The 576,716-nt window shown below is 40.0% G+C and overlaps 5 protein-coding genes, 2 long non-coding RNA genes and 2 pseudogenes across 14 annotated transcripts; 4 read left to right on the top strand and 5 right to left on the bottom strand.

The window, feature by feature from the left end:
* Window positions 1–41,796: 41,796 nt before the first annotated feature.
* Window positions 41,797–54,774, top strand: LOC101336758 (CWF19-like protein 1; annotated as a pseudogene).
* Window positions 54,775–127,676: 72,902 nt separating this feature from the next.
* Window positions 127,677–132,209, bottom strand: RFPL4B (ret finger protein like 4B). The gene is made up of 2 exons (XM_073789873.1): window positions 131,135–132,209; window positions 127,677–130,950 (listed from the first exon to the last, which is right to left on the bottom strand). The coding sequence occupies exon 2, from the start codon at window positions 130,835–130,837 to the stop codon at window positions 129,932–129,934; it is 906 nt and encodes a 301-aa protein (XP_073645974.1). The 5' UTR covers window positions 130,838–130,950; window positions 131,135–132,209; the 3' UTR covers window positions 127,677–129,931.
* A 17,023-nt stretch (window positions 132,210–149,232) lies between these two features.
* Window positions 149,233–233,165, bottom strand: LOC141276013 (uncharacterized). The gene is made up of 4 exons (XR_012324786.1): window positions 233,029–233,165; window positions 229,088–229,204; window positions 149,719–149,811; window positions 149,233–149,302 (listed from the first exon to the last, which is right to left on the bottom strand). It is a non-coding gene; the product is annotated as an uncharacterized lncRNA (long non-coding RNA).
* On the top strand, window positions 176,597–193,329 carry LOC117314440 (nucleophosmin pseudogene; annotated as a pseudogene).
* On the top strand, window positions 216,054–366,668 carry LAMA4 (laminin subunit alpha 4). 6 transcript variants are annotated; one of them, XM_019929599.2, is made up of 39 exons: window positions 216,054–216,070; window positions 216,371–216,717; window positions 256,103–256,204; window positions 267,187–267,311; window positions 273,893–273,973; window positions 282,966–283,180; window positions 285,383–285,478; window positions 287,345–287,496; window positions 288,609–288,719; window positions 294,301–294,412; window positions 297,460–297,627; window positions 299,858–300,051; window positions 305,782–305,898; window positions 318,191–318,339; window positions 321,531–321,672; window positions 322,281–322,377; window positions 326,867–326,983; window positions 328,563–328,742; window positions 331,086–331,225; window positions 333,639–333,815; window positions 334,495–334,640; window positions 335,320–335,482; window positions 336,365–336,498; window positions 336,961–337,132; window positions 340,179–340,310; window positions 341,951–342,093; window positions 343,690–343,828; window positions 344,284–344,421; window positions 346,061–346,194; window positions 347,336–347,500; window positions 349,338–349,491; window positions 354,421–354,608; window positions 355,902–356,091; window positions 356,833–356,988; window positions 358,377–358,536; window positions 360,494–360,624; window positions 361,682–361,775; window positions 362,251–362,370; window positions 366,201–366,668. In XM_019929599.2, the coding sequence occupies exons 2-39, from the start codon at window positions 216,523–216,525 to the stop codon at window positions 366,344–366,346; spliced, it is 5,475 nt and encodes a 1,824-aa protein (XP_019785158.2). In that variant the 5' UTR covers window positions 216,054–216,070; window positions 216,371–216,522; the 3' UTR covers window positions 366,347–366,668. The 6 variants fall into 6 exon arrangements, with proteins under 6 accessions (XP_019785158.2, XP_033723534.1, XP_073645620.1 ...); XM_033867643.2 differs by lacking the exon at window positions 216,054–216,070 and adding an exon at window positions 216,108–216,264 and having other exon boundaries at window positions 285,383–285,439; XM_073789519.1 differs by lacking the exon at window positions 216,054–216,070 and adding an exon at window positions 216,108–216,264 and having other exon boundaries at window positions 285,383–285,451; window positions 287,339–287,496.
* Window positions 366,669–374,887: 8,219 nt separating this feature from the next.
* On the bottom strand, window positions 374,888–383,723 carry FAM229B (family with sequence similarity 229 member B). 3 transcript variants are annotated; one of them, XM_073789521.1, is made up of 4 exons: window positions 383,593–383,708; window positions 376,915–377,134; window positions 376,285–376,423; window positions 374,888–375,110 (listed from the first exon to the last, which is right to left on the bottom strand). In XM_073789521.1, exons 3-4 carry the CDS (start codon window positions 376,407–376,409, stop codon window positions 374,984–374,986), a joined length of 252 nt encoding a protein of 83 aa, XP_073645622.1. In that variant the 5' UTR covers window positions 376,410–376,423; window positions 376,915–377,134; window positions 383,593–383,708; the 3' UTR covers window positions 374,888–374,983. The 3 variants fall into 3 exon arrangements, 2 of the variants coding, with proteins under 2 accessions (XP_073645622.1, XP_019785155.1); XR_012324785.1 differs by lacking the exons at window positions 376,915–377,134; window positions 383,593–383,708 and adding an exon at window positions 375,761–375,819; XM_019929596.3 differs by lacking the exon at window positions 376,915–377,134 and having other exon boundaries at window positions 383,593–383,723.
* Window positions 383,724–383,766: 43 nt separating this feature from the next.
* TUBE1 (tubulin epsilon 1) lies at window positions 383,767–403,406 on the top strand. Its single transcript, XM_004315401.4, has 12 exons — window positions 383,767–383,910; window positions 384,005–384,078; window positions 384,711–384,763; window positions 387,247–387,304; window positions 390,915–391,030; window positions 393,609–393,730; window positions 396,947–397,134; window positions 397,353–397,528; window positions 398,352–398,492; window positions 401,330–401,470; window positions 402,107–402,281; window positions 402,600–403,406. The coding sequence occupies exons 1-12, from the start codon at window positions 383,886–383,888 to the stop codon at window positions 402,756–402,758; spliced, it is 1,428 nt and encodes a 475-aa protein (XP_004315449.2). The 5' UTR covers window positions 383,767–383,885; the 3' UTR covers window positions 402,759–403,406.
* A 146-nt stretch (window positions 403,407–403,552) lies between these two features.
* On the bottom strand, window positions 403,553–413,672 carry CCN6 (cellular communication network factor 6). The gene is made up of 4 exons (XM_033867641.2): window positions 413,369–413,672; window positions 409,261–409,503; window positions 405,801–405,994; window positions 403,553–404,753 (listed from the first exon to the last, which is right to left on the bottom strand). The coding sequence occupies exons 1-4, from the start codon at window positions 413,670–413,672 to the stop codon at window positions 404,472–404,474; spliced, it is 1,023 nt and encodes a 340-aa protein (XP_033723532.1). The 3' UTR covers window positions 403,553–404,471.
* Window positions 413,673–433,304: 19,632 nt separating this feature from the next.
* On the bottom strand, window positions 433,305–439,409 carry LOC141276090 (uncharacterized). Its single transcript, XR_012325031.1, has 4 exons — window positions 439,307–439,409; window positions 435,442–435,537; window positions 433,661–433,789; window positions 433,305–433,570 (listed from the first exon to the last, which is right to left on the bottom strand). It is a non-coding gene; the product is annotated as an uncharacterized lncRNA (long non-coding RNA).
* Window positions 439,410–576,716: the final 137,307 nt, after the last annotated feature.

Below are 576,716 nucleotides of genomic sequence, written 5' to 3'. Positions count from 1 at the left end.
AATCTCATTTGGGTTCAAAAATGTGCATGTGTATGTGCATAGTTAGGTAGGTGGATAGTTGGCTGGATAGACAGACAGATCTGCAAGGATGCACAGTCGTGATTTCTGGAATTATGTCTTAATTTTTTAAACTTTTGCTTCTCTGATTTTCTGCAATGTTCCTGTGCTTCTTCTGTAAAAATAACAGACTATGTAAAATAAAATAAAAATGAAGTAATTCCCCAAAATCAGTCAATCAATAAACAATGTCTTAGATCCTAAAATAAATAGCCTAGTTCAAGGTGGCAGATGAGGAAATCTTACTAAAATAATAGTAATTTTTAAAGATATAAACCCTAAAAATAAGGAAAGTATGAGGGAGGCCATCTCCAGATTGAACCATATATATATATATGGTCATATACATATATATATACACACACACATACGTATTTAAATTGGGATAGAAAGAGAAAGAAGATTATGGAATATTTGATAAATGAGACAAGGCAGAGAGAGTTGAAGGCTTTAAAACATACCGAGTGGTTAAAGCTGAGAAAGGAGGTCTTTCCAGCAAAAATCTAGGGATTCCTCAGACTCATTTTCGGTATTATGGAGGATGGAGTGAAAAGTGGGGCTAAAAACGAATTAATTGAAGGTTTTGAAACCAGTTAATACCTCTTCCCACTCATCAGTCTCTATACTGAAAATAGAGTCTCTTAAGAATTTACCCCTAGGCAAAAATAATATATACGTGTATAAAAATGAAAATTTGAGAGAGAAATTTAGAGATTCAGTTCAGAAAGTCCAACATCCAACTATTAGGTTTTCCAAACAGAGAAAACAGAGGAAAAATGTGAAGGAACTCAACAACAACAAAAATATACAGAAGAAAAATTCCCAAGCGTTAAGAAAGACATGAGCCTTCAAACTGAAAATGCCCACCAAATGCGTGGTTAATTTTAAAGTACTGCCTATCTTATAGCAGTACTGTGAGACGGTATTCATTCACTCAACACATACATATCAAATAATTATTACATGCACTGCATATGAGTACTCACAAAGTAGGCAGGCTTGCTGCTGTCCTCAATCTAGTGGAAGGAAATAATGAAAAATTCTTAGTAAAGTCCTCTTAAAATTGTTTTAAAATGTATATTCAAGTAAAATATTACTTTTAAATTTAACGTTCAAGTTCATTTAAGGCTTTACGAAGCTCTGGTACTATACTATCCCAGTATTTTCAGTAAGCACATATATTTCAATGTATACTTTCATAAGTACTAGACAATCTAAAGTTATTTATATAACACTAAAATAGGACTTTCTCATATCATTTTGGCTTAAGAACTTTTAAGTAAGTCAAGATATAAATTAATAATCATGATAAATATAGAAATTCTGCTACCACATTAATGTTAAAAACAATTATAAACTGTTGGTCCACAATAAATAACCAGAAGCAAATGATCTTTAAGAGATTTGGGGAGATTGTATTGTGTTAGTTTTATTTCGCAAATAAGTGTAAGATATCTAGTGCTGTTCTGTGAGTGAAGATTATAAAAAGAATTGATTTCCATATCATATTCCATCTAAAATGTACTATAGTTCTTTGGGTCATAAAACATAGACATTCCATTTGGTTTACAATGCTTAAGCAATCTGGAGTCAGGTTTTTTTCTTTTTTTGCCAAGGGAGCTTGTGCTTTTCCCTTGTTTTGAACAATAGATCTTTCAAAGACAAGAATCCAATGACCTTCTTCAAGGGTCATTTGGAACCTTGGGCAAAATGTAACAGTTCTTACTGATGGATTTCCACACACAGTTACTGGAGACGCAAAGTCTATGGTAAATAGAGTCTAGGGAAACACAAACCTGGATCTGTCTGCCAGCTCATTATTAATACATCTGAATGGCCTGAACCTCTGACCTATGCACTGATTCTTTAAGCAAAACTTCCCTTCTTCCTCTCTCTTCTCTATGGCACTGTGGTCCTTGCTGGCTTTGCTTACTTTCCTCTCTACTTTGTATTCATGTAATCTCCATTATAATATTAAGTCAGATTTATTTTGTTTTCCACATCTGCTCTTTTCAGCCCTATTGATAGCACTTCGTGACAAGACGAGCTCGGGAAAGAAAATAACCAGAGCGTGTGGGGTTTCAGGAGTAAAAATGGAGCTCTTTGCCTTTGATCTCCAAAGTCCTGTTTCTCCTACAGAGCTTCCTCTAATGCACCTTGGAAAACTTTAGATGCTAAAGTCGTACTACTGTGAGGTTTGGGAATAGAAAAGGAGAAAGAATAGACAACAAAAACCCTGGAATTAAAAACAAGGACTCTTTACACGGCTCTTAAATATTAATCTAAACATTAAAGAAAAAACTCAAGTGAATTTGTGAAAACTACGTAAGAAACTGTATGCATAAATAAAATTATTTGACATATTTAACCTAAGACTCAAAACAAAATTATTACTCAGAGATTATCTGATAGGAAAAAGAAGAATTCTGTCATCAGCAGGAGCATATTAAATGTTGCTACAAAACATGACATCTTCCCCTGAAGTTCTCTACTAGTATTGCAATATCAGAACTTGAAGGATTTAATTTTCTGTGATGGTTCATCTCCACAGACTTAGTTGTTGAATAAATAAAGAAATCATTAGTAGCAACATCGACATGTTCATTGCCTGGTTCCTCACTGGCTTAACCATAACAACTTAAAATCTAATCTATATGTTTTCCTTAAAAAGCTAATGAAAGTTCTCTGGTCATTGAAATCTATGCCTACATGTGATTTTAATTTTGCTTCACTATTATTTCACTCCCCACTTTTCTTCAGGTTAAGAAAAACCCCATCAAATTGTAAGTCTGGTTTTGCCCATTAATTTGGGTCCCAAAGAGATTATAGTGAATCATTTAAGTTTTTAAATTACATTCTTTTTAGGCAGGAACTGTACCATTCCTTCCCTACAGCTCCTCTCAAAAAATCCAGAAATGGGTTTATGGCTGTGAATGTGGAAGAAGTTGTGCAGAGTGTTTTGAAGTGTTAAATCTGAGCTGAAAAACATGAGTCCTTCTGCAAGCAGTGAAAAACCAGGGAATCCTTTCATTGTCACGACCCAGTAGCCAGCAGATGCTTAGAATTCCATGTATTTTAAGGACAAACCATTCAGTGAACTCCTTTGACACCCAAAGTATGCCAATAATTCAATGTATTAGTTGGATGCAAATTTTATACAATAAGGTATGGAAAGCAAACTGTAATTGGGGCTGCCAGAGTGAATGGAGCTCTATCCTCTGACAGGGCCCATTGTTGAACTCCAGCCTGAACCTCCGACCCGTTACTTTGCAGGGATACAATAGCCTTTGATATGAGATGGTGGGAAACGGACTTAGGGACTCATTTCACATTCAGTTGCAATTCATCAGTTTGGCGAGGACTTTTAGCAGCTTTAATGACCACAGCAATTGATGGTTAAATCAATTTGTGCCGGTGACAGCATGGCTGGCCTGTAGACTGTAACAATCCAGGATTGCACCAGGCAGAAAAGACTCTGTTATTCAGATGTGCACGGCTCCTAACTCAGCTCACAGTGAGAACAACAGGGAGACAGTCTCTCACAGGGCAGGCCCCAGAGAATACACGCATTCACTCCAGTTGACCACACAATGCCGGGGCCTCTCTGTAAGTGGTGCCATAGATTTTTTTAAAGTATTGTTGCAAAAGCAAAAATATACAGTAGAAGACAAAGATTTCTAATATTTAACTATATCCTAAGAGAAAGTAGCAAACCAGAAAGAATTTAACCTTTGTTCCCTTGATCAAAATGGGTGGTCCTACTCCCGCCACCACTAGACTTCCCTCCCCGCTAAAAACAGAAAGAAAGGAATAGAAAATCAACAGCGGAGATTATGACAGAGGAGGTTACGTTTACAGGAAAAAAGAAAGGTGAAATAGGAATTTACAAAACACCACTGCATTGTGTCAAAAAGAAGGAAATACTGCTCCCTCTGCTGTTTATCAGAGGGATTTTTTTCCAAATAGAAGACCTCTCTTTTTAAATTTTTAAATATAAATGTTCATAATGAAAAAATGGCAGTGTCAGCACAGTGGGACAGCTGACGTGACTTATTTATAATAAAAAAAATGTTAAACAAATAAATACTTTGCTGAGCCTACATTTTAATGTTTGAGAAATATATAGCCAAAATTGACATTTTAAAGGTGGGGGAAGGGACAAAAAGTCATTTCACATCAACAAAACTTTTTGTGTCAGCATAAATCAGTGTTAGAATGACTAATTAAATTATATACAATACAAGTCTGCATAAAATGTACTAAGTAAGGCATCAAACTATAAGTTCAAGTAATGGGGGATGCCAATATATTATTTAAACGTCTGAATTATAATGGCTGAAATAACCTAAGGTCCACAGATGTACTTTAATGGACTTCTAAGCTATGAGAGATAATTTACATTACTGCCTGGGTTTTTTTGAAAAAGGCATTAGTGCTACAATTTTCACAAAATAGAAATGATCTCCCAAAGTACAGAAACAATGTATATGTAGTATTAAATTCAGGATGTAATAAAACACAACAAAGATGGAATATCTGTAATCCTGAGTTACCTTTTATGCCATATTAAAAATCAGACCAAATAATACAAGTTTTTTAAGCTATGGTGGACAAGGCGGGGTGGAAATAATCTCCTTCAGGACATGGATAGATCCATGGGAAATGTGTTACACAAAACATACAGCTGTAGTACTGTGGAAAAAAAACCATAAACAACATTTTCCACCAGATTTGTCTAAACACTGAAAGAACATTGAGGTTGTACAGAGGAGGTCTTGGCACTGAGTCCAGAAGCTGTACTTGGTAACTGGGGAGGGGGAAGACAAGGAGGCGAGTTTCCATGGCAACGCTGGTGCTGAAAGCAAATGGAACTAGCAAGCATCTTCCCAAGGGAGGAAGGGAGCATGGCAAGTGGAAATGGAGGGGGAAGGGCAGTGGCAGCTTCTGAAAAGCTAGTTTATGCTGAATAAGTGTTTTGTGTAAAGATGTGACGTGATCCATATCAGAGTGTGTATTCTGAGAGATCTGACATCCTCTTGTAATGTACTGCTTCAGTGATTAAAGATCACTTTGCCTGGGAATATATATTTGTCTTACAATTTCCAGTTTGGATATATAAAGATACTGAAGTCATCTTGATGCTTACACTTCTCCTGCCTTTCCAATAAAATAATGAGATGAATAGAACTTTGTGTGTCTTTGTCTTTGTATCTGGGAGTCAAGTTTATATGTGGGGGAAAAAACCTTTTATTTCCTTCTCTCAGCATTCAAAGGCAGATAGCAGTGGTTTCTCATATTTGTGACTATGAAACTCTGATTCCCTCCTGACAACAGTGTTTCATGTGTCACAAGGCAGTACATTATTCCTAAGGAATAAGACTACCTAAAAGCTAATCTTATTTATCTGATTTAAATGATCATGATTAATATTTTCATTTCATTATAAATGGCTCATTGTAAAGATTAAAACAGTAATGGCACCAAGAGGAGGTGATAGATGGAGGGCTAACTCTCCTCAATGCTCTAGAAATAAACACATTACCACAGAAGAAAGCCCTTTCATTAGAGGTCAGATTAAATTACAAATTAGCACTGAATAGAGCTGCTCTAATAAAATATGGGTTTGGCTGCACAGGAGTTAAACTTACACCATGACCTGATGGTTTTAATAATAAAAATCTGGATCAGACTATACACTTGGTCTATAAGCTCTGTGAGGGCCATGGCTATGTCTACCTTTTTCCCATAGACATACATAATATTCCCAGCACTCCACAGAGCCTGCACTTAGCAGACACTCAATACATATTTGTTTACTGTTAAAAGAGCAAGATGAAGCATTTTTCAAAACTGTGAGATATAACTTGTAAATGCACAGGACAGAAATGCGCTTTTTATTCACTATCTCCAACATAATTATTAAGGCAGCATGCTCGTGTTATTTTAAGACTCACAAATACCTGGAAAGGTAGTTATTATTATCCTCATTTTACAAATGAGAAGAGAATCCCTGGAAGGCTAAGTTATTTTTCCAAATTTACACCCCTGAAGAAGCTGAGACTCAAATCCAGTCCTGTCCAAATAACGCCTTTGTGATCTTTCAACTTGTCCACACTACTTACTTTACACCAGAAAGCATGGACTAACTCCCACTTTGGTCTAATCGGAAGAACTGAAATGCAAAGGATTTACTCATCATACTCATACTCTCCTTGGGACCCCCCTGAAAGCGCAGGGAACAAGGCTTTGGATCTCCCATCAGCCCTGCCCCTTGGAGGCCAGTATCTGAAATCCAATGTTGAATTAACCAAGTATAACTCTTACCCTTTGTATATAACTGGGGTTGAAACTCTGTAGAAGTAAAAATATTTGTGTTCCTAAGTTCTGATGGGATCTTGGTACAACCCACATTTCCACTGTCCACTCTAATGCGCTGCTTCCCACATTCTGTGATTCAGTCTCTGCCAAGGCTGAGCCCCCCTGGACTGGCAAAGCTTTCCCCAGATCCATCTCAACCCCTCCTCTTCCTTATCCTCCCTCTACTGATTCAATGAAAAAACATCAGTTCCAGTGATTCCAATGGAACCTCCATCCATTATCACTATGTTTTACTATGAACTTAGTTTCTTCATAGAATAATCCCTCTAATGCATCTTCATGGTTTTCTCTTTCATCTGAAAAAGTTGTTCGTTTTTCTTCTCCTTATATTTCAACGGTCATAACACTCCTGAATTCCCACCAACATTTTCACACCATTATTCTTTCACCCTTGTTCCAAAAGATGGGATGCACCTATAAGTGTCCATATATTATGAGCAAATAATAACATGACAGGCGTTGTCTGAAGACATTGGCTTATTTTCTATAAATCTCACTTCAAACCCATGAGGCAGTGATATTTAATTTCCATATAACACTCCTTGGAAGTAAGCTTCAAACAGGTTATGTAACTGACCTAGCTTTTGAAGTGGAGTGGGAATTGAACCCCTAGTCAGGTTCTCTTCACAGCATCATTGTTCCTCTCCAGCTGGGTAAACCAATCTCTTTCCACCCTCATTTCTGCCACCCATCATCTCCACACTACTCCCTACAGTCACTGAAGACGCTTACAATTAACTCACATTGTACCTCTCCATTGCCAACATCTTGGGGCATGCTCACATCCACCTTGATCATGCATCTTAGTGTAGCATTAACCTCTGCCCTGACGATCTTTTTTTATATTTCAGAAAACCACTCTCATGGGTATGCCCTAAGCAGTTTCTCAAAATGTGGCCTGGAGATCTTTGATGATTACCAACGATGTCAGCAAATATGTGGCAGTTTAAAACAAAAGATAATGAAACCATTTTGTCTTTAATTTCACAAATCTCATTCATTTAGTCCCTAAATTTCATTATGCATCAACTAATGGCCAGGCACTATTGTTGCACTGAAGATACAGCAGTGAATAAGACAGATAAGATCCTGTTCTCATGGGGCTCATGATCTCAGAGTTAGGGGAAGGGAGAAATAAAACAATTACAAAAAGAAAGAAGCAATACATTATCAAGTAGCCAAATTTAATATTTATCTATTCAACAAATATTTCTTGAGTTTCTAGTCTATATTGGTCACTGTTGTACACAGAGGGGATGCAGCAGTAACCATAAAATGCTAAAGCCAGAGAAACATTTACCCCAGGAAATATAATGGTATGAAACTTATCATATGACCTTATTACTAGAGGAAAAATTATTTTAGCCAGCTTTGGTCCATGACCTTGGTTTCAATATATTACAAAACCTTGTTCTTTATCATTTACCATTGTCTGGGATTAAACATGCAGGTGTTTGTGTCATCATCTGTTCTTTTCTGTGTGTATAACAGGCTTTGTTCATGTGTTTAGCTGAGAACTTCTTGGAAGCATGAGTTTCCTTGGCCATGAAGTTGAATAAGCCAAGCCTAGGTTTTTTTAATCTACTGAACAGAGTGTTTCGTTTGTTTTTCCCAGGATAATCAATGCCCTTGCTATCTTGGAGATTCATTTTTAATCAAGGGGAATCATCTATAAGTAAACACTAATAAATTTATTTTACAGTACAGTGCATGAAGAAATAAAACATGGTAGTGTGAAAGGGAGAGGTGAGGGTTAAGGTTTGAGGTCTGGGAAGAAGAGAATAAATATGGTACTGGGGGAAGGCCCTTCAGAAAGAGGAGACTTGAGAGCCGAAGAATAAGAAGTGCCAGAAATCCTATTATGTTCTTAAAAATCATCACATGCTTAATGGATGCACATGTACAACTGAAACAGTCAATAGTTTTTATCTAGCATTCAAGTTTAGAGCCATCTCAGCTAATATATTGTTTCAGAATGTATCTGTTTCTGTTTGCAGTTGTTATTATCCTATAACATATTTCAAATTTAGGGAAAAAATGGATCAATGGCTCAAAAGTTGTTTATTGAGGCACAAAAGTGGCAAAAGTAATCAACAAATTACTAGAGCCAGGCAAGTTATCAACAGTGAACCAAACTTCATGATGACATCTGATGTGAGCCTCTATGAGCAAGGCAAATGACTCTGCAAGTGTAATCATTTCACATGAATAGAAAAGGACAAAATGACAATAGGCTACATAATAATGAGTATCTGAAAATTCAATTTTATTGAACCAGTGATCAATTAGTCTCAGCACATGTTCTGTTGAAAGTATATCAAATAACATTATAAAGTCGTAAAAGCTTTTATATTGTTTTCAGAAAAGCACAGTGACCTCTCTGGTAAACCAACTGAGTTCTTCCAGAATGAGGAAAAAATAATGATGAATTTGCTTGCCAGAGGCAGAGAAGAAACTAAAACAACAACAGCAACTTTCAAAGTCGTATGCCTCATAGCACAAACAGGTATAAGACATACTATTGCTGAGAAGTTTATAAGGCCATCATCATAGTCAATTTAGTCTCTCTCTCTCTCTCTCTCTCTCTCTCTCTCTCTCTCTGTGTGTGTGTGTTTTGGAAAGAAAGCAAAATAAGTTGAATACAAAATACACCAGTGTATTTTGCATAGTATCAATGATGTATCATTTAGAGGAGCAACTGCTCTTCTGTTTGTGTTAACTGTGCTGATATTCTGTTTTACAGTTCTATAAATGTCACTAATACATAGAACATGAATTAGGTCCAAGTATGTGTGGGATATATGAGGACAAAGTGCTATGTGATTATTTGTTCTGCACTGACAGAGATGTGATTTTTGGTAGATGATGATGACTTTGCAACCCAGATACAGATTGGCGAAGTTCATTTAGATCAATGCGGACAAATTTCAACTATGTGTGTGGCAACAGGATATGTTGCTGCACAAATAAAACTAAGCGCACCTGCGCATCAATCAATACACATACTCGTTCACAAAGAGCTGTTGCTAATGAACACCGTACCCCTCCTCATATGTAGATTCAGTGTTGAAAGAAACATGAAACTTTGTGAACATAACTACGTGGGATCACTGGGTGTATGATATTTGAACACTTTAAGGAGAAATAGGTAGGGCAGTGAATATAAGAAAGTTTGCTGGTTGTTAAAGGGAAAGATACTGATACATCTATTTTTGAACTAAGGAATAAGATATAAACACTTCATAATGACACTGATATTGCTCAGAACTATTTCAAGTGGCTTTCTCAAATGTTCTGCCTTGGATAACCTGCTTTTATCACTTAAACATTAAAAAACTCACACGTTTTAATGTTGAGAATCATCTGAAAAAACTACGAGGATTTCTTACAAAGATGGAACTGCTGTATTTTTAGGTCAGTTGCTGCAAGTTTCATGCTTCCCCAACACTTCATGATTTTTTTCACACATTGGAGATATTGATACCATATTATCAAGTTTTTTAAAAATTGTGGTAAAAAAAGTCATGAAATTTACCACCTTAACCAACTTTAAGTGTGCAATTCAGTAGTGTTAACTATATTCACATTGTTTTGCAACAGATCTCCAGAAATTTTTTGTTTTGCAAAAGTGAAATTCAATACCAGTTGAACATCTTCCCATTTCCTCCTCCTACCTGTCACTTTCTATCAGTCTGACCACTTCAGGTACTTTCACACAGTGTTTGCATTTGTGTGACTTGCTTATTTCACTTGGCATAATGTCCTCAAATTTCATCTATGTTGTAGCATATAATAGGATCTCCTTTATCAAGAATGAATAATATTCCATTACAAATATATATATACCACATTTCATTTATCCATTCATCCATCAATGGACATTTTGGGTTGCTTCTACCTCTTGGCTATTGCGATTAATGCTGCAATAAACAGGGTTGTGCAAGTATCTTTTGAGATCCTGCTTTCAATTCTTTTGGATATCTATCCCAAAGTTCAGTCACTGAATCATATGGTAATGGTATTTTTAACTTTTTGAGGAACTTTCGTACTATTTTTCCATAGAACCTTCACCATGTTACATTTCCACCAACAGTGCACAAGGATTTCAATTTCTCCACATTCCCACCACGACTTGTTATTTTCTGGGTTTTTTGATGGTAGCCATCCTGATAGGTATGAGGTAATAGGTCATCAGGATTTTGATTTGCATTTCCCTAATGATTAGTGATGTTGAGCATCTTTTCTTAGCTTGTTGGCCATTTATATATTTTCTTTGAAGAAATGTCTATTCAAGTCCTTTGCTTGTATTTTAATTGGGTTGGATTAAAAAAATTGGATTTTTTTGTTGTTGAGCTATACGAGTTTTTATATATTCTGGATATTAACCGTATATCACATATGTAATTTGCAAATATTCTCCCAGTTTGTAGGCTGCCTTTTCACTCTGTTGATTGTTTCCTTTAATGTGCAGAAGTTTTTAAGATTAATGTAGTCTCATTTGTCTACTTTTGTTGCGTATGCTTTTGTTGTCATAAGCAAGAAATCATTGTCAAATCCAATGTCATGAAGCATTTCACCTGTTCTCTTCTGGGAGTTTTATAGTTTGAGGTCTTACATTTAGGTCTTTAATCTACTTTGACTTAATTTTTGTGTAGGTAAGGATCTAACTTTATTGTTTTGCATGTGGATATCTAATTTTCTAACACCATTTGTTGAAGAGACTGAGCTTTCCCCATTATGTGGTCTTGGCATGATTGCCAAAGATCTTTTGATCATATATGAGAGGGTTTTATTTTTAAACCACATTCAAATTCTATAAAAATTAAAGTATAATTTACAGAGATAAATGTAACTAAATAATGGGTTAGAAATCTGTTTGCATGTATCTTCCAATGTCTACTTTGAGTGGGAAATGTTTGTTAACAGTACTGTAATTAGTTTACATGAGAAATCTCTCTGAATTTCTGGACGCACATTCATTCTGAAGAGCCAGCACTATTTGACAGCCACCAAGTAATTATTTCTATTCTGCAAACTCACGATTGGAAGTATAGGGCTTATTTAATACAAATAAAGATTAAGAATACAAAACTGCTGAGTATCATACATAATCTATGTATTAAACTATCTACAAATGAACTTGATACCAAAACCTTGGTGTAAAGCTAGGATAACTCCCTCAATTACATTAAGCAATTATCATTATTATTAACACATATTAAAATACTTATTTATTCTTTATGTGGTCATAATTTTTCTATTTTCAAAATATTGCTCAAATATGTTCCATATAGCCATTAAATTATCTAAAACCACATTTTGAAAAGCTGTCTTGAATCTATAAATACACATCCACTAACACATCACCATCCAGTAGAAATATAACATATAATACATATATGCAAGCCACATATGCAATTTTAACTTTTCTAGTAGCCACATTAAAAAAGTAACAGATAAAAGTAATTTTAATAACATATTTAACTAAATATACCCCAAATATTATTATTTCAACATGGATTAAATATTTTAAAATATTGAGATATTTTGCATTACTTTTTTCATACTAAGTCTTCAAAATCTGGTCCATATTGTACACTTACAGCACATCTCAATTTGGAGTAGCTGCATGGGACTAGTGGCTACTGTACTAGACCACATGGTCCTGAAACCTAGCCTTAACAATCACATTCTCTGATCTTAACCTTCCATCCATTCACTTCTTTCAGTATTTTTCTCTCATTAAGTCAAAATTTAAACCTCAGGAGACCCTGTCCTTTGACGCTCCCCTTCTCAGAGTCCAGCAATTCCCTCTGGCTTATGTTAGGAAAGCTCTCTGTTTACTTGCTCTCTAACCAGCATGCCTCGCCTGCCAGACCATGTGACAATGCTGGATCCGTTTGAGCACTCAATTTTCTATTTCTTCTCCAGGACCATGAGCACTACTGAAGAAAGTACAGAGCATGTTGACTGGTACTATCTCGCATTATCTCTTCCACCCCCAGCTGGTACCAGATATGTGACTTTAAGCAAGTATTTCCAGACCTCAATTTTCTCCGCCTTAAAGGCAGGCTGGATGAATTCTCTTTTAGCTCCAGTGTTTTTTTTGTGTTTTTCTTTTTAACATCTTTATTGGAGTATAATTGCTTTACAGTGCTGTGTTAGTTTCTGCTGTATAGCAAAGTGAATCAGCTATATGCATATGTATATCCCCATATCCCCTCCCTCTTGAGTCTCCCTCCCACACTCCTTATCCCGCCCCTCTAGGTGGTCACAAAGCACCAAGCTGATCTCCCTGTGCTATGCAGCTGCTTCCCACTAGCTATTTAACATTTGGTAGTGGATATATGTCCATGCCACTCTCTCACTTTGTCCCAGCTTACCCTTCCCCTCCCCATCCTCAAGTCCATTCTCTTTGCCTGTGTCTTTATTCCTGTCCTGCCCCTAGGCTTATCAGAACTTTTTTTTTAGATCGCATATATATGTGGAAGCATACGGTATTTGTTTTTCTTTTTCTGACTTACTTCATTCTGTATGACAGAATCTAGGTCCATGCACCTCACTACAAATAACTCAATTTTGTTTCTTTTTATGGCTGAGTAAGAGTCCATTGTATATATGTACCAGATCTTCTTTATGCATTCATCTGTCAATGGACACTTAGGTTGCTTCCATGTCCTGGCTATTGTAAATAGTGCTGCAGTGAACATTGTGATACATGACACTTTTTTTTTTTTTTTTTGCGGTACGCGGGCCTCTCACTGTTGTGGCCTCTCCCGTTGCGGAGCACAGGCTCCAGATGCGCAGGCTCAGCGCCTATGGCTCACAGGCCCAGCCGCTCCGCGGCATGTGGGATCTTCCCGGACTGGGGCACAAACCCGGGTCCCCTGCATCGGCAGGCGGACTCTCAACCACCGCGCCACCAGGGAAGCCTGAAACTTTTTGAATTATGGTTTTCTCAGGGTATATGCCCAGTAGTGGGATTGCTGGGTCGTATGGTGGCTCTATTTATAGTTTTTTAAGGAACCTCCATGCTGTTCTCCATAGTGGCTGTATCAAATTTACATTCCCACCAACAGTGCAAGAGGGTTCCATTTTCTCCACATCTCTCCAGCATTTATTGTTTGTAGACTTTCTGAAGATGGCCATTCTGACTGGTGTGAGGTGATATCTCATTGTAGTTTCAATTTGCATTTCTCTAATGATTACTGATATTGAGCATGTTTTCATTTGTTTGTAGACTATATATCTTCTTTGGAGAAATGTCTGTTTAGGTCTTCCGCCCATTTATGGATGGGGTTGTTTGTTTTTTTGATATTGAGCTGCATGAGCTGCTTGTATATTTTGGAGATTTTGGAGATTAATCCTTTGTCAGTTGCTTCATTTGCAAATATTTTCTCCCATTCTGAGGGTTGTCTTTTGGTCCTGTTTATGGTTTCCTTTGCTGTGCAAAAGCTTTGCAGTTTCATTAGGTCCCATTTGTTTATTTTTGTTTTTATGTCCATTTCTCAAAAAGGATCTTGCTGTGATTTATGCCATAGAGTGTTCTGCCTATGTTTTCCTCTAAGAGTTTTATAGTGTCTGACCTTACATTTAGGTCTTTAATCCATCTTGAGTTTATTTTTGTGTATGGTGTTAGGGAGTGTTCTAATTTCATTCTTTTACATGTAGCTGTCCAGTTTTCCCAGCACCACTTATTGAAGAGGCTGTCTTTTCTCCATTGTATATTCTTGCCTCTTTTATCAAAGATAAGGTGACCATAGGTGTGTGGGTTTACCTCTGGACTGTCTATCCTGTTCCATTGATCTATATTTCTCTTTTTGTGCCAGTACCATACTGTCTTGATTACTGTAGCTTTGTCATATAGTCTGAAGTCTGGGAGCCTGATTCCTCCAGCTCCATTTTTCTTTCTCAGGATGCTTTGGCTATTCAGGGTCTTTTGTGTTTCCATACAAATTGTGAAATTTTTTGTTCTAGCTCTGTGGAAAATGCCATTGTTAGTTTGATAGGGATTGCACTGAATCTGTAGATTGCTTTGAGTAGTATAGTCATTTTCACAATGCTGATTCTTCCAATCCAAGAACATGGTATGTCTCTCCATCTGTTTGTATCATCTTTAATTTCTTTCATCAGTGTCTCATACTTTTCTGCATACAGGTCTTTTGTCTCCTTGGGTAGGTTTATTCCTAGATATTTTATTCTTATTGTTGCAATGGTAAATGGGAGTGTTTTCTTGATTTCACTTTCAGATTTTTCATCATTAGTGTATAGGAATGCCAGAGATTTCTGTGCATTAATTTTGTATCCTGCTACTTTACCAAATTCATTGATTAGGTCTAGTAGTTTTCTGGTAGCATCTTTAGGATTCTCTACGTATGGTATCATGTCATCTGCAAACAGTGACAGCTTTATTTCTTCTTTTCCAATTTGGATTCCTTTTATTTCTTTTTCTTCTCTAATTGCTGTGGCTAAAAATTCCAAAACTGTGTTGAATAATAGTGGTGAGAGTGGGCAACCTTGTCTTGTTCCTGATCTTAAAGGAAATGGTTTCAGTTTTTCACCATTGAGAACGATGTTGGCTGTGGGTTTGTCATATATGGCCTTTATTATGTTGAAGTAGGTTCCCTCTATGCCTACTTTCTAGAGAGTTTTTATGATAAATGGGTGTTGAATTTTGTCAAAAGCATTTTCTGCATCTATTGAGATGATCATATGGTTTTTCTCCTTCAATTTGTTAATATGGTGTATCACATTGATTGATTTGTGTATATTGAAGAATTCTTGCATTCCTGAGATAAATCCCACTTTATCATGGTGTATGATCCTTTTAATGTGCTGCTGGATTCTGTTTGCTAGTATTTTGTTGAGGATTTTTGCAACTATGTTTATCAGTGATATTGGTCTGTAGTTTTCTTCTTCTGTGTCATCTTTGTCTGGTTTTAGTATCAGGGTGATGGTGGCCTCATAGAATGAGTTTGGGAGCGTTCCTCCCTCTGCTCTATTTTGGAAGAGTTTGAGGAGGATGGGTGTTAGCTCTTCTCTCAATGTTTGATAGAATTCGCCTGTGAAGCCACATTGTCCTGGGCTTTTGTTTGTTGGAAGAGTTTTAATCACAGTTTCAATTTCAGTGCTTGTGATTGGTCTGTTTATATTTTCTATTTTTTCCTGGTTCAGTCTCGGTAGGTTGTGCTTTTCTAAGAATTTGTCCATTTCTTCCAGGTTGTCCATTTTATTGGCATATAGTTGCTTGTAGTAATCCTTCATGATCCTTTGTATTTCTGCAGTATCAGTTGTTACTTCTTTTTCATTTCTAATTCTGTTGATTTGAGTCTTCTCCCTTTTTTTCTTGGTGAGTCTGGCTAATGGTTTATCAATTTTGTTTATCTTCTCAAAGAACCAGCTTTTAATTTTATTGATCTTTGTTATCATTTCCTTCATTTATTTTTCATTTATTTCTGATCTGATCCTTATGATCTTTCCTTCACTAATTTTGGGGTTTTTTGTTCTTCTTTCTCTAATTGCTTTAGGTGTAAGGTTAGGTTGTTTATTTGAGATTTTTCTTGTTTCTTGAGGTAGGCTTGTATTGCTATAAACTTCCCTCTTAGAACTGCTTTTGCTGCATCCCATAGGTTTTGGGTCATCTTGTTTTCATTGTCATTTGTTTCTAGGTATTTTTTGATTTCCTCTTTGATTCCTTCAGTGATCTCTTGGTTATTTGGTAGTGTATTGTTTAGCCTCCATGTGTTTGTATTGTTTACAGATCTTTTCCTGTAATTGATATCTAGTCTCATAGTGCTGTGGTCGGAAGAGACACTTGATACGATTTCAATTTTCTTAAATTTACCAAGGCTTGATTTGTCACCCAAGCTATGATCTATGCTGGGGAATGTTCCATGAGCACTTGAGAAGAAAGTGTATTCTGTTGTTTTTGGTTGGAATGTCCTATAAATATTAATTAAGTCCATCTTGTTTAATATGTCATTTAAAGCTTGTGTTTCCTTATTTATTTTCATTTTGGATGATCTGTCCATTGGTGAAAGTGGGGTGTTAAAGTCCCCTACTATTAATGTGTTACTGTTGATTTCCCCTTTTATGGCTGTTAGCATTTGCCTTATGTACTGAGGTGCTCCTATGTTGGGCGCATAAATATTTACAATTGTTATATCTTTTTCTTGGCTTGATCCCTTGATTATTATGTAGTGTCCTTCTTTGTCTCTTGTAATAGTCTTTATTTTAAAGTGTATTTTGTCTGATATGAGAATTGTTACTCCAGCTTTCTTTTAATTTCCATTTGCACGGACTATCTTTTTCCATCCCTTATTCAGTCTGCATGTGTCCCTTGGTCTGAAGTGGGTCTCTTGTAGTCAGCATATGTATGGGTCTTGTTTTTGTATCCATTCAGCCAGTCTATGTCTTTTGGTTGGAGCATTTAATCCGTTTACATTTAAGGTAATGATTGATATGTATGTTCTTATTACCATTTTCTTAATTGTTTTGGGTTTGTTATTGTAGGTCTTTTCCTTCTCTTGTGTTTCCTGCCTAGAAAAGTTCCTTTAGCATTTGTTGTTAAGCTAGTCTGGTGGTGCTGAATTCTCTTAATTTTTGTTTATCTGTAAAGGTTTTAATTTTTCCATCGAATCTGAGTGAGATCCTTGCTGGGTAGAGTAATCTTGGTTGTAGGTTTTTCCCTTTCATCACTCTAAATATGTCCGCCACTCCCTTCTGGCTTGCAGAGTTTCTGCTGAAAAATCAGCTGTTAACCTATGGGGATTCTCTTGCATATTATTTGTTGCTTTTCCCTTGCTGCTTTGAATATTTTTTCTTTGTATTTAATCTTTGATAGTTTGATTAATATGTGTCTCAGTGTGTTTCTCTTTGGGTTTATCCTGTATGCTACTCTCTGTGCTTCCTGGACTTGATTGACTATTTCTTTTCCATGTTAGGGAAGTTTTCAACTATAGTCTCTTCAAATATTTTCTCAGACCCTTCCTTTTTCTCTTCTTCTTCTGGGACCCCTATAATTCAAATGTTGGTGCAGTTAATGTTGTCCCAGAGGTCTGTGAGACTGTCCTGAATTCTTTTCATTCTTTTTTCTTTATTCTCCTCCCTGGCAGTTATTTCCACCATTTTATCTTCCAGGTCACTTACCCGTTCTTTTGCCTCAGTTATTCTGTTACTGATTCCTTCTAGAGTATTTTTAATTTATTTAATTGTGTTGTTCATCACTGTTCGTTTGCTCTTTAGTTCTTCTAGATCCTTGTTAAATGTTTCTTGTATTTTCTCCGTTGTGTTTCCGAGATTTTGGATCATCTTTACTATCATTACTCTGAATTCTCTTTCAGGTAGGTTGCCTATTTCGTCTTCATTTATTTGGCCTTGTAGGTTTTTACCTTGCTCTTTCATCTGTAACATATTTTTTTGTCGTTTCATTTTTTTTTTTTTTAATGGGTGGTGCTGTTTTCCTGTCTTACTGATTGTTTGGCGTCAGATGTCCAGCACTAGAGTTTGCAGGCAGTTGGATGAGCTGGGTCTTGGTGCTGAGATGAGGACCTCTGGGAGGCCTCACTCCAATTGATATTCCCTGGGGTTTGAGGTTCTCTGTTAGTCCAGCAGTTTGGACTTGGACCTCCCACAACAGGGGCTTGGGTCCGACCTCCAGCCTGGGAACTAAGATCCCGCAAGCCTCATAGTGTGGTAAAACAAAAAAACAAGGAAGAAAGAAAGAACAAAAGGAGCAGTACAATATCAAAGAATAAAAAACAGAATAAAATTAGAAAGATAAAAAATATATTAGGAAAAATAAAACTATAATTGAAACAACTGCAACAAGGTAAAATAAATCCACAGCAGAAAAAAGAAAAAAAAAGCAGGGGGTAGGGGGGCAACAAGCCAAAAGGAGAGAACAATAACAAAGTATAAAATAAAATTAGAAAAATTAAAGATTTATTAGGAAAAATAAAAATATAAAAGAATCAACAACAATGAATCAGCAAGGTAAAACAGAATCCCAATCTAAAAGGAAAAAAGAAAAAAAAAAGCCTTGGCTATGGGGGCGGAGTTTAGGTGGGGGTGGAATTTGGGCAGGGGTGGTGTTTAGGGTGGGGCAGGACCTAGGCGGGTGGGGGGGGACGTTTGAGCGTGGGTCGGGGCCTCTCCTTTGGACCTGCGCATAAGGGGAGAGGCAGCGCGTGGAAAGGAGGGCCTCTGGAGTGTGGAGTTCCAGAGTTTGGAGGTACGTCTCTGAGTGAGGCTGTGTGGGCGGGGTTTAGGCCCAGCGCGCTGAAGGACGTCTCCGAGTGTAGAGGTGGGGCCCTGGGTGGGGGTGTAGGGGCGGGGCTTGGGTTCTGCCCATCAGGTGGGAGGCTCCAAGGGCACAGGATTAGGCCCGAGAGCCCAACAGGCTTCCCGGTGCCTAAGCGCACAGGGAAAGCGCTGGCTGTGTTCCCTTCTGTTCCTTTGTGCCCTTCCCCCACTGTCTCCCCCAGGGCCTCCCCCATCACGGCTGGACCCCTAACCGTGGACCCCTTAGGTGTCGGTGGTCCCCCACTGGTGCCTGGTAGGTGCCCTAGTTGTGAGGAGACGCGAATTCCGCGTCGTCTTAGTATGCCGTCTTGACTCTGCCCCTCCAGTGTTTTTAAATCCACAATTCCAGCACAATAAAGAGTGAGCTTTGAAGTGCTGAACAGATGCAGACTACAGGATGAGTATGTATAGAACCAGGCGGCCTCAGTTCCTTTCTGGCTCTGCAACCTCAGACAGAGACCTGAACCTCTGCAGGATTCCATTTCCTCATCTATAAAGTTGAGATAATAGTAACCACTTCACAGAATTGCTTGGAAAAATTAAAAGGCATGGCCGCAGGTGGGCAGCCTCTTCCGGTACAGTGCCTGTGCCATTCACTGTTTCAGGCACGGGCAGAGGCGTTGCAGTGATTGCTGCCCATCTGTACACAGGTGCACCCCTGCCCTGTTCCTGCAGACTGTGTTTTCCAGGCTCCCTTGCCAACTGGCTTTCTGGCATGCTTGGCCAGTCAGAGGCACTGGTAGAAGACTAAAGGTAGAAGGAACAGAGAAATACAGAATCTCTCCCTCTTTTCCATGCCTCACACAGCATTTTACATGGTTCTAGGTCCCTACCTTAATGGTCCTGGCTTTTTGTCACAAGAGGCAGCCCTTTGGGTTCTGCTAACACCACCTCTTCTGTCCCTCCACCTCTCCTGAGGTTCCTCCCTTTGTTTAAAATATTTAGTGATTCCTGCTTCCTGGTTGGGCCCTGGCTGGCACAGCTCTGATTAGTGTCAGCTATGGCTGGAGAGGAGGTGAGGATTTTAACACTGAGGTAAAGGAAGGAGCCAAGTAACCCATTGAAACCCCTATTTGATTTCAATGTTCTGATTCTTATACTTTGTCAAATGTTCATTACACTAATTTCATGGCCTGAAATTAGCTGACAACTGACAATTAGATGGCTTTATGCTTAGTTTCAAAGTTTCACAGAGAAGTGCTGAGTTCCTAGAATGTGCGAAATTCCAGGATATAAATTTTGGTGAGTCCAATGCACTACAGCTGGTCCTAATAGCAAAGCCACAGGGTGGAAATTGTACAGACTGAGCTACACTGAGCCAGACCAAATGTTTTTTATGATCCCAGGTCCAGTTTTCCCATGGCATATCCTCCCACAGCTAATGGCTTAGGTGATTCGAAACTCTTCCCCCATTCCTCCAGGCCTTGCTGTGTTGGAATGTTAAGATTTCTAATGCTAATCTTAACCACATTCTCCCCTCTGTGTGCTGCACCAGGATGGTCCAAAGCAGATGCATATATAAAACAAGATGTGGAGGAAAAAAAACCCTTAAACTTCCCTTGGGCCTAGATACTGTGTGGGAATTAATTTCTTTTTTTTTTTGAAAGAGTAAAAACAACTTTTACTATTAAAGCATTACTATTGATTTCTATAAACATGAAAATAATATTCCTTCTAGGCCCATTACACAGGTAATAACAACCATTCATTTAATTAATACTGACTCACAGTGAAAAATTCAATCTGAGTACTTAAAACATACACATTAATATCAAGAAGATTCATTAGAATTAATACCACAATAAATATAAAATGAATTAGTAATGATTACAGCATTATTTTAAAGCATTCCTATTTGTACCCCTGTATTTACTTTAATCACCATCGCTCTAAATAGCAATTAACAAAAGCTGGGCTGGGCATTTTTGTGTAGAAATAACAAGGCATATAAATGCAACCGAGTGCAAGCCCTGCACATTTTTATCTGCCCTCATGCATCAACACACCCAAGAGTACGGCACATATATACAATGGAATATTACTCAGCCATAAAAAGAAACGAAATTGAGTTATTTGTAGTGAGGTGGATGGACCTAGAGTCTGTTATACAGAGTGAAGTAAGTCAGAAAGAGAAAAACAAATACCGTATACTAACATATATATATGGAATCTAAAAAAAAAAAAAAAAAAGTGGTCCTGAAGAACCTAGGGGCAAAACAGGAATAAAGTCACAGACCTACTAGAGAATGGACTTGAGGATATGGGGAGGGGGAAGGGTAAGCTGAGACAAAGTGAGAGTGGCATGGAATTCATTTCTTGAACATCAGTTACTCAGAAATACTCTGCCTTGAGCTAATAGTGAACTGCCTCGCCAGAAGTTCCAATCGCTTAGAAATGTCACATTACTGGTTTCCCCTGACACCCTAACCTCTCTACCCCTGTGCTCCTCGGTTGCAATTTCAGACATTCCATCATTATAACTTTTCGCTTCTTCCTTGACCACTAATTTGTCTAAGCTCCTGCATAGCTGACAACTACACGGCTTTATATGTAGTTTCTTACCTAGAGGTAGAACTAATGACATTGTATTTCATTCTAATATTCCCTACATAACAATTGTTGCTGCACAAATAATTTTCATAATTCTAACAAACATTTATTGAATCAGGCACTTTTCTAAGCACTCTACGTACATTAGTTCATTCGATATTCGCAACCACACTACAAAGTAGGAAGCACTGTTTTCTTCATTTTACAGATAAGGAAACTGAAGCACTTAGAGATTGATTTGAAAGTTATGCAATTAGCAGGTAGTGGAGCTGGGATTCAACCCCAGGAATCCCAGTGCCACAGCCTCCATTCTCAATTACGACCCTGACTGAGATGTAGGTTTATTAGTAATTGCCTCGGTAGTTGTCATTTTTTACCTAAATTTTTTAAATTTAAATTTTAAATAATTTCAAACTCGTAAAAAAGTTACAAAATAGTATAATTTTCACATTACCTTCCCCCAGACTCCCACAGCACAATTACCAAAATCAGGAAATTAACATGAATACAGTACTACTAATTAATTAATATGGTACTAATCTATAAATATTATTCAAATTTTGCCAATTATCACACTAATTTCCTTTTTCTTACCCAGGGATCCAATCCCTTCTTTGTTTTTCATGACCTTGACACTTTGACCTCACCATTTTGTGGACTGTCCATTTGAGTAACCAGAATAATCTTGAGGCTTGGGAAAGCTGGGTATGAATCATCAGGAAGTCCTCCCAACATCACAGAAAGGCCCAGCATGGATGTACATCTAACCTTATATCTGATGGGATGTAAGATCTGACTTCTCAAGGAGAATCCAGAGGTTGGGTCTGGGATCTATTGCTGCCCCTCCTCTGCATGCCCTTCCCCCACCAGCACTCCTTTTTCAGAGCACTATTGGTTTGTAATGAATTAGAGAAATATTTCATTCTGCTGAGTAATCTGTAGGAATGTGATCTCTCAAGCATTTTCTGCCCTGAAACAATTACGGGGAGAAGCATATGAAGGAATTTAGTTTGTTTTCCTATATAGGTTCCTCCTGAGTATTTCCACCTAATTGGCTCCAGATGAATTCCGTGCATGGATAAAAGCCATAAATGCCACATTTCTATTATTATATAGGTATCATAAGCAATGTCTCCATGTTTTATAATCTAAATTGAATACAACTATTTGCCATCTTCAGGTTATTACCTAATATTTTCCCCTAGATAATCAAGGCAAAATGTGTAGCAGTTGATGCTGCTTAGACTAATCCCTGTGTCCACTATAATTATCACACTAGAATTTTTCTCAGTGGACACTCTATATACTGTATGTAACAACATGGGGAAGGGGCAAAGAAAGAACCCTTATTAATGTTAGGTAACACATGTAATATAAAACAGACATGCTTAAAATTGGTGGGTGCCAGGGAGTGAGGGCTTCCTCATAAAGTTCAATGAAAAATGACCCGTTTTCACCACTACGACCATTCTCAGTTTACACTGTCCCTTCTCTTAATCAGGGGAGTTATCATTCATTAATCAATGTGCTTAAATCTCCACTTTTCCACATAGGTGGAAATACACTACTACTTTGTAAAGTAACAGCAGCTCTCATGTTTATTGGTCTTAGGACCCCTTTATACTCTTAAAAATTATTGAGAGCTCCAAAGAGCTTTTGTTTAAGTGGATTATACCTGTCGCTATTTATCATACTTGAAATTGAAACGGAGAATATTTTAAAATATTTATTTATCAATTACTTAAAGTAATAGTAAACACAAATAACATCTTTGTATTATTTTGAAAATGTTTTTGACCTCACAGATCCCCTAAAATGGTCTCAGGGATCCTCAGGGTTTCCAAGATGACATTTTGAGAACTGCTGTATAATAGACATTTCCTGTTAGATCCCTGATGCATCACCAGGAAAAATTTAAGTCACAGCTAAGTTTCCAAATTATGATATTTTTAGTAGATAGATTTAAAAACTGCTAAACCAAGTTCCTCAGGCTGAGAAGATAAGACTCAGTAAAAGATTCCCCTAGAGGAAACTGACAGCCACTCTTTATGTTGGTGGGGATGGAATTTTAGGCAACATGAAAGCTGAATATAGAGTAGTGATTATTTTTATCTTTTATTTTGATTCCCAATTCTGTATACAGCATTATTCTTCTTTGATCATCCAAAGATGGGCAATAATATAGTTAATAAAATAATCTACATAATACTTTCTTGCCTACAAATAACATCTTTCTTTACTACTTTTAGCACATGTACTTAGAAAATAGCAAACTGATTGGAAGATTACAGGTTAGGACCAAATAAAAATGGTACTAAAATTATCTAGAAACTAGATTACTGACCTAAGAAGCCAAGAGGTGACAACATTTTGTAATGTATTATATCACTCTGAAATGTGTTACCAAGATTTCTTAAATCATTTTCCCACTGTATTTTCACTTATCAAAATCAAATCCTAAAGACTTTGCTATCACTCAGTTCAAGAACTGTTTCATATTGCAACTTCTCATATATTACTGTTTTAAATTAACATCATTTAGCTCCAGTATTCTTACAATGACCTACAATGCATAACTACTTAATTGTCATAAACAAAACCTTTATCTTTATTAAAGTCCTTTAAAAACTAAAAGAAAGGTGAATTTAAATCTTCAAGCCACAGAAAAGGGATGAAATAGTACTTTACCACCATTCCCCTTGTCTAAAGCAGCAGACTTGCAGACAGTTCTTAGCTCTGCTTTAGCCTGGCTCCTGGCCCAACCATTTCTCATTAGAGGCTCTATAAAGTGTTTGCAATAATTAAATATGTTCCTGGAGCATAACACAACTCAATAGAAATAACCTTAACCAAAACACAGCCTTTTTAGTTGCAGAGTTGTTAAATTTTATGAAATATTTATTTCTGATATATTTTTTCCAGAAATCACCTTCTGTATCACCACCACCACCACCACCACCACCACCCCCAGACATTTTTAAAACATAGATCAAAGTGATAAAATCTAGCCCTTTACTTCTATTACCTTATAATCACTGCTGCAAACATAAACCGTTTACAGGTTTCAAGTGGAATTGACATATCCGCAAATGCTTCACTTCCGATTAATAACCAAAACAAAATGTTTCAGTTTATCTGATGACGCTTTCCCAATCTCATTGGGAAATACACTAATTAGGATTCTAGTTACAGATGACATTAACCCAACTCAAACTATCTTATGAAAATAAGAGTCCGTTGGGTGGATACCGGGCCAATTCTTTGACTCAGTGAAGAAATGCAGAAGTCGAGACAGCTTTACAGACTTTGGGGACTGTAATGAAGGATTCAGATGCCGAAGCCATTGTCTCTGTCTCTCTTGTTCTGTCTCTTTGTCTCTCTTTCTCCATGTCTGAAGTGTGCACGCACACCTCACCCTGGCTGCTCACTGCTTGTCAGCTCTATTCTCCCAGGCTTTATCTTTACTGGGGAATATGGCCACCTGCAGCTCTGAGGTGCAATCTTTACAACTCCAACCGCATAGAGCAAGGCCTATCTTGGGCCACTTATCTACCCCTTTAACCAAACTAGCTAGGAGGTGCAGAGCCCTGATTGGACAAGCGTAGGTCATGTGGCCACCCCCAGGTCAGGAAAAGGAAGGAAGGAAGCCAAGGGAGCCACCACGAAAACTACTTGGTTGGAATCAAGGAGAAGGTTCTCAAGGGAAGATGAGAGCTATTTCCAGAAGAATGGGGGAAAGTCGTAACTTTCAATGAAAACAAAAGATTGCAACTATAGAGAGCTTTTTTCTTTTACAAATATTGATTTTGAAATTATTACATATATGTCTTAGATTTAATTAATCATTCAATTCCATTACCTTTTGTTTTTCTTAAAATAACTAATATCTTTCCTTTACTTGCCATTTCACAACTGCTATCCTACTACAGTCCCTCAATATTTGACCCATTCATCTTCCCCCAGATGGCCAAACGACTGATTCCTCTTCATTCGACATCCTGAAGTGTCACTTTCACACTACCCTGCCTTAGCCAAAGCCGGTCCCAGGAAGAGCTTTCTGACAAGTGACATAGTTCTTGCATTTCTCAGGTCTTAGAATGCCCCTCCCTCCCCCACCTCTGTCTTCAACCCTGAACCCTTCCTTTACTTCTCTATGAAGTCCCAGTCCCCTGGGAAGTATTTCCCGTTTAGTCAGCTCCTCTTCTACTAGCACATATAATTGATGTGCACATTATATAGATCTTTACTGTTGCAATTCTCAGGCACTAGATCGGGTGCCTGAGGAGAGGTGTCAGTTTTTACAATTTGTATCTGCTGCTGTATCTCCCTGGTCTATAGCTCTTTAAGCTTTTATTGATTCTGAGTGTACTCTCACCATACCTTTCTTAGGTTTTATATCTGCCTTATATATTTCAGCTTTATTGTTCAAAGTTTTTCTCATACTTATTTCAATGAAATACTTCCTAATCCATGCAATATCTTAGCAAACCTTGGATAGCTGAATACAATCTCAATGCAAAGCTTAAAACGCTCTACTTTTTAAATAGTATTTGCATTATCTGGATTACAGGTGTCTTTGCTTACTAAAGTACATTACTAAGACTTCAACCCTAGTTTACTGGGTGAGCACAATAATGGTTAATAAAGGAAATAATTTGAGAAAGAGAGAAATGGAAATATACAATAGTGGAATCTTATTGTACAGACATGGATTTATTTCAGACCTAAGAATATAGAGGGAAATGAGATAATCATGAAAGGTAAACTATCTCAGTTGTGAGGGAAGGTAAAAGAGAACATGAAGAAGCCAGGAAAAAAAAAAAGTAAAAAGGACCATAAGGGCTTCCCTGGTGGCGCAGTGGTTGAGAGTCCGCCTGCCGATGCAGGGGACACGGGTTCGTGCCCCGGTCCGGGAGGATCCCACATGCTGTGGAGCGGCTGGGCCCATGAGCCATGGCTGCTGGGCCTGCGCATCCGGAGCCTGTGCTCTGCAGAGGGAGAAGCTACAGCAGTGAGAAGCCCGCGTACCGCAAAAAAAAAAAAAAAAAAAAAAAAAAAAAAAAAGGACCATAAGCCATCACCCATTCTTCAGCCTTTATGATATATCTGCTTTGCACTTATAACTTAATGGCTCTTTCTTCTTGGAGTAGTCTCCCACCTCAAAGTAGTTTCTGGATACTACATTTAAAATGAAAGTTAAATAGTGGGAGTGAATTAAACCACATGGGCCTTGCCCCTTAGTACACACAATTCTGATGATTGTTGCTATTTAGTAACTAGCTCTGCTATGACAAAGTCTTACAATTTCCCTGTGTTTATATAATTTCCTCTGTGAATTGGTGTAGGTATGCCCAAAACCCTACCAACAGGATATGTGCTAAGTATACCGCACATTGGACCTCAAAAATAAGACCTCCTGGGCTTCCCTGGTGGCGCAGTGGTTGAGAGTCCGCCTGCCGATGCAGGGGACGCGGGTTTGTGCCCCGGTCCGGGAAGACCCCGCATGCCACGGAGCGGCTAGGCCCGTGAGCCATGGCCGCTGAGCCCGCGCGTCCGGAGCCTGTGCTCCGCAACGGGAGAGGCCACGACAGTGAGAGGCCCGCGTACCACAAAAAAAATAAAATAAAATAAAAAATAAGACCTCCTAAGGCTCAGGCAAGCACACCAAGTGAGCTTTTATTTTTTCTTCCTCTTTCAGCCACCACACCAAACCAACCCTACTAGTATTCAGGGCAGGGAAAATCATTCCCTTTGTTTTGCTTTTTATAATTATTCCCTCTGCTATTTAGAAACCAGGACAACGTTTGTGGCATTCTTTTTTTAGGCAGAAAGCAGATGATACTCCAGTGTGTGTGGAATTGTAATATGACATTATTAAGAGACATAAAAGCATTTAGATCATTTAAGTCAAGTACCTTGTCCAGGACTTGCCTCCAATGATAATCACTGCTCTGTAGAGCATTTTGTTAGATGGGGAAGAAAAATCCATTACACCCATTATTTCAAATAGCTCTCACTGATGTGAATAAATTTGAAAAAGAGAAAAAGAAACCATCTAATGAAGAGATCTCACAGAATGCCATACTCTGCTGGTTTAGAATGCTGTGGTCTATAATGTGATAATGGATTTATGAAGTATATAGTCTACAGAGGTGATGGTGTGAAGAGATCTTGGTGTGACAGCATTAGGTGCCTTTAAAATATTTTTTTGATGGCGTACAGTTCTTGCTGCAACATGCGACTACCCTGTTTCCAGTGGGAGGAAAAAAATAGACAGGAAAAAAAAGTGCCGACACCGGTTGCTATGGCAGCAAGTGCAAAGATTGAGCCTGAATTCTGGGCCAAGTTAATGAATTTAGCATTTACAGGAAAAGAAATGGATTTCCTGTCACACACTGTAAATCCACCACAGGAAATGAACACATTGTAGACATTTTGGGATGTTTAAAACCCATTTAAGATGCGCAAAAGTGGTAGAGAAAGTGCATCAGATTACCTCAAGGGGCCCAGTCCTTCCCCATCAGTGTGTTTCCATCCATATCTGTAAGAGGGAAGAAGAAAGAGCCTTCAATATTAACCTGGCAGTTTGTACACAGCAGGTCCCAAAGGAACAATGACATGGCCCGATTTTTCCTCTGAGCCTCATGGTTGCTCTGGACTCCTGAAAGCCTTCTCTCAGGGAATGCTCCTCAGAAGGACATTTCACCCCTTCCTTGACACTTGACGATTCTCTTGTTCTGACTTCTGTCCATTTACAAGGTCATCCTTTAATGAGGCTTCCTGAGCCCACTCCTAGGCTCTCTCCCCCCGTCACAAAAATAGTTGTGATATGTTTGTCTCTGGGCTGCTAAGCTGGCAACCAAACAGGCCATTTTCAAAATACGTATATATATGTTTGTACATGTGTAAGTACAAATGCTGTATCTTATTGAACTGAGGAACAGACATAACACATAATTTAGAAAGTGCTAAATATTCAGAGATCCATGGGTAATCCCTCTTAAATAACATTCACTCTCACAGATACAATCATAACTACCTAACTGGGATTATACATTACACTTAGTAATGATGTTGAGATGCTTAATATGTGTTACAACAGACCTAAGTCTCAGAAATTTAATACTAAAAATATTTATTTTTTATTGATGGGCCTGCCTGATGTAAGTAAAGAAGCCCTCTTACATTGTAGCTTTGCCATCTAGAGCACTTGACCTCCAAGGCTGACTAGGGAGGGGAACAGAGAAGGCTGAAAGAACAGCCTTGGAAGTAGCATCCTTTACTTCTAACCACATCTCATGGTCAGAGACCACTCACAAGGCAACCAGGACTGCAGGGAAGCATGGAAAACACAGGTAAACATGAACCATTTCTACAACCCTAATTTTCTAACACAGACTTTAATGGACAGTATTTTCTGTTTTGAACATTGGAGTGACCTTGGTTATTGATGGAGAAATACAAGTCAAACTTAGGTAAAATGATATGGTGGCTCAAAAATCTACATAAGAAATGAGTGGCCTTCATTGGCAGCTGCAGTGAGCCTCTTTATGTCAACATTATTCCTTCTGTATGATTTCTTTATGCCTCACCTGTTTTTTCTAAAACGTAAAGGTGCAGAAAATGATATCTAGACTTTACTAGAGAAATATTTCTATATTGACTAGAATATTTCTGTAAGGAACAAGAAACAAAGGTCATGATGACAGTCTTTCACTGTACTTTCAGGAAAAATTTAAAACTCTTACATTCCCAGGATCCTCTTTCCCACCTTTCAAGTATCCTTAGACTTAATTTTTAAAGAAGTCCACATAAAAGTGCTATTATCACAAAATATCTTCATATCACTTAGCAATCCAGTAACTGCATCCTGATGTCAGTATAAGTGCCTTCTCACCATTGTTACTTCTATTCTCTCTGAGGATAGTTAGTGTAGTCAGAATAAAATAGAATATCAAATCAAATACTGTTTATTTTTTATATTTCTTTATTAAACAAGGCAGAAAGCATGAGTTGTCTCAGTCCATTTAGACAGAAAGCAAAGAAACAGAATTCCCAAGTATAAACTTGCCTGAACCCCTTTGGAAGCCCAACTTGCCTATTGCTTTAGAAATTAATGGACTGCAGATGTTACTATATTTTAACAGCATATTGTACCCAGATCAGAGTCTATGCATGGTCCCAGCAGGACAGATGTTTTGTTCAGTCAGTGGAAAATTCAATCAAATAAGCTGTAATTGCAGAAGTAAAGTTCACTACTTACAGTAAATACACTCAGAAAACTTCAATAGTTAAGGAAAAGCAACTTTCTTCTTCTACCATCACATCAGACAAAATTAAAAATGAAAGAATTTGATCACTAGGGGCAAGGCAAAGGATTCTCTTCCAGTCCAGAGGTAAATAAATAGTTGCAAAGAAGTAATAAAAGAAGTTAAATTAAAATGCTCAGGGATGCTTCTTATAATAAATAATTGAGATGACAAAACTATGGGGCACAGAATATTATCAAGCACATTGATGGCAGATTTGGACATATAATAAACTTCAAAATAGTTATATAATTTCAAAATTGTACTATTGGGAATATTATGTAAGAGGTTAAAAATATGGTAGATCTTGCCAGTTTCCTCCAAGCTCAATATCTGGTCTTTTAGTATAGCTCTGAGGAGTGACTGGGGATTTCTTGTCCTTAAAAGTTCAGTGAAGTATCACCAATCATGCATTTTATAATAGTATCACAATAGTTAACATTTCTTAATCTACTTCCTGTGTACCTGGCACTGTGCTAAGAACTTTACAACAAACCAGTGAGAGAGGTTCCGTTATTTTCCCCATTTTACAGATGAAAATAATGAGATTAGAGAAGTTAGGAACATCCAAACATCACACATAAATGGAGAAGTTGCGATGACAAACGAGGCAGTTATACTCCAGAGGCCATGCTCTTAAATACTTCATTATATTGATCAGAAAGTCAGCAATATGAATCTTACTCATTTAAACATTATTCATCTCCAATAACCATTTGAGGTAGCTACAACATTTTTTAAAATCACAGGCTATTCATGAATATCTTAGAATCTCCCTTGAACTCATTTACATCTTCAGCCTCTCTGATTGTTATGTAAAGTGTCCCCTTTGATCCTACTACTATTTCAAACTTCAAGATTCAAAGAGAGCTGCTCTATTGTACATGTTCTGAATTTGAGGAATTAAGGATCTTGCTCACATTTTCCATGAATTAAAACATTTTAGATATGTCTTTATTTATTCTTGTGTTTCCTTTTAATTCTTTTTAGTAAGCCCTATTTTTTTCCCATTTGTACTAATATGTAACCCATTTACCCACTTTATCAAACCATTATTATTCTTCAAATTATTCTATGTGACATTACAGTTCTTTTATCCTTTAAGATATGGCAAATTAGGATTACAAAAATTCTAACTTTGAGTAAGGCCAAGCTAATGTTTTCAGTTTTGCTCCCCTCCTGGTAATACTTTTTAACCATAACTAACACCTTGGGTTAGTTCAAGAAATAGGCAGTTACTTCTTCCTAGAAACCTTTCCTAGGCTGTAATTTGTAATACATTCATTGCCAATTATTGTTTGCATTCTTTTCAAAGTATCTCATATTTACCAATATTAAGTTTTAAAATTTCAAATTCTATTACCCTGAATTTTTAAAAATGAACTAATAAGAAGAGTTTTTAATGACAATGCTAGCTTTTGATGATATTATTGATCTTTTATTAACAGATTCCTTTCTGCACATGGTAGCTTAGTAAACACTGAGATTGAGGTATCTGCTTTCAATTACATTTTGCTAGAAATAATTCCCTACACTGGAGGTAATTTACAAATATGACAAGAGAAAAAAACAAAATGCAAGTTAAGGAAATAGCCTGAAAAATTAACTTCCAAAACCATTCATATATAAAAATCTGATTAATCTACTGCTTCTTAAATGATGGGTCTCAGAACACTAGCTCAATAACATTAAACTTAATGGGTCTATTGTCTTAGAAATCAGTAATTAAACAAGTTAAACAAGTTTTTATACCCCAGATATCAGTTCTTTAATTATACTTAAGTTCATTATGAATTTCCAAGAGAAAACATGATATGAACTATTTCCCACATTCCTTTGGCCCCAGAGCCCTTTTATTCACAGACTTGCTCTCAGTTCTAATACTCTATAAAGCACACACTGGTAAACACAGAGGTAACTATTATGTTCCACAACCTACTATTCGAAACTAGAATGATTTCAACTTATAAAATGTCTAGCAGTGGATAATCTAGGTACCATCATAATATAAGGATTTATTCCAATTGGAAGGACCCTGGAGATGGTCAACACAGAAAAAGGCGTTGCTGAGGAGAGATGAAGCAGGGTGACAGGAAACACATGCAATTAATTATCAATATAACCTCAAAACTTAATTTCCTTAACTTTTCTCTTGTTTTCAGATTGTCATTCCCCTGTAAGCATTTGAAATCAAGACACTTTTTTCACTAAAATTTAACTTTCATTTTACTGCTATATATGTTAACACAGATGTAAATAGTATGTAAAAAATTTTCCTGTCCATTCAAAGTTTTTAAGTTGTTAAAGCACAGTGTTAGTAGTGTCTATAACAAACAAACAAAAAACCTGGTTTTCTTTAAACAGAGTAAGTCTCTAATGGGCTCACCAGGATTTTTTTCTACCAAAAGTTGTTAAGATTCCTAAGATTTCTTAAAAATCTATGGGAAATAGGAAACCTGCCAGTTTAAAACAAAACAAAACAAAACAAAAAAAAACCCCACACAGACACACACACACACATCATTCTCACTTATATCAAATTGTTGAATTTGTATGAAATTTGTTTATACCATATGCCAAGGAATTAAAAATATGAAAAAATGCTTATCTTTTGGTCACAATAGGAAGGAATTTAAAAAACAAATTATTAAAGATTTTTAATTTTTTAAATGCCAGCACTACTAGCAGCTTTTCTTGTATAATATTGCAAGTGCTGCAAGGCTGAAACATCTTTTCTTGTCCAGTAAGGTCTTAGCTTCAACAAATATCTTCAATTCCTAAGGTAAAATTTGATGTACCTCCTATTTAAAGATATTTTTTTGGCCAAAAGGAGAGAGCTATATTTAGATTTAAGATGAGATTTGACCAGTTCTGAGCAGTGTCACTGGAATTTGATCCCATTGCCCATTTCTTTACCATTATAAATAGCATCATTCCCTTGGATACTGAGGAATATTCTGTCTTAAAGCATGACCTAGTAGATATACAAATGCTCTACAGTAGCAGTGACGTCAAATGATAAGAAGACAACAGTGAACAAGACATTTTGCTTAGAAAGGGTGAGAGGGCGGAGGGGAGAAGGGAGAAATAATATGGAAGTGAAAAGTACAGAGGAAAAGTTTCACCTCCTTAGAAAATGTCTTATCTGTGGATACAATAATTTTCCAACTACAGAACAATTAGTGGCAAATAAGACTGCAGAAAAGACACTACAGGGGGAGAGGGCAGACAGCAGAAGCAAGAAGAACTACAATCCTGCAGCCTGTGGAACAAAAACCACATTCACAGAAAGATAGATGAAAAGTCAGAGGGCTATATACCAGATGAAGGAACAAGATAAAACCCCAGAAAAACAACTAAATTCAGTGGAGATAGGCAACCTTCCAGAAAAAGAACTCAGAATAATGATAGTGAAGATGATACAGGACCTCGGAAAAAGAATGGAGGCAAAGGTCGAGAAGATGCAAGAAATGTTTAACAAAGACTTAGAAGAATTAAAGAACAAACAAACAGAGATGAACAATAAAATAACTGAAATGAAAACTACACTAGAAGGAATCAATAGCAGAATAACTGAGGCAGAAGAACGGATAAATGACCTGGAAGACAGAATGGTGGAATTCACTGCTGTGGAACAGAATAAAGGAAAAAGAATGAAAAGAAATGAAGACAGCTTAAGAGACCACTGGGACAACATTAAATGCAACAACATTCGCATTATAGGGATCCCAGAAGGAGAAGAGAGAGAGAAAGGACCACAGAAAATATTTGAAGAGATTACAGTTGAAAACTTCCCTAACATGGGAAAGGAAATAACCGCCCAAGTCCAGGAAGCTCAGAGAGTCCCATACAGGATAAACCCAAGGAGAAACACACTGAGACACACAGTACTCAAATTGGCAAAAATTAACTACAAAGAAAAATTATTGAAAGCAGCAAGGGAAAAACGATGAATAACGTAAAAGGGAACTCCCATTAGGTTAACAGCTGATTTCTCAGCAGAAACTCTACAAGCCAGAAGGGAGTGGCATGATATACTTAAAGTGATGAAAGGGAAGAACCTACAACCAAGATTACTTTACCGGCAAGGATCTCATTCAGATTCAACGGAGAAATCAAAAGCTTAGAGACAAGCAAACTCTAAGAGAATTCAGCACCACCAAACCAGCTCTACAACAAATGCTAAAGGAACTTCTCTAAGTGGGAAACACAAGAGAAGAAAAGGACCTACATAAATAAACCCAAAACAATTAAGAAAATGGTCGTAGGAACATACATATCGATAATTACCTTAAACGTGAATGTATTAAATGCTCCAACCAAAAGAAACAGGCTTGCTGAATGGACACAAAAACAAGACCCATATATATGCTGTCTACAAGAGACCCACTTCAGACCTAGGGACACATACAGACTGAAAGTGAGGGGATGGAAAAAGATATTCCATGCAAATGGAAATTAAAAGAAAGCTGCAGTAGCAATACTCATATCAGATAAAATAGACTTTAAAATAAAGAATGTTACAAGAGACAAGGAAGGACACTACATAATGATCAAGCGATGAATCCAAGAAGAAGATATAACAATTATAAATATATATGCACCCAACATAGGAGCACCTCAATACATAAGGCAACTGCTAACAGCTATAAAAGAGGAAATTGACAGAAACACAATAATAGTGGGGGACTTTAACACCTACTTACACCAATGGACAAATCATCCAAAATGAAAATAAATAAGGAAACAGAAACTTTCAATGACAGAATAGACCAGATAGATTTAATTGATATTTATAGGACATTCCATCCGAAAACTGCAGATTACACTTTCTTCTCAAGTGCGCATGGAACATTCTCCAGGATAGATCACATCATGGGTCACAGATCAAGCCTCAGTAAATTTAAGAAAATTGAAATCATATCAAGCATCTTTTCTGACCACAATGCTATGAGATTAGAAAAGAATTACAGGGAAAAAAATGTAAAAACCACAAACACATGGAGGCTAAACAATACAGTACTAAATAACCAAGAGATCACCTAAGAAATCAAAGAGGAAATTAAAAAATACCTAGAGACAAATGACAATGAAAATACGATGATCCAAAACCTATGTGATGCAGCAAAAGCAGTTCTAACAGGGAAGTTTATAGCTATACAAGCCCACCTCAAGGAACAAGAAACATCTCAAATAAACAATCTAACCTTACACCTAAAGGAACTAGAGAAAGAAGAAAAAACAAAACCCAAAGTTAGTAGAGGAAAGAAATCATAAAGATCAGAGCAGAAATAAATGAAATAGAAACAAAGAAAACAATAGCAAAGATCAATAAAACTAAAAGGTTCTCTTTAGAGAAGATAAAATTGATAAACCATTAGCCAGATTCATCAAGAAGAGGGAGAGGACTCAAATCAATAAAATTAGAAATGAAAAAGGAGCAGTTACAACAGACACTGGAGAAATACAAAGCATCCTAAGAGACTACTGCAAGCAACTCTATGCCAATAAAATGGACAACATGGAAGAAATGGACAAATTCTTAGAAAGGTATAACCTTCCAAGACTGAACCGGGAAGAAATAGAAAACATGAACAGACCAATCACAAGTAATGAAATTGAAACTGTGATTAAAAATCTTCCAACAAACAAAAGTCCAGGACCAGATGGCTTCACAGGGGAATTCTATCAAACATTTAGAGAACAGCTAACACCCATCCTTCTCAAACTCTTCCAAAAATTGCAGAGAAAGGAACACTCCCAAACTCATTCTACAAGGCCACCATCACCCTGATACCAAAACCACACAAAGATACTACAAAAAAAGAAAATTACAGGCCAATATCACTGATGAATATAGATGCAAAAATCCTCAACAAAATACGAGCAAACAAAATCCAACAACATATTAAAAGGATCATACACCATGATCAAGTGGGATTTATCCCAGGGATGCAAGGATTCTTCAATATACGCAAATCAATCAGTGTGATACACCATATTAACAAATTGAAGAATAAAAAACATATGATAATCTCAATAGATGCAAGAAAAGCTTTTAACAAAATTCAACACCTATTTATGATAAAACCTCTCCAGAAAGTGGGCATAGAGGGAACCTACCTCAACATAATAAAGACCATATACAACAAACCCACAGCAAACATCATTCTCAATGGTGAAAAACTGAAACCATTTCCTCTAAAATCAGGAACAAGACAAGGGTGTCCACTCTCACCACTATTATTCAACATATTTTTGGAAGTCCTAGCCATGGCAATCAGAGAAGAAAAAGAAATAAAAGGAATACAAATTGGAAAAGAATAATTAAAACTGTCACTGTTTGCAGATGACATGATACTATACATAGAGTATCCTAAGGATGCCACCAGAAAACTACTAGAGCTAATCAATGAATTTGGTAAAGTTGCAGGATAGAAAATTAATGCACAGAAATCTCTCGCATTCTTATATACTAATGATGAAAAATCTGAAAGAGAAATTAAGGACACACTCCCATTTACCACTGCAACAAAACGAATAAGATACCTAGGAATAAACCTACCTAGGGAGACAAAAGACCTGTATGCAGAAAACTATAGGACACTGATGAAAGAAATTAAAGATGATAGCAACAGATGGAGAGATATACCATGTTCTTGGATTGGAAGAATCAATATTGTGAAAATGACTACACTACCCAAAGCAATCTACAGATTCAGTGCAATCCCTATCAAATTACCAATGGCATTTTTTATGGAACTAGAAAAAAAAATCTTAAAATTTGTATGGAGACACAAAAGACCCTGAATAGCCAAAGCAGTCTTGAGGGAAAAAAACGGAGCTGGAGGAATCAGACTCCCTGACTTCAGTCTATACTACAAAGCTACAGTAATCAAGACAATATGGTAATGGCACAAAAACAGAAACATAGATCAATAGAACAAAATAGAAAGCCCAGAGATAAACCCATGCACCTATGGTCAACTAATCTATGACAAAGGAGGCAAGGATATACAATGGAGAAAAGACAGTCTCTTCAATAAGTGGTGCTGGGAAAACTGGACAGCTACATGTAAAAGAATGAAATTAGAACACTCCCTAACACCATGCACAAAAATAAACTCAAAATGGATTCAAGACCTAAATGTAAGAACAGACACTATAAAACTCTTAGAGGAAAACATAGGAAGAACATTCTTTGACATAAATCACTGCAAGATATTTCTTGATCCACCTCCTAGAGTAATGGAAATAAAAACAAAAATAAACAAATGGGACCTAATGAAACTTAAAACCTTTTGCACAGCAAAGGAAACCATAAACAAGACGAAAAGACAACCCTCAGAATGGGAGAAAATATTTGCTAACGAATCAATGGATGAAGGATTAATCTCCAAAATATATAAAGAGTCATGCAGCTCAATATTAAAGAAACAAACAACCAAATCCAAAAATGTGCAGAAGAGCTAAATAGACATTTCTCCAAAGAAGACATACAGATGGCCAAGAAGCACATGAAAAGCTGCTCAACATCACTAATTATTAGAGAAATGCAAATCAAAACTGCAATGAGGTATCACCTCACACCAGTTAGAATGGGCATCATCAGAAAATCTACAAACAACAAATGCTGGAGAGGGTGTGGAGAAAAGGGAACCCTCTTTCACTGTTGGTGGGAGTAAATTGATCTAGGCACTATGGAGTTCAGTATGGAGGTTCCTTAAAAAACTAAGAATAGAATTACCATATGATCCAGCAATCCCACTACTGGACATATACCCAGAGAAAAACATAATTCAAAAAGACACATCCACCCCAATGTTCACTGCAGCAGTATTTACAATAGGCAGGTCATGGAAGGAAACTAAATGCCCATCGACAGATGAATGGATAAAGATGTTGTGGTACATATATACAATGGAATATTACTCAGCCATAAAAAGGAATGAAACTGAGTCATTTGTTGAGACATGGATGGATTTAGAGACTGTCATACATAGTGAAGTAAGTCAGAAAGAGAAAAATAAATAGCATATATTAACACAAGTATGTGGAACCTAGAAAAATGGTACAGATGAACCGGTTTGCAGGGCAGAAGCTGAGACACAGATATAGAGAACAAACGTATGGACACCAAGGAGGGAAAGCCGCAGGGCGGTGGGGATGGTGGTGTGCTGAATTGGGCAACTGGGATTGACATGTATGCACTGATGTGTATAAAATCGATGACTAATAAGAACTTGCTGTATAAAAAAATACATAAAATTCAAAAGAATAAAAGACACTAGAGGGGCAAACAGTGGGAAACAAGGGAAAGAGTCCCATTTTTTACTATGGGTACCATTATTTTTCATTTTTTTAACAAGGAAAGTAAATAAATAAATAAATAAATAAAATAAATAAATAAATAAACATTTTTAATAAATGTTTTTTAAATAAATAATAAATAAATAAATAAAACATTTAAATAAAACATTTTTTTAAATAAAACATTTAAATAAATAAAACATTTTTTAAATAAAACATTTTTTTTTAATTTTTAAGTTTGAGGGATTAAAATCTCAAGCAAGGAAACACAAAGTAAAGGAGAAAGAATACCATGAAGCCTCCCATCTCATGCAGCCCATCCAGAGGTCAGATGTCAGGCTAATTCCAAAGGCAGGACGTGACCAGTGGAGGCAGGATTAGACCCAACCTCACTCTTCCTACAACAAAGATTTGAAAGAGGGTTTCTTTTTCTTCCCAAATTTATTGCAAATTCCACAACTGCACAGATAATGAATGAAAGAAAATATAAAAATGAAAGTGCATTATCACTTCTTCTCAGGAATGGAAAACTCAAACAAAACACCTAAGTTAATGCATCAGCATTGAACACTGAAGTGAATACCAAAAAATCTTTCCTAATGCAATAGTAAAGTATTAGTATAATCAGTGGGACTCAAGTAGTAAGTAATGTGGCAAAGAGTTTTAAACAAAATATCATCACTGCCAAAACTATAATTCAAAAAGATTCATGCATCCCGATGTTCATAGCAGCACTATTCACAATAGCCAAGACATGGAAACAACCCAGATGTCCATCAACAGATGAATGGATAAAGAGGATGTGGTACATATACACAATGGAATATTACTCAGCCATAAAAAGGAATGAAATAATGCCATTCGCAGCAACATGGAGGAACCTAGAGATTATCATACTAAGTGAAGTAAGTCAGAAAGAGAAAGACAATACCATATTATATCACTTATATGTGGAATCTAAAATATGATAAAATGAACTTATCTATGAAACAAAAACAGTCTCACAGACATAGAGAACAGACTTGTGGTTGCCAAGGGGTAGTGGGGGTGGGGGAGGGAAGGACTAGGAGTTTGGGATTAGCAGATGCAAACTATTATATACAGAATAGATAAACAACAAAGACCTACTGTACAGCACAGGGAACTATATTAAATATCTTGTAATAAACCATAATGGAAAAAATATTAAAAAGAATGTATGCATATGTATAACTGAATCACTGTGCTGTACAGCAGAAACTCACACAACACTGTAAATCAACTAAACTTCAATCAAAAACAGTTATCACTCCTTTAATTACAAGTCTTAGCAGAACACTTAAAAATGAGATGGATTTTTCCTTTTTGCAATGTACATCATAAACCTCCAAAGTTTTATTACCCATCAATTTTCTCAACATATGAACGATATTAAAAAAGTACACTTTTTATTGTTAATTTATATATATATATAGAACAACCATGCCCATGGAACCACCACTCATAATTTAAAAATATTATTTGTCTGCCACATTTGACACTAATCTTTTTTCTTCACTAAAGGAAATAAAATATTAAAACTCAATTCACCTTTCCCCAGTTTTGTTCCCTACCCTTCCTGTCCCCAGAAAATCATTACCCAGAATTCATTATACATATATATATTTATAAATATATTTACATATATTTATATATGTATAACTCAAGGCATTTAAAAAATAATCATGCTACACATATATACATCTAAATGTAATTTTGGGGGTTTTTTACTTAGTGCATTGCTAAATATTTTTGTGCAAGTTGGATTTTTATTAAATATTATTTTTCATCTAACCTATCCATATTGGTACATAGACCTAGTTTATCCATTTCAATTGCAGCAGAATATTCAAATTTTATTTTTGATGTACTTCTTAAAGAATTTCACTACTTTAATAGAGTTTTCATATAATGGCTTTTTCTTCTGCTTCCCTGTTTCCCTCCCTTTCTGGCCTTTCTGATCCCACACACACACACACACACACACACACACACACACACACACACTCAGAATTTTTATTTTAGGGCTCTTAAGCCCCAGATTCTGTTGGAGAATGTTCTCGTATCAGGTTCCCTGGCTCTAAGTGTACAAAAGGCTGAGATGTAGAGTGTGGACAGGAAATACCTGAACTTTTGTCTGGACCCCCTTGGGTACAGTAATTATATATCACTCAGAACCTGTTTGCAATTGAGTGTGAACATGTGAAAATTTAGTGACTATGTTTGGAATGTCACGTTAATTTTCCCAAATGGTTAAGTGGCACTTAAGGAACAAAAACTAGGGTAGGATAGGGTGTTATAGATCACTGACTTAACAGGGTGCTTCCACTGACAATGCTTTTCAGCTTTGTAATTTGGAAAGGAAAGTGAAAAGGAAGGGTGAGCTCATCAGCTCACTCAGAAAACTAAACTCTCTCATAAAGGTTTGCTCTTGGGATTGCTTTGGATGAAAGAATGCTGCAGCCTCCCTGTCCCCAGGTCCCATTTCTTCCAATTCTGGATTTAATTAGTATTACATTCTTTTCCTACACACACACACACACACACACACACACACACGTATCTCCAAGGTCAAACTATAAACCTGAATATTCAAAATAATTTAACTATATTTTTATGAGTAAGATTATATTTGTCCCACATATTGTGACAAATCTTACTTCCACCTCCTTTATGTTTCAGAATTGAATGTCAGTTGATTAAAATAATTAAATGCCTCAGAAAAGAGCAGCTCAAGCTAATTTTCATCTCCTCCCCTCAAAAATATCATATTTTACTTTATAACTATCCACAGGCTACTGATTACATTTATGGAACTTTATATATACAGTGATTCTGTATTGTACAATTAATGTGAGCAACACTGTGCTATGGATGCTATAAAATAAAATAAAAACAACAACAAATACAAAAATGATCCTTTTCCTCAGGAAGTTTACATTCTAATAAGTGGAATGACACAATCAGAAATAAGTAGCATTGACTATTAATATATTTTAATAGGGAAGAAGGGAAAATTTTACCCATTAAGAAAGAAATGTGGCTGGAAGCCCAGGAAGAGTTTTGTCAACTATACTCATCAGGAAGCAAGGCACCATGGAACAGGACAGGATTGGAGACTGGGAATTCTAAAACGTTTTTCTCCACCCTAGCTCTACTCTTACTTACTTAGCATCATGCCTGACACACAGTAGGTGCCAATGAAAATTTGTTGACTTACTGTGTGGACTTGAGAGCAACACAGTTTCTCACAGTCTTTGTTCCTCTCCCAAAAATGGGGATAGGAGATAATTCATAAAGGTCTCATGAGGATCAAATAAAATAATATATATGAAAACATATATAGTAAGCTTAAAGGCACTAGAAATATATTGCTTACCATTCTTTGGGGAATTTTAAAGTGAGTCGCAGAATTTTTAAACCCTGTGCATCACAGTATGAAGGTAACTTTTCTGTGAAGAGCCCAGGGTTGGGAAAGGGAAAGAGAAACTTAGCTCACTGTTATCCTCTTCCTTTGGCCTCAGCCATCCCCCAGCCCACCTTCCCTCCTTCCCCTGGTCAAGAGGTGGCTGACCTTCCAAACTTGTGATTTCCTTTCCCATGGGTGAGTGGGACTTTTCCCAGAAGAATGTTAAACACAAACTACCTCCACACCTAAACCGACCCCACATTGAAGCCAATCAGTATCTCCTCTACAAGCCCCAGCATATAACAGTCTTAGAGAGGAAGATTTAACAACTGGGTTTGTAAAGCTATGGCATTATCTGTGATTTAAAATTCTCATTCTAGGCCAAACTGCTTGCTAGAAACAATGGAAGAGCTGTGTGTATACTACTTGCAATTTCCATGTTCTGTGGTGGCCTGAGGAAAGATGCCCGGATCTGGAAATAAAACACAGCACAGTGTAACCACAGTGATCAAGAGGTAATGAGGAACCTGCTCTCACAGGTTAGATATCTAAATCACACCCTTGGAGATAACATTTATTATCTGAAAATAGGAACATTCTGAGCATTGTGACATTGACCAAACCTTCTGTACAATTCCTCAAAACAGGCATTGTGTGAATACAGTAAGTCAGGGGATTGTATTTCATGTGCTAATCTTTTCATGACACTCTCCTTCTACAGCATTTCAGTGATGGTGTAAAGAAAAAAAATATGAGTCAACCAAAAAGAGAGATGACTAGGATTATCCCAAAAGAAAAAGAGACAGAGGGAAAGGAGGAGAAAGGAAGAAGGGGAGGAAAGAGGGAGGTGGGAGGGAAGGAAGAAAGGAAGGAAATGGAAATAGGATGGTCCCTAGTGGAGCAGGTAAAACAGATTAGGCAAAACATAGGACAATGTATGGTGCTCAACCTTGGCGTATTTGAGAGAGACTATTTTATTAGGGTATTTTACTATTGACAGACTTTCTATTAAAATACAAATTGTGTACATATTAGTAGTAACCCTCCACCTATAAATCAAATTGGTTCTAAGTACATGCCATTCTTCTCAAAGATGCCAATAAAGTGTTGGGATTACAGCAAAAATAAAAGAACAGTAAGGTCCTATAAATTTCCATGAGCTGTATGATTCATTCCTTATCAATCTAACTAGTTAGAATCTTTTCAATCTTTTGTTTAAATTTCTTCTTCCTCATATGTAAACACATCTAATACATTTATAGTTATGACATTCTGCACAGTGTCCAACACACAGTATTTGTTCCCTTCCCCTTTTCCTCATATCTTTCTTTTTTTCTATGGTATCTGCCTAAACTGGTGTGTATGTGGTACCATCAAACAAGGCATGAGTAAGAAGAAGTGACTGTGAAGAATAAATAGAGGTGATTTCAAAAATAGAAAAGTTCTTGGGTAGGTAGTTTTCAAAAAGGGTAAACTGACTTTCCGATGATATATAAGTTGTTTCCCTCAAAGTATTTTCCTTCTTTTACCCCTCACATGTCCCCATTTCTTTGCAATCTTTCTCTCTCTGTTCTCCTTTGCTTTCAGATGACTTTTTGTCTTTCTCTACTACTTTTTTCTCTTTTTTTCTGTTTTCCTCTCAACATTGGAGGCTACTGCTTTAAGGGTGTTTCCTCTCTTCTTTCCCACGGGATTTTTCATGGGCGTCAATTTGTGGGTGAACCTCAGTATGTCGAGATGCAAGCGGATGAATATATTGCCAGATTCTCACCACAATGCAGTTTTTTAAAAAAACGTTAAGAGACTGTATTTACAGATGCTTCATAGAGAAAACCTTCAGAAGCCCCCAGGTTTCGGAGTGGATCTCTAAATGCATACCAACGTATCAGGGGCAGCGTGGTGCAGTTTTCTTCAGCCACATCCCTCACGCCCCACTTAAGGATGTTGCCATTCATTGGCTCCTCTGTGGTTCAGGTTTTTACAAGTAGAGCCAAGTCCTCAGGCATCTACTCTTCTTTATCATCCTTTCCCCCAGGCCGGACAGTGCCACACCGGAACAGCCCTGAACCAGCAGCGCACGTGCGGTTGGCAGCGGCGACAGAAGGTCTGTGCAAGTTTAGCGGACGAGCAACCTGAAAATTCGTCCTGTCCGCAGGCCACCGGACAGGCCACAGCCAATCCAGAGCTAAAGCGGGTTGTTCCAAAAAAAAGGAGTTCTGAATCCACATCTTACAGGGAATCACTCTAAGCAGATGGCATTTTTCTATAGAATAATAAATACACTGTTTGGGGTTTTCATTCCTAACCGGAGTCAGCCTTCAAATGAATCATAAACATGACCAGCAATGTCTTTAAAGTGAAGGTATAGTAACTGTAAACTACTGGAAAAGCTAGTGAAATTCCAAGTCCTAAGAAATAGATTTTAAATGTATAATTTACATGGATGATTATGTTATAAATCCCTGTTATAAAGTGTCTCTCCAAAGACCGAGGACTCTCCTTAATTTAGTTTAAACGTAATGTTCTAGGTATAAAAAATACAGGCCAGGGGCTTCCCTGGTGGTGCAGTGGTTAAGAATCCACCTGCCAATGCAGGGGATAGGGGTTCAAGCCCTGGTAGGGGAAGATCCCACATGCCACGGAGCAGCTAAGCCTGTGCGCCAAAACTTCTGAGCCTGCGCTCTAGAGCCCGCGAGCCACAGCTGCTGAAGCCCGCGCGCGTAGAGCCCGTGCTCCGCAACAAGAGAAGCCACCGTAATAATGAGAAGCCCGCGCACTGCAACGAAGAGTAGCCCCCACTCGCCGCAACTGGAGAAAGTCCACGTGCAACAACGAAGACCCAAAAGCAGCCAAAAATAAATAAATAAAATAAAATAAAAATAAAATTTCATCATATTACTAACATAAGTTCAGCATAAACCCTGTTGTAAGTAGGTGTTAAGCTGAATGTAAAAGAGAAATTCTGAAGGATATTTCTGCAAGCATGTCTCAAGTATCTGCCCTCAAAGCTCTCTTTCAAAAGAAAATTAGCAAATAGGCTATTGAGTTTCACAAGTATCTTCACACAAATAGTTCCTCCCCACTGGCCACAACCGCGCGTCTCAGACTTTGGAACAAAACTTCAAAAAACATCCTTTAGTTTTCAAACTGTAGTTTTGCTTTTGGAGATGCAACATTGCCTTGAGGAAAGTATTGGGTTGGCCAAAATGTTCAGTCAGGTTTTTCCATAAGATGTTATGGAAAAACCAAAACAAACTTTTTGGCTAACCCAATAATTTGGATTGGAATCCTATTTTATTTGAATCTTGGTTTCACTAATTATTGGTCTTAAGCTAGAGCAGGTCCTGTGAGCCTCTGAGCCTGTTTACATACCTGTGAAATCATAATACAATAACACTGGCCCACCCACCTCACAAAGGATGTTTAAAGCACCCACTATAATAATATATAAGAAAATAATTTGCAAACTTTGGTTATGATCCTTGTGGATATTTCACATATCACCCAAATACTGTCCTGATAGTGTTTCATAACAATTTTCACTCATAGTGGGTTTTTTTTTTTATTTTTCCTAGCTACAGGATAACTCTATTCAGAACAAAGACTAGATTGTGTGAGAAATTCATGTATGTTGCTATAAGGATCAAACTGTGACTGTCTCCTTAGTGAGGAGGTACGTAAATGTTCTACAACAAGGGATGAACTGGAGATTTTCAACAATAAGTTCCTGTCTTTATTAAGGCAATTCTTGCCAACAGAATCTTCCATCAGGGTAGCTCTGGGTGCCAGCAGCTCCAGGGTGGTTGTTCTTAAAGGATTAACTCCTAGCAAAGACCTTCTATGTAATTCCCATTTGCTCCCCAGAGGTCCCAACACCTTAAGAGTGACTCTGGTCAGCTCTCTGAAGGACTTCCACCTTTCTTGTCAATTCCTAGTCCAGTGTCACTGTCTCAGTACCATCTGTCCAACAAGTATTTATTAAGTTCCCACAATTTGCCCAACACTGTGTTTAATGCTAGGGATAAAAGAATGCAAAGCAATATGAGAAACTTATAGGCTAGTGTTAGCTACAGACTCACCTCCAGAGACAGATATGCCTAGCTGACATTCAGGTGACTGCCAACTCATAAGGATCCCAGCTAAAACCAGAACTAGAAGATTATGAGCTAAATAAATGTATATATTTTTAACTCACTAAGTTTTGGGGTGGTTAGTTAAATGGCAAAATCTGATAAAATAATGATAAAATGAGGATGAAATAAATATTGTTCATAAGAAACTATGCTAATTATATTGCTGATGGTGATAGAAATGGCCACTACTATGGAGCAAATACAGGGCATCACAAATGGCACATTTAACCAGAGATGTTTAGGTTTTACAGCAATGCATATTTAGCTCTTTCAGCTCAGGCTGTCATAACAAAATACCATAGACAGGGTGGCTTAAACAACAGAAATTAATTTTCTCACAGTTCTGGAGTCTGGAAAGTCCAAGATCAAGGTGGCAGCTGATTCAGTTTCTGGTGAGAGCTCTCTTCCTGGCTTGCAGAGGGTTATCTCTTCATTGTGTCCTCACATGGCGGAATGAACTCTATTGTCTCTTACTCTTCTTTGTAAGGACACCATCCCTACTGGGTTACGGGCCCACCCATATGACTTCATTATTCTTTATCACCTCCTCAGAGGTCTTATCTCCAAATACAGTTACATTGGGGGTTCGGGCTTCAACATATGAATTTGGGGGAAACATAAATGTTCAGTCCATAACATCTCAAAAAGCACTATTATTGTTGAAATTCCTATAGAAAAATTCACTTTGTTATTGCAAGATTGAAACTTTCTAGTCCTTAACTCCTTTTTCCCTGTTAAACAATTACTTTTAATAACAAAATTTCTTAGGAATGCAACTTTTGCAATATTAAGCTGAACATATAAAACTAATTCTCTCTAAAATTTTTGCTATAGAACCCAATATTTTATGTAGAAAAAGCATTATACTTGAAGAAATAACTTGAGCTTTAGTAGCTTTTTAGAAGTGAAGGTAGTCTTTAAAACAAGTAAATCAGGGACTTCCCTGGTGGTGCAGTAGTTAAGAATCTGTCTGCCAATGCAAGGGATACTGGTTTGAGTCCTCGTCTGGGAGGATCCCACATGCTGTGGAGCAACTAAGCCCGTGCACCACAACTACCAAGCCAGTGTCACAACTACTGAATCCTGCATGCCTAGAACCCATGCTCCACAACAAGAGAAGCCACTGCAGTGAGAAGCCTGTGCACCACAACGAAGAGTAGCCCCCACTCACCGCAACTAGAGGAAGCCTGTACACAGCAATGAAGACCCAACACAGCCAAAATAAATAAATTTATTTTAAAAATAATAAAAATAAAACAAGTAAGTCATGTTTGATGTTTTACTCCTTAGAAAAACAATCCTCCAAGGTCCACAAACTCATCTCATTTGGCATTTTTATTATTTCCCTTTCTTCTCATATATTTTTATTTTTACATTTTAGAAATAAAATGTCAACTTGTGATATTATTTTAATAACAAAATAGAAACAGTTATATTAAGTAAATGGCAAAGAATGTTTAAAGCCTGTTAGATATTTGTTTATGCTTAGTGCAATAAGGCAATATCAACTTGTGATATTATTTGAATAACAAAATAGAAACAGTTATATTAAGTAAATGGCAAAGAATGTTTAAAGCCTGTTATATATTTGTTTATGCTTAGTGCAATAAGGTAGACAGAGAAAGACAAATAATGTATATCACTTATACATGGAATCTAAAACATACAACAAACTAGTGAATATAACAAAAAAGAAGCAGACTCACAGATATAGAGAACAAACTTGTGGTTACCAGTGGGGAGAGGGAAGTGGGGAGGGGCAAAATAGGTGTAGGGGATTAAGAGGTACAAACTACTATGTATAAAATAAATAAGCTACAAGGATGCATTGTACAGCACAGGGAATATAGCCAATATTTTATAATAACTATAATTGGAATATAACCTTTAAAAATTGTGAATCACTATGTTTTACACCTGAAATTTATATAATATTGTAAATCAACTGTACCTCAATTAAAAAAAAGAAAAGTCTATTAGGTATTTGAATACTATAAGTTTACCACAATGCATATAAAGAGACATTTTTGCAAATTTTGTATTTCTCATGGCACCATGCTACAAAAATATCACTGCCATACTGTTTCACATTTGAAGTGTTTTGTATTTTATTAAGGAAAGAAGGCTAACGTATACAACATAGTGGCTACATCTTAAAACATAAAAGAATGGCCTATTCAATTCAATAAATATTGTTGGTTGTCTACTATTATATTATTTCCTTTTTTTATACACCAACATGAAGTCAATAGATATAGATTATACCCTACCCTGATATCATGAAGATATTTTCCTGTGTTGATAATTTTGCCTTTCAATTTCAGGTCTTTAATCAACCCAGGGTTCATTTTATGTATGATATAAAGTAGGATTTTTATTTGTTGTTCATATGAATACAGGTGGCCTGAATAGAATTTATGAAAAAGATTGTCCATCCTCCACTAACCCTCCATGTCATCCCTGTCATATATATGTCTATATGTGTGTGCATCTGCTCTTGGGCTCTCCATTTTATTTCATTAGCCGGTCTATATCTATATCCATGCCACATTATCTTAATTAATATAGCTTTATAATGTCTTTTTTTTAATCTAATTTCCCCTCTTCCTACCCCCCACAACTCTGGTAATTACGAATCTTATTTCTTTTTCTATGAGTTTGTTTGCTTGTTTGTTTGTTTGCTGAAGTGTAATTGACCTACAACACTAAGTTAGGTCCTGGTGCATAACACAGTGTTTCCATATTTCTATACATGTGTATCTAGGCAATAAGTCTTAATATACAGTAGAGCAATTCTTTGCAAGACTGTATTTATATGCAGTCTCTTGAATTTACATATGCATTTTTTATCAACTTGTCAATTGTTATGGAAAAAACATGTTATGATTTTGACTAGGATTGCACTAAATCTATAAATCATTTGGAGATAAAATAAATTAATATAATTTATCTTTTCATTTATTTAGGTATTGTTTAATATCTTTCAATTATTTTTTAAATCTCCTCATAGAGTTCTTGAACATGTTCTGTTAGATATGTTTTTATATAATTTGTATGCTTGGTGCTATTATAAATGGTATCTTTAACTTTTTTGTCTGTATTCTTACCATTTATTACTCTTCTATAGGGATGTAATTATTTTACTATACAGACTTTCATTTAGCAACTTTGCCTTCCTCTTTTATTAATTCGAGTAATTTATTTGTAGGCACTTTGGGTTATTCCTTGTACAATTATATGATTTGCAAATAAGTTTTCACATTTTTGTTCTTTTCTATCCTTAAACACATTTCTTTTTCTTGTCATACCACACTGTCTAGAAACACTGGTAAAATATTGAACAAAAAAGGTAGTCCTTAGAATCTTGGTCTTTTCCCAAACTCAGAGATCAAGGCTTCAGTTTGTTCTCACTGTATATAAAGTTAACTGTTGATTTTAAGTCAGATTAAGAAAGTTGCCTTCTGTTTCTAAGTTGCCAAGAACATCAACATCAATGAATATTATACTTTATTGAGTGCTTTTTCTGCAACTCTTGAGGTAATTTTATGGTCTCCTTTAATCTTGTATTATGGCAAATTATATTAATATACTTTTTAATATTAATACAAACTTATCTTCCTGAAATAAACTCAACTTTGTCATGGTGGATTATACCATTATGCCTTATAAATGTTCTAAATTCTTTTTGTAAGTATATTATTTATGATTTTTGCATCCTTGCCTCATAAATAAAATTTGCTTATGTCTTTGTTACCTTACTATCTTTGTTGCATTTTGGTATTGAAATTACACTAGCTTCATAAATAAATTTTTAGTGCCCTGGAAGAGTATGATTAAGCTTGAAATGATTTGTTCCATGAACACTAGTTTGAACATATCGATAGAGAGAATCTGTGCTTGGAATTTTCTTAGAGGGAATATCTTTGGCTACTGATGCAATTTTTTAGTAATTATAGCACAATCCAGATCTTCCAACTGTTTTTTAGGTAAATTTGCTAATACATATATATATACATTTTATAGAAAGTTGTCAATTTAGTTAATATTTTAAGTCAATTAAAGCATAAGGTTAAAGCATAAAGTTTTCATAAAACTGTCATAAATGTTAAAATTCCTGGAAATATCCAAATAAGTTATAAACTCATGTCCAGACAAAAAATCTGCACATGAATGTTTACAGCAGCTTTGTTCATAATTGCCGGGACTTAGAAGCAACCAAATGTCCTTCAATAGATGAATGGATAAGTAAATCATGGCACATCTGTATGATAGGATATTATTTAGCAATAAAAGTAAATGAGCTATCAAGCCATGAGAAGATGTGGAGGAACCTTAAATGCATATTGTTAAGTGAAAGAATTCAATTTGAAAAGTCTACATACTGTATGATTCCACCTCTGTGACATTCTGGAAAAGGTGAAACTATGGAGACAGCATAAAGAGCAGTGGTTGCCAGGGGTTTGGAGAAGGGAAGATGGGATGACTAAGTGGAGCGCAGAGGGTTTTTCAGGGCAGTGAAACTATTCTGAAATATACTATGACAGTGAATAGTGTCATTATACATTTGCCAAAACCCATAGAATATATCAATACAACACAAGGCGTGAACCCTGATGTAAACTATAAACTCTGGTTGTTAATAATGAGTGAATAAAGGCTCAGCAGTGATAACAAATGTTCCACACCAATGCAAAATGTTAATAATAAGGGAAACTATGTTCAGGGAGGAAGGGGTATCTGGGAATTCTCTGTATGTTCTGCTCAATCTTCTGTAAATCTAAAACTGAATTTAAAAATAGTCCATTAAATAAGTTAATTAATAAATAAGCGTTACATTCATTTACTTTTCCCCATATGATGTCTCCTAGTTTCCTTTAGAATTGCATTAATCTTTGAACATATGTTTCCATTACTATATTACATTTTTATAAGGATGGAATCCAAAGCTAAGTCCTGGATCCAGTTTCCTCTTTTACAAACTCTTTCTGTGTAATTAAAACACCACATTTTTTCCCTAATTGACTCATTTGTATGAATATGTTACTTTGATAGACAGTTTTGAGAAACGTTCTCAAAACTGTAGGTTTCTTTCCTGAATAACATTTTTTTAAAAAATTAAAGTTTCATTATTGTTGGCAAACTGTGACATTTTTTAAGGTCAATAACATTTGTTAAGCACCAGCTACACCAACTAAGATAATTCTTAGCTTACCTTAGTGCACATTTGCCTGAAATGGTCAATTTAATAAATTTATTTATTTATATTAACATAGCAGTCACATAAATCCTTCAGAGCAGATATTCCACAACTTTAGATAAGTTCCATAACTCTGATGGATTGATGATATTTTTCCAATGAGCACGGGAAACAGAAAGAACCAATTCAAGCAATTAAACAAAGACATATGGCTCAGGACACATTGAATGTCCGATGCTCTCTTTCCTATTGAATGCAGCCCATCTGCACAAAGATGAAAGTTATGCATGTGGCCCTCTAATTGCCTGAGAGAATCTGGTTATGTTTTATTTGAGATGTTTAGTTAATATGATTTTCCTAAACTTCAGAATTTAATCCACTTTTTTCCTTTGGCAGCTATTTTTCCCTCAAATTACAGATGATCTACAAAGTTGAAGGAAGTCGTAAGTTTGATTCTTCTGCATTGACTTAAGCAGCAAGTTTGAAATATCAGGATTATTTTATGAGATTCCCTACAACTAAGCAGAAAATTTATTTGCTACTATTAGTTATCTTTTTGAAAAATATTTGATTAGAACGAACATTCTTTTGTTTATTCTTTCTTTTGTTTATTTGATTTGGAGGAACTATATGAATGAAGGACAGAGGAAAAATAAACTATCGTAATACATAAAGTTTGAGGTTTAGTTTATAATTCCAAGCTCTTTTATTTCGGATAAACTTGAAACTAATTGAACTATTTCTACTTCAAACTCCTAAATATCAGGAACTATGATACTAACAGTAAGAATGAAGAAAATAAAGAGTCTTTTTTCCGTCCTCTGGGCATGTGGTTATGTGTTGGACTTCATTGTATTTTCTTACCTGTAAGTCTCAGGCACAGAATTTCTACTATATAGCTATTTGCTAACAAAATCAGTTAGTGGGCTTCCCTGGTGGCGCAGTGGTTGAGAGTCCACCTGCCGATGCAAGGGACATGGGTTCGTGCCCCGGTCCAGGAAGATCCCACATGCCGCGGAGCGGCTGGGCCCGTGAGCCATGGCCGCTGGACCTGCGCGTCCGGAGCCTGTGCTCCGCAATGGGAGAGGCCACAACAGTGAGAGGCCCGCGTACCGCAAAAAAAAAAAAAAAAAAATCAGTTAGTGATCAAAGTCTGGAGCAGGAATTTTTTAGCTTTCTTGAATAAAGAAATGAATCATATTTCAATACTTATTTTTGTAAATGTCCTCTCAAAGGCAAAACTCACTAAAAATCAAATTTCTACACTAGGTCAGTTGCTTAGAAAACAGCTGTGGAATCACCGTGATTGAATCAGTCAGGTCTAATCAGCAGAAGAACCCAGACCAAGTAGTCCAATAGAGGTTATTAATAGAGACCACTAGTTACAAAGGAATAGGAGGAGCTAAAGACACTGAGGGAATGGTGAGGATACTCAGAGTTCAGTGTCAGCACACAGAGGTTAGTATCAGCCGAAAGTTCTTCTAGAGCTGAAGAGATAAAGGAGGTGATGCTACCAAAGGCCTGAATACAGAGCATCCAGACAGAAGCTGAACCCACAGAGGAGCAGTCACTCAGAGACCTGCCCAGTGGAAACTGTGAGAGGTCTGCCAGAAAGAGATGAAATAATGGAGACTCAGATTATGCTAGAAATGCAGCCCAAAGCCAAGGGAGATGGCAAAGAAGTAACCTAGCTTCTCTCCCTTAGTCCTCCAATTTCCCATTTTTGTCTCCCATTAGCCATATCTTTTCAGAAAACAAATGGCAAAGGGGGTGTGGAAAATCAAGTTCGTAGAGATCAGTACTTTGAGACACTGAGTAGGAGTAGCAAATGGATCCTTTCTCAAAGTGAAGTAGTCATGATTTGGTGGAATTTGGCAAAATATGCAGAAGCTTGGACTAGGAAAGAAGGAAGAAATGTAGGATTGGAAATTCCCATAATAACTCTAAGAGTGACATTGTAACAGACAGGAATATTCACATTATTAGTGTTTATATTAAGCTTTATAGCAAAGGACAAAGGTTTCAAAAATGTTTTAAAAATATCTATGAGCTCTTGAATAAGTAATAAATCTTGCTTATGAAATTGTTGCCAAATTTCTTGTAATAGCAGCCATTTGTTGAATGCTTATTATGTGCCAGGCATGGCGCTATACATGCATTTTCTTATTTAATCCTCACAAGAACTCTATGAAGTAGATATGATTATCTATCTTCACTTTGTAGATAAAGGGACAAAGACTAAAAGAGGTTAAACAATTGTCTGAGTTTACAATGGTAGTAAGTGGGAGAGTTCCTATTCAAACCCAATTTTCCCAATCTCCAAGCTGTCATGATCACCATGCAATTCTGCCCCAATCAGTGCTGGCCAAATGAAGCTTCATTATGTTACTCATAATCACCTTTCTGGAGCAGATGGCTCTCTCCCACTTCCACAAGGCTGGCTCACAATAATGATGGTTAAAATTAAACAGGTGTTTTATATCCAACCCACACACAGAAGATGAAATCATTCTTACTTATATGACCAATGATTTGTTTAAAAGCTGTATGTACATTTTCTATCATCTCTGCACAGATGCAGGAAGGAAGCACCCACTGGCAGTGATAACAAGCCTTCTCCTCACCCAAAGCAGCCTTGCAGACCTCCCCGGACTCCAGGCCCTTGCTGGTTTTGCCTTGCCAGCCCTGAAGTAGAAAGCATCTGGTGGTCAACACTGGCATGCATTGCTACCTTTCCCTGGCCAAAGGAGGCTTATCTGATGACTGTGTCCTCATTCTGCCCATTGGACACTACCATTCAGTGGAAGAGCTTTGGCAGAGGTGGTGGCAGAGGTGAAGTATAATGCTACACTGGGGCAGTTTGTTAAGAGTCGAGGGAAACGGTGTGTTCTATTTGAGAGAGATCGTTGCCAAAGCTACTCAAAACCCATCAACCCCCATCTTTAGCAGGGGTGTCCTTGCTCAAAACCTGCCAACTCCCCACCTTTAGCAGGAGTGAACATAAATCTTTAAGTTAAAGGGTCCAGAGATAAGAAAAGAAGCTACACACACACACACACACAAAGAAACAGAAGGAACCAGCTGGGACCAAGATGGCAATGAATCTGACCTCCAACAGACCCTGAATCTCATTATACATTGATTTTACTATATCAGCATATTAAATGACACGCCTACCAGTAGCCATGACCAGACATTAAGGACCAAAAAAGGATAAAAATGGGGTGGTATCCCACTCCCTCAAAATAGCCCTGCCCCTTCCCCGGCAGACTAATGCATATGCCTCCCCATCATTAGCCTCACTTCTCCTCCCTTTGTCTTTACTCTAAAATTAAATCCCTCTCGCCAGGTGGGTGAGAAGTTGATCTGTGAACTGCTTCTCCATTCTTTGGCCACTGAATAAAGCTTGTGCTGTGTCCATCTCACCTTCGGTTTTGTTATTCACCTACTTGAACCTGAACAGAAAAAGAACCTTCCCCTTCCAAGGCAGAGAGCCTCAGTCAGGCTTGGGCCTAAGCAGGGTCCATATGCCTTAATTCGGTAACAAGATAATAAGAGACATCACCTCCAGCACCAGGTCGTTCTTGTGCCATCAGCCAGGACACCACTGATGACATTAGAAATGCCTTCATTCCCCGGGCACAGGAACAACAGATAGTGCTCTCGGACACCCCAGCACTCTGCCGTGAAGCAGATGGCAGAGCCAGGAGCAGCAGCATATTTTTATGTTGTATTTGACTCGGGAGAGAAGCTTTTCCACAGAATTAAAGGAATTTTCCTTTGCAGTTTGGAAGAGAGGTCACGGCCAGTAAAGCCATCCTTAATATTCCTGACAAGTCTGACTGAAGGCAGTGTCGGAGCTGCAAGGGAGAGGAAGAGAGCCTGACTCACCAGGCTTCATTCTGGATGACTAAGCAAAGGGAGAGGGGCTTTATGAACTTCACAGGAAGTACCAGCAGGCTGTTTTTTAAAGAAACTACAGTCTCCCATGGGGACTGTGGCCTTGCTTCTTTTTCGTGCATTCCCATGGAACCTACCTGCAGCAAAAGGCCTGAGATTGAATGGTTTTCGGAAAAAGTCACATTCTCGGATAAAAATCCAATATGTTGAAAGCATGTCTGTCACCCAGCTCCAAGTACAGCTTGTATTTATCAACATTTTCAAAAACGTTTAAAGTATCAAAATCCAAATGCTTTTCCATGAAAAAAAATATGTGTGATGGGTAGGAGCAACACAAATTCTGATATTTTTACTTTACACTAAATTAGACAGGTATTTGGTTGGATATTTAAGCTTAAAGAGCTTGATTAATTAATACTTAACTTCTGATACACTATATAGGGTGTATGTGGTGTGTGTGTGTGTGTGTGTGTGTGTGTGTGTGTGTGTGGTATGTGTGTGTGTTTAGAAGGAAAGTGTGTAGTGTACTATACCAGAACTCTCTCAAAATTGGATAAGCCAATGGCATTTAAGAACCTTATTTTTAATGGGTATTAGTATTCAGAATAATAGAATATATGCTATATAGTAATGAAATTTAATCCTTATATATATGTATATAATGCTACCCAGGTTACACTGGACATGTTTCTCAAAGAAATGTACTTCGAAAAAAAGTAGTAAAGAGAAGAGTATCATTCTTCAGTTTCACCCATTGAGTATCATAAAAATATATTTTCCATCTCTGGGGCCAGCATGGCATTGGGTAAAGGAATTCAGGTGTCCCACCCGTCTCCTCCTTTTCCCTATAACCTTGGACATCTCACTTAGCCTTTCTTGTTCACAGTCATTTCTCCAAAGTGTGAGGCAATTACTTCCTCAAAATACATTCGAGGTAGGAAAATGTAAAATGAGATGGTTGATGTTAATGCACTTTGCAAATTATAAAATACTATACAAATTTTTAAGTTACAACAAAAATTCTTCTGAGTTCTTATGTGCTGGTTTAGATATACAGACACATCTATTATAAATGATTTCAAGCATGTGTGCACGCGTGCGTGCGCGCGCGCGCACACACACACACACACACACACACACACACACACACACCCCTACAGGCCTGAGAACCAAGTGTCATGCCAAGTATGTGATGCACACTTTTATATGTTAGGATGCATGGATCATAAGAGGTATGATAGCGTACCTTGCCCTGGCCTCTATCCTACTGCTGATCTCTCTTACTATGTTAAACAAATAGAGAGAATCGTGTGCCATTCACTGCTGGGAAAAGTATCTGTGGCAGAAAATCAATATTTCTAATTATATTGTGGTCCCCTCAAGGTTTTCCTTAGTGAGACTGGAAAAAAACACATTACCATCTCATCTCCATTTAGAAGAATATGGGATGGTACTTTCTCAGATAAATTACAAAAAGAACTTTCTCATGATTGACGTCTAGAAAAATAATAAGAAACATCGATTGTCATAAAGAGCAGAACTGTATTCACTATTATTTTAAATAATATTTCTCTATACAAGATAATTCTACTAACTGAAAATTGGAGAAATGAGAAATTTTCAATTTGGGGGAGTTAATTCCAGCCAATTTATTTTCTTTTTTTATCCAACACAAAAGTTCAAAATGCCATGTCCTCTGGTTGAATTATTAGGCCATCTTTTCTGTAGCTGTTGCCAAACAATTTATCATTATTAACTTTGCTTATTATTTCCTAGGTTTTTGTTTGTTTGTTTTAGATATGCCAGAGAGCAGTCTTTTTGATTGTCTTTATTTCATGAACTACTTCATGGAAAATTCCAATCTACTCATTTATGTGTTGGTCTTAATTTTCTTCTTGACTTCATAAAGTTTTTAGTTATTATTTTTCCTAAATTCTGAAAGAAAATATGTCACACACCAAGTAAGGGACATAGTACAGAAGGAAAGCTGTATGTGAAAATGCTTAAACTCTTAGACTTCAGAACATCTCTCACACATAATAGAGAAACATAATTAAATAGATTTGGCCACATGAAAATAATAGCTCCTGATTTGGAAGTGCTGATTATTATATTTTATTCTGGTTTATTTCCTAAAGCAGCAGAGGTTTGCATTTGTCTTTTGTAATCAACCTGAATTTATATTACAAATAAAACTGACAAACTTCTGGGCAGAATAACATGATTTATTTGGTACCGATACCAGGTTTCTAGATAGTGGGACTGGGAGGGTGTAATGGCTGACAGTAGGGCTGGCCATCTTTCAGTTTCAGATGACCAGGACATCTGTGGTGAAGCACAGGTGAACCATTAATGGTTCTAAGTATAGCTCTGTTCCCTATTTAATTAGTATAAAAAATGTTCACAGATCACCCAATAATTTGTCAATTTTTATTTGAGGTATTATTGAGTTTTTGTCTTTTTCTATATCTTCATAGACATTTGTGCTGCCAGAATGATGACTGAAATACAGATTCAAACAGAAATTATAGAAAAGAAAGTAAAATATTCTTGAAGAATGAGAAATTCCAGTTGAGAGATGGAAGTAATTGTTTAACTTTAAAATGGGAAATTAAAGTCTCTAGTTACCTACTGTGGCATTTGAAAGGAATAAAACTGAGGCTTAAAATAACATTTATTGGCTCACAAATCTGCAGTTTGGGCTGCACTCCACTGAACAGTCTTTCTGCTAATCTCACCTGGGGTCACTCATGCAGTTTCTGGGATTGAGAGCTTTTCTGGGAATGGATGGTCCAAAATGCCTTCACTCATGTGTCTAGTGGTTATCCAAGACAGCCACCCAAGGCACCTCAATTATCCTATCCAAATTTTCTTATAGGGTGAAAGCAGATATTTTAAGGCCTCTCAGGATTCAGGCATACAAACCATACAAGGTCCCTTCTACTATTCTATTGGTCAAAACAAGACATAGCCCCATTCCAATCCAAGAGGTGGGAAAATAGATTCTATTTCTTGATGAAGAATAAGAAATTCACATTGCAAAGGGGCATGGACACAGGAGTATGATTCACTGGAGGGTCTTATTGTCCCAACCTATCAGTCAAGACATAAAACTACTTTTTCACAGTAATGATTATAACAACTTCTAATATGTATTGAAAAATTTACATGTGTCAAGCAACTTTTCTAAATAATTAACATATATTAGGGACTTCCCTGGTGGCACAGTGGTTAAGAATCTGCCTGCCAATGCAGGGGACACAGGTTCGATCCCTGGTCCAGGAAAATCCCACATCGCAGAGCAACTAAGCCCGTGAGCCACAACTACTGAAGCCCATGTGCCTAGAGCCCATGCTCTGCAACAAGAGAAGCCACCTCAATGAGAAGCCTGTGCACCGCAACGAAGAGTAGCCCCTGCTCACTGCAACTAGAGAAAGCCTGCGTGCAGCAATGAAGACCCAACGCAGCCAAAAATAAATAAAATTTTTAAAATATATATATATATATTAAATTTCAAGCAACTCTCTAAGATAGGTACTGATATTTTCATAATTTTATGGATGAGAAAATAAGATCATGCAGACATAAATGTATTAAAATTGTTTCAATAATTAAATAGTAGTAACATGAACCCAATGCAGAAGTAGACAGACATAATTAGAACAAAACAGAGAGTCCAGAGTTAGGCTAAACTATATGTGAGAATTCAATCTAATACAAAGCAGGCATTTTGCAAATCAAAATTACAGTCAGAATGGGCATCATCAAAATATATACAAACAATAAATGCTGGAGAGGGTGTGGAGAAAAGGGAACCCTCTTGCACTGTTGGTGGGAATATAAACTGATACAGCCACTATGGCGAACAGTATGGAGGTTCCTTAAAAACTAAAAATACCATACAACCCAGCAATCCCACTACTGGGCATATACCCAGAGAAAAACCATAATTCGAAAACAGTCATGTACCATAATGTTCATTGCAGCTCTATTTACAATAGCCAGGACATGGAAGCAACCTAAGTGTCCATTGACAGATGAATGGATAAAGAAGATGTGGCACATACATACAATGGAATATTACTCAGCCATAAAAAGAAACAAAATTGAGTTATTTGTAATGAGGTGGATGGACCTAGAGACTGTCATACAGAGTGAAGTAAGTCAGAAAGAGAAAAACAAATACCATATGCTAACACATATATATGGAATCTAAAAAGAAAAAAAGGGGGGGGGGGTTCTGAAGAACCAAGGGACAGGACAAGAATAAAGACACAGATGTAGAGAATGGACTTGAGGACACGGGGAGGGGGGAGGGTAAACTGGGATGAAGTGAGAGAGGGGCATGGACATATATGCATTGCCAAATGTAAAACAGATAGCTACTGGGAAGCAGCCACATAGCACAGGGAGATCAGCTCGGTGCTTTGTGACCACCTAGAAGGGTGGGATAGGGAGGGTGGGAGGGAGATGCAAGAGGGAGGAGATATGGGGATATGTGTATATGTATAGCTGATTCACTTTGTTGTGCAGCAGAAGATAGCACACCATTGTGGAGCAATTATACTCCAATAAAGATGTTAAAAAAAAAAAGCAGGCATTTCAAATTACTAAGATAAAGTATACTATGCAACAAATTCTTAAATTATTTGGTAATTGTTTCATAAAATAGATGATCAACAAAATGGTCAGTCATTTGGAAAAAAGTAAACTCCTGATAGACATCTCACTCACCAAAATGAATACAAATAGACTGAATACATAAGTATATAAATATTAATACTATAGAAGCACTGAAACAAAGTGTGAGTAAATACATCTAAAATCTTAGACTGCTCAAGAACAATTTTTTGAGTTTTTTTATTGACATATAGCTAATTTATAATATTATATTAGTTTCAAGTATACAATATCATGTTTCAGTATTTTTATAGATTATACTCCATTTAAAGTTACTACAAAATAATGGCTATATTTCCTTGTGCTGTACAATATATCTTTGTTGCTTATTTATATGATACATAGTAGCTTGTTTCTCTTAATCCCATATCCCTATCTTGCCCCTTCCCCCTTCCCAAACACATTTAGATCACAAAATCTTAGGGTAAGGCTGGCTATGAAAACCTGAACATCAGAAAAATAATTATAGATTTTATTACATAGCAATAATAATAGCTAAGACTCATTAATAACTTATAGGCAGTACTCAAAATGTTTTACAATTATTATAACATTTAACATTCACATAGTGTCTCCAAGGTAGGTGCTAGCATTACTCACAATTTACATAGGAGAACACTGAGGTATAGAATCGCTAATTTTCTATTGTCACATAGCTTATACTCGGCCAGCTAGAATTGGAACCTCAGCACTTTGACTACATAGCCTGCACTCTGCCATAAAAATAAAGTAGTTTTTTTAAAAGGCCAAAAAAAAGAAAAAATATAAAGTTGAAGACATGAAAAAAGTGGGAAAGGGAAATAGATAAAATACATGGTAAATGAGAAAAAGTCCTAACAAAGACGAAAAATACCAATAGAAAAAAAAATGGGCAAAGAATAGAAAATGGGAAATTCATACAGAAAAAGAAATACAAGTATTCAATAGAAACAAAAAATGTTCAATAGCATTAGCAATCAAACACAAACAAAAGTAGGAATAAATTATCAATGCCAATTATTAGCTTGGGAAACATAGGAATAATGAATAATGCCCAGAGCTTATGAATATTGTGAAATAGCTACATATATGCATTGATGGAAGGGATATAAATTGGAGGGTGATTTAAAGAAATATCCCCAAAGTTAGAATGATCACACCCTGAAAACTGATAATATTTCCTGTAAAAATTTATCCTGAGAAGATACCTAGACATTTGCACAAAGATGTACTTTTATCACATTGTTGTTTGTAAAATGAGAAAGAAAAGAGGAAGCCATTTTAAAACTCCTCAGTAAGGGACTGGCTAATAAATTTTAGAACAACTGTGTCATAAAATGGAATCCTGTCCAGGCATTAAAATGGATGATGTAAATCTATTCACACTGACACTGAAATACCTACCCACTATCTTGGTGAATGAAAAAAGGCTGTAAAACATTCTGTAATGTGTGGTCCTCTTAATATAAAAGTACATGTTAATGCATTAAGAGAGTATGAAAGAATATTCACACTTAGGTTAATAGTAGTTGTAGTTGAGATACAGAGGAATTGATTTTTATTATTTATCCCTCTATGCATTATTTAACTTTTTTACAAGAAGCAATTTTTTTTTTTTTTTTTTTTGTAAAACAGAAAGCTTGGCTTTCTGGATGTGGCAGCATGAAGACAGTGTAGAATCCTCTCCCCCACCAAGAAAAGCATAAAACTGGACAAAGTTGTTAAAAACAAACATTTCAGTACCATAAAAATATTGACCAATGATAAAAAACAAATTGAGACATAATTTGGATTTAAAGACACAATTAGGTTGAAAGTAAAAGGGTGAAAAAAGATATACCATACATTCAGTAGCCATAAAAACGCTGGAGTGGCTATACTAACATCAGGCAAAACAGAAGTTAAGACAAAAAATATTTCTAGTGACAAAGAAGGTCATTTCATGATACAAGGGTCAATATATATGGAAGTTATAAATGCCTAATATTAGAGCCTCAAAATACATAAATATATACAGAACTGAAAGGAAAAATTGACAGTTCAATAATTACAGGTGGAGATTTCAATATCCTACGTCTAGCAATTGATAGAACTGGGCAGAAAATCAATACTGATATAGAAGATTTGAACACCTCAATCAACTTCACCTGACATTTACAGAACACTCCACCCATAAACAGCAGAATACACATTCTTTTCAAGGACGAAGGGAACATTTCCCAAAACAGACCATAGTCTAGGCCATAAAATGTCTCAATAAATTTAAAAGAATTGAAATCATATAAAATATGTTCTCCGAGCACAATAAAATTAAATTAGAAATTAACAACAGGAAAAATTTTGAGAGATCCCAAATATCTGGAAATTAAACAACACATTTATAAATAACCCAAAGATCAGATAAGAAATCACAGTGAAAATAAGAAAATATCTTGAATACTTGAAAAGGAAAACACAACATATCAAAAGGGAATGCAGCTGAAGTAGTGCTTAGAGGGAAATTTAGTGCTTTGAACACTTACATTAGAAAGTAATAAAGATCTAAAATGACTAAGCTTCTAAACAAGGAAATAATAATACTAAAAACAAGGAAATAATAGAGATTACTGCTGAAAGCAATGAAAACAGAAAACCAATAGAGAAAATCAGTGGAACCAAAAGTTGGTTCTTTGAAAAGTTAACAAAATTGATAAAGAGTTGCACTGACAAAGGCAAGAAAGAGAGAAGCACAAATCAATAAAATCAGGAATGAATGAAGGGGCATTAGTAATTCTCCAACAGAAATTTAAATGATTATAAGAAAATATTGCAATCTACTTTATGTCAACAAATTTACCAACTTAGATGAAATAGACATACTGATACAAATATACTTATTACCAAAAGAGACACAAGAAGAAATAGAATATCTGTATAAACCTATAGCAAGTGAAGGAATAAAATTAGTAATTAAAAAGCCTCCCACAAAAAAAAAAAACAACAAAAACAGATCCAGGTGACCTCACTATGCATTCTACATAACATTTAAAGAAAAAAATGATACCAACCAAACACAAACTCTTTCAGAGAAGGAAGAAACACCTTCCAATTCATCCTGAGGCCAGAAAATTGTAAAGAAATATCCTAAATAAATATAGATACAAAAATCCTTTTATAAAATATTAGCAAATCTAGCCAACATAGCAAAAGGATTATATACCATGTCCAAGTGGGATTTTCTCAAGGAATACAAAATTGGTTTAACATCCAACAAAAATCAAATAGTGTAATACACAATATCAGTGGAATAAAGGACAAAACCACTTGGCCATCTCAGCAGAATCAGAAAAGCATTTGAAAAAAATCCAATATCCACTTATGATTAAAAACTACTTTCAACAAATTAGGAATTGTAGGGAACATTGTCAGTCTCACAAAGGGCATCTAAGAAAAGCTGACAATTCTTAATAGTGAAGGATTGAATGATTTCACACTTAGATCAGGAACAAAGAGAAGATGTTTGCTCTCGTCACTTCTATTCAATACTGTGTGAGAGGTTCTAGACCGTGCAATCAGGCCAGAAAAATAAACTAAAAGCATATATCGAAAAAAAAGAAGTAAAACTGTCTTCATGGGCAGACAACATGGTCCTGTGTGTAGAAAATCTTAAGGAACCTCAAAAAAAATAAGACAAAAGAAAATCTAGAATTAGTAAACAAATTTGAAAGGTCAAAGGATACAAAATCAAAAACACAATTATGTTTCATAATACTAGCAAAAACAATCAAAAACTGAAATTGAGAAAACAGTTTCATTCACAATAACATCAAAAACAAATACTATACTTAGGAATAAATTTAATAAAAGAAGTGAAAGACCTGTAAACGGAAATCTAAAAAGATTACTGAAAGCATTTAAAGGAGATCTATAACAAAATAGAAACCCATTCTATATTCATGGATTGTAAGACTCAATATTTTTAAGATATCAGGTCTCCCCAAATTGATGTATATATTTAATGTAATCTCTATTAAAATCTTTATAGTCTTTTTTGAAAAAGTTGACAAGGTGATCCAAAAATAAGTGGCAAAGCAAAAGGCCTGGAATACCAAAAAAGCTTCGAAAAAGAACAGAGTTGGAGGACTTATACCACCTGACTGCACAACTATTTATAAAACAACTATTTATAAAACTATAAGACAGTGTGATATTGCATTAGGAGACATATAGATCATGGATCAGAATAGAAAATCCCAAAATAAAGGTTTACATATCTGGTCAATTGTTTTGTTTCGTTTTCTAGGCATGGATATTTAAGTAAATGTTTATTTCCCTGGTTATGTTAAGTTTTCTCAAAAGTCTTTTTAAAAAAAATAAGTGTTTTGTTTTAGAATAGTTTTAGATTTACAGATAGTACAGAGAGTTTCTGCATATGGTGTACCCATTTTCCCCTATGGTTAATATCTTACATTACTGTGTTCATCTGTCATAACTAATAAACCAACCTTAATATAATATTATTACCTAGACTTGAAACTTTATTTGAATTTCCTCAGTTTGTACCTAATATCCCTTTTCTGTTCCAGGATCCCATCCAGGATACCACGTTGCATTTAGTCGTCACGTCTCGTTAAGCTCCTCTAGACTGTGACAGTTTGTCAAGCTTTCCTTGTTTTATTGACCTTGACAGTTTTGAGGACTACTGGTCAGGTATTTTGTAGAATGTGCCTCACATTAAGTATTTCCAATGCTTTTTCCCCATGGATGTACCGTGGTTATGTGTTTTGCAAAGAAAGATCATAAAGGTAAAGTGTCCTTATCACATCATATCAGGGATACATACTATCAACATGACATCATGGACGATGTTGACCTTGATCACCTAGCTGTGCTAGTACCTGTCAGATTTCTATAGTGTAAAGTTCCTCTTTCACATCTTCCCACCCCCATCCATACTCTTTGGTAGGAAGTCACAATGTAGCCCTCACTGAAGGGGTGAGGAGTTACGCTCCACCAGTGTCAGCTGGCAAAGTATTTGTTACTATTCATTAATTGTTTTCTAAAGAAACTTTATAGCAAGTTAGAGTAATTTTTATCTGCTAAATGTAGACTTGTGTTCTAATACATCTTTCTTTTATCACATGTTATCATCTTTGTTTTATCACATAATCCTTTTTTATTGTATTTTAATTAGACATATGATAGGCTGAATATTAACAAAAACAACAACTTATTTACCAGAGTTGGAGAAGCAGTGATCTTTAACTAGGTGAGTAAGCATGAAAAAAATCTGAAAAATATAATACTGAGTGAAAAGAGAAAATTTGAAAATTATATGTACAGTGTATCACCAATGATTTTGCAAATAAATATATACTTGGTAAAATATTTGTTACATGTATAGTAAAATGAAATGGTAAAATATACACAACTGTATAGTAAAAAGTGTAAATATGTACTGATGAGCCATGCATGAGAATGATATACACCAACCTCTGAGTAGAGGTACCCTCTGCAGAAGGGAGGGAAGTGGGGAGGCAGATAGACTCGTGGAGGATTGGAGGCTTCAACAGTATCTGCAGTATTTTGCTTCTTTTTAAAAATATATCTGGGACTTCCCTGGTGGAGCAGAGGTTAAGAATCCACCTGCCAATGCAGGGGACATGGGTTCGATCCCTGGTCCAGGAAGATCCCACATGCCGCAGAGCAGCTAAGGCCGTGCGCCACAACTACTGAGCCCACGTGCTGCAACTACTGAAGCCCGCGTGCCTAGAGCCTGTGCTCCGCAACAAGAGAAGCCACCGAAATGAGAAGCCCATGCACTGCAACAAAGAGTAGCCCCTGCTCGACACAACTAGAGAAAGCCCGCGCACAGCAACGAAGACCCAATGCAGCCAAAAATAAATAACAAATTAATTAAAAAATAAAATAAAATAATTAAAAATAAAAATATATCTAAAACAAACATGGCAAACTTTAAATTTTTTTAAAGCTTGCTTGTGGGTATGTGGGTATTCATTAAATTAGTCTCTACCTTTTATGTTTGAAATATTCTATAATAAAATACATAAAAGTAAATCACAGTTTTTTTTCCAAATGCAATATAAATTGCAGATTGTTGGACATTTTCCATAAAAACAGGAAAGAGATCTAAGAGAAGATCAAAGTTTTTCTGAAGTATCTGACAAACTTTAACAGATTAGGTGTCTTTCCAAGGTCAATTATTGAATATCAACTATGTATGAAGAACTCTGCAAGGTATTAGAAGTAGAGAACACTATGTGCTGAGGATATAGGAAAGACTATTTGAGAGAAACCTGAGACTAAACCAAGTGCTTATGAAGCCAGATGTCTTGATACATTCCCAAAACAAAACTAGATCTGTATCTTAGATGGACAAGATTTTACCTTGAAAGAGACAAGATTCCCACTGTTATTACTTCATTTTGCCACATTACCATTATCTCATATTATACTGGTCTTAGCACTATCACCTGGAGAACTGGCATTTCTAGGAATAGACAGTCTGAGGTTCATAAGAGAGACAAAGTTTCTAACAACAGATGCTGGGCAGATGTTCTCCCCTCTTTTCTTTCTTTTATCTTTTTCCTTTTCTTTTTAATTCGGAAGTTGGGCAAGCGTGATCTTTATGCTGTTTTTTAACTCTGCAGGCCAGCTGCCTCCACAGCAGCCTCAGAACAAGTGGATTTCCTCTGTGGGTCTGAAATCATCCAACACCAGATGTCAGCCTAGAGGTTTCCATCCCTCTAGAGTACTGCGCTGCCACATTACCGAGCACTGGGAATTATGTTTCAGAAACAGTGATTTCCTATCCCATTTCATTAAATTGAATGTGAAGTGAGAGGGAATTTGACCTCCTTGAGAGGATGGTTTCTTTGACCTATGAGAAGTTTGCTGTTATGAAATGAAAATGCAATCACCGGAGAGACGTAAAATACAAAGCTAAGCTGGGCAGCTTGTAAATCATTTAAGAGTCTGCATGTGATTTAGTAGTAATAGGGTCAAGGTTTCCAGAGAAAATAATTTGATGCTGATTACAAGATACTAAAAAGTAGAGATGCTTCTGTGTGTCACTGAACAATGAGGACATAGAACAGCAATAAACATTCTTTATTATGACTCTGCCCCTCTGGGGTCTGGTCACTTCAGATATCCTTCAATGGAAACTTGAGCAATTAAGATGGCTGATTTCCCAGGGAGAGAGCTTTGTGTTAGCAAAGCACAACTGAGCACAAAAGCTGAGAAGACTGTCCTAAAATAGCAAACTCTATTGACTCTAAAATTCCTCTTCTCTTAATTTACAGCCTAAATTAAAACCGACCGTTTCTCAGAACAAATTATCCCAACTGTTAAAGTAATCTGAAAAGAAAATCTGGATTGTTGACATGAATTTAGAAATTTGCCTTGCAGAATTTTGCAGGGCTCTTTTAGAGTCATTTTTCAGATCTAAAGGAAAAAAATCAGATCCATTTTACTGAGAAAAGGAAAATGAAATCTGCCGCAAGTAAAAGTTGGGAGCTATTCGTGACATTCTCTTTTTTATCCTCTGTCACGTTTAAGGAATAAAAGCTGAGGCAAAAACCCAGTCTGATAGAAACCTTGAGATCAATGGTTCCTAAGCTGGTTTTGTAGCACCACGGCGTATCTCCAACAAACCTTCAGATTTCCTAATTAATTTTCCACCAATTAAATGTTTATGTTAAAACAGAAATGCAGGAGCAGAGGAGTGTTTCAGGGAATTGCAAGCCCGAATCCATACTCTGTCCACTCTCGCCCTGTGGATGTTAAAAGCAATGACTCTCCAGCAGGCCTAGAAACTTGCTTCTGCTACGTCATAGTAGCAAAATCACTCAAACCCTCTGCATCTCCTTTCCTCATCTATAAAATGGGAAATCACCTATATCACTATTCTGAAGAGTAAAAGGTTTATTTTAACATGTGGTAAGTACACAGTGCCTCTTATAAGCAACATGTAAACATTAGCTACTCTATTATTAGCCTTAAAATTTTGTAAATATCTATCTGCATTTTAATATAGAGATATAGATATACATGTTTTAAAACAGAAGGGAAATGCCAGAAAATGTGGAGTGATTACGGGTATAGTGACATTTTTTTTGATATGTTTTTCTATTTTCTAATTTTTAAATAATATCTCCTATTTTCCAAATTTTACTTTTGTAATACAAAAATAGAATTTCATGAGGGAATAAAAGATAATAAGTTAAAGTTCTAGCATTTGATACCTTGTCCTCCAGGACACCTGAATTCCATGCTCTTTTAACAAGCTGGACTCTGATGTCTGCTATTTCCTAATTGAGGGACAACTTTCAATTTATATATCTGACATTACTCTTCTAAGAAGAAATTTCCAGCTACTTTTAAGATTGAACTCTACTGACAACATCTCTAGGAATGGGTTTCTCATTTAGTGTAATTATAACCATTTTGAGTTCTTCTTTTGTCTACATTAGAAACATCTACAAATATAATTGCAAACACTAGGGATTAGTCTTGAAGCAGCCACTCTAGTATTTGGTACTGTATTCACTTTATTCACTCCTCTCTGAAGGAGCTGAGGCACCAGGTTAACAGGTGGCCTAAGTGAGGGCATAGGAAATTTGGTTTCTCTTCAGAACCACTCTGAGATCTTTTTTTAAACATGGCTTCCCCCTCTCCAATCCTATTGAATTAGAAACTCTCAAGAAAGAAATGAGAAGGAAGGAAAGACCTGCATTTTTGAATGCCACTTAAGTGATGTTAGTAATTGGGCAACTTTGTAAACAGTTATAGTTTGGGACCAGGTAATATTAGGAGAAAGGGTCACTAATAATTGTATGTAGCTCTATTTTATATCATATGTGTTATGTACTATAACATACATATACTACATCTATACATGTTTTGTATATTTGATGTATTTTTTGATTTATATGATCAGTTTTCCATCACCTTGAGTAAATGGAGATGTTCATAATTCCTGGTAGGCAAATAATCCTCACTCAAAATATTACCCTAGGTTCATTTATTTGGTCCAATATTTGGGTGGTTAGTCCTCTACAATTTCCCTCAGAAGATTTCTTTGTGTTAAGCCTAGCAGTTTTCCGTTACAGAAATGCAAAGAGATATTCTGGCAGGACACTCCGTACTTTCGGCTCCTTGCATTTGGACCACTTCTGAAGTTGAAAGGTGTTTGGAAAATGGTTCAGAGGAAGTGCAAAGTGACTCTCTAATAAGGCATTAGGCTTCAGGTTTATGTGGACAGCAAATGAATGTTCTGTTACTTGTATGTGAATTGTTTGGCTACCTTCCAGTCCAGCTATAATGTCAAAGCATTATATAAGTACGCTGCGGTACAACTGTACTGATTTTAGGTGCTTGAGTTTGGGCTGAAAAGTTCTTTTTCAGTCAAGTTAGAGACATTAATGTTACTTAAAGAGTGGCCGATATAATAATGAGAAATTCCCAAATATTTTGCCAATTCCTTTCCCCCAAAATTAACCTTCTGCTTTTTCCACTTATGTAAATTTTATGGGTCTTGGGAAATAAATATAAAATTAAAATGCAAGCAATTTTTCCCCCACTGAGGGAGAAAGATGTGATGGATATAGAAAAGTAGGAGTTTCCCACACTCAGTTTTTACCATAAGAACAATTTGACCAGGCAGGTGACTTGCTAGACTATATCTCCCTATACCTTGGAACTTGAATAGCATCAATCCTGGTGATTCAAGTCAGGGTTATTTGTTTCTAATCCTCATATTTAAAAAGTCATGTCTATTAAACTAAAGAGAAGATTCTTGAAGGATTTTATCATCCCCCAAAATAAGTCCATAGTGATATTCTTGTTTTATAGGTTGAGATTGCTCTTTAACTAGGCCAAAAAAATTTCCAAGATTTAAATTTTAACATTCAACTTTTCAAGTAACCTGTCAGTATACACTCTGATGCCACATTCTCAAAATTAAAATGCCAAAATTTCAAACAAAGGAATTATCTGAGAAAAACGAATGATGAATTCATAGTGCTCTGGTATGCCGGTTTTGATTGCTGTATCTTAAAAGTGATTCTAAGATAAAAGCTTAGTTGTTAATTACAAGATTATTTATCATGTCACTAAGGATGAGCTTTTTCCATATGATGAGCCAGGTTTGAAGAGATTCCAAGCCAATAATTGAAAAAACCCAAGTCTGAATCCAAAGATATTGAGTGGAAAGGATCCTGCTTTGATAAATCTCACTTGAGAACGCTTTAGTCTGAGGACCTTGGGAGAAAGCAGCAGAGTGCACTATAATTCCTTTCCAAATCACTTTCACTGGAGAATAAGTGACCATCCATACTGGGAGAGACCAAAAAAGGGGTCCCTAGTAACTTCAAGAAACCAAAGGAAGGAGCAGATCAAAGGAAGTGATATTTTTTCTTTCCTTGATAAAAAGCTGCTACTTTACAAAGTTGCCCCAAACCAAAGGCCTCTTGTGTTCCAATTTATTTAGTATTCTTTTTAATACCATGCATTCAAAGAATTCTTTCCTTCTCAGGGAAATTCAGAAAAAAATCATATTTAATTAACCAACCAAATGAATGAAAATTTCATTTGAAGTTAAATATTTTTGAAATATTTGGCTTAGTCCCATAATGCAATGCCCGAAGTGCCTTCAGATTTTTATTCCTAAGTGGGTTTTCAAGTTCAATTAAATTCTCTGGCTTCAAAGCTACTTAAGAAATATTCTGGGCCAAAGATATTTCAGTTACCTTTAAGCCCCCTGGGGAACACCCCTCCAAAAAAATCAGGTCATTTATTCTTGAAACTCATAAATGTCAATGCAAACATCTCCTGAAGGTTCATTTATCACACAGAGGTTGAGTGAACCTATGATTGGAAGTAGAAAGAATAGTAATAACTTCTGAATATGTTCCATATTTTTGCACACTCTGTAGTCTCCAGTATCAGTTTTCGTTTGGTACTGCAGAGCTGGAATTTATTAAGGTGTATTAGGGATAGGATCCAGATTCATATTTCAAATATTTCTGCCAATCTCTCATGCAAAAGTAAAAAATAAGTGTTCATTGATACTGATAATTCCCACCACTGTTGACAAGTTTCACTGTTTTTTCTTATTTTTCCCAGCTGAGAAAATACTTGCTGTTGAACATCTGGCTAAGGAATGTGGAAAAGTCCAAAGGCCTGGAGTATCCTCTGAAGTGGACTTTTTGAAGAAAAGTAACATGGAGTATTAAGCAGTTTCCCAGAAAGGGATTTTCAGAAAAAAAATGTCCAGTGACATTTCATGAAAGTCAGAACATTCTGAAAATGGAAGGATGGAAGAAAAGACTGTGATCAGTATGGTGAGTTATTGTGATGTGACTATTGAAATGTGTCATCATGGGAGGCTCAACTGAGAGCCATGTAACAGCCACAGCTGACAGATGCAGGCAAAGACAGTGCCAGGCTGGTACCGACGATAGCATCATCTACTGACATCTGTGCCTAGCAGGGAAGAACAGGTAAAGCTCTCAGATTAGGATGAGAATGCTCTTCCCCACCTGTGTTAGCACTCCCCCTGGGAACCAGGAGGAAAGTGCATAAAGTTGCTCTTACTGAATCATCTGGTCAGGCACTTGACCATCCAGGGTTGAATTCAATATATCAATATTTTTGTGCTGAAAATACATATATGGGTGGAAGGAGTGGTTGGGGGTACACTTCAGCGCTGGGAGAGCTTGTGGCAAATTAGAGTTTCCTTGCACGTGTACAAACAAGCCTCCAAAAACTAATATCTTTTGAGTTACTCTAACACCCAACAGGTCAGCAGCACAGGCTGAATGAACACTTATAACCTCACATCTACGTGCCTTATATCCACCAAGGGCCCATACTGATTTGCATCTGCTTATATTTCACTGCAAAGCCTCTATACTGATTATATTAATGTGTTTCAGAAACAAGAAGCAAAAATGCTACTCCTTTTACACAAGTGAGAACCACTCATATCATAATGTGAATTCTGCAAAAGTAAGGATCTTACCCCCAAAACCTGGCACTAAAAATATTTACTGTCTGAATTTAAATGTGTCCATTTAATACATAGAATTTTAAATCTGCAAAAGGACAGAGACATCATCTAGTCCAATCTTCTCATCTGGCTGAGTAAGAAACTGTGATAGGAAGTGGGATATTTCTCTAAAATTATAGAAATAAGTAGCAGATTCAGAGTCACTACCTCTTTCTACCACACTGTAAGAATTCCTTTATGATCTTTGTCATGGTATTTCTTGCCTTGATGATTAGAGGACGGTTTTGTTTTAGGTTTTCTACTAATTTCTGAAATTGTTCAATTCTTCTTCAGTGGAACTTTTTTTCTTTAATTCTGAAATGCTAATATGGAGAAGATGAGATGCATGCTAGAAAACCAAGGCCAACAAAAGGGGCTGAGTGCTGGTGTGGTGCAATGTCACAGCCCAGGACCTAAAAATAGGACTCCCGGGGGGGCCTTTTACTTTCTCCCTTTCTTTCTCCCTTTCTTATTTTCTTTCTTCCTTCCTTTCCTTTTTCCTTGGTAATAGTTTAACAAATACAGTTACTACCATGACCAGGGAAGTGATTCCTTCAGAAAGGTGCAGTCTGATACCCATTACATTAGAAATTGGAATTTTAACACTTTCTCTTGAAAAATGACCACTTCTTTTGGAATGGTAATAATTTTCCCATTTACTTATTGCTAAATTGCCTCTCTTTTTTTTTTTGGCTGGGTGCTTTTTCTTTCTTATTTATAAAGGCAGAAAATAAAAGTTCTCCCACAGTGCTTAGTGGTCTGGGTTTGGGTTGTGAGCTCTTCTGGGGGAGCAGAGAGGCATAAACTGCTGCCTTTGAAGCCTGATGTGGGTTGTCCTTTCCCTGGGGCTCCTACAGATTATTCACAGCCAAACAGTGGAACAACTGCAGGCCGATCCAGTTCCTGTTTTATTGATAGCTTTCACTCCCAGATCCAATTTTCCCTCGTGAATCCTGTTGGAAACCCAGCATTCCCACACATGCGCTCACATTTTCTCATTTTCAACATTAACAAAGAATGCACTATTATTAACAGAACCAGAGAACTGGGAACAATGTTAGCCTCATCCATGTAACAAAACCAAAACCAAATAAGCAAACAGAGGCCCCGGTCTGTGGGAGGTGAGTCACTAACACCAGGAGATGACTGCCTTCTATCCCCTAGAGTCTTGTATTATTCAGAGACTTCTTGGACTATAATAAATTAGTTTGACAAATTATTCCTCTCACCAGACTTATCCATTATCAACCTTTCCGAGAGGGGTTTTAGCAAAGGGAGCTTTGTCTGCAAGTGACATGCTGAAGGCATCTGTTTAACAGATTCATTTTTTTTAAGGATCTGTGAAGGCTGCTTTCATCAGGGTAGAATGCAGGGTGCACCAGGCTCTTCATTCTCGCAGAGCTCACACCCCATGTGTCACTGTCAATCTTCCCGTCACACCTCTGATCTGTCCTTTCCTTGCCCTCTGGAGTAGTGTATCTGCTCTCAGAGGGACGGCTCAGCCCACATCACATCCTGTTTTGCAGAACACGTACCTGCCACTCACATATTTCACAAATGCATTTTTCTTTTATTTGGGGGAAATCTATTTCCCAAAGATCATAAACAAAAGCCAATACATTTTAATCAATAAATGTGTTACCATGTTTCTCTTCAGCATAATCATTAAGATGTATTTTTCATCCTACCAGAGATGAACAGCAAGCAAATCCCTCTACCATAACTCTTCAAAAAGGCATTGCCACAAATCCTGCAAAAATAAAAAGGCTGGTCTCTCTGTGTCCAGCCTTTCCCTCTCCGATCCATTCTTCACATTGCAGATAGAGTCATCTTTCAAAAATACAGATCTGAGCACATCATAGACCTCAGCTTAAAATCCCTGAATAATTCACCACTCCTCTTATAATAAGCCTAAATTCCTTAGCCAAATGTATAACACCCTTTACGATCTGGCTTCTGCCTCCCTCTGAGACCAGTTTTATCTTTCAGTGAATTACACCACCACCCTTGCAACCTGTACATCAACCCAGTAATGCCTTTAGTGCATCCAAGCGTGCCTTATATAATGACTTACCCTTCTTGCTCTCACCCCTGGTCTTTGAACATGCAGTCCCCTCTGCTTGCAACATTCTTTCTCCTTGCCCTCCTCCTTTGGATGAATCCTAATATTTATGTCTCATCTTAGTTGCCATTCCCTTTGGGAGGATCCCTGGTCCTCCAAGATTGGGCTAAATGCCCATAGTCCCAACCAACTCAATTGCACGAATCAGTCCAATTGCAGTGGCCTATTTTCTTCTTTTTTTCCCCCAGTAGTCAGTAAATAAAGTCAGTGCTTTAAGATAAGGAGTAAATCTAATAAGTTATTATAGTCCCAGCATCTAGAATAGTGTCTCATACAAAAAATGGCAAAATGTAATAATTTGTTAAATGGTGGACCTATTACTGTAAAATGGCAACTTTACTACATGCCCTCCTAGTGGTGATGAAAACATAGCCTTTCTGCTATTTATTTGGAATAATGATAATTCATTTTTTTAAAAAATCATTAATAAAAGAAATGAGGCACATGACTATTGGATACAAATGCTATATTAGTAAAACAAAACAGAAACTATTGCTATAGTATTTGATAGGGAAAGGGCATCACAAACTATGTAGCTAGGGGGGCTCTTATGGGGGTGAGATTAGCCCTAAACTGTGAGAGACTGGCCTCCTTGAATAAAAAGAGAACAAGGGCAGAAATGAAGGATCAAAGAAAGGAAAGGTCCAGATGGAAAAGCGTACATATAAGACAAGTTCAACAAGCAATGAGTGACTGGTTAATCTGGAGAGAAAACAGGAAGAGGATTGTGGGACTATTCCTTAATTCAAGAAATGTACATCGCACATGTATTACATGCCAGGCAGTGCTCTCAGCACCTAGAAAGTGGCAGTGAGCTAAAGACAATGAACAACTGCCCTCGTGGAGTTCACCCTCCAGTGGAGGGAAGAAAACAACAATTGTACACAAGTCCATAATCCCTTCTTTGCAAAACAAGTCTAAACAGGTCTAAAAATTTAAAGTTTTTCCTGAGTTTGTCAGTAAACTTGATCTGAACTGAACAACTACATATAGTTATTCCAATTAATAAGCTTATTTCTGTGTTTTCCTTCAGAAATATTAATGTATTTGAGCACAGAACCTAGCTATGGATGAGATGTAATATATGGTATATACGTGGCATTCTCTACTAAAATTCGAAAAAGGCTAAATTCTGAAACGCATCATCCCAGTGGTTTTGGATGGAATTGTGGACCTAGAGTGTTGTTAGGAACAGTGCCATGGGAAAAAGAAAATGTAGAGCAGGTTGAGGGAGATCTGGAGGGAGGGAGGTGGGGAGGGGAGCTGGTGCAGAATTAAATAGGGTGGTCAGGGGAGGCTCAAGAGGGAGGGGATATATGTGTAAATACAACTGATTCACTTTGTTGTACAGCAGAAACTAACACAACATTGTAATGCAATTATACTCCCATAAAAATTAAAATAAATAAATAAATAGGGTGGTCAGGGCAGGCCTCATCGGGAAGGTGAGATTTAAGATTTAACCTTCACTTACAGAGGTGAGGAAGTTAGCTAAGCAGGGACCCAAGGCAAGAGTGTTTCCCGCAGCAGAAGCAGGAGAGAAAAGGCCCAGGAGGCAGGGGAATGCCTGGGCACTCCGGAGACCTGTAGGGAAACACAGAGACATGACCAAGAAAAAGAGTAGAAAAGACAATCAGAGGAGTAATATGTGACAAAATCATGTCGAATCACTAAGCCACTTCAGGGTTTTGAGTAGAGGAGTGACATGATATGACTTCGATTTTAAAAGTATCATTCCAGCTGCTGTGTGGAAAATAATCTGTAGGAAAACAAGGGTAGAATCATGGATACTTATTAGCAGGATATTGTGATAATCCACATGAGACCATGGTGGTTCAGACAAGGGTGATGGTAATGGAGATGGTGAAAAGTAGTCAGATTCTGGATCGATTTTGAAGACAGAATCAATAGGATTTCTTAACATAATGGAGAGAGAGAAGTCACAGGTGACCCCAAGATTTGGGGCCTGAATAATCAGACAGCTGGAGATGTCACCATCAAAATGAGAGAAACTAAAGCTGCAGCAGGTTTGGAGGGGATGATTGGGAGTGGTTGGGCTTATTTTAAGATCAAGACGTCTGTGGGTCTTCCAAGAGGTGGTGTGGAGTAGACAGTTGGACATATGAGTCTGGAATTCAGAAGAGAAATCCAGCCTGGATATACATTTGGGGATTATTAGCATAGGACTGGCATTTAAAGCCATGTGACTGGGCTTCCCTGGTGGCACAGTGGTTGAGAGTCCACCCGCTGATGCAGGGGACACGGGTTCGTGCCCCGGTCTGGGAAGATCCCACATGCCGCGGAGCGGCTGGGCCCGTGAGCCATGGCCACTGAGCCTGCGCGTCCGGAGCCTGTGCTCCGCAACGGCAGAGGCCACAACAGTGAGAGGCCCGCGTAGCGCAAAAAAACAAAAACAAAAATAAATAAATAAAATAAAATAAAGCCATGTGACTAGATGAGGACTGTCAGGAAGCAGATGTAGCTAGAGAAGAGACAGCCAAGGATTGAACTCTGAGAAAGGCAGAAGATAAACAGAGGAAAAAAATACCAGTGGGGAAGGTACACATGCATATCCCTAGAATTGAGTATTCATGCCTACTATCTGTCATCTCAAATAGTATTGAACTCAAAATAGTAGGAATGAGTCCAGTAATCCCTAGATATAAGGTTGGGAGTGGGAAATAAGACACATTAGAAAATGAACATACATTTCCTGGCTCTTAAAGTATTGGCTGGAACTGGAAACAAGAGCTTACTAGAGTAACGCAGCTCTCCAGTGCCTAATGTATTCCTGGCAGGATTCAAATCAACATAAAACTATGTCATTCAGACCCAATTTTTATTCCCACGGAGCTGGAAGAAATGTAATAAATGCTTTCAGTTACTATAATAATAAGCATCAATTATGGTAACAATGGTGTTTGCTGCTGTGGTGAGAGCTAATAGGCAGTCTTTAAAATGTGCCAGGCAGTGTTCTAAGTGCTTTATGCTTGTTAACTCATTAACTCTCACTGCAACTCTTTGAAATAAATAACATTATTAAGGTTTAAGAATACTGCCCAAGATCACACAGTTGTGAGTGATAGAACTTGGATTTGAACTCCAGCATTTTGACTCCAGCGTCCACTTACTTTACCATCATGCTACACTTCTTGTTAGGATGAACATTCACTACTTGGCATCTGATTTCTGTAATAAGTTCTAGAAGTGAATCTATCTCTCCAGGGTGAGTTAAACCAAACAACTAACAGAATATCTGGGATTTACATCAGAATACAGACTCAAGTTTACGTTCTTTCATTCTCTAGCCATGTGCCCTGACTTAATAATTTAACAGCCCTGAACCTGATCTTTCCTATGCAAATTAGGATAACAGTCGCACCTAATTCAGCCTATCTATGAGGGTTTAGGGCAAGTATATATGAAAACAGTGCTCTGAAGTGCACATATGTTATTTTCTAGCACCTGACAAATGGGAGGAAACCCTCTGGGAAGAAAATGTCTTTTGATACAATGACAGTCCCAACCCCACAGTGACAAGGTACCATGCTCAGTCCCAGAGTGGGGAAGCCTCATTTTGTTATAGTTTTCCCCAGAGGCCAGATTTGGTCCCTTCATTATGCCACTTCCTCCCCTTTTCTTCTTTCATAATATGTTCTCATCCATTATAATTCTGGCCTATTGCACCCAAGGGCCAATTACCCCCAGCTGCCTACACCCAGAAGCTAACCTTGACAAGTCTCTGAGCTGGAACTGGAAGACACTAGTGTTAAGCTGCTTGCCTGGATTATGTGTCTTAGAGTCTTCCAGAGCAGCAAGAGCACAATTATTTTCGAGAAAGTGGAACTGTGACAAAGAGCTCCTTTAACATATTAGTAATCTCTATAAAGGCTGATTTTGTGCATCAAGGAATTTCCTCTTCCTTGAAAATTTCCCCTGAAGGTACTTGGTCATTGAGAAAGCTGTATGCTTTGTCTGCAACGTGTAAGCAATAATTTCCTCCCACTGAGGGCTGAGCTGTTTAACAAGGAACATTCAGAAGTCACTCTGCTATGTTACAAGCTGTGAAACTGACTTAGACTGGTAGTCAATGACTAAACTCTCATAAATTAATTCATTTTTTATGGATTATCAGGGGGTGAAATCTGTGGAGATAAATGTGAAAGCAATCAACATTGCTTAACTATCATATTTATCAGTCCTGTGACCTGTATAAATTCTATCTATTGCTCCCAAACTTACATTATGACCCTGAATGCTGCATCATTTTTCTGTATGGGATCCCATTAGGGAAACTCTCAGAAATGAAGGATAGAGCATCACTGCTACTGAAGCCACATTGACTTTTGGTATTTTCCAAGGCTGTATTCCACATGGGATGAAATCATCACCTCTGCCATCAGCACCTGTTTCAGGTCTCTTTGATACCACAATAGTTGAAATGAATTCATGCATGTCTGAGAGCACATCCTGAGGGATAGGAGAAGTAACACAGGAAAGAAACACTTCTTTTTCTCTCTAAAATTTGTTGGAAAAAAATTAAAAATTGAAGTAGAGCTGTTTTCTGCTTGATGCTTTGAAGTAGGCTAATATGTGGGGAGCTTTTCTTTCAGAAAAGCTCCTGAACATTGTGTTTGAGAAAACCAAATGATGCAACTATTCCAACAATAGCTTTTTAGACACCATCTGGCTCAGCTGGTGGTAAGACATTAAAAAATCCTACAAAAAAAACCAGTGTGATGAAATGCAATCTTATGAAGAGGAAAGTGGGCTGCTAAAAACTTATAAGCTCCTATTCTGTATTAAAGAAATCAAATTATAAATAATCTTTAAAATGTTCCTGATAGATCCAATTGCCAACCTCACGATTACTGGCCAAACACATCCTTCCTCAAATACAAACTCAGAGTGTGCTTTTAATTATCCAGTAACAAGCAGAACGCTCTCAGGTATTTACTTGAAGGCATATCAGTAAGGGCAAAGGCAGGGTTTTAATAAAATAATTGGGATCTTTAATACCCATTCAGATCCTTCTTTGTTTTAGGACGTATTCAGATTCGAATCTCTAAAAGACCTTGAAAATATTCTCTAGCCCTCCAGCCCCACTTTTCACCCCCACCTTACATTTACAAATTTACTGAGAAAAGTATGCAGTGGTCCACTTCTCTGCCAAAAGACAATCTAGAGTTCTCTTAAATTCTACTCTTCATGTTTTACTTTTTAAAACAGCTTTATTGAAGTATAGTTGGCATGCAATCAACTACAGAGTATTCAATTTTGAGTTTTAAAATATGTAAATACTAATCAAACCATCATTAAAATTAAGACAATGAAAATGTTCATCCCCCCCAAAAAGTTACTTTGTGACTCTTTGCAATTCCTCCCTTCCCTCCTCCTCCCAAAGCAGCTACTAGTCTGTTCTCTGTCATTACAGATTCATTTGCAATTTCTAGACTCTTACATAAATGAAATCATACAGTATGTAATTTTTTGTCTGGCTTTTTTCACACAACATAATTATTTTGAGATTCATTCATGCTGCATAGTTCACTCCTTTTTATTGCTGGGTAGTATTCTATTACATGGATATAGTATAATTTGTTTATCCATTCACTTATTTCTAGACATTTGGGTTCTTTCCAATTTTTCCTATTTGAAATAAAACTGCTATAAATATTTGTGTCTTTGTATGGACATATGCTTTCATTTCTCCTGGTTAAATACTTAGGAGTGAAATGATAGTCACATGATTTGATTTTTTTTTTTTTTCCTTGCGGTACGCGGGCCTCTCACTGTTGTGGTCTCTCCCGTTGCGGAGCACAGGCTCCGGACGCGCAGGCTCAGAGGCCATGACTCACGGGCCCAGCCACTCCGCGGCATGTGGGATCTTCCCGGACCGGGGCACGAACCCGTGTCCCCTGCACCGGCAGGCGGATTCTCAACCACTGCGCCACCAGGGAAGTCCACATGATTTGATTTTTAAGAGTCTGCCTAACTATTTACCAAAGTGATTGTACCATTTTATATTCCCACCAGGAGTGTATGAGAGTTCCACTTTCTCCACATCCTCACCAACACTTGGTATGGTATTTTTAATTGTAGCCATTCTAATAAGTGTGTACTGGTATCTCATTATGATGAAGTGTGAATATTCTGCTCCACCAGACCTACCTTAGTGTAATCATTGAGTTGGGAGATATCATCCCTGCAAAGACTTTGAGCATGAAACTCCCAAGGATATATATGCCTTCGGGGCATTTGGTCTCTCTGCTAGAAGACCTCCTGAAAGCTTCTCACTTCCCACACCACATTTACCCTTGCCTCTCAGCTGCTCCTCCCTTTGCCCCACGGCTTTTCTGTCTCCCAAATGGGAAAAAGCTGTATATATGGCCTGATCTTTACTTTATATTGGGCACATTTGCATATCAGTACACACAGATCCACCCCACCTTTTTAAGGGGTGAATAATATTTCACTCTCTGGAGGCCCTTTAATGCATTTTTAAACCACTCCCTATTGATGGGCATTTCAATAGTTTCCATAATTTTGCTATTAAAAGAAACATGTTTGTGCTTTTTTACCTGCATGCAAGTTCCTGTTAGGAAAGCAGTGCCCATTTGTTATTGGGATTGTTGCTGCATTTTCTATAGAGCACTTCCTTCTCAGTTTATGTCCTTGCTTTCCCAGTCTCTCATTCCGTGCATTTTTTCACATATAAAGAGGCACCAGTTAAATCCTCAGAATTAATACCTATAGTGTCACTTTGTGAGGAGAAAAAGCAGCCAGCCAAGGGGAAGCGAGTGCTCTCTGACTTGCCCTAAATCTCTGTGACCCCAACTCTACTTCCGCAAGAGGTGGTGCACTTAGTGGGAAAGGCTTGGAGTCAGACTGAACTTACAATTCAGCCCAGCCTCTAATTATCTTTGCCCCCTCCAGCAAGTCACTGTAATACTCTGGGACTTGCCTTACCCATTGTCAGTGGGATAACTGGGGTGGTAGTTGAATAAAGTTGGGTGTGAGGGGGATACCCCTGCAAAGTTCTTAGGAGGCTGGGATGGAAGGACATACTCAAGGAGCTCAGGGCAGCAGTTATTTCCAACTGGTACAGAATCACATTTTAACCACCACTGCAGCCTGAATCATATCCACCTACAGAAGAACATCAGTAAAAAGCATTGTACCTGAAACTTGGTAGGGGCTTAATATTTACTTCTTTCCCTGTATATTATAAAACTCATTTCTTTTCTATTTCTTTCATAAGCTGTTCTGTCCTAGCCATACATTTTTGGTTTGTCATGCTTCTGATAAAGGAGAATAGCATCTTCATGGAAGGTTTTCTAATATCTTTGTTTTCTAATATCTTTGTGATGGAAATGGTAATATCAGCTGTCAATTTTTATAGAAAACCAATTCTATTACACATGCTAAAGAAATCTTACTTGATCCATTATCTTCTATATCTACCACCAGTATGACTAATGAGTAACTACATTAGGCCTTTATATTAAGGCTAGTGTGGGCATTCTGTCCTTGTTTGAGTGAGGAACAGCAGTTACGACAAGCAGGGTAGCCAACTCCAAGATGTGACAAAGGTCCTTGGGTACCGTTCAGTTAAAATGAAGACCCATTTATCTCTGCATCTCCCAGCACCATGCCTGACAGAAGGGGGCGCTCAAGAAAAGATATGTTGAGGAAATTCCCTGGCGGTCCAGTTGTTAGGACTCGGCACTTTCACTGCTGTGGCCTGGGTTCAATCCCTGGTCAGGGAGCTAAGATTCCGCAAGCCATGTGGTGCGGCACAGAAAAAAAATAATTAATTAAAAAAAAAAACACCTACGACTTGTTGAACTGAAGTGGACCTGTGATGGAGCTTTGGTAGAGCTATGATACTAATTGGAATGCTTCCACCTGTTCCTGCTTTTTCTCTCTAGTATATGGAGGAGCCAAGAAAAACTGGAATGGGAGGCAGGCAGAAGAGAGCAGTAATGAAGAGCTCAGGGATGAACTAACAAAACACAGACTAGAAAATAATCATGCTACACTACAAGTCCTATATACATAGCAACATATGAAGACAGATGTCCAGCTGAAAACCTACTGGTACCAACAAATCCTTGTTTGCACTCCCTCTCTTTCATTGTCTATGTCTTCATAAAGTTAAGTCAATGCACACACCGCACAGCCCTACATATGCCGCTGAAACTCTCAGGACCGGGTTGCTTCATTCATCATTACGGTCATAGGAACAGCACCAATAGCAAAGTATCAATGTGGAAACGAAATGGGTGTTTGTATTCATCTAACTAAGCTCTGGTAATGCTTCTATTGGAATCCCTTTTCCCTGCAAGGAGTCTTGCTCTCATTCCCACTAACTCAGATTGCTCCTAACAGCTCTTGCTTCTCTAATTGGGCACGTTTCTCTAATTGGACACGTTTCTCTAATTGGGCACGGTTCTTACTTCAGGGCTCATGTGGGCTTCTCATTGTCCCAGCTAATAGGTTTTTAATATTTTAACTTCTCAGCTATGTTTGTTTTACTTGGCCCCATTGCACTAAAATTAATCTTTCCTTGTGGTGTGTTTGCTGTTGTAGTGAAGGCTGAGGCAAGACCCAGGTCTCCACTCGGAGATGAGCCAGCCCCAGGATGTGGCCTCTGGCCAAAGGAGTCCAGGTGTTTTGAATCAGCAGTGGAATGAACTGTGTTCCTGGCTGGGACTCCCGGATCAGAATGAACTTTGGACTAATGAAGTGAGAAGGGACTGTGTCCAGCAAGGTGAACCAAGTGGCGTGTGCCTCAGAGGTTGCTGTGCCTGTCTAGAGAGCCCCTCGGTGTCGCACATCTGAACAACCTCACACTTTTCTAGCTGCTATGAAAGTGATTCTCCAGGCCTCCTTCTTTGAGGCCCTTTCCTAGTTTTAACTCACATGGCCTAAAGGACTGGAATGTAATAGGAAGTTGGCTACTCTCTGGACAACCCAAAGTCTAAAAAAGGGACTAAATGTTTCCAGGCACTTGGAGATACAAAACATGGATGTAAATGGTCTTCAATGAAAAGATCACATTAAGTAGGAGCATATGCATTATGTCAAGAGTATCATTATGCCCATTTCATAGCTAATGCAACAGAGAGTCAAGAGATTAAGTGATTTTCCCAAAGATGATACAGTTAATTAATGATCAGGCTCAGAATAAAACAGGTTTCCTAGCTGCAAAACTATATTCTCTCATCTTCTTTCCCCTTCAAAAACCTTTCCAGGGCCTCCCTGGTGGCACAGTGGTTGAGAGTCCGTCTGCCGATGCAGGGGGCACGGGTTCGTGCCCTGGTCCAGGAAGATCCCACATGCCACGGAGCGGCTGGGCCCATGAGCCATGGCCGCTGAGCCTGCGCATCTGGAGCCTGTGCTCCGCAACGGGAGAGGCCGCAACAGTGAGAGGCCCGCGTACCGCAAAAAAAAAAAAAAAAAAAACATTTCCAATTTCTCTCTTCTTTAATTCTGAAAACAACAGCAATATGAAACTGTAAATTAAAATCCTACTTCATTGTGATAATTTTTTTTTGTATAAGCTTTTGAAAAAAGCTCTTACTATATGTAGGATATAAACGGCTTTTGATATATAAAAAATTGGTATGCCAGTGGTATGCCCATACCAGAGTATATAAGAGACTCTGTTTTAAGGGCTCCACAGACACTAACTCGCTTACTCTTCACAGCTTCCAGTGGAGGAGGTACTATTATTACACCACCAATGAGTGATGGAGCTGGGATTTGAACCCAGGCAGGCAAATGCCCAAGTTTGCATATTAAGTATTCTGCTTTACGCAGCTTCTTAATATTTAGTAAATAAAAACAGACACTAATGTCCCTTGCTCAGAGAAACACATTTTCTTTTCTTTCCATCCAACCAAAAAAATGCTAAGATTAAAATATGATACACTATGTACAAGATTTTCTGAATCTCTACCTACTCAAATTGTCTGTAACTTACCTCTCATGAGCATTTAAAATGGATATATAAATTAACTCTTTCTATTGAATAACAGCTAGAGTCAAGTTTAGCTAAAATCCTTGAATCCACTTTAGCTGAATTCCTTGAATAAAATAGAAGACTTTGCCGAGATGTCAGTGGGTCCATCTTGCTAGCATTTTACAAATATTTTCAAAAATTATTCTCTTTCTTTGTTAAACTGATTCTTAGTCACTCTGTTGAATAACATACAGAGTTTAACATTAACTGGAATGAAATTTTAGCCATAAAGTATATAGTGGGGTTTTTACATTTGGAATAGTATTGTTTCTAATGCTATCACTGTTTGTATCAACAAACTCATTAAAAATAATCAATCATGGATTGATTATAGGAATCAAGGAATATAGAATACACCCAATTGTTTTTTAAATGGGCTGTTCCTTTGAGAGGTTAAATGATTCACTTAACAAAACCAGCAGCTATATACCCTCAGTCACTCAATTAAAATAAAACTTACAGTGTCCTAGAAGAACAGAACAATGATTGTATTCTCATATTTCCAGACTATGGCTCTGGTGGTGTTCAAGGAAAAGTCCTTTATGTCTGATGGAACCTTGTAAAAATGAGACTCATTTTTTAACGGTTCCTGCGAATGGTGAGCATTTCATTTCAGTTTTACTGAAGTTATCAGTGACAATGATTGATGCTCATAAAGAAGGAACATTATTCTCTGACTTGCAATTTCATTATTTTTCAAAAAACTGATTTTTCTTTTGGGCATTTTGAAACCATTTTTCAAGATGCAAAAATAGATTTCCTATTATTGGTTGGGACCTTAACAAACTAATAATGATAACTTTCTTCTAAAGACACCGGTTTGTAACCCTTCTTGAATTTTAATGATTCTAGGGACTCATGCAATAAAGGAGAATCAAATACATGATTGAAAGAATGAAACAATTGTTCTATGTGTCAGTTATCTGGACTTATGCCACTTATGTCCACAAAAAATTTATCTGCTCCTTGCCTGTGTGGAGTATATTCAAAGCAATATAAACCATGGCCTTTTGCATTATTTTCTTCTTGTGATATTTTGTTAAACAAATAGATGAATCCACACAGACATATTAAGGCTTTATATCACTTTCTATTGAGAAACATGATGATTAGATAAGAAATTGCAAATATAACTACACCCCTCTTCTCCAAAATGATAGGAGCTGTCACTTGATATAATGGGAAGAATAAAGCTTTTGAAAGTCAGACGCGCATTCCAGTTGAGGTCTTTAACTTCCTAACTGTATGACTTTTAACAGAGCCTAACCTCTTTGAGCTTCAGTTCCTGAGCTAAACACCTTCTACTTGTTCACCCAGATGCACTATCCACTCCTCCACTCCATTCTCCGTCATCACAGCAGGCTGACCTCCAAGGACAATGTCATCAGATGACCTTGCCCACTGGCTTCCCTTCAAGTTCAGCTATGGGGAGCCTGGCAGAAAATTGGCAGGAGGGAAATGAGGTCCAGTATTCACTCCCAAGCTCCCTTTCTGCAGAGCCCCTCCAGTCAGTCCTGTCATTTGACTAAAGGTCACAACATCACTCAAGGCATCCTGCTCTACCAGTCTCCTTCCAGTTTCCAGTGTCCAGTCCCACTTCCTCCCCTTGTTCTTTGAGTCTGGGTGTGGGCATAGCTCTGTAACAACCTGCCCTAGGGGATTGCACTACCCCCTGTGGGTTCCTCGCCCTGAGGACGCCTTCATAAAGAGTCCTTTTATTAAGCCATACTTGATTTATCCTAATTCAAGCGTCCCACCTGCTTCCTACTAAAACCCTGATATAGTTCTCCCAACCCATACAAATAGGAATAAGCACACCCACCCCATAGCGTTATTATGAAGAGGGAAAAGATAAATGTGTGCAGGGCCAGGCCCTTCCTTGGCATTGAGTATACATTTGTTTTCCCTATAATTCTTTGGTTCAATTATGAATTTTCATTATGTGCAAAAGCAAATGTGTTATATGCTTTGGAATGGATCATCAGATTCCTCAGTTTAAAAATTGGTGTGATATCTGTGTGCTACAAAGACTTCAATAATAAAATGCTAGAAACTCAAGAGGAATTCTACTTCACCACCATCAGGCACTTTGTTTTCTAGTCACACAACACCCTGTAGTATACATAGATTCTTATTCCCACAGGCAGTCTCTGAACAGGAACATGAAAGAAAAATTACTCTATGAGATATATTGTATCCAGATATGGATAACATCTTACTACAGATGTAACTAAGCTGCTTAAGTAAGTAACTGTCTAAGTAACATGTAAGTAACATATATTAAGTAAGTAACATCTTACTAAGTTAAACAGGAAACTGGCTATTCTTTATGCTCAAGAAATATTATATGGGGTTTTTAAAGATAATTTCTGGCTTTGGAATTCAACCATGCTGGGCTTACTTCATTTAAACTCAAGTTAAGCATATGTATGTTGTTTTACCATTTTATTGCAAAAGAAATGTCTAAAATTGTCCTTTTATACATCACATTATTCATTCAACCAGTTTGCCAGGTTTTGCAAACATGGCAATTATTTATGTATTTTTTGATTTATTGAGCCCATATATACAACTGTTTATATATTTAGTTTCACCTAGAATACTTGATAATCACTTTTATAACTTTATAAATCATTCTGACTCTTAGAACAGCAATTATTCACTAACAATGACATGGTTGCATCAGTTCAAGAAACCTATTTAATATCTTCATTTCAAATACGGGGCTGATTATGCTAACCACTTCCAGGAATTATGTTTAAATAGATTAGATATTTGAAGAACTCTGAATTGGTATGTATTCGCTGAGCTTAAGAGAAATATTTAAAAAGGGAGTTTCAAGAGAGAGGGAAACATCCATTCTCTCTCTAGGTCAATGGCAAAGAACACTCTTTTATACTAAACTGATATAATAGTAACCAAACGTCTATCAAGCTTCTTTGTGTGTGCTGAGAACAGTACCAAGCATTTTAGATCTCTTGTCAAATCAATCTTCATAACTCTAGAAGATAGTATGTAAATGAGGAATTGCTTTTGGCTGCACCTATTAGAAAATCAAAACAATGTTGACTTAACTAAATAATGGCATGTTTTTGCATGTAACAAGAGTCCCGAAGGAGGAGATGCCAGGCTGATGGGGAAGCTTCACCATGCCCACAGCAACCCCTTCTCCTTCCAGCTGCAGATGTAGTCTACAACCTCATGCTCACAAGATACCTTGGAGCTCCAACCATTGCATCCATCTCCTTGGCAGGAACAAGAGGAAGAGGAAGGAGCAAAGGCAAAGAGACACCAGTCATCTAAGTATACCACCTGTCAAAGCCCTTATTAAACAACCTGCACTCACATCTCTTGATCCAAGACATGACCAGCTCGCAAAGTATCCTCCAAAATGTAGTTATATAGCTGGGTACATTGCCAATGTCATTGAATTTACCATTATTTTAATAAGAAAGAATTCAAGAATGGATATTCGGTAGGCAGCCAGCCTGCCTCTATCATAGGTAAGTACTATTGTTATCTCCGTTTTACAGATGAAGAATTTAAGCAAACTACCTTTGGATATACCACTAGGAAGCAGCATTAGTAGTACAATTATGACTGGAATCCTTGTTGGCCTTACTATGAAACTTGTGCTTTATTTTGTTTAATTAAACTGAAAATACCAACTTACTATATTTGCCATAGGGAAAAAAGATAATTTTCTTCTATTCCCTTCACACCAAGAGTAAACCTTCAAATGTTTCTTCAATTTTATGTTAAACATTTTCAAACCTCCAGAGAAGTTGCAAGAATACCATAAGAAATACCATTATACCCTTCACCCAGATTTACAAATTATTATTTCACCATATTTGTTTTTGTCTCTTTCTGTTTATACACATACATGGATACACAAATATACACACATACATATGTTTATGTACATATATTATAGCTGGAGACGTTTAAGAATTACTAGCGAACAGACATCATTATCCTTTATATCAAATACTTTGGATTATATCTGATAAGAACAAGGACATTATCCTACATAACCAAATGCAGTTATCACCAGCAAATACTAATATTATAATATTATCTATTATACGAGCCATATCCAATAACCCTCACTACCCTGATAATGATCCAGGACTCCATCAAAGATCACACACTGCATTTTGTTTCCCTGTCTCTTTAGTCTTCTTTAATCAAGAATAGTTTCTCAACTGAATTGCCTTTCATTTTCATGTTATTGATATTTTTGAAGACTCCAGGCAGTGGTTTTGCTGAATGCCACTTGATATGGATTTGTGTGACTTGTCCTCATGATTGGATACAGGTTAAATGCTTATGGGAAGAATATTCTATTTTTCTTAGTACTTTGCCTGGTGGTGGTGGGGACGGTGTTTGTCCCTCATTAATGATATTTTGATCACTTGGCTAAAGCAATATCTGCCAAAGCTAGAAGTTGGTTTTGAGGCCTCTCTCCTTGGCTTGTAACTGGCTGCCTTCTTCCTGTGTCTTCACATTACCTTCACTATGGTTTTGCCTGTGTCCAAATTTCTTCTTTTTATAAGGTCACTAGTCTTACTGAATTCAGGCCCACCATAATGACCTCATTTTAACTTAATTCAAAGACCCTATCTCCAAATACAGTCATGTTCTGAGGTACTGGGGATTAGGACTTCAACATATAGATGCGGGGGGAGGGGACACTATTCAGTCCATGACATGTAGGAGGTGAAATAGAATTCTTCTGAGGGTTTCAAAAATTACTTTTGATGGGAAGGTTCCTCTCAATGAGATGCTAATCCTACAGCTTTGCAAGTGAATGGGCAGAAATGCTCTAGTGCAAGGGCTTCTATCATAGTTGGAAAGAACATAAGGACTTTATTCTGGGGGTGGAGTCATTTAGGTTTCACTCCTGTGCGTAGCTGACTTCCTTATGTTTTCTCTTTTCTGTCCATGGTGAATGTCTGAAGTTACCAACTGCCATCTCTTCCATTTGACTCCAGTGCTTATGTTAAACTTCACCACCCCACCCCAATACACACACACACACACACACGCACACGCACACACACACAAACAATAAACCCCCACCCACTTTTTTGGGAGGTGCTATTCTCTCAGGCTTTATCTAGGGAAGAAACATAATAGCCAGTCCTGTACACACAAAACAGATAACTGGTGCAGCTCTTTTAAAGTCCTTTTTTGTTGTTGTTGTTAGTTTCTGCTGTATAACGAAGTGAATCAGCTATACATATACATATATCGCCATATCCCCTCCCTCTTGCATCTCCCTCCCACCCTCCCTATCCCACCCCTCTAGGTGGTCACAAAGCACCGAGCTGATCTCCCTGTGCTATGCGGCTGCTTCCCACTAGCTGTCTATTTTACATTTGGTAGTGTATATACGTCCATGCCACTCTCTCGCTTCATCCCAGCTTCCCCTTCCCCTTCCCCGTGTCCTCAAGTCCATTCTCTACGTCTGCGTCTTTATTCCTGTCCTGCCTCTAACTTCTTCTGGATCTCTAGCCTACTTCCTGTCCTCACCTTTGCTGATTTCAAGCTTGTACCCCTATGAAAATCTCATTGAAAAAGACAGCTCTTAATTCTATAGCAGCCTTCTCTCTACCATTTTCCTAGTCTCTGTTTCTTCAGCACTCTAAGAAACCCGTCTTTTTTTTCTTATATTTTTTCCTGTCATTTGAGTACAAGTTGGGAAGGTAGAGGAGGGAAATCTGTGGCTCAGTTAGCTATCTTGATCCAGAAGTCATGAACACCATTCTAAGCTGTTGCAAACCCTATATTTAATAATATAGTCTACAAATTTCCTGGAAATCAAGACCAAGCCCTGCCTGAAGCTGACAGAGTATATTTTCCCTTACAGACAGAATAATATTTTTCACACCTCTCCTGTGTGCCATGATTTCTGCAGAATGATAAATGTTCACTCTGAGACCAAGTCCGTAACCTTTTCCATGCCTTGGCATGTACTTCCACTTTTAAAGTTGCTGGGTGGTCTCTTCTTACCTCCTCATCTGCCTGTAACTTCTCTTTTCAACCTCCTACATTTTTTTAATCCTCCAGGTTAGAAACACCTTCTAGTGAAGGAGCATGTTACTGTTTTATTGGCAATAACTCTTGACTCCAACTGAGGCTGTCACACAAGATGAAATCTTAAGCTTATCTGACGGATGAAGACACCAGGATTCAGAGACAGCAGGAATCAAACCTGGTGGTAAGCTGGTGAAAAGTTTTGCACCTCTTTTTGTTAAACAACTCAAGGATGTGTGAATGATTGAAGTTTCTGAACAAGGAAGTTAAAGAGAGACTCTCCCAGATATCCACCTCATTTGGTCTTCTATACCTGGCCCAATTCCAGTAGAGACTTGAGATAGGCTTTAATGAAAGACACACAATACATAGAATTCTTAAAATAGAGGTGAAAAAAAGATGCATATATTAGAAATGAGAAGGGGATAGGACATGGTTATCACCACTCTACACTAGGATCTCAATCGTGTCTGTTGGTTTAAAAAAGTAATGATACACAGCTGTTTCCACTGGTGAATCTACATCTCAGAGATAAACTACATGAAATAGGACTTCTTTTAAAATTCCATAAGTTTGTCAAATACCCCTGTCTTGAGTAAAGCAGCAGTTGTTCAAGTTCTTATTATTTTTTTGCTGGAGAGGGTGTGGAGAGAAGGGAACCCTCCTACAGTGCTGGTGGGAATGTAAATTGGTACAGCCACTACGGAGAACAGTATGGAGGTTCCTCAAAAAACTAAAAATAGAGCTACCATATGACCCTGCAATCTCACTCCTGGGCATTTATCCAGAGAAAAACATGGTTCAAAAGGATACATGCACCCCAATGTTCATAGCAGCACTGTTTACAATAGCCAAGACATGCAAGCAACCTAAATGTCCATCGACAGAGCGATGGATAAAGAAGATGTGGTACATATATACAATGGAATATTACCCAGCCATTAAAAAGAATGAAATAATGTCATTTGCAGCAACATGGATGGACCTAGAGATTGTCATACTGAGTGAAGTTAAGTCAGACAGAAAAAGATAATTATCCTATGATATCCCTTATATGCGGAATCTAAAAACAAATGATACAAATGAACTTATTTACAAAACAGAAACAGACTCAAAGACCTAGAGAAAAAACTTATGGTTACCAGGGGGGAAGGGTAGGGGGACGGGGTAGTCAGGGAGTTTGGGATCGACACGTACACACTGTTCTATTTAAAATGGATAACCATCAAGGACCTACTGTATAGCACAGGGAACTCTGCTCAATGTTATGTGGCAGCCTGGATGGGAGGGGAGTTTGGGGGGAGGATGGATACATGTATATGTTTGGCTGAGTTGCTTTGCTGTGCACCTGAAACTATCACAACATTGTTAATCGGCTATACTCCAAAATCAAATAAAAAGTTAAAAAAATTATTTTTATATTTAAGTCCTGAAATCTCATCAGGAACACAATACTGTAGCATATAACTGCAAGAACTCAAAAGGAACTAAAACAACAACATGAAACCACAGAATGTCAGAGGATGTCTAATAAAAAAAAGATAATGAATTCAAAGTCTGTTTGGAAAGAAAAAGACTGAAAAATTTAAAAGTAGAGAAGGGTAAACAGATGCCTTTAAAAACAATGGAGAAGGAAAAAAAAGAGAGAGGGCTTGCTATTTAAATCCTGAAGATTCCACCTGAGCTCTTAAAAAAGAAAAGGAAGGAATAGTATAGTATCTTCGACAACTAACATCAGGGGAAGGACACAAAGTCTCTCTACACAAGAGTCCCAGAGGATCAATGTTAAGCAGATAGATAGAAGGTGGAGGAGGAAATACAAACTGAGGCAAAGAGAGCTACAAGTAGCAGTGGAGTCTGAGATGGAAGGAAAGAGAGAAAGGAGGTTATTCGCAATAGCTCATTAAAGCCACACAAAGATGTATTTGAAGAAACTGTAATGTAAATAGAAAACTATACAATACCAGAACTCTGAGAGAAGAACAAGAACAAAACAAAACCCAAAAGGGCATTTTGTAGATTGATCAAATTTTGGAAATTTTGTGGGAACCGTGTGACCACCGTTTAATAGTATATTTAAGAAAGACTATGTAAATACAAAGGATCAGAACAAAAAGTTATATTTGTGAAGACTTTCTGAAAAGGCAAACATCTAAAAAACATCCTACCCACTTATAATATCATGTATTGTATCACATACCTTTACAGAAGCAATGGACTAGGATTGTAATAAATTGGTTTCCATAAATGTGGCAGAAAGTACTAACTGCCCCCCAGAACCCAGAACCCCTTGAGTCTTAGCTGGATATACAGCTGCCCAGATAAGACTGCATAATCCCTGCCCGCCTTGTAGCTAGACACAGCCGGGAGACTAAGCTCTAGACAATGGGTTATGAGCAAAAGCAGTGTGTGCAACTTCTGGGTCTGGCTCTTCAAAGTCATTGCTTACCCTCCTGCTATGGTCTGAACGTTGTGTCCCCCCCCCCCCCCCAAATTCACATGTTGAATCCTAATGCCAATGTGATGATGTCAGAAGGTAGGGCCTTTGGGAGGTGATTAGGTCATGAGGATGGAGCCCTTATGAGTGGGATTGGTGCTTTTTTGTGTGGTATATATTTTTCTTTCTTTATTTTTTTAATTGAAGTATAGTTGATTCACAATATTGTGTTAGTTTCAAGTGTACAGCAAAGTGATTTGGATGTATATATATATTTTTTATTTTCCATTATAGGTTATTACAAGATATTGAATATAGTTCCCTGTGCTATACAGTAAGTCCTTGTTGTTTATTTATTTTATTTATGGTAGTGTGTATCTGTTAATCCCATACTCCTAATTTATCCCTCCCCACTTTGGTAACCATAAGTTTGTTTTCTATGTCTGCTTCTGTTCTGTAAATAAGTTCACTTGTATTATTTTGGGTTTAGTGCTCTTACAAAAGAGACCCCTACAGCTCCTTGGCCCCTTCTGCCATGTGAGCATACAACAAGAGGTCTACAACTCAGAAGTGGGCCCTCCCCCAACCTTGCTGGCACCCCAGTGTGGGACTTCCAGCCTCCAGAATTGTGAGCAATGAATTTTTATTTATAAGCAACCTAGTCTGTGGTATTTTATTATAGCAGCTGTGACTAAGACACCTCCCCTTCCTCTTTATTATGGATAAAGAACTGCAACATAGACATGATGGTCATAAGCTGTCTTCAACCACACAGACAAGGGCAATGTCTTAGGAGGAGACAGAGTAACAAGATAGAAAGGACTTGGGTCCCTCGGCTACTTCATGGAGTAGAAACACCCTCATGCATATGGGAATAAAAAAACTACTATCTTATTTAATCACCATTATTTAGTCTCTTTTAAAACAAACAATAATCTGATATAGTAATCCTATCAGTACTACTTCTTACCATGTCTTTTAACAAATATTTTTGCTTCCTTAAGATGGAAAAAATGTGTTCAGTGATTTAAACATTTAATTATTTCAAAACTAAAAGAAATCTGAAGAGTTCATTATAATCATCCATGAGGTAGTTTTCCTGTTCTTTTATGTGTGTATGTGTGTGTTTATTGCTTGAAGAATAGAATAAATAGCAATGATAGTGAGAAATTAAACACACATGCTAACAGTGGAGAAAAAAGGTGGAGAGCAAAAATTTGTGGGCAAGGAACTTTCATTCAACTTACAAGCGGCGTGTATCAATCAACTTACAAACTTAGATGAGCAAGAAATTTAACTTTGCTTATTTATTTTTTTTAACCAGACCAGATATTGAGCTGCACAAGCACAGGCAGAACAGATGTTAAATATTGAAATGCTTCATTATCAGTTCAAGTGCAATCCCTCCACTGCCACTGCCACCCTAGGCCATACTCCATAAACTCCCAGCCATCTGAATATTCCAGCAATTTAAGAGATTTCACAGCAGGAGGACTCTGGGATTTTCAAGCCAACAGCTGTTCTTTTTGGTTGGTACCAGTGTTAAATCGTTCCTACATATTTAATATTACCCTTGTCTTTATTTAATCTTGATTTTAGTTTTTAATGCCTATCCCATTGAATAGTAGGAACAATGTCAGTTACTTTAAGTTTCTCATCTCTTTTCCCAGGGGTTTTACCTCATTCCAGAAAGGTTAAGTAGTACAAAAGCATTGGACAGAAGGATCTGAAGATGGGTGTGGAGGGATCCTGCCCTATGAGATTGGAAAAATGTTCTTTGGCAGTTTTCCACCTTATCTCCAATTTCACTGGCACTCAGCTGTCAACTAGTAGAAAACCCAGTCTCTGAAATGTTAATAGTACTTTTACCCTGTCCCACAAATGTCTTCTTAGCCAAGCAGGCACAGTTTAGTAGTTTATAGACAACCATTTAATAACTAAAATTTTGAGTGCCAGGTTCACTCAGGGAGAAAATTAAGAGACTTTCGATGACTTCACACATCATTTGTCACTAAGGTTTGGAACTCAATAGCTGTAAGCTGCAAAACTGAGAAGGCCAATTGAATTGAATAAAGCTATAAATAAACTGTGTAGATACTAATTTCAGAGGTGCATGGAGGTGCATCAGGAACGGGCAGGGCTGTGCACAGCAGAAGAGAATCAGTGGGTCAGTGAGTCACCAGATGGGGCTCTACTACATGAATAGGTGGGTGATAGTGGCTTCAAATAAGGGGCTTCGGTGGGCTTCCCTGGTGGCGCAGTGGTTGATAGTCTCCCTGCCGATGCAGGGGACACGGGTTCGTGCCCTGGTCCGGGAAGATGCCACATGCCGCGGAGCGGCTGGGCCCGTGAGCCATGGCCGCTGAGCCTGCGCGTCCGGAGCCTGTGCTCCGCAACGGGAGAGGCCACAACAGCGAGAGGCCCGCATACCGCAAAAAAAAATAATAATAAGGGGCGTTGGTTGGAGAAGTAATGATAGGTAATGTCCAGGGAAGAAATAGAGGAAGAAAAAAATATTTAAAGAAGAATATAGGGGGTACATCTAGATAGCTGAAAATTTCATATAACAATGCTAAGAGAGAAATTTTAAAATATTAAAAGTCGCCTGGACTTGAGGGAGTTTAAATGTAGCATCACTAGCTTCAGTAAGGAAATAAACAAGATAAGGTTACTGCCCAGTTATTCCCCACCTCTAATCAAGGCAAAGAGAGAAGAAATGAGATGAAATTCAAGCAACAGTGATCAGGTGGGGCATTAGAAATACTTTCTTCATCATAAAGATGAGGCTGGATTTTAAATACTTCATAACCATTAAGGATCCTCCTGCTATAGCTCAGAAAATAGACAGGTGGGAGACGGACCAGGGTGCTACTTGGGCACCCTGAACACTCTTATTTACTGCAGGGATCTGGCTGGCAGAGAAGTGTTTATAAATATTATTACTACATGTGTGCTCCATTTCTTTCAATTATATTAAAAACAGCTGCTATCAAGGAACGAACATTTGGGCTGTTCTGGGGCTGTGATTTTCAACTCCAGAATTCACCAATAAATATGACATTTAAACACTGCTTTCAAAGCCTTAGATAAAATGTTTAAATGAAGAGAAGGCTTATTCCCCCACGTTTTTCTTTCTCATTCTGGCATCACCTTTGACCCTGGTTATGTTCCCTCCGCACAGGACTGAAAAACCTAAATTATGTGGAGGCTCTCCCCCACTCCACCCGGTGCCTCCAGCCCCTCCACCCTCGCCCCCCAGAGCCCCATACATCGACTTGGATTGAAATTCGCTTGCAATGCTATGCTGATACATCAAGTGGGCACCGGGGAGCTCTGACCTTGTGCATTTGCCGATTTTCGTTGGGTAAATACTTCCACCGTGGCCGATTTCAAAGATGGCTGTGTATAACATACAGCTTGTAAAGTTCCTGAAAACTTCACAGTGGGCTCTCATGAGCTGCTGTGGGCAGATCCTTCATACCATTAGCGAGGGAAGTCACCCTGAATCCAGTTCGCCCCAGGCCAGAAACAGTCCAAATCTCTGAGCAGTCTCAGGTAAAACAACTATAAAAATAACAGCTACATCTTGGTAATCACTCTTAACATGCAAAGCTTTGAAGTCCTTCAGGATAACATCACTGATCTCCACATGAACCTTCTGAAGTCATTATCATTATGTCCAAGGACAAAGGCTTAAAGAGGCTAAATAACCTGAACAAGGTCATGGATATTGGAAGTTACAGAAGCAGAATTCAAACCCAGGTATATCTGACTCCAAAATCCATAGGCTTATCCTCTACCCAGTCCTGCTTACTTTACAGTGGAAACTATCTAGATGGTCTTCCAAAAGGCCTGCTGCCTCTCTTTAATACTTTCCTGCCATTTCTCCTTACCTTCACTGGGGGCCCCGTCACTTCCTCTCTTCCTCCATATAAAGGGATGTTCGCTACTGGAGGGCAAGGGCAGTGTCCCAGGCATCTTTGCATGTCACCAGCTCCCTGTGAGAGCTCTTTCACTGTTTGCTGGATGAATGGATGGATGGATTGATTCAAATCAAATCCATGACTCAGCTTTACTCCTGTTGTTGAAAAGGCTCTGTGTCTCACTTCCCCCAGGCATCAGAACCTCAGGATAAAAGCCCACTTCTAAGGTTAGAGCCGGAAAAAAGAAGATGCAGTGAAGCCTTAAGTTAAAGTTCAATCCCAAGACATTGCTTACCACCTCCATTTGGTTTAGGTTTATTTTTTTTTAAGGTAAGAAAAGATGAAAGACTCTTAAGACAATATTCCCCGTTCATAGGTGCCCTGGGCTGGTTTGCACCTGTATTTATATCTTACACACTCATTAAAATGCAAAACTTTCAAATGGTCATTTCATTGCCTTCCTGCCCCCTAAATGATTAAGTATCACCTCTCCAGACTTGAGGCTATAACTAGTCACCTAGACTCACAGCTCTTTGACCTATAAAATAGGCTCATAAAAATTACAGCCTGGAAAACAACATCTGGAGCAGCCCATAGACAAGGCTGATAAATCATTTTATAAGTTCATAAAAACTTAAGAGCGTTTTTAATTGAATAATAATAATCACACTTCAAAAGAATCTCAGCAGGTCCTTTTTAAAGTGAGATACACTGGAGTTTTTAAGTTGCAGTGTCTAATAGGGTATTTCTACATGCTTGACTTAGTTTCACAATGTGCGAATTAGTTAGGCAAATTAGCCTGCAGTTCTAAGGCCTGTGACACACGTCAGATACAAGAGATATTAAATTTGATGTTGGTTAGAATGTGGAAATCTGACTCATTTAACTTCTTCCACACATACATGGGTGACAGATGATATCCCCTTTTTCGTACAACCTCCAGGTTTTCTTTTTCTGAACGCAATGGCCCAAGGTAAGAATTTCATGGATAACCCAGTTTGGTTTTTTTTGGCATGTCCAGGAATAACTATTAAATTAAACCAGGAGATATTCTCTCCACATATACATACCTTTCAATATTTGGCACAGAATTATTTTAGCGAATTCCTTCTAAAAGACTATTTTTTATTTGCTTTCCTGAATTAATCACAGTGCCTTGCTCAAAGAAGGCCCTCAGCAATATTGTCTGATTGCCTTACTGACCTTTAGTTCTGGTAGAACAGCAGGAGGAGGGGGACACAGGGCTTCAGTTTCTATTAGCTTAGACTATCTTTTCTACTGACGGTGAGTTGACCATATCACCTTTAAATAAAAAGATAGGGGCTTCCCTGGTGGCGCAGTGGTTGAGAATCTGCCTGCCAATGCAGGGGTTCGAGCCCTGGTCTGGGAAGATCCCACATGCCGCGGAGCAACTGGGCCCGTGAGCCACAACTACTGAGCCTGCACGTCTGGAGCCTGTGCTCCGCAACAGGAGAGGCCGCGATAGTGAGAGGCCCGCGCACCGCGATGAAGAGTGGCCCCCGCTCGCCGCAACTAGAGAAAGCCCTCGCACAGAAACAAAGACCCAACACAGCCAAAAATAAATAAATAAAATTTTAAAAAATAATAAAATAAAATAAAAATAAATACATAAAAAGATAGTCCATTTTTGGGTAATTTGAAACTTGGTCAGCTAGAAGAATCCCAATTTAATTCATATTTCAATATTTACTTTCTGCCCTGATAAATATATTAAAACCAGATTCTTTCCTTTTAATTAATTTATGAAACTATGGTTTTCAGAGATGACTTAAGCATTCTTAGACAACACATACCATGTATCTCATTTCACAGAGCCCATGATTCAGAACTCTACCCAGTTTTCCAGTCTTAAAGAACAATTTTGAATGTATGATGATAAGCTATTTTTGGTAATAATGCTTTACTTATTCCTTCTTCTGGTCAATGTTATTGTCATAAAAATGTTATCAATTTTTCAAATATTAGAAGCATTTAGAGAGAAAAAAGAAACATGGTAGGTGGGCTTCTTATCCTTTGTAGAATATTATTTATGAAGTATTTTATTTCCACAAAAATGAGAAACTGAAGTTTCCTGTCCTTCAATTGAATACAGTCTAACATGTTTTCTAAGTAGCAATGTCACATGTTACAAAAATTGTAGATTCAATTTATGGTTTCTATAAAATTAGATTCATACACATTCAAATTAAATAACTAAAAACTCATTTTCCTTTTTTCAGATTTTCTTTTTCTTAGTGTGGTGGGAAGAAGCGGCTGATTGGGCAAGTAGTGGAGAAGCCACTTCTCGCTCATGGTTCTGAGTTTTTCTCCAGCGTCATTTAAAATCCTTGAGTGAAGGTGCTGACTTCTGAAAGATGGGATTAGTTCACATGGGTGCTAAGGAGTTGAGAGTATATGCCAGGGATCATCACACTGATTGACGATGGAAACCAGGAGGTGAGTATATGAAGAGGTTAAAGAAGAGTAAAGAAAATATATTGCTAGAAAATTCCAGGGAAATAAGGGTCCGTGAGTTCTCAAGCCCTGAATAACTACCTGGGCTCCAAACCCAAACCAACAAGAAGAGAACCATGAATAGGGTAACCAACCACACACCCAGTTTGCTGACAGTCCCATTTTATACACAGTCTCCTGGACTAATAATCAATAGCACTCACTTTCACTCTCAAAATGTTCTTTTCTTGATAATAAGTCATGTGCTCTCCCTGCTGTGGAGGACGTACAGCCCACATCAAGTGTGTGCAAAAATAAACATGGTTGTGTTGTGAAGGAGAGAAGACCTAATATTTCTTAAATTCCTCCAATGAACCAGAGCACTGTGCTTAGTGATTTTCATGTTTAATGTATAATGCAATCTGATTTGGTCTTTAAATCTAACTTTGCTCTATGAAAGTAAAATTAGTATCCTGATTTTGCAAATGGAGATATGGAAAGCTAACCTAATACTTTGCCTAAGATACAGACTTAATAATCAGTAAATGTGTAATTTCAACCCAGGTCTAACTGGCTCCAATTTTTTAAAGTAGAGTTTATAAGTGGTATATAGCTAGATAGGCAGAATAGACAAACGTATGTGTAACTTATAAAACTTTATATTTTAAAAATGTTTTCAAACATTTTCCCTTTTTGTTTAAAACTATTATTAAATTGTGCTGTTGGAATGCTGGAATTTTTTTATGCAAAGAAAGTGGTAAATAGAGAATAACCCTTCTTGACACACCTTGGATACTTTAAAACTGAACCATCATTTAACAGCTATCAACCAACAACTATGGTGGTAGCCTTGGTTTAGAAAATTTGATAGAAACCAGTTAGTTCTTTGCAGATTTTTGGCTGCAGTGAGTGACGCTAAGGGTAAAGAAAAGGATTAACAGTAAACATTATGAACAACCAATTCACAACTATATACAATATCCATGAAGAGAATTCTAAATAAAAGTCCAAACAGACAAAAATAAATAAGGGAGGGAAGGAAGGAAGGAAGGAAGGGAGGGAGGGAGGGAGGGAGGGAGGGAGGGAGAGAAGAGGCAGGAAGGGAGGGAGGGAGGGAAGGATCAAATCAAATTAACTTTTATTAAACCAAATAACTATCAATGTATTATAATCTTTCTTTAGTCTGATATTATTCATATGAGGGGCTTGTTATAAGGGAATTTTACTTGTACAGATTTCTAGCAAAATCTGACTTCTACAAATATAGACTGATCAGTAACAGCACCTGTGATGCCAATAGTCTTACAAAGGAAACCACTAAGCATCTGTCCTGCTGAGGCAACAGCTCCGGGGCTTCCTTCCAGGAAGGAAGGAACAGGTCCCTGAACCTGTTCTCTGCCTGAGTAATCCTGCCCATCAGCTATAGCTGTTTGGACCAAAGTAGGTACCTCACTACAGATTACCCCATGCAAAGGCTCTGCCCAACAGTAATCATGGTGATTATCCCAATCAAAGTATTGTGGCAGGAATTTTTGTGTGAAATACAGAAAAATTGTAATTAGTACATGGGTATTTAAAAACACCAAAAGCAGACATGAAGCAGAGGAATCATAAAGAAGACAAATTATAAGTAAGCAGAAACGTTGAATAAGCAGAAAATACACCAAAAAGTAAAGATACGAGTAGGGTAGAGAGGATGGTAATTAAGCAGAATAGTAAAATCAGAGGGAACTCAACAGAGAATTGAAGAACTGCCAGCGAGGGCCCATGAAATAATACTTGTTCCCCAGAGCTGCCTTGAATCCCGAACGACCCTTCCTTCTAGGGTGGGCTCTGTAAATCATGGCTGAAGCATGGCTCCCGTTTCTTTCCTGTGACTCAGCTGTTGCAGTCTTATGAAGCCCCATCTCCCTTACTGTCACACAGGTAACCTCATAATAAATCCCCATCATTAGAGACAGTCTCATATTCTTACAACCAAATATCTTAGCTATGCCCTCACTATTTTTGAATGGTTTCCCCCTTTCCATCAACAAATAATTAGCAATTGCAAATGTATGATAATCATATTTTGAGAGGGTGGGAAGTGCAGAAATGGAGGAAAGGCTTATAAAGAAGGGGAATAATGGCAGGGAGCATGAAAGATGGGGCTTTAGGGTTTGGGATTGCAGGGGACTGATGGGGTTTATGGGATTACATTGCTTAATTGGGTTATCATATACCCGCTAGGTGACTTTTTTGGCTTCATAGCTAATTAACCCCTAGATGTTGGTACAGGTTGCCCCAAGTAGAAAGAGGGAAATCTAAGTTTTAAATGGAATTTGTGTGCCAAATCAAGGTGTTGGCACTGAATGGGGCATAAAGGATCTTCCTAATTTCTTTCAGTCCTGCAGGTTTCCTTGGCATCCCAGTTGACATAAATGCCTAACTGTTTTCTCAATCTAGTTCCATTAGCCTCATGGGTGCTAGTCTTCACAGATTCTTACAATAAATTGATTGACAGTTCTAGTTTTCTGTGCAGTGAAATCCAGTATTTTATTAAAATGCGTTTCTATATACACCCATATATAAACAATGTAGGTCTCTCGCTTTGCTTCTTTCTTCTTTTTTTTGTTCTCCTTGCTCTCCCTTTCTCTTTTTGAATGCATGGGGTGGGTTGGAGGTAGGGAGGGAGACATTCAGTTAAATTAACCTTATTCATGTCTTTTTTTTTTTTTTACAGACAACACTTTGCTTTTTTTTTAATATTCAAATAATTCACACCCAAATTAGAAAATGTGATATATAGGAACAACAACAATACCAAATAATCATAATCATAATCATCATCAAGAAAATAATTTATAAAACAATAAGTGAAATAGTAGACTGAAACAAAATTATAACAACAATCATTTCAAACTAATTATTACTTGTCTAAACAATCTATCAAATGGTAGAGATTACCAGAATGGGTTTAAAAAAAAGACCTACTTATTAATGCCTTGATAATAAATATTCCCCTGGTCACTTGGCAGAAGCTAGGTATAGACCAACCCATTCTCATTCCAGGCAGGCACTGAGGCCCATCCAGCACAGTCAAAAGGAATTGAATGGAATCAGAAGCGGGGCAGAAGGGTGAGACCCTGCTGATTATCCCTGAGTTCCTGGTGGGGTGGAGATGGAGCAACAGACCCAGGTTGTTCCAGTCTTGTCCTCTGATGGAGGTTCTGGGGCAACCAGGAGCACTCTGGGATTAAAGATTCATGGCCACTCTCCATCTCAGCAAGAGGTGTGTGATGCCAGGAAAACACCATCAAGGTCGAGTCGTAGGGTGCCTTTTTTCTCCTGGAGGAGTGGCTGACTCACCACAGCATGTTGTTATTTTGGACCTCAAGTCTCTGGAATGGCGGCCCTTCGCCTCTTTCATTGTTTGGGGTCACCCAGCCTGGCAGCAGGACTCTAGCCCACATTTGTTAACTACAAGTTAAGTCAGATAGAGAAACTTGGAAATTTGGACAGTTATTTACAGATCACTTCTATCATCCATTAAGCCCTAAAAATGGTGTAGTTCCCTGAATTTGGTAGAACAAGGCCAGTGATGAAGGAAAAATCTTTAAGAAAGTGCTTATTCTTCCTGATAGTCAGCTGCCATATTTCACTGATATTGGACATATAACCCCTTAAGAAGGCATTGCTTGGGCTCCTCCAAAGCCATGTGAAGTACCAATATATCATCAAGGTTCATCATCATTCCCAAATCTTCCATATCCCCAGTCACTCTCTCTGTCACCACAAATTTGAGGCACAGGAAATACTCCAAGGCATCTTGTCTTGTACACCTACTTGTGTCAAATATCTGATAATACCCACGCCTAAAGCTTAATTCTGAAAACTACCATATGTCAATTAAATAGTCGTGAGCATCCAGCACTCACAACACAGGGCAATAGTACATTTTCAGGTCTTTACTACATGGGTTAATCCACACTCAGCCTCATTTAGCCTAGTTTTTCCTACACCTGTACAGTTGGCTATGCATAGGGACTCTGAGAAATAGTTATAAATCATTCTTTAATATAGTTGCTCAAGTCATTTATCTCTTACAAGTCATTCCCTCTGGAATTCTCCCTCAACAGCCTGGTGTGTTGTGACTTTATTTGAAGTCTCTCAGCTTTAACACAGCTTACATTTCACTCAGGAAGGCAAAGTACAGTACTCCCAGCTCATAGCATCTCTCTTAATCTCACCTTTCATTCCCTAGGCACTAGAAAGCCACTAAATTTAAGCTGCAACAGAAAAGGGAGAAGGTGCATCCTCATATGTTTGTATTTTCACACCCACCTTCTGTTTCATCCCTGAATGTTTTAAATTTCAGTGATTTGAATGTGAGTTGAAATGAATAAGATCCTAATGACTCTATCATCTCCATTTATATTAGACAAATATATAATCCAATCTACACAAATATACATGCATTCTTAAAAAGAGAATACTAATATATTGTACTAAGAATAGTATTTCAGAAGAGGTATTTTAAAATAATCTACCTAAATCTGCAACTACCTATCACACTTTACACATAGGCAAAATTATCTGGAATTATCAAGCAACTCTCTACAGTTGTGTTACCAAACCAAACTTGGGTCCGCTCACTGGGCACAGTGAAGCCAACGTACTGACACTGGGTTGTGGTGAAGGAGAGCGCAGCGTTTATTGCAGAGCCTCAAGCAAGGAGTCCAGGTCAGCTAGTGCTCAAAACACCTGAACTCCCCATGGGTTTCAGCAAAACATTTTTAAAAGCCAGGTGTGGGAAGGGAGTCCCAGGGTGTGTGGTCAGCTCATGCACAATTCTCTGATTGGTTGATGGTGAGGTAACAGGGCAGGGTCACAAGGGTTAACATTATCAATCCTCAGGTGCCATTAGGTCTGGGGGCTACATGCTCATGGTCAAGTAGTTAATTCCTTCCGTTTGGTGGTGGTTTTAGCATCTGTAAAATAACTCAGGAAATGTGTATCAGACACTATTATCTACGCACTTCAGAGAGGAGCTAAAGCAGAGAATGTGGGGGAGGGGTCTGTCCCAGAAAGGCCCCAGAGGGTCCTGATCTTTACAGTTGGAGTCAGAGTTTCCGAAATTTTGAAGCAGAGGAAATTATAACAGTAGGGTACACTTCTGATTCTTCTACATTAATGTTTTTAAAACCTGCATTTATTAACTCAAAATATGATTCCTTTTCAAAATCAGGCATTAGTTCTCAGGAGACTTTCAACAATTATTAAGATGTGTTTTAAATTTTGCATATTCAGAGTATTAATCTATGATTGAATATCATTACCAGCAGTAAATTAGGTCTATGGTATCTGCTCAGATACACAAAGTAAATAATTCAATCTCCTTATATTCAGATTGCAGGGAAGTATAATTCAGTTTTGAGGTTTAATTAAAACAGGCTCTCTAATGTAAAGTGGAATTCTTGTATTTTTAAACAACCAGAATGTAAATGTCACTGAGTGGCAGCAAACCAATTGAAGGTTTCAATTTTATGTCAAATTCAAGTTTGTGTCAAGTCCTTTGAAAGACATCAGTAACTAGCTCTGATAAACTGTACATGCTGAAACAAAATGAAGCCGATATTCCCTTTCAATTTATGTAATTTTATTAAACCATTCTATTATATATATAATGGATATATATATGTATATATGTGCATACACACATATATATACACATATGTATACTTTCAATTTATGTAATTTTATTAAATATATACATATATATTACACATATATTACATATACATATATGTATCAGATTGCTAAAAATCACTTCAGTGCCTTATTTGAAAGCTATCTATCATGGTTCAAGTTGATTCTAATTTCAGGTTAAACATTTCACTACCACCAACATCCAAAATATTTATTGAGGTCTATTATGTTAAAAGTATCTTTCGTTCTAAATAATTCAGGTCATCGGTACTCCAAGAGTTTTCCTATTGAGAGTGTCAAAATCACTAAGTGCTGTCACATTTCTGATCTTAAAGTGAGCTATCAGCCTTGTTGTTATAAGCTGGTTATTTCAGAGTGAAAAAGAGTTAAGGGTTTGAAATGACAATGGAAAATATATTCCCTTTGCCTCTAATAGCTACACTTTAAGTTGATGTGTACAAGGAACATGGTATTATACGTATTTTGAACTAACAGAAAATTCTGCTCAAAACTCAAGGTTAGTTCACGGTGAATATCTAAGATATTCTCTTGCCAGCCCCAGCTCTTACTTTTCCGAGGATGTGCCACTGTCACCACAACTACCCCATCCAGATGGCCCCTTGGGAAATGACACTCTTACCTGACTTCACCCCAGGACCCGAGCTGATTAGCCCAGATGTGGATACTCATTCAAGCTGGGCCAAGTAAAGCCCTTCCTGGGGATTTTTTTGGACTGAAACTGAGAAAGTAGGTCAGTCTTTAGTGTTAGTGGAAAATTTAATATAGAAAACTCATGAACTATTGATGGCTTATATTCAACTCCCTGTGGAACAAACAAAAAGTGATGATGGTGACATACAGAACATCAGAGATGAGAGAGGTTATATCCTGATGGCATTCAAATCCCTGGTCACAAGCTGCTTGTGAGGACCAGCTACTTCTCTGAAGCTTGGTTGTTCAATTCTTCCGTGGATTCTAGGAGGTGATTTTGAGTTTGATTATGGTTATTTACAACCCAGAGTCTGGTTCTTACAGGGATAGAGCCTAAAATTTTGATATGGCTGAATCCAAGTAGGGTGGGAGTGAGTATCTTTTTGAAGGTCAGAGCTTTAGAATCCAACAGTTCAATATGTACACTTTCATTAATATGTATATCTTATGAAGGTAGTGAAACAGTTGGTTAAACTACTACCTGTTACCTTTTGGATTCAGACCAAATAATCACAGAGGCTTGAGCCGTAGGCAACATGGTAGGAAAATGCTATCATCCCTATCACAGGATGTTGGCTACTTCTTTCAGCATTCATAAAATTGAGGCACAGAGAGACAACCTGACTCATCTGAAAGTTGACAGGAAACAAAAGGAGAGGTGATGCAGCTTTGTCAAAGTAAGACAATTCCCCATGGACTCAGTCATCTGAGCTCTGAAGATCAGGTAACAATACAGTTTGACAAATTGCCACAAAATCTGCCTCATCCTAAAGTAGCAAGCTGAAAGGCAAAATATTGGCTTCTAGCAATTGGAATGGGTATATTCCAGAAGACCCAGGGTTTTTAGCAATATCTTATTCTTTGGCACTTCCCGTATACCTACTACAAGAAAAAGATGAAAAAACCTTCCCTTAAAAAATTCATTTGAGGGCTTCCCTGGTGGCGCAGTGGTTGAGAATCTGCCTGCTAATGCAGGGGACACAGGTTCGAGCCCTGGTCTGGGAAGATCCCACATGCCGCGGAGCAACTGGGCCCATGAGCCACAACTACTGAGCCTGCGCGTCTGGAGCCTGTGCTCCGCAACGGGAGAGGCCATGACAGTGAGAGGCCCGCGCACCGCGATGAAGAGTGGCCCCCGCTCGCCACAACTAGAGAAAGCTGTTGTGCAGAAGCGAAGACCCAACACAGACACAAATTAAATAAATTAAAAAAAAAATTCATTTGAGTTCTAGTTAAACATGGCAAATTAACCCTAGGCTCCTCTTTGTCCTTGAATCCTACTAAAGTGATAGTTAAGGGGGATAAAAAGATATAAACCAAAAGGCAAAGCAAATAGGAGACAAAACAACTGCAGAGAAAATTTTTTTTTTTAATTTTCAAGGATGGAAAATGGATGGAGTAGTAGCAACTGACTTAGCAGATTTATGAAACTTTTAGGAGCTTATAGAGGGACTTCCTGGTGGCACAGTGGTTAAGAATCCACCTGCCAATGTAGGGGACATGGGTTTGATCCCTGGTCCGGGAAGATCCAACAAGCTGCGGAGCAGCTAAGCCCGTGCGCCACAACTACTGAGCCTGCGCTCTAGAGCCCGGGAGCCACAACTACTGAAGCCTGCGGGCCTAGAGCCCATGCTCTGCAACAAAAGAAGCCACCACAATGAGAAGCCCACACACCACAATGAAGAGTAGCCCCCACTCACCGCAATTAGAGAAAGCCCGCGTGCAGCAACGAAGACCCAACGCAGCCAAAAAAAAAAAAAGCTTATATAGAGAGAATAATGACAGGAAATGAGCCAACACCCTACATCACCACAAAAGGCTCATGGTTAGATGTGACGCCAGGTAAGTGTTAGGTGTGAATTGGAACGCAGGTGGATTTATTGAGAGTCTAAACAGGGAGTAGGTGGACTTGCCAGCTCTCTTCTGCAATCAAGCAGAACAAGTAACTACCCCTTAGTACTTTCCCAAAAGAAGCTGAAAGATCTATTCTTTGAGGAAACCTAAGCAACAAGAGTCTAGACTGAAGGATGCAATGACTATGGCAAAGTGTAAGATTGAAATAAGGATTAATGAAAATGTACATATTGAGTTCTCAGACTCTAAAGCATTTTACTGTGACCAGAATTCTTCTCTGGAGAAACTGAACAGCTAGAGACAGAAAATACCCACAGAGTAAGTTTTTGGCATCCTCTGACCAAAAGGTAGTTTCAATATCTGTCCATCCCACAGTGAACCCAGGAGTCAGAAGCTTGATGCACACGTACACAACTTCTAACCCACTTTCTAGTGACTCATTTTTAATTATGCACAAAAAGCCCAGGATCATCAGATTTGAGGAACTCTTTAAATATCTAAGATGAGCATCAACTTAAACAAAAGGAACTCAGAGGAAGGAAAGACAGTGAAACCAGAAAAAAAAAGTTTATTCCTATAATTAATAACCTCGGACAGTCCCAAAAGGCCACACTCCCCATTCCATTCCCAACTCAGAAAAAAGCCAATGGTGGCCTGAGAAACATTAAAGACTGAGAAACCCTATCACATCTTTTCTTATATGTGTTAATTCCCTGTATTAACCAACCACTTACACTGAAAATGATGACATGGAAGTTAAGGGAAAAAAGGGAAAGACAGAGTAGCCCATATTTTGCATACATCAAGAAGTGAAATAAAAACAGTTGAGTTAGTTTTTTCCCTCATCTGGTAAGAACAAATTACATATGCCTGCATGAAATACAAATTATATAATTTCAGTGATTCTGCATATAAATTAAGTGTTCTTATATTTGCATTTAGAACTGGCTTTGTATAATATAAAGATGAATGATAAAATTTATGCTAACAATTAAAAATTATATATACATTTATACTTACTATGACACTAAATAGCAAATTAAAAACACTGACAATTTGAGAGAGAGACTACGGAATAGAGGGAAAGCTTATATTTTAGTACCTCTAATGGCACTTTTTTGAGCAATTCCCTACGCACCAAATGATTTTAGTAGAGTCAGAATTAGGAGAATTTTTCTAACTTCGCAATCAGTTTTTCTTGCATTTTTATATTTCAATAGCATGATACCCAGACACTCTGACTTGCTTTTCTGTGAGAAGAGTGTCTCTCCAAACTTCACCCCCTTCTCTAACATTTTACAAAGGGCAGTGGAGTGAAGCAGCAAGCACTCCACCGCACCCTACACACACACACACACACACACACACACACACACGCACACACACCTCCAGCCATTCTGTTCTTCAGGTCCTGTGCTTAAGCTTTCGGACTCCTTTTGTTACCACAAAGGCAGCAATCACTAACTTACAGATGAAAGGGTGCCAAGACTGTGTAATGCTGCTACCATGAACTGACCCAATCCTGACCTGTTTTGCACAAACAGGCTATGCCAGTTCTGAAATTATCCACTAGAGTGTGCACTATTTATTTCCAATTCATTGAGGATGACTCATATTAGTGACATTTAAAGGCCATCTATTCCAACCCTCCAAACTCACCCAAATGCTCCACCTAAATTAAGCACTCAGTATTAGGGATCTCAAAAACAAAACAGAAGAGTTGTATGTAGTGGGTCGAGTGGCCAATGTTGAAGCAGCAACAACTACCTACCTTAGTCCAATGACAGGATAATTTCTTAATCTAAGAACTGTCAACCTAAGGATGAATGTGATGGGCAGCATATGCACCATGATTTATCTGTGTTACCTATACACACACACATACAATCCCCACTTCCGGGAAAAGATGAAGGAGTAAAGATGAATCTCAGGTCAGTAACCAGGAAGGAGAGATGTGACACAAGCAGCAGTCCTGTCTGACCACCAGAGCTGAGCCCTTCATGGTAGCCCTGGTCTCTCTGCTGCTGTGTATCAGAGCAAGGCAACTGCTTCAGAGTTTGTTAACTCAAAAGCAGGCTTACTTGTCAATGATGAATAAATAGGATGAGCTATTAACTGTGTGTCTTATGATACAGAGAAACCACGCATTCACCAAGAGTGAGGAGTTACCATCAGGAGATCATCCTGCCTGTGACTCCACAGAACCTTCCATAGGGAGAGATGGGGAGGAACAAACACCTAATCTGGACAGCTGAGATTACTGATACTCATTATTAAGGAAATACAAATGGACTTTTCTCAGTAGTAATTTATGTGCAATGCTCATAATATCATTCATTCAGTACCTCTTCCTCAACTGAAATTCATGTGTTTAATACAATTGTCTTTCCATAGTCTGTTGTGAGCACACTTAATGTCACTTGTTTTTTTTTTTTTAGTATTATGAAACCAAAATTTCTGTACAAATTCAACCTGTTTCACTTTATGGTAGTAACTGACTTGTTTACTTCTGTAGGGCTGGCCTCTTTTCCCCTGTCAATACTAACCCCAGAAATCTCTGAAATTATCATTGTTTCCCCATCAGCTAAGACGTTCCAGACCTATCTTGCTTTCCCCCCTACATTTAGCAGTAGACACCCTCAGTGAGACCTCGTGCATTTTGGAGAAACATAGTACAAAATTCCTGAAATCCGGGTCCTAGTCTGCATTTCATAACATTCATATCACCATTGGCAGTAAACTGCCCAATATTAGAAGCTGTGTAAGTGATTTTAGTAGCTCAGGGGTAGACTTCCAAAGTCAGTACTTCAGCTACCTATGTGAACTAACTAGTGTTCCCCAGGATTGTCACAACAGTGGGTGTTTACTGCAATGCACATAATCTCTAGTGTAGGTACTCTGGTGGTAGAAAACTGAGTTAAATACAAAAACTTTTTCCTCTAAAATGGTAGAAACCCATAATGTGTCCATATCTATACATAACCAAGCACAGGTCCATTTCTGGTTGATTTTTCCTACATTATCAAATACAGGATAGAAAATGTTATTAACACACTCTGGCAAAATGTCCCTTGGCTCTTGGTCTCAGTTAACAAAGAAGCAATTCAATGAAATGTAGTCCATCTACTTCACTGTTCTTACTAGTACTGCCCTTGGGGATGAAATATATATTCTGTACAGGTGACCAACATATAGAGGGGTTGGGGTTTCCTTTGACTTTCCCCTTGTCCTAAATAGGATATTTTACTGCAGCTTTCTTAATTTTTTGTACCTGTTACATATCAGTTATGAATGTAGTAGTTAAATTTGTAACTTCATCCATAGGTTACAAACCCTTTTCTTGACAAAGAATATCTTTTTTTTTTAATTAAGCTTTTGAGTTGATTTCTGTTACTTCATACCAAAGGGTCTTAATTTTTAAAGGTTGTCTCAAGTAGTCTGCTACTTGAATATGGAACATCCTTAGCATTTTAATCAAGGAAGTTCATGGATGGAAAAGCTGCTATTTTCTGACAAAAACCTACAGGATTCAGAATTCACTGGCACATTTTTAGCAAGCTAAATTGGAAACTTTAATCAGGGACTGAAAGTCTGACCATTTCCAAAGTATAGAAAAGTCAAAGGTGAGAAGATGCTCGTCTGGTCTGTGCTCTTCACAGGACTCTTGCCTGAATTATTAATGATGGGAGAAGACAGTACACTCTTATAAAAATTTCTTTATGGGCTTTGCTTACAATTATTTCTCTGTCTGTCTGGATCTTCTGAGGGACCCTGCCTAGGGTGAATATTGACTTTAGGGCCTCTAAAATCTTCTCAGCTGCTTGTCTTTGGGATTCTCTGCCCAGGGAACTCAACAGCACAGCAACAGCCTTTAGGATAAACTAACTCACACTGTTAGGCTTACAAAACTGGTCCATGCCCACGAGGTCGCCTGCTCCTGAGATCCCCATCTGGAACAAAGCTCTGTAGAGCAGAGCCCTTAATACAGATGCTTGCAGAGGCCAGAGAGCCATGTAAATTGATGCACCTGACTGCTGAAAAACAGTAAGGGACGTGAGCTGTGGGGGATTGCTCCACATCTACCCACCTCCTGGCTCCCACCAAGCCAGATCTTAGTTTGTCAAACCTTCCTGTTTCTCAAGAGGAAATGGTTTATTTTAGAAATGTCAGATGAGTAGTATGGGATGTATCATGCCATCAACTCATGACGCATGATCTTCATTTGTTCTTTATTTTATTTTAGAGTTTTATCCCCTTCATCCCATATAATCCAATTTCTCTCCCCCTCCATATGCTTCCAACCTAAAGTATGTAATATTTGTACTTTCAATCCAACTTCAATATTTTTATTTGTATACGTATGTGTGAGAATCTTTAAAATACAAATATTACTGCTTGGGTATGTTTAACTTACATAAACAGTATAGGACTACAAAAATTATATTTTAGAGATCTATCCATGTGGCTAAATGTCTGCTTGGGTTATTCCTTGTGACTGCTGTGTACAGGTCAATAATTCGACCCGATTATTCCCTGTTTTTTTTTTTGCTACCACAAATAATGCTGTGTTAAACATCTTCATAAAAACCTCATGGTGCACCATTGTGAGGGTTCCCTAGTGTTGAAAGTCTATATGGTAATTACTTAATTCCATTAGGTTATTACCTTATTGCTTTCAAAGTGACCATACCATCTATGCGCTACCCAGCAGGGCCAAACTCTCCACCTCCCCACATCCTCAGCAGCACTTGATATCCTCCTTTTTATATTTTGCTCTTCTGTAAACACTATCTCAGACTTTTAATTTGTGTTTTGTTGATTATTGTGAGGTTAACATCTCATCTCTGTATATTTTTAACTATTAGGGTATCTCTTAATCTTTGCCATTTTTCTATAGTTTCTTTTTCTTGCTTCCTATAGGAATTTATCCTGTTTTAACAAAGATATTAATTCTTAGTCCTAAATATTCTATAGATCTTCTCCTGAAATATCACTATTTCCCAAATTTGTCAATGGCATCCTTTATTGTCTGTCATTAAGCGCTGACTGGAAAGCTGAAAGTTCACACCTTCCAGACTGCATTGCAGTTGTGAATGGCCAGATAACTAATTTTGATGTAATAAAATGCAAACTACTATGTGCAAAATAAATAAGCTACAAGGATATATTGTATAACATGGGGAATATAACCAATATTTTATAATAACTATAAATGGAATATAACCTTTAAGAATTGTGAATCACTATGTTGTACACCTAAAACCCATATAATATTAAACATCAATCATACTGCAATAAAAAAAGGTATGACAAGGTTCAAACTCAGTGACAAATAAATGCACATTAAAACAAACAACAGGGCTTCCCTGGTGGCGCAGTGGTTGAGAGTCTGCCTGCCGATGCAGGGGACACGGGTTTGTGCCCCGGTCTGGGAAGATCCCACATGCCGCGGAGCGGCTGGGCCCGTGAGCCATGGCCGCTGAGCCTGCGCGTCCGGAACCTGTGCTCCGCGGCGGGAGAGGCCACAACAGTGAGAGGCCAGTGTACCGCAAAAAAAAAAAAAAAAAAAAAGTTGGAGCTCTCCAAAATTTGTTACCGATTTAGAAGTCTTTCCAATTCAAAGGATCCAAGGAGCTAGCCCTACAAATATTTGCTCCAGATAGCCTATTTTAGAAAAGAGTAAACAACTCTTACCACTCTTATTTCCAGTAGACCATACAGGCAAGGATCCAGGAGGCTGACTGACATGGTAGGAACTTACCTTCCGCCAGCCTTAACTGCACTTGTAAAAATCAGTTTTTGAAAGCCAAAAAAACAGAGCTCCATCTTAGCCATTTCAGGGCGAGATTTCCTTTAATTCCCAATTAAGTAAGCTCATGCTACCATATATAAACCCAGCTGGTATCCCCATAGGTGGCTGTCCATCCGGGAGCTGCTCAGCCTTTGAGACACAATTTCCCATGATTAATTTGGTAGTCTAATTCAGATATGAGATATGATCTAAACTTTCTGAGGACAGTGTGGTGGATTGCATGTATGCTGCTTCTGAGTCTAGCTCCCCAAGGAGTTACCCTTGGGTTGGTTCAGCTCTTTTACATGGCTCAGTTTCTCCCTCCAACAGTCCAGAACTCCCTCTGACAGTGCTCAGAGGACTGGATGATCAGGACTTATCTCCTGTATCCCTGGAAGAGCAGTATTTACTGAATAGTTGTAGTGGGATTCCCCTATAGAACCACTGCACATCTTCAGCAAGTGGTGTTGGGAAAGTTGGGCAGCCACATGTAAATCAGTGAAGCTAGAACACACCCTCACACCATACACAAAAGTAAACTCAAAATGTCGTAAAGACTTAAATGTAAGACAAGACACAATAAAACTCCTAGAAGAGAACATAGGCAATACTTTCTCTGACATTAATCATACCAATGTTTTCTTAGGTCAGCCAAAATAACAAATGGGACCTAATCAAACTTACAAGCTTTTGCACAGCAAAGAAAACATAAACAAAACAAAAAGACATCCTATGGACTGGGAGAAAATATTTTCAAATGATGCAGCCAACAAGGGCTCAATTTCCAAAATATATAAACAGCTCCTACAATTCAATAACAAAAAAACAAACAACCCAATCAAAAAATGGGCAGAAGACTTAAATAGACATTTCTCCTAAGAAGACACACAGATGGCCAAGTATGCACATGAAAAGATGCTAATCATTGCTAATTATTAGAGAAATGCAAATCAAAACTACAATGAGGTACCAGCTTACACCAGTCAGAATTGCCATCATTAAAAAGTCTACAAATAACAAATGCTGAAGACGGTGTGGAGAGAAGGGAACCCTCTTACACTGTTGGCAGGGATGTAAATTGGTGCAGCCCCTATGGAAAACAGTATGGAGGTTCCTCAAAAAATAAAAATAGATTTGCCACATGATCCAGCAATCCCACTCCTGGGTATATACCCAAAACTGTAATTTGAAAAGATACATGCACCCCTATGTTCATAGCAGCACTATTTACAACAGACAAGACATGGAAACAACCTAAATTTCCATTGACAGAGGAATGGATAAAGAAGATGTACATATATACAATGGAATACTACTCAGCCATTAAAAAGAATGAAATAATGCCATTTGCAGCAACATGGATAGACCGAGAGATTATCATACCAAGTGAAGTAAGTCAGAAAGAGAAAGACAAATACCATATGATATCACTTATATGTGGAATCTAAAATATGATACAAATGAAACAAAAACAGACTTACAGATATAGAGAACAGATTTGTGGTTGCCAAGCGGGAGGGCGAGCGGGGGAGGAAAGGACTGGGAGTTTGGGATTAGCAGATGCACACTATTATATATAGGATGGCTAAACAACAAGGTCCTACTGTATAGCACAGGGAACTATATTTAATAACCTGTGATAAACCATAATGGAAAAGAATATGAAAAGAATATATATATGTATAACTCAGTCACTTTGCTGTACAGCAGGAATTAAACACATTGTAAATCAACTATACTTCAATAAAATTAAAAAAAAAAAAGGAACCACTGCATGTCACGAGGATTGATCCTCAGACACTTCTAGTAGGTTCTCAAGTCACCTGAGAACACCCTGTGGCCAGACGGAGCAAATGTCCCTTGTTCTTCAGAACTGAATAATCCAGTCTCATTTCCCTAGCAAATGGTTTGTTTAGACCCTATATTAACTGGTTTTTTTTTTCAATTTAAGGCAAATTTAACAAAAACCCAACCATTTATATTTCCCTGGGCCTCCTGCCCAGATCCCCCTAGGTCCCTGCCTAGGAAATGTACCGGTGCCCCTTAAAACTCTAAGTCTTAAGTGAAAACAGCTCAAATAAAATTCATCACTTAAAAGCAATGAGATCCAGATATCAGGAGAACTCTCTGGAACACCTGAGGAGTACTAAGAAGCTGGTGGGGTTCAACAGGGCCCGTGCTAGTACTCAGTGCCAGTTAGGAGTAGACACCAGGTGTCCTCTGGAGGGTATCTCTAATATCCTTTTGGCTATATCATGCATATGTTAACAAAATTAGTCAGTAGTTAATCTAAGAAAAAAATGGAAAATTTTATTTGAGCCAACCTGAGGATTATAACCCTAATGGCCCCTTACAAGATTAAGTAGGAAGATTATGTCCTAAGGAGGTCTGGTTAATCCAGATGCACAATACACACTAAAGGGGAGGGAGGAGGTCCAAACTGGCAGAGTAAAATTATATGTTTAAATTTTTCTTGTCTTGCTATAAAATATAAATTTTATTTCATCAGTTTCCAGCTCCCCGTTCTCAAATTTCTTACAAATTGCACCTCTTGGTACTTCCTTCTTGTCATTCCAAGAGAAGGTAACATGTGCTCTGGGCCCATGAACTTCAACCAGAAGCCTCTGTACACACCTGAGATATATTTAGATTACCAAGAAGCAAGACGTGAGGGTAGAAATTCTTTGATGTCACAGACCTTCATTTATGGTGGGAAAGGGGAGGGTTTAATTGCCAATATAGAAATGAGGACCAGAAAGAAGGAATCTCATTATTTTCAGCACAGTGCTGATGAAGAGATGAGTGACTGGCTATCAGTCAATCATTAGCCAATCATTTATCATCACTACACAGATCTGTATTTTTAATACGGATGTTCAGAAAAATAATCTAGACAAATAGGACATGCCACTTTATTTTTTAAACTCTGCCACACTTTGTGAAGTTCAGATGTCATTGGTTCATCTCTGCCATCTTCATCAAAAAACAAAAAATGAGCTTAAATGGAGCTTCCGTGGTTATGAGAAGCACAAAGTAAATGTTTTTAGAAAAATATATGGCAATCATTGGTAAGGGTTTATGTATTTAATTTGCCTCAATTTGTAACATTAAGGAGATATAACCTATTTTGAACTTAAAAACTCTTGATGAGAAGTGTTTGTGCTTCTGAGTAGAACAATTTTTTTTTTTTTTTTTTTTTGGTACGCGGGCCTCTCACTGTTGTGGCCTCTTCCGTTGCGGAGCACAGGCTCCGAACGCGCAGGCTCAGCGGCCATGGCTCACGGGCCCAGCCACTTCGCGGCATGTGGGATCCTCCCGGACCGGGGAACGAACCCGTGTCCCCTGCATCGGCAGGCGGACTCTCAACCACTGCGCCACCAGGGAAGCCCTAGAACAGACACTTGACAAAGTCTGTTTGTGGTTTCTAAAACCTGAATTTTTTTTTTTTTTCTCCAGAACTCAACCATTGGATTTAAGTGCTATGTCTGAAGAAGAAAAGATATACGTTTCATGCACAATAAAATGTATGAATAAATAAATAACAGTATATGAATAACAATAAAGACCTTCTAGAACTACTTATAATAATTAGCTTTCCAGGACTCTGGTCCATTTTAATCAGGGAAAAGTATAATCTCAGTTCTATTCTTTGGTTCATCATCTTGCAGAAAAAACAGTGGGTAGATACACCTTTAAAATAATCTTTATATATTAAATTAAAATTCCTCTTCTCAGGCTATCTGGAGTATCTGGGTCTGAGCTAATTATTTACAAGCCAAAGTCCACCTCCTCCTCTGCCTTCTTTTGTGGACTCTCCACTCAAGCCAAGTCTTAAAAACATCAACACCTTTAATGATAAACTTGCACCCCTGTTATGCTTCTGCCCCTGTTAGCCTAGCTCAGGATCTCCAGCACTGCCCAATACTGGGCTTCCCCCTTTGGCCACAGATTGTATGTTCAGAGCCTGGTAAAGTGAAGCATTAGCATCCTTTTTCTCTAAGAAATCACTGCCAACTTCCTGCTCTTACCCTTCATTAAGGTCTCCAGAGAATCACCTGAGATCACAATCCACGTCCTTCAATAAATCTGGCATTGCAGCCTTTTCTAAGGATTTTACCAAAACATCATTTTTTAAACTATCTATGCTTAAAAAATAATTTCTTACTTGAAAGATACGGGGCATGAGGTCAGTCTGTTTTTACTGGTATTTTGTAGTAATTAGACACTCTAGCAATTTTTTGATGGCAGTCACAGTGCCATGGGTTTTATTGTGAGAAGGATTAGTGGCTTCCTGGAAAAACAAAGGAAGTGTTACACTTACAAATCTTATTGAGGACTGTTTCCAGAAAATTGGCTAAGTTGATAAACACAGTACGGGAAGCCCTCATTATCTGAGACTTGGGAAAAGACCATTTAAAGTAAATCTCCTTAAATACTCTCAAGTGAAAAAAAGCAAGGTGCAAAGCAAAGTATGTACTAAATGAACATTTTTGTAAAATATATACGTATACATATAGAATACCTCTGGAAGAGCCCCCAAGCAATTGGTAACCACAGTTGTTTGTGGGGAGAATGAGGTAAGTGGGGACAAGAGTGTCTTGAGACAGTTACACTCTGTGCCTTTTTGAATATTGTACCATGTGCTTTCATTATCTGGTTTTTAAAAAGGTAGCGAGTATCAGAATGTGAAAAATACCTCTGGTGGATACAAATCCAGAAGTTGGAACTTTAAGATCATTAGTCCCCTTGAAACAAGCTACATCTCAGTCACTGTGGCAGGATCCCAGGTGCTCCTTGCAGGCTTTAGATTGACACAGTGGCTGGGGCAGGGCAGGGGTTGGGGTTGGTGAGGAGGGTCCTGATTTTTTTCTTAAGCACCTTAAGAAAACTAGAAAAAAAGTGCCTTCCTGTTTTGAGGTTGGAAACCTTGATACAGAAAGTACAGGGAGGGACTTCCCTGGTGGCGCAGTGGTTAAGAATCCGCCTGCCAATGCAGGGAACATGTGTTCGAGCCCTGGTCTGGGAAGATCCTACATGCCGTGGAGCAACTAAGCTTGTGCACCACAACTACTGAGCCCGGGTGCCACAACTACTGAAGCCTGTGCACCTAGAGCCCATGCTCCTCAACAAGAGAAGCCACCACAATGAGAAGCCCGTGCACCACAACAAAGAGTAGCCCCCACTTGCCACAACTAGAGAAAGCCTGCACGCAGCAACGAAGACACAATGCAGCCAAAAATAGATTAATTAATTAATTAATTAATTTTTTAAAAAACACATTAAAAAAACAACAAACGAAAGTACAGGGACTCCATAATTTAGGTAAATAAATCTTGGACCAGCTTAGGATATCTGGCGCTACTTAAAGTGAAACTTTCAGAGCTGAGTCAGAAGGGAGAATGGGAATGTTGATTGGATGTTTGATGACATTAAGGAATCATTAACATTTTATATATGATAATGGTATCATAATTTTCTTAAGTGCTTTTCATTTAGAGATATTTAGTGAGCATTTATGGATGAAATGATGTGTGAGATTGGCTCTTAAGTAATCCAATGAGGATTTTGGACATTTGTTGATAATTGTTGAAACTGAGTGATAAGTACATGAAGATTTGCTATTCTGTCCTCTAAATATTCTGTCCTCTAAATGTTTGGAATTTTCTATTAAAAGAGAAAGCAGAGGTGCACTTTGCACATTGTCTTTCAGTTATTGAAGCTGGTCAGTGAAGAGAGGAAGGAAGCTGAGGGCAGACTGTGAGTCTGCAAAATCCTGGAAGACAACCGCCAGGGCACCAAGGAAGACAAGGTGAAATAGACACAAGCATTTAGGGCTGCTCCACAGTTCTCAAGACAGGCACACGGGGAAGGAGTTCTCTGGACAACACCCAAAAATCAATCACCACCATGTCATAGAGATGTTGGTGCCCCAGAGTATGAGTCAGGAGTAAGGCCAGCTGCAAGGAGAACACAGAAATGAGTGTGTTTGTCTCGGGGGCCCAGAGGTGAGGCCAGGTGAAAATCCTGGGATTGGAGATAAAGGAAACCCAGCCATATTCAATTCAGGAATCAGCCAGTTTATTGCACACAATTAGCCCACAACATAGGTCAGTCAAAGGAGGGATAAGGGAGTAACAAGCCACTCCAAGGAGAAGCCAGGAAGGAGGCATCTCAGCACAAGCAGGTGTCTTTGGTCCAGCAATGGATCTTGGGACAAATGTGAGCAGGAAGTCACCCTGGGCTCCCACAGATAAGCCTGCAGCAGCATCCAATGGAACAGGCTCTCAGCCAGGCAGGGTGGGGTCCTCCAGAGAACAGGCTTCAACTCACTCTGCTCAGTGGTCTCTTGGAGTAAAGGTTACCCCAGGAAAGGGGGTCCCGAATCTATCAGTTCCTCCTTCTGTTCCAGAGATGTACTTGGCCATCAAACTTCTTATCTAAAGTCATATTCTTAGTTTATCCCTCTAAGACTAAACAACCAGCGTGGAAGTTCACACTGGCCACTACAACTCCATTTTGAAGTACTTAACATGTCTTAACTTAAATCCTAAACATATCACACAGGATGAGTAGGAATCATAATACAAAAGAAATCACATCAACAATTCTGCAGCCTGTGGAAGGAAAACCACATTCACAGAAAGACAGACAAAATGAAAAGGCAGAGGACTTTGTACCAGATGAAGGAACAAGATCAAACGCCAGAAAAACAACTAAATGCAGTGGAGATAGGCAACCTTCCAGAAAAAGAATTCAGAATAATGACAGTGAAGACGATCCAGGACCTTGGAAAAAGAATGGAGGCAAAGATCGAGAAGATGCAAGAAATGTGTTACAAAGACCTAGAAGAATTAAAGAACAAACAACTAGAAGAATTAAAGAAAAAACAAACAGAGATGAACAATACAATAACTGAAATGAAAAATACACTAGAAGGAATCAATAGCAGAATAACTGAGGCAGAAGAACAGATAAGTGACCTGGAAGACAGAATGGTGGAATGCACTGCCATGGAACAGAATAAAGAATGAAACGAAATGAAGACAGCCTAACAGACCTCCGGGACAACATTAAACGCAACAACATTTGCATTATGGGGGTCCGAGAAGGAGAAGAGAGAGACAGAGAAAGGACCCGAGAAAATATTTGAAGAGATTATTGTAGAAAATTTCCCTAACATGGGAAAGGAAATCGCCACCCAAGCCCAGGAAGCACAGAGAGTTCCAGGCAGGATAAATCCAAGGAGAAACAGGCCGAGACACATAGCAATCAAATTGACAAAAATTAAAGACAAAGAAAAATTATTGAAAGCAACAAGGGAAAAACGACAAATAACATACAAGGGAACTCCCATTAAGTTTAACAGCTGATTTTTCAGAAGAAACTCTACAAGCCAGAAGGGAGTGGCATGATATATTTAATGGGATGAAAGGGAAGAACCTACAACCAAGATTACTCTACCTGGCAAGGATCTCATTCAGATTCAACAGAGAAATCAAAAGCTTTACAGACAAGCAAAAGCTAAGAGAATTCAGCACCACCAAACCAGCTTTACAACAAATACTACAGGAACTTCTCTAAGCGGGAAACATAAGAGAAGAAAAAGATCCACAAAAACACACCCAAATCAATTAAGAAAATGGTAATAGGAGCATACATGTCGACAATCACCTTGAATGTAAATGGGTCAAATGCTCCAACCAAAAGACACAGACTGGCTGAATGAATACAAAAACAAGACCAGTAATATATGCTGTCTATAAGAAACCCACTTCAGACCTAGGGACACATACAGACTGAAAGTGAGGGGATGGAAAAACATATTACATGCAAATGGAAATCACAAGAAAGCTGGAGTAGCAATACTCATATCAGAAAAAATAGACTTTAAAACAAAGAATGTTACAAGAGACAAGGAAAGACACTACATAATGATCAAGGGATCAATCCAAGAAGAAGATATAACAATTATAAATATATATGCACCCAACATAGGAGCACCTCAATACATAAGCCAATTGCTAACAGCTATAAAAGAGGAAATTGACAGTAACACAATAATAGTGGGGGACTTTAACACCTCACTTACACCAATGGACAGATCATCCAAACAGAAAATTAATAAGGAAACATAAGCTTTAAATGACACAATAGACCAGATAGATTTAATTGATATTTACAGGACATTCCATCCAAAAACAGCAGATTACACTTTCTTCTCAAGTGCACATGGAACATTCTCCAGGATAGACCACATCTTGGGTCACAAATCAAGCCTCGGTAAATTTAAGAAAATTGAAGTCATATCAAGCATCATTTCCGACCCCAACGCTATGAGATTAGAAATCAATTACAGGGAAAAAAACGTAGAAAACACAAACACATGGAGGCTAAACAACACGTTACTAATAACCAAGAGATCACTGAAGAAATCAAGGAGGAAATCACAAAATACCGAGAGACAAAGTACAGTGAAAACATGATGATTCAAAACTGATGGGATGCAGCAAAAGCAACTCTAAGAGGGAAGTTTATAGCAATACAAGCCTACCTCAAGAAACATGAAAAATCTCAAATAAAATCTAACCTTACACCTAAAGGAACTAGAGAAAGAAGAACAAACAAAACCCAAAGTTAGTAGAAGGAAAGAAATCATAAAGATCAGAGCAGAAATAAATGAAATAGAAACAAAGAAAACAATAGCAAAGATCAATAAAACTAAAAGCTGGTTCTTTGAGAAGGTAAACAAAATTGATAAATCATTAGCCACATTCATCAAGAAAAAGAGGGAGAGGACTCAAATCAATAAAATTAGAAATGAAAAAGGAGAAGTTACAATGGACAATGCAGAAATACAAAGCATAAGAGACTACTACAAGCAATACTATGCCAGTAAAATGGACAACCTGGAAGAAAGGGACTAATTCTTAGAAAGGTAAAACTTTCCAAGACTGAACCAGGAAGAAATAGAAAATATGAACAGAACAATCACAAGTAATGAATTGAAACTGTGATTAAAAATCTTCCAACAAACAAAAGTCCAGGACTAGATGACTTCACAGGTGAGTTCTATCAAACATTTAGAGAAGAGCTAACACCCATCCTTCTCAAACTCTTCCAAAAATTGCAGAGGAAGGAACACTCCCAAACTCATTCTATGAGGCCACCATCACCCTGATACCAAAACCAGACAAAGATACTACAAAAAAACAAAATTACAGACCAATATCACTGATGAATATAGATGCAAAAATCCTCAACAAAATGCTAGCAAACAGAATTCAACAACACATTAAAAGGATCATACACCATGATCAAGTGGGATTTATCCCAGGGATGCAAGGATTCTTCAATATACACAAGTCAATCAATATGATACATCATATTAACAAGTTAAAGAATAAAAACCATATGATCATCTAAATAGATCCAGAAAAATCTTCTGACAAAATTCAACACCCATTTATGATAAAAACTCTCCAGAAAGTGGGCATAGAGCTAACCTACTTTAACATAATAAAGGCCATATATGATAAACTCAGAGCAAACATCATTCTCAATGGTGAAAAATTAAAAGCATTTCCTCTAAGATCAGGAACAAGACAAGGTTGCCCACTCTCACCACTATTATTCAACATAGTTTTGGAAGTCCTAGCCACGGCAATCAGAGAAGAAAAAGAAATAAAAGGAATACAAATTGGAAAAGAAGATGTAAAACTGTCACTGCTTGCAGATGACTTGATACTATACATAGAGAATCCTAAATATGCCACCAGAAAACTCCTAGAGCTAATCAATGAATTTGGTAAAGTTACAGGATACAAAATTAATACATAGAAATCTCTTGCATTTCTATACACTAACAACAAAAGATCAGAAAGAGAAATTACGGAAACAAACCTATTCACCATTGCAACAAAAAGAATAAAATACCTAGGAATAAACCTACCTAAGGAGGTAAGAGACCCATACTCAGAAAACTATGACACTGATGAAAGAAATCAAAGATGACACAAACAGATGGAGAGATATACCATGTTCTTAGATTGGAAGAATCAATGTTGTGAAGATGACTATACTACCCAAAGCAATCTACAGATTCAATGCAATCCCTATCAAATTACCAGTGGCATTTTTTACAGAACTAGAACAAAAAATCTTAAAATTTGTATGGAGACACAAAAGACCCCAAATAGCCAAAGCAGTCTTGAGGAAAAAAACGGAGTTGGAGGAATCAGACTCCCTGACTTCAGACTATACTACAAAGCTACAGTAATTAAGACAATATGGTACTGGCACAAAAACAGAAACATAGATCAATAGAACAAGATAGAAAGCCCAGAGATAAACCCACATACCTATCATCAAATAATCTATCACAAAGGAGGCAAGGATATACAATGGAGAAAAGACACTCTCTTAAATAAGTGGTGCTGGGAAAACTGGATAGCTACATGTAAAAGAATGAAATTAGAACACTCCCTAACACCATACACAAAAATAAACTCAAAATGGATTAGAGTCCTAAATGTAAGACCGGACACTATAAAGCTCTTAAAGGAAAACATAGGAAGAACACTCTTTGACACAAATCACAGCAAGATCTTTTTTGATCCACCTGCTAGAGTAATGGAAATAAAAACAAAAATAAACAAATGGGACCTAATGAAACTTCAAAGTTTTTGCACAGCAAAGGAAACTACAAACAAGATGAAAAGACAACCCTCAGAATGGGAGAAAATATTTGCAAACAAATCAACAAAGGATTAATCTCCAAATGTATAAACAGTTCATGCAGGTCAATATCAAAAAACGAAACAACCCAATCCAAAAATGGGCAGAAGACCTAAATAGACATTTCTCCAAAGAAGACACACAGATGGCCAAGATGCACATGAAAATCTGCTCAACATCACTAATTATTAGAGAAATGCAAGTGAAATCTACAATGAGGTATCACCTCACACCACTTAGAATGGGCATCATCAGAAAATCTACAAACAACAAATTCTGGAGAGGGTGTGGAGAAAAGGCAGTGTAAATTGATACAGCCACTATGGAGAACAGTATGGATGTTCCTTAAAAAACTAAAAATAGAATTACCATATGACCCAGCAATCCCACTACTGGGCATATACCCAGAGAAAACCATAATTCAAAAAGACACGTGCACGTCAATGTTCACTGCAGCACTATTTACAATAGCCAGGTCTTGTAAGCAACCTAAATGCCCATCAACAGATGAATTGATAAAGAAGATGTGGTACATATATACAATGGAATATTACTCAGCCACCAAAAGGAATAAAATTGGGTCATTTGTAGAGACGTGGATGGATCTAGAGACTGCCATACAGAGTGAAGTAAGTCAGAAAGAGAAAAACAAATATTGTATATTAACGCATATATGTGGAACCTCGAAAAATGGTACAGATGAACCAGTTTGCAGGGCAGAAATAAAAACACAGATGTAGAGAACAAACGTATGGACACCAAGTGGGGGAAATGGCGGGGTGAGGGCGGTGTGGCAGTGGTGGTGGTGGGATGAATTGGGAGATTGGGATTGATATATATACAGTAATATGTATAAAACAGATAACTAATAAGAACCTCCTATATAAAAATAAATAAAATAAAATCCAAAAAATAGAAAGAAATCACATCATAACACAGGCTTAAAATGGAAAGCTGTTTATTTCTGTATCACATTGGTCAAGTCAGAGGTAAAGTTCCAAGGCAAGCAGAGAGGCTGTGCAGCCGTCAGGGGTCCCTGTACACTTCATGGGCACAGGCTTCTCTCAGGCCCTGAGGCAGCCCCTTACCCTTACAGTCCAAGAGAGTAGAGCAGCAGGATGAAGGAAGAGACCAAAAAGTGGGCAAAGAGGGAGAGCCAGCTGTTTCTTAAGAAAGGTTCTTAGAAGCTTGCCACAAGGAAGTCTAAGACCAGGCTGCATGTGGCACCCATACATATCAGTACATTTTAGAGTCTGGGCAGAATCTGCCACCTATGAAAAACAAAGAACAGCACTCACCAAACTCTAAGTGAACATGTACAGACTGTCCAGAGACAGTAACCTCTTAAGAAGCAGAAAATCTCACCACTTTTTCCTGATTGCTTTCTATGGAAAAAAGGTGGCCCAGAAAGGCTTGAACAAGAAACTTTTTCTTACAGAAAGTCCTGAAACCAAATATTAAGAATACAGGCTTGGGACATTATGGTGAACAGTCATTTTTATACACACTTTGGGGTATTATCAGGGTACCAGAATTGATGAAAATCTTGTGATCAATATGCAGAGGGGCTGGTGGTGGGCTAGAATGCCCATAATGTTATCTGAGTTTTCTAAACACACTGATCTAATCCCAGATAACCTCCCTCATTCCCCCTCTCTTCTCTTCAACTGTTCCAGGGTTTCTCTAATTTGTTTTGGTTTTTAATGCAAGAATTAAAGTTAAATTAAAACTAAAATGGAATTAAATTTTAAATTAATTAATGGACTTAATTCAAGAATGAAAATTAAAGTGCACTCTGTCCTCTAGTCCATTGGTTTCTAAATGTGGTCCCCACCAGCATCACTTGGGAACTGATTACAAATGCAAATTTTGGGGCCCCACCCCAGACCTACTGAATTCATCCAAGAAATTCTGAGGCACAATAAACTTTTGGAACCAGTTCTTTAGTCCAGTGATTTTCAACCCTGGCTGCACACTGAAATCACCTAGAAAACTTGGAGAAGTACCACTGTCTGGGTCCCATCCCCGAGGTTCCAATTTGATTGGTTTAGGACGTGGTTTGGGGTCTGGGAACTTTTGAAATTCCTCACATGACTGTAAGGAGAAACCAGGGCTGAGAACCATTGCTCCTGCTGCTTATGTCATCTGAGCCTTTATGGCCAAATAAAGTCATTCAAATCAACTATGTCTTGGAGTGGTGGGGAACTAGTCTTCCTCCCAAATAGAGATGTTGAAGGTAGTGTAAGCTTTTCCCCGTCCCTGTGACTCAGGTGGGAAGGACTGAGTTCCTCCTTCACCATTAGCCTTGGTTGGAACTCAGCCCGGCCCTCACTCTTCTTTCCCTGCATCTCCACAGCCTTTTCTTGTTCTCCTTCCCCACCTAGCCTGTAGTTTTAGTCAGTTATGCTAATTGAGGTAGGGTGGGATAGGTACTTAATCAGTTTAGTCCAAGAAGACCACAGTGGAAAGAACATTATGTATAAAACGTATTGCTTGGAGGGATAGTGAGGGAGAGGCAGAGGTAGATGTGAAAAAAAGAGTAAGGGGTATGATTCCGTCCAAGTTTGGGTGGGGAGGTATTTTATTAAGGATTCCCAGATTGGGGTAGTAAGGGCTGAGGGCTGGAAAGCTGAAATTTGAGAAGGGCTGTTGGAAGGGAGGTGGGAGGTGCAATAATAATTGTTATTATCCTAATATACCAATTAGATTCAGAATTGTAATTATCCTCATACTACTATTGCTTTTTGAGGCAACCAGAGCTCTGTTCCCCAAATTGACTCCACCTTTACCCCCAGAGCCAATTAAAACCTTTCCGTATACATCAGTCCACACCACAATTTGCAACAGTGGGAGGGGTTAGCTGGGGGATGGGAAGAAGGAGGGAAGGAACTTACACAGATGTGTGAGGGGGATGGGCACACCAAGATGCTTTCTTCTATCAATCCATAAGTAATACCAAACAATTGTTTCATTACTAAAAGACTAGTCAAAATGCAATACCTCTTCCTGAATAAGTTTAAAGTATTTTAAAAACTGGGATTAAAAAGATGTTTCCAACATGGTAAGGAGTATGTTAAATAAATAGCCAACCTCACACGTCACCAAAGATACTAGATGGTGTCACTAATTGGCAACAAATAGCACAGTCTACAAGCAAGGCCCAGAGCTAAACAATCGAGGTGAATTATCAAATTTAATCCATATAACAATCCTAAAGGCTGGGTTTCTTATTAATCCCTGTTTACTAAGTAGGAAACTGAGGCATAGAGAAGTTGGATAACTTGTCCAAAATCACATAACTGAAAGTAACAAAAATAGGATTTGAGCCCTGGGAAGCTGGCTCTGGTGGAAAGAAAGCTAGTGCTCCTGGAGAGGAGTGAGGGGAGAGTGTGGGGGAGGGCATCTGAGAGAATTTATTCCCCCTGACCTATTAATCCTTGCAGGGTTTAAGACAGGAATGACCTGATGGATAGTTTAAAAGAATCATTTTGGTGCCCGGGTGGAAGTGAACTATGGAAAGATGCGGGTGGAGCAAGGAGGTTAGGAGGCTGTCACAACCGTCCAGATGGGATACGTGTGAGGTTTAGATTAGGGCTGTAGCAATAGACATGCTAAAGAGTTGGATATGTGAAATATTTTGCTAAGGAAAAATACCGATTGACAACAGGATGAGAATGTGACCCAGCCCCCATCATTTCCCCTGGGCCACAGTGATTCAGATAGGAAAAAAAGAAACAGGCCAATCATTGGCCACTGGCATTTTCCCTTAATGTTTGATGAAGAAAAAAATCACTCAGGTCCTTTAGCTGGGATGAAGGAAAGCTTAGAACTTAAATCCCCCTGAAGAAGAGACAGAAAGTCCCTTAAAGCAAATGGTCCTTGAGAGAAGCTGAAATATGCAGAGTATAATATATACTGTTACCTCTAGTCCTAGGAAACTGGGGCTGCCTTCTCTTTAGCACTCAAAGACATGAGAAGCCCAGGGACCTTCCCAGCTTTTCAAATTGCACTTCTAACCTATTGGTGAGTTCTGAAATCAAATTAGTGTGTGAGACCAGCATTTTTTCTAATAAAATATAATAAAATAAAATTATAGTGTTATTACTTGTCATAGGTATTGTCTCAGAAAACTTTTGTTTCAACAATACAAACACCTGTTAAGGTGGATTGGGGTGGTCCCCACCTAGGCCCAGTGTCAGAGAAGGGCAAGGAGACCCCTGAAATAAAATCATATGGATCAAAAGGGAATAACAACAACAACAAAACACCACAACTGGGCTGTCCCTCATCTCCAATGGAGCTGGAAAGAAATGGGAGATGACAATTCTGTTAGGGAACCATTAACCGAAACCGCTCACACTGGCCAGGCACGATGAGTTGTCTCACCACAGGAGGTCCCGATAAAGAACATGGTGCTGCCACTGAAAACTAACCAGGAGAATTCGGGATGGGCCAAAAGGAAGGAGGAGACGCCATCCCATAATATTGTCCTACCAACTTCCCAGAATCCTTTGCGCTAGACTCCAGCTTGGCTGAGAGATATTGGCGCCACCAGGAAGGACCCTGAGTCAGACCAAATATGGGCCAAGCAAGATGATTGGCCAGAGACAACCCGGAAACTAACCTATTACCATAAAACCTGAGACTGCGAGCCACGTGGCAGAGCAGTTCTCCTGGGTTCCCTTACCCTGCAGCTCTCCGCCCAGCCATAGCCCCTTCCCAATACAGTAAGTCCTCTACATACGAACGAGTTCCGTTCCGAGAGCACGTTCGTAAGTCCAATTTATTCGTAAGTCCAACAAAGTTAGCCTACGTACCCAACTAACACAATCGGCTATACAGTAATGTACTGTAATAGGTTTATAATACTTTTCACACAAATAATACATAAAAAACAGACACACAAACTAAAGAAAACATTTTTAATCCTACAGTACAGTACCTTGAAAAGTACAGTAGTACAGTACAACAGCTGGCATACAGGGGCTGGCATTGAGTGAACAGGCAAGAAGAGTTACTGACTGGAGGAGGGAGAGGAGGTGGGAGATGGTAGAGCTGAAGGATCGTCAGCAATAGGAGATGGAGGGCAAGCTGCAGTTTCACTCACACCTGACGTTGATGGCACAGGTTCTGGTTCCTTGCTGGATTCCATTCTATCTACCCTCTTGAAAAAACGATCCAGTGATGTCTGGGTAGTAGCTCTTTTTTTCTCGTCATAGATGACACGGTAGTGCTGGATTACATTCTGATCGGCTGCTGCAACCTTCATGTACCATTCTACGTTCGGGTCCTATGACTCAAAAACTAACAGTGCCTCCTCAAGTAAAAAAAATCCCCTTGCCATTTCCTGTGTTGTGAATCTCTTTGGTTCTTCAGTTACTTCTTCTTCCTATTGTCTCTCTTTGTCCCTTCTCTGCGCCTGCAGTTCCATCAGGACTTCATTAGTAAGCTCCTCGTGTTGCACAGCAAGTTCCATCATTATCACTTGGCGCTTCTTAGCAGTACCAACTACATCACCGCTGCTTTTATGCTTGCTTCTGGACAACTTGGGCTTGAAATAAAGATACTGTACTACTGTACTCTATACGGTACTGTACAGTAAAATACACAAAAGCACAACCACTTGTAGAGGATGCACGTACGTGACAATGTATGCCAGACATGTAAACTAACTTACGTGATTGGACATGCGAACGTACATTTGCATCTTTGAAAGTTTACAACTTGAAGGTTCTTATGTAGGGGACTTACTGTAAAGTCTTTTGCTTTGTCAGTACATATGTCTCCTCAGGCAATTCATTTCTGAGTGTTAGACAAGAGCCCACTCTTCGGCCCTGGAAGGGGTCCCTCTTCCTGCAACAATTCTGGGTCTCTTTGGAAAGGAAGTCAAAGTCAGAGTCCAGAACATGTCCCAACCCAGCATTCCTAGGACAGATGCCACCTTGGAAGTGGCTGACTCAGTAAAATTTTAAAAATACAACCCGAAAGCCCCTGAATGGTTTGAAAAGGAGCCATCATGAGCATTTAAGACTGGGGTGTGGGAAACTGCAGTCTAGGACAGTGTGGGTGTGATGGGGGGAGGGGCACAAATTACAGATAGGTTGTGAGAGGATCCAGTGTTCCACAGTCATTTCCCTCCTTATATAATTGATTCCAGAAGGTCCAGAATCTTAGAGAAACTGTTACTGGACCAAACTTGGGTCTGCTCACCCATGTGTAGTAAAGCCAATCTATTGACAACAAGTTGTGGTAGAGGCAAGTGCAACGTTAACTGCAGGGCACCAAGCAAGGAGTCCAGGACAGATACTCTCTGACTGACCCTATTGGCACCTTTTTGGCCATCATATATACAATACCACTTTGACAACCACCCAATATGCCAATTATTGAACATCCTTATTAGGACAAACATGAATCACCACTAACAGTACCTCAGTGAAAGGTTCTTTGTCTTTCAAGAAAGTAAAAATAAAAAACAGTTCTTTCCCAGTACATTTGTCTCTCTCATTTAACTTTCATGTCAAAATATCTCACTCTGGCATCTCATTCTTCTTTTTCCCCAGACAGTTATCATTATCAGGAATTATACTATAGAAAAGGCATGAAATAATGAAAAAGGCATTGTTCCTATCCACAAAATGTAATAATTTAATTTATAATCTAAAACTCCCCATTGTATATACTACAGAATAAATGCAGTGTAGTCTCTAATCATCACAGCTGTTTGGCTGAGAGATATAATTATCCCCAAGTAAAGACTGAAAAACTGAGGCTTTAAAGTGCTTAATAACACCCCCTACACCCCATAGGTATTTAGCTGCAAGGTCTACAAAATACGCCTTCAAATCAATTAAAATTGCTTAGCTACAAAGTCTACAAAATTGTCTCTTCTTGGGTCACTCTGACATTTCTCACATCAGAGATCTCATTCACCTCACAGGAGTTTTCTAGGAAGGGATGAGTTCCTGATGGACAGATGGTTAGGGGGCCACCATTATCACCTTCTCCGGGGAGCTCAGGACTAAAGAATGGACACAAAGGCTCCAAACAGGAGAAATTACTGTGTATGTAGATGAGGGCATCATTGCTAACATCAAAAAACTTGATTTCTTCCAACTCAATATCTAGAAAAATTCCTACTTGGCTAAGGCCAGGGCTTGCAGGAATTCTGGTTTCTGGGATGGAGCAGGTATAGATTATTCCTGCCTTCATGCTGATGATCCAGAAGCCATGTTCAGAGGAAAAACCGCTCTTCCTCTTCCTGTCAACCGATTTTTTGCAGACCCCCAGAGCCCACTCATTCCCCTCTCCCACTTCTACCACCCAGTAATGGCAGCCAGAGGAGAAGCACGGAGTGCCCAGGATACAAGCCCAGTATGCAAATCTCTGGGGATCTTCCATCAGGTTCTGGCAGATCTTCCCACACTGGACACTCCTTAGGTCATCAGAGAGGACAAGAAAGGGGTTGGCGGTGGCTGCATCCAGAGTTATGTCCTCCCAGAACTTCAGGTACTCGTCATTCACATGCAGACCCTGCTCCAGTTGGGAACCATGCTGTGTGATGAGAAGAATCAGTTCTCCAACTTGCCATTCCTCCAAAGGAGGATTCTCATTGACGCCTCGACATACGGGACAGATCAATTTCAGATCCTTCTGTTCTTCCATCCAACTTTGCATGCAATCAAAGCAGAAAGTGTGGGCACAGGAGAGAGCAATGGGGTTGAGGAAAACCTCCTGACAGACTGGACAGGCTGCCTCCTCTTGCAGACGGTTGGCCATGGTCCCTGAAGTTCACTCTTTAGCAGACTTGATCTGAAGCGGCCCTTTATTAGCTTCTGGGAGCGATCGGGAGCCTTCAGTACCTGATCTGCTCTTCAATAGTCAGGATGTACCTAAATCCAATACAAAAATTAAATAATGTAAACCTTTCTGTAGTTTAGACAAGAAAGTGACACTAAGTCAACAGAGAATCATAGCAAAGGCACTGTCTGTGAGGAAAACTATCCAAAATTTAAGTGATCACAAGAAAGAGAAATAGGACAGTTGGACATTGTCTTTTCATGGGGGACAGCTTACCTTGTCTGGAGACTTCTGGGTGAAGTCTTGTCTGCTCTGACCACAGCTTCTCCCCGTAGGAGGTGAGCCAAACTGGGTCTTTTTTTTTTTTCCCAACTGGGTCTTTAACAGGAACCAGGAGCACAGTCTCTACCCCCTAAACAGCATTACTTTGTAAGTCACTTGCAGTTGAAGAAAAAGAATTTCCACACCTAAATACAATCATTAAAAAAAGAAAAGGCCACCTACTGAATGGGAGAAGGCATTTTATATATCTGATAAGGGGTTAACATCCAAAACATACAAAGAACCCATACAACTCAACATCAAAACGAAAAACCCAGTTTAAAAAATGGGCAGAGGGGCTTCCCTGGTGGCGCAGTGGTTGAGAGTCCGCCTGCCGATGCAGGGGACACGGGTTCGAGCCCCGGTCCGGGAAGATCCCACATGCTGTGCAGCGGCTGGGCCCGTGAGCCATGGCCGCTGAGCCTGCGCGTCCGGAGCCTGTGCTCCGCAACGGGAGAGGCCACAACAGTGAGAGGCCCCCGTATCGCAAAAAAAAAAAAAAAAAAAAAAGTGGGCAGAGGATCTGAATAGACATTTTTCCAAAGAAGACATAAAAATGACCAACAGGCACATGAAAATATGCTCAACATTGCTAATCATCAGGGAAACGCAAATCAAAACCACAATATCACCTCACACCTGTTCAAATGGCAATCATCAAAAAATCTACAGGGCTTCCCTGGTGGCGCAGTGGTTGAGAGTCCGCCTGCCGATGCAGGGGACGCGGGTTCGTGCCCCGGTCCGGGAAGATCCCACATGCTGCGGAGCGGCCGGGCCCGTGAGCTATGGCCGCTGAGCCTGCGCGTCCAGAGCCTGTTGCTCCGCAACGGGAGAGGCCACAACAGTGAGAGGCCCGTGTACGGCAAAAAAAAAAAAAAAAAAAAAAAAAATATACAAACATGGTACAGCCACTATGGAGAACACTATGTAGGTTCCTTAAAAAATTAAAAATAGAGCTACCATATGATCCAGCAATCCCACTCCTAGGCACATATTCAGAGAAAAGCATGGTTCACAAGGATACATGTACCCCAATGTTCATTGCAGCACTGTTTACAGTAGCCAAGGCATGCGAGCAACCTAAATGTCCATCAACAGATGAATGGATAAAGAAGATGTGGTACATAAACACAATGGAATATTACTCAGCCATTGTAAAGAATGAAATAATGCCACTTGCAGCAACATGGATGGACCTGGAGATTATCATACTAAGTGAAGTAAGTCAGACAGAGAAAGACAGACATCATATGATATTGCTTATATGTGGAATCTAAAAAAATGATACAAATGAACTTACTTACAAAACAGAAGCAGATTCAAAGACTTAGAGAATGAACTTACGGTTACCAAAGGGGAATGGATTGAGGGGAGAGATAGATTGGGAGTTTGGTATTGACATGTACACACTGCTGTATTTAAAATAGATAACCAACAAGGATCTACAGTAATAAATAAATAAATAATCTACAAACAACAAATGTTGGTGAGGATGTGGAGAAAAGGGAACACTTGTGCACTGTTGGTGGGAATGTAAATTGGCGCAGCCATTATGGAAAACAGTATGGAGGTTCCTCAAACAATTAAAAATAAAACTACCATATGATCCAGCAATTCCACTCCTGGGTATTCAAAAGATAATTATAGCTAATGAGAGAGAAATGGGACAGTGGAAACAACCCAGACAGAAATGATTGCTTACATTGATTTGGGGACTTTCAGTTGATTCCCTGAAGCTCTGAAGTCTGCACTTTTACCTCTCCAGGCTTCTTGGTGAAGTGAGTGGGAGCTCTGACAATCTGGCTTTTTATAGTGCCTGGGGCACAGTCCCCGCCCACAATCAGGATCAAAGTCTAGGCCTCAAATCTTATCAAGTGAACTTACTCTTCCGGGGCAAGATGATGGCATGAAATCACATGCCAAATTTCACAGTACTACAGTTATCCTCTTTGAGTTCAACTAGCGAACCTACTGCCATCTGAATGAGATTATCTAATTTCAGAGCTCAACTTTAAACAACAAAATGTTTTAGAGATCAAATACAGAAACACACTACTGAAATCTAATCAAGTCTTGCCTAATGTAATCACATCTCTAGTACAGCTGTTAATGAACAGGATCTAGAAGAGTTTTCATATCCTTTGATTCAGCAATTCCTCTCTTGGAGGGTAGTTATTGAACAGGATAAGAAAGAGAGCAGCCAGGTAAGCCTGTTGCCCTGCCATATTAATAAAACCTCCCTTTACTTTAAGAGAGTTCTAGTTTAAACAATAAATTATATAGTGTCTGTATTGGAAGTAGAAAGAGCAATGAAAATCATAATGAAGGAGAGCTAAGACATCATCAAAAAAGATGAAAACTCTAATTTGAAAAGATACATGCACCCCAATGTTCATGGCAGCACTATCTACAATAGCCAAGACATGGAAGCAACCGAAGTGCCCATCAACAGATGATTGGTTTAAGACAATGTGACATATACATATATATATACTGGAATATTAGTAATAAAAAAGAATGAAATAATGCCATTTGCAACAACATGGATGGACCTAGAGATTATCATACAAAGTGAAGTCAAACAGAGAAAGACAAATATCATACGAAATGGCTTATATGTAGATTCTAAAAAAAAAAAAAGATACAAATGAACTTATTTACAAAACAGAAATAGACCCACAGACATAGAAAACAAACATATGGTTACCCAAGAGGAAAGGGAGTAGGGGAGGGATAAATTAAGAGTATGGGATTAACAGATACAAACTACTGTATGTAAAATAGATAACAGATAAGCAGTAAAGATTTACTGTCTAGCACAGAGAACTCTATTCAATATCTTATGATAAGCTACCATGGAAAATAATCTGAAAAAAAGTATATATATAACTGAATCACTTTGCTGTACACATGAAACACAATATTGTAAATCAACTACACTTCAACTCTTAAAAAATTAATTAAAAATAAATCATAAAGGGAGTTGGAAGGTCAATGAATTCCTGTTGCTAAGGGCAATCTAAGAGTAAACACTTCCCTGCAATACATGCATTCTGAATAACCTCCCATTTCCCAGAAGTTTCTTGTCCTTCTTGCAAGGGCAACTGCACATCTTTCATTGTATTTTTATCTGTTGGCTGATTCCATTTTCATAAGTTAAACATCTACAGCAGTGGGTCTCAAACTTTTTAAAATCTTCATCTCAAGACCCTTGACACTCTTAAACCTGAGAACCCCAAAAATCTTTGTGTTTATGTGAATTTTATTTCTCCATATACACACCATTAGAAATTCAAACTGAGGGAAATTTTTAAAGAATTTATTTAATTCATTTAAAATAAAACCATTATATGTTAACATAAATAGCACAGTTTTATGAAAAAATAACTTTATTTTCCTTCCAAAAAAAATAATAATTAGTGAGTAGAATACCACTCTTTTGCATGTTTGCAAATCACTGTAATTCCTGATTAACAGAAGACAGATGGATTCTCACATCTGCCTCTGCTGATCTGTTGCGATATGTTGTTTTGGTTGAACTATGTGAAGAAAATTTGGCTTCCCACAGATATTTAGCTGGAAAGTGAAGAACTTGTCCTAATTAGTATTAGATGTCCTAACAGGGCCTCTAATGGTCAGGACCCCTCTGACCATTATTGGAGGACCATTGCTCTACATCATATTTCATAACTCCAAGAGACAGCCCCAAATCTTAGTCTCTTGGCAACCAAAGACCCTAATGACAAACCCAACCATCCTTTTGTATGGCTTCTGCAATCTCAGAACTAATTCATATGACGTAGCTAAATATGAATCATTTTCCTACCTTTGCCCAATTATGATGAGGTTCCTTTCTTTTTTTTTTTCTATTTAAATTATTTAACTGCGATGACAATGCCAAATCAGGTTGTTCTCTATAGCACTGTCTGATATCTAATAGGCCCTCAACAGATGCTTAACTATGACACACAGCATCATCTCTCATTGATGTACATTTTTCAGCCAGCTCTGATTGTGGCTTGATTATATAATAACTGACTCGCTGCTGCCTCTGAGTCTTTGTCTGCTGGGAGAAATATTTCTTCCCCAGAAATACTTTAATTCCAGATTCTTCATTACTATCATAATGCTGAGTTCAGGAAGAAATGCCATTTTTAAAATTTTCAGGTACTGGAAATATTTGGAGCCACTTATCTGTAATGTCTTAATACGCTCATGACAACATATCAAAAATGTGCATGAAGATTTTTTTAATTTTTAGAATAATTTTTAATTATCATTAGTGCTTCTACAAGTTAAGATTAAATCACAAAATGAGCTTGCGTCTGTAGCTTCCTGATTAAAAAAGAAATTGACTTTCACACCTGCTAGTTAGATAAGATGCAGCCTCTGGTGAGGGAGGGGGACATAGTCAGCCCTGTCGGGAATCTAACGTCCCTACAAGAAGATGAAGTGTTTGCTTAAACCACAGTTCACATTTTTCATAAGGCAGCAGCTGTAGTGGGGCAACTTTTCACAATTAGCTTCCATCCCCTGGCATGGGACTTGACTCCTCTCTTCTCTGCAGCCCTGTTATACATTAAAGTGGACCCTTCTGTGTATCTGAAAGAAGATGGAGGGCACCTCTCTGAATTATTAACGACACTAAAGCCCACTAATGGTGCTCTGTGCTCTCCTCTTCAAAAGGAGCCATGCTTTGCAGACCCAGTGAGCTCCACGAAGAGAATATTTTAGGCATTTTAGAATATGTAGAATGTTGCACTTCTGCACTTATTGTAAAGGACAGACTCTACAAAAAATGTCAAGGATAATGAGACTCCATAGTTATATACTTGGTAATATGTAATCCGTACTCTAGTCCTATTCAGGACCTCTTATATTTCGTTCCTCTTGTGGGTTTTTTTGTCAAAAATATTGAGAAAAAAATTGAATAATGTTTATGTGTTTTATTCACAAAGTGTGTTCCTATCTGGATAAGAACTGGCCACAGAGTTGCTTATCTACAGCAAATTATCTGTAAAAATAGCAAGTTCTAATCTGGGTCTCTATGTAAATTTAAATGACCCTAGGCCACCCACCCTCAAGTAAAGAAGTAATGCTTAGTCACCCCAAGTAGCCTCACCCTTCTGTCACCTTGTAGGTACCAGAGTCTAAGCAGAGGCCATAGGGGGTCAGTGGTGAGTGTGCAGGAACAATGACAAACATGTGACCCTGCCTCTGGTGCTATTTATCTTTGCGATTTCTAGAGCCAAGTATAAGCGTTTTCAGATTATCCATATGTTTTCTCCTTTGGTTTAGGGCTGATGAAATATTTTTATGTAGGTGAGGAAGCCCGAGTCAAAATAAATTTCCTTTCCCCCTAACTATCTGACGTTCAATGGTTTTTTGGGGGTTTTTTTGTTTTTTGATATTATTGAACGCAGCCTGCAAATGTCTTCAAAAGACCTGAGCCGCCCCGCCCCGCCCTCGGGAAATCCAGGTAATCAAGGCAAGCCGCCAGTAGTCCCGACCCCGAGCAGGGCTCAGCAGCCTCCCGGAGGTCAGAGACTGCAAATCAGGCTCAGGAATAAGGCGAAGATCTAGCCTCGATAACTGCGTCCTCCCCCAAGGCATCCTCCTTGGTGGCTGCCCACTGCTTTCGGATACAGACCAAAATGCTGCCCCTCTCTCTAGCCTCATCTTCTGAAATCCACAAACCCTCCTTTCAGTCCTTTCCCCGTGCTCCCTGCTAATTCAGGACAGGTCAGTTCTCTCTGGCTGGAACCAGGTTCAGCCAGCCACCCAGCTAACACCTAGTCATGGTTCAGATACAGCTGGAGTGTCAGTTCTTCTGGGGAGTGTTCCCCAGACTAGGTCAGAAACTCAGTTTTTTGTTTGTTTGTTTGTTTGTTTTTCTTGGCTGCAGGCGGGATTTTAGTTCCCCGACCAGGGATTGAACCATGCCCCCTGCAGTGGAGGCACAGAGTCTTAACCACTGGATTGCCAGGGAAGTCAGCCCAATTATATCCTCTCACAGCACGCTGCATACTTCCTCCAAGAAAGTTATCACTATGTTAGGTTTCATTTACGGATGTGATCTCTTGATTCATCCGAGGTCCCTCACATTATTAAACAACACTTACTGAGCACTTTTACTGTGTTGCCAGGCATTTTTCTAAGTATGTCACGTTTTCTAGCATTGAATCCTTGCAGCTCAGAAGGTAGGTGCTGTTATCATTTTAACTTCTCAGATGATGAATTTAAAGTTCTACTGTCACCAAGCTATGTGACCCTGGTGTGTTACTAAACTTCTCTTGATCGCCTACCTCTAGTCTTTCACAGGAGACAGAAATAAACTTCTACCCTGTTAAAATCAGTGTATTTTATGCACACAATCCAATCCAATTAAAGCTCAATTAAAATAGGTGCTAACCTAATTCTTTAGCTTCTAGAACTATATGGATCCATGCTATCTTGATAGTCTCATCAGACTTCATCCGGGGATTGAAAACCCTGGATCCCAGCTATATTTTCTCCCATATTTTGCATTTAGTTAATCATCTAACTGAAGAGACGAATGTGACTCATTGGCTTATCTATACTTCTAAATGTGCTTGTCTACCTGGACATTAACTCTTCAGTTTTTTTACAGTTCTATTAGTGAGTTCTTTGGCATGGTATCATTGCAAGATAAGAAATGGCAATGACTAGCAGAGTCAGCCCAGTTCTGTGTACGCAGTGTAGGATACCTTATGCAGTCCAATGTTTCAATTACTATAAACACAATACGCTGTGCTGCCCGTTGTCATGAGGTAAGTCCAAATAAACTAACCAAAATAACTGTCCTTCTTCAGAAGAGCCAGCTGCACCCTAAGCCTTGCACACAAACATGCAATGATTGCCTGCCATCTTTGAGATATGCACACTGTTAAATACTGAGGCGATCCCAAAACAGGAATGACACTGCTGATGCCCTATATGTTACAGCACCATTAAGGGAAGTAAGACAAATATTTGAGAAAGTAAATAATGAAGTGAAGTAGATAAGACGATCTGTGGTATGTACCGGACTGCTGGTTACTCCTACATCTTTTTTTGTTTGTTTGTTTGTTTGTTTGCAGTGCGCAGGCCTCTCACTGCTGTGGCCTCTCCTGCCGTGGAGCACAGGCTCCGGAGGTGCAGGCCCAGCGGCCATGGCCCATGGGCCCAGCCACTCCACGGCATGTGGGATCCTCCCGGACCGGGGCATGAACCCGCGTCCCCTGCATCGGCAGGCGGACCCTCAACCACTGTGCCACCAGGAAAGCCCCTCATACATCTTTAAACCACATCTACATATAGATAACAGAGGACAACATGTTTTGGTCTGTTTTTAGACATCTTCTTTTCAGAACCTTCATACCAATTAATGCTCATTTCTTAAAATAGTATCAAAGACTTTTGAAAGCAATGTCAACTAATCTATTCTACATGAAGGTTAGGGAGGTAATTGGTATAGCTTTATTTCCTAACCAAGCTCTCTTCCCACCCTAAAATAATTCCAATTATCCATGACTGTCCACAGGAAGTGTCCAACAAGTATTACAGATTGACAGTTTGTAATGAATTTCTTTATCGATTCATGTACTCCTACCACAAATAAGGTACTACTATACCTCTGTCTCCCATGCCCCTACCATAGGTGCCAGGGAGACATCTAAGTGTCTCTATAGATTTGAGGTATCTACAGTTCTGGATCTCAAGGGAAGGATGTGGGATGCAGTCTTGGACATAGAAGGGGTTAGCATGGACATGTAAATGGTAACTGGAAGACAGGGACTGATTGGGATTGTCCACAAATCCATGCAGAATAGAAAGGAGGGCCTAGAGCAGAACCCTGAGAAACACCAGCAGTTAAGGAAGGGGAAAAGCAACCCCCAAGAGATTATGTTGAAGACACTGAGGAAAGAGATCCCTGCAATTGGAATCCAAAGGCCTCCATCCAGTCCAATGGAAGCAACTCTGAGAAGGCCTAGCAGTTCAGCCTAAGTGGGGCCAGAAGAGTGAGTCAGGCCATGAAAAGCCAAAGCCAGGTGTTCCAGGGGACAGTGTAATTGGACACAGGTCTGAACTCTCAATGGACAAAGAGGTCTGGACTAAAGAATATTAGTCCAAGTGAAAAAGGTCAGGCGGCCACACATACTTTCAAACGGAGGTCAGAGCAAAGCTCCCAATTCAAGGACACAAATCCAGATAGGAGGAAAGGGTGGGAAAGTGTGATCGTAGATATGCGTCTACTTAAGTTATTAAATCTCAGTGTAATAAAGTGCTGTACACAATTTATGCATAACATCTCTCCTTTCCTCTAAGAACTTCTATTCTGGGGAAATTCTTAAAAAAAAAAAAAAAAAAATCTGTTACTGGTGTTGACCAAGGTCTCCTCTGCTAGTGTTTAAGAATGAGCAGCATACTAGAAATTATTTATTTCCTTATTAATGAAGTAGTCACAGTTTTAAAATCTTCAACAAAACTTTAAAATCTTCAACAAAACTATCCCAGATGTCTGTCTCTTCTGTAATAAAACATTTAAATTATCTTACATATATTTTAGGGCTATTGGGAAATAATCAATAAGTTTTAGGGGAGATATTATGCAAAAAAACTTAAAAATGCTTTAAAATAACCAAAGAACGTTCACCTAATTAAACATGGCCTTGAGGGTATACACTGATTCTCAAATTAGTCCAGATATGATGTTGAAAAGTCAAATCACAAAGTATATCCAGCTTGTGCTTATGAAATGTCCAGAGGACTTATCTGTAGGTTGCCCAGAGTGATCTTGTGTCAGGGATTAATAAAAACTGAAGCACAGGGAGGTCAGCACATCATATAACTGAAAGATTATTCCATGTACTGAAGAAGAGTTTTGAAGTGCAGATTTTTTTTCAGGCTTAAATTAAAGAAGATTAAGATTCTTTGGTGTCAGTATAGTTCAAGTAACTTCAGTTACTGATTCGGCAAAACCAAGTTTATGTAGGGAAATCATTTCCTAGGAGGATAACCTCTTCCTCTGACTGGGCTGGAAAAAACAACACTCCTGTCCAGAGATTCCATCTCTTCCCAGTCAGTTGCCCCTGCAAGGCTGAGAGGCAGGAATCTTCATCGCACACTGCCATCTACCGTGTCCCTTGGGGAACTGGAGCCCCAGACTGCAATATTTTTGATTCTAACCCTGAAGGCAAGCAGGAAACCAATCGATGAGCGTCACTTTCCTTTCACTTGTGGGAGGTTTTATGACTATAAGAAAAAGATATAAATGAGAGATGTGCACTTATGCAGTTAGATTCATTGAGATCCATAGGACGATGATTTTAGGAACAATGGGGTAAAATTAGACAAGAAATTGTCTCACTGAGGGGAAATCAGTTTATAAAATCTGTGATCACTTTCTTGGTATCACAGAGAACAGGCAAAATGGCATTCTGTTTTGGCTTTTTTAAAAAATCAAATCCCGAAGCACACAACTCTAAGATGACTGAATTATGTACATGTAGAAAAAAAGAAAATCTTCATGTAGGTCTGTTTTATTTGCTCTTCCAGGATTATCAGAAATCAATTGTTCAAAGCTCAACAGTCTATATTTGGTCCATCCTCTCCTATTTTTCATCTTGGTACCTAATTTCTGGTCCCTTCTCTGCAGTAGTGAGGTAGTAGCAAGGAAAGAGACAATGCATAACACTGAACTGTCACACATAGGCTTGTTAGCTGAGATTGTCAGCATTTTTGGTGGGTCAGTGGGGAAAAAGATTTTGAAATTCAAATAGAATTTCATCATGGATGTAATTCACCAAATCACCAATGCTACTAATACCTGAATACTGGGTGAATTTCAATTTAATCGTTAATTATAATCTGTGCCTAGTACATGGTTGGCACACAACTAGTAGCTAATATTAGTGACCCCCGGTAAAACCAGCTTTGCAAGGAGTTGGCTGGCTGCTGAGAAGTCCTGTGCATTAGGAGAGGGCTTGAAATGCCACGATTCCAAATATATATTTTTTCCCCTAACATGTTGGGCATGGTCTTGTAAAAACTACTCTGGGGAGAATAATAATGTAGGATGACTCCTTGAGTAGGTAAGTAAGAATTCAGTCCCTGGGAAACAAGTATCTGAAAAGAAATAGGAGTCACAGCAGCACAGTGTGGAAAAGAGCAAGGGAGAGGGGACTCCCGCCGTGTGATTTTGTTCAGTGATGGTTCTTACCCTCTTGTTCCTCAATCCAAAAGACTGAGAGGGCTCCAGCATGATTTTTTTTAAGTTAATTATATCAAAGGAATGGGTGGTTTTGTTTTGCTTTGTTTTGTTTTTTGGCAACCAGTTTTACTGAAAGAACTTTTGCAAGAAAGACTCGTTCTTGAGCCTTCTGATATCTACAGATCTTCCAGAAACGGTCTAAAGTCGCTTTTCAAGGAAAGGTAACAGTGCAAAGACACAATCTATGCCTCAATTAAGGGAGAATTCAGCACAAATTCTGCACTTCAGCTAATCTAGCTATTCCTTTCTCCTGCAGGCTGATCTGACAGTTCAAAACAACCCAGTTCCTTAGAGTTAGACAAGGCTTCAAACCTCTAACTGTGAGCACCCACCCACCACGGCTCTCACTGCTCAAGGGACTAAACAAAATCACCGATTTCTCTCTCCCCCAGAGTGAGATGCGTTTGTAGAAGAGGGAAGTTTTTCATCCTTTCTCGTGATCCAAATATAATTTCCAGGAAGGCCAAAGCCACGCAAAATGTCATTTGGACCCCTAATTTTAAGCACCTGCCAGTATCATGTTCAAACAAGTTTGGCCAGAAACTTTCCAAGCCTCTGCTTTTCCCTCCTCTCTGCATGTGCTTGTCCAAGGTGCTCACCTCTCACAGCTAGACACACCTCCCACCACCTCGGCCATTACCCCAGGCTAAGCCACCGTTATCTCTGGCCCCAACTGCTAACAACAGCCTCCTAACTGGTGGCCCTGCATCACTCTGTCCTCCTTCCAGTCTTTCTGTTACTCACACCCACCACTCCCTGCCTCTTGGTTGAAACTCTTCAGAGCATCCCCATTGTCCCTAAGATAAAGACCAAAATCCTTACCCAGGCCCACACAGCATGTATTGCCCAGCGTCTGGACACTGTCTACCTCTATGGTCTCAATCCCCACCACTCTCCCCCTTTATTCTCTATACACGGTCCTTCCGTCAGTTCTATGATGTGCTAAGCCCCTCCCCGCAGTGCTGGAGCATGTACTGATGAAATGCTCTTCGGGCCTGAAAGGGGTCCTTTCTCATTTAAACATTACTTCTCCTGCAAAGCTTTCCCTGGGCTCAGGCCCAAGTCTCATGCCTTTGATAAACTATCTTATTGAACCTCATTCATTTCCTTTGGAGCACTTATCCTAGCATATAATTATTATTAATAGTGTATCTTTACTACTACCAAATAATCGAATTATTGAATGTGATTATTCATTTATAATCCAGCTCTCCTAGTAGACTATGAGTTCCATGATGAAGAGCAGTTTAAAAACAACATAAGGACAGAGATGATTGAGGGAGAGGGAGAGAGCGAGAGAAAGAAAAGAAGGCAAATGTTAAAACAAAAAACTCTAGCCTAATATTGATTTGGAGTTCATGTTGGAAAAATTCCCTATTGCTTGTTGCTCAGGCCCGGCGAGTCCACAAGTTCACCATTTGGCCTCAGAGTATAAATTCAGCTACTCTGACATCTTCTAATGATCTGTCTTTAGTCTGGCTTCAACTAAAGTTTTAGCTTACAGGAAAAGTTTTACTCTCTGAAAAAGTGTGTTAGAGCAAGGAATTTCTTACAGATGTCCCTTACAAAGTATTCCAAGTTCGTTTCTCTCAATTAATTTTTCAATCAATTTCTATACCCACTTCACTATATTTTTAATTTAATTTGCAAATAAAATGGCATTTGCATTTTCTTGACTATATCCCTTCAATTACCACCCATTTTCATTTCTAGAATCTCAATTATGTTATGATATGTGCCACAATAATTGCATTGTAAAAAGTCATGAACCATGATAATAGGGAGGCTATTCATAAAAAAATTCCCTCACTGTCTACTCACACTAAGGGCTTGATTCACAAATTTGAAAGAAAAATTCCATGATTATGTGAGCTGGTGGAAAATCATTGTGTTTTAATAGGTCATATAGCCTAGGGACTGGGCATATACACATGTGGCGGTTTTTGAACATGGTTTTAAAGCAAATCTTTGGGGCTTCTTACTTTAAGAATATCAAGGGTAGTTTGATATAAATTCACATTTTTTTTAAAGACTCCTCAGTCACAGATTTGACCATTCTGCTATTTTGCTGGGTCATCATTTTTGACCATCTGACAGTTAGCACCTGGGTCCATAAAGACTGGTTTTCAGCAGCTCATTGGCAAGATGGATAACTTCAAAATCCTGCCTCAATTCTTTGATACCTCTGAAAGACTCACCTCTCTGTCCATTACTCAGTACTTTGCCACTTGTACTGCTTTCTCAAAAAACATTCTGTAATTCAATTCCTTTCCATTGGAACTTTGATAATGCTGTGCTGGGCACTCTGCTGTGTAATGTAGGGGAGGGGTGGAGGAGTAAGATGTGCCCTTCTGGTTTCTAGGGGGAATGAGATTCAGCAGGAATAGAAGACATGTGTATACCTTATTCTCACATCAGCTAGAGTATGGCATATTGCATATGCAAGTTATAAACAAAGTATTGTCCTGGCTTCCTTATTCATTTTTCTAGCATAATTAGAGGTTTCTTCCTCATGATTCAAATGTTTTTTTCCCTCTACTCCAAGAGTAGGGCAGCTGCACATTATGTTGTGGTTTAAAAAATAATAAGTTGGAGACATCAAGCCATTTTGCTCTAAATACTTTTTTAGCATGTGGCTCTTAAGAACAAAGGAATTCTTCTTCACAGTGACAATATCATTATCACAATCAAGAATCAAGGTGTAAGGGTCTACATTCTATATGCTTGTCATATCTCTAAAATCTCCTGATTCTAGAACAGCCCACCATCACCACCACCACCACCACCTTCTTGTTTAAGCTTTTAAGGACACCAACATTTTGATAAGTCCATGCCAGTTGACTTGTAGAATGCCCCCCCATCTGGATCTGTCTAATTGTGTCCTCATGGTTAGGTTCAGGTCAAACTGCACCATCATTTTTAAAAGTGGATCACAATAGTGTTTACTGCTCATTGTATCTTCCAGTGATAGACAATTCTTTAAAAGAAATAGAGACTATGAGTTGACCTTTTTGAATAAAGTATCAAAGAGGTAAAAAATTGTGGATTTGTTTGCTGCCAGATTCTTTAGTTTAGGTTAGGACAGTGTATTCATGAGGTGCGTGTGAATCTTGAAATTTCTGAGCATGTTTCAAACGATTCATCCAGCCTTTAGAGATTTACTCGAAAACTCCCTTTTCTTCCTCCACTGAGAGATTTTTGAACTTGAGAATTTAGAAAGTGATTGTTCATTATCCAGACCCTTTTAAAAGAGAAAAAGGAGTGGGCAGCACTGTAAACGGGGAATCTTAGTTGCCGGGGTAAGAGACAAAATTTATGACTTTCCCACTGATTCCTTGGCCAATTTTGCCCCTCCTCTGTCCCCACTTCTCCAGAGATTAAAACATGCTTGAATTGGAGTAGTCGTTTACTTCCTTCTGTTCAGTGCCAGTTCTCAGAGGAAAACATCCATTTTGCTCTTTGATTCTTGTAGCCCAGAGATGGCAATGAAAGAACCTGCTGCTTCCTCCAGTATCAGGATTTTATTTGGGGGGCTGCAAGTCAGGAAAGAGAATTAAAGGGTGTGTGTGCATCAAGCGTGCGTATGAGAATGATTTTCCCCAGGGCCAGTTAGCTGTCCTGGAGCCAGAGGCAACCATTCATCCACCTTAAATTGCACCAGGAAACAGAGATGGCTGGAGGAAGTCACTAAATGGCCCTACCACTGGCTGCCTGTTTTCATTTGTCTTTTTAATAGGGGATATCCTAGAAACGGATGCAGTTTTCTGATTCCTCCTATAGGGGGAGTAAAAGATGCACCTCTCAGTGGGTCAATGAGCTGTAAGAATGTGAATAATCTCCCATTAAAAACGAAGCGAGTTGGGGCTTGCCTGGTGGCGCAGTGGTTGAGAGTCCGCCAGCCGATGCAAGAGACACCGGTTCGTGTCGCGGTCCGGGAAGATCCCACATGCCGCGGAGCGGCTAGACCCGTGAGCCATGGCCGCTGAGCCTGCGCGCCCGGAGCCTGTGCTCCGCAACGGAAGAGGCCACAACAGTGAGAGGCCCGCGTCCCGCAAAAAAAAAAAAAAAAAAAAGAGAGTTGAACTTACTCTCATATTACTATGGCCCTATAAAACCAGATACAAAGATACAGTCATTAATCATAAGTTCTATTTCTAAGTACTGAGTGGATGATGAAGATGAAAGGACTCTAGATACAGACATGGAACCTATTCAGACATCTGACGCTCAAAATGTAGACTCAACTCAACCCATCCTGGTCTGAGAATGTTTACTTTTGACATTCATCTTCAGGTTGTAAGAAAAAGAAACATGAAATAAAGCACATGAATAAAACTTTCTGAACTCCTCACAACATGAAATCAATAAATTTGCTCTAATTTATGGTGACCTCCACACATAAGTTCAAAATCAACCTAATTTGGTTCAGTTACATATTATTATCCTATTTGTATAAAGGAGCCAACAGATCTCTGGTAATTGCACTAACTTATCAGAAATAAAATTTGAACTTACCTTTTTTTTAAAACAAATATTGGCTCACTTTAATTATAAGGACAAGTTAAATAAAAATTTTGTGATTCAAGAAATTCAAATGTGTTGAAATTTTGTATGTTTTTGAATCTTCTTTTTAGTTGTAATACTTTTATTTTTTAAAAATCTTTGGTAGCCATCAAAACTAGACATCTAGTTATTTTAAAACAGTCTTAGATGCCCTAAAATCTTGCTAAATATTCCTCTATTACTAAAAATTTGAATTGGCTCTGTCATGACAAATTCAGAAAAGCACCTTTTTTTCTTAATTTTTAAAATAATTCCTAGGACATTTACAGTTAGAAAAACCTAAAACATGATAAGATATTGGTGAGCTGCTACTGCAAACTGGAAAACTAATATTTCATTTTAGAATGCTTCTTTATATAATTAAGTTAGCTCATAACAATTAAATTTTCTCTTTGAAATGAAAAATCCATACTAAGTACTTTACATGTGTTATCTGATTTAACCCTCCTAACAATGAGAAATATTATCAATCCCATTTTAAAATGTGAAGAAACTGGGGCATAGAGGGGTTAAGAATCTATGGAAGCACAAATAGTAAGAGACAAGCTAACTCAAAAATCCTTACGCTTTCACACCCAGTCCTGCCTTCAACAAACTTTTAAGTGATGGTAGAGGGAGAGGAGCCCACGTGAGAGAGAAGCACAACCAGGTTAAGGAGAGAACCGGAGGACACAGTGTTGGAGGAACCAAGGAAATACATAGAGTGTTTTAAGAAAGAGAGTGTGGTCAGCTTTGCCAAGTGCAGCACACAGATCCTCAGAGATAAAGACTAAGAAAGGTCAATTGCATCTGGGTTGTGAGGTCATTATTGGTGACCTTATTGAGAGCAGTTAAGGAATGGTGAGTTCCAAGGTCAGATGCCTGTAAGAGGTAAGAAAGCAGAGTTAGGGGTCTAGCCCACTCCTTTGAAAATTTTATATTCTCAAAGAAAAGAGAGACTTGATGGCTAGAGAGAGAAATGGCCTCAAAGCCAGTTTACTTTTTTAGAAACCTGTGGAGAAGGAAGGTTGGAGAGTGAGGAGGGTAGGGCAATGACTGTAGGAATAAAATGCTAGAGAGTTCCACAGTGGCCTATGGGTCACTGATTTAGGTCACTGACTTAGGTCAGTGGCCTAGAGGACTTGGACTTGAGAGGGAGAAAGCCATCCTCTGAGATAGGAAGGCAGTGCATGGGAGCCAGTGTGGATGTGGACAGAGGGAGCATGTTGACACATAGCTGGTGGTTGATGGAGGGCTTACCTGGGACCTAAATGTCCTCAGTATAGGGACAGCAAGATCATCTTTGGAGACAGAGGGCAGTAAAAGGTGTCAGAAGGAGCCTGGTGAGTTTGTGGGAAATCATTACGGTAACTGGAAGGTGCCAACTCTGAACAAGTAAAAGCACTGAGAGGAACTTCTGAGGACCCAGCTAAGACTGGAGACCAATTGTCTGCAGTGGCCCTGATCTGCCAGGCGTCATGTCTTTTCATCCAGAGTGTTTATTCTCCGGAGCATGGGAGCAGAGGAGGCAGATAGACTCAGAATTCAGTTGTGCTGTGCAGAAGCAGTGAAATTATGTAGTGATCAAGAAGTAAGACGACTGGCAAAAGTCATTACGATTCTCAACCATGCTATTCAGTCTAGAAATAAAATGAGTTGCTGGTGAGGTCCTTTCTCCCTGTTCCGTATTTTGCAATGGCTCCATTCAAGACCTAGGGAGCCAGAAGTTAAATCATATGCCCAGGATATTTCCTAGAGAGTTCAAGGATTTCAGAGTTTGGGAGCTTGACCTACAAACACTGCTCCTGTTGTGTAAGGAAATGAACTTTTAAATCAGATCCTTACATCAAAACATCAGAAACCAAGCAATGCACACTAACCTCTACACAACCTGTGGAGAAATGGATGGGTATGCCTCTGAATTCAGGACAATATTTGGAGTGTGGTCCTCAGTAGGAATTTCTCCCCTGGACTGTCTCAGTCAAGAATGTGTCCGGTTTTGACAATCACACTGATATAACAAAAGTCTTCCCTTGGTTCACATCAGTGACAGAAACGTCATATTTCCTTATCAAAATAAAAGAATCTTAGAGTTGGAAGAGAGGTTTAAGATCATTTAAGTCACTTTTTTTTAGTTTCCAGAAAAAGAAACTGCAGTTCAAGGGAGTAACACATTTTGTAAAAAAAAAAAAAAAAGTCAGAATAAGAACCTCATCCTGCTATCCCTCAAATTGGAACTTAACTTTTTGTTTGTTTCCTTTTTAAAAAATTATTTATATGTCTTATTCTTATAAACTTAAAAATAAGCATTTTAAAGCATTTTAGAAGCCACCTAGAGATATTGTTCAGGAAGTAATTTGCAGGCACTGATAAATTAGACTGAGTAAGAGATTGTAATTTTTGCAGATTTTATATAACTGAGAGCAGGGATTCATAATGAGGTAGTATGTCACAGACTAAAATCTTTATTCCAAAACTTACTGAGTAGCTAAGTTATTGTTAACTTCTCTACATCTCTATTTTCTTTTCTGCAAAATAGGTAAAATAATACTATTTTACAAGGTTTTTATAAAAACTCTATGCAGAGTACCTAACAGAGAATATGAAACGCAGGGAGTATTTAAAAGAACGGCTATGGCTGTTGTTAGGAAAGGCTTTGCTGAAATTCTCTGTGATTACAGAGAAAACAAACAGTGATTACTCTTCAGATCAAAAGCCGTCCTGGGGCTCAGAGCTGGCTTCCTCTGAATCAGCAGGAAAAACTCCATCTCTGAGCACATATATTTTGCATTTCAGACTCAAGGACATCCAGTCTGTAACATCTCCAAATGCCAAGGTTTAAATTAAAGATGTTTTATTTGCGTTTTAACCACCAGATGGTGGGGGCGGCTCCCTCAGCGTGCCTGCCTCTCATCTCAGTCTGGGGGACCCGGAATGCATGCTGCTCCCAGCCCAGCCCAGGCCCCGTTAGCGCTCACGCCTTGCCTCTTCCATAGCACTTAGCACAGTGTTGATTTTTGTCTGTCTTCCTCAATACATCATGAACGCCTTAAGGGCAAAAAATTAATCTCACTCCGATTAGTATTCCCAGTCATTAGATAACAAATATTTGTTGAGTGATGAATAAGTAAGACTTGCCCCAGCCTTGCCTTGTCTTCAGCTCTTCAGAACACTCAAGTTCTTCAATAACTGATGGGCACTTCAGCTGAGGTGCCTTCACTTACATCAGAGAATGAGCCCAACAACTGCATGCTCTGCTTCTCTTCCATCCAACATGTCCTGGTTTCCAGCTGGTTCCGTGAGCTTCCCTGTCCAGTGAGAAGAAGCTTTGAATAGGAAAGGAATTATAAAAGAACTAGGCTGCCTAGCGCATATCCCAGTAAAATTTAGGTGTTTGGAACAGAATAGAGTTAGTGTCAAAGGAACTCAAATTCTTCAATATGCCAAAAGGTAAATAAGTTGATAGGTCAGCATGTACATTCTAACTCAGGATAAGTTAGCCAAAACCAATTCAGTCTCCCCCCATAAGTGAGTATGTACACTTAGGAAAGCTTTCAAAGGTATCAACATGTCAGGACCTGCTCTGCAAATGTCAAAATAGGGCACCGGCCTTATCTACAAACAGATAATAAAGGAAGGGCCTGCTCACTATCTCATAGCAATTTGTCTGCATAGTTTTCTTCTAATCTACCTAATGCTGTCACAATCCCAATTTTATATTTACCTTACATTAATACTTTGTAAATCATTTTTGGTAGTGTAGATCATTGATATTTCTCAAGGGATTCTTCTGGAGGTCTTCTAGAATCTTCAAATTCTGGAATATAATTACAAGTAATTATTTTCCCTCTCTTTCCTCAGTGAGAAGCTGAGTAGATCTGTGCACACAGGCTTTAAATGCCCTTGACAGGTGACCAATTAGGCTCACTCTCACTAAGAGATTTGTTCCCACAATCCTGCCTTTGTTAAAACCAGTGAAATTCAAATTGATTACAAATGGTAGGCCCTCTGGAGGTAACTTGTGAATACTGAAAACCTCAGTGTTCACCCTGACAAGGCCCTGAGTAATACCCAGATCAGAGTGGCTGTCTTTGAGATTCCGTTGTGAACTACTTTACCTAAGAAAAACTATGAGAGTTCACAAGAAATCTATAGTGTGCTTTTGTCTCTAGCTTGGAGCCATTGAGAGACATTGGTGCAATCTGATGGTTGCGGGAAAGGACAAATAAAAAAATAAAACAAATTGTTATAATGACTTACCTTGTATACTATTGGGTTGGTCAAAAAGTGACTTTGGTTTTTAAGTAAAAATAAAGGACACATTTTTCATTTTCACCAAGAACTTTATTGAACAACATATTCACCCTTTTGTTCCACTACCTTCTGCCATTTTTCAGGCAACTTCATAATTCTGTCTTCCCAAAACTTTTTATCTTTTTGAGCAAAGAATTGTTCCAGGTGCCTTTTACAGTCTTCCAGGGAATTGAAATTTTTTCCATTAAGAGAATTTTGTAAAGACCTAAATAAATGGAAATCCAAAGGTGCAGTGTCTGGTGAATATGGTGGATGAATCAGAACTTCCCAGCCAAGCTTTTTGCTTGGTCATCAAAGAAACAAGCAGTCTTGTGTTATCCTGATGGAAGATTATGCCATTTTCTGTTGACTAATTCTGGATGCTTTTCTTTGAGTGCTGCTTTCGGTTGGTCTAATTGGGATCAACCGAAAGCAGCACTTGTTGGAATTAATCGTTTGGTTTTCCAGAAGGAGCTCATAATACAGGACTCCCTTCCAATCCCATCATATACACAATATCACCTTCTTTGGATGAAGACCGGCCTTTGGTGTGGTTGGTGGTGGTTCATTTCACTTGCCCCACGATCTCTTCCATTCTGCATTTTTGTACAGTATCCACTTTTCATCACCCATCAAAATTTGTTTTAAAAACGGAATGTTTTTATTACATTTAAGTAGAGAATCACATGCGGAAACACTGTCAAGGAGGTTTTTTTCGCTTAACTTATGTGGAACCCAAACATCAAAACAATGAACATGACCAAGCTGGTGCAAATGATTTTCAGTGCTTGATTTGGATATTTTGAGTATGTCTGCTATCTCCCGCGTGGTATAATGTTGATTGTTCTCAGTTAATGTCTCGATTTGATCGCTATCAACTTCAACTGGTCTACTCGACCGTGGAGCATCATCCAGCAAGAAATCCCCAGCACGAAACTTCGCAAATCACTTTTGACACATTTGATCAGTCACAGCACCTTCTCCATACACTGCACAAATCTATTTCTGTGTTTCAGTTGCGTTTTTACCTTTCTTGAAATAATAAAGCATAAATACGCTGAAAATGTTGCTTTTTTCTTCCATCTTCAATATTAAAATGGCTACACAAAAATTCACCAATTTTGATGTTTTTAAAATGCACACTTATATGACAGCTGTCACAGACAATCTAACAAAATTGTTTCAAATGAAGTTAAAACAACTGAGCGCTACTAGAGCCATCTTATGGAAAAAACCTAACGAAACTTTTGGTCAGCCCAATACTTTCTACATAACAGCTTTATTGAGATATAATTCACAGACATGCTATACATATTACTCATTTGAAGTGTACAATAGTTGTTACTATATTCACAAAGTTGTTCAGTGATTACAACAATCAATTTTAGAACATTTTTATCTTCTCCCAAAAAAACCCCAGACCCATTAGCTGTCACTCCCCATTTTCTCCCAACCCTCTCAGCCACAGGCAACCATCAACCTACTTTCTGTCTCTATAGAGTAGCCTATTCTGGACATTTCATATAAATGTGATCCTCTGCGACTGGCTTCTTTAACCTAGCACATTTTCAAGATTCATCCACACAACAGCATGTATTAGTACTTCTTTTCTTTTCGTTGTCAAGTAATATTCTGTTGTATGAATATACATTTTATTTTTCTATTCATCAGCTGATGGACATTTAGGTTGCTTCTACTTTTTGGCTATTATGAATAATGCCTATGAACACTCACATGCAAGTTTTTATATGGACATGTGTTTTTATTTCTTTCAGGTATATAACCAGATGTGAAACTGCTGAATCATATGGTATTAAGCTCTAAAGAAACTGCCAGGCTATTTTATAGAGAATCTGCACCATCTTACATTCCCACCAGCAGGGCATGAGGGTCCCTATTTCTCCACATCCTCACCAGCACTTGTTATCATCTGACTTCTTAACTACAGCTATCCTAGTGGGTATGAAGTGATATCTTACCATATTTTTAATGACTATGATGTTGAGCATTTTTTCATGTAGTTATTGGCCATGTGTATGTATGTACTATTTGAAGAAATGCATATTCAGGCCCTTTGCCCATTTTTAATTATTTGTCTTTTTATCCAATACTTTTAAAGTTTACAAGATGCTGTAGTGTATACTATTTCAAATATCGTGCTCAAGCTCAAGTGCTCAAGTGCTATCGATATTATTATTATCATAATTCAAGGAAAGAGAACTGAGACTCAGAGATGTCAACTGACTTGCCCAGGTCACTTGCTATCAAGTAGCAAAGCCAAAATTTGAACCCAGCAGAGGCATATCCCCTTATAACTATGAGCTCTGGAAAAAGAAGAAAGACAATTTTCTTTGTATCCCACCTGGTCCTGACTGGGCAAACCACAGTGTCCAAATGTCACTAAATCAAATGACACTAGAATCTCTACACTAAAGATAACTGCCCAAGAGAGAGCTGAGCTAGAGCACTCAATATGGATTGCATAATGACCATTCAGGAACATTCCCGAGCAAGAATCCTTTACAGGACTTTGTCATGAACCCCACTGGTAACACAGAATACAACATAAACTTCCCATATGGCAGGTCATCTTGCTGTGACCATCACTAGCTCTAAAATCACACTGCCAAATGAGGCCCAATAGATGCCTTGTTTTATTTTTCATTTCAGGATGGGAGGTCTTCAACTTTCTCATGATTGATAAGAACTTTCAGATGCTTCCAGATGCAGTAGGTAAATCATTCTATGGAGTCTGTGGAAACCATCAGAAACAGTTCTCACAATCTACAAAGTTCCAAAGAACTTTACGTGGAACACAAATCAAATACTACTGAAAGCACATGGTAAGCCTTGTGTTCATTTTAACATGAACATGGTATGAAAATTACAGAGCTGGAAGGAAACATTAAAAAATGAGGTAAGGTGGGAAAACACGGGCTCTGTGATCAGACAGACTTGATTTCAATTGCAAGTAGGCCTCTTAGTGGCTGTGTGAACCTTAAATAAGTTATTTATTTTATCTGAGACACAGGTTCTAGTTATTTTCTATAAAATGTTTAAAAAAATTTTTTTAAACCTATTATATCCTCCAGGATTGTCACAAAGTTAAATGAATAGTGTGTGTAAAGTGCCTGGCACATTATACCCAGTAATGGCGCCTGGCTTATGCGAGCCGAAGAGAACATCTGTAGGATCGTGGCAATGTATGTACCATTTGAAAAGAGTAGCTCTAAAAGAAGGCATACTTTTCTAGTATACATCCCACAGGGCATATTTTAATATAGTGGGGGAAAAAGATTGTTCAAGGCAATAAGCAAGTTCTTGGCAACATGGTATATGACTTTATGTCTGGCTGCTACTGTATCACTGGGAAGATCTTCTATAACCTTGAACCAAGGAAACAAACCTACAATATTGCCACAGAACAGTGTTTAGATGGAAATGAAGACATTCTTTGTTCTTTGCCTTCTTAAACAACTCATCACTCACTCTTTCAACAAGACCTGACAGGATTTTGTCTGTCTCTTAGATTCTGTTCTTTATCGGATGAGAGATGGCAGAAACACTTTATTAATGACATAACTTGATGTAAATATGCCACTGCAAGCTAGTGCTATTTTCAGGATTGGCGTTACGGTACACAGGCCCCATTATATTCCTGGAAAATAGAAAGCTTGTGCCCAGCTGATACCCTCAAGCAAGCATAGTGGGGACAGCCCACCATTTCAGGCTCAACGTGAAGAATTCCAGGCAGGTTAATCAGAATATTTTTATGGAATATATTTGAAAGAAGTTTAATATAATTCAGAAACAGTTCAAAAGGAAAAAAGATGGGACCTAAAACTGGCCACTGACTTTGGTTATTAGTGAAGTTGAATATTACATGTGTAATATTTGTATTTTCTCTTCTGCAATTTGTATATTCATGACTTTTGCTCATTTTCCTATTACAGTGTTTGTCTTTTTCCATATTGTTTAGATGTTTTAATATGAGGAACATTAATATGATTGTCAAATACATAGCAAATATTTTCTAAGTTTTTGTTTGCCTTTTTATTTAGGTTATGATGTTATTGATGTAGAGATGCCTTCCATTATAATGTAGTCAAATCTGCCATTTCCTTTGTGATCTCTTGCCTTGAAACATCTCCCTCTTTATTCAAACCTGATTTTACAACTGCTTAATGTCACCTGATGTTACAGAGAGGTCCAGGAAGGTGAAGACTGAAGGGTAGGTTGGATTAAACAATTAGAATGCCTTTGATCACTTTTAGGGAGCAGTTTCTGTATACTTGTGAGTTTTGACCCCAGATTGCTAGAGTATAAACAGTAAGTACAGACTAAAAACTAAGATTTCAAGAGCCTTTATGTAAATGAAAATAGACACTATCAAAGTCTGTGGATGGGGGAAATGAGGAGACTGACGCAACCTTTACTATGGCAGATCTGATATGCCTTCAGAGAGACAGTGTCCTTTCCTCACGATGGCTGTGACCCTCTTTGGTGATTAACTCTATCCTCAGAAAGAAATTCCATGACTCTATATTGGGTGATGTCTCAGAAAAAAGAGGAGGGAGGTTATGTATCATCATAATAGTGGTAAAAAAATGAGTTTGAAAGCTTTGAAGCATTTCTCCACGTTATTTCATTTTAGCCTTAAGTGTCAAAGTGAGATAGGTGGAGAGCTATCATTATTTCCATTTTACAGAAGAAGAAAATGAATTCCAGAGAGTTCAAGTAATTGACTAAGCCCAGGGTGGTACCTGGTGTGAAATATCAGACTATATTCTTATCCTCATAAATGTACAGTTTTGTGAGTGAGACAAGATATATTACAGGAACAATTAAGAGTAGCCAAGAGAGTACACACCAGCATCAAATTAAATACAATAAAATACTGTAATGAGTGGAGCTAATAATAAATGCCAGACAAATAGCTGAGAAAGGGTTATATCAATGTTGCCTCATTATTAGAGAAGATTTGATGGAAACATAGTATTTCAAATGGGAGTTGGATTTTGGCAGGTAGAAAGAAAGCATTTCAGGCAGGAACATAATGAGAAAGCATTAAGCTAGGAATGTGAGGTCTGGTGTAGGGAAGAAAAGGAGGCAATGAGAAGGCTGGCCTGTTGGAATAGGCTTGTTAGGAGCAGGATATTAGGATGGAAAGGAAAAGTCAAAATTTTAAAGGCCTAGAATAACAGGAAGAGATATTTGAAACAGAAACTGTAAGAAAAAGAGAAGCATTGCAGATATTTTCAAAGAGGAGGGAAATAAAGTGTTCCTTAGGAAGAGTGATATGATGAGAACATGGAGAGCAGATAGAAGGAAAAGATGCTAGAGCCTAGAAAGAGAGTTAAAATGCTAAAACTGCCATCCAGATGTGAGGTGATGAGGTCTTTATAATGGTAGTGGAGATAGAAAAGCACAGGGGTAAATTCAGAATCACAGTAGCTGAAGAAACTTCTTCCCAAGAGCTGAGTCCCAGGGAGTGAAGATAGTCTGATGACAATGAAAACAAAGACAGGCAAAGAGAAACATTTTTTATATCCATATTTGTATATATTTTGTGTGTGTGTGTGTGTGTGTGTGTGTGTATATATATATATATATATATATATATATATATATATATATATACACACACATATATACATATATACATACAGACTACTGTGCTCATGTAGCAGGCACCCAATAAATGCCTATTCCCTGCTCCCCGCTCCAGGGCCCTGCAGATGACACTGCTTAAGAGGTTTATTAGTTTAGACATAATAACTAGGATTGTGAGAATAGACAAGCCCTCGATGCAACAAATGCAGAAATTAAAAAAAAATTAAAGGCCCACGGAGTAAGATTCAAAGAGCGTTCACAGTTAATGGATGAGAGAAACTAACAAAGGTGATTAAAGGAACAGGGGAGAGTGTAGCTCCCTCTGACAACAGCACAATCACCTTCTAAAGCATTAGGTTTAAAGCCTCATATGCACTGTAAAGGGTGTGAACAGTAAAGTTAATAGACAAAGCAGAGTTATTCTGCCGAAGAGACCCATTTGAAAGTGAAATAGAGGTCAAAACCCCACTCTAACATGGAAATTGGAAACCACCAGATGTTCCAATGCTGTGGTATAGTTCAAAAAGGGCAGAATTGACGGGTTATTAACCGTGCCAGCTGGCATCGTGGAATTTATGTTTCCTTTGTTATGTGAAATGTACAATCATAACAGAAACATTAAAAACCTGAGCAGGTTCAAGGAAGGGCACAAAACAATATAAATCAAATTTTGCTGTAATAAATATAACGAACAGCAGAGGGCTCCCTTCCACATCTGGCAAATTCTCAAGGCAGACAAACTCCAAATGTTTGGAGAAGCTTTTTATTTTCTGGTAACTTCTGCTATCAATTGAACATTTTCATACATAAGGGGTAAAAAAAACTATGCATTTGTAAATAAATTACAAACACAATATTTAGATCACCAGGTCCTAAGGCTCTTTTCTTTAAATTTTTTTCCACTGTGCTTTTGCTAATGAGAAACTTTATCTGAAGTCATTAATAAAACAATTCAGGGTGGTCTAGTTATAAAATGCCTCAAGACAGAAGAGTGACAACAAGTTACAATCCAGAATAGTCAAATACTTAGCAATTATGATCTTGAATCATCTGACAGGATTTCTTTTTAAATGAAAGTAATGATTTTGGGAATTAATGGTAATATATGCACAATATGGGAAATAAAAATAGAAAGAGGAAAAAATCAGTAAGCTTATCCTCCAGGTATACCTTTAGTTAATATTTTGGTTTTTTTCAATCTCTTTTATGTATAACTTTGTTTCCATGTTAATACATAGTCAGACTGATTATATTGTGTATAGAATTTATAATTTTCATCTTGCTTCAATAATTAACATTTCAATAAAACATGTCATAGTCCATTAAAAATTTATTAGTATACATAACTTAAAAATTACATGACATTCAGTAATGTGAACATATGTAATAAAAGGTATTTAACCAAATATAGTTGGATATTTAAACACATTCTAAATTTTCTTTTCACATAAGTGTAATATCTTTTTGCTTAAAATCTCTTTTCTGTATTGTGAATGAGCTCCTTAAGCTAGTTTTCCAGATAAAAAGTTTTGACAACAGTGTATGAAATAAGTAGCCGGTTTAAACATAACTTCTGTTTAAGTGGGGATGAAACAGTTAAACTGTAAAACCTTAGCGAAGCAGCAAAATGACCATTTTTAGCAACACTGCTGCCCCTGAAGGACAACTGATAACAACACGTGGTAAATAACCATAGCATAGAATAGAAGAGACCACTCAGGTTTGATAATTCGCATCAGAAGCACACTACAGTCATATCTACATTTGTGTATTTTTATATCGCTTTTAAATCTATTTACATTTTTTTACATTTACCTGGGAAAATGGACATAGTACATTCTGAAATATTGGTATAATTATTTTCTTAATTTATCATGTTGTTGTTTTAAAATCCTGAATTAATGGAAACAGTAGGATTAAAAAGAGATATGTGAGCCAGTTAGTACTCACTGACACTTCGAGTGAAAATTTTTTTTCTGGTGTTTGGATAGCAGACCCAAATGCACACCCTTTAAAACACAGTGCCTGCAGGGGTGGACTTTTGGCTTTGCAGTGACCACGAAGTGTGAGTGGTATGATGGACTAAACACAAAATCTGCAGTCAGATGATTTGGGTTCAAGTTTCACCCCAATCATTACCAGATGTATGATTTTGGACTAGTGAATCCTTGGAATTCACTTAGGGGATTAAAAAAATACAAAACAAAAGACAGTAGAGTGATTTCTCTAACCCCTCTTATGTAATTCAGACTATTCACCTGATGACACAGACAGTATTTCCATAAAATTGCAGTTTTGGGCCTGTTATTCCTGTATCCAAACGCACAAACTAGAATCACAAGAGGGCTGCCCTCTGCAACCAGGACTCTAACAAATCAGAGCTGAGAGAGAACCAACATCTGGTTAAGCACTAAGATGTTTTAAAATCAAATCAAAACCCTATTTATATTTTTTATAAGATATTTTTAAAGTATTTTGAATCATTCATAAAGCACACTATGTAGTAGACTATGTAATCTGTCCATATTTTCAATCAGCTTTTTAAAATTTATTATGAAAAATAAGGATAAAAGTAGATTTTGCCCCAAACATATTGTCATGCAATTTGCACATTGTCCTTAGAAAGGACAATGATTTTTCAAAGGCCAGATTTACCACTAGTTAAGTAGGGCACTCATTTAAATACTGATATTTTTATTTAAATGCATATCTTTGATAGCTTCTTTGGATTCATCAAAGCATATCATTAACTACATCAGGAGTCAGCAAATTTCAACCGTTCAACTCAGGGGCCAAATTCAATTGGCCGCCTGTGCTTCATAGCCCACGAGTGAAGAATGATTTTACATTTTTAAAGGACTGAAAAAAATCAAAAGAAATCTAATATTTAATAACACATAGAAATTATATGAAATTTAAGGTTGTGTCCATAAAGTTTTTAATTTCATTAATAGAAAATTTGTTTTCTATTAATGTGGAAATTTTTCTCTCTTGTTATGTAAGTACTTACATAATATTAATTTTGCCTCTTGGCCCACAAAGCTTAAAATATTTTATTTACTATCTGGCTCTAAACAGAAGAAGTTTGCCAAACCCTGAACAATGCCAAAACCCAAAACCATTATTTAATGTTCCCTGGGCTCTTTATAAATAATTAAATACTTTTCCCCTTTAGCATTAGAAGCAAAGAGTCTACAACAATTTTTTTTTTTGGTTCCCAAAATTATCTGACTTTGGAATTACCAGAGTACCTTCAAAAAATATTGATCTTTGTGTCCCAGCCCCAGAGAAGGTGATTTAATTGGTCTGGGGTATGCCCTCAGCTTTGAAAGTTTTAAAAGATGCACAAGTGATTCAAATGTGGAGTTTATGAACCACTGATTTAGAACATTGGCAAATCTAATCTACCAGCTTCACCTGGGCCCTCCCTTCTGCAGACAGCCCTCGCTCCTTCTGCTAATTCCCCAGCGCACGGCCCACTGCAGCTGCCCCAAACCCTCCAAACTCTCCTTAAGCCTTCCATTTCCACTGCCCCAGGCTTCATTTCTAATAGCAAGTGACCTCCTCCCCAACTTGATTGAAAAGATCAAGGCCAATTCATCACCAAATTTGCCTGTCTTACTTCCTGAATGGAATTCCTTCCTTAAGTCCATTCTCTTCTGTCCAACCCTTCTAGAGGGAATATACTATGGTGATTAAAAAGAGATATTGAATCAGGGAGACCTGACTATGAGTTCCTGTTCCTCTACTTACAAGATATGTGACCTTGAACAAATTATTTAATCAGTTTGACCATCAGTTTTCTCATTCATAGAGTAGGAGTAAAAACAATCCTTACCTAATAGGGATCTTCTCGAGAATTAAATGAGATATGCTTGCCACTTAAAGTGCAGTCCTTAGATCATTGGCATCACCTAAGCACTTGTTAGAGATACAGAATCTCACATTCCACCCAGACCTTCTGAATCAGAATCTACATTTTAATGAGATTTGTTTGTGATTAGTGTACACATTAAACTTTAAGAATCATGGTGCTAGGAAGCTTTTCATTTCACTGCATGCCCAAGCAGAGTCTCTTTTCAGCCCTTCTACAACACCATATATATATATATATGAGATGGTGGTGGTTCCCTTGAGTGTGGTTTTTATGTCCAAAAACAGAATTGCTTAATTAAAAAGAAAATTGATCTGCCAGCCATGTACAAGATAATTTGAAACCAGGAGTAACTAGTGTGAGGGAAAGAGACGGTTAAAAAGTGCAGGGTTACCTTCAGGCAACTTAGGAAAAGATACTCCCTCTGAGCATTTATGACCCCACAGGTGTGCACCTGATGAGCTAACAGAGTCCCTGCGCAATTTAGAAAAACATACTCCTCTGGGTTCCTTCTGCCCTGTTTCAGAGCACATAACTTGCCAAATACAGCAGGGGCTCTGCCAGTTGGCCATGGGTAGTATGTGGCAACGCTTTAGACGTGAGATTACTTGAGGTCCTGAACTAGCATGCGGTCAATTGGAATGAAAATGATGGATTCCAGAAAATGCCAAAATGGTGGAGGGCAATGGGGAAAAGGTAGGGTGGAAAGTGGGGTTCTTAAGGAAGACTTCTGGGACGAGGTAGAATTTGACACAAGGGTTTGTATAACCAGGATGTGGGGGAGCGGGAATGAAATATTTAGTATGTTATGAACAGTATGAGAGAGATGACATTTGGAAAGTGGCAGCCAGTGGGCACCATATAGCAGGAAGTACAATGGACTAGGAGGCGAGAGGGGGTTATTGAAGAGTCTCAACTCTTAAGCTATGAATTTGAAACTACATTATTTCCTTCCAATAACAGCACCCAACTATGCTAGACCAAGCCACTGCCCAACAACATCTTAGCCCAAGTTTATGCTTTTAGTCACTTTACTTGATTAAGATTTAATGCTATATCCAATTTATCACATTCTCTCCCTTCCTCTAGCCAGGGGTGTGGTCTTTGTTAGATGCCAGCCCCCTTCCTCCTCTTCCCTGAAATATCTCCTTTAGAGTTGGGGCAGGACAGAGTGAGCTTGCATGCTTCCCCTTAACCCCCATCCCTACTTGTCTGTGGCTACAACATGCTTTACCCTCACCAACACTCCCTCTAAGCCGTAACTCTAGGCATTGGCAGTTCCTTATGAAATTTCGTCTGGCTGACCTCAGCTAGCACTGTTGTTTCACATTCTTTTGTCCCTCATTATGAGATTCCTCTAGAGACACATGACCCCAAACTCTAACTTCCTTGGCCAGTTGGTAGGTCTACAACATGTATATGTAGGAGCCCTCTCAGCATCTCTTAAAAGGGGGCACATGTCAATGGGGGAGGTAAGAAATCTTAGTGGCCTCTCCACTGGAGAGTTCCTTCCCCAACATGCAAGTACATATACTTGCACATCTGTGACTCTCTCTCTCCCTCTCTCTCACCTAGCAGCTCAGAGGTAGTTCATCAGCTCTGCTAAGCAGACATTCAACCAGGAAATGAAATGTCAGTAGGTCTTTCATTAGCTACCCCCAAATGTATGAATGATTCTCTTAGACTTCTCTTCAGTGAAAGAGAAGAGAGGAAATGGAAATGAGCACTTCACTCCCTCAAAAGGGTTTCTTCTCGGTTTTCATACATCAGCAGGGGATAAGAGATAGTGGAATGATAATGCCTGGTCTGTTGGAATAATCCTTCGCAGTTACACATGCAAAAAGATAGCAGGTCCCACTAGCTGCAGTTTTCAGGGCTTAGAATTTGGGGGACCATCTCAGCTCTGGGTCTTACTGATGATTCTGAGTCAACAGAGAAAATCCTACTCACCCCCTGTTGTTGCCCTGTTACAAGATTGAGATATTAATTCTCAGAGAAGGGAATATGTTTGCCTGATATCAATTAAGAGGTGAGATTTAAATACCAACACCATGCTCCTCCCACTGGTTCTTTTTTTTATAAATTTATTTTTTATTTTATTTTTGTCTGCTTTGGGTCTTCATTGCTGTGCGTGGGCTTTCTCTAGTTGCAGCAAGCAGAGGCTACTCTTCATTGTGGAGTGCGGGCTTCTCACTGTGGTGGCTTCTCTTGTTGCAGAGCACGGGCTCTAGGCACGTGGGCTTCAGTAGTTGTGGCACGCTGGCTCAGCAGTTGCTGCGCATGGGCTTAGCTGCTCTGCAGCATGTGGGATCTTCCCGGACCAGGGCTCGAACCCATGTCCCCTGCATTGGCAGGCAGACTCTTAACTACTGTGCTACAGTGAAGTCCCCTCCCACTGGTTCTTGATAAGTCAGCTTACTTATCCATAACTTGAAAGTTTTTAAGCTAGATGACTCCAGGAAAATGATACTGAACAGCCACATTTTGTAAGCACAGCCACCATTTTAACCCAGTGAGTACCTCTACGTGCTTTTTACAAATTGATATGATTAGCCATACTGCTGAATGCTGAGCCTAACTCACTCATCAGTTACAAGCATCTCAATGTGTTACATTGGTTTAAGAGAAAAAAACCCACTTCTTATTATCCACTGTATCCATTACTCCATAGATTTTGACTTGTTGAACACTGGGACATTAATACAACCAACAAGGAAATGGCGAAGAACTTTCCTTGGAAACACCGTTCTTCCTGCATCAAGACATTCCAACCTTGGACAGCTGCAGTTAAGCCAGCTTCCTGTGCCTTCAGAAAGGTCAAGCTGGAAATCATCTTAAGGAAACATTTATTTTTGAGTTAAGCCAGATCTATACAAGCAAAGGGAGAGAGAATGTTCCATCATTAGCTAAAGCATTTGGTTCATCTCCAAGGAGCAAACCAAGATCCTTTGCAGACATGTTTAAAGGTAGGACACTGAGCATTTACCTAAATCTTCAAGTTACTGAATATTTATGCAGTCTTTCATTTTACTGGGGATTAGAAGGTTTCCCTGCATGGAGATACTACACTGAGAAAGCCAGTGCAGGGCTGTGACCAGGAGGTCCATAAATACCACTGGGTCAGATGAAGGTGCTTTAGAGGCAATTGGAGACAAACATTATTTCAGCTAACAAGTATTTAGTGAGCACCTGCTCTGTGTTGAGCTCTGTGTGGGGGCTGTAAATGATGACTCAACATAACTTCTCTGTGAACCAGAGATATTTTCTATTCATTTTTTTCCAAAGGTACAACGCAGAGATATTATGGTTTGGCCAAATTCTCAAGGCTTTGTTCATCCTTATTGCACTGATCCATGCTTCTAGGTTCAAGATCTTTGGTGTTTTCCAGATGGGAAATATGCTTTCCCTCCTTTGATATAATCCATTTTGAGTTGGCACCAGCTGGGAAATCCTTGCTTGCCTCACTTAATTGAGCTGTCAGGCCAGTGACCAATCTACATTTTTAAAAAATAAATAAATAAAGGAAGAAAGGGAAAAAGGAAGGGAGGAAGGGAAGCTAAGGTTAATTCTAGCCCCTAGGTTTATAGTCTTAACCCATGGCTTTTGGAAGTGGAATTAACATGCCATTCTCCAGATGCTTTGTTTTGTAGAGTTAGGAGCCCCAAAGAAATATTTAAGCACTACTGTTAAAGAGCCAACAAGTATTTCATTGTGGTTAGATGATGCATTTCCCTCATTTCTATGTGTATTCTCTTCCCCTTGATAAGAGGTAATCAGTAAATATTTAATGGATGAATGGAAAAATAAATACATGTCCAAAGACAATGTGAGGGGGACCATGGACACCTAAGGGTTATGGTTCTGTTTTACCTTGTTGTTGTTGATTCATTCATATTTTAATTTTTTCTAATAAATCTTTTATTTTTCTAATTTTATTTTATTCTTTATACTTTGTTATTGTTCTGCTCCTTTTGGCTTATTCCCTTTTTTATTTTTTATTTATTTATTTTTTGTTGTGTTTCTGTTTTACCTTGTTTCAATTATATTTTTTTTCTAACATTTTTTTTAATCTTTCTAATTTTATTTTATTTTTTATTCATTGTTATTGTACTGCTCCTTTTTCTTCTTTGCTTTTGCTGGGCCACACAGCTTGCTGGATCTTGGTTGCCAGTCCAGGAGTCGGGCCTGAGCTCCTGTGGTGGGAGCCCCAAGTCCAAACCCCTGGACTAACAGAGAACCTCAGATCCCAGGGAATATCAATCAGAGTGAGGCCTCCCAGAGGTCCTCAGCACCAAGACCTGGTTCTACCCAACTGCCTGCAAAACTCCAGTGCTGGGTGCCTCAGGCCAAACAACCAGTAAGACAGGAATATGGCCCAACCCATCATAAAAAATGAGATGACAAAAAAATAGGTTACAGACGAAGGAGCAAGGTAAAAACCTACAAGACCAAATAAATGAAGAGGAAATAGGCAAGCTACCTGAAAAAGAATTCAGAATAATGATAGTAAAGATGATCCAAAATCTCAGAAATAGAATGCAGAAAATACAAGAAACATTTAACAAGGATCTAGAAGAACTAAAGAGCAAACAAACAGTGGTGAACAACACAATAAATGAAATTAAAAATACTCTAGAAGGAATCAATAGCAGAATAACTGAGGCAGAAGAACAGATAAGTGAGGTGGAAGTTAAAATGGTGGAAATAACTGCCACGGAGCAGAATAAAGAAAAAAGAATGAAAAGAATTGAGGACAGTCTCAGAGACCTCTGGGACAACACTAAACACACCAACATTCGAATTATAGGGGTCCCAGAAGAAGAAGAGAAATAGAAAGGGTCTGAGAAAATATTTGAAGAGATTATAGTCAAAAACTTTCCTAACATGGGAAAGGAAATAGCCACTCAAGTTCAGGAAGCGCAGAGAGTCCCATACAGGAAAAAACCTAGGAGAAACACAACAAGACACGTATTAATCAAACTAATAAAAATTAAATACAAAGAAAAATATTAAAAGCAGCAAGGGAAAAGCAACAAATAACATACAAAGGAATCTCCATAAGGTTATCAGTTGATTTCTCAGCAGAAACTCTGCAGGCCAGAAGGGAGTGGCAGGATATATTTAATGGGATGAAAGGAAAAAACCTACAACCAAGATTACTCTGCCCAGCAAGGATCTCATTCAGATTCGATGCAGAAATCAAAAGCTTTACAGACAAGCAAAAGCTAAGAGAATTCAGCACCACCAAACCAGCTTTACAACAAATGCTACAGGGACTTCTCTAAGCAGGAAACACAAGAGAAGAAAAAGATCCACAAAAACAAACCCAAATCAATTAAGAAAATGGTAATAGGAGCATACATGTCGATAATCACCTTGAATGTAAATGGATCAAATGCTCCAACCAAAAGACACAGACTGGCTGAATGAATACAAAACAAAACCAGTATATACGCTGTCTATAAGAAACCCACTTCAGACCTAGGGACACATAGAGACTGAAAGTGAGGGGCTAGAAAAAGATATTCCATGCAAATGGAAATCACAAGAAAGCTGGAGTAGCAATACTCATATCAGACAAGATAGACTTTAAAATAAACACTGTAACAAGAGATAAGGAAGGACACTACATAATGATCAAGGGATCAATCCAAGAAGAAAACATAACAATTATAAATATTTATGCACCCAACATAGGAGCACCTGAATACATAAGGCAAATGCTAACAGCCATAAAAGGGGAAATCAACAGCAACACAATAATAGTGGGGAATTTTAACACCCCACTTACACCAATAGACAGATCATCCAGACAGAAAATAAATAAGGAAACACAAGCTTTAAATGACACAATAGAACAGATAGACTTAACTGATATTTATAGGACATCCTACTTGAAAGCAGAAGAATACACTTTCTTCTCAAGTGCACATGGAATGTTCTCCAGAATAGATCACATCTTGGGTCAGAAATCAAGCCTTGAAAAATTTAAGAAAACTGAAACCTTATCAAGCATCTTTTCCAACCACAGTGCTATGAGATTAAAAATCAATTACAGGGAAAAAACTGTTAAAACCACAAACACATGGAGCCTAAACAGTGCACTGCTAAATAACCAAGGCTCACTGAAGAAATCAAAGAAGAAGAAAAAAAAAATACCTAGAAACAAATGACAATGAAAACATGATGATCCAAAATCTATGGGATGCAGCAAAAGCAGTTCTAAGAGGGAAGTTTATAGCAATTCAAGTTCACCTCAACAAACAAGAAAAATCTCAAATAGACAATCTAACCTTACACATAAAGCAACTAGAAAAAGAACAAAGAAAACCCAAAGTTAGTAGAAGGAAAGAAATAATAAAGGTCAGAGCAGAAATAAATGAAATAAAAACAAAACAATAGCAAAGATCAATAAAACTAAAGGTCAGTTCTTAGAGAAGATAAACAAAATTGATAAACCTTTAGGCAGACTCAACAAGAAAAAAGGGGAGAGGACTCAAATCAATAAAATTAGAAATGAAAAAAGGAGAGGTTACAACTGATACTGCAGAAATACAAAGGATCATAAGAGAATACTACAAGCAACTATATGCCAACAAAATGGACAACCTGGAAGAAATGGACAAATTCTTGGAAAGGTACAACCTTCCAAGACTGAAACAGGAAGAATTAGAAAATGTAAACAGACCAATCACAGGTAATGAAATTGAAACTGTGATTAAAAATCTTCCAACAAACAAAAGTCCAGGACCAGATGGCTTCACAGGCGAATTCTATCAAACATTTAGAGAAGAGTTAACATCTATCCTTCTCAAACTTTTTCAAAAAATTGCAGAGGGAGGAACACTCCCAAAGCCGTTCTACGAGGCCACCACCACCCTGATACCAAAACCAGACAAAGATATCACAAAATAGAAAATTACAGACCAATATCACTGATGAACATAGACCCAAAAATCCTCAACAAAATACTAGCAAACAGAATCCAACAACACATTAAAAAAAATCATATACCATGATCAAGTGGGATTTATCCCAGGGATGCAACGATTCTTCAATATATGCAAAACAATCAATGTGACACCATATTAATGAATTAAAGAATAAAAACCATATGATCATCTCAATAGAAGCAGAAAGAGCTTTTGACAAAATTCAATGCCATTTATGATAAAAACTCTCCAAGAAATGGGCATAGAGGGAAACTACCTCAACGTAATAAAGGCCATATATGACAAACCCACAGCAAACATCATTCTCAATGGTGGAAAACTGAAAGCATTTCTTCTAAGATCAGGAACAAGACAAGGATGTCCATTCTCACCACTACTATTCAACATAGTTTTGGAAGTCCTAGCCATGGCAACCAGAGAAGAAAAAGAAATAAAAGGAATACAAATTGGAAAAGAAGAAATAAAACTGTCCTGTTTGCAGGTGACTTGATACTATACATAGAAAATCCTAAATATGCCACCAGAAAACTACTAGAACTAATCAATGAATTTGGTAAAGTTGCAGGATACAAAATTAATGCACAGAAATCTCTTGCATTCCTATATACTAACAACAAAAGATCTTAAAGAGAAATTAAGGAAACACTCCCATTTACCATTGCAACAAAAAGAATAAAATACCTAGGAATAAACCTACCTAAGGAGGCAAAAGACCTGTACTCAGAAAACTATAAAACACTGATGAAAGAAATCAAAGATGACACAAACAGATGGAGAGATATACCATGCTCCTGGATTGGAAAAATCAATATTGTGAAAATGACTATACTACCCAAAGCAATCTACAGGTTCAATGCAATCCCTATCAAATTACCAATGACATTTTTCACAGAATTAGAACAAAAAATTATGCAATTTGTATGGAAACACAAAAGATCCCAAATAGCCAAAGCAATCTTGAGAAAGAAAAACGGAGTTGGAGGAATCAGGCTCCCCGACTTCAGACTATACTACAAAGCTACAGTAATCAAGACAGTATGGTACTGGAACAAAAACAGAAATATAGATCAATGGTACAGGATAGAAAGCCCAGAGATAAACCCATGCACCAATGGTCACCTAATCTATGACAAAGGAGGCAAGAATATACAATGGAGAAAAGGCAGCCTCTTCATTAAGTGGTGCTGGGGAAACTGGACAGCTACATGTAAAAGAATGAAATTAGAACACTTCCTAACATCATACACAAAGATAAACTCAAAATGGATTCGAGACCTAAATGTAAGGTCAGACACTATCAAACTCTTAGAGGAAAACATAGGAAAAACACTCTGACATAAATCACAGCAAGATCTTTTATGACCCACCTCCTAGAGTAATGAAAATAAAAACAAAAATAAGTGAATGAGGCCTAATTAAACTAAAAGCTTTTGCACAGCAAAGGAAACCATAAACAAGATGAAAAGACAACCCACAGAATGGGAGAAAATAATCGCAAACGAAGCCACAGACAAAGGATTAATCTCCAATATATACAAAGAGCTCATGAAGCTCAATATCACAAAAAAACAAACAACCCAATCAAAAACTGGGCAGAAGACCTAAACAGACATTTCTCCAAAGAAGACATACAGATGGCAAAGAGACACATGAAAAGATGCTCAACAGCACTAATTATTAAAGAAATGCAAATCAAAACTACAATGAGGTATCACCTCACACCAGTCAGAATGGCCATCGTCAGAAAATCTACAAACAATAAATGCTGGAGAAGGTGTGGAGAAAAGGGAACCCTCCTATACTGTTGGTGGGAATGTAAATTGATACAGCCACTATGGACAACAGTATGGAGGGTCCTTAAAAAACTAAAAATAGAGCTACCATATTATCCAGCAATCCCACTCCTGGGCATATATCCAGAGAAAACCATAATTCAAAAATACACATGTGGGCTTCCCTGGTGGCGCAGTGGTTGAGAGTCCGCCTGCTGATGCAGGGGACAAGGGTTCGTGCCCCAGTCCGGGAAGATCCCACATGCTGCGGAGCGGCTAGGCCCATGAGCCATGGCCGCTGAGCCTGCGCGTCCGGAGCCTGTGTTCCGCAGCGAGAGAGGCCACAACAGTGAGAGGCCCACGTACCGTAACAAAAAAAAAAAAAAAAAAAATACACATGTACCCCAATGTTCACTGCACTATTTACAATAGCCAGGACAAGGAAGCAACCTAAATGTCCATCGACAGATGAATGGATAAAGAAGATGTGGTACATATATATAATGGAATATTACTGAGCCATAAAAAGAAATGAAACTGGGTCATTTGTAGAGATGTGGATGGACCTAGAGCCTGTCATACAGAGTGAAGTAAGTCAGAAAGAAAAACAAATTTCGTATATTAATGTATATAGGTGGAATCTAGAAAAATGATACAGATGAACCTATTTGCAGGGCAGAAATAGAAAGGCAGACATAGAGAATGGACGTGTGGACAAGGTGGGGGGGAAGGGGAAGCTGGGATGAATTGGGAGATTAGTTTTGACATAAATACAGTACCACGTGTACAATACATAGCTAGTAGGAACCTGCTATATAGCGCAGGGAGCTCAGTTCAGTGCTCTGTGATTGCCGAGTTGGGTGGGATGGGGGGGGGTGGGAGGGAGGTCCAAGACGGAGGGGATGTGTGTATGCATATGGCTGATTCACTTCCACTGTGCGGCAGAAGCTAACACAACATTGTAAAGCAATTATACTCCAATTAAAAAAAACAAAAACAAACAAAAAAGGCAACCTGAGTGTTTGAGAGCCTGCCAGTAGGAACTAATGATCCGTGACACCTGGTAAAAGGAGACGAAGGCACCAAGAAAAGGCTCAGCAGAGAGGTAGAGTTACCCAGACACAGTGTTATTGGCCATGGGATAATCTGTAGATTTGCAACATTTAAAACATGTAGCAGAAACAGAAGTTGTGATACCTAGAAGATCTTTCTTATGAGCTAGAATAATGAAAATCTAACCAACTTCCTTTGTAGAAGTAGCTCAGTCCTGTTTAATACAAAGAACCAAGCAATCAATTAACTTATTAGAACAGATCAAAAAATAACACAGAAAGTAGAAGAGAGAAGACAGGCAGTGGGGAAAGAGAAAGGTAGATGGGAGGAAGGGGAGAGGAGGGAGGGAGGGGTAGGAAAGAGAGAGAAATTTTTTCCCTCGGAGCTAACCTGGGGGTGTAGACTCATTAAATAAAGAGCATGTCTTTACTTGAGAGATGCCATTAGGCTCGAACTAATGCCATGAATAAGACATCAATTTTCTGCTAGTGCCACTGAGAAGAGATGAAGAGCTTCCAATGGTTTGGGGCAGCTTAGTGATAACCAGGAGCCTGCAGTCTGTTTGCCAAGTTTATTTCAGAAATGGACAAAGAATGAAGTGAAACAACAAAATTTATGTTCCCTTTTGGTCCACAGCTGAAACATCAATCTCCAATGTGAGAGATGAATGCAGTATCATCCCCTCAAGTGTTTTGTTCTCAATAATACGTGCTTGCCTGCTCCAGGAGAACAATATTTGTTAGAAAATGCAACTGTACGTAATCCATGGACATTGTTACCATGCCTATGTTTTGCTTTAAAATACTTCAGCATAAATAGCATGTGTTAGTTTAAGTAAAGCCTTAGGTGTAGTGTGCTGTCCTAAGCAGAAATTCCCATCCCAGGGATGGTCAGTAAGCTACTTAGTTATAGTTAATTGGGAAGCCCACACTCCAGAGGAGGCTAGCACAGCCTTCAGGTATCTTTTTCTCTATCCACACCAGAGGCTTAGGAAATTAGCATAAAGAATATTAGAAATGGGCTCTCAGTGATGAAATTAATGACACCCCGGATATATAGAGGAGGTACAATAACATAGTTTCAAGAGACTCCCCACCCTATAATAAAATTTTAACCTGACCTATAGCCTGTGCCCGCTGTCCTGTATCCAGCTGGGAGGTCAGAAGACTTCTGTTTGCCTGATGTCACCTGTCAGAGTAACAGAATCCTGTCTCAGGAAATCGGTGTGTCTGCCTCAACTAAACCTTCCATGTAATGGGTAGTTAAATCACCTAAAGTCAGAGACCTAAGACCTCCTCAGTCTTAAAGAGTAGAACAAGCTAGCCTGGCCCTGCCTAGTAATAAATGTTAATGAATGTCCATATGTGACTCAGAATTTTGTCTGAGAATTTCTTTCATCATCAGTTCATATCAAGGTGATGAGAGAGCAGCATCAAACCATTGAAATCTCCTGTTATCTACCAAAACTAACTTAAGAGCTGTGCATTTCCAAAATGGCCCGAGTCAATTTGCTACAGATAAACAATTAAGTTTAACAGGAACTGCTGCTTTCAAATTTCCCTTTCAAGTGTTGGAAAGTTCAGCTCGAAAGAGAGTTCCTGGAGCATCAGGCCACTCAAGCCTAGATACTGACAATTCTAGCTGCTGATTACGGCACCGATCCCTGCTGTGACTTTGGCCTAAGCCTTCTGATTACTGAAACAGGTTGCCTCATGTTACACTGGCGAGTTGGTTCCCAGCTATGAATGCTGCTCTCAGCACTTCAAGATTTGCTGTGATTTTCTACACCACAAGATTTATGTGTCCAATGTCTCTCCCTCTCCCCCCACCTCTGTATATATATATTTATATGCCTAAGATATTAATGTGGAAGATTAATATAATGAAGAAGATTAGTGTATACTTTAGACATAATGTGTTCCACTAAAGTGAGCACTGACTCACAAAAATGTCTAACATACAATTAACAATTCAACATTAAGCCATTTAAAATATAAGGCATCAGGGTTTCCCTGGTGCCATGCCACAGTGGTTAAGAATTCATCTGCCAACACTCTATGATATAAATCACAGCAAGATCTTTTTTGACCCACCTCCTAGAGAAATGGAAATAAAAACAAAAATAAACAAATGGGACCTAATGAAACTTATAATCTTTTGCACAGCAAAGGAAAACATAAACAAGACGAAAAGACAGCCCTCAGAATGGGAGAAAATATTTGCAAATGAAGCAACTGACAAAGGATTAATGTCCAAAATTTACAAGCAGCTCATGCAGCTCAATATCAAAAAAACAAACAACCCAATCCTAAAATGGGTAGAAGACCTAAATAGACATTTCTCCAAAGATATACACATTGCCAACAAACACATGAAAGGATGCTCAGCATCACTAATCATTAGAGAAATGCAAATCAAAACTACAATGAGGGGGCTTCCCTGGTGGCGCAGTGGTTGGGAGCCCGCCTGCCGATGCAGAGGACACGGGTTCATGCCCCGGTCCGGGAAGATCTCACATGCCGCGGAGCGGCTAGGCCCGTGAGCCATGGCCGCTGAGCCTGCGCATCCAGAGCCTGTGCTCCGCAACGGGAGAGGCCGCAACAGTGAGAGGCCCACGTACCGCAAAACAAAAAACAAACAAACAAAAAACCTACAATGAGGTATCATCTCACACCAGTCATAATGGTCATCATCAGAAAATCTACAAACAATAAATGCTGGAGAGGGTGTGGAGAAAAGGGATCCCTCTTGCACTGTTGGTGGGAATGTACATTGATACAGCCACTATGGAGAACAGTATGGAGGTTCCTTAAAAGACTAAAAACAGAACTACCATACAACCCAGCAATCCCACTACTGGGCATATACCCTGAGAAAATCATAATTCAAAAGGTCATGTACCACAATGTTCATTGCAGCTCTATTTATAGTAGCCAGGACATGGAAGCAACCTAAGTGTCCATTGACAGATGCATGGATAAAGAAGATGTGGCACTTATATACAATGGAATATTACTCAGCCATAAAAAGAAACGAAATTGAGTTATTTGTAGTGAGGTGGATGGACCTAGAGTCTGCCATACAGAGTGAAGTAAGTCAGAAAGAGAAAAACAAATACCATATGTTAACACATATATATGGAATCTAAAAAGAAAAAAAAAATGGCTCTGAAGAACCTAGGGGCAGGACAGGAATAAAGATGCAGATGTAGAGAATGGACTTGAGGACACGGGGAGGGGGAAGGGTAAGCTGGGACAAAGTAAGAGAGTGGCATGGACATACATACACTACCAAATGTAAAATAGAGAGCTAGTGGGAAGCAGCCACATAGCACAGGGAGATCAGCTCGGTGCTTTGTGACCACCTAGAGGGGTGGGATAGGGAAGGTGGGAGGGAGCGCAAGAGGGAGGAGATATGAGGATATATGTATATGTATAGCTGATTCACTTTGTTACAAAGCAGAAACTAACACACCATTGTAAAGCAATTAGATTTCAATAAAGATGTTTAAAAGAATTTTTTTTAATAAATAAATAAAGTGGGTTTCTTGCAGGAAAAAAAAGAATCTGCCTGCCAATGCAGGGGACATGGGTTCAAGCCCTAGTCCAGGAAGATCCCACATGCTCCAGAGCAACTAAGCCCATGCGCCACAACTACTGAGCCTGCGCTCTAGAGCCCACAAGCCACAACTACTGAGCCCACGCACCGCAACTACTGAAGCCTTCATGCCTAAAGCCCAAGCTCCGCAACAAGAGAAACCACCACAATGAGAAGCCCGCGCACCACAATGAAGAGTAGCCCCCACTCGCCACAACTAGAGAAAGCCTGCGCACAGCAACCAAGACCCAAAGCAGCCGAAAAATCAATAAATTTTAAAAAAACAACAAGGCATCAATGTAGCTTATGTTCCACAAATACATTTTCAGCTGAGACTGAATTGTAGCTTTGGAATAGAAATAACTTAGACAAAGAGTATTTGACTCAAAATATAGAAGGTTTGATGATGGCAAATTGGCCCATCACAACTAACATTTTTAGGCATGTTTCCTTACAAGGTCTCAAAACATTTTACCAAGAGTTTTCATTTCTTAATTTCAAAAGCATTGCTGTGCTCACTTAGCAGTGCTCACTTAGCAGATGAATAAACTGAAGAATAAAAATTCCTTTGTTTGGTCCTCCAGTAGCATATGAAAAGTCAAAGACCAAAGGAAAGTGACTCTTTGAGCATATCTTCTTTCAAATCCAAATCATACAGGTAGGTATTCTGTTCTACAAATTAGTCCTACAAAGACTATAAAGAAAAATAGCAGTGACCTTCCTCACCCTTGCCCATACCCAGTCCTGCTTTCCAATGACACCCAGTTTTTAATCTTTTAACTATTTCCTCTAGTATTCATTCACATTTTAAAATAAGATACGCATGCTGCTGTTCTTAGTTTATGAATTTTACATGGTAACCTATTGGTTCCCTATGGTGGAAATTGAAGACTCTATCTCTTGAGCTCACTGGCAAGATTAAATTTACACAAAGAAGCCAGAATATGAAGAAGAAAGAAAATTTGAGGAGAATTCTTTGAAGACATTTATGCTGTGATAACCAGTTCTTTTTCCACCAAAAGGGCAGGGACGAAATGTCAGTTTCAACTTCCTTAGCTTCAAGTCCAAAGAAAATGGGCTTCAAAGTGACCACCAGAGGGAATCACACGCCGTCCTCTAGTGGAACACAGTAGAAATGTCTCTAACTCCTGCCCAGGAAATCTTGAAGGAAAGAGAACCCAGTAGGCTGCTTTGGTGGCAAGACAGAGAGAAAGCTGGGTGTGTGTTGAGAACTGTGCTTCCCTCTGATGGTGGGTCAAACATCTGTGAAACTCAGGATCCAGATGTAGAACCTACAGAGGGTATGGCAAACACAACCTAAGTTGACCTCCAATGAGTCACAATCCCATAGAATTCCCTCCTCTAGAATATGGGCAGAACCTCTGACTGGCCTCTAGCTGATAGAACATGGCAAAAGTGATTGGATGTCACTTCTTTGACTATGCTACATTGTGTTGTGAAGTGTTGGAGTGTCCCTCCCTTGATTAGGTAAAGAGGATGGGATAGTCACTTGTGTCACATTACATTCCATTGCATAAGACTTCCTCTTTGCAACCAGGCTAGAGATTCAACTTCTGTCTTTGAAAGAGTAGTTGCCATGCTGTCAAAGCACCTTGAGAGGGAATATGACAGAGAACTGCATGTTCTAGGAGCTAAGAGCAGTCCCTGGTTGATGACCAGCAAGAAAACATGGACCCCAATCCTACAACCACTAGGAAATGAGTTCTGCCATCAATCTCATGAGCTTGGAAGAGGAGCCTGAGCTCCAGAAAGAAATGTATCCCATGTGAACCTTGACTGTAGCCTTGTGAGACCTTAAGCAGAGAACCCAGCTAAGTTGTGCCCAGACTCCTGACCCATGGAAACTGAGATAAGAAATGTGTGTGATTTCAAGCCACTAAGTTTCTGGTAATTTTTTTATGCAACAAAATAAAATGAGTACAATAGAAATGCTGTTCTGAGGTAGTATCAGAAAGGATCCTGCCCAGAGCACAAAAAGACCTCTGACAACAGGAATCCATGGATTGATCATCTAAAACCAGAAGCTGATTGAGGGTTGGGAGTGGCCTGTCAAAGGACAATATGCACTGCCCATCACAAAGAGGTACCTGATGATGGGAGCCTCCAAAGAACTCACAGGTCAGGGGAGAAGAGGTGAACTGTCTGACAAGTATAGAGAGCACACAGCCACTGTAAACAAAGAATGCTCTTAACAGGGCCTAATCCAGAAATAACACAGTGAGTGGCCTATCAACGGAATCCTTGCCTGACCTAGGAATGAGCCTTCCTAGCACCGTGAGACAAATTGGTCATGAACTGCCTCCTAAACCTGGGTCAAATTTATGACCAGTAAGGGGCACTGTAAACAAAGAATGTTCCCTGCCATTGCAGTTCTACGAAGATCAAATCATTAGCCACTGCAGTTACTGACCTACAAGTATACCCTGAAAGGAATTCAGGGTGAAGCATTCTGTCTTTTGGATATATGGGCCCCTAGGTAGTTAAAGTGAATATCTAAGGAAGAATTTCAATGACCCCAGATTCTTGCATCTCCCCATACATAGAAAAGCACTAAAAGCATTGAATGTCTGATCCTCGTGACTAGCAGTAACCTTTCACTGAGATCTTGAATGCACGTATATATACTGGCTCCTCCTATACCTCTTTGGAACAGTTTCTCAGAGCTACCTGAGAGGCTGTCTTCTGTCTCCTAGGCTATAGTCTTCAGTAAGACACTGAATAAACTCGACTCACAGCTCTTAATGTTGTGTTTTTTTCTAGTTGAAACCACCAAGAGCCAGGGCAAATTCCCCATTTCCTGACCCGTCACATAGTGTGTTAGTAAAACAGCTATCCAGAGAGGGAAAAGTCCTGATTTATAACACTTGCCAATTTCTGTGGTGTAAACATACCCACCATGACTGATTTCAAGCTACCAATAGCTTAACAATCTTCTCATAATTTTCCTGATATTTAACAACTGGCTTCTGGGAGCCAGTGCTCTAATACACCAGGGCTGCCTCTACTTCCTCCACCCTCGAGGGATCAGCCAGCCTCCAGGAGTAGGGACTTCGGGGAGAGAACAGAAGTCTGACCTTCAACAATAGGTCTTCAGTCAGGGGGAGGGTGAGAAGAGACTTTACTTTGATTGGAGATTGATGTGTTGGTTCATACCTCAGACTGGACTGTTAGAAAGTTGAGACTCCATGTTCATGACTTAAGAAGATGTAGAACTGCCTATTTTACATGGGTGAATGAAAGGTCACGGGACCTGCCCAGATTTTCATATACATACTCACATGCGCGCACACACACACACATATATAATGTGCCAACAAAATATGTAAATTAATTATCTTTGTAGGTTAACTAACCAAGATAGAGATAAAAATTGCAGAGCTACCATTTTCTTTCTTTCTTTTAAAACTATTTCCTAATATTCCCCTCTTTTCTCAAAATGCCTTTCTAAATGAGATGACTCATAAATTCCAAAGTTCTAAATAGACGAATGAATGATTAAATGACTAAAGTAGATTTCCTAATATGTTTGTCTGTTTAAAAGTGCTGTCACCATCTCAGGAAGCCCCCTGCTTAAATGCTCATTCAGTTAAGGCATGCACAAAGGTTCTCTGCTGTGGGGCATCTCGGGAGATGTCAGGAAAAAAACATCTGAGTTTAAAAGCAGTGCGATGTGAGTAGCTTTTCATACATAAATGGACCTGACAGCTAAGTGTGGCTAACATGAATATTTGCTTCAGGAAACTCAGAGTACAGAAGAGGAAACGACACTTCAACCTTGGGTGGAGCTAGACCTCTGGGGTCAAGATGAATCTGTCTGCACTGTTTCTACTGGATTTCCACTCACAAGTCCTTGGGTGAGTCATCTGGGAGCAGTTTGTACAGTTATCATGGGTTACCCTCCTTTGAGAATATTCTCCAAGGGATTGAAGCCCCGAAATTTCCCACCAAGTATACTAAGTTCCGGAAGAATATCATTTTGAGTCTTACGTCAAAGAGCAAGACATGAGTTGCCCATACAGCTATTCTTTGTACACACTATTATGGTACTTCTCAAACTGAACTCTTGCCTCCATTGATTCTGTTCAAGTGAAACTAGCAAACAATGCTTAATAGAAAGAGCCCAAAAGTAAAGAGTCTCTTTGACATATTTATATCTTCATAGAATTTTTGGACTATCCTTGCTCTCAGCTGGTGACCTTAATTCTCACTTCACAGGGAAAATAGAAGCAATTAAAAGAAAATTTCCACAGGCATCTACTAAAGTATCTACCTACATTCTCTGCATACTCACCTCTTCCATGGATGAAATTTCCATTCTCCAAAGTGTCAGCCCCTCTCTGTGTGTACTACATCCCATCCCTCTTGCCTAATCAAGGATGTCGATCTACCAGTTCTCTCTATCTCCTACACCATTATTTTTCACTGTCTGTTGGATCATTTCTATCAGGATTCAAATATGCTATTATGTGTTCCATCTTAAAAAGGAATAAAAGAAGCACTTGTTCTGACCCTACTTTCCCTAACCAATGCCCTTCCTTTATTCCCCTTTGCAGCAAATTGCCTGGCTATTCTCTTGTTCCTTTTCTCCATCCTATCTTGAATCCATTCAGTCAGGCTTTTGCCCTCACCCCTCCACTGTGACTGCTCTTGACAAAGTCGTAATTTCCATGCTACTAAATCCAGTGGTCAATTCTCACTGACTGTCAAGTGAGACAGTGACAAGGTTGATCACTCACTCCTCCTTTTTTTTTTTTTAAGGTATATTTTGGTCTGTATTTTTTTAATATATAAATTTATTTATTTTGGCTGTGTTGGCTCTTCATTCTGCGCACCGGCTTTCTCTAGTTGCAGCGAGCAGGGGCTACTCTTCATTGTGGTGCATGGGCTCCTCATTGCAGTGGCTTCTCTTTGTTGCGGACCATGGGCTCTAGGCGTGCGGGCTTCAGTAGTTGCGGCACGGGGGCTCAGTAGTTGTGGTTCACAGGATCTAGAGTGCAGGCTCAGTGGTTGTGGCGCACGGGCTTAGTTGCTCCGCAGCATGTGGGATCTTCCTGGACCAGGGCTCAAACCCATGTCCCCTGCATTGGCAAGCAGTTTGTTTATATGGTTTCCAGGATGACACACTCCCAGTTTTCCTTCTTCCTCACTGCTCACTCTTTCCCTGTCTCCTGAATTGGTTCTTCTAATTCTCCCTGAAGATTAGTGTTGGAGAGCCCCAAGCTCCGTCCTTGGCCTCTTCTCTTCTCCATCTACCCTCACTCCCTTAGTGATCTCATCAGGTCCCCTGACTTCCTCATTATTTATATGCTGATGACTTCCAAATGCTGATCTTCACTTTGGACCTCTCTCCCGAATTCTAGATTTGTATAGCCAACTGCTTCTTTCATATCTTCAGTAGGATGTCTAACCTCTCAAATTTAACATATCCAAAACTGAGCTCCTGAGCTCCCAAAACCTGTTCCAGCTGCAGCCTTCTCCACCTCATCTGGGGAAAACTCCATCCTTCTATTTTCTCAGGCCAAAAACTTTAGTGTTATCCTTGATTCTTCTCTTTCCCCGATACATACAACCAGTCAGAAGACCGTACTGGCTTTATCTTCAGACTCTGACCACTTCTTACCATGCCCCCTGCCCCCTGCTCCCTGATGGTCCACGCACTGTCCTCTCTCATCTGAATTACTACAATGGCCTTCTTTCTCTAAGTCTCCCAGCATCCATTATTGCCCTCTAGTGTCTTTTGCAATATAACAGCCATTAATTTGAAACATAAACTCTGTTATCTCCTGCAAGGCAGTTGCCTCAAGGGAGGCCACTGCAGAGTCTTCAGGCTGAAAGATACTAGCTTCCTTAGTCAGAGAGGAATAGATGCTTCTACTGACAAAGTAAGCAGAGTTTCGAGGTACATTCTACAGCTACATCAGATTCTACATGTTCCTATCCCTATTTTCAGGGTCCATTACTTCGAAATCAATACCGTCACTTCAACATAAGAGATCCTGAAAGGTTCTGAATTCAATTTACTGCTTCAGGTTACCACCATACTGACTATGTTGCATAGGTTTCAATATACAGTGTTTTTCTTGTCACTACTTTTTCCCTAGTTTTGGGTTTGATATCCTTGTTACACCAAGAGTTCTTTGAAAGACTGCTTTTAAATTTCTAAATGCATATATATTTTTAAAAACTATTCTACTCTTGTTAATGTCTACTTTTGTTGCACCTATGTGAGACAGTATGTTATGTGTGGTTTCTTCTTTCTTGAAAGTATAAAGATTTTATATGTGTTCTAACACACGGACAGTGAGTATAACTATTTCCTGTGTTTGAAAAACGACTGTATTCTCTACTTTTACATCTGGTTAATATGTTAATTTTGTTTATCAAATTCCCTCTAGCCTTTCACATTTTGTATTGACTTCATTTGTCAATTTCTGATGAAGGTACATTAAGGTTTATACTTTTGAATCTATAAAAACAAAACAGAGGGGAGACAAATACCTGTAGTGGCTCCCATCATGTGCAGAGAAAAAACCTAAGTCTTTACAGCGGCTGCAAAGCCCCCACTGCCTCATCACGTCTCTAGCCTCTTTTCCTATTTTTCTTCTCCTCCTCCCTCACTTTTAGCTCCATTCCAGCCAGAAGCCTCTTTGCTGTTCCCCCAACATGACCTTTGCTCTGAGTGTTCCCTCTGCCTGGAATGCTCTTCCCCAGGATCCACCCAGCTAACTCCCTCACCGCCTTCAAATCTTTGCTCAAATCTCACCACTTCGATGAGAGCTACCCTCTCACCTTATTTAATATACAACTGTTCCCACCCCAATTGGCAGTTTCAATCCCCCTTACCCTACTCTATTTTTTCTCTTTTACATAGCATTGATATCACCTTTTAACATACTATGTAACTTACTTATTTTGCTTATTCTTTATTGTCTATCTTCCCTACTTGAAAGTAAACTGTGAGAGACAGATGTTTGCCTGTTTTGTCAGCTAGTTTATTCCAAAACCCTAGAACTGTGCCTGGCACATGGTAAAGACTTTGTAAACATCTGATAAATGAACGCCCTATCCTTAGATGGAGGCTTTCATTTTCGTCATTCTTTCTGAGAACATTCGTTGCATTGCAAGACCTTTCTCAACTCTCTACTGGGAAAAATAAAGAAGATTGCATTTGTGTTCCAGTAGGTCATTAGCAATGGGTCTTGTTATGAGATCAGATCACAGTACAACTATTTGCCAGTTATTTAATTTAAAAGTGCAGTAATTTAGTTAATATAAATGTATGTTACTGTTACCCAAAAGACTACCCATGGCCAGCATTTCTTAACTCTTTTTGGCTTACTGTTCTCATTAAGAATCCCCAGGAAAAATGTACATATATATTTTTTTCTTCAATTTCAGAGAGTCTAAGAAACCCCTGACACTTCCTCATGAATCTCTAGGCATTCACAGACCTCTGTAAAAGGCTCCAAGCACACATACACTCCCAGAGACATGTACGAACACTTTGGATATAATTTACATGGACTCTCTGATTTCAATCTTTTTTTCCAGTACATTTTATTTTAACTTTTCCCTACATCTTACCAAGTTGGGTTTTGTTTTGTTTTTCTGTTTATTGAAATAACTTTAGAGTGTTTCAGTTTCACAAAAAGCTTGCAAGTACAGGACAACCACATGAAAATCCTGCTGGAAAGATATCATGTGTGAATTTCCACTTCAAAGCGAATGAAATGCAAAATGAAGATGTGGAAATAATTTCTTGGCCCATAAATATTTAATAAGCTTTTGGGTTGATGGGTGTCAAGTGGCAAACTTATAATGTACTGTGTTTAGAAATAAAATACACAGTCTCATTAAGTTCTTTGTGTGACAAACCATTCAATCTACCAATTATACTCCCTATACACAGAATAATTTATGCCTTATTAGTTAGTATATTCTTAATTATAATTATAAAAGGCAGTTCTGGTTGTGGTCTCTGAGCAATTTTTACTACAAAAAGTTTAAAAGTCTATAGAGGAAATGGCATAGGCAGGCTCTGTTTGCAAAACCACAGACAAGTGGTTTTGCAATACCTGAAGTATATGAGGCTCTCCTGTGCCACTTTACAATTATGTGTTGTAGTTTCCCTGACTCAACCACAGTCCTATTGAACCAGAATCTCCCAGGTGGTGCCCAAGCATGTACTTTTGAAAAACTTCCAGATGACTTTTTCAAGACAGGTTGAGAAGCCCTGCACAGGCCATGAGATGTTTTTGTTTGTTTTTTTATTTAGTTTTTATTTTGGGGTAATATCTGATTTATAGAAAAGTTGCTAAAATCGAACAGTGTTCCCATATACTTTCATCCAGCTTCTCCTAATCTTAATATTTTACAAACCCATGGATCATTTGTCAAAACTAAGAAATTAACATTAATACATTACCTTTATTTAAGCTACAGACTTCATTTGGATTTCACCAGTTTTTCCACTAATGTTCTTTCTCTGTCCCAGGATCCAAGGGACCACATTGCATTTAAGCATCATGTCTCTTAGTCTCCTCTATCTGTGAAAGTTTCTTAGTCTTTCTTGTTTTTCATGACCTTGACACTTTTGAAGAGTACTGGTCAGATATTTTGTAGAACATCCCTGAATTTTAGTTTATCTGTTGTTTTCTCATGATTTGGGGGAAGAATACCCCAGAGGTGATGCGTCCCTCTCATCCCCTCATAAGGGGGAACATGATGTTAAAATCACTAATCACTGGTGTGGTGATCGCGTGGTTAAGGTGCTATATGCTAGTTTTCTCCACTGTACAGGGACAAGTTTTCCCTTTTTTTCTAACAACATTCATTAGAGGAGTGGCACTAAGTCTAGCTTACACTAAAGGAGAAGAGAATTAAGCTCTACCCACCACCCCCCCCCCGGAGAGGGGAGTGGTATCTACATAAATTATTTGGAATTCTTCCGTAAGAAAGATTTGCCTCTTCTCCCCCATTTATTTATTTATTCAACCATTTATTTATGTTAGTATAAAAGTAGGATTTTTTAAAAAATTATTTGGATTATAATTCAATTCTCTCTCTCTCTTTTTTTTTTGCTCAAATTGTTTCACCTTTTAGCATTTCAAGCTCTTTCAAGTTGGTTCCTATGTCCTTTTGACATGCTCCATCTTTTTTTTTTTTAAATGCATTTCCTCTCAATCTGGCACTACGAGTGCTCCAGGCTCATCTTTGATTTTCTGTGACCCAGGACTAGAGTCAGATATTTCTCCAAGGAGCTTTGGTTCCCGATGTTGGAAAATGACTTCTGGAAACCAAGTCCAGGTGCTGGTGTGCTTGTTGCTACTGAGATTTCACTGCTTCTTGGCCCTCTCAAAGGACAGAGCTAGGAAATATATACATGTGTACTAACCCATGTACACACACATATCAATAATTGTTTTGTATCCATCTATCTGTTCAAATATTAAATTAAACATGCGTTTGTACTGATGTTTCCAGTTCTAATCTACCACCAGGTTTATTTCAGCCTTCCCCACTTGCTTATTTGTAACTTCTGTCCCTTGCAGTGAGAAACCTGACTCTCATTATCTGCAATTTATTTACATATTTGTTTATTGCTTGTATACTTGTAAAGCAGTTTCACAATTGCCAATGCATAACCCTGTAAGAAATGAATTTACCAACAAGAGTACAGTGTTTATGTATAGTTCTTTTCATTTTTAGCTTTATAGCATCTAGTAAAAACACTATTTCCAAAGTTACTTAGGTCAGCTCTTTTTTACTCCATCAGTTTGTTTTTAAATAATAATTTTGCCTTGTTACACAAGTAACATATTCTCGTTGTAGAGATAAGAGTAAGCAAAAAAAAAAAATACAACTCATCCCAATACTATGACTTAGCAATAACAAGATAACCACAGCTTACATTTTGGTGGACTGTGTATATGTGTGTTATTTTTACTAATATTGAGATTATTCTTTATATTCTTTTGTATGATTTTTTTAATCTAATATTATGGATCCTTAAGGAACTATAAGTTTATAGACAGAAGCATCTGCCATTAAGATTCATGTTATAAAGGCCACTCTGGTGGCATGGAGAGAATACAGTGGAGGTGAAGGGAAGGAAGGAGATATTGAAATCAGAAACAGTAGTTAGGCAGATAGAATTACCTAGACCGAGAGATGATATGTGACATATTTAGAGTAACAGAGGGAATAGCTGGATTTGAGAGGCATTCAGGATAGAATTGCCAGGATTTTAGCAAATGATTGGATACTGGAGTGAGGCAGAAAGAAGAGTAGAAGACATCTGACATTTTAAGATGGAATGGACCCATAAGCAGTGATGACATTTACCAATGTCCATGAAGAACACAAAGAAAAGATGGGTTTTACAGAGAAGGTGATAGTTTTATTTTTATATGTATTGTTTGAGATGCTTCAGGTCTTCCAGCTGGAGCAGGTCAAAGATTAGTTGGAAGTTTGTTTCTGTGCTCAGATAAGAGGATCAAGCTGGAGGTAGACTTTGTAGAGAAAATACTGGAGTTCACACCAAGAGATTGGGTGAAATCAGTCAGGGTGATGTGGAAAGCTGAAGAAAAGAACAACAAACAGAGTTGGAAATTTAGATAACATTTAATATTTGGTCAAAGGAAGAGGAATCAGCAAAGGAAAGAGAAGAAAGGGAAAAGTGGTCCAAGAGCTAAGAAGAGAACCAAAGGTGAGTTGTATCTAGAAAGTAAGAAGTGTGCAGAGTTCAGAGAAGAGTGTTCCACTGTGCCAGTGTTGCAGTCACAAAGATGAGGAGGTTTCCAAGGACTGAAGGAGGCAAGGACATTGAAGTAACATGTGTCAACTCTCCTTCCAAGAATGTGAAGGTGAGAAAAAGCAGAATCACAGAGTGGTCTCTTGAGGAGAATTTAGAGTAGATGAGAGGCATTGTTTCCTTTCTTTCTCTCCTTATTAGAACTGGGGACACTGACAGGGCAAAGGTTGGAGGTGAGGAGGCGCTCCAAAGTCTGACGGCCAAGTGGGTCTCCTGTCCTTTAAGTTACCCTTATAGCCCAAAGGCCTAGTGAGGAGTTACTACCAAATGTGAAGAAAGTAGAAATTCTTAGTGTGGGTTATGTGAGGGCAGGGCTGACAAAAAATACTGTTGAGTCTTCACTGTTTATACACACACAAGGAGAAGGCCAAAAGAAATAATAAAAAAGATTACTTGTTTAAAATGGTGTTTGGGAGAGTTATTGTATAACACAGTTAAAGCTACAGTTAGAAATTCTGGGATTCCTTGAAGAAAACCATAATAACACAATTTTGTGCTTTTCACCCATGATGTGGTTTTAAAACTCAGTCAATCTACAATGCTCAAGTGGTTCAAGAACAATAATACAATGTGTTTCCTGAGGGTTTCAGATATGTAATGACCTTGAGCATGAGTGGAACTCCAGTGAACCACTATAATACTGTGAGAAACATCTAAGCCTCAAAAGAAAAATCTACATTTCATTGCTTGTGTGGGAGTAAATGTTTTAGATTTGTCTAAACAAACAATTTCAACTTATTTATTTACGCTACATTTTATAGAAGAATCCACTGAAAACATCAACAGCCCTGAACTGAAATATGGGCTGCTTATTTATTGAATGGCTCTTTTTAAAGATAATAATCGTGAGTCACAGAAGTTAACTGTTCCCTTTTGTAACACAATGTGGAATTTCTTTTTATGTGAACAAAGATACAATTATTTGCAAGTAAAATAAAAAGAATTTATTTTTAATTTTTGAAATTAAGAACACAGATTTATATCAAACTTTGACTGAATACAGACAGAAATTCTACTCTATGCTCTGCACTTGCTATACCACTCTACTCTACTCTAGACTTATTACAATGTAAGTATATTCTGAAGAAGAGCCTTCATGGTGAGGAGTGAGAAATAGAGCCAACCCCAGTTCTGTTGCTAAATGGCAAGTCACTTGCTATCTCTGGATTTTGATCAGAGCACATTTTGCCAATTCTCTGATTCCAGGCTCCTATATGAAACATGTAATTCCATTCTCACCTCTGGAAATCGGAGAGGTAAAATCTTCTGATGAGGTGACTAAGGCAAAAAGAAACTCATTGACTTACTGAAGACAACGAACAAAGACATCAAAAGAACCAGAAGTAAGATAGAAAGTCTCAGTTCACACCAGCATAGTACAGTGGCTAACAGCAAAGGCTGGGGATTGGGACTGCCTGAACTGGAGCCCTAGGTAAGTCATTTAACCTCAATATCCCCATCCTAAAAATGGGCTAAAAATAGACCTAGTGCTTGGGGTTGTTGTGAGAGTTGAAGAGTTAGAATAAGAAAAATGCTTAAAACAGTACCTACTGCATGTAAAAGACTCAAGATATGTTAGTTATTCATATTATTTGCACTACCTTCCTCATATTTAGCCTTCAAGGGCTTGAATTTCTTAGTCAAACACAATGTAAATTAAACTACTCCTCAAAAAGTCACTCAACCAGGGCCAGACCCAAGTATTAAGTGGCCTGAAGATTATACAATTTGGGATGCCATTTTTAAGATTATACAATCTGGGAGAATTATGAATGCAGCAGAGGCCCCTGTCAGAACCCAGGCATTTGAGGAGCTTGAAGTGTAAGCATCATCAGCATCCTTTTCTATCCATCCTCCTCTGCTCTCCACCATCACATTATAGAATACAGCATGCTGCTTTGACTTGGAAACTCTCTTGTTGTAAAACAGAACAAATGTAAGAATTCTACAAATCAGCCACAGCCTAGTCCTGACTCCACTGAGAGGTTCTTGGATCCCCTACAACTCACAGCTGAGAGACTCACAGAATGTCTGAAGTTGGAAGAGACCAACTGGATGTTTTATTACAAAAGCATGCTTTACGTGCAGGTCCAGAGGCCAGTTCTGTAACTGCTGGGTCCTGACATCCAGGAGGAGCAGATGGGGATGGTGAGGCTGCCAAAGAGCAGGGCCCCAAGCAGCTGCACGTGGTGTGTGTTGAGAGCCAGCTTTCTCAGACAATGCTCGAGATGGCTCAAGTTACCCAATGCCTGAGTGAAGTTAGCTGTTATTTATTCTAAAAGAATAGAGCTGGGGAGGGAAAAGAAGAGGATGAGGGTAAAAGAGAAAGAAAGCAAAAGAGGTTTCCTGCTTGTCCTCTCAAAAGGCAGTGAGACATTTTCCTTAATGGCTTCACTCTGACAGGACAACCCTCCCTTGAACATTTCACTATAAGGCAGTGAAGGGAGAGCCGGGCAGTGGGAGAGCAGGAGCATTTGAAGGCAAACAACTAGGGAGAGAGTTTTCTTTTCTTTTTTTTTTTTTTTTTAATTTTCCTAGCAAACCATCCAAAACCCCTGCAGTCATCATTATTTATCTATAGTAAACAAGCTTAATCATGAATATACTAATAGAATTTCCTCTCCCTTGCAGGGGTCCAGGCAGGGGTAGTATTATGGAAGAAGAAAAAGAGGAATATTGGAATTATCTTTATAGCTCATCTGTAAAACTCCTTCCCTTTTGAAGAAGGCAGTACAGCTCAGTGATTAACATGGCCTGGCTCCATTTCTTTTCAGCTGCATCCTGGATAATAGGTAAACCTTTCTTAACCTTAGTTTCCTTGAATGTGAAATGGACAGGAACATGGTGCCTATCTCATGGGAGTGCTGGGGAGGCTGAATGAGACAAGACAAAACAAACTCCTAACGAGGCACCTATTAAGTGCTCTAAAAGTGCAGCTATGATTATTTGACTATTAGGAGTGACTCGATATTTTCTTAATCCAACGTACCAATCACTTCACTGGTCAAAGGAAATATGATCTGAAGCTTTCTTGAAAGTAACAATTACTAAACCCTTCTTTCTTTTTCTTGATTGTTAACTTGTTGTTTCCCAAATTATAGCTTTGTTCTTTTAACTTTTAAAATGTGAAAAATCACCAACCGAAGACCTCTAAGTTGAACATTTCCACAGAACACTGGCTGTGGCTGAAACTGCTTTAAGAAATAATGCTCTCAATGAGAACACAATGTTTGGAAGCTAGTCATTAACATCTTATTAAAGCAGTACTGTATGTTCAAGTTTCAGCCTTGAAACATATGTTCCAAACACAATGTTTGGAAACTTGTCATTAACATCTCATTAAAGTAGTACTATATGTTCAAGTTTCAGCCTTCCTGAAATCTATTCTTGGGAGGATACCCGGATCCTCGGTTCTGTTGCAGAAGTAGAGAGTGAGGTCCTTGGCCCTGAGGAGTTTATCATTTACAGAGCAACTGGCTGTAGACAGAATCACATAAATAAATGTAACAGAAGCACATAAGCAAATATTTATACCTAGCTGAGCACAGCTGCTTAGGTTTACACAGGTGCAAAATAATATATCGGGAAAATATTTTTTAATGGTTATTACAGTACTTGGCAACTAGAATACAGAGCAATGTAAGTTTTGCAATTGCACAGAACTATATACACATGGTCTTCATGGTTGCTAAAAAGTATGTGGAGCCTAAGGAAGCTCAGAGATTAGTGAAGAAGAAAGAAATTCCAAATTCAGGGAAGAGCAGGTACAATGAATTGGAAACGAGTGGGGCTGAATTGTTGCTGTTTTTATTGTTGTTGTTGACAGTTATTCATGAGTGATACTTGAGCACTTCCACCGTGCCAGGAAAAAGGCTTTAAATCAATCTCACAACAATCCAAAGAGGTTGTGTCCTTGTTACTCACATTTCACAGATGAGGAAACTGAGGCTCAGGGAAATTCAGTGCCTTGACCAAAATGTGTGTTTCCATGACCAAAATGTGTGTTTTAAGTGTCAGCAAGTGCCGATACTGGCATTTGAACCTGGATCTGTCTGATTTTAAACCTGCCCTCTTAAGCTATTACTCCACTTCCTTGCTGTCATGAACTGAAAAGAGTGGTAAAAGGAATCAGTGGAATAAAAGACTGTTTAACTAAGCCCCTTAAAGCCCCAAATGAAGATCATGACAGGACAAGACTAAGTAGAAGAAAGAGGTGGTCGTGGGAAGAGGAGACTTGGATGAGGAGAAGCTAGCAAGAGGGGCGCCAGTGGTACACATCTATCTACCATCCAAAGCATTACTGACAAACTCTTCCTTTATTACTAAGCAAATTGTTTTTACCTGAAAACTTTAACTCCCTAACAAACATTGCAGCATCACAATGCCACACAATAAAAAGCAGGTCATCCCAAACATGCATATAGATAACCAGAGAAAGAAAGAACTGGTTGTCCACTTGGTGACCTGGCCAATTGGTAAACGAACTGGAAAAATATCTGCTGCCTTAATAACTACTCCACGAAGTAACCTTCTCGCAATGAGTTCCTTGTACAGCATTCTCTGTTAACCTATCCATTAGGGTAAGAGTGAATCTCTCAGGAAGGATGCACCTGGACTTGGGTCCAGTCTCAAACACCTATTGGCTTTGTGACCCTAGACAAGCTTTGTAAGAGCTCTAGGCATCATCTCTAACATATGCCTAGTAGATCTATCCTAGGTTTATGGAGAGGATTAACTGAGATGATACACGTGAAATAGTACAATGCTTAGCCCATAGTAAGTGCTCAAACATCTTAGCTGTTGTTATTAAAGATGTTATAAGACAGGTAAAGTGCTTTATAAGCTCTTCAAGGCAGTTAGAGGCATCCTTTCTCTTTGCTACTTAATTAGCAATGATATTTTTCTGTTGGGGATACAAAAATCTGCCATTTAGTGCCTCTGTATCAGGCAAGCACATTTCTGCTGTGGGTAGCAGCACTTATTGATGTGGGATAGAGATCTAATTAAGCACAATACATTGGAACTCCGAGAGTCAAATCCTAGAGCTGCAGTGGTCCGGAGGCGTGGAGGGTGGCACCACTGCTAATTGAACATTTCCTCTGGGGCTTTTTGTTTCCCTCTGGCTTCCTGTGAAGCTGCTCACCGGGTTCAAGCGCAGCCAGGGTTTGCAGTGCAGTTAAATGACGCCCCAGTTGCACAGTTGCACAAGGCTTTGTTTGGGTATTGCTCAGTCAAAATGATGTAGGAGCTGGGTGGTCGGGCGGGTGCGATCTACTGCAACTGTTCCTCATTACCCAGATAAGCTTGAGAAGTCTCCCAATTAACCTTCATGTGTAATAAAGCCAATCAGTACCGAAAACAAGAATTTCTCATTTACTGAAATGATATTTGGCTTGTGATAGCTGTCTGGGAATGTTGAACCAGGTAGAAAACATGGAGAAAATCGCCCTCTGTCCCGCAAATTTAAGCTTGGTGATTATATATATATAAAAAAAAAAGACCAAGAATTTCATTTGGTAGCCTAAGCTGTTTTTGTCCTGATTTCAAGGTAAGAATAGAAATATATATTAGTCTTCTGCTGTAAAATAATATACTAAAACATACCTGCAACTTAAAACCTGATATAAATGTATGAGGCATATCAATGTTTTCCTAAGTTCTTGTGGCTTAAAAATCTAAAGAGCAGAAATTAATTTGGAAACATATTTTCCTTACAGACATGTTTCATCTTTTCAGAGAAAGAAAACAGAGTAAAGAAAATGCAGCATTTATGTAAATAACAGAAGGACACGTCGCTATAAAAATTAATACGGCCAGTCAAATGATACTATTTTTTGAGATCTTGCTGTGTCCACATTACTGTGCTATACTGGAGGGTCAATATAATATTAAGGGTGAGAAGAATAAACCTCACTAATTTTGTGTCTAATAGGCCCTTAAATGTTTATTGAAATGAATTCAATTTAACTTCATTGAATTGATTTATACTGACTTGAATTAGGACAATTATAACACACTGTCACTATACTTAAATCTCTAATCTAGCTAAGGAATTAAATATAAATGCATGAAATTTTAAATAATACAAATAATGAATAACAATACATGACTATAATTTTTTAAAATAATGGCTATTCTCCAGACAGTAGTTGTTTATCTCTGTCCACCTCCTCTCCCACCTAAACATGTGCCACCAACCTCATGGAAAACTCAATGGACGTGGGCATGGACCCTGAGGTCCCAGAGCTATCGTTTTGGTTGTCAACTAAAGGCTGACAAAGATTATCACTTTAAAGTAGATAATGATGAAAATGAGCACCAGTTATCTTTAAGAACAATCAGTTTAGGGGCTGGTGCAAAGGATGAATTGCATACTGTTGAAGCAGAGGCAGTGAATTATGAAGGCAGTCCAGTGAAAGTAACACTGGCAACTTTGAAAATGTCTGTATAGCCAACAGTTTCCCGTGAGAGCTTTGAAATTACACCACCTGTGATCTTACGGTTGAAGTGTTGTTCAGGGCCTGTGCATCTTAGTGCACACACTTAGTAGCTGTGGAGGAAGATACAGATTCAGAAGATGAAGAGGAGGAGGATGCGAAACTCTTAAGTACATCTGGAAACCCTTTCTGCCCCTGTAAGTGATAGCAAGTTTCCACAGAAAAAAAAGTAAAACTTGCTGCTGATGAAGAAGAAGAAGATGATGATGTTGATTTTGGTAATGAGGAAGCTAAAGAAAAAAGCTCCAGTAATGAAATCTATAGAAAATACTCCAGCCAAAAATGCATAAAAATCAAACCAGAATGGAAAAAACTTGAAACCTTCAACACCGAGAGCAAAGGTCAAGAATCCTTAAAAAAAATAGGAAAGAACTCCTAAAACACCAAAAGAACCTAGTTCTATAGAAGACATTAAAGCAAAAATGCAAACAAATATAGAAAAAGATTGTTCTCTTCCCAAAGTGGAAGCCAAGTTCATCAGTTATGTGAAGAATTCTTTCCAGATGACTGACCAGGAGTCTATTCAAGATCTCTTCAGTGGAAGTGGAGGAAGTCTCTTTAAGAAAATAGTTTAAATGGTTTGTTAAAATTTTCCATCTTTTTCATTTCTGTAACAGTTGACATCTGGCAGTCCTTTTTACAATGCAGAATGAGAACTTTCCCTACCATTTCTGATACATGTTGTCCAGGTTCCATTGCTAAGAATGTGTTGTCCAAAATGCCTGTTTAGTTTTTAAAGATGAAACTCCACCCTTTGCTTGGTTTTAAGTATGTATAGAATGTTATCATAGGGCATAGTAATAGTGGTGGTCAGACAAATGGAAATGGTGGGGAGACAAAAATATACATGTGAAATAAATTCAATATGTTAATAAAGTAAACAAATAAATAAGTATAATTAATAAATAATGGTAGACACACAAGAAGTTGCAAAAATGATACACAGAATCCCATGAATCCTTTACCCAGCTTCTATGGTGCCATTTTATTTGACTGTTGTATAATATCAAAATCAGGGAACTGACAGTGGTACCATACTGATAACTAGACTACAGACTTTATTTGGTTTTCTCCAGTTTTTGCCTGCCACTCAACTGTATGTGTACATGTGTGTGTGCTTATTATAGCATGTAGTTCTATGCGATTTAATCCCCTGTATAGATTTGTGTAACCACCACCACAATCAGGACACAGAACTATTCCCTCACTCCAAAGGGACTCCTTCAGTTTACCACTTTGTAATCTCACCCACTCCCAATCACAATCACTAATCTGTTCTCCATTTCTACTGCTTTGCCATTCTAAGAATGTTATGTAAGTAGAATCATATAGTATGTAACCTTTTGAGATTGGATTTTTTCACTAAGCATAATGCCCCTGAGGTCCATCTAAGTTGTTCCATTTGTCAATAGTTTGTTCTTTTTTTAAGGCTGAGTGGTATTCCATGATATGGACATACCAGTGTCGGTTTAACTATTCACCCATTAAAGGACATATAGGTTGTTCCCAATTTAGGGCTATTACAATTAAAACTGCTATGAACATTCATGTATACACGTTTTTGTCAATCTAAGTTTCCATTTCTCTGGGATGAATGCCCGGGAGTACCAATATTGGGCTGTACGGTAGTTGCATTGTTAGCTTTGAAGAAACTGCCACACATTCCCACCAGCAAGTATATGAGAGATCCGGCTGCTCCACACGCTCTCCAGTATTTAGTTTCCTACTATTTTTCATTTTACCCATTCTGGAAGGTGTGTAGTAATATCTCATTTTGGTTTTAAATTTACTTTTCCTCAACACACAACTACAATTTGAGATGTCACATGAGAGTTAATTGATTGCCAAATTGTATGGACAATTCTTCTCTTCTATTTTGGTGGTTTTCAGTATTGACTTTGTTAGAATCACCTGAGGAGATTTAAAACCAACTCCAAGCCCAAGCTATACCTCAGACCAATTAAATTTGAATCTCTCAGGGTAGACCCAGGCGTCATTACTTATTTGTTAAAATTATCCCGATAATTATAATATGCAACCAAGGTTGAGAACCAATGTTGAATCTAATTTCTACACAGACACCAGAAGTCTAATCATAAAGCTCTTTTTGCTGACTCCCCCATAAGCTGTGCTGCAGATAAAACCCAAGCTCATTGACTGGCTCCTCAAATCTTTCTCCCCACCTTACCTCCAGCCCCAATAACCTCCATTTTCTGTCTACATTTTATGCTCTGGTAGTAACAAATTATTTGTAGCTTGCCACAGTTATCACTGTGTTTCATGCAAAATTCCTGAAGTTAGAACCTGAGAATGTACATTTTTATCAAGCACTCTAAGTGATCCTGATGCACAATAATAGTTGAAAGACACTATTTCCACTAATCGCAAAGTGATTTACTTATTTTTTATTACTCTATTCTTCATTTATTCATTCATCCAAAAAATATTAATTGAGGACCTAATGTGTAGAAGGCACTGGAGAGAATAACTTATGGTACAGTGATGGAAAGTCCTGGCAGACAAGTAAAAAATGCGACAAGTACCAGGGTGGGTAAGCACAGGGGTTTAGGGAGCTCACAGGAGTGGCATCCCAACCAGTTATAGTAGATGTAGCTTGAAACTTGAAGGATGAGTAGGAATTAGCCAGGCAAAGAGAGGCAAAGGAGAGGATACAGTTTTTCTGAAGAAAACACGTTTAAAGGCTAACAATAGAATAACGTGGCTTGTTCAGACAATTTTAAGATCTTTGGTATGGCTAGAGCAGGAAGGAAAAGGAATAAACATAGACGTCTAATATTCAAATGTTTTAATCATGTTACTTTAATGTCTCTAATAAAGTAATATCAATAAATAAGAATCAGTGGCTATGAATGGGTGAAGTCATTTTTCTTAAGCAAAGAGTAATTGGCAATTGCAGCTTGAAGGGCTTTTGAAGATTCAATTGGAAATAGCCTTCACCTCATTAAACTCTATTAACAGCAGTTTTTTAAGTTTATGACCCTGCCCAAGAGTAGCTGACCTCAACTTCAGGGTCAAGAGATTTGCTTCGAGCACTTATTTCAGACCCTAAATGTTATGGGAACTAAGTACTCTCTCTTAATCCAAGTGTTCATCTCTGATGGAGGATATTGCTCTGCTCTCTAAATGACACTAACACTTCACTTTTCAAATACATGTCAGCTGTGTTGCTGAGCGTCTACAGCAGTTGTCATTCTGCTGCCTGAGTCAGTGACTCAGAGAAGCTGCCCTCCCAGCAGTGTGTGTGTTTGGAGAGAGTGATGGGGATTAAAACATAAGATCCCAACTGAAGCACTTTAAATTGCTAAAACTGCTACAGTAGTCCATTGGAACCAAAAGGTGATGAATTCTTCAACTGAACTGTTGAAAAAGTTATCATGGAAACTGAAAAGGAAAAGTAAAATTTCATTTCAAAGATTAGCTTAAAAAAAAAAGCAAGTTTCATCTCACTGGGGAGCTTTGCTGTTCCAGAATGATTTTAAGTTCACTTAGGGATATTTTAGTTTTATTCAAGTTTTGGCAAAATTTATGAGCTGCAGATCATTTCCTTAAAAAAGACATTCATACTGTCACTGCCAACACTGGAGTAAATTTCACTTTATCAAGCAAAATTGTTCACTCTCACAATTTTTAAAAAAATTTATCCCGGATGCTATGGAGGGAGTGTTCTCCTTCCTCTGGACCTCTGAGAACAATAAAACCACAGTGTCAACTCGTGGGAGCAATTCTGCATCAGAAGACTCTGGCCTGGCTGTCACCACGGACCAGCTATGAATCAGGACTAGCCACTGCCATCACAACAAACTTTTAATTAAGAACCTAGTCTGCCACATAGACAGACTAGCTATGGGGCAGATCTTCTGATAAATTTGAGGGTATTTCAAGAGCCCACAGAGTGGAACATCTGAAATCAGGGCTATCTTAGAAAATCTAGGGCATGTCAGCACTGTGCCTACCCTCAATTGACTTACCATATAAACCCTGTTGACATGGATGAAGACCAAACCAAAGAAATAAAAACATGTAGTAAGCATGGTTAAGAATTTATATTCTCAACCAATTATCTTTTTTCATTGTCAGTAGTTTGCAAATCCTTTGAAGGCTCAAAACTCTGTAATGGAAGGGGACATCATAAAGGCCCCACTGGCCAGCTTCTCAAGCTACTCAGCTTTGCCACTTTATGTAACAAAACTAAAAACAACTCTCTCTTAACCAGAATTGAGGCTAGGGAGGGGTGTGTGTGTTGGGGGGTGTGTGTGCTGGGAGAGGCCAGAGCTTGAATATAACATTAAAGAGGCTTACGATGTCCTTCCATCTGTGACTGCTCTCTTCAGAAAGTAACTCTGAGAGAGGCCAGCCCTTAGAACGTCAGCAGGCCTGGTACTTCCCTGAGGACAGCCGGAGAGTATAAGGGTCTTTCTCTCCTGCCTTGAGTACATGTTTACCCAACTTTGCCTCTTTGGTTAAAGGAGCATTCAATATGAAAATAAATAAAAATGTCCTCCAAGTCACTGCCAACATTGAGGCAACTGGTCTTCCCCAAACTCCTACATTATGTGCTTCTTTCCCACCCATCTCAACAATTAAATAGGACAGGCAGAGGAGCAGCAAATTTCAGACTTTTTCCTCCCTTCCTCCCCTCCCCCCACTCCAGTCCTTGAGTCTTTGTCCTCTGCCCTAAAAGTGTCTTATTTTTTCCCCTCTTGTCATCTGGCAGCCAAGAATATTGAACGCAGCTTGAAGAAATAACATCATATTATAGAAACACCCTCTTATTAAGACAGCTGACCACATATGTTAGTGCATGTACTCATTCTTTAGATGGCTATGCCATTTTAGGGCAGAGAGAGGGTTTAGATGCAGTCTTCACGCTATTTTTCAAATTTCATGTGCTGTGGAAAAAAGGCAAACCTTGCCATTTTTCATTTTGCAAGGTTATGAGGATTAGGGAGTATTTTCTTTTTTCATTGCATGATTTAACATGACTTTGAAAATTGCACATTAACTCCCAACAAGATTTTGATATTGTAAAGCCTGAACAATCTTTAAAAAGCAAAAGCAAAATATAGCTAATTAACAAGGAAACAAAGATTCCTTTCAAGGAATGACATGGTTCATTTCCAGGGTCTGGCCCAGCAAAGATGGGAGCGGTGATCCTCACAAACATGGCAAGTTCAGGCCTTTAGGCACCATTGTCCTTCTGCAAGTGTGAGCTTTCTTTCAAGCTCACATATGAAACCCTCGCATGCTTATAAGGGGGCTGTTCCTTCCTTGTCTTTCCCTCTCTGTCTCTTTTATAACCCTAACTCTTCTCTTCCGTAAGAACTAGTTGCAGGATGGTAAAAGGAAATGATTTCATTTGGGTGGAGAAAGGAAAAGATATAGAGTTAGTCCCAAATCTTGTTAAGTTAAATGTGCTGTGCAAGAAAAACAGCTGCCGATCCACCAGCTGAGTCTCCTTAAGTGGCAGGGCCTGGCTGTAGCAGAGTCCCCAAGGACGGGAGCAGCGCAGGTGGAGACAGGGAAGAGACAGAACCAAGACTTAAATCTTGGTTCCATGTTCATAATTCTCTCTATCCTGTCGTCCTTTCCCTCTTTATTTTAGTAGGAACAGTCCTCTCCAGAGATCTAGAGTGCTATGCTGGCGGCCATAACTTCTCTCTCACACACTGCGGGGAAAGGTGAAAGGACAACTAATCTTCTCTACCCTGGATTGTGCAAAATGTCTGTTTCTTAGATCATTGCATAATATACATATGCTGAAAACTAATCTAGAAATAGATTCAGAAAGTAAGATGCTATTAAAACCTGGATTTAAGATTCTATCCCAAACCAGAAAAGCACAGTTAATCCTCAGGGGGAAAAGTACTGCAAGGCATGTGCTAATTACACTTACTCTCGCTCATCCTGTCATGCTGTACCTTCAGTGTGCTTCAGCAAGGAGGGGATGCAGAATTCATTAAAATGGCCTGGGTTTTTGGGTGACAATCACACCCAGAATGGATGTTGGTGGGCTTCCTACATGCAGTAGAGGAAATTGGCTCATCAATCCAGCCTCTGTGGGGCTCAGATTTGGGAATGGCTGTGAACTTACTCCTTTAAATATCAATTTTATTTGTGTGTCTATTAATTCTTCTTGGATGGAAATCTTTGAACATTCGCATTTATCTGTCCTCATAAAGAGAGGATATTTAAATTATTTTAATTGTTTGGTGACCAGGGTCTTTTTTACTAAAGTCCACCATCTGACCCACCTCTTTCCCTTTGTCAGCTCATTTCCTTTCTAACTCTTTCACAAGGGGAAGGCCTTAAAGTGATCCAGCAAAGTGTAAGACATTGACTAGGCAACAATTCACTAGGAAGCAGGGTCAATGTTCGTCGACAGGTTCCAGCTCACTTGCACTTCTTATGGTCCTTCTAGGGACCTGCCCAGATGTATTTGTTCTCTTTAACATCCTTTGTCCATGCACCTATTAAGAGGGTGCCTTAAAATCTACTGGCTGGGCACTACAAATACTACCCTATTAGATTTTATCACTAAACCTTCATGGTAACCCATGAGGTATGTACTAATATTATTGCCATTTTACAGATGGGAAGAATGAGTCTCAAAGAATGTCAGTAACATGTACAAGATAACTAGAGAGACAGCATCTAAAAGAAGGCAGTCTGTCTTCAGCCCTTGCTCTTGACCTCTGAACTATGCAGCATTTCATCTCAGCCCTGACTGCTGGACCTGCCACATGAGCCCTGATATCCTGCCAAGATTGCTCATGCCTAGTGCTCCCAAAGTGGGAAGTGGTGCGGGCGGGGGGGCGGGGTCCTTCTACAGGTCATGCACAGCTGTATTCTAAGAGGAGGCAGGAAGAAAGCCACGATCAACACTCAGTTCAACACTCAGTCATGGGCGTGCCAAAGCAGCCGCGCTTGGATCCTTGTTTTTTAAACTTCTTCATGAAAACCATCCTTCAGTTCTGCCATAACCATTCTTTTTAAGGGCAAGGCACATATCTGTAGACCACAATTTTATCCCCTAGTCTCCCATCAGCAGGCATTTGGGCTGTTTTTATGTTTTCCTTGTTGTGATCAGCCCTGCTGTGAACATTTTCGAGCTCATGTCCTGTTGCACATGCGTGTGAGTTTCTCCTGGGAATTCAGGGAGATGCAGAATAGCTGGGTCACAGGTATGAGGATGTTCGACTTTACAGTCCAGTGTCAAACATTCCCTGGGAAGTGTGACTCTTAGTTTAGATTCAAACGGGGACCTCATTCCACAAGAAAGTAGCTCCTCCAGAGATGTGAATCAGGAAGCCTGTAGACTCTAGATTGCGGAGAAAGCATAGTGACAAGCCCTAGGCCACAGATAGCTAAGGGCTTTACTAATTCTGATGTAGACGTGCTCTGAGTTAACATTAGACCCATGCTGGGAAAATCTGTGTTGTGTGATGTATTTTTACGATCCAGTTAGCTGTTTAGTAAACTATGCGTAGTTATTTCCATAGTGTGTGGGCTCAGTCATTCTCAATAAATTCATTTATTGGTTTGTAAATATTCAAATTAAGGAGCTTCTCCAAGTATAACAGGCTACTCCCTGAACTGGGGGAGTGATGTGAGAGCACTAACAAATATAGCAAGATTCTGGCATCTGAAGGGAGCAATCAGATAAATCAGATACTGTTTTTAGATACTGCCTTACTGGCTTATGTGAGTATGCTACAAAAAACCACCACTGTAGAGATGCTTCTCCATGCCATTTAAATGGAACTGTTTTCATTTTCAAGAAAGAATCCAAATTCTGTATTTTTTTCTCTGATTTTAATTTTTTTGTTTTCTCTCTTCTCCCTCCTGCCAAATTACTAGACATCATTTCACTTTCTCTTATAATTGTGCCTGTTTTCCCCCTTATGAAATAGTCTTATAATCCACTGTGGGCTTAGAAACCACTAGCCAAACTTGTTATCATGTGGGTAACATAAGAGTAAATGGGGTCCAAGAAAGAGTCTGAAGAGGCTCTCTTCCAAGTAAAGTGAATTTCATGGGCTTAACTTTTAAGGGCTAAAGACCTCTTTTGCTCACTTTCTTGTTTTCAGTTGTGTTTTGAGTGGGAGAGGTAACTAAATGGCCAAATTCCAACTATTTAAGATAACTGAGCAAAGGATTCAGACCACAATTCAGGTTCTATTTCAATTCTGATATTTGATTTCTATGTGATTAAGCACAGCCTTAATCATCCTTTAGCTCTCTCAGTTTATGAAACTAGAAAATGGAAATGGCCACCTCTCTTCAGGTATAGAAAGGCTTAATTGTCACCATGTACCTGAATCTTCAACTGGATGGCATTGCCACAGCATAGGCATTATCCTAATGAATTAAGATTTCCTTAGCATATGTTGACCCCTGTTTAGAAATCTCAAGGAAAGAGTCCCAAGTTTCTAAGCCTTTCATCAGGCAAAGAGCCAACTAGCTGAACTTTCCTAACAGATATTCTATCTGGTGCAAAAACATCATGCCAGGCCTGAAGGAAGACATTTTATATAGTTGAGGAGAAAACATCCAAAATATTGGATATCTAGAAATCTAAGTTTTTCTTAAACCATTATATAAAGTAGTGTTGTACCGAAGTGGATCAAGTGAAAGAAAAATGCAAGGAGAATGGTACATTTATTCTTCTAATTATTTTCGACTAAAATTTGCCAAAGCAGATGACAGCAAGCTCAGTGTGGTATATTGCAAATATGATCACAAACTCATCACTTTTGGCCAGTAGGACATTAGCAAACTGGACACATGCAGAAGCTGAACTTACCCTTGCACACTGGAACATGTCTTTTTATTGTTCTTAGAACCTGCCTCCACCACATAAAGAAGGCTAGACTAGCCTGCCGGAGAATGAGAGAATTTCTGCAGGAGAAGCATGTGCCCTCAGCCAGCCGACCCTCCAAAGTAAAGCCACAAGTCCACCCATACCTGACTTCAGACACATGTGGGTCTGAAATTCAAAAACAAATGAAAGAACCATCCAGATGAGCCCAGCCTAAATTGCTAACCCCCAAATCATACACTGAATAAATGGTGATTATTTTAAGCACTAAGTTTTGAGGAGGTTTGTTACTCCATAATAAACAGTTGGTACACTGAACATCTATTCCTCCTTTCTTGCTGTCTGACTTCAAATTAGTCAAGTGATTTAGAAGATGGTGACCTAATCCCCTCCTCTAAGAATGAGTCTTGATTGATCTAGGCCATTGATCTACTATCTTGCTATTTATGGTTTATTGTCTATGCCATTAATATCTACAAGTTGTAAATGATCAATTGCCATTGATTGGTGAGTAATGAAATCTGAGGGGGCGATCTGTTGGGGGGCTGGATACTTCTCTGCTTCTAAGATAATATCTAGTATGGCTATGAGACCTGGAATTGCTACCAGTCCAAGGATAACCAACATATAGAGGAAAGAAGAACCAACAGATTCACAGAAAAGCAGAGCTGCAGCCCTCACATCCTGTGCCTGTGGCTATAGCCCCTACTGCTGGACCTCTTGTGATGGGAGAACCTGAATTTCTCCATCGTCTGTGCCAGTTGAAGTAGGAGTTTTCAGTTTCTTGCCTTCCTTGAATACTCACTCCCTGTACAGCAGCTAAACTGACAGCTAGAAATGTGTCACTTGCAATAAACATTTTACAGCTATTGCATAAAACTGTTCATCTTTTAAAAATAGAAACACATAAATAAAATATTTACTTTCCATGTTTCCATACACTTTGATCTTATTACATTCTGGAAATATTCTTTGATGTGCAAAGAAACAAAATTATGCTAGCAAAGCAGTGAATATAGTTATGGGAACATAATTTCAGAGCTACATACAGGCTTGGGCAGTTATAACCAAAGTCAGTTCTAAGACCTAAAGAAAAATGTAATGTATTTGTTTATCTGTTATCAAATAAACTGATAAACTTGGCCTCTATAAAATGCTAAGTATAATAGCACAGTTTTTCCACTTGGAGATACATGGAAATAGTAATTTTCAACGGAAATTAGTAGATACCACTTAAAAGACAACTCTTTGTAAACCCAAGCAAGACCAAAGGAGAGACAAAGTGAGATGTCTGCTGACCACTTAAAAGAATTTTGAGCTGGATAATATTGAGTAAGTATGAAATTGTTTTATCCATTTTAAAAAACGTGTGCATCTCTGATTACTTTCACACTGATACGGAACTTGCCTGCAATGGACTGCCAAATGTTTACTTTCTGGAATCAGAAACAATGTCAGGCAAAAAGCACACCATCCGTTCTGCATGGCTCTCACCAAACTTGGCCCTTACATATAGCTTACTCCTGAATGAATTCAGTGAAATGACATATCAAAATTCTTCTTTTAGAGAATGATTTCTTTTTTCTACGTGTAAATTTGCCAAAATGCATTCCTTTATTTCCAAAGATTCCTCAATAGGTTTCTTTTGAAAAGAAGTGTTCCTTGGGGCTTCCCTGGTGGCGCAGTAGTTAAGAATCCATCTGCCAATGCAGGGGATGCAGGTTCAAGCCCTGGTCCGGGAAGATCCCACACGCTGTGGAGCAACTAAGCCTGTGAGCCACAACTACTGAGCCTGCACTCTAGAGCCCGTGAGACACAACTACTGAGCCCGCATGCCACAGCTACTGAAGCCCACGTGCCTAGAGCCCATGCTCTGCAACAAGAAAGCCACAGCAATGAGAAGCCTGCACATCGCAATGAAGAGTAGCCCCCACTCACCGCAACTAGAGAAAGCCCACACGCAGCAATGAAGACCCAACACAGCCAAAAATAAATAAATTTAAAAGAAAGAAAAGAAATGTACTTATAACAAAAAAAAAAAAAAAAAAAGAAGTGCTCCTTGGTCTAATAAGTGGAGAAATGCATAGGACCAGTGACTCACAATACAAGGCTCTGAGAAGTATTGCTGTTTGTTTTTTTTTTTTTAGCCCTTGTTTATCCCATTATCTGTAAGATGCTGCTTTGTGAAATGCTGCTTTAGTATAATCTATTGACTTGGCAATAGATAGGAAATGAGGTTCAAAAGGAGACAGTAGTAAAAATTGTGTTTACATGTTGAGGCTGGCTGATTGGAAAAACGATGGTTCTTTTAATAAGAAAGGAAGCATGAAGAAGTTTTCAGGTGTGGCAGAATGAGGAGTCCCATTCTGAGCATACTAAGTTTGATGTGAAGATCCCTTTTGGGGTATAACTGTCCACCAGTTGGAAATTCAGGACTACAGCTTACTAGAATGGTCCTGACCAGAGATGAAGATTTCATAGTCATATACAGAAGCAACAATTAAAGCCAGGGCAATAGATTAAATTGGGAAGGAACTGATAAAAGAGAGGAAAGAGTGCCAAAGGCAGAATGTCTCACTGTATTTAGGGAGTCTAATCAGAGAGTTTAGAAGGGAACAAGAGATGTATGTTCCTTTAGAAGCAAGAAGAGGAGACAGTCTTAACAAGGAAGAAATGCCACCCAGAGATTGAAAAGATGAAGACCAGAGATAATAAGGTCATTGAATGATGTGATCTGAGGTGACTGAGGACCTTCTAGAGAACAGGGATGGTGTTATGGTGAGTACCTAAGCCTTATAAAAAAGACTAAGAATTGAAGGGGTACCGAGGAACGTATGGCCAAGGAGCACTGACTTAGTATGTCAGTGATGAAAGGAATGAGAAAGATAGGTTGGTAACTTAAGAAAGAGAATACAGGGAATATTCACATTTTTAAGATGTAGGATGGCCTAAGCTTTTTTGTAGGCAAAGGAAGTGACTCCAGATGTAAGTTAAAAGGGAGATAGTTGATAAAGTAACATTTCAAAGAAGCTGGAGGACTGAGGTCAGAAGTCTGATTGCTGTTGATAGAAGATAAATTGATAAAGTCTTTTTAGAGAGCAATGTGACAATATCTGTCAAAATTATATGTGTGCGTACCCTTCAACCCAGCAATTTCACTAATATGATTCTGACCCACAGAAAAACTAAAGCAGGTATGCAAGGATATTCATTATAATACTAATTGTAATAGCAAGAAATGGAGAACCTGAACGCCCTTCAACAAAGAAACATTTAAATAAGTCACGGTAGACCTCTTGTATAGGATACCACACAGCCATTAGAAAAAATGAACAAAATATATATATACTGAAATGGAAAGAAGCTCAGTATCTTTCCACAGCACTGTAAGCTCTACTGGAGCAAGAACTATGTCTGTTTTCTCAGCCTGTATATCCATGCCCTAGCATAGAGCTTGCTCAATAAATACTTGATAAATGGAATGTTGAGTTTTAAAAACATGTTGCAGAATAACAAGTAAAATGTGAAAAGATTCACATTTGTTTTATATATACATATATATGCTTAAAATATGTATGTATAGGTTTGCACGTGCATAGAAAGAAATTCTGGAAGACTACTCAGGAAATTAGTTACCTTTGGAGAGTAGGATTGGATGAGAAGTGGAGCAAGAGAAGTAAGTACGTATACTTTTAATTACTTCTGTATTCTTAAGTTCAAACATAGATTTCTTTCATAATTTCAATATGTCAATAAAAGATATAAAATCACTGGAGAAAAGGGAAGACAAGTGCAATAGAATGGGTTAGCCTTGAACAGGGTCAAACCCCCCTCTTCCTGAAAGAAGGGAGTGAACCATGGCAACATTACAGAAAGGAGGAAAAAATAGGGAACCCAATCATGTTGCTCAATAAAGTAGGAGCCAGTGTCATCCCTAAGAGTGAGGGCAGTGGTGACTGGCATCTGCGAAAGGTTGAGAAGGTTCAGAACATGGACTCGGTTCTAGAGCTGGGGAGGCCTTGGAGACGATTCAATCTAACCACCCATTTTACACAAGGATTTGCCAAAAAACACACATTTTTGTGAGCGACGATGCCAGTCCAGTACAATAGCCTCTAAAAATATGCAAAAATAACTCGAAACAGATGAATAAATGGATTGCCAGGCATTTGTGAGGGGTCTGATAAAGTTAAGAGGGAGGAAATGTGTAGAGTCTATGCTATACTATGGCATTCCGCATCAAGGCCAGGCAGTCTGTAAGCTGGAGCAGAGGGAGGCAGTGAGTGGAGAATGGGCAAGATGGTGATGAGTCCTGGCAGATAAAAAATGTTTCAAACAATAAATATATAAAGAAGCAGAATGAGGAGCTGGAACTTGTAAGCTAATGAGAAAAATTCTTTCTGAGCTTAGGAAAACGGTGTCAAAATGGGAGACAGCAGCATTGATGACTGACAGATTGGAGTTTAGATTGACTGACTCAAATGAGCGATAGGCCACTGGATTGTTCCACTTTCATCCAAAGAATCATATCTATGCTAGTGTCATGTGAGTAGATAAGTGGACGGAGCTGTTGCTTCAATTGTAAAGGCAATACCCGCTTGCTTAATAAAACATAAAAGCACGCCAGTGAATCAAAATGTCTGCTGATTCCCAGAATCCTCAAGGTGGATCCTGACCTACCACTTTGAACAGCTTTAGGGCAGTTCAGCCCTTCATGAAGGCAGTGGCTGATTAAGGCTAAACGTCCTGGCAGCTGTATCTGGCTGTATAATAGAGGGGTGAATTAAGGACAGGAGACATTTTCAAATTCTTTTCCTTTTGTGGTCTCCAGTGGCCTTATTTCTTTTCTGGTCTACAGGTCTGAATCTGGCAGAGTTTAAAATAATAACTCATCTTTCTCTCCCCTTTGTTTCATTTGATTTATTACATGAACTGTCTACAGGCTTTCCTGAGGTACCTAAAATATAGCTTCAGGCACAAATTACTAGACCCTGGGTTTTATTATTCCATCAGGAATGGCCATGGAACAGTGCTCTCAACCTTGCTTTCTAAACCATCCATCTGCTCCCGGCCGTGGCCAGAATGGTCACAGTATCTGGGGATAGGTCCTTTTCTAGAACATGGGAGCCCTGAAGCTGGGTGGGGCCCCAGGCTCATCCTGTCTCACTTTTTATTTTATAGAGGGAAGAAGTGAAGGCCAGGGAGCTTAAGAGACTAGCTCAAGACTGTGACTAGTGAGAGGCAGCCCTGGGATGGAAACACAAGGTCTCCAGCCCCTAGGCCAGGGCCTCTTCTCCCCGCTGTGCTCTTCCATAGGCCCTCTACGGATCTGCTTTTCTGCACTCATCATAACACCAGGTTAAAAATCACACTAAACCTTTCCCAAAGGCGATCCTGCTGAATTAAGCACAGAAATGTCACGGGCTAATCTTCAGTAGCTAGCTGGAAGAAATGCTTATTTCAAGGTCTTTAGTACATTATCATTTTCACCCAGAAGATCTCTTCCCTTAGAATACAAGCCAGAGCCGTGATAAGCCCAGTCCTTAAATTGTCTGTGCTCAGATATCCCAAAGAAAGAGAATAAGCCTTCATTTTTATTCAGCTGTTTAATGATGAAATGTGTCTCCTTCCAAACATATGTTCCTTCTCGCTGATCCCATAATCAATTTTTTCTCATTGGTATTTTTGTTTTCTAATAAATGCTAATTTAAGAGTAATAATAAGTGAACTGTTTCTCAAAATCTGATGGACAGCAATCTTGAACGCTGCTATTTTTGTGTCCTTGCTGCTCAGCTATGACTTAATTGGGGTTGTACAGGTTAAAAATGTCAGACTGATGACGTCAGGAGCCCGGTGGAATGGGAAGAGATCACTCCAGGCTGAGAACTTGAAAATCAGCCTTCGGGTCTTGGTCTGCTACCCCCTGATATTTTCACTTCTCTCAGTTTCAAGTTGGATGATGATGCTTACCCCACAAAGTTGTCAGGAGAGTTATTTGGGACATTGTAGGTGTCAGCATTCCGCATACTCAAAATGAAGAGAAATGAAGACCTATGTAAAATGCCACAATTCTAACATGTTTTAGTAATTATAGATTCTGAATTTGACTGCCTGAGAATACCAGACAGAAAACTGTCCCCTAAATTATGGTCTAGTCCCCTAGAAAATCCTGTTCACTTCTAGGAACTTATTCCTATGGAATTTTACTATATCTGAGTCTACAGATGAAAATTCAAATAGAGAACTGAGTCAGGTAAGGACATGATTCATACTAAAATCACTTTGGACTGAGAGAGCCAAGTAATTAAGGACGGAGTAGTTGGAGCCATGAATTATCTGGATGGTGCTAAGGAGTAAGATGGGACCTATAATGAAGGGCTCGATGTTATCTTAGGTTGATAATGAGACCACAGCCATGTGATAGACTGAGTAGCAGCCTCCATGAAAAATGTTAACAAATATTAGATACCACGTTGATAATAAAGCATCTATAATTAAGCTATAGCTTCTGAATATTAAAATGACTAAAAGAAAAGTGAGTACTTACTGAATTGCTATAGGCAACAGAGAATTTTATTAACTTTATCATCAATCTCTCTCTCTGTCTTCTAGTTTACTCCAGAACACATTATTCATATAACAACTGGAATAATACTAATATTAGTAGTAATGATAATAGTGGCTAAAGTTTATTGAGTGCTCACTATGTGCCAGGCATCGTTCTGGGCAATTTATATGCATTATCTTATTTTACCCTCACAAAAACTCTATGAGGTCAGTACACTCCCCATTTTACAGACGTGGCAGCTGAGGCTTTGAGAATGAAATAACATCCCGAGATCACACAGCTGGCAAGTAGGAAAATTGAGGAAAACAGACAATCTGAATCTGTAGACTGGGTTTTTAACAACTACATCTAAATTATCTTTTAATAAATGTCTCCAAACCGACAAACTTATAGAAAATCAATATATTGCATATACAGGTTTTGCTTTTCTGTTGACTCCTTCCAGAAGACTAACATCCCTGTTAGTAGCTCTGCCAGCCATCTCTTATTTCTCACTGATACACTCATCACAGTCCTTTTCAAAATCACATTTCTTAAATTCCTACTGTTCTTGTATCAGAATACTTTTGGTTTTCAGTAACAGAAAATCTAACTCAAATTGACAATAAAAGGTATTCCCTGGCCCATGAAACTGGAAAGTTTAGAGTTCAGTTTGATTTCACAGCTGAACAACTTCTTCCAAGACCCATTTTCTTCCTCTCCTCACACTATCTTCCATGGGGTCAGTTTCTCCTAAAGGTGGCTTCCCTTGGGACTGCTAATGACTGCAAAGGCAAAAACGTCCCTCTTCCATATGCAAGATATAAGAGCTGCCCACCTCTAGAGGCTCTCTCCAAACAAAAGAGAAAGCCTCTTTCCAGAAGACCCTAGCACACCTCTCCTTCCACACGATTAGCCTGTGTCAGTCACATAACTATCTCTGACCCTATAATTATGCTCCAGGATGGAATGGGATTCCACTGAATCATTTAGATCTGAACCAAGTACCCCACCTCTAGAGCAATGAGACACAGCACAGGTACTGTGCTGGGGAGTAAAATAAGAGTAGTTACCAAGAGCTTCCTTAATTTCTCCTAGAGTTCTCATCAGTATCTCTAGGGTCCCAGCAATATTAGGGTGAAAACTGGTTTAGAAATCCCAATAGAGGGACTTCCTTGGTGGTCCAGTGGTAAAGAATCTGCCTTCCAATGCAGGGGACGCCAGTTTGATCCCTGGCCAGGGAACTAAGATCCCACATGCCACCAGGCAACTAAGCCTGTGTGCCACAACTAATGAGCTCATGTGCCTCAACTAGAGAGCCTGCATGCCACAAACTACAGAGCCCATGGGCTCTGGAACCCATGCGTCACAACTACAGAGCCCAGGTGCCCTGGAGCCTGCGTGCCAAAACCAGAGAAGAGAAAACCTGCATGCCACAACTAGAGAGAAGCCCTCGTGCTACAATGAAAGATCCCACATGCCTCACTGAAGATCCCGCATGCTGCAACTAAGACCAAATGTAGCCATAAATAAATAAATAAATAAATAAAATGAAATCCCAATAGAGAAATGTGGCTGTACTTAAAGGTGAGAACCTATGTTGATGGGTCACTTTATTAGTAAGAAATTACATGAACTACAATCCCAAATATCATAATTGTTTGTTTTTACATATTCTTCTTTAATTATTAAAAAGAAAAGAGGTTTTGGGAGCTGATTTAATAGGAAAGATTATCTTTTTATTAAATAAAGGAAATATGTACTTAGCTTGAGATAAATATAATTTAAGACAGTGTGGGACTTTTGAGAAAGCAAATGGGGACTAAAAAAGGAGAAGAAGAAAAGAAAGCAAGAACAAAAGAGAAAGGAAGGGAGAAAACCATTAGTGGCCATTTGGAAGTAGTCAAAATAGTCAAAGTAAACCCAGGGCCAGTAATTAATCAACTTTACTTAAGGATGATATGCATATGATGGATAGAAGCTATCTCAAGGAATTACTGTCAAGCAACACCTTCCACTGGCTTGGCAAACTCATGATGGTGTGTGCTGGCTAGGAAACACAAGTTTCAAACATTGCTTTCTTTCTGGCCTATCCGTTCCTTCCAAGGCTAGGCGGTGGGGGGCAGGGGCAGGGGGCTGACTCTACTCAAGCTAAAACTCACCTCAGTTTCAAGGAAATATTGGTTTTACAAATTGAGATGTCTGTGATGCAACTGAATTTGTCCAAGGATGGGGAGTTGTGTTTGGGGGACACAGTGACAGTTCATAAACATTACTCTATTTGTCAGCTGAGGCCTAGACTGTTATTGCAACAGTCTCCCAACTGGTCGGCTCCAGTCTCTTCACTTCAGTGCTCTCTCCACATGGTTATTTGATTAACCCCTCTGTGAGCCTCTCACTCTCTTCTAGTAGTAAACTAGTAATCAGCTCCATACCTATCCATACCATATTATCTCCCATTATTCACCCAAAAAAACTTCACCCAATGACTCACCCAGTCTGCCCTTGCCTGAACGTGCATGTATTTTCACTCTCCTATTCCTGTGTCTATGCTGTTCCATTTGTGTAACATTCCCTTCTCCATGCCCTTCCCCCACCAGTCTTTCCATATCTAATTCCTATACCTGTGTGGAGATCCAGCTCAAATCTATAATACCTTCTCTTCTTATTGAGCTCAAAGGGGTCCCTTTCTGCTTAAAGCAATGGATTTACGCCCATCTTGACCACCTGATGTTACCCACATGCTACAAACCTCCCTTACTAGACCACCTGATGTCACCATGGTGGGCATATAAGCAGGGAGGAGGGCTAAAATATGTTCTAACCTGCTTTGTGTGAGCAGCTGCAGACCAGGCTGTAAGATGCTAACTCAAAAGCTCCACAGTCTAGCTCTGCATTCCATGCATTATCCTCTAGAAAACGCATACTGGACATGCTCACCTTGGGAAATCAACTGACTTTGGAAAAAATATTTGACCACCTGATGTTACCCACATGCTACAAACCTCCCTTACTAGACTGTAAGGTCATCCCATAGTATTATCTACAGTATTACCCACAGTGCCTTGTAGATCCCAAGTAAAAAGACAGTTTGTGCCTGACGCATTATGTATTATGAATTTATAATGTTTTAAAAACAAGTATTTTAAAAAAGGAAGGAATACAGTGTAAGAATCCAATCTAAGAAGCATCTCAAAAAAAACTTGTCCAAAACTAAACTCTTCATCATCTCCATTGCCAACTTGCACCTCCAATTTTCCTTCCCATGTTAGTAATGGCAAATCAATCATTTAAGTCTGTTCAGGCCAAACAACATGGACTTCAGCCTTGAGTCCTTTCTCACTCTCATTCTTCATATCCAGCAAATGTCATTGGTTCTACATTCAAAATAAATCCAGAATTTGAAGGTTTCTCACATCTATTGCTAACATTGTGGACCAAGCCACCATCATCTCTCACCTGTATTATTGCAAGAGCCTCTGCATAGTCCCCCTACTTCCTCCCTCATCTCTTTCCCTAAAGTCTATTTCCCACATGGCAGACAAAATAAGTCAAATCATATCACTTGTGTGCAAAGAACATCCAAATACTTCCCATCTCACTCAGGACAGAAGGCAGAGTTGTCACAATGATCTCAAAGGTCCTACATAACCCACCTCAGTGGCCCCCTGCCTTTCTGACACTGTCACCAACTACTCTTTACCTCCATCACTTCATTCTAGCCTCTTCCTCAACAAGGCCAGCACCTTCCCCCTCTGCAGCCTTCACTCTCTATCCCACAGCAACTTCATTTTTCTCCATAGCACTTACCATTTGACAGAATGTATTCCATGCATACATATTTCTCTTGCTTGTTTATTCTTTCTCCTACCTGTGCCTCAGTTAGAATGTAAACTTCATGAAGGCAGAAATTTTTATCTGATTTCTCCTTTGCTCTTTCCCAGAGCCTATAAAAGTGCCAATGGCAAAGTAGACACTCAGAAAATATTTGTTGAATGAATGGGTGATGAATAAATCTTATTTAGAGTGTTAAATATTCAGGGGCTGTAGACCACCTAAGGGATGTGGTGGACAGTGACTTGAGAATCTTTCTTCTAAAGGTCAGAATCTGTACAATTGAACTTTTAGAATCGGATCAGTTTCTCACTTGTTAGAGGAGCAGTAACTGTACTTCAACTCCAAACTATAAGGCACCGTGCAAATATAAGGCATTGTTATGGTTATGTGCTCCCTATTCTGAAATATTTTTTCCAAAGTCAGTTGATTTCCCAAGGTGAGCATGTCCAGTATGCGTTTTCTAGAGGATAATGCATGGAATGCAGAGCTAGACTGTGGAGCTTTTGAGTTAGCATCTTACAGCCTGGTCTGCAGCTGCTCACACAAAGCAGGTTAGAACATATTTTAGCCCTCCTCCCTGCTTATATGCCCACCATGGTGACAGCAAGACTTCTCTTGAAGAATCTTCTCCTCCTTTTGTGGTGCTGGGGGTGGGGTGTGTGCAAGGACACAAAAAGCCCATTTTTCAGGCCTCCTCTTTTGAATGTTGCCCAATTCTCCTTAATTTCATTATCAAGTCCCAGGTGCTCCTATTTTCTACTGATCTCATCACTGAGTTAACGGATGCTGATGCCTCTGTACTCAGTTGATTACATTACCACAGAGCATCCATCACTTCCCTTTAGCCTGATGAAGTAATTATTCCAGCAGACCTAAAGGAAGGTCACAGCTGAGGCAGTTGATAATCCTTATTAGGACCATTCTCTCTTACCTGCTGGTTTCACCCTTTCTCCATCAGGATGAACGACTTGCATAGGAACATCCTCATTTCTGTTATCATTCCTAAATGCTCTCTGAGCCCCCTCTTCACCGGTACAGTCCCTGCCCTTGGAGCTGACAGAGCCAGTGTGAGAAGAAAGGGCTTCCCAACCTCCTACTGGTCCCTCAGCATTGCCCTTATCCACACTACCCAATCCTCCCAAAATGCCAATCCGAACACTGTGAGCTACTCACAGTAACACTGGAGTTACAGTGATATGGAGAAAAAGTTTAAAATATTATATACAGTTTGATTCATTTCTGCAAGAAAAAAGGAGATAGAATCTGTAAAATGGATATATATTAAAATATATTTTACATGCACAAAAATCTATGTATATATAACGTATATAATATATAATGTATAATATAAAAAATCTATGTATATATAACGTATATAATATATAATGTATAATATAAAAACAGATGGAATCCGTCAACATAGATGTAACAAAAGCCTGAAGGTTACATTTACACCCAAACATTTTCAGTGTTGTCAGTCATTGCCCCAGAGTGGTATGATTCCTGGTGCCCCTCACTTCCTTCTTGTGTGATAGCTGTAATTTCCTATTTTACTGTAATTATTATATTTGGTACTTTTTAAACTCTTTAAATGAAAATATGAGCATGTCATTCCTGGGCTTAAATTTTTTCACTTAAAAAAAACGATCACGGGCTTCCCTGGTGGCGCAGTGGTTGAGAGTCCGCCTGCCAATGCAGGGGACACGGGTTCATGCCCCGGTCTGGGAAGATCCCACATGCCGTGGAGCGGCTGGGCCTGTGAGCCATGGCCGCTGGGCCTGCGCGTCCGGAGCCTGTGCTCTGCAACGGGAGAGGCCACGGCAGTGAGAGGCCCGCATACCACAAAAAACAAAACAAACAAACAAAAACAAAACGATCACAATTTTATGATGGGATTGGTCAGAGAAGCAAGCATGAGCTCTCCCCTACCATGAGGTCTCCAGCTGACCGTCAAGTGGCAGGAAGTTAAGGTGGGAGATGGGGTCTTCTGCTCTCACTCCTCTCCGGCCACACGTCTCCGAACGATTCTGGTGGCAGTTCAGGCCACCTGAGGAGGAGCAACAGCGAGAGTGCTGGGAGAGGACGGAGCTTTTAAAAGTGGTTCTTTCCTGTAGATAAAATACCACATTGTACCCTTCAAAACAAGGGTAGGTCTCCTGTTGTGTTCTCACCACAGTGAAATTTTTAAAATTTTTTTATTTTTAAAAAAGTTGTTCTTCCTCCCAACACTTTTCTCAGGCTTTTGATCAGGACGTGAGTAGGACTGTGAACAGCTCTCCAGTCTTCAGATCTGCATTTTGGGAGGATCCCTCTGTGGCGCTGAGAGACCAGTAGGAGGCGGGGAAGCTGTGTCTTCTCACCGGGCTCCGTCTCACAGCCCTGAAGGCCATGACTATGGGCTGTGAAGAGGGAGGCTCAAAGAGCCTTTGGAAATCCCACGGCCTTCTCACCCTCCTGTGGCATCGGGGCTGTGGCACATTTGTCCCTCTGCACATACAGTTCTTCCCCCTGGACCACCATTCTTCCCTTCCTCTCCTCAGTTAAGACAACACAGTTTCCCCCTCTGGAGCCTTCTCCCACACTCCCTTGCCGAGCTCCAGTAAAGGGCTTGTTCTTCTGCTTTCAATCCACGTTAATCACTTTGCATTGCTTACAGGGTCTACTCATGGTCTGTCCCACCAGACTCTGAACTCCTTGAGAGTCAGGATCATGTTTTTATTATTTTACCTTCAGCATTTCACATGCCATACTGAAGTGTTCAATAAATGCTGATTAAATAAATGAATACGTGAATTAATGAATAAATTAAATAAATAAATACTGGATGGATGGATGGAAAGGATGCAGGTGGCACATGCTAAAAGCCAGGTGAGGCTGTGACAAGTGTCATAGTCAGGAGACAAAGCATAGGGAGCACATACTACCGACACCCCGAACAAAAGCCTGAACAAACTGATGGGAAAAGAACCACTTTTAGAAGACTTATCCTCTCCCAGCATTCTCGCTGTTGCTCCGGTGGCCTGAACTCCCACCAGAGTCATTCACAGAGGAGACTCCTGGCCAGAGAGGAGAGGAGTGTGAACAGAAAAAGAGACCCCCATCTCCCTCCTTACTTTCCTGCCACTTGACTATCAGTTAGACACCTCATGGCAGGGATAATGCATCTTGCTTCTCTGACCAATCTCATCATAAAATTGTCACTAGTACACAGTCCCCACAACAATCCCCTGTCTAATTATGTCCAAGATTAGCACTTAAAAATCCTAAATAGCATCTGACGCGACTTTCTATTTGCAGAAGGGCACATGGGATACATTAACAACACCCTTGCCAGATCCTTGGACACTATGGACAGGCCCAACAGCCAAGTGCTGAAGGGAGTGGGCAGCCTTGATCTGTTGATAACTGCAGCAGGGGACTCAGAAGAGAATTCCAGAACCCTCTGTTGATAAAGCCTCCAAACCACCAGATCTGCTGCTGCCAGAACTAAAAATAGCTTGGTCTGGTTAGGAAAGCATTGGTCTGGGAGTCAGAAGGCATGGGGCCCTCAGCCTGCAGTAACCGGCCTAGTGTCCTTGCCATTTAACCTCTTAGCCTGTCATAATGCCATGCTCTCTTCTGTGCGTTGGGAATGATGGAGCAGTACCCCTTCCATCATGGGGTAGGTGGGGCTCCCAAAGGAGAGAGTGGACATGAAAGTACTTGCTGAATGCCTGGAGAGGGAGAGAAGGAGGGTCATGATAAGAAAGCAGCCATACTGGAGACACTCTGCAGTTGTAATGTTAGCAGGAATAAAATCCTCCCACACTCAGGCCTTTGATGGTCTTGGGGTGGCCCTTTGGTGATTATTACCTTTGTTCTAGTGCCTTCCAACTTGCTATAAAATAGTCAGCCAGTCTCCCTCCTCGCCTGACTGCTCTGTCACTCTAAGATGCCTCATTCATGGTTAATACAAGGAAGTCCCAAGTAGCAGCCAGAAATGTGAACGGCTATTCTCAGCAAACAGGAGGTTACCCAAATAAACATGCTTATTTTTTCTCTTTAAAAATAATGATTCTGCGCTTTTTTAAGACTTTAAAATACAGTTAGTTAAATAGTAAATATTGAGCAGTTGACCATATGCCAGGCTGTGTTAATGCTTTATTCACATTATTTCATTTACTACTCATGAAAGAGGCATCATTATCCCATTTTACAGATGAGGAAACTGACACCCAGAGAGACTAAGTTCTGTCAAGCTCCCAGAGCCACTGTAAACAGACTTAGGATTTGCAGCCTAATTTATTTCATACAAAACCCAAGCTTCTTGTGTATTTTGCTGTTTTGCCTCAAAACTAATAATACTATCTGCAGAAAGATGAGGAGGTAGAGTTAGAAACATATATTTAATCAAAAAGTTCACAGGTCTTGAATAAATGCACTCCTACTCCCACTGCTCAGGCCTCTCATAGAACCTGACACTGCCTGGCAAGCAGGGAAAAGAGGCGCTGGGTCAAATAAAAAGTGTGCGATTAATTGACATTTAACGAAGAACAGGACATAATCCAGCAGGAAGCAAATGTGAACAGCTTTTGTGTACTGACGAGGTCTATATCTGAAGTCAGAATATAATATGTACCTAAATCATTATTGTTATTAATTATTATTTAAAGTTTTTTCAAAGCGAGAGTAGGACAGGATATTTGAGCATCGTTTTTTCCTCTTCAGAGTCTGGCCATCTTGTCTCCCAATGTAAGTCTCTTGAAGAACCAGCCAAACCAAATATATATTTTTAAGTTCTTTTACTTAATTTAGTGGGTTAACCAGTTTATGTGGAAGAAGATGATCATAATTTAGCTTAATGGTTCATTGCAATACTATTTTTATATCTTGAATTGAAAACATTACAGACGCTTTGGGAAATATGAAAACTTTTTGCTTCTTCCAGCTTTGGCACTTTTGTATTATACCAATTTGTTGTTGAAAACACCAATGACCTTAGCATCAGATTTACCTGTTTTAGTAGTACTTTTACCACGTACCCATTACCAAATGTGTATAACAACGCCTATCTCATTATAGTGAAGAGGGAAATAAATGAGATAATTTATGCAAACTTTTTGGCACCTAGAAAGTACTCAAAAAATTGGGATTTTTGTGAAATTTTTAGTGCAATCTCTTCTATCTCTGAATTTGTGGACTTTATTTCGTGAGTTTCAGTGTGGTGTAAATGTGCAAGATAGTTTTGGAATCAGTGAGGAGTGGGGCCAGCTTTCTAGCAGCTGTGTGACTTGGGCAAATGTCTTAGTCTCTCAGAACCTCCCTTTTTAATCCTATAAAAAGGAAATAATAGTCCTATTTTGCAAAAATGCTATGAGGCTTGCAAATAACACATGCAAAGTATCTGGCATATTGTAGGTGCACAATAAATGGCTGCTTTGTTTATCCTTAGATAAAACGATTTTTGTCCTATAAATAGAGCTAATGATTAGACTTCATTGAAATGCTTAGTTGCATGATTGTGAGTGATTTCAAACACCTAGAAACTTAAGTGTTATTCTATGGTTGTCTCACTTAATCCTTTTTAAAACATGTTTGGGTCTTGTGGGAATGTTTAAAGCTCCTTATGAAGCCAATGAATGCAAAGGTATCTATCAGCTATCAGTATCTAGTGGCCATTGACCCATCCACATTGGTACCCCACATAATTGTAGCTCAACTTCACCCCGAAGCCTTGGAAAGGTTACATGACAGACAGATGTAGTAGGCATGAGATTACAGGGCAAAAGGAAGAGGTCGGAGCTGTGGGCAGTATATTTGACAGGCTCATACACTGCAAGCCTTGTTCCGGGCCCCTTACAAAGCACCTCTTTAGGACGAAAACAAGATGTTCTTTGTAAATAAAAGTTCATGCATTTGAGTAATGAAGTCATTTTCCAGTGCTACAGTGAAAGATATTCTTCTCCCAAGCCCTCTGGGTGAGGACTGTCAGGGGGAAGAGCGTGGCCAGCCAGTCTCCAGGGAAGGTATGAGCACAAAGAGTGCAGCAGCCTGTCTCTAGAAAATGAGAAACACTGCCCAAGAAAGGGGGTGCCCTCCCCCTCTGCCATCTGAGAGCATCCACCTCCGGCTCCAGCCCAGGAATCCCTTTTCCACCCACTTTACTGCAAACTATCCGGGCCACATAAAAGATGTACATAAATATAGATAAGACACCCGGCACCTTGGCTAAATAAATAAGAGATGTGAGGAAGCAATCACAAAAGCTGAATATTCATCTGAGGCCCTTGGAGGGGCTCCAAACTGAGAGGGGAGGGGAGGCCGCCAGGAAAGGCCCGGCCACGGTGTCTGAAAGACCAGCTTGGAGGGGGAGGGCCTGGAAGTGAAGGTAAAAAGGGAGTGGTGAAAATGGGTGTGGGAAGGAAGCCAGGACAGCGCAGCCCTCAATCCCGACCGCCAGGGACAGGAGGTGGCCGGCGCTCGCGGGGCTCGCCCCAAACGCATCCGCCTCTTGATGCTGAGCTTTAAGCTCCATCCATCTGTACATTCTGCAGCGAGAGCCTCTGGGGAGAGAGAGAGAAAGTGAGAGAGAGAAACGGAGGGGGAAGACAGAAAGAGGAGAGAGAGAGAGAAGGGGGGGGTGGAGCAGGCTCTGGCTTACTCTCTCACTCTTCCTTTTTCTACTAAGTTGCTCCCTGGGCTGCCTTGAGTTCCCACATCTGGATACTGCAGACGCACAGAAGGTAAAATAAGTGAGGCACCGCTGCACCACAGTGGGGACCGGCGAGGACCAACAGTGGCCGAGCCCCTGGAAGAGCCCTGTCGGATGTCAGCGGAGAGATGGCTTTGAGCTCTGCCTGGTACGCAGTCCTGCCCCTGTGGCTCCTCTGGGGCGCCGCCTGCTCCCGCGCCGCGTCTGAGGACGACAGCGCTTCTCCTTTTGACATTGAAGGGAGCTCAGCGTTCGGCCAACTAGACCCGCCTGAGACCATCGAGGCCCGCGTGGCTCCCGGAAGCCTGCCGCCTGCTGCCAAGGTACAGTGCCCCTGCCATTGTCACCCTGCTGGGGCACCTGTGCCCCGTGTTGTGTGTATCACACTTGTGTCCCCCTCTCTCCCCACCCCCTTTCCCTTCCCCACCCGCCTTATGAGTTTCACCTGGACGGGTCAGTTCAGAAACTTGAAATAAAGAGTTTTACTTTGTACGTTGGATTTGGACTTTGTGATTTGAGAGCTGAGGCTTTGGAACACATCCCTGTTCAAGCTGGTAAAAGGGCATGTGTCCTGCATACTCTGAGTTAGTAGGCTAGACTCTCAGCTGGGGCTGCAGTAGCACGTCTGTGACTTTCCGCCGCTTGTGATGTCCCAATAGAGTCATTTTTGTCAAGCCACACCATTTAATGTGTGTGCCCTGTCACTGGCTTCCTGCTCCTCTGTGATGTTAGGACAGTGGGAACAATACTGCAGGACTAATCTTTTTGTCACAAATTAAACAGAAGGTCCTCTGCAAGAGGGGAGGGTGAAGAGTGGGTGAGGGCACTAAAGAAGCTGTCAGGAAACTGCAGAGCAGATACCTTAAATAGACACAAGCCATTTTATTCCAGAAACAAGAAGTCATGATGAAAGTCAAGCCCCATCCCAAATGTAAAAATGATGGAGATATGCTACTGATGATATGCTTATTCAACGAGCTGCTGTTTGAATCCCTTGCAAAAGCGTTTATGTTAAAAGCATAACCAAAGTGTAGAAACTGGGTAAAGGTGGATGAATCCAGAGTAAGTGATTTAAGAACCCCCTGAGCCGAGACGGACAACAGCACGTCCAGGGCGTGGGAGATGCTAAATAGGAGGAAAATGAAGTCACCTAAGTTCATGGGAAAGGAAAGAGCAGTTGACCTAACAACACACACACGCACACACACACACACACGCACACGCACATGTATACACACACACACACACACACACACACACCCATAGCTATGATTACAGCAACTATAGAACCAAAGCAGTTATGTGGATTGATACATTTCTAATGCCATTGATGCATTTCTAGTGCCATTTCTAACAGCACTGAAGTCTGGATTATTGCCATTAGTCCTACTAATTGTTAGTATAACCGTAGTTATTAAACTACTGATAAGATAATACGCATGAAGATGGTCCTTCTCCAGGAGTGAGCCCTACCCACACCCCAAAATGAGGGGAGGATGGGTAGGGCCAGAGCATACCAACTCCCATTGTGGTGTGAAATGTAATCCCCATGAGAAAGAGGGGCACGCCTTCTGGTCAACTTTGTACTCAGACATGGGGAGAAGCCAGACCAGGAGACACTCCACACAATGAGAAGGCTTCACTTCTCTACAGGCTTGGAATCAACCCCCCAGGAAGCATTATCTCCACCTGTTGCTTTGAGTGGAAAGTTCCAGAATGAAATGCTTAAGAGTAGGATTGCCAGATAGAATACAGGACACCCAATTAAATTTGAATTTCAGATAAACAACAAATAGATTTTGGTTATGTCTCAAATATTTCATGGGATGTATTTATACTAAAATTTTTTTCACTGTTTATCTGAAATTCAGTTTATCTGGGCATCCTATCTTTTTACCTGCTAATTCTAAAAAGACAGGCACACATAACTTTTTGTAACTCTCATCTCACAAAACGTAAGAAAATAATTATTTGATTTTTTAGGGAACCTTAAATTTATTGCTGAAACCCTGAGCAACTGCTTATATACTCGTATGTTCAGTGAAATAATATGAAGGCAGCACAGCAGAGGGTTTTAGATTGCAGGCTTTGCAGTCTGATGGTCCCAAGTTCAAATTTCAGCTTGCCTGCTCCTTACCTTGGGCAAACTACAGATGCCCAACTTGCAGATAAAGAAACTGAGACTTAGATAAGTTATTGATGTCTACTTCATATTTCATACAGTTACTGTGATGAAATTAGATAAAATACATAGAGGACTTAACACAGTGACTAACATGTATAAATGCTTAATACATCCTACGTGTTGTCTTTATTATTATTATAAAAAATACATGGCTAGTTGGATTAAAAGAAACCCTTATTTGGGAATATTTCTCAGAACTTTATTTTTATGGTGCTATTTTACTTAATATTGCTTGTCTGTATCCTTCCAATCAAAAAGAATGTCACGTAGTGTGTTAAATTTGTAATACTGTCAGAGACTAATAGGTCCAGAATGCCTGTTGAGGCTTCTGGTTTAGGGAAACAGAAAGAATCTATTAGTCATTCCGGAGGGTCATATGATGTAGAAAGGGTGGGATTGGGGTAATTATGTTCCCACTGCATAGTTTCACATAATGCCCTCCAGTCAGCCTGCAGTCCCACAGCGATTCCAACGCCCCACCATTCGGGTTTCCCATGCTTTTTATAGCCAGTAAGGAGACCTGAAAGCAAATACATTCTGGAGATTTAATAACATGGTACAACCACTCCACTGAATTGGTTCAGGAGGTTATATTTCATCTGTAGAGAAAAAGAGAACATGGACTCATACAAGACATTATTCGCGGGCGTTTGGAGAGGTGGTTGGAAGGATATTCTAAAAATACATTCATTTTATTTGGATCGGGTATATATATAAATGGTCATTCCTCAATTCTCCTTCAAAGGGAAGAAAGAAAACTAGTAAAGCAAGCATGGAGCAGTGGGAGGTGCTAGGCTGACGGCCTTCCTAAGGCTCTCCCACGCCCCTCCATAGCAGGACTGGCATCCTCTCCACCCTCAGCACAGACTACGGCATACTGGTGCACAGTGTGGGTTAGGAGAACAAATACATTCAACATGCACTGAATAAAAGGATGGGAAACATGGGCTGACCAAGAAGGAACGCCCCTCCTTTCCTTCTAAAATAAGCACAAGCTCCTACAGGATGCAGAGAATTTGAAAACAGGAGCACCATGGGTGCTAGTTGGTAGGATTTTCCTACTACCTGCTTTTTTACGAGCAGATAATTTACTGAGTCCATTATTTCTGAGTATATGGTGAGAACAATGATTCTCAGCAGGTGGGGGTGGGCAAAGGGGAAACTAGGTAGTGTCAAAAAGTATATTTAGTATTCTAATATTCCACATTTAAGAAAAGAAAGACTTAATTTTATTATACACATTACAGCAAGTGAAACTAGGCAAAAGTCTTCTTGGCCAATACGGAGATGCAGAAGAATGGGAGGGGACGCAGGGATGGAGATGGGAACAGTCCCCCAGGAGAGGGTATCAGAGTGTCCTTAGGAAGAGTGACATTCTTGTTTATCAAAAAGAAGCAGGAGTTAAACAAGGTCAAGAACACAGGTTAGAGGTTGATTAAAAGAAACCCTTAGTTGGGAATATTTCTCAGAACTTTATTTTATGGTGCTATTTTACTTAATATTGCCATATCCCTGTTGTCTATATCCTTCGTGGCTGGAAAGAAGCCACCCAGAGACTCAGAGAGGAGTGGGGACTTTGCTGGAAGGGCAAAGCGGGAGGTGGTGGAAGGCGACGGTGCTGTTACTGCCTTTGGTAGATTATTGAGAAAATAAGGGAAATAATTGACAATACTGAGCAAACTTCCCTGAGAGGGGAAACCAGGAGTTTATCTCCTGATAACCTGATTGGATTTTGCAGTTGCTGTTCTTAGCTTCCCTCCAAGAAGATTCGTGCCCCATGAACCACAAATGTACCTCACACTAGACAAACTTGCTTGCTAAGAAAAAAAAAGCAATATGAACTAGACTAATTTTGCGGGACTTTTCTTCTAGACACCCTTCATGGTTGATCTGTGATCCCATGCTCCAACACGTAGTTAGGTGCCCTGCCACTAAAGGATTGTAGTATGTTTATTAAAAGACAGCTCAGATCCCTTTCACTATCTGCTTTCCGTTGCCTTATCTTGCTCACTTACTTTGAGAAAGGCTTTGTAGAACAATATCAAGACTTCCAGTCACTGGCCTAGGCCATCATTCTATACCGCTGTTCAACAGAGCAGTTGGTAATTTAACACCCACACCCCACCCCCAGCCTGGCATGCAGTCATTATTTCATTCACTTAATACCATCCAAAGAGCAGGTTTGGAGACCTACCATGTACACAGTAATAAAGCAGGCACCAGGCGGGACAGAAAGAAGGCAGAGTCACATCCCTACCCTCAAGGAGTAAGCAATCTAAGACAGAAAAACATACACGTAGCCACTATATAAAGCAGAATGAATTTATGTTCCGTAAGAGCAGCTATCAGCTAAGTGCCATGGGGCTAATGTGGAAAAAGTATTACTCCTGGGCTAGGCCAGTAGGGCACAGCCACTTACTCACCAAACACCAAAGAAAGTTCCTGGGAAACATTATTTTAGAAGGACTGGAATACAGTAATGGTAATAATAATAATAGCGTGGCTTATCGATGACACTCATTGAGTATTTACCACGTGCCAGACACTGGTCTAAGCACTTTCCATGAGTTATTTCCTTTAACCCTCATAACAGTTCAGTGGGATTGGCGTACTTATTATCTCATTTTGCAAACGTGGAAACTGAGGCACAAAGCATTTGCCCAGGCAACCTGCCTGGTAAGTGGCCCAGCTAGGAAGGAGTTTATGAAAGTAATTCAACTGTGCAAGAATATCTAGAAAAATGTGGTGAGGTAAATATAACTATCTGTAGGAACAATTTTAGTCAAAGTTTGATAATTTCTTAAAGTGAAGATATATAAAATACCATTCAAAGACCATTTATGCAGTGCTTGCTAGATGAGTAGCATAAATTACATGGCCTATCTTACAGAATTTATTATAAAACCGCTGGAAAACAGAGAATTCCATTTGCTGTAATACCAGAGCTCTCAGATTTAACCAGAAGAAATGGGTTTTTTTTTAATTGTGGTAAAATATACACAAATTTTATTATTTTAACCATTTTTAAGTTGCATTAGGTAATTCATCATCATCCATCGCCACCAATCACCATCACTACCATCCATCTCCAACACTTTCATCTTCCCAAACTCAAATTCAATACACATTAAACAATAATTCCTGTTAGCCTTTTCCCCAGGCCCTGGCAACCATTATTCTACTCTCCGTTTCTATGAATCTGACTACTCTAGGTATCTCATATAAGTGGAATCTACAGCATTTGTCATTTTGTGCCTGGCTTATTGCACTTAACATAACGTGGTCAAGGTTCATCTATGTTGTAGCATTTGCCCAAATTTCATTCCCTTTTAAGGCTGAATAATATTCTACTGTATGTAATATCACATTTTATTTATCCATTTGTCTGTTGATGGACATTGAGTTATTTCTACCTTTTGGCTACCGTAAATAGTGCTGCTATGAACATTGGTCTACAATTATCCATCAGAGTCCCTGCTTTCAGTCCTTTTGAGTATATACCTAGAAGTGGAATTGCTGATCCTATGGAACAGAGACAGTTTTAAAACTCAGATTTTTACGGAGGCCGAGCAAAAAATAACTGGGTAGGGAAAGGAACACATCCTGTGAGTGGTGGGGCCCAAGCAGCAGCAGAGGACGGGATGCCTCTTCCAGAGGGCACCCACCTCTCTGTGTTGCCAGGCCTTCTGTTTTTTTACAAGAAGACAGAATCTGGATTCTTAAGTGAAATTGCTGACTCAGTTTTTTTAACGCCCTGTGGGAAGCACATCTGAGGACTGTTTATTTGCAGTCCTCTGCTTTATGACATTTGAAATTCACCTTTCATCAAAGGCACAATGTGGGCATCTAGCCAGACAGATGTGCTATGAATCCAGCTCCCCTACTTTCTAGCTGTTTGACTTTAGGCAAATTAGTGCATTTTTCAGAGGCTCCGTCTGTTTGATTTTAAAATGAATACAAATGTATTTTCTTTGCAAGATATTTGTGAAATTTAAGTGAAATCGTGTGTATAAGCTGCCTAACTCAGTCTGCCCTCATTCTCTCTTCTCTCCCTCCCTCCTCACCCTTTTTCTTCCATTATCTGTTTTTATCTACCTGTGAGTTCAGATTTGTAGTATCAGTCTATTTTCATCTAAATTTTTGCTTATTCTGTAAATTTGATTACTTTCAACTTTTGCTTACAAATTTGCTGATTATCCAACACTGGACAAGAAGGAGACTAGTTTAACTATCAAAATAATTGTATCCCTAATGGTTCTTTAAACATAACCTTTCCCCAGAAATAGGATAATCTGAGCAGTTAAGAGAAATGAATGAGTTTTCCCAAATACCCAAAAAACTAAACAAAAAACCCAGCATATTTGCTATGACAAGGGCTATAACCTTTTTTTTTTTTCCCTTTCACAATTAAATTCTAAAATCTGACTTGTCATAGATTCTTGAAGCATATAATGCCAAAAACACTCCTCTCCTTTAGGGTTTTTCCTTGCTCAAAGTAACCACATAAATATAATGATGGCCAGACATAGTTATGAGACATTTGATTGGTTAGAAACCATTAAAATCAGACTGCCAGTACATGCTTTGAGTTCCAAAACTTAGCATTTCCAAACAATTACTTTCGCGTTTTCTAAAGCAAATAATCTGCTACTTGACTGAGATATAGTGACCACATAGAAGAATATTTAAATATCTACTCCAGCATTTGCCAAAAAGCAGCATTCTTTTTTCAATTGCTTTTCTTTTTGCTCCTAGTGTGGTAAAGTTAAATTCTGGGAAATGGTTTACTAAAGGGAAGTTTAACCACAGATGTTTGTAATTCCAACTTAAGTTTCCCATCAAAGTCTTAATGAAATTCAGCTGCCAGGCAGTCAGCTCTGAATCTGAGTCTTTTTATCATGAGAAACTTGGGGAAAACAGCATTCTGAGGCTGACTGGTAGTGGGAAACTGTCCATATTCAAGCCCAAATCCTCTACATGACAGAAAAAAAAAATACACGAAGAAACAAATTCTCTTAAAAAAAAAAAAAAGGCGTGGGGGGTGGTCAAATGTACTTTAAGTAACATGTAATACGGCCCTCTTTTCACTTCCAGGAATTTCTTAGTTTGTGTGTTGTGTTTTGCTGGAGGCTAGAGATCTAGTGTTTACCTAAATGGAGTAAAGTATCAATGTTTATGACTCCATGAGAACCAATGAGTTGGAGAAATCCCATAACATTAACAGTTGCATTAACCCAAGCCCCTTGGAGACTAGAGCAGTGATCCATGCTGCATACTACAGCTAAAAGGATGCTTGAGCACAGTGCAGATTCTGTATATTAATATTTATTTGGAAATTATGCCTTCCATTACATGGAGTGGCATGATTACTTTAAAGGAAATCAAGATGTCTAGAGATCAAAGATGTCTTCACTAAAACTCACCTTGGACGTGACTGTTACATGCAACACTGTTGTCTGTTTACAAAGTGAACTGCAACACGGCACACTGCACTGAGCAGCTCTGTAAAGCCAAATGTCGACCCAAAGGAATGCATAATATAGACACAAGCAGAAGGCAAGATAAATGTCTAAAAAGCCTTGTACCGTGGGATGCCAGGGCTGTAGAACCATCTAGAATCACTGCAAGAGCCAGAGCACAAATTCAGGGTTTAAAATCATGGCTGGCTGCTTCTTCCACACGAAATTATTCCACAGTGCCTTTCAAGGTTCACAGCCACAGTGTGTATGTTTCCCTTTGATGATCAGTGATATAATTTGACAAGCTAAGTGTGCCCTAAGCGTAACCTCTCTTCCTGCCGATATGCCATGAGTCCTAGGAGCAGCGGAGCAGTTCTGTCATCTGTGATTCTGTTAATCCCCAGGTCACAGGTGAGGTGCTAAATGCCTGTTATCTGAAGACTGAACTGAGTCTGAATGCCTGGAGATGGGCCAGTGTTTCTTTGTGGTGAATGAATAACTGGCTCATTCTATATTGTTCCCTTGGAATTGCTGTCTGTCGTGATCAATGCCAGCAGACACCCTGAAATTCCTCTCATCAGGGACAAGCCCTGAAGCCTCTATTGCAGCACAGAATTCAGCATAGAGGAGACGTGTTTGAATGCGGAGCCAGTGGGTGGTTATTATTGGATGTATAACTCTATTGGACCTTGCACTGGGAACCATAAAATCAAAGGGATCATAGGATGTTAGATCTAGAAAGAGAGTTGAGAGATTCAAACCCTCTCATTTTGTAGGTAAGGAAGCTGGGTTTCAGAGGGGTTGGGGTGCTTCACTCAAGGACACAAAGTTCATTAGCAGCAGTGCCAGGAACTATGTCTTCTGACTTCCAGTCTTATTTTCTTTCAAATTATTTTAATCAACTGAATCATCCTTAGCTTTAGAACTGGGGATCATTAAGTAAAATATATATTTTTTAATAAAATATATATATGTATAAACACAGATATATATATATATATATATATATATATATATATATACACACACAGATATATCTTTAAGAGAAGAATTGTTTACTTCTAATATACTATCACTTTACTCTTCATTGTTTCTAGTTAACCTTAAGTTGAATTACCAGTAGGAGAGTCACCCAGAATTGAGTGGAGTGGGAAAAGCACTGAACCGTGAGTCTGGAACTAACTATTCTTGTTTATGGCCATGCCACTAACAGCCAGATCACCCTTACCAGTTAAAGGAACCTGGGTAAATCCCTTCACCTCCTGGGACAGCTTGAAAAGAACAAAACAAAATCAAGGTTACTTCAAGCAACCAAGTTCTATAACTGGCTAATAAATAGATCAAATTGTAAACTACTTAAAGGGGAGCTGACCTAAGGAACAGAATCACTCAGAGTCACAGCTGCTGTCCTAGTTAGAACCCCAAGATTTAGTATCCAGAACCTGAGGGAAACACAGGGTCCTGATCTGGTTAAGAGGGTTGGGTGGGGATGGTTTAAGAGTCCTTTTTCCTGCTTCCTTCAGGGTCAGAGCTGAGAATGGTTTGCAGGACAGAGCACTGGCCCAGCCACTGACAGGAGCCTTTCCAAGATGACACGCCCAGGAGGTTTCCCAGCCAGCATCCGGTGCAGACACCTAAGTGTGTCCAATGAATATTAATGGTCTCCCATGCCAGGGTTCCTGCTGCCATCTGCCCTCTCCAGACCCTTCAGGGTGACCCTAAGCATGAAGCTCCACATGGAAAAACAAGAAGGATGACAATGGATGAGATAAGGGACATGGGGACTTGTGTCCCTGAGTCTTCTAAAACTTAAGTGACATGTGACAGAGGGCCCAGAGAGGAGAATGTCTTTTCACTCTGCACAAAAGGAAGGAAGAGCCAGTGAGGGATTATTAATTCACTGTAAACATCAACTGAAATCACTGCATTATAGTAGACACAATAATGCCACCAACTAAGCCTTCATGACAAGGTAAAGAGGAAGCTTAATTTGATAGCCTGCTCTAGATTGAGCAGAATGCAACATTTGGAAGCAAATATTTTAAAGGACCTTTCTGGAAGTCAGAATCGCCAGTGTGTGAGGGGGCCTGCCCTGGGGGTGTGAATGACTGTGGGGAGGAGGGGTCGAAATCGTGGAGGCCCCAAATGTGGCCCAAGGACAGCGGCACCAGCAGCACATGGATCCGTACTGGGAATGCAGACTCCCAGGTCCCACTCCAGAATCAGCATTTTCACCAGATGCCCAGGTTGTTCACATGCACATTAAAGTATAAGAAGCACTAGTCTCTAAAATGCAGCTGGGCTTAGATTTTAATGGACTTCAGGAAATTGAGAATCCAGAAAAGGGAAGCATTTTTGACATAATTATAGAGAGGCCTATAAAATAAAACCAAATCATGGCTGCATGAGGCTAGTAAGAGAGCTCATAGGCCCACCGGGGTACTAGCCCCCGGCCTGGAAAGGTGCACTTTAGAATAAAAATCAAGCTTCAAAGAAAACTGCTGCTTCAAGGCATCTGGAGGAGCTGAGAAGGTAACATCACTTCCTGAAACCCTGGCCCACACGCAGCAGGTGTTCAGGAAGGGAATTTAAAGAAAGACATGAATAATAATAATATTTTTAATGTTTATTAAAATGCTTAGAGGATATCAAACAAACAGACAAAAAAGACAGACATGAAATGATAAGGAAGGTTTCCTACTCCCAGCACACACAGCCTAGAAACAGGACCACTGGAGATCTGTGTCCTTGAGGGGAAGGGAGCAGAGACGGGAAGAATTTACTCGTGGAACCTTCTTGGAAACAGGGCATTGCCAGACTCTTAGGAAATAGTGGGATTATAACGTTCTCTCTTGCTAACAAGGGAAGCTTTCTAATTCAGGACAGTGTGTCTTCGGGGAGTGAGGAGTGTGGTCTCTGGCCTAAACTAGAAAGAAACTTGATAAGAGATATGGAAGAGCTAGCTCTCCGGAATGAGAATTGCCAAGGCTAGCCCTCAAAATGGAACCTCTCTAGAGGGATTGAGATTTCCAGGAAAGTGCTGTTGAGACAGGGTCTCGGCCTCCTCCTGCATCAGCAGAGTCACCTCCATTCTCCTGGCCCCTTCCAGGTCTCCTTGATGCAGCCACAGCCCTGAGAGGGCCCCTTGTTATTCTGTAACAGCCTTACAGGACAGCTGTCACCCTTTTGATTTTAATGCCTAACCACCTGCTTAGCACTAGCTGTGTCCTAGGCATTGTTTGAGGTGCTCTATGTGTATTATTAATTTTGCTCATAAGCTAATGAGGAAGGCACTGCTATTAGCACTATTCTACACTTGAGGAAACTGAGTCATCTAGAAGTTGAGTAATTTACCCAAGATCACAGCTTAGGGAATCTGGCTCCAAGCTCTTAATCTCTGTCCTGTAAATGACCCTCTAATGTCTGTTTCTAAATCTCAGAGTGTCTTACAATAGCTCAGCTAACAAGGGTCCCCAGTATCATCCAGGAATGCCAGAGTGGTCTTAGAAGCTGATGAGTCTATTTAAAGAACATTTAAATTAGTGGTATGTTTATACTTTGACTTGTTTTTCAAGTTATAGAGTAAACTCACTCTATCATCTCAATAACAATAGGAGGTTCTTCTTTAGGCATAATAGGAATAAAGATTGACATAATATCTGAATGTATATGTATTTATGATCTTCAAATATGCTAAGCATTAGTCATTTCAGTGGAATCCTGAGTTTACATTAGGGACCTACAACTTAAAAGAACTTTATAGAAGGCTAAAGAAAGAACTTGAACTGTAGTAAAAGCAGGATCTCAGGGGAAATGATTAGACAAAGTATGTCAATCATAGGAAAACTGAATGAAGTCTTAGAAACTATTTATCTTTAAAAATTTTTCTTTATAAAGGAAAATATGGAAAGAAATGGAGTTTGGCAACTGAAAGGATTCAAGTCAGACCTAAAAGACACATAAGCTGTTAACTTCTTTCCTAGAAATTTTTTTTTAACCTTTGCTTTTCATTGCTTTTGTTATTTTTTTTTAACTTTAATTTTTTTTAACATCTTTATTGGGGTATAATTGCTTTACAATGGTGTGTTAGTTTCTGCTTTATAACAAAATGAATCAGTTATACATATACATATGTTCCCATATCCCTTCCCTCTTGCGTCTCCCTCCCTACCACCCTCCCTATCCCACCCCTCTAGGTGGTCACAAAGCACCGAGCTCATCTCCCTGTGCTATGCGGCTGCTTCCCACTAGCTATCTACCTTATGTTTGGTAGTGTATATATGTCCATGCCTCTCTCTCACTTTGTCACAGCTCACCCTTCCCCTGAGAAAACCATAATTCAAAAAGAGTCATGTACCGAAATGTTCATTGCAGCTCTATTTACAATAGCCCAGAGATGGAAACAACCTAAGTGCCCATCATCGGATGAATGGATAAAGAAGATGTGGCACATATATACAGTGGAATATTACTCAGCCATAAAAAGAAACGCAATTGAGCTATTTGTAATGAGGCGGATAGACCTAGAGTCTGTCATACAGAGTGAAGTAAGTCAGAAAGAGAAAGACAAACATCGTATGCTAATACATATATATGGAATTTAAGAAAAAAAAATGTCATGAAGAACCTAGCGGTAAGACAGGAATAAAGACACAGACCTACTAGAGAACGGACTTTCCTAGAAATTTTCAAGCACTATATAAAACAACATGTCTGAAATAAGTGAGTTATTCATTCAGCTCACAGTGATTAAGAGCTGAGAGGAACCAGGCAAGGCATCAGTGATTCTGTCTGGAACAAACCCAGGTAGCCTCCACCCTGCTGGACCAGGAGGATAGCTCTGCTAGCAGCAGTCACTTGTGGAGTCTGCTGTTAGCCTGGAAGAAAGGAAGGTCCCCCAGATAATCACGCCCAAGAATCTCTACTGCTTCTCCTATCCCTCTAGCTTCAGGTTTTGAAATGTTTTGCTTACTGTCTTAGTTTGCTAAGTCTGCCATAACGTTATACCACAAACTGGGAGATTTAAACAACAGAAATTTATTTTCTTACCTTTCTGGAGGCTAGAAGTCTGGAATCAAGGTGCCATCAGGCTTGGTTTCTGGTGAGAGCTCACTTCCTGGATTGTAGATGGCCGCCTTCTTTCTGAGTCCTCCCATGGCCTTTTTCCTGTGCACATGCAGAGAGAGAGAGAGAGAGATCTCATCCTCTTTTATAAAAACACCAGTTCTATCAGATTAAGGCCTTACCCTTACGATCTCACTTAACCTTTACTAGCCCCTTGTATGCCCTACCTCCAAATACACTCATATTAGGCACAGAACTTCAACATATGAATTGGGATGGGGGAGGGGTGTTAACTGAGTTGGTAACACCTACCAGGGGAAGCATGTAAGCAGTAACTCTTTTTTTAATTAGGCAAAGTAATGTATAATAGCAAAAGAGAGCTTCTGGTAAAATTAGTAGTGTTATCACTCTGTATTAACCTCAGCCAAAAGCAAAAACAAACACAAAAATTTCATTAGCATTTCATTTTGATTGTACATTTTTATGAATGTGTCACAATTAATTTTTATTAGATATTTTGAAATATGGAGAATAGTACATTCAGCCCTCTATTGCCATCTTGTATTCCTTAGGTGTTCAGGGACACTTGATTGATTACCATTAATGTTTTTATTCTCTTATTTTAAAAAGGTACCTACTACCTCAGCCAAGTTGCTTTGTATGATATAAACAGGAATAGAATCCAGTCAAAGAGATAAAACAAGTAAACAGTAGTGTAATACAACTAAATGTTATCAAAACTCTTGGAGGGTTTAGAAGGAATGTTCACTCCTGGTGGGAAGTTCACAAGTGCATTCATGGAAGAGGTGACATTTGAGTTGAATCCTTAAGATTGAGGAAAATTCAAGCTGAGGCGATAGGATAAGTAAAGTCAAAAGACACAGGGTTCTTCTGGAAAGGGATATAGTCCTAGTTGGTGCTACTGGATAACAGGGAGCCACTGAAGATTTCAGAGCAGAAAAGATGCTCAATGAGAATTCTTCATCAACATTAATCTGGACGTGGGCTATTGGATGGAGGATGCAGTAGGCAGCAGAGAGCCTGGAATCGGGGTAACTTATATCATGTATTGGTAATTGTCCAGGAACGAGTAAGAAGGGTCTAGATTTAGATGGTGGCCATGGTCTGGAAGGAAGAAAACAGACGCTGGGGTCATTGCAGAGATTCTATCAGATGACTTGCCCTGTTTTGGAGAGCAAGGATGACAGAGAAGTCAGAGGTGCTGCTGCTGTTTGGAGAAATGTATTACATCGTGGGAAAAAATCTTGGGTTCAAAGACCTTTTAACACAAGACCTACTAAATCAGTGGCTTTCAAGCTGAGGCTTCATGGAAATGCATTGCCTTGGGTATAACTTGGGGTGAGGGAGGCTGAGCAGCAAGAAGTGGGGGCTCTTCTTCCTTCAACCAGTGCATCTTTTTAATCTGTTTTATAGATGAATTCTACATGAGATTTCCCTGGGAAAAAAGGAATTCTCTGCCCTACAGTGTTTGAGAGCCATGGTGCTGGGGGCTTCCGAGTTGATATTCTAAATCATGACAGGTCTCCAAAATATTGCCCCAAATCTCATTCAAATCAGTGCTTCCTAGGCAGTTTCTCAGTGTTACATATACCTGCCTCTGGGCCAGTGCGTATTGCTGATTGCACAGAGCTGCTGGTGTTCTGAGCATCTCTGCTGCGGCTCCAAACACAAGCTAGAAATCACTGAACAACTGGTGCTCTCCTAAGAGATATTTTTATGCTTCCTGTTCCCTGTCTGAGGATATTTTTGGCCCTTTCCTAGGAAATTCCACTTTTGTCTCAGTTATTACCTGGGAGTGCTGAGGAAAAGGCAAAGGAGTTTTGGAAAGTTTTGGAGGGTGGTAGTGGGTTGAACCGATACCGGTATCTTTCAGTCCTCATAGGAACAGTCAGATGTTTGTATGGTTCTTATTTTTCTAAACCAATGGTTTCATCATTATTAACATCATCTTATCCTAAACCTAAACAGTTACTCACCTGCACTCTGACCTAAAAAGACAGCTCTTAGTCTTACTTTTCCCTCCCTCAACACTGGATTACACCCACCTTTGGTCCTTCATCTCCAAGGGCCAAAATGCTTCCACTATGAGTGTTATGTCTATTAAAAGGGAGAAAATAAACATCTAAAACCATATTTGATTTTTTTTATTTGAATGAGAAAAGTGACACCTTAAGCATTTCACAGTGTCATTAAGGCAAGTTGCCACTTATTTTATTTTGCTTTATGACATATATTCAGAACACTGAGAACTGATCTTCTGATAAATTAGGAAAGCTTCCTATATATCTCAACCCAAGTTTAAAGAGCACAGCTTTCAAAAAGCTCTTGACATTGGACAAATGTTACTTACAACTGAAAAATATTGGAATTTCCAATGACTACTAACTCAGTTGAAAAACAATGTTAATACTTTAAAGCTTCCATGAGGGGATATGGGGATATATGTATACATGTAGCTGATTCACTTTGTTATACAGCAGCAACTAACAACAATGGAAAGCAATAAAGATGTTTTTAAAAAAAGTACATTTTAAAAAAGTTAAATAAATAAAAATAAAGCTTCCATGATTTACAAGGTATATTCATACATATTTCCACCTTTATTCCTTTCAACTATATTACAAACCAGGCAGGCCACTGGTTATTAATCTAATTTATATAAATGTGGAGATGTTAAATACTTTGCCCAATGTTTCATAGCATGGAACCAGTATGAAACAGCAGGCAGCTTTATAGAATTCTAGACTGTTAGGATGGGAAGAGCCTAGAAAGCATCGTGCCACTAATATCATTGAAAGAGGAGGAAACTGGAGCCAGAAGTTAAGTCACTTCCTCGAGGTCCCACAACAAGTTTCTAGAACTGGAACCAGCCAAGTTTCCTGACTCTTAGAGCAGTCCTCTTGTCCTACTGAATGACAGCATGGATGCCATCACCAGAATAAATAATAGGGGTGAGGAACACCTGGTGATCTGTATGTTGGGATATTAAACAAGTTGGATCAGACAAGAGCATATCCACATGTACCTTCCTGTTATGACTTATGTCACCATCTGTGCCTTAGTCCTAAATAATTTAACTACTAAAATATTAATTCTCTTGACCTTTTGGTCAGCATATTTATCCCAATTTTGAATTTAATTTATAACCACACTATTCATACCTCTTCTTTCATTTGAAGGATTTTTGCTTTGTCCCCATATGGCTATTGACCCCTTAAATTATGCTTTCAGCACCCATACTTAAAAAGAAAGCTTTCAAGTGCACTAAGATTTCAGAATTTCCGGTTAGAGTTTCCTGATGGTCATATAAAAATAAACAACACATCCTGGATCTTAAAAGGAAGAAAGAAAATAAGATCAATTTCAAAAATGAACAATGACACTTTTGTTTTAAAACAATTGAAGAACAAAGTTTAAAAATTCCCAGACCACATTATGTCTGCTTTTCCCCCTGCACAGTCATCATTCAGGTTTCCACATGACTGTAAGAAACTTCCCTATCATGTAGCAAAACAATTATAACATGAGAAATTAATGAGGAAAATTAAATGTGTGCTGGCACCAAAGTGGTCTACTCTGGCAGTTGTACCCCGTTGTGACTGCCCCAACCTGCTTTAAAACAGTTCTGAGTTTCAGCATCTCCATTTTTATTTGTGGAGCTTTTTCACTGCTGATTTCAAAGTCAAGCCACCCCACTCTTGTAACAGCAAGTTTCTCAAAGGCAATCTACCAATTCCCAGCAGAACTGTAGTTAGTAAAATCCAGGGACTGCACCAGGAGTAGCATCTGCTTAGATGTGCCCTGAGTCTAATAGAGGATAAGAAATAAGGAAGATTTCGGGGGTTGGGGTAGCCCGCTGTGGTCAGCAAAATAAGAAGGTCTTTGGGAGGCAGAACAGTTCTAACCTGCTGCGCACTCAGTGGTTCACTTTCAGAATGGCAGGCACCATCATCCCTTGTTCTCTCCCGTGGTCTTGATGTGAGGAGGATGCTCAGTATGGTGAAAGTAATACCATATTTAAGGAAATATAAATATCTTTGTCAGATCAGAGTAATAATCTTTGGGGGAAAGGATAATACTCTTTGTACTGGGCTTAAAATCTCTGTGTTTTTTTAAAGGGCTGGGCTCTTCCTACTCTCAAACAGTATTGGTGATTATTTTGGCAGGTGAAGCACATTTTCCTTGTGACCTGTGTTTTGGGACCTGCAATATATCAAAATGTTCAGTGGAAATAAGCATTTTGTTGCTTTCTTTTCTGCAGAATATCTTTTTATCTGCTCTTCCATTCAGTTGTTTTGAAAGCTAACAAGTGTTGGACGCTTGTTTTAATTTTAAGACATTATATCATCATCTCAGATTATCTAAACTGTTTTGATTTTCCTTTGATTACGATCTCTCTTTTTGTAATCTGCTAACGTAAGTTCATCTAAAAAATGTGCTTTCTCCTCAAAGTCATAAGTCACCATGGATTTCCTTGGAACATAGTTCATATCGTCTAAGAAATTTACAAACTTTTTTTCTTTATATGCTATTCACTTGTTTTTTAACATATTTATTGAAGTATAATTGCTTTACAATGGGGTGTCAGTTTCTGCTGTACAACAAAGTGAATCAGATATACATATATCCCCATATCTCCTCCCTCTTGCGTCTCCCTCCCACCCTCCCTATTTCACCCCTCTAGGTGGTCACAAAGCACCGAGCTGATCTCCCTGTGCTATGTGGCTGCTTCCCACTAGCTATCTATTTTATATTTGGTAGTGTGTATATGTCAATGACACTCTCTCACTTCATCCCAGCTTACCCTTCCCCCTGCCCGTGTCCTCAAGTCCATTCTCTACGTCTGCATCTTTATTCCTGTCCTGCCAGTAGGTTCTTCAGAACCATTTTTCTTTTTTTTTACATTCCATATATATGGTTAACATACGGTATTTGTTTTTCTCCTTCTGACTTACTTCACTCTGTATGACAGACTCTAGGTCTATCCACCTCGCTACAAATAACTCAATTTCATTCCTTTTTATGGCTGAGTAATATTCCATTGTATATATGTGCCACATCTTCTTTATCCATGCATCTGTCAATGGACACTTAGGTTGCTTCCATGTCCTGGCTATTGTAAATAGAACTGGAGTGAACATTGTGGTACATGACTCTTTTTGAATTATGGTTTTCTCAGGGTATATGCCCAGTAGTGAGATTGCTGGGTCATATAGTAGTTCTATTTTTGGTTTTTTAAGGAACCTCCATACTGTTCTCCATAGTGACTGTATCAATTTACATTCCCACCAACAGTGGGAATGTAAACAGTGTCAGTTCCACACCCTCTCCAGCGTTTATTGTTTGTAGATTTTTTGAGGATCACCATTCTGACTGGTGTGAGGTGATACCTCTTCATAATTTTGATCTGCATTTCTCTAATGATTAGTGATATTGAGCATCCTTTCATGTGTTTCTTGGTAATATGTATATCTTCTTTAGAGAAATGTCTATTTAGGTCTTCTGCCCATTTTAGGATTGGGTTGTTTGTTTTTTTGATATGAGCTGCTTGCATATTTTGGAGATTAACCCTTTGCCTGTTGCTCCATTTGCAAACAGTTTCTCCCATTCTGAGGGCTGTCTTTTCATCCTGTTTATGGTTTCCTTTGCTGTGCAAAAGCTTTGAAGTTTCATTAGGTCCCATTTGTTTATTTTTGCTTTTATTTCCATTACCGTAGGAGTTGGATCAAAAAGTATGTTGCTGTGATTGATGTCATAGAATGTTCTGCCTATGTTTTCCTGTAAGAGTTTGATAGTGTCTGGCGTTACATTTAGGTCTTTAATCCATTTTGAGTTTATTTTTGTGTACGGTGTTAGGGAGTGTTCTAATTTCATTCTTTTACATGTAGCTGTCCAGTTTTCCCAGCACCACTTGTTGAAGAGGCTGTCTTTTCTCCATTGTATATCTTGCCTCCTTTATCAAAGCTAAGGTGACCACATGTGCGTGGGTTTATCTCTGAGCTTTCTATCTTGTTCCATTGATCTATATTTCTGTTTTTGTGCCAGTACCATACTGTCTTGATTACTGTAGCTTTGTAGTATAGTCTGAAGTCAGGGAGCCTGATTCCTCCAGCTCCGTTTTTCATTCTCAAGATTGCTTTGGCTATTCCGATGTCTTTTGTGTTTCCATACAAATTGTGAAATTTTTTGTTCTAGTTTTGTGAAAAATGCCATTGGTAGTTTGATATGGATTGCATTGAATCTGTAGATTGCTTTGGATAGCATAGTCATTTTCACAATGTTGATTCTTCCAATCCAAGAACATGGTATTTCTCTCCATCTGTTTGTATCACCTTAAATTTCTTTCATCAGTGTCTTATAGTTTTCTGAGTACAGGTCTTTTGTCTCCTTAGGTAGGTTTATTCCTAAGTATTTTATTCTTTTTGTTGCAATGGTAAATGGGAGTGTTTCCTTAATTTCTCTTCTGGATTTTTCATCACTGGTGTATAGGAATGCAAGAGACTTCTGTGCATGAATTTTGTATCCTGCTACTTTACCAAATTCATTGATTAGCTCTAGTAGTTTTCTGGTAGCATCTTTAGGATTCTCTATGTATAGTATCATGTCATCTGCAAACAGTGACAGCTTTACTTCTTTTCTGATTTGGATTCCTTTTATTTCCCTTTCTTCTCTGATTGCTGTGGCTAAAACTTCCAAAACTATGTTGAATAATAGTGGTGAGAGTGGACAACCTTGTCTTTTTCCTTAACTTAGAGGAAATTGTTTCAGTTTTTCACCATTGAGAACGATGTTGGCTGTGGGTTTGTCATATATGGCCTTTATTATGTTGAGGTAAGTTCCCTCTATGCCTACTTTCTGGAGGGTTTTTATCATAAATTGATGTTGAATTTTGTCAAAAGCTTTTCTGCATCTATTGAGATGCTCATATGGTTTTTCTCCTTCAGTTTGTTATTTTGGTTTATCACATTGATTGATTTGCATATACTGAAGAATCCTTGCATTCCTGGGATAAACGCCACTTGATCATGGTGTATGATCCTTTTAATGTGCTGTTGGATTCTGTTTGCTAGTATTTTTGTTGAGGATTTTTGTATGTATATTCATCAGTGATATTGGCCTGTAGTTTTCTTTGTGACATATTTGTCTGGTTTTGGTATCAGAGTGATGGTGGCCTCGTAGAATGAGTTGGGGAGTGTTCCTCCCTCTGCTATATTTTGGAAGAGTTTGAGAAGGATAGGTGTTAGCTCTTCTGTAAATGTTTGATAGAATTTGCCTGTGAATCCATTGGTCCTGGGCTTTTGTTTGTTAGAAGATTTTTAATCACAGTTTCAATTTCAGTGCTTGTGATTGGTCTGTTTATATTTTCTATTTCTTCCTGGTTCAGTCTTGGAAGGTTGTACTTTTCTAAGAATTTTTCCATTTCTTCCAGGTGGTCCATTTTATTGGCATAGAGTTGCTTGCAGTAATCTCTCATGATCCTTTGTATTTCTGCAGTGTCAGTTGTTACCTCTCCTTTTTCATTTCTAATTCTATTGATTTGAGTCTTCTCCCTTTTTTTCTTGATGAGTCTGGCTAATGGTTTATCAATTTTGTTTATCTTCTCAAAGAACCAGCTTTTAGTTTTATTGATCTTTGCTATTGTTTCCTTCATTTCTTTTTCATTTATTTCTGATTTGATTCTTATCATTTCTTTCCTTCTGCTAACTCTGGGGTTTTCTTTGTTCTTCTTTCTCTAATTGCTTTAGGTGTAAGGTTAGGTTATTTATCTGAGATGTTTCTTGTTTCTTAAGGTAGGATTGTATTGCTATAAGCTTCCCTCTTAGAACTGCTTTTGCTGCATTCCATAGGTTTTGGGACATGATATTTTCATTGTCATTTGTTTCTAGGCATTTTTAAATTTCCTTTTTGATTTCTTTAGTGATCTCTTGGTTATTTAGTAGTGTACTGTTTAGTCTTCATATGTTTGTATTTTTTTACAGACTTTTTCCTGTAATTGATACCTTGTCTCATAGCATTGTGGTCAGAAAAGATACTTGACACTATTTCAATTTTCTTAAATTTACCAAGGCTTGATTTGTGACCCAAGATATGATCTATCCTGGAGAATGTTTCATGAGCACTTGAGAAGAAAGTGTATTCTGTTGTTTCTGGATGGAATGTCCTATAAATATCAATTAAGTCCTTTTTTTAAAAGGAGAAAAAAATGAAAAAGCAGTTGAAGCTTTAAATGAGGGTAGATTTTTGCTCTATTTCAGCTGTTCAGTGACTGGGCTATTGACAGGAGAGTATTAAAAACCAAGTGCACCAGGTTCTTGCTTTAATTATTGATAGATTCTCAGTCAATTCAATCAATCTCGTAGCTACCGAGAGAGCCACACAACCAAGTATTCCTATTACCATTCTTTTGCTCATCTCACTTTGGGTAAAATGCATTAGCAGAATGAATGAGGATAAAAAAATATTCTCTTCTTACAGTTGAATGGCATTATCCCTATGCATAAATTATAACTTGGAAATTATTGTCAATTCCAAACTCCTAACTTTTAAGCCACATGATAGTCGCTTATGGGATCCTGGTGACCACAAAGAACTAATGAGGCTTCTAGGCATATCTAACACTTAGTTCAGGGATTAGGGCATGCCTCCAGTATTATCTACAATATGGGGACAGAGAGTGGTATCTCTGTGTTAGTATACTGTAAGCCAGAATGTTGCTGAAGATGTCACATGAGTTTAATCGCTGATATTAAACTAATCCTTCCAAAAAAGATCACAGAAAGTAGGAAAAAAGTCAGTCCATCTGGTGCCTTTTATTGAAGTAGATTACGGAGCGGGGGGGAGGATGCCTAGTTTGAGCAATAAAACAAAAGGACTATAAGTTTGAGTCTCTCTGCCTTATGGGAAGTGACTAAAAAATGCCCTGTTTTCCAGCCTTTAGGCTTCAGCCTTCTCCTTGAAGAAAACCGTGCAAAAATGCCACCTCCTCTGAAGAACCATTCTTGATCCATCCCCCACCCCCATGTTAAAAGTAATTTCCCCTTCCTCTTTACTCTCTCAGCATTTCTCTGTACCTCTCCTATACTATGATTCTTAGCACTTTCTACCATATATTATAGTAATTTACATATGCACCTTAAATGCCCCCACTAAACTCCTGGAGGCCAGCAGTGTCTGTGATTCATCTTCTGATTCCCCAAATTGACTGGCCAAGTGCCTTCAGTATAATACTTGCTCAAGAAAATAGTCATGCATTCCTTATTTGTTGAATGCCTGCTTTGTGCCACACCCTAAACTGGGCCGTGGGTAAACAGTGCTACATGAAACAGAGAGACAGAATGAATAAATGACCATACCAAATACTGAAAGCCAGAACGGTGCTGATTTTTCTGTTTGTGGCATGTGTCCATTCTGACAAAATCCTGTCATATACCTCTGATGAACAAGTCAGCATTCAGCTTGACATCAATAATGAACCATGACATCCCTAGGCTGTTCATTCCAGGAGCTGTGTGCTACGGGCGAGAATGCCTTTTAAGCTAAAAGCTTTGTCTTTCCCACTGTATATGGAAAAATTGACTATGCACTTTCATGGAGAAGGCCTAGCTAAGAAATGTTTATATTGGACCAAGCCCCATCTCTAAATCTGGGCTTGTTGCTGAATGGTATTTTGTTTCCTTGGATCAGGGAAGGGGTCTGGAAACATCTGTAACTAAAGTATTGTTTTAAAAGCAGCACAATTTTTCCCCCTCAAATTACCGATAACAAAATTACTTTAAATCAAACATTCTCAGCCTTCCTCATCCATTTCCTTTCATAAATGTGTATTATTTTGCTGTCATTAAAAACAGCAGTGCAGAGAATAGATCTATAGCACTTAAGGCATTGCCATCTCCTTTGCAGTCATTTTCTTTTCACTTTGTGTACTTTACCTTCACTTTTATAAACATGGTTTAACACAGTAAGTATCTGGATCAAAACAGTAATTTGGGCGCAAAATTTAAAAGCTATAAACAGATAATGTCAGGTTGTAAAGTGATTCTGAAACTACCCTTCAAAATTTTTACTAAAAGGAAAATGTGCAGGTTATTTATGCCATTTATCAACGTAAAATTGAATGAAATAAAGATTTAAATAGTATTTTACCAAAATCATAAAATAAAATTTTAGGGGAGGGAAGTTAGGGAGGAAAATTATAGGAAACAATCCCAAATAACATGAAAAGAATGGAAATTCTGTACCAACTTTGAATCTCATTCATGTTCTAAAAATAATAGAACTTAGGAACAGTTCATGATATTGTAGTTAAAATTTTGTTCATATAGATTTACCACTTGTTGGAAAAGTTTTTCTGTTATTGTTGTTTTAATTAGCTCCCCAAATTGAGGAGCTAAATGTTCAGGATGATAACTCATTTGCGTTGCTTTCTGTAAGCAGTTGGTGTTTGATATATTTATTTATGAACTGTTTGAAAATGGCCCTGTCATCAGAGACCCTGAACAGACCACCACTCTGAAATACTTCAGTTGTGGCCAGAAGATTCATTCTCCTGAGCCTTTTAGGTGCTTGACACATTGTAGAGATGTAAAATGTTTGTTTAATGAATTCTACTGCTCCCATTTTACAAATAAGAACACTTGGTGTAAGAGCTCACTGTCATTTGCCTCATAAAATTTGTCTTATAAAATATATCAAAATATATCAATATATAAAATATATCAAAACTTACAATCCTAAGTTTTGAACCAGTCACAAACCCTCTGTGGGATCTAGCCTCTCTCAGTGTTGAAGGGCAATGGTGTTAGTTTCATGGCCCAGTCAAAATTGTAGTGATGGTATTTTATTAGTACAATTTATAGGTCATAGTTCTCCTGTTAGGTGGGTCAAGCTGTCATACATTCTGCCCAACCAGACATCTGCTTCTGATTCATAAGGGAAACACCTGCATAACCGCTGCTGTATGTTACACAAAGGGGCATCCTTTCCCAAGGCCCATTGTCAGATCCCTCAAATGAAACAAGAGAGGTGTCAGGGATACAGCTGGATGTCATACAACCGGCTTCTAATAAGAGTTGACTTCTCTAATGAGTAATTACATTATTTGCTTCACAGTCTATTTCTATCTGCACTAAACAGAAACTGCTAAAACTTGAAACACTAGCTATAAATTATTATATTTAAATTACAAACAATTGCCATATGCCAAATCTAGTAATTACAGAGGGCCGACGGACAAGGTTTCCCATCTCAGCTGAGCCACACAGAGCAAACCTGAGCAAGATTTAAAAAGTGTTCCCCCCTCACCTGCCCCCACTTCTCCATCCCATCCCACCCCCCTCCCTCACCCTCGTGCCTGGGGAGTGGTAGTCAGAGCTCTGGATGATGATGGCACTCACCCGTGAAATGAGGGCGATGGTACTACTGGAATAACTTTAATGAGATTCTTGATAAATCTGATAACCATGAGCAGAGTTGACCTTTATCCCAGATAAGCCTGGGAAAGGCAGAAGTGGACAGTGTGGGCCTGTTTGCAGCCCCAGAACAGCCCCCACCATTCTTAACATCACTTTTTTCATCATCATCAAGAAGTGTGGTTTAGTGGAAGGTGCACTAAGGGTGGCATTAACTTGCTCTATGTGCGTGACTTTAGGTGAGTCCCTTACTTTTCTCGGTTGCAGTTTTCCAAACTTTAAATAAGAGGTTAGATGAAGGAACAACTAAGATCCTCGGCAGCTCTGGAATCCTGTGATCCTATAATACCAATGTATGTACAGTACCATACATTCACTACATACTCATTAAGCACCTGCTGTGCAGGGCACTGAGGATACAGTGACAAAACAGATAAATCCAGATTCTGTTCTCTGGAAGCTAAGTCTTCTGAGGAAGAAAGACAATGAACCAGTAACTTCAGGGGTCATTGCTGAGCTGGGTTCCATAAAGGAAGACTTATAGCTTACTGAAAAGCTACCAGTTAAAACAGACACGTCCAAAAGGAAGGGAGGAAACTAACAGCTATTGAACCCCTTCTCTACCCTTCCATTGGACTTTAACTGCACAATATTAGTTGATACTCACAACCACTCTAAGAGATAATATGGTGATCACTCCCATTTTTTTCAGAAAGAGAAACTGACACCTAGCGTTAAATAAGCCAGGCCAGGTTACCCAGTAGTAGAACTGGAACTGGAATCAAGACCTCATGCTTTCCACTGCTCCCAGTTGTCTCCAGAGGATGCCACTATAAGGAATTATGGCTCCTGTAAGAAACAGACTGTAGTGCACCACATCAGTGCACATAAGAGATAAAACAGTGATGTCTAGAAGCTGGTGGTATCCTCAATGGAAGCATATATGGAGAAGAAATTGATTCATTCACTCAACAAATATGTACAAAACTGAATGGCTGCCAGGTATATGGTTGACAGATGGGGACTTGAACATGGATATACATGTGTGCACTTCTTAAAATGGCAAAGAATAGATTTTCAACATATTCTGACAATTTTGGGTGCAAATTCTAAAGAAAAACTACCTAAACAGATGTGCTACAGAGTGTGGGGCGGAGGTGCGGGGGGAGGATTTGTAAGCTGTTGGAAGAACAAGGGATAAAAAGAGGGACAGAGAGAATACATTCGAAAAGAAAATTTCCCCCTACCTATGAAATGCTCTTAATATTCTTGATTTAACAATTAACTGACTGCAATTATACTGAGAAACCTATCAAAACTGATACTTGAAAGGGATCCCATCCTTGAATACAAACTCGTTATCTATTTAGATTCCCTAAAAATATGCTCCATCAACTGAACAGGGGAAATATGTCACTTTTCCCAGATTGTTATAAATTATGAAAGAAGAGTCCAAACATGTGAAGTTCAATCCATCTTTAGATGGTGCAGCTTCAGCCTCTAGATGAATAGAAGTCAAGTCGCTAGCTCTTTTCAGTGCATTACTGGCTATTCCAAACATATTTCTTGTAAGAAGCACTTATATCCATGTTCCTTCCTGACCGTGGCCCCTAATGGACCCACTTAAAAATCTGTTATAACCCTAAAATTAATATTTAGGATGATTACAGCTAAAAAAGACCTTTCCACTTCAACAGAGAATTGTTATCTCCCAAGAGTTGATTAAATGTATATGAAACTTTAAGCTGAGTTCAGGATGTTGGAGGAGATCATGGGTGTGGTTATGGTTTTGCTTGTTTTCAGAGGCTTATGCCTGAGGAAGGCTGAAGAATAGGGCTCTCTAAGGCAAAAAACGTGAAGGAGATGCACTGCTCTCCACCAACAAAGCAAGGAGTGGGGCCACAAGGAAGATGTGATTAAAAAACAGCTGGATATAGATAAACAAGGTCCTACTACATAGCACAGGGAATTATATTTAATACCCTGTAAACCATAATGGAAAGGGATATGAAAAAGCATACATATATGTGTGTGTGTATGTATGTATAACTGAATCACTTTGCTGTACATCAGAAACACAACATTGTAAATCAACTCTACTTCCAAAACAAAATAACTGGATATAAATAATCCTAAACTTTTAGCCTAGTTCTAGCTCAATACACACAGTCACCGTAATTTCTGGTATCACATTTAATGATTTTCTAACAAAATCTGACTTTGCTTCTGTTTTAGTGTTCAAAACCATCCTAATTAGTAAATTAACATTTTTTAATGAGCCTTCAAAGATTTGGTAAAGGCTATTTGATTCTTTGAAAGCGGCCTTGGCCTGGACTGTCTGAGAAAGTCAATCAGATGTCATTTTCTACATCTACTTCAAATGGAGACCATTTGAATCATCCCCAGATAAAGAGCTAGCAGGTCAATTATTTCATACTGCTGCTTGAGTACCTTCTCCTGCCACACCCCTGGGAATGAGGGTGTGTTGCTTACTCTCCACTTGCCCACTTATATTCCCCCCAGACCCTAGCTGTGCCTGCCTACCCACCTTGCTCTGCCTCCAGAGGCAGACCCCTGAAGACTCCTCACTCAGGCTCCCCTGCTGAGTCAGAAGGGAGAGTAGAGAGGTGGGGCAGTTCTGCCCTGCTCCCTCTCTGCCTCACCATTGCCTCTTGGGCAGAAGCTGTGACTCCCCATGCCTGCGGGTCCAATAGCAGCCTCTCCTTCACAGCTCTGGCCTCTCTGTAAGAGGCCAGAGTAAGAGCTTTCTCTGTTCCTTGGGCCCTAGGGGTGCTAGGCCTCTGTTCCCACGGCCTCTCCATTCCTTGCTGCATTAACCTCCCCACGCGTCTGTAAACCATCCATCCATTCTCATGTCTTCCTTCTCTTCACTTGAATCCTCTAAAGTGACTTCTGTTTCCTACTGGGCTCCTGACTGACTGATTGACTAAATCAATGACAAGCCCTCTTTCAAAATTCATGGCCTTTTCCATTTCCTTTCTAGTGGGGGAACCCTTTCCAAAAGTACCTCCTGCAATTAGCTGTTGTAATTTACAAATTATTTTAGTTTCGTGTAAAGGAATAATGGAGAAGAGAATATACCCCCAAAAAACTAACCAAGTATAAGAACATAATCTTAAATTCTGTAAGGCAGCTTCATTTCGTTTGAATCACTGCACAGTCTTTTCCCGTTCCCCTTTTTCAGCTCCAGGCCAGCTGGAGAGGGCAACCTTTAGCTGAGTTTGTGGCTAAACATGTTCTGCCAGTTTAAAGCCAGAGATGCTTGGGGTTCCCACTATTGGCTGTCTTGGTCCCTGAGGAGGCAGGAGTCTGAGTTTGGACTCCAACTCCTCTCTTAGAACAGAAAACTAGCCTGTAAACCATCTCACATGGATTTTCACATTTTAGTTTCTCAGTCATTGGAAAATGGGAGTATTGTGCACTATTTTGAGACTCTTTTACCTCTGCCTTAAATTAGTAAGCCCCAACTAGAATAAATAAGCACCCTAAAAGTCCTCCAGATTGCACAGGTAGCCTAGGACACGTAGCTTTACTGATAGAATAAATTAAGTAGTGGAAATCAAATTAAGCAGTCATTTGAACATTTTAGAAGAACCTAAAAGCTGGTGTATGTTTTAACTGAGACACGTATACAGACACGTGAAAGGCTTCCACGTGGGATGAGGTAGCTACTAGCTGTACGATGAAAAACAAAGGAAGAACAAATTAAGTAAGGAATGTTCCTCTGCTTATTTTTTTTAACTGTGTAGAATGATACTGGTACATAAAATGAATAACAAGGAAGTTAGGGAAATTATACACAAGCAGCTGAATCTATTGTTATGACCACATTAGTCACTTCCTAGAGATGATGTTTTAGAGACCTTACCAGGTCTAGACATGGAAATCCAATAGCCAGCCAACCTACGTGGGATCTTTTGTCTTTCTTTCTTTCCTTCCTTCCTCCCTCCCCTCCCCTCCTTCCTTCCTCCCTTTCTTTCATTTTTTCTTTCTTTCTTTCTTTCTCTTTTTCTTTCTTTTTTTCTTTCTTTTCTTTCTTTCTTTCTCTTTCTCTCTCTCTTTCTCCCTTCCCTTTCTTCCTCTTTCTCTTCCTTTCTTTTTCTTTTTCTTTCTTTCTTTTTTTCTCTCTTTCTTTCTTTTTCTTTCTCATGAGTATTTGTATCCCCTCCATGTATCTTAAGAAATAAAATGTTGCCAATATAGTTAAGCCCATATATCCTCAATCTCATTCCTCTGCTTTACCCTTAAAAGGCCTGATTTCTTAGGTTCCCATTTATTTCTTTTACTTTTCTTTATATGCATGCAGCCCTACACAGTGTATAACACAAAATTATTTTGCATGTTTTAAAATACAATATAAATATCATACTGTTTCTATACTGCAGCTTGCTTTTTTCCTTAATATTATTTTTTAAAGATCATTCATGATTGGAGATCTTCACTTGTGAGATTTGCCAAATTTCTCTCCAAAGTTTTTACATGATTTTCCCCCTCTTGGTTCGTTCTTTCCAGGTTCAAATCCATTTTTTCAACTAACATTTTCAGTATCTACTTGCTATTTGTTAATCATTCTGATAGGTGATAAGGATACAAAGATGAATAAGACACTCCCTGTTCTCAAGGAGCTCACAGTGATTTCAGGGAGGCTAGAGTGTAGATTAAAACTTGCAATAGCATGTTCCATGTGCTCTAATGAGGTGTGTGCAGAGTGCCACGTGAACGCAGAGGAAGAGCAACTGAGTCTGAGACTGAGGAAAGGATTCATAGGTGATGGTGAGGAGTAAGGCACCCCAAGACCCTTTGTGCAGTACATGCAAAGTCAAGTTGGTCAAGAGAATGGTATGTTGGGGGAGGAGGGAAACATGTAGTTTAATTAGAGCAGAGGGAGCTGAGGTTGAACCTGAAGAGATAGTTAGGATTTTACTGTGAAATAGGAGGCTTGTATGTCATGCTAAAGAATTTTACTTACTCATGTATGCAATGAATGAAGAGCCACTGGGAGGTTTGAAGCAGAAAAGCAGTATGATAAGGTCTTTAAAAATTAATTCTGGTAATAAAGAATGGACTGGAAGGGAGAAAGCCTGGTGACCAAGAGAGTAGAGTAAACGTAATTATGATAATCCAGGAGAGAAACGCCAAGATTCTGACCTAAACAGTGGTATTAGGAACAAGGAGGAAGAGTCATCTTGGTAAATATCTCAGAGAAAGAGTGCAAACTCTATGAGGCAACAGTATACAAAGGGTGATAGGAGGTGGGATCAGTCTTACTCAGGTGGAGGCAATAAGGGGTGCATTGTGTACAGAGAATTTTAAAACAATAATAAAACTTACTAAACCACAGTCTGCTTTTTATTAGCACCGTGTGCCAGCAATTCTAAATAATGTCCATGACAAAATTCTCCTCCCTGAGAAATCTTTTGTTGTCTAAGTTCTAAGCAGTCGCTGTGGTAACTGTTGAGTTTTAATAATATAACAAATACGTAAGCTTCAACTTAGCACATTCCAGTTACTTAACCTTGATAAACATGGTATTCTACACAGAAGTTAATTTGGAGAACATCCAGTCCTATTGTCCACGTAGATAGAGATATTCATTTAGAGAGTAAATTTATAACAGATCAGAATTGTGTACGGTCGTTTCTAACTTGAGACTCTAACCTCTGTGATACTTCATTTACCTCCATTTAAACCATAGATTTGAAATAAACAATGATAGCAAAGTGCTTGTAAAAAGGAAGAGATAAAACGTGAGTTCTTAAACTTTGTCATTCTATATGCAAACCATTCTCTGATCCTTGCAGAGTTCACTCTTTTGGAAGCATTTCCAAAAACTACATTAATGCAAAATACATTCATGTGATTTAAAAGCATTAATCCATTACTTTTTCCCTTTATGTTCCATAATCTTTATAATTAACTGAGATATAAAGAAAAAAATAGATTGGGGAGAGAATATTATAAGGTCAGTGTGGGATACATTTAACTCCATGTGCCTATAGAGCTGGAGAAGGACTTGTCTAACAAGTACTTGGAAACAAGAGTGTGGACTAAAAGAGTGAGATCCGGGTTATGTAGAGCGTTTGGGGAGTTACCAGAATATAAATGGAGGCTGAAACTGTGGCAGAGGTTGACCTCACCCAGCAAGAGTGTGTTGATAAAAAAGAGGGATACAGAGGTTATCTTGGGGTACACCTACAACACAGGGGCAGCAGAGGAAGAGGAACAACCTACCTTCCTTCCCCCCAAATGCTCCCCCCACAGATACTGAGAAAGAGAGGCAGGAGAAAAACCTAAAGTGGGAGTTGTCCTGCAGAGAGAAGAGAGAATTTCAAGGAGGGAATTTCAAAAATATTAAGTACTGGAATAAGAACAAGTAACACTGGAAAAGCAAAGCCACAAAGACATCACCCGACAGCTTTGTCAGGGCAGTTTCAGTGGCACCATGGAGACAGAAACTGGATGATGGATAGAGGCATAGGTTGGCATGAAGGAAGTGGAGCCAGTGCGATTGAGTTCTCACTCACCAAGCCTGGCTGGGCAAGAATGGAGGAAAATGAAAAAGAGGCAGAGCTGAAGGAAGGTGTTCTTAGAATCTGAACCTGGGGGAAGAAGTCAGAGCTTATCCAACACAAGACCCAGCACTTAACTGTACTCTGCTTCTCCTCATCCCTGTGGGTGCAAAGAGGTGGGTGGCATGTGAGGGAGGGAGGCTAGGTGATGAGACAGAGCCTGCTGGCCACAGGTGTGTAAGCCCCAGAGCACGGATAGAGGGCTAGTCTTTCCTAACAACAAGAGAAGCACTACCTCCTCTGAGGTGGGCAGAGGACATCAGGATGAGTCAAGATAAAGACAAATTTTGAGAAAGAGAAGAGAGATAGATAGTATGAGATTTTCTACCCAATGACCTCCATTTTCTCATCAAAAGAGGGAAGATTATCTCCTGAGAATAAATGGGTAGAGTAGAGATTTGGGATGCATTTCTCCTTTCCTACTAATTCACCATAGCATGTCTTCAGTGATGCATAGACGCACAAGGAAGAGCATAAAGAATGACAGGTACTGCCAGTCACATTTTGCTTTGCATCCTGAATGGTCCAGTGTGAAGGTAGCAATGAAGTACACAGGGCACCTCAAGACAGAAACAGGTACATCTACTGGCAATGGAAACTGACAGAATACCCCAACCAGAGAACTCGCCTCAGGAAGCACTGCTGCCTTCCCTGGGCATACTGAACAGAAGCCATAGTCCGTTTATAGACAATTAAACTTCCCAATTTCTTATAAAAAGTAACGATAATTTAGGCACACATTTGCAATCCTGTGGGCTATTAAATGGTAATGATCAAATCAGAATATCTATAAGGAGCACTTAGCTCAGTGCCTGGTGTCTGTCAATAAATATTCGCGGTTATTATTCACAAAAACCAGTTGAAGAGGACAGAGATGCCTGTCATCTCACAACACTGATTCCTACTAAGCGGTTAAGGAGTCATATCAAAATCCCCTAAACCTTGTAACTCTGAAGTCATTCCTCTCTCCTTGCTCTTAAGGCTAGCCCTTGTGGTCTGCATCTCTTCCTTTCTTGGAAATGTGTCCATGGCATTTGCCCCAGTAAATTAAATAAAACTGAGTCAGTTTTCAGATATAAAAAAAAAATCTTGCAGAGGCTATGTTGTGTAACCATAGCCTGGAAGGCGAGGAGTGAAAAGCACAAGCCAGTTACATGAGGCAATGTGAGGAGGACCCGGAGCAGAAAGCCAGATGTTAGCAGATTTCTTTTTTTAAGAAAAATCAAAGGAAAAAAGGCACTGCTAAAGCCCCATTATGTTTTATAAGTGGCAATCACCACTATAAACGAGCAACTTATAAAGTGTTTTAATTAACTTTTCAAGGAGAAAATTAAAGAAATTTTCATCAGTATTAATGAACATAATCATCCTCCAATCCAACACTTCAAAAGGAAAATCTTTATGGCTTTAGGGCTCTAAACTTTTCTTGTTTGATCCTTTTAGTTTTACAGCTAAAGAGAGCTATTTATTAGCAAGTATGGTAAGTACTTCATCACAGCCTGAGTCTGTTGGTATCTAAAAGTCCAAATAAGCATTTGATCAAGTGCAGGGCTTGAGAACAGTTATCTGAGACCTTTGAGTGGAGCGCTGGTTTCCACGCCCAAGAGAATACCCAAAAGACCCATAAAGAGTGCTGAGGAATAGCCACATAAATGTAAATGCCATGATAACTATCTCTCCACTCTACAAAATTAAAGGACCTGGCTTAACTGTGGACAAGATAGCAGTGCTGTGCTCCTCAGAATTCCTCGGGACCTAAATCATTGTCTCTAATTCATTTGGTGATTAAATTGAGGGCTGGAGTGTTTTGCAAGTTTGCCACGGAATGGCAGATAAAGTTCCCAAGCAATAAGCACAAAGGTAGCTCTAAGAGCCAACTAGGAGAAACCAGTACCATAGTTTGTGTTCAGCTGATACCCCAGCTTTATTTATGCCAATCCTAAGAAAAAATATCTCTGAACTGGATAAACCCCTGAGGAATGTTGAAACCACTTTCCTAATCAAGCTATGGTGAAATCACTGTCAAAATCTAAAAATTAACTTCGCCTATTGAAATGTGGGGAATTTCAATTACGCAAACAAGAGCTTAAAGAGACACAAGGGAGGGTACATGGGTAATTCTCTATATATTCAAGTGAAGTCAATCAAGAAGCAACTTGCTAACTGTAACCCACTGCATAATGCGTTTTAACTTATTTTGGCACTTCCATTATAGTTTTGTATATGAACAATCAAAACATGTTAAGTCCTACCAGAAAAAATACAGAGGCAAAGTTATCAATAGCTTAATTCGGGACTGCTTTCCATGTCAGATACTTTATCTTTTATTTTTATAGACACAGAAAAAAATAGCCTTTGAAATACCTACCCGTGTAATAAATTCATATGTTCTTAGAAGTCACTCCTCCTCAGCAAAGGCTAAATTGATATTTTTAAATAGATTAAATTGAACAATTGGTTCCTATTAGAAGGTCCCTGAATACTATCGGATTCTTAATTCTGCCCAAGTTTTAAGCAGATGGAAGTCAGCATTGTGTAAGATCCAGAGACTCTGAGTAAAGGCACAAAGCTTTAGCTCCTAAGTGAGCATAACATTCAATCTTAAGGTGACTAAATTTTAAGGTGACTAATACACTAAAACAAAAAATGGAATTCACTAAAACTAAAACTAGAGCTGAAATCATTGTTGCCTGGAAACAATTGATTGATTATACCCATACAAAAACCTAAGCAGAAAGATAATTGAATGTGGGCTGTTAAATTTGAAGAATACTAATTTGGAAGGTAGCAATGACTCTGGATACAAATGAATGAATTCAGAGAGATTTTTTTTTTAAAGCTTTCCACATTAAGCCTTAGTAAATTAAAGCAAAAGTTGATGAATCAAAATTTTACAAGTCTAATTCAGAAAGCAAGATGAGTCAATATTTGTAAAATGTTTGTAGATCCTTGGTTGAAGACACAATGCAAATATCTATTCCAATTTTAGGTCAAATCCTATTAGAATAGGCACAGGGCTGTGGCGTGTGCTCTCTATAATGAATTTTATTATAATTAATTCATTATTTTTGTTGGAACTGGAGATTAGAGTCTGTTTCTCTCTGGGACATCAAGTACCTACTCAGAGATCTCAAGATGTGTCTCACACCTTCAGATGACAACTTCAGGCCCCTCCTAAATCTGGTCAATTTTTGCTATTGTTAGTTTATTTTAATGGGTGATTGGAGACCTCAAATTCCTAAAGAATGCTATTAGAGCATTTAAATTGTTTAGTCAATTGGGCTTTTCAACAGAAATTCTGAAGGTCTTAGACATTCACTATCTATGCGAAAGTAATGGCTTGTGGCCAATTAACTGGCTCCTCTGTGACAATATTTGGAAAACACAGTGAGATTTTTATGAGTTTTTAACTTAATATTACTTTGCTTGGTATTCACTTTATTTGATAACTCCAAGAGATTTTTAGAAGTTTGCCACACCCAAAGGATGCAGACTGGACTATACTTCAAAAGAACACAATTTAAGAATTTTTAAGAAAATTCAAAATATGTTCTGTATGATGACAGTATTGTTGGTTTAAGTCTAGTGTTTTCAAGGAGACTTCTTTGAATGAGGACAAAAATGATCAATCAGCTGTATAAATGCTATCCTTTTTGTTAAGAAACAATCTTAATTACAATTACATCTAGTGAAATAATTAACATTGTGATTATACGATGAACCTCTGGAACTAACGCCTTCTTCAAGGATATCAACATATATATACACTGTCATTTCCAGTTCCTCTAAATATAAGTAGCACATGGATACACCACACTAATTTCCTCCTAAGTTCTATCTAGTTCTGATTTCTATAAATATAAAATCAGTCAAGTAAACATATACTGATTTTTACTCTAAGCCAGACATCACACTAATCATAACAAAGTAAGCAAATGGCAATTTTAACTCTTATTCTTCAAAGGCAGAAGTAAATATTATTGATTAATCCAATCTCAGTGTCAGAGCAGGAGGCAAGCTGTAGTAACAGAGTGGCTTAAGAATGGAGAGCTGTAAAAAGTCTACAAGTGATTTAGTGGAAAGCAAAATGACAATGTGGCTGAAATAAGTTGTTTAAAAAGTAAATATTCCCATTCAATGGTTTTTATATATTAATGATTGTATATATTTTTAAAGAATTTTTTCTGCGGCTTAAAGGAGAGATTTTACATTTTTTATTCATTTCAGCCTGCTGTGGATTGTTTATAACAGCAAAAAATTGGAAATAACCTAAGTGCCCAACAAGAAGGGTTTGGTTAACATGTATTAATGGTACATCAGCAGGTTAAGAGCTCAAATGTGGGAGTCAAACAAAGAATCTAATTTCTGAGTCCACCATTTCTTATCTGTGTTACTTGGCCTGAATAACAATTCCTGTAAGCCACACAGACCACATCTGCAAAACGAAGGTAACAGAACTTACCTCATAGAGCTATGGTGGGGTAAAAATGCAAGACCTATACAACATGACCAACGCAGTGACTTAGCATGATAAATATTTATGTTCAATTAATTAAAATGTAAATTAAATAAAATTTTGAATTTTATTTATTTATTTACTTACGAGGGGCAGCATGGTATAGTAGAGAAACAAGAAGATTTGGAGCAGTCTGAACCTCTTGTAAACCTATGTGACATTGGATACATTTCTAATCTTCTCTGACTCTCAGTTTGTTCATTTCTAAAATGCAGGTACTTATATCTAATTCACAGAGTTGCTGTGAAGAGCAAATACCATAACATGGATAAAGTACTTATCACAATACTTGGTACACAGGCTCTCAGTAAATGGTAACCATATTATAGTTATCATCATCATCATTATTGTCATTATTATCCTTGTTATTATTATCCATTTTTTAAAGGTTGTGGCACCATCTCAGAAGATACAAATCTCCCTGAGTGCTCTCTAAATCACCCACCCACGTGTTTATACAGTTGTCTGCTGTAGGTCAATCTTATGTGGGCAAGAGGGTTCAGGGTGGCATCTAAAAATTGACTGTAAGACTTCTCTTGCTTACACACACACATATATAATACATAAACACATCTTTGTTTAGTAAATTCTGGAGACTATTTCCAAGGAAAGCACACAGATATTATTCTCCTTGTGAGAAGACTATTCAGCTTTCACAGGCCTCTAAATAGCACAGGTCTTAGAATTACTTAGAGAAAAGATTAACCAAGAGCAAAACTAAAAAATAGCCACACTTTCATCCTTGAGAATATCTACCTTTTACTATTATGACAAAGGTCAATTTTGCCAGTTCCCATAGAATTTCAAGAAGAGATCCAGTAAAACTTAACAGAACTTTCTGGGGAAAAAATGATGAAATGTTTTTACATAAAAGAAAAAACCTTAAACAGCTCTTCCTGAGGATACTCAAGCTTCTTTTGAACCACTTAACAATTTACCATTTCAAGGAATCCTCTAAAGTTCTACAACACAAGGTCCAAGGTATCCAATGCATGGGCTCTAGGAATGACATCAGAAGCTCCCCATACCCAGGGCTTCCATTATTCCATATGGTGCCTTTATGTGAATTTTAAAATGGTGCCTCCTCTCTGGATAGATGAGTTAGAAAATACAATCCTTTCAAGTGTACAAAACTCAGCAAGAAAGGAGTTGGCCAGGCTTCCAACCCTCCTTGCCCTCTTGGCAGGGGGCCAAGTGACTATTCCACACAACCCTGTCCCTGCCTCCCTTCTCTTCCCATCTCCCACAGTATGAGACCTGAGCCAAATCATCCTTCACACAAGGTCAGAACCTTCATCTGGTGTGTGGATAAGTGGATAATGACAGATTCTCAGAGTGAAGTCTCCTCCTAAACTTGGCATAACAAAGATTTCATCTTGTACACAGTCTAGTCAAGGCAGTGGCTGCCTGAACTGTGTTGAGAAACGCTGGAGACCCAGTCCAGCCCCAGCAGAGAGCGGTGAGTAGATTAGCAGGATAAACCACTGGTTTCCAACAGCACATATACCTCTGATGTCCTGTCCTGGTCCAAACCATTCAAATCACAATCACAAGTTCATTGAGCAATGAACATGTACAAGGTACTGTGACAGGTGCTTTGAAGCAATCCTTCCAAACCTAGTCTCACACTGAAATCTTCATGGGGCTTTTTAAAAATACAGATCCCTCAAAATTTTTCAGTAAACATAAAACTCTTCTAAAATACAAAACCTTTCAATTTTTTTGTGGTTTTTTTTCCTATGTTGTGATAATTTTATTTTTGTTTTTTAAAAATGAGTCTCTTAATTTAGTCAGGGCCTCAGGCTAATAAGAGATTAGCCACTGTCATATTCACAATGATGCATTTATTCAGGGCAAATCTTAATTTTCTTTGTCTTCGTCAGAAGAATGAGCTGCGAGAATGCCTAAAAGACTTGCACTACTATCAATTTAAAAACACCCTTTCAGAAATTTGATTCCTTGGGCCAGAAGAAGGTCCTTACTATAGTTGATGGTACAAGTGGGTCTTTTCATGTACCGTTTCCAGGCATCTCTATCAGACTCCCTGCTACTACCAGTGTGCTTTTCTCTTCCAAATACACCTCCCATCTCTGCCCCACTCCTTGGAACTCATAGAAACAGAGACCAGAAGGGTGGTTACAGGGGCTGGGAGGGGAGACAGGGAAACAGGGAGAGGTTGGTCAAAGGGTACAAACTTCCAGTTAAAAGGTTAACAAATTCTGGTTATCTAATATACAGCACCTTGATTATAGTTAATAATACTGTATTATACACTTGAGAGTTGCTAAGAGAGTAAATCTTACATGTTCTCACCACAAAAAAGAAATGGTAGTTATGTGACATGATAGAGTTGTTAGTTAATGCTATGGTGGTAATCATTTTGCAATACATATGCATATCAAATCAGCATGCTGTACACCTTAAACTTATACAACGTTATACGTCAATTATATCTCAATAAGGCTGGGGGGAAGAATTAATTAAAATAAATAATTTTTAAAATACACAATTTATTTTATAAAAAAAAAATGTAGATTCTTTGGCTTCACCATCAGAACTATTGAATCAGAAACTCCCCCAATCAGATGTCTGTAACTTGGTCAGTTAGAGAACTCAGAAACCACTGGTATGGAGGGTCCTGAGATAACTAATACTAAGGCCCTCACTACTGTTATCCATTCCTTTTATAATTAAAAGCCTCCTAATGTCAAAATGCAGGATGCAACACATTCATGGGTCATCAAATCAATGTTATGTCTTAGGACCAGGATATATTTTAAAATAAAATAAAATAAGATAAAATAAAATAAAATAGAGAAGTTTAAAGTATATGACACATAGTAAGATTAATTACTGTTTTGTGAGTCTTTTTTCTTACTCTTGTTTCTGCGAATTCCTTTTTCTGTGTACTGCATCACAGTGAAAACATGTATTTCTTGTATTTTGAAACAGAAGTTAGAAATATGTGAAATCAGGTGGTGTGAATTAAATGCTTCCTACTGCAATTTTAGCACCTTTCCCTCTCTTTTGTGCCCTAGTGGAAACTGAGAAAAAGGCTTACCATCAACTACAAAATTTCCATTATAATTTATAAATTGGTCCCTTCTCAGCCTTATTTTGTCTTCACTTAGAAAGACAGAATTTCTTTGCCTTTTCTTCATAGGCAAATGACATTATGCTCTATCAAACTTCCTCCAAATGGAATATGTTAAATTTTAGTTTTAGGACTATGGGGTTTTTATACTGTGCATGGTGTCTAGTGATTCTTTCTCTACAGAGAAAAAAGCAAGAGGAAATGGGTTTGCATAACAGTCAGAGGGACCTCAGCCAGATACAATGAAAAGTTTCCTGGTAGCCAAGACAGTACAAAACTACGAGTCAATGGCGGGTGTGATGGGAACCCTCCTCCTCTGTAAGTTTGTGGAAACCACCCAGATTCTTATCTGTCTGGAATTCTTTAGATGTAAATCTGTCTGACAGACAAGGAGTGGACTTCCAGGCCTATGATGTCATTTCTGCCTTGCAGCATTGAAACATTCCAAAGAAACATAAAATACATATCCAAAAGCCCAATGGCATAAACCAAGAACAATCTCACAAAGTTTCTCAACCTGAGCACAAGAGACATTTGGGCAGGGCAATTCAGCAAATGCAAGATCGGTTAACATCACCACAACCCACACCTCTGGGTTTAATTATCTCACCAGGGGAACGAAGGAAAACAATGTGTTTCTCGCAGTTACGAGGACAAATGAAATAGGAAGAGCGCCCACGAAGGACCTGCTAAGTGTAAGGACTCATTAACTTCCTTACCCCTCCCTTTAAAATTTTAGGATCTGAAAAGCGTATTTTTTTAAGAGCTCAAGTTTATGACAGACACATCTCTAAGTTGTTCTGCCACAGGCAATAATTTCTGAACCCACAGGTCTTTATTCATACTGCATGATGCAGTAGTGCCTCACCCAAATAGTTTGGATTTGTCTTGTGTCGGATTGGAAGAAAACATTAGAAAATTTCTCCTTCACTGTTACCTAAAATCTTACTTCCTCACGGTGACAGGCTGTGTTAAAGGTGCTCCTGTTCTGCTGAGAAGTGACAGGCGTTCACGCGGCGAAGGAGAGAAAGAGACGAGATCTCGCTGCGCGAACGGCTACGCATCGCGAGAATTGGACGCCATTTGTTCTCGTGGTGTCCGGGCCGTGGCTGGTCCGCCAACCTCTGCAGGAGCCCCCGACCCCAGGCCCTCCCCGCCCCCCCCAAAAAAGGAGTGAAAAAAGAGGCAGAAAAGATACATAAAGAAAATTGGATATACATCATTGAATGGTAGTATAAATAGTTCATGTTAGTATGTTCTGTAAAGAAATATTTGGATCATTTACCAATCAGTTCCTCGTACTCCTCTCAGAAAATGAGGCCAAAATTGATCTTTTCGGTCATGAAGATGCTTTTGTTGTGTCTGTTTCAGAAATGCGACGCAGGATTCTTTTTTGCCCAGTCGGGAGAATGTTTGCCCTGTGACTGTAATGGTAATTCCAACGAGTGCTTGGATGGCTCTGGACTCTGTGTGGTAAGTAGGGGTCATCTATCGCTTCTCAAATATTGCATCGAGCCTTTGCATCTTGGGTGGGGATAAAATATTCTTCCTGGATGTTTGAGCTGCCTAGGAGCAAACTGCTAATCAAGCTTTCTTTATACCCTTCACTTTTCCTGTAAAACACCTCATATAAACTGCGTATGACTGTAAGTGGTCACCAAGGTGTATGTCTGAATGTGCGTGTGCCCCTAGCAGTAACTGCCCCACCACCCTCGGCAGCTGGTTTCCTGCTAACAGCCATTGGTGATGGGCTTGAAAATAATACACAGAGGAGGAAATCATCCATCCAAATTCCTCTGTAATAGCACAGTTTGCCATATGTTTGGCTTCACTCCACATAGACCAGGAGAATAAAACAGTTGTTTCATAGCCTATTTTACAACTTAAGATAGTCAGGTCTATAGATCAAAATTTTAAAAAAAAAGGTTTAAACCAAATAGCTAATAAAAATGAAAGCTTTGGCGTTATGGCCTTTGTAACTCTGTAATCAAGCCCCCAAAGAATTTTTTTTTTCCTTAACTGAAATGAATTTTCCAATAGACAGTGAAACATGATAGAGATTTATGAAGGAGAATGAGAAGCCTTTTAGCAAAAGTACGTGCTACATATTGCCCATTTTCACTAAAAGGACTAACAACCTAGTGAAGATGGGGATTGAAATATTTACCAGAAGTGACTTCAGTAGAAGTCGTAGGAGGCGTTTTTAAAGACTTATGCCTTAAGATCATGTTTTCCTTCATGAGTGATACTATTACACAGTAGTATAACAGTAGAAGTTCCCATGAGGCAAAGAGGCTTTCCCAAACTGCAAGAATATTTTTGCATAAACTGCAAGAATACTTAAATATACCTACCTACCTCAAAATTAGCATAATTGTCTGTATTAAGCAGATAATTTTGATTGTAAGTGGTCTTCAAGGTGTGTACTTGAAGGTATTATTTTACTCATGTATTACGTTAAGATGCAAATTAGAAAGTTTCCATTTATTTTAAACCTAACAATTCACATTTTTCTAGGGACAGAATTAAGTTGCAAACACTAAACATTGCTAACTCTTTGTAGTGTTTGTTTAGTCCTGGTGTTTCTGTTTACCCCTTCCCCCATCTTCTTAAATAACCATTACATCCAGGATGTCCTCTGTAGCAGTGTAGGCACCTGCAGCTGCCAAAGTCTACCCCTTTCTAATGCTTTCATCTCCGGTTTCCTGTTATTTTAATCCCAGTGACATTTGAAAAGAAAATCCCATGGATGCACTTGAACTAATAATGTACACCTCTGATAATTTGACCAATTAAATGCTCTTTGTCATCTAGTTTATTTAAATATAAGACAACAGGGATTAGCCAGCCCATCAGCTGCTGTTAGACAGTAAGATGGAAGACTGAAATAAATTAAAGGGGAAAAATGTCCCTCCTGCTAGTGCCTATAGAGGGCTATGACAAAACTACTGTTCGTTACAATGACCTGGTCAGAATAAGAGCTATCATGGTTTTATCTTTGACCTGGACTTGAGCTTCTGAAGGGGGCAGTCATCACGTGATTCCTTCATAGTTCCTGGGGCATACGAAGTTCTAATAAAAGTTTGCGGGGGCTTCCCTGGTGGTGCAGTGGTTGAGAGTCCGCCTGCCGATGCAGGGGACACGGGTTCGTGCCCCGGTCCGGGAAGATCCCGCATGCCGTGGAGCAACTGGGTCCGTGAGTCATGGCCGCTGAGCTTGCGCGTCCGGAGCCTGTGCTCCACAACGGGAGAGGCCACAACAGTGAGAGGTCCGCGTAACAGAAAAAAAAAAAAAAAAAAAAAAAAAAAAGTTTGGGGATGGGCTAGGGTGTAAACATTTATATGCACACTCAGGGAAGTTGCCTATCTTCCTGCAATTACTTTGTTCCAAGATAGAACATTAAAGAAAAAAAGAAAATAGCCATCTTACTTCTCAGCTCCTGCCCTGTAGCCCCAGCGCCTTGTCATCGTTCAGGGAGCCAGAGAAGACACAGCGGCTCCACCTGAACACCTTGCAATTCACTGTGGGCACCAGAGTTTCAATCAGTTCTTACAGTTTGCCTGGCCTAACTAATTTCTCCTATCTTCCATAAGCAACAAAATAAATGGCCTTCTTTTATTTCATTTTGTTTTATTTTGAAGGCTTGTAATGCCTCTGTCTTATCTTCGCCTCTTGGTTTCTAATTCTTCCTCCATTCCCATGATCAATTTCAATTGGACCTTATATTTTACAGACTGATTTTAAGGAACTAAGCCATTTGACAAAATATATAAACAAAGTTATGCTACCATTTCAGACAATACCAAAAAATCTTAAGAGATTTCTTCACAAGAGGAATGCCAACTCTTCAAATGCAGAAAGGTCGTTAAGTGAAAAGTAGATTAACTAATGAAATCCAGTATGCATTGATTGTCTTTCCAAAGGGCCACTTTGCATCTTATCAGAACCGGGGTGCACTGGGCAGGATTCTCAGTGGAGTCAGCTAGGCAGAGACTTAAAGGCCAGGCAACTCCAGTGGGCATGGCAGACTCTCTAGGAAATCCCGAAAGAGGCATGAGAAAGGATTTAAGGTGTAGAAACAAACAGAAGCAGACAGATGGCTAGTGATAGGAATGCCTGGTCACTGATAACCTATAGTTTATCCCCTGATCTAGAGGCTAGGTACAGAGAACCAAGAAGAGACCATGACTAAGTCCAGTTACCATCTAAAGAACTGGTGCTTCATCATCAGGAGAAAGCGTGGAGCCCACTGACCAGAACTAGAGTGGAGAAAATCTGACTTGAAGTTCACCACTGGCACGGGCTCCTCAGGTTCCCTTTTTTTTTTTTTTTTTGCGGTACACAGTCCTCTCACTGCTGTGGCCTCTCCCATTGCGGAGCACAGGCTCCGGACGCACAGGCTCAGCGGCCACAGCTTACGGACCCAGTCGCTCCACGGCATGTGGGATCTTCCCGGACCGGGGCATGAACCCGTGTCCCCTGCATCGGCAGGCAGACTCTCAACCACTACACCACCAGGGAAGCCCTCAGGTTCCTTTTGATTAAGCATTGATGTATCTGTTGATTTCATTTATCCACTTAACAAATAAGCATTTTTTGAGTACCACTTATGTGCCTGGAACTATTCTAGGATTTGGATTAAGTGCTTTCCACTGTGTGGACTGAAGGGCTGTAGGGACAGTACACCTACTTGAAAATGCTTGTGGACGTGACCAACATAATGAAGTCCAAAGTACGAGGACCAGGGGTGCTTCAGAAACACATGCAGAGACCCCCACCTGCTCAGTGACAATCAAAGAAAAAAAAATGAAAAGATTTTGAGGTCTGTGCCAGCATTTCAGGAAAAAATCTAAATCTGAATTAAAAGATTTGGATTTGAAACCACTAAATAACTGCGAAACATAATTGAAATCTAAAAAGAAAACCATCAAGCTGTTAAGGATTCACATCTGGCTGGTAGAAATGTGGACGGGCTTTTATTTTCTTCTTTTCACTTTACAGTATACCTGCCCAAGTGTTCTACAACTGCCAGTAATTTTATAATTAAAAAGATATTGATATTTAGATGGACTTCTACCCCACCCTAAGCACAATGGAGAAAAGGAAGTCATTCGACATATTGAAGGCTAAGGAATTTTTTATTACTCTCAAAGCCTAATTAAAACCTAATTCAGGAAAGCAAAGTTATTACATTTCTAATTTCTGTAGACACTAGCATTTTTCTCCTGATTTTCAAACTGTCCTTTATGTGTATTAAGCCAAAATCAACCAATGTAAGTCCCTTTAAGACTAAACATGTGTGATGGATAAAGCAACACCCTTATTAGATGTCCAGTAGAAAGAAGAAATTGAGTAATAGGGAATTCTTTTTCCTGTTTTACTTGCAACTATAAAGTTGGTATCTAAATCAAGTGCATAATTCTTACATTAAAATTTTGACAGTTTTCCAATCTTTTGCAAGCTTGGAAAAACCAAATTTTGCAAATAGTGATTGATTTGGTTCCATGTTAGCTAAAGTTTTGACATAAAGTCATAAAATTTGTGTGCAAAGGATTTTAAGGATGGCTAGCTCAGTGGAGTCTCTTGTTGCTTTGTGCCCCCAATGTAAGAGTATGATGGGAACCAAATGCAGATAATAAGTTCTCTATACATTGTTTTTTCCTTCTTTTCTCAACCTTGAACATGTTCCTCCTCTTGTATTCCCCACCTCAATTAATGACAGCACCATTCTGCCAATCCCTCATGCTTGTCCCAGATGCTTCATCAACTGCCTTTTCCTCTTCACCAATATTCAGCTGAGCACCAAATCCTGCCAGTTCAACCTAGGAGAGGGCCTCCTCTGTTCTTTGCCATCCCACTGTCTTAATTCATGCCCACAGTATCCCTCCCTGACCACTAGTGCAGCTTCCCAACTACTCATTATGCCCTGCTCCAGACTCTCCTCCCCCTAATCTGTCTTCCTCACAAGCAATGGAAACATCTTTAAAAAACACAACCTAATCAAGGCATCCCCCTTTCTAAAATCCTTCAAGGATTTCTATTCCAGACCCACTGAGCTTCTCTCTGCCACCTAAACTAACTCTGTACTTTCACTTTCTGTGTCTGAACTTGTGTTTCCCTGTTCTCTGCCTGGGATTTCTTGCTTATCCTTCAAGGCCTAGTTCAGATGTCACCACCTCCATTAAGTCTTGTCTTGCTTTCTCAGGAAGAGTAGACCCTTTCCCTTCTTTCTGACCCATAGTAGAGTCATAGCACCTAGCACACTGTATTCTTCTCAGTTTACCTCTCTGTTTTTATCACAACTTACTCAAAGTGAGTTATTCAAAGGCAGGAACTGGGTCTTCTTCATTTTAGTAACCGTCACAGCTCATTGTCTGTCATTATATCAGCTTAATCCAGGTTTAAGTGAATGAATAACAAATTTACTTAAAAGCAAAAATCTTTAATATTCTAATTTGAGACTGGGGTCCCCTTTATTGCAGTAAAATGCACTGTCTTGTTATTCTAGAGCCTTAGGCTTGTGCTGAGTGCTGAGTAACTAGCAAACAGTGCTACCGACATGAGGTGTTTCCATCTAGACCCTTGCTTCTCAAGTATAGTCTAGACCAACAGCACTGGTGATACTTGGGAGCTTGTTAGAAATGCAGAAACCCAGGCCCAACCCAGGCACCCTGAACAGAATCTGCATTTTCACAAAATCCCCAGTGCATTCTGTGCACACAGGTCTGAGAAGCTCTGATCTAGACAGAGCAGCAGTTCTCAAACTTTTTGTCTCTTGAGCCGTTTACACTCATTAGAATCACTCAAGGTGCCAAAGAGCTTTCGTTTATGTGGATTATACCTGTTCATGTTTACTGCATTTGAAATTTAAAAGGGAAAATTTTTATAATATTTTCTTATTAATCTATTTGAAAAGAACAATAATAAACCCATTACATGTTAACATAAACAGTATGTTTTTAAAAAATATAAATGTATTTTACAGATTGAAAATAGGTTTCATGTCTGGCTTAATGGAAGACAGCTGGATGTCATATCTGCCTCTGCATCAATCTGTGGTGATATCTCCTTGTCACGTAGCCTCAGGAAAACCCCCCTTACACATATGAGAAATGAGAATGCAAAAGAGAAATAAAACCTTAGTATTATTATGAGAATAGTTTTAACTTCCCTGGACATATTTTGAGAACCACAGGTCTAGATAGACTGTAGTCACGCATGAAACCTGTGACTAGCCACTAACCTGATCCTTTTAGGCTTTCTTCCCACGTTAGGCTGGTGCTGTGGCCCAGTCATCAAGAGACTCCATTTTTCACATGAAGGAGACGCAGCTGGTTCCCAAATGTCATTCCTGACACTTAATGTGAAATTGATTATCTAGATGTAGCTTTCTTAACCACGGGCCAAAAATTCAGAATGCTTTTTTCATTTTTAAGTGGGGTCAGTTTCATTGAAAAATAAATTTGTACCTCACTCGAACAACAGCATACTATTTATTGTCATTTTTCCGTTTTGTTTTTTAAATGGCAGAGCAATGAAGGTAAAGGATGTTTGCAATCTCAGAGTAAAAGATTTTCAGAGCTAGAAGAAAGCTTATAGACCGTCTCAGCTAGATCCTCGTTTTACAGACAGAGAGACCCAGAAAAGTCGAGTGACTTGCTCCAGGTCAACCAGCTAGAAAAAGGAGGAGCTAGGGAACTCTGTCCCTGCTGCCAGCACTATCCCTGCTGATCTCCCAGAATGTGCATCAGTTGCCTTTTAGGGCATTTCATAACTAAGTCTTTAAAAGAAGGCAGATGACAAGAGTCAGTGTTTGCACTCTGAGCATTTAGAGGTCATAGTGATTTGGAGGCTTTTTGCCCTTGAGGGTAATTGCTCCCTGTGGCTGCCATGGAAGAATTAGTGCCCTGACAAGGAATCCAAAGCATCCATTGAGTCGTAAGGTGACAGAATTGAGAATTGGCTCATTTTTGCAGCTAAATAGGCGCTTCAGGCATGAAGAGTGGTCTAACATCTTACAACAGGCTTGTTTTCTTCTGCACAGATAGGCTTCATCTGTCCAACAAGGACTCGGACAAGTTTGACCCCAGTCTAGAGCTGCCCTGACAGATTGCTTATGGCTTAGATTCCTGGTAGTTGGATAAGGCTCGTGGGTTTTCCCTGGGATGAGAGATTGCCACCAATTTTGAGCTGGCTTTGGGTGCATGTTAATTTCCTTTACTTGCTCCAGATGCTAATTCACCCTTTCCCACTTTTTCCTTCATTTTTCTTTCCAACAAACATTTACTGAAGGTTGACTTAGCACTTGATACAGCATTAAGAACAGTGAGGGAAATATGTTAACATCCTGTTGTCTGCACATCATACTTTATTTTCAGTTTCTCTTCTGTCAGGTGGTCTGAACTAACCTCTTATCAATAATTCTATTCTGTTAACGTAATTCTAATCAGGACCCAAAGACTGTCCACATCTAATGGCATATCAAATGCCCAAAGAGCATTCAACCATGATAGCTGTGGCCCATATCAGGATTCCTCCCTTTTGTCTAGTGTGTTGTTCTTGATATGAAGCTCAAACTGTTAGTAAAACAGTCTGACACTTTCTAATGCAGTCATTTTATGACTCTTTTGGGAAAGAAGCCTTTTCTCTAACACATTGGAGAAGCAGTATAATATGGGAGTTTCCAGCCTAACCTCTGGAGCCAGATTGCCTGAGTTCAGATCTCACTTTTGAGACACACCTACCTCTGTGTGACACTGGGCAATTTACTTAACCTCCCTGTGTCTCTATTCATTTGTAAAATGGGGAAAAAATAGTAACTTACCTTAGAATTATTGTGAGAATTAAATTAGTTAATCCAGATAAAATGTTTTGAGCAGGACCTCACTAATATTTTGAACCTCAACATAGAACATAGAGACAAAATAACAAACTCAGAGTTAAGTTTCCAGTCACTCCGTCTTGCCTTCCCCAAGATTCCTCCACAGATCCCAGTTTTTAAAAAGTTATCTGTTGGCGGTGGGGGCTCGGGCCGCGGCGACCAGGCCTGCGGAGGCGCCAAGCCCCCAGAGCCTCAGTCCCCGCAGAAGCTGCATGCCCATGCCGGGAGCCCGGAACGAGCGGAAGGGGCCGACCCGCTGCGGCTGCGGTACGGGATTCCGGCGAGCGACGCGGGCCCGGCGCGGGGAGGGCCGGGGGCTCCTCTCTGCGCTGCTACGCTCCGCCCCCGCGCCCGGCCGGGGGCCCCCTGCAGCCTTTGGCGGCGCTCAGCAATCTCCAGTGGCGCGGCCTTTACCATCCACCAAGTTTGGAGGGATGACAGTGTACACTGCCAACTGGATTAGAAGGGTTCCAGTTCAAGCTACCACCCTTTTCCTATTCCTCCACCCACCTCTGACCTCCGACCTCCAGGGCCTGCTGCTGAATTGGCGTATTTGTTCTGCCAGGCTCCTTCTGTGTGGACCACTCAGCAAGGTATATTCCTAGTACCAATGGTGTGCTGGAGCTGACTCATACCAAATTACAATTGCAATAGCCAATTGTTGAAATTCAGGAATTTTGAAAGCTGGTGATTAAGCCCAGCTACTATTAAAAATTAAATTCTATCTTTGACATAAATCACAGCAAGATCCTTTTTGACCCACCTCCTAGACAAATGAAAATAAAAACAAAAATAAACAAATGGGACCTAATGAAACTTAAAAGCTTTTGCACAGCAAATGAAACCATAAACAAGACGAAAAGACAACCCTCAGAATGGGAGAAAATATTTGCAAATGAAGCAATTGACAAAGGATTAATCTCCAAAATTTATAAGCAGCTCATGCAGCTCAATATCAAAAAAACAAACAACCCAATCCAAAAATGGGCAGAAGACCTAAATAGACATTTCTCCAAAGAGGATATACAGATTGCCAACAAACACATGAAAGAATACTCAACATCATTAATCATTAGAGAAATGCAAATCAAAACTACAATGAGATATCATCTCACACCAGTCAAAATGGCCGTCATCAAAAAATCTAGAAACAATATATGCTGGAGAGGGTGTGGAGAAAAGGGAACCCTCTTGCACTGTTGGTGGGAATGTAAATTGATACAGCCACTATGGAGAACAGTATGGATGTTCCTTAAAAAACTAAAAGTAGAACTACCATATGACCCAGCAATCCCACTACTGGGCACATACCCTGAGAAAACCATAATTCAAAAAGAGTCATGTACCAAAATGTTCATAGCAGGGCTTCCCTGGTGGCGCAGTGGTTGAGAGTCCACCTGCCAATGCAGGAGACATGGGTTCGTGCCCTGGTCCGGGAGGATCCCACATGCTGTGGAGCAGCTGGGCCCGTGAACCATGGCCGCTGAGCCTGCGCGTCCGGAGCCTGTGCTCCGCAACGGGAGAGACCACAACAGTGAGGGGCCCGCGTACCGCAAAAAAAAAAAAAAAGAAAAGAAAAAGAAAAAAAATGTTAATTGCAGCTCTATTTACAATAGCCAGGACATGGAAGCAACCTAAGTGTCCAACAACAGATGAATGGATAAAGAAGATGTGGCACATATATGCAATGGAATATTACTCAGCCATGAAAAGGAACGAAACTGAGTTATTTGTAGTGAGGTGGATGGTCCTAGAGACTGTCATTCAGAGTAAAGTCAGAAAGAGAAGAACAAATACCGTATGCTAACACATATATATGGAATCTAAAAAAAAAGAAAGTGGTCATGAAGAACCTAGGGGCAAGACGGGAATAAAGATGCAGACCTACTAGAGAATGGACTTGAGGATATGGGGAGGAGGAAGGGTAAGCTGGGACAAAGTGAGAGAGTGTAATGGACACATATACACTACCAAACGTAAAATAGATAGCTAGTGGGAAGCAGCCACATAGCACAGGGAGATCAGCTCAGTGCTTTGTGACAACATAGAGGGGTGGGATAGGGAGGGAGGTGCAAGAAGGAAGACATATGGGGACATAGGTATATGTATAACTGATTCACTTTGTTATAAAGCAGAAACTAACAAAAAAAAAGTTATCTGTTGAAGTTCTCATGCATAGATGTTACTAAGGGAATTGCTCGAACAGGAGGGTGCCTCTTCAATGGCGTTCTAATTCTAACAGTACAATTTTTCACTGAAAAGCCTATTCAAACTTTATACACTCTGGTGAATGTAGATGTCTTCTTTTCATCTTTGAAAGTATCGTAGTGCTACTGGCATTGCCTTGTGCAATCCAGTCATGTCCAGTTGGAGAAAATATCAGTAGACTAGCATCACTGACTCTTCCAGAGGACTAATGAGAAATTAATCCATCAGCTCAACAAACAGCTGCTGAGTACAGACTCCATTCAAGTTGATGGCAGTATAATGCTGAGAGACGCAGTGTGGAGGGAAGCGCTGCTGAAGCTCGGAGCTGATGATAACAGTACAATGAGGGCAATGGAAGGAGAGAAGGATCGGGGAGGGGAGCATCAGGAAGGAATCCTGAAGCTCTCAAGGCCTGGTGCAGATCTTGAATGATAAACAGACATTCTAGGCAGAAGAATCAACTGTTTTGTGCTTTTTATCCAATTATCCCCACCACAAATGGAAAAATCACACAATAAACCTGCTTACTATTTTTTGTATATCATTATCCAAGATATCAGCCCATTAGCAGAAATCTACCTTCTACTCCATTTATGCTTTATTTGGACACATTTTGTTCTTCCAAGCCCATAAATTTTTTTTTAATATTTATTTATTTATTTTATTTTTGGCTTGTTGGGTCTTCGTTGCTGTACGCGGGCTTTCTCTAGTTGCGGCGAGTGGGGGCTACTCTTCATTGCAGTGCGTGGGCTTCTCATTGCAGTGGCTTCTCTTGTTGTGGAGCACGGGCTCTAAGCACACGGGTTCAGTAGTTGCAGCATATGGGCTCAGTAGTTGTGGCGCACGGGCTTAGCTGCTCTGCGGCATGTGGGATCTTCCCCAACCAGGGAACGAACCTGTGTCCCCTGCATTGGCAGACGGATTCTTAACCACTGGGCCACCAGGGAAGTCCCAAGCCCATAAATTCTTAAAGTGTTCCCCCTGATGCTTACCCAGGCGGATTTGTTTTTTCATTTCATATTTATTCCAAGTCAGTAAACTGATGCTTCTAGGATATCCAGAGTTTGATCATTCTGATTATCATTCTGAATTGAAACGAGTAACTGACGAATAATCCCCTTTTCACACAAACTCTGAAGAGTCCCCAGGCTGCTAGTGCACACGCAGAGGTCATCCCCATTGTCTGCACTTTGTAGCACTGACTGGGGCCAGCGTGGCTCCTTTGTGCTGACCAGGACCATCGCACACCATCTGTTTTGTCAGGCCTGACATCCCCTTTGCTTGAACTACTGCTTGATTGCCAGATTTGCTGTGTATAAAGTTTCTTACTGTGTCCTTGTCAGTTTTCTTATCTTTTGTCTTACAGCACTGCCAACGGAACACAACAGGCGAGCACTGTGAGAAATGTCTAGATGGTTATATCGGAGATGCCATCAGGGGAGCACCCCGCGTCTGCCAGCCGTGCGCCTGCCCCCTGCCTCATGTTGCCAAGTAAGTCTTAAAGAAAGATGGTCTCTTCTACCACTTATCTGCTTCATTTTTCTTTCTTTTTTTTCTCCCTATACAGAGTTCTAAGGTTTTTCCACAGTCAAAATTGAGTATCTCATGTTGCAATGAGACTGGAGAGATATAGGAAAGTTTTCTAGCCTAAATCCACTTTCAGGAAAGCTTAAGCACTGCAGCATAGGTGATGACTGTGTTCCCTAAATATTGGGGGTGGGGTACGGGGCACATCACAAAAGTCAATGAAGCTTCCCAAGTTTTATAATCAAGGCTAGTCTCATCTTTTCTTGGCCATCCCTTGACCTAGAGAGATCACAACTGGTGATGCCAACAGACATTATAATTTGTCATTTTCAGTGATAGTGTTTCTCCTGGTCCCATAGAGCAGACATTTTCTACATGTGGCGGCTAAGTAGGCTTTCAATCAGAAATAGAGCACAGATAAACAGATGTGCTTTAGACCAGTCAGCTCGTAGAAGATATCTGAGAAAATGAATTTTCACTTCTGGCTATGTTTCCTGAGTGAGAAGTTAAAGACAATACACGTGCATCTTAAGGGAAATAATAGGATTCTTTTCAGGCACATATATGTATAAATCCAGTAGTTAGGTCATGACTAGCCATTTTATTGGCTTAAAAATGTAGAATGTAGAATTAAAATGATGTAGTGGTGTTTGGTTTTACAAATATTCAACCGGTTCTCCAATTCTCTGACACCAGCTGGTGTCCTACAATCTAATCAAATCTGACACTAACCACTAGAGTTAGTGCAGACCCCATTGGTTAAGGGCTCAGTCCCACTTTGAAAGCCAGCCACAAGTTGGGGTCCCAGGCTACTCACTTTTCTGCCCAGCTAAGTACAAATTCAGGGGTCCCTTCAATGCCTCTCCAAGTTTGATAATTCTCTACAATGACTCACAGAACTCAGGAAAGCACTGTACTTACAAATACAGTTTTATTACAAAGGATACAACTCAGGACCAGCCAAATGTAAGAGACGCAGGGACATGGTATGGACAGGGAGATGGGAGGGAGCAGAGCCTCTGTGCACTTGCTCACCAGGCGCACCACCCCTCAGCAAATCTGTGTGTTCACCAACCCAGAAGCTCCCCAAACCTTGTTGTTCCGAGCTTTATCAAAGTTTCATTATAGTCATGATTGGATTATTGGTGATTGAACTCAATCTTTAGCCCCTCTCCCCTTCCCTGAGGTGGAGGAAGGGATGGGGTTGAAAATTCCAACGCTACTACAGGAACCCTACTACAGGAACCCTACTACAGTAGTAGGTTCCTCCCGCAGACCAGCCCACGTCCTGAAGCTACTGAGGGACCCATCGAGTCACCTCATTAACATAAACTCAAAGACCGTTGGGACTTCCCTGGTGATCCAGTGGTTAAGAATCCTCGCTTCCACTGCAGGGGGCATGGTTCGATCACTGGTGAAAAAAAAGCCTTAGAAAAAAAAAGATACAATTGAAAAATTGAAAGGGACTCATTATGAATAACAAAAGACAGTCATGTCACTAAGAAATTCCATGGATTTTAGGAGTTCGGTACCAGGAACCAAGACAAAAATCAAATATATATTTTTTATTATCCCACAAGTGGAAAAAGTAAAAAACTACGTTCATATCTCTGCGTTGGCACATTATAGCTGTGTTATTTTAGACAAAGTCCCTTCTCTCTATGTCTCACTTTCCATGAGATTTCAGGTCAGGGAAACTAGATTCAGATGTTAGCTTCATTTGTTGATTTGTTTAACCTGCTCTGGATCTCAGTTTTTCCCTTAGTAAATAAAAGTTTGTGTAAGGATCTGCCTCACAAAGTTGGATTAGGATAGCACGTGTGGAGCACTTGGGTTGGTGCCTCACACATAGAAAGGTGTATGTAGATGTTGGCTTTACTGAACACATACTTTATATTTTTTCTAACACATTTTGCATACTCTATGTCAGGCACTCTTCTAAGTGTTTGGATGTAATATTTGCTTGATAGTTGTAGTAAAAATTAAATAATGCATATAAAATAATTTTTAAAAGGCCTGAATGCCACACACACACACACACACACACACACACACACACACACACTTTTTTTTTCTTTTCTATTATGGTTTAATACAGGATATTGAATACAGTTCCCTGTGCTATACAATAGGAACTGTTTATCCATTCTGTATATAACAGTTTTTATCTGCTAATCCCAAACTCCCAGTTCATCCCTCCCTCCCGCTTTGGCAGCCACAAGTCTGTTCTCTATGTCTATGAGTCTGTTTCTGTTTCATAGATAAGTTCATTTGTGTCATATTTTAGATTCCACATATAAGTGATATCATCACACATACTTTCTTATAAAGAGAAAAAAGATGACAACCAAATTTCCCCCTAATGTTTTTTCCCTTTATTGAACACCAGTACCACCTAACATTTCACCTAATAGCTTGTGATTTGTTCAAATCCTCTGATGAGTCTGACAGTCTGTGAAGAAGTCAGATGTTTTACAGCCCCATCTTTCTTTAGAAACCATTAAACTGTCTCAGCCTTTGCTTTGTGATTTTTCATGTCCAATGGTATTAATAATGTGTGCAAAATGGATGGTACTGAAAGTGAGAGTGGAAAAAAACATTGTGTTCTATTATTTTCATTCAAGTGTGTCCTGATTTATGAGCTCCCTTTGCCTCATCTAGGTATATTCTTTAATTGTTCATTAATATTCTGCTCTAACATAGAGAATGGACTTGAGGACATGGGGAGGGGGGAAGGGTAAGCTGGGATGAAGTGAGAGAGTAGCATTTATATATATACACTACCAAACGTAAAATGGGAAGCAGCTGCATAGCATAGCACAGGGAGATCAGCTCCGTGCTTTGTGACCACCTAGAGGGGTGGGATAGGGAGGGTGGGAGGGAGATGCAAGAGGGAAGAGATATGGGGATATATGTATATGTATAGCTGATTCACTTTGTTATAAAGCAGAAACTAACACACCATTGTAAAGCAATTATACTCCAATAAAGATGTTAAAAAATATATACATTCTGCTCTAAAACGTGAGTCTTAACCATATGTGATGAGGTGTTTAGCATGCTGCTCCCTTACCATGGTATAGTTATTTTGTTAAATATATTAACCTCCAACTTTCTAATAACAGGTTTCACTCATTCTTCCATATAAACAAAGATGTTATATAGCACCATCTGCTCAAAGCAGCTTTATAAGCTTAGAGCTGCAGTTTCTTTAGAAACTACCAGATGAATTAGAAAGGTAATCCCAAATTCTTCATTGTATTGTCCGACTTTTGTACTTTTTGCACCATTCATATGACAAGACTTCCTTATCTAAATTATAGGACATTAATGTCTTGAGATATAAGTCTTCTGGAGCCTCATTCCTATGGGCTGAGAAGTCTTGTCTACATAAAATCAACAAATATTAATCAAGCACTTATTATGTGCCAATCATGTACTGGTTGTTGGTCACAGTTGTGAATAAAACAGTTAAAAACTCCTGCCTTCATTAAAATGGATGAAATTACAGAAATATTTTGAAGCTTCTAAAGCAAATGACTTTCTTACCTTTGAGCCAGATTATCCAGTATCTTAGTTCATCAAGAAGCTCTTCTGAAGACTGTTAACTCTTTCAGATAAAAGAAGCAGAAACTTGCCAATCAGGTAATGAGCTTCTTGTCTGGAAAGAGGAAACATAGGTAGTTTCCATAGGCAACAAGAATCACCATTTCCACCCATGTTCTTTCTCTGCTTGTGTGAGTGGATCCAGGTTCAAAAGAGCAATTGAGGGACTTAGGGAACAGGCTGTGCAGTTAAGTACACATTCACAGATGTAAAAGCTGAAGTCTCTAGAGCAGTGGTCCCCAAACTTTTTGGCACCAGGGACTGCTTTCATGGAGGACAATTCTTCCATGGAAGGGGCTGGGGGGGGAGATGGTTCAGGCGGTAACGCCAGCGATGGGGGAGCGGCAGATGAAGCTCTGCTTGCTTGCCCCCTGCTCACCTCCTGTTGTGCGGTCCAGTTCCTAACAGGCCTCGCCCGGTACCGGTCCTCGGCCTGGGGGTTGGGGACTCCTGCTCTAGAGGACAGACTTGAGGTGGAAAAACCTGCTGAAGATTAACACAAAAGCAAAAATATATGACCTATAAGTAAAGAACATTAAGTGGGAGTGTGGAGGAATTGGGAAGGGTGGAAGAGACCTGCTTTCTCTGTAGTGGCAATAGTTCTACTTCCTGAAATCCCTTGGGGGAGAGAACTGGATACAGAAAGCGGGGGTGGGGTGGGGTGGGGTGGGGGGATAGTGTGTGATCATAGAACAGGACAGATTTGCCTGGATCCTATAAAGTGCTAGTCTTTGATCTGGCCTTATTATTGACTGAGTTAACTAATCTCAAATACTAATCAAATATCATAAAAAATCAGACTCCCCACTGCCTCTTTCAGCTTTTCTTAAAATTCATATTTCTACTTTCTATAAAAAATCAAAGTGCCAGGACTTTTATTTGAGATTTCAGAAAGGCACCAAGCGTGGAATCTGAATTACACTTTGAAAGATATGCAAGTTGAGCCTACAGACCCAGGATTTGGATCTCCAGATATTACAATAGCCACATCAGAAGGCAAGGAAGTGATGCTTGAGGGAGTTTTGCAAACAAAGAGTGCTGAGTCTATTTTCCTTTAAGTTCCCTGAGGGTTTTCCAAGAACAAAAGACTCCCTTCCACTTGGAGAGAGCACCATGGTTATTAGTGTGGGCTGAGAAAGGTGCAGTGTTTTCATTTCCCTAGCCCAAAACAGACTTTAGCCTAAGCAAAATATAAACAATTAATGCTGATGGAAAACGGAAAAGGAACCCTCAGTGGCTCTACTACCTCTGAGTCTCCCTCCACCAAGACCAGTAGTCACACAGCTATTCCCAGGGACCATTTGCACAGAGCTCATTTATTTATTTTAGGGTTGGCCAGACATCCTCCATGTCTACTAATAATTGCTCCAAACAAGGAAAACGTCATCTGTTTGAAACTGTAGGACATGAGCTCAAAGCAGACAACTCCAGGCAGATATTTCATTCCTTCAAGCCATGGGTGGGCTGCTGGGTGGAACATCTTCAAAGAAACATGCATGTGGGTTTGTTCATGTTCTGGGCACTTAACTGATACTGTTTCTTTAAGTAGGCTGAGGAATAAGAACAAGCAAAATAAAGGGTAAATGCCAAAGAAATGTAATTCATTGGAATGTTTTTAACCAGACTATTAGAGAAAATAAATTGTATGTACTGCCTTTCACTGAGAAGCACATTTGTTTTCTGACTGACTTTATAAATATTTTCACACAAAGCAAGCACATCCATTTGCTTTCCTCCAAAGGTGGTTAGGTCTTTGCTGATACATGCAGGAACGTGAGAACAGCAGGCCACACTCTGTGGATTGTACAGTACCTAAGCCAAAACTAGTTTAAAAGTCTTAAAACTTTTGTACACCCCGCTCATGGGGATGGATCCATGTGTCAGTGTAGGTAGAATTTTCAAAACATATGGAGAACAATATTCCATTTCCCTTGCCTTCATAATTAAGATAGTTATTTATTCTGCTGAAACAATATATTTATTTGTTTTCTGTCCTGTGTCCTAATTTTTATTATCAAAAAAAAAGAAGAATCACGAGAGTGGGTTTCATGAACCAGAATCCTTTTACTATGGGTCCTGTTTCTTGCTTGAGTACTTGCTTTATGACTTTGATCAGCTGAGCCAGTCCCTGCACCCTTTATTCCCAATCTTTAAGGTACACATGAAAGAAATTAAGGTTTTGTGGTGATTATAAAGCATAGTTTAGAATTGGTTCATGACCTTGAAGAGTGAAAGAGAGCTAGTGCAGAAAAAAAGGGGTAAACTTTCAAGTGAATACACAGAAAGTGGTAGGAATAAGAGAAAATTCTCATAGAAATCTAAAATCACAGGTAAAATTTACTTATTTTACTCTAGCTTTAGGATATGTGTTTTACATTTGCATTAAAAAATATATACATATATATTTATACACACACACATACACATATACCTGATGTTCTGGAAATTCCCACTGTTTCAAGTAAAAATAATAAAGTGCCTCTATGGAAAAATAAATGAGGTAGACATGGGAAATGGTGTCACCAGTGGTGTGTCACTTTCTGTCTGAGCCTGATAGTCTGAGCTCTCGTGAAAGGAGGAAGATTTAATTTAACTGAAGCAAATGATTGCACCCATTTGAACTTGAGGGGACCAAGGTAGAGACGATCTAATCAAAATCAAAAGTTAAGGGCTTCCCTGGTGGCACAGTGGTTGAGAGTCTGCCTGCCGATGCAGGGAACACGGGTTCGTGCCCCAATCCGGGAGGATCCCACATGCCACGAAGCGGCTGGGACCGTGAGCCATGGCCTCTGAGCCTGCGCGTCCGGAGCCTGTGCTCCGCAAGGGTAGAGGCCACAACAGTGAGAGGCCCGCATACCGCAAAAAAAAAAAAAAAAATGTTAAGACAGTCTCTTCAGTGATGTATGGAATTGACTTCTAATATTCTCTTTCAATTCCAGTTTTGCAGAATCCTGCTATAGGAAAAATGGAGCTGTTCGGTGTATTTGTAAAGAAAACTATGCTGGACCTAACTGTGAAAGGTAGGCTACTGAAAGTCACCATGTGCTATGGGGGTCAAAGGAAACTTCCTGTTTCTTACACTCATCAGCTCTGCCATGCTCTCGTTCAGTAGGTCTTAAGAAGAGGGAGTGGGAGATAGCATTTCAGAACCCCTTTGGGGAGCGTTCCCAAATCCCATGCCTCATATACAGCTATGAGAATGCTCCCTAGGCGTCCAGGGCTACATCTCAGGATAAATGGGTAAGGAAAGAGGAAAAATGAGTATGCGTATTTTGAAGAGATTCTCTAGATGCTTTTGGTAACAGTCCTCTCTCTCTCTCTCTCTCTCTCTCTCACTGAGAACCAGTAGTACAATTAATGTCCAAAAGAGAGAGAGAAAGAGAGAAAGTCTTCTTCAGTGATTCCTTTTTTATCAACTGGTCAGTTATTAGAGTGATACATTGAAAAAAAGCACAAACCTATTATTTAACCTATTATTTATACCATCTCCTCTCCTGAAAAGTAAACTAATTCCATGAGTTTGGATTTTCTGAATCCCTTTTTGGTATTTACACCTAACACTCTTTTTTAAGTTGCTTTGGGCTTTGCTCAAACAAGAATGGCCTTGGCAAGCAAGGGTGCAAGACTCCTACTGAATGATTCCTGGCAAGACGTTTCCCATCCTCCCTCAGCTGCTCACAGCTTTCTAAGATAAAAGTGCTTTCACTGTAAGAGTCTCACAGAGAGGCCTTCTTATTTTTAACATAAATGCCATTAATATCCTCCCCACTGTGTTTAGGCAGTGAAATGATGTGTGGTGTCCTCAAGACAGGGAGGGAAGGGGCAGAAGGGACCGGTCAGACATACAGTCCCACATCCCCACATCTGCAGCGTGCTCACTTCACCACAGCATGCTGCTTACTGCCCTGGGTGGAGCTCACAGATTCAGCCTGGGGCTCAAAAGGTAAACCTTAAATACCATCTCATTTCCGAGGAAAACACCCTCCATCTCTAAAAGTGTAGCTCTGGAACTCTTTTTAAAAAGCCACAGTGTCTATGGTACATAGAAAAATCTCTGTATTTTGAGGGCATTGTTATTGTGATTATTAAATTTGCAAAATGTGGATAATTCTTTTGCTAAAGAGCTGTGGGATTTTCCTCCTTTTACTGTAAGAGAAGAGGGAAGTGAAAGGTGAGGGACCATATGAATGTCATCCTTTAAGAGGGACTTCTAGAGATGGTCAGGTGACCCTCGGCTGATTAATGTTGGTGACACGCTTTTCCTATATTTCCTTATTTGGGGACCCAGGAACATAAGCCACCTGATTTACTCATTATCTGGCTCAGTGGGGGTGAGAGGATTGTTCATCAGCCAGGGATGGAGATTTTTCTCCTCAGTGTCTGAGGTTTAAGTCAGTTTAGTCAGATAAGGATTGAGCAATATTACCAGCTAATGGGTGTTGTATGGCTCCTGAAGGGGGAATTAATGGCCTTAAATAGAGTCCTGCTGACCCAATGCAAGTTCCTCCAGAAGTGAGTAATCTCAGCCCTAAGGGCTCAGTCCTACAAAATCACACAGGGGTGCGGATTAGGGTTCTGTCAGTGACAGTGGGGGGCCTGGCACAGGACATCATGCCCACCTCACATGTGGCATTGTAGATGATAAATCCCCTGGCCCACATCAGAGGTTCCTGGAACCTGCCATTAATCAGCAAGGCTCAGTCAAATCTGCTGCTTAGCCTGGACCTGGATTGATAGGATGGAGGAGAGAGCACTAGTTTGGGAAGTGGAAGTACCGTGTTGAGATGTAGCATCAGCCTGGGTGGCTGTCTCTCAGCTGTAGCCCTTTATGATCTCCTGGGCAAGTTATTTGATCTCTAAGTGGCTATTTCCACATCTCCAGAAAGGAAAAAATGAAAATACCCACCTCATAGGACTGTTGTGAGTAATACTGTGAAGTTTTTAGTATGGCACCTGGCACTTAATAAATGCTCAATAAAAATTAACTGGTGGGCTTCCCTGGTGGCGCAGAGGTTGAGAGTCCGCCTGCCGACGCAGGGGATGCGGGTTCGTGCCCCGGTCCGGGAAGACCCCACATGACGCGGAGTGCCTGGGCCCGTGAGCCATGGCCGCTGAGCTTGCACGTCCGGAGCCTGTGCTCCACAGCGGGAGAGGCCGCAATGGTGAGAGGCCCGCATACTGCAAAAAAAAAAAAAAAAAAAAAAAATTGGTAACAGTATGAGTCATTGTGCCTATTGTCCTGTTGCCATTGCTGGCATAATGTGTGCTTGGGACAAGCTGGCTCATTTCCCTGAATCTCAGTTTCCTTAGCTAGAAATAGTGCCCTTTATTGATGTCCTTTATTGATGTCCTCTCTCAGCCTCATAACTACCCTGAGAGGAGGTCGTATTTTGCATATGAGGAAACTGTGACTTATCTAAAGTCACATCACTGCTAAGTGGGGGAACCAGGACTTGGAAAGTTTGGCTTAAAATCTGGATTCTTCTCCCATTCTGCTTTTCCCGAATGTCTTCTAAGAGTCTCCTATTTTGAACATTGACAATTAATGAATTAGATGAACTTCTGATATAGAGGAGAAAAATGGTTACTCTGTTAAGTAGATTCCCTTTGACAGGAGGCTGCATTTACAAAGGTGCTGGAAATAAGCATCCCTTCTCAGGCCTTTCATCTGCATTGGGGGAGGATCACTTTGAGCAACTTTCATTTCTCCTTCTCTTTCCCATCCACCCTTCCTCTCACCCTGTTCTTTTAAAAAGAATCCACTGAGGTCTTTTACATCAAAAATTGACCTGACAATACAGGTAACTCTTTTTCAAAATAGAAATGACCACACAAACAGATCAGTGGGAAGAGTTAGGGATGCAATACATCTAAGACATGTTCTCTTGTCCTCAATGAAGTCAAGGCTAGGGGAGGAGACAAACCTGAAAACCATTGATTGCAAGACAGAAAAAATGAAAAGCTAAAGAGAGGGCAAGCAGAGGCTCTTCAAAAGCGTAGTGAAAGGAGTGGTTTCCTTCCCACAGCGGGGCTGGATCATCCCACAGGAGGTGGCCTTAACTGCTTTTGATTTGTTTGACTCTGGGACTGAGAGGGGGTTCTGTTTTGAGTTTACTCATCAAGTTGTTAAATTGTCCCAATTAAACTTCATCTAATATGTTTTCAATGAATTTGTAAACTCAGATCTCTCCACAAGATCTTTCCAAAATATGCAGCTGATTTGCATGGATATCTATCTCATTAGTTCAAACAAGAACACTCTGGGTGTTTCTGTACCTAAAGATCATTTAATCGGGGTGATTTTCAAGTCTGACTGTGTGTAAGTATCTCCTGGAAACCTTTGGATTCCCTGGCCCTCCCTCACCCGCTCCATGCCCCACTGAAAAGAGACCTCTCGGGTGAGGCCTGGGGACCCATATTTTGATTCCCCGTTGGGTTCTCACACCAGTCCTCTCACTGACTTGTGAACTACTGCTCTATTTCAACTTTTAATACCACACCCGCAAAATACAAAACAGTGATTCTCAAACTGGGGCTCAAGAGCCACTGACTGGTGTCCTTGGAAATATTCGTGGAGGTTCATGGGTTCTCAGTGACACAAAAGTGTTTCATTTCAGTGATAATCTTGAAAAAAAAGTTCATTGAAACATGTTCTGGACTTCCTGAAGTACCATTTTATAATAAAGAGGGATCTATCTGCCTCAGAGCTGAGGAGAAAATAATGGCTGATGGTGTGTCAGTGAGACATTACAGACAACTGGAGGCCGAATGACATGACAGTGAGGCACACAGAGTCATGACATAGCACAGGGCAGGTCATGCATGCTGAACTCAAACAATCCTCTACCACATCACATTACAAGTAACCATTCAGTTGCAACGACATCATCCGTTGCCCTGAATTAATAGTGTTCATTTGAATTCGATCCATTTTATAGTTTTGTTTTATTTGGAAAATTTATCTTGGTTTTTCAAGATGTATACAAGTCATAGACATAAGGAGTTACTACTTAGTTTTATGTTTGAAATATTTAAAGGTAATTTAAATGAACACTGGAAGAGATATTCTGTATGAATGTTTTTCTTTTCACAAGGATCCATACTATATACAATTTTGAGCAACACTGGTCTAAACATAAGACACGAGCCTCTTCTAGTACTGTGCAGAGCAACTCAAAGCACGCTTGTCTTCCCAGTAAGGTCCATGTTACTTAGCCTGCTCTGGGCCCTGCCTGTCTCTTCCCAAAGTCCTTTCTCACCTCACAATTTAAACTCCCCATGCTGGACCTGCTGCTCTTGAAGTCCACCAGGTCAACTGTAGAGCTTACCACATTTTATTACATTTAGATGATGATCATGATGATGATGATAAAAATAATAACTAACATTTATTGAGTGCTTACTCTATGCCAGGCACTGTTGTAAGCAGTTCACTTGCAATGATACATTTAAACTTCAAAATAAAATCCTATGAGATACCATTTTCATCCTTATTTACAGAGAAAGAAAGTGAGACACAGAGACGTTAAGCCACTTGTTCAAAATCGAACAATTTTTTAAAATCTCATTGAAATATGAGCTTCTCAGCAGAAGTAGCATCTTATTTATTTCTCTATCCATTCTTCCTCCGTTGCAGTGTCTAAAACATTGTAGGCACTGAGTTATATTTGCTTCTATAATACTTTTTTAAAACTTTTTTTTACTAAAAAAACCCCAGAATTTTTAATGTTCCTTTAAGAAAGCACGATGTAGTGACAAGAGTCAGTCATTTCTTGCCCCATTTGATCCCCCACTTCCCACCCCATGCCTGGAAAATCAAAGACCCAGAATTGAATAGAGGTTGCAAATGAAAGTCATCTTCTGATGCAAATAATTATAAAATGCACAACCGAATGGACAGGCGTTTTGAATTCTTATTCTCATTCCAGAATGACCTACCCTCTGCTCCTAAGTAGTACATTTTAAAGATGACGGACCTGAGACTAAGAGCTATGAAGAGACTTAATCTAAGGTCACATAATTGACCCTCAATGTTCAACACAAAGTTTTCAGTTAATAAACATATATGATGTCAATGCCTTAGTATTCCACATTGTCTCTTGCGGCAGCTTTAACAGTGTACCTTTATCCATTCAATTCTGCAGGGGATTGAGAGACATGCTAAAACCGTATGAGGTTTTATCATGTGGATCTTACTGCTTAAGGATCAGGAAAGAAGAATGGGGCAAATTAAAGCAAATTCAGGGAGACCTGAAAATCCTAACAGGAAAGGCCGAACATAGTATCATCAGGGATGATGATGACAGTGATAATGATTTTGATGATGACCTTGATGTTAGAAAACAATAACAAAGAGGAGGAAGAAGAAGAAGAAGCTAACATTTATTGAGGCTTATATTATGATTCAGGGCTTTAGCCTGATTCTTTCTGCAGACGTCAAGTTTTTCAAACTTAAGGTATCAGCCCCGTTATCTGTATAGAATTCTTATTACTCCCTACTCTCTGCCCTGCCCCATTTCTGGATTCTGGCTCTGTGACCTGGAATGCGTTACTTATATTTTCCTAGCCTTAGCTCCCAGTCATTCGTAGAGAAGTAGAGAGCATTTATATGGCATCTACTATGTAACAGGTGCTTTTTTTTTTCTTCATTTAATTTAACCCAGATGACAGCTACAGAGTGACATCCCCCGCCAGAAAAGCTTCTATGCCACCTGGGCTGGGAATTTTGGCACCTTTGATAAAGGCATTCAGTAAGAGGTATATGGCCTTGGGAAGAGAAGAAAAGGAGAAGGAGCAGAGGAGAGGGAAAGCACTACAAAAATTCCCAAAATATTAGTTCTTGGTCAAAAGCATTTTTTTCCAAAAAACGTGTCTTTTTGTTTTCCATTTTTCCCAAATGATATGATCACTGACTGAAATGACAAAGTTTGTATGTCACAGTTCTTTCATTTACACTGTAATTTTATCAGCTCTATTTTCTCCAAGTGAATCAAGTCATTAATAAAGCTAGAAACAAGATTATGGAAGAAAATAAAAGTGCACCAGTACTGGGTACCTGGGCTCCAATGCTGACTCTAAATCCGACTCCTTGTCCTTTTGTATCCTTTGTATCCTTTGTAATTTGCTCTTCGAGGACAGGAATTAGGTGTATTAATAGATAGCATTTAATTACTCAACTGTTAGATCATTAATGGACTTATTAGTTAACTCATTAACGCCAGATTTGTGGAGTGGAAAGAGCATAAGCTTGGAGTCCCATACGATGCTTGAGCCCTGAAGCAGTGAACCAATTGTCCAGCTTCTCCACGCTGTAGTTTCCTCATCTATAAAGTCAGGGTTAGAGGGTGCCATGAGTACAAAACCTTCGTGTGCTCATTCTATAAAATCTGTAGGGTTGAAGTTGGGACTGTGACTTCAGAATTGCCTCTGAGCCTACCACCAAAAGATATTCTTGAAATTCAAAGTAACTCAAAGTAGGTTTCCACTGTGGTTGAGATTCTGACTAGTAGAAGACCAGGGGACCACCTATGGAGATCAAATACAGTGGAATTAAACAGAGAAAAGGAAGCAACTGGCATCTGGCTTCTGTGAGCTTGGACAAGTCCGTTCACTCCCAGACCTCAGGCTTCGCAGCTGCACACTGAAGTGGCAGATCTGAGTCCCATTTTAGTGAGCCTAAGTATCTAATATTCTGTTTGGTGAACTGTGGCACAGGATAGAAATTCAATCCAGCCATGTGTTCCATAGAGGAATGATTTATGCTGACTTGGGGACAAGAGGGCCTGTGAACCAAAGGTACAAAGACATGAGTATGAATAATAAAATTTATCAAACATTTCCTCAGGGGGATGTCTCTTTGTGGGTTGTGTGGCACTTACATTCATTCTTATCTTTTTCATAGTCCTCGACTTCTAGAGTTTGTGTAATTATGCCTAATTCTTTTCCTGTTCTTTCAGTGCATAGGCTGTGTGTTTTTCCTCTTCCTGTCTCTTTGTGCCTTACACAAAATAGACATGAATTGTCCTTCTGTTGGATGAATTCACTCATTCATTTATAGCAGCAGCAGTGTGGTCCAGGGCAGAGCAAAGGAAAGAGCATCAGGGTCAGAAGGTCTGGGTCTTACGCTGTCACTTCCTAGCATGTGAGCCTGGAAAACCAAAGTAGCCTCTCAGCCTCGGAATGCCAAGCCTGTGTGCCCTACCTCCCAGGTGTCTGTGGTAACTAAATGAATTTACCTGGGTGAAGTCACGAGATACGTTGCAAGTGACTGAACATACACCATCATGACAACTACATCAAAAAACTGAGACATAGGAATAAAACCTGGAAAAACATATGCAAAATGTTGAACAGTGATTGTTAAGGTCTTGGGATTACAGATGTGATTTTTTTTTCATTGCTCTATTTTTCAAATCTTCTGAATCATGATTCTTTTACTTTAAATGGAAGCATTTAAAAAGGTGGTGTCCTATTATTGCTGGCTGGGTCTTATTGGTGTCCTTGGAAAGTCTTCTCTTCCTTTCCACTCCCAAGGCATAGGTCCCACCCCAGGCCCTCCCCACCCAACCCTGGTCTCCCATTCCAGCCCCGAGTCCCTCCTGAACTCTGATGCCAACACCAGCTTCATTCACCGTCACTTTTATCACTCAGAAACCTTCACTGGCTCTCTTCTTTTTCTTTCTCATCAAAACTAACTCCTGTGCCTGACCTTCAGCCCCATGACGGTGTGACTGCACATTCCTTCCAGCCACTCCCAAAGCATCTTCAGCCCACCTTAGCCAGTCTTCAACACTGATTTAGGTCCATAGCAGAGAGGGGGCCACAGCCAGCCAAAAAGTGTGTAGTTTGCCTCAAAAAGTATTCTTATAAAGTTTGAGCCAACCTTTAAAAACTGAGATTTCACATAAAAATCCGAATTTCAACTTTTTCCTTTAAAAATAAGATCTGACAACATAGATCCTTCATTCCCTCAAGGCTACAGTATAGAAACAGTTGATAGGAGCTGAGAAGCAGCTACCCCCTTAGGTGGGGCCTGTGGGCCCATCACTCAGAGCAGGGCCTCTGCTGGCCGACAGGTTACCTTTTGGAAAAAGTAGAGAAAGGGTCTTTTCCTCTGGTCAGAGGCAGCCCCCCCCAGAGTGCATAGCTTGGCAAGGCCAGCAAAGGCTGCAAGTAGTTCACCCTCTGCTCTCCACCGGGGCTGGAGTCTCTCATTAAGGCCAGCTGGCATGACTGTAGGCCTCAGCTCTGCCTCCACAGCAAATACAGTTAGGCACCTGGCCTCTGTAGGCTCATATATCTGAAACATACAGAATAATGGCCATCTGGCCCCAGCTCTGTTTATCTGTGGTACTCCCAGCTCTGCCCTCTGCTTTGTCTCCGCACTGTCTTCCTTCAGTCACAAGATGGCTGCAAGAGCTAAGCGTGCTGCCTGCCTCTTCATTCACCTGCAGAGGGAGAGAAGACCTTCACACAAGCCTCAAACAAGAGCCCTGAGTCCACTCCAGCTGAATCACTCCTGAGCCAAACCATTTCGGCCAGGACAATGCCAGGCACTGGTTGGCTCAGGTTTAGGTTATCAGAACAATTCACTATGGCAAGGTAGGATACATACCAGTGTTTCTCAGTAAAGGTATTACTAACATTTTGTCCAGGACAATTCTTAGCTATGCCCTAGTGGCATATCTCACGGCCAAATGTAGCATATCTAGTACCACCATCGTATGCCAGCTGTGCACCCCAGTCATTGGAGTGACCAGAAATGCCCCCACCCTGGTCATATCCAGACACTCCTGCACCTGAAGGTCTCGCCGAACTGAATGGGCTGCAACACAATGGGGAGGGGTAGTTCCTTAAAAACAAAGTCTGGTCCTATTAGGAAGATGGGAGAGTGGGAATTAATTCTGGGAGAGCAATACACAAATATCCATTACACTTTCTTCTAGGTAGGAAAGAAGCTAAAAAGGAAGAAAACTATGGATGCTAAATTTTTAACATGTGATTCCCCTTCAGATGTGCTCCTGGTTACTATGGAAACCCCTTGCTGATTGGAAGCACCTGTAAGAAATGTGACTGCAGTGGAAATTCAGATCCTAACCTGATCTTTGAAGACTGTGATGAGGTCACTGGCCAGTGTAGGAATTGCTTACGCAACACCACCGGATTCAAGTGTGAACACTGCGCACCTGGCTACTATGGGGATGCCAGGAGAGCCAAGAACTGTGCAGGTATGGTTCTGTGCGTGCTGCAGCAGCTACCCAGCCAGCACATGTGTGATAGGAGCAGGGTCTCTGTCAGTGCTGGATTTAGATGAATTTATCTTGGGGAAATATTGCAATTACCCCCTTGACACTTTTCCAGGGCAATATAGGAATGTGCATCCCATACTTCTAGGGGTAGGTATTTTTATCAAGACTAATGTAGCTTAGCTCATGGGTAGAATGAACCATGAGACACTAACACTAGTGAACTTTTGTCTTATCATCTTTATGTCCTTTCAATTTTGATCAAATAAGTAAATCAGACTTCCATAGATTACCTGTCATTGACCAGAGGACTGAATGAAAGTTTGCATGTTTGACATCAATTTTCTTACTCTGCAAGCTATGTGTCTCTTTTTAGTTACGTTTGGTAAAATCAACATTTCAGTGAAATAGATTAGCAAGCCATAGGTAGTTTAATCATCCCCCTATTTCCTCAAATTATCAGAGTAAATATTTCAGGGATAATATATCTTCCTGGTCAGACTTCAGTTAGACTGAAAGGTACAAATTTTATTCAGGATTTCTCCAATCCATTTGCCTCAGAGAGTGAAGCTCTTCAGAAGAAAAGTTAAATTGCCTTCCTCTAGGACTAAAGGGAGGCTGAGACTGAATATTCCTTCTCTTATGTGACTTCGAGGGGAAGAAGAGTGAGGGAGAGTTATTGTGCTCTTGTGGCATGCTTCAATTGGAGATTCTCTCACTGAAACAGATTTCCACTTGAAGAGATTTTTAAGAAGTGAAGAGTTTGAAACTGAGAAGAAAACAAATATGATCTGCAGAAGCAATACAAGTAAACATGTTTCCAGGAAAGCTATGTGCACAGAAGCGTAACCCCGAGAATAACAGAGTGGAGAGAGGAGCTCTGTGCCCAGTCAGACTAAAGAGAGAGAAAGTGGGCATCAGAAAGAGTGTTGGCAAAATCAAAGACTTAAACATTGACATCCTGATTCTCAAAATATTGACTCATATCAATATGTCAACTCATGTTTAAGTTACAGAGATGCAGATCAGTCTTAGAAAAGAAGCTGATGCTAGAAGCAATAAAGCATGATCTTGCTGAATTGTTTAATAAATCTACATTTTGTGGAACATTAAACAGCCAAAATGTAATAAATGTATGTTACCCTTGAAGCTAATTTTTTATGATTATTCTGTTAAGACAGTTAAGAGGTGGGAGGAAATTCACAATTCCAGCTTATTGCTAGCCTAGATAGCTTAAGAAATCCTTTGTAAATATTAAAAATTAATCTCCACTCCAGAAGCAGCCACATAGCACAGGGAGATCAGCTCAGTGCTTTGTGACCACCTAGAAGGGTGGAATAGGGAGGGTGGGAGGGAGACGCAAGAGGGAGGAGATATGGGGATATATGTATATGTATAGCTGATTCACTTTGTTATACAGCAGAAACTAACACACCACTGTAAAGCAATTATACTTCGATGAAGATGTTAAAAAAAATTAATCTCCACTCCAAAACTCAGTGGAAAATGAACAGTCTAGTGAGATTGGGGTTTTGTTTTTGGTTTTTTCCAAAAGGCATTCTTGAAAATTATCAGTAGATTAATAATAGGCGCCCAGATCTTCTAAATTTATGTAAATATGGTCCTAATTCTTTCCACGACATTGTTGCTAGCTATCCCACTGATAGCTGTCATTTGGAGGTTTGGAGTCAGTCTTGCCGAGAGTCAAGCACTGTGGGACCCAAGAATCGCTCTTGGGTCTCCTCACTCACACCTGGCAGTAATCAAACCTGGAGCTGGATTAACTGGAGAATTTGACTGTGATGAAAGGATGGCTTTCAGATTCCAGCTGAATGATGGACTCTGTGATCATTTTGTACCTTATGAAACTGACCAGGAGCTCTTTGGACTGAAGCAGTTGCAGAGTCATGTCAGAATCTCAAATAGTTGGGAAAGGAATCCTAGAACATTTAGATTTACTTTTGCCCCAGAGTCACCTTTGAAAATCTCCCTGAGCTGGGGCTTAATTGGGTGAGAGGAATAATCACTAAATCATGTATTCCACACGATCTTAAGAAAGAATATAATTAATCCCCATTGAAGAATTATATACCAATAGCCAGTATTTCTACAAACCACAAAAACATTGCCATACTTTAGGCATTAAGAAATGAATCCCTAATCTCTTGTTTTTGTTTCCCACAGTGTGCAGTTGTGGGGGAGGCCCATGTGACAGCGTAACCGGAGAATGCTTGGAAGAAGGTTCTGAACCCCCTACAGGCATGGACTGCCCAACCATAAGTAAAAATAACAGTACATGATTGACTAACCCCACTTTCTCTAATGTGCTGCAGGTGTAGGATTAAGAAAAGCTATGCAATACTCTCTCTAGAAACTGCCTGAGTCCAACCCTTGGCTTTAACCCTGTCTGTGCCTCAACCAAATGGACCCTAAACAAAAGACATTCAGTCCACTTGATTCCAATGGGCAGAGAGGTGATTTACATTTAAACAGCTCTATTTTAGAAAATTTATTTTATCAAGTCTTTAAGTTCGGCATCTTACTTAGTAGGTAAAGGCTAAGTTGGAAATACAGTTCCCAGTGACTGAGTTCATTTTAGCTCCTTTTTCTATATTATCTCTTCAGGTCCTCAGATAAAGTAATCCACAGACTACGCTTTACAACATTGGGGAAACTGAGATGCCAAGAGATTTAAGTGGCTTTTCTCAAATCACTCTAAATCTGAAGTGGCACAGAAATATAATATTCAGGCCTTGTGAAATGGAGCTGCCTTTTCTTTCCTGCCCCTCTGGTTATTCAAATCATGAGTATTCCTAATGGTGCAAGAACCTGCTGAAACATTTCAAAACAAATGCCCAGACCTGGTCTCAATGACTTCTCAAGCATCCTTCAAGCCCTTAGCCTAGAGAAGTCCATGATTGATTTTTTAGAAGGATTTAAGGAAAGCTTTGCCTTAGAAAACCTTCTATCAAGAAAGTAATATTTGGCTTTAGGTAGAGTGGTTTAAAGACTGCTTTAATATTAGATATCCCTTCCCCCAAACAAAAGTATCTTGGCCGCTCAGTCCCTCTAGGCACAAGAGATTAATATTACTGAAGGTGACATAGGATGGGAGGCACAAGCAGGACAGAGTTTATACACTGACAGCATAGGTGACCCCCTAAGCAAGGTCACTTTAAAGACATCAATGTGCCTGCTTGGCCCTACGCATCTTTTCCACCAGCCTGATGTACTGGCTGGGGAGCCATTCCTTTGAGAGAGCATATGAGGAAGTCTGCATTGAACTTCAAATAACAAATTAACATATTAACAACCATTAACACTTTAGTCTCCATTTATCAGTTCTCTAGAAGAGAGTGCAGTCTGGGGGAAAGAGATTGGGAACAGAAAAGTTTCAAAGGGTGTCCTTTGTGTGTGTGTCACAGGAGGGCGCTGGGTCCTGGGGGTGATGACAGTGGTCAGAGGAACTCAAACGTGAAATGCAGGAAGCAGCGAGAAACTGCCACCTACCTAACCATGTGTGCAGGTTCGTCAGCTATCAGGGAGTGATATTCGCAAACAGTGATGTCCTGCAGACCTGCTTCTGCTGAACCATTCATCCCGACAAGAGGTCGGGCCATGGGGAGGCGCTGAGACATCCCTGGGGTGAGGTGAAGGCATTAGAGCCTGAATAGGCAGTAAGAAAAGCTGCTAGGAGAGGGGGAATACCTGGCACGTTCCATCTTCACTAGCCGGCACCAAGCAGAAGCCCAAAGCCTGACATGGAGAGAGTCATCCCAGATAGCTTTCCTACCACCAAAGAAGAGTGGAGAGAGGGTTCTCCTTTGCCACCCATCTCTCAGATGCCTTGCCCTTTGTGCTTCCTTTCTTTCTCAGCTCAGCCTTTAGTGTTCATGTTAACCTAATTTTCACTTGCATGTGTTTGTTTTTTTGTTACGTTTTAAGTGCTCGATTAACACTTTAGCTCATCTTAGGCCCTACTCTTTTTTGAGTGTAAGGACTAGTTCCTGGCCCAGAACAACTCCTCAGGAAACAAAATTACAAGTAGTATTAACCAAGAAAGTGCATATAATAATCGACTTAAAGCAGCATGCTTCCCAGCTGACCTTTGATTTTGAAGAAATGACATACCCACTTTACCCCCAGGCTGTGATAAGTGCATCTGGGATCTGACTGATGACCTTCGGTTAGCAGCGCTCTCCATTGAAGAAAGCAAATCTGGTCTATTGAGTGTGTCATCTGGTGCCGCTGCTCATAGGCATGTGAATGAAATCAACTCCACCATCTACCTCCTCAAAGTATGCAGGAATGGTATACCTTCTGTGTATTTTCATTCTGGTTTCATAGGGTCACTCCTGGTAATTCCTGTCCATTTTGGTATGAGTCCAGTGGTTATATTACAGATTGTTAGACCTAGGAAATTATGAAAAGTTGATTACAGTCATGAACTCCAGCCTAAACCAAGAGCTGTCATCTATTAAAAAGGTTAATATGGAAAATGAAATGACTAAAAAACTAGTATCTATGTACAAAGCTATTGATGGAGGAGAAACACTCTTATTTCAGTGGAGCTGTACATTGGTTATTCAAGTCAACACTGCAGACATACCATTACCTTAGCTTCAGTTTGCTGTGTTTTCAGGAGTTTCTCTAAAAACTAACACACACACTCTCATTCTCTCTTTCCTCCTTCTTCCCTCCCTCTCTCTCCTGCCCTTACGTTTCCTTCTCACTGACACACATTCTTTCTCATCTCACACACACACTCAAATACACAGGCACACTCACATGCTCTGTTTCTCTGCTTAGATCTAGTGGTTAACATCTAATAAGCAAGTGAAAGGCAGGCAATAGTCAGAAACCATAACAGTGCTTGAAGGGCTTACTCCAAAGTAATCGAAGGAAAGCTGCATTTGGACCAAACTGCTCAAAATGGAAAAGAAAGGGGAAAATGGTCTGAAATAAAGAGAATTGTTCTCCTTACACCAAAAAAAGGAAAGTGAATTTCTAAACTCCATTTGCACTGATTGACGTGGTTTATCATTTCCTCCAAGACCTGCGAAATTGAAGTTTTAAGGCTCAGACACCCAAGGCCACTGCCAGTCTATATTGTGCCTTTGTGCAGATTTGGAAAAGATACCCTTTCCCCAGAACCAGCACAGCCCAAGCCAGAATCTCCAGCCTGGTACGTGGAGCTTGCAGAATTTCTGCCCCTAGGGCCCTCCACCCCCTTGTGCAGACCTCAAACTTCATACCAGCCTGCAGTAGCCTGTGGACCCCACTATTCTGAGAATAAAGGCTCACACTCTGCTCTGAGTCCTCTTGCACTGAAAGAGTTTTCTGCGTATTTTTACAAACCTGGTGTGCACATTTACTGACTATGGAAAAATACGTGTTTTTTTTTCCACAGACAAAATTGTCAGAAAGAGAAAACCAATATGTCCTAAGAAAGATACAAATCAACAATGCTGAAAACACAATGAAAAGCCTTCTGTCTGACGTGGAGGAATTAGCTGGAAGGGTATGTGTTCAGTTTCTGGGACTAACTTCAGAGATGGGATTTAGCTGGTGTGAGACTGGCTAGTCACAAATGACTGAGGCTTACCACAGCCCAGAAAAAATGCAGTGACCCAAGTGCCTTAAAATAAATCAAGGCAAGACCTGAGGAGAAAGTTAATATACTTGGTCTCTACTGTGTCTTCCCATTTTAATTGGTTTCCTTGAAAAAACAGGTTTATGGAAAACTTTCATTGTATTTGCTGCTGGTAAATATGGTTGATATATGTTTTAATTAGAAGAGTCGTTCAGTTGTTCACCTTAACATTTTATGGCTAAGAGCAATAGAACATCCAGAAACAAACTTTATTATATAGAATATAAAATTTAAATGTTTGCTAAAGTATGCATTAAATAATAAAAGGAAAGAAGAGAAATTGTGTTGAGAAAGCAATTTTGCAGCTTGGACCCTCATTTTATACTATATACTAAAATAAATTTCAGACAGATTAAAGACTTGAGTTTAAATCTCAAATCTACAAGAAAACACAACTAGATAATTATTAAACCTTGAAAGGAAATAACAATACATTTAAATATAGTGTGAAGAATTGTAATAAAAAGAAATAATAGATTTGACAAGAAAAAATTTCAAATACATAGTAAAACAACTAAATAAATGAAAAAAGTCAACAAGACTAAGAAAAATGTCGGGGGAAATATGACTTACAAAAGCTCTCAAAAATTAACAAGAAAAACATTAAAACATGAGCAAAGTCAATGTGAGAGACTATTAAATACATTCCCCAAGAGCCTAATGGAAAAATATCCATCCTCTGTACTAATAAAAAAAATACAACTAAGCCACAAGGCGCCATGTTTAACATGTTAAAATGTTGAACACATTTTTTTCCCTGATTATGTTCCACCAGTTCTGCCCAGAGTACTCTGGAATTTCTGCTTTCAGATACTGATGTTTGACGTTATAAATTGCTGAAGTTCTTTTCAAAAACAACTCTCATTTTCTACAAAAATAAAGGTTAAAATAACTCTGATAATCTCTTTTGACCTTGGACCTCTTAAACTAAGAGATTATGCTTCTAAAAATGTGAATTACTCTAATTGGATCCTTGGAAGATTCAACTACTTTTAAATGCATATAAAAATTGTGTCCCTCGTTCCCATGCAATGGAGCATGTTAATCCAACCATGAGCGTTTGAAGAGCAGTGAGATCGCTTAAGTTTCAAAGGAAATACCAGGAAAGAAATCTTTGTGAAAACTCGTAATTTCATTTGTGTCATGGCTGTAACTTACTGAAAGTGTCTCAAATTCTTGAGGAAATGTTTTCACCAAGATTAGCTCCTTCCATAGCTCAGACATGGACTTACTGATTCTTTTGTTGTACCGTTTTCCTACTTCCAATATAAGTTAAATGCAGGCTTTCATGGGGAGGAAATAGTGCAAGCTTGAAAGGGACATCACAGAAAAGGCTCCTGAACAATGAGAACAGACCACCAAAGCCAGAAGTTGATGATAAAGCGACTGGAGCATTCACCCAGCTGTTGCCATCGATTCTTATTGAAAATAACATCCTTCTGGCTACGACACAAACAGTTCTGATGCTGAAGGAACCTGCTGAAACATTTTGAAACAAACACCCAGAGAGGGTCTTAATGACTTCTCAAGCATCCTTCAAGCCCTTAGTCTAGAAAAATCCATAATTGATTCTTAGAAAGATTTAAGAAAAGCTTTATCTTAGAAAGCCTTCTATCAAAAAAATAACTAATATTTAGCTAGCTAGAGTGAAGGATTCCACTGTAGTTTCCCACAGTGTGATAAAAAAAATCACAGTAATGTTGCCTCTTGAACTTGAACTTATGGTTGATCCTTGAACAACACAGGTTTGAACTGCACGGGTCCACTTATATGCAGGTTCTTTTCAGTAAATACGTACTACAGTATTACATGATCTGCATTTGGTTGAGTCCACAGATACAGAACCTCGGATACAGAGGGCCAACTGTAAAGTTATATATGGATTTTCAACTGTGTCGGTGCCCCCAACCCCTACGTTGTTCAAGGGTCAGCTGTATCTCTGTATGCAAAGTACCTGTCACATGAATCTCATGTAATCCAAATCTCACAATTTATATTAACCTAAAGTTACTGTGTTTTTTCCTGACCTCCATATCTAAGTCCTCTAGCCCCCTTTTGATAAATCTTACTGCCTTTTCCCACCTGCTACTTCTGGGAAACCCCTTCAGGATGCCCATGCATTTGTGTTCCCAAATAGCTGCTGCTCAAAAAGGTCTCACTTGTGCCAGTGCTGATCATGTCTGTAATGAAAGTACCAAAGCCTATGTCAAGATTCCACTCTCCCATATTCCCAAAGCCACCATGCTCAAAGTCAGAGTGGGACTAGGCTACAAGCAGAAGTGAAGATGGTGGCCCTCTCTCAATCTCAGTGCTGCCCTTTGCCATCTGGATCTAAAAGGCACACTGTAGAGCCCAATCTCCAAGGGCTAGCCCAGGAGGGTGCTGCACCATTCCCTCCACTTCTCCATCTCCTCCCTACTCCTTCCCTATGTGGAGCCACAGCAAAAGTTCCCCATATATCAACACATACAAAGATCTTTAGGGTTGGGAGGAAAGTGGGTCACTTCCACACATCAAAAGCAACTGAGCCTGATCTCCGAGCCTGATCTCCAAAAGACAGGACAAAAAGTCAAAATATGTTTCAATTCCAATTGACGAGAAGATTGAAGAACTTTGGCCTTGGCCTTGCAGAATATTAAAGCAAGGAGCAGAAGACAATGCTGAAGAAGTTCTCAGAGGCCAAATCATGAAGAACCTTTCCCACCATGCTCATCCTGTGGACTTTGGAAGATATTAGAGCATTTACCTACAACAATGAGCTGATTAGGTGTGGAGTTTCAGAAACATTCCTCTGAAGCGGGGATGGTAGGTTTAAGACTCTGAAGACAGGGACACCCGTCAGTAGACTGCCGCAGTAGTCCAAACAAGAGTGGTCAATTGCTGCCTTGTCTTCATTGGAAAAGAATTTGCAGTGAGCAGTGGTAACGTGAGACTGTGGCGGTGGGGACCAGGAAGAGAGGCCAGAATGACAAGTGGAATAAAAATGATTCAGTAACCAATTGGATATGAAGAGTTGCAAGGATGTAAGCTCTGACGTGGAGAAATAGATGGCCAGGACTAAAAACTCAGAATGGATTTCCCTGAACCTTTTAAGGGTGAGCTCTCTGTGGATGCCAGAGATTTGAGTCTGTAGCTCAAGAGAAGAGATCAAGGCTGGAAAGGTGTTTGGAAGTCAATGTTTAGGAGATAGTTAAACCCAAATTAGATATCACTGTACAGATTCTGAAATGGCACGCCAATATTCCTACTAGCATTTTGTCCAGCACTGCCACTGTTTATGCTTGTCTCCCAGAGTGATGATTAAAAGTTCCCCTTTCACTCTCAAAAGTGTCCCAGTTTAAACAATAAAGTATATGGCCATCCTAGATATTATCATCCTCAATTTAATAGTATTCTAGGTACACTATACTTTATGCACTGTATAATAAATAAAATTCTTGCCACTTTTTACATCAAATATGTACAAGGAGAATTCGCTGTTCAGGTGAGTAAATGATTAATCCATTTGTTATGCTAAACATCAACCGGCTTATAGTTGAAAGCTAATTTTTTAATTTCAGTTTTTCTTAAAGTAGAGTGTACCTGTTTTACCATGTGCCCATATCATTATTTTCCTTCCATAATCAAAGTTAAAGAAAAAAGTAAAACTTTCAAATAAGGCGTCACTATATATTATATCCAGTAATTTTGCATGTTCCTCTTTGCTGCAGTCTTTTATTAAATACATATATCTAAGCGCCCTCTGGTGTTTGTCAGAAGAGGTTGTCTTAGAGCTATGACATCTGCCAGCTGTCTTTCATTACTTCAATTAATTCTCAAAGTTTCCATATCAAGAAATCAATTAAATGAACACAGTAATAACAATAAATCTTTTCCCCTGAAGGATAAAGCCAAAGTCAAAAATATGCATGTTGTGTTTTTTAAGTATAACTCAATTTAAACTGGACCAAAAATCAACTTGTTAAAATTTTTTTAATGTTTTATATGTCTGTGTCCCATTTTTTAAAGGCGGGGAGGGGTGACATCGAGAATAGATTCATCTTATTTTCTGTATCATCTAATTTTAAAGTGGCCACAGATTTTTGTGTCTCTGGAAAGCATTAGAACAGGATAAGAGGGAGACTGGAATTGGGGGAAAGAACATCGTGACTCAAGATTGCAATGTCCATTCAGAGAGCCCACACTTTAGGGAAGGGGCTGATGGCCACAGTCTTGCTGCGCAGGGAGCTTTGTATAGAGGAGATTTCGGATAAAATGCCCGATGAAAGGCTGCTGGGGCATGTGTCTGCTAGGATACCATGTCTGCATTCTCTTCCTTGATGAAGAGCCACTTGCTTGGGTTATGCTTGGGAAGTGTAAAAACATTCCAGGTAAAATCATGGCCTAGTCCTCCAGCTGGAACAGTGGATGAAAGGAGAGAAATTTGAAATAGCCACTCTCCTGTCCTGGGGGAGTCTACCAGCCAGAACTCTGTGTAGCAGATCACCCTGCAGTCCAGTCAGGTACTGCAGCCCTTTGTCACAGAGCTGAGCCAGAAAGACACTGGACGAGGCAAGTGGGCACTTCACCAAATGCCAGACTGAAGAACTCTCCCTCCTCTCAAATATACCCATGAGTCAGTCTTTCTGATGCCAAAAGGAAGTACACGTCCCCATGCTGTGCATACAGGCCTGTGTCCTGGCCTTGAACCATTTTTTAGATCAGCTTCTGACCTTATACACACAGAGAGAAATACACACGTACACATGCACACCCACACATCCTTTCTTCAGGAGCCACATTTGAGCTGGGATTTCATTTTGACAAATCCTACGTGGGAGCTCTGTGAAACAGAGTTGAAAGAATGAAAACGGCTTCTCAGGGAAGAACTTCATTCTCTCTGAGCCAAAGCTGCTTGAGTAGTTATTTGTGCACAAGTGCCATCAACGTTGATGGGAATTTGGAAGGCAGCACTGAAAGTAGCATTTAGCACAGTGAGCATAATCCTTTAAATCTCTGTGGTAATTCAGTTGCAGCAGTGGCTGGACCACCCAGAAGCCACTGAATGCATGGAGCATTTTGAGATCTGCCTGCTTTCTCAACAAGTTTCCCTTTGAACCTTTAATCATTTCAGTCAGCACAATGACAAACTGATCAGCAGACATGGCTAATTCCCTAGTCTGGCATCTTGAGATACAATAAAAATTCAAAGGGTAAATTACATATATAAGATGGTTGGTTTGGGTTGAACTGTGATTGATGGCTTAGGAATAGCATCTATAATTCTAAAGTGGGTCATCACATCTGTCTTCATGCATGATTTCTGAGACCATGTTCTATATTCTAGAACTTTCACATGTCAGAGAAATTTATGTTTATGGAATACATTATGCCCACCCACCCCCACATGCACATACACAACCTTTCCTTCTTGCAAATTTAATCTGGTATTTATGCGGATTATTTATAGGAAAGTCAAGCCACAAGAAAGAGCCAGTTGGCTCAGAAGGAAAGCATGGATACCATTAACCACGCAACTCAGCTTGCAGAGCAAGCCCACAATGTGAGGGATAAAATCCAAGGTAAATATATTCTCTTTTGGTTTAGCTTCATATCAAGGAATCTTTCATGTTATTAACAACAATAAAAATAGTGGCTACTGTTAGTGTTTATTGTGTGCCAGGACCTGTTGTTAGAGTGTTATAGGTTTAAACTCATGTAAGATCTTCTTTCAAGTTTGTTTACCTGAGACTTCTGAGCACTCATCTCTGCTTACTATCTGTCTATTTTCAATAATAAATGCACAGGGTAGAGGGAATTCCCTGGCAGTCCAGTGGTTAGGACTCGGCGCAGCAAGGCCAAAAAAATAAATGTAGAAAATCATTCCCTTTCCAGGCATTTCACAGAAATTGAATGCCAAAATACCTTTCTGGTAGAGGAAATTACATGCTGTGTTGTCTGTAAAATGCAAGAGTTGAGTAGGAGTCACATTTTTCTCAATAATATGCTGTGAAAACACTGCCTTTAGAGTGGCAGTAAACTGTCCACTAATCCAAATCGTCCTAAACTGTCTCTATAATGCTTTCCCAAGAACCAGGCAGGCCGCATGCTCTGGTCCCCAATCCAGAAGAAAAGCCAGGAGGGGGTGTGGAAGATTTCTTTGCCCTAAAGCATAAAATTGTAGCAGACTTTACCTTTCTTCTTGAGGGTTTATTTATTTGTGTTCTAACTTCTCACAAGTGCAGGCTGCATTTTGAAGACTATCTTAATAGCACACTGAAAGCCAGCCTTCAATTTACTGACAGAAAACAGGCGATTGTATTTGTTCTAAGATAAAGAGAATTTCCTTGGGTTACAGTCTGCTAAGATACAGTATTTGTGTGTTTCCATAGTTTTTATTATCCTATATATTAAGAGCTGGATGACAACTCCAGGTGCATCTCAAGGGCACACGACAGTAAAGGGACCCACAGTGGAAGATTCATATCTTTACACTGAGTTATAGAGAACATATTCCAGGAAAAGGGATGTATGGAGCCAAGATTAATCTTTTGCTATATTTCCTTTGGTGCCCATAATATGTAATAGAAACAAATGGTATGCATTTCAAACATCCCCTGCTCCCATCCTCACTATCTCATGCTTTTGCATCTACGAATAAAATATTCTTTTCCTATAATATTTTAGAGTTACTGTTGATTTATTCGAAAAGTAAGATTAAACCTAGATTAGCTGATCTCATCTAATTAAGAAATAAATGTCCCTCTAGGCAGCAAATAAAGCCAGCGTCTTATTAAGCCATTGAGAAAAAAATGTCACCTTTCCTGTTGTAACTCAAATTTTGATTCTAAGTTGTTTCATTTGGAAAGAATCTAAGTCCTCTTATTTGACCCTTAGGGCATGGGAAAGAAGGAAAAAATACAAAAGAAATGTAAAGAGGAAACAATAATTTACCTTTTTTTTTTTTTTTTGTGGGACGCAGGCCTCTCACTGCTGCAGCCTCTCCCGTTGCGGAGCACAGGCTCCGGACGTGCAGGCTCAGCGGCCATGGCTCACGGGCCCAGCCGCTCCGCAGCATGTGGGATCTTCCCGGACCGGGGCACGAACCTGTGTCCCCTGCATCGGCAGGCGGACTCTCAACCACTGCGCCACCAGGGAAGCCCCTTACCTTTTTAAAAATAATATATGAACAGTCTCAAAGACCAAAGGCAAAAATATTGTTCTCTGTATTTCCTTTTTCTAATCTAGACCAGATGCAGCTAAAATAAAATAAGCCATATTGTAAATATAATATCTGTATCAAAATGCCAAGAAATTCAGCATTGCACGTGCTAGATCTGAGGAAAAGTATCTATGTTTAGTTTATTTCAGGAGTTAATATTTTAGACTTTACTTGAAAAGTGAATATTTAATCCCTTCATAAGTTTCTTTTTTCTTTTTTTTTTTTAACATATCTTGGTTTCCCTAAAACTTTCTCAGTAATATTTACAACACTGAAAACCTCTTCTCCCATTTATCTCCCTCTCTTCAGAGTTCAGGGATGCTTCACAACACCAGTAGTGTGTCATTCCTTATTGCCAACCATCTCCAAACCACCTCTAAAATAACTACTGGTGACCTTCAAGCTATTATCCATATAAAATACAAGCCCTTATCCTGGTATGATTTATGTGAGACCAGTGTTGTTTACCCATCTTGTCTGGCCAACCACATAGATCATAGTAAACCAAAGACAGACAATTTCATTTATGCCAGGAAGATAAAATGCTTCCTCCTGGAGCTGCCATAGGACAAGGTGGCAATTACATAATTATCATCTGATCATATGTAGTAGGAAGAGGGAGCCAGAGGCCTGCTCAGCGCCGCCAGTATTCAGACAACTCATCTAATGCCTCTGAGCCTCAGCAGTCCCTGTTGGTTCTGAAATTCTCCGTCCTACTTACAGATGTGGGGTGAAAACGACCCAAAGTTAAAACGGCACAATCTTGACAGGCAGTCATACCACAGAAGGCAAATAGCAATTGCAAAAAAAATGTATATATTAATAAGCAAAAACTCACATCCTACTATAGCAAACCTCTATATTGTATCTAATCTGTACGACAATCTGAAAGACTTGTTTAAACAACCGTCAATATACACTCATTTTGGCTTAGAGCTTGGGTAAAATCCTTGGCTAAATTGCAATTAATATCTCCAATGCCTACTGCATGTGACAGGAGATACCTCAGAACATTTTCTCCACATTATGTGTTTTATATAAAAGTTTGGTCAAAGACCCCAGATTTGTGTGTCTTAAATATTAACAGTTTTGAATCAGAATAGAAATCAGATTCAGCTGAAATCAGGGCAGGCTTTGTATTAATTCCATTCCTATTCTGAAGACACCAAATGAAAAGCAAAGAAGAGTGATTTCCTCGGGTTTAACCTCTCCCTGGAATATATGATGAACTCTGATGCCAACACATTCACAGCATGAACATCAGCATGCTGTCTTTGCTGAGTCTCTCTTTCCATTTTAGGATCAGCCCTTCTCTTTGTCCTCACTGTCCGTGTTTTCAGTGACATCGCTGTCAAATGCCCAGTCATGTCTCCCTACTGTCTTCTCTCACCGTGTCCTTCCTTTCAGAGATCAACAACAAGATGCTCTATTATGGGGAAGATCGGGAACTTAGCCCTGAGGAAATCTCTGAGAAGCTGGTGTTGGCCCAGAAGATGCTTGAGGAGATCCGACGCCGTCAACCGTTCCTCACCCAACGGGAACTTGTGGATGAGGAGGCAGACGAAGCCTATGAACGTAGGTGTATTCGACTCCTAGAGCCCAGCATGTGTCTGCTTCCTTTGTGGGTCCAGGAGAGGACCCCCAGTCACAGGGCAACATTTGGTCAAAGCAACCAATTCCCAATATCCAGTTATTTAGAGTTTATACGTGGCCTCAGGGAGTCATTCAGGACAACTTGACTATATGACCAGGATTTTTAGATCCAGGCCCAACCTTGAGCTTTTGAGAAACAGCTGAGATTCCACAAGGAATCTACAAAATTTTACTCCTGAGGAGAAGAAATAGGAACTTAGCAGTTGGTGAAAAACAAGGGAAGGAAAGCTAAGGGGAACCAATTACCAGAACTACAATAAGAAGTCTCATTGAGAAGACAGTAAAGCTACAAGCCCAGCAACATTCATGTTCCGATGTCCATGAATGACTTTTTAATGACTTTGAGCCTTCAGTGGAAATTGAACATTTCCTTTAATGGTTAATGTAAGTAACAAACCACAGTAGTATTAGTGAATCTATGACTTGGTCACTGTATCAGTTATAAATTAGTATCTCACAATCCACCCCAAACATACTCACTTAAAACAATAACCATTTATTTGCTTGTGATTTCATAGGTTGGTAATTTGGGCTGGACTCAGCCTAGATAGCTCATCTCTGCTCCATGTGACATGGTCGAGCTCACTCACATGTCTGGGGTCTTAGTTGAAATGGCTGGGCCTCTCCCTCCATGTGGGGTTTTATCCTCAAGGAAGCTAGCTGAGGCTCGTTCATATGTCAGAAGCCTTCCAGGAGGGCAAGAATGGAAAGGGCAAGGTCTCTTGAGGCCTGACCTTGGAACTCAGCAATGTCATCTTCATTCTGTTGGTCAAGACTGTCCAGATTCAAGGGTGAGGAAAAAGACTCCGCTCTTGATGGGAAGAGTTACAAAGAATTTGTGTCCATTTTAATCCACACAATCAACAAAAGAAGCTCCAGGTTTGCATATCATATTTTAGTTGTTACTGTTACCTCACAACATTAAATTCATCAGTAATTCAAAGTTTTAGCAGTTAATTGGTCTCACCTCTAAATCTTGTTAGTTAATGCATTAATAAAGAAGCACATATATTATTATATTACCAATTTTTTTAATATACTGGTCTTTTTAATTCTATGTATTTTATCTTGTGCATTTTAAAATACATAAGGGCTCTGAAGGCTTCACCAGATTGTAAAGGGGCCTATGATACAGAAAGGGTTAGGAACGCCTACGTTAGATCATTTTCCTACAATTGTCACTATCAACTTCTGTTAAAACTTACTGTGAATATTCTAGAAGAGGAACATTCTGGACATAAAGGCCTATTGTGATAGCAAACTTATAAGGTCTTAGAAACAGTAAGAAATAAAGAAGAATCTCAGGCCCCTTTCTGAGTCAGGATGAGACCAGCAGTCAGGAAGGTTGGAGCTCTGATGTCACAGCCAGATGCTTTCACGCTCCTTGCCTATTTGGGGATTTAACAAGACTGTTCTGGGGAAATGGAACCAAGTACATCTCCTACTTAGCTGCCTTCCGCCTAGTGAATGCATTTTCAACCACTTTCTCAATTCAGCCATGAACTTTGTATCTTCTGCTCATGGTGATGAAAGTAAATAGAAAACCTCAGTAAGACAGACTGATAGTCCCTGGAGAAAAAATAGAATTAAGGCACATAGTCAATGTGTGTAACTTTGATCAGAGAATTAAGATATATGCAAAGTTTAAGAATATATCATTGCCATTTAATCTTCTTTCCAAGATAATGATTTAGGTTTGACCTAAAGGAGCTAAGTAAAAACAGCTGCCTGGAGAGAATACAGAAAATGAATGGTTGTGAACATCATTTGCCAGTAACAGACAAAACAACTGGGGTTGTCTCTAATAGTAAGACTGTAGTATATCCAAGTTTCCTTTGTATGGTCAAATTATTAGTAATCTTGGTAACAATAAACCTAGTTTAATTACATCATTTCTACTTAAAGCATAATCTTCAGGGGAAAACTAATTAACTCCCGTTTTCGCTGACGGTGGTCCAGGGGCTCCCAAACCCTACAAAATAGTATTTAAAACTTCAGATATCAAAGATGGGGCTGTTTTTGTGAACAACAGCTTCAATCGCTATTGCTAAAGAAGACATACCCTGATGAATTTGCATCTTTCTAAGTGCGGGATGGGATGGGAGGAGAAGGGAGAAGCCCAGACTGAGTTTCTATGTACCTTTCTTCCCAGTGCTGAGCCAGGCTGAGAGTTGGCAGCGGCAGTACAACGATACTCACTCTCTGTTTCCTGTGGTCCTGGAGCAGCTGGATGACTATAATGCTAAGTTGTCAGACCTCCAGGAGTCACTTGACCTGGCCCTTGACCATATCAGGGATGCCGAAGACATGAACAGAGCCACAGCAGCCAGGCAGCGGGATCACAAGGTACAGTGGACACTCTAACTGTAAATGCATTTCGGGCATCTACAACATGAAGTTATGCCAAGAAGGGACAGTTGGTAAACAGTTTTTTTTAATATTGGTACATTTAAATCTTTATTTTTAAAATTATCTGTACATTTTTTTGCCACCATAATTTGCTAATATAAGTGTGTACACCTAAACTCAAGTTGAAACCATTGTAGTTGTTGAGCTTGTGCATTGATAAGAATGCAGTTGTTCCTGGTGCTTGTGTCCACCTGTGTTGGATGTATTGCTCTTGCAACTGAGTAAACAAGGCATGATTCCCGTGCCTAACTTTTTTTATACTGAGAGCAGTAAAAATCCCAAAGCAACCCGGAACCATGTTCCTGTAAAGATGTGTATAATTTTTGGAAGGGCCTGATAAGCAGATCTCACAGCCTGGCTGGTCAGCAGCTGCAGAGATAGGGAGTCTAATTCAAGCTAAGGTCATACAATTACAAAGAGGTGAGAAAAATTCCCAGGTTTGGCCAGAGGTTGCCAAGGCAGTCATCCTCCGGGGCCAGGATTTGTGCATGCCCATACCGCCAGACTTAGAACTGGTGATGCTCACACTTCTGCGCCAAGTGATGCACACACTCATCCCCAAGAGTGGTCATCTTCTGATAGGAAGACACCTGCCTCTTTGGACATATTTATAAAGGTTAGAGCGAAAAAGCAGTGTCAAAAATAGGAAGCAACTGTGAGCAAACTCATTACTTTAGCTATGTTTATTGTCAGCAAACCCAACTGAAATTAGGTTCTCTGCCCTGATTTTCAGTCATCACTATCTCTTAGTAAGTCATTGTAAAATATCCTAAATAAAAGTGAGTTAATCTCTTGCATTCCTACACACTAATGATGAAAAATCTGAAAGAGAAATTAAGGAAATACTCCCATTTACCATTGCAACAAAAAGAATAAAATACCTAGGAATAAACCTACCTAAGGAGACAAAAGACCTATATGCAGAAAACTATAAGACACTGATGAAAGAAATTAAACACAATATAAACACATGGAGAGATATACCATGTTCTTGGATTGGAAGAATCAACATTGTGAAAATGACTATACTACCTAAAGCAATCTACAGATTCAATGCAATCCCTATCAAATTACCAATGGCGTTTTTTATGGAACTAGAACAAATCATCTTAAAATTTGTATGGAGACAAAAAAGACCCCAAATAGCCAAAGCAGTCTTGAGGGGAAAAAACGGAGCTGAAGGAATCAGACTCCCTGACTTCAGACTATACTACAAAGCTACAGTAATCAAGACAATATGGTACTGGCACAGAAACAGAAACATAGATCAATGGAACAAGATAGAAAGCCCAGAGATAAGCCCACAGCACCCATGGTCAACTAATCTATGACAAAGGAGGCAAGGATACACAATGGAGAAAAGACAGTCTCTTCAATAAGTGGTGCTGGGAAAACTGGACAACTACATGTAAAAGAATGAAATTAGAACACTCCCAAACACCATACACAAAAATAAACTCAAAATGGATTCGAGACCTAAATTTAAGACCAGACACTGTAAAACTCTTAGAGGAAAACATAGGAACAACACTCTTTGACATAAATCACAGCAAGATCTTTTTTGATCCACCTCCTACAGTAATGGAAATAAAAACAAAAATGAACAAATGGGACCTAATGAAACTTCAAAGCTTTTGCACAGCAAAGGAAACCATAAACAAGATGAAAAGACAACCCTCAGAATGGGAGAAAATATTTGCAAACGAATCAACAGACAACGGATTAATCTCCAAAATATATAAACAGCTCATGCAGCTCAATATTAAAGAAACAAATAACCCAATCCAAAAATGGGCAGAAGACCTAAATAGACATTTCTCCAAAGAAGACATCTAGATGGCCAAGAAGCACGTGAAAAGCTGCTCAACATCACTAGTTATTAGAGAAATGCAAATCAAAACTACAGTGAGGTATCACCGCACACCAATTAGAATGGGCATCATCAGAAAATCTACAAACAACAAATGCTGGAGAGGGTGTGGAGAAAAGGGAACCCTCTTGCACTGTTGGTGGGAATGTAAACTGATACAGCCACCATGGAGAACATTATGGAGCTTCCTTAAAAAACTAAAAATAGAATTACCATATGACCCAGCAATCCCACTACTGGGCATATACCCAGAGAAAACCACAATTCAAAAAGACACATGCACCCCAGTGTTCACTGTAGCACTATCTACAATAGCCAGGTCATGGAAGCAACCTAAATGCCCATCGACAGACGAATGGATAAAGGAGATGTGGTACATATATACAGTGGAATATTACTCAGCCATAAAAAGGAACGAAATTGGGTCATTTGTTGAGACGTGGATGGATCTAGAGACTGTCATACAAAGTGAAGTAAGTCAGAAAGGGAAAAACATCGTATATTAACGCATATATGTGGAACCTAGAAAAATGGTACTGATGAACCGGTTTGCACGGCAGAAATTGAGACACAGATGTAGAGAACAAAGGTATGGACACCAAGGGGGGAAAGCCGTGGGGGGCGGTGTGATGAATTGGGCGATTGAGATTGACATGTATACAATGATGTGTATAAAATTGATGACTAATAAGAACCTGCTGTATAAAAAAAATAAGTAAAATTTAAAAATTTTTAAAAAAGAAAATGAGATTCTGTCTGTTTAGGTATTCTCATAAACTCCAAAGCTTCACCTTCCCAGGACTGTTTCTATCTCTTTTTGTCAGGAAACTGTTTTATTTTTTGCATACGTGAAATGGATACTGAAGCATGCTAAATAGTGCTAATTATTGTCGTTTTCACTAATTATTAGTTTCTAAACTTTCTTTTGTTCAAATTGTCCATCTTTCTGTGGGAATATCTTTGTTTCAAAGCTAATTTTATACATTTCTGTCTAATGCTATATCTGGTAAATGACAGAAACCCTTTAATTTGAAGCATATCATTTTCCAACTACTGCCAATGAGCTTATCAGGCAGTGCTGTTCACACATGGCTTTGAAGTTTGGTTGTTACTTCAGGGTGTTAGCTGTGTTCCATTAAGGCAACTCAGATAGAAGCGCTTCTGGAAGGGGTCATATCTCAAACTCTATAACAGGAAAACTGCTCTGAGACAGCTAGATAATACCAATCTTTTTGACCTCCCTTCCTTACATACTTTAAAATATTGCTTTTGTGTAGAGCTGTATTAACTACCTCTCCTTGTGAAGACAAGAACAATTAACCCCAGATAGTCGCACTGTATTATGCTTGATGGATTTTGAGGGGAAATTGATTTTTTTTAATGTTCTTGCTTTAAGAGGATGATCAAATGAGATACTTTTCTGTCCCTAGACCTATGTCTTTCCCTGTAGCAAGGGATTTGGAGAAGATGGGTTTAATTCTTCTTTTCCACTAAATCAGAAAAGAGTCCAGGGAGTGAGAAAAGACATTAAGATGAACTTAGAAAGTTTTAAAATATGTCATTCAAGTATAGGCTTTTATAATTATTTCTGTGATATCCTAGATTATACCATAACAAAATTTTCAACTCTAATTTAAATTACCATTTCTAAAGTAACCAGCTCATTTTTTACTCAGATTATAAAATGGGTCTTTTACTTTTTCCATGTTAAATTTCATTCTGTGTTGCTTTCAATCTCTGAAGCTCTACAATATTTCGTCAAAATCATAAGATCCCTGACTCTAGAATCCCAGAGTCAAAGTATAAGTTAAAGCATTCATCAATAAATATATCCACACTTGGAACAACCCAATTGAAAAATGGGCAGAAGATCGTAATAGACATTTCTCCAAAGAAGACAAACAGATGGCCAGTAGGCACATGAAAGAATGCTCAACATTACTAATTATTAGAGAAATGCAAATCAAAACTACAATAAGATACCACCTCACACTGGTCAGAATGGCCATCATTAAAAAGTCTACAAATAAAAGGGACTTCCCTGGTGGTGCAGTGGTTAAGAATCCGCCTGCCAATGCAGGGGACACAGGTTCGATCCCTGGTCCAGGAAGGTCCCACATGCCGCAAAGCAACTAAGCCCATGTGCCACAACTACTGAGCCTGCACTGTAGAGCCCAAGTGCCACAACAAGCCTGCATGCCCTAGAGCAACTACAGACCCCACGTGCCTAGAGCCCGTGCTCCGCAGCAAGGGAAACCACAGCAATGAGAAGCCCGCGCACAACAATGAAGAGTATCCCTGCTCACTGCAACTAGAGAAAGCCTGCGTGCAGCAACAAAGACCCAATGCAGCCAAAAATAAATTAAATTAATTTTTAAAAATTAAAAAAAGAAAAAGTCTACAAATAACAAATGCTGGAGAGGGTGTGCAGAAAAGGGAACCCTCCTACACTGTTGGTGGGAAAGTAAGTTGTTACAGCCACTATGGAAAACAGTATGGATTTTCCTCAGAAAACTAAAAATAGAATTACTGTGTGATTCAGCAATCCCACTTCTAGGAATATACCCAGACAAAACTATAATTCAAAAAGACACATGCACCCCTATGTTCATAGCAGCACTATTCACAAGCCAAAACATAGAAACAACCTAAATGTCCATCAACAGATGAACGGATGAAGAAGATGTGGTGCATATATACAATGGAATACTACTCAGCCATGAAAAAGAACAAAATAATGCTATTTGCAGCAACATGGATGGACCTAGAGATTATCATACTAAGTGAAGTAAGTCAGAAAGAGAAAGACAAATACCACATGATATCACTTATATGTGGAATCTAAAATATGACACAAATGAACCTATCTACAAAACAGAAACAGACACATAGACATGGAGAACAGACTTGTGGTTGCCAAGGCGGAGTGGGGGAGGGAGAGGGATGGACTGGGAGTTTGGGGTTGGTAGATGCAAACTATTACATTTAGAATGGATAAACAACAAGGTCCTAATGTATAGCACAGGGAACTATATTCAATATCTTGTGATAAACCATAATGGAAAAGAATATTAAAAAAAGAGTGTATACATGTGTATAACTGAGTCACTTTGCTGTACAGCAGAGATTGGTACAACATTGTAAATCAACTATGCTTCAATAAAAAAAAAACTGAAAAAAAAGAAGAAAAAAATATAACCACACTTGGGCAATTTCCCTCCTCAGAACATCTGAGCATCTAACATAAAGAGCTCAGAGTAGGAGGAAGCGAGATCACAATTTTATGTTTTGATAATAGGGCCATTTAAAATTTTTAAAAGGACATTAAGATTCTTTTGTATATACTTTATTCCTGTCCAAATGAGCTATTTGTGCCTGGCCCAAAGTTAGCACATGATAAATGCTTTTTGGAATTAATTCAGTTTTCAATTACTGCAAATACAGAGCCTGTTCAATGCTATATCCCTAGCCCCATTTCACATTTATGGAGAAAGAGGCAAGGGCCCTCTCTGGAGTGTCAACTCTCTTTGATGTGGTGGCACTGTAAGTAATAATCATAACTAAGTTCTCTGAAGCTCCTGAGGTGCTTACTTTCATTATCTCCATTTTATAAATGAGAAAGCTGAGCCTGGGCCGGGTCGAATTACCCAGAGTGGCACAGCAATTCATTGGTGGGTCTGGGATAGGAACCTGGATCTGTCGAAGTGCAGTGGCAGCAAGCTGACAGCACTCTCCCTGATGCCTTCTTTATCTAAAGCGACCTTTTCTTCCTCTCTCCCTTGCTCTTCCTCATGCAGAAACAGCATGACAGAGTGAGGGAACAGATGGCAGGGGTGAACGAGTCTCTGAGGATGTCTTCCGACTCACTGACAATGCCTCGGATGACCCTTTCAGAACTTGATGACATAATAAAGGTAAGGCACACGTGACTTGTTCAGGTTAGTATTTATAGCAGGTTAGAAAAGGAACTCAGTGTCACAGAAGAATAATCAACTACAATTCAATTTATCAAGTTAGCTGGAATTGTAAAAATAAGATCAGTAGACTGAATTTTTCAGTTCCTTTCATTGTACAGTTGCCACTAGCCACACATGGCTACTTAAATTTAAATTACTTAAAATGAAATAAAATTAAAATTTAATTCCTCAGTCATATTAGCCACATTTCATGTGCTCAACAGCACCACATATGGCTAATGTCTGCCATTTCGTTCAGCACAGATAATCACAGAAAGTTCTGTAGAAAGTGTAAATCTAGATACATCCTACTCACTCTTTACTTGTAAGTTGTATGTTTAATAAAGCTGATATTCAAAATCAATAAATGTCACATTTTTTAAAGTAGAAATTTTCTGATAAATGCATCACGAAAGTACTTTTTTTAAATTTAACTTTTTTAAATACAGCAGGTTCTTATTAGTCATCAATTTTATACACATCAGTGTATACATGTCAATCCCAATCGCCCAATTCATCACACCACCATCCGCACCCACCCACCGCTTTCCCCCCTTGGTGTCCATACCTTTGTTCTCTACATCTGTGTCTCAACTTCTGCCCTGCAAACCGGTTCATCAGTACCATTTTTCTAGGTTCCACATACATGCATTAATATACAATATTTCTTTTTCTCTTTCTGACTTAACTTCACTCTGTATGACAGTCTCTAGATCCCTCCACATCTCAACAAATGACTCAATTTCGTTCCTTTTTATGGCTGAGTAATATTCCACTGTATATATGTACCACATCTCCTTTATCCATTCATCTGTCTTAGGTTGCTTCCATGACCTGGCTATTGTAAATAGTGCTGCAATGAACATTGGGGTGCATGTGTCTTTTTGAATTATGGTTTTCTCTGGGTATATGCCCAGTAGTGGGATTGCTGGGTCATATGGTAATTCTATTTTCAGTTTTTTAAGGAACCTCCATACTGTTCTCCATAGTGGCTGTATCAGTTTACATTCCCACCAACAGTGCAAGAGGGTTCCCTTTTCTCCGCACCCTCTCCAGCATTTGTTGTTTGTAGATTTTCTGACGATGCCCATTCTAATTGGTGTGCGGTGATACCTCACTGTAGTTTTGATTTGCATTTCTCTAATAACTAGTGATGTTGAGCAGCTTTTCATGCACTTCTTAGCCATCTATATGTCTTCTTTGGAGAAATGTCTATTTAGGTCTTCTGCCCATTTTTGGATTGGGTTATTTGTTTCTTTAATATTGAGCTGCATGAGCTGTTTATATATTTTGGAGATTAATCCTTTGTCTGTTGATTCGTTTGCAAATATTTTCTCCCATTCTGAGGGTTGTCTTTTCATCTTGTTTATGGTTTCCTTTGCTGTGCAAAAGCTTTGAAGTTTCATTAGGTCCCATTTGTTCATTTTTGTTTTTATTTCCATTACTGTAGGAGGTGGATCAAAAAAGATCTTGCTGTGATTTATGTCAAAGAGTGTTGTTCCTATGTTTTCCTCTAAGAGTTTTACAGTGTCTGGTCTTAAATTTAGGTCTCGAATCCATTTTGAGTTTATTTTTGTGTATGGTGTTCGGGAGTGTTCTAATTTCATTCTTTTACATGTAGTTGTCCAGTTTTCCCAGCACCACTTATTGAAGAGACTGTCTTTTCTCCATTGTGTATCCTTGCCTCCTTTGTCATAGATTAGTTGACCATGGGTGCTGTGGGCTTATCTCTGGGCTTTCTATCTTCCATTGATCTATGTTTCTGTTTCTGTACCAGTACCATATTGTCTTGATTACTGTAGCTTTGTAGTATAGTCTGAAGTCAGGGAGTCTGATTCCTCCAGCACTGTTTTTTTCCCCTCAAGACTGCTTTGGCTATTTGGGGTCTTTTATGTCTCCATACAAATTTTAAGATTTTTTGTTCTAGTTCTGTAAGAAATGCCATTGGTAATTTGCCAGGGATTGCATTGAATCTGTAGATTGCTTTGGGTAGTGTAATCATTTTCACAATATTGATTCTTCCAATCCAAGAACATGGTATATCTCTCCATCTGTTGGTATCATCTTTAATTTCTTTCATCAGTGTCTTACAGTTTTCTGCATAGAGGTCTTTTGTCTCCCTAGGTAGGTTTATTCCTAGGTATTTTATACTTTTTGTTGCAATCATAAATGGGACTGTTTCCTTAATTTCTCTTTCAGAGTTTTCATCATTAGTGTATAGGAATGCCAGAGATTTCTGTGCATTAATTTTGTATCCTGCAACTCTACCAAATTCATTGATTAGCTCTAGTAGTTTTCTGGTGGCATTTTTAAGATTCTGTATGTATACTATCATGTCATCTGTAAACAGTGACAGTTTTCCGTCTTCTTTTCCAATCTGTATTCCTTTTATATCTTTTTCTTCTCTGATTGCCGTGGCTAGGACTTCCAAAACTATGTTGAATAATAGTGGTGAGAGTGGACATCCTTGTCCTGTTCCTGATCTTAGAGGAAATGTGTTCAGTATTTCGCCATTGCAAATGATGTTTGCTGTGGGTTTGTCATATATGGCCTTTATTATGTTGAGGTAGGTTCCCTCTGTGCCCACTTTCTGGAGAGTTTTTCTCATAAATGGGTGTTGAATTTCGTCAAAAGTTTTTTCTGCATCTATTGAGATGATCATACGGTTTTTATTCTTCAATTTGTTAATATGGTGTATCACATTGATTGATTTGCGTATATTGAAGAATCCTTGTATCCCTGGGATAAATCCCACTTGATCATGGTGTATGATCCTTTTCATGTGTTGTTGGATTCTGTTTGCTAGTATTTTGTTGAGGAATTTTGCATCTATATTCATCAGTGATATTGGTCTGTAATTTTGTTTTTTTGTAGTATCTTTGTCTGGTTTTGGTATCAGAGTGATGGTGGCCTCATAGAATGAGTTTGGGAGTGTTCCTTCCTCTGCAAATTTTTAGACGAGTTTGAGAAGGATAGGTGTTAGTTCTTCTCTAAATGTTTGATACAGTTTGCCTGTGAAGCCATCTGGTCCTGGACTTTTGTTTGTTGGAAGATTTTTAATGAAAGTTTCAATTTCATTACTTGTGATTGGTCTGTTCATATTTTCTGTTTCTTCCTGGTTCAGTCTTGGAAGGTTATACGTTTCTAAGAATTTGTCCATTTCTTCCAGGTTGTCCATTTTATTGGCATAGTGTTGCTTGTAGTAGTATCTTAGGATGTTTGTATTTCTGTGGTGTCTGTTGTAACTTCTCCTTTTTCATTTCTAATTTTATTGATTTGAGTCCTCTCCCTCTTTTTCTTGATGAGTCTGGCTAATGGTTTATCAATTTTGTTTATCTTCTCAAAGAACCAGCTTTTAGTTTTATTGATCTTTGCTATTGTTTTCTTTGTTTCTATTTCATTTATTTCTGCTCTGATCTTTATGATTTCATTCCTTCTGCTAAGTTTGGGTTTTGTTTGTTCTTCTTTCTCCAGTTCCTTTAGGTATAAGGTTGGACTGTTTATTTGAGATTTTTCTTGTTTCTTGAGGTAGGCTTTATAACTATAAACTTCCCTCTTAGAATTGTTTTTGCTGCATCCCATAGGTTTTGGATTGTTGTGTTTTCATTGTCATTTGTCTCCAGGTATTTTTTGATTTCCTCTTTGATTTCTTCAGTGATCTCTTGGTTATTTAGTAACGTAGTGTTTAGCCTCCATGTGTTTGTGTTTTTAACATTTTTTCCCCTGTATTTCATTTCTAATCTCATGGTGTTGTGGTCAGAAAAGATGCTTGATACGATTTCAGTTTTCTTGAATTTACTGAGGCTTGATTTGTGACCCAAGATGTGATCTATCCTGGAGAATGTTCCATGCGCACTTGAGAAGAAAGTGTAATCTGCTCTTTTTGGATGGAATGTCCTATAAATATCAATTAAATCTATCTGGTCTGTTGTGTCATTTAAAGCTTCTGTTTCCTTATTTATTTTCATTTTGGATGATCTATCCATTGGTGTAAGTGAGGTGTTAAAGTCCCCCACTATTATTGTGTTCCTGTCGATCTCCTCTTTTATAGCTGTTAGCAGTGGCCTTATGCATTGAGGTGCTCCTATGTTGGGTGCATAAAAATGTATAATTGTTATATCTTCTTCTTGGATTGATCTCTTGATCATTATGTAGTGTCCTTCCTTGTGTCTTGTAAGATTCTTTATTTTAAAGTCTGTTTTATCTGATATGAGTATTGCTACTGCAGCTTTCTTTTGATTTCCATTTGCATGGAATATGTTTTTCCATCCCCTCACTTTCAGTCTGTATGTGTCCCTAGGTCTGAAGTGGGTCTCTTGTAGACAGCATATATATGGTTCTTGTTTTTGTATCCATTCAGCAAGCCTGTTTCTTTTGGTTGGAGCATTTAATCCATTCACATATAAGGTAATTATCAATATGTATGTTCCTATGACCATTTTCTTAATTGTTTTGGGTTTGTTTTTTTTTTAATTAATTAATTTATTTATTTTTGCTGTGTTGGGTCTTTGTTTCTGTGCGAGGGCTCTCTCCAGTTGTGGCAAGCGGGGGCCACTCCTCATCACGGTGCATGGGCCTCTCACCATCACGGCCTCTCCCGTTGGGGAGCACAGGCTCCAGATGCGCAGGCTCAGTACTTGTGGCTCACGGGCCCAGTTGCTCCACGGCACATGGGATCCTCCCCGACCAGGGCTTGAACCCGTCCCCCCTGCATTAGCAGGCAGATTCTCAACCACTGCACCACCAGGGAAGCCCTTTGGGTTTGTTTTTGTAGGTCCTTTTCTTCTCTTGTGTTTCCCCCTTAGAGAAGTTCTTTTAGCATTTGTTGTAGAGCTGGTTTGCTGGTGCTGAATTCCCTTAGCTTTTGCTTGTCTGTAAAGCTTTTGATTTCTCCATCAAATCTGAATGAGATCCTTTCTGGGTAGAGTAATCTTGGTTGTAGGTCCTTCCCTGTCATCACTTTAAGTATATCTTGCCACTCCCTTCTGGTTTGTAGAGTTTCTGCTGAGAAATCAGCTGTTAACCTTATAGGAGTTCCCTTGTATGTTATTTGTCATTTTTCCCTTGCTGCTTTCAATAATTTTTCTTTGTCTTTAATTTTTGCCAGTTTGATTACTATGTGTCTCAGCATGTTTCTTCTTGGATTTATCCTGTATGGGACTCTCTGCGCTTCCTGGACTTGGGTAGCTATTTCCTTTCCCATGTTAGGGAAGTTTTCGGCTATAATCTCTTCAAATATTTTCTTGGGTCCTTTCTCTCTCTTCTCCTTCTGGTACCCCTATAATGCGAATGTTGTTGCATTTAATGTTGTCCCAGAGGTCTCTTAGGCTGTCTTCATTTCTTTTCATTCTTTTTTCTTTATTCTGTTCCTCAGCAGTGAATTCCACCATTCTATCTTCCAGGTCACTTATCCGTTCTTCTGCCTCAGTTATTCTGCTATTGATTCCTTCTAGTGTATTTTTCATTTCAGTTATTGTATTGTTCATCTCTGTTTGTTTGTTCTTTAATTCTTCTAGGTCTTTGTTAAACATTTCTTGCATCTTCTCAATCTTTGCCTCCATTCTTTTTCCGAGGTCCTAGATCATCTTCAGTATCGTTCTTCTGAATTCCTTTTCTAGAAGATTGCCTATCTCCACTTCATTTAGTTGTTTTTCTGGGGTTTTATCTTGTTCCTTCATCTGGTACATAGGCCTCTGCCTTTTCATCTTGTTTATCTTTCTGTGAATGTGGTTTTTGTTCCACAGGCTGCAGGATTGTAGTTCTTGCTTCTGCTGTCTGCCCTCTGGTGGATGAGGCTATCTCAGAGGCTTGTGTAAGTTTCCTGATGGGAGGGACTGGTGGTGGGTAGAGCTGACTGTTGCTCTGGTGGGAAGAGCTCAGTAAAACTTTAATCCCCTTGACTGTTGATGGGTGGGGCTGGGTTCCCTCCCTGTTGGTTGTTTGGCCTGAGGCAACCCAACCCTGGAGCCTACCTGGGCTCTTTGGTGGGGCTAATGACAGACTCTGGGAGGGCTCATGCCAAGGAGTACTTCCCAGAACCTCTGCTGCCAGTGTCCTTGTCCCCATGGTGAGCCACAGCCACCACTCCCCCCGCCTCTGCAGGAGACCCTCCAACACTAGCAGGTAGGTCTGGTTCAGTCTCCCCCAGGGTCACTGCCCCTTACCCTGGGTCCCAATGCGCATACTACTTTGTGTGTGCCCTCCAAGAGTGGAGTGTCTGTTTCCCCCAGTCCTGTCAAAGTCCTGCAATCAAATCCCACTAGGCTTCAAAGTCTGATTCTCGAGGAATTCCTCCTCCCGTTGCCAGACCCCCAGGTTGGGAAGCCTGACGTGGGGCTCAGAACCTTCACTCCAGTGGGTGGACTTCTGTGGTGTAAGTGTTCTCCAGTCTGTGAGCCACCCACCCAGCAGTTACAGTATTTGTTTTACTATGACTGCGCCCCTCCTACTGTCTCATTGTGGCTTCTCCTTTGTCTTTGGATGTGGCGTGTCTTTTTTGGTGAGTTCCAGTGTCTTCCTGTTGATGATTGTCCAGCAACTAGTTGTGATTCTGGTGTTCTCACAAGAGGGAGTGATAGCACATCCTTCTACTCCGCCATCTTGGTTCCTATCCCACAAAAGTACTCCTAGCTCATTTTTATTACCTTTAAAAGGATTTTTTTTTTTGCGGTACGTGGGCCTCTCACTGTTGTGGCCTCTCCTGTTGCAGAGCACAGGTTCCGGACGCGCAGGCTCAGCAGCCATGGCTCATAGGCCCAGCCGCTCCGCGGCATGTGGGATCTTCCTGGACCGGGGCACGAACCCGTGTCCCCTGCAGGCGGACCTCAACCACTGCGCCACCAGGGAAGCCCAAAAGGATATTATTTTAAAGTCATCTGATCACCATCTCATTCTTTGACTATTTTAGCTTCCTTTCCATCCCTGTCTTCCTCTCCATCCCTACTCCCACCACTATCCTTGCTGACATCAAAATCCAGATGGATGAGTCCACCAGCTCTCAGACCTCCGGTTCCTTGAACTTCTGTCCAACAAGCTTTTCCTCCCATCCACCTCTGTAATCCCTAGTATGACCAGACCCAGATCTTGTCATCACTAAGAATGCCTCTCCCAAATCCCAGTATCAAGCACCTCCCTCCCTGAGCACCACCTCTTATCTCACTTACTCTAGAAGGCACACTCCACCAATTCTCTAGCCATGGCAAAACCTCCTCCATCTCATTTGCCATTCCTTCCTTAAGCTAAAATTATCAGTATAATCATTCTTTGCAAACACCCTTTACTTCCATACTTACCTCTTCCCCTATTGTACTCACCTGAGAATTCTAATCCCTTAACCCTGTAAACCCAAGTACCCTCAGCATCGTGGCCACACCAGAGAAGCCAATATGACTGGTGGGAAACCCACCTCCCCTTCTATCAGTCTGGCTGGTGAATTTGCTTCATGCTTTGCTGAAAATTAGGAACAAAGAGAGGATAATTCCCCTCATCTTCCCTCCCCAAAGCTACCAGTCTACCTGCATGTGTATCTACACTTCTACCTTCCTACCTATTATAATTAGTGAAACATCCCTTCTCCTGTCAAAGTTTAATCCCTCCACCTATGCTCTGAATCCCATCCTTCCTCTGCTCAAAAACATGGTTGCTGGGTTTCACTCCCAAACTGTGCCCTCTCTCTTCTGTTTTGCCCAATTCTTACTCTTTACTGAATCATTACTGCCAACATAGAAACATACTCTAGTGTCTCCTACCTTTTAAAAATTAAAAAGAAGAAAAACCCTGCTCACATCCCCTCTAATCTCTGCCCCATTACTCTGCTTCACAGCAAAACATCTCAAGAGTCATTTACAGTTGCTGTTTCCACCTTCCAGCCACCCGCTGACTACTGTACTCAACCCACTCCAAGTGGGATTCCATGTCCCTTCACTGACACTATTTTTGTCCAAGTCATTAGCGACCTCAACATAGCCAAAACCATGGTTGTTTCTCTCTCCTCAGCTTTATTAGCCCTGCCACTAATTACCCTTCCCTCTAATTTTAAACACTTGGAGCTCCTGTCCTGGGTTCTCCAATACCCCACTCTGATTCTTCTCCTTCCTCCATGGCCATTTCTTCCCAGCCAACTTTGATAGCTTCGCCTCTGCATGTCCACTACGTGGTAAATATTTTAGGCTCTGCAGGCCACATAAAACTGTTCTCCCTTATTCTTCTTTGTTTGGTTTGGCTTGATGTTTTTTAGAACTCTTTAAAAATGTAAAAAATATTCCTAGTGGGGAGCTATATAAAAATAGGCCTCAGACCACACTTGGCCCTGGGCCATGTTGGTCCCTGCTCTGGATAATGAATGGCTCAGTGCTCAGTCCTGGGCCCTTTTTTCTACTTATACTGTCTCCCTAGTTGATCGCAATGAATCCCATGACTTTAAAGAACAATTAGATGCATGATTCCACAATGTGTACTTCTAGCTCTGAGACCTCCACTGAGTTCCAAGCTTCTATATCCAAATGCATACTTGACGTTTTCAAGTAAGAACTCAGTGTGGTATGTAGCTAAATCACAATTTCATCTACCACTTAGGTGTGTAATAGGCATATCAAACTTAACATATTCTGAATAACACCCTCTTCCCTAGTTTTACCTAGCTCAGTAACTGAACAATCCAATTGCTCAAATCAAAATTCTGGAGTCCTTCTTGATTTCTCCTTTCCCCTCACCCCCATTTCACAAGACCTGTTGGCCCTACTTCCAAACCGAATCCTGATTTCTGACCACTACCCTCTTCTCTGCTGCTACTCTTGAGTATGAGTCCAAGTCTCCTCATCTCCAGTATGGACTTCTGAAAGAGCCTCCTACTGATTCATCTGCCTCCACACCTGCCCCTCGAGATCCATTCTCTATGCAGCAGCAGAACAATCCTTTAAAAACATAATCAGATAACATTATTTATCCCACACAAAACCTCCAGTGATACTTAAAGTAAGAAACAAACTCATGCTACATGGCCCATGAGGCCCTAAGTGACCTTACTCTGGCCCACCTCTCTGACCTCATACCCACTCTCTCCCTCCTCACTACACTTCAGCCCACTCCTGTTCATACACTCCAACTCCTCCCTGTTTTTCAAACACACCATACTTTTTCTTGCCTCAGGACTTTTGCACCTGATATCCCCAGATCTTCAAATGGCTAGTGTCCTTGTGAACATTCAGTCCAAGTAGCTCTCTTGCCCTCAGTCACTCTCTAACCCATCGCACCTGTTATCTTTTTTTTTTTGCGGTACGCGGGCCTGTCACTGTTGTGGCCTCTCCCGTTGCGGAGCACAGGCTCCAGATGCGCAGGCTCAGCGGCCATGGCTCACAAGCCCAGCCGCTCTGCGGCATGTGGGATCCTCCCGGACCGGGGCACGAACCCGTGTCCCCTGCATCGGCAGGCGGACTCTCAACCAGTGTGCCACCAGGGAAGCCCCGTACCTGTTATCTTTTATTCAAAATATTTTTTATTCCCTGAAATTAGCTTGTTCATTTATTTAATCACTTGTTTTATTTATTATTGTATATTCCCACTAGATTGTAAATTCCTTGAGAGTAGAGACTGTGTTCATAGCTATGTGTTCTATATCCTGAAAGAGTACCTGGCACATAGTGGGTACACAATGAATATTTGTTGAGCAAATTAATGAGTAAAGGTAGAATATCCATGGTATTTTTTCTGCTTATACAACTAAAAACTTTTTTTTCACAGTATTGTTCCCCAGATGACCAACCAAATGGACTACACCCTTAATACTGTAGTTATAACATAAACCCTATGTGCTAGGAACTATGCTACATTCTGGGAGTATAAAAATAAATTAAACATAGTCCCTGCCTTCTAAGATTATATAATCTGGTGGGTGGAATAATAATGTGAAATCATAACAGTTGTGTGGCACGTGGATAATTGAAATATGTGGCAACACAGCTCACCCTAGAGAGGTTAGAGATGGCTTCATAAAGGAAGTGGTATCTGAGCTGAATTTGGAAGGATGAGTATAACTTTTCCAGGTGGATCAGACAGAAAACAAAGAGAAGTTACTCCAGACAGAGAAAATATGTGAAAAGGCACAGGTGCCAGAAAAAATTACGGAGCATGAAAACAACAATCAGTCAAGTTTGGACCATGGGATGCGGTTGTGTGGGAAGTGGTAAGAAATGATGAAATTAGTAAGAGGAGGAGTCAGTTGCTGAAGCCTCGCTTAGGAATTGGATTTGTTCATGCAAAGCAAGTGGCTGATTTTGAGAAGGGAAATAATATGATCAGATTTGCTTAATAGAAAGTTCACCATTCCTGCAAGGTGGTGGAGAATGGATCAGAAGACTAAAAGGGTGGGTTCAGAGAAAGGCGTTAGATCGCTCAGACAGGAAAGGGCTGAGTCTAGCCCCTAGGAACACCAGCTTTGAAAGTCTTCTGCCTGGCCAGAGAAATAGGAAACCAGGAGAGAGCAGCATCACAGAAACTGGGGGAAAAGAGGGTTTTAAGGCAGAGACTGTGACCAGCACTGTCACAAACCAGAGACAGATCTGGTAAATACAGGAAAGTGTCTAATGGACCTGGCAGTATGGGGTCTGACATTGGGAACCTTGGGGCAAGAACCATTTCTGTAGTGAGCACTTCATCAACACAAGAGAAGAAGCTGCAGGGGAAGCTAGAGTCAAGTAATTGTTTGTTTGTTTTTTAGTAGGAACTTAAGCATATTTATATCTGAGAAGAGCCAATAGCTAGGGAGCAAGAAAACAGAAAACAGGGGCACTGAGAAAATAGGGGAGCATGCCTTGTACAGAAAAGGAACACTTTTCATCTTAAAATATGAGGAAGATGTAGCTATAAGTAAGTGTATAGGGTTGGCTGGGGAGGGAGCTGGGGGTGGTAGCAAAGAGTTGGGGAAACTCCTGGTTGTCGGTGTTGGAGGCTCTTAGGGGTTATCAAAAAATGGTACCCCTTTCAGCACCCAAGTTCTAAACAAGTTGAAAAATAAACAGTAAATATTACGACCAAGAATATCACCTTTATTTCAGCTAAACTGAGGGTGTGGCTTCTTAAGAGATCTCTTAGCCAAGTGGGATTGCTGATACTCAATCCCAGAATTAGGCAGGTCTGCCCAAGGAGACCAGCAACACCGCAGGGTTCCTGGGGCGGGGTGGGGCTTCTCCCCAGGACAGCTTTTGCTGTGTGCAGGAGCACAGGGAAACTCAGCTTTCTGCTAGCTGCTTGCTCCCAAGAGCAGAAGAGTGGAGTTGAGCAGGCTCTGTATAGTTATCCCCTAAATTGACCAAGCAAATAAACCACTCCTCCTCTCAGGGCAGAATACGGAAAAGGTGGAAAGGCCTGTAGTTCCACTAATTGAGCTGCCTTCATAGGGAAGGAACATCACATTGGGAGCTGGAAAAAAGTGTTCCCACTAACAGTTAGCTTATGTCTTCTAAATAAAAAAGAAAATAAAGTGACCTGATGAGAATCGGAAAGGGGTGGGGGAAGGAATTATTATTGGCTTTGGAATGGTGACAGTGTTTAGAGTCACTATGTGAGTGACCGGGAGAGCGAATTCTTTTCAGCGTTGAGGGCCCAGCCAAGGCTGAAAGTCATAGGTTTGCCGCAGCATCCTGTGTGTGGTCTTTAGCTAAGATCATAGGTCTACTGTTGAATTGAAAATTAAGAGAGGTCATGTTACAAGGTGAGTGTCAGGGAGAGTAGTCAGCAAAAGAAATACAGCTGAGAGGTCAGATAAGATGAGAACTGAGTGATACCCATTAGGTTTAGTAACTCAGAAATCATTAAGTGAATTTCTGTGTTGGTGGAGTATTGAGGTAAAATCCAGACTGGAATAGGTCAAAAGCGTGAATTTAAAAGTGATGAGATAGAGATAGCATGCATAAACACTTTTTTTTTTGGGGGGGGGTGTCTATTTTGCTATGAAAGGGATAAAAAAGTAGGGTAATAACATTAGAGAGAAGTGTGGACAATGGAGGGTTTCTGTTTAGTTTTCTTTTCGGATGAGAGATGGCAGAGCATGTCTGAATTGTAGGGAAGCAATCAGTAGAGAAGGAGTTGAAGATGCAAGTAGATAAATATCTATGTATAACCTTTTAGACTCTTGTAGATCTGTCCTGAAACTTACTGAACTTCATAGTAAGGAGGAGTAGAGATTATCTTTGGTGCTCCCTGGGAAAAATATTTTAAGTCCCTCTAAATTCAGTTCTTTTTTAAATATTTTTAGAATGCATCAGGGATTTATGCTGAAATAGATGGAGCCAAAAATGAACTACAAAGAAAACTATCCAACCTAAGCAACCTCAGTCATGATTTAGTTCAGGAGGCTGTTGACCATGCACAGAACCTTCAACAAGAGGCTGATGAACTGAGCAGGTAATACCCTGGTTTTAGAAATGCAAACATCTTTATAGGCTGAGTAACTTATTTTTATTCAATTTCACATGACAGGGTTGCTGGGATACAGTGCTAGCAGTTTGGTTTTAGAGTTGGGTTTGCTTATTTGTTTTTCTGTTTGTTGGTTGGCTAGTCTGAGAGCCAATTATTGTTTATTGCAGTTGCTTTGGGGAGACAGTTTTTCGATTTTAAAAAATCTGTCAGATTAGAGATCTGTGTTGTGGGAGGGGTAGTTCTGTTCCACATTATTGATAAGATAACCTAACACATTTTAGTTATAGGGATATAACTGCTGCCCAAAATAGTATCAAGTAAATCAGATCCTTCTGCAAGGTCTAATTCTGCCATCATCACCTATTTATTTCAGAGACAGCATTAGCTTTCCACACCCAAGTGTCTTAAGTAAAGCTGGTTGGAAGTTGGCAATACGTGGAACTTGTGGCAGATACTCCAGCCATTCCCCAGTGCCCAGCAGGAACTATTTGATTTCAGCACCTATTAAGAGAAAAATCAATTGATAATTTTCCTCGCAGTATCTAGAAGAGACTCCTAAGCACTCATTTAATGTTAATTGAAATGTACTAAAAGACTGGCATTGAATTCATGACCCTGAAAAAATAGGTAAATAATGAGATCATTATAGAGAAAGATTGCAAGTCTGGCAATTAGAAACAAGGATTGTGAAGGTCTTGAATAAAATAAGACCCAGTATTCACTTCTGTTCAAAACTTAAATCACCTTTTTTTCCTGATTGCCAAGGGCAGGGGTGGGAGTGCGGATGGAGAGATCATGGTTAAAACCTTGGTGTGTGAGATGGTGTTGTATCCAGCTCAGTGTCATGCTCCCAGGGAATGTGCTTCTGATCAAGCCAATAAAATGGAACTTGGAGAAAATACTAGTTTTGGTAACAACTGTATTGGTAGATTATTATTTTTGAGATTAATTCTGTGGCCCTCTTTGTTGTTCTTTTGTCATTTAGTAACTACATCCCATTGAATGGGATCCCAACACAGACCTTCTCAACCCTGCAGCAAACAGTGTTCCAGCTAGAACTTCTAAGGAAGTTACCCCATGCTTTACATGAAACATAATCAGAAATATCAATCACCCTGAAGTCCCTTTTTTACGTTTAGCATATTTCTGACTACATATATTCAGGAAAACATCCAAATTTATAGACGTCTTCCCTTCAAAATGTGAATATTCTTCAGCATCTATCTGGTGTACCCAGTGGTTTGCATGTTTTGCCTCAAACAGAGATAAACATAATTCATCAAGAAGCTTCCATTTCAAAAGCACATCTTTATTTTCTATATTGATGTAGTACCTGTTTTGTGCCTAGTAATGAAAACAAAGTAAATAAAGGCTTTTTGTTTCAAGCTCTTTGATATATCCGCTCACCACTCTAGCCAGCAAAATTTTTAAATATTAATAAATATTGGTAACATTTTATACCTTTTACCCCTTTCTTTTAAAACTTCCTCAGGTTTTACTCTCTGTGCCATTTCTGAGAACAGGGGGTTGTGGGGAGATTTAAGTAGCAGGCATTTGGATCAGAATTTCCTCTGCAGAGCAGGGCTGCGTTATGACCTTCATGGGCCATAAAAAATTTTTTTTAATTATATGTCATTACTACATAGGTATAAAGGCTAATGTAATCATTATTGTTATCCTCATTTTTTTCTTCTGATTTTAAAAAAGTTAACATGAAAGCATCTTTGTGGGCCCCTGAATGGTTGTCAGCCCTACTGCAGAGGAGCCAGAATGATGGTGAACTCCGACAAAAAAGAAGAAAGTTGCCAAGGAAATAAAGAGGAAGTTCCTCTGAGCCTAATAAGCCGGTGTACAGGGACTGAAACTGGTTGGAGGAGGCTGAGAAACAATTGGCTGAGCTCAGTAGGTCAGGGTGGTGTGAAGAGAGGAGCCAGTGTAGGATCTGCAGTGTCATGTACTGCATCACAGAGAATCTTCCGAGAAGTTACTGATGAATAAAGTGATACTAGTCAGAAATTTCTGGAATTGGGAAAACAGTATGGAACTGGTGGATTTAAGACTGAATAAAATTAAGACAAAGGATTTAGGATGAGCTGCAGAAGAGGGGGCTGGAGTTTGTATTATAGAGGAAGAAGTGTTTGTCAATAATATGAATTATTGTGTGGATACACTTACAGTTTGAAATTTCCATTTAGGAAATGGTTTAGGTATAATAAATCCTGAGATTTACTGGATGGCAGGCACGGAACCAAGCATTACACATATTTTATCCCTGTTAGACCTCATATGAATCCTCTGAGGCACATACTGTTATCAGCCTCTACGTGAGGGTGTCCAGTGCATCATGGGTATCAGTAAATGTTAGAGGAACCTTACAGGGGCCAGAAGGGACAAAGGCAGAGAACATGGTGTCAGGGCATGGGTGGTTGTGAGATGAGGCTCTGCACTTAAGCGGGGGCAGCTGGGCCTCAGGAGTGAGACCTTAACCATGTTTGCCCTGGGCAAGCTATGCACCCTTCCTCAGAGCCTCAGCAACTTTTATCGAAAAAAGGAATAACAATATCAACTTCATGGGTGTGGTAAGATTTAGAGACATAATATATGAAATGGGGCTAGCCCAGTATCTGTACATGATGCTCAATATGTGTTATAACCTTTCTTAAAGAAAAATGTGATCTGTTATATAAAAGGAGGAAAAAAGATTGAATAGAGTGAAACCAACTAATATTTAACACCAGCTGAGGTTATGCACCCTCTCCAAGGGCCTTAGTTTCTTTGCCAGGGAGGGAATAACAATGCTGATTGGGGTAAGCAGCAGGTGGGGATGATTGTGGGTTCATTCTTCTGCCTGACTTCACCACGTAAACAAACTCTTGAGTAAAGAGGTGCAGAGGCTGTTTTTAAATCAGCATTTCCTTTCCCTGAGGCTACTGCCAGGCAGGCAGTTGCCAAGGAGCCGAAACAAGGTGAAGCCTTGAGGGAACCAAAAGTAGAGGAATGCAAAGAAAATGTGCCCTTAGGAAAGGCAGCTCGGGAAAACCTTGCCCAGCCAGGTACTTTAAATAACAGGAAGGAAGTACCTTTGGTTCCAGAAGTACTCCAATCAGGCCCTAAAAATGGCCCTATTTCTCAAGGAGGTAAGAAGGAGAACTAATGCCACGTTTGTTTATTAACAGGAATTTGCACAGTTCAGATGTGAATGGGCTGGTACAGAAGGCTTTGGACGCTTCAAATGTCTATGAAAATATTGCCAATTATGTTAGTGAAGCCAACGAAATGGCAGAACAGGCTTTGAACATCACTGATCGAATTTATGATGTGAGTATTCCCTTACTTTAACATTCATTTCTATGTTACCTTTTCCTGGCTTATGACTTTTCTGTTTCCTAATGTCATCTGTTGAGCTTCCAATGTAATACAAATGGCAGAAAGGGCAGGAGAACTAAGAAAAGACCATTTTATTTATGTTATGAATGTTTTCAGTAATGCAGGTTCTTCAAGATGTGTCATACTCCAATCAGCAAATGCCAATTTCTTTGACAGCTTTTTTAAACCAAAGTCCCTGAATAAAAAATATTTAAGACTTGTTCCTGCTGGTAGAAAAGACACTTTATGCATACATTCAGATTTCCTCAACGCAAAAATTGTTTATTCAACAGCTTTTTCATGACAAGCACTTTGGTGGGCCCTTGGCCAAGCACTATTCCAAGTTCACTGAATTTTCCTCAAAAACCATTTATCTTGAAAATGTCAAGGATATTATTTTCTCATGTTCACATTTGACCTTGATTGTGAGCTATGAAAATGAAGCTGTATGTATTTTGCTTGGTGTTTAGCAGATAAACTGTATCATTTAAATCCTAGAATGATGAAAAGTTGATTTCTTCTGCTGTCATTCTTACTCTCTCCATCCAATTTCCTCGTAGGCTGTGAGTGGGATTGATACGCAAATCATTTACCATAAAGATGAGAGTGAGAACCTCCTCAGTCAAGCCAGAGAGCTGCAAGCAAAGGCAAATTCTAGTAAATATTTTCTCTTTCCTGTCTTCCTTCTGATTTATAGCTGCTTCCCTCCTTTCACACAGTGTTTCTGCATATAAACAGAGGTTTCAAAATGCGAGGATTAAAGAATAAATTATATTTCATCTGAATAATAAAAAAGCAAGTATTAGATATTTTCAAATAAATTGTGGTTTAAAAAAATTCCATGTAGTAAAATTACATGGAAACATATAGTTATCCAATATATAGTGGATATTCTTGCTAATCAAAAAGGCTAATAGAAACCTACTATGAATGCCAATTTTCAAGGAGATAGTACCATAAAATACACTTTAACACTAAAATTATATTGCACATAATGTAACCTTCCTTGAACAATTCAGAAGGCCCTTTAAAATTTTACCATGAAGGGATGGGTCAGCACTGTGAGAGTCAGGAGGACAGGGTACCACAAAGCCATCTGGTTTTTTGCACTTTCTTGTAGTTTGTGTTATACAAGTTTGCTGTATTTAGGACAAGCCTAATGACCATATGGAAAAAAGCACTTCCAAAGGCTGGTATCTGCACCTGCTAAATCAAGCACATCCCAGAGTGGGAGAGGGAGGAAAAAATAAAAGTGAAATCATTTCAGTTAGTTTTGAATCTTACGAGTTACTCTTGAAAACAATCAAACTAAGAATTTTACTAAACCTTACTCATCTCTGAGGTAATGAGCTCATTCCTAAGGATATTAGAGCATTGACTAATGAGGTTGGAAATCCATTATCTAGCTAACTTGTACCACCTAAAAACAAAGACCAAGTTTGAAACTGAAAATTTCATGTGATTTTATCAAAGCAATTAACCTGAAGTCTAACTGTACATTTTCTCTCTTTTTTAAATGTAGAGCCATTATATAGAGAACATAAATGCATTTGTTTTTCATATGCAGACTATTTAACTATTTAATTACCATAAAGCAGCTATTATCTGAGTAAACAGACAATAAAAATGCTGTTTCTTCATTCTAATTAATTTATTGTACAAGTTTAGTCTTAAACATGCTCTTTAGAAAAGAATTAGAATGTTAGCAGTAAAGAATTAGAATACTTATATTAAAATATTTTTGGATAAATGTTGTCATATGTATGTATTGCTTTTGTTTGTGAAGACCAGAGTATGTGGGTCTTCACGATGCAGTGACTTAAATATTTTATTCTCCTTGATAATTTGCAAAGTATTTTCTCAATCCTGTCATTAATGATTTGTTGAACCTCATGAAAGCAATTTTTCTATTCTGATAATGCTGTCTCTTCAAAGTTCCATATTTTATGTGTAGATAAATCTCTCTGCTTTGGTCTCTGAATATTTTTCAGATCTGGTCACCTATTTCATAATCTTGTTTGGTTAAATCCCTTCATATGTTTATTTGCCAAAGGGACACTGATGGGGAGTTAGGACTATGTGGATCAGAACTTGCCTCCTTTTAGAAAATATGCATGTTTGTAATATAAATTCAGATTTTCAAATTGAACCATATTTCATCTATTGAGTTACACTGTAATTTCAGATTACTATTAATTCATTTCCAAATGAATTTCAATGATCAGTAATCTTTATTTACCAGATTTCCTTTTTTTCATTATCTATATCAAATAGCCATCTGTAATAAACTCAGGAAGCTGCTGTCTTTTAAAATCTTCTACTGAATTACTTTGTAAAATGAAAAATGTCTATGTAAGACAGTGGGTTCCAAATAGGACAGACTTTTTATGAAGCATTTCTTCTTATAAACATCCAGCCCCAAATAGACTTTCTTTCTCCTATTTTATCAAAAACTCCAAATACAGTTAAATATATTCTTTCTCAGTATATCAGCCAGTGTTTTTTGCAGTAACAAAACCCAAAAGGAAGAGCTGAATAGATTGCTTGTATTACAATATTCAAAAATTGAAACTAAAAGAGGGAGACAGGGTGCAAAACAACAACAAAGTATGTTTAAGACCCTCCTTGAATTCTGGGAAATTATTGGCACTACCCAGAGGAAACAAGAAAGAAATGCTTGTACTTTGGTTACATTGTACTTGGTACAAGTACATTGACAGAATCAACTAAGCATCACCCATATATACCCCTTATGTACATGTATGGGGAAAAGATAACTGAACAATAAACCAAGCACACCAAGACTGTATAATTGAAAAGAGACAGTACACCATGGGAGGGTATATATTTGCAAGCCCATTGGAGAGATAGAAAAGAAGGGGAAGTGAAGAAATTATTTTTTTGTTTGTCAAGATACATACATTTCCTGATGCTTTGGAAGTAAACAAAGCATGAAACAAGAATTCTTGGGAAAGTTGATCCTTCAGTTCAGGTGACAAGATATTACATCATGACTTTTTTAGATTTGTGCCAAGGTAGCCCCAGTTAGGGTCTATGCTACAAGTACATTTTCAAGAATAATTTTTTAAGAAAAAGACTAATTATCAAAACTGATGCAAGAATGAATAGAAAATCTGATAGAACTGTATGTACATACATGTGTATAATAAATCTAATCAGTAATTAAGCCCTCCCACAAAGAAATCTCAAGGCTCATATGGCTCCACCAGTGAATTCTCCAAAACACTTAAAGAAGAAATAACACCATTAGTACATAAATTCTTCCAGAAAATAGAAAAGGAGGAAATACTCTTTTTTCTATGAAGCCAACAAAATTTAGATATCAAAACCTAAGGACGGGGGCTTCCCTGGTGGCGCAGTGGTTAAGAGTCCGCCTGCCGATGCAGGGGACAGGGGTTCGTGCCCCAGTCCCGGAAGATCCCACATGCTGCAGAGCGGCTGGGCCCGTGAGCCATGGCAGCTGAGCCTGCGCTCCGCAACGGGAGAGGCCACAACAGTGAGAGGCCCGCATACCGAAAAAAAAAAAAAAAAAACCTAAGGACATTATAAACAAGGAAAAATATAAGCCAAATTCTCTCTTAAACAGAGATGTGAAACTCCTAATCAGGATATTAGCCAATCAAATCTAGCATACATAGAAATGGTAGTACATGACCAAGTTAGGTTTATTCCAGGATTTCAATGATATTTTAACATTTAAAACATCAGTAGCAATTCACCACATTTACAGAACATAGGAGAACATTCATATGCTTATCTCACTACATGCAGGAAGATCATTTAACAAAACTCGCTACCCACTCATATTTTAAAAAAACTCATAGCAAACTAGGAATAGAAGGAAACTTCCATAATTTAATAAAGAATAATAAAATAATATTCAACAAACCAATATTCATACTGAAATATTGAAAGCTTTTCCATTAAGATTGGAAATAAAATAAGGATTCCCCACATTATCAATTCAATGTGTAAATATCCAGTTTAATTCTATGTAAAACAATTAGAAATTAACTGTTTTTAAAATAACACCATTTGCAATAACATAAATTACCTAGGAATAAATCTGATGCAAGATGCTAAGATCTTTACACATAAACTATAATACACTACTGAAGAAATTAAAAGATGATCTAAATAAATGGAGATAAAAATGAGAATTTAGATCTAGGGAAGAATAAATAAAAACTGTGTTCATTAAGTGGAAGACTTGAATTTGTAAAAATAACAGTTTCTGCCAAAATTTATCTATAGATTCAATATAATCTCATTTAAAGTACCAGAACTGTATGTACATATACAGGATGCTTTTAGAATTTCTTTGGAAATGGGGGTGGATGGTGGTAGGCAAGAATAGCCAGCACAGTCTTGAATTAAAAAAAAAAAAACCTAGAGGACTTAAACTACCCAATACCAAGACTTAAAACTGTACAAAAATTAAGACAGAGATACAAAAAGATATAGAAAATTACAATACTCTATCATTTCTTCTGAATAAAGCTTAAAAATAGACACAACTAACAGGCAGAGATAGGATTCAGAATAGTGGTCACCTTTGGGTAATCATGGAGGTCCCAGGAAACTGTAACGGGCTAATAATGCTTTTGAAAATGCTTTTCTTGACCTGGGCGCTGGTTATATTTTGTGTTCAGTTTGTGAAAACTCATCAAGCTGTACACTTATAATTGTGTACCCTTTTCTAGATGTGTGTTGTGTATCAATTAAAATTTATTAAAACAATCAAGAAAAAATAATTATTCTTATCTAACCAGTTATCACCATAAGTATAGACAGATCTTTTCAGCTCTTTATCAATCGTGCTGCTCGTAGTTGTTAGTCACAGCAGTGCTATATTTTTCAATCAAAAAAGTTAGCCATTATCTGTACATCCGTATGAGTTACTTTATGACATCCTAAATCACTCCGAAGCAGTGTTACAAGTTTTCTGCAATCCTTTACCTCTGAGTTGAAATGCCGCTTTCCAGAATTGGTGTTCTATGTTATATTATATTCAGAATATTGCAGATGACTTAGTGGTACAAACCAGAATTTTCCTTGTTGCAATGGAGATTTCTTTCCTGGCATCTTTGCCCTACTTGTACTTTTTTTGGCTTCTTCTCCACAGGCAATGACGAGGCAGTGGCTGACACCAGTAGGCGTGTGGGTGGAGCCCTAGCAAGGAAGAGTGCCCTCAAAAACAGATTAAATGATGCCATTAAGAGACTACAAGCCACAGAGAGAGGTGAGGATCTCAGGGAGAACTTAAGGCTCATCTGTTTGTTCACTAGTATTAAGGTAAACCTTTGAGGAAAGAGTAGGTGATTCTTTGCTTATTAATCTTTTTATAAATAAATATTGCTTTCTGATGACAAAAGAAACTATGTTTTTCTCACTCACACACGCACACACATACACACAAAAGTCCTGGAAAATAATAAAAGCTGTAGTCACATCACCTAGGAGTGACGATTAAATTTGAGAGCATTTTCCTCCAATCTTGCGTGTATGTGTGTGCGTGCACGCATGCATGTCAATGAGATCATGATGTTTATACTATTTGGTAACCTACTTTCTTGTGAACATCCTTTTTCATTAACAAATATGCCCTAATTTGGTTATTGGGTTTCTCTGGCCCCAGCAGTAAACAGCTGCTCTCTGTTACATGCCATGTCGTTCTTATAGTGCAAGCAGGGAGACCACTGAGCCAGAGAGAAAAACAAGAGCGCTCATGCTGCCTAATCTGGAACTACAGTGCTATCTTAGAAAGATGTGATTGGGCGCATAAGTGCCTTTCCCGGCATAGTGAAAATTAACACATTGCTGCTGGATGTGGTGTTTCACTACACAGAGCAAATTCAGCTACAGAACTACAGGATGCCAAAGCCCTGGCCGGAAGGGTGTCATCAGCATCATCAGAGCTACCACATGCTAAGCACTGGGCTGTGTTTTACAAACATTATCTCATGTGGGAAAGTATTGCTGTTGCCTTTAGGCTGATGTGAACCCTGAAGCTTGTCAAGGTTGGGGAACTTGCTCCAAAAGGCACAGCAACAAAAAGAAGCAGACCCAGGATTCAAAGCTACATCCATCAGAGTTCAGAGCATGTGGGGTTAAGTTAAATGTTTCTCCAGTTAAAAATAATTAAAGCTACAACCTCACCTGAGTGATTTTTAATTGTTTTTATTACAGAAATAATACATGACCATTATAGAAAAATAAGAAAAGAGAAAGAAGAGAAATCTTTTATAATCTCATTACCCAGGAAAAAACCGTTTTGTTCTAAACTTATATTGGTTTTATTTTAAATATATAACTTTTAAAAATTTCACTATAGATCTCTTTTGAAACTTGCTTTTCTTATTCAAAAATACCTTTCCTTATCAATTTACTTCTGTACTAGAGCATCATTTTTATGACAGAAGCTGCCCCACAAAGAAGAAAGTGATATTTACAATGAATTTCAGACATAGGCGTTTTATGAGTTAGTATCTAATATGCATTTTCTATAGCTTCCTCACCAGGTCTCTAACCTGAAGAAATACTACTCTTTTTTTTTAATTTCCCTTTAATTTGGAAATGTTTTAAATGAACGACATGATTTTAATGAGACTTTAGAGTCTTCCAAGCTCACTTGTTAATACTATTTACAGTATTCTAGTGCACCTGACTTACACCATAATTAACATTTATTTAAAGATCTCGGTTTGGCTGAAAAACCTGAATTTGAGGTCTCTTTCATCCCAGTGATGAAATGGATATCCATGACCCCATCAAATGTCCTACTTCTTTGCAAAGTAAATGTCCTTGTGCTCTGTGTGAAGGTGACGCTCAGCAGCGCCTGGATCAGTCCAAGCTGATCACCGCGGAAGCTAACAAGACCACAATGGAAGTCCAGCAGGCGGCCGCCCCGATGGCTAACAGTCTAACCAACTGGTCACAGAATCTTCAACATTTTGACTCATCTGCTTACAACACTGCAGTGGACTTTGCCAGAGATGCAGGTATCACTTAGTAACTTCACAATTTGCATCCAATTGAGGAATTGGCCATTAAACCCTACACATCTTTTGTTAAGAAGCAATTTTTTTCATTCAAGTTTTAGATTGGAATATTGTAGAAGTTAGCTTAGAAAAGGATAAAACTTTTTGCTCAGTTCATCTATCAATATATATGTATGTGTGTGGACATAGGAAATATATGTATTTCCCATAAATAAACACCAGACAGACTGGTTGAGTTAATTTTTTTCTACGTGAAATAATGGTAACACTTGTTTTTATCAATGTAAGATTGATTCTTTGGGGAAGAAGGGCAATCACCTGTTAGAATAAATATGTTAATAAAATATTGGTTTGCTTTTAGGAAAAAAATTTACTAAACAGCACTGCTGTTACTAAACATCATTGCTTTTTCCTTACCTGAGTAAAGCAGGTTATTACCAACAAGTACTGAATATGGCCAAATACAACTTCAGCTTCCCATTAAGAAGTAAAGTCTGTTAGCCAACTTGAATATAAATATATAGTAATGAAGATGAAATATGTTGATATCTATCTAATTTAGTTATACATAGATATTAAAATCACATATTACTTGAGAATTATTTTCCAGTCTCATATTTTTATTCCATCTTTTCATACCTCCTAAATATCAATGTCTTTGTCATGATTAGAACTTCCAGTTCTCCAGAATGGTTTTGCAGACAGTATTCCCTTCACTTTCATCTGGATTAAGAACCAACTTTTTAAATCCACGTATGGATTTGTCCATCGCTAGAAATTTTATCCCAGGGCACAATATCCATTCCTGTAACAGGAAGATAGCTCTTTTATACTCATCTTTTAAGTATATATTCATGAGCCCTCCATGTAACCACTCAATTTCTTTTGAAACTTAATCTTTAAAAAATTTGCCTACATGATATCCAATATTTACATTTGTAAAGATATTGCCTCAGGAATATTTACTAAATTGGTGTTAATTTTTTTTCCTCCTTGTTCAGTCCCATCAGTGATTCCAGTAACCATCTAGGACTAACACTGATTGTGTGCTTTCCTCAAATAGCATTTTGTGGTTCAAAACAAAGTAAATGAAAAAGCATACCATAATATGAGACTTCATAAAGACTCTAAAGTGGCTCCCTTTCTCTGAGAGAATTGAGGGTAGAGAAACCTGTTTTGTACACATTTTCATAATCAGCATTTAATGTAATGCTTTAAACATACTTTATTGCCTCTGATGTTGAAGACTATTATACTATAACAATAGCCATTTTATAGCATAGCTATTGTGGTCAGTGATCCAAATAACAAATATTTACCGCTGTATTAACAAATACACTACATGATAGTAGCTATTATTTACCTGATTTCATTCCTTTTGCTGGAGAAGCACCTTGTTTCCTAAGTACAGAAAAGAGAAGTTTCCTAGGTCCTCACTGACATATTCTCCTGAATCTGAATTTAGTTTGGCTCCAGGAAGAGGCTTGCTTTTGTTCAGCTGCTAATGCTCAGTGACCATGCCCTACCCTTAGATACGAGTTTGCCCAAAGATATTTATTTTCAAGTCCAGTGGTTTTCAAACACTAGTGTGCATCGGAATCACCTGAGCCCCACCTCCATGTTGCTGGTCTGGGGACCACACATGGAGAGCCAGTGCTCCAGTCCATGAAACTTCGGAGAAAGTTACAGCATTCTCTGTATCTGGGGTTCTTTCATCAAGCTGTATCCTTATGATTTGTGCTCTTTTCTCTGTGTGTGTTATACATCCCCCCTCCCCACACAACAAAACATAACCTAAAAAGTCAGTAAGATCTGCTCCTACCGTCACCTTTGTCTGGGACCATAAACCATGGCTGCCCCTCACCTTGGCACAACTGCCACTTCTCTGGATGCTCCCTTGTTTCTTCCATCTAGCTCTGCCTCTGCTTGGACCACTGCAGTGGCACTCTGATATGTGAACAGGCATTTTGGAAAACAAGATGCCACCTCCTTTTGCCCAGCATTCCTTTTGACCTGTTATATCAGTTATATTAGAAATGCAAGCAGAACTTGTGCTATATAGTGAAATGAACATCTGCATATTTGTCATGGGCCCTGCCCTTTAGAAGTGGACATTATATGTCAGCTTGCTCTGCATACAACTTATAGTTCAATATGTATTATAAATGTCACAAGATAGGAACTGATTGTGCTTTGGGCTTAGCTACTAATTTTTCAGAATTAAAAATAATTTCTTATAGTTCTACCAGAAGTAACCATGTATTTGTTGTCTCTTCATCTCATTCCTGAAGTAGACTTAATACTGAGGTATCTACTCAAGTGATTAATTTTTATTAACTGCAGTTGGAAATCTGACAGAAGTTGTCCCTCAGCTCCTGGATCAGCTTCGCACGGTAGAGCAGAAGCGGCCTGCAAGCAACGTTTCTGCCAGTATCCAGAGGATCCGAGAGCTCATTGCTCAGACCAGAAGCGTTGCCAGCAAGGTAACCAGTGAAAGGAGTCGTCATCAGTCACTGGGTGATAATGATAGCGTGAGGCTGAGCTCAGGCTCCTTGGGCAGCTTCCAGAGCTGGAAACTTTCTACTATATTATCCAACTTGGTAGCTCTCAGCTCCATCCGTTCATTAGAATCACATAAGGAGCTTTGAAAACCAAACCAATTCCTGGTCCCAACCTGAAAGCAATACTCATGCTCTCTAGAGGAAGGGCTCAGAACCTGTATTTTTTTGAAGCTCCTCAGTGATTCTAATGTGTAACCAAGATTAAGAAGCACACATTTAACCTAGTCAACAAAGCTCGTAGAGCAAAAGGAATCAAGGAAAGCTAACCCCACTAAAAGACTCAATTTTTTTATTATTATTATTATTCATTATCCTAACAGCTGTCTTTGTGCAGTTACTATATGGAATAATCTTGCTCATCTACCTCTTCAAAGAATTCTCTAGTGCAACATAGATGATATGAAGCTTTTACTGACCTCTCTACAGGCTTAACACATAGCAGCTAAACTGAACAATTTCAACAAAGACCTCATCCTGAGATGCTATACAGAAGCAACACAACACCATAACTAGTGCTGGCATTGATGGGAAATATCCTGACACAGCAATTAACATTTTCAGTGTGGCAAAACATGGCTTGTTCTTGGCCCCCTTTCTAATTTGTTTTTTATTAATTTATAGACCAGCATTATTTTTTACAACCAAATTATATGGTTTTATTTTTTCAATTGAGAGTCAGCCTGAACAGACTGTTGGTCCTAATTACTGACAGAATTAAGAACTGGAAATCAACTATTTTGTAATGAAGGAAATTATTATTGGTAAATATACCCAACTTTTTTTTTTTTTTCTTTTTTGCGGTATGCGGGCCTCTCACTGTTGTGGCCTCTCCCGTTGCGGAGCACAGGCTCCGGACGCACAGGCTCAGCAGCCATGGCTCACAGGCCCAGCTGCTCCGCGGCATGTGGGATCTTCCCGGACCGGGGCACGAACCCGTGTCCCCTGCATCGGCAGGCGAACTCTCAACCACTGCGCCACCAGGGAAGCCCCCAACTTTTAAATGATATATGATAATTGGTCCCACCCCACAAATCACCTTTTTTAGATACCTTGAAGAACATTTCAAAAAAGATTTATTGTCAAGAAGTGGCATTTCCAATGCTAGGTTTCTGTGAATGCCTTCTGGTAGTTTTATTTCTATGGGGTAGAATTTGGGGGCCTTAATCACCTGAAACCATTTTCTGAAGAGAGTCTTGGCAATGCCTTCGGGGCCCACACAGCTCCCCAAAGGGAGATGTTTTCTATGCATATATACATCTTTTTCAAACTCTCAGTTTTTACAAAGGAACTTTAATCCCATACACTGCTTGATTGTTCATTAAGATTTATTGTGCTTTACTCAACTGGCAACATAAGACAGCTGCACTCTAGGCACTTGGAAATATAATCTTGAACTCACTGACCATCAGTATTAATCAAATTAATATTATTCAGTTATGTAATACATCTACTTATTCATAAATATTTGCATAGACGACATGAATATACACAGTCCACCTACTTATTAATACTCTGAAAATCACCTCGAATCAGACCAGTTCAGCACGTTATATTGGGCCTCTTAGAAATGTATTTACTAAATCCTGCTTTGTTGTGATGCCTTTCTAAGGATCATTATAAGAAACATCTTAATGAACTCATCACTACAGTTATTATAATGATAAAGCCAGGCACTGGAAAACACTTTACAGTTATCATCTGGTTTCATTCTCATAACAAATTTATTGTCCTCATTTTACAGATGAGGAAACTACAGGTTAAGTGATTTGCGCATGGTTCCATAGCTAGTAAGTGGCAGAGCCAGGTTTTAAGACCCCATCTAAGACTTCAAAGCTGGCCTCTAGACCCCTCCCATCTGTCCAGACATGATCAAGGATATTGCTCACAGCCTCACCCCACGCTCCTCTTTTGAAGACCCTAGGGAAAAGGTCCTAGCTATATTAGTACCCAAGATTAGTTATTATTCTCCTGATCAATTAGTTGTTAATTTTATGGGCCTTGTGAATTGTATAACTGACCAAGTATCCCTTCAAGCTGTTTAGTTCACCTTAACCAAATATGTAGTTCATTGTGGAATGCATATTTATCCTCATTCTTAGACCTACTTTGTCACCTTTTTGTTCTGCTTTCTTTCACCTCACTTTAAATTTAAACTGTATTATCTTCCTTAAATCCTTTCTCCAACAAGTTGAGGACATAAGTAAACAAAGGCTTGGAGGTCACGGGTAAAGCTCAGAGACCTCATAAGGAATGAGGGAAGCCCATTGAGAACCATGGGAAAGCACTATGCCCATTTCTGCGGGGTACTTTTAATGGAATAATTTTGTAACTCCAGATCCAAGTCTCCATGATGTTTGATGGTCAGTCGGCAGTCAAAGTGCATCCCAAAGCCAGAATGGATGACTTAAAGACCTTTACGTCCCTGAGCCTGTACATGAAGCCTCCTCCTGTGAAGCAACCAGAGCTGGGTGGGACTGCAGATCAGTTCGTCCTATACCTCGGAAGCAAAAACGTAAGAGCATGTGGTTGTAAAGGATGGAATAATGTTGAAAGGAAAGATAAGTGCTTTTTCTCTTGCCTTAAAACAAAGCTACCTGTGCAAATAAACAAATAAACAAAATTTCTATTCTATTCTCAAAAGTTATAGACCATTTTAAGGCCAAGACTAAAGTAGTGACTTTAGGACAAGTCATTTCTTCTCTGTGTGGGATATTTCTGTGGTTTCTTCATATCGGCCTCACACTGCTAACTCTGAGGAGTCTGAATGCAGCATTTCAAAGACACCCAGAGTACAGAGGCCTATTATGTTTAATGCTGAACCCTGCTTTGAAGGTGCATAGCAATCGGTATTGCCAGGCTGCATTATATCCCCAGATTAACCAAACAAGGTTAGCACACTCCTGACAGCCATCAAATGTCCACAAGCCCACAGTTGCTGGCCTTCCTGCCCAAGGTATATTTGGACAGGCATGGAGGGATCGGGGGGAGGGGCAGCACACTGATGCAGCCACAGGGAGGCTGCAAAGAACGAGGCGCTGCCCAGTCTAATGGGCACTTTGGTAATAATTCAAGCCAGACTTGCCTTATATACAGCCAAGCATCTGGATTGCTAATTGTCTTTTAAAGAAATGAGAACGAAAGATGACATTCATTCATATGGATTTTATTTAAGAGACTTCTTGACATTTCAGGCCAAAAAAGAGTACATGGGTCTTGCAATCAAAAATGATAACCTGGTGTACGTTTATAATTTGGGAACTAAGGATGTAGAGATTCCCCTGGACTCCAAGCCTGTCAGTTCCTGGCCTGCTTACTTCAGCATTGTCAAGATTGAAAGGTAAAGTGAATCTGTGACACAGGGCTCATCTGCAAATTTCATAAAAAATCTATTGAATGCACTCACGCATGCACGCACGCACGCGCACACACACACACACACACACACACACACACAGTCTTTCTATGGATGTTGCTCCTCTTTCTTCCATTATTCCTGTACTCCTTCACAAATACCTTAGTGGAAAACAAAAAATTAGAAAGAATAGTCATCACTTCTAAAGAGCAATCTGATTATTAGATTTTTTTAATCTGGCCAATCCATGAATTGATTCCAAGATGGAATGTCTTTTTTTCCCTTTCCCTTTGATTGTTGACATTATATAAATGCTTATGAAAGTGACAAAATCAAATCACCAATTCTGTGATGAAGGGACATTCACATTTTGACATTTAAAAAAACAAACAAACATATTTTCGGGCTTCCCTGGTGGCTCAGTGGTTGAGAGTCCGCCTGCCGATGCAGGCGACACAGGTTCATGCCCTGGTCCGGGAAGATCCCACATGCCGCGGAGCGGCTGGGCCCGTGAGCCATGGCCGCTGAGCCTGTGCGTCCGGAGCCTGTGCTCCGCAACGGGAGAGGCCACAACAGTGAGAGGCCCATGTATCACAAAAAAAAAAAAACATATTTTCTACAAATTATCTGGCTAATAAAGAGTGAAAATTCTTTATCTGAACAGGGTAGGAAAACACGGAAAGGTGTTTTTAACAGTCCCAAGTCTAAGTAGCACCGCAGAAGAAAAGTTTATTAAAAAGGGGGAATTTGCGGGAGATGACTCCTTGCTGGATCTGGATCCTGAGGACACCGTGTTTTATGTTGGTGGCGTGCCTTCAAACTTCAAGGTGAGCTATCCAGCTATATTTTGACTTATTGCAAATCTATAGTGATTGTTTTTAGAAGTCCATAAAGCCTACAGTGATTCAGCGCTTGGATGGAAACCTTAATATCTTAAAAAAAGAGTTTAGCTCAGTGGGTGGTAGAATTCTGAATTAGGATCTATAAATCTGCTGCTTAAATCTGGTCTGTGCTACCCACATTTTCATAGTGTCAAATACTTTCAAGCTATATCTAACACTTGAATATCAATTTATTTCATTCTGATACATGCATATGTAATTAATTACCCCTACCTACTGCAGGAATGTCTGTACCTTGTGGGTTTATAGCTAGTCTTCAGGTTTACAGACGACAGTTTCAAAAATTCCGTTATCTCAGCTAATATACAGGCATGAAATGAAATACCTAGGATGAGGGAGGGGGTGGGGTCTAGGAGGGGAGATGAGACCTGTTGAAGGGCAGATACAGGAAAGGCCCAGGAAGACAGGGAGTTGATCCAGGATTTCAGTTGCAGAACTGTTACTCACTAGTGAGAGGCACATTAGTGAACCTCTCTGAGAATTACTTTCCCTCTCTTTATGTGAGGACAGGAATACCTACCTCACAGAGCTGGTGTAAGGATTGACTTTGGTCATGAATCCACAGTCAGTTGTGTGACTGGCACATATTATATGCTCAATAAACCCCACCCTCTCTGCTAAGATATGGACAACTGAAAAATCTTCGTTATTCTAGATGGTTTAGCATAGAATAGACACAAACTCAGGTCTAGGAAGATATTTCTATCAGTGGGAAGGTCCCCTTGACCTACTGTTGTCTCACTGCCTGATCTGTGTGGACTGGATGAGATGTGGTCATGGCACAGTTGACTTCACCTTGTTTCACAGCTCCCTGCCAGCTTAAACCTGCCTGGCTTCGTTGGCTGCCTGGAATTGGCCACTTTGAACAATGATGTGATCAGCTTGTACAACTTTAAGCACATCTATAATATGGATCCCTCCAAATCAGTGCCCTGTGCCAGGTAAGAACGTGTTAAGAGTACTAAAAATTTGATAGCCATGCAAGAGCTGCAGATGAGACAAGTGTGGGTAAATATTCAGGTTTTCAATCTTTTTTGGGGGGAAACCAGTTTTGAAACTGCATAATAGTCATGCCTGCACACAACTTTTCAGTTCTTCTCTACCATAATGAGCATGCACTATTATTAAAAGTTAAACTACTTGTTTGCAGCTTTGGTTTCAGATTCCAGAGACTGGGGTCTCACTGGAACCTTCTGTTATCTTAGCACATAGGGTAGAGAAAAAAAATCCATTACAAACAATTTGTTTAAATGCTTCTTTGTGTCTCCCATGCAGACATCAGGACTTCATTTAAATGCTATTAAGGTCCATGAAAAATGTCATGAGAATGGGTTAAAAGGGCCTCATTTGAAAAGCATAACAGAAGCTGTCATATTCATATGATCCTTGTATTTTTATTTCAGAGATAAACTGGCCTTTACTCAGAGTCGGGCTGCCAGCTATTTTTTCGATGGTTCTAGTTATGCCGTGGTGAGGGATATCACAAGGAGAGGGAAATTCGGTCAGGTGACTCGCTTTGACATAGAAGTTAGAACACCAGCTGACAACGGCCTTGTGCTCCTGATGGTCAATGGAGTGAGTAAAAATAAAAATCCTACATCTTCTCCCTTATTGCCTTTACTTTCTGCTGTGCATGTTTCTAGGAACCTTCCCAGGTTGAGTGTGTCATGCCATCAAACTGAAGTTTTAGCTTAGAAAGCAAAATTGGGTTTTTTTCCTTCAGGGAAATGATGTCAGCAGTAAGTAAAAGCAGCCATGAGATGCATTTCCCTGCAGTACGTTTTTGGATGTATATTAAATATAACCCCTTTAATAAACTAAGGGAACTTTAAGGAAAATCAGCACCAAGATCTAGGCGAGAATGTGTCTACAGAAATTTAGCACTGACTTTTTAAATCATATGCCCTAATCAGTTAAAAAGAAGTTTGCATGCTTAATATGTGTGTGTGTGTGTGTGTGTGTGTGTATATTTATATATATACACACACACATACATCTCTTTATTTATTAATGATATACATATACTACATATGAATATAATATTCAAAACTAGGAAAAAGATAATTTATATAAAAACTGAATAAAAATAAATACAATTTTAAAATAAAGATGAAGTAAAATAAAATTAATTTTATTTTGCTAATGATACAAGAATTATTAATGGCAGTGTTAGTGAGAACAGTGTAATTAAACATGCTTAAGTATTTTTGAAAGTCTCATTAAATGCATTGTGATACAAGTTTTGTCCTGAGTCCAGTTTATTTCAATACTAAGTTCTATTGGCTATCATAACTAGGCAAGATACCTCATATAAATAAAAATGTAGGAAATATATAATTAGCTGTGCTTACTAAATCATGGTACGGTTATTCAGTCTCATTCACCAATTGGCAAAAGTTGTCTTTGAAATTCAGCTGGCAGATTTTCATCTTTCCTGATGTCCGTTCTTGCAAGGTAATCAGATATCGTATCATTTTGTAAACTTTAACAAAGGAATTCAAGACCGTTAAAAATCTTCATTTGAAAGACTTTTAAACAGGTTCGAAATTTCTTTCCAGAAATGTTTTAATAGTGCAGATATGAGAGTTTTTATGGTAGTATACTTACATTCTTTTCATCAACAAATTTACTTACCAATAGAAAACTTTTCCATATACATTTTTTAAAAACCATCTCCCCAGGGCTTCCCTGGTGGCACAGTGGTTAAGAATCCGCCTGCCAATGCAGGGGACGTGGGTTCGAGCCCTGGTCCGGGAAGATCCCACATGCCGCGGAGCAGCTAAGCCCATGCACTACAACTACTGAGCCTGTGCTCTAGAGCCCGCAAGCCACAACTGCTGAGCCCATGTGCCACAACTACTGAAGCCCGTGCACCTAGAGCCCGTACTCCACAACAAGAGAAGCCACCGCAATGAGAAGCCCACGCACTGCAATGAAGAGCAGCTCCCGCTTGCCACAACTAGAGAAAGCCCGCGTGCAGCAACCAAGACCCAATGCAGCCATAAATACATACATCCATACATACATACATAATTTTTTTAAAAAAAACCATCTCTCTAGAGTACAACTTTCTTCCCTGCCAAAATAGTTTCTCATCCATTGTTACAATGCCCCTACCTTGAAATTACAGATCAAGTATGTTTTTTTTTTAGTAGCTAGTAGGTTTTATACTACTAAAAGACATTTGTCATCACAAGTAAAGGTCAATAAATTTAGAATAATTCATTTTATAAGGAAAATGTGTAACCCTCTTGAAACTTAACAGCCTTTTTAGTAACTTACAGGAAATAATCTGCAAACATCTACATGTCTCAAAATATTTTCACATCACTGTATCTCAGTAGAAAATTACTGTAAATAGTCTATTATTAAGTGACCTCACTCATAAATCCATGTAACCAGGCACACATAAACGTCAATAATTGCAATAGGCTAAACACAAAGAAATGAGTGGGGGGGCCATGGCCTGCCTTCAAGTGTGGAACTTCATTCTCAAAGCCTCACATACTGTGTGAATCTAAATCCCATGAAAATCCATCCAAAGGACAAAATGAAGGCCCAGAGTCAATCCACATATTAAATATTAAAAGTTAGCTTCTTTCTCTATTTTAGAGTTTTAAAATGAGTATAAATAGAAGTTGAAATATTTTCTTTCTATACCTCAGTGCATTTTGTTCCACATTCGCAAGAGTATATAAATTCTGCCCAAAAGATCACTTTCTGTGAAATAGGGACTTTCCATAATACTTTATTTTTCAAATCCATTGAATTCTTCTTTTTTTTTTCAGTCTTTATTGAATTTGTTACAATATTGCTTCTGTTTTTATGTTTTGGTTTTTTGGCTGAGAGGCATGTGGGATCTTAGCTCCCTGACCACGTATCAAACCCGCACCCCCGTGCATTGGAAGTGCAGAGTCTTAACCACCGGACCATCAGGGAAGTCCCGAAAATCCATTGAATTCTTGTGTCTATGAACTATCTTCTAAAACAAGCAAGCCTGACCAGTAAATTACTTGAGTGTTACAGAATTACTTTGGTTCTTGAATATCACATGGTCCAAGCGCGTAATAATTCCGTATTTATCTACGTAACTCCAGTGTTTCAAAATAACACAGGAATGGCCCTCTTTTTCTTAGGTCCATATTTGCTGATAATTTTCTAAGATTCTTTTCAGCATACCTTGGAATTCTTTTTCAATGTTACCAATTTTGCTCTTAAAGTGAAATGTAATCACATCTATTGGCCTGTTATAACTTTGAAATGTTGCCTTAAAAAAGGGCAGTTTGAATACATATGGTCTATAATACTCTGTTTTCAAGATTGTTAAAGGTCAATAAGGTAAATTTTAAATTTCATTAATTCACAAAGTAAATGAAAAACAATAGAAGATAGTTGTTTTAAATTGTAGATAAATATTAAAATTTCGGTGTATAAATGAGACATAACTGCTGATATGGATGTAGTTGTGATTTTTATTTCATAATAAGAATATCATGAGACTTCTTTAGTCTGAAAACAGTTTCAATAATAAAGTATACAGTGTTATTTCTCAAATTCAGCTAAACCTTCTCTTTCATAATAGCAGACGCTCACATCTTATAATTTTTTGTCTTCTCCACAGAGTATGTTTTTCAGCCTGGAAATGCGCAATGGTTACCTACATGTGTCCTATGACTTTGGGTTTAGCAACGGCCCTGTGCATCTTGAAGACACAATGAAGAAAGCTCAAATTAATGATGCAAAATACCATGAGGTACTGATGGTTGCAGTTGGAGTATTTTGTTTTGTTTTATTTGTATTTAGATCTACTGATCTAATCAGATGGTCAAATGAGATAGGTGAGAAAGTAATTAAACTGAACACCTTCACATATAAAAACCAAGTGAAAGGCCCTCACCTACTCAACTCCAGGATAACATTTGCTTTAAAAGAATGGATATTTTATCATATTGGAGTTGTTTGTGTGTTTTAATAAATTTATTTATCTATTTTTGGCTGCGTTGGTTCTTCTTTGCTGTGCACAGGCTTTCTCTAGTTGCCATGAGCGGGGGCTGCTCTTCATTGAGGTGTGCAGGCTTCTCATTGCGGTGGCTTCTCTTGTTGCAGAGCACAGGCTGTATGCACGCGGGCTTCAGTAGTTGTGGCACACAGGCTCAGTAGTTGTGGCACACGGGCTTAGTAGCTCTGCGGCATGTGGAATCTTCCCAGACCAGGGATCGAACCCATGTCCCCTGCATTGGCAGGCGGATTCTTAACCACTGTGCTACAAGGGAAGTCCCATATTGGAGTTTCTAATAAAAGAGTCAGTGAAGATTCATTTTAATTGCTTCATTGATCAAAAGACTCCCATTAATACTCTATCTCTTGATTATGATGGCACTTCTATACATTTGTTGAAAATGAGAGTGTAGATACACAGCCATTTTTTTCCTTTTTCCTTGAGTCCCATTAAATGTAAAAAGAGTAGATATAAGTAAATCATTTCCTTTTAAACCATTTATCCAAAACTTAGAAAATACTAACACAGATTTTCTTATAAAGAAAACCCACAAAGAGTGCTCTTCAGTCCTGAACAGATGTGAAGTATACTGATAATATATTTCTTCTATTTTCACTAACAACTACTTTAAATCTACACTTTAATAAAATATATAAAAGGCATAATATCTTTTAAGTTGAACTGAAATGCAGAGACTAGAGGCTATATTTCTCTTTTCAGTTCAAAGTCCATAGCCTTCATGAGGATGGTTTACAAAGAATATTTTAACTATTTCTCTGACTGGCATTTTCCCACATTCATTAAAGCATCTCACTACACCACAAAAAAATGACACCTGGCAGCATTCAGTCCAGGGCCCAGAAGGTAACTGTTTATAATTTTTTTCCTGAATCCCCTCAGAGGGGCAAAATAAAACAGTTGGTCTCATAGCAAAATTTTTCTTGGGCTAGCCTTATCTCCATATGGAAACCCTTCTCCAGCAAATATGAACTTCTGGTTATCTAAGAAAGAGTTTTCATGTCTGTGAGTAAGAAAGGAAGATCTTATTCCCCGCTTTGTGAACAAACAAGCATAAGAACATGGAGGCCCAGCTCTTACAACCAGAATAATTAAAATATATAGCAGTCTTCAAAAAGGTGATTGTTGGCTTCCCTGGTGGCGCAGTGGTTGAGAGTCCGCCTGCCGATGCAGGGGACGCAGGTTCGTGCCCCGGTCCGGGAAGATCCCACATGCCGCGGAGCGGCTGGGCCCGTGAGCCATGGCTGCTGAGCCTGCGCGTCCGGAGCCTGTGCTCCGCAACGGGAGAGGACACAGCAGTGAGAGGCCCGCAAAAAAAAAAAAAAAAAAGGTGATTGTTAAGCAGTGATCAACTTACTATGCACTATTTCTCCCAGATCTCAATCATTTACCACAATGATAAGAAAATGATTTTGGTAGTTGATAGACGACATGTCAAGAGCATGGACAATGAAAAGATGAAAATACCTTTTACAGACATATACATTGGAGGAGCTCCCCCAGAAATCTTAGAATCAAGGTAAGCTTTTTTGCTGTTGTTAAGCTGCTTGTTCCTAACGAAGCACTGGGCTGAGGATTCAACATCCAGGAGAGGTGTAGTAAATGTTTGAGCATTCCCACCTACTATTTTTGTACACGTTTACAGAAGCACACACACAGCCATTCACCCGTGGGCCCTGTGCAGCTAGTCCTCATGACCCCCTTAAATTGTCATCTAGTAGATGTGATCTACAGATTTCTTTAATTATTTATTACTCTTAGAACATAGTCTAATGCAGTATTTCTTATCCACAAGAGGAAAGGTGGAGCATGTGTATTATGTGAAAACAAAGAAGCATTGTGTTCATTTACTTTTGTTTTAGTATTAATTTAGACTTATTTGAACTCTCAAATAGCATCTTAGGGTAAACAAAAATTTTAAGCCTGTGGGGGTTGTGAATTAAGTATAATGAAACATTAATATATTCAAAATTTCAGCTGTCTCATTACCATCAGTTCATAGCATCAGAGACTCTTAAAACTGAGAGACAACTTTAGGATATTCCAGTCCAGTCACTCTCAACCCTGCTTCACATTAGAATAAACTAGAGAACTTTTATAAACATCGTTACCCATGACCATTCTCCAGAAATTCTAATTGTTCTGGGATGAGGCCCCAACCGTAAGCTTCCTTTCCAAACTAAATATCCTCTTCAATTCCTTCAGCCGTGCCACATGGGATATTTAACCATTATGGTTGCTGTATGTGCACCTCAGTCTGTCAATTAGCATGATCATGCAGGTATGATCTTGTCAGAGCAGAGTAAAGTGGGACTGTTACCCCTTAATTTGGCCAGTGTTCACCTAAAATACATGGAAGTCATTGTAACTTGCTCAAAATTAACTTCATATTCATACAATATCCAATAATATGTTCTTGGGCACTTCCTATCTTAGCCATAATGATGGGTGCTAGGATTACAGTTTTGAGCAAAATGCCATCCTTAATCTTAAAGATAAAGGATTTCTCACTTTCCTATTGCTCCAGAGGCCCAGCGTTCACTAAAAACTTCTCTAGCCTTAGTTGATTAGTGTGTTGCAGATACATTAAGGACAAGTAAATGAGTTCATGACCCAAGTGGATTAGTGGAAGACTGAAGACCCAGGTTCAAATCCTAACTTACCACTTGTGACATTAAAAAAAATTACTTACTATTTCTCAGTTTCACTTTATAGGTAAACCATGTGAAACTGCCAATTTTTGACCCATACATATGTCAGTTCATTATGGTTCAACCTATTAATCATCTGTAAAAGGGAAATAATAACATCACCATCTATATCACTGAATTGTTATACAGATAAAATGAGCTAATGTAAGTTAAAGGATCTTGAAAATTATAAAGAAGTAAACAAATTGGCTTCGTGCAGAATAAAGCTGTTCTGTATGCAAAGATTAGACATTACTGTGTGCTTATGAAAGAAGGCATGAGAATATGAATAATTATACAGCTATTAAAAATAACTATAAATAAAATCAAAATTTTATATCCTACATATGTAGGGTAACATCATCATCACCACCACTACCATCATCATCATGGCTATATCAGTAAAGACTAATTTTCTTTTCCAGGACCCTAAGAGTACACCTTCCCCTGGATATCAATTTCAGAGGATGTATGAAGGGTTTCCAGTTCCAAAAGAAAGATTTCAATTTATTAGAACAGACAGAAACCCTGGGAGTTGGTTATGGATGCCCAGAAGACTCTCTTGTAAGTACACGATCAAAAGGTTTTTAATAAATAGACAAGAAACTTACTGCTCTTAAAAGCTGAAAAAGCTCTTTTCTCTGTAATCCTGTGTACACCTTGGGCTCTTTTCTGCCACCAGTGGAAAGAAGAATCATTAAGCTAAAAAGGCTTGTGGGGATCCTCTGTGACTTGTCCAGTTGCTTCACTTTTCAATGGTTGGGGCTACCAAAGCCCAGAGAGGCTGCGTGAGCATCTTCACTCACTTATGGTGGAGGAAGTAGGGAAGCTGAAACCCCATCTTTTAGAGGCATACAGAAGGAAGGCTAGCATGCCTGAATTCCAGTATAAACCAGAAATTAAAACATAACTATTAACATAGGAACTAGCAGATAAGGCCTTTGGTATGTAAGAAATGGGCATTTTAAGCTTTTTGATAATTATCCAAACACTGTATTCCTACTTTCTTTGGCACACAGATATCTCGCAGAGCATATTTCAATGGACAGAGTTTCATTGCTTCAATTCAGAAAATATCTTTTTTCGATGGCTTTGAGGGAGGTTTTAATTTCCGAACATTACAGCCAAACGGGTTACTGTTCTATTATGCTTCAGGGGTAAGTATTTGTTTTTCCCTGTGGAATCTTCTTTGTGGCAATCGTTTTGTCTGTTAAAAATACTTTTAAGCACCTTAAAAGTGATTTTCAATTCAGATTAATTTTGACTCGTGTACACACACAAATGTCTCATTTCCGACACTTTGTAAAATATTATATATGTTGTATATGAGGAGTTTTTAACCTGGGCTTCATAGACCCACCTCTCAGGGGTTCATGGAAAGAATTCAGTGGGTCTGTGAACTAGGTGAGAAAAAATTACAACTTTATTTTCTCTAACTACAATTTAGCATTTTCTTCAATTGTGAATGTTGGCAACAAACCACAGTAATATTAGCAGTACCTGTCACTTTGTCATTAATAGAAATCACAGGTATTTTTCATTGCACATTATAGTAGTCACAGGTATCTCAAAATATTTTTGCTCATTGCTACTTCTAAATTGCAGTAGTTATTAGATCTGCTAATAGATTTTATTATTTAGTGCCTTAATGTAGAAGTACATATATAACTATATCACATATTTATTGGTTCAATATTTTGAAACTGTATTTCAATGTAATTGGTTTCCTTTGTATTCCTACATATTTTGTTCAGTGATTTTAAAATATTTTATGAAGGGGTCCATATGTATCACCAAACTGCCAAAAGAGTGCATAGCACAAAAAATGTTAAGAATCTCTGTGTATATATACAAACTCATGTGTGATTCAATTTGTGAAATAGTTCTTGAATTTGGTATAGAACACTGTAGCTCAGCTTATAAAGATATGCTGTGTTGAGAATACAATAAGGTTTGTAAAAGTTTGGTGACCTTAAGTTCTAACTGATTTATCTCTGAAAAGGTCATCACCAATATATACACTGATGGGCCAAGTCATAATATGATTTATAAAAGCAGCTTTTACTTTTCATTCTTATTACCTTGTATCTGTCACATTTATATCCAATTTAAATCAGTAGCATCTGTGAGAATTTACCCAAAACACTTTGTAGGACCTCTGCCACCAAACCTGCCTCAGATTACCATGGTTAGTTAAATAATACCTTTTGTCCACAAAAAGTAGTTATGTTGAGGGCTAACTGTAGAGGTTGATGCCCACGTAGGGAAGAGAAGGAAGATTATCATTTTGCCAATATTTTAAGACAAGCAATAAGCAAATTCAGAAAAAGATGTTAACTTCTGCTATTTTAAAATTTTTCTGCCTCTGTAGATGAAAAGTGAAACATTTTTAAAAGCCACATTAGCAAATTAACCCATGCTTGGTCATCTAGCTACATCCCCAAGGAAATTCAAATATTGCCTTTTCAAAAGTGAGACTGATGACAGAATAGAAATGCCTGAGTTAAGAAAGTAACTGATGCTGGGATGACAACTACTTAGCATGACAAAATCACCTGAAATTTTCAGTTCAAAATACAGGAAATTCCTCTTTCCATTGAAATGTATCTGATTTTATAGGTAACACCAATACAAGCAATAGAGTATTTTGTTGTTGTTGTTCATAGAAATTATTTTTCAAGCAAATTTCCCACACGATGGGTGTTCCTTAGCAATCCCATTAAGTAAGTGTTGAAGATGTGTCCATCTTTTGGATGCCTGGCCTCCCTAGTTAAAAAACCTGTGCTTGCATTTCAGTCAGACGTGTTCTCCATTTCATTGGATAATGGCACTGTGATCATGGATGTAAAGGGAATCAAGGTGCAGTCGGCAGATAAGCAGTATAATGACGGGCTGTCCCACTTCATCATTACCTCTGTCTCCCCTGCAAGGTACAGCTCCTCACTTTATTTTCTTTCTACCAGATGGCTTTATCTGTAGGGCATGATTCTGTCCAGTGACCACTGTGAATAATAGGCTATATTATTACTTTTATAGTGTTTAAAAAAATGATAGAAGGAACAACTTACCTTCTTTTTAAAAATTGATATCGGGCTTCCCTGGTGGCGCAGTGGTTGAGAGTCCGCCTGCCGGTGCAGGGGACACGGGTTCGTGCCCCGGTCCGGGAGGATCCCACGTGCCGCGGAGCGACTGGGCCCGTGGGCCATGGCCGCTGGGCCTGCGCGTCCGGGGCCTGTGCTCCGCAGCGGGAGAGGCCGCAGCAGTGAGAGGCCCGCGTACCACAAAAAAAAAAAAAAAAAAAAAAATTGATATTAATTTTTAAGACATGCCAAATAAATCACTATAAAATTAACTAACAGGTATGTAAAGTTTTTTTCCCAGTGAAACCGTAAGCTATAATCTTGAGAGAAGTACCTGCACATAGCACTTACTAAATGGAGTGCAGTGTTTTGCACATCTTAGAAGGAGCTCAGCAAATAATTGGTTTCATTAGGTTTTAATTAAACAATTGAGAATGTTGCATTTACGGCCACATTTTAAAAAGTCTAATAACTTTATCTTTAACATATGTAATACTGAGTTTCTTTTTCATAAAAAGAAAGTCTTTCTGGAAAAAGAAAGAAATTTCCGTTGTAGACTGCTGCTATTCTATGTCCACTTCTATGGAGCCCTCCCATTATAAAAAACATTAATAGGTCTTTTCAAGACACCATTTCCAATCACTATCAGTGTGCTTTACAATGAAAATAGTTTCCCACAAGTGTGATTAAATGATCACCATGATTTATGTTCTGATTTTTCCACACCAAAAAAATAAATAAAAAGTTGCCGATGACTAGTCATCTGAACTTGCTTCTATGGGTTTAAATTCTAGTCATAGTTTGGAGAGTCTTTTCTGCATATAGACATAGTCAGCCGTTTTACCCTGAGTCTCACGAAGAGTTTGGCAACTTGTTATCTTGTCATTAACCAGATGTTCCATTTCAATTCCATGAGAAAACCTGCAACCTAGAATGGAACTCGAGGTAAAATGTTAGCTGTGTAGTGCTTAAAGAAGCTTTTTCCTTACAGGTATGAATTGATAGTAGATAAAAGCAGACTTGGGAGTAAGAACCCTACCAAAGGAAAAGTGGAACAGACACAAGCAGATGAAAAGAAGTTCTACTTCGGTGGCTCACCCATCAGTCCCCAGTATGCTAATTTCACTGGCTGTATAAGCAATGCCTACTTTACCAGGTATAATATTTTTATTATTCATAAATCTGCATGATTGATAAAGAAGATCAAGTCGATAATGAAAATATTTATGGTGTTAAAACTTAGAGCTATGAAATATCAGAGGCATTAGAGGGTAGTAATTAAAAGCTTGCATGTGCTTGAGAAACTGACACACTTGGGTTTGTGTGTAGGTGTTTTGCCTTTTAATTTCTGTATGACATTGGCTAAGTAAGCCTTCATTTCTTCACCTGCAAATTGCAAATAATAACAGGGCCTGCCTGGTAGACTTGTTATGAGGATTAAATGAGATAATGTGCATAAAGCACCTGGCGTACAGCAAACTATAAATATTAAATGCGATTATTTCTGTACTTATTATCAATGGTATAGTACAGAGCAACATACCCAAATCATCCTTAAAGGTCTCAGAAAGTCTTTTTTAACATAATGCATGACTTCATTTTTTTCATCATTTTTCTTTTATTGAAATTTAGTTGATGTACAGTATTATGTTAATTTCAGGTGTACTACATAGTGATTTGACATTTGCATATGTTATGAAATGCTCACCAAGATAAGTCTGCTAACCATCTGTCCCCATACCGTTATTACAGTATTATCGACTGTATCCCTTTTGCTGTTTGTTACACGCCAGGGGCTTATTTATGTTGTAAGAGGGGCTTGTACCTCTTAACCCTCTTCACCGATTTTGCACCCCCACCTCCCCTTTGGCAGCCACCCATTTGCTGTCTGTATCTATGGCTCTGTTTCTGTTTTGTTGTCTGTTTTGTTTTTTAGATTCCACATATAAGTGAAGTCATGTAGTATCTGTCTTTCTCCATCTGACTTATTTCACTTAACATAATACCCTCTAGATCCATCCATGTCACACATGGCAAGATTTCATTTTTTGTGGCTGAATAATAGTCCATATACATATATATATACTGCATCTTTATCCATTCATCTATCAGTAGACACTTAGGTTGCTTCCATATTGTGGCTATTGTAAATAATGCTGCAATGAACATAGGGGTACATATATCTTTTCAAATTAGTGTTTTTGTTTTCTTCTGTAAATATCCAGCAATGGAATTGCTGGATCATATGGCAGTTCTATTTTTAATGTTTTGGGGAACCTCCATACTGCTTTGCATAGTGGCTGCACCAGTTTATATTGAGGGTTAGCACATCCTCACTAACACTTGTTATATCTTGTCTTTTTTATGACAGGCATTCTGACGGTGTGAGGTGGTATCTCTTTATAGTTTTGATTTGCATTTCCCCGATGATTAGTGTTGTTGAGCATCTTTTCACATGTCTGTTGGCCATCTGTATGTCTTCTTTGGAGAAATGTCTACTTAGGTCCTCTGCCCCCTTTTTTAATCAAGTTGTTTGCTTTTTTTACGTTGAATTGTATGAGTTCTTTGTGTATTTTGTATATTAACCCTTTATCAGATATATTATTTGCAAATATCTTCTCCCATTCTGTACGCTCCATTTTTGTTTTGTACTTAACAAAGACAGTGAGGGCCCCCTGAGTACAAAAACATGCAAGGAAGGAATTTAATACAGATTAAGTAACACAGATGAGGTCCCCATCATCTAGAGCATGGTGAGGGAAAACATGTTCATCTGTCAGAATGTGCTGGTGCCAGGTACAAAGTTATTGGTTAATTGGTTAAATGATCATTTCAAGGGTTCTCATTAAGGTAGTGGTTGGTGGATAAAGGCCCATCATGTACGTGTGCACACACACACATTTTAATTGCTAAGGTTCTTTGACTGCCATAGTTTCATCATGTAATTCTAAACAACATTTTTAAGGTTTTTCTTTCCTCTATTACAAACACAGGTTGGATAGAGATGTGGAGGTCGAAGATTTCCAGCGGTATTCTGAAAAGGTCCATACTTCTCTTTATGAGTGTCCCATTGAGTCTTCGCCATTGTTTCTTCTTCACAAAAAAGGAAAAAATTCCTCAAAGCCTGAAACAAGTCGGAATAAAAAGGTAAAAGATAATGCCGTGCCAACTTCTTGATTGCCCTTGTATTCCACACACACAATTCTAGACACTGATGCTTTATAGAATTTACTCTTGTTTGCAACTGTGTACATATGAAAGATACGATTCCTGTAGTATCTGATATTGCAGTTTACCAGATTTGTTGTATCATTTCTTGTTCCCAGAAAAACAGTTTGAATAAGCTTTTACTCATACTTCCAACTACTTTTCATTACAGTAGTTAAAATTACTCTGTACTTTATAATATATATTATTTATTGTGCTAATTCTCTAGTATCATTTGCTTTCACATAACTATCTCTGGTTTCTGTCACAGTCATGGAAATTATTAGTCTCTGATCTTACCCTGTTTTCCCCTCCTTTCTTGACCTTCATTTTAACCACTCACACAGTTGACCTGTGGTATCAACTAGGGCAGCTGTTTCATCAAATTCTTGAGTCCTAAATTGCGTTCACTGATGACTATTCTTTCTCGTTCATTTACTCCTAGCATGTACACTATTTGCCTTCATTACAAGTGAAAGTCTAATTCCTTCTCATTCTTTCAATCTAACCCTCCCTACTCTTTCCTGGTCAGATGTTAACAATGCACTCAAGTACCAGTGCTCCCATCCTGGTCCAAGCCATCATCATCTCCCATATGAATTACTGTAATAGCCTCCCAAGAAGACTCCCTGCTTTTACCTTGTTGCCCAATAGTATATTCTCAGCACAACAACCAGATCCTTTTAAACATGCGCTATCATGTTACTCCTCTGCTCAAAGTGGCCCCCCACTTCACTCAGAGTAAATGCTCAAGTTCCTACAATGTCATAAGAGGCCCTATATTTTCCAGGCCTCTTTCCCTCACTCACTCTTCTCCCCCCATTGATCTCCTGGCTATTTCTAAAAACAGGCCATGTTCACTCCTGCCTAAGATCCTCACTTGACCTTTCCTCTTGCCTGGACCACTCTTCCCCCAAATATCTGCATGGACAACTCCTTCGCCTTCTAGGACTGCCCAACTGTCATCTGCTCAGTGAGCCCTGCCTTAACCCCTATTTTATTTTATTTGTTTTTTTTAAATTGAAGTATAGTTGCTGTATAATATGTTACAGGTATAAATATAGTGACTCACAATTTTTAAAGGTTATACTCCATGTATAGTTGTTATAAAATATTGGCTGTATTCCCCATGTTGTATAATATATCCATGTAGCCTATTTTATACCTAATAGTTTGTACCTCTTATTTCCCTACCCCTATATTGTCCCTCTGCCTTTTCCTCCCCCTACTGGTAACCACTAGTTTGTTCTCTCTGAGTCTGCTTCTTTTTTTGTTATATTCACTAGTTTGTTGTATTTTTTAGATTCCACATATGTGACATCATACAGTATTTGTCTTTCTCTGACTTATTTCACTTCGCATAATGCCTCCAAGTCCATCCATGTTGCTGCAAATGGCAAAATTTTGTTCTTTTTTATGGCTGATTAGTATTCCATTGTGTGTGTGTATATATATATATATATATATATATATATACCCCACATCTTTTTATCTGTTCATCTGTTGATGGCCATTTAGGTTGCTTCCATATCTTGGCAATTGTAAACAATGCTGCTGTGAACATTGGGGTGCGTGTATCTTGTCAAATCAGAGTTTTTGTTTTTTCAGATATATGTCCAGTAGTGGAATTGCTGGGTCATATGGTAGTTCTATTTTTAGTTCTTTGAGATACCTCCATACTATTTTCCACAGTAGCTGCACCAATTTACATCCCCACCAACAGTGTAAGAGGGTTCCTTTTTCTCCACGTCCTCACCAATTTGTGTTCTTTTTGATGATAGCGATTCTGACAGGTGTGAGGTGGTATCTCACTGTGGTTTTGATTTGCATTTCCCTGATGATTAGTGATGTTAAGCATCTTTTCATGTGCCTGTTGGCTTTTGGCATCTCCTCTTTGGAAAGGTGTTTATTCAGGTCTTCTTCCTATTTTTTAATTGGGTTGTTTGTTTTTTCAATGTTGATGTATCTTAGCCCTTATTTTATACCCCAGCCCACCTCCTGCCTTCTACCACTACTACTGATCCTTTATCTTTTCCTAGCTGTTCTTTTTTCCATAGCACCTATCACATTTTACTTTATTATAGACTTTATTTATTATGGTTATTATGAGAGGCCTAATAGTTCATAAATGGAAAATGCACAAATAATATACTCTTTATAGAAAAAGGCAGAAAGCTGTCCTGCAGAGAAAAGGAGAATGAAAGCAAACACTGACAAAAACAACACTGAGATACTAGAAACATCCAGATAAGGAGTGCCTTAATTCTTCCTAGCTTTCCAATTCCTGATTCTTGCCTGTGGTAGGACCCCCACTACACTTTCTTTTCTTGGATTGCGGAAGATACTCCTATATCCTTATAACACATTTCCCTCTTTGTCTTAAGTAGCTCAACCAGTTTGGCTATAATCTGAAACAAAAGAATCTTGCTAAATTGAAATTGGTACCACCAGTTGGATTGCAACTAATAGACCTTCAGAGAAAGAAATTACACTGGTAAAGTCAAGTCTAGCGGGGTTTAGTGGGAATCCACACACACGTACCCATTTTGGGATAGTAAACTGAGTCTCTGTGTTCTATGGTAGCAAAGCAATTGATTAAATTATAACTTTTCTTTTTTTATTGTTATTCAGAGCATATATCCACAGAGGATTTAGGGTATTTGGTTGCCATATATAAATTTTATTAGTTTTTGCAGCAGACAAGAGACAGGGCCTAGTCCATGTATTCCCACGGTGAAGCAGAGAAAGGCAAGGCTGGTCAATTGAGACTCGTGATCCAACAAGCCCTGCTTTGCTGAGCCCCTGTCGTCTAAGTTACTGTCACTCTCCTCTCACAGCTAAGTGGATACACTGGTTGAGAAAAAGTGAGATCCTCTCCACTGGAATGGAGAGAATGAAGAATGGCCAGAGTTGGGGAAAGTCCCCGACCCCCACCAATCTCTCACCCGCACCCTCCATGCCACGTGCACACCATTTCCAGCTTTGTTCCTCAATGAGACAAAGGTGATCAATCTCCCATTATAAGGCTTGTTACTCCACTGGGGTTGGAATACAGTGTGGAGTCAGGGGAAATTTCCCAAGATACATTAGAGGGAAAGAGTCTCCCCGAAGCCCCACTCCAGCCCGTTCTGTCCACCCGTAGCTTGAAGCTATGGCCGTTATTTATAGGTGAGAGCCTGGGCCAACCAAAAACACATTGGTGACTGGATGTACTTCCTCCATCCAAGAGAGAAGGCTTGCTTCTGTAGCAGTGAATCAGGTTCTGAGTCCTGACAACTATGTGAGGAATGGAAGAAGGGATGGTAGAACCAGGTGGGCTTTTCTTTAGGACAGGTGAGTCTCTGAGCACCACTTCACTTTCTCCAATCTAACCACCACTGAGAGAGTTTCCAGTATCAGGACCCAACTTGAAGAGCCTCTGCCCTGAGAGCAGGGCACTGGCACAGCTGGTCTGCCCTTTAATTCATTCATCTGCCCTCTGCCCACCATACCTGTATTTTGAGGGTAATTCTGGGATTTGCCTGGAACACTGATTTTTTTTGGAGGTCTTATATTTTGCCCATATGAGATTAAGAATTTTATTGTCAGTCTGTTCCAATCTGTATTATTATCTTCTGTAAATTCCACACTGCTTTGTTCGACTAGTAGAAAGCCTCATAGACTTCCAGGACTATTGTGGATTTATTTTTATGTGTATAGTTCTTCTGACATTTCAGTGGGAATTAGGGAGGAGGAAAACTAAATGTGTGCATTCATTCAACAACCTGAACCAGAATTGTCTTTTCTCCTTTAATCCTGTGTCTCATCCTGACTCTTACTGTGTTCTCCAGTTCTCCCTAGTGCCAAACATTTCCTCTCTCTCCACCCTTGCTTTGTTGCAGGATTTCTTCCCAAGTGGGTCAGATCAGGCCACTCCCTGCTTTTAAAACCTGAGTGTCTCCTCATCACCTAAAACACAAGACTCCATTCTTTACCAAGTCATCTAAGGTCCTTTCTGTCCAGCAACAACCTGTCTTCCAATTTGTTGTTTAAAAGCCTATTCTTCCAAATCAATTTTCAGTCCTTAAAAAACAGGAAGCATGTCTCACTCACCTTTCTATTCCCTACCACACACTGCCCATGGAAGGCACGCAGAAACGTTGATTTCTTTCCCCTTCACTCCTACCTATTAGGTACTCAATAAACATTTGCTTGAATAAATAAGTAGATGAATGCTCAGATTTACTTGCATGTACTTTTGCTTCAGAAATTGACTAAATGACCATTAAATAGTAGTCTATAGTTTCACAATTCTAAATTTTAAAATCAGTAGTGCAATTTTAAGAGCACAAGATAGTTTTTAAAAATTGTTTTATATCCTGTCACATAGGTTTGCTACATATCACCAAAAATATTCTTAAATATTTTGAAGATGTTACTAAGTTGTTAACTTTTTATACAGGATGTGTAAATAATAATATGTGTATTCGAGTGATATTGTTGCATATGATATGAGGATTTTATTGATTTGTCTCAGGGTTATTTTATTGCCAGCTTTTTCATTTTTCATCATTGATTAAGATGTGCATTTAATTTAAATCACAGAGCACTTGTCTCTATAGCTTCACTATCACAGACTAGAATTTTGGATTTGTTAACATACTCTGTTGTTGTTGTTTGTTGTTGTTACTGCTGCAGCTACTGCTGGCATTTGCTTATGGTGGTAGAGGAAGGAAGAGAGAGGTCTAATATTTTATGAGTGGAAAATGCACAGATAATATACCCTTGAATTATTTATCATCATTATTAATGATAAGAAAATCAAAAATGAATTTTTGCTACTAGTATGTCAGTTTTGTCCCTTAAATGATTCATTGCCTATTCTTATAGGGAGAGAAAAGCAAAGATGCTCCTTCATGGGATCCTGTTGGCCTGAAATTCCTAGAGAGGAATGTTCCAAGAGACTCTCACTGCCACCTTTCCAACAGCCCTAGAGCAATAGAGCATGCCTATCAGTACGGAGGGACAGCCAACAGCCGCCAAGAGTTTGAACACTTAAAAGGAGATTTTGGTGAAAAGTAAAGTAACATACTATCCTTTCAGAAACTTGATGCCATGGCTGGGCTGCATCCTTATTTGCCATATGTCATCCTTTTCCTATAATTTTTCTGTGCCAAATTAATCGTATTCGTTTATCATCAAAACAAATACTAAATAGTACATGATTCATACTGTCCAACAAATAACATTCTCTGTGACTTTCTTCCCAAAAGTAAGGTGCATAAAACAGCATTCTCCTAGGAGTTTGCTGAACTTTATCAAAAAGAAAAGACAATCAAAGAAAGGAAGATGGGGTAAATTTTAAATGACTCATCATTTAACCTTGCTATCACCTTCCCTCCCCCATACAAATTGCTTTCAGATTGTAAATGGGAATGCATCTGAACTGCTAGAAGGTTAATAAGGAAAGACACTGAAAATACAAATGCGCTTGTATCTCTGTTGGCCCTCAAGCTATCTCTAAAGTTCATCACTCTTCCTGGTATTTCACAAATCTCCAGGTTATTTAGTATTATTGAAGATTTCTTTGTAAACTGTTAGCACCCAAATATTCTTATATAGGTCTTATATAGCTCTTTCAAACATTCATACAAGCAGTGCATTCAATAAGAAACTCCTAATGCCTTCTAATTTCCTGTTTTCCTAATGGGCAGAATCAGTATTTTGTATTCTTCAGGAAAAATTTAGAGTTAATCAGACTGGAAATTAGCCTCATAAATGTATCTTACCTATGGCCTAGAGCTAAATTTCTAGAAAATTTTATTTAATTTCTACACATTCTGGTAGCTGTTTTTAGCATGTGATATCCATTAATTTATTTTTACAGGGAGAAAATTGAATCTGTATTTTAGACAGTACACAAATCATATTGTTTCTATGCAAAATTATATATGCATATTAATTACTACTATTTTGTCCACATGAAGCTTCTTTAACATAAAGATTTTTACTAAACTAATTGCAACCATACTTTAAAAGGAAGACATGAGATTATCCTTTACTGAAACAACACTTTCTTAAATGTGGGATATATCCCTGTTGTGTGAGGAAATGGAGAAGGATTTACATTTTTGAACTAGCGGTACTTACCCGATACTCACTAATAATACTAAGAATGTTAGTATTCTAATTTAATCTTTAATCTAATAGTATTCTATTCTAATCTTCTAATAATACTAATAATTAGAAGAATGTTGCTTGGGATTAGATCGAATGGCTTTATTCTTCCTTACACTCTGTTGCCTTGGAAAGTTAGAGATCACCCTCAGTCTCCTCTGACAGGTGGTAAGCTTTTTCTTCTCATTTACCAGATCCCAGTTTTCCATTCGTCTGAAAACACGTTCCTCCCATGGGATGATTTTCTATGTCTCGGATCAAGAAGAGAATGACTTCATGGCTCTTTTCTTAGCCCACGGCCGCTTGGTTTTCATGTTTAATGTTGGCCACAAGAAACTGAAGATTAGAAGCCAAGAGAAATACAATGATGGTTTGTGGCATGATGTAAGTTGAAGGCAGAGAATATTATTATCAGCCAATGTCCACCACTGTCAAATGGACTGACACTAATACCCACCAGGGGTTTTTCTAGAAACATCCATTTAAAAATTCTGTTGCTATATGTTCAATTTCAAAGCCTTCATTAACTCATTATAAAAATCTTGAAGCATATTATTTTAAAAGAAATACAGTCTGAGTATAATATTTTTGACAGATCAATTTTCTTTAGTGCAGTTATTTTAAACAAAAGATCAATGGCCAACATAAACCGAAGTTTGGTTTTTAAGGATATTTCACTCGACTGGGTTTTTTTTCCACTGCCTATAATGTTCTAAATTTTCAATGATTGCTGAGTGTCTCGTAGACTAAGCTATGGGAGGTACAAAGTGAAGAGTAAATCTGTTAGGACGACAGGATACACAGGTAGAATAACCTAAATATCAAAGCAATTCAGTGTGTATATACTGGAAAGAGTAAGCAATGTCAGCTGCATTACAATTAATTATAATTAAATTTACAAGAGAGAGCACGTGGGCTGGCCAGCTGGGCAGAGCCTCAGAGAACTCTGCTAAACATAAGCTGTATTCGGAAATTAAGCCTGTAGTTTTAAATCAAGCGTTAAAGGAAGAGACTCCTAACCTTCAGAGAAAGGACCACTTTTTTAAAGAACTTCTGTGGCATTGCAGTTGCAAAGTTGGGAGGAGAGGCAACACAGCCTTCTCTATTGTCCTTCTCTCCATCCAGGTGATATTTATTCGGGAAAAGAGCAGCGGCCGACTGATAATTGATGGTCTTCGAGTCTTAGAAGAAAGTCTTCCCCCTACTGGAGCTACCTGGAAAATCAAGGGTCCTATTTATCTGGGAGGTGTGGCTCCTGGAAAGGCTGTGAAAAATGTCCAGGTAAGCCAGGCGTGACCAGGTAGAGCCATCGACCTTTAGAGCTGGAAGATCATTTACTCTGGCCCTCATTTTACGATTAGGAAACTGGCAAAAGTAAAACTGTAGTTTGACTGGAGATGGGGTACATAAGTGGGTATTGTCCTGAGGTTGTCTGTCCACCCTGTGACATTACAAAGCCCAGAGTGATCTTTTGATTCTAGGGTAGAGGTGAGATGAAAAATGTTTCAGAGATACAAACTATCATGAAAAGTTATGTCTCAAGGAGATGCTTATTTGTTCAGCAAGTAACCATACTTTTAATCTTAAAAAAATACCCAAGAAAGAATTCCCTGGCGGTCCAGTGGTTAGGACTCAGTGCTTTCACTGCCATAGCCTGGGTTCAATCCCTGGTTGGGGAGCTAAGATCCTGCAAGCCATGTGGCACAGCCAAAAAAAAAAAAAACCAAAAAAAGAAAGCAAGTCATTCCATTATATCAATATATTATTGGATGAAAAAAACCTTTCAGGCCCTTATGTAAACTATGATCTCATTTTCGTTTCTACACACACACACATACACACAATTTGTAAATGTGCAAGGAAATGTGGTTACCCCTGGGGAGACGTGAGTATATAGTAGAAAACAACAACAACATTATTTTTGTAATTTAAAAGTTTAAAATATTGGACCTTTAAAAATTATCTAGCAATAAAGGAATGCATCAAAGGACTAAGTTTTTTTAACATAAATATAGATTTGACTTTAACACAAAGAATTAATATACTTCTAAGATCTGTTAATATATGTGGATAAAGCAAAAAAGGGGGAAAATGTTCATGTTTAATTAGATTTTAGGTAAGTACCCCCAATTCCATGATAACTTCTTTAAAAGAAAGATTTCCAAAGCAGTGTGAAATCAGTTATCTCAAGTGGCCCGTGTTCCATGTTCTGTAGTATGATAAATGCTCAACCACAACAATGAAGACAGTGAAGCAAGCTTTCTGCTGTTTATTTAGCCATGGTAGATTTAACAGTTAAGAACTTTGCTAGCCCTCATCAGCATTAGGTGATCTAGGGCACAGCTGTTCTTCTTGAAGAGAAACAAACGAGGATATTTCTAATGTTCAATTTGAAAACCACAGCTACAATTTACCTTGTCTTGAAAAACGTAAAAATTTTCGTTACCTTAATTATGGTAGGCTGTCATTATCAAATACAAAATTCCAGCTTCAAAGAGCTAGTTATAAAGCAACTACCTGGAAAACTACTGATCATTCAGATAGCTAAGATAAATAAGGCAAGAAATTACTTGGTTTCTCTCTGGACTCAAATCCCTTCATTTTGTTTCCCTTGGGTACATCTGTGAGTGTTGAGAAAATGGATTTTAAGAAATGTCTTCTTCTCTCAGATAAACTCAGTCTACAGCTTCAGTGGCTGCCTCAGCAACCTCCAGCTCAATGGGGCCTCCATCACCTCTGCTTCTCAGACATTTAGCGTGACTCCTTGTTTTGAAGGCCCAATGGAAACAGGAACATACTTTTCAACAGAAGGAGGATACGTGGTTCTAGGTAACAATGACTTATGTTAAAACGTGAATCATGAAATACTTCATTCCTAGAGGTGGCTAACAGGGATATTGGGCCCAAAGATAAAAACCAGAAAATCTAACTCAGCCCTAGAAAATGGCCTCTTTCCATAAGAACCACCTTTCTCCTCTCCTACCCTCCAAACTAGACACATGGACTGTGCCCATCCCTGTTTGCTTTCCCCAGCCAGTGCTTCTCCACAGCTGCCAGACCTCTGGAGGTAGACCATCTTGGCCCCTTTAGAATTTCCTATGCTGCACCATGGTCTAACCTGTGTTGGCTCTTGGCCACCTCAGTCTCTAGGTCTTTCTCTGCTCCCTCTAAGCATCACCCATTGTTCCTACTAAGGAAAGGTCCACTTCTTCCCCTTGCCAGCAACTCTAGCAGACAACACTATCCCAAAAACATTTTATTTCTGGATTTTTATTCTCCTCAACTCTTACTCTCTCACTCATTCAACAAAGTTTTTATTGTGTGCCTCTGGTATGACAGTCCCTATGCCAGGTGATGGAACATAATAGTTCTAAAAATAAATAAATACAATCCTGGGACTTCCCTGGCGGTCCAGCAGTTAAGACTTTGCCTTCCAATGCAGGGGGTGTGGGTTCGATCCCTGATCGGGGAGCTAAGATCCCACATGTCTCGCGGCCAAAAAACCAAAACATAAAACAGAAGCAATATTGTAACAAATTCAATAAAGACTTAAAAAAAAAAGCATCAATAATTCCAAAAAATAAATAAATAAAATCCTAAACAGACTGCACACAATCACCAACCAATCCATTCCACCAACATTCTATAGAGCAACCATTAGGTGTGAGGAAGGTACAAGGACAGATGCTGGGAAAGAAGATAGAAGAAGGGTATAAAACCACATGTTCCCTGCCCTCAGCATCCTCTGAATAAAGACATTACAGTGCAGCCAAGTATTCCTTCTTAAACCGCCCACATATCCAATAGAATAACCAGAGGTAATATATCCTCTCTTTGTCTAGCTCGTGGTTTTACTTTCCTTTCTCATCCTTTATCCCTACTAAAACACCTACAGGCACATTTCTCAACCCTTCATTGAATTTCGGTGATAAGAACTCAAAGACTTGGACAGCCTGAAAAGCATAGCAACCTGCACAATTTATGTTCTCAATAAACATTAATTAATAGCAGGAAAAATTAAAAAGTTATCTATGAGGAGACACGTCAAGTGAACATTATTCAGATGCCCAGGTTTGCAATGAGTCTCTTGGAGTGAACACAGCTAGTCTTAAGAAGAATTCATTTTCTTGCATCACTGCAATAACAGCTCCTAACTGCTTTTGCTGCTCTCACTTTGTTTTTCCTCCCAAATGCTCTGCAGCACTGGCACCAGTTACTTTTTTAAGAATTATTTTAAATACAGATCTGATCAAGTCAGCTCCCTTGCTCAATGACTGCAAAGTCAAGTCTGCCTTCCATACTGGAGCACTAGAGCCCTTCCCAGTGTGGCTCCCACCAGCCTTCCCCATTCACCTTGCCTCCGTCTACCCTTACAGGGGACGGTCCAGCCACACTGGCGTTCACAGTGCTCTCCAAATGTTCCAGCCTCTGTACTTGTGTTCAGACGACTCACTCTTCCCAGTTTGCTCTTTCCTCCTTCTCACTTTTGAGATACTAAATGGTCCTGCTAGTTGGAATCAATTTCTCCTCACCTGTGCTCACATAGCCATGCTGTGTTTTCAGCAAGCTGTTTCCTCCCCAGGCCCCAGAGCAGGAGTGGTGTGCTAGTTATCTCAGACCCCCACGGAGCTTTCCACAGTGTGTTGGACATGGAAAACAACACTTTCTGCTTACCTATTGAAAAATACATCAAACTTTCAAAAACAAGTACAAAAATCTGCAATCAAACCATGGTTACAAAATTTAGGTTGCTGTTCTTGAGAACTAATAGTATTTCTCTCCATAGATGAGTCTTTCAATATTGGATTGAAGTTTGAGATTGCATTTGAAGTCCGTCCCAGAAGCAGTTCTGGAACCCTTGTTCATGGCCACAGTGTCAATGGGGAGTACCTAAATGTTCACATGAAAAATGGGCAGGTAATGTGTTAAAAATTGTCTTAACAGTCTGTCTCCTCTGATCTTGGATTCTGGATCTGAAGCAGATTTATTTCACAGAATTATTTCATCAATCTTTCCTAACTGGGGGAAAGAACAAACAACAGGGAAGGTATAACATAAAATTAAAACGCAGGCAATATTTGGATTCAGATTCATACGTTGGGAATTGATTTGATTAGAGCAAAGAGCCACGGAATTGTGGCAAAAATCAGTAATTAAAAGGTTTTAACAAAAGAATCGGAAGAGAAATTTTTTACAACAAATGGAAGCAGCAAACATGTTCAACTATCAAAACCAACAAGTACTAAAACATCGCTCTATAATCTATATGCATATATTTTCAACTACTAAAAACAAAAAATTCTGTTATAAACACCACTTTCATCCTTAAATAATATTACTAAAGAACATTCATGAGAGTACTCAAATAAATATGAAGCATATTTTCAATGATGTCCCTAACTTAATATAACTGATTTTTGTTTGCGTTCCCGTATATTCTATTAAACCATATAATAATAAAACAAAACCTTATATGGTCCTTTACTGTGTGTCAGATACCATTCCAGTTGCTTTATATGGATTAACTCATTTAATCCCCCCAACAGCTCCATGAAGTAAGTATTATAGTTATCACCCTTATTTTGCAAATGAGAAAACATGGCACAGAGTGACGTAAGTGGGAGCGCTGGGGTGGGAACCCAGGCAGTCTGGCTCTTAGAGTCCATGCTGTTCATCAGTACCTTAGCCTGCCTTGTATAACACATTTCATCTTTAAAATTAAAGGAATTTATTGTGTTATATTACTGTTCCTCTGCCCCCTCTTCTCTCCTGTGTCATTATTTTGTTCTCTCTCTGAGGAACAGTTTAAACTTTCTGTAGCCTACTGAAGAGTGACCCCTTGTGTTCAAATTGCAAAGCTAATCATGTCTGGATGTTAAAAGTTCTCCTTCCCTGTGGTAAATGTAGGAAATTTCATTTTATCACAATGAGGAGAAATGAAATTAAATTCCACAATGTGCCTTGTCTTTTGCAGGTCATAGTGAAAGTCAATAATGGTATCAGAGACTTTTCCACCTTAGTGACACCCAAGCAGAGTCTCTGTGATGGCAGATGGCACAGAATTACAGGTGAGAAAAGCTTGAGTGTCCTGGGTTTCCTTAATAAAGTGAGCCTACACACCCACCTGTGGCATGATGGCTTGGCAGAACTTAGACTATAACTTATATGACAGAATAGGTAATAGATGACAGTCTAAAAGCGGCCAAGAGAAGAGAATCAAATGTTACTGTACTAAAATGTGTATATTGAATCCACATGTGATTTGAAAATATTAATGCTGCCAGAATAGTCTTCGGGAGTTGTTTAAATAATGCATACCTTATGGAGCAAAAATGTAGCAGAAAGAGTATCCTAACTATTATCCCTTTCAAAGGAAAATGTTAGTTATTTTTTGCTTAGACATTGATGTTTTCAGTGAATAGAGGAAAGTGTATGGTTTATTCCGGAATAAATAAAAGCCATTACTGTAATGAATTATTACCTTTCATGTGAAAATTAATCACTTTAGTGTCACTTATGACCACTCTTTTCTCTGTATTTCAGTTATTAGAGATTCAAATGTGGTTCAGTTGGATGTAGACTCTGAAGTGAACCATGTGGTTGGACCCCTGAATCCAAAACCAGTTGATCAAAGGGAGCCTGTGTTTGTTGGAGGTGTTCCAGGTAAGAGTTATTTTAAAATGACAAGTTTCCAAATCCAAAAAGACACTAAGTTCTCATAACTGTTATTATACTATTAAGAATTGAGCTATGTATTTTCATAATTCACCTAATAACTCAAAGGATTTTATATACAATATCCTTTCATAGGAAAAAGTATACTGACAATTATGAAACATTATCCAAGGATCAAAACAAAGTAACACATAAGAACTACACCACGGCATTCTAACCAGTAGATAACTTCTCTCCCTCTGCTGTATCTGCTTAATTTTTTTCTCTTCACTTTACATACCCTCCTCACATACACACAGTGAAACACACTCTATCTTACCTCTGACACAAAGAAAACTCATACACTATTGCTGCTCTAGGATCTGAGGAAGAACCTTGGAGAACTAAAAGTTTGTGGATAGTTGCTCCTCTTCCACACTAAGAGAGAATACACAGTTCTTCCCAACCAGGACTAGTTTGAAATGTGAAAACAGCTGCAGACCAGAAGTTCTGTTGTTCCTATGTAGTCAAATTCCCTGAGAGGTTCCCAGCTGCAGTTCTGTAAACATCATCAGTGACATCACTGCTGTCATCTGCCAAGAATGGTGTATAATCCAGGATGGTGATAGGACACTTATGGACCCTCCACAATTACTTTAAACCTCTGAAGCAGGGACCATGGCCTTATGTTGAAAGTGATTGTTTCACACACTTCATTAACTTGGAAAAATTGAATGATAAAGGTAGCAAGAGGGAAAAATCAAGCTTTTACATCTGAATTTGGTGGGGATTTTAAGGAAAAACTTAACATGGTTTTACCTTGCATCCTAACTAGACTATTTTAGACTGACCCATGTAAAGGCAAATAATGCTTTAAGAGAGTGAGAAAGATTAAGCATCCAGTCTTGCGTACTCACAAAATAGTAGCAACAAAGCACTCTTCTGCTTTGTAATATGAATTTTTCAAATACCAGTATAGACAGTAACAGTAACTCACTGATGAAATATTTGAGACCCTCAAAAAGCAACGCTTCTTCTCCTTTACTCCCGCTGTCCACTCCCATCTCCATTTCTCAGTCCTCCCCTCCTGCTCCAGGCTTTGGTTCTGAAAGAAATACTGGCAGAAACCACATTGCACTTCATACAGGTACAGTATGGAAGATGTGTCTTATCAGTTCCTCCATTTCTGCACATTGCTTTCTTCCGGGAAATCACAACGTAGTCTAAAATATTTCACACGTTCCCAGGGGCCTACAGGATCAAAGTCAGCCTGGCATGCAAGGTCCTGATCATCTGCCCACCCCCCCGCCCCCGCCTTGCCCCTGCCTCTGGGGCCTCCCCCTACCTGCTGGGACTTGCAGTCCTCTGGATGTTCAGTGATGGTCTCTTTGCTCCAGGCCTTTGCACAAGTGCACAAGGCATCAGTTTCTGGAAGATGTTCTTTCTTGCCTCCCCTAGTACCTTTTCAAGGAACTTCTCCCACTCTTCCCCCAACTTTACTCCTATTGACCTTGAGGATCCAGCTCAGACTTTTTACACACATGCCTCCCTCCCACTAGAGTGTGCTATGCATACCACCTTTGTGGCACTTATTGCAGAATATTGTTGAAGCTAAATTGTACACTTCTTGCTGCCAGAGAACACGACTTCAACACACAACAAATATGTATTGAGTGTCTATTAAGCACTGTGCTAGGCTCCAGGAGATGAACAAAACAAGCATGGGCTCACGGAAGTTATGGTATTTGTTCTTTACTTTGCACCCAGAGTGCTTACTATATCAAATATTTGTCTCTCGTTCAAACAAATATTTGTCTCTCTGATTTGTGTTTGTTTTCAGAGTCTCATCCCAGCATTACACACTGCCATCATCTCTCACTGTAAGACTTGGCTAAGCTCTACAGACTGGGTGGGAAAGATATACCTGAAGCCAAATTCTGCCTGCCTGAGACATGCAATGAATAGCAAATTTTAGCTAATGAGCCAACACACAGGAGCTAGCAAAGCATACCCACCAGCCCACTGCACCACTGCAGCCCTTAATTCCATCTACGAATCATGCCAGCAAGCCTAGAACAGAAGCAATTATAATTTAAGCCGAACATCATTAATCACATAATTTTGAGCTGTTCAAGATTAATTCCACTAAAATCACATCAGAGACTGGGGCATGAAAAAGAATAACTAAAGGAAATTAGGCATAAACAAAACCCCTATATGCACTGAAATCTCTTAGAATCCCAACCAGCTCTCTTATACAAGGCAGAACCCTGGTAACACATTGTTTCTATCAATAAAAAGTTAATGCATTGAAGTTCAATGAACTTTATACCAGAAAATTCAGCTTCATTGTATGATCATTTAAAAATCAAAATTAGAAGTTAATTTTTTGAGTTAAGGACGATTCATTCCTGTACTGAAGATCCTGCATTATTCTGTATATAGTCAAGCTTTCAACCTGTGGAATGTTTGCTCTTAAAATCATGTGTTGATTTTATCAATCAATTACTTAGGGTTCTGGGGCACTTTATTGTCACTACTGCAATAAATTGTGTAGTGAATTATGCAGACCATAATTTCTACATGAACTATTTCCTCTAGAATTTGTCCCCCATGAACCACAGGGTGGTAAGCTTGGGCAGAATCAAAATCCATGTTCTAAAACTAGTGTCCAAAATGAACAGAAGAAATAGATGTTTCTACCTCTTACATTCTTTCCTGTTCATCTTTATTCTGATGATGAAGTACACTGAACAGGCTTGAAGAATATATATAGTCATACTAATCTAGAGACAAAGGGAATTGATCTCTTAGGCCCCTTCCAAATCTAAGACTTGATAATTATCATTCTAAATATGAAATGTTATTTCCATGATTTATTTTCAATACAAAGCTTCTGCATATTCTTAATCTACATTGCTTGGAAAACTTATTACAGCTGCTTGATGGTATTTAATTTGCTGTCCTTTTTTATCTTCCCTCCTGAGTTACTGATTTCTAAGTGTTTTCCATCTTTTATCTGCTATTGCTCACATAGCTGTTTTGTACATAATAATAAGCTTTCACTAAATGGATTTTAATTTCATGATATTTCTAAGCTCTCTAAATTGCTTTAAATTATATTGCTTCTATCATCTCAACACATTTAATTGTGTCTGTACAATTAATAAGCATCAAGGCTGCTTCTAGATCTCTAATTAAGATAATGGGAGGAAAGTCCCCTGGCATACCCCAGGGCACCTGTACCCACACAAAGACTAGGCTAGTTATCATTATCCTATTTATAGTTCTTCAGCCCTAAGCTCAGAAAAATTAAAATTTAGTTTACTTGAATTCATTATTTTCTCATTATATTTTATGAGCTTGGCAAAAATGTGGAGGATTAAGGATGAAGGGTAATGATACAAATTAAACAAACATTAACCAATTCCAAGAAGAGTTTGGAAGCTAAATTTTCTTTCCTCTGTCTCAGTAAAGCACACAAAATAAGTGAGGCCCAGGTGAAATGAACTCTAAAAAGCATATGTAGATCCCGAAAATTCACTGCTGAGGCTTTACTTGTAAGTGGTAAATTTCAATGGTAAATACACAGCTGAATTATACTCTGAAATTTGATCATGGAAAACATGGCAAAACTTTAAAATTACTACATGTTCATATTACTTCAAAAGCAGATAATATTTCTGAGAAAATGCGTAAATTATTACTATATTCCGTCTTTGACATGAAAATCATCTTGATAATGTGAGCGGTTATGATGTATATTTTTGCCACAAAGTAATATTTGGGCTTGGAATGCCTCAACTGCAGTCTTTGTGTTCATTTCTTTCTTTTTCCAGAGTCTCTGCTGACACCACGCTTGGCCCCTGGCAGACCCTTCACAGGCTGCATCCGTCACTTTGTGATTGACGGGCGCCCAGTGAGCTTCAGTAAAGCAGCCCTGGTCAGCGGTGCCGTGAGCATCAACTCCTGTCCAGCAGCCTGACACAGCAGAGCTACTCAAGTACAAAGTTCTTTAGAGCACTGAAAGAAACACAAAGCCAGCCAGGAAGAGTGGCAGTTCTTCCTCTTGGTAGAAGCTTTCATCTAGTTGAGCAGGACTTAAATGAATCATCAGGGACTGGATGTTTATTATTTCTTATTTGGATTCTTACACCTTGGATCCAAAATGTCTGCCATGGATAACAATCAAAGGAGCGTTAAACTTACCTGTATTGTATTACTTCCTGCTGGCGAAATTACTGTTCCTGTGTCTAATAAAATAGAAGGGATTCTAAATAAACACTGGCACACATTTTTAAATCGTGGCTAGATTCTCAGATTCATCTTTCATTTAGGTAAGATAACATTCAGCCTATACCAAAATATCTTTGGTATACTTTCTTTATTTGAAAAGATTTACTAATGTACATAAAATCTAAAATTAGATTATAGATTTGCTTTTAGCACTTTTGTTTGGTCTATCAGTATAGCAAGAATATTTTAGTTTTGCTTTTTTTTTTTTTTTTTTGTGGTACGTGGGCCTCTCACTGTTGTGGCCTCTCCCGTTGCGGAGCACAGTCTCCGGACGTGCAGGCTCAGCGGCTATGGCTTACAGGCCTAGCCGCTCCGCGGCACGTGGGATCTTCCCGGACCGGGGCACGAACCCGTGTCCCCTGCATCAGCAGGCGGACTCTCAACCAATGCGCCACCAGGGAAGCCCCATATTTTAGTTTTATCAAGGTTTAATAAAGTAAATTTCTAACAAATTATCAGAAAATGGTAATATGTTTCCAGGAGAGAAAGAAAAGAAAGCCTCAATCGAATAAATGCCTACTTTTTTTCCTTTCTTCCTTAAAAGAAAACTAAAATTGTGCATGAGGGGAGGTTCTTGTAGGATATTGTTACTGTGTGTTCTGTAGGAATCATGAAGGACATTATAGCAAAGAGAATAAGACAAAGTCATACAATTCCACTTAAAAGTATAGAAGTCCTTTTATTAAAAGTTTTTTCCCCTACATACCTGCAACACAACTAGTCTTATTTCTAAAATTTTATAATTATTTTTTAGGTATATATATATTAATAAAGTCTAGAAAAGGAAAAATAGGCTTGACTAGCTGGTAGAATATTAAAATATACAGACTGAAATAAAAGAATTATACATGAAAAGATAATCAACAATGAAGACAAAATGAGAAAATAGACCCTCATATCAACAGGATTGAAGGTACGTAAGAGGAGTGACTTTTGGGGTATGGGGAGGGAGTATAAAGTATTTTGAGGAATTACTAAGGGAATAAAATAATCTCTTACATATATATGTAATTATTTACATTCCCCTACTACCCTCATGTCTCAGGTACATTAATAATAATGATGAAGATCAACAAAAATAGCTAATATCCATAGAGGACTTACTCAGTGACAGCCTCCACAGTAAGCTAAATTAAAGCAGATTTCACTTGATCATCACACTAATCCTGTGAGGTGGCATTTGCAGATGAGAAGCCTGAGATTTAGAACGATTAAATACCTCGCCTCCTGTCATTCAGCTAGACTGAGGAGCCAGAATTGGAAATAGGACTGCTGCCTGCCCCCAGGGGCAGTATGACTGTCCCCTTGCTTCCTGCCCCCAGGAGACTGTCTGCCTTCAGGCCAACTCTCAACTGGTCTCTAAAGCTGGGGTCACAGACTCAACCACCTATACAGCCAGAGAGGTATCATGGCGTGAACCTGGTGGTGTCTGACTAAGAAAATCGAAAGGGCCAAAATTTCCAAAAGAAGCTGGAAATGTGAAATTTGAGGGGCTTGAAATGGCCTGATTTTTCAGTTAGTAAGTAATTAAAATTAAAACAACAGCAATCACAAGAGCAAAATACTGGGCTGACCAAACAAAACCTTCTGAGAGCTATGGCCTCTGGGCCTATGTGGCTTCTGAGCTAAAGACTCTGAATCCAATAGCCTAGGGCCTTAACCAGTACAGATTGGACCGATGCTTAAGACACACTACGCCTTCACAGTCCTCCCTACAACAGACCCAAGATGGAGGCAGCAGCTCTGGAACAGCCTGCCATTTTCTTTTCCAAGAGATTTTCCCGAGACATCCTAGAGGGCCATTCTATGCCCTTCATTCTCAGCAGTGGCCCAGACCCTGGCCAGACCTCCAGTAACTACAGCAAGTGTGTACGCAGACTCACATATATGCAGACTAAAGTCACAAAAATTCTTCTACCTTCTCTGCAATTTACAGGGCCACTTCTTTGCAGTTATTATTTCACATTCTTATGCTCAGCAAGTAAGAATCTACTGACCCATATCTGCTGACCCTCTTAACCACAATGTCCTTCTGAAACCTTGAATTTACCATTTATAAGAGCTTGATTCAGTTCTTAGATGGGACCCCATCTTCTCTCAACTGTCTAGGGAGAAAGAAGTATGATTTCCTTTCTTTTAGTTAATCACAGTATATTGGAACTTCATACATAGAAATATAGATTAGAGGGGCTTCCCTGGTGGCACAGTGGTTGAGAGTCCGCCTGCCAATGCAGGGGACACGGGTTCGTGCCCCGGTCCGGGAAGATACCACATGCCGCGGAGTGGCTGGGCCCATGAGCCATGGCCGCTAGGCCTGCGCACCCGGAGCCTGTGCTCCGCAACGGGAGAGGCCACAACAGTGAGAGGCCCGTGTACCGCAAAAAAATATATATAGATATAGATATAGATATAGATATAGATTGGATGTTCAGAGTAATTTTGACTAGTCATTCATGGCCCCTGCCAGTTTAGAGCACCTTGGAAATCAAGAGGCCTCCCATAGCCCCAGTTTGAAGAAGCAGCCCTATTTGGGCCTGTATCCCACTTCCTCCTCTCATGGCCACAGCTGATTGGGTAAGGGCACCATCCTATTTCTTTCCAGTGAAGCAACATCCCACTATCTGGTGGTATGAAAAGATGAGTTCCAGCAACTGAAAATTTTCTCTTGAAATTGTGAATTGGGAAACACAGAAAGAATCAAGCCCATAGCAATAATAGCTGAAGCCAAAATGATCTTACCTAGAAGAATGGTTTTAAGTGTTTACCATACACATTTATAGACACATACTTCCCATTCTGTAAACACAGAATAATATATATCCACCTACCCTCTGTCCAGTAAGAACCACCTCAGTTCTCAGCACACAGTTTGTATAAGGGGGCATCTCAGAAGACACTGGGCTATTTCTGTTCTCTGGGCTCCCACTTCCTTGTACATAGCATGGTAGTAGAGGGTGTTAAGTAGGGTCTTTGCTTACCTTAATTGGTGACTACAGCCTATAACTAGGACCATAAAGCAGTAAATACACATTTTAGGTTCACCAAACTTTGAGGTGTGAAGCCAATCCCTTCTCTTTAGGACTGGCTCAAAGAAGTCATTTCAGTATAACTAGCAATGTAAAACCACAATGCCCGCAACACACTACATACATGTCACTCACACACACACACACACACACACACACACACACACACACACAGTCTGTATAAAGGCAACAGAAGAGGCACTGTCCAGAATGTAAGTTCCACAAATTTTTGTCTGTCATCCAATGATGTGTTGTAAGAGCCTAGAACAATGCCTGGCATGTAGGTATATGCTCAATAAATATTCTTTGAGTAAATTTCAGGAAAGCCAAGTTTCCATAAAAGTTACCCCCTCATCTCACCTCCCAAGGCAATCACTTACAAAGTGCCTGGCAATCTTCAGAAAGGAAAAAGTGATACTGACTTCTCCACTTGGGTTCCCCTGAGCCCCAGGGATCTCTGATTTGCCTGAAGATATGGAGAGAAGACTACGGGAAAAAATGGCATAGCTGATCAGAGAGACAAGAAGCATTCCCTCAAGTCTTTGGTAACCTTTCAAGTCCTGAAAAGTAGAGGAAAAGATCAGCTACCATGGATAAGGCCACTCAATTTGTAAACTTCACAACACCAGAGGACACCATTCGCAGAGGATACTGCTAGGGGGCAGGATGGGGTGGGCAGAGCATAGATGAGTTTTAGGGGTGAAAGCCTGCTAATCTGCCAAATCATGTGACAGAGAGGCTCACACTGAAGAGGAATGTAACATGACACTACCAACCAGAAGAATAGCAACTGAATCCCTCAAGGAAGGAAGTGTAGTGATGGTAGCTGCTTGGCACTGAGTCCCTCACTAGCCCAGCCAGACCACAGTGAGCTTACAGTGAGCTAAATCAGCAATCTCAGAGAACACGTTTTCAAATGATCATGTCTAAAGATGGATGATTCGTGAGCTGATGCCAACCTAAAGGAAGGTTATGAAAGCATGATGCCACAGGGTTGCCCTCAGACTGTTTATAATATTCCCTTCACAGAAAGCTCCTGCCTAGGAATGTAAGGAATATGGGAAGGCATTTATTCAAGGTAGAAGCCTTAGAAGACTAAAGAATTCATCCCAGTGAAAAACTCTATTTATCCTCTTAATGTTTAAAATTTGCAGTGAAGTCCCACTCTCATTTCTGATATCAGTAACCTGTGTCCTTTTTTCTTGTTAATTCTGCCTAGAGGTTATCAATTTTATTGGTCTTATCAAAGAACCAGATTTTGGTTTCATTGATTATTCTCTATTATTTGTCTTTTATTTCATTAATTTTTTCATCTTATTTCTTTCTTTCTGCTTATTTTGGGTTTAGTTTGCTCATCTTTTCTTCTTTCTTAAGGTGAAAGCTTAGATTAATTGACTTGAGACATTTCTTTTTTCTTTTTTTTCCCTTTTGGCCACACCGTGCTGCATGTGGGGATCTCAGTTCCCCAACCAGGGCTTGAACCTGTGCCCCCTGCAGTGGAAGCTTGGAGTCCTAACCACTGGACCACCAGAGAATTCCCCTACATTTCTTCTTTTCTGATGAAAGAATTTAAGGCTTTAATTCTAAGCACTACTTTAGTTGTACCCCATGTGTTTGATATGTTGTTTTCATTTTCATTCATTTCAAGATACTTTCTAATTTCTCCTGTAATTTCTTCTTTTATTCATGAGTTGTTTGAAAGTGCTTCATTTAGTATTCCAATATTTGGAGAGTCTCCAGACATTTTTCTGTTGAATTTGAATTTAATTCTGTTGTGGAACGTACTTTGCACACTCTGCATACTTTGTTTTGTTGCTTATAACATGGTCTATTCTTGGTAAATTTTCCATGTGTGCTTGAAAAGAATGTATAGTATTCTGCTGTACTGTTGTTCTACTACCAGTTGTTAAAAATGTTAAGCTATAAATGTGGAGTTATTTGTTCTTTCCATCAGTTTTTGATTCATGTACTTTGAAGCTCTGCATAACATTTAAGATTGTATGACCCTTTTATCATCATGAAATGTCCCTCTTTATTTCTGGTAGTATTCCTTGCTCTAAAATCTTCTTGTCTATTATTAATATAGCTACTCCAACTTCCTTTTGATTAATGTTTACATGGGATATCCATTTTTATCCTTTTATACTTTTAATTTAAAGTAGGTTCATGTAGTGCTGGTTAGCTCAATCAGTACAGCATGAGACTCTTAACGTAGGTTCATGTAGACACCATCCTCTTTTCTAGCCAATCTCATAATCTGTCTTTTAATTGAAGTGTTTACACCTTTTGTAATTAATGCAAATGTCAATATGGTTTGGTTTACATCTATTATCTTTGTTCTTTTTTTCCTCTTTTCCTGCCTTCTTTAGGATTGAGTGATATTTATTCCATTTAATCTCCCTGACTGGTGTATTAGCTCTCTGTTACTGTTTGCTTTTAGAGATAAATCTAAAGTTTACAATTACATATTTACCTCATCACAATCAATCTTCAAATACTATTATGCCATTTCATAAATCATCGAAGACACTTACAAAAGTAAACTTCCATTTTCCTCCTCCTGTCTTTTTTGCTATTGTTACCATACATTATACTTTTATATAAATTATTGTTATTATTTTTGCTTTAAATAGTCATTTGCCTGTTAAATAAATGTTTAAAAATGAGAAAAAAGTCTTTTATATTTACCCACATATTTTCTATTTCTGGTGCTCTTTATTTCCTTATACAAATTTCCATCTAGTATCATTTTTTTCTGCCTGAAAAAACTTCCTTTAACATGTCTTATAGTACTGATCTACTGATCTGCTTCTAGTACTGATGAAAAGTCCTTACTTCACCATTTTTGAGAGATACTTTAAAGATATGACTTCATTGCCTTCTTGCCTGCATGCTTTCTGATTAAAAGTGCTCTCATTCTTTTTGTTGCTGTTGTTCCTTTGAATGAATGTGTCCTTTTGTACTATCGGGTTTTAAGATGTTCTCTTTATCCCTGGTTTTTAGACAATTTAATTATATGGCTTTTTGTTTGTTTTGTTTTATTCATGTCTGTTTTCTTTGGGGTCAGTTAAGCTACTTGGACCTGTGAATTTATAGTTTTCATCAAATCTGGAAAAAATGTGGCCATTATTTCTTCAAGTATTTTTCTATTGTCCTCCCTCCTCCTTCTGAGAAGCTAGTTACATATATGTTAGACTGCTTGCTATTAAAACACAAAATTTATGCTCTTTTTTCCAGTCTTTTTTTCTTCATATTTCATTCTGGATAATTTGTATAGCTATGTCTTCAAGTTCATTAATCTCTTCTTCTCCAGTGTGTAATCTGTTCTTGATCCCATTCAGTGTATATTTTTATTTCAGAGATTGTATTTTTCATCACTAGAAGTTCAGTTGGGTCCGTTTTATACCTTCCATTTCTCTCTTCATTGTGATTATGCTTTCATCTACTACTTGAACACTTATGGTAGCTTGTCTGCTAATGCTATCATCCAGCACTCTGAATCTGTTTCTATTGACTAATGATTCTCTTGACTATGGACTGCATTTTCCTTCTTTTTTGCACGCCTGGTAATTTTTTATTGGACACCATCATTGTGAATTTTACATTTTTGGTGCTGGATTTTACTGTAGTTCTTTAAATTTTGAGGTTTTTTCCCCTCCTTGGATGCAATTTAGTTACTTGGAATCAGTTTGACCCTTTCCACTCTTGCTCTTAAGCTTTGTTAGGGCAGGTCCAGAGCAGCCTTCAGTCTAAAGCTATCCTCCACTCCAAACCCACCCCCACTGAGGCAATATCTCACTGAGGACTCTACTCCATATATTAAAAGCTCTTTCCACTATGATTGAATCACAAATTATTCCCAGCCTTGTATGAGCTCTGAGGAATTTTTCATTACTCCTTTCTCCTTTCCCATGATTCTTTCCCCAGCCTTGGGCAATTTCCTTAATGGATTTTTTTCTCTTCCTTTGAGGAGTATTAAATTTTTATTTGGCAAATAATTAAGTTACTCATGGATCATCTTGATTCTCTCAAGTCTTATTTTTAAACTTTGTTAAAGTTAGTATACATTAACCTTTAATCTAGTGCTACTTTAGAACTCCTACTAAGACATGACCTTTCTGAGGACTCTACTCAATGCCCCACAGGTTCAATAATGTCTTTCTACTCTGGCTGGTTGGAATTCAAACATCTCCTAGCACTGTGTGAGCTCTCAGAATTTCTCCATTTATAAATCCCTGATGAAAAGCTTTTCTTTTCACCTCATGTAGCACACATGCATCTATATGCATGTAATTATAAGCTAATAAACCTTTCACTTAAAAAGGTTTATATATATATGTATATATCTTCAGGAGCAGAAAAGTAGACAAGAAACTGGAGAAACTGTATCTGACACTAAAGTCAGTCTTTTGGAGAAAAAAAAATTTCATGGGATGAAGAGTGGCAACCATCAAGAGGTAAAGAAAGCAAGCTGACTTTCTTGGAACTATTACAAGAAGAAAAAGAAAAGAGAAAGAGCTGGCCTACACCTCAAAACTGAACCTTAAGTCTAATCGAATAAAATTAAAAAATAAAATCTGAGGTTTCTCAATACTAACTGTAGACAATTTCAAGATGACTGGTTGGGACTTGAGGTAACAGTGTGATGATGAGACATCATTTTTCCTGGAAAAATAGGGGTTAGAATCACAGCCTTGACCTCATTATAATAAATTTAACCAATAACCTGAGCTCCCATATGATAGCAGTGTATATGCTTTGCAGATTAACCATGAACTAAGAATTTCCTTCAGTCTTGGGTATTATTTAAAAATGCATAAGCCACAGGGCTCCATTTCTCACCCAATATAATCATTCCTGGGCAGAACATTATCAAAAGACAGAAAGACGGAAACTGGCTTAGGCTATTCAAGTGAAAGGATTCGGCTAAGTAGCAACCCAAAAATAAGCAAAGGAAATCAGCGCAAAACACATTAAGCATTTAGAATGGGCCCTTCCTGACTGATAATCAAGGTGGCTTAAGCTTCATTGTGAATTGTTGATATTAATGATCCACTGTGAGCAAGATGATCTCTAAGGCACTTTCTAATTGTGAAATATTATTCTGTCTTATCTATCAAACATAACTGATGGCTTATCACTACACATGTTTTACAGACTACATTCCGGTCTTTCCCTACAAAAAGTAAATATTTCAACTACTGTCACCATCCAAAGGTGCCACCACTTTTATTTGCTTACCAGATCATAAGATGATACTGGTCCATTACCCTTGACCTAGTCAAACCTCTACAAAAGACTTAATGGTGGCATTTAGGATGCATTTCCTTGCTGCTTTGTGCAGGTGGCTTTCTCATTGTTGCAAAGACAGTGATGGGAACATTAGTTATTGTCAGGCAATGATTTCCAGGGCATCTTCGGAGTTGCCTAAATAAAAGAGAAAATGACATGTACTTAGATATGAAAAAGGAAATTTTTTTCAGAGAACCAAAGTTTGAGTGTATATTCATTCAACTGTTTTAAGTCTTTTTGAAATCTCTGAATGTCACAAAATAAATATAACACAGTGGCACTAATGAGGCAGACATTTTAGACTTACATTGCAAAGAAATTGTTGTTAAATGTTGTGCCATACATTTAATCAAAAGAAACTTATAAATACGAAGACAACCCTCCAGATGTTCTTTTGAAAGGTATGCAGTGATTGCTAAATGGCAAAGAAAAGTGGGGCAGGGGGGAGTGAATAGTTATAAACATAAGTGATAATACTATGGCAATTCATACATAAATGCACCTTAAAATCACTCCAATTGAGTGATTTTAAAACTAGACTATTTGTGGAAAAATATAAAACTGAACATATTATTCCACATACTATTCAAATGTTGATAGGATCTCAGGTTTAAAAGAGCCCTTAAATAACATCTAGTCTAAAAATACACCTAGTGCTTGAATTTCCTTTCCAACATCCCCATCAAATAATAACCCAACCTTAAACATTTCTAAAGACTATTGATCAGTATTTCCCGAAGTAGCCTATTTTATCCTTGAATAACTCTGATGTTTAAAATACCTACCTTATTAAGCTTAAATCTGTGTTCTGAAAATTCCAAGCCATGAGAAATCAAACAATGTACTATGGTAAACAGAAGGAAAGTGGAATAAATCCTATTATAGTTTTCTTCAATTTTGCAAAAATAGAATCTTCACCTCTCTATCACTCTCCTTCTGCCAAAGGTCAAGTCAAAGCCAAAGTGACACTGACTCTGAGGTCTGAGTCTTTTTCATATTTTGTAGCCTTAGGCCTAGCACAGTGCCCTGCACATAACAGCACTAAAGGCTTTGCTTATTTGATTGAATGTTATATAATCTTGAAACTATTAACAAAAAACTAGCTAAATATTTACCCCCCAAAATTGGTCTATCATTCAGACTTACAATATACAGACTCTATGCTAAGAAAACCTAGGCTCTGGTAATACTAATTTAATAATAGCAATGCTCCTAGGCTTCTTTCTTACTAATTGAATGTCAGCTAAAGCTTGCATTGATGATAGCCATTACATATCTCCTCAGTTGTTAGGACAAGAAGACTTTTTACCTGGTTAGTAACATCTCTTTCCCGTTACAGGAAGCACTGGAGCTCAGCCCAGGCTCCAGCCCAACTGAAGGATCTCCCCCTTCCATTGGAAACCTCCTTGGCTGGGTCCCAAACCAAAAAGGCATAATTCACTGAAAACCTAGATTAGAAAGTTAAAATAATGGAGAGGAGGGGTGAGTTGTTTTTAAATAGTTCTTTGAAATTCTTAATATTAATTTTGCTATAGGCATATAGGAACATTCTGAAAACGACATACTTAAATATCTATAAAAGTACATAAATACTCTATTATATAACTCTCCTTTACATACAATTTTAAGTCTTGAGCAAATATAAAATAGCCACTAGATGATAAAGTAAACTGTGCCCCATGGTTAACATAACTGAAGTCCATTTATGTTATGTGAAAAAAAATTGTTTTCCTTTGAATGGTTATGGCAATTGACAAGCTTGAGCTCCCACTGCCTCTCTGCCTATCTAAACCCTTGGCTTCCTTTGAAGTACAGGAGTTTCACATCTGCCTGATACCTACAGCTATTCCTTCTCTTCCTGGTGATTATTTGTTACCCCCTGCCTCTCTACATTTACAGTGCATTAGTTAAGAAAGTGCCTTGGAAGAGCTGGACTTACCTGGATTCAAATCCTGGCTCTGGCTCTTCCCAACTATGTGATCTTAGGCAAGGTACTTAACCAAGTATGCTTCTCAAAGATAAATTGAGCTTGGGGCTTCCCTGGTGGCGCAGTGGTTGAGAGTCTGCCTGCCGATGCAGGGGACACGGGTTCGTGCCCCGGTCCGCGAGGATCTCACATGCTGCGGAGCAGCTGGGACCGTGAGCCATGGCTGCTGAGCCTGCGCAAAGGGAGAGGCCACAGCAGTGAGAGGCCCGCGTACCACAAAAAAAGAAAAAAAAAAGATAACCTGAGCTTAATAATATTATCTACCTCCAGGGTAATAGTGGGGCTTAAATAAAGTAATACATGTGAAATGCAGTGCCTAACACATAGTACAGGCTCAATAAATGTTAACTGCTATTACTCAGCAGATACTACTGAGCATGATTAAATATATACATACACATATACAATGTAATGTATATATGAGATACATACAATATATATGATACACATACACACACACAACTACACAAAATAAGCTCCTCACTGCCTACTGTTGCCTCTGCTTGGAATTCTTCCCCACCTCACTGCTCCCACACTTTAGTTGTTAGGGCCAACTCATTCATTAAGTCTGAATTTAAATTTCACTTTCTCGGAGAAGATTTTTATAAACCCTCCATTATATGTTTTCTTAGCACTCTACTTCTGCTTTATAGCAGTTATCATCACTCTAATTCAGGATTTCTCAACTCTGACACTATTGACATTTAGGGTCATATAATTTTTTGTTTAGGAGGGAGGAGACTGTCCTGTGCATTGTAGGAAGTTTTGCAGCATCCAAGGCCTCCACTCACTCACTCACATGCCAGTAGCACCCCACCCCAAAGTTGCGACAAAAATATCTCCAGACATTGCCAAATATCACTTGGTAGAAAAGGGGAGAAAAATCTCCCCCTGTTGAGAACCAGTACTCTAATTTTTTTGTAAATGTTTTTGCTTAATCATTGTCCCCCCGACTCCCATTCCATGTCTGTCTTTGTCACCACTGATTAAATCCTTAATACCTAGAACAGTGTCTGGGACACAGTGAGTAATTAATAGCTCTATCTTGTATAAATTTACATGTCTTCAGCAAAGGGCAGGAAAAATGAAAAATGTCTTGTAACTGTTTCTTATGCCTAGTGCAGTTTTCTATGCCCAATAAGTAAGTGTTTATTGTGGTAATAATAAAACTAAATTATTAAAAGTTTTGGAATTTGAATATTATATAACAGTTTTTATAGACTGTGTGTCCATTATCGAAGAAAAAAGTGTTATGCTCAATGACAAGTTAGTAAAACCATAGTAAAAACTATGGTTTAGTATAACTAGCTATCATATGTAAGTATTAAGCTTCAGCTAACTTGATCAAGGATACACAGACTTACCAAAATAGGCCGAGTCTGATTCCTGTAGAGGTGAATAAATCAATTGCTTCTACTGACCTTCCAGAGAAGGCTGGAATTGCCAAAGGAATGATGATCAAATGTTCCAGTGATACCCAGAAATTGTGATACCAGAAGATTCTTTCACATAATTTCCTACCTGCTAACCAATATCACGATTCATAGCTCCAGCAACCAGCTGAAACCTAGCTAAAAAATGGTCTCTAAAGTTTGTGTGAAGCTTTTATTCTTGTTGTCATTGCCTTGTTTATTTTCCAACATTAAATATTTTAATCTATGAATTACTTTATCTGTATCTATTCTAAACTGACAGTCTAATCAATCTGCACAAAATCACGAGATTCTCCTCACTTTATATCCCAGTCTCCTCATTACCTTTGTCTTCCAGACTTTCCCTTGACTAATAACCCAAATTAATCCAATCTAGCCATGTCCTCATCCTATGCCAAAAGCCTCAAACTGCACCTTTACAAATTTCTTTATCGTTCTTCCTATGTAGGACTCTCTAAACCCTCTCTCTAATGCCTGGACTACCTCTTCTCTCCTGTTTCCTCAAAAGGGGCTTGAAATTCCCAAGTGACAGGAATAAGGAGAAAGGAAGAATACATCTTATACTGTCTGCCTTCAGTAACATTATACCACTTCCAACACAAGAAAATTACAAGAATATACTCTATTTCCCCTCTCACACCCTGTATTACTTTGTTGTCATGTACTTTACATCTACGTTTACCATAAACCCCACAGCACATTATTATTAGTTCTTCTTTAAGCAATCATCTCTTTAGGAAATTTTTCAAGAGAACTCTTTTATATATACCCCCATAATTATCATTTTCAGTGTTATCCCCTTGAGTAGGTCCAGATTTCCATCCAACAATTTTCCTTTTATCTGAAGTTTTTCATTTAAATTTTGGACTTCTGGTGATTAATTCATTCACCTTTTGAATGTTTTTCCATAATCTTCATTTTTGAACATTCTTTTTGCTGGGTATAGAATCCTAGGTCAACAATTTTGTGGGTTTTTTTTTTTTTAAGGACTTTAAATATTCTTCTACAGTATTTTTTGGCTTGCATTGTTTCCAACAAGAAAGTCTGCTGTCATTCTTATCTTCGTTCCTCTGTCTCCCCAACTCAGGATGGCTGCTGGGCTGTGTTTGGATGCTATTCATTAGAAGGAAACCACTAGGTCCAGCCCAGACTCAATGGGAGGTGATTACACAAAAATAGGAGGCAGATCATCTGTAGAGAAGTTCAAAAAAAAATAGGAGGCAGAGATCACTGGGTACCATCTGAGAGGCTGCCTATCACAGATACTGTGTTTTGGTGTCATGTTTGAGAGTGCTTGTGATGCACTTACAAATGTTGTTCATCAAATATTTCTGGCTTTCTGTCTCCCAGAAATTGTAATTCTTGGTCCCCTTATGATTACTTGGAGCCCATGTGACTAGTTTTGGCCAGTGAATTAACAGCAGCCATTAATTGCAGTACAAGACCCTCCTGAGTTGTCTTTCTCTTTGTCACAAAACCCAGGAATTATCAAAGAGTGGTAGCTCAGCAACTTGGGTGCCAGGGTGAAGATAACATAAAGCATAGCCACCAGACTCCCCCCTCCAATGGACATGTATCATGTGCAAAAAATAAACAACTGTCATTTTACACCACTGAGATTTGGGGGTTGGCTGTTACCACAGCATAATAAAATTTATCCTGACTTATACAGACTTAGGTCCAGACTTAGGTACTGCCATAACAAAACATAAAATATAAGTCACCAGCATAGTGGTCAAGCAGCGAGTGTCAAGAAAATTGGTATTGGAAACTGAGAGGATAGTTGTCTATGTTATTCAGGGGCAAACCTATTGGAAAAATTTTTGGAAAACTCTGTGATAACCTGGAAAGCAGATGATTTGCTGGTGAATGCTAGGTGAAGAGGTTGGAAGAAAGAATGTCAGTAACATGTTAGCTGCTGTTGGCTGTGTCTGTCAAGTTATATGACAAAGAGATGGGCTCAGAAATGCAGTGTGCAAGCAGGAATAAAAATTGATAGAGTGCCCACAAATTCAAAGTATATTTAAATGACAACTTTGAAAGCCATAGGAGTATATTTTTCTTGGAACACATTTTATTCCTTCTCAGAAATTTGTAGTATCTTTGTAATGTCGTCAAATACTAAATGTATTATAGATGAATCTAAAGGAGCCTTGTTTTTTCTCCATGCCGCCCCCCAACTTTTGTTTCTTGCTTGTGTACGTAAACAATTCTTTCTTTATTCTGAAAACTGAGTAACTGAACCAGGATATATCCCTTAGTGTTGACTGTTCTATAGAAATTATTCCATGTAACATGGTATGTGCTTTTAATCTATAGATTTTTCCTCCTTTATTATTTTTTATATCAATAAGAACATTTCTTCTTCAATTTGCTGTGTTCTCTATTTCAGGGGCACTTATTAATCTTATGTTGAACCATCTTTACCTCTTTCACATATATTATCTTCCAAGAGCTTTTATACCTTTGTCCTTTGCCTCAGTATTCTCTGTGATTATCTCAACCCTTTCTTCTAATCAGTAATTTGATTTTCAGCTCTCTAGTCTGCTTCTCTGTGCTTCTAATTATTCATTAGTCCTTTAACATGTTTTGGTCTTTAGTTTCCTTTCTCTTTTATTTCTATTTTAGTTCATTTATTCACCAAATATTTATTGATTACCTATAGTACACCAGGCAAAGTTCTAAGTACTAAGGATATAGTAGTGAAAAAAACAAGGCAAGACTCAGCCCTCAATACATTATTTTAGCATCTTGTCTTTAAGTTCCTGTACTACCAAATTCATATTCTTATTATTAATAAGTTCCTCTACAGCACAAAAATTATATGAGTTTTCTTTTTTCCCCTTAGGTTAAGTTTTACAGGTCATGTACTTCATTCATCTTTTACATGCTAGTTTCCTTCCATCCTCCCTTCCTTTTACAGGAGTAGTCTTTATAATTTTCATTGATGTTTTTCTCTTGCTCACATTTAACATAAAAAATTTTGCCCAAGCTATTTGCTTGGTGTGTTAGACAGCTATTGCTCCAATACTATTGCACCCCAAAATCTCACAGCTTTAACCAAAACCCTTTTTCTTGTTAAGACTGTGGAGAGCCTGCTGTTCAGCTGGTCTCCACTTGCCTCTCCTGGGTTTGGTTAGGATTAGCAGTACTCCACACTTCAACTGAGATGCAGATTCAGATCTTGATCCACATGTCTTCCTCATTTTGGAAACAGCAGCCACCTGAGGTAGTTTTTCTTACGAAAAATAGCAAAGACCAAGAGGCAAAAGCATGCAAGCACACCTAAAACCTTTGATACCTGATATCATTCCACAGGCCAAAGCAAGCCACCTGACAAAGCCTGACCAATAGGACTAAGACGTATACTCTGCCTACCCCCCTATTCCAGGAGGTACTGCACAGTCATGTGCAAAGGGAGAGAGTAAAGAATTCAGAGCAATACTCCAGTCTACCATACTCTGCTATTCTGTGGGTAAATTCTCCTTGACTTCTTTCCTACTTATCTGAAATCTGCTCTTCCACTCACAGACAGAGTTTGAAAGGTAAATCATATATTCCTTTTCATTGTGTTTTTATCAGAGGAGGTGTATCAGAGAGAATTCCACGAGAGCTGTGTGTAGCCTTCTGGGTGGCCTGTGTTCTGCTTGCTCTTCTGAAAGTTTGTTGTATATTTTAAATGAGGTTTCAGTCCATCTAATTAGGAGTGCATTCAACTTTAGGATATGTTCAGATATATGACTTCAAGGTGGACTCCTGGAAAGTATAAACTCTAAAATGTTTTTTCTGCTTCTGCTGAAGTCCTAAAGTGGCTGGTAGGTAAGGCTCTACCTTGACTCTCAAGCAGAATTTCCTCTCAGTCTGATTCTCCCCAGACTGAAGTTTTTAATGAGACTTGTTAGAACTTTCTTAATTTAATTCTGTTCCTATGTATGACCTCTAGGGAGTCATGACTAGGACCTAACCACTGCATGAAGGGTACAGCTCTGCAGAGGCCAGAATACCAGATGAGCTGGCACCATAGCTCACAGATACAGATCTACTCACAAACTGGACCAAGCTTTGCAAATTTTAGAAGTCCAGACTTTAGGACTTTAATGTTAAGACCTAAGTGAAGTGTTAGGGGAACCTGACTGCACTTCTAACACTGACTCCATGCTCACTAATAAGCAGTTAAGAGTAAAATCCAGCAAATGCAAAAAATTCTTGACTGAAAGTTACCTATTAATCATAAGATATGTGAGTAATAAGGTGAAAAACATCTAAATGGAAATGTGGGAAAGCCTCAGCCTCATAAACCACCCATTGCAACTTCAAACTTACCAGATATCAGAGATATAGTAACAACTATTATTTGTATTGGTAGGGGAATAAGGTGTTCCAAACAATCAAATATTACAATTCCTATTACCACACATTAGTTGCACATGTAATTTTAACTTTTTTTTTGGTGGGAGGAGGCTTCCTAGTATTTTGTAGTTCCTCAGAATTTTTGTGGAAAATATTAATTTTACGAAAAAAGTGCTTGAGTTTTTAATTGAAATCTGGTCTAAATTAATAAGAGTTTACAGTATTTTTCAATGTTTGAAAATTTTAGGAGTTGGTCATTTTCAGGAATACCTGATTTTTCAATCTCCTCCTCCTTTGTCCCACCTAAACACTGTACATAAATAAAATGCCTGGTTTTAATTTCATTTCTTCCATCAGACTTCTATTTACTTGTCCATGTTCTCATCCACTGAATCCTATTATACTTAGCGCCACAAAATCGTCACAATTTTTTGAGTATTTCGTGTGTATCTTCAATCAGATTGTAAGCCTTCTGGAGCTGGATCTATGTCTTAATTTCTTTTGAATCCTGCAGAGGCCCTAGAAGTTAATGTTGGGAGCATACAGCTTCAACATACATTGGTTGGGCCTCTGAAGCGCCATTTTTGTCAATCTGTATAACCACCTAGTTTCGGTTGTACCCTGACACGTCTATTTGTCTGGGGTTTCTTTGTGCTCATCGACATTGTTTTCTATTAGAACAAAGGACTTGTTAAATAGATTAACGCAGCGTCCGGAGGAATCGGAATGAACAGAATTTGACCCGCCGCCCCAGGTACTGAGACTGTAAATGAAGACTGAACCTCTGATAGATCATAAACAGCTTTAAAGACACACGTTTTAAAATCCCACGCCAAAGCCTAGTTACCAGCCAATGACCCGAGCCCCCGGAGCTGCAGTTGCTCAGACATTCATAGGGCAGCGAAGATCTGCTGTCGGGAGGACCAGTCGTTATGGTAACGGTGAGACGCACGTGCACTTGGCGCGGCCTTGGGACGTAAAATCTTAGCCTAAAGCTAGAGCAGAGCGGAGCTACGGCAGCGACTTGCGGCAGCAGCGTGACTTACGGCCGCCCTGCCGCCTCGGAGAGAGCCGTTGGTGGGCAGGAAATACGCAGGCCGGCGCGGGCTCCTGGATGCAGCGGGACGGCCGCGCTGCAGCATGACCCAGTCGGTGGTCATACAGGGTAAGCCGCCCCGGGAGGGTGGGGACCTGGTCGCCGCCGAGGCGAGTGGCCCTGTTGCTGCCTAATGTCTATTCTCTTACCTTCTTGGGCGCAGTCGGCCAGTGCGGAAACCAGATTGGCTGCTGCTTCTGGGACCTGGCGCTGAGGGAGCACGCCGCAGTCAACCAGGTACCGTCCCCAACGCGCGGGAGACCCCCATGCCCGCCTGTCCCCGAGGCTCTTCCAAAAAATAAGCATTAATACTCTGGGAGCTTTTATCTGGCCGATGTAAGTTGTATGGGATCTTCTCGGTAAAGGGCAAACTGGTTTTTAAACTTCTGTTGGCGTTAGACACAAGAGTCCAAACGAACACTCGCCGGAGATCTTAGTTTTAAGGTTCCTTAATTCTCAGGGTTGCATCTTTATCAGGGTTCTTGTGAGGGGCAATGAGATAGCATATGTGAAAGTACTTTGTAAAATAGGTACCATGTGTGGCATTATATTCCTTAATTTAACCAGTCAGCTTTTTAAATGATCACCAAGAATGCAGGGAAAGCTCTCATTTGATGCACCTGCTCTACAGTTCTGTGGGGACGCCTTTTCTCAGTACCTTCAGCTGCACTTAATCCATAGATCTCGCGGTATTTGCTCTTCTCTAGATTGGAAGAATCAGTATAACCATTTTATGATTGTTTGCTTTTTCTTACTGTAGCCATATGCCGGCCTTTAAAGTATTGTGGGATTATTAAATTAAAAGGACTTCGTTTGGGAAAGAGGCAAAACGTAATCAAGCGCTAATAAATGTATTTTTTTTTTTTTAGAAAGCGATTTATGATGAGGCAATAAGCAGCTTCTTTAGAAATGTGGATACCAGGTAAGATGGGGTTAAAGTCTGTCACATAGCTTAATAATTATTTTCATGTCAGCAGTTTGGGAGAAAATTCTTCCGAGGACAGTAAAAGCAGTTGATAACTGTAAAGAAGTTGTTTGGCTTTTTTGTTTCTTTTTCTCATTATTGAAAGCATATTGTCATTCTCTTGTCATTAATATTCTCATGTCATTAGGCAGAGCAGAGCAGGACAACAGGTTTCCTTTTAAAGCCATATGAAGGAATAAAAGAAAACTTTAGTGTGCTTAATTTTAACTTGACCTTGAAGTAAAGTTTCACTAAAAGGAATGCTGAAAATTTCCCTGAGAGTGCCTTGTTAGTGCATTCAATAATGGCTAACTTTTGAAAGAAAAATACATTGTTTACATTCCTGTGATATTACTTGTGGTCAGGAGTATTTGCTCTACAAATAGAACGTGCTAAAAAGGAGCAGAGCAGTTGTTGTCAGATTAGTTTTGTTTACTTAATAAAGGGTATATGTAAGTATATATCTTTTACCTGAAAGAGTAATTTGACATTCAGGGTGTGTTTCTAAGCTTTTAACATTAAATCATGAAGTTCATGCATTTTCAAAATGCTTAATAAAACTAAACCTGCCGGGCTTGAACTGAAAAATGCATACTTTATATCCAGTTTTAATCTAATAAAGATTTCAGTTCTAGTTTGAATTAGTTGGTTGGGTGTTTGAGGCAGTTATCTCCCTGGGAAGGCTAATTAGGCCCCACTTCCTTAGTGAATTTCAGAGTCTGACCCTCACGCTTGCAAACTCAGGAACTTCGATGACATCTTGATAATGGGTCCAGTGCTCTCTAGTACAGGCAGATAAACCAAACTCAGATAGGAAATTACAAAGCAGAAAGTCAGTGTAGTCATGGACAGTAGGAGCTATAACTCAAAAAAACTAGACACCCATTTTCTTTCAAAAGCACATTCTCTTCTGTAGGAAATCTATCAGGAGAGCTAAGTGATAAAAGGTTACTTAGTGACCATGGAATCAGACCAAGGTAAGTTAGGTGTATTACCTTAATGACTGGTGTTATTTATCTTTATTAATATGGAGATATCTGTCACATAGACTAGATTACCTCTTGTTTGTAAACTAGAACATCATCTCCCCTACATACTATTAAGAGACTCAAATTTGCCTTTGTAATACTTCCTTGTAGGTAGTATTCTAACTAAATCTGTACTTCCATTCCCTCTGTAATAACTCCTTTCATTGAATATTACATAGTTGAGATTCAGCTGGAAGCCATTCTCTCTTAATCAGGTGACTTTACCTAACTCTGTTCTCATCTACTCCGTTCGTTTTATAATTTAACCTAAGAGCATACTTATTTCTCCAATATCAAGTTTGAGGAGAAGAGCCTTGGCATCTTGCTCTTCTTTCCAACGTAGTATCAACACATGCAGCATCTATTCCACAAGTTAGTACAAAAATTCTTTTTCAAAAATAAGACCACACCTTTGTATATATTTATTTATTTGAGGAAATTATCATACCTTTTTAATAGCATGATAGGAATTTACCTATACCAGGGGTTGGCAAACCTTTCCTGTAAAGGACCAGATGGTAGATATTTCAGGTTTTGCAGACCGTAAAGTCCATATCACATCTCCTTGAGCCCGCCATTGTAGTGTGAATGTAGGTATAGATAGTACATAAACAAATGAGTGTGGCTTTGTTCCAATAAAACTCGTTTTCACAAGTAGCTGGTCATACTTGGCCTGAGGATTATAGATTATCAACCCCCGACCTATAGCATCATCTATGCTCAATTCAGCTTCACTTCATATATTCTGTCTTGTAAACTATATTGACTTGTCCACTGTTTGTAGTCATAGACTTAGTTACTTTGGTGACTTATCTTCAACATGAAATTCTAGGAACAGCCTTAGATACTCAACTGTATATAACTGGTATGTTAGTTGATGTGTGTCTGGCTACAACAGAAAGCCTCACTAATGGTGGCTTAAACAATAGATGTATCCAGTTATGTCACATACAAAGAAATCTGTGTTTAGAGACATGCCCTAAAGACCAAGATACTGTCATATTGTTTCATGTGTTGGTTTTTTGTCCTCATGTTTTTGTACTTCATAACCGTAAAATGACAGCCTCCACTGCCAGGAATCCCATCTAGATTCGTGTTCAAGGTAGGAAAAAGGACCAACTGCATCTGGTCCTTTTTATCAGAAAGCTTCCCAGAATATCTCATTTTTATTTCATTACCCAGAACTGGATTACATGACCAGCCCAAACTACAAAGAAAGCCAGGGAAATAAGTACCTCACTTTTTCAGCCTATTGGGAGGTGGGAGATTACGAATGGCTTCTTTGTTGCCTTTTGTGTCTGCCTCACTTGGCCTATAAGTAGTTTTACTATGTGAATGGAAGTTAATTTTATTACCTGATAGCACTATTAGCATGGAAGATCTTATGACCTTTTCTCATCTTTTACCTTTCAGAGTGGTTGGTGATGGTGGCAGTATTTCCAAGGGGAAAATTTGTTCTTTAAAAGCACGAGTAAGTCTTATACACTTGGATTCTTATATTGCATGTGTTTTTAAAATAACTCTACTTCCGTAACTATCATAAGAATAAAATTTTAATTTAACTTCTCAAAATAAAAAAAAGGTATTTGCTAAGCCACATTTAATATAAATATAATTAAGCAGACATTTGTGTCTCCATGAAACTTTAGGGGGAAAATTTTGTGCTTAAAGTGAAAATACTGCATATTTGGCATTTTTCTAAATGTTTTAGGGGAAATATATGTCTAGATAAATGATAACAAAAGCTTTTCTTAACTCTAAGCCTAAAATACATTCTAATGAAGGTTAATTTTCATATAAAAATGATGAAAGGTTTACTTGCACCAGAGTTACTATTCCCAGTACAAGGCATAGATTCAACCACATTCTAGTGAATACATAACATAACCATGTAAGACCTGAACAAAAATACTTCTAGTCAATAGCCCATATTTAGTCTTAATCTCATTGCAGTTAACACTTCTCTTCTTTGATTGTGTCTCTGCAACAAACTGCTTTTTCCAACTGTTGATCAGTAATGTTTGACTATGACAGAAAAGAAAGGCAGTTTTGGTGCTGTGGAAGTAATTGAGATGATAAGGATCAGACCGGGAGTAGCGGCTGAAAGAGTAAAGAGCAGTAGTGTTGTAGTATCTGGGAACCATCGCCTTGTATCTGTGATCTCCAGTGTCCTTGGGAAACAAATTTAGGGCAGAGACTATGTGCCTGTAGTCTGTTAGGATAATTGATTAACATTTGGTATAGTTCATGCCTTGGAGAGTGCTAACATCCCAATCCAAATCTTGCTCAGAGATAAAGAAACATTGACATTTCCTAGACCACTCCCAATTTGAGCTCTTTCCCACCACCCTACCAGTGAGCAAGTTGGCAAATGGAGGAAACACTGCTGGAAGAGAATAAATCAGTATGTTTCTATAGCCTTTGGCTTTTTTCCTAGAAGGTGTTCTTCCATTTCTTCTTAGTAGTCTTGGTGTCATGTGGCTCTGATCACTGAAGAGTCTAGGCTTCAAAAGATAATTTGGTGGCTGGGTTCCTCCACTGTGTTAATAGGCAAACACTCAGAATTTTGTAAATCCTGTATTACAATTAAGGGGAAGCTCAAGGGCCTAAAAGCTATCACCAGGTAGCTCTGGAATAAAATAATAAACATCGAATCTTGGAAGTTGTGACTCCAGATCTTGGATGACTAAGTGAGGAATCCAGAATAATTCCTTGTAATTAATTTCCTATGGAAAAACAAATCAGAGGTCTTATGTGACTAAGGAAAGATTGAAAGAGTTACAGACTGTCAGGGTTTAATGCTAAGTGACTATGACAGTGATGATTCCCTCAAAACTGACTTCAGGAGGTGCTTGAATGTCAGTTTGTATTCTGTATTCCCCTTCCTTTGCCTGATTGCAAAGTAATTGAAAGCATGTCTTAAATATGTTTAATCTTCCACAAATCATCTCAGTAAATCTATTTTGGAACAAGGACAGTAGAAGCTAATTTTGTTCTTTTTTGTAATCTTATACAACAGTGAAATCCCTCTTACATGGTTGATCGGGTGTTAAAGTCAGCATTTAAGATAAAAATTGCATATTATCAAAAAAATCCTTGAAAATCCCTAAACTTGCCAAGAAATGACCCTGTATAATCCTGTGTATGTATATTGATGCTGTATTTAAAGGAGCACATTTATAAAACAGAATTTTACAGTCTTTCTAATATACCACTGTAACATGATGATATAACATGTGATATTACTCAGCCATAAAAAGAAACAAAATTGAGTTATTTGTAGTGAGGTGGATGGACGTAGAGTCTGTCACACAGAGTGAAGTAAGTCAGAGAAAAACAAATACCGTATCCTAACACATATATATGGAATCTAAAAAAAAAAAAGGTCATGAAGGGAAAAAAGGCAGGACGGGAATAAAGATGTGGACCTACTAGAGAATGGACTTGAGGACACGGGGAGGGGGAGGGGTAAGCTGGGACAAAGTGAGAGAGTGGCATGGACATATATACACTACCAAATGTGAAACCGATAGCTAGTGGGAAGCAGCCGTATAGCACAGGGAGATCAGCTCCGTGCTCTGTGACCACCTAGAGGGATGGGATAGGGAGGGTAGGAGGGAGACGCAAGAGGGAGGGGATATGGGGATATATGTATATGTATAGCTGATTCACTTTGTTATACGGCAGAAACTAACACACCATTGTAAAGCAATTATACTCCAATAAAGATGTTTAAAAAAAAAAGTGGTATGCTGTCATACAATTAGAAATATATTTCTAAAGTACTGTGTAATAATATTTTAATTGCCAGCTTACAGTAGCATACTTAATTACACAAATAATTGAATTCACAGAATTTAAATGGGCATAAATTGTGACTCCACTGTAGTCAGTACTCGGTAAGTGTCAAACTTGACTGTTTCCCTTTGATAAAATAATAGAGCATAGAGTTTGGTGGTTAAGAGTGAAGATTCTGCAGCCAGGCTAGCCAGGTTTGAATCAGCTCTACCACTTCCTAGCTGGGTGATCACAGCCAAGTTATTTAATTTTTCTAGGCCTCAGTTTCCTCATGTGTAAACTGGGAGTAATTACAGTACCTGTGCATAGGGTTGTGAGGATTAAATGGGGTGATACATGTACCGTGGCATGTAGTAAGTGCTTAATGTTACATGCTCACCAGCACTGAAAAAGCCCATAAATCAAGCACTTTTCTGTGACTCTGAATCAAAGACTTAGGTTAAAGGGGACCCTAACATCATTTCAGATTACTTTTTTCAACTTTGCTTTTTTATTTATTTAACTCTATTTTACTCTTTCATTCTTCTTCCTCAGTGTAGGAAATATAGAAAGTAAAGTACAAAACAGTGGGGACAGAGGGTATATAATTCTACTGCCAAGCTATCTCTGCTTACATTTTGCTGTATTTCCATCCAGTGTTTTCTATTTTTCTTTCCATAGCTAATTTTATGTTTTATTTTCTCATTTTCTTCTTAGTAATAGAGGTTATCTCCCATGTCAATAAAGTTTGTGATATTTAGTGAGTTTGTGAATTTAGATTGCGGGTTACTTAGGGGAAGGGACACTTGTCATCTTTGACATCTATCCAGTGCCTTGGCTTTGCACGTAATAGTAGTTTACTGATTTGATTTGGACAGTTTTCAGCTGTGATTCATAAAGAGCAGCATGGTTATTCCTAGTGACCAAATACATTAATGAACCCTACATTTATTGAGAATTGTTTCTGGTTAAGGTTACCTTCTAAACTTCTGAGACCTTGTTCTCAAGAAATTTATAGTCACATAAGCACATAAATAAAAGAATTGTTAGAAAATCAGAATTATTCAGTTCCTTTTTTTACTTCTTATTCTTAGGGTAAGAATTTAGAATCCATCTTCTCATTGGATTCCACCTTTGGAGCAGAGTGAAATTATTTTTTAAGTTTTATAACAGACTCCACAAAGAGAGTCAAAGATTTGATCAAACTTAAACTATAAAAAGAACAATGCAACTTCAAAAATTCTTTTTATTTACAGAGTGACTAAAGAAAAATATGCTAATTACATTTTATTTGTCTTTCTCAGGCTGTCTTGATTGACATGGAGGAAGGGGTAGTAAATGAAATTCTTCAGGGACCATTGAGAGATGTATTTGATAGTAAGCAGCTCATCACTGATATTTCTGGCTCAGGGAATAATTGGTGAGAATATGCTGGATGTAAAAATTAAATGTCATCTGAAAAAAAAAAGAGGAATCTTTCCTTTATTCTGATAGGTCCTGCTGACATGAAGCAAGATACAACTTGCCATACCTAACTCTAGGCCTTTCAGCCCATCATCTTTTCCTTGATAGATGATGGTGTTCACAATGCTTGGAAGCCATCTATATCCTAGTTGTTTCTCTTTTTTTTTTTTTAAGAAAAAGATGAATCATGAAAAATTGATTTACTAAATTTCTCATTGTAATTTGATTCTTGCATAACTGCTAAGTAGTGACAAAAGTTGTATTTATTTTTTTGATATGTAGTTCCACATTTATATATTCTATAGAATTCTTCACTTGTCCATAAAGATACAAATGAAAGGTTGTTCACTGAAACATTGTTTTTAACATCAGATAGTACTCAACAGGGGCTTGTTTAAATCAATTATAGTATATCCATACAATGGAAAATCATGCAACTCTTATAAAATGTAACATCTGTATGGAAATTTTCTAACATTTTAAAAATCAGAAGTATTAAGGCACGGAACAATGTGGCTAGCATACTAATTTGTATATGAAAACCCTTACCTTTTTCTTTTTAACATCTTTATTGGAATATAATTGCTTTACGTTGTTGTGTTTCTCCTGTGTAACAGAGTGAATCAGCTATACGTATACATATATCCCCATATCTCCTCCCTCTTGCATCTCCCTCCCACCCTCCCTATCCCACCCCTCTAGGTGGTCACAGAGCACCGAGCTGATCTCCCTGTGCTATGCAGCTGCTTCCCACTAACTAGCTGTTTTACATTTGGTAGTGTATGTATGTCCATGCCACTCTCTCACTTTGTCCCAGCTTACCCTTCCCCCTCCCCGTGTCCTCAAGTCCATTCTCTACATCTGCATCTTTATTCCTGTCCTGCCCCTAGGTTCCTCAGAACCTTACTTCACTCTGTATGAGAGACTATTGGTCCATCCACCTCACTACAAATAACTCAATTTTGTTTCTTTTTATGGCTGAGTAATATTCCATTGTATATATGTGCCACATCTTCTTTATCCATTCATCTGTTGATGGACACTTAGGTTGCTTCCATGTCCTAGCTATTGTAAATAGTGCTGCAGTGAACATTGTGGTACATGAGTCTTTTTGAATTATGGTTTTCTCAGGGTATATGCCCAGTAGTGGGATTGCTGGGTCATATGGTAGTTCTAGTTTTAGTTTTTTAAGGAACCTCCATACTGTTCTCCATAGTGGCTGTATCAATTTAAAAGTTGTAAGTATTTTTATAAACTGTTCTCTTACCTATAGTATTCGACTCAGTCAAAGTTTTCCCATCAGTCAGATTTAATAGAATTGATAGAGATGCAAGCCAGACCAGTGTCCCAGCATTCAAGGTCAGTCTGAGGCTATATTTGGCCCTTAAATATATAATGGTCTCTTCTCCTTAATGGGAAAAAAGCTCCAACAGTGATCATTTTAAAATTTACATTGACACTGGTTTTGCTGTTTTTTAAAAAGTAAGTAGGTTCTTGTTTGCCAGTCTAATATTTGTTATTTAAATTATTTGCAGTTAGTCCCTCAGGTGTATAATGTGTAATACTGTGTAATTTTACTAAAGCATGAATTTGAGTCTTGTGTTCTGAGAGACTTATTTGGGGAGAACCAGTCACTAAAATAAGTGTGTCCACCATCCAACCAGCTTTCTCTAATTGTCGTATAACTTATTCTGCAACTTTTGAGTTACACCTGACTACATGTTGTATGGAAATCGTTCTTACATTTCAATTCATCATAATAATACTTGCAAATTTGGGCAACCAAAAAGACTTGCAGAACCTCATGAATATCAGTTTTCTACTGTGTGGCATTTCATCTAGTAATAACATGATATGACCAATATTTTTTTCATGTTTTAAACCAAAGTAGGTCAGTTTAAAATTTTTTACTTTTATGTCTTTCTAGTTGACCACATTCTGCTTTTTAATACATGAAAGTGCAATCAGTTTACTTTCAATGAAGATGAGAAAAAACTTAACTAAAACCTTGTTTTGTCGTAATTATACCTTAAGAGCAGATAAATTTTAAAAACCATAGTTTAGGGCTTCCCTGGTGGCACAATGGTGGAGAGTCCGCCTGCCGATGCAGGGGACACAGGTTCGTGCCCCGGTCCGGGGAGATCCCACGTTCTGCGGAGCGGCTGGGCCCGTGAGCCATGGCCGCTGAGCCTGCACGTCTGGAGCCTGTGCTCCGCAACGGGAGAGGCCACAGCCGTGAGAGGCCTGTGTACCACAAAAAAAAAAGCAAAAACATAGTTTAATATCCATTGATAATGAACTATTTTATCAGGATATTTGAGGATTATAGGTATATATATTTGTTAAATTATCTTCCTATATCCTTGAGATATCATAATATGATTTATTGATGTTAAACAGGAATAAAATTTACTTACTACAGTAAAAATACTTTTTGAAGCTTATCTGTAGTCTTTTCATTTAGTTGAGAAATAATAAAATCTTGAAATAATAAATGCAAGGATTTTCTTTTTAATCTATATTCTTTTTTCCAGGGCTGTGGGTCACAAAGTGTTTGGCAGTCTTTATCAGGAACAGATTCTAGAGAAACTCAGAAAGTCAGCAGAGCACTGTGATTGTTTGCAGTGTTTTTTTATAATACATTCCATGGGAGGAGGTAAAATTATTTATTCATTTGTCTATAACAATGTGAAGATGCAAGTGAGAATTCATTTTGCCAACATAAGTCTTGTTTTCAGACCTTTGCTTAATAAATATAGAACTATTAAGAATTAAGAGTATGTTTATGAATGTATGTACATAACAGCTTTTTATCTTAAATTTTTGTCAAATTGTGTCACTCTGACCATTTTTTAAAAATTTAAACCCTTTTAAAGAGTCAGTAGAAATGAATCTGAAAAACTTTTTTTTTTATCTTTAGTAGAAGGTAGATTTCAATATAAGCTTTTTGGTAATGCTGCCTTTCTCCTAAGAGCTTGCTTATGCAGTTTCATATGCTGACTAGAACTAAGTATTTGTGGCATATTCATAGATATGTTTGCAAAAGAATATCAGTACCCTTTCTTTAACTACCTTCAATCCTTTCTTGTGTCCAATAAGAGAAATAAGTAAAAGAAATCCTCTTAGTCAACTCCCTTAAATCATTCCTTACATGGTAATTAATCACCTTGACCTAGAATAAATGATCTGCATTGCTTTCTTTCCCAGCGAAGCCTGTACCTTGCAAGTGAAGTATTTTGTTCCCCTGTTCCATGAAGTAGAAACAGATCATAATTTGATAATTTCAAAAGAGAATTAGCCTATTTTAAAAGAAAACTTTGCCATGCTTTTTTCCTCCAAGCTGAGATTTAAGATTTTTATATTCAGCAGGTTATGTACAGTTGACTTTCTTATACATATCTGTTATTCAGTATGATAGCATTTGAAAATTAAAGTTAAAATTGCTATGTAACCATGCCTTTAGAAGACCATCATAATCATTAAATTAAGAAGCTAATTTTCAGGGCTTCCCTGGTGGCACAGTGGTTGAGAGTCCGCCTGCCAATGCAGGGGACGCGGGTTCGTGCTCCGGTCCGGGAAGATCCCACATGGCGCGGAGCGGCTAGGCCTGTGAGCCATGGCCGCTGAGCCTGCGCATCCGGAGCCTGTGCTCCGCAACGGGAGAGGCCACAACAGTGAGAGGCCGCGTACCGCTAAAAAAAAAAAAAAAAAACTAATTTTCTTTATACTGGTATAATTAACCTGCAGATTTTGAGTAAGTTTTCAAAAAAAACCAATTTGATTTATAGTTCATTATGGTGCTTTTTTTTTATATCCCTCTATTACTCAGAATCTCAGTAGACTGTACTTTATTTATAATTCACTGAAAATGGCAAAAATACTTTAAATAATATTGAAGGCTAAAAATGAAGTCTTTTCCCACATCTAATCCCTAATCTCTCTCCTCACAGATTATCAAGTTTGCCAGTGTCTGTCCTTCCAGATATTTCCTGTGCCCATTGTGTGTTTTTACATAAACAAGATCATGAAATACATACTACCCTGTAATGTTTTCACTTTAAATCTTTCCTGAACATCTTTCATCAGCTCTGTCCAATTGTGAGAATATGTAATAATTTTTAAAGTCAGTTCCTCATTGATGGATGTCAAGTTATTTATGGTTTTTAGCTACTACATAAAATCCCCAGCGAACATCTGGTACCTATATCTTTGTTCATTTGTGCCACAATAGCTGTAGGCAGTATTCCTAGAAAGGAAAGTGGAACCAAAGAATATGTACATTTTAAGTTTTGGTTGATATTACTAAATAACCTTCCTACATTATTGCATCAATCCGTATGATTAGCAGCAATGTGTAAGAGTTTATTTCCGCACACTGTCACCAACGCTGAGTATTATGAGACAAAATCTGTCTAATACAATATGTTCAAAATTATATTGCTTTAATTTGCATTTTTTAATTAGAGAAAAGGTTGAGCGTCTTTACATCTATTTGCCATTTGATTTATTTTGAGTTACAATTTATATCCTTTGCTCATTTTTCCATTGCATTATTCGTATTATTTTGTTGTTGATTTGTGACCCTCTTTATTAAAGAAATTTAGTCCTCCATCATGTTTGAAGATTTTTTCTTAGTTTGCCTTTTTATTTTGTTTGTTTTTATATATACATATATATAGAGAGGGGGGAGTTTTGTTTATTTTTAATGGAATCAAAACTATCTTCTATAATGGCTCTGGTTTTTTATAATGCTTAGAAAGTCCTCATTAAAGATTAACCCAAAAAATCTCCCTCACTTTCATCTAATATTTTTAACATCATAGCCTTTTTTTTTTGCGGTATGCGGGCCTCTCACTGTTGTGGCCTCTCCCGTTGCAGAGCACAGGCTCCGGACGTGCAGGCTCAGCGGCCGTGGCTCACGGGCCTAGCCACTCCGTGGCATGTGGGATCTTCCCAGACCGGGGCATGAACCCGTCATCGTAGCCTTTTAATATTTATCCAAATGGGGTTAGAGCATTATTGGCTTATAAACTTTTTCTCATCTGGACAGCAAGAAATACATTTTACATTACAAACCAACACACACACAAACATACACAAACTAAAACAAAAGATTATTTAGCCACACTATATGTGACATACTAATATTTCTGCGTTTCATTTAAGAAAAGAAAATACTGGTCCTAACCTTATAAATTAGTTTCATAGCCCACTGATGGTTCACAAGCCATAGTTTGAAAAGCACCAGGGTAAAGGATTCCAGTTTTCTTTTAGTTCTTAAAAATATCTGAATTTATATATATGTAACTCTGTGTGTCAGAAAATTACCTTAATGAAGTTCTTAGAGTTTCTGCTTTTAGATAGATAGTAAAAAAGTTTCCTCTTTGAAACTTTTGTAAATTCAAGTTGGTCATGCTTAACTTTAAATTTTAACTCAGCATTTAAGTTGCTTAATGTCATGATAGTGTTCATCATTAAGATTATATAGGTGCTGCACTAAAGATGTCAAGATAGTTTGTTTTTTCTTAAGTTGCTTAACATCAAGTGTAGACTAAATACTGTCTTAGTTGCATTTTTTACTCTTCAGTCAGTTCTTTTGACATCATAGAGATATAACTTGAATGTAAAAAAGTGTAAAACATAGAAAGGCCTCTCATCATCACAGTCAGACCCAGAGGTTGAATTCATGACTTTAAGTCTCACTACCTATATTGTCTTCATTTCTTTATCTGAAATTAATTAGTTAATATATAATCACAGGAATAAGTTGAAAATTGTATGTCTTTAATACATAGGTTTTTAACACAAAAACAGAATTCCGTTATATTCTGAACCATTTATGCTGTTTTCTTTTTGAAATCTTAATCTTCAGGAACAGGATCTGGACTTGGCACATTTCTTTTAAAGGTGCTTGAGGATGAATTCCCAGAAGTATACAGATTCGTGGCTTCAATTTATCCTTCTGGTGAAGATGATGTCATAACCTCGCCTTATAATAGCATGTTGGCAATGAAGGAACTTAACGAGCATGCAGACTGTGTGTTGCCCATTGACAACCAAGTAAGAAATGGCATTGAATTTATGGACATACTATGTATACATTCAGTCCTGTGTTATGCTTATGTGTGTACGTGAAACAGTCTCTTCACTTTTCAGCCTTCCCATCTAAGAGAAAAAATAAGTTTAAATTGCTTTTTTTGGTCTTTTTCTTCCTGGTAGAATGTCATTTATGTCCTCTCTTCTTAATTGCTTCTCTCCCAATATTTTTCCCTTAAAAGTCTTTATTTGACATCATTAGCAAAATTGACCTCATGGTGAATTCTGGAAAGTTGGGTACAGCTATAAAGCCAAAGAGTCTGGTTACTTCAAGTGCTGGAGCTTTTAAAAAGCGGCAGGAGAAACCATTTGATGCAATGAACAATATTGTGGCAAATTTGCTGCTCAACCTAACAAGGTAATCCGTTTGACAGTGTACTTAAGGGCAGTTTAAAAATTTCCCTTGCTTTTGATAATGTTTTGCAGTAGCATTTTTTAGTTATTCTGAGTTGTAGAAGCTTTTTTAAAAACTTTATTTAAAATAAAAATTTTAGTTTGTCTAGTGTTTTCACATCTTGGAGTAATAGGCCAGAATTTTATTTTCTCTGACTCCAGAGGAGCATTTTGTTTTCCCCAGGTACGTTCCATGGAATATTAACAGATGTTAAATAGTAAAGGGTTTTGAAGGAGATACACTTGAGAAACACTTGGTTAGACAAAAACAAACTTGGTTGTTTTGTTTGTTTTTTTTTTGCTGCGAAATGTCTTAACCTTTTAAACCAGCTAATCTATACCTCTTTATTAGCTGGTCCAAAATATTTCTTCGACTTTGATCTAAAAAATTGCTTTGGCATTATTATATTCCAAATTGTAGAGCATGTAAGCAAATCCCAGGGGAATTTAGTAAGGTTTATAGAATAATTAAATAACTGTTGAACTGTATGTATTTAATTCAATCTAAAGTCTGTTTTAAGTAAGATTTTTATGTAGGTAATTAGCAACTGTAGTAGAGTGGTTACACTTCAGATAATCCTGAAATAAGAATTGCTGTAGATGTTATGTTATATTTTGATTATCTTTATACACGATGTTCATGATACTAAATTTCACTAATACAGAAAAAAAAGAGCATCTATTCTCTAATGAAGTACAGCGTACGAAAGGATGTAGGAAAGTGCCTGCTGACTAAATCAAGCTACATTAAGTTAAATATTTTTCATGCTTTAATGTTAATTTTTTAGCTCTGCAAGGTTTGAAGGATCCCTTAATATGGACCTTAATGAAATCAGCATGAATTTAGTTCCTTTTCCTCAACTGCATTATCTTGTGTCAAGCCTAACACCTCTGTATACACTGGCAGATGTTAACATTCCTTCTCGAAGGTAAGATGTAGTAACTTTATTCCAATTACTTGAGGGCTCAAATTACTTTAAAAGCAAACACATTTTTAAGAGAAAAGTTTATAATAACTAGTTATTTCTTCATACCATTTTCTTTGTGAGAATTATAAAATATAGGTGATGACAGCCATTTTTCCATTAAGTGAATGCTTCCTTGTTTAGAAGTCATTGTTTAAAAATGTCAGTATTAAACTATTTGAAATTAAATCTAATAACGAAATTTTTAAGCTTATGAAAATTAATAAAGATATAATTTTTATTGAAAAAGATTTAAAGGCTTTGAAGTCTGATGTACTTAAATATGAATGCTAATTCTATCATTTACTAGCTACAGAACCTTGGGCAGGTGACGAACTTTTAGTTTTTCTCATCTTTAAAAATGAGAGTCAGAGTACCTACCTCATAAGCTTGTTGGTATATTAAATAAGAGTATCTTTTAAAGCTCTTACCCCAGTCTAGCACCATAGAGGGTTTACAGATATTACTCTATTATAGCTATTATGTATCACTTCCAGAACACCTTGTTTTATAACTGTGTCATTTTTAAGCATAAAACTTACATCAATTTACTTAACAAAAATGTAGTTGAAACATACTCTTATCATATACAATGATGATGAGCTTGAAAAGGTCACACTGACATTCACAGTTGACTGAGGGAAAAGGTCTTGTCAAACTCTGCTAGAGGAAATTATGTAAATGACAGAGTAAAAACTAGATTACAGATCTTTTTAATAGTTTAAATTTTGGCAACATAATTCTATACTGTGGGAATGTCACAGTAATACTGATTAACTTCTATTTGAGCAAGTAAATAACTGACTATGCCAACTAATAGGTGCAGTCTCTTTCTTTGTGGGATGCTGATGAGCTTAACAAGTTAAGCGACTTGCATAGTTTATTGAACATGGGAATCAATCATTAAATGATTGCTTTTATTATCAGCCCAGCATATTAAAAATGAGTATATTTAGTAAAAGGTACACCTTTAATGTGGACACATAGAATGTAAATTGGTGCTAAACTATTTATTGTACAGTAGTGATTATCCAGACATTTAAAGTTACTCCTTAAAAAAATAAAAACATGTAATTTCTAATTAAATTCAGCATAATCCTGCTTGGGGTGTGTGTGTATGTGTGTGTGTACATATTTTTTTTTCTTTTTGGTTGTGCTGGGTCTTAGTTGTGGCAGGTGGGCTCCTTAGTTGCAGCTTACCAGCTCCTTAGTTGTGGCATGCGAACTCTTAGTTGCAGCATGCATATGGCATTTAGTTCCCCGAGCAGGGATTGAACCCAGTCCCCCTGCATTGGATGTGCAGAGTCTTAAGCACGGTGCCGCCAGGGAAGTCCCGTGCTTGGTATATTTTGATAAAAATAATGGTGTCAGCATTTAAAATGTTTATATATTTATAGCTTGTTGCAGGTTTGTTCTGTAAGGAACCTTAACAATGTTAGACTCTTAAGGAACTTATCACAGTGTTCTTTCTAGCTTTGTGGGGGTTTTCCTTTTTTATTTTCTTTTTGCTTCTGTACTACAGGTATTTCAAAGGCTGCCATATCCACATATGGACACGTTTATCCTTGAGCAAATAATAAATTGTTTTTAAATTGTACTACTAAAAGGCATAGTTTTAAGACTTTAATTTCTTATTAGTAGTTTACAAACAACTGAGAATGGTTTTTGGATGTGCTTATTAATAAACGTCATCTAGTCCATTTTTATCAATGAAAATGACAAAGCACATATTAGCGTGTGTATATTAAATTCCTTGTTTGTAATGTAAAGAGAAATATCCCAATAACTATAAATAGCTCCTTGCTAGTTTTTATATTTTTTTTGACAAAAGAATGAGTGTGCCTACTTGTTGTATAGTGGTTCTTAACCTTTTCTGCGTTTCCTTGACTTCATAAAAATGCCCAAAAGCACATACACACCAAAATTTTGAGCACAGTAGAGGATTCATGAATTCCCCAAAGCTCACCATCCACTAAGAGAGTCCTCTATCCTTCTTACTGTAGAAGAATCAGGATAGAATGTAAGCTCCATTAGAGTAGGAAATTTTTGTTGTTCACTGCTGGGTCTCTTGCACCTAGAATAGTGTCTGGCACATAATAGGCATTTAGTAAATATCTACTGAATGAATAGGCAGCATAGTGTAATGCATTTAATATGACCCCAGACTGGGGTCATATTAAAGGCCTAGGATTCTGCGTATTATTAGATGTAAACTTCATCGGTCACTTTTATCTTCCTCTCTTTAGAGGAATGATAAAAGAATGAAGTTAAAAGACTTTATTCACTTAAAAGCCTCCCTTTTCAGGAATAGTAGTATAGAGTAGTGTCTTTTTTGGAGAGCCTAACATTGTCCTTTGATAGCTTCCTCATTATTCCTAAGTAATTTATGATATATTTTATAGACAAAGTAATCTTAATGTAGTAGGTTTTTAATTAGTTTTGATAGTTCTGATACTACGAAGTAGATAAGCATACTGAACTAAGTAAAAATGACACAATTTTTAGAAATTAGTAGTACATAGAGCTCACTAATGATGTAGTCAATATTTTGTAGCTACCTGAAATCAGGTATATATAAAATACATTGCAGAAGCTTTTTATTCCCCCTAAAAAAAAATATTGCGTGATTTTCTCTCATATTTATCCAGATTGCTTTGAGGAAATGATAGCTGAGATTCAGAATATATTTGTGTGTGAAGTTTATTTACCTGTAGATGACTGTCTTTTCATTTTATAGTTACACATAGAAGAAAGATGTAGTACAGTATTTTGTATAAACAGTGACTGTCTCATTGTTTTAGGTTGGATCAGATGTTTTCAGATGCCTTCAGTAAAGATCACCAGCTAATTCGAGCTGACCCCAAACATAGTCTCTACCTCGCCTGTGCCCTCATGGTTAGAGGAAATGTACAGATTTCTGATCTTCGCAGAAATATTGAAAGGTTCAATTTTATATTTTTCAAGATAATGTTATGTGTACTGTTTGTAACAGTGTAGCATGTAGTTAAGTAGCACTGTGAACTTAATTGAAGTGTGACTTTGAGCAAGCTACTTAGCCTCTCTGAGCCTATTTTCCTCAAATGTAGAATAAGAATAATAATAGTACAGAGTTGTTATTTATGTTATTTATGTTATGCACATTAAATGATGAGATGTTATTTTCTGAAAATGTTCAGGAAATTTAGCTATTATTGTTTTTATTACCGCCGCTACTACCACTACACTGCTTCTAAGTTTGTTTTACTATTTGACAGTCTTACTTTTTAGGAAAACTGCTCTATTGAATTACAAAGTAAGGAAAATTATAATACCTTCATTTCTTTTCATCCCCAGATTTCTAATGTTAAGGAATGTGTTTCTAGCTTCTTGAATCACCATTATGGCCAATTTAATGTCCCTTAGTTCACTGTTAGACTGTACCATAATACTGCTAGTATTAAAAAATAGGTAACTTACATTATATACTAAGCACTTAGAATGGTACTATTAGTAATGTCCCAGTTTAACTAATGTGGGCTGCCATAATATGGCAGATATTTTAGTACCTTAATTCTTACCTTTGAGTTTTTGCATCTCAGATTAAAACCTGCTCTACGGTTTGTCTCCTGGAATCAAGAAGGCTGGAAGACCAGCCTGTGTTCAGTACCTCCTGTGGGCCATTCCCATTCATTATTAGCTTTAGCAAACAACACATGCGTCAAGCCTACCTTCATAGAACTGAGAGAGAGATTCACGAGGCTCTACAGAAAAAGGGTAATCATCAGTACACCTTTTTAACTATATGTGTTTATTTTGGCTATTTAAGATGTGTGCTCAAGAATTAAAGTAACACAAATCAGGTGTGATCCTGCCTGCTATATCTTATATCTGTGTATTGATTATAACTGAAGAGGAGAGGCTTACTCAGACTCCAAATGAGAAATCTCATGGGTTTATAGGATTTAGGTTCTCATTTCTCTTGTAAAGCTGAGTGTGAACTATCATTTTAATATGAATATTTACATTATAGGATAGTTGTCTGTATTAAATTTCCTGAAAATGGTCAAGATCATTCAGTTTTTTTATTTATAGGCTCATCTTCATCACTATCTACAAATTGAAGGGATGGAGGAAAGCTGTTTCACAGAAGCCCTGTCATCTTTATCAGCACTCATACAGGAATATAACCAACTGGATGCCACAAAAAGCATGCCTGCCGAGGAGTTACCTAGACTAAGCGTAGCTGTGTGAAAAAGAAACCCCAAAGATACAATTTCTTTTTCTTAATTTCACATGTTTTGTCCCCTTACCTTTCTATTTTAGAATTTTTGTGATTCAGAAAGGCTGATTTGTGTTTTTCATATTGGGAAGTTTTTGTCTTTAGAGTAGTTTCCATTTAATCACAATTTGTTGATGATCCCACTGTGTGAAATTAGCCAAGTCCTAGTGCCTTGACTTTAAACATCTGTCTTTCAAAAAGTCGTGTTTTCTAAAATTGAGAGAACAGCGTTCTTCAACATTTTATTTTATTTATAGTCTCATATGTAGGCATTTATACAGAGATAATCATGTCTTCAGTAAGTCTTGTACAGATGTATTTTTTATATTTATTTATAATTTATGTCTTCACATTCTGTTTAAATTCTCCTAACTCTTTAAAAGTAAATACGGGAGTAGAAGAACACAGTATAAATATTTCTATGTAATACCCACTAACTTCAGGAATAGATTTTATTACAACTTGAGGTTTCATTTCTTCTTTGGGTAACCACTTGTTTGCACTTAAAAGAATCACAATTTACAATTATTTTAACTTGTATTAAATTATTTTTAAATATAATGGTTTTTTATCAAACCAGTTAATTTTGTAACAATAAATGTCCATGTTTTTAAACCATGCTACTTATCAGTTTTGCTTGTCCCTTTTTTTTTTTGGCCATGCCACATTGCATGTGGGATCTTAGTTCCCCAACCAGGGATCAGACCTGCACCCCTTGCATTGGGAATGTGGAGTCTTAACCACTGAACTGCCAAAGAAGGCCCACTTGTCACTATTTATACAAGCAAACAGAACATTACTAAGCTTGATATCCTCTTTGAAACTTTGCAGTAAATGACTAATAGTCTAGTGAAAGTGTTCCAGTTACTATAAATCTCCAGTTTTAGTCTTCAACATTAATTTATCTTTAATCACAATTTATATTTAAAATTCATAGGTGATTTATCATTTAAGGAAGTAATTTTGAGCAACAATTTATTTTCAAGCCAGAAAAATCTGTTGGGTGCTTTCTTTAATGTTATTTTTTAAATTTCTTTCCTTTTCAGAGTAAGGATACTGCTCTTGGTCTTTATTTTGGAAATTAAGTTTTTTACAGTATTTGGTATAAAAATTTAGATTACAGTTGTCAACAGTGGCCAAAGAAGTTCCATTTTTTCCTTCCAAAAGAAATCTTAGTAAACTGATATTCAGGATAGAGCAATGGAAATAATAAATATATTTACAACTTAGTCTTATTCCTAGTTAAGATTTAATCTAGAAAATCTTGCTCACCCTATAATGATTATGTGATTGGAGCCTAGGCTGTATTGTCAAAGTACAGTTTTAAAACTTTAATATGCTTTTTATATAGCTTCAACAGATCATTTCAGATTATTTTATAGAATAAAATGTTCTCTTGTAAATTGTATAACGTTTCATTATGGAATATGTAGATGGAACCAAATACTTTTGTATTACATAATTATACACTTTAAGAGCTCAATTTTAAGGTTTTCGTATTTTACATATATTTTTAGGAGAACCTTTTTTAAAGCTTCCAATGCCTTAAATACTGTTATCTGAGAATTAGCTAGGCATTCTTACTGTTTTAAACCAATAAGGCAGATTTGCCACCCTTTTAAAACCATTTTAAATTTTGATGTAATGACATGATTGACCTTAACTTTTTCCCCATGTGCTTGGTTTTATAGGATCTTGATCTCAGAAAATATATCTCCTGGATCTCTGCAGTTTCTCTGACATACACAAGATGTAATCCACAGCATCTTCCATTTAAATGACCCTTCGTTTGGGCAATCAAACTGAATGGTAATCATTTTAGACTTGTTAGGGACACAGCATCTTTTATCCAAGCATATCCCACAGAAAGTGGGTTTGTAACTCTGAGTGCTTGAGCATCCGGAAAAGACAAATTTTTCAGCTTTGACGGGTTGGAAAGTAGGTTGGCATGTTTTTCCTTTGGGGATCTGAAAAGATATATAACGTTAAGAAGTCACTCTTTAAACTTGATTACAGTAGTTCAGAAAAGCGATACTTTGTGGACTATTACATAAATACACAGATATAATTTCAGGGCATTAATAGTTGCCATTTAGTGACATCCAGCCCTTTCTTTTCTGCCTTTAAAATCCCCTCTCACCAGAGGACCTAGGAAGTCCTCCCTGTGCTTCCTCCATCATATTATAGGACCCACTCCCCAATGTTTTTCTGCTATCTACCCTTGACTTAGTTCCACAATAAATGAAAATTTCTGTTTTATTTAATATTAAGGGCCAAGACTTAAATTCTCTAATATGGCTCAGACAGTTTTAAGTAGATGGATAGATGAATGAACATCTTAATCCCTTTGAAATTGTCAGCTTTCTAATAAATAGGATAGGGAATAACTTACTTAGGGATAAGATTGGTTTTGTAGCATTTCTAAAAATTACTCGAGACAGTCACAGAAGCAGGACCAGCTCTAGTTATCCCAAGCAATCTTAAGAGTATGTATTATTGTATCATAGTCCTTTGGCAAGTAGTAGCTAAGCAAAGCATTTTGGCAATAGTGTGGTTCCCTCTCCAAGTTGGTGATACATAAGATCAGAACTTCTCTGATGTTCCTAATGTTTTTATAATTATGATGTAGCAACCAAAATCTTTTATCAATTGCTCTGATTCCACTACATAAAATTAATATAGGAAAAAGAAGGTAGAATCTGAAAAGGATCCTCTCTGGAAAAACAATATACATGGTGGGGTGCCCCAACAAATCAGGCTGATCAAGACCCACACTAGTAAGCTGTTAACCTGTTGATTCTAGATACCCTAACATTACCTCTCTGCTTGGTGAAATTTTTCCCACAAAGGGCAGTTAATATCTGCTTTCCTCCAAGATAGTTTGACTTTAAGAGTTATAATGAAGTGGTTTTATTAATAAACACTTCCAAAACACACACATACATAGACACACACATACTTTTCAGGAGTTTCAATATTGAATTATCATGAAGTTAAATCTACTTAAACTTTACCTTTACTGTCTTTGATATATTACTGTCACAAGGCTGAATGTAGCACAGTCTTTTCTCATTTCTCATTTCACAGTTGCTGTTTTCATTGGTTACCCTATTAGATATGCCCATCCCACATGTTCTGGAGCAAGGGGTCCACTTCGTTGCTTGCACAAGACATTTTCTTTTCCAAATAAGTGGGAGATTCCTATAAGCTAAAATAAAGGAGGAGGGAGTGCATGTGTATAAATATATATGTATTCATGTAGGTAGATAATTTTTAATCATTATTTTTAAGCTAATAGTTAATAGATCTGAACTTTATATAAAGTAATTCAGAATAAAATAAGCTTATGGTCTAATTATTCTCTTTTTCCCACTCCCCAAATTATCTTTCAATCAAGTATTACAGTGCAGTATCTTAGGAGGAATAAAAATACTTTATCTTTGAAAAACTGAGTAAAGTACCCATTTGCTTCTTTCTGCGTAGCCCATCCTCTGAGTACTAAACAAGCTTATGCTTTGATGGATATCTGCCTTTTCCCTGGTTCTTGCCTCATGCTTGATGTTATTTTCAACAGATGTTGAAACAGACATCAGTAGGATTAGGGAATTCAAGATATTAATCAGAACAAGGTGGTCTTACTGTTAAATTTCGTGATGTTAAAATCTAAAATACAAAAGTTACATTTGAGAATTCAGCTATCAATGAGACCAGTTATTTTCTTCTCCACTTTTTAAAATCTAGTCTTTTAGAAAATTCTCTACGTTACACTGAACTAATCTAAATACTTATACTAAGTCATGAAAAATGTGCAATCCATTTTATTCACTCAGCTTAACTATTACATTCCCTATGGTATCAGGCCTATGGTATTCCCTCTGTTGTCTAGACATTTCATATCACTTCGGAATGCATGGACGGATCTATGGGTGAGTGGGTTGGATAGGCAGAGCCCCCCTCCACTGCCTGCAGCTTAGGAGAAACAAGGGAGGGGAAGGGGGTGAATAATGAAAATATAAAGAGTGCATAATAATTCTTCCATCTTGTAAATCCATGGGGAGCTTCCCTCTTGTTCTGCTCATGAATGAATCAGGCACTTGGTTCATTTTAAGCAAACTACTAATTGGTTCATTGTCTCAAAGCATTTCCTTCAGGTTAATATGCATCCTAAAGTGGGTGCTTTGGGAGTAAGGTGGAGATTTGAGTCTACAATTAACACAGCAAAATTCAGCCTACATTAAAATGTCAATTTAAAAAGGAACCACCCACCCCCCCTCAAAAAAATGCCTTCTTGATAGGGAAGATTCACTTTGAAGTATGTGCTATCTTTGAATAAAGTGATACTTTGATACTGTTGTCAGTGTTATTACAGTAGGATCTTGCCACTGCACACAGAACTGAGGGAGAGGAAGCAGAAAAATGGAGATACCTGGAAGGTAGACAACAGTTTAAAGACCTCAGCGCAGGAAGCAGGTTAAAAGCTTGGCATGCATCTGCAATAAATAAAGGTAGGTTAGATTATCATATTACCAAGAACCCCACTTAGAGTTAAGCCAAGAGCTGCAGTTCAGCAATTGCTTAACATTCATTAAAGGGCAAGAAAACTAGAAGAAATTTTCAAAGTACAAGTTCAGTGTTCGGTGAGCAGTGAGAAAAGCATAGGGGCATTATGTCATTGCATGCTTCCTGCTGACAAAGCAAAAGCTAGATTCCAACTGTAGACTGTCTGGAATTAAGTATATAAATTACTATCACAAATATATCTTAAAGTATGTGTGTGTCATTGTGCTCAACTTTGAAAGCAAACTCCTGTTTGGGCCCATAAGTACAGTTTCAAAGTTAAGCAGAGGAGAGACATTAGACTGAACATATACTTCGTTTTAAACATATCTAGGCCTATATTTTAATTACTAGAGCGCACTTGGGAGATTTTCTCATTTTCTGTAGCAAAGTACTGACCACTAAGAATGACCATCTGACGCCTCCTCCAACCAGGTTCCAACTGAATCCACTGAAACTGCTCTGACTTCACAAATGAGACCAACTTGACCGTGACCCAAAGGCCTGGCCTTGGGGACAACTGCTGTTCTACGGTGGTCTCACCAGGGAGGTTCACGCATGGGTTCTAAGAACTTAACACTGGGTCACCAAGATCCAATGCAGAAAATCAACTGTTCTTGTACATTTGTTAAAAAAAACAATTTGGCTTATATTTTCAAAACTTTTAGAGCATTAACAGTATCACGCGGTTAGCTGAAAACCACGGATGGTGAATGCCGATTTGCTGTAACCTGTTAAAGTTTTTTGAATTGGCATAATTGGAATCCCAGAGGATGTTCCTTTAAGAATTCGTTTTTAAAGATCTAAGACTCATTTCTCTGATTATAGTTGCTTTTATTAACTATCCACATAAGTGAATTTAGGAGTCTTTAGCATACATAAGTATTCCATATTTCCATGGCATCTTTCATTTACTAAGCTCCAAATTTCAAGAAAAAGGCATTCTTAATTTCTGGATGAAAGCACAGATGTGAATAATAACCAGGCAGCAATATTGCCCTTTTTGAGTCCTTCCTCACCTGTGCTTCATCTGCTGGCACTTTTGAAACTCCTGTCCCCAAAAAGCCTTGGCACCTAAATAAGGTGCTAGCTTAGAGCAGACCAAACTATAAGGTTTGTGAATATACTGATGCCAACTGTAAATGGCCAGGTGCTCCAGGTGAGTAATAAAGATTCTCATTACAAGTTTCTGACTACACACATACCTGGGTAACCTACTTAAAAATGCCTGTGTGCACATTTATTTAGAGAAGTTGGTAATTGTTAAGCTTCATTTTCAGTGAATGAAAGGGTAATTTTACATTAGTTTTATCTGTTTTTAGAAATGTTTACAAATCAATGTACCCTCAAATATTTTTGATCATAGCCTTCCATTTCTGCTTTTACCATATGGAAAAGTTGCCTTTGGAAATTTTTGGAACTGGATGGTTCATACTTCTTGCCCATAATAGAATAATACAGATAAAAGTTTTTCCAGGCCAGGGTACATGTGGATAATATTTGGTCAGTTTGCCTGAGAAGAGGTTAAATGGAAATAAGTAGAGGTAGTAAGAGTTTTCCTGACCTAGTAGAGCTTTCAAAAACTGGAATATTTGGGGAGTTCCCTAGTGATCTAGTGGTTAGGATTCAGTGCTGTCTCTGCCGTCGCGTGGGTTCAATCCCTGGTCAGGGAACTGAAATCCCATGAGCTGCGCGGCCAAAAGAAAAGGAAAAACTCTAAAACATCATAAAGTTCCCTTTACAGGTACTCAGAGCATACCTGCCTGAGGTAGAGACTGAGCATGGTGGCACACTCAAACTAAATCTCACACTGATCACCAATCAGTAAGTACCTCCTTAGTTCCTGTGGTACATAAAAGGAACATGGAAGAAAACCAGGCGAAGTCATACATGAGAGACAGTTCTACTTATGAGTACCTGGCATTGTTTTGTAGCTTGTTGACAGCTGCTGTTGTGATGACCCCAGGCCACATTTTGACTGATCAGTCTTCTTTCCACCTTTAGCCCTAGAGCAGTGCCTGTCAGCCGGCTTTGGTATGAACAGAGGTGTGCATCCAATGGCCCCACTCACACAGAGGCAGCTAAACAGGGGATTGGGCTGAAACACTTGGCCATTATGATAATGTACCCTGTTGAACTCACATCCCACAGCTACAAGATCTGAAAAGAGAGAAGAGCAAAATCACCAAAGAAGCCATAACTGATAGTCTAGACTTCCAGTTATAAACCACAGAGGAAATAGCTATCTCCTTTATGAAATATAGTTCTCAATTTTTTAGGCCACATGTGAAACCTCCTTCACAGAACATCTGTATAAAGTGAAAATGAGGGCTTCCCTGGTGGCACAGTGGTTTAGAGTCCACCTGCCGATGCAGGGGACACGGGTTCGTGCCCCGGTCCGGGAAGATCCCACATGCCACGGAGCAGCTGGGCGCGTGAGCCATGGCCACTGAGCCTGCGCATCCGGAGCCTGTGCTCCGCAACGGGAGAGACCACAGCAGTGAGAGGCCCGCATACCGCAAAAAAAAAAAAAAAGTGAAAATTAGACATTTTCATTATATCGTAGATTATCAGCCCTGAGTAGTCACCTTCAAAATTAAGACCCTGTTCCCTGTTCTTGAGTAAAGTTAATAAAAAATCACTATGAGTATAGAACTGGGATAATGACTGTAAACCTCAGAGCTGGGTTGATGGCTGGTGAGACAGATATCCCCAGATGCCCAACAGGCTAGGATATATTCCTAGGGAGTTAGGATAAGTGAATGGGTGAAGAAATCATAAATTGTTCACAATACTGCACAGTAGCTGATGACCTTTCACAGAACTGGAAGGTCAAAACCTTTTCAGAATACTAAGATGTGACCGACTTCACTGTGTTGACATTTGTGCTGATGGTGCAAAAGCAGCAGTGGCTAAAACTGCTGCTGACACTTCAGCGTGAATCAAACTGTACAGGTTAGTCACTATTTTTCCTTGCCATACACTTGTACATAAACGTACTGTTTTTTAAAGTTCTTAGTTCTACCTAAGAATGTCCTTAATGACACAGTAAAAATTACTAATTTTATTAAATCTGAGTGATCAAATATACATGTCTTTTTAATATTCTGTGTGACAAAACAGGAAGTGACATAGAGCCTTTCTCTAGATAGTGTACCAAAGTACAATAGTTATCTCGAGGAAAAGCACCTATGTTATTGTTTGGGTTGTGGGCCGAAGTAACCACTTTTTTAGTGGTAATTTCCCCTGAAGAGATGCTTGACGGATACCTCATGGTTATTCAGACTTGGGTATTTGGCAGACATTTTCTTGAAAATCAACGAAACGAGCCTGTCACTTCAAGGAAAACAACTGACAGTACTTGTTGCCAGTAACAGAATTTAAGCTTTTGAGCAAAAATTAGAATTTTGGAAAACTTGTGTCCACCACTGAGATCTTTATAGCTACCCAATATGTAGACTTTTCTGAAAATTTTGGTACTAACTAATGTGATTTTTTAAAATATCCATATAACCCATTGCTCCAAACTGGTATTTTCCAAATGACCAGTGATGGTATTACAAAATTATACTTGAGGAAAAGCCCCATTCCAAGTGGGTCTTTGAATAGAGGAAAGTATTTTAATGTCACAGAGTCTGAAAAGGTCATTGATTTGGTTTCCGATTCCACACAATTAGCAGTGATGCAGCGAATTTTTAAGAAACTCCACTTCTCAAGTTTTAATATAATATGAAAAAAGAATATTCACAATTATCTGAAAAGTCTGTTAAAATATTCCTTCCTTTTCCAACAACGTATCTGTGTGAGGCTGGAATCCCTTCATATATTCCAAACTAAAACAACATATAGCAATATATTGAATGCAGAAGCAGATGTAAGAATCTATCTTCTGTTAAGCTAGGCATTAGAGAGATCTGCAAAAATGTAAAACAATTCCACTTCCACTCTTCTCTAATTTCTTTGTTTTTAAAGTAAAATTTTTTCACAAATAATATATTATTAATTTGCAATGGGTTTGTTATTTTTAAACGTATTAGTAAATATTTTTAAATTTCTAATCCATTAAATACTAAGAGGTAACTCACATAAACAAAAGCTCTTTGGTTCCTCATTAATTTCTAAGACTAAAGGGATCCTCAGACCAAAAAAAAGTTTAAAAACCATTGTTCTATAATGATGAATCAGCACATTCTCTGTAAAGTTATATCTTAAGCCTTTATAGACCATTCGGTCTCTGTTGCAACTACTAGACCCTGCTATTGTAGAGCAGCCACAGACTATATGTAACTGAACTGGTGTGGCTGTTCTCTGATAAAACATTATTTACAGAAACAGACTGTGGGGCGGATTTGGTCCCTGAGCCATAGTTTGTCACCCCAGTTATAGATCATCCCCACCCCCATCCTCATGGCTGTGCTCTGTTACAATACTCATCACACTGTACATAAAATTACTTGTGGAAAGATCTGTCTGACACAATAAACTCTGACTCCGCGAGGGCAGGACCTGTATCTCTTTTTTCCCTGTTGTGTCCCCACCTGCTGGTCATAGTGTCTAGCTCAGTAGTGGATGCTCACTAAGTGTTTGTTAGGTTAATGAAATACCTTGCCTGGCACTGTTTGGGAGAAAGGGGTATCCTGAATGCCAGAGTCTGATAGGTCACGTTTTTCCTGTTGAATTTCCATAAGTAATAGCTAACATTTTTGAGAATTTACTACATACCAGATATTGTGTCAGGTGTTTTGGGTTTTGTGTCTTCATTTCATTTGATCCTGCTAACAACTATAAAATAGGAAGTACATATAATATAACTGAGGCACAGAGAGGTTAAGCAACTTGATCAAGGTCACTCAGCAGACAGAACTCAGAATTTGAACCCAGAGCCTACATTCCTAACCAATACACAATAGTCAAGTGCTGACAGGGGCATCAGGCTATCAACTTGAACTGTTCCACACATTCAGTCCAACTCCAGAGATGTGCTCTCATTCCATACTTACAACCAAACTTCTGCTAGTAGTTTTCCTTCCCACTTAGACTTTTCTACAGAGTAACTTAACCACCCAGCTGACATGAGTATTTCTCTTCCCTTAGAAATTTTTTTTTTAATCCTCAATAAATCGGTATCCTGAATTATTGTCAAGGCATAGGTTTAGATGGTCTCAAGCAGTCTCCAGAGCTGAGGCCCATAAAGCTGAGGGTCCTGTTGTGATGTGGGGTGCCCCTACCTTCTATTTACAAATGTGCCTCAGTAAAACGTACAGTAACTTGGGCTTCCCTGGTGGTGCAGTGGTTAAGAATCCGTCTGCCAATGCAGGCAATGCAGGCCCTGGTCCGGGAAGATCCCACAAGCTGTGGAGCAACTAAGCCCGTGCGCCACAGCCACTGAGCCTGCCCTCTAGAGCCTGCGAGCTCTAGGCCGTGCTCCACAGCAAGAGAAGCCACCGCAGTGAGAAGCCCGCTCACCGCCACGAAGAGTAGCCCCCGCTCGCTGCAACTAGAGAAAGCCCGTGTGCAGCAATGAAGACCCAACGCAGCCAAAAATAAAATAAAATAAATTTTTAAAGTACAGTAACTTGACGGTTAGTTGGGAAGACTGAGATTAAAGCTGTATGTCTGAATACTAGATATACATCCTTACATTTTAAAAAAGATTATTTTTTAGTCACAGAGAAGGTTGAATTCAGATTGCTTCTGACAGTAGTAACAAAAGCTGTCATTTGTGGCACTTTAATGAGTCAGGCCGTTTACATAATTTCTCCTATTTTTATCATTAAAAGCAATTACCTGAGAAGAACTGCAAGATCATTTCAGTGCAATAAAAGTAACAGGTTTCTGAATGTGTGTGTAACATCTGCTCATTTCACATGGTGTCCAATATGAGAAGGCTAGTCTCACTGGTGCATGGAAACTAAACCCATCTCTTATTTAGTCACATTAAGCTGATTATTCCAAAGTAACAAGTGCAGGCAAAAATCCTGTCTAGACTCCACATTCGCCAGCCAGTGCAGAAGGAAACACTTACATGCACACACTCCAGTCTCGTACGTAGGCCCGTCTGCTGAGTAGTCACAGTACAGCCCTTTGTGGGGGTCGCAGAGGTCAGCTTCGTTGCAGGTGTCCCCTGGTTGCCTGGCACAGATTTTACAGCATCCACAGCCATCCCTCACCAGGCTCACTCCAGGAGGGCAGCTGGGCTTCTGGCGAGCGCACTGACAGGGCCAGTGACAAAACTGTTGACGATGGTGCACTTCTGCTACCTCACCAGGCCTTCCTTCGGGCGCCGTGTCTACCAGCCCAGTGCCCTGGGCCCTGCAGTAGAACTTCATTTGACAACAAAGGTGATGTTAGAAATGGTTCCTCAAACTAATTTCAGAGGTCTTCTGGAAATAGATTTCCCCCAGAGTACGAGAATATAGTGTGGTGAATTGTAATAATAATAGAATCTACCAGTATTTGACATGATCACTCGCTCCTTAAACTTTTCTGCGCTCAGCTTCCAACACATGACTCTTTCTCCTCCTATCTCACTGATGGCTCCTTCTCAGTCTCCTCTGCTAGTTTCTTCTCATCATCTTCATCTCTAAACACTGAAACCCCCTGTGGGTAAAGACCTCTGAAGTAACTTCCCTCATTGCATCTCATATCTCCACCCAGGCCTCTCTTCTGAACTCAAACTGCCTACTTAACAGATCTCCACTTAGATATTTGACACGCATAGCAAACTTCACATGACCAAAAACAAACTCCCAATTCTCCCCTCCAATCTACTCTTCCTTACAAGAGAAGGAGAGAGGCAGGTGTGTCAGAGAAGATGTGATGCTAGAAGCAGAGGTAACACGATGCTTCTGCTGAAGGGGGGCGTCACAAGCCAAGGAATGCAGGCAGCTTATAAAGGCTGGAAAAGGCAAAGGACAGATCCTCCCCTAGACTCCCCAGAAGGAACACACAGCCCTGCCTTGATTTTAGCTGTTTCCAGACTACAGATGCCAGAACTGTAAGATAACAAATCTGTGCTGTTTGAAGACTGTAGCAATTTATTCAGTAGCAATAGGAAACAATACACCCCATTTTACAAGGGAGGACTATGGGGCTCTGATTGCTTAACCTACTCCAGGTCGCATATCAAGTAAGTGGAAGAAGAGGGACTTACACCATGCAGGCAGCTTCCAGAGCCTGAGCTCTCAATCCTTACCTTCCTCCCTTCCCCAGGCCAGGTCTTGCCACCAACCAGCTTTGATATTGAACAGATCACTGAATCTCTGCGTCTGTTTTTCCTCTCTAGCCCAGACTCTCCCCCTGAGCTCACAACTAACTCATTCATCTCTTCGGGGTATATCCCACTTTGATGTCCCACAAGCACCTCACTTTCTCCCTCCCCACAAGAAACTGCTCTCAGCTAGTCCCCATTTTAGTGAATGGTGGCATCATCCCCTGAGTTCCCCAAGCCAGGAAGCTGAGATCAACCTCACCTGTTCCATCTCCTTCATCCCTCACACCCGAAGGTCAGCGACCTGCAGCACAACGTTCAGGGCCCTCCTCATCTCTTGCATTCCTTAGATGCCTTAGCTTCTAGCGAGTGAAAGTGCCTGCGGTTCCCTGCATATCTGAGGCTGTTCCTTCTACCTGTAACCTTCTTCACCTGCCCCCACTCCTTCCCTGAGTTACCACCTTCTCCAGAAGACTTTCTATAACCTCTCCATGCTCCCTTTTACCTGTCGGTGTACTGAAGTTAGTGTATAAGTGCCTGTCTTCTCCACTCACCCTAAAGCTACCCAACCACAGGGAGTTGAGGTTCACTTGCTGGTGTACAAGTGGCACTTAGCACAGTGCCTGGCAAGTAATTTCTGTAATTAACTCTCAATTTTTATCTGATGGAACTGAAGGCAGTTGGACTGATACAGACATGCTAAACCTCTTTCCAACTCAAAAACCCTACATTTAAGGGACACCAAGTGGGGAAAGCGGTTGGGGGGGATGAATTGGGGGATTGGGATTGACATATATACACTAATATGTATAAAATAGATAGCTAATATAAAAAAAGAAAAAGTTTGGACAATGAAAGAGAGTCAGAATCAGAAAAAAAACAAAAACAACCCTACATTTAAAACTATCTGTTTGAAATTCCACCATTAAATCTTAAGCCTTTTTTTTTGCGCAGGCTCAGCGGCCATGGGTCATGGGCCCAGCCGCTCCGCGGCATGTGGGATCCTCCCGGACCGGGGCACGAACCCGCGTCCCCTGCATCGGCAGGAGGACTCTCAACCACTGCGCCACCAGGGAAGCCCAGCCTTTTTTCTTACCACTGATGAGACATGTATTCCCCAGAGTAACACTTTCAGCTACTATTTGAGTTGAATATACCACGTGAGAATAGACTTTGAGGATACAGTGCTGGGCTTCTGAAGGACGAGGAGGAACAATGGAAATCCCGAATGCAGGGGGGCAGAATATCAAGGCTACACGTAGCGAGCGCCTGCTTCGCATTCTTGCCCAGGTTCAGACGTGGTTACCAGGGACCCCTTGCCGGGTTCGGCGGCCTCTCAGCTGAGCTCATGTTCATGAACTTTCCGTCCTCCCCTCTCTAAGGTGTTGGACTCTCAATTCTTGGCTTTCATGACACCAGCCCCACACCCCTGCCCAGTTCTACCCCTACCTCTGGACATACTTTCTCAATCTCCTTTGCAGGCTCCTGTTACCCTGCATTTGACTTAGATCTAAGCTCACTGGTGTTTCGTGACCTTAATGTATTGCTGTTCTCACCCTGCACACTGTCTCTTGACCATCTCATCAACACCCTTGCCGTCATTTTTGACCCTATGCAGCTTCAAATATAAATTTCCATCCAGGACTGCCACGCTGAGTGCAGACCCATATAGCTGGCTGCCTACCGGACGTCTCCACTAGAACGTCCTACAGGAAAAACTCACGTCCCAAACTCAACATTGCCCCACCCACCCGAGACAGCTTCTCCATACCCTGGAGATAGGAAGCTAGGAGTCGTCCAGGTCATCTTCCTCTCCCTCACCTCCCATAGTCATTTAACAACTAATCCTGCTTATCATCCTTATAGCCCTAAAACTAGTCACTCTTCCCTCATTTTCACTGCTACCAAGTATTACTTCAGTAAGTTCCTAACCAGTCTCCCTCCCTCAAGAATGACTTCAACAAATCTAACACATCACTGCTTTAAGGATCTCTTAAAAAACATATCTGTTGGTCCCCAGCATCTCCACACAAAAAAACAAAACAAAACAAAAAACACTGTATCTAGTTCTGTAAAAAATGCCATTGGTAATTTGACAGGGATTGCATTGAATCTGTAGATTGCCTTGGGTAGTATAGTCATTTTCACAATATTGATTCTTCCAATCCAAGAACATGGTATATCTCTCCATCTATTTGTATCATCTTTAATTTCTTTCATGAGTGTCTTATAGTTTTCTGCATACAGGTCTTTTGTCTCCCTAGGTAGGTTTATTCCTAGGTATTTTATTCTTTTTGTTGCAGTGGTAAAGGGGAGTGTTTCCTTAGTTTCTCTTTCAGATTTTTCATCATTCATGTATAGGAATGCAAGAGATTTCTGTGCATTAATTTTGCATCCTGCAACTTTACCAAATTCATTGATTAGCTCTAGTAGTTTTCTGGTGGCATCTTTAGGATTCTCTATGTATAGTATCATGTCATCTGCAAACAGTGACAGTTTTACGTCTTCCTTTCCAATTCGTATACCTTTTATTTCTTTTTCTTCTCTGATTGCTGTGGCTAGGATTTCCAAAACTATGTTGAATAATAGTGATGAAAGTGGACATCATTGTCTTCTTCCTGATCTTAGAGGAAATGCTTTCAGTTTTTCACCATTGAGAATGATGTTTGCTGTGGGTTTGTTGTATATGGACTCTATTATGTTGAGGTAGGTTCCCTCTATGCCCACTTTCTGGAGAGTTTTTATAATAAATTGGTGTTGAATTTTGTCAAAAGCTTTTTCTGCATCTATTGAGATGATCGTATGGTTTCTATTCTTCAGTTTGTTACTATGGTGTATCACATTGATTGATTTGTGTATATTGAAGAATCCTTGCATCCCTGGTATAAATCCCACTCGATCATTGTGTATGATCCTTTTAATGTGTTGTTGGATTCTGTTTGCTAGTATTTTGTTGAGGATTTTTGCATCTATATTCATCAATGATATTGGTCTGTAATTTTCTTTTTTTGTAGTATCTTTGTCTGGTTTTGGTATCAGGGTGATGGTGGCCTCATAGAATGAGTTTGGGAGTGTTCTTTCCCTCTTCAGTTTTTTGGAAGAGCTTGAGAAGGATGGGAGTTACCTCTTCTTTAAATGTTTGATATAATTCACAAATAAAATTTGTATGGACACACAAAAGACCCCAAATAGCCAAAGCAGTCTTGAGGGAAAGAAAAAGAGCTGGAAGAATCAGACTCCCTAACTTCAGACTATACTACAAAGCTACAGTAATCAAGACAATATGGTACTGGCACAAAAACAGAAAGATAGATCAATGGAACAGGATAGAAAGCCCAGAGATAAACCCACACACCTATCGTCAAATAATCTATCACAAAGGAGGCAAGGATATACAATGGAGAAAAGACACTCTCTTAAATAAGTGGTGCTAGGAAAACTGGACAGCAACATGGAAAAGAATGAAATTAGAACACTCCCTAACACCATACACAAAAATAAACTCAAAATGGATTAGAGACCTAAATGTAAGTCTGGACACTATAAAACTCTCAGAGGAAAACATATGAAGAACACTCTTTGACATAAATCACAGCAAGATCTTTTTTGATCCACCTCCTACAATAATGGAAATAAAAACAAAAATAAACAAATGGGACCTACTGAAACTTCAAACCTTTTGCAAAGCAAAGGAAACTACAAACAAGACGAAAAGACAACCCTCAGAATGGGAGAAAATATTTGCAAACGAATCAATGCACAAAGAATTAATCTCGATCACTTCCGGGAAGATGGCAGAAGAGTAAGACGTGGAGATCACCTTCCTCCCCACAGATACACCAGAAATACATCTACACGTGGAATAACTCCTACAGAACACCTACTGAACACTGGCAGACGACCTCAGACCTCCCAAAAGGCAAGAAACCCCCCACGTACCTGGGTAGGAAAAAGAAAAAAGATAGGTACGGGACCTGCACCAGTGGGAGGGAGCTGTGAAGGAGGAAAGGTTTCCACACACTAGGAAGCCCCTTCGCGGGTGGAGACCACGGGTGGCGGAGGGGGAAGCTTCGGAGCCGCGGAGGAGAGCACAGCAACAGGGGTGCGTGGGGCAAAGCGGAGAGATTCCCGCACAGAGGATCGGTGCCGACCGGCACTCACCAGCCCGAGAGGCTTGTCTGCTCCCCCGCCGGGGCGGGTGGGGCTGGGAGATGAGGCTCGGGCTGTGGTTGGAGCACAGGGAGAGGACTGGGGTTGGCAGCGTGAACACAGCCTGCAGGGGGTTAGTGCGCCACGGCTGGCCCGGAGGGAGTCCGGGGAAAAGTCTGGACCTGCCGAAGAGGCAAGAGACTTTTTCTTCCCTCTTTGTTTCCTGGTGCGTGAGGAGAGGGGATTAAGAGCGCTGCTTAAAGGAGCTCCAGAGACGGGCGCGAGCCGCGGCTAAAAGTGCGGACCCCCAGACACAGGCATGAGACGCTAAGGCTGCTGCTGCCACCACCAAGAAGCCTGTGTGCGAGCACAGGTCACTATCCACACCCCTCTTCCGGGAAGCCTGTGCAGCCCGCCACTGCCAGGGTCCCGGGACCCAGGGACAACTCCCCCGGGAGAACGCACTGCGTGCCTCAGGCTGGTGCAACGTCACGCCGGCCTCTGCCGCTGCAGGCTCGCCCCGCACTCCGTGCCCCTCCCTCCTCCCGGCCTGAGTGAGCCAGAGCCCCCGAATCAGCGGCTCCTTTAACCCCGTACTGTCTGAGCGAAGAACAGACGCCCTCCAGCGACCTACACGCAGAGGCGGGGCCAAATCCAAAGCTGAGCCCCTGGGAGCTGTGAGAACAAAGAAGAGAAAGGGAAATCTATCCCAGCAGCCTCAGAAGCAGCGGATTAAAGCTCCACAATCAACTTGATGTACCCTGCATCTGTGGAATACATGGATAGACAACGAATCATCCCAAATTAAGGAGGTGGACTTTGAGAGCAAGATTTATGATTTTTTCCCCTTTTCCTCCTTTTGTGAGTGTGTATGTGTATGCTTCTCTGTGAGATTTTGTCTGTATAGCTTTGCTTCCACCATTTGTCCCAGAGTTCTATCCATCCGTTGTTTTTTTCTCCTAAGAATTATTTTTTAATAACTTTATATTTTATCTTACTTTATTTTATTTTACTTTATCTTCTTTATATCTTCCTTCCCTTCCTTCCTTCCTCCCTCCCTCCCTGCTTCCTTCCTTCCTTTCTTTCTTTCTTTCTCCTTCTATTAACTCTTTCTTTCTACTTTTTCTCCCTTTTCTTCTGAGCCGTGTGGATGAAAGGCTCTTGGTGCTGCAGTCAGGAGTTAGTGCTGTACCTCTGAGGTGGGAGAGCCAACTTCAGGACACTGGTCCACAAGAGACCTCCCAGCTCCGCATAATATCAAATGGTGAAAATCTCCCAGAGATCTCCATCTCAACACCAGCACCCAGCTTCACTCAACGACCAGCAAGGTACAGTGCGGGACATCCTATGCCAAACAACTAGCAAGACAGGAACACAACCCCACCCATTAGCAGAGAGGCTGCCCTAAATCATAATAAGTCCACAGACACCCCAAAACACACCACCAGACGTGGACCCGCCCACCAGAAAGACAAGATCCATCCTCATCCACCAGAACACAGGCACTAGTCTCCTCCACCAGGAAGCCTACACAACCCACTGAACCAACCTTAGCCACTGGGGACAGACACCAAAAACAATGGGAACTATGAACCTGCAGCCTGCAAAAAGGAGGCCCCAAACACAGTAAGATAAGCAATATGAGAAGACAGAAAAACACACAGCAGATGAAGGAGCAAGATAAAAACCCACCAGACCTAACAAATGAAGAGGAAATAGGCAGTCTACCTGAAAAACAATTCAGAATATTGATAGTAAAGATGATCCAAAATCTTGGAAATAGAATAGAGAAAATGCAAGAAACATTTAACAAGGACCTAGAAGAACTAAAGATGAAACAAACAATGATGAACAACACAATAAATGAAATGAAGAATACTCTAGAAGGGATCAATAGCAGAATAACTGAGGCAGAATAACGGATAAGTGACCTGGAGGATAAAGTAGTGGAAATAACTACTGCAGAGCAGAAAAAAGAAAAAAGAATGAAAAGAACTGAGGACAGTCTCAGAGACCTCTGGGACAACATTAAACACACCAACATTCAAATTATAGGGGTTCCAGAAGAAGAAGAGAAAAAGAAAGGGACTGAGAAAATATTTGAAGAGATTATAGTTGAAAACTTCCCTAATATGGGAAAGGAAATAGTTAATCACGTCCAGGAAGCACAGAGAGTCCCATACAGGATAAATCCAAGGAGAAATACGCCAAGACACATATTAATCAAACAGTGAAAAATTAAATACAAAGAAAGCATATTAAAAGCAGCATGGGAAAAACAACAAATAACACACAAGGGAATCCCCATAAGGTTAACAGCTGATCTTTCAGCAGAAACTCTGCAAGCAGGAGGGCACTGTCAGGACATATTTAAATTGATGAAGGAGAAAAACCTGCAACCAAGATTACTCGACCCAGCAAGGATCTCATTCAGATTTGATGGAGAAATTACAACTTTTACAGACAAGCAAAAGCTGAGAGAGTTCAGCACCACCAAACCAGCTCTACAACTGCTAAAGGAACTTCTCTAGGCAAGAAACACAAGAGAAGGAAAAGACCTACAATAACGAACCCAAAACAATTAAGAAAATGGGAATAGGAACATACATATCGATAATTACCTGAAATGTAAATGGACTAAATGCTCCCACCAAAAGACGCAGATTGGCTGAATGGATACAAAAACAAGACCCATATATTTGCTGTCTACAAGAGACGCACTTCAGACCTAGGGACACATACAGACTGAAAGTAAGGTGATGGAAAAAGATATTTCATGAAAATGGAAACCAAAAGAAAGCTGGAGTAGCAATTCTCATATCAGACAAAATAGACTTTAAAATAAAGACTATTAGAAGAGACAAAGAAGGACACTACATAATGATCAAGGGATCGATCCAAGGAGAAGATATAACAACTGTAAATATTTATGCACCCAACATAGGAGCAACTCAATACATAAGGCTAATACTAACAGCCATAAAGGGGGAAATCGACAGTAACACATTCATAGTAGGGGACGTTAACACCCCATTTTCACCAATGGACAGATCATCCAAAATGAAAATAAATAAGGAAACACAAGCTTTAAATGATACATTAAACAAGATGGATTTAATTGATATTTATAGGACATTCCATCCAAAAACAACAGAATACACATTTTTCTCTAGTGCTCATGGAACATTCTCCAGGATAGCTCATATCTTGGGTCACAAATCAAGCCTTGGTAAATTTAAGAAAATTGAAATTGTATCAAGTATCTTTTCCGACCACAATGCTATGAGACTAGATATCAATTACAGGAAAAGATCTATAAAAAATACAAAAACATGGAGGCTAAACAATACACTACTTAATAACGAAGTGATCACTGAAGAAATCAAAGAGGAAATCAAAAAATACCTAGAAACAAATGACAATGGAGACACGACGACCCAAAACCTATGGGATGCAGCAAAAGCAGTTCTAAGAGGGAAGTTTATAGCAATACAATCCTACCTTAAGAACAAGAAACATCTCGAATAAACAAGCTAACCTTGCACCTAAAGCAATTAGAGAAAGAAGAACAAAAAAACCCAAAGTTAGCAGAAGGAAAGAAATCATAAAAATCAGATCAGAAATAAATGAAAAAGAAATGAAGGAAACGATAGCAAAGATCAATAAAACTAAAAGCTGGTTCCAAGAGAAGATAAAGAAAATTGATAAACCATTAGCCAGACTCATCAAGAAAAAAAGGAAGAAGACTCAAATCAATAGAAGTAGAAATGAAAAAGAAGTAACAACTGACACTGCAGAAATACAAAAGGTCATGAGAGATTACTACAAGCAACTCTATGCCAATAAAATGGACAACCTGGAAGAAATGGACAAATTCTTAGAAAGGCACAACCTGCCAAGACTGAATCAGGAAGAAATAGAAAATATGAACAGACCAATCACAAGCACTGAAATTGAAACTGTGATTAAAAATCTTCCAACAAACAAAAGCCCAGGACCAGATGGCTTCACAGGCGAATTCTATCAAACATTTAGAGAAGAGCTAACACCTATCCCTCTCAAACTCTTCCAAAATACAGCAGAAGGAGGAACACTCCCAAACTCATTCTACGAGGCCACCATCACCCTGATACCAAAACCAGACAAGGATGTCACAAAGAAAGAAAACTACAGGCCAATATCACTGATGAACATAGATGCAAAAATCCTCAACAAAATACTAGCAAACAGAATCCAACAGCACATTAAACGGATCATACACCATGATCAAGTGGGGTTTATTCCAGGAATGCAAGGATTCTTCAATATACGCAAATCAATCAACGTGATACACCATATTAACAAATTGAAGGAGAAAAACCATATGATCATCTCAATAGATGCAGAGAAAGCTTTCGACAAAATACAACACCCATTTATGATAAAAACCCTGCAGAAAGTAGGCATAGAGGGAACGTTCCTCAACATAATAAAGGCCATATATGACAAACCCACAGCCAACATCATCCTCAATGGTGAAAAACTGAAACCTTTTCCACTAAGATCAGGAACAAGACAAGGTTGCGCACTCTCACCACTCTTATTCAACATAGTTTTGGAAGTTTTAGCCACAGCAATCAGAGAAGAAAGGGAAATAAAAGGAATCCAACTAGAAAAGAAGAAGTAAAGCTGTCACTATTTGCAGATGACATGATACTATACATAGAGAATCCTAAAGATGCTACCAGAAAACTACTACAGCTAATCAATGAATTTGGTAAAGTAGCAGGATACAAAATTAATGCACAGAAATCTCTGGCATTCCTATACACTAAGGATGAAAAATCTGAAAGTGAAATCAAGATAACACTCCCATTTACCATTGCAACAAAAAGAATAAAATATCTAGGAATAAACCTACCCAAGGAGACAAAAGACCTGTATGCAGAAAAGTATGAGACACTGATGAAAGAAATTAAAGATGATACAAATAGATGGAGAGATATACCATGTTCTTGGATTGGAAGAATCAATATTGTGAAAATGACTCTACTACCCAAAGCAATCTACAGATTCAATGCAATCCCTATCAAACTACCACTGGCATTTTTCACAGAACTAGAACAAAAACTTTCACAATTTGTATGGAAACACAAAAGACCCCGAATAGCCAAAGCAATCTTGAGAATGAAAAACGGAGCTGGAGGAATCAGGCTCCCTGACTTCAGACTATACTACAAATCTACAGTAATCAAGACAGTATGGTACTGGCACAAAAACAGAAAGATAGATCAATGGAACAGGATAGAAAGCCCAGAGATAAACCCACGCACATATGATCACCTTATCTTTGATAAAGGAGGCAGGAATGTACAGTGGAGAAAGGACAGCCTCTTCAATAAGTAGTGCTGGGAAAACTGGACAGGTACATGTAAAACTATGAGATTAGATCAATCCCTAACACCATACACAAACATAAGCTCAAAATGGATTAAAGACCTAAATGTAAGGCCAGAAACTATCAAACTCTTAGAGGAAAACATAGGCAGGACACTCTATGACATAAATCACAGCAAGATCCTTTTTGACCCACCTCCTAGAGAAATGGAAATAAAAACAAAAATAAACAAATGGGACCTAATGAAACTGCAAAGCTTTTGCACAGCAAAGGAAACCATAAACAGGACCAAAAGACAACCCTTAGAATGGGAGGAAATATTTGCAAATGAAGCAACTGACAAAGGATTAATCTCCAAAATTTATAAGCAGCTCATGCAGCTTAATAACAAAAAAACAAACAACCCAATCCAAAAATGGGCAGAAGACCTAAATAGACATTTCTCCAAAGAAGGTATACAGACTACCAACAAACACATGAAAGAATGTTCAACATCATTAATCCTTAGAGAAATGCAAATCAAAACTACGAGATATCATCTCACACCAGTCAGAATGGCCATCATCAAAAAATCTAGAAACAATAAATGCTGGAGAGGGTGTGGAGAAAAGGGAACCCTCTTGCGCTGTTGGTGGGAATGTAAATTGATACAGCCACTGTGGAGAACAGTATGGAGGTTCCTTAAAAAACTACAAAAGCAATCCCACTACTGGGCATATACCCTGAGAAAACCATAATTCAAAGAGTCATGTACCAAAATGTTCATTGCAGCTCTATTTACAATAGCCCAGAGGTGGAAACAACCTAAGTGTCCATCATCGGATGAATGGATAAAGAAGATGTGGCACATATATACAATGGAATATTACTCAGCCATAAAAAGAAACGAAATTGAGCTATTTGTAATGAGGTGGATAGACCTAGAGTCTGTCATACAGAGTGAAGTGAGTCAGAAAGAGAGAGACAAATACCGTATGCTAACACATATATATGGAATTTAAGGAAAAAAAATGTCATGAAGAACCTAGGGGTAAAACAGGAATAAAGACACAGACCTACTAGCGAATGGACTTGAGGATATGGGGAGGGGGAAGGGTGAGCTGTGACAAAGCGAGAGAGAGGCATGGACATATATACACTACCAAACTTAAGGTAGATAGCTAGTGGGAAGCAGCCGCATAACACAGGGAGATCAGCTAGGTGCTTTGTGACCGCCTGGAGGGGTGCGATAGGGAGGGTGGGAGGGAAGGAGACACAAGAGGGAAGAGATATGGGGACATATGTATATATATAACTGATTCATTTTGTTGTAAAGCAGAAACTAACACACCATTGTAAAGCAATTATACTCCAATAAAGATGTTAAAAAAAAAAAAAGAAGCCAAAAAAAAAAAAAAGAACCTCAGTGACTTATGGGACAACCTCAAGCATACATGTAACTAGAGTCACAGAAGGAATAGAAGAGACCAAAAATACTTGGAGAAATTTTGTTTGAAATTTTTTCAAAATTTGATGGAAATTACAAACCCACAGATTCAAGAAACTTAATGAGCTCTGTCCAGATTGAAATGACCATTTTTCCTTTGTACCCTGTTGTATCCCATACATATTTTTTATCACAGAAACTGTAACATTTGAATGCACTTTTTTGCCTGTCTCCCTACAGTAAATTGTGAGCAACTTTAAGGCAGAATAGTGCATGGCATATGATAAATACTCAATAAACCAAAGTTCTCAAATGCTAAAAAAAAAAAGAATTAATCTCCAAAATATATAAACAGCACATGCAGCTCAATATTAAAAAAACAAACAACCCAATCAAAAAATGGGCAGAAGACCTAAATAGACATTTCTCCAAAGAAGACATACAGATGGCCAAGAAGCACATGAAAAGCTGCTGAACATCACTAATTATTAGAGAAATGCAAATCAAAACTACAATGAGGTATCACCTCACACCAGTTAGAATGGGCATCATCAGAAAATTTACAATCAACAAATGCTGGAGAGGGTGTGGAGAAAAGGGAACCCTCTTGCACTGTTGGTGGAAATGTAAATTGATACAGCCACTATGGAGAACAGTATGGAGGTTCCTTAAAAAACTAAAAATAGAATTACCATATGACCCAGCAATCCCCACTACTGGGCGTATACCCAGAGAAAACCATAATTCAAAAAGACACATGCACCCCAGTGTTCATTGCAACACTATTCACAATAGCCAGGTCATGGAAGCAACCTATATGCCCATTGACAGATGAATGGATAAAGAAGGTGTGGTACATATATACAATGGAATATTACTCAGCCATAAAAAGGAACGAAATTGGGTCATTTGTAGAGACATGGTTGGATCTAGAGACTGTCATACAGAGTGAAGTAAGTCGGAAAGAGAAAAACAAATATCGTATATTAACGCACATATGTGGAAACTAGAAAAATGGTACAGATGAACCTGTTTGCAGGGCAGAAATTGAGACACAGATGTAGAGAACAAACGTATGGACAACAAGGGGGGAAAGTGGTGGCGGGGGTGGAGGTGGTGGTGTGATGGATTGGGAGATTGGGATTGACATGCATACAATAATATGTATAAAATGGATAACTAATAAGAACCTGCTGTATAAAAAATAAATAAAATTTAAAAATTTTTTAATTTTAAAAAAACCACTGTATCTGATTTTACTCCTCATCTCCTTGAAGCCCATCCAGTGGCTCCCCACTGTCAACAGTATATGGTCCAAACTTCTGAGCATGGTATCTAAACCCTCTGTGTGCTGGTCCTCGCCTTCCTCTCCAGCGGTAGCACTCAATGCACTCTCCTCCTATGCCATGCACCTGACAAGAGGCACCAGGTCAGTTTCTCCTCCTCTGAGGTCAGGCTTTTCCTCACATTGCTCCCTCTAATGAAATGCCCGCTCCCCAAACTTCCCACCTGGGGACACCTGTTTATCTTTCCAGTCTGGAAGCATTTCTATATGATCTCCGAGGTCACAAGGTAACACGGTTGAAAACTAAGGATAAAGAGAAAATCTTGGAATCAGCCTGAGAAAGGGGGAGTATTACACATAGGAGAATAACAATAAGTATGAGATCTGACTTCTCATCAGAAGAAGGAAACCAAGATGCTCTTCAATAGGTGAGTGGATGAACTGTGATACATCCAGACAGTGGAACATTATGCAGTGCTAAAAGGAAATGAGCTATCAAGCCTTGAAAAGACATGCATATCACTAAGTGAAAGAAGCCAATCTGAAAAGGCTACATACTGTATGACTCCAACTACATGACATTCTGGAAAGGGCAAAACTATGGAGACAGTAAAACGATCAGTGGTTGCCAGGGGTTGGGGGAAGGGATAAGTAGGTGGCGCACAGAGGACTTTTAGGGCAGCGAAAATACTCTGTACAATATTGTCATAGTGGATACATGTCATTACACATCTGTCCAAACTCAGAAGGTACAACACCAAGAGTGAACCGTAACGTAAGCGATGGATGCTGGATGGTTATGCTGTGCCAGTGTGGTTCATCAGTTGTGTACCACTTTTGTGGGGGACACAGATAATCCAGGGGGAGGGGAGGCAGTGCACAGGAAATCTCTGTACCTTTCTCTCAAACTTGCTGTGACCCTAAAACTACGCCAAAAAAAACTATGTCTTTAAAAAAGGAGGTGGAGAAGGAGAGCAAGGCCCCCAGACAGAATGTTGAAAGAAAAAAAACTGTCAACCTGAGGTTCTTTCTCCAGTGGAATTATCTTTTAAAAATGAGGGTAAAATTAAAGACATTTCCAGATACAGAAAAGCTGAGAGAAATTGTTGCTAGCATACCTATCTCACAAGAAATACTAAAGGAAGCTCTTCAGTCTGAAGGGAAAATTACAATAGATAGTACTTTAGAAATGCAGGAAGAAATCAAGGGTCCCAGAAATGGCAAATATGTGGGTAAATGTAAAAAACTGTATATAATTTTTTCTTCAGACATTTTGATTGTTTTCAAAATCAAAAGCTCAAGACCACAAAAGAATCATCAGAATAATACAACAGAAACAAGGAGGGGTCTTGACCACAGAGCTGAGCTTTAGTATAACTCTGGGATTTAGATAACTTTCATTTATTTGATCTTTGAGCCTCAATCCTCCTCTGTAAAACAGGGCTAATAATATCCACTTTGCAAGGTTATTTTGAGGATTAAGATAATGACTAAAGTGCATAGCACAGTGCATGGCACATAGTAGATTTTCTATAAATGGTAGGTATTATCAGACCCTTAACTTTGCCGTTAAGCATAATATTTTCTTGTTGCTCGCTATATAACCCCTTCTTGTGTTTGTTTTTACTTTGGGCACATCTCTCTCTGTTGGAATATTTGCTGTTTAGGGAGATGCTGTAGTTCTCAGTCAACAAAAATGACAGGGTTTTTCTCAAGAGCAGTGGAATAGGCAATAGGCAGCCCCATCTCACCCCTACTGGAGAAAAGCACCCCTCCACATAATGGTACCACTGACTCTTATGACCCTTTTAAAATCTTCAATCTCTCCACATATAACAATTTTCAACCCCTTGTTTTCTAAAATACATCTACGACTTACTGCCTCAATCAAATTAACTCACAGACACATCCCTGTACTCTAAATAACCACGTTTCAAAAGCTCTGTCTTCTGGGCTAGCGAAAACCTCCACCATGTAAATAAATCCATAAATAAGTCACCCTGTTTTAATGGTCTTAATAAAAAATACTAAAGCAAAGAATTGCTCATATTAAATTAAACTTCCCCTTGGTCTGCTGTGTGAAATACTTAAAAATCCCGTGGACTGATTCCTTTTCATGAAAAGTGAAAAACTCATGGGTTAAGAAAAAAGAAATAGAATGTTTTAAAAATATAAATGTTTGCTCTGAAAAGCTTCTTTCCTACAAGGACAGGCTTAGCTGAAGAAAGCCATTAGGATCACTTTTTCCAGCGGCTCTGTGCCCTCCGCCCGGGCTGGCGCCCGCAGAGGACCACAGCCACCCCGCCCGCAGGGCTGCCGCTCCCCAAGTGCGTGTGCCAGCAGACTCCCGTAAAAAATACACCGTATGAAAATCTGGGAGCTGGTCAAACATATCGGAAGCAGGATTAAGTGCCCTTCCCCGAAAGGGAGAAATGTTTTTCACTCTTTCCCGAAGCTAATGAACCACAACAGGACTCGATTTGGAGAGGAAAATGGCTCCCTATTCGTCTGCAAGTATTCCCACAAGGAATGCATCTCTCCTCTTCCCCCATCTTCTCTTCCTTTTTATCTCTGACCTGAGGAAATAGGAGTCGCCGCATCCCCTGGGGGAAGGAGTGGTGGGAGAGCCAGGACGTACCTGTGACAGAGCAGCCAGGAGAAGCGTGGAGAGGAGCGGCCCTCGCATGGCCCCGGCCCGGCCGCGCACAGCCGGAGATGCGAGGCCAGCGCACAAAGCTCCCCTGTCTCTCCAGGAGAAAGGACCCACGCCTCCACCTCTCCCGGCTCCTGACTTCGTGCTCCCGCTCTCAGACTCTGCTTTCGCTTTCCCAGATCCCTTTTACTGCCCTGTTTACTTTCAGGCGACTCTTCTCATATTTACCTTTGCGGTGGCCTGGAGCGCACTCCTCCCGGGACTGAGAAGGGCAGATCAGGGGTGACTTCTGTTTGAGGAGCTGTCCCACCTGCTCTAGAGATCAGAGCCCGCCTTGGGCAAAATGGTGAAGTTAGACGCAGTTACCCGCCTTGCCCTCAGCCTCTCGTCTGGGTTTGCCTCTCCAAGCCCTCTCTGAGCTGCTTGCTTTCCCCAGTCCTCAAGCACAGGGTACCAGCCTGGCCTCTGGCCACAGCACCCCATCACAGCCTGCTGCGTCTGGGCTTCTCCCTCCACATGGTAACAGGTTCCCACAGGCCTTCCCTCACTCCCCAGCTTCTACTCACAGTGCCCTGTACTTATCTCTGTTACAGCACGTTCCTCATAGCAGGTGGATTAGGTTTGGAAAAAAAATGTAGATTGAACCCAGGTGGACGCCTGCAGGGCCTGAGAGAAGCCCCTTTCTGTGGCTGCAGCCCCATGATAGATGAGAGTAAAGTTAACCCCAATCTTTTGGGGCTAAGATAAGACAACTACACTAGTAGCAATCGTTCATTTAACAAATTAAGATTTTTTTAAAATTTATTACAGATTTGTACCCCCCTCTCCTTCTAATTCTCACCTCCCTGGCATGTGTGGTCACCAGCCCATGTCCTCCTGTGTCCCACTGTGTGTGACCTTGGCTTACCCAGCTTCTCAACCTTGGTCTTTGTCCGTGTGTCTTGACATGCATCTGTGACGGGGCTTCGACTTCTTGTGGATCCAGTGTCTGGTCCATCTTCCTGCCCCCATCCTAGGGCCGATTTCTATCCCTTTTGACCTGTGACCTATCCTCCCTTTACCTGTTGCCTCTCCTGGGCTCACTGCTCACCTTTGTTTCTATGTATAAGGACACAGTGACTGACGCTCATTCAGTCCCAAGCCCAAGACCTGGGGAAAAACTGGGCTCCCTGCCAACAACGGGGAATCTGGGGTCCTGGGAGAGCCAGGGACTCCATAAAGTGTGCAGACATCCCCTACACAATTTACTAAGTAGTCAGTTACGCCATAATTACATACACAGCAAACACCAAGGAATACCAAGCATAGTTCTGGTGTCATCTCTTCATCCTTCCTCCCTGAGAAACAGGACAAAACCTGTGTAACAGGGAAAAACCTCTGCATTCTATTACAAGTCGATCACTAAAGGGATGCTGCCTGTAAGCTAAAATTAACATAATGGCCCATCTCTGGGAACCCTGCCTCCCAGGTAATGAGAGTTAAGCTAAAATACCTTTGTTTAGCTCACAGGAAACATTCTGACCAGGCCCACCTGTGAATGGCTGCAGGAAGGAAGAAACTAACACACCCCCTCCAGAGCTGGATCAGAACTAAGGCTTCACCCCCTCCCCTTTTAGTATAAACGAAGCCTGAATTCTAACTCGGGGAAGATGGTTCTTTGGGACCGCCCATCTTCTCCGTCTGCTGGCTTTCTGAATAAAGTCGCCACTCCTTGCCCCAACACCTCGGTCTCTCGATTGATTTGCCCGTCCTGCCATGAGTAGGATAAACATGGACTCAGTAACACCTGAGAACGGCCTAGTGAAGGAAGATGGGTCTGTGTTGGTCCAATCTTATCTATTATTTTTGTCTCTCTGGTTTAACATCATCTGATCTTTGGGTTCCCAGCCTCAGTGATTCATGCACCACACCGGCCATGAGAAAGGATCATTTCTCATTTCCTCGCTGGTCCATCAAAAGCAGAAAAATCTACGCCCAGGATTAACATATTCATCAACTACATCCGTCCTCTTCCAAGTGTGATACTGCACCTATCTGTTCAGTGTTTGAACTTAAGGAGATTCATGTTCCTCCCGTGTGCCCTCTGTGAAATGCTGGCAGCAGCAGCCATTCTTCTGCAAATGTCTTCCCTCCCTCGGCAGTCTCTCTGCCACAGGGCAGGGGAAGGCGTCATACTCCCCATCCTCGCCTCTTGGTAGCAAAGGAACATCTTAGTTGAGAATGAACTTGCGAATCCTCCTCCGGGGTGCAGGATGGCTGGGCTCTGGGTTACTCACTGTGGCTTCTGTTCAGACATCTCCAGCCATGGGCATGCTCCTCTTTAACTATTTCAAGCCCACTACAGACGGACTGAGTGACTATCATATTTCTAGAGGTTGGGGCTGCCATCTTCTACTGTAGACATCAAGAGCCATCACAGTGTGTGTCTTGCTGTGAGCACTTTCCTACATTATCTCATTGAACAAAATGCTCATCTGCCTGGGAGTTCATTTCACAAGTGTTCAGCTTGAGATGTACATTCAAGTAGACATGTCATTGAGCATAACTAATATCTGCAAGATGTTTCATGATTTACAAGGAAGTTCACATGCATTATCTTTTTTAATTTCACAGCTCAGTGAGGTATGCAAAAGCAGTATTACCATCCTCATTTAGCAGATTAAAAAGTTGAGGTTAAGTGATTGCACTTGGTCCATAAAACACACTTAATCCCAGCCCTCTAGAGCTATGTAATCTACTGAGAGCGAAGATGCTAAACAAATAAACACGCAAAATATCCATGATTAAAAATTGAATAAAGGCTAAAGGCTAATAATAAAGAACAAGAAATTACAAGAGAGAATGATAGGTAAGAGCTAATTTAAATCAGGGGGCAGGGAGGACACCTGTAAGGCAGTGACACAAAGAGTTGAGAGAGAGGTACTTCCCTGGTGGCGCAGTGGTTAAGGATCCGCCTGCCAATGCAGGGGACACAGGTTCGTTCCCTGGTCCGGGAAGATCCCACACACCGCAGAGCAAATAAGCCCGTGCGCCACAACTACTGAGCCTGCGCTCTAGAGCCCGTGAGCCACAACTCCTGAGCCCACGTGCCACAACTACTGAAGCCTGTGCGCCTAGAGCCCGTGCTCCACAACAAGAGAAGCCACCGCAATGAGAAGCCCACACACCGCAACAAAGAGTAGCCCTCGCTTGCCGCAACTAGAGAAAGCCCGTGTGCAGCAACAAAGACCCAACGCAGCCAAAAATAAATAAATAAAATAAGTAAGTTTACTAAAAAAAGAAAAGAGTTGAGAGAGGAAGCCAGCTGAAGAGTCGGGAAGACTCCTGGTCCAGTGGTCTCTCCACTGGCAAAACACACACCTCTGGTGGTGACAAGCTCCATCTGTGAAGAACATGTGCCACTGCCCTTCCTGTAAGATTCCTGAGCTTGTTCTAACAGCATCACAACTAGAATAGTCCCTTCTCCTGGGTCATCTGGGCAGGCAGAGATCAGCCTCCACACCTCCGTCAGTGCACTGAGCATGGGATGAGTCTCCCTTTCCTCACCCCGTCCTTCTTTTCCTCGCTTATTGGTTGTGGAGAGGAAGCTATTGTTAGTCCGAGAAAAGAACCGACATTGTTGGTGTAGTCGGGCGCTGAACGTGGGTGTCAGTGAAAGTAGAGCTTTAATAATAACCGCCGCTGGGCTTCCCTGGTGGCGCAGTTGTTGAGAGTCCGCCTGCCGATGCAGGGGATGCGGGTTCGTGCCCCGGTCTGGGGAGATCCCACATGCCGCGGGGCGGCTGGGCCCGTGAGCCATGGCCGCTGAGCCTGCATGTCCGGAGCCTGTGCTCCGCAACGGGAGAGGCCACAACAGTGAGAGGCCCGCATATCGCAAAAAAAAAAAACAAAACCAAAAAACCAAAAAAATAATAACCGCCGCTAACAATTACCAAGTGCTCAGGGCGCCTCATCGTTGTGCCGAGCGCTGTACGCGTGTGGACTCCGCTGCCCCTCACTGCATCACTGCCGGGGAGGTACAGTTATCACCATCTCTGAGGAAGCTGAGGCAAGGCCACGTGGATAGCAAAAGGTAGAACCAAGAATCCAAGCATTTAATCCCCTGCTCTGCTGCCCCTCTGCCTGGCCTGTAAATTACACAGAAACCCGCAGCAGGATGATTTATTGAGATAACTAATTTGCACCGCATTTTCAAAGCTTTTTCCTTTCCTGCTCACCTCTCTAGTTTCAAGAAGTTAGTGAGGCCATTTATATGTCCCTCTCTCCATCCTCCAAGCAGAAGAAGGAAGCTACTGCAATGCTTTCTCTCGTCTTTTAGGGAACTGGATCTCACTGAAGAGGTGCTGCTGGGAGAGAAGAGAGGAGTGAGTCTGAGGCAGCCAAGAGAAGGAGGAAGCTCGGGAGGCCGGTGGGGAGGGGTGGGCGGTAAGGACTGGACACTCGGGCCACCTCCGCACAAGTTCCCCGAGGACCTCCGTGCACGTACAGAGCCTTCAGTGCCTATGCAGACGTGGCCCGTCGGGGTGTGGGCAGGAAGCTCAGCAAGGGAAGACCAGAGGCCTGGCCTCTTCTCCAGGCACCAGCTAGGCCTCCTGGATTGTTGATCAACCTCTGCTGGCGGCAGTGGTGGAACGGGGAGGAGCCCTCCAATGACGGCTTCGAATAATAAATTTATCTCCAGATGGAGATGGGGGAGGGTGCTTCAGAGCCAGGGTTAATTTAAATTTTAACTTTAATTAAAATTAAGTTAATCAAATTAAAATTTGAATTTGAAGAAAATGAAGAAACGGATATTTCCTACATGCCTGGGTTTGTGGCTTCATATTCATGCTTGCTACGAATACCATCAGTCTCACAAAATCACCATTCTCCTAGAGCGCATATTCTCCCCTGAAAATTCACAGGCCTCAGAACCAAAACCAATGCCGGGAACCTCTGTACCATCTCCTCTGGCTCTCCGTCCGCTCTGCCTGGGCCAGCAACTAGATCTCTAATCAGGGATTCTTCCAACCAACTTGCTACTGCCGGCCCAACGGTGCTGAAGGGCATTCAAATGGCAGGTGTTCAATAAAAACTTGTTGGTTATTTAAAAGCACTCCTTTTAAAATCGCCCCAAAACTATCAAATCTATGCATGTCTCTATTCTTGCATAATTTATCCACTGCATCCTTATGTGACCTTTTTTAACTAATTGTTGCACTTCTCACATACCTTTTTCCTACATGTGTATCTTTATCTTCTGTTAAATGCGCCTCCCCCTCTTTTTTTTTTTTTGCAAAGCTCTAGCCTCAAGATCCTGACATGAATTTCACGACACATGTCCGGGAGAGCAAGTTTGCTCCCTCTTCTTCCCCCACTAACCTACCAGCCTAGTTCACCAGCACCTGCGCACTCTCTGAGGGGCTGCACCATGCGTGCTAAGGTGCTGCCAATGCCCCAGCCTCGGAGGGCAGGTTGGAAGGGTTGCCAGGCTCTGCTTGGCCTCTTGTCCAGCTTTTAGTGAACCAGGTCCAAGAACGAGCAGCCCCTGACGACCGCAGAATGCCAGGCCTGCCATCTGCGTGGGCCTCATAGCAGAGTCTCCTTGAAAAGAAACAGGTGCCCTCATTCCAGGGCATCAGAAAGTCAGGCTGCAGCCCAAGAAAAACAAGGCCCGCAAGGTTACCTCAGAGGATCTAACTCACTTTGTCACTTGGCCCTGTTAGACGCGTTTGCAGGGGGAGCCCTGTGTGGGAAAGAGGGCTGAGTTCATCAGATGCAGGAGCTGAGGGGCCTCCTGAGAGGCAGGAAGGGAGAGAAGAGGAGGACGACGTATTTCCCGTATTTCCAAATGTGGGTGGAGCTCATCTTCCAGGGAAGGAAAATGTGCATAATGTGGTGTTATTCTTGAGCCTGAAAATGATTGCACGTGGGAATCATAACCCAATTAGATGGGCAGGTCCGTGGGCTGACCTGGAGCCAGCTGACCCCAGTTCACACTGCAAGTTCTGCTACTTACCAGCTCGCTGACCTTGGACAATATCCTCCACGTCTCCCCACCTCTAGGCTTCTTAACCTTCCAGTCCATCCTCGACACTGCTGCAGATTTATCTTCCTTCAACACAAATTTGACCAAGTCACTCTCCTACTCAGTACCTTTCTTTTACTCCCCCTTGCACCCGGGATAAAATCCACCTCCTGGCCAGCATGGTAGATAGCGCTCTGGGATGCAGTGGCCTTCCCACGGGCCTGTCCCCTCCTCACCCCTGCACTTACACAACACAGAAATGCTGTGTGTGGGCTGTGCTGTGTGTTCCCCCAGACTCTTGCCTTTGCTTCTGAAGTTCTACCAGGAGAAACCCGCCCACTGTTCACCGGTTTGGTGAACCATTCGCATTAGTGACTCTCTGCTGAGAAGCCTTCCTAACCAGCACCTCTGAACAAAGGTCCTCAAGCCCTTTGTGCACAGCTAATGGCCGTGTAAAACCTGTATTGCAATCATGTGTTTCCATGGAGGGTTGCCAGATTTAGCTAATAAAAAGAAGGGTAATAATAATGATAGGATGCCCAATTATTTTTTTAGTATATATGGGACATATTTTATATTAAAAATCTATTCGTTGTTAACATGAACCTCAGATTTAGCTGGACTTACGTTTATATGGATTGTCCCTACTGGACCGAGTCACAAGAGGGTGGAGACTGACGAGACCTATCAATACAGCCTTGGTACACACAAAATGACCGGCAGGTGCTTGATAATCTTTATTTACCTTACATGATTGGCACCTGGAGTTTCTAGACAAGTTATTCGTTTTACAGGCAAATGAATAAACACGGCATTAATTTTTTTCTTTGCCTTTTAACATTAGGTCGCCTTTTGAAGGCTAAGCGTTGCCCCACGCACAATTCAGACTGCAGTTTCTGATGTTCAATTCTGATGTTCAGAACTGCAGTTCTGCACTTTTCCAGACCCAACCTGCAATGAACACTGATAGACGATAGATGGCGCAATGGACTAACGTACTGGCCTTCCGCCCCGCTGCGGGAGGCGGGTAAGAAAGAAGGCGCAGCGCTGCCGCAGAGCCCTGCGTTATTGATTGCAAAGCTGCCGCAGAGGTGGGAGGATCCCGCCGCCATCTCGCCAGGTCTCCCGCAGTATCCGGGATGTCCCTTCAAGATGCTTTCCACTCCCTGCCAAGTCCCTTGATGTGGGAGGAGAGAGCTGTCTGTCGCACACATTATTTTTCTCATTCATAGGAAGATTGGACCTCTCCATAGAATTATTTTAATTCACATTGTCACTGTGAACAGTGGCACCAAAGAATAGCAGCTGTCCTTTTTGAAGACCACCGCCTTTTAAATCGACATCTACGCTTAAATATTACCGAGTGTAATTAAAAGGCAATAAAATCGTGTGGGGATGGGATGAGGGTGTTCATCACTCAATTATAAAACATTCTTTTATAAATAGATGAAACAGTTGAAAATAAATAGATGAAAATACTTGGGATGTAAAATAATTTCGTTATATTGATGTGTGAGCGCGGCTACGTTTTCAGCCCCATTGTAACCGGACACCTACCTGCACATTCTAACTGAAAGGAGGTGCTCTGAAAGTAAACCGTGGGTGGGGTCGCCGTGCAAGTCACGATTGGCATCCCTCACTGCTAACAGTAGAGGGCGATAATCCATTCGGACAAAAAGGAGAATCATGCGCACAAACGATACCTTTACGCAGCCAACATTTTATTGTAACAGGGAACTTAAAATCTATCTTCACCAAAAAAAAAAAAAAAAAATCTATCTTCACTCACCAATCCTTTTATTGACCCAATGCCTCTTCTTAGAATCCGGGTTTGCTGGTTAGAGGGCTGTATTATTTCCTTTCTTTGCAAACCACACACACATAATGCATCCTCTGTATTGTCTCACTGGGTTTCCTTACTGAGATGAGAATTTAAAGACAGTACAAAGCATCTTGACTCAAGAATCCTTCTAGATGCTGTACTGATAACCATCAAATATAATTCAGCAATGCTTTTAAAATAGACTTTCCTTCACTGAGTCTTTCCAAAGCATTAAGCTGAAGTTTTATTGGTAGCACATCCCTCTTTCTTTGTGTACTGGTGTATCACTAGTTTTAATAATATCTGGTCAAACTGTGTAATTACCGGAAAACAATCAATTGGAACTAACAGGTTAGGAAAGAAGCAAACAACACACTGTGGGCCCACTAAACAGTAGCCTGTGCAGTGCCAGCCGCCAGCCCTCGATGAGCTGTGGCCATCAGTCCACCTCTTAGCTCAGGCTGCTGTAAAGAACACCATAGACTGGGTGACTTCCAAGCAACAGAAATTTATTTCTCATAGTTTGGGAGACTGAAAGTCTGAGATCAGGGCCATGGTCAGGTTCTGGTGCGGGCCCACTTCCTGGTTGAAAGACAGCAGTCTTCTCACTGGACACTGACACGAGGAAAAGACGGGGAGAGCTCTCTGGGCTCCCTACCACCATCACATTGAAGGTTGGATTTCAACACATGAATTTGGGGGAGCACAAACATTCAGCCCATTACAGTCAGTATGCTTCACAAAGAAAATGGGTAGTTAATCTGGCCCATCACTCTCACGGAGGTCATTTTCAAAAGCTTCTGCTTGAATTCAGGAAATAGTCATTGTTTTTAAAAAAATAAAAATAAAAAATACATACTAATCATCTACCACTTAGCCAAATCCACATGCAACGTAATTGAGTCCTTGTGAAATCACATGCCATCCTAACTTAAGACCTGGCAGGACAAAACTGAGCTCCTCTCACCCCCAGTGGGGCTGCCAGTTGACGAAGTTCATCCACAAAGGCCTCCCCACAGTGAGTCCGTGTCAAATTTTCAGAGTGTGGAAAGCAGCTCTTCAGTCCTGGCTGCTGGAATGCCATCTGTGTCCCCTTCCAGTCACACAGACACTGTCCTTACCAGCCCCTCGGATTTTATGTCCAAACTTAGTATATCCAACTGCAGCAAGAATTTTAGTCCCGAGACTCAGGTGCACAAGAAATATATATTTTTAGAATCCCTTAAATCAAGTTAAATGTGACTCCAAGTCCCCCTTCCACTGAGTTGATGGGCAGTTGAATCATTATCATTACCGGGCACCTGCTCTGTCCTGATTTGTATCAGGGTTCCAGGTTCCTGCAGCTCACAGGCCACACTGTCCCAGCCCCTGTGGTTCCTTGGGGTCTAAAGACCTCGCTTGGGGCATGAGAATCATTGGTGAGCTGCAAGGTCCCACCTCTGGGGCCCAACCTCTCTCGCTAGGGACACTCTGGGGACATCCTGCCCTCTTTTCAGCGCACAGACAAGGAATGGCAAGCAGCCCCACCCTCACAAGACCTCTGACCAGTCGCAAAGGGAACTCTCTCCCGCATCACCCAGCTGCCTCCAAAGGTACTCCTCCCACTCTAGGGCAGAATTTACCTTAAACAGGAGCAGCTGTGACCCGCCTTGGCCCCAAGGGGCGGTAAAAACAATTTGTGGATTGGCGCTGAATGGAAATGAGTTGTTTTAATGTGGACAAAACAATTTTAAAGATTCAAAGCAGCTTTCATCAAGAATAGCCTGTCTTTTCTGGACAGTTATAAAAAGAGGAGGGATGGATACTTCCCTACGATGGAGAACACGGAGCCTCTGCTGTTGGGCTCTGCAAGCATCTCCACATGCAGGCAATTCATCTTGTTAACGAGCATCTCCAGCTCATACATTCCTTCCATCCCACCTCTAATTAAGCGAGTGCATTAAATTTTCAGTATCAGCGATAAATGTCCCTCCAGCGCAAGAAATTTCTATTATAGTTGTATACCTTTTCTACTATAGAAAAGAAATAACTCACAGTTACATGATTCCAGTGTTGGCTTTGAGTAAACGAATATGGGAGCAACTCAGAAAGGAATCCGAAGGAAGTATAGTGATGGGAAAGAAGGCTGGAACTCACAGCCCCCTGGGAGCAGAAGGGTAGGTCCTGGTCAGCGAACCGCTTCCGTTAGGGAGCTCATTATTTCACAAGACAGTCCATGCCATTATGACAACCCTCTGCAGCAACACTGGAGAGTAGAATGTTCTGCAACGATGGAAAGATTCTATAATACAGAGTTTGCTCTTACAGTGTGCTTGCTACTGGGAGCTTAAAATATGGCTAGTGTAACCAAGAAACTGAATTTTAAATTTACTTAACTTTGGTTAATTTAATTTAAGTTTAAATAGTTGTATGTGGCTAGGGGCTCCCATGTTGGACAGCACATCTCTGCGGTCTTTTTCTCTTTTAATCTATGATTTGTACCTCATCTACTTTCGTAAAAGTTCTAAAATGGATTACCAAAAAAATCAAGCGTAGCATGAAATGGCAAAATTGAAAAAAATTTCATAATAAAAGAAGAAAGTCATTCTGTAAAAGAGAGCCGAAAAATAGTGTTCCCAGACACATGGAATGAGTTAGTCATTGCCTTTGAAAATAAATTTATTTGTAAATTGCTGGAAAGTGAGGCAAAAATGGAAAGTCACACAGGAGGCAACGTTGAAATGTGTAGTTAACAAGCGTTTGGCTGCCAGCAACCCTTATTTGTTTGGGAACGGTTGCCCTGCCTCTGAAGCCCCCAGCCCTCACCCATTGCATCTACTTATGGCAGAGCCACTGGGGGTGACTCTACCTCTGGCACCTACTGGCCAATCACAGTTGTCCTCTTGAGAGACTGGACTTGGGACACAGGAGAGTGTGATCTCTCCCTAGGCCAATGGACACAGGTGTGAAACTCGGGGTCTGTGGAGCTGAGGGACAGAAGACGGTGGTCTGGCACCAAGCCAGGAGAACACAGTGTCGACGGTCATGGGCACAGGCTCCGGGTTCAACTGCTGTCTTACTTACTAGCTGTGTGACGTTGGCCACATGCCCTAACTTCTCCAGGCTTCCTCTTCTCTAAAAGGGGAGTGATTTTAGTTCAGATTTCACAGAGTTGTTGTACAAATAAATGCAAGGACATAATAAGTGCTTCACAAATATTATTATTAATTATAATAATATTAGGGTCAGAATCCCGACAGCACTCAAGTCACTGGACTGTGTCATTGCCAAAGTCTTAGCAATTACCAGCCCTTGGGCTCCATGAGACACACTCCTCCCCTTACTCTTAAAATAATATTCTGTTCTGCATCAGTGAATTCGGATTGGGTTTCTAGTAACTGTATCAAGCAGAGTGTTAACTTGTAGGCCATCTTTTGGAACGCTACCTTGTCTTCTTCCCTGTGCAGATGGCCAGGTCGACCTAACCTTCCTCAGACTCTTACCACAGGCAGGGGCATGGATAGGAGAGCTCAGATAGACACAACTTTAAAGTTATGATTTTTAGTGGAACGGGCCATATTTTTGGCTGCCCAGCACCCACACCATTTTATTTGGGAATAAACCTTGCAGAATACGTGTCTTGGAGGGAGATAGGGCCCCACTTCCTACTACAGGAGCTGGAAGTTGCCAGATGATGCTTTTCTCCACCCCTTGGCAGATACAGTGTGGACACATGACCTGGGGTGGGCTAATCGAACGCTTGTGATGGGGACTCTGGAAGGAGTGACACAGATGTGACTTGTCGTTGTCATGGTGACGGTGATGCTGACATCCAGAGCCCTGCTCTGGAGGGGGCGGCACTGATGCCAATGTGCTGACCCGATGGCTCCCGAGACCTGACCCTCACTGGCTCCCCCTGCCCAGCTTCCCATCTTCCAAGCCTAGTTCTGCAAATTTCCTGTGCATTCTGTGAGCTACCTAGTATGTTGCCAATGAACTCCTCCTCTGCATAAGCTGGCCAGGAGGGGGCCTTTGGCCCCTTTGAGAAATTAAGTGACCAAAACTAAACACAGCTTTCTCCCTGGGCTCTTGCTGCATCACCTTCAACGAATATTCCTGCTCCAGCCCCCCAAATGGGCACGTTTCTATCAACTCGTGCACAATCCTGTGGTGCTCGGACTGCCGCTTGGCCACACTCGGCCTGATTCTTGTACCACGGCACAGCGTGTGATGGAAGAGGTCAGAACGACTGAGCAGGTACCAGACATGCTGCATTGCTTCCAAAGTTACCATTATCAGGTTTGAGGCTGATGTCGTATTCTGGAGAGAGGAAAGTAAGCTGTCTTCAGAATGACTGAATTTATACACAAGTCAACTGTTCATCTTTTATTTTGAATGGATGTGCCAGAACACCTCTAATAACGACCTTACAGGAAGGCGTTCTCTCTTGATGAAGTAGTGTTTATAGCTTCACCTTCTAACACAGAGTTCTTCCCAGAAACTTGTTGTTCAATAGTCTATCCACATGTGTTCAGCTCTCAGTTCTGTGTAGACAGGAGCGTATGTACCCAGAGCCCAGTGCTATTCTCAGTGAACACTAGACAATAAATGTTTGTTGGACAAATGAGTGAGGGCGCTAACTCACGAGTGAAGGTGCAAGTTGCATGCAGGAGAAGCATGAGGCGCAGCCATTTGCATTCGCCCTGGAAGGACAGACCTTCCGTGAGCTTGGGAATGGAGAAGGAAAGAGCACAGCTGAGGATCCAGAACACCTACTCATTACAGAAATATGAGGCTGTTTTGGTCTGGTTTTCGTCATGAGGAGAACTGACAATTAAATCCTTCTGTGATGGTAACAAGCACAGCCAGTGGGAGACTTGGGCTCAAGCTGTAGGACAGTCATTGACGGGGCAGGGTGCGATCACGTGTGGTGTGAGGCTGGCATGACCCTCCACAGGGAGCTCGCCTCTGTCGTGGGAGGGGTGCCACGGAGCGCCCCCTCTTCACGCGTCCAGCTCAGCTCCCCAGGAGCCCCCGGAACAGCAGGCTCTTCTGTCCTGGCCCAGATTCACCTGGATGACTTGGCTGGTCACTTAGGACCTACATTCCTGATTTTCCCCCATTCTTTAATCCAAAACAAAGAAGGAAAAGAGCCATTTCGGACACCATTTGTCATCTCTATAAATCAAACTACATTTCTGGTTTTTTCTGCTTTGACCACATCAGGGGAATGCAGCTGGACAGATTTCCACCAATTTGGGATTGCCTAACTCAAAATATTGACTGACTGGTCTTTGGAAAATCTAATTTGGGGACTCTGAAGCCTCCTCCTTCGAGAGAGGCAGTTGGCCTCCAGGGTAGCAGACCTGAGGTATAGGAGGCCGATGACTACTGACAGGGAGAGACGTGCCTTCAGTACAAAGATGAATGAAGACCACACAGGCAGACTCTCTGGATGGCAGGTGCTACATGGAGTGGAGCTGCTGTTCTAGCTCAGCGCCTCTGGGACAAATACAAATCTCCCGGGGATCATGATTCAGGATGTGGGTGGGGCCTGAAATTCTGCCTTTCGGACCAGCCCTCAGGTGGAGTCAGTGCTGGCGGTCCTCAGACCCCATCTGGAGTTGACAATTTCCAGAGCAACTTCTGTTATGGCAGATACACTCAATAAAGGAAACCTAGCATGCAGAAGAAGACATTCTTTTTTTTTTTGTACGCGGGCCTCTCACTGCCGTGGCCTCTCCCGTTGTGGAGCACAGGCTCCAGACGCACAGGCCCAGCCGCTCCACAGCACGTGGGATCTTCCCGGACCGGGGCATGAACCCACGTCCCCTGTATCGGCAGGCAGACTCTCAACCACTGCGCCACCAGGGAAGCCCAGACATTCTTTTAAACATTTCCATTCCTGTTCCCCTAAAGCAGTGGCTCTCAACTTGAGCTGCAATTAGAATCACTTGGGGAGCTTTAAGTATCCCAGGGCCTAGGCCTCACCTCAGACCAGTGGCATCAGCATCTTGCAGGGTAAGACCCAGGCGTCCAGATGTTTTCAAGCTCCCCAGGTGATTCCAGTTGGCAGCTGGAGCTGAGACTAGCTGCCCAAAGAGAGCGTTTGCCCAGGAGTCATTGGTACGATCTGCCAGCCCTGCCTCTTGCTGCTGCTTCTACTCCTTGGAATGGTGCCTCCTGTGCTTGGAATAGTGCTATCGTCCACCTGCCTGTGGAGCCTGTTCCTCTCCCCAAATTTGGGAATACAGGTCATGGCCCGTTTGCCATGGAGAGTCCATCTTTCTGGCCTCCAGGCCTACCTGTGCTGTCGGTGCTGACACCCACTCTGCTGTCTGCTGGGGTATGGCCCCCAGAGTCTGTTTTACACAAATACCACGGGGATGCTCATAGATGCTATTTAAAGTGGAAAATACATGTATTTTTAAAAATGACAGTAGTTTGGGTTAAATAAAGTCAACCAGATTTATTTACTCTAGGACTTCTCAGATCCGTTACTATTTAATTGACCAACGTGCTCATCCCTTATAGGAAGACACTAGAGGCACAGTTCTCCCAATTAATTTGACCACGAAAACTTTTTTAAAGCACAAATTCAGGAAACAGGTTTTGGAACATACTGCTCCAGGGTATGATTTAAATTTAAAATTTTCCTGGATACATTTTCTAACCTTTTCAATATTGTTGTTATCATGCACGTATTTTAGTCAACTCACTAGTGTCTTACAGGTAACCACCTAATGCTCTGGGCTATATCGAGTACTAGGAAATATGAATTTGGTATCTGCTTCACATGAAACAATTAGAGAATAACTGTGCTTAACTGAGTTGTATTGTTAAACTACAATAAAATGTAATTCAATTTAAAACATAAAGGAATAATAAAAGAGTGCAGCTTAAGGCAAGGAGGCCTTCGTGGAAGAAGTGGTACCTTCCTTGAAGACCTTGAATGAGTCGGATTTAGACAGGTATGAAAGAGAGCAGAAGGAAAGGCATTTACAGTGGAGGGAAGAGCATAAGACAAAACCTAAGAGCAGGAATGAGTGGGGTGGGATGTGATATAGGGAGTAAGGTATGGGTGTGAAGGACAGCAAGTGGACAGGCCTGCATACGCTACTGATGGGAATACTGAGGGTATGCAAATAAAAACATTTACTCGTAAGGTGATATCCAGTTTTCCCAATGAGACAATTTTTTTAAAATATTACTCGCCAACCTGAATGTATAAACTTGCAAGGATATAGATGAACTAGCCAGTGTCTTCCTGCAATGTTTGTTAATGTGGTACCCTCCTGATGCAGGGCGAGTTCTCTGGAAGCAGATGCTGAGATGGAGTTTGGGGTGCACAAGGTTTAATGGAGATCAACACCTGTGAAAGGACGAGGGAGGAAGCAGGATTGCGCAGAGGAAGACGTGTAACTGAGCTACAGGCCTGACAGCGCTTCCGCCAGCCCTGCAGGGAGCTCAGGAGCCAAGGGTGCTGACTAGAGACATCCTAAGTGATGCCCCAGGGCCAGGCCCTTGTGTCGCTACCTCGTTTGGTTCCAGGACAGGGGCTGCCCCCAAGAGTGAGACCTTGGGCTGGGAAGCTGTCTGCAGCTCAATGGTGCTGATGGTGAGACAGCAAGTTCTTCCTCAAAGACCATCTGGGCAGCACGTCTTCGTGTCTCAGAGACATACATACAAACACTGCTTTTCTCCATTCTCACTTCTTATAACCCAGTTCTTGAAACACTTCTTATGTATCTTCATATACAGCATCATCATTACTTACAGCTATGTTTTGAGTTATGCATCACAATTTTCCAGAGCACACCATCTTTACATTCATCTAAGATGCTGGACATACAGCGTGACTTAAATCTGTGTGCAAAGTTGTCACTAAACACTAAACATCCAAGCTGCAATTTACCAGTTCCATCCCATTAGGTCATTTTTTTTTTTAACCTTCTTCTTGTGGTTACATGATCTCCACAAAGTAACCTCATCCTGTATTTTTCTAAGTAATCTTTAAAAAACAAATCACTTTAAAAATCTTAAAAGTGAGGTCATACTCCTAGAAGTAATTACTAAACCATGTTAAGTTTCTTTGCTTCCTTTTAAAAAAGTGATTCTAGCAGGTAGCCTCAATAAACATCCCGAACTCTCACCGATGTTAGTCTAATCCTATGTCCTCTCAGTAGTGTTCCAAATAAAGTAGTTCAGGAAACACCCCAATTTTGGTGCTCTTTACAAAAGTCATCAAACTTTGTAAAGACAAATATAAAGTGACTTTTCTTTTTCTGAAGGATGCTATTGGGGAAGAAATCTTAACTAGTATTTTGGGCATAAATGGTAAGTTTGTCCAGGTGATGTGAGAGCAGGTCACTGAAACGTTGAAGACCAAGAAGAGAAGTTAGATGTGTCAACTGAAAAAATGCACAGCCTCAAAGCGGAGCATTATGTTTGACTCGGTGGTCTTTCTGAGGACCTCAAGCCAGGAAGACAGCTTGTCAGATCGCTCTGAGGGAAGAGGTAAGGGAGGAGCCCGGAAATATAGGGGCTTTTGCCTCAAAGACCAGGTAGTCGGAACATCAAAAGATTAATTAATAAAAAGAAAACCAGATATCTCAAGTTAATGATTTAGCGCTTTTCTATGTATGGGAAGATGCAACATGAGGACCTACTGTATAGCACAGGGAACTCTACTCAATACTCTGTAATGACCTATATGGGAAAAGAATCTAAAAAAGAGTGGATATATGTATACGTATAACTGATTCACTTTGATGTACACCTGAAACTAACACAAGATAGTAAAGCAAATATACTCCAATAAAAATTAAAAAATAAAAATGATGCAAGAGTCTGGGCTCATTGAAATCATTCCTTTGCTATGCACCATAGCTATCTAGGGCCAGCAGCCTGTGTCCCCTCAGGGCTCACTGTTCGGGGTGGCTGCAGTGGCTGAGGACTGCAATGTCCCTCATTTACTGATATGGCAGGTAACAGTTTTCATTCACAGATGGGATAGCATCTGGTTATGGAGCATGGAAGTGGCCTGATTCACATCATCTCAGGAAACTCTGCACAGCTAAAGAAGTTTTCAAGGTGTGTTTGGGGAAATATTTTGGAAACAAGAAAATCATCTCATAACTGCTATAATCAGAAGCTAAATAGTGTGGACTGTAGTCATGGCACCGGAAGTGGAGGGAGAAGCGGGGAGAAGTGAGTGGAAAAGCATTTCCAAAGAAGAATTAGTAACCTTGGAGGCAGCTGGATATTGGGCCAGTAGGAAAGTGAAGGGTCAAACATGGCCTTAAGAACTTGAAAAGAATCCTTTAAATACAGTCCACCCTCTGCATCTATGGGTTCTGCGTAGGTGAATTCAACCAATCATGGATCAAAATGTGCAGATGTCAGACTCTCCTGCAGACACAGAGGACAACAGTACTACACCATCCTATACAAGGGACTTGAGCATCTGTGGATTTTGTTATCCACAAGAGGTACTGGAACCAACCCCTCACGGATGCTGAGGGAAACATAATTGGTGTATCCCTGAGGAATGGTTTTATAACCATTGTATAACTACAGACTCTGGTTGATAGACTCCTGGAAAAAGTTTTAAGCCACAGCAGGACACAGCGCCTACCTTCATGTCCCCTGTCCACCTGTTCCAACAATTGCTTTTTGTCAAAAAACTAAAACCAGATTTTTTTCTCTATTGTCAGCACTGACCACTCACTGTGATGGAATCACGATTAGCCAAAGCTGCATTCCAACCTCCGACTTTGCAGGGACCACAGACTTATCAGATGCCTCCCACTTTAGTACTGCCCTGGGCCAAGTTATTGCCTTTGATCCTGCTACCACTGTGATGAAAGTTTTTACTTGGGAAACACAAGGACTGCCCTTTTTTATTACTTTGATCTTTGCACTGGTAATCATGAATATTGGTTATCACGGTAAACATGGTAGATGGTCTATAGAAATATAGGTATTGATTGGCTGGTTAGTTGGTTGGTTGTGTAAAAATCAATAAACAGAAACCTCAATTAAAATAGACCCAAGAGGCCAGAAGGGGGAACTCTCACCCCCTACCACCATAGCAGAGCTCAAAAGGAAGAAGAAAGACCTCCTCTTCTTGCCTGGCCAAAGCTCCGCCAATGAGAGGCTGTCACACTCAGCCAATGAAAAACCACTATACTTTGAACTGTCAGTTCCTCTAATGGGCTCTTTGTTTACTGTAAACCCCACTGTCCTCCCCCGCCCCTTCCTCTTCCCTTCTTTCAAAGAGCTCTCCTCTCTTTGCTGTGTGGGGACTAACGTGTGGCTCATCGTGGTTGCAGACCCCAATTGCAATTCTTTGCTGACCCCAAATAAACTCATTTTTGCTGGAGAAATAACAGTCAGTCTGTCTGTTTTAGGTCAACAGTTGGTTGAGGCTCCACATAGAAATCTAGACTGCCTCCGAGCTGCTCCCAAGTGTCTACTCAGTGCTCCTCTAACTTCAATGTGCACACAGATCACCTGAGGATCTTATTAACTGCAGATTCTGATCCAGTAGGGCTGAGGCGGGGCCTGAGGGTCTTCAGTTCTAACAAGCTCCCACGATGACCAACCACGTTTATGTAGGAAGGCGGCCGTGAGCCACTGTGGACTGACCTCTCCTGGGAACATGTACACACATATCGTAGATCAGTGAGGCATCCACTGTGGATTCTGAAAAGCCAGGAAGCTCAAGGTAACAGGGCTTCAGGACAAGTAGGAACATCTGTAAACCTCACCAGACAAGCCCTAATGGCTAGGGTGTGGATACTATGCTGACAGCAAGATGCTAGGACTTGGAGACGCCTGCAGAGCTTTTGTCAGTCAGCTGCTTCTCAGAGGAGGCTGCAGAGGAGGCGCACACATTTCGGCAAGAATGAGGACTATTTTATCTATTTTATTATGGAGAACTCCCTAATTATGCAGTTAGAGAATCCTGTGTGGCACATTCCGGGGCCTACACAGCTCTCACAAGGATTCCACTGTTAATTTTAAGAAGAGAAACAGCAATGCAACTTTCTCAACTCCCACGCCATTCACACATTGAATTTGTGTGCCAACTCAAAGCATACCCACTGGAAATGAAAACAGAGTTGAAGCCAGCCCTTAAACTGAAGCTTGTCAAGCTGCAGAGCTACACAGGGGGAGGACTTGGTTTTCTTTCTCCCATTTCCAAACAGATTTCTCTCTCTGCCGTTTCTTAAATTTACATCAGACTTATATCTGTTAAATCGAAAATGCCAGAGCCCAAGTAGCCTAACACAGGGCCCTTCACATAGTAGGCACTTGATCCACGTTTGTTGACTGCCTGACTGGTCTTTTGTACACTTCACAATTGACCTAAGGAAATAACCTCCAATAAGAGCCCCTTGTGAACAAACCCACATACTCACACTCTGGATGCTGCCCAAGCAGCTCAGTCAATGATGGCCCCTCCCCCTGGAAATAGGAGTGGGCAGCACGGACGGAGCTCTTAGGTTACAAGAGACTGTACAGCAGTGAGACAGCAAATCTGGACCTGATCGCTGGCCGCTCCAGCCAGCTTTGTCCCGGTAGAGCAGCAAACTCTACAGAGCAAGGGCTTTCAAAGTCTCTTGACTGTGACTCTTAGTAAGAAAAATATTTTACACCACATCCCAGCGTGCACACACAGGCACACGCACAACTGAAACCAGAGCTTTATGAAATCATTGTCACCCCTGCTGTTATATAACGTGCCCTGTTTTTTAGTGATGGTCTCTTCAATGCATCCTTCAGACAGCTCCTCACATATTTTCATACATGTTTCTTTAACAACAGCAACAAAACTACATGGCAGCTTTTTTCTGATCTCACAATTTTTAAAGTACTATTTTAATAATTCCTTTTTCCTTCATCATTCCCACTCAGTGCATTGCTCCTACGGTTCTTCTCCCTATCAGTGGATTTTATTCTCCTCTTTTAAAACCTAGGGAAGCAATTAGCACAATGATGATAGAGTCTGGAGCCAGGCTCACCTCCACTACTGCGTGGCCTGGCCTGGGGCAAGTTACTGAACCTCTCTGTGTCTCATCTGTAAAATGACGATAATAACAAGGCTACCTCATAAAGCTGTTTCAAGGATTTAATGTGTTGATACAGAAAAAGCACTTAGATTATTGCAGAGCACAGATTAAGGCACCTGCTACCACAACAGCTATTACTGCTCAAACCCTCTCCTCTGGGAAGAGACACCCACTGTGAACAGCCTATGCTTGACCTTCTCAGCACTTATGCACTGAACCTAGACAGTGTCCTTCCACATCTGTGGGCACAGTCACGCTACACTTACCCTGCATTTTTCCAACCTTTGGAGTTAACGTTTTAAGCATGAAAAAGTTTTTTTTAACATTTCTAAAATGTATTATTTAACTTAAATGGTTTCAGAAGATACTAAATCTACTTGAGGCTTTACTTGATTACAAGTGGCCATCATTAAAAACATCAATTATCACACAAGGCTGGATCACTGAGATACCTTCTGAGCCCATGACAAGTTTCCTTTAGTCAGATGTTCCCATCTTCCATTTGCTCCAAAATGCTGCTCTGAGGCTGGCAGCCCAGAGAAGCATGTTTGTTAAAAGAATGAACAAAATCGTTAGAATAAATAGGTTATGTTTGAAGACCTCCTTAATGAGTAAAGGGCATGTGCTTTGGTGCAAGTGTTCAGGGACATTTATTCTGGCTGATCTGGGGACACTAGTTTTCAACTATGTTCTAGATCATTGCCACTACCCAAAAAGGGCATCTCGATTAGTGAGGTGTTGTTAGACACTGTTCTGGTGGTATTTCAGTGAGTGTAGCCTCTTCCCAACCTGATTCTAAGCAGAGTTCAGAGACTATGGTTTTTATTTCATTCATTCATTCATTCATTCACTCATTCTTTCAACCAAAAAGTGCCAAAGTGCCAGGCATTACGCTAGGTGATGGAAAATAATAACAAGCATGTACATGGGACTTTATTGTTGTCAAAGTGCTTTCGGGTAAATTACCTCATTTATCCCTCTAAATAGCTCCATGAAACAAAGTGATGTTATTTCCATCTTACAGGCAAAAAGAAAAGTAAGAGGAAATAATGCAAAGGAAAAGTAAGGGGGTAAGAAGTATTTATTAACTGACCAAAGGTTCTGAACATCCCATCCAAGCTGGTGCTGGCAGGAAAACAACACACCCGAGGGGCATGGACCTCGATCCCTGAACTTATGTGCTGCTTTGCCCAGCCCAGCACTGCGTGCAAAGAGTCACTATATAAACACTTTGGAGGAAAGTAATTTTGATGTTGGTAAGATTTCAGGTTATGTCAGGGAAAGGAAAAAGGATGCTAATGAATTCCAGGAGCCAGAAAAAAGGAGGAGATTAACAATACTTGTCCAAATATGTGTGTGTGTATAGGGGTGCTAGGGAGGACAGGCAAGACTTAAAGGAAAGTAATGAGGGTGAGGTTGATTTCAGTCTGGGGGGAAGGACAGCCCATCACAAAGGACATGGGGCCCAATGAAGGCATTAGAGCACAGAGACTCTAATGGAGTCCAAGGACCCTTTCCAGGATGTTACAAACTGGCCTCAGGAAAAAGGAAACACTCTTCGTGCTTTCACCAAAAACTTGCAGCCAGCAAAGTGGTTCCAGATTTCTGGCAGCCTTTTAAATTAGCTTCAGTCCCAAATTCAAAGAAGAAACTGCCCTAGCTTCCTTTGTTTCTCAAAATTTCCCTTTTCTGTTGCACCAGGCAGCTGAAGATGCTCCTCACTGATGCGCTTGTGGCTGTTCAAAGACGGTGGCTTCACAGATGAATCAATGAGCCGAGTATTTACTGGAGATCAGCCTCGGGCTCACCATGGTGAGGCAGGCTGTGATAAGAACAGATGGACAGTATCGCGGACAGCAGGCTGCCGGCATCAAGTACTGTGTGCTAATTTGCAGCAGTGCGCTTGTGATGTACCCTTGTGGGTATATGTACTCAGCAAAAGAGGTTATAAGTGAGTGGGAAGCAGCATCAGATAGGTGGTGCGGGGCCATATCACAAAAAGCCTAAAGAGGAAGGAAGTTAAGTCAGAAGCTTTAACTAAAGTCTGGTGGCACAGTAAGTATCCAAATCTGTTGAATATACCCATGCATGAATGATTTAAAATGAGCGTGTTGTCCCAGACCCAGGACACAGTCATCTCCTCTAAAGCACTGGGTCCTGGGTGTCAAATTGTGCCAAAACACTTGTGTGATATTCACAGTTTTGTAGAATTATTCTGAGATTAGAGAAGGACAGGGGGCTACACTTTTCCTGAAGACAGTGACTTTTGACTACCTGAATCTATGATCACTTGGATACAGAGGAAAATCTGAAAGACAAGAGTACCTGGCACATAGTGGGCACAGCCTTCTAGTTGCTGAATAACAGAGAGATGATGAGTGAAAGAGAAGTCACTGCTATCCCCAAATTCTCCTTCTGCTCAGGAATGGCCCCAGGAGAGCAGCCACAGGCAACGTGCAGCCTGGGAAAGGAGCTTCACCATCGCCCCTGCTGCATCCCTGCTCAACAGCCACTTCCGCAAAGGATGGTCCATACCGACCGACCACTGAGTCTTTTTTTTTTTTAACATCTTTATTGGAGTATAATTGCTTTACAATGGTGTGTTACTTTCTGCTTTATAACAAAATGAATCGGCTATACATATACATATGTTCCCATACCTCCTCCTTCTTGTGTCTCCCTCCCTCCCACCCTCCGCATCCCACTCCTCTAGGTGGTCACAAAGCACAGAGCTGATCTCCCTGTGCTATGTGGCTGCTTCCCACTAGCTATCTATTTTACATTTGGTAGTGTATATATGTCCATGCCACTCTCTCACTACTTCGTCCCAGCTTACCCTTCCCCCTCCCCGTGTCCTCAAGTCCATTCTCTACATGTGTCTTTATTCCTGTCCTGCCCCTAGGTTCCTCAGAACCTTTTTTTTTTTTTTTGGTTCCATATATATGTGTTAGCATACGGTATTTGTTTTTCTCCTTCTGACTTACTTCACTCTGTATGACAGACTCTAGGTCCATCCACCTCACTACAAATAACTCAATTTCATTTCTTTTTATGGCTGAGTAATATTCCATTGTATATATGTGCCACATCTTCTTTATCCATTCATCTGTCGATGGACACTTAGGTTGCTTCCATGTCCTGGCTATTGTAAATAGAGCTGCAATGAACATTGTGGTACATGACTCTTTTTGAATTATAGTTTTCTCAGGGTATATGCCCAGCAGTGGGATTGCTGGGTCATATGGTAGTTGTATTGTAAATAGAGCTGGAGTGAACATTGTGGTACATGACTCTTTTTGAATTATAGTTTTCTCAGGGTATATGCCCAGTAGTGGGACTGATGGGTCGCATGGTAGTTATATTTTTAGTTTTTTAAGGAACCTCCATACTGTTCTCCATAGTGGCTGTATCAAGTTACATTCCCAACAACAGTGTAGGAGGGTTCCCTTTTCTCCACACCCTCTCCAGCATTTATTGTTTATAGATTTTTTGATGATGGCCATTCTGACTGGTGTGAGGTGATACCTCATTGTAGTTTTGGTTTGCATTTCTCTAATGATTAGTGATGTTGAGCATCCTTTCATGTGTTTGTGGGCAATCTGTATGTCTTCTTTGGAGAAATGTCTATTTAGGTCTTCTGCCCATTTTTGGATTGCCGACCACTGAGTCTTAAGTGCCATGATTCGTTGTGCCTTCCTGACCCCCCAATCCTTTCAAATATATGTTGCTTATCTTGATAGTGTCAAAGACATAGAATGTGTAGAAAACTGTATATTGAGGAGTAAATTAGAAAAGGAAACGAAGAAGGAGCAGCTGGAGAGGCTGGGAAACTGGGAGGCTTCTGAGAGGCATCCAAAGAATGTTTCTGAAACAGCAGACAGTGATCGACTAAGTCAAATGCACTGATGAGTCCAGTAACATGAGATCTGAGAGCCCTGGGTTTGGCAACGTGGAGGTCACTATCGATCTCAACAAGGGCAGTTTGAATGCAGAGGTGGGGACAAAAGTCTGATGGGAGAGGTCTCGGGAGAGAATGGAGAAAGCACTGACAACTTTTCAAGATACTTTGCCCTGGGAGGCAATACCCCAAACCATCCTTTTACCTGCCTTAACTTTCAGAACAGCAGAGAGAATGGCCATTGGAACTTCTCTAGCTGGAATTCTAGGATCCAAAGAAGAGAGGATGGATGCTGAAGATTTCACCTGACTGTTTCGTCCAAAGTCTGCCTTGTGAGTCCTTCTTACCACCACAAAGGCTGACTGCATTCCGAAAACTCCCCATAGAAGGCTTGTCCCTGAAGTTGAAACCCTTGGTCATTGTGGTCAGATGAACCACACCCTCAGTCAAGCCCCGAACATAAGCAGGGATGCCTTGACCCTGAGAGATGTACTGTGCAGCCTCCCTCCCAGGCACTGAAATGTCTTTAAATAACAAGGTTTCTAAGCTGGTGGGAGCAATGCACTGTTGTACACACACTCTGGAGATGGAGAGCTAATTAACCTTGAACTAGGCAAGTTTCCAAGTCTCTCAGAGAAGTTTATTTATGCCTCATATAACTGAGGGCAATGACGGCAGCCTTTGATTTCGGTTCTACGTTTGAGAAGGTGTGAGGCATTAATGCTAATGGACAGCAACATGAGTACATGAGCACCAGCTTGCAAGGAGTTAGTTAAGGAAAATTATAAGATCCTCTCACAAGTTTCTAGAAGACACCATAGCATACTTTTCATAACTGTGACACCTAAGAGGACACAAGACCAGGCTCCAACAAGGCTGGAGGGGTAATACTAGCTGTCATTTACTGAGCACTTACTCTGTGACAAGCACTGCACAAGATGCTCTGTGTGCATTATTGCTTCATCCTCACAAGAGTCTTGTGAAGTAGTTACTTCTGTTAAACTCAATTTAAATTTGGTGGGAAATGAGGTTGAGTGAAGTCTCACGGTTTCGTGCCATTCCCATGGGAATCGCAGGTGAATATGCAAAGCACGACAGTTAGAGCCTGGTCTGTGGAGGTAAGATGCCTGCAGTTCACCAAGGAAGACAGAACCAGGGCTTCACGAAGAAACCAACCTGCTTCACTGCCCTGCATCTGAAAATGCTTTGGCAATAGCTAACATCCTTCAAAAGCCTCCATTAGAGAAAGAAAATGAAATGCTTCCTTTGTGACCTGAGACAGAGCCACAAATGGCCTAGAAGGTGTGGAGCAGGGGGGTTGCTCCTTATATAGAAGAAACCTTGTAAATACGACATTCATTTCTGGACAGAGCAGTCCGCTGTTTATTGAGGGAGGCTGGGGTTTGGTTATCAGCTCAGCTAGACCATGCATGTTAAAGAGGGAAAGAATAAAAGACAGCTTCCATTTGCTACAGCCCATGTGCCCAGTAAGATTTTTCTTTTTTTATTATGGTAGTTATTTTAACAAGGTGAAATTTAATACAACACCAGTACTAAATACCACCAAAGAGTAAACGGTGCGTGTGAGGCTGAGATTTGGCATATAAAGGCAGTAGCTGTTGGTTTCCAGAGCCTTAATGGGCTACCCAAGGCCAGATCTAGGCAAAAGTTTCAAATAAGAGTGATCTTCAAAAGTTCTTTTGATCGACACCTTCTTCATTTAGGAGACCCCAGACAGCCTCAGGTGACTGCTACCTGCAAGTAATCCCAGCGGCCTAGGCCTCTCCCCCATGGAGGCCCCTATTCCTGCCCCTTCTTGCTCTCGTCAGAATTCATGTCCTGGACTCAATTTTGTGAGCTCCCTCCGAGGTGATCACCAAACTGATTAGAACAGAGGGCTGGTTTTTCGTGGGAGGAAAAGCACTCTTAGGTGCTGTTCAAGCCACTGCCAACTCAGCTTCCGTTATCCTGCTTTGGACCCACCTCCGAAACTGGCCACGCCTTTCCCAGGCTGTGAATTGAGCATGTGAGAGGTGTGCATGTGCTAAGCAAGAGGTCCAGGGGGAGGATCCACTTATATAAAATGATCTTCACAGATCTGATCATTATTTAATAGAAATTAGTTTCTCAAATCCAAGTGAGATACTAATAAGACAAAAACTACTCTCTGAAAAGGTTGCTTTTTCCTACTCAAACCTTCCCCCACATCACAAAACAAAAAAGCAACTCATATGCACACAGCCCCGCCTTGTAATTCAGTGTCTGTGCTTCGCTACCACACAGAACTAGGTTAGTTTCCTGTTGTTTCTGTTACTTGGTAAAGGATAACTGACTGACATCAGGCAACAACTTTCCTCAACTACAAGACCAAGGTTGTAATAATACATGCCCCAAAGGGCTTTGTGCAGATCAGATGGGATAGCTCATGTGAAACCCTTAATACCACACTTGGCTTCTAGTGAACATTCAGAAGATGTTGGCCACAGTACCATCACTGCTTGAATAATAATAGCTACACTTACTGTGTAGTTCACCCAGTGCCGAACACTGTTCTAAGCAAGAAAGCTTGGAACATAGGTTAACTCATTTAATTTTCACAGTCCTACAATGTAGGTACATTGTCCCCATTTGAAAGAGGAGCAAATGAAGGCACAGAGAGATTAAGCGATTTGCCAAAGCAACACAGCATGCAAGTGGCGGAGCTACAGCTCACACCCTAGTAGTCGGGCTCCAGGGTTCGCACCCTTTACTAGGACCACCAAGCTCAGCTGCACCTGATGAGGGCTTCTCGAAGGCACACCAAGTTGGACTCCATCTTATAGCAAAGAAAAGTTGTTTGTGAGGCCAAGAGAAGATTATATGTGAACTCTGTCCCCAAAAGGAAAACAGAATTAGCAATTCAAGAGCCTGGAGGAGACTTCCACTGGGAGAATATCAACTCTACATGGCCAGCTGGAAGTGAGTGGTTCTCAAATCTGCAAGTTAAGGTCCAAGTTTCTATAAAGTTGTGAAATTTAAGGGGACAATGTTCCTCACCAGAAATGAACACAGGTCACTATGAAGTCAGAGACTAAAGAGATATTCTATAAAAAGTGCTAGTGAAAGAAGGGTGGGGCAGGAGGGGAAAAGGAAACAGAAGGGAGGAGGGAAGGGAGTAATAGTCCTGGAGTCGTAATTCACACGCAGCACAGGATCTGGCAGCGTTTATGGGGACGGCCTTGCCAATAGTACACACAATACACAATGCTCTAAGGACCTGTAGGATGTTGAAATGCTTTCTTGAACGAGATTCACAAAGGGAATTCTTGTTGTTTGACGTTCCTTCAGGTTTATTAGGCCACAATGACCTGTGTGAATTACTGTGTGTGCCACAGGGCAGCATTTAGCATATGTTCCCACTTGTATTTATTAATGCACGAGTCTTGTCTCTCCAGTTTGGATGCTGCTATATGCCTCGTATTTAATTCACTCATTTGATACTAGGGGAAGGAAAGAAGGAGGGGAAAAGAAAACCCTTTGTGGAGATTTGCCTGAAGTTTTCTTTTCAATAACTCTAAAGGAAATTTTCCAACTTGTGGTTCTTTTCAAAAAGCATCTCATCTTTTAATAAAATCTCTTTAAATTTGCATCAAAAGAGGAGATCTGCACCCAGGGATTCATCAGGATAAAGTCTGGGCTGCTCTACCTTGAGACTGCAGCTCCAGGAGCCAAAACTATTAGCTGCTGACCCTGCGGACGTTTCCTGGCCAAGTGGACAAAACCAAACCCAGGGTCCACTGAGCAAGTAAAAGGCCTCCAAGGTGTTTGCCGTTCCACCTTATATTTGGGAGTAGTTCTCCTGTTGCCATGGAGATAGAAGCCCTTTAGTTGGCGGGAGAACTATTATTTTCAGCGGCTGGCTACATGTTGGGAAGCATTATTATTAGTATTGTTTTTCTTTTCTCTCTCTTTTTTTTTTTTTTGCAAATAGCACCTATCATTTCTACCAACAAACTCTGAAAAGTGGTTATAACCACTTAAGAGTAGAAGGGAACAAATAAATTGCATTTCAGCTCCTTTCCTTGCAGTCGTGCCTTTTGAGGGAAAGCAGAAATGATAAAGCAGGAGAATGGGCAATGTGTTCTTAACAGTTGTGAGCTGCAAGCTAACCATCTATGCTGTATCGCTGCCATTAGGTACTCTAGAAATTCTGCATTGGGCTGAGCCAAGGCGGCATTAGATCTGTGAATTGCCCTCCACTTGCCTGGTGACCTTAGAGCTGAGAAGGGCTCCATGCCATCTGTATAGGCAACGACTCCAAAGGCGGCTTCCTGCTCCCAGGGCAGCATGGGGCCAAGCTGCTGCCTCCCCAGCCTCTTTTTTGATTTCCTAAAGGAGTTCTTTGACCACACAGATAAATTCTCATTTCAATTCAGGCATGTACACCTACAGGCTGATCGACAGAGACATCATGAATTGAATGATAAATAATACATGCAGACAAAGACAACACCAGTGCTTATTTGCAGATGAAAGAACACTAGAAATTATTTCTGATGGAAATATAAAAGATTAAATTCAAGCAGGGAGTGGGGGAGGAAGTATTTTTTTAAAGCTCCTGAAGAAACAACCTCATTGTTTCACTTTCAAAAAGGCACTTTCTGTCTTGAGTTGGGAATTCAGTGGGCACTGGTAACTCAGACCCCAACGAAGATGCACATCCCCTAAGGCCAGAGCCCAAGGGAGCAGAAATGGAATTTAAATCTAAGATAGGGCACCTGCTGGTGGAGCGGTCTGGAATCTCTCTCCCTCCTTCTGGTGATTTTCTTTGGGGAACTCTGCCTTTTCCACTCCCATGCCATACAGCCAAATGGTATTGTGTCCCACCATCCACAGTGATGGGAACAGAGTTGGGACCCAAGTCCCAGTGAGACCCAGTTGCTGGGCCTGCCACTACTTTCACTGAAGTGTCCAGCCGATGGGATGTAAGCCTGGAGCTGCTGGGGTACATGCGGTCAGGAGATCCTGCCTTGAGAACACAGGAGAACTGAGCCGAGAAATGGAGAGATCCAGATTCCTCCCAATCGTGTAGCGTGAGTGCCTGAGTTCAGCCATTCCTGAAGCCAGGCTAACCTCGACATTTCAGTTACACGAGCCCATTAATTCACTTTTGTGCTTAAGTCAGTTTCAACTGGGTTTCTGTCACTTTCACCCAAGCACTCAGTCATGTGGACGGGTGGTTCCCGCTCAGATAGCTTACATCGCTGTGTAATAGAAACAAACCTGAGTTTGAATTTATGAGGAAAGGAGGTGGAGAGATTATCACCCTATGCCTAGGCAATCACAAAGCCCAAGTTGGGCAACTTCTCATCTCGCTGGTATGATTCCAGCCTCACCTGTGATACTAAAGCTCCCAAGGGGGACTTGAGTGAGAACTTGTATTGTTAAAACTGAGAGGGTTTGGCGATCCTAACTGAGAATTACTCGTGGTACCCCTAACCTTAAAGTTTGACAGCTTAAATAAGTAAATATGCATAAATATGCATAATATGCATAAACATATATAGATATGGGTGTATGTACAAATATAGATAATTACCAACATGAAGGCAATCTTCTTGTGGGTATTAGTAAGAAGGTTTATCCCACTGATGGGCAAAACTTACATAAGTAAATCCAGGCTTATCAAGTGATAACTTAGGGAGTTAATTTATTAACTAAGGATTACATAAAATGTCTAGAAAGAATTACGTGGCAGACAAGGCAATTGGGGGAACACTTCTCAGAAGGAGGGATCCTGCCCTGGGAAGACACCCCAAAAGAGGTTTCACACAATATGGAAAATGCAGTTTAAAAGGGGCAAATTAAAACAAAATTGAGAATCAACAATGAACGTTACGAGAATATACGTTGCTGGAAACAGGCAAATGAGAAAGCTGTTTTTATAAACTGCTCCAAGCAGGAGAGACGACCGTTTATAAAGAAGAGGAAACCATGAAAAACCTGATATCCTGTATCTCAGGGTTTAGGAAGATTCCCACAGGGAGGAATCTTCCAGTCTATAGGGAGGAGCTGGTGTAGATGATTCCTACCCTCATGCAGATGGTTCAGAAGCCAGGCTCAGAAGATGAGCCGTATTCTCTTCTCTTTCCACAGACACAGCCTCCAGTCAGGCTCTTTGATTCCTTACCCAGAGCTAATCTACCCAATCCTTTTGACTTTACCTTCAAAATATAGACCGTAGCTTATTCTCCCCCTTAGGTCCTGGACACCATCAGCCCTCACATGGGTTACTGTGAGCATCTCCTGGTTGGTCTCCCTGCTTCCACCCTCGCCCTCCTACAGTTGCTTCTATAGACCACAGAGTGAGCCTTTGAAAACACGAGTCAGATCACGTCACTCCTCGGCTAGAAACTGCTCCATCTCCCCAAGGAAAAGCCAAAGTTTGAAGAGTCAGAACAAAGAATGATTATGACACATTTCAGCCAGATAAAGAAATGAAAGCAAAGGGCAACATTTTGGTTGTTTCTAGTTGAAAGTGCAAACCCAACAGAGAATACTAGTATACTGATTTTCAAAGGTTCATAAGGCAAAAGCTATCAAACATTTTAAAATAAAAGGAGAGGAGACTTGAAGCATTATGGGGAAGAAGTAACAAGCACAGGACTGAAGTCGGATTGTCTGGATTTATAGCCCAGCTCTGCCACTTAACTAACTGTGAGATGCTGGACAAATTACTTCACTTCCCTAGGTCTCAGTTTTTTCATCTGTGAGATGAGGGCGCTAGCCATACCTACCTTATCAGGTTTTTTGAGGATAAGATAATACATGTAGTGTGCTTAAAACCTTGCCTAACATATTGTGAGAATTCAATCAATGCTATTAATAGTTACCATTGTTTGTGTTAAAGAAAAATTTTCAGATAATCTATTTATGAGAAAGTATCAAAATATCACTATAATCATGCTTGCAAGGGCAAAAGGCCCATAGTTTGCCAAGTCAGAGACGCTCTAAAGGCAAAGAGAATGGGGCAAATATCACTGTTAGATACAAAAGAAAAAGAACGCCTGGTTAAAGGTCTCTGAAATCTTTTCTGATAACCAGCTGAAGTCAACTGGGTGGGTAAGTAACTAATTTCCTAGACCCAATCTTCATCTCATTAAAATTCAGCAGAAAACTGCATAAGCGTTTCTTTTCTAGGAGGAATTTATAGATTTTTATCACATAGAAAAGTCTGCTCCAGACCAGATTTGGAACAATTTTTCTATTACAGAAGAGAAGTACACTAAAGCATCATACTCTCTCACTGTTTCCTTGGAAGTTTTCTATAAGAGGAGAGTGATGACGAGTCATATTATCATCTCAAAATAACAAGAGTGAGGCCTCACTCCCAAAGTAGACCAGGTTTATGTGTTTAGGTCATATGACATGACAGTAGAAGAGTATAAAAGGCAATCCCATTCATAATAACAATTCAATGATATAATGGAAAGAAGATAGTATTTTAGCCAAGCAGACTTATAGTCAAATCCTGGTTTGGTCACGTCACTTAACCTCTCTTAGTCTCACTTTAATTATCTGAAAATAAAGATGATGATCTCTATCTCACAGGGTTATTGTGTGGATAAGGTAAGACAAAATACATCAAGTACCCAATATGCTGATATGTCACATAAACTCAAGATAATATTCATCTTCCCTTTTTCCTGCTCCCTATTCCCCTCTACCTGCAATGCCAACTGTAGCTAGCAATCGTCAACTTTTATGTCAAATACAACCCATTAAGTCTCCAAGCTAGTTGTCACACCCCCGTTTCCTGCATTTATTAGGAATCTCAGGAGGGGAGCAAAGTTAGCAATAATCAGCCTCTCCCATACACTCCAAATGGCCGCACTTATCATGAAAACCTAAAGCTCAGGTCTAGGGTATTATTTTCTACTGGTCCCAATATGTCCAGTCTTCAGAGCTCCAGAACTGTGTGAGACTCCCAGTGCGGCTGGGAGAATGTCCCTCTCCCTCACCGCTGGGCCATGCTTTGTTACTTGAGCTTATGTCCACAGTCTGAGTGGTTCCAACCAAGCACAGCACTCACCTGCTCCTTGGACTGGGTGGGGACACATGTTACAGTATCTCCTCCATCTCCCTCATCATCTTTTCTTGCTCCCAGTTACAAAATAAAAATTCCCATGCATTAGATGAGAAGCAAACATGGCGGTGGTCTGCATTTGCGGGAGAGGATGGAGAAGGGGTCGTTTATTGGAAGCAGTCAGTTCACTATGCTCAGAATAAACCTTTATTGAACATTCTGAATTTGAATGATGTCCAAGGAGGGGAGAAAATATAGACTCAAGCTCTATTATATTCATGGCCATTTGAGAGGAGGAACCTCCTCCTTAAAGCCAGAAAAGTCATGTCTCATTCTCTGTTATATCCTCCATACACTTGCTCATAATGGAACATCAACAGTTACTGAAAGCATGAATAAATTAGTGAATATTCCTCTCTAGCCAACTTAATATATACTCAAAAGATGTGATTTTTTTTCAAATTTTATAATATATCTTAATATTTATTTAATGAAGTAAACGCTTCATTTCATAAAATAGATGTGACCAGGGGATTGTAAGACAACTGGTACATTTATTCTGTAGGTTGGAATTCTATCATGTGAATTTTTGGAAGATGTGATTCTTGTCAGACCAAAACATTTTTCTTTGAAGACGTACTTTTTAATGTGTATTCTTACACCTTTTGATTTTTTTTTACCATATGCATGGATTACTTCTTTTTTTTTTAATAAATTTATTTATTTATTTATATTTTTAACTTTGGCTGCGTTGGGACTTTGTTGCTGCGCACGGGCTTTCTCTAGCTGCACTGAGCGGGGGGCTATTCTCTGTTGCAGTGTGCGGGCTTCTCATTGCGGGGGCTTCTCATTGCGGTGGCTTCTCATTGCGGAGCAGGGCTCTGGGCATGTGGGCTCAGTAGTTGTGGCTCGTGGGCTTCAGTAGTTGTGGTGCACGGGCTTAGTTGCTCCGCTGCATGTGGGATCTTCCCAGACCAGGGCTCGAACCCGTGTCCCCTGCATTGGCAGGCGGATTCTTAACCACTACACCACCAGGGAAGTCCCAGACCAAAACATTTTTGATGAAGTATCAGGGCACTGAAAATGACGGCTTTCTGTGTGAGTGGGGATAATAAAACATGTTCATTAGAACATGTTTTATTAGCGATTGGGCTCAGATCAATCAAATGAGACTCAACAAAGAAAAACAAAGTGGTTCCCATATGAACAAATATGGAGGAAGCAGAGAATTGGGACTGTTGGTCCAGCTAAGCACAAGTCATAAATGGTTTGGAATCCACAGAGGGCCTCACGGCAACAGCAGACCGTGGTGTGTTGGGCTGGGCTGCAGGGATTTTACTCTAAGGTCAAACAGGCATGTGTTCATTACTTCGGATTTGGCCTTCACTAAGTACAAACCCGGTGGGGATACTAAGTATATTCTTCAAGTTCCAAATTTCAAAACCAATGTAGACCAATCAGAGAAGTTTCCGAGGAAAATGAGAACAATAAAAGTTTTGAAAGATAAGTCTTATGAGAAAATACCAAAAAAACGGCCTATGTTTGTTTTTTAAGGAGAGAGATGAAGGGGAGCCATGAGTCTTTAAGTGATTAAAGTGACTTTACAGAGAGGACAAAAATGATTTAGTCTCTTAAGTGAAGTAAGTCAGAAAGAAAAAGACAAATCCCATACGATATCACTTATATATAGAAACTAAAATATGACACAAATGAACTTACCTGTGAAACAGAAGCAAACTCACAGACATAGAGAACAGAGTTGTGGTCACCAAAGAGAGAAAGGGGGGAGGCGAGGGATAAATTAAGAGTTTGAGATTAGCAGATATAAACTACTATATATAGAATGGATTAAACAAGAAGGTCCTACTGTATAGCACAGAGAACTGTATTCAATATCCTGTGATGAACCATAATGGAAAAGAATACATACATATATAACTGAATCACATTGCTGTACACCAGAAATGAACACAACATTGTAAATAAACTATACTTCAATTGAAAAAATGATTTAGGGGCTTCCCTGGTGGCGCAGTGGTTGAGAATCTGCCTGCCAATGCAGGGGACACGGGTTCGAGCCCTGGTCTGGGAAGATCCCACATGCTGCGGAGCAACTGGGCCCGTGAGCCACAACTACTGAGCCTGCAAGTCTGGAGCCTGTACTCTGCAACAAGAGAGGCCACGATAGTGAGAGGCCCGCGCACCACAATGAAGAGTGGCCCCCGCTCGCTGCGACTACAGAAAGCCCTCGCACAGAAACGAAGACCCAACACAGCCAAAAATAAAATAAATAAATTTATAAAATGCCTGATGTATATTTTTTAAAAAATGATTTATTCTCTCCATACACAGTGGAGAGTTGAAATAATAAAGACATGGTGCCGACAGTGCTTCATGAGCGCTGGTAAACCCATGACATAAGACAATGAGGACAAGCATTGGCATGGTCTGCTCCACTTGGAGTAAAGGCTGGCCTTTAGTCAACATATTACTCAAAAGCCCTGCTTTTCCACCAATAGCATAAACAAAATCTACCCTCACAGAAACCTCAGAAGGAGGAAACATTTCTTTATCCTCTCACATAGACGGTATCAAAATAAAAATATTACATTCTCAGAAAAAGCAATATGGTAGAGTGGAGAGGCGTATGTGATCACCACCAATGCCAGTTCCTTGTAATTCCTGTGCATGTGACTTGTTGAGGCCTTCAGGTGCTGGAGTAAGTGGGGATCTCTGTCCTCTGTGAACTTGGTACACTTTAATTTGGTTTATGCCTCCCCAGTATAGGCCTAAAACCTGTACAAGTTATACTGAGAAGCCAAAAGGAGGGTTTTTCATAGCATGCTGAGCAATATGGCTCTCCTCCGGATGTCTAAGCTCCCATACATCACCAGGGATACAGCCATAGGCACTCTACAGAAAACCTGATGGCTTCTCTCCAGCTCAGGCCTGCTCTGTCGCCTCAGTCCCTCACTCTGGGCATATCTGTGCTGTTCTGTGTCTGCATTCTCTGTCCTGCTGCCTCTTCCCTAGTTTGCAAGCATGCTACTTTGTCTCCTCAGATTAAAGCTTCTTGTGTTGCCTCTGCTTGGCCCTCACTTCAGACTTTGCCTCAGTGTTTTCTTTTGGATTTCCTGGGACCGCATGTATGAGAGCCAGCCTCACCTCCCCACACGCCAGGTCGGAAGTCCTGGAACCCTCAGTCTAGGAAGTATCAAGCTTGATCATGCTACCCAAGGTCACTCTGAATATAAATGAATTCTAAGTATCTAGAAGCGTCATCGAGATGAAAAGTATAGACATTTGGCCCAGATTCAGAATCTCACAACCTGCCACTCTGTAAGAATGTGAAGGAAGGAGATGGAGGTCCCCTCCCCGCAACCAGGAAAAAGCACTCTCTCTGTTCTGGTAAGACTTGGGTCACAAACAGTATGCCTCCAGGGCTCAGAGAGGTGATGGAAATGGCTGAAGTGGACCAGGAAGAGGAGTGGTGGGAACCGTGGCCCAGTGGAGAGCACGCCCATTTGTGTTAGTCTGCTAGGCCTGTCATAACAAAATGTCACAGACTGGGTGGCTTAAACAACAGACATTTATTTTCTCTTAGTTCTGGAGGATAGAAGTCCAAGATCAAGGAGCTGGCAGGTTTGGTTTCTTCTGACACCTCTCTCCTTGCTGTGTGGATGGCTATCATTTTGCTTTGTATTCACATGCTCTTCCTCTCTATCTGCCAGTGTCCTAATCTCCTCTTCTTATAAGGACACCAGTCATATTGGATTAGGACCCGCCCAAAGACCTCATTTTAACTTAATTACCTCTTTAAAGACCCTATCTCCACATCTAGTCACATTCTGAGGTACTGGGTGTTAGGACTTCAACATATGAACCGGGGGGACACGGTTTAGCCCCTGACACCATCTAAAAGAGGAGTCATTACTTGACTCTTGCTAACGTGTGCCGTCATAAGACGGGTCCAACATGGACAGTACGTCTTATTTTTCAGGAGAAAGCAGAAATCTGGAAGTCCACGTGAAATCCTCAATTCTTAAATGTGGGCTGTAGGGGTCCCCGGGGTAGCCAGTTTATGACCTCTTCAGTGAGGCATGTGGCTCCCCTTGGAGCCCCACAGTGGGCATGGCCACTTGAGATGCTTGAGATTAGGAAGCCTAAGCAGCTGCGAAATGTTCACTGGCCAGCCCCGTGGGCCTCTTCCCCCAATAACGTGCTGATCTTGACCTTGCAATGGAGAGAAGGGCTGAGGGAAGACCAGCCTCAGCAAAGAGTGGAAAGAGAAAGAGCGCATTTCTCCCTAAAGCCCGGGCTCTGGGGTGTAGCATCCTGCCCCAGGCCCCAACCTGATTCTGCTTGGCCTTTCCAGGGCAGGAGATGACACCACGTGGCAAGTAGCCCAAAGGGGAAACTGAACAAACTATTATGTGGAAGTCAAAGTATTTAAAATTGTTGCTTTTCACACCACAAGCTTCACCCCCAGCACCAGGGCTCAATAATCTCACTGACTCACATCAGTACCACTGTCTTCAGGGATAGATGGATGGAGTATGGGTTGTTCTTTTTGTGTGTGTGGAGGACACAGGAATGCATGGGAGAGTTGGGTCCCCAAAGAGCCTACTCAGAAGCCCAATTCTGAGTGATCTTCAGGAAAACACAATCAATCGGACCTGGCTCTGTCCCCAAGAAAATCCTATAAATAGGCACAGAGAAGAAACTAGTACATTTCAGAAAAGATCTGTTATTTCTCTGGGCTTCTTTCAAACACTTGGTTAGAGATGCTGCTTCCAGGTACAGCGCAGTAATGACGGTGGTAGAGGGACTGTGGGCCAAGAGTCATATTTGACCCTTAAAAGGCATAACTGTGCCAAATTCTGTAGAGTCCTAGTAGCTAAAGTCCAACAGGCCCCAGAGCTGTCTGGTAGGGGCCAGGGACTAAGAAGAATGGTAGGTAGGCATCTGTCAAATGGGCAGGAGAAAGGTCATGTCCCGAGAGGCAGAGGTGAAACTAGCAAAATAGATTCATGTGGGCAAGGGCCATGATCTAATTCAGGGAGGGCAAACAGGATTGCACTCATGTGCCAGTGCTGATTGGTAGTGGCTGCTGGGAGTTGAACATGATCTGCAACCTTATGGGCACCCCGAAGGAAAGACAGCTGAGACTGATTAGCTCTGTCTGCCCTGAACACAGGATGGGGAGTGGCCATGACTGTTTCATCCCTGCTCTAGGAGGTCAGGCAGTACCAACCAAATACCCACGTTTGGAGATGGGAAACATCAAGGGTGTTTCAGCCACCGAGAGGCCAGAAGCTAGGTGAGGGGTCTCAGTACAAGAAGCCAGAACAGAAACAAGGGATTTCATGTTATTTGCCTGGGGAGAAAAACAAAAACTTAGGAGCATGGAGGTTAAAGCAGAGAACTTGAGGTGATGGTTTTTAAAAGCTAACTGATAACCGGAAGGCCAGGAAAGAGGTAGGAACAGGTGGTTCTCAACTGCCAAAACAATCAAGGGGCCAGGACGCAGGTAAATAGGGAAAGGAATGACAGCAGCAGTGATCAGGATGTGTGAGTGCCTGGAGGATGGTTTGTTTGCCAGAGGAGCCAGGCAGCAGATACTCTCAGACTGAGGGATGCGGATGTGCATGTCTGACAGAGAACCCAGCTGCATGCAGCTGGGTAAGACAAAGCTGGGTCCTAAAATCACTTCAGGACCCAGCCAAAGACAGGCCAATTTCTGGACTGCAAGCTCACTTATTCACTCGCAGGAGTATTTACTAAACAGCTGCACTGTGTCAGGAGCGGAGAGGAAACAAGGCATACTTGGGCCCTTGAGGAGCTCAAAGTGAGGCAGGAAAACCAGGCAGGCCCCGGTCACCATAGTGAATGTGCTCAGCACTGTGCTAAAGGTAAACACGGCATGTGGTACACGCAGGGCACAGGGGCGGCAGAAATGAATGCTCACGTCCGAAAATGAGCTTGTTGGATGCAGGAGCCAGGACAGCAAATACTTATACAAAACTACCTAACATGTACCAGGCATCGTTATCAATGCTTTACACAGATTAACTCATTTCCTTCTCTGAGGGAGGTATCTTGTTATTGCCATTTTACAGACGAAGAAACCGAGGCTTAGAGATATTCAGTAACTTGCTCAAGGTCCCATATTTAGTTAAATGGCGGAGCCACAATTCCAACATTTGTGGTCTGCCCCCAGAGGCTGTGCCTTGCTGCTTCTTGAGGAAAGGTTAGAATTAGATCTAAAACGTCATTCTTGAAAGATGTTTCAGGGTTAAAATGGACCTTGGAGTCCATCTAGTCCAAGTGATACACCAGATTGGGATAGTTAGGCTAAAGCCCTCAAAAATCTTGGAATTCTAGATTGTTCTGAACCCTCTGAGACTTCAGAAGCATCCCACACTTCTCTATTAAGGGTTAATATCCCTAGGACAAAATTAATGGGTACTTGGCAAGGACGCTACTCAATCTGAAATAAAAAGAAATCAAGGATGAATGATCAGGAGGCTGGGGGCTATCGTACCAATAAGAAGCCATGATCCCTTGCCCAGTTTCCAGATATGAGCACGTTCTGTGGACTTGGAACCTAATAACTGAAGGAGAGGTTGGGTCCCCGGGACGAAGGACCCTGCAACATCATGGCAAGTATACCCAGTAATGATTCCTCCAATCCTCCCCCAGAGACAGGTGTGACCACTTGCCACACATACAATGAGGAAGGGAAATGCCCAAACATTCTGAGGTCTATTGAACATAAGATCTGACTTGATATTGATAACCGGAGACTCAAAGCATCAGCATGGCCCTCCTGTTAGAGTGAGGACATATCAGTTCCAAGTAATAAGTGGAGGTAGCCTAGCCCAGGTCTGGCTTACAGTGGGCCCAGCATATCCATGGACCCATCCAATGGTCATTCCCACAGTTCCTAAATGTACAGTTCAGTACAAATACACCCACACTGATGCCTTGATCTGTGGGGAAATCCAAGTGGAAAACTCTGAAACAGCATTCTTCCCAAACCCAGTTCAAAACAGTAAATCAAAAGCAATAAAGCTTCCTGGAGGAATGGCAGAAGAAAACCCTAAAGGATGCATCTTACCTCCATTTACTTCACCAGCCTGGCCTCTGCAAAAACCAGACAGGGCCTGAAGGATGACCGTAGATAATACCACTCAACCAAGCCCAGATGCAGCTGCTGCACCAGATGTGGTATATTTGTTGGACCAGATAAACATGGCCTTGGTTACATGGAATGTAGCCACTGAGCTGGCAAATACAAAAAAGAGGACCAGAAACAGGTAACAGTGTATATTTATACTGTGGTTTGAAGGCTAGATTAACTCTCCCACCTGCTGTCATAATATAGTCCAAAATAAAAGCCTGGAGTCGTTAGACATCCCGCAGAATATCACACTGATCCATTATACTAACAACATCATGCTAATTAGATTGGATGGGCAAGAAGTGGCTAATGTGTTACAGGCCTGGCTAATCCACATGCGCTCTGGAGGGTGGGAGATAAACCCCACGAAGATTCAGGAATCCACCACATCAGTAAAAATTTTAGGTCTCCAGTGATCTGAAGAATGCCACGGTGTCCCGTCCAAAATAAAAGATAAATTATTGCATCATGCACATTGCTCCATGTAGAAAGAAGGCCAACAATGCCTGTTCCAGGAACCTGGTTCAGACTTATTAATACTTCACACCACGCATGGGGGTTGGGGAAAGTGGGCAATAAGAGTATTCCTGGAAGCCACCGCTGCTCAGAAATGGCCAGCAATAACTTAACCATAAACAGAAATGAATGCAAACCACTTAATCCAAATGCATCCCTACCTCACTTTCTTTTACCAGGAACCCAAAAGGCCACTCCAACAATACTCAACACAGAGGAAGTAAGAGTGTAGATCTTTCTAAAGTCTGTCCAGTGGACACAATGCTAGGGCCCCTCCCAGAGCCCTGAAAGGAGTCTGTACATGTGAGGGGCCCTGGAGTTCAAGTGCCATTAGCTTCTAGGTAAATCCATCAATGGCCAGGAGCCAAGAGAACGAGCACCTAGGTGAGACTTGAGGCGGGGGGTGCGGGGGGGTGGTGTCAGGCCAAGGCTGGACCGGATATGAGTGCTCACTTTTTAATGCACTTCCAGAATCTCTTTCCTATTCCTATGTATATAAATGTTTTCACTACTGTGGCAATTGCTAAAGACTTTTTGTTTGCATATTTTATCAAACTAGATTCCATCAAATACTCCCATAATTAGGAATTGTTGGTGAAGTACAGGCACTGGGAAGGGAGCTGGCTCTCCATCCTCATCCAAAGAGAGACACGGAGGACTTCCCTGGTGGCGCAGTGGTTAAGAATCCACCTGCCAATGCGGGGGACACGGGTTCGAGCCCTGGTCCCGGAAGATCCCACGTGCTGCGGAGCAACTAAGCCCATGCGCCACAACTACTGAGCCTGTGTGCCACAACTACTGAAGCCCGTGTGCCTAGAGCCCATGCTCCGCAACAAGAGAAGCCACTGCAATGAGAAGCCCGCGCACCGCAACAAAGAGTAGCCCCCGCTCGCAGCAACTAGAGAAAGCCCACGCACAGCAACGAAGACCCAATGCAGCCAAAAATAAATTAATTAAATAAATAAATTTTAAAAAACAAGAGACATGGAGACCAAGAGTCTGGCGCCTTAGCTGCTTATCTGAGTGGGAATTAGAAAGATCTGGACATTCTTGCCACAGTCTAAAATTCAAGAGCTTTAGACCAAAGCATGAGAGCTTGTGGCTTCAGTTTTCCCCATCTGCAAATCGATGATATGTACCAGCCAGTGACTGCCAGACGAGTGGCACTATCGAACCGCAAAATATTAGTATCATTGCTTTTCCTCTTTGATCTCATGGGGCAAGATAAATTTATGATATTGTAATTGTTTCCATGGCAGCAAATCATATTGTCCCAAACAGGGGATTTTATGACTTCATGGCTGGATTAAGAAAAAGGAGAAATCAGATTGAGAGTGAGAAATTTGCTCAAGAATAAATATCTTTAATGATAGCAAAGGGAATAGCGCAAACTACAGACAGGCAAAATTGCTGTTGGTTTAAATGTTCTTTTCACAAGTTCATCTCGGTGCAGAAGCCCCTTCTCCAGGCATGTAATTTGGGTAATGATGCCTCTTTGCTTGAGTTCACAGAAGGCTAATGGTGAAGCTCATCTATTTCGGGAATGCTCCAGCAATGCTAATACTAATTGTTTTGCAGCAAATATCTGGATTTCTGCTGTCAGCTGTTTTGTTTGGCTTTTCTGTTTGTTTATTGTTGTTTTTTAACTCCCTCAAGGTCTTATCTATACAAATTTATTTGAAATTAACCAATTTCCAGATAAAAATTGGCCTTTTGTCATCTGAAAATCTGTCAAAACCTCTCTCTCCTCACTAGAGGCATCTGCTCTGCCTTTCTTAGATTCCTATTGACTTTATTCCCACATTTCCAAAGTCTCTCATTAGTTTCTTCCTATTGCCTGATAAGAAAACAAAATTTCTTTCTAATTTTGAAGTCACTTAAATTTACCTCAGTTTCATTTAACCATAGACAACAAACGATGACTTGGGATTTTAAAACTCTAGGTCTCTCCCCCTTCTCTCCCTTGTCCTCCTCTCTCTTTCCCCCCCCCTCCCTTCCCTTTCTTCTCTCCTTCCTTCCTTCTCCTTCCTTCTCTCTCTCTCTCTCTCTCCGCCTTTCTCTCTCTCCCCATCTCTCCCCCAACCCCACCCCAGTCCTTTCTTTGCATAGTACCTTCTAAGAATGATCTCCTCCTCTCTTCCTTTTAACCCTCAAAAAACCCAGAATCTTCAAGCTCCTCCTGATTTGCAAATTCCTTGACAACCAGCTGGCCCAGAAGCACCACGTGGCTTCCACTCTGCACACCCTGGAGATTCGCTGCTTCTTATCAAGTTCCCTCAGTGACGTTCTCCATTCTTATTCTGAAGACTCCACCTTGTTGAATACTGTACAACAAATTGTAGGTAGACCTCAGATTTCTTGGTTTTCTAGTGCATGTAAAAGTTATGTCTACACTATCCTGTAGTCTTTTAAGTGTGCAATAGCATTATGTCTAAAAAATGTACATACCTTAACTTAAAAATACTTTATTGCTAAGTCGTAGTAGTAGCATCAAAGATCACTGATCACAGATCACCATAACATATATAAAAATAATGAAAAAGTTTGAAATATGGGGAGAATTACCAAAATGTGCGAGAGAGACATGAAGTGAGCAAATGTTACTGGAAAAATAGCACCATACACTTGTTCGATACAGGGTTGCCCCAAACCTCCAATTGTAAAAAAAAAAAAAAAAAAAAAGGCAGTATATGTGAAGCACAGTAAAGCAAAACACAAAAAATGAGCTGTGCCTGTGCGCCTCAATGTGACTCTATTATCAGCTGCTCTGTGATGGTTAGTGTTATGTGTCAGTTTGGGTAGACTATGGTACCCACTTATTTAATCAAATGCTAATCTAGGGGCTTCTGTGAACGCATTTGGTCAATGTGGCTAACATCTACAATAGTTGACTTTTAAGTAAAGGAGATGACCCTGGATGATGTGGGTGAGGCTCATCCAATCAGCTGAAGGCCTTAAGAGCAAAAACTGAGGGTTTTCAAAGAAGAAATTCTGCCTCAAGACTGTAACATCAACTTCCGCCTGAGCTTCCTGCCTGCTGCCTGCCCTGCAGATTTAGGACTTTCCAGAACCCTACAACCATGTCAGCCAATTCTTAAAGTAAATCCCTTTGTGTGTATTCTCTGAAGAACCCTGAGTGACACAGGCACATAAAGAACACACGAGGTGTTCAGTGACATGCCAAGCAATAGACTATGAAAAATAAAGGACACATGAGATGTGGTTCATTTCCCCCGAAGAGCTTACAAGTCATGGGAGAACCAAAACTAACTGTGCCTTCACCTGCTCTGGCCGGTGACTGGCGGGAGGATGAGATGCAGAAGGCAGTTTGGAGGTTTGAGGAAGGAGAGAAGCCCTGAAACTGCCATTAGCACCTGCTGGGTGAACGCGCATTTCGCATGAATGGAGCTATGCCAGGCAGAGGCAAAGGAGTGTCGAAGGGGGAAGACTGAGAATTGGAAATGAGCCCAGCCTTTCTCCAGCAGGGCTCTGCTTCCAAGGCACAATCCTTACCTGGACCACCATCCACCTCCAGAAAAAGGTAGCCCTTCCTGAGTGCCCACTTCATCAATAACACCATTTTGCTAACTCCATGACAGAGAACTTCAGAGAAATCTTTAATTCATTTTTAGTCTTTATTAATCCATTCACAAATCCTGCTGTCACTTTTGTCTCTTGATATTTAGCCTTCCTACCTTTCTTTTTGTACCGTCACAGCCTGAGAACAGACACTGGTAATTTCCCATGGGAACCGTCTTCCACCCCAGACTCCTTCCCTCTAAATCTACTACCCTCCCCCACTGACCCTTGCCACCTCAGCCAGAATTATCTTCCCCTGTTGGCATTGTTTTCTATTGAATCATCATTCTTATTTTACTTTTCTTACCCATCTTGGGCTGGGATTCTAGCAGCTTTCCACATCACCAAAGATAGAGCCAAAGTGTTGACCCTTTGTATCCAAGGACAGGGAGCTCTGCCCACTTTGCCTCTTCATTGTGTCCCTCCCCCTTGGCCTGACCTTCTTCTTGCCCCAAACCTGTTCCTGAGCTGTACCACATGCTCAGCCAGGCCACCTGGGAAAACTTGCTGAACCAATCCAGTACCCACACAGGCCTCCCCGGCTCTACCTGGTCATGTGATTTCCCCCACTCCCTTCATCTTCTTTTCACCTTGTTCACGGGCTCATCCTCATCTGTCACTCCCACTCCTGGCAGATAAGTGTGATGTTAAGGGAACACGTGGCCAAGGTTGGCCTGAGTCTATGGCTCTAGCCTGTCAACTCGAAGGACGGTTTCCACCTGAAGCAATTGCTTAGGTCCTAGATCTAAACATGTAGGGTGGAGGAAGCCCTCATGAAACCAGGGAAGCCCAAGCACAGGGATGTGCTCACAACTTTAAAAACAACAGTAAAAGGCAGCATTTCCACCCTGAAGTTTTGTTAAAAGGCAGTAGCAGGGCAAGCCCAGTTATTACTGCAAATGTGTACTGTGACTGTATCAGCCTTCAAAGGGTTGAAGTTACAGGAAAATATTCCCTCCCCCACCCCCAAATCCCTATTCCCATCACAAAAACAGCAAGGTCATGGGCCAGGAACTGTGATTTTAGCCTTTCTCTGAAGACCCTCCCTCTGGCTCCTGACAGAGTTTGGAGATCACCCTTTGGCCCCGTTTTTCAGAGGGAATGAACACCATCAGCCTGTGAGCTAACTTGGCCTAAACATCACCCTTGAGACTCAGAACGTGGCTTCAGAAGAGTGGGAGGGGCAGAAGACAAGGAGAGAACAGAGACAGGGCAGGAACCCTCTCTGGCTGATTACTGTTATTGAAGTACCAGGTCAGGGGAAAGAAGTCTTCAAAGCCAATAGCCAAGAGAAGAAGTGGGGCTTCCCTGGTGGCGCAGTGGTTGAGAATCTGCCTGCTAATGCAGGGGACACGGGTTCGAGCCCTGGTCTGGGAGGATCCCACATGCCGCGGAGCAACTAGGCCCGTGAGCCACAACTACTGAGCCTGCGCGTCTGGAGCCTGTGCTCCGCAACAAGAGAGGCCACCACAGTGAGAGGCCCGCGCACCGCGATGAAGAGTGGCCCCCGCTCACCACAACTAGAGAAAGCCCTTGCACAGAAACGAAGACCCAACACAGCCAAAAATAAATAAATAAATTAATAAACTCCTACCCCCAACATCTTCTTTTAAAAAAGAAAAAGAAGTGGAGAGCCGGCCACCTTCTGAGAGTCACTGTCACCAAGGAAGGGTGAGCAGGGGCCCCTGACCTTCCCCACAGACACTGCCCGTCGCCCCTTTCTGAGCTCCCCACTCCAACCTCTCCCATTCAACCCTCCCTCCAGCTGGCATACACACCCCACAGTCAGAGAGGTTGATGCCATCCGGAGTGAACTCTAAAGGTAACCAATAAGGCTTAAGAAAAACAAATCCCAGTGATCTATTTGGAGGAAATCTGCTGGAGAAATAAAAAGACAACGTTTTGAGTAGCATCTCCAGCACTGATGGTTGTGTGCGGTGCAAGTGAAACAAAACTTCAGTCCTGAGCTTCTCTACCAGGGAAAACAGTAAGGAAACGTCTATCTCGTCTTTGTTTGCAGGGAATTTTAGAAGCATTCCCATCTCTGCTGTTTTCATTCTGTGCTCTTAGCCAAACGCAAATCCTGAACCACACACTGGAGGTCGCTGTTCGTTACACTCCAACCTCATCTCGAAGTCGGGCGGGGGAAGGCCTCACGGCCTCTCCTCTCCACTGTAGGGGAAGCAACTTGCAGGCTGCGGCAGCAGGGAAATCTGCTTGGTCACACCCAGGCCAGGTATGTCAGGATGCAGGGGCCTGCAAGTACGTTGCCCTTCGTTACACAGACAGAAGTAAAAAAGGGAAAAAAGCAAATTACCCAAGGTGCTTCAAATTAATTTGAATTTGGTTGTGAAGTACTGCATACTTGGTGACCTTTAAATACTTCCCCTGTTCCTGCACCTTCCCTTCCTCAACTACCCAATGGAATCACTTCTTTCCAAGTGACCCATTATGTACAAGAAGAAGGACCTAAATAAAAGCCAAGGTTTAAACAGATCATACCTGCAGTGAGCCACCACTACTGACACCACCGTGTTGGTATCCTTCCCAGCTGGTTCTGTGCCCAGAATATAAAACGGGTAAGGAATAAAATGACAAGACAACAAAGCAGATAACACTGTAAGCAATTACAGCTTCTCCTGATGCTGAGATTTCTAGAACTGCTACTCAAAGAACGATACTATTCTAGTCGAAGGCCATCACCCATGAACCAGAGTGCAGGCTGGCTGACTCCTATTATTCCTTTCCTAATTCTCCTATTTATGTTCACCTGTCCCTTCTTTAGCCCTGACTTTGTAAGCTGCAATTCATTCCACACAGACCAATCCCAAAGGCAATATAGAGGCCGGAGTTGACATAAAAATCAGCGGCATTATTGTTTCCAGGCAAGTCACAAAGCATTTCTTTATTGTTTGCTGCATTTCCACTTCTGTCCTTTACTCTAGATCCAAAGTAAAATCTAGATGGTGACCCACAGTCGTTACACAGGCAGACACTGCTACAAGACAATGTATAATTCAGCGTTAAGATCGTAGCACAGGCTCCAACTCTCAGAGAAATTCCTACAAGATATAGCCCAAAGCACTGATGTAGACGGCAAAGATCTCTTGGTGAAGAGTGGGGCTTAGACCCTTCTGCCTGCAGGCTGCGAGCAGAGGTGGGAGCACATGGGGCTGGGAGCAGCACAGCAGGGCCAGAGAAGTAAACGGGAGCATGGCTTTCCTGAGGAGGCGGGCCACCTGCAGCCCAGCTGGCGCTCTTGTCCCAGGCTGAGGTGCTGTAGCTGAGTTGGAGGGGAAGAAGGGAACCACCAACAGTGCCGGAGCAGGAGGGGCACGATGTGTGTCATGATGAGCAGTCTGGCTGTACACTTCTTTTCCTTTATCGTGGTAAACTATCCACAACATAAAATTTACCATTTTCCTCATTTTTAAGTGTACAATTCAGTGCCATTAGCATATCCACATTGTTGTGCAACCGCCACCACTACCCACCTCCAGGACTTTTTTTTATCATCTCAAACAGAAACTCTGTACCCGTTAAACAATAACCCCCCATCCCCTCCTCCCTCAGCCCCTGAGAACCTGTAATCTACTTTCTCTACGACCTCATCCGATCTAGGTATCACATACAATATTTGTCCTTTTGTGTCTGGCTTATTTCATGTTGTGTAATGTCTCCAAGGCACATCCATGTTACAGTACGTGTCAGAAACTCATTCCCTTTTAAGGCTGAATAATATTCCATTGTACGTATATACTATATTGTGTTTATCCATTCATCTGTCGATGGATATCTGGGTTGTTTCCACTTTTTTGCCTGTTGTGAGTAATGCTACTATGAACATTGCTCTACAAATATCTGTTTAGGTCCCTGATTTCAATTCTTTGGGGATATATACCTAGGATTGGAATTGCTGGATCAATATGGTAATTCTGTGTTTAACTTTTTTTTTTTTTTTTTTTGCGGTACGCGGGCCTCTCACTGTTGTGGCCTCTCCCATTACAGAGCACAGGCTCCGGACGCGCAGGCTCAGCGGCCATGGCTCACGGGCCCAGCCGCTCCGTGGCATGTGGGATCTTCCCGGACCGGGGCACGAACCTGTGTCCCCTGAATCGGCAGGCGGACTCTCAACCACTGCGCCACCAGGGAAGCCCTGTTTAACTTTTTGAAGAACTACCCAACTGGTTTCCACAGCAGCTACACCACTTTTCTACCACACTTTCCCTCTCTGCCTTCGTTTCAGCCTGCGGCATTTGTTAATGTCTTCGTGGGAAATGACTTGAACATCTTCAGAACCACCTGAAGCTCTTCTTACTGGCATCACAAGCTTTCATCCACGGGCCTGCGAAAGCTGTCAGTTCTGAGGCTGGGACGGCAAGCTGGTGCGAGCCAAAGGCAGTGTTGTCTCCAGAATTCCATTTTGGAGAAAAGGAACCCTGGCCTCTCTCAGTGTTCGGGGCGCTCCAGCTTTCAGACGGCATCACAGTCCTAGATGACCTGTTCCCACCTTTCCCCCTTACCTCCTACACGTGTGGGAAGCCAGTTAGAGTAGAAGGCTAGGGCCCATGGGACCCACACACAGGGCCCAGGAGTGCAGGCAGCTTCACCCGCATCAGATGGTGGTCTTTCTGATCAGAACCATGCTTAACTCTGTGTAACTCTGATTACTCTGTGCCTGCCAACAAGGATGAAAAGGCTAACTGCCTCCCAGCTCCCACAGTGGCAGGGGACAGAAATTGGTGGATAAATGACCAGAAAATGAGCTGAGGCCGTATGGTCTGCAGAAGGTTTTCACAGCACCTCAGACACAGAACACCTGACGTTACTGATGCATCAGTATGGCCTCATCTCACAGTGCCCAAAGCTGAAGTTCATTTTCAATTTCCTAAACTTTCCCACCTCCAGCAGCGGAATCTGTTAATTTCAGCTTAGGTCAACCCAGCCACCCCGCGTCTCTCTCTTAGACCTGGCGAATGTGCTTTCTCCCGTCCGTTGCCCTAAACAACACAGCACCACGCATTTCAACTCTGATGAAGCCGCACGGCCCCTCTTTGCACAGTCTGCTTTCTGATGATTCATATCAAATTTCCTGTTTGTCTTCTTTTATAGAAGCATGGCTCCTGGTGTTTTTACCCATCTTCTCGTGGTGCATCCGGCCCAAGAAAACTTACCGCGCTTGTCAGTTTAGCAGCTGTACTCCTCCGCTGACGCCACCCCAGGCAGAAGAAGACAGTTTCACATTTTAAAATGTTTTGATTATTTCTTCTTATACTTTCACTCTCTTTTTCTAGGATTAGTAATAGTGGGTTTTTACAACCCCAGAGTCCTAAATACATCTGAAATAGCCTGTCCAAGAGCAAGAAGCACGAACAGGCCCATCACAAGGCCTCCCCAAGGCAGGAGGACGAGGCCAAGGGAACTGCAGCACGAAGGATGGCCCCCCCAGGCCCTACACAGCCATTTGGAGGATCAAGTCAGGGCTTTGGAGGTTGTCCAGTACAACACGGATTATTGACTCTGCCCACAGAAGGCAGCTGTGGTATAGACGGGTGGTTTTCAAACCGTGCTCCCCAGAGATGCCGAGACAGAGACAGAATAGGTGGAGAACAAAGGAGAGACAGGCACTGGGCCTTCTTCCCTTCAAACAGAGCAGCTCTGAATTTCTATGCTTCATACACGCTTTTCCTTAGAAGAGCATCTGTGGCCCCAAACATGCAAACCCACTAGTGAACTAGAAAGGGCTTTGTCCTGGAAGGCAGGTCCTGGGTCCAACCTAGCTCCGTGGCCTTTGGCAAAACGCTAAGCTTGAAGTCTCCCTGCCACATCTGAAACTGAAAGCTTTAGGCTAGGAGATTGTCAAGGCCTTTGACAAAGTCTCACGATCTCCTCTTGAATGTTATTTGTAACCTTTAGATGGCCATGTCAGTTCCAAGTCAGAAGGACTCGGGACCGAATTCCAGCTCTGCCACTGGCAGCTCTGCTACCTAAGGCAGGACCCTCCTCCTACCTGAATTTCAGATCACCCTCCCCTGTGACCACAAATAAAGACCTTGCAAGGTTATTGTGAGGATTAAAAATAATATCTAGAATTTTTCTCAGCTCAAAGTAGTTGTTCAATAAAGGGTAGCTATGACCTGTCATGATTCTTATACATTTCCCTTAACTCCTTAGCGCCAGGAACTTGCCCTCTGGGTATCTGAATGAAAGTTCACCAAGATGTTCATACAAGGATATTCATAGCAGCAAAATTTATAATACCAAAAAAAAAAAAAAAGTTGGGGGAGGGAGGACATATAGAATGTGCCCATCAATCAGGAATTGAATAAATAAAGCACAAATTAGGCCTTTCTGTATATTGGTATTTTGTGACCCTGGATAGGTTTGTTCATTGATCTGTTTTATCAAAAGTGAGATTATAGCCTTACCTTTTGTTTATCTCTTCATACTTCTCTATATTAAAGGTAAGTTCAATAAATGTTATTTTTAATGCAAAATTTTCTATATTCTCTATATATTTGGTAAGTAAAGAAATTCTGACTGTAAAGAGGCTGAAGAGGCAGGTGATGATGTGTCACTTTCAGAGGGTAAAGGAATCCTGGGGTGTCCCTCAGGCCAGCTATCAACAAAGATAAGCCTCTTCAGATGGATTTTCTCTGGCAAAGCTTTTTTTCTGGACCACATCTGCTCCACCTGATGAATTACTTGGTCCTTCCTAGGATCTTCTCCAAGTGAAATAACCCTCTGACCCTTGTTTTTATTTTTCTCTGTTTTACAGCAGAGAAACTAGGAGAAAGGGGAGTTTACAGTTCTCACCAGGGCTCAAAACATTTAACCAAAAGCTCCTCTGCACATCATCAGGGCTCTCCAAGGACAGACTCAGCTTCTCCATTTTCCATGTAGCTTTCTCAGCAGTTGGGTTGGAGAGTGAAGAGGCTTCACATTGCCAAGCAGATAATCTATCCCAGTTAAAGAAAAAAAGGGCTGCTCTCCGTACAGATAAAGCTCAGATCTTTGAGGTCTCTCGGTTTTATTCTTAAGATTTCTTTTCCTAACTGACTTTAAAATAAAATGTTCATTTTTCAGGTATTCAGCTCAGTGTTAAACAAATATCCCCACCTTACAAATGAAACACTCTAGCCAACACGAGATGAAAGGTGCAGGATTTCTGGCCTAGAAAATAAATTTGCAAGTAGGATTGTTTGGTCCCTTTCTCATCTGTGAACATCCCACACACACATGTTGAATGTCACACTACTTCCTCTGGCTTCAGGGCCCCATTACAACATCCTGTCACACCTGACTTCTTCTGAAGTGTGTGGAGCTCTACACAACCTTTCCATCTCCTTCCCCACACACCCTCCTACCACCCTACTCCCCTATCCTCATACAAACTTGAATTTTCTCCCTCCTCTTGTAAATATCAGAAGGAAAGTAGCTGATTCACTAATTTAGCTTATAGTGTGAATGACTGATAGCCTGATAATTTTCTCAGGGAAAGTGCAGTTTTTATCAGAGGCATTTAATGCAAATCTTTACCCTGCTGAGATTATAAATCCTCCACATTTTCTTTCCTCCGTTCCTAACCCAGCCCAGAATTGGATGTTGGTCCACAATCCTATTGTGGGAGGGGTCCTCAGGGCTCATAAGATCTCAGCTCATCAAGAAAAAAGCAGTTTCTTTCCTGGTAGACTGTTCTCCTGTGGTCCCAACTCCTTCCTATTTGGGTATCACAGTCTTCCCTTCCCTTCCTCCATTTTCTCCCCATGGCCCAGATCACAGGGGACTCTACTCTTACAACCAGGTCTCCTAGATGCCTTCCATGCCCAGACACGCATCCCCAGGCTTGGGGAGCACTGCATACAGAAAAGTAACTAGGATCTAGGCTAAGGGTCCCATTCATGAAATCATGATCACTGCCTGTTCAAGAGCCCCTGAGATGTCTTGAGCGTGCTTTCAGGAAGCACTAACTTTTCTCCTATCTTCTGCCACTCTCTACCCTCAAGATTCCCCCTGCAAGGACCACTGCCTCCTGGCTGTCCTGTAGCTCCTCTAATTACCTTGTTGTGTTTCTCTGAATCACAGTCTTTTTCTGAATCACTGTCTAGGGGTCAGGTCTGTTTCCCACCATTTTTAAAAAGACCTTTTGTAAGCCAAAATATGAGACAGTTGGGCCTACTCAGTGGCTTGGAGCTGCCAATGGGACCACTTTTTCATTTGAGTACAATTTTTATTTTATTACAGTTCCCCTTCCCTTTGGAAGTTGGCACAAATCCTCCAGACCAGGAGATATTGTGGAATGCTGGCTACACAAAATATCACAAAAACAAACATAAGCTGAGTGTATTGCTTACTGCAGGAAAGGAGAGCACTTTTCCTCAGAGTCTTAGTAGCATCTCTGAGCAGGAAGACCTAAGGAGATATATTTACTGAGATTTTGAAGTCTGGCTTAAGACAGGTGTTTCAAAGTAGGGGTATGGTCAAGACTGAGGAAGGATCATGATACAATTTAGGATTGGTGGACAGAACAACGCAAGGATTTTGAGGCAAGAGACTCAAAGAGTCTTAGGGTATAAACTGTCATGGGATGCTTTTTTTAATTAAAGAATAGATAGGTCTTGCAGGAAGTTCCTACAATGATCAATGAAGTTATCTGTTCTTTTATCTCCCTGGCCAAGTGTTTCCTAGAAGAATGAAGTTATACGTTGAAGACAGCGGAAGAGTAAAGTCATGTGTGAAGAGGAAGCTGAGTAGGAGGTTTGATCCTCGATAGTAGTAAGAGGCAATAGTGCTGTCCTCAATCATCTCCCTCTATTTCCATCCTGTACAGCCATCCCCACCCTTCCTTTCAGAATCTGCAGACCTAGAAGTTTCAGTCCATCTTCTTCTCTCATAGTGATTCCTTCCTCATCCACTTCACCATCTGGCAAGGTAAAGGATTCCTATTTGCATGCCTAGCTCAGACACACACTGTCTCTCCTCGAAGCTCATCCAGATCTCCCGCAAACAGAATTCCTTCCAGCCTTCTGGGCAGGCCCCGACAGGCCTGAACTCACACACAATAGGTATGCGCCCGTGGTGCTTGCTCTCATGGACACTTGAAGATTTTGTATAAGAGGCAGAATGTAAAACGTGGGCATCTAAGATGGCACCAAGTTTGAAAGTACCACAGAAAATTATCCACATGAATTACTTTGATTACTGAAGGAAATGGGACAGAGATGGCTACGTGTCCTCCAACATTTTACTCCCCCCTTTCACGGTATAGAGTTATCACTGAATATTGGCTGCCCAGCCAGGGACCACATTTCCCAGCTTTGTTTATCTCTAAGTGTGGCCATGTGACTGGTTCTCACTAAAGAATATAAGCAGAAACAACTTCTGTCCTTCTAGGTCAAGGCTTTAAGAAGTGGGTGTACCTTTTTCACATCCTCCTTACCCTTCTGCCAGCTTGATGTGGATAACGCTAAGGCCCAGGGGATGTCGGGAGATAAAAGAGCCCTGGGTCTCAGGATCATCAAATGGAGGAAAGACACCTGCCATGCCGGAAGTGACGGAGAAATAAATTCCTATTATGTTAACCATGAAAAAGGTTTGGTCTACTTGTTACAGCAGCTAATTCAGGAAGTAAAATGACAATCATACTCCCATAAAGAGTCAGGAGAAAATGATCTCCATTTTAATTGTCTTGAATTAAAAAACCACACCACAGTGAAGAAAATCAGGTTCAACCTGTGGGTGACCTTCATGGGACAAATTAATTTGGCTTTTGGCATATTAATAAAGTGGCAGGTATTTACAGAACATATTATTAGCTGACCATCCTTTGAGAACCAGTTTGCTTCTTGAGAAAGGTTTTGGCAGCTCTGAATAGGCTGTTAGTTCTCATTGTTTCCCTGCTCATAGTAATAAACTGAGATTATTATAATTTATGTACTTCAGATGGAATGAAAGGTAGAGGCAAAGTCACATTTGAGCCATTCTCAATACCTAGGCCATTCTTCTGGAGCTCAACTTGCTGCAGAATCAGGAGAACAGGGACTTCCTTAGTGGCACGGTGGTTAAGAATCCACCTGTCAATGAAGGGGACATGGGTTCGAGCCCTGGTCCGGGAAGATCCCACATGCTGTGGAGCAACTAAGCCCATGCGCCACAACTACTGAGCCTGTGCTCTAGAGCCTGCGAGCCACAACTACTGAGCCTGCGTGCCGCAACTGCTGAAGCCCACGTGCCTAGAGTTGGTGCTCTGCAACAAGAGAAGCCACCGCAATGAGAAGCCCATGCAACGCAGCGAAGGGTAGCCCCCACTCACCGCAACTAGAGAAAGCCCGCATGCAGCAACTAAGCCCCAAGGCAGCCAAAAAAAAAAAAAAAAAAAAATCAGGAGAATAATCTCTCCCAGCGCCCTTTTTAATACCCTCTTGACTGGAAGAAAGAATGCCCTTGCCACAAAGGAGCCCTCACTTCTGGGGACCGTCCTGCAATTTTGCCTCCCTAAGCGTGGGTGTTTAAGCTGAGTCAAGAAAAAAATAGAACATGCCTACAGGATAGGCGAGAGCCCTCTTCTCCCTACGTTCCTATCATATTCTAGAGAAGGACATAACGTTGATCAAGGAACAACAACATCCATGCTAGGTTGCCTGGGACCACACGTGTACAAGGACTTAGCCATGCTGGTTCCCAGCCCAAGAACAGGGCGCTGAGCGGCGCCCTGTCTAATTCTGACGTTACCCTGCACCCATATGATGGTGGTAAAGCATTTGATCCCACCAATTCTCTATAAAATAAGGTTGATAAAATTGGCCAATCTCATGGGGGAGATGTAGTTAAGAGATAGTAAATGATTACAGATAACAGCAGTGAGGGAAATACACAGTACCAAATATAAACACTACAGACATGCTATGAGCCTCGATGCTGGGACGGGTCTTTCTATCACAAGGTAAAAAGAGTCCAGTGGATTAAAAAAAAATCTTTAAAAAAAATTTCCCTTTCTCAGGAAAACTTTTATAATGGAAAAAAAAATGCAGCATTTGTCTCATCCATCCTGAGGACAAAAGAATTCTACAGGCAAATAATGTCATTAGAAGAAGCTGTCCAGCTCACACTTGTTCATTCATTAGTAAGAGCGTGCAAGCTCTCTAGCAAACAGGTTTTGTGACATTCTCAGGTGAGGAGGTCACGTGCAGCACATTCCCAAGGGTGAGCCTGGATTTGGTGGAGTTATGTGTGGGCAAGGCCCACACGAAAGCAATGCAGGTGGTTTTTTGAGTTTTAGGTGGGAGTGAAGAGAGAAGCTGGCTTCAGAGACTGGAGGGCTTGGAAACCTGACAGATTCAGCGCTAGGTGCTATTTTTAGATAGTAGTTCTTCAGCCTTATTGACATGATAAATGCCAAGTAAAATAAGACTCTAAAGAAAGGCCCCTTATTTAACCACCAAATGCAGCAGAGAATAAGCTCTTCTCCTTAATGGGCACCTTTACTCAGTTGGTTATACCTCTTAACTTCTGGGTAGAAGTTCACATTTCAGTACTTGAGGAGTGGAGGGAATGTCTTAGGATTTTATTATTTTTCATAACATGAGATTCTAAAATAAAGAGATCTAAATTTGGTTTGGGTTCAAGTGTACTTTTTGTCTTAAAGTTTCCCAATGGAAATACCGTTGAAATTTAGACCACCTGAGGGCTTATGAAATCAGAGATAAGTGTCGTCTTGACTAGGCTTTCTGGTATTGTCCCCTCACCTCCGGAGCTGGGACCTGCTCCCCTCACCTCCGGAGCTGAGGTGAAGGACAGCCCAAGCACACCTTCTGTACACCTGTCTGCTCTCCAGGAGCAGCAGCCACAGAAGAAAAAGTGGCTGTCCTTGTGGTCTGTTTCAATTTGAGGAAAAGATACCCACTGAAGTGAAGTCAAATAAAGGAGATTTCTTATGGGAATACTTGAAAAATAAAAAAGAAGTGGAGGGCTTCCCTGGTGGCGCAGTGGTTGAGAGTCTGCCTGCAGATGCAGGGGACGTGGGTTCCTGCCCCGGTCCGGGAGGATCCCACGTGCCACGGAGCGGCTGGGCCCGTAAGCCATGGCCACTGGGCCTGTGTGTCCGGAGCCTGTGCTCCGCAACGGGAGAGGCCACAACAGTGAGAGGCCTGCGTACCGCAAAAAAAAAAGAAGTGGAGTTCCGAGGCCATCCGAGAACAGGGGCTATAATAGAGCTAGGTCGCGGAAGTGCTGAGGTGTGGTCCTGCCTTCAAGGACACTCAGTGGACTCCAGAGGGAAGAATGAATGGATCTTCACTCCAAAAAGTTCCAAGATCTGCTAAAACTTGTGTCAGATGATGCCATCCCTCTGCTGAAAATGCTCCAGTGACTCCCCATCTCACTCAGAGTGAAGACAAAGTTACTACTGCGACCACGGACCCAGTATGACTCTCATGCCCTCCCTCACCCACTGCTTCCCCCTCAGTCACTCTGCTGGAGCCATGCTGCCCCCTTGTGGTCTTCCACACCCCAGGGACACTCCTGCCTCAGGGATCTTGCACTTGCTATTCCCTCTGCTTGGAACGCTCATCCCCTGTTACCTGCTATCACTTCTTTTAGGTCTTTGCTCACATGTCATCTTCTCAGTGAGGCCTCCCCTGACCGTGATACTTCCTGTCCAATGTACCTGCATTCTTTTAAAATCTGGGGGTTATGAAAAATTTCAAACATCCTCAAAAATAGTATAATGAACCCCCATCTATCCATCATCAATCAGATGTCTAAATGTTACCGATCCTATTTCATCTATTCCTCCTCCTTATTTTCCCTGCATGGTTTCTAAACTTCCCCAGCACTTGTCACTAATGTAAAACTTTCTTCTTTCCTTGGTTATTTTATGTCTCCCGACGTGCATGTCACTCCACAGGGGCTGGGATGTTCGTCTGCTGTGTTCCCTGCTGGATCACCAGCGCCTGCCACAGTTCCTGATGCACAGTGGATGCTCACTCATTATGGCGACTGGAGCAATGAAGCAGGCACACCACAGTGCCGCCTGGTTTCTTCCCTGCACCCTCCCCACTATCTGACCTGCACAGCCACGAATTCCCCAGGCACCCCTACTCTGCCTCCACCCAGTGGCTGTCAGCCACAGCAGCCACCTGTCCCCCTCCCAGATTCTCAATAGTTCCCAGGTCACATTCCCAAGAGGCAAAACCAGACTGGCCGAGCTCTCTGTGTGCCATGTCACAGCATTCTGGCAAGTCTATGAATTAACTTCCCCAGGGTCCTCTGGTCCCTGATGGTCATGTGACCCAAAAGTGGGTACCCTAGAGGGGTCCTAGGTGGGGCATTTGCCTTAGATAAAGGTATGAGTGAATGACATCCCTCTTCCACATGTAATTTGTTAGCCAATGTGATGAGATTAGGCTATGTTTCTTTTTTCTTTTTTTTTTCTTTTTTTTTTTTCCCGGTACGCGGGCCTCTCACTGTTGTGGCCTCTCCCGTTGCAGAGCACAGGCTCTGGACGCGCAGGCTCAGCGGCCATGGCTCACGGGCCCAGCCGCTCCGCGGCATGTGGGATCTTCCCGGACCGGGGCACGAACCCGTGTCCCCTGCATCGGCAAGCGGACTCTCAACCACTGCGCCACCAGGGAAGCCCTCTTTTCCTTTTTTTTTTAATAGAACTTTATTGGAGTATAATTGCTTCACAATACCGTGTTAGTTTCTGTTGCACAACAAAGCGAATCAGCCATATTCATACACATGTCCCCATATCCCCTCCCTCTTGAGCCTCCCATCCTCCCTATCTCACCCCTCTAGGTCATCGCAAAGCACCGATCTCCCTGTGCTATGCTGCTGCTTCCCACCAGCCAACTATTTTACATTTGGTAGTGTATATATGTCGATGCAACTCTCACTTCACCCCAGCTTCGCCCTCCCACCCCATGTCAACAAGTCCATTCTCTATGTCTACCTCTTTATTCCTGCCTTGCAACTAGGTTCATCAGTACCATTTTTTTTTTTTTAGATTCCATATATATGTGTTAGCATATGCTATTTGTTCTTCTCTTTCTGACTGACTTCACTCTGTATGACAGACTCTAGGTCCATCCACCTCACTACAAATAACTCAGTTTCGTTTCCTTTTATGGCTGAGTAATATTCCATTGTATATATGTGTCACATCTTCTCTATCCATTCATCTGTCGATGGACACTTAGGTTCCTTCCATGTCCTGGCTATTGTAAACAGTGCCGCAATGAACACTGTCGTACATGTCTCTTTTTGAATTATGGTTTTCTCAGGGTCTATGCCCAGTAGTGGGATTGCTGGGTTATATGGCAGTTCTATTTTTGTTTTTTAACGAACCTCCATACTGTTCTCCATAGTGGCTGTATCAATTTACATTCCCACCAACAGTGCAAGAGAGTTCCCTATTCTCCACACCCACTCCAGCATTTATTGTTTCTAGCTTTTTTGATAATGGCCATTCTGACTGGCATGAGGTGATACCTCATTGTAGTTTTGATTTGCATTTCTCTAGTAATTAGTGGTGTTGAGCATCGTTTCATGTGCCTCTTGGCCATCTGTATGTCTTCCTTGGTGAAATGTCTATTTAGGTCTTCCGCCCATTTTTTAACTGGATTGATTGTTTGTTTGATATTGAGCTCCATGAGCTGTTTGTATATTTTGGAGATTAATCTTTTGTCTCTTGTTTCATTTGCAAATATTTTCTCCCATTCTGAGGGTTGTCTTTTTGTCTTGTTTATGGTTTCCTTTGCTGTGCAGAAGCTTTTAAGTTTAATTAAGTCCCATTTGTTTATTTTTGTTTTTATTTCTGTTACTCTAGGAGGTGGGTCAAAAAGATCTTGCTGTGGTTTATGTCAAAGAGGGTTTTTCCTATGTTTTCCTCTAAGAGGTTTTTATAGTGTTGGGTCTTACATTTAAGTCTTTAATCCATTTGGAGTTTATTTTTGTGTATGGTGTTAGGGAGTGTTCTAATTTCATTCTTTTACATGTAGCTGTCCAGTTTTCCCAGCACCACTTATTAAAGAGGCTGTCTTTTCTCCATTGTATGTTCTTTCCTCCTTTGTCATAGATTAGTTGACCACAGGTGTGTGGGTTTATCTCTGGGCTTTCTATCCTGTTCCATTGATCTATATTTCTGTTTTTGTGCCAGTACCATACTGTCTTGATTACTGTAGCTTTGTGGTATAGTCTGAAGTCGGGGAGCCTCATTCCTCCAACTCCGTTTTTCTTTCTCCAGATTGCTTTGGCTATGCGGGGTCTTCTGTGTTTCCATACGAACTGTAAGATTTTTTGTTCTATTTCTGTGAAAAATGCCATTGGTAGTTTGATAGGGATTGCATTGAATCTGAGATTGCTTTGGGTAGTATAGTCATTTTCACAATATTGATTCTTCCAATCCAAGAACATGGTATATTTCTCCATCTGTTTATGTCATCCTTGATTTCTTTCATCAGTGTTTTATAGTTTTCTGAGTACAAGCCTTTCTCCTCCTTAGGCAGTTTTATTCCTAGGTATTTTATTCTTTTTGTTGCAATGGTAAATGGGAGTCTTTCCTTAATTTCTCTTTCTGATTTTTCATTGTTGGTGTATAGGAATGCCAGAGATTTCTGTGAATTCATTTTGTATCCTGCAACCTTACCAAATTCATTGATTAGTTCTAGTAGTTTTTTGGTGGCATCTTTAGGATTTTCTATGTATAGTATCATGTCATCGGCAAATAGTGACAGTTTTACTTCTTCTTTTCCAATTTGTATTCCTTTTATTTCTTTTTCTTCTCTGATTGCTGTGGCTAGGACTTCCAAAACTATGTTGAATAAGAGTGGCAAGAGTGGACATCCTTGTCTTTTTCCTGATCCTAGTGGAAATGGTTTCAGTTTTTCACCATTGAGTATGATGCTTGTTGTGGGTTTGTCGTATATGGCCTTTATTATGTTGAGGTAGGTTCCCTCTATGCCCATTTTCTGGAGAGTTTTTATCATAAATAGGTGTTAAATTTTGTCAAAAGCTTTTTCTGCATCTATTGAGATGATCATATGGTTTCTATTCTTCAGTTTTTTACTATGGTGTATCACATTGATTGATTTGCATATATTGAAGAATACTGCATCCTTGGGATAAATCCCACTTGATCATGGTGTATGATCCTTTTAATGTGCTGTTGGATTCTGTTTGCTAGTATTTTGTTGAGGATTTTTGCATCTATGTTCATCAGTGATATTGGTCTATAATTTTCTTTTTTTGTGATATCTTTTTACTGGTTTTGGTAACAGGGTGATGGTGGTTTCGTAGAATGAATTTGGGAGTGTTTCTCCCTCCACAATTTTTTGGAAGAGTTTGAGAAAGATGGGTGTTAGCTCTTCTCTAAATGTTTGATAGAATTCACCTGTGAAGCCATCTGGTCCTGGACTTTTGTTTGTTGGAAGATTTTTAATTATGGTTTCAATTTCATTACTTGTGATAGGTCTGTTTATATTTTCTAATTCTTCCTGGTTCAGTCTTGGAAAATTGTACCTTTCCAAGAATTTGTCCATTTCTTCATGGTTGTCCATTTTATTGGCTTATAGTTGTTTGTAGTAGTCTCTTATAATCCTTTGTATTTCTGCAGTGTCAGTTGTGATTTCTCCTTTTCATTTCTAATTTTATTGATTTGCATCCTCTCCCTTTTTTTCTTGATGAGTCTGGCTAAGGGTTTATCAATTTTGTTTATCTTCTCAAAGAACCAGCTTTTAGTTTTATTATCTTTGGTATTATTTTCTTCATTTCTATTTCATTTATTTCTGCTCTGATCTCTATGATTTCTTTCCTTCTACTGACTTTGGGTTTTCTTTGTTCTTCTTTCTCTAGTTGTTTTAAGTGTAGGGTTACATTGTTTACTTGAGATTTTTCTTATTGCTTGAGGTGAGACTGTATTGCTATAAACTTCCCTCTTACAACTGCTTTTGCTGCATCCCATAGGTTTTGGGTCGTCATGTTTTCATTGTCATTTGTCTCTATGTATATTTTTTATTTCTTCTTTGATTTCTCCAGTGAGCTCTTTGTTATTTAGTAGCACACTGTTTAGCTACCAGGTATTTGTGTTTTTTACAGTTTTTTTCCTGTAGTTGATTTCCAATCTCACAGCATTGTGGTCAGAAAAGATGCTTGATAGGATTTCAATTCTGTTAAATTTTCTGAGGCTTGATTTGTGACCCACGATGTGATCTATCCTGCAGAATGTTCCATGTGCACTTGAGAAGAAAGTGTATTCTGCCCCTTTTGGGTGGAATGTTCAAGGGTCTGAGAAAATATTTGAAGAGATTACAGTGAAAAACTTCCCTAGCGTGGGAAAGGGAATAGTCACCCAAGTCCAGGAAGCACAGAGAGTCCCATACAGGATATACCCAAGGAAAACACACCAAGACACATATTAATCAAAGTAACAAAAATTAAATTCAAAGAAAAAATATTAAAAGCAGCAAGGGAAAAACAAAAAATAACATACAAAGGAATCCCCATAAGGTTATCAGTTGATTTTTCAGTGGAAACTCTGCAGGCCAGAAGGGAGTGGCAGGATATACTGAAGGTGATGAAAGAGAAAAACCTACAACCAAGATTACTCTACCCAGCAAGTATCTCATTCAGATTCGATGGAGAAGTCAAAAGCTTTTCAGGCAAACAAAACCTTAGAGAATTCAGCACCACCAAACCAGCTTTACAACAAATGCTAAAGAAACTTCTCTAAGCGGGAAACATAAGAGAAGAAACAGACGCACAAAAACAAACCCAAAACAATTAAGAAAATGGTAATAGGAACATACATATTGATAATAACCTTGAATGTAAATGGATTAAATGCCCCAATCAAAAGACATAGACTGGCTAAATGGATACAAAAACAAGACCCATATATATGCTGTCTACAACAGACTCACTTCAGACCTAGGGACACATATAGACTGAAAGTGACGGGATGGAAAAAGATATTCCATGCAAATGGAAATCAAAGGAAAGCTGGAGTAGCAATACTCGTATCCGATAAAATAGACTTTAAAATAAAGAGATAAGGAGGGACACTACATAATGATCAAAGGATCAATCCAAGAAGTAGATATAACAACTATAAATGTTTATGCTTCTTTTCAAGTGGGGGGTAACTCTCCTGGGCAGCCTCTAATCATTCCAGCCATCGTCAGAGTTACTGTGCGTCCCATAGAGAAGATATTTTTCACCAGGCTCCACCTGTGAGGAAGGAAAGGATGCAGAAAGAACAGCTTGCCTCAGTTCAATAGCTTCCATCACTTTCAAGGCTGTCAACCAGCAAAGGCTTCTGGGCATCAGACACTCTCCAATTAGGCCATCAATAAAAGCCAGGGGGTGTTACCAGCCATGATGACAAATTAGGAAATGGAAAGACCGGAAATATGCTAGCGCCCCAGCAACTACAACTTGGATGGCTTGTCCAATGCTCCTTGTCCAGTGTTTCCAGTCTACCTGCCACAGGTGTGTGGCTTCCTCCTTGGTCAACTCCTGTGTAAATCAAGCACTGACCAGGCAAGGGCAGATCCAGAAGAAAACATCAGGGCTGTTGCATTCATTTCAGTGAAGACTTTATTTTCACCAGGGCTGGGTGGCCCTGATAGCTCTGCTCCACCTGGCTGCCACTTGGGATGACTTGTGGGGCCACTTGGTTTTCAGAGTCATGTAATAACGTTGTAGAGACTCAGTAGCAGTGAGTCCCCATTCAGATTCAAAATTTTTAATTAACAGTATTTCCTCTACTGGATGTTGGATATGTTAGCAATGAGAATTGACTGGGACCTCACATGTGCATAGCCTTCTTCTGGATACTTTCAAGAGTAGAAGTGGTTTTCACCTGGTACTATCTGGCACAGCCTTCCTGCAGTTAAAATACTGAAATACTTCCGTACCACTTAGTAAGTAGACAATGCCCCAAGCACCCCACTCTGAAGTTCCCAGCCATCTCAGCCCCTCCTCCCAGACTTCTGCACCGTGGTATGACCCAGGAACAAAAGGGTTAATGATGGCCCGCAGGGACCACAGGTATCCACTGTGATGGCTCAGCACCGGTACTAGACCAGTTGTTAAATATTTTGACTATCAGCCCTCTCCCCTCCCCCCGACCCCAGTGCCTCGCTTCTAAGTTAAAAACAACAACCACCGCCACCCCTCATTTTAGACATTTTTATCCTTGCTAATTTATAGAGAAGGATGCAGTGGGATTGGGATTGGGCCAAGTCTTAATCCCATACAGAGGCAAGACAGCCAGAAACAGAATTAATCATCTAAGTGGCGATGCTATAAGCATTTTCCTCCACTTTGGACATCTCTCCACCAGAATGACGTCCACAAGGACAGGAATTTTTGTCTGATTTGTACACCGCTGTATCCTAGCACCCAGAACTGTGCTGGGCACACAAAAAGCGCTCAATAAATCAATACAGCTCTTGAATGAAGGCATGAATTCCCTGATCTGATGGCCCAGTTCTTGCCTAACTTGACAAATCTGGGAAACCCTAAAGCTTTTCAGGACTTCACAGTTTTGATTTTTTTTCCCCAGAATTATTCAGTCTCTTCACACCTCGAGGCCCAGAGGAAGCGTGTCCACCATGCTTGCCATTGCCAAAGTCTCCACATCTGTGGCCATGTGTTTCTGGGTAGCCATCCTCTGTGATCTATAAGGCATTCCATTTTCTCCAAGAGACTTTGATTTTCATTTCCAGAAAATTAGCCTCACACATGACATCATGTTGACCAATTCAGCAGAAGCCGCTCCAGGATCTCAGCCAACACAGGTCAGACAGAGAGAGGAGGGCAGCACCCTGCAGTCATGGCTCTGTGAGAGCCACACCGTTGTGGCTTTTTGTCTCAGGGTGCTCCCGGGGAGTGGAGGGGTGTCAAGGACCAGGAGGAAGAGGCTCTGGCGGCAGAGGCTTCCGAGACTCGGAGTAACCAAGCTGACATTCTCCAGCCTCTGAAGAAAGCTGCTCTCTGGAGGGTGGAAAAGTACTGCATTTGATTCACCAAGGTGTCTCTCATCCCCTACCCACTGCTCAGCTGTGCTCCCCGGATGTGTGTTTTCGCTCAGCAAGTTCTCTGCAGGGTTTGAATGGAAAGGGGATGAAGTCTCTGAAGGAAAACTTGAAATCTGTGACATTTGAGAATCAGCTGTCTTGACTGTTTACAAAACTGTAGACGAAAGTGTCGCCCTCGGAACACACATCCCACAGGCAAATCCACACGTCCCTCTTGACATTAGTCTGGGGACCAATGTGGTTCCCACAGCAGATTCTCCAACGAGAGCCATGCTCCACAGGGCCTGCGTTCTCAGATGGATTGTATCTGTCTACTTAAATCTAATCACAACACCCATGGCACGTCCTACCAGGAGTCACAATGATACTTTGCTTTTAACCCCTTTCATCCATGCATTGCCATGCAGTTTTCAAACTTTAATGAATACCCTCTCTCAAAGTAGCGAGTGTCATTATCCCTGTGTCAAGGTTTGAGGAACCGAGTCACCCACAGGCTGTGACCCACAGGCCACAGGCTGAGTCAAGACGAGAGGGAGAGTCCAAATTCCTGACCAACAGCTGCCCACACCACTGGCCTGACCCCATACCCATGGCCGGGCATTTCTTATTTGAAGCTGCTCACTTCAGCCCACACCTCCTCTGAGGTCTTATTCTCATTCTACAGCTAAAAAGGGTGTGGCAGCCCAGGAGGGGTGGAGAACAGGAGAGAGGGATGGTTGAACACACATAACTCAGCACCTGAGGACCTCAGATATGGTCAAGAAAGTGAGCCTGAGGTAGGAGTTTTCTCTCATGAACGTCAGACCACAAAGCCCCGTCTCATTCCCCAAGCCTTCCAGAGGTCTCTCGCCATCTACGCTTGGTCCATGCCTCCCTAGAGCCTCAATTCTTACATCATTGCCTCGATCCTATGCCATCCCTTCTGGAAACACCTCCACTCCCTGCATTCCCTCTCCTGCTGATGGTCCTTTCTCTGAGGAGAACTTTGAAACGTGTCCCTTCCTGACCCCAGCGAAAGTTCTCACATTCTCTCCATTTTCATTCTCAGTAATCGAGATGTTGAAGGAAGGGACCCCCCACTAATGTAGGACCCCTGATTTCCTTCCTTTCTCCCCATCCCCTGATCCCACAGACATCCACAGTGCTCTTCCCCTCCTAACTTCATCTGGCCAAACTCTTCAACCCACTCCAAGATGACCCTCTTATATTAATTATCCTAAGTGACTAAACTAAATTGTTCATACTTTCCTTGCCAGCACCCTGCTTGTGACCAGCCCCTCCCTTTCCCCTCTTCCTTACATGCCTTGTCTCCTTCTGCAAACCCTCAGACCCAAACATCATTGCCCAGAAGGCCTGGCCCTACAGCTGACCTTCTGTATATGGAACTGATGGCGCTCTCTAGAAAAGGAAGCCAGGAGCTGATTCCATTAGGAACCAGCTCTCGGGGCATGGGAGATAACATCGTGTAGGGGAGATACACGGATACCTGGGAAAGTGTCTTGATTAGAGGTGGGGTTCCCACATGTTGCAAACCTTTTTCTTTTCCCAGAAGGAGGAGATACGTAAGGAAGGGGAGTCCTGACAAGTTCTCCTTCATCAAAAGGCAGTGCAGTGCCGTGGCCAGGGGAATGGGCTACGGAGCCCGGCTGCCTGAGAGCAAATCCTAGCTCCATACTGACCAGCTGTGAGACACACAGCTTTCTTCATCACTCGGTGCTTCATTTCACTCCTCTGTAAGCTAAAATCATACCTCATCCTCAGGATCATCATAGAAATAAATGACTTAAGGCATCGAAAGTTCCTAGAGCAGTGTCTAGTTCTTAATAATTGTTAGAAGCCAACATTTCTTTCTACAAACAGTTACTCAGTCCCAAACACTGTGCTAGGTTAGGAGCTGGCCCTCCAGGAGTCTAGTGGGGGAGACAGACAAACAGATATTCACCATCACCATGGTCCTGGCATGATGGGGATGTGCACAGGGCACTATGAGTTTGCCTTTGTGTGAATCAGGAGACAATTCTAGCCCCAAAGGCACATGCTAAGCAGTGGAACTCAGGCTGGAACTCAGGAATTTATTTCCTCAGCCAGGTGACAGCATGCAGTGAAAAACCTGCACACCTGTACATGGTGGAACTTCAGAATAGCATAACCCACCCTGGGGAGGAAAAGGAATGGGTCAGAGATGGGTTTGGAGAATTGATGGCTGAATTTATCCTGATTAGGGATTCATTCATCAAAATGGATGGGGGAATCCGAGGCAGGGTTCTAGGCAGAGAGAAGAGCATTAACAAAAGCAAAGAGGCAGGAAAGAGCACGCTAAATGCAGAAAAGTACAATTAATTGAGTACTACCTTAAGCATGCGGCAGGGGATGGCAGTCGGTATGTTAAGCAGGGGCCAAACAAGGCAGCAGCAGGCCCACCAGGTCTAAGGGAAGATGGCCACAGGTTCAGCTCTTTACACTGACTCTGAGTTACCGACTTGAATCTGGTTTCCTCTTTCCTTCTCTGTTCTACTCTGGGCTAACAGGGGGTGTTGCTAACAGCTGGCACCCTGAGGGTCAGTGACCTAACAACAACTTTGGGCTGCCATACTTTCTGGTCATCAAGATTAGACTGGAACCCTGTGCCAAGAGGGAGTCTCTCTAATTTGTCAAGAATCGCTAAATGAAAGGTTAAATTATTTGTACCCTCTCTGCTCTATAACTTCCTCTGAAATCCCAGGGGGATCCTCACTTAAGTCACTTCAACAAAAGAAGAAATGGATACACTCTGAACGTAGAAATAATATTGCCAAAACACTGCACAGTTCCACTGAAAATGAAATACACCATTTCATGGCAATGTGGACATTCTCAACTATAACTTTGCTTTGGAGATTCAATTCCTATTTCACGTTTTGTTAATCAAATGTCACGGACAGTGAATATCTGCTTTCTCATTTTGCATTCTGGGAAAGCAGAGTAGATGGATTTCCAGGGCAGCCATATCAGTTTATACACAAAACAACCCTAGACCTGAGAACTCCTTACTCCATCTCAACCTAGAATTTGACCCTTGACCCAAGTCTCTTTCAATCATCTCATTTAATTATTCAATAACTGTTTATTAAGTATCTAGTGTGGGTCATAACAGACACATGATTTGAGTTTCTAACTTTTTGGGGAAGACCAATATGCAAATGGACAAATTAAACTACCGGGTGACCTGAAAAGAACAGAACAGAAACAGAAACAGGGCAAAACGTTTGGAAATCGGAGAAGGACCAGCTTGGTTCGGGAGAGCTGGGAAAGGCTTGATATAAGAGGAGGACTTTAAGCTGGCTCTCGGAGGCTCTCTGGTGTTTCAGAAAACAACAAGCCATTCCATCAGAATGACTGTGATGGAAGGTTTGAGGGTCAGAGTGACAGGAGCTGAGCCATAGATGTAGGTTGGAACTGAATTTTGATGAGTCAGAGTCACGTGGTCAGGTTTGGTTTTTTAGAAAGATATTTCTGGTTGTATAAAAAGGATGGACTGGAATGCAGTGCAATGAGAAGCAGGGATTCCATGGATGGAGCCATTGTGACCTGCCCAGGTCAACAATGGTGATGGCCTGACCTAACATGACACAGTAGGGGTATTTGTGAGGTGGAATTCTCTGGCTTTGTGACAGACTGACTATGAAAGTGAAAGAGAGGAACAGTTCAAGAACGACTGGAATTTCTAACCTGGGAAACTGTGGAAGTAGTGACACCGTGAATCAAGATCAAGAATACCTGAGGTAGAGGACGTGATGGATAAAAGGGTTCCATTTGAGATGTATTAATTCTGAGGTGACTTAAGGCAGTCCAATTGGAAGTATCCAGTTGGTCACTGGGAACATTTGACTAAGCTTAGGAGAAATAACAGGGCTGGAAATAGGGATCCAGAAATTATTATGGATTGAACTATATGAAATTGCCAATATTTGATCACATTTTACCTACAAAAATAGCAATTTCATTTGGGAGAATATTTCATATGGGAAAATATACTGAGTGAGAGGGAAGAGATGAATCCTAAAGGCAGGACACTATCTGGGAAACACTGACTTCTAAGGGCGGGCAGAGAAGGAGAAATCGTGAAGAAAAGTGCAAAGAATTGGTGGAAGATAGTGACATAAGGGAAATTGAAGAGGGAAGAATGGTGGAGAAGCCAGAGTAAGAATGCTCATCAGAGAGGAGTGGGGAGAGGGCAGACAGCAGAAACAAGAAGAACTACAGTCCTGCAGCCTGTGGAACAAAAACCACATTCACAGAAAGATAGACAAGAGGAAAAGGCAGAGGGCTATGTACCACATGAAGGAATAAGATAACACCCAGAAAAACAACTAAATGAAATGGAGATAGGCAATCTTCCAGAAAAATAATTCAGAATAATGATAGTGAAGATGATCCAGGACCTCGGAAAAAGAATGGAGGCAAAGATCGAGAAGATGCAAGAAATGTTTAACAAAGATCTAGAAGAATTAAAGAACAAACAGAGATGAACAACACAATAACTGAAATGAAAAATTCACTAAAAGGAATCAATAGCAGAATAACTGAGGCAGAAGAATGGATAAGTGACCTGGAAGACAGAATGGTGGAATTCACTGCTGCAGAACAGAATAAAGAAAAAAGAATGAAAAGGAATGAAGACAGCCTAAGAGACCTCTGGGACAACATTAAACACAACAACATTCGCATTATAGGGGTCTCAGAAGGAGAAGAGAGAGAGAAAGGACCCGAGAAAATATTTGAAGAGATTATAGTCGAAAACTTCCCTAACATGGGAAAGGAAATAGCCACCCAACTCTAGGAAGCACTGCGAGTCCCATACAGGATAAACCCAAGGAGAAACACGCCGAGACACATAGTAATCAAATTGGCAAAAATTAAAGACAAAGAAAAATTGAAAGCAGCAAGGGAAAAATGACAAATAACATACAAGGGAACTCCCATAAGGTTAACAGCTGATTTCTCAGCAGAAACTCTACAAGCCAGAAGGGAGTGGCATGATATACTTAAAGTGATGAAAGGGAAGAACCTACAACAAAGATTACTCTACCCAGCAAGTATCTCATTCAGATTCGATGGAGAAATCAAAAGCTTTACACACAGGCAAAAGCTAAGAGAATTCAGCACCACCAAACCAGCTCTACAACAAATGCTAAAGGAACTTCTCTAAGTGGGAAACACAAGAGCAGAAAAGGACCTAAAAAAACAAACCCAAAACAATTAAGAAAAGGGAAATAGGAATATACATATCGATAATTACCTTAAACGTGAATGGATTAAATGCTTCAACCAAAAGACACAGGCTTGCTGAATGGATACAAAAACAAGACCCATATATATGCTGTCTACAAGAGACCCACTTCAGACCTAGGGACACATACAGACTGAAAGTGAGGGGATGGAAAAAGATATTCCATGTAAATGGAAATCAAAAGAAAGCTGCAGTAGCAATACTCATATCAGATAATATAGACTTTCAAATAAAGAACGTTAAAAGAGACAAGGAAGGACACGTAATGATCAAAGGATCAATCCAAGAAGAAGATATAACAATTATAAATATATATGCACCCAACATAGGAGCACCTCAATACATAAGGCAACTGCTAACAGCTCTAAAAGAGGAAATCGACAGTAACACAATAATAGTGGGGGACTTTAACACCTCACTTACACCAATGGACAGATCATCCAAACAGAAAATTAATAAGGAAACACAAGCTTTTAATGACACAATAGACCAGATAGATTTAATTGTTATTTACAGGACATTCCATCCAAAAACAGCAGATTACACTTTCTTCTCAAGTGCGCACAGAACATTCTCCAGGATAGATCACATCCTGGGTCACAAATCGAGCCTCAGTAAATTTAAGAAAATTGAAATCATATCAAGCATCTTTTCTGACCACAACACTATGAGATTAGAAATCAATTACAGGGGAAAAAATGTTAAAAACACAAACACATGGAGACTAAACAATACGTTACTAAATAACCAAGAGATCACTGAAGAAATCAAAGAGGAAATCAAAAAATGCCTAGAGACAAATGACAATGAAAACACGATGATCCAAAACCTATGGGATTCAGCAAAAGCAGTTCTAAGAGGGAAGTTTATAGCTATACAAGCCTGCCTCAAGAAACAAGAAAGATCTCAAATAAACAATCTAACCTTACACCTAAAGGAACTGGAGAAAGAAGAACAAACAAAACCCAAAGTTAGCAGAAGGAAAGAAATCATAAAGATCAGAGCAGAAATAAATGAAATGGAAACAAAGAAAACAATAGCAAAGATGAATAAAACTGAAAGCTGGTTCTCTGAGAAGATAAACAAAATTGATAAACCATTAGCCAGACTCATCAAGAAAAAGAGGGAGAGGACTCAAATCAATAAAATTAGAAATGAAAAAGGAGAAGTTACAACAGACATCGCAGAAATACAAAGCATCCTAAGAGACTACTACAAGCAACTCTATGCCAATAAAATGGACAACCTGGAAGAAATGGACAAATTCTTAGAAATGTATAACCTCTCAAGACTGAACCAGGAAAAAATAGAAAATATGAACAGATCCATCACAAGTAATGAAATCGGAACTGTGATTAAAATTCGAAACTGTGATTAAAAATCTTCCAACAAACAAAAGTCCAGGATCATTTAGAGAAGAGCTAACACCCATCCTTCTCAAACTCTTCCAAAGAATTGCAGAGGTAGGGACACTCCCAAGCTCATTCTATGAGGCCACCATCACCCTGATACCAAATCAAGACAAAGATACTACAAAAAAGAAAGTTACAGACCAATATCACTGATGAATATAGATGCAAAAACCCTCAACAAAATGCTAGCAAACAGAATCCAACAACACATTAAAAGGATCATACACCATGATCAAGTGGGATTTATCCCTGAGATGCAAGGATTCTTCAATATATGCAAATCAATGTGATACACCATATTAACAAACTAAAAAATTAAAACCATATGATCATCTCAATACAGGCAGAAAAAGCTTTTGACAAAATTCAACACCAATTTATGATAAAAACTCTCCAGAAAGTGGGCATGGAGGGAACCTACCTCAACATAATAGAGTCCATATGCAACAAACCCACAGCAAACATCATTCTCAATGGTGAAAAACTGAAAGCATTTCCTTTAAGATCAGGAAGAAGACAAGGATGTCCACTTTCACCACTATTATTCAACACAGTTTTGGAAATCCTAGCCATAGCAATCAGAGAAGAAAAAGAAATAAAAGGAATACAAATTGGAAAAGAAGACGTAAAACTGTCACTGTTTGCAGATGACATGATACTATACATTGAGAATCCTAAAGATGCCACCAGAAAACTACTAGAGCTAATCAATGAATTTGGTAAAGTTGTAGGATACAAAATTAATGCACAGAAATCTCTTGCATTCCTATATAGTAATGATGAAAAATCTGAAAGGGAAATTAAGGAAACACTCCCATTTACCATTGCAACAAAAAGAATAAAATACCTAGGAATAAACCTATCTGGGGAGACAAAAGACCTGTATGCAAAAAACTATAAGACAATGATGAAAGAAATTAAAGATGATAACAACAGATGGAGAGATATACCATGTTCTTGGATTGGAAGAATCAATATCATGAAAATGACTATACTACCCAAAGCAATCTACAGATTCAATGCAATCCCTACCAATTTACCAATGGCATTTTTTACAGAAGTAGAACAAAAAATCTTAAAATTTGTATGGAGACACAAAAGACCCCAAACAGCCAAAGCAGTCTTGAGGGAAAAAAAACGGAGCTGGAGGAATCAGATTCCCTGACTTCAGACTATACTACAAAGCTACAGTAATCAACACAATATGGTACTGGCACAAAAACAGAAATATAGTTCAGTGGAACAGGATAGAAAGCCCAGAGATAAACCCACACACCTATCGTCAAGTAATTGATGACAAAGGAGACAAGGATATACAATGGAGAAAAGACAGTCTCTTCAATAAGTGGTGCTGGCACTAACAAACGTAGTAAGGTAGATAGCTAGTGGGAAGCAGCCGCATGGCACAGGGATATTGGCTCGGTGCTTTGTGACAGCCTGGAGGGGTGGGATAGGGAGGGTGGGAGGGAGGGAGACGCAAGAGGGAAGACATATGGGAACATATGTATATGTATAACTGATTCACTTTGTTATAAAGCAGAAACTAACACACCATTGTAAAGCAATTATACCCCAATAAAGATGTTAAAAATAATAATAAGTGGTGCTGGGAAAACTGGACAGCTACATGTAAAAGAATGAAATTAGAGCACTCCCTAACACCAAACACAAAACATAAACTCAAAATGCATTAGGGACCTAAATGTAAGACCTGACACTATAAAACTCTTAGAGGAAAACATAGGAAGAACACTCTTTGACATAAATTACAGCAAGATATTTTTTGATCCACCTCCTAGAGTAATGGAAATAGAAGCAGAAATAAACAAATGGGACCTAATGAAGGGTAAAAGCTTTTGCACAGCAAAGGAATCCATAAACAAAACGAAAAGAGAACGGTCAGAATGGGAGAAAATATTTGCAAATAAATCATCAGAGAAAGGATTAATCTCCAAAACATATAAACAGCTCATGCAGCTCAATATTAAAAAAACAAACAACCCAATCCAAAAATGGGCAGAGGACCTAAATAGATATTTCTCCAAAGAAGATATACAGATGGCTGAGAAGCACATGAAAAGCTGCTCAACATCACTAATTATTGGAGAAATGCAAATCAAAACTACAATGAGGTATCACCTCACACCAGTTAGAATGGGCATCATCAGAAAATCTACAAACAGCAAATGCTGGAGTGGTTGTGGAGAAAAGGGAACCCTCTTGCACTGTTGGTGGGAATGTAAATTGATACAGCCACTATGGAGAACAGTATGGAGGTTCCTTAAAGAACTAAAACTAGAATTACCATATGACCCAGCAATCCCACTACTGGGCATATACCCAGAGAAAACCATAGTTCAAAAAGACACATGTACCCCAATTTTCATTGCAGCACTATTTACAATAGCCAGGTCATGGAAGCAACCTAAATGTCCATCGACAGACGAATGGATAAAGAAGATGTGGTACATATATACAATGGAGTATTACTCAGCCATAAAAAGGAACGAAATTGGGTCATTTGTAGAGACATGGATGCATCTAGAGACTGTCATACAGAGTGAAGTAAGTCAGAAAGAGAAAAACAAATATCGTATATTAACACATATATGTGGAACCTAGAAGATGGTACAGATGAACCGGTTTGCAGAGCAGAAATTGAGACATAGATGTAGAGAACAAACGTGTGGACACCAAGGGGGGGAAAGTGGCATGGAGTGGTGGTGGTGGTGTGATGAATTGGGAGATTGGGATTGACATGTACACAGTGATGTGTATAAAATGGATGACTAATAAGAAAAAATAAATAAATAAAAATCAACATTAACAAAATAAAAAGAAAGGAGTGGGTATTCAAGAGCCTCAAAAGGTACAGAGGATGCAAGGAGGAAGACAAAAAACAGGACCTGAATCCGGCGGTTGGGAGGTGACTAAAACCTCACCGGGAATTTCAGCTGAATGATGAGACAAGAGGTTGAAAAGAGAGAGTTGTCAGCAGGTTTTCTTTGCTTGTGTGTCTTGTTTTTTAAGGTTTGGGGACACTTGAGCATATCTGTGTATAAAAGGAAGAAGCCAGAGAAAAGAAAGTAATTAAAGATACAAGACAGGAGAAATTGGGAGAGCCGGGTCCTAGAGGGAGCAGAGGAATAGACTTAGATGCATGGGGGAAGGTTTGCCCCAGACAGAGGGAAAGGGCTCATTGAAAGCAGTTTTATGTCCCTAACTATCATGTGCCTCTCTAGCCACTCAGACAGATCGAATTTATTAGTGCTATGATGTCGCCATGGGACAAAAATCCTTCTCAAAGAGAAAGATGGCAGAGATTTTAATTACCGGAACTTCTTTCCTGAGATCGGTTGCCATGCCTTTATATATTCTTGGGCACACCCACCTCACAGGCTGAAGCACCACCACTAAGCCCTCTCCACTGGCTGTCATGGGCCCACCCTCAAAAGAAAGCCATCTCCTAAGAAAGACTTAAAAAAAACCCAATCAGGCTCTTTGGAGAGAACTGAAGAATGGTACCTGAATTCACTCTGGTTGTCAGTCTCTGGAGAGATGTTTGGACGTTTCTTCTGGCCCTGAAACTGAGGGTCTCAACTCCTATCACTGAGAAGAGTTGGGGCAAAGGGGTTCCCTTTGGGGCCAGTTTCTAACACAAACAAAAGGGGAAATTAATCCCCCAGGAAAGTTGGTATTCTTTTTTAATGATGGATCACAAACACAGATGCTGTCTTAAAACTCCCAGCTAATCCTGTCCTAGTTCTCATTACTTTAAGGCCAAAGTGCTAGGATTATGTACTTTGTAGTCATCTAACCAGAATAGTAGAGAAACAGGGTTAGGAACACAAGTCTCCTCAACCATGGAAATTAATAAATTAAAAAACCCAGCAGCCCAGCCCTCTAACAAAAGAGCCTGCAACCCGTTAGGTAAGGGACTCAAGTTTCCAGCTGAGCTGACCATAGACCTGGTAGCCTGGGGAATGTGAGGTCTTGGTAACAGAGATCAGGTGAGAGGGTCAGGGGGTTAGGTGAGAGGCCAGGAAGGTTCCCACTAAGCCCCTCATACATAACCCACAGAGTACTTACAGGGATCCTAATTGTCAACTTATGGCTGTCTCTAGTACAAGAACCCTATCTGGTACAAGACGCTCAGTAAATATGTCTCTAACGAATAAGCAAGTGAAGAATGAGTGCTATTGCCAGGTAACTATACTATTTTTGCAAATAAGACTTCAGCTTGTCTTAGTGCTTGTGCACGCATCAGAGAGAAAATGAGGTGGGTCCTTTGGAAAGCTATCTTACCACCAGTTTCTTATCTCATATTACGAAACCAGTTTTTAAAAACAGGCCACAGATTTTCAATCTGTGGTGTGTGTGTGTGTGTGCATAGATATGCATAGACACACACACACACACACAATGGGGAGTGTAAGCATCAGTAAGACTGTAGCTTGAAGTGAGATGATCTGGGATCCTGAAAGATTATGAGAACACTAACACAATTTTACACCTAGTAGCATCAAGGGGATTGGTACCAGCCTTTTGAGATAAATAAAACAGTAATAAAATTTTTCCAGCATGAGTTTAGCTCCTGCCTTTTGTTCCCTTCAGATTCCCTCTTTTTTTTTCTATAATCTTCCACATTTTTCTTGCACTGTGAAGTGATTTTGTTACTATGGAAACCACAGGGTCTGCATAAAGCTCACGTATGATGTCAACTCATAAAATGATTGAAATTTGTCCCATGGCTTGATAAAAAGCATTTGGAGGAATTACCAAACCCCAATATAGTAGTGTGCCCATATAAAACACGTATCTGGGAATATACCTTATTATTTTTCAAAGGGTGGACATTTGGGGGGGCCAACATGATTAATGAAGAAATATCTCACATATGCTGCTCTGAATGACCATATAGCTTGGTTAGGAAATTCCAGGTTTATAAAACCACAGTAATTATGATTTATAGCGAACGGAGTTTATCCCTCACACGCAAAGCTCTGCCTTGCTTGCAAAGCACTTAAGTCCTAGCTTTCTGCAAGAGCCTTCCTAGGAATATTTGACAAGAGCACATCAACCGTCTAAGGGGGATCTTTTAGGTGACTTCCTGCCTGAAGGCAAAAGATAGAGAAGCTCAGCTCTCTGAGTCCTTTCTAGGCCAAGGAGAGCCTATTCTCCCACGGAAGACCTTTCTCTGTTTCTTAGGCCAAGTTCTGCCTCCAGACTAACACATAGGTTTCTGATGTCATCTTCTGGCTTTGAGTCTGTATGTGAGTCACTGGCAGTGGAATCTGTGCTAACACTCTGAGATCACTTATTACTCTTAACTAGAGGGAGCCTGGGAACCCACAACCAAAACTCTACCTGGTTTATTTGAGGAGAAGCCCCAGATCGGCGAGAGCTGCTAGAGCTGCTAGAAAACAAAGACAGAAGTCGAAGAGAAGGCAATTTAAAAAAAAAAAAGAAAAGAAAAGAAGGTGAGCCGCTCTGCTCCCTGGCTTCCTACTCTCCCCCTCAGCTACCCTTCCCTCCGCCAAGTCACTTGCTGGTGTATCATCACAACACCGCTCTAGAGAACATTGTCGCTGCGTAATAAGATAGCATGATTATATGCATCAGAGCTGCTGAGGTTTTCCCCTATTTTCAAAGCAATGAATATCCTGTGGAAAGATAACAACACTTGTGAATAAGCCGAGATGACTTCCCTTGAACACACAGACAGCGGTTTGAAGGAGAGACCCGAGGACAGCCCTATTCATGTTTTTCTTCTTTGGACAACCTAACCGCGTTGTTCCGTGGTGCCCCCAGGAACAAACCTGACTGTAAACATAATTAGAAGTGTAACATCTTCAAAACTAAAATATACATTCACTCTTTCTCTCTCCCTCTCTCTCCCGCTTTACACCAAATAGCCTATCTAGTGCTGAGAGAAATGTGGAGATGTTTACTTGGCCACACCATGCAAAACTCAAGACTGACCTCCACAAAGCATTGCATTTATTCATTCAGGTCCTCTTATTGCTCACTTCAAACATGATCAATGAAGAGGTGGGAGCTGTTTTAAGTGTCCCCTTGAGCAACATGGTAGTCCTGTGGATTTGGAATCAGAGTAAAGCTCCGTGAATCTGCAGTAACATATGGTTTCCAGAAGCAGAGGTTCTTTCCTGCAATTATCACACCAACGTTCTTCAAAGTCCAGCAGAAACTCAGGGAGAACAGTTGTTGGTGGGGCTAAAATTTCAAAAATGTCAATCCTTGCAACACTTCTGTTTACTAAATATTGACACCTGATTCCACAGGTAAGAAAACCGAGACCCAAAGAGAGTCATCCATGCATATCTCAGGGTCCTTGTCTGGACCGGACTTCTGGGACCCAGGCTATTTTCTTACCACTAAATCAGGCTGTCCTTCAGAGAAGGCTGTGGCACTTCTAAAATAGCACGTAAGTGTGGTCGTTTGTACCACAGCTCACTAAACTCTTGGTTCCACTCAGATTGCCCTGAACAGCATATGCTCTCAAGTGAAAACATCACACCCTTGCTTTTATAAGGCTTGGGTCAAGTTCTTTTGACCATATGGACTCTGTCTGTAGCGTGGAAATGAAAATTGTCCATAGCTGTCAGAATATATTTTCCCTGGAGAGGAAGCAAAGCATTCTGGGGCTTATACCACCAGCCGCAGTGCCTCACTTGGCCACAGCCTCGTGGAGATTCTGAGGCAGGCATTAGAGACCTGATTTCTTTTATTTTGGTGGTGGTTTGGGAACTAGGATCTTTCTTCTTGAAAAATCTGTTCTTAGGCAGTAAATACCAAACTTAGGGGGCTGAGTCACTTTTCCTTATCCAGCTTTGTGTTTTGCTTCTTAGGCAAGTGGGAACTCTTGGAAAACCCAACTTTTATGAGTGTGTGTGTGTGTGTGTGTGTGTGTGTGTGTGTGTGTGTGAGAGAGAGAGAGAGAGAGAGAGAGAGAGACTGAGACTTGGGGAAGGGGGAGGAGGAGAAAAGATATATATTTATCCTAGAACTGATTTATAGCAGATCATTCATGTTCTTAGTCTGTGGCCTTGAAGAAGACTGTGGTCTTACTAGCAGAAATGAGTTGATGTGCCATTTGCTGGGCAAGAGTTTCAAAAAAGAAGGGGAAAAAAAAAATAAAAACAGCCATGTGCAGAAAATGCCTTGGCAGATGGAACACATCTCTTCCAGACCCCAGGCCCTTCATTACCAAGTATCCTCCTTTTCTTGGTGTTGGACCCATTCACTGGTGGGGAAACAAATGCCAAGAGTTTCCCAATAGCACCACTGAAGCTTTCTGATATGAAAATCTGGACTGTTACAGGAAACTCTTGAACAGAGACATCTAGTCTGCTTTGCCGAAAGGCTAATGGGGTTTCTTAACCTAGCTAAGCAGGGCACAGCCCTGTACAGCATGATGCTGTGTCTTCCTTCTCTGTTCTTGCCCTGAGCCTGGAGATGCAGGAACTCAGAGAAGTTGTTTGTTAAACTTCTTAAACTTCTCACTTGATTGACTTCATCTTCTAAATCTGAAGCGGACCACAAGAGTAGGACTACATTAATAGGTAACGATCATTTTCATTTTGTCCCAAGACCAGAACATGCATTTATTTGGCAAACTTTAATGGGATATGTTGATAGGGACACAGTGAGGGACCTGCCAGTTTTCTTTAGCATCTGAGTCTTGCTTTCCACAAATACTCAATTAACCTACGTGCACATGAAACTTCTGTTATGTGTTTGGAATCATGTAGACACTTTAGGGAGACAAAACAGACAAGGCTCCTCATACTGATAAGCGAGCAGAGATTAGCATTGATTCGCATGTGAATGGACAACTAAAAATACAAAGGTAACCAGAGTGAGGTGTCAAAACTCATCAGGGTATAAGCACATCATATTTTCATCTTTTATTTATTCCTTCATTCAACAAAATATTAATTTCCACCTATTATGTGTCAGGCACTGTTCAAGATGTTGGGAATAAAGGAGAAAACTAAACAGACCAAAAAAAAAATCCCAGTGTACATAGTTATTACACTCTAAAGGAGCAAGTCAGACGATAAAAAGTAAATAAAATATAGATAGATCAACTGTGTCGGATGGAGATAAGTGATATGGGGCAAAATGAAGCAAGAAAAGCAACGGAGAGTGTCAGCTATGTGTGAGGTGGGGAAGGGGTTTGAAATTTAAATAGAGTTGTTGGGGAAGCCTCACTGAGAAGGTGACAGTTGAGCAAAAACCTGAAAGCAGTAAAGGAGGGAGCAAGGTAAAACGGGAGAGGGGAAGAGCGGTCCAGGCAGAGGGAATAGGAAGTGCCCATGTCCCGTGATGAGAGTGTTGCTGACATGTGTGTGTGGAGCAAAGCAAATACAGGGAAAGTATAAAAGAAGACATCAGAGAGCTATGGGCTGGGCAGGGCATGAGCCAGATTATGGAGGGTCATTTAAAGCATCAGTCCCCAACCTTTTTGGGACCAGGGACCGGTTTCGGTTTCGTGGACGGCCGGAGGAGAGGCAGGGGGGAAGGGGGGATGGTTCAGGCAGTGAGGCGAGTGATGGGGAGCGACGGGGGAGCGGCAGATGAAGCTTGACTCTCTTACCCGCCGCACAGTCCCTTCTGTGCGGCCTGGTTCCTAACAGGCCGTGGCCCGGTACTGGTCCACAGCCCAGGGATTGGGGGCCCCTGATTTAAACGACTAATGATCAGTGATGTTGAACACCTTTTCATGTGTTTATTGGCCATTTGTCTATCTTCCTTGAAGAAATATCTATTCAAGTCCTTTGCCTGTTTTTTAATCGGGTTTTTTGGGTTTTTGCTGTTGATTTGTAAGAGTTCTTTATATATTCTGGACATCAAAACCTTATTCGATACGTGGTTTGCAAATATTTTCCCTCATTTTGTAAATTGCTTTTTCACTCTCTTGATAATGTCTTTTGATGCAAAAAAGCTTTTAATTTTGATGAAGTCTAATTTATGTTTTTTTCTTTTGTTTCCTCTGCTTTTGGTGTCATACGCAAAATATCATTGCCAAATCCAATATCATGAAGAATTCCCCCTATGTTTTCTTCTAAGAGTTTTATAGTGTTAGCTCTTATGTTTAGGTCTTTGATCTACTTTGAGTGAATTTTTGTATGTGGTGTGAGATAAGGTCATTGGAGTGTTTTGAACAGAGGAGAAACACGATCTGGCTTCCATTCTTTAAAGATCACTGGCGGCTGTGTTGGGGCCAAAGTGCAGCCAGCTGTGCTTTATTCAATTCTTTCACGTACCAACAGTTGGATTCCCAAACCACATCTCAGTATGCTTTTATAACTTCTCAGTCACACCTTTGTTCAACAATTGTCTAAATAATTTGATGCTACTTTTGCATAAGTATGTGCACAGATCCCCCCCTCCCTGACCCAACAAAAACCCTAACCCATTATATGGGGAATAGAAAGATGACTACTTTCCTCTACAATAATATTATGCTTTTATTATTATTTACTTCTTGAAGATGCATTCAACAAGTATTCATTGCCTGTACTACAAGCCAGGCACTTTCCTAGGTTGAGGAGTTACAGTGGTGAGAAAGGCAGATCTTATGCTCATGGAGCATACATTCTTGTCATGCATTAAAAAAAACTGACCTACTGAACAAATGGTCCTCATAGCCAAGGATTACAAAAACAATAATTAAATCAACTCTTGAAAAAAAAAAAAAACACCCTTTCTATTCTCGGTTATACCTAAAAAGTCTATTGAAACATGAAAACCAATCAATGTCAATACAATTGGTAAATAATTCATAGAAAACTGTGCTACTCAAACGCAGATGTTTATTTTTCCTGTGGCCATAGTCAGCAAACCATATCCGTGAATTCATTGAGTCCTACTTTGTTTTCAATTCAGAAACTACTATGTGCCATGCACTGTTCTGGGAGCTAAATGAATAAGAATGCGGTGTGAGCTGACATGAGAGAGGAGGGCAGAGGCCAGATTGTGGAGGGCCATATAGGCCCCTGGAAAGAGTACGCCTGCTTAGAACATGGTCCAGGGTTAAATGATTTCAGGTGTGTTCTACAGTGTGGCATCTCAACCCAGCTCTGCATTATAACTACCTAGGAGTGTTTTTTCTTTTTGGCTGCATTGGGTCTTCGTTGCTGCGTACAGGATTTTCCTAGTTCAACCCAGCTCTGCACTATAACTACCTAGGAGTGTTTTTTTTTTTTTGGCTGCTTTGGGTCTTCGTTGCTGCGTACAGGCTTTTCCTAGTTGCGGCGAGCGGGGACTACTCTTCGTTGCGGTGCACGGGCTTATTGCGGTGGCTTCTCTTGTTGCAGAGCACAGGCTCTAGGTGCACAGGCTTCAGTAGTTGTGGCACATGAGCTCAGTAGTTGTGGCTCACAGGCTCTAGAGTGCAGGCTCAGTAGTTGTGGTGCACGGGCTTAGTTGCTCCGCAGCATGTGAGATCTTCCCGGACCAGGTCTTGAACCGGTGTCCCCTGCATTGGCAGATGGATTCTTAATAACTGCACCACCAGGGAAGCCCTACCTTAGGAGTTTTTTAAATGCCAATTCCTGGGCCCCACCCTCATAGATCCTAATTTAATTGATCTGGGGTGGAGCCAGGCCATCACTAGCTTTTAAAGCCTCCCTATGGGATTCTAAAACACAGCTAGGGCTGAGAACCAGTGCTGTGGAACTTTGTGGCTGCATTCACCTACTCATCCATGTATCAAAGAAGCCCAGGGTAGCTGCTTTCTTTGAAAGTAACTTGCATTGCTTTATTTTTTTCCTTATAACCAAAGTAACATCTGCTTATTGTAGAATAATACATAGAAAAGAAAAACATCACCCCAAATCCCACTTCCCAGAGATTTCTTCTATCAACATTTTGGTGTATTTTCTTTTTGTGCATTTGTTTGTGCTCTTCGTCCTCTAAATGGTATCCAACTTCTTCCATCATTTAATACTGTACCGTAAAGAGCCATCCAGTGTCAGAACGGAGGACTATTTTGACCCTGCCTGCAGGTAAACTCTCAGCCCTCCACACACAAAAATGGGATAGTTCTGTTTAGGCAAGTATGTTTGCTTGACTCTTAATTTTCACTTTTTAAAAAAGGACCTTAGTCTTAATCTCTACCTGGCTGATTATCCAATCACATCTCTCCGTCCTTCACCAACAGCAGAGGGTACCCATACTCAGGGACTTGCCTTGAATTCTTTCACATACTTTTCAAAAGCCTGGTTGACAGAGATATCTATAGAGGATTGCCTGAAGGACACGAGTCTGTTTATTCCTCTTGGTACTCTAAAATGTGTCCTTGCAGTGTGCCAGACGTTGGAGGACTGCATGCATAAAGCACACTATTTTAACTCCTTGTAAAAATGCTTTTACAGGATTGAACCACAGCTGTATATCATCAGTCTTATTGGCATCATAAGAAACAGTTCTCTGAAGTTTGTCATCATAACTATTATGAAAGTAGACACATTATTATGCTGGATATCATTTACTTTTATCACTCGGTGTTCCTTTTATAAGAATCCACAGAAGTGCTCAGGAAAAGAACCACAATTTCTATATATTAACCTCATGCACCTCGTTACTCTTAATTTTTTTGTCTCCATTTTCCTTTGGCAGCCAGGAAGCTCAGTAAAATGGTACCCCAACTAGCAATTATGTCTTACCAGGGTATGCAGTCATGCATTTCCTCTTAACTCTGGCTTTATGAAATCTCTATCCTCATTTTCCCTTCACCTATTTTCTCTTTAACTATTGATTTTAACTTTTTAAGTTGGGTATATTTTTGAATTCTTTGGGGGAGTGTGGAAGGGAGTGGGAAGAAAACAAGAAAGAGAAGATAAAGAAAATATAAAAGGAAGAAGAGAGAGAGAATGGTGGGAGGGGAAGAAGAAGGCAGGCAGAAAGGCAATAAAGGGCAGCCTAATAAATAGTGTCAAAGCTGGGCCACAGGCGTCTTAAGGGGGAAGATATCACCTTGTGTCCGATTGTGCTGGACAGTGATGGCCTGAAGAAGTCAATGATAATACAAGCTCTTGCAGAGAGCCTGCCCTCTGCAGGGCCCTCTGCCAGATACTTTAAATGCATCACCTCATTCAACCTTCATAGCAACCCTTAGAGAAAGTCACTGTCTCAGATCTTAACAAAACCAAAATGCCAGGGATATAGAGAGGGGAAGTAACTTGCCCAAGTTCACACTGTGAGTGGTGAAACTGTTTTTTTTTTTTTTTTTACATCTTTATTGGAGTATAATTGCTTTACAATGGTGTGTTAGTTTCTGCTGTATAACAAAGTGAATCAGCTATACATATACATATATCCCCATATCCCCTACCTCTTGCATCTCCCTCCCTCCTACCCTCCCTATCCCACCCCTCTAGGTGGTCACAAAGCACCGAGCTGATCTCCCTGTGCTATGCAGCTGCTTCCCACTAGCTATTTATTTTATATTTGGTAGTGTATATATGTGTGAAACTGGTTTTTAATCCAGGTGTTTGCTAAACACCACAAGCCTGCAGATTAAGGCTAATATGACTCTTAAAAATGGACCGTTGAAATCTTTCAGAGAAATCAAAACTCCAGCCAAGTGACCTTTCCTTTTTAACAGTCCCTTACTTTACCATCATCTTGGTGTCTCTGTGTGTGTGTCTGTCTGTGTGAATGTGTGTGTTATAAAGGATGACTTTCCCCTTCATCCATCTATTTCCGTCTCCCAAAGAAATGTACTTACATTGAAAATAAGATCAGGAATGGCAGGGAAATAGGACAGACTTGCTGGCAGGAAGAGCAAGCAGGAAAGCCAAACGGACAAAGGGAAAGCTGACAAGACAGAAGGAAAAGAGTGAACGATGGGAGAGCAGACGGGAAAAGGCTCTTGCAAAGAACTGAAACCCTGACTGAAGGCCAGGGAAAAAACAAAGACGATCTTGGCAGCAAGCCTGGCATAAGAAGTGGCAACTAGAGCTAAAATAACAACGAGGTGCTCAGGAAAAGATGAAGTTCTAAGGAGAGAAAGAGCGAAGGCTTTTTCACCCCCTCCTCCCACCTCTGGGTCCACAGCACAGGGCTGGGGTGGACAAGGCACAGTGGGGGGAGCGCAGCGCCTGCCCTAAGCCCTCAACACCCCCATCATAACCCAACTCTTACATTTTAAAAAATTGGAGAGCTCGAGGTTTCTATTTTTAGTAAAGAGAATTTTTTTCTTTTATCTCCAATTACGCAGTTGTTCTACAGAATCGTAATTTCCCAACAGCTCGAAGATCCAATTAAAACTCAGCATTTTTTTTAAAAAAAATCTCTAAATCCCTGAGGGAGCTTTACGCTAATGCACAGATGAAGATGGATTCGTGGACTCTCGGGTGCTGACCGACAGCTGCACCATGCAAAGCAAGGCTCTGTTCACAAGTGCACTGATGCTCCGCACGGGGCTTAGTGGTTCCATTAGCAGGAAAGTGGAAACTCATCGTTTTCCTCTGGGTAAGGGACATAATCTCTACTTCAACTCGGTCTTTTTAAAAATTATCCCGGTCACAACACAGCTGGCCATAATGTCAAAAGATTCCATTCAGGAAAGCACCCAAAAGCCCAGCATTTATACCCTGAATGAAGATAACGACAATTCTTTTTTCTCCCCTCCAACGTTTTATTTTGAAAAGGTCAAACCTACAGGAAGGTTGCAAGAAAAGTACAGTGAATATCCATATACCATTCAACTAGATTGGCCAATTGTTAATATCTTGCCACATTTATGCCTTCTCTCTGTGTGTGCGTGATACCTATACATACACACGTAATTACACGCTCACTGTTTTGCAGAACCTTTGAGCCTTTAAAGAGTTGTCTGCTGATGTTATAATCCTTTGCTCCAAATATTCAGCATATATGTTCTAATAACAAAGACACCCTCTTTCATAATCACGGTACAATTACCATATTCATAAAAATTCACAATTGACCATTGACATAATACTATTATCTAATAATATACAGCCTACATTCAAACTTCTCCATTTATCCCAATAATATTCATCATAGAGGAGTCTGCCCTCCCAATCCAGGATCTTAACAAGAAGCAATCATTATATTTCGTTGTCATGTCCCTTTAGTCTCCTTCAACCTAAAGGAATCCCTCAGCCTTTTAAAAACAATTCTTTCATGATATTGACATTGTTTTAAGAATCCAGGCCAGTTATTTTGCAGAATGCCCTCAATTTTCATTTGTCTATTTGTTTATTCACGATTAAATTCATGTTAAACACCAGAAATACTGTTAGTTTGAATCAAGTGAAACTGTCATTTTTAAAGACCAAAACCAGTCAAATATCAGCAATTTAACGTGGTTCAACCTAACGCATAAGGAATATTGTGTCCTTATTATATCACATCAAGGACACATGATGCTTGTTTGTCCCGTTATCAGTGATGGTTGATCGTGTGATTAAAGTGGTATCCACTGGATTTCTCTATTGTAAAGGTATCTTTTTCACCTTTGTTATTACTAAGAACTCTATTATTAGGGGATCCTTTGAGACTATGTAAGTATTCTGTTTCCCAGTGGTCTTTTATCCAGTTATTTTATCATTCATTGATGATTCTTGCCTGAATCTATTAATACTATGGTGGATGTAAAATGGTGTCTTCCTGTTTCTATCACTGCTTCCGCATTTGTTAGCTGGCATTCTTCTGTAATGTGCTTTACCTTCCCACTGTTTACAAACTTTTCAGTTAGCAAGGACTCATGGATTAAAGGTTTTATCTATCTATTTATTTATTTAGTAGAAAAGAAAAAGTTTAATGAGGAACAACACAATAACATAGTCTCAAAGTATATTCCCACAAATTATTTGAAAAATTACTATTTTCTCCTTGTAATTAACAAACAATAAGGATTTACTGTATAGTACAGGGAACTATATTCAATGTCTGGTAATAACCTATAATAGAACTTACCAAGTCCTTCTTGTTTTTCTAATGCCCATACACATTCCTCCTACAATGTATATTATATACTTTGTCAAATGTAAGTTTACATGTCCTGAGAGGCAGTTCCAGAACCAGTCATAGAAGTGAGACTTTTAGTGTTTGTATTTGGTCTGAACTTTCCATCTCTTTTAAACATCTTAAGTCAGTTTCCTAAATTTGATTAACTTTTATTTATTCTTGGTTGTCACCACTTTGTTGCTATCTGTAGTTATACGTGATGGAAGTATGTGATGGAGGGGAAAGCATGGGCCTGGGAGCCTCATGGGTTTGGATTGAATCCTGGCTTTGCCTCTTAATGGTTATGCAAGCTTGGGAAAGTTATCTTACCTCTCTAAACTTCCATTTCCTCAACTAAAAAAAAAAAGAGAGAGAGATTCTAATCCCTGACATAGGGTGGTTGTGAGTATTCAGGAAAGCTGTATACAAAGTGACCAGTTCAGTATCTGGCATATAGGAAGTGCTCGACTAAGTGGTAGTTATTATTAGTACTATTAATGTCTTTTTTCCCCCACACTTACATTTCTTTGCAGGTTTTACCCATTCTTAATTTTACATCTCCCAAATTATTTTTCTACAAATGCATAATTTTGTACTTCTCCAAAGTGAAAAGTCATTTTACTCTTTCTTATCCATCTCTTTAATTTAGGTCCTTTTGCATCTAATTGACTCTTCTTGGTGTTGCATCCCCTCCTAACCCACAGCATCTGCAAACTTCATTTAAACCATATTTCTTTCATTTCTTTGCAAAATTTATAATCCTGAGTTCATTTTATATTCTCCTTATCCTCTTCCAGAAACATCCTCTTCCAAAAAGTTCATTTATAGTCACCCTATATTTAGTTAGGAAGTTTCTTTCCTCCCTTGCTTTTTCTCTCTCACTTGCTTTTCTTTCTCCCTCTCTCCCCCCAACCTCTCTTTCTCCCTCCCCCTCTTTCCTCCCCACCTCTCTTTCTCCTGCCCCCCCCCCCCATCTCTTTTTGCTTTTCTTTCTTTCAGGTGATAGGTATGTTTTGGAGTATCTGCTAGGCCAGACAGTGTACCAGTAGGTTCCCTGATCTCAGTCTAGTAAGAAACAGGTACATAATTCAAGGTAGACCAAATGTTACAAAGTTATAAGGTGACTAGGAAATATAAAGGAGAAAGAAAGGTAGAATGAGTAAAAGCTGGACATTTGGTGTCTTGGAAGATAATTGGTAAAAGTTTAAAACCAAACTCTATTCTAACCTAATCTTAAATAAAGTTAAAATTTTCATCTAACACTGCAGGTTCACCAGAATTACACATATTTATGGACACACTGTACACATAAGTGCCACATTCAATTTCTAATGCAGAAAAGTCTACTGCTATCATTTAACCCTTCCATACAAGGAGAACAGTGTCTGATGCTATAAATAGTAAAAAAAAAAAAAAAAAAAAAAAAAAAAAACCTGGGTAATTTTTTCTGAACTATCTTCCAATTTACTCTTCTCTTTTTATCTTCATCTATTATTTTTAACCCATATGATGAGCTTTAAATTCCAATTGGGTTTTTTCTAGAAGTTCTCCATGGTTCTTTTTCAAAATTGTTTGGCTATTCTTTGAAATTTCTTATTCTATGTAGGTATTTTCAAGCTTGTCTTTTATTTCTTTAAACATAGCAAGCATGGTAGTTTTATATTCCTTGAATACTAATCCATTATTTGAAGCCTTTGTAGACTTGTTTCTCCTGTCTGTTTTCCTTCTTGTTACCAATTTCCTTGGGTGCTTAGTTATTTTTTTACAGTGAGCAGCTCATTTTTCATGGAAACTTATTTGTGGGACTTCTTTGTGGCCTATTATGAAGAAGTTTTCATCCAGAGAGAATTTCTTGTTACTTCTACCCAGCTGCCTGAGGCCGCTGCCATTCCCAGACCACTTTAATCTAAATTTAGGCTTGAAGTTTTTTAACTACCCAAATGATATGAAATTTGTGCTAAAAAAATGCACCAGGGCAGATTTTTGTGGGCTAAGATGTGTCCCTTCTGACACTGGCTCTGCTCAGGACCAAAGCCACTTTTCTTACAGTCCACTGGAGGTAGGGGTAGGAAGGATACATTCATTTCTGATTGACCCCTCCCCTGAGGATGTAGCCCTTTGGGGTCCCAGTTTTATGAGCAGCGTCTCCCATTAGATAGTCCCCTACCTTAGATAGGCCCTAGCCTTTGTTTTATGTCCTCTCAGTCTTGGACCATTAAAACAAATCCAAGTTTGCTGGGTTCAGCAGTTTTTGGCAAAAACTTAAGGGCAAAAATAGTTTTCTTCTCAGATTGTTTGCCTTTACTAAGATTGGCCTGATCACTTTTTACAATATTTTTAACCCTTCTAGGCTTTTAAAAACATTTTAAATTTCGAATTTTCAAGATTTTCCGGTTTCTTTTAATGGGAGTGTGCAAATCCCTCTAAGAAATAGAACTCTAAATCCGCAGTAGCTGCAGCAACTTCTCAGACATCACAGGATCATTCGATTTTTAAAAATCACAAAAAACTACTTGCTTAAAAGTTTTCCATCCCTAAATATTCCAAGTTGTTTACTTTCAATTATAAAAGGTCTTATTTAAAATACATTCAAAAATCTCAATAATAGGTGTGTGCTCTGGCAAATCCTGGAAGCTAAAACTTTCAACACTGATGGTTTATATGCGTGTAATCTTTATGATAAAATCTAAACTTCCTAGAAGAAGCAGAGAATAAAGTATCTTGGGTGGTTACATGTTTTGGCCAATAATGGTTAAGCCAAAAATGGTCTTTTTGTTTTATTTTTATTATTTAAATTGTCTTAAATATGTACAATATACATTAGTTAAATATGCAAAACAGTTTAATGATTCAGATTCTTACAATATTACTGTTATTAAAAACTCTCAAAGGTATTTAACACCCTTTATTTCAAAGTAGCCTCTAGAAGTTGTTCCAAAAAAGTTAAAGTATACATTTAATATACAAACCCATCTAATGTTTACTTGCTATTTGTCTATTTGTCATCCAAGTCAAAAGGTGAGAGACAGCAAATGGTGTTTGGTTAATTCAGGCTAATAAATTAGGTGTGCTTCAGTTAATTCTGGTTTTTATTACCAAACAATTCTTATTTTTCACACAGTGAAAATGGCCGGAATTACCCCTCTTCCACAGACCGGCAAACAGAATGTTACCGATTGATTCAAGTAGTAAATGATCAGTTCAATGTTTAGGTGGTGGAACTGTGCTTTTATTTCCCCTGATACAACTTTGGAGGGAAATTCAATCATTTTTAAAACCCTGAAAGAAGGCTTCGGTGGTAATTCAACTGGCAAGAAAATCCAACATATAAGCAGTGGAGTAGGACTTGGGAAATCCTCTGACTCAGTGGATTTATTCAACAATTATTTACTGTGCACCTACCTTGGAGACTACGTGAAACAGTGTAGACACACAGTAAACAAGACTGAGTGTCTGTCCTCCAGGAACTTTGTTTCCTAAGGCAGTCTAAGACCCTTGGAGGTAGCAGTGGGGACAATAGCTTTCCTTCTCCACCACTTTCCCTCCCCTTCATCTCTGTTCGTCTCAGCAATTGCCACTGCCCCATTGTAAGCTAGGGTGCGGTTTTGGGGGAATATGATGGGAACTGGGAGGTCCCCTCACCCCAGCATCCGCCTTGTTGACCAGGGTCCCAGCCTGGTCCCAGGCATGCAGGATCTTAGTTCCCTGACCAGGGATAGAACCTGCACCCCTGCAGTGAAAATGCAGAGTCCTAACCACTGGACCGCCAGGGAATTCCCCTGGTTCCATTTCCTCATCACCTTCTCTAGACGTCCGTCCTATACCTCATCCCAGAGCTCACAAACTGGAACCCAGCAGTACCTAGGTCAGGCTTTATTCTGAAATATGGATGCTTATACGATGGTCTTATGTAGCACCCAAGGCACCAGAGGTCCTCCTGAAAGGGCAGTTCCATCCTCAGATGAGTTTGCAGGGGTTGATATCAGTGAGAAGGCTAAAGTAGAGGAATGTGAGTGGACTTATAAGCACACAGGAGACACATCCTGGGGATTCCTAAAAATAACTGGGGGGGAGCTTCACCTGGGAAGCTGAGGTCCTTATCTGTCAGTGGGAGCATCAAACCAGCAAAAGGTAGGCTTTTATGGTTAAGGCAATCTCATTGTTATCCAAAGCTAGTGAAAACTGAAGACATTCAGGACACGTATGTTGTCTCCCTGACTCCAAAATGCAAATCAAAAAGAGAAAGAAAGGATTGGAGAGGACCACGGAAAATCCTCAGAGAGAGCCTTTTACTCTCAAAGTCTCTTTTAAAAAGCCACACGACTGCTTCACAGTTGGGCATATGGGAATGAAGGTACAAGATTGAGTAGGCTCTGTCCCACAGTGGGTCTTAGAGGAAAGGACCAGGTAAGAAGGGATAGTGTCAGGAAATCAGAAGAAGTGGGCAGCCTTGTTCTGGATGAAGTCAGAAGAAAGCAGGCATTTACTAGGACCAAGAAATATGCCCAGACTTATTTATGCCAGTGGGCATCCTGGACTCCCTCCCCCAACTCTCCCCTCAACAGTAACTTATTCCATCACCACCCCTGCAGGCTCACACTCACCCCTTCATCCACCCACCACCTCCTCCCACTTCATTTTAACACAACAAACAATTTACGAATTTTAGTATCATGACTCTCAACCTTGGCTGCGTATCAGAATGACCTGGGGAGATTTTTAAAACCCCAGTGCCCAGGCCAATTAAATCAGAAGTGAAACCGAGGCATCAGTAGATTTTAAAGCTCTCCTGGTGATTCCCGTGGACAGCCAAAGTTGAGAACCTCTGTTATAGGAGCACAACTTATTAATAATAAACTGAATACTGCCTAGCTTTTCTTCAAAGGCAGACTGTCAAAAAGGAAAGCAGACTGGTGGGCTAGGGTACAGGAGGAAAATAGAGAGTAGAATTTTGTATCAGTAATGAAGACAGTGTGTGTGTATCACCCCTGTGTTCTATGAAGAGTTCATTCAAATTTAGAACAAAAACATTGGGATCTGACAAAGGAAATTGCACAAAGGTCATGAACAATTCACATAAAGAATTACAAACAGTAAACAAACACAGAAATATCCTTTTTGCTGATAATCAAAAAACCTTAATTGTAAGCAATCTTGAGTTTCCATGTCATAACCACTAATGTAAGAAGAAAAAGCTTAAATGACACTTAATTTTGATGAGATTGCAGTGAAACCAATATGCTCACAAATTGGTTTTAAAAAGCTCTTTCTGGGTAGCAAATGGCAGCATGAAAAATATTAGAAAGGTGTATGGGCCCATGGACTACTAGAGGTTTATTTTCAGGAAGTATTTAAACTGAAGCAAAAATATCGTAAATCAACTGTGCTTCAATAAAAAAACAAATACAAAAAATGAACTGAAGCAAAAGAAATACACCTGACAACAATCTCTGCAACAAATTCTAAATAGCAAAAAAAAAGGAAACAACCTAATTTTCCAACTTCAGGGTAATGGTTTAATAATTCATGGTATACCAGCACCTCAGAACATTATGCAGTCATTAAACTGACAACTGTGAAGACTGTGAGGAAATGTGGAAAAAAACTCTCCCTTGAGGGGCCTGTGCCCCAGGCTCAGCACAGCCCCTCTGCACAGCACTCTGCCTGCCGGGCCAGTCTGAGGAGGAAGCTGTAATTTGACCTGATTTCCCAGCTTCCGCTGAGAGACCACCGGATGTAGCTCCTGTCAGCTCTCACATCTCTGCCCACGTCCCTCAGGACGGGGAGCCCAGCCTCCTGCCGCCTGGGCTCTTATCCCCAGAGCTCTGAAAGTCCCCTCGTCTCACTGAGCCTTCTATCCCCACCCCCAAAGCCCTGCAGTCTGTCCTCTGGAACCCATGAGGTGTGATCCGCAAGCCCCCTGTGTCCCCAGCTTCATCTCTGAGCCTCACCTTGTCATCCTAACTCAGTGGTTAGAAAGCATTTTAGCAACTGGAAATGATAGTTGTCAAAATGACTGGATGCTGCTTCTGCCAGGGGGTAGGATTTGCTGCAATGAGCACAACAGTCCCTCACAAGGAGGAATTGCTCTGTATCCTGCCAGATGAGCATGTAACTTAGGAAACCGTTTATAATCATCTGAAGCCAGAATTTAACTCTATTCTATATAGAAACCCCAAGTATTTTTCATACAGTGGTAAAATATGTTGAATTTTGCAGAAATAAAACTTCCACGTTAAACTGGGGGAACACTACGCTTTGTTTTGTGCACCTTCGGAGAGTTGGGCAACATTTTGGGAAATCGCATCCGGGAAGGCAACACACCTCTTACGGTCTGCCTGTACTGCAGTCACGTTCACAGTGTTCCCTTAATGGGTCCGAATAGTGAACAACTTCATTAGGCCTTTTGGCAGAGCCATGACCAAACACTTTTACATGTCAAAATGAAATTATCTTATTGTTAAGTTACTTTCCTTTTTATCTTTGTATTATGTTACAGCTAGGGAGTTACAGATATTACAGAATATCTGTTATAAAAGAGGAACATTTGTTTTAATCAGTATTTTTTTATTGAAGTACAGTTGATTTACAATGTTGTGTAAATTTCTGCTGTACAACAAAGTGATTCAGTCATACATGTATATACATTCTTTTTTAATATTCTTCTCCATTATAGTTTCTCATAGGTTATTGAATATAGTTTCCTGTGCAATACAGGAGGACCTTGTTGTTTATCCATCCCGTATATAAAAGCTTACATCTGCTCACCCCAACCTCCCACTCCATCCCTCCCTCGGCCTCCTCCCCCTTGGCAACCATCAGTCTGTTCTCTATGTCTGTGATTCTGTTTCTGTTTCATGGATAGGTTCATTTGTGTCATATTTTAGATTCAACATATAAGTGACATCATACGATATTTGTCTTTCTCTAAAAGGGGAGCATTGAGTCTAGTAGGAATGAGCAGGAAGCTTCCTGTGTAGCTCTTGCAAGTGGAGACTGTTGTTCCTCCATCCTCTCACACAGAACCTCAAGCTGGTTCCCCATCGCTGCCTCCACAGCATGTCTGCTATCTTCTCTATTAAAAATCTCAGTTCTTTCTGAAGAACATGTCATCAGACTATAGCACCCATGACCCCCCTGCCTCGGTGCTCTCAACCACTGACTCCCAGGTCACTACCCTTCATTTATTGATTTTTTTTTTTTTTTTTTTGGTGGTACGCGGGCCTCTCACTGTCGTGGCCTCTCCCGTTGCGGAGCACAGGCTCCAGACGCACAGGCTCAGCGGCCATGGCTCACGGGCCCAGCCGCTCTGCGGCATGTGGGATCTTCCCGGACCGGGGCACAAACCCATGTCTCCTGCATCGGCAGGCGGACTCTCAACCACTGTGCCACCAGGGAAGCCCTATTTATTGATTTTTAACATGTGGCTCAACTGTCTTCCTTTCTACCAACCCTTCTGTCATCATTCCTGGAAACCTCAACCTCTATGAGGACAGTCTACCATCATCCTGGCTTTGCAGGTTCTTCATCTCTTCACCTCTGAAAACATTTTCCCACCCTATCTTAGCCACCTACTACCATGGTTATATCCCAGTCCTCACCACCACCAGTGAGGGCACCACCCCTAATATCTCAAGTTAAAGCCTCCACTCTCTGAGTACTGCTTGTCCTTCCAGCTCAGTCATTCTAGTGTCCTCCTCGCAACAAGGCTTACACCCCATTGGGACTCCTGATTCATTGGACCCATCATTGCTCTGCTCTTTCTCCCCCTACCCACATTTCTGCCCCCGTCCATGTCTTTACCTTTGTCCTTACTATTGACCAAGTTCTGATCCCATGATACACAATTTTACACAAACGCACACCCCTATATCTATATCCATACCCATACCTCCTTTGTTGCTTGCCCTGTTCATTTTACTGTCCGACAAAGTTCCAACCACAGTTAAACACTCTACTTCCTGCTGAGTGTAGCTGAGAAAAACACATCATCTTTCAAAATGGTCTAACTTTATGACAAAAACTTTCAAGTAGGGGGCTTCCCTGGTGGCGCAGTGGTTGAGAATCTGCCTGCCAATGCAGGGAACGCGGGTTTGAGCCCTGGTCTGGAAAGATCCCACATGCCGCGGAGCAACTAGGCCCGTGAGCCGCAACTACTGAGCCTGCACGTCTGGAGCCTGTGCTCCGCGACAAGAGAGGCCGCGATAGTGAGAGGCCCGCGCACTGCGATGAAGAGTGGCCCCCGCTCGCCACAACTAGAGGAAGCCCTCGCACAGAAACGAAGACCCAACGCAGACAAAATAAATAAATTAATAATTTAAAAAAACAAAAAACTTTCAAGTAGGGATTAGGCTCATTCACACTGATAATATAATCCTAAAAGATGTCTCTAGGGAGTTGACGTTCTCACTGTCTAAGGGCAACTCTGTCACATTTTCTCAAATCACTAACACCATCCTCCTCTCCTCACCCTCTGATGATGATCTGAACTTTTATTTCACCGATCGAATAGACCAAATTTGATGAGAATCACTTCATCATTCCGCTAATAAATCTAACAACCTATCTGCATCTGCAGACGGTACACATATTACGTCTTTACTAATATAAAATGGATAAACTGTCCATATTCTCAGACCAGACCAACCCTCCACTTGAGCACTGAGTCTCATCATTCCCATCACGTCTCACCTGCTTACAACCTTCTTCCTCCAAAGTATACCTCCTCTTATGAATCACTATTTTCTCTTCTCATTCCCAAAGTCTGCACACTTACTCTTATATGTGCCCCACCCTTAACTGCATCCTTTTCCAGCTCCTATACTATTTCTCTGCTTCTGCTCACAGCAAACTCAAAAGTTGTCCCTACATGATGTCTCCATTTCTTCACCTCTCATTCTGTCTGTAATGCGTCTTATCAGGATTTCACCCTCACCACAGCACTGAAACAAATCTTATTAAGGTTGCCAACGACCCCCATTTGGCTAAACCCAATGGACAATTCTCTGTCTTCAATCTTATTCCACCTCTCAGGAGGATTTTACCACATCCATCATGTCCTTCCTTCTTAAAGCATGTTTTCACTGCTTCTAGGATACTACACTATCCTGTTTCTTCTCCTGTCTTACTGGCCACCCATTCTTAGTTCCCTTTCCTTCACTTGTTGCTTCTCTTCTGCTCAACCCCAAAGTCTTCTGAGCTTAGTTCTAATCTCTTTCTCTTCTATCTACCTGATATCTATGGCTTTAAATATCACCTACAAGCTGATGACTCTCAGTTTATATCTCCAGCACCAACTCTTCTCCGGGGTTCAGATGCATATCTCTCAGTACTTATTTGGCAACTCAAACTTAGCATAACCAACAGGAAATGCTTGATGCTCCCACCGCCCCCCCCCCCGCACAGCCCGCTCTTTCACGACTCTTCCTAGTCACCTTTAATGGCACCGTCATCCACCCAGTTGCTCAGATCAAAAACCGAGGAGTCATCTCGGACTGATCCCTTTCCCTCATCCTCACATCCAATCCAACAGCAATCCTCTGACTCTACTTATATTTCACTGTGGGAAATACAAACATGTAGCATGTATCTGTTGTCAAAGTTACTCTTGTGAATGTGCGCCACTGACTGAGGCTCAGACCACAAGTGAATCCAGCCAGTCAGAACTCACCAAATCCCGACCACTTCCAGACACTCTCAAAGTGTTTATGACCCAGCTGTTTCAGCTGTCTGTTGCTGTATAACAAACCACCCCAGAATTTAGCGGCTTAATACACAACAGTTGTTTATGTGTTCCCAATCTGGCAGATTGGGCAGCTCGTGGTGGGAATCTCTGATCCACAGGGCAACCACTGGGGAGCCAGCTGGAGTTGCAGGGTCTACCCCTACCATGGTTTCACTCACAGGCCTGGCAAATTGACATCGACCACTCAGCTGAGGTTATTGGCTGGTGACCTCAATTCTCCCTTACGTGGGCTTCTCCCCGAATCTTCTTGGATTTCCTCACAGCAGAGTGAGTTCCAAGAAGAAGGAAAGAGAAGTTGCCAGTCCTCTTACAGAGTAGGTCTGAAATTGGTATGGGGTCACTTCTGTTGTACTCTATCGGTCAGTCACAGGGCAGCCAAAATTCTAGGGAGTGGATAGACTCTACTGCCTAATGAGGGGCAGTGACAAAGAATTTGTAGCCATTTTTAATTCACTACACCAGCCTTTTAAACAGTATAACTGATCTGTAGTTGATTTGGTTCTTTAGAAACAGTGGTGTGCTGGTAAATGTTGAACAGCTGACTGGAGGGAAAGGGGGAGCAGGTGCTGATTGACAGTATTTGCCTATTGCCATGGTGTAAACTCCCCCACCATGACTGATTTCAGGCTACAAATGATGCCATCGACAAACACAGAGTTGGGAAGAAACGCACGCAATTGGCTCTTACAAGCCACTACAGGCTAGCTCCGGGAACAACACTGACCAACTGAAAAAGAAAATTCTGCATGGTTGTCCAGACAGTAAATGGTTATTGAGGGCCTACTATGTATGAGGCATTCGGAAGAGAGGTGACCAAAACAGATCTGAAATCTGCCCTCATGGAGCTTGCATTCTAGTAGAGGAGTCAGATAATAAGCAACAAAGTATTGATTGAATACTATAATGATAGGTGCTATTGTGGAAATAAAACAGGGCAAAGAGGAGAGAGTGGGAAGTACTCTTTTAACATAGGGTAATCAGAGAAGACCTTTCTGAAGAGGAGACATTTAAGTAGGTTAGCAACCAATAACAGCAGAAGCTAACTCTTATATATCACTTTCTATGTGCCATGAACTCTTTTGATCAGATTACACATATTAATTTATGAATTAAATTCCATAAGAAAATGTCCTAAGTAAGGACAAATTTAGTTCAATAAAAGATAATGCTATAGCCCTTCAAACATATGTCTAGAGCAGAAGAAAACATTTGAAATAGGTAATGCCAAAAGCCAAAAGCTGGCAACTTGGGAAGAACGTGATTTGCATTTGACTCTCACCCAATCCCATTAACTGTGGTACCACCTGTGGTAGGGAACGCAGTTGTGAGAGGACGATCTCAAGAGTGTGTGAGAGGGGAGACAAGATTTACACTCAGGCGCTGAAGTCATTTAGGAAAGGGTTTACAAACTGTCTTTAATTGTGATATCATGGCCTTCCCAACAAGGGCTGTATCCAAGAGAAATGCCATAAATGTATGGTGTATTTTATGGTCCAGACATCTTCACATTTATCCTCAAAACCACTCCATGAAGGAGCTAGGGCAAGAAATAACTCTTTTTCACAGATTAGGCATCTTGGACTCACTAAACAAGAGAGGACTGATTTTCTGGCTCTAAATCAAATTAATTCAGTAAATACGTATTGAGTGCCTGTGATGGATCAGGCATGGTGCAGGTGCTGGGGGCGAATTCTTCCCTCCCCACTTCCCCACCAGCCATCCACAGCCCTGGGAACATGGCGGTTGTGATGCCACACTCTCACTGGCTCCACACACGTCCCAGGGTAACATACCCCCACTGATGTTTATTTCAGGCAGAGGAGGGAGGCAGGGAGAAGTGAGACCCCTCCTGGGCATAGCAGTGGATTTGGAATCTCACACATTCCTGCCTTAAGCCCCCTCTTTCAGCAAGGAAGAGCAGAAACAATCCATCCCTGATTTTTTAATTTCCCCATCTGTAAAGCAATCTCAAAACTAATTTCCCTTAAAACTGAACATCCTTCTATAATACTATATACCAAAATACAGATTTTGTACTCACCATTTTTTAAATCCTAAGAGATCTCCTCTCCCTAAATACATGCTGTCATTGCTCTCAATTAAACGAGTAAGAGCTGGAGCAGGCAAGAGAAACCGTGCTCCCTGGCAGAGCCCTGGGGCTGATGAAAAGCATTGACTCAGTGGGTCAGAGAAACACGTCCCCAGAGACACCATCTAAAAGCACGCTGAGAAATCTGAGTTGAACCACGTGTCAGAAGACCCATTGAGCCTTTTAAATGGTTAAGGGAAGGCTGTGATCAGCAGAGGGAAGGGCAGCTGAAAGATCAAAGACTCCACAGAGCAAAAGACAACCCAAGTCGGCAGTGAACAATAACTTGTTTTCTTCCTTAAGGAGCAAAACATGCTAGGGCTAAAGCCAGAGTAAGCACATTCAGGCTTTATCAAATGGCGCAGGAAACGCGTATTGGTTATGGGAGTGAGGGAGAGGTGCAATAAAAAACTGGTTTATATGGTCCATAAAGATTCATTAAATCTGTCTTGAACTATGAGGGAAATGACTGGAATTAGGGTCTCCAGTTTACAGCCAAAGGGACCAGTGTGAAAGGAGTAAATTGCTGGAACACTGTTAAGTAGATGAACAGAAGCAGAAAAGAAAAAAAAAAATCCCAAATATCTTATTCCCCTGGACTGTCCATCAGAGAACATATCCTTTATCTTAAAATGATGGTTATCTAGTTACTTTCAGCCTGGGGAAAGATCTGAAAAGTGGCAAAATGCCTGATCTATAGGCTCTCTTGGGAAAGGAGTAGGGTTGATAAGAGATTTTCCTATCAGTGGAAGACCAAGATTGACTTTCAGCTAGGAATCCAACCAATTTAGTACTTCTTTCCTATTGTGAAGAAATACTATATATGGAGCCTTATATAGTATTAAGGCTTAAAGAAGCCTTAAAGAAACTGGTTAGAGGGGAAAGATAAAGCAAAACCCAAGTGTAGAAAGGCAGACAAGTAGGCTCAGGTGGCTGGGTTTCTATCCAAATCCACCTAATTATGCATGTGGCTTGGCTGGCAGTTTGACACCAGCTAGGCTTGTCCCCAGGCACCCAGGCTAAGCCTGCAACCTCCAGTCTGCACGGGGTGGGTGCAGAATAAACCTTGTATAAGCAACCCAGGTTTTCTGTCCTTGTGCCCAAAGGAGAACGCCCCCAGACTGGAGTGTACTCTTCTTTTTAGAATTGCTCCTTCTTTGAATGTCCAAGATCCAGCTACTCTTTGTTCCTGCTTACACACAGCTTAACACAGTCTCTCCTCCCTCCCCTAGGCCTTATCCTCTTCCTTTTTCCACTGACCCCACCCAGAAGGGACTGTATTTCATTGTCTGTAACTAACTCAGTCATGTTTCCTGCACCAAGGATATTACCACAAAAAAAAAAAAAAAAATTCTACTACTTGGTGGCATTTACAGGAACATCTGAAAAGAAATCTTGTGGACCTCAGTCTTCTTCTCCTCTCCAAGCAAGCAAAGCCAAGAGGGACTTTCTTCATTATGAGGTGAATTTTACAGGGATGCATCTTCCCTCTGCTGTTTTCTCTTCCCTCCTTCTCCTATTTCACTCCCAGCCCCACCCTCAAGCTGCAGAGTGAAAAGGGAGCTTACTGTCCATGCCCTCCTCCATACACTCAAGGATGGAGGGTGACAGGCCCCTGCAGACTGGGAGTCCATGCATGGGCAGATTCCCAGGCTCTGGATGGTGTCCATGGCCTGCCCCTCTTCCTCTGTGTCAATCATCCCCTTCTCCCCCGCCAAGCCAGCTGTCTGCACCTGGACATCTCTGTCACTCTGCTCCCTCACTCTGCCTGGCCAGAGGCCACATTGGCATGGTTCCTGCTGGGGTCTGTACTCTGCTGTGGGCAGCCAGCTGGAACTGGATGGGGGTGGGGTGGACACCAGTGCCCGAAGCAGCAGACCATGCCCTGGCTTCACCTAGCTTTTTACCTGGTGTAAACAAATCTACAGGCTTCCAGGGAGCTTTCAAATGTGTGCTCTAACCAAATGAACAAGCGTATTGCAAAGTCTTCCTATTAGTGAACAATGTAGCTTGGGTTTATGTGGGTAGGCATATCTGTAGACCAAAGTCAATATTATCATTCAACTAAATAATATCTTCAAAATGCAATTATAAATATTCAGCAAAAATAGTAGATTTTTTCAATAACCTTCAATTTATTTAAAGTTCCGAGACTTCCCAAAGTTCATTTAATCTCTCATGAGTTTTCACACAGCAACACTTCCAGGAACCAGAATTACACTGTTTTTGCAGGTCACCCCAGTCTACACCCCATTTTGTTGAGGCTCCTTGGTTATAAGCAACAGAAAACCAAATCTACTGACTTAAGCAGAAAAAGGGAAATTGTTTGGAAGACGTCTACATAGCTCACAGAACCAAGTGAAGAATGTGAAGGAAGGAAGGAACGAGGTGGTGCTGAGGCCCTCAGCTGCAGGAGGTCCCGGCCCCCTCACAATGCATTGCCGTGGCCCTGTGCCCTGTGCATTCATTTTCTATTCCTGCCATAACAAATTATCAAAAATGTAGTGGCTTAAAGGAACATAAATTTCTTAACTCACAGTTCTGTAGGTCAGAAGTCTGGCAGTGCTCAACTGGGTCCTCTGCTGAAGGCCAAAGTCCAGGTGCCAGCCACGCTGAGGTCTTATCTGGAAGATTAAGGAGAGAATCTACTTCTAAGCTCACTCAGGTTGTTGGCTGAATCCACTTTCTTGTGATTATAGGATTGAGGTTTCCACTTCCTCAATGGCTATCAGCTGGGAGACCTCATCAGCTCCTAGAAACCACTGCACTTTCTTCTCATATGGCCCCTTCCATCTTCAAGCCAGCAGTGGGGTGTCATATTCCCCTCGTGCTTCAAATCTCTCTGACTTCTGCTGCTTTGAAAGAACCAGATAATTAGATCAGGCTCACCCGGAGAATCTCCCGTCTTAAGGTCAACTCTGCCACATAGCATAACAATTGTGGGAGTGATAGCTCATCATCTCATTATATTATAGGTTGGGGGGAGGGGATTCGAAATTTTGCCTACCACACCGGGACTCAGGTCCCATAACTTTTAGTCCCTGTCTGTCTGTGTCACTCTTCACATTCTCAGGAGAGAAACTCTGATTGGCCAGTTTGGGTCAGGCGTCCACCCCAATCAATCAATTATGACCAGGGGACATATAAGAGGGGTCAACACCTGATATCAGCAGCTGTTCTGAGAGAGGGGAAGATTGTTGGGAGATGGGCATGGATCACAGGAGAAACTGTTGGAGGGGGACATAGGGAAGTGAAGCAAGGAGAGTCCCATGCGTAGCTGGCAGACAAGCCAGCCCAACAAGGTGAAGCGCCTAAGAGAAGCAGGAGCCTAGTCTATGTGCTCATATTTTGTCCTTGTATTTTCCACCGGGGTTAAAAACCTGTAATGTTCACACTATGCAAAATAGAGCTGGGACTGGTTTGAGTTAATAAGTACATTTCTGAGAGCTATACGTTTTTCCTCTGAAGAGTTGGGGATCTGTATGCTCCCCTATACTTCCCTCCAAGGGTTTATGACAGTACCCCACAATGGGGGTCAGTGGAAAGCAGTCCAGAACCGAGCAAAAACCCTCTGGCTTTATTAGGGTATTTTCATGCCCTTTTTCCCACTTCCAAGAAAACCAGGGTTTGGGGGGGCATCATCCTGCTGATTTTAAGGACTAGAAAACTGAATCCCCAGGCAAAAGCAATGGTTTTCTTTGAGGTGAGGTCCAAGGCTCTTGGAGAAAAGCCCTTAGGAAAATATCTGATAGATATTTTTCTTTATGGTAATGGTGACAAATGAATGTTCCACTTTTGTATAGTAGCACTTCATACTTTTCAAAGTAAGAAAAATCAAAAGATGGCGGAAGAGTAGGACGCGGAGATCACCTTCCTCCCCACAGATACACCAGAAATACACCTACACGTGGAACAACTCCTACAGAACACCTACTGAACGCTGGCAGAAGACCTCAGACCTCCCAAAAGGCAAGAAACCTCCCCCACGTACCTGGGTAGGGCAAAAGATAAAAGAATAAACAGAGACAAAAGGATAGGGACGGGACCTGCGCCAGTGGGAGAGAGCTGTGAAGGAGGAAAGATTTCCACACACTAGAAGCCCCTTCGCGGGCGGAGACTGCGGGTGGCGACGAGGGGAAAGCTTCGGAGCCGCGGAGGAGAGCACAGCAACAGGGGTGCAGAGGCCAAAGCGGAGAGATTCCCGCACAGAGGATCAAGGCAGACCGGCACTCACCAGCTCGAGAGGCTTGTCTGCTCACGCGCCATGGCGGGCGGTGGCTGGAAGCTGAGGCTCGGGCTTCGGTCGGAGGGCAGGATGAGGACTGGGGTTGGCGGTTAGTGGATAGTACACCACAGCTAGCTGGGAGGTAGTCCGGGGAAAAGTCTGGACCTGCCGAAGAGGCAAGAGACTTTTTCTTCCCTCTTCGTGTCCTGGTGCGCGAGGAGAGGGGATTAAGAGCGCTGCTTAAAGGAGCTCCAGAGACGAGCGCGAGCCGCGGCTAAAAGCGCGGACCCCAGAGACGGGCATGAGACGCTAAGGCTGCTGCTGCCGCCACCGAGAAGCCTGTGTGAGAGCACAGGTCACTATCCACACCCCCCTTCCGGGAAGCCTGTGCAGCCCGCCACTGCCAGGGTCCCAGGATCCAGGGACAACTACCCCGGGAGAACGCACGGCGCGCCTCAGGCTGGTGCAACGTCACGCCGGCCTCTGCCGCCGCAGGCCCGCCCCGCACTCCGCGCCCCTCCCTCCCTCCCGGCCTAAGTGAGCCAGAGCCTCCTCATCAGCGGCTCCTTTAACCCCGTCCTGTCTGAGTGAAGAACAGACGCCCTCCAGCGACCTACACTCAGAGGCGGGAGCTGTGAGAACAAAGAGAAAGGGAAATCTCTCCCAGCAGCCTCAGAAGCAGCGGATTAAAGCTCCACAATCAACTTGATGTACCCTGCATCTGTGGAATACATGAATAGACAACGAATCATCCCAAATTAAGGAGGTGGACTTTGAGAGCAAGATTTATGATTTTTTCCCCTTTTCCTCTTTTTGTGATTGTGTATGTGTATGCTTCTGTGTGAGATTTTGTCTGTATAGCTTTGCTGCCACCATTTGTCCTAGGGTTCTATCCATCCGTTTTCTTTTTTTAATTTTTTTCTTTTTTGTCTCTTAATAATTATTTTTTATCTTAATAACTTTATTATATTTTACTTATTTTATTTTACTTTATCTTCCTTCTTTCTTTTTTTCCTTCCTTCCCTCCTTCCTTCCTTCCCTCCTTCTTCCTTCCTTCCTTTCTTCCTCCCTCCCTCCCTCCTTCCTTCCTTTCTTTCTTTCTTTCTACTTCTACTAATTCTTTCTTTCTACTTTTTCTCCCTTTTCTTCTGAGCCATGTGGATGAAAGGCTCTTGGTGATGCAGCCAGGAGTCAGTGCTGTGCCTCTGAGGTGGGAGAGCCAACTTCAGGACACTGGTCCACAAGAGACCTCCCAGCTCCACATAATATCAAATGGCGAAAATCTCCCAGAGATCTCCATCTCAACAACAGCACCCAGCTTCACTCAATGACCAGCAAGCTACAGTGCAGGACATCCTATGCCAAACAATTAGCAAGACAGGAACACAACCCCACCCATTAGCAGAGAGGCTGCCCTAAATCATAATAAGTCCACAGACACCCCAAAACACACCACCAGACGTGGACCCGCCCACCTGAAAGACAAGATCCAGCCTCAACCACCAGAACACAGGCACTAGTCCCCTCCACCAGGAAGCCTACACAACCCACTGAACCAACCTTAGCCACTGGGGACAGACACCAAAAACAATGGGAACTATGAACCTGCAGCCTGCAAAAAGGAGGCCCCAAACACAGTAAGATAAGCAATATGAGAAGACAGAAAAACACACAGCAGATGAAGGAGCAAGATAAAAACCCACCAGACCTAACAAATGAAGAGGAAATAGGCAGTATACCTGGAAAAGAATTCAGAATAATAATAGTAAAGATGATCCATAATCTGGGAAATAGAGTAGCCAAAATGCAAGAAACATTTAACAAGGACCTAGAAGAACTAAAGATGAAACAAACAATGATGAACAACACAATAAATGAAATTAAAAATACTCTAGATGGCATCAATAGGAGAATAACTGTGTCAGAAGAACGGATACGTGACCTGGAAGATAAAATAGTGGAAATAACTACTGCAGAGCAGAATAAAGAAAAAAGAATGAAAAGAACTGAGGACAGTCTCAGTGACCTCTGGGACAACATTAAATGCAACAACATTCACATTATAGGGGTTCCAGAAGAAGAGAAAAAGAAAGGGACTGAGAAAATATTTGAAGAGATTATAGTTGAAAACTTCCCTAATGTGGAAAAGGAAAGAGTTACTCAAGTCCAGGAAGCACAGAGAGTCCCATACAGGATAAATCCAAGGAGAAATATGCCAAGACACATATTAATCAAACTGTCAAAAATTAAATACAAAGAAAACATATTAAAAGCAGCAAAGGAAAAACAACAAATAACACACAAGGGAATCTCCATAAGGTTAACAGCTGATCTCTCAGCAGAAACTCTGCAAGCCAGAAGGGAGTGGCAGGACATATTTAAAGTGATGAAGGAGAAAAACCTGCAACCAAGATTACTCTACCCAGCAAGGATCTCATTCAGATTTGATGGAGAAATTAAAGCCTTTACAGACAAGCAAAAGCTGAGAGTTCAGCACCACCAAACCAGCTCTACAACAACTGCTAAAGGAACTTCTCTAGGCAAGAAACACAAGAGAAGGAAAAGACATACAATAAAGAACCCAAAACAATTAAGAAAATGGGAATAGGAACATACATATCAATAATTACCTTAAATGTAAATGGGCTAAATGCTCCCACCAAAAGACACAGATTGGCTGAATGGATACAAAAACAAGACCCATATATTTGCTGTCTACAAGAGACCCACTTCAGACCTAGAGACACATACAAACTGAAAGTAAGGGGATGGAAAAAGATATTTCATGCAAATGGAAACCAGAAGAAAGCTGGAGTAGCAATTCTCATATCAGACAAAATAGACTTTAAAATAAAGACTATTTGAAGAGACAAAGAAGGACACTACATAATGATCAAGGGATCGATCCAAGAAGATATAACAATTGTAAATATTTATGCACCCAACATAGGAGCACCTCAATACATAAGGCAAATACTAACAGCCATAAAAGGGGAAATCGACAGTAACACATTCATAGTAGGGGACTTTAACACCCCATTTTCACCAATGGACAGATCATCCAAAATGAAAATAAATAAGGAAACACAAGCTTTAAATGATACATTAAACAAGATGGATTTAATTGATATTTATAGGACATTCCATCCAAAACAACAGAATACACATTTTTCTCAAATGCTCATGGAATATTCTCCAGGATAGATCATATCTTGGGTCACAAATCAAGCCTTGGTAAATTTAAGAAAATTGAAATTGTATCAAGTATCTTTTCCGACCACAACGCTATGAGACTAGATATCAATTACAGGAAAAAATCTGTAAAAAATACAAACACATGGAGGCTAAACAATACACTACTTAATAACGAAGTGATCACTGAAGAAATCAAAGACGAAATCAAAAAATACCTAGAAACAAATGACAATGGAGACACGACGACCCAAAACCTATGGGATGCAGCAAAAGCAGTTCTAAGAGGGAAGTTTATAGCAATACAAGCCTGACTTAAGAAACAGGAAACATCTCGAATAAACAAGCTAACCTTGCACCTAAAGCAATTAGAGAAAGAAGAACAAAAAACCCCCCAAAGTTAGCAGAAGGAAAGAAATCATATCAGATCAGAAATAAATGAAAAAGAAATGAAGGAAACAATAGCAAAGATCAATAAAACTAAAAGCTGGTTCTTTGAGAAGATAACCAAAATTGATAAACCATTAGCCAGACTCATCAAGAAAAAAAGGGAGAAGACTCAAATCAATAGAATTAGAAATGAAAAAGGAGAAGTAACAACTGACACTGCAGAAATACAAAAGATCATGAGAGATTACTACAAGCAACTCTATGCCAATAAAATGGACAACCTGGAAGAAATGGACAAATTCTTAGAAAGGCACAACCTGCCAAGACTGAATCAGGAAGAAATAGAAAATATGAACAGACCAATCACAAGCACTGAAATTGAAACTGTGATTAAAAATCTTCCAACAAACAAAAACCCAGGACCAGATGGCTTCACAGGCGAATTCTATCAAACATTTAGAGAAGAGCTAACACCTATCCCTCTCAAACTCTTCCAAACTATAGCAGAGGGAGGAACACTCCCAAACTCATTCTACGAGGCCACCATCACCCTGATACCAAAACCAGACAAGGATGTCACAAAGAAAGAAAACTACAGGCCAATATCACTGATGAACATAGATGCAAAAATCCTCAACAAAATACTAGCAAACAGAATCCAACAGCACATTAAACGGATCATACACCATGATCAAGTGGGGTTTATTCAAGGAATGCAAGGATTCTTCAATATATGCAAATCAATAAATGTGATACACCATATTAAAAAACTGAAGGAGAAAAACCATATGATCATCTCAATAGATGCAGAGAAAGCTTTCAACAAAATTCAACACCCATTTATGATAAAAACCCTGCAGAAAGTAGGCATAGAGGGAACTTTCCTCAACATAATAAAGGCCATATATGACAAACCCACAGCCAACATCATCCTCAATGGTGAAAAACTGAAAGCATTTCCACTAAGATCAGGAACAAGACAAGGTTGCCCACTCTCACCACTCTTATTCAACATAGTTTTGGAAGTTTTAGCCACAGCAATCAGAGAAGAAAAGGAAATAAAAGGAATCCAAATCGGAAAAGAAGAAGTAAAGCTGTCACTGTTTGCAGATGACATGATACTATACATAGAGAATCCTAAAGATGCTACCAGATAACTACTAGAGCTAACCAATGAATTTGGTAAAGTAGCAGGATACAAAATTATTGCACAGAAATCTCTGGCATTCCTATACACTAATGATGAAAAATCTGAAAGTGAAATCAAGAAAACACTCCCATTTACCATTGCAACAAAAAGAATAAAATATCTAGGAATAAACCTACCTAAGGAGACAAAAGACCTGTATGCAGAAAATTATGAGACACTGATGAAAGAAATTAAAGATGATACAAATAGATGGAGAGATATACCATGTTCTTGGACTGGAAGAATCAACATTGTGAAAATGACTCTACTACCCAAAGCAATCTACAGATTCAATGCAATCCCTATCAAACTACCACTGGCATTTTTCACAGAACTAGAACAAAAAATTTCACAATTTGTATGGAAACACAAAAGACCCCGAATAGCCAAAGCAATCTTGAGAATGAAAAACGGAGCTGGAGGAATCAGGCTCCCTGACTTCAGACTATACTACAAAGCTACAGTAATCAAGACAGTATGGTACTGGCACAAAAACAGAAAGATAGATCAATAGAACGGAATAGAAAGCCCAGAGATAAACCCACGCACATATGGTCACCTTATCTTTGATAAAAGAGGCAGGAATGTACAGTGGAGAAAGGACAGACTCTTCAATAAGTGGTGCTGGGAAAACTGGACAGGTACATGTAAAAGTATGAGATTAGATCACTCCCTAACACCATACACAAACATAAGCTCAAAATAGATTAAAGACCTAAATGTAAGGCCAGAAACTATCAAACTCTTAGAGGAAAACATAGGCAGGACACTCTATGACATAAATCACAGCAAGATCCTTTTTGACCCACCTCCTAGAGAAATGGAAATAAAAACAAAAATAAACAAATGGGACCTAATGAAACTGCAAAGCTTTTGCACAGCAAAGGAAACCATAAACAGGACCAAAAGACAACCCTCAGAATGGGAGAAAATATTTGCAAATGAAGCAGCTGACAAAGGATTAATCTCCAAAATTTATAAGTAGCTCATGCAGCTCAATAACAAATAAACAAACAACCCAATCCAAAAATGGACAGAAGACCTAAATAGACATTTCTCCAAAGAAGATATACAGACTGCCAACAAACACATGAAAGAATGTTCAACATCATTAATCATTAGAGAAATGCAAATCAAAACTACAACGAGATATCATCTCACACCAGTCAGAATGGCCATCATCAAAAAATCTAGAAACAATAAATGCTGGAGAGGGTGTGGAGAAAAGGGAACCCTCTTGCACTGCTGGTGGGAATGTAAATTGATACAGCCACTGTGGAGAACAGTATGGAAGTCCTTAAAAAACTACAAATAGAACTACCATATGATCCAGCAATCCCACTACTGGGCATATACCCTGAGGAAACCATAATTCAAAAAGAGTCATGTACCAAAATGTTCACTGCAGCTCTATTTACAATAGCCCAGAGATGGAAGCAACCTAAGTGTCCATCATCGGATGAATGGATAAAGAAGATGTGGCACATATATACAATGGAATATTACTCAGCCATAAAAAGAAACAAAATTGAGCTATTTGTAATGAGGTAGATAGACCTAGAGTCTGTCATACAGAGTGAAGTAATCAGAAAGAGAAAGACAAATACCATATGCTAACACATACATATGGAATTTAAGGGAAAAAATGTCATGAAGAACTTAGGGGTAAGACAGGAATAAAGACACAGACCTACTAGAGAATGGACTTGAGGATATGGGGAGGGGGAAGGATAAGCTGTGACAAAGCGAGAGAGAGGCATGGACATATATACACTACCAAATGTAAGATAGATAGCTAGTGGGAAGCAGCAGCATAGCACAGGGAGATCAGCTGGGTGCTTTGTGACCGCCTGGAGGGGTAGGATAGGGAGGGTGGGAGGGAGGGAGATGCAAGAGGGAAGAGATATGGGAACATATGTATATGTATAACGGATTCACTTTGTTATAAAGCAGAAACTAACCCACCATTGTAAAGCAATTATACTCCAATAAAGATGTAAAAAAAAATCATTGAATTATATGCCTTGTTAGGCTCATTTGGGGGAAAAAAATGTACAGTTGGCCACATTTATCAAGTGCCCACTTTGTGCAGAGTTCCCTGGGAGAATCAGAGAGATAGGAAAGAAGCAAAAGGACGTTGGGATACAGTGGAGGAAAGGGGACCAAAACAAATTATGCCTGGAACTGTGTTTTACTTAAAATGAAAGAGAGCCTTTCCAGAAGAAATGATACAAAACCCTCTAAAATCACAAAATGAAATTAATTTGTATTAATTAAAGTTCATATGTCATACTGAACACAGTGGTTAGGACAACCTCAAATGGAATCACAGGTCCAAGGCTTGTAGGAATGATTGTCTTTGTTTCACTTGCTTCAGCTCTCATCACCAATCTGTTCCTCACATTCGTCATTCTTACTACCTAGAAAATTTTCCCTCATTCCTTTAAACTGTTTTCCTCCTTGTCTTCAAAACTCTTCTGAAATGACTTATTCCTTATACCTCTTCCCTTTGCCTACCTGTTCTTTATCATCCTCAACTCCCCAGTTACTCTCTGAGTACCAACCATAGGTCCCCCAGCAAGAGAAATGAGCACCATCTTATCTTTGGTAAGACAGACAGAACAGTTCCACCAGCCCAGGGCTTGGTCCCATCCTATGAGATGACCAGAGGGGTATTGAAACTATCTTCACTGATCCTGGGTGGTCATTTTGTTTTGGTTTGCTTTTTGCCAATTTGAGAAACAAAAAACATCATCTCATGTATTATGATTTCCTAGTGATTCTACATGTTGGTTAAAAATTCAGCCTGAGGGAGACAGGGAAGAATAGAGAGTGACTTCTAATGGGCATGAAGTTTCTTTTTGGGGGGACAAAATTGTTCTAAAATTAGATTGTGATGATGGTTTCTTGACCTTATAAATACATTTAAAAAACTACTTTAGGGCTTCGCTGGTGGTGCAGTGGTTGAGAGTCCGCCTGCCGATGCAGGGGACACGGGTTCGTGCCCCGGTCTGGGAAGATCCCACATGCCGCGGAGCCGCTGGGCCCGTGAGCCATGGCCGCTGGGCCTGCGCATCCGGAGCCTGTGCTCCGCAAAGGGAGAGGCCACAACAGTGAGAGGCCCGCGCACCGCAAATAAATAAATAAATAAAATAAAATAAAATAAAATCCAGCCTGAATAACTTATATTTAGGGCAATTTATTGATGCTTCTTGTCTATCATGTGATCAAATTTGTTAAGCAGTCCATGGACATTGGGAAAGTATGGGCATACCATTTTCTATGCAAAGTCTTCTATATGGCTAGTTAACATGCTTATTGATTTATTCAAATCCTCTAAAATTAAAAGAAAATCTAATTGTGTCTGTCAAAGACCTTTTTTAAAATTTTTAATTGCAGTAAAACACCCGTAACGAAATTTACCATCTTATCCGTTATTAACCGTAGAGTTCAGCGGCGTTTACTACATTCACGTTGTTGTGCTACCATTCATCCATCCATCCAGAGAATTCTTCACCTTGAAAAACTGAAATTCTGTGCCCATTAAACAATAATCCTCTACTCTCCCCTCCCCATCCAGACCCTGGCAACCACCATTCCGCTTTCTGTCTCTGTGAGTGTGACTATTCTAGGTGGCTCACATGAGTGAAATCATACAGTATTTGTACTTTTGTGACAGGCTTATTTCATTTAGCATCATGTCCTCAAGATTCATTTATGTTGTAGCATGTGTCAGGATTTCCTTCCTTTTAAAGGCTAAATAATATGCCATTGTATGTGTTTACCACATTTGGTTTATCCATTCATCCATCAATGGATACTTGGGTGACTTCCACCTTTTAGCTACTGGGAATAACGCAGCTATGAACACTGGTCTACAAATAGTAATTGAGTCCCTGTTTTCAATTCTTTTGGGTATATACCCAGAAGTGGAATTGCTGGATCATATGGTGATTCTATGTTTAATTTTTGAGGAACTACCATATCATTTTTCATAGCAGTTGCACCATTTTACATTCCTAACAACGGTGTACAAGGGTCCAAATTTCTCCACATCCTCACCAACACTTGTGAATTTGTTTCTTTGATGGTAATCATCCTAACTGGTGTGAGGTGGTATCTTATTGCAATGATCTGTCAAAGATTTTTTTTTTTTTTTTTTTTGCGGTACGCGGGCCTCTCACTGCTGTGGCCTCTCCCGTTGCAGAGCACAGGCTCCAGACGCACAGGCCCAGCGACCATGGCTCACGGGCCCAGCCGCCCCGCAGCATGTGGGATCTTCCCGGACCAGGGCACGAACCCGCGTCCCCTGCATCGGCAGGCGGACTCTCAACCACTGCGCCACCAGGGAAGCCCTGTCAAAGACTTTTGTAATTCCCATCACAACTGTAGTTTCCTTCTTGTACTCCAGTACGTAATTGTGCTTTATATACTTGATACTGTTTTTTGTGCAAAAAAGCTAATAACTATTACATATTCATTGTTTTTTGTATCTTTTTTGCCTGGCAAATAACCCTTATCGCTTGGCAAACTGCTTCTTAAATCCCAGCAGATATTGAAGATAGAGGTTCACCTCCCTGATCATTCTCTGGGGCTTGTGGCCCCTCCCATTGTCTTTCATTCATTCTTTACCTTGCATAGGAATTAACATTGGCAGGCCAATCTCAAAAGGCTGTTAAATACACACTGAACTCTGTGAAATCAGAAAAATAGGCTGACTACAATTGAACCATTAGTTCCTCTAACTCCACATCAGCCTGCTGTTTGTATTCTGCAAAGTAGAAGCCAGATGTAACCTGCATCCATCCTCTTGCTGCTCCCCACCCTCACTTGCTCAGCTGTCAATCAGTCGATCAGTAAATATGTGAACAGAGCCAGATCTTGTGCTAGGTACTAGAAATAAGGCTGTGAACATACACACAGCTCCTGCTCTCATGGATCTTATAGTGGAGAAAGGAGATGTTAAAAAAATAATTGCAAGTAAGGTAAGTCCTACAAAAGAGAAGTATGGAGTGTTAAGTAGCACAGACAGAAAAATCCAGCCTGGTTGAGGAAACAGGGAAACCATCCCAGAGGAAGTTACATTTCAGTTGGTATATATAGGATCAGTCATTCGGTCAGTCACTGAAGAACCATGGAAGAGTTTCATCGTTCAGAGCACCGACTCTGGAGCTAGACGCCGTATTCAAACACTGCTCTGGCACCTAGTAGCTGGAGGGCTTTAGGTGATTTATTTAACTTCTCTGAAAATAATAGTTGTCACCGTTAATTGATACACATATCAGTTTCTGGCACATAGTAAGTACTCAATAAATATTTATTATTCATTAAACCAATATGAGTGCTTACTACTCCAGCCACTGTGGTGGATGCCGAGAGGATGATGATAAAATAGACATAGCCATCGATTCATAGGATTAGAGTCATCTGAATATACCTTGATAGGAAATGGACTGCCAGAAAGGTCTAATTTGATAGTTTTTGTATAGAGTCTCTAAAATGCCCCCACTCTTTGGCTGAACAACTGAACTGCCATGTTGGCAGTTGCAGCAATAAATCCTCATGCAGTGGGACCGCTGTAGTGCCCCAGACGAAGAAGCCAGGGGAAAGGTGAAATTAAAAGATGTTCACTATAATGGGGTTTTAGGTACAGTACTTCCCTTTTTATTCTTTATTTATCTGTATTTTTTTAAATTCTACTGTAATAGACAGATACTGCTTTTGCAACAAGAAAAAAATTTTTTGTAATTTCAAAAAACCCCAGAATGCAAATAAGTTACCAAGTTTCCTGAATGGGTTACTTCACAACCTGTTTCCTTCTTTTATATCCCATTGCTACATCTTCTACAACAAATCCCATCCCCATCACACCACACCCGCCAGTGCACCTATATATCCACATGAGTTGTTTTAATGTAATTCTTATTAATATAACAATGATACAATTAGCCCATAACACTATGAACAGGCACATCACACTCCATTTTAATAATATAATGACAAAGAAATTCTTGAATTCATTGCTTAATGTTAGAGTAGAATTTTGCAGAATAATCACTAAAGATTACAGCAGGTATTTATGAAGTGCTTGATCTGTGCCAGACATGGGACAGGGTCCCTTACTTACTTCAATGGAAAATTCACAATTTGAAAGAGCAACATTTCCCTTCTCCAATACAGAATTCCTATTAGATTCTATCTTTTCTGAAAAATGATTCTTTCTCTTCCAAGAACCTCAAGGCATTCCATTCGCATCAAGTATTCCATTTAAATTCTCTTGCCATCACTAAGAGGAAAACACAGGACTGGATATCACTTATCTCTCTGTAGAGTTGAGGAAGCTACAGAGATGTGATTTCCTCAAAATCACACAACTATCAGTGGTAATTGAACATCTCCCCATTTATGGAGCTGAAGGCATTGAGAGAACAATTCTTTAATAGACAGATTTTGTTGTCCTACTTTGTCCTATTTTGTGCAGGGAATCAAAGACTGATTCACTCATGTACATCCATACTGCGTGCCAGGCTGTGCCAGTCACCAGGAACAAGACGGACACAGTCCCAATCCTCATGATGCAGAGGTCCTGCCTGTTCTCAAGGAGTTTGCAATCAGGGGATAAACAGGGGAGCATCTGCAAGCTAGGTATGGGGCTTAAGAAAGAGAAGTGAAAGTTATGTGGAATTGGAAGTGTGCATGAAAATGCTGAAGTGAGAATAAAAATACAATAAATACACACAATTCAAAGAAACTCTCGGGAGAAGGAGAACGTTGCATGTTGAGCGTGAGGAATTGAGGAAGCAGAGTTCACAGGCAGAGATTATAACCTGAGAACATTGCAGGCAACCTTGAGAGAAGCTGTGCCTCCAGGGGAGAGGCACAGTCGGTTTGAGGCAAACTTGCAGGGAGAGAGAGAAGGAAATAAAACCTAACTTCATCCAGCTACCTCCTCTGACCTCCTGCCAGACCTCCCATCAGCCAAGCCAAGGAGCAAGAGTGTCTGTTGATACAGCCTAGATGGGTCATCCTCCCAGGCCCAGAGCAGGGTGGAGGGTGCTGGACAGTGAATCTGGAGGGAAGTATAGAAGATAGCCGACACTTGTGGTTATGCGGCTACATTGTGTTCCTTGATCGAGTCCTTCGGCCTCTGTGGACATCAGTTTCTTTACTCTTGCCGGGAAGGCCTCACTCTGGTTATCCTTAAGGCATCTGCCAGGGTCAGCCCTGTACAAAAAAAGAGTCATCGGTCTGAACTAGGCTTGTATTAAGAATTAGGGGAGATTTCCTTCTACCATCTACCCAGAGGCATTCCTTGCCAACACCTGAGGCATATTTGGTGCTAAACCTCCTTGATAGGAACCCTCTTCACTGGTGAATGGAAGAGTCTTTGTTAAATGACAAAAATGCCTCTGAACTGACGCTCTGGGAATGTTAACCTTGGTGCGTACCTCGGGGGAGTCTGTCCCCCTCTTGCCGTAGCAGTGAGGAAGCAGAGGTAGACACAGAAGGTCATCTCTCCTCTTTAAATGTAAATGCTATTTTAACACAAAATAACTGAGGAGCAAGGATATGAAAGGGGAGGGGAAGATTATCATTATCACTATGGAAAATGACTTCCACCAGCTCCTCCAAGGATGCTACATGGAAATCACTGCTGAGAAGTGCAAGACGCTGGCCGACTGGCCAGCAGACAGGGCCTGAATAAAGGGATTGGTGTTTAAATCAGGGACCTGCAGCTGTGTGAAGCCCAGAGGCTCCGATGGGTCTCCCATTGTCCAGCACAAAGCACAGTTCATTTATACTGAGTGTGTACTGGGAATTAGCACACCCATTAACTGGAGAGGATGAGAGCTTACCAATGGTGGAGAAATGTTCCCCGCCTCCCCAGTCAAAACCAGTAAGGCATCATGGCTCATTTTATCCATGCATTCCAACATACTTGCAGAGTTGTATACTTTGATTTCTTAACCTGAACGGATGGGAGAGGTGATATGGTGAGGAGGTTATGTGGGCACCGGGGCAAGTCTGCCTAGATTCTATCCTTCACTTTGAGCAACTTTAGCAAGTTACTTATCTGCAGTGTAGTTCCTCACCAATAAAATAAGCAATAGTGCCTCCTCATTGGACTACTGTGAAGATTAAAGTATCTAATGAAGAGTTAATAAAGTTAATCAAGGTTGAACAGTGCCCAATATATGAGAAGTACTATATGTGTCTAATAAAATATTTCAATAGGAGGGCAAGGAATAGAATCCAGAAATCCTCTAACTCAAACTTCTGGTGAGTTGCCTAGATGAAGTGGAAAAGACAAAGGTAATTCCTATTTGGTTTAAGCAGGTTCCCAAGTTAATTTGAGAGGGGATTTACTATTGTTGTTGTTGTTGTTTTTAATTTTTACAGATGTTAAGAAGTATTTGGCCTAGAGTCTTCATCTATTACAGCTGTCACATATTTATATTTATGTGTATATAAATAGACTTGCACACATATGGGCCAAATTCTTCAAGTACATTATCTTCTCTCTGAGTTGATTCAGTAGTAGTAAAAAGAGTACTGAATCTGAAAGTACATTAGGGTTTTGTTATAGGCCCTTTTGGGGAGATCTTAGGTAAATATAGCTTCGGGATGTGTCTCACCATGTAGTTATAAGGTGATCTCTCAGAGTGTTATGAGGATCAAACGAGTTAATACAAGTAAAGCACTTAGAACAGTGCTTGAGACACAATGAACACTCAGGAAGTGTTAGCTATTTTTTGTTATTATCTCCATTGTCCCTTTCAGGGCTAAATGGTGTCAGGGCACCTGTTCCCAAAGGAAAGGACTGACTGGAGAAATCAGCTCAATGAGCAGTTCTGCCAGGGCTGAGGAAACAAAAACTGCTATAACCATGGAAAATCCACATACAAGAATTGCTAGTGAAGAACCTGCTGGCATATTTCCAGATCCCACCACTATATCCGGGCCCCTTGCACAGGTGCTGCAGCTCAGGGCTAGACTGGGCACCCCTGCCTCTGCTCAGTGCTTCCTGAAGGTCTCCAGAGGGGTCGACATGATGGCCCCTGTGCTCTATGAGTGTTTGGCCCCCCTCAAATGACATGAGGTGCTCAGGTTTGCAAATCCAAAAAGAATTAATCTAAACAGAAATAGTCTCTTCCCTGGAGGCAGTCACTTTATAAAAAGGTGTCAGGATCATTTACTTTATGATTTCTCATTTGTTGAGCCCTTCTTCTAAAACAAGCCTTGTCATGTTATTCTTTTCCCTTTAAGAGAAACTTATTTGCTGTAATAGCTGCTGGCAGCTTTCCTTTACAAAAATTAAAAAAAAAAAGTCTTCCTGATAATTACTCTTGGCTATCTACAATGGCTGCATTACATTTTTTGTTTTGTGTGGTATTTTGCCCTGCATCACTTTACTTCATTTAAATAAATGCCTTGTTAATAGCTTAAACTAGTTGGTGTATTGTTTCTGTTTGTAAAGTATTTTGAAAGTTAATCTTTTCTCTTTTTTTTTTTCCTGCTAAACCAGTCAACCTGATCTCCAATTTTGTGGCCTAGAAGGCTTTGAGGAATAGAAAATATTGTCAGTGTCAGTCAGACTGACAGAGAGAGAGAGAGAGAGAGAGAGAGAGAGAGAGAGAGAGAAAGGAAGGAAGGAAGGAAGGAAGGAAGGAAGGAAAGAAAAAAAGAGGGAGGGAGGGAAAGAAGGAAGGAAGAAAGAAAGGGAGAGAGCGAGAGAGGGAGGGAGGGAGGGAGGAAGGAAGGAAGAGAGAGGGAGGGAGGGAAGGAGGAAGGAAGGAAAGAAAAGAAAAGAAGAAAAAAAAGTAATGGTGTGAGACTTTGAACGTCCGGTCAAAAGGCACTGCAGCTTCCTGTATATTCTCTCTCTCTGGATCAGTTTCTCTGGTGAAGCCAGACTCCATGTTGTGAGGACACCTGAGAAACCTGATGGAGAGGTAAACATGGTGAGGAACTGAGGCCTCCACCCAACAGCCAGCTGTTCCTGGGAACAGCTCCTCCAGTCCCGGTCAAGCCTTCATATAACTGCAGTCCTGGTCTATACCTTGACTGCCAGGACTACCTAGCTAAGCTGCCTCTGGATTCCTGACCGATGGAAGCTGTGTGAGATAATGTTTGTTGTTTTAAGCTGCTAAATCTTGGGGTAATTAGTTACAGAGCAATAGATAACTAATGCAATAGGGGTGGAGTTCCTGGTCTACCTACACTTCGACCCAGAATAATAACAACATACACACACAAATTAGAGAATAAGACGAGATATAATAAGGTGCTAACTGCGTACAGTAGGAAACAGGACTGTGCTCAATAAGGTGATAATTCTAAAGTACGAAAAACAAGCTGGAGAAGGAAGGCATCAATTTTCCAAAAGGAAAGTAGGGTTGGAACTTAGTGCTTTATTCATCCACACAACAAATAAATTGAGCACCAACTATGTGCTATACACTGAGCTAGGAAATTAAGCTACAAAGATAAATATCTTAGCGATGATTCCTGCCTTCAAAAAATTCACGGTTTAATGGGAGAGAGGAACAAGTAAACAAAGAATTACAACATGGGTGATAAGTGCTCTGTGATAGTTCCCTACAATTTTTGGAGATTCAGGAAAGCTTCATAGATAAAGCAACATCTAAACAGAAACGAACCCCAGGGTCACATTAGCCAAGCAAAGAGCAGGAGGTGAGGGACAATGCTCTAAACCAAGGGAACAGCGTGTGCAAAGACAGGAAGAGGACGAAGCATCTGAAATAAACTTCAAGATGTCTTGAAGTTTGGACTGAGAGAGAGCCCAGGGTGGGGAGAGAGAAGGTTGGAGAGGAAAGAGAGGCTGGAAACTGCAGCCCTTGAAAGCCCATTAAAGAGTCTGTGCTACATCAAAAGCGAGAGGGAGCCACCAAAAGGTTTTAAACTCCAAAGTTTTGGCAGAATGAGAGGCGAGAGCAGCACCATTCGAATGTATAGTGCTACCCAGTTTACTGGGCCTTCAAAGATAATCCATGTCCTTAATCCTACCAGTTAATCCCCAGGTAGGTATTATTAACGCCTCTGTAAGGAAGAGACAACAAAGGCTCCTCGTTGAGAGTTTTGCGCTCACGCAGAGTCACACGCTAGTTGTAAGGGGCAGAGCTAGGGCTTAAAAGCAAAGAAGAAAAAGAGAGAAAGGAAGAAGGGAATAAAGAAACGGTCGATAGGCAGGGCATCGGTTTGGCAGGACAGTACAAAGGACAGGATTATATTTTAAAAACCAACTTCAAGTATCTATTATTGTAATAGACTTTCTTTAAAAAGCATGTTGCCTTTCTATAGGGCTGTGAACGTATGGGAATACGTGTAAGAACCACTGTAATTACAGAAAACTCAAAATAACTCTGACAGGTTCCTGCTGCCTTCTTTATAATGGCATGTGCCCAGTGACTTTTATCGGTGGCCCTGATCTAAATTCATATAATGACAATGCACAAGTGATAGATGCTACTCCAGCGCCATTTTGTGCCATTCGTAAACGTGATTCCCAGCCAGGCTCCCCAGGGAGCAGCACCCCTTCCCAGCCTCCCTGCCCACCTCCAGACTGCTGCCCCCCAGGGAGCACTCCTGTCCTGGCCTCAAGAAGAATCAAAAGCTGAAGCATGCCTGCTGAACAAAAGGACATTTCAAAAACCCTTAAGTGAAAGAAAAAGAAGTCCTTTGCTGCATTCCTGAGAGTACTAGTCATCATTTCCTCCAGGCCCTTCATTTACATAATTTACCTAAGTATAAACTCACAATTACTTTTAAGAATTTCCACCTCGAGGCTTACAAAACAGCAATGTGAAATTCATTTGTATCAATAACTGCTGTAATGAGCAGCAGATTGTCTTTACACCAAATCAAATGTCTGGGTATATGTTTGTGAGTTTGTTTTTTTTGTTTGTTTGTTTTAGCATACTGCTTTTCATTTTTCTTTAATATTTTAGTGGTAGCAGAGAAAGAAAAAGAGTATCTACCATGGGAGATAGGAAAAGGCTGAAGATGATGAAAAAGAACAAGATAAAGGCAAATACATTTTTCTAAATTTGATGGATCTGTTCATACGTAGGTAAAGAAAAATGCAGATTAAAAACAAGTTCATATATAATGGAGCCATGCCTTTGATAATATCTGAATCCTCTAATGGATCCCAGTCTCAAAATCGCAAAAAAGAGCCAATCAGACCTTTTGTGTCTGATTAAACAAAATGTGCAATAAAAGTTACCTTGCACCATCTAGAGGTTAAAAAATTGAACATGGATCTGATCAAGCCTCTGGATTGACCTACCCACTCACAAGAAACACAGAGAACAGAGGTACAAGTTAAATGACACCACAGGGAAGCAATTAGCTAAATCCAGAACATGGGACATTCTTCAGGACAAATGACTTGTTTTCTCCCATAAATCAATAGCATGAGAAGAAGAAAAAAAAAGAGGGAGGGATGAGATAATAGAGGCTTAGAAAAATCTTAACAACCAAATACAGTGTGTGGAACTTCTCTGCAAATGGATTCCAACAAACCAACTATAAAAAGACATCTTTGAGGCAATAAGCAAATTTGAATAGGGTAGGGTGGTGATTTTTGTTTTATTAAATAATTTTGTCATTAAGGAGTGGTGGTGAATGTTGTTAGGCATGAAAATGGCATGGTGGCTTTGTTTTTTAAAAAGAGCTCAATAGAGACATGTGCTAAAATTTATACTGGTGAAATAACAGAATATCTGGGCTTTACTTTTAAAATACTACAGTTTTTTTTTTTAAGAAGGCTACAGGAAGCAAGATGGGCAAAATGTTGTTTGGTATTGAAGCTGGTCTAGGGCATATGAGGATTCATTACACTACTCTCTCTACTTCTGTGTGCTTGAAATTTTCCATCATTAAAATTAAGGGGAAAAAATGAACTCCCTTAAGGATGGATTTCTGTGGCAGGGCATGACTATATGGTGGTTTAATCTCATTTATGTCACTTATAAACTAAGTGACCTCAGGAATGAAAACTCTTGGAGCCCAACGAGACCTCGGGGATTCTTTTGTTCCCTTGAATTGCAGATGAGAATGTTGGTGCCAAAAAGGTAAGTGAGTGATCCAGGCTATACAGCCAGCCTGTGAACTAGCAGGAATAAAATCCGGATTCTCAGTCCAGCTTTCTTTCTTCTCCACCCTGTGACAGACTGATTACTGAATCTTCCTGGAACCCAGTGTCTTTATCCCTAAAATGAAAACACCATACTCAGTCTACCTAATTCATTCAGAATTACCCTGGGGAGGTGAGAGGGCTTTATAAAACTCTTCACAACTGTAGGAAGTTATTAACGTTATCTCCCCAGTTACATTTACCCAATATCAAATGGCAAAACTCAGAGTCACCAAAAGAGGGGAGTGTGGGAAATGGGGTAGGGGAGAGTCATAAAAAACAACAGAACCACAGAATGGTTTTAACGCTGCCAAGACCAACTCCGTGTAACCTCCCCCAGAATGAGAGATGATTGCGGGTGGAGCAATAATACCTCCAAATTATACACGGGAAAGGCTACAGCTCATCTTGCATCTTTACCTGATAGAAGCATTCAGACGGCGCCTCTCACGTGACACGAGTTGCCCTCAGGGGTACTCCCCTGTTCTTTTCTGGAAACTCCTTTGCCTGAAAGCCATATGGCTCCCTGCTGGGGCCCAGGCACAATAGTGTGTCTGCCAACCAAGAGGTGTGACTTCTCTAATTGGCAAAGTCTGTTCAAGTGTCTGGCCACCAGCTGACAGACGCCAATGTTGACAGTGGGGAGGGGGAATCTGAGAGGGTGTGAGGGGAGGAGGGGCTATGATGTCGGAGAGGCAGAATTCTCCCATTACATTGATTCAGCTTTTCCCCTTCTCTCATCTTTAGAGTCGAGGGATATCAGCAACGTAATTGGCTGTTTCGGTAAAAGATATTACAGTAAGAGAAGGCAAATGCCCACTCAGGAACATCTGCTCTGCAGAGCGCCTACAAAAATAACTCTAGGACCATGAAGGAAAGGCTGAGGCTGGTGAGTCCCAGAGGAAGGGAGGAGGAGGAAAGACAGGTGGAGAATTAGCTACCCACCTGACAACATCTACCCTTCCATGCTGGCAAGCAATGGACCAGCGGGCAGCAGGCAGAGCCATGTTTCCAGGGCAGCAGAGAAAGCCTTTCTATCTATAAAATGTGTGCCATGATTCCAAACACTTGCAAGAAAAAAGAAGTCCTGCATGGAATGCAAAGTCCAACAACTTCATTTCTTTCATTCATTTTGTCATTCAACAAACATTTGTTTAGCACCTGCTCCATCCCAGGTGCCAAATAAGGTGCTGGGGATCCAAAGATAATGTGAGGACTGGGAGAAGCAAAGGGTTTATAGAGACAGAAAAGAACAGATTTTTTTTTACAATAGAGCTAAACCCTGGTTTCTGTAAAGCCATTACATTCAGACATGAGTATTTGAATCTAGGCTCCCCGTTGACTTGCTGGGTGACCTTCTTACAGCCACCTAATCTTCCTGAGATTTTGTTTCCTTACCTGTAAAATGGGAATAAAGCTGCTTTTCCTTTTTACAGGAAGTTCAAGGGAGACCGTATCTATGAGAGGTCTGTAGATGTCCCATGTGTAAGGTAGTTTTACCAATGGGGTTGTGTGTTTTTCTACGTAAGGAAGTCTTCAGATTTCCAGAAAATTATGTATCACGTTGTTCTCTCTTTTCTGAAGTGTGTAAGACCACACAAAAGAGAAAATAATCATAACAAAGAGGTTCCCCACAAAAAGAGATCCCTGGGAAGAAGCAATTGTTCAATTGATATGTGTCCCAATGAACTGCGAAATACATACCATGGCACTGGCTGCCACTTATTTAGCATTTACTTCACACCAGGCACTGTGCTATGGGTTTTACACACATACACACATCTCATTTAATCCCTAAAGCAGTCCAGTGAGTTAACTTTATTATCCTCACTTTCCATGTGAGGCCACTGAGAGCCAGAGAGGCTAAACACTTGCCCAAGATCACATAGCTAGCAAGCAGGGGTGCCTTGGTTCAAACCCAAACGCACCTGACTCTGGGGTCCTTGTTTTTAAGCCTTAGACTGCACCATCTCAGCTGTTGGTGGAAAAGGACAAAACTATGACTCCAGCCGGCCAGCAGAGTGATGCACAGAACCATGAGGTGGCAGGGCTGCAGGAGATCATCAAGGTCATTTGCTCTCCTTCTTCATCCCCCAGCTCATTTTATATAGGAGAAAAGCAGGTCACAAAAGATGAAATGTGCTGCTGGGAAAGGTCACCTGTCATTCCATGATCTTCCCACCATATGGCACGGCCCTGGCTTTGGGTCACTCATCAGAGCCTTAAGATGAGGGATTTACAGGAGGTGACTTCATAAGGATCAGAGCAGTCAAGGATCAGAAGCTTACCATTTCTGGGTCTCTCCATCCCAACTCACTTCCTCCTCTAATGCCTGGCCTCCCATCTAGCTTTTGAAAAAAATCACACCCTCGTCCAGTGATTCTCAAACTTTAGAGGCATCAGAATCACCTGGAGAGCCTGTTAAAACCCAGATTGCTGGGCTCCACCTGAGCTCCTGATTTAGGAGCTTTGGGACGGTGGGGTGCAAGATTTTGAATTTTTATCAAGTTCCCAGGTAATGCTGATGCTGCTTGTCTGAGGACCACATTTTTAAGAACTATTGGTATATAGCACTGATCTTGAGGATGGGTGAGTATTTAATACGATATTTAGTCAAAAACCACTAGTTTCTCCCTAATATCAATTCTTCCCTTCTTCTGCCTTAGTAGAACCTGATTATTTAGCTGAGCACGTAGCCAACCAAAACAGAGACAACATTCTCTAAGTCCTTTGCAGCCAGGCGGTCACTGGTAGACCATAGGATCTAGTTAGAGTGAGGGCATACGAGCAGTTGTGATGCATGTGGCTTCCAGGTTGTGCCCTTAAAGGGAAACAGCAGCCCCTTCACCCTCCTCCATGCTGGCTGGAATACAGACATGGGGGAAATCACCTTGGACTCTGCAGAAGGAGAAGGGCCACTGATGATGAATTAGTGGAACACAGTCTTTAACTATCTTGGACTTTTTTTTTTTTTTTTTTTTTTTGCGGTACGCTGGCCTCTCACTGTTGTGGCCTCTCCCGTTGCGGAGCACAGGCTCTGGCCGCGCAGGCTCAGCGGCCATGGCTCATGGGCCCAGCCACTCCATGGCATGTGGGATCTTCCCGGACCGGGGCACGAACCCGTGTCCCCTGCATCGGCAGGCGGACTCTCAACCGCTGCGCCACCAGGGAAGCCCCATCTTGGACTTTTATATAAAACAAAAATAAACTCCTATCTTTATATAAGGCATTGTTATTTTGGGTCTCTGTCACTTGCCATCAAACCTACATCCTAACGGATACAGACATACCAAAAAAATACCTTAGAATGCCAGGAAATAAGGTAGATAGGTAGATCACTAGGGTACCTTAACAGATAGGTAATTGAAGGAGACTCATTCAGCAGTCAGAGTGCAATACGTAACAGACACTTGATCTGGAGAGCTAGTTACACAAATAGATCACCAATCAACTCCAGCTGGTTTGGCCAAGGTTTAACTTTGCCAGAGTCATTTAGCTGTTTGTAAAAATTTCATTTCCCTTTACAATTATAGAAAACATTCCTCATTCATTTTATTGCCCTGCCCTACATTATACCTATAATCTTCCTAACTTGGATTGTTATCTGATATACAATTAAGTTTCTAGAAGACTAGAATCTCAGCAGATGATTTAAAATAAAAGTTAAATGGATATAATTTGTGTTTATTTTTGTCTAATTGAAACCAAATACTATAGAATTGCCAGTGTCTAATTCACAGGGATGGCTTGAGCCAAGTGGATACAGCTTCCCTTTAAATAGCATCTTTGAGGAAAGCATATGGGGATGAGACTATAATTGTCCAAGGAAGGAAGGGAAGGGAAAAGGTCAGATCTCACCATGGCCAGGTTCTGTCGGTGAAGATTACTTTCATCTATATGTTACTTTCCAAAACTATATGGTCCCTATATTGGTCTTTGAAAAAAAGTCAGATCAGGAGTCAGAAGAAAGAGCAAAAATCAGAGCATCTCAATGTTGATGAAAAACAACAACAAAAAACTATATACATTTTGTAGCATGTCAGAGTTTGCACAGTATTTCACAACACATTATCATCGCCTTAGATGAAAGAAGGCAAAAATATTTCTCCTTTTTAAATAAATTTGCAATAGTGATCACCCACAGTTACATGAAGTTCCTGGCTAATGGTGCTACATAGAAGTTTTAGAACAATAAACTTATTCACAGGATTGGTTGCCAGCTCCCCCTCAATAATATATGCCTCATCTTGAGTGGTTCCAAATTGAAGACTGATTTGAACAGAAGTCTTTTGAGAAACTGTTTTCTGACACTTCTGCATGTTCTTAGAAGCTAGAGCAGTACCTGACATGTAGATATAAGGGGAGAAAGAAAAAGAGAAAGAGGAAGGAAGGAAGGAAGGAAGGAAGGAGGGAAGAGTAAGGGAAAGGATGGGAAGGGAAGGGGGAGAGGGAGGGAGAGAGGAAGAAAGAAAGAGAGAGAGGAAGAGTAAATGAATATAAATACATAGATCAAACAGAAATTGAAATGAACAACTTGGAATTCTAAACATCCCATGATGCAATGTACCTTCTGGGGTAATACGAGCTGGTTGAAAAGAATCCCACCTTTTCCTTTGTAATTTAGTCTTTGGCAGAGTTGTAAGGTGATTACAGGTGATCATGTACGTGGCTGGCATTCAGTTACATGGGGCAATTAGGAAGCAAATGTGTATTTACAAAAGCCGTTGACAATACTTATGGTATGACAGAACATCTGTGCTAATTATAATTTATGAGCAGTACATAGGAAAATATATTTAAAAGAATACACTAAGCAGTTTCAAAATAATCTTCAAATTTCAGTAAGGGTGCCTCTTGCAACATCCACCGTGATTTCATCAGATTCTAACTGTAACTTTCAAATTAGACTGTGACCATGGACCTCCCAAAAGTCTGATGTCATCGATGGCAGATAATTTCACTGCTCTCTGAATGTTTACCTAATAAACTAAAAATAATTTTTTTTAATAACCTTGGAAAATATGGTGACTCGATGCCCTCCTGGACTATTAATCATTCTTGTTGATTATCTAAATCTGTTTTTATTAAGGTCTAGGGAAAATAAATTAATGAAAGGAAGAGACATAATGGGGAGTTAGGGGAAAGGAGGGTGGATTGGGGTCAGACCCACTGGGAAGATGACCGAGTCCTCCCACAACGCATTTCTTGTGATGACAGTCGGAGATGAATGGGGGAGGGCTGTGGAGGCACCTTTCAGGTGTCTATTTGATTATATTAGGGTTAGGAGAATAAGTTTCATAAAACACTGCTAAAAGTTGTTTCAAGAAGGCACCAGTCCATCATGAGGATTTTTTAAGTAAAGAAATTAAAGGTTATTTGGCTAGAAGATACCACTCTTTTCACATGTTCCTTGATAGTTAAGCAACATGCACGGCAATGCTCATCCTATTCCAAGAAGATGGAAAACAAGAGGGCTAATTACAGGATGTTATTTTAAAAAATAATGCTCAAGTAATTCTTTTATTTGTCAACTTGATTGCAAGCCATAAAAAGCGATTAAAATACTTATTGTGCTGTAATTTCTTTATAAATTGGTATTTTGAGAGTCATGTTTCCAAATGATAGCATCTACGGGACTCGCAGAATTAAAAAGCACTTGTACAGCAAAACAAGTACTTACCAGCAGCTAGTTCTTATCAACACAAAATGAAGCAAGTTTTGATTCCCATCAGATGATAGGCATTTAATTACCTCAGAGCAGGGAAAGCTTGGGAAATGGGGTGGTTTTTACCAGGCTTTTAAATAAGTTGGTGACCAGCAGCCCCAGAAACCCAACATCTACCTGAACTCACAGATTTAGGAGCTGAGCCAAAAGATGCAGGCCTGTATGGACATCTGGTGCTGGCAGGCACTTGTACACGCTGAATGAATGAATGGTCAGGTATCTCTCAGAGATGACTGACCCAGGAGCGAAAGGATTTTAGAGGCTGCCTATTTTTTTGATGATGGATATTTTCTAAACTTATTTGCAATTCTGACTCTAACGACTAAAGTTTGAAGTGACCCTTTCCATAGCTGATCCTCAAACACCCCGTCACCAACTGCTCCTCCCCCAAATGTAACAGGAACCCTCACCCCACTGCAGCCACAAACTGAATGTTTACGCCATATGAGGCACTTTTTCTCCTTCCGCCTCCCTCCGTAGGGTCAGGCAGTTGTTTTGACGTAAGAGCCTAAGGGAGAAAGGTACCGAATTGCTCATCCAGGCAGGTGAAAGCCTCATTATTTTGCAGGTTCAACTGCCTGAGAAGACACCATCGTTCAGGCCTCTTTTGCCTTCTCCCTGCATCTGACACCTGCGGGTCATCCAGGAGAGGACAGATGGAGCCTCTGGACTCTGGGGACAGGCGTAACCCTGGACAAAAGGACAGAGGGATGGGGGCGGGGGCAGGGGAGAAGAGCCGGAACTTGAAAAGGGAGAGAGAATTACCTCTGCCGTCCTAGAGACCACCAAGCCGGTTCTTGAAAAGTTGGAAGATCTGGCTGAAAGCTGAGGACACCGCCATTTTAGACGCTTTCAGACTCTCTCTGGGAACTGCCTCTTTCCTCCCTTCCGTGACATAGGTGGGATTCTGCGGCTACATTCAGGTGTCAAAAATGCACACATGGGGCTTCCCTGGTGGCGCAGTGGTTGAGAGTCCGCCTGCCGATGCAGGGGACACGGGTTCCTGCCCCGTTCCGGGAAGATCCCACATGCCGCGGAGCGGCTGGGCCCGTGAGCCGTGGCCGCTGAGCCTGCGCGTCCGGAGCCTGTGCTCCTCAGTGGGAGAGGCCACAACAGTGAGAGGCCCGCGTACCGCAAAAAAAAAAAAAAAAAAAAAGCACACATGTTAACCCATTTTTGGTTAATGTATTTTTATAATTCAAAATGCCGTGTTTTCCGAGATAAATGTTGAGGATACCCTAGTGGGGAGACCTAAGTGCGAGACCAGTAATGCTTTACACCTGGAGAGAGCCACGCTCTTACCTGTATAGGAAGGAATCCTGTGGTTTCCTGACTTCAGTCACTCCTACCCACCGAGCTGTGAGGTACACGGCATCCGTTCTGCGCCTCCCCGCTCACACCCCCCGAAGCCCAGCCCTCACCCCAGCGTAATAGCAACAGAAGAGAAGACTGAGGCTCAGAGAGGCTCAGTGACTTTCCTGAGACCACTCAGCCAGCAAGAGCAGCATCGTCCCTGCTGACAACCCAGGCCTTCCTTCTCCTCTATGTCATGGTTAGTCACTCCGGGCTGTGCATGCACGTTGATCTGTTTGTTTGTTTCTTTGTCTGTGTGGCTTATTTTTCAAAGGTTTAATAGTGTGCCTACAGAGATCAAATTTGTGAGGTTTTCCCACTTTTTCAGGAAGGCAAGTTCCAGAAAACCCTCTTGAATTAAGAGTGGCTTTCCTTCTGGGGAGCTGGGGGTAGGGGCAGAGTTTCCCAGGAATGACTGAAGGTGGATTCACTCTGAAAGTCAGGGACAGAGTGAGTGGCTCAGTTGGCCAGGGAAAGGACAGCAGTCTGACCCCTTCAGGGGTAGAGGTTCCTGGCGAGGGAGGCTCAGAGCCTTGGCTGGTCGGTCAGTCATGGAATCTGACAGTGTGGCCCCAGGCAATTTTTTGCCCTGTGCGGGCTTGGGCCTGGGAGGTGAGAGGAAAAGCATGGAAGGAAAGATGCAGCCTCCTCCACATACAAAGCCAGCTTCTGTCCAGCACCTGTGCCCTCCGCATGGCAGAAAAGAGGTCCCGACATTCTCGGTTCGCACCTGAGCAGGGGCTGGGCCGTGTGCACTCGTCCACCTTCCATGCATCCAGCCCTCAGTGGGCAGAGAGAGCTTAGCCAAGCCAAGGCACCCATCGGCCCTTACCAGCCCTCAGAGAGGAGGCCGCTAGGGGCCAGGTATGGGGGGCCCAAGCGTCTGTACCAGCCTCAAAGTGAGTGGGAAGGTGGTGGGCATTCTAATTTAAAAGGATATTGCCAAACACTAGATTTCAGTCATGGCCAAGCAAGTTCTGTGCATAAAACATTGACCTTGTGCCTAAAGAATTTACCCCTTGAAACGTACGATACTTTTTCACAGAGGATCTTGTGACCAGCTGATTTGGGGGAAGAGAGGGGTCAAAGGCAAGCTTGTCTTTTGTGAAAACAACTAATAGAATGTGCTTCTAATCACTTATGAGACATCATTGAAGACCAGCTCTGAAGCGTTTACCGTTTTTGTCATGCAGTTTTTTGGTTAATTTCATTTGATCAATGAAATTCCATGTCTAACACACCTAAATTTGAGGGTTGCAATTCATCTCAACCATATACACTACCTACATTAAAGATACCAGTCACTTTACCAGGAAATCATGCTGTGTTTCATTATGAGGAATAAACAGCTGTGTTCGTTGTAGAGGACACAAGAATTTGTTTCTGAGTATGAGTAGGGGGGAGTGGCCTGGGGATTAGAGACCAATATTCTAGTCCCAAAACATCTTTGTAGCCATAAACATCAGTTTTCCTGCCTTTAAAATGTGAAATTGACCTTGATTGGTAACTCCAAAAGCATGGATTTTAGTGAGTACAATTACACACTTTTCATTTTAATAATTACACATGTATTTCAGTATGTACTAGAAATATATATATATATAACTAGCTCATGAAAACTATGACTTCCTATATATTATTGTTAGGGTGGAGCTCTGCTGGACATTGGTAATGAAAACTGTGAGAGTACTTGAATGACAGGATAGCACATGCCTGTAATGGGCAAAGCTCCAGGCACCTGTTCCTCACCCATAATTGCTCAGAAGCACAGATAAAGCAGGTGCTGTTCATGGATGACTTGGATTCTTATTCCTTGAATTCCTAGCCATTATCAGCAAATTCTGGCAGGAATATGTCAACCTACCACCTTCAAAAGTTGACAATCGAGTAGTGTAAAAAGTCTGGATCAATGAACATAATTATAATTAGAGAAGGTAGATCATTTATCTTTGTCCTTTCCAACTAAATACACACCTGACTTGGATATCATGGTGCTAGTTAAGCAGCTGCGGGTGCTGGACCCTGGACGTGGACTGCCTGGGTTCAGAGCCTCGCTCTGCCTGCTGACTAGCTCTGTGACCTCTGACAAGTTGCTTAACCTCTTCACACCTGGGTTTCTTCATCTGTAAAACATGGAGGATGCTAAGTACCTCGTGAGGTCCTTGTGAAGATTAGTGGAGTGTGAAAGCTCTTAGATCTGCGCCTGGTACATGGCAAGCCCTCCATACTTGTTAGCTTTTAAATAACTCTTTAAAATGTTTTCATTGATGTAGAACCTCATTTAGTCTTACATTTAGCAATGTCAAGTTACCAATCATAAATGGCCTCATTGCTTTCACTGAGAAAACTATTTAAATATATATTTTTATAAATAGATTCATTAATACTTGTAATTCATTGTTAACTTTTATGTTTTAATATTATTCTTTTGTTTTTATTAACTTATTTTTACCATAATGCTCTATATCTGGCAAGTAATACTGGTTTTCATTTGTGAAAATTATATAAACTTTCATTTAAATAAAATTATTTCAGTTTAAAAAAAGATAAGTATGGGCTTCCCTGGTGGCACAGTGGTTGAGAGTCCGCCTGCCGATGCAGGGGACACGGGTTCATGTCCCAGTCCGGGAGGATCCCACATGCCGTGGAGCGGCTAGGCCCGTGAGCCATGGCCGCTGAGCCTGCGCGTCCGGAGCCTGTGCTCCGCAACGGGAGGGGCCACAACAGTGAGAGGCCCGCGTACCGCAAAAAAAAAAAAAAAAAAAAAAAAGATAAGTATATGTAAAGAAGATTATTAGGTAAATAATTGTACAGGGGATATGCCACTAAGTCCAAAATCATGGAGCTGCTCCAAGGACTAAATTTTAGAAACTCAAACAGATCGCTTCCTAAGCCTGCTTTCTCTTCTAGCATCCTATTATTTCACAGTCTAAGTATTGCCCTTTTTCCCCCAGCTTTATTGAGGTATGATTGACAAATAAAAATTATATATTTAGTTTATACAATGTAATTTTTTGGTGTACAATGTAATGATTTAATATATGTATGTACTGTGAAGTGATTATCACAATCAAGTTAACACTCCCATCACCTCACATTGTTTGTTTGTTTTTAACCTACTTATTGAACTATTGTAATAGCCAAAAACTAGAAACCACCTACTCGTCAATAATGAACTGATGAGATAAATTAGAGTTCTACAGTCCAGATACTCTGTAGCTGTAAAATAGAATGTGGTAAATTCAAACATGTGTATATGAAGAGATCTCTAAGATATATTGTTATGTAAACAAAAATTAAAGGTACAAATTTAAAATCGTTTAAAGGCTATATACACACTACACACATGCATTTACACACACAAATACATAGCTGCATATGCAAAGGAAATTTCTGTAAGGGCATAAAATATCAGTTAATAGTGGTTAAATCTGAGGAGGGGAGCTGATTTCAAAGGTGGGACCATAGCATAGTTTTAATAGGTACCATTTTGGACTTCTTTTTTTTTGAATTTTATTTTATTTATTTTTTTATACAGCAGGTCCTTATTAGTCATCAATTTTATACACATCAGTGTACACATGTCAATTCCAATCTCGCAATTCATCCCACCACCACCACCACCCTGCCACTTTCCCCCCTTGGTGTCCATACGTTTGTTCTCTACATCTGTGTCTCAATTTCTGCCCTGCAAACCGGTTCATCTGTTCCATTTTTCTAGGTTCCACATATATGCATTAATATATGATATTTGTTTTTCTCTTTCTGACTTACTTCACTCTGTATGACAGTCTCTAGATTCATCCAAGTCTCTACAAAAGACCCAATTTCATTCCTTTTTATGGCTGAGTAATATTCCATTGTATATATGTACCACATCTTCTTTATCCACTCATCTGTCAATTGTTACCTTTTTTTTTGGTGTGTATAGTGAGAACACTTAAGATCTACTCTCTTAGGAGATTGCAAGTATACAGTACAATATTATTAACTATAATCACCAGGCTGTACATTAGATCTCCAGAACTTATTCATCTTATAACTGAGAGTTTGTACCCTTTGACCAACATCTCCCCATTTCCCCCACCCTCCAGCCCCTGGTAACCACCATTCTACTCTGGTTCTATGAATATAACCTGAAGTCAGGGAGCCTGATCCCTCCAGCTCTGTTTTTCTTTCTCAAGATTGCTTTGGCTATTCGGGGTCTTTTGTGTTTCCATACAATTTAAAAATTTTTTTGTTCTAGTTCTGTGAAAAATGCCATTGGTAATTTGATAGGGATTGCACTGAATCTGTAGCACTCTTCTGCCTTGGGTAGTATAGTCATTTTGACAGTATTGATTCTTCCAACCCAAGAACACAGTATATCTTTCCATCTGTTTGTGTTGTCTTCCATTTCTTTCGTCAGTGTCTTATAGTTTTCCAAGTACAGGTCTTTTACCTCCTTAGGTAGGTTTATTCCTAGGTATTCTATTCTTTTTGATGTGATGGTAAATGGGATTGTTTCCTTATTTTCTCTTTCTGATATTTCATTGTTAGTGTGTAGGAATGCAACAGATTTCTGTATTTAATTTTGTATCCTACAACTTTACCAACTTCATTGATGAGCTCTAGTAGTTTTCTGGTGGCATCTTTAGGATTTTCTATGTGTAGTATCATGTCATCTGCAAATAGTGACAATTTTACTTCTTCCTTTCCAATTTGGATTCCTTTTGTTTCTTTTTCTTCTCTGATTGCTGTGGCTAGGACTTCCAAAACTATGTTGAATAAAAATGGTGAGAATGGGCATCCTTGTCTTGTTCCTGATCTTAGTGGAAATGCATTCAGCTTTTCACCATTGAGTACGATGTTAGCTGTGGGTTTGTCATATATGGCCTATGAACAACTACACACCAATGAAATGGACAACCTAGAAGAAATAGACAAATTTTTAGAAAGGTACAATCTCCCAAGACTGAATCAGAAAGAAATAGAAAATATGAACAGACGAATTACCAGTAATGAAATTGAGTCAGTAACTTAAAAACTCCCAACAAACAATAGTCCAAGGACCAGATGGCTTCACAAGTGAATTCTACCAAATATTTAGGAAGAGTTAACACCTATCCTTCTCAAACTATTCCAAAAAAGTTTCAGAGGAAGGAACACTTCTGAAATCATTCTATGAGGCCAGCATCACCCTGATAGCAAAACCAGACAAGATATCAAAAGAGAATATCACTATGACATTTTAATCTTGATTTGCATTTTCCTGATGATTAATGATGTTGAGCGCCTTTTCATATATCTGTTGGCCATTTGTATATCTTCTTTGGAGCAATGTTTATTCAGGTCCTTTGTCCATTTTTAAATAAGCTTACTTGGGGGTTTTTTGCTATTGAATTTTATGAGTTCCTGATATATTTTGGATATTAACCCCTTATCAGAAATATAGGGTTTGCAAATATTTCCTCCCATTCCATAGGTTACCTTCTCATTTTTTTTGACTGTTTCCCCTGCTATACAGAAGGATTTTTTTTTTATGTAGTCCCACTTATTTATTTTTGCTTTTGTTGCCTGTGCTTTTCATGTCAGATCCAAAAAACTCATTTCCAAGACCAATATCAAGAAGCTTTTTCCCTATTTTTCTTCTGGGATTTTAATGGTTTCAGGTCTTATATTTAAGTCTTTAATCTATTTCAAGTTAATTATTGTATATTGTGTAAAATAGGGTCCAGTTTCATTCTTTTGCATGTGGGTATCCAATTTTCCCAGCACCATTTATTGAAGAGATAATACTTTCCCTATTGTGTATTCTTGGTGCCCTTGTCAAAGATTAATTGACATATTGCACTCTTTGAAAGATCTTTTTCTAGTATTTTATAGTATCTAATGACTTGTGGTTAGAAATGTAGGAAAAGCTTAAAAGGAAAGGAAGAGATGCTATTTCATTAACTTCTAAAGCAGTATTTCTCGAATTTTAGCATGAATAAAAATTATCCAGGGATCTTACGATGCATATTCTGATTCAGGAGATCTGGGGCAGAGCCAAAGATTTGCATTTCTAACAAGCTCCCAGGTGATGCCGCAGCTTCTGGTCTGGAGACCACACTTTGAGTAGGGCAGGTGCTAGAAGTATATCTAGAGAGAGGAGCTGTGCTGTGCCAGGATAACTGTTATACAATTAAAACAGATATGTCCTTGACTTTAAGACTAATCCCAATCTCTCTTTATTGAAAATAGGAAACTCCATCTTCTCAGTAAGACATGGATTTGAAAACGTTTCCCAGGTCTCATGAGGTATTTGCAAATAATATTTCTGTCTACCTAAACATTCTAGGGCATTCAACTGAAAAATTCAGAACTAATAAGAGGACTCAGTTATATAGCCATCCATAGGAAAAAAAAAAAAAAAACGATTTCCTATAAGCCACTAAGAAGCAGCTGGAAAATATAACTGTATGGATTGCAGAAGAGAAGTCTCATTCACAATAGCAAACAAAAAAATACAAAGTACCTAAGGCTTTGCTTGGCTAAAAATATGCAGGAACTATATAAACAAAATAAAATTAGAATTTAACTAAGGTATATCTACATGAAAAAGAATGAAGTTGGGCCCTTACCTTATACCATGTACAAAAATTAACTCAAAATATATCAAAATCTAAACTTAAAGGCTAAAACTATACAACTCTTAGAAGAAAACACAGAGGAAAACCTTCATGAAACTGCAATTGGCAATGATTTTTTGGATATGACACCAAACACACAAGCAACAAAAGGAAAAAAATAGATAAATTGGACTTCATCAAAATTAAAAATTTTATATGTCAAAGGACACTACCAAGAGTGAAAAGACAATCCATGAAATGAGGAAATAGTTACAAATCACACACTTGATAAAGGGTTTATATTCAGAATATATAAACAACTCCTATAACTCAAAACAACACAAAAACATGGAAAAAAATGGACAAAGATCTTGAATAGACATTTCTCCAAAGCAGATATATAAGTGGCCAATAAGTACATGAGAAGATGCTCAACATCACTAACCATTAGGATTGGTACTATCAAAATAGGAAGGGAGGGAGGGAGGAGGAGAGGGAAGAAAGAGAGAGAGAAAATCACAAGTTTTGGCAGAAGTGTGGAGAAATTAGAGCTTTTGTGTGATGGTGAAAATATAAAATGGTGCAGCTGCTAATGGAAAACAGTATGATAGTTCCCCAAAATTTTAAGATAGAATTACTGTATGATCCGGCAATTCCACTTCTGGGTATATACCCAAAAGAATTGAAAGCAGGGACTCAAACAGATCCTTGTATACCTGTGTTCATAGTAGCATTATTTGCAATAGCCAGAAAGTGGAAGCAACCCAAGTGCCCATCGATGGGTGAATGGATAAACATGTGGTATACACATATGATGGAATATTATTCAGCCTTAAAAAGGCAGGAAATTCAGACACATGCTACAACATGGAAGAACCTTGAGGACATTATGCTAAGTGAAATAAGCCAGTCCCCCCCAAAATAAATACTACATGATTCCACTTATATGAGATACCTAGAATAGTCAAATTCATAGAGGCAGAAAATAGAATGGTGGTTGCCAGGGACTGGGGGAAAGAGGGAATGGGGAGTTATTGTTTAATGGGTACTGAGTTTCAGTTTGTGATGATGAACAACTTCTCAAAATGACTAGTGATAATGGTAGTACAACAATGTGAATGTATTTCTACTAAGTGTGTCACTGAACTCTATACTTTAAAAACGATTAACATGGTAAATTTTATGTTATGTGTACTTTACCACAATTTAAAAAATCCAACCAAGGAACATAGACAGCTATTTGGATAATTGGAAATCGGTGTTGTAAGTTTTCATTAGCTCTTCCTATCTTCTGAATCCTAAATTTGTTTCTATCATTTTTATCAGAGACGATTTTTTGCTTCTGTTGCTTTCCTTTTTTCTTAGGGCAGCTCAAATGACAGTGAAAGGGTTAAAAAGTGATATTTGTTAGAAGGCGTAAAGATGCATGTGTTTCTGCTCAGTTGGGAATGCCTTGTCTGGTGGGGCCCAAGTCAGGAAGGTGTGTTTCCTATTAGAAGGAGCTGTCTCAGACGTTCTCTCTGCTGCTCACAGAAATGGCAGGACTCAGGATCCAGGAGCAGCAGAATGGGGACCCAAGATGAAAGACCAGTAAAGAAAGCAAGAAACCATCCCCAGTTGTGCTAAGTGCTGAGTTGTAGGCATTTTTTCACCCATATAGGTGGTCTCCTAGGCTTGCAAATGAAGCGTTCTTGAAAAATTTTTTGAATTTGAATGTCTGAGAATCACACATTAGGGCACATGTTATGGATTGAGGGAAGACTGCTTTATACTCAAAGAGAAAAAAAGTAGTGAATCCCTGGTAATTGATCCCTAAGGCACTGCCTCTCTCAGGCCTGGGTGACTCAGTGGACTAAAGAGAGGCTATTGAGTCAAGTATTCTCCCTTTCTTTGCACATCTTCCCTGATCCCTTTACAGGGGGCCCAACAGAAGATCATGAAGCCCTCAGTCTTTAAACTTGCACTCTGGGACACACTAGCTATCTCAGGCAGAGGTGGTACTTCTTTTTTAGCATGGAGACAGGCAAAACACAAACAAATAAAAGCTAAAATCTTAAAAGCAAGCAAATAAATAAGCACGATAATTACCAACTGTGATACATGCAATTAAGGAGATAGAATGATGTAAGAAAGAACAACTTGGGGTGGTACCATTTGAGATAAGGTAGAGAAGGAGGGTGTCCCTGGGGAGGAGCCATTTGAGCTGAGAAGTGAATGGCAGGAAGAGAGCGAGCCCTGGGCTCCTGAGACAAGCAAGACCAGAAGGTGGTCAAGGAAGAGAAAGCAGAAGAGCAGGGAGGGAGAAAGTGAGGGCAGAGAGAGGCAAGCAGGGGCCACATCTTGGATGGTTTTAGAGACCATGGTGAAGACAGAATTTTATTCTATAAGAAGTAGGAAATCAGACACTATAGAAATATATGACTTGGAAAAGCAGGATTTAAAATGGCATTTAAACAAGCTATTGTCTGTCTCTTATTACACTACATTTATTGCATTTAACTGTACAATTTAAATATATATTTAATACTTCATTTTATAGTAGTTTTAGGTTCACAGCAAAATTGAGAGGAAGGTACAGAGATTTCCCATATACCCGCTGCCTCTACACATACATAGCTTCCCCCATTATCAACATTCACCTGAGAGTGGAACATTTGTTATAACTGATGGACTTACATTGACACATCATAATCACCCAGAGGCCAGAGTTTGCATTAGGGTTCACTCTTGGTGTTGTATGTTTTATGGGTTTGGACAAATGTAAAATGACATGTACCTGCCATTATAGTATCATATAGAGTATTTCCACTGCCTTAAAAATCCTCTGTGTTACACTTATTTAACCTTTCCCACCCCACCCCCGTCTCTGGCAATCAGTGATCTTTTTACTGTCTCCATAGTTTCATACCATACAGTATGCAGCCTTTACACATTGGCTTCTTTCACTGAGTAACATGCATTTAAGTTTCCTCCATATCTTTTCATGGCTTGTTAGCTCATTTCTTATTATCATTGAATAATATTGCATTGTCTGGATGGACCACAGTTGATTTATCCATTCACCTCCTGAAGGACCTCTTGACTGACTTCAAGTTTTGGCAATTATGAATAAAGTTGCTTAAAAACCTATGTTAAACATAGGTTTTGTATCATTAAGTCTACTTTGTCACAGGTAATTTATTCTATTATTTTAATATACAAAATAGTATTTTCTTCATAATTGTGGTGAGTACATTATTCTTGTTTTATTATAGATATTGTATGAATATTTTTAGCTATTTCAATATTAAACTCACACACACTATTCTATGCAGACAAGTCCAATGTTTAGGCACCAGCTTATCTTCCCTCTGTGTGTACCAAGGCAGTAATTTTCCTGAACTTGTCTCATATTCAGACTAAGACTTGATAACATTCATAGCTATCAGGTATGTTAAGTACAATTCTCTCTTCTTCCTTAGACCTTAGGCTGAGAGTAAACCCGGGCTTTCTAGGAAATTGCTCCTCCCATTAATTTATTCACTTGTTGATTCATTTTTTTCTAGTCATTAACGCAATATATATTTCTTTAGTATCTATTATGAGCCAGGTACTGTGTTATTTCTGGGGATATAAAGATGAATAAGACAGTTTCCGCCCTCAAGGAACTCATATCCTGGTAGGGGAGACAGACACTAAATAAATAATAATGATGCAGTTGTGACATATCTATAATTATAATAGCAGCGTGTGCAAAATGCAAGGGTAAACCAAAGTGGGAGAATGATTAATTTTGCTTGGGGTGAGCTGGCACAAACTTCACAGAGCCTTTGGCATTTGACCTGGGTCTTAAAGATTTGAGAAGTTCTTTCACGGGGTAGCAGTGAGAAGACTTTCTAGAAGGAGGAAACATCACAAGCAAAGAAGATAAGCGATATATATATTTACACATTTTTATATTTTTGTCAGAATAATATATATACATGGTTTCAAAATATAATTTTCAAGAAGCCTCTCTGCCACAACTTCATTCCTACTCTATCCCCAGGGTCATCCTTTACTTTTTTCTAATAACCTTTTTATTTTAGAATAGTTCTAAGTGTGTAGTACAGTCGTCCTTGGTATCCATGGGGTATTGGTTCCAGAGCCTCACTCGGATATCAAAATCTGTGGATACGTAAGTCCTTTATGTAAAATGGCATAATATTTGCATATAACCTACTCATATCCTCCCAATACTTTAAATCATCTCTGCATGACTTGTAATACTTAAGACAATGTAAACAATATGTAAGTAGCTGTAAATGCAATGTAAACGCTAGGTAAATAATTGTCAGTGTGCAGCAAATTCAAGTTTTGGTTTTTGGAACTTTCTGGAATTGTTTTCAAATATTTTCCATCTGCCATTAGTTAAATCCGTGGATGCAGACCCCACAGATAAAAAGGGCCAACTGTAATTTGTTACAGCAGCAGCAGGAATGTAATACAGGGCTTCCACCACATAGGCCGTTCCCCATAGACTTCAACTTGGGGTGATCGGTTAGGAAATCACCCTTTTGTTGGAGAACTCCAAAATGCTGGTATATGGCCATGTTTTCTTGGGAACTGCTCAGTTTCTCCAGCAAAGAGTCCTCCCATGTCTTGTCTGAAAGACTACCTGCATTCAGAGGAACATTCTAGGAGGGAAAGGCTTTAAGGAGTCTACCCATTCTGTATGCAGATTTCCAATTAGTTCCCCCATTTATAGCCCTATGCCTAACTCCTGGCCAGGTGTGCATATTGTCCCCAAATCCTAAGCCTTTTTTCTCCTCCTCTCTCTCCAAAGAATAAATCTGCCTCCCGACTAGGGAGTAATGATTACACAGCTGCACGAATTCTATGTCCGGGCTGGAAGCAACGTGGATAGTCTGTTCCTCACATATTCTTAAACCTCTTCCCACACCCTCCCCTGTATAGATTCCTCAATTCCTGAGCTTCTCCAGGATTCTACAGGACTATCCTACTCTCTCCTTGTGGGTACACTCTGCTTGTCTCTTAGCATACGGCATCCTCAGTCCAGCTATATCAGACACCTCTCCTCTATCCCTTTTCTGGCTTTTGAAATACAATTGAAATAATTCATCAATTAATGTCCTCTCTCCTACTCTCTTTGTACTTGCAAGTTTAAGCCTCTTTTATCCTTTCAAATATTTTGGTAGGGTCTTCAAAAGGAGAGTCTATAAACTTGCATGTTCATTCTTCTATCTTTAACCTGAACAAAAGGTAAAACATTTTAATGGTTAAGGGTACAGAGAGAACCTTCGTTTAAATTCTGCCTTCATTCACATACTCTCTCTAAAATCGGGCAATGTACTTAACCTCTTGAAACCTCTATCTCCTCTCTGTAAAATGGGGATAATGCTGCTCCTACCTCATTGGGTGGCTGTGAGGATCAAATGAAATATTTGTTTGGCAGAGTGCCTGGCGTCCAGCAACTCCTTAATAAACGTTAGTGATTGTCATTCTGCAGGTTAGACAGGATTTTCACATGATGGAAAGGAGAACTTGGGGACATGAGGCTTACAAAAGTCAAATTAGTGTTATAAAGAGATAAACTGTATCCTTACCGATGGCTCAGAAAAGACAGGAGGCAGGAGGTCAGTTGTGAGGCTATTGTAACCGTCTAAGCGGGACATATGAGACCATGAACGAAAAAAGTGGCCGTCTTTGTTGAAAGGATAGGATTGATTCAAGCTAGCTTGAGACAAACAGTTCTCAACCCTGGCTGACCACTATAATCCCCTGGGGAGGTTTTTGAAAATGTTGATTGCCTGAGTCCCACGCCCAGACCACTGAATCAGAATGTCTGTAGGTGAGGCCCAGGCATCCGTGGTTTTAAAGCCTCCCAGGTGATTCTAATATGTCTCCATTCTTGAAAATGACTGGTTTAGATGATGGAAATCATAGAGCTGATCAAGTGATTGTCGGAGGGCACAAAAGAAGAGAAGTTCAGAACTACCACCAAGGTTCTGGTTTGGTGGATGGGTTGGGTTGAGCTTCCATCTCGGGAATCTGTTTAGGGGGTAATTCATACTGCCGCAAGCAACTTCTCACCCAACCTCCTCTTTAGAGAGAACAGAAGGGGGATGTCTGATGAAACTGCTAATAAAGTATATTTCTAATTATCACCCTGCCTGTCCCCACCTGTTCCACCTTTAGGGAAAGCAAAACGTTGGAACGCTCTTTCTCCCCAGTGCATTCACAGCTGTCCAGGGGTTGCAGCCTGGGCTTCGGGGTGCCACAGACAGTCACTGGGCCCCCGTGGAACGGGGGTGGGAAGTAGGTTGCAGATCACTGTCTTTGACAGGAGCCGGAAGCCAGGCTTGCGGTAGTCTTATCTATTTAGGATTTACAACCTGCTTACCTGCTAAAGGATTTCAGGTAGCTTATCAGATTAAGCTAAGCACATGGTTAGGAAACCAAACCACAGACCACCACCAAAGGGCCTGGAAGAAATAGCTGTTTCTGGGCACTGAGATGAGCTGGTCTCTGTAATTGGGCCCTGATGTCAGCTCTGAGTTCTCCAGAGGACACTGTGGGTTGTTCGCTTTTTAGGTTTAGATGCTCAAAAAAGCACACCTCTTTCTAGGTGGGACTGGCCTTTTTCATGAAACAGACTTGAAAAGGTTTTACTACATGTTTCTATCCTACCCCATATAACAAATTCCTGGAAGAAGAGAAGCTAAGTAAATGGCTCCTTAGAGACTCATGGTACTTAGAGACTCAGCGGTTATACAACTCACAGCACGTGACTGGGACTCAGGCCTGGGCTCTGTATCAGCAAGTCCCTGGAGCTTCTTCATCCACAGAAAGACCGGACTGAGCAGATACATTTCACTTCTGCCACTTGGATGCATTCCTTTGTGATTACATTAGACAGGAAGCATAGAACTATACATTCATTAGATTTTTATAGCGAATGTATCCTCTAAACCCTCTCTTTCAAGTAGTAAGTGAATCAGTTGAGCCCTTAGTCTGTGCTCAAAGTGTTAATTCGTGGTCAAATCTCCACTAACGATCTGTAATGCCAAATTTTTCTTGTTGGTAAAGTGAGAACCAAATAACTTAGATGTCAGATATGGGAAGGACAAACCATATCATAGTCTCAGTCAAACCCAAGGTCAGCCCACATCAACTTGAAAGTGGGCGATAAGGACTTCTGCGGGCAGAGCCAGTGTTTAATTTAAAAGAGAGCATTGACTCTTCATAAGAATCTGCAAAATGGAAAAGGAATTAACATTTACTGGGCTCCAAGTCCTACTCTGCAAGGTGATGCGTACATATACATCTCCAAGGCCCAAGGGCTCCAGGGAACTCGGGCTAACTTTGCTGGTGCTATATATACATTATTTCATTTAGTCCTCACGAGAGTGATGTAAAGCAGGCAGAGATTTCCCCAAATTACATTTGAGGAAACTGAGGTTAAATAATCTGCCCAATGTTATGCAGATTGGTCTGTGTTCTTCCACAGTCCCTAACCTTCCCCGTACCCCCTTGATCATCAATGTACTTCGTTGAGTCTCTAAAGTTCCATCTCATACAGCAGGGAAACTTATTTTCTGCAGATCTCTTTGTTAAAATTTTAAGAGTACAGGGCTTCCCTGGTGGCGCAGTGGTTGAGAGTCCGCCTGCTGATGCAGGGGACACGGGTTCGTGCCCCGGTCCGGGAAGATCCCACATGCCGCGGAGCGGCTGGGCCCATGAGCCATGGCCGCTGAGCCTGCACGTCCGGAGCCTGTGCTCCACAACAGGAGAGGCCACAACAGTGAGAGGCCCGCGTTCCAGAAAAAAAAAAAAAAATTGTAAGAGTACAGTCAAAAGACATTGACATGGTAGCTGATAATATGTTACTTTTGTATAATTCTTTTTTTTTTTTTTTTTTTTTTGCCATACGTGGGCCTCTCACTGTTGTGGCCTCTCCCGTTGTGGAGCACAGGCTGTGGACGCGCAGGCTCAGCGGCCATGGCTCACAGGCCCAGCCACTCTGTGGCATGTGGGATCCTCCAGGACCGGGGCACGAACCCGTGTCCCCTGCATCGGCAGGCGGACTCTCAACCACTGCGCCACCAGGGAAGCCTCTTTTGTATAATTCTTTCCAATGATTTTAAAGGTCTGCCAATCTATGAGATTATTATTATTATTTTCCCCAAAATTCTATGAGTTGGTTCAGGACTGGTTGAGGTAATCCCTCTTGACTTTGTGGAAAACATGAGGCACCCCCCCCCCCAGAAGTTAAGCGACTTGCACGAGGGAGTCAACTGATGAACAAGCCCAAAGCAAAACTGCTCCGCTCCAAACCCAGCCATCCCTCCACCTCAGCACATTTCCTCAGTCTTCATTTCAGCCTTAAGGATGCTCCTTCCTCTAATGAGGGGCTATTATCACCTGTCAGAAGTGGTTTTACCTAAATCCGTTTCATCAGGTAGCAGAATAACAAAGAGGGTTACCTAGCAATCGCAGGTAAAAAAAGGACGGGAATTGCCCTGCGCTGCTGAAAAAATGCACAGGAAAAGCAGTACAGGAAGCTACATGTAGGGTTTAAACAGCCCAGTTCCCGGAGTCAGAGACCCAGGGCCACATCCAGCTAATTCTACTGGTGAGGACCAAATCCCTTTCCTCTGCTGGCTGGAGGGCCGGGGTTGGAGTGTCAGGTGGGGTTGAGGGGGGAATAACGGTTCTCTATGCCAGGAAGGGCTCTGACCTCTGGTTTATTATTGGCATGGCCTCCATGCTGGCAGTTTTCTGCAACAAATGGTAGAAAGATCACTTTTCACATTTGAACCTCATTTCCAGAAAAGGAACCTCTATTTTAGGTATTCAGTTATATTCAGTAAGTACTTATATTGAACACTGAGGTCAGCATAGTGCTAGTGTTAGGGAGAATTGCTATTATTATTATCCAAGTGAAACATTATGAAAGTACAGTGTGCTAGTATCAGATTAAGTATTAGGGAAGCACCCTGTGCTAACATGGCAGGGGAGAGAAAATAAACTAGGGGTTTTCATTATAACCCAGGAAAATAAGTCGAGAGCCAGTCTGGAGACCCAGAAATGGACCTGGAAGAACTGCTTGGCACCTTCACAACTTCTAGTGAAAAGGAGCAAAATGACTCTAAGAACGCTTCACAAAATCAACTGACTCGAAATTCTCCATATCTAGGGATATCAAATTTATGTCTAAAATGGCAAAAGAATCAAAATCAATCTTTCTGAGACACAAAAGGGATTCCTGAGTTTGCATTTGGTTTTCAATGTGACAGTGTCTTCCTATAAAATTAGATACCGTGTAATTTTTGAGAGTTGTTCTATGAATATCAGTGAATAATTTAAGCAGCCATATTCCTCTTTGGATGTCTAATTTGTTCTGAATATAGGTTCCTGTAATACATCAATGGTATTTTTCTCCATGCTGCACACCAGGTTCACGTACCATAGCAAAGCCTGAGTACCCCAGTAAAAGCATGAAGGGAAAGCAAGCTGTTCATCTTTGCAAGGTGTTTAGCATGGACCATATTTAGACGATTTTTTTTCCTGAGAGTTTTGTCACTCTGAAAACTGGGTGTGTAAAAAAGTAGCGCTGGAAATGCATGGCATCACAGCAAAACTCCACATGATGTTTGCTGTTCGGCTCTCATCTGTGGTCTTAGTATTTCTCTTCACTGTTCGTTGCTTATGCCCTGACAGCTTTAGCCTCCTGCTGGCACCACTGCTTACTTTTTATTCCCCAGATTGCATCATGCCAAGGAAGGAAAACCTCAGACCCTGATTTCTTGTCACAATTCCCTTTTAGCCTTGCTCAAGCCCAGTTCACTTAAAAAAAAATTTTTTTTAATGTAAAAACATTTAAAAAGTTTTGTTTGGGGGCTTCCCTGGTGGCACCGTGGTTGAGAGTCCGCCTGCCGATGCAGGGGACATGGGCTCGTGCCCCGGTCCGGGAAGATGCCACATGCCGCGGAGCGGCTGGGCCCATGAGCCATGGCCGCTGAGCCTGCACGTCCGGAGCCTGTGGTCCACAACGGGAGAGGCCACAACAGTGAGAGGTCCACGTACCACAAAAAAACAAACAAACAGACAAAAAAAAGTTTTGTTTGAAATTTAGATTAAAAAATAAGTTTTTAATCCAAAGATGTTCACTTCCGAAAGAATAGAGAATTGTAAGTCAGAGGAGCTGGGCCTGTCCTGGTGCTACAGCTAGAAGCTGTGTTACCTTCAGCAAATCACTTAGTCCTTTGGAGGCTCGTGTTTTCATCTGTAAAACAGTGGGTCCCAACACATTCTATAATATACACACACTCATTCATACACAGTCTGAATGCCTGCCAAACCCTCTGCTGAGTGTTGGGAAAAGCACAGAGATGGCAAAGGTGTGAACCACATGGTCAAGGAATCTTCATCCTGGCATCGCTGGTCACTGACTGACACTGAGCTCTGCTGGGAAAGTGACAATACTGCCAAAGCAACCTACTGACTTTCTTTTTTTTTTTTAACCAAAAAAGCCATATTTTAAGAGAAAATTTTAACCTATTTTCCCCCACCCAAAATAGAAATGGAGCCATAATGCTAGGTCTATTATTATACTGTGCGTGTCGTATGCAAAGATGCTGGATCAGATTAAGGGAAGGGAGCATCTCAGAATGAGTGCCAAGCATTCTGCTTCACTCCCTGAAAGGCTCTCTTTGCTGAACATTTGGGGCAGCATTTCCCAAAATGTGTTCCCTAGTGAACGGTGCTAGTGTTCTGTGAAGGAAAGCTCCAGCATTATAGACGCTGGAGGAATACTAGGCAAAAAGTTAAACATGTTTCCTTAGAGCAGGTTTTCTTGATGCCTTTATTGTGTAATGTGACTCTAAAAGAGCAAGGGGGTATATTTTGAAGCATTAACCAAACTTATAGAAATTGTTGGTCTGTTTTCCAGAGCATTTCATGAGGCCAGTCCTCTACGGGACTAGCCATTAGGACACTTGTGAAAATAGTAATTTATTTAGAAATGCACATCTTTTACACAAAAACTTGTACATGAATATTCAAAGCATCATATTCATAATAGTCTGAAAGTGGAAACAACGCAAATGTTCATCAACTGATAAATGCATAAATAACATGTGGAATATCCATAGAATGGAATATGATTCAGCCACTAAAAGGAATGAAGTACTGCTACCACATGAATGAACCTTAAAAACATGGTACGAGGAAAGAAGCCAGACAGAAGGCCACATATTCCATGATTCCATTTATATGAAATGCAAATCCATAGAGACCGAAAGCAGGTTAGTTAAGGAGTTGATAAGGATTGGAAGTGAGGGAGGCCATGAAATGACAGCTAATGGTAATGGGGTTTCTTTGGGTGGAGGTGCTGAAAATGGTCCAAAACTATAATTTAGTGATGGCTATACAACTCTGAATATACTAGAAACCATTGAAGTGTGTACTTTAAATGGGAAAACATTATGGCATGTGAATTATATCTCAATAAAGCTGTCAACAAATACATATCTTTGTGGGGAAGAAAGATCAACTGCAAGGGGTTGGGCCTGTCTTTTTGAATACTATCCATTTTTAGTTATGATTTATCTTCTTAGAGGTTTGCATGCCATACTGGAAGGAGTTGACCAGGTTTAAAACCTACTTGTACCGTTTACTGTTTAAGCAATCATGGAAGAGTCCTAACCTCCCTAAGGGCTCCCTTTCCTTACCTAAAAATAGGAAAAATAATAAGACTCCTGTGAGGATTAATAAAATCATGTAGAGATGTTCTTTTTTTTCTTTTTCTGGATGTTCTTTTGAAAAGTAAAAATTTTATAAAGGTTAGTTATTATTTAACTGTAAACAGTAACAGATCACTTGGGTATGAAACCTATGAGGTCTTCAGCAGGTTTCTGAACCTTCCTAGGACTGTTTTCTCTGCTGAGATAAAAAAATACTTTCCTTGCAGGGTTGTTAGGAGAATCTAATGGGTTAATAGGTGTAAAACTCTTAAAATAGTGTCTGACATTCAATAGTTATAGCTTAATTTCTTATTTTTCTTGCCAAATTTACTTACCAATATAATTTTCAGACATTGTATTTTTTTCTTATTTCATTCTTCTCTTGTCTTGATCTCTTTGACCATATCTAATACAGAATTCCCCCCTTTCTTTTTAGTGGTTCTTAGTTATAAATCACCATATCCCTGTTCTCCTTCCATTATTCTAGGCTGTGCATGCCAAATTATATTTGTTGCTTCTTAAACATATGCCCACTAACCCATATTGTCGTTTTTTGGCTTGTTTCCAATGTGTCAGCAACCCCTTTGCTCATTGGTTCAATTATCTGGATGATGATGATGATTAAGAAAAAGACTACAACGAAAAGGGAAGAGAAGAATAAAATTCTCCCTGGCAAATATTTATTATCCACTCTCTTTTAAAGAAAAATAGTTTTTAAATGGTAATGTTACGAGAGAAAAGTGGGATGCTAAGTACTTGTAGGACATATTTGTGCATTTATAAATCAGTATTAATGAGCTGAGCCTAAAGGAGTAGTAAAGGATACAATGTATCTCCTCTGACAGTCACTGTATTGATGCTTTTGGGTACCTTTGGTCACTTCCTAGCAAAACTTCCTAACAAAGATACTTCACTTTAATCAAATGAGAAACATGAAAATACAAATTTTAGAAATAGTGAAAAGGAGAAAAGAAATAGGACTCATGAGACCTATGTACTAGTTTTAGTTTCTTCCTCTGTATACTAGACATTCAATAAGATCCCTTTTAGCATTACAACTCTCTGTTTCTAACATTTAGAAGATTATGTTCAGCATTCATTAATTGATTCATTTAATGAACACTTATTAACATATAATAAACAAATTAAAAAAATAAACAGTTATTGACTGCCTATAGTATACTGGAATGTAGCATGTGTGGTGAGTACTCTGTGAGAGGAAACTTCACAGGAGGGTACCTCACCCAGACTGGTAGTTTAGCAAAGCCTTCCTAGTCAACATGACATTGAGCTAGGTCTTAAAGAAAAATGAAATAAAAAGAAATTAGACAGTTGAGAGAAAGAAGAGCATTCCAGGGAGTGGAGGAGCTGCCTCAGGCACAAAGGCTTGAGAGCAGCCACCATGTTCAGGGAATACCTTAATACTTTAATTTATAAATGCTCAGTGCAGTCTGGCTGGTAAGGAAGTGTGTGAAGGACAGGGCATAATCTGCTGTGTGTGTGCCTGGTGTATTGCTTAGCATGTCATGCTACAGAGTTTGGACACTGTCCAGGAGGCAACAGGGAACTGAGCTTTTTAATTGGATAGGTGACATTTGCATTTTAGACACATTTGGGAAACATTCAGAAAAAAATAAGAGAGCAGGTGTAGAGGCAGGAAAACCAGTTAGGAGGCAAGCAAAGATAAGCACCTGAATTGAGGTGGACACATTGGAAATGAAAGGCATTGAGGACAGATCTGAGTCATATTCAAAAAGATACAACTAACCCGGGTGTCAAATTGGATGCACAAGCTAAAGGAGAAGAAGCCAAGAAATTCTCCCAAGTTGCCGTTGGGTGACTGAGTAGATGGAACACCAGCCTCCAAGGAGAGTGTTTGGATGGGGAGGCAAAGAGAAAAAATTCTGTTTTTAACATGTCTAATTAGAAGTGGCTGAGAGACGTGCAAGTAGGAAGAGCTAGCAGGTGTTGGTTCTATGAGTCTAGGACTCAAAAGAAAGATCTGGGCTGGACTTCTAGTCCTAGTGGTCATTAGCACATACATAAAAGTCACTGCCGCTGGACTGTAAGTTCAGTGGGCAGGGACTCTGCCTTACTCACAGCAGGAATTGAAGAAATAGTCAAATGAATGAATGTGATCCCAAAAGAAGTGAGAAGACTGAAGTCCAAACCTGGAATTCCTAACATTTAAGTTGAACACACAAAGGAGGATGAGAAGAAATAAGAGGAGAGAAAATGAAAACACTAAGTGGAAAAGATACATGCACCCCAGTGTTCATAGCAGCATTATTTACAATAGCCCAGAAATGAAAGCAGCCTAAGTGTCCGTCAACAGAAGAATGAATAAAGAAAATGTTTTAAATATATACATATATATAATTTTATATATCTATAATTATTGACATAAAAAAGAATGAAATTCTCCCATTTGCAGTAATGTGGATGGACCTAGAGGGTACTATTCTTAATGAAATAAGTCAAACAGAGAAAGACAAATACCTGTTTTCACTTACATGTGGAATCTAAAAAAATAAAACAAACAAACGAGTATGACAAAACAGAAACAGACACACAGATATAGAGAACAAACTGGTGGTTACAAGTGGAGAGAGGGAAGTGGGGAGGGGCAAGGTAGGGTATTAAGAGGTACAAAACTACTATATATAAAATAAATAACCAACAAGGATATATTGTACAGCACAGGGAAATATAGCCAATATTCTGTAATAACTTTAAAAGAGTATAATCTATAAAAATATTGAGTCACTGTGTTGTAAACTTGAAACTAATATAATATTGTAAATCAACTATGCTTCAAAATGCATACATACATACAGAAACAAGAGGAGAAATAGGAGGAAACCCGGGGGAGAATGAAGTGATGAAGTCCAGGGAGGAAAATATCCAAGAAGGAGAGCATTACAGCAGGATGAAAGAATACTGGAGGGTCTGATAAAATGAATTGAAAGCATGTCCATTGGCTCTCACATCAAGGAGGGGTTGGTGACCTGGGAGAACAGTACTGGCTCAGTAAAGGG

Source organism: Tursiops truncatus, chromosome 12 (genome assembly GCF_011762595.2).
Source record: "Tursiops truncatus isolate mTurTru1 chromosome 12, mTurTru1.mat.Y, whole genome shotgun sequence".
Taxonomy (NCBI): Eukaryota; Metazoa; Chordata; class Mammalia; order Artiodactyla; family Delphinidae; genus Tursiops; species Tursiops truncatus.
Note: the sequence above shows the minus strand (reverse complement) of the source record. Positions and strands in the feature narration are given on the sequence as shown.

What these genes read in the sequence shown, in the direction of transcription:
- TUBE1 (XM_004315401.4), top strand. Translation starts at nt 383,886, where the DNA reads ATGACCCAGTCGGTGGTCATACAGG. An exon ending in CCAGTCGGTGGTCATACAGG is followed by an intron (nt 383,911 to 384,004) that starts GTAAGCCGCCCC and finishes TCTTGGGCGCAG; the next exon opens with TCGGCCAGTGCGGAAACCAG. An exon ending in TTTGTTCTTTAAAAGCACGA is followed by an intron (nt 387,305 to 390,914) that starts GTAAGTCTTATA and finishes TGTCTTTCTCAG; the next exon opens with GCTGTCTTGATTGACATGGA.
- RFPL4B (XM_073789873.1), bottom strand. Translation starts at nt 130,837, where the DNA reads ATGGCCAACCGTCTGCAAGAGGAGGCAGCCTGTCCAGTCTGTCAGGAG.
- CCN6 (XM_033867641.2), bottom strand. Translation starts at nt 413,672, where the DNA reads ATGAAGTTCTACTGCAGGGCCCAGGGCACTGGGCTGGTAGACACGGCG. An exon ending in CGAGACTGGAGTGTGTGCAT is followed by an intron (nt 409,504 to 413,368) that starts GTAAGTGTTTCC and finishes CTCTCTTTTCAG; the next exon opens with ATCTTGTAGCTGTGGGATGT. An exon ending in ATATATCAAAGACAGTAAAG is followed by an intron (nt 404,754 to 405,800) that starts GTAAAGTTTAAG and finishes ATATCTTTTCAG; the next exon opens with ATCCCCAAAGGAAAAACATG.
- LAMA4 (XM_019929599.2), top strand. Translation starts at nt 216,523, where the DNA reads ATGGCTTTGAGCTCTGCCTGGTACGCAGTCCTGCCCCTGTGGCTCCTC. An exon ending in CCACCATCTACCTCCTCAAA is followed by an intron (nt 287,497 to 288,608) that starts GTATGCAGGAAT and finishes TTTTTTCCACAG; the next exon opens with ACAAAATTGTCAGAAAGAGA. An exon ending in AGGCTGTGAAAAATGTCCAG is followed by an intron (nt 356,989 to 358,376) that starts GTAAGCCAGGCG and finishes TTCTTCTCTCAG; the next exon opens with ATAAACTCAGTCTACAGCTT.
- FAM229B (XM_019929596.3), bottom strand. Translation starts at nt 376,409, where the DNA reads ATGCCTTTTTGGTTTGGGACCCAGCCAAGGAGGTTTCCAATGGAAGGG. An exon ending in AAAGAGATGTTACTAACCAG is followed by an intron (nt 375,111 to 376,284) that starts GTAAAAAGTCTT and finishes TCTTTTATTTAG; the next exon opens with GCAACTCCGAAGATGCCCTG.